The sequence below is a fragment of the Bos javanicus genome, chromosome 5, assembly GCF_032452875.1.
Source record: "Bos javanicus breed banteng chromosome 5, ARS-OSU_banteng_1.0, whole genome shotgun sequence".
NCBI classification, from domain to species: Eukaryota; Metazoa; Chordata; class Mammalia; order Artiodactyla; family Bovidae; genus Bos; species Bos javanicus.
Window position 1 is genome coordinate 91,385,081 of NC_083872.1, and position 438,508 is coordinate 91,823,588.

General features: G+C 39.9%; 1 protein-coding gene, 1 long non-coding RNA gene and 1 other non-coding gene across 3 annotated transcripts; 1 reads left to right on the forward strand and 2 right to left on the reverse strand.

The window, feature by feature from the left end:
- Positions 1-62,245: 62,245 nt before the first annotated feature.
- On the reverse strand, positions 62,246-62,804 carry LOC133248944 (MORF4 family-associated protein 1-like). Its single transcript, XM_061419202.1, is given in 2 exon segments — positions 62,246-62,591; positions 62,594-62,804. Coding segments are annotated over 2 exon segments (408 nt in total). The 5' UTR covers positions 62,709-62,804; the 3' UTR covers positions 62,246-62,298.
- Positions 62,805-113,549: 50,745 nt separating this feature from the next.
- On the forward strand, positions 113,550-389,933 carry LOC133248042 (uncharacterized). The gene is made up of 5 exons (XR_009736602.1): positions 113,550-113,726; positions 128,914-128,975; positions 245,146-245,199; positions 245,705-245,800; positions 389,608-389,933. It is a non-coding gene; the product is annotated as an uncharacterized LOC133248042 (long non-coding RNA).
- Positions 371,173-371,245, reverse strand: TRNAC-ACA (transfer RNA cysteine (anticodon ACA)). The gene has a single exon. It is a non-coding gene; the product is annotated as a tRNA-Cys (tRNA).
- Positions 389,934-438,508: the final 48,575 nt, after the last annotated feature.

Sequence of the window (438,508 nt, forward strand, 5' to 3'; positions counted from 1 at the left end):
GTCTCTCTACCCAGGTCTCAGGGAGAGGGTTTGAACACCAGGTATGCCAGTATCATCAACTTTCTCCCAACTACATGCTTTGTAGAAAAGCAGTGCTTATTAGGGGCAAGACACAGTTTTCAAGAAGATTTATATTATCTAGTTTGTTCTATATACAATGAAGTCTAAAGAGTAAACATCTTAGAAAACATTAAAAAAAAAAAAACCTTCATTAATGGGAGTGCATTTTATTAACCATTTTGAAATGCAGCAAAGAGCATTAGACTCAGAGATCTCAGCCTTATGTCACTTCAGCGCCCATTGTTTTCACTTTCCATCTCTCTGTAAAATGGCGGAATAGTTACCCAGCACGTTTCATTATGTGTGTTGAAACAGATAACAGCTTGAAATAGCTTTAACTGCTCAGATATAAATGTTTTAAAACACAAACATGGCATTTGTCTAGAGTAGGGGGAAAAGGAAGGTCATTTAAATTAGTAGTAATTTGCATGCTCTCTCCATCTCTGGGCAGCTTGCTGTGATTTTTTTTCCTCTAAAGACCATCACTTATTTTCAAAATGACTACTCCAAAATAAAACTAGAACAGCAGCTTTTGTTTTGAAATAGTTGTAGAGGAGAATTCTCCTCCATGAAATTATACTTAATTCAGGGATGGAAATGAATTGCTTTTAAAAACAGAAGAGAGGAAGGAAGGAAAGGAGGGAGGAGAGAAGAAAAGGAAGGAAGAAAGAAAAGAAGGCCGAGGGAAGAAAGAAAGTGAAAAGAACCACACTATTCCTTGACTCTGATTATCTACAAGGTAAAGCCTGTGCTTAGTTGCTCAGTCGTGTCCGACTCTTTGGGACCCAATGGACTGTAAACTGCCAGGCCCTCTGTCCATGGGAATTCTCCAGGCAAGAATACCAGAGTGGCTTGCCATGCTTTCCTCCAGGGGATCTTCCCAACTCAGGGATCGAACCCAGGTCTCCCACATTGCAGGAGGTCTCTTTACTGTCTGAGCCACCAGGGAAGCCCAGGTTAAAGCTTAGAAGCTCAAATTGATTTTCCAAATTTTTTCTTTTTGTTTCTGCTCAATCCCCTCCTTATAGAGAATTTTACTGGATATTTCTTTATTTTTGGACCATAAGAATTTATCATCATGAATAGCTTTATCTTTTCCGGGTCCTTCATACTAAAAAAAATTAATGGTTGCAGTGCTGCAGGAGTAAATACAATCCAGTGCAATGATGAAGCTAATTGAGAAGGGAGAGGTTGGACGAGACTATTTAAGGAGATGGGTTAGAGAAAAGGGCTGAGCAATTCACAGAATGGAGGTTCTCCATCAAGCAATTAGAATGATTCTCAAAATCGTTTCAAGATATTTATGTACCTAAACAGTAGCCTCATGTATTCAGGAAGAACTCATTGAATCAAAATTGCTGTAACTTGAACAGGCCTAATTTTCTTTTATTATATTTTACAGATGAGGAAGTAGAGGCAAAACCAGCTGTATAGTTTGCATAAATGAAAATGTTGGGGTCCTTGTTCAAAAATTATTAGGCAGGTCTTCCTTGGTGGCCCAGTGGTTAAGAATCTGCCTGTCAACGCAGGGACACAAGTTCAATCCTTGGTCTGAGAAGATCCTGCATGCCGTGGGGAGACTAAGCCAGTGTTCCACAACAAGAGAAGCCACCTCAAAGAGAAGCCCAAGCACCACAGCTAGCAAGTCACCCTCGTTTGTTGGAACTAGAGAAAGCCTACATATAGCAATGACGCAGCAGCACCCAAAATAATAAGTAAATAAACTGCTAAGAGTGGGACACAACTGACTGACTGAACTGACTAACTGAAACTGCTAGTTGCTCAGTCTTTGAGATCCCCTGGACTGTATGGAATTCTCCAGGCAAGAATACTGGAATGGGTTGCCAGTCCCTTCTCCAGGGGATCTTCCCAACCCAGGGATCAAATTCGCATCTCTTATGTTTCCTGCATTAGCAGGTGGGTTCTTTACTGCTAGCGCCATCTGGGAAGCCCCCAAAAGAGGTCAGTGCAGTTCAGTTTAGTTGCTCAGTCATGTGCAACTCTCTGCGACGGCATGGACTGCAGCACACCAGGCTTCCCTATCCATCACCAACTCCCAGAACTTACTCAAACTCATGTTCATTGAGTCAGTGATGCCATCCAACCATCTCTTCCTCTATTGTCCCCTTCTCCTCCCACCTTCAATCTTCCCCAGCATCAGGGTCTTTTCCAATGAGTCAGTTCTTCACATCAGGTGGCCAAAGTATTGGAGTTTCAGCTTCAGCATCAGTCCTCCCAATGAATATTCAGGACTGATTTCTTTTAGGATGGACTAGTTGGATCTCCTTGCAGTCCAAGAGACTCTCAAGAGTCTTCTCCAAATACTGCAGTTCAAAAGCATAAATTCTTCGGTGTTCAGCTTTCTTTATAGTCCAACTCTCACATCCATAACATGACTACTGGAAAAACCATAGCCTTGACTAGACAGACCTTTGTTGACAGAGTAATGTCTCTGGTTTTTAATATGCTGTCTAGGTTCGTCACAGCTTTTCTTCCAAGGAGCAAGCGTCTTTTAATTTCATGGCTGCAGTTACCATCTGCAGTGATTTTGGAACCCCCAAAAATAAAGTCAGCCACTGTTTCCACTGTTTCCCCATCTATTTCCCATGAAGTTATGGGACTGGATTCCATGATCTTAGTTTTCTGAATGTTGAATTTTAAGCCAACTTTTTCACTCTCCTCTTTCACTTTCATCAAGAGGCTCTTTAGTTTTTCTTTGCTTTCTGCCATAAGTGTGGTGTTAACTGTATATCTGAGGTTATTGATATTTCCCCTAGCAATCTTGATTCCAGCTTGTGCTTAATCCAGTCCAGCACTTCTCATGATGTACTCTGCGTATAAGTTAAATAAGCAGGGTGACAATAGGCAGCCTTGATGTTCTCCTTTCCCGATTTGGAACCAGTCTGTTGTTCCATGTCCAGCTCTAACTGTTGGTTCTTAACCTACATACAGATTTCTGAGGAGGCAAGTCAGGTGGTCTGGTATTCCCATCTCTTAAAGAGTTTTCCACAGTTTGTTGTGATCCATACAGTCAAAGGCTTTGGCATAGTCAATAAAGCAGAAGTAGATGTTTTTTTTGGAACTCTGTCTCTTTCTTGATGATTAACGGATGTTGACAATTTAATCTCTGATTCCTCTGCCTTTCCTAAATTAAGTTTGAACATCCAGAAGTTCACAGTTCACATACTTTTGAAGCCTGCCTTGGAGAATTTTGAACATTACTTTGCTAGAGTGTGAATGAGTGCAATTGTATGGTAGTTAGGTTAAATTACTTGCCTGATGTGATGAAACTGGTTAGGAGAGCTAACCTCCTAGTTCTGTGTCTGGATTTTCTTTTTTTCTCCACATTCTATTATTTTTCCATATTTACCTGATGTTTCACTTAGAATAGTATATATTCATTCATCTTTAATTTAATAAATAAATTTAATGAATACAGAGTATGTGGCAGCCACTATATTAAGAATCAAATAAATAATTTAAGACAATTCCTTTCCTTAAGTACTATTTAACACTGGGTGCAGAAAAAGGATTTAAGGGGGGGAAATCCATTTCTACAGAGGTTGTGCGGAAGTTGAAACTCTTATATTCTACCACTGAGAGTTTAAGAGTGAAGTGAAAAAAAAAGGTGAAGTGAAAGTATTAGTTGTTAAGTCATGTCTGACTCTTTGTGACCCCGTGAATGTAGCCTGCAAGGCTCCTCTGTGCATGGAATTCTCCAGGCAAGAATACTAGAGTGGGTAGCCATTCCCTTCTCCAGGAGATCTTCCCCACCCAGGGTTCAAATCCAGGTCTCCTGTACTGTAGGCAGATTGTTTACCATCTGTGCCATCAGGGAAGCCCCAGATGAGAGTTAGATAGATATTAGTTTTCTGGAGGGCACCTCGGCCATATTTGACAAATGTCTTAAAATGGGTATACCCTTTGGCCCAGAAATAATACTTTTTGGAATTTATCCTAAGGCAATAATAAAAAACGTGGCAAAGTTATATATACAGAGTTGTTCATCACAATGACTTTTTTTCTCATAAAGGCTCAAGAACTTGGGTTTTTTAGGCACTTTTTTGTGTATCTATGCTGTTAACACATGGCCATTAAAAATGTGGTTTTAGAAGACTATTAACACGGGGAAATATAATTGGCTGCTTATGACTAGAAAAGCAAGGGAGGACATATACCTAAATATTGCAGTGATTAACTTTTAGTTTAGTTTTTTCCTTTAGAAACTCATCATATTTTCTAATAGTTCTTTATGGAGTATATTTTATTTTCATTATAAAATAAATTTCATTTCACCTGTATTTAACTATGAAAATTTACATTTCCTAAAATTCCTAGAGAAGGGTAACAATTCTATATTTTACCATTGGGAAAAATTACTAAAGTTTCATGTAAAAAGCCTCATGATAGACTAAACTCAATGTCCATCATAAACTTGGGTGAATTGAAATATTTCCTTTATGGTTGAAAGAATTATACAGGCCATATAAGCTAACTCTCTGTAGAAATTGACTCTATAATACCCTTGATAAATTTTATCTAAACTTACTGAGTTTAGAGACAGATTCATTTTATTCATAAAAACTGGATTTTTAGATAAATTGTAACAAATAGAAGCTAATTAGAAATCAGAATACCAATATTCTGTAACTACCCTATAGATAATTGTGTTTGGAAAAAGTAAAAGGAAGTGGGTGTATTACTGGATAGATGCTTTTTTAAAAATTCATCCAAATTGAATAACTGACTTTTGGCTACTGTATGCTTAGTGTCACTTTTCACCAGAGATTCTGTTTTTTAATGTCTGAATATGAAAGTTAAAAGCACTTCACCCAGAACACTCTCATAGTGTGATAGACTGATCTACCAGACTCTATCCATAAAAATACCCAGGACAAGGGTTCATTTAAAACCTCACCCAGTGACATTTTATATTTGTAACTTTATAGGAAAAACTGTTTTACAATCATTACATTAATATTTTGTAAAGTGAAAAGCCAACTTTCAAAAATTATTGTGAGCTTATAGAAACCAAAAATGCATACACAATAATAATATTTTAAAAAATTGAGCCCATAGAAACAGAGACTGAAAAGTGGTTGTAAGGGTCTGGGTTAGGGGAGATGAGGGGATAGGAAGAAGTTGGTAAAAGGGCATAAACTTTCAGTTATAACATCAATGAATGAATAAGTTCTGAGGATCAAATATATAGCATAGTAACTATAATTGATAACACTGCACTGTATAATTAAATTTGCTTAGAGTGAAACACAAATGTTTTTACCAAAAAAAAAAAAAAACCATGTGAGGTCATAGATGTGTTCATGAACCTGATGGGACAATGTTCTCATAAGGTGTATTTTGGACCCTCTGAATATCTTACAGTTTTGATGATTTAATTCAATAAAGCTGAAAAAATAGTATTAATAGTCTGGTGCCATTTTATTTATTTTTTAAAACTTATTTATTTTAATTAGAGGCTAATTACTTTACAATACTGTATTGGTTTCGCCATACTGGTGCCATTTTAAAATCCCAATTTTATTAGGAAAAATATATGCAGAGAAAAATGTCTAGTGGATTAAAAGAAAATATTAGTAGTAATTATCTTTGGGGAAAAGCTTATAAGTTCAGAATAACAAAACTCTGAGAGGAAAATTCCTTTAGAACAATACTGAAGGCCACACACCACTGGAAAGAGCTGGGTAAGTTGCAAGAGTGTGCTGACTGAAAAGCCTATTGCATTGGACCTGATCATTCCTTTACTCTAAAATCCCATTTTCTATCTTTTTGGTTTTTGCTTGTAAATATCTAAATATTTTGTACTAGTAGATCGCAACAATTTTTTTTTTTACTTTCAAAAGTTGTCATTCATAATTGTTATACTTTTAGTGTCCACTGACTAGAGGGAAATATGTATATAATTCTTTTATCCCAATTGCCATACCTGTTTTGTGCCCCAGATTTCTAAGGAAAATAGTTTAGGAACTACTATTCTATATCTTGGTATTTGATACATGAAGTTGGTCCAGCACACTCTTCAAAGATAAAGATGATGGTAAAATTACTTTTCCTTAAGAATGATAGTCATGAAAACAATCACAAAAGCCTATGCTCTATAGCTTAGAACATGCTTTCTTATTCCAGAAAATATTTAAAAATTTTTGCTCAGTCCTGGTCTTTTGTGAATTCTTTGAAACCCACAACAATTCTTGTAGCATTTGTTATAATCACTCACTTGACCAGTTTTGTTACAATGCAGTTAGATTGAGTTTATGAGTTAAGAATTATAGCTATGATAGTTTCTCCTCCTCTTAGTTTTTTCTGCATGCTTGGCAAAACACAAATCAAGGTGTTATTTAACACCTAAGATCCCTTTTTAAGTATCACTGCATCCTTCTCTATCCACTTCACAGCTTTCAGAGCTCATGATCCTTTTTCAGTTCAGTTCACTTCAGTCGCTCAGTTGTGTCCAACTCTTTACAACCCCATGAATTGCAGCACACCAGGCCTCCCTGTCCATCACCAACTCCCGGAGTTCACCCAAACTCATGACCATCGAGTCGGTGATGCCATCCAGCCATCTCATCCTCTGTCATCCCCTTCTTCTCCTGCCCCCAATCCCTCCCAGCATCAGAGTCTTTTCCAATGAGTCAACTCTGCATCAGATGGCCAAAGTATTGGAGTTTCAGCTTCAGCATCAGTCTTTCCAATGAACACCCAGGACTGATATCCTTTAGAATGGACCGGTTAGATCTCCTTGCAGTCCAAGGGACAATTCTTTGGTGCTCATCTTTCTTCACAGTCCAACTCCTCACATCCGTACATGACCACTGGAAAAACCATAGCATTGACTACATGGACCTTTGTTGGCAAAGCAATGTCTCTGCTTTTGAATATCCTATCTAGGTTGGTCATAACTTTCCTTCCAAGAGTAAGCGTCTTTTAATTTCATGTCTGCAATCACCATTTGCAGTGATTTTGGAGCCCAAAAAAATAAAGTCTGACACTGTTTCCCCATCTATTTCCCCAAGATCCTTTTTAACCTTAGTGTAGTTTTACCTCCGGAGAAGGCAATGGCACCCCACTCCAGTACTCTTGCCTGGAAAATCCCATGGGCGGAGGAGCCTGGTAGGCTGCAGTCCATGGGATTGCAAAGACTCAGATACAACTGAGCGACTTCCCTTTCACTTTTCACTTTCATGCATTGGAGAAGGAAATGGCAACCCACTCCAGTGTTCTTGCCTGGAGAATCCCAGGGACGGGGAGCCTGGTGGGCTGCTGTCTATGGGGTTGCACAGAGTCGGATACGACTGAAGCGACTCAGTAGCAGCAGCAGCAGCAGTTTTACCTCTAAGCTCTTCCTTGGCCCCCCTTTAATCCAGAGGACTACTGGTGAATTTTGCCAAATCTATCTTGTTAAAAAATGAGAGTGGAGAACATGGGAGAAACAAACTTTACTTTAAAACATGTTGCTTTTTGGTTTTGGGAATTGCAGCTTAGAGAATACCCGTTAAAATTAGTGTTATTTTTTTCACCTTAAAGAACAAATGCAAAGAGAAACTTTTCAGGGATAAATAATGATATCATAAAGTAGGGGGAGATGGTAAGCAGAAAAAGAATTTGTTACATACAAGGAAACCCCCAGGAGACTATCAGCTGGCTTTTCAGCAGAAAGTTTGCAAATCAAAGTGGAATGCTATATTCAAAGTGCTAGAAGAAAAAACACACACAGGTGGAGTCTGAACAACAGGCTTACTGATTCACTGCATTCTCAACTTCCAATGGAACTTTCCATAGAACTAGAACAAATGATTTAAAAATGTGAATAGAGAGACTTCCCTGATGGTCCAGTGGTTGAGAATCCACCTGCCAATGCAAGGGACATGGGTTCAATCCCTGGTCTGGTAGGATCCCATATGCTGTGAGGCAACTAAGCCCATGTGCCACAACTACTGAAGCCCAAGTACCCCAGAGCCTGTGCACCTCAATGAATAGTAGCCCCGACTCACCACAATTAGAGAAAGCCCAAGAACAGCAACAACGTCCCAGCCAAAAAAAAAAAAAAAATTTACATGGAACCACAAAAGACCCCAAACAGCCAAAGCAATCTTGAGAAAGACAAACAAAACAGTGGTTTTGAACTATATTGCAAACCTATAACAATCAGTATGTGCCTGTGTGCTCAGTCATGTCTGACTCTTTTCAACCCCATGGAATGTAGCCCAGCAGGCTCCTCTGTCCATGGAATCTTCCAGGCAAGAAAACTAGAGTGAGTTGCCATTTCCTTCTCCAGGGGATGTTCCTGGCTCAGGGATCAAACTCATCTCTCTGGCATCTCCAGCACTGGTAAGTGGATTCTTTACCACTGAGCCACTGGGGAAGGTATAAAATTATTAATCTGACTCCAGAAGTAAAGGTTCAGTTCATTTCAGTTCAGTCACTCAGTCGTGTCTGACTCTTTGCAACCCCATGAACCACAGCACGCCAGGCCTCCCTGTCCCTCACCAACTCCCGGAGTCCACCCAAACCCACGTCCATTGAGTCGGTGATGCCATCTAACCATCTTATCCTCTGTCATCCCCTTCTCCTCCTGCCCTCAATCTTTCCCAGCATCAGGGTCTTTACAAATGAGTTAGCTCTTTGCATGAGATGGCCAAAGTATTGGAGTTTCAGCTTCAACATCAGTCCTTCCAATGAACACCCAGGACTGATCTTTAGGATGGACTGGTTGGATCTCCTTGCAGTCCAAGGGATTCTCAAGAGTCTTCTCCAACACCACAGTTCAAAAGCATCAATTCTTTGGCACTCAGCTTTCTTTATAGTCCAACTCTCACATCCATACATGACCACTGGAAAAACCATAGCCTCAACTAGATGGACCTTTGTTGGCAAAGTAATGTCTCTGCTTTTGAATATGCTATCTAGGTTGGTCATAACTTTCTTTCCAAAGAGTAAGCGTCTTTTAATTTCATGGCTGCAATCTCCATCTGCAGTGATTTTGGGCCCAGAAAAATAAAGTCATCCACTATTTCCCCATCTATTTGCCATGAAGTGATGGGACCGGATGCCATGATCTTAGTTTTCTGAATGTTGAGCTTTAAGTCAAGTTTTTCACTCTCGTCTTTCACTTTCATCAAGAAGCTCTTTAGTTCTTCACTTTCTGCCATAAGGGTGGTGTCATCTGCATATCTGAGGTTACTGAAGCAAAAACAAACAAATGGTACCACATCAAATTAAAAAGCTTTTGCACAGCAAAGGAAGCCATTAACAAAATGAAAAGGCAACCTACTAAATGAGAGAAAATATTTGAAATAAAATTTCCAATAAGGGGTTAATATCCAAATTACATAAACAGAGCAAGCAACTTAATAGCCAAAAAAAAAAAAAAAAGCAACACTTTTTTCCCACCCACACAGTTTGTGGGATTCTTAGTTCCCTGACCAAGGATTGAATCTAGGCCCATGGCAGTGAGAGGTTGGAGTTCTAATCACTGGACTGCTGGGAAATTCCCCAAACAGGACAGTTAAAACTTGGACAGATAATCTAAAGAGACATTTTTCCAAAGAAAATATGCGTACATGCATGCTAAGTCACTTCAATCGTGTCCAGCTCTTTGCGACCCCATGGACTGTAGCCCGCCAGGCTCCTCTGTCCATGGAATTCTCCAGAAAACTGGAATGGTTAGCCATTCCCTCCTCCAGGGGATCTTCCTGATCCCGGGGTCGAACCTGAGTCTCTTACATCTCCTGTGTTGGCAGGTGGGTTCTTTACCACTGGTGCCACTTGGGAAGCCCAATATAATGTTATATATAATGTTTATATCTCTCTCTCTTTTTTTCTAAAAAACTAATCCAAGGAAAAAATTTTCATGAATAAATAATATTCGTAAAGTGGAGGAAGATGGTAAGCAGAAAAGGGTTGTATAGAGGGATGAAATCTGTCCAAGTCATACCAAGAACTCTAGAAACTTTTATTTCAGATCTCATTATTTTAAAAAATATTTATTTATTTGACTGCTCCAGGTCTTAGTTGCAGCACGTGGGATCTTACATCTTCATTGCAGGATGCAGGCCTTTAGTTGCAGCGTGTGGGATCTAGTTCCCTGACCAAGGATCCTGCCTTGGCCCCCTTCATTGGGAGCTCAGAGTCAGCCACTGATCCATCAGGACCTGAAATCTCATTATTCATGGAAGGATGTGCAGGATTGAGAGGTGTCAGTAAGATTTTTAAGAAACAACAAGCCTATGTAGAAATGTTAACTAATGGAATAAAAACTATAACAGCAATTTTTTGGGAGTAAGAGGATGAAACTTTGAAGATGTAAACATTCAAGGAAATGATTAGTTTTGCCTTATCCTTGGGTAGATAAGAAGCAAGCAATAGTCATCAAAAGGGAAAAGGGAGAACATTTGAACCTCATGGTAGCATGCCAAATTGGGACATAGACACTGAGGATTGGTTTTGCATTGACCCAATGGCTGAAGTTGGGAGAAAGTGGAGTAGGAGGAACAAATGTATTTTTATTCATACTGTCTTTGTTATGGGACTTCCCTGGTAGCTCAGCTGGTAAAGAATCCTCCTGCACTGTGAGAGACCTGGGTTCAATCCCTGAGTTGGGAAAGTCCCCTGGAGAAGGGAACGGCTACCCACTCCAGTATTCTGGCCTGGAGAATTCCATGGACTGTATAAGTCAGTCCAAAGAGTCGAACACGACTAATCGATATTCTCATTGTAATGCTACTTGATTAATCAGTTACCTTCTACCGCATCCCAAGAATGTTCTTTAGCCCTAAATATTGTGAAGCATTGCTTTTTCCTCTAAAATATTATGATTAAAATTCCTGCTAAATTTTATATTCTGATAGTATAAATTCCTGTATCAGATAGCAAAATCTATACTTTATTAACTTAGCAATTAAGAAAAACATTCAGTCACATAAAAAATAAAAATATGAGTTCCTCAAGAAGTTAAAAAAAAACTCTAGTTCCTCAAAAAGAATATTGTATGATCCAGGAATTCCACTTCTATGTATATTAGAAAGAATTGAGACAGGATCTCAAACAGATACTTATACACCAATGTTCTTACCAGCATTATTTACAATAGCCAAAAGGTGGAAGTAATTCAAACATCCATCAGTGGATGAATGGATAAACAAAATGTGGTATATATATACAATGGAATGTATATATATTCAGTCTAAGAAAATAAAAGGAATGAAATTCTGATTCATCTTACTACACAGGTGAACCTTGATAACATAATGCTAAGTAAAATAAGCCAGACAAAAGAACATAAATTTTATGATTCATTTTGAATAAGTTACCTAGAATAGGCAAATTAATAGAGACAAAAAGCATAATAGAGTTTACCAGGGGCTGGAGGAAGAAGAGAATGCAGCTATATAATGGGTATAGAGTTTCTGAGAATAAAGTTCTGGAAATGGATAATGATAAAGGTCGCATAACATAGCAAAGGTACTAATGTCACTGAATTGTAACTTGAAAATGGTTGAAATAGTAAGCTTTATGCTATATATATTTTACCACAATAAAAATACATTAAAAATAAATATTAAAACAGCATTTAACTATCACAGAAACTTTGAGAAATGCCACAGCTTCATACCAGAAATGGCCCTTGTTTTTGAAAATGCATTGTATTTAATCTTTCAAGCATATAATTCAACTTGATTTTATGTGTTTTTCAAACTTTGAGATTATTCATTTCCTCAAATTTCTCAGTCAGAGCCAGATGACTGAACACTCTACAGAGGAAAAATGTTCCATGCTATTAACCAAACAAAGCTAAACAGAGACCTTAATAAGCTAATGTTCATTTCTTAAAATCTCCACGGTCTAGTTTGCTGCCTTTTTCAAATGTAAATGATTATAAACCTTTCAACATGTCCCTGACTCAGGCTTCTTTGGGACACATTTTGGAAGATACTGATAACGTATTACCTACATGGTACAGTTTATGAATTGACCCCCACAATTGATTGATCCATTTACTTCCTTTTCATTCTTTCATAATTTTATTCTGTCATTCTTGGCTCAATTCAACACTTGTTTATTGAATACCAACATTGTGCCAATCAGTCTGCTAAGTGCCACTCAGTGTCCCTGGTCAATATCCTATGTCTAGCTATGAATAATTGGAAATACCTCTGTTTAGCATTTACAATTATCCTTGAGTGTGTCCAGTTAAAGATTTGCCCAGGGACTTCTGGTGGTCCAGTGGTTAGGAATGCACCTGCCAATGCAGGGGAACCTGGGTTTGATTCCTGGGCCAGAAGGATCCCACATGCCACAGACCAACTGAGCCTGCTGTCCAGAACTGCTGAGCCCACATGCTCTAGAGCCTGTGCTCTGCAACAAGAGAAACCACTGCAATGAGAAGCCTGCGCGACACTGGAGAGCAGCCCCCACTTGCCAGGACTAGAGAAAGCCTGCGTGCAGCAATGAAGACCCAGGACAGCCAAAAATACATGCATACATTAATTAATTTAAAAAAAGAATTGCCCAGTTTCATGTGGACCCATCTCACTTTCTTATATGGAAATGACAGAAGAGGAGCTCCGCAATGGAAATTGGCCACAGTTTAGGATGTGAAAGGAGGATCTTCAGCTCCTATCCAAGGATCTTTTCTCCTTTGCCCTCAAACTACAGTGGGTTTGCTTTCTCCTCCAACCCTACAGCTTGACATCATCTGACCATCTCCACTTCTGCATCATTACTTTTCATGTAAGTGGATCTGTGGTTCTCAGGCCAGAAACACAGGATTCAATATCTTTTGGGACTCCTCTCCCTCTGCAATTCTGTTTTTCCAAGGGAAGAATCTCCTTGACTTCCAAGTGCCAGAGGCTTGTTCATTTATTCATCAGAAACATACTGAGTATCTTCTTGCCTGTATTTTGCCAGGCACTATGGCTCCAAAAATGAATAAAATTTGTTTCTTGACTAGAGAAACTGGATTCATACAAATTTAACAAAATGCAATGGACTAAGTACTGTGGTGTTGGAGAAGACTCTTGAGAGTCCCTTGGACTGCAAGGAGATCCAACCAGTCCATTCTGAAGGAGATCAGCCCTGGGATTTCTTTGGAAGGAATGATGCTAAAGCTGAAACTCCAGTACTTTGGCCACCTCATGTGAAGAGTTGACTCATTGGAAAAGACTCTGATGCTGGGAGGGATTGGGGCAGGAGGAGAAGGGGACGACAGAGGATGAGATGGCTGGATGGCATCACTGACTCGATGGACGTGAGTCTGAGTGAACTCCGGGAGTTGGTGATGTACAGGGAGGCCTGGCGTGCTGCGATTCATGGGGTCGCAAAGAGTCGGACACGACTGAGCGACTGAACTGATCTGAACTGAAGTGATATACTATCCTCCTTATAGAAATTCCAAATATCTACTGAATGCTCATTTCCTATGTAACATTGTTTTAAGTGTTTACTGCGTGTTAACCTGCCATATATCCATAACAAACTTATGAGGTTGTTACTTACATTACCCTCATTCTATAGATAAAAGAACAGGATGACAATTATGCAGATAAATCTGATAAATGGCAGATCTGGAATTTGAACACTGCAGTATGACTTCAGAATTGGTACTGTTAGTCACTATTCTATGGTGCTTCTCTAGGTCTCATATAAGGAAGGAGACAAGAAGCTTCTCCTGGGAAAAATCATTATGGAACTACTAATGAGCTGGGTCTTGATGGATGAGTCCCATTTCACTGAGTACCATGTTGAAGTGTATATGTGTGAAGGTGGACAGGAGAGCAGGATTAGAAGAAGGACCACCCCATAGATTGTAGCACTCCAGGCTCCTCTGTCTATGGGATTCTCCAGGCAAGAGTACTGGAGGGGGTTGCCATTTCCTCCTCCAGGGGTCAAACCCAGGGATTGAACCCGAATCTCCTGCACTAACAGGTAGATTCTTTACTGAGTCACCTGAATCCACTTTTCACATTCCCCTCAGAAAGTCATCTCCAGCCCTAACTCAATCCCAGCTCAGGTAGATTGAAACAGAGCACGATGTTTTTCTTGAACATTCAGTATGATCTGCTGCAATACATTAACTAATATCATGTAACATAAACTCCACATTATGTAGAGTTGTCACTCTCAGCAAGTCCAGAAGTGTTCCTGGCTTCCCTCTCTTAAGGTCTTTTTATTTTTAATGCAAATACTCCAAGTGTGAATAACGCTTTTGGCTAATTTACACGAGGTGTTAGGGATTTTTTTTTTTTTTTTTTGATAGCCCTTTTTTTCCTGAGTAGGAACTTAAGGAAGGAGGTTAGAGAATAGGGGAGGGAGGATATACAAAGGAAAAGAGAAAAGGGAAGAGGCAAGAAAAGGGAAGAGGTGGAATAAGCATAATTGAAACTGATAATACCTGATAGCTTTGTCATTTAACCACTTCACAGTTTTTACTTTTCGCACAATGATTTAGAATCGTATCTTAAGGAAGCACATCAAATGATTTTATCGACACTTTTTTTAACCCTTTTTTTAAACTTGAAGTATACTTGCTTTACAATATTGTATGTTACAGGTGTACAATATAGTGGTTTACAATTTTAAAAGTTACATTCCACTTATGGGCATCCTAGGTGGCGCTCTTGGTAAAGAAGCCCCTGCCAATGCAGTGCAGGAGATGTAAAAGATGCAGGTTCGATCCCTGGGTCAGGAAAATTCCCTGCAAGAGGGCATGGAAATCCACGTCAGTATTTTTGCCTAGGAATCCCATGGACAGAGGAGCCTGATGGGCTACAGTCCATAGGGTCACAGAGTCAGATGTGACTGAAGTGACTTAACACACACACACACATGCACTCCATTTATAATTATTGTAGAATATTGAGTGTATTCCTTGTATTGTATAATATATCCTTGTAGCTTATTTTATTTTTCATTTATTTTTTAATTGGAGTATAATCGCTTTGCAATGTTGTGTTAGTTCCACAACACCGTGAATCAGCTATATGTAACAGTATATCCCCTCTCTCTCGAACTCCCTCCCAACCCTTAACCCTAGTTGGGCTTCTAAGGAGCCCAAGAATACCTCTTGTGAATAGATTTCCAAATAGAGAATTTTTTTAAGTATTGACTCAGACCTTTCATGATATATATTACAAAGAAGCAAGATTTCCTACTCTTGATAAATAAGAAACAAGTTTCCCTTTCACATATCTTATGGACCATGTGAATTCTTTAAAGTTTGTGAGAAAATAAAAACTTCCCCTCAAAGTTTGAGAACATTATATTACATGCCTTAGGACATATTTGATATAAGGAACAGATTTCCTCTGAGCTAGCTAAAGAAAAGAAGAATCTTTTATAAAGAGGCAAGGTATCTCAGAGAACTCAAGGGCAAGAAATACAATCAGATCTCCTGAGGGAGTGGAGTTGAGGACTGAAAAGTTGTCAGTGACCAAGGCAACACTTGGTGTGCTTCTTCCTTTCCCTCCTTATTCCCACCCCCACTGCACATTCACTCTAGCCTTTTTTTTTTTTTTTTTAATTCCCTTTATTTATGTATTTAGTCCTTTGGCTGAACTGCTTGGCATGCAGAATCTTAGTTCCCCAACCAGAGATTGAACCTGTGCCCCAGGCAGTGGAAACGCGAAGTCTAAACTTCTGGACCGCCAAGGAAGTCCCTCACCATATTCTTTAACTTTGCTTATTGCTATGTTTTTACTCTCTTTTTACAGAGCAGCATTCTTTACTTTACATGGCATATGTGTTGATTTGCCAGATTTAGCAAATGAAAATACAAGATGCCTGCAGTTTACCTGGCAACCATATCATGCCTAGTCAATCCACTGCCCTCATTTACTGGGTGTCCCTGACCTGTGTGTGTGTGTGTGTGTGTGTGTGTGTGTGTGTTAGTTACTCAGTCATGTCCGACTCTGCAACTCCATGGACTGTAGCCTGTCAGACTCTTCTAACTGTGGGATTCTCCAGGCAAGAATACTAGAGTAGTTTGCCATGCCCTCCTCCAGGGGATCTTCCTAACCCAGGGATTGAACCCAGGTCTCTCACATTGCAGGCAGATTCTTTACCATCTGAGTCACCAGGAAAACCCATACCTGACCCATGCCAGAGATAATTTTCAGGCCTCTGTGTCCGCATGCAAAATTCAGTAGGGAGAATTTAATTAATTCAACTTGGGTCAGTGACCAGTCCTGGTGCTAAGGTAGTCTTAGAGCCCTTCTCTATAGGTGGGAAGCATTGTCAGAAAAGAAGTAAGTGCTGATGAATCAGCCCAAAATGTTACCTGCTAAATATCAATTGAGATTATGAGTAGTTTTGCTGCTCATAGGGAAGTCTCTCTTGCAAACTTCTTGAATTCATAGACTAAGTTCAATTGGTCTTTGTCTTTCCTGGTATCTGGCTTCTGGTACTTCATACATACTGGTAAATTCAGTTAAACAAGAAAAAGTTCACAAATAATTCTATTTCTCTATTATCTTGAATATCCAAAAATGTGGGGAGAGGACTTCCCTAGTGGTTCAGTGGTTAAGACTCCATGCTTCCAATGCAAGGGACATGGGTTTGATCCCTGGTTGGGGGAAGTTCACATGAGCGACCATGCAACCAAAAAATAAAATGTGGAAAGAAAACAAAATAACCATCCAAAAGTGGTGTTCTAAGTTACTACTGTGTTGCTTTTAAGGAATAGTATAATAAGGGATCAAATGGAAAATGATGTGGACCTAATGAAGACAAGAGTCATTGAAAGGCTCAGTGATTTAAAAATAGCTTAAATATTTTCTCTGCAGCAAGTTTTATCATGTAGATATATATATTTTAAGTATACAAATTACCCCAGGAAGGCTAATATATTAACCAATCACTAAGAGGGGGCTTTATTCTTTTGTAATGTTTAGATGAAATGCTTTTCTCCTAATAAACAATTTTTTAAAAACCTGTTGTAATGGACCATTGCTCTTTTATTTTCTCGCTTCTTTTTTTGGTCATTCATAATACTCTTTCCATGATGATTTTTTAATTTAATTTTTAAAAATTTATTTATTTTTGGCTGTGCTGGGTCTTTGTTGCTGCGTGGGCTCTTCTCTAGTTGCAGTGAGCAGAGACTACTCTTTATTGCATTGTGCAGGCTTCTTATTGCAGTGGCTTCTTTTGTTTCTGAGCATGGGCTTGAGGGCACTGAGCTTCAGCAGTTGTGGCACGTGGGCTCGATAGTTGTGGTTCCCGGGCTCTAGAGCACAGGCTCAATAGTTGTGGCCAATGGGCTGAGTTGCTCTGGGGCATGTGGGATCTTCTTGGATCAGGGATTGAACTTGTGTCTCCTGCATTGGTGGGCGGATTCTTTACCACTGAACCCACCAGGGAAGTCCCCCATGATGATTTAATATTATTTTCATGTTACTTCATGCACTGTGGGAGCTAGCGACTTTTAATTTACTACTTATCTCTTTTATTATGCTAAGTAAACATGGGGTAAAATCATCTCTATTATCAACATCTATAACACTGATGGCTAAAAGTCATGGTACTGATCAATCCACTCGGGGTCCTAAGACAGGAGGCAAAATAAGGAGGAGAGGAAATTGAACCTGGATTACATGACCTGGGCGTGAAGAAATGTGGTCTAGGTTTAAAACCTACTGCTCCCTACTATATACCATGATGCCTTAGGTGAATTTCATAACCTCTCTAAGTTTCAGTTTCTTTAGAGCAGGGATAAATATGTCTGTCCTGGCCATCTGCCAGGCTGTTAATCAAATGAGATAATGTATGTGAAGGTATTTGTAAACTATAAAACACTTCACAAACATAAGATTCTTCTTATTTTTGTTATCTGGTAAAAGATGCTTATAAATCACATCCATAGTTGAAGAAAATACCTAAGAAAAATGTCATTGTTCTATTGATGGTTACTATGAGCTAGAGGTATAAGCTATAAAGATAGAATCAAAGAAAAATAATCATCCTAAAATGAATATTACTTTTGTGCCATCTTTAAGAACAAAACTATTCTCAGTATTTATTATTATTTATAATGTATAATTTAAGATGAATGGAAAACACAAGGCTTGGGAGAAATATGAGCCATAGTGTAAAGTAACATGGATAACAAAGCTTTCGTGGTGACCACAATGTGGTTTGCTTTTATATAAAGTATTTTTGCTTATTTTTAAAAATAATTTTATTTGTTTATTGAGGCTACCCTGGGTTTTTGTTGCTTCCATGGGATTTCTCTCATTGCAGTGAGCAAGGGCTACTCTCCAGTTGAGGTGTTTGGGCTTCTCACTGCCAAGACTTCTCTTATTGTGGAGCAGTGGGTCTAGGGCACACAGGCTCAGTAGTTGTGACGAACTTGGCATGTGGGATCTTAGCTCCCAGATCAGGGATCGAACCTTGGTCCTACACATTCCAGGGTGGATTCCTAACCACTGGGCCACAGGGGAAATCTGCCCACGTTGTTAAAAGGTAGAATCTTTGAGGCTCCCCTGTTTGATTCCCATCCCATGCCACCATCTCTCTTGTCCTTATTTGGTTGGAATCCCCAGAGAGAAGGAAGAACCTAGCTGCTAGTAAATCCCCTGCCCCACACAGAAACTTTAACATTGTATCTGTTCTCTTCTTATTCTGTTTTCCTCCATGATCTTAAGCCATGATATAGTAAAATGAGAAATGGCAAAAAGCAGACTTGTGTGAAAGCAAAGGTCTCTGCTGCAGTAAGCTCCTTTTTCCTTGTAATGAATTTGGAACATACTGATCTTGTCTACGGTGATTTTCAGTTCATCATTAGGGCTTCCCAGGCGGCTCAGTGGTCAAGAATCTGCCTGCCAATGCAGGAGTCTCAGGAGATGCGGGTACAATCCCTCAGTCAGGAAGATCCCCTGAAGGAGGAAATGTCAGCCTACTCCTGTATTCTTGCCTGGAAAATCTCATGGACAGAGGAGCCTGGTGGGCTATAGTCCATGGGGTCACAAAGAGCTGGACACAACTGAGCAACTGAGTGCACACTCGCACACACACACACACACACAGGGATGATTTTCAGGCCCTAGCTGGGGGTTCCGTATACATAGGTCCCCTACTCCAGTACTCTTGCCTGGGAAATCCCATGGACGGAGGAGCCTCGTAGGCTGCAGTCCATGGGGTTGCAAAGAGTCGGACACGACTGAGCGACTTCACTTTCACTTTTCGCTTTCATGCATTGGAGAAGGAAATGGCAACCCACTCCAGTGTTCTTGCCTGGAGAATCCCAGGGATGGGGGAGCCTGGTGGGCTGCCATCTCTGGGGTCGCACAGAGTCGGACACGACTGAAGCGACTTACCAGGAGCAGCAGCAGCAGCAGCCAATAAATAACTATCAAAAGGATTGATAATGGTCTGGCGAAATTATTATTGTCTTTTAAAAGATTTATTTATTGATCTGGCCGAGTAGGGTCTTCGTTGCAGCACAGGGAATCTTCATCATGTCATGCAGAATCCTGCGGCTCTTGGACTCTCTAGTTGTGGTGTATGGGCTCGGTAGTTGTGTCGTGTGTGCTCCAGAGGTTTGGACTTCAGTAGCTGCAACACACACACTCTCTATTTGTGGCACACGTGCTCCAGAGCTGGGGCTCAGTAGTTGCTGCGTGTGCACTTGGTTGTTCCAAGGCATATGGAATCTTAGTTCCCTGAGCAAGGACTAAACCCGCAGCTCCTGCATTGCAAGGTGGATTCTTAACCACTGGACCACTAGGGAAGTCCCTTGGCTAAATTATCATATTCTCAAGAAGAAAGATAAATATCTTTTTGTTAATGAATCCATTTAACTATATAAAAACATTGCAAAACATTTGGCCCTGAAATTGTCTATGTATGTAATTCCCCAATATAAAGCAGCTATAGAACAGATTGCTAAATCAAAGTATTAAATACCGTTAAATCAAACCCTTGCAACTTGTTTTTTTGGGAATAAACACATTTGCAAAAATCCATTTTAAATGCTGATAAAACAGTATGCCTACGTTCTTTTGTATTTTTATTATTTCTTATCATTTAAAAATTTAAAGTCAACTTAATTCATGTCTAACCAGACTGAACCGAATTTCAAGTTCACATTGTTAACTTGGAAATGATTAACGTTTACAAAGGAAAAACAAACAGTCTATTTCCAGGCAAATTTTATGTTTACAAGTTGTAGAAAGATTGCTTATGTTAACCAGCGAGATCAGTCTGGAGTGTCAAACTTTTAAAACAGGATGGACTATGACCAATTTGACCTAGAGAGATAGAAAATGAGTTATGAAAACAAAGCAGGCAGGATAGAGTTACCCTGAGGGGCAGTTTTTGATATGGGATTTAAGCGCTGGTTATTATTCTATTTCTTTTGCTAGATTCATAGATCCCGATCATTGTAACATTTCAACTATCGAATGTATCAGGTTGCTCATGTACTTACTACAGAGTCTGTAATTGCTTGTCATATCACGATGTTTTATTTGTTTCGTGCTGCTGTTCCTCATCTCCATCCAGGCTTATCAAATTCTGCCCCTTGTGTACACTGTCAGTTTTCTGTCCTTATGCCCGAAAGAATTATCTCCACTTTGCTGCTTTCCTTTGTGACTTGTCTCTTGCTTAGGTCCCAAATTTCTGCCTAACTGGTTGGAGAAATACTTCTGGGCTTGCCACTGTAATTTGTTTAATCAGGTCCAGGTCATGGGAACAGAGCAATGATTCTGAGAACGGTTTGCCCTCAGCTGAGGTCTGGCCACCCCAGAGAATAGAGTTAACATTATGGGAGCCACAGCATCCTGTCTCAAAGCAGGGGACAGCGAGCCCTGAGAAATCATTCTGGGGGAAAAAAAAATTGGAAATTAACCTGAAAATAGGAGAAACTAGTAAGTAGTCCAGAACAGAATATCTGCCATGCCTGTATGGCAGTTGCAGTGGTCATATACTTGGGCTCAACTGTCTTGTCTTTAGTTAAGTAAAAATTTACCAAAGAGTTTTCAGTTGCAGTCATTAATTCATTGATCAAAGCAGTATTTTTCTAGGAGGGAAATAGATATAACCTTAAAAAAAAATCATACATGATAATAAAGGGGATATTTTGATATTCTCTAAAGATGACTCTGGGTGTTGAATATGGAGGCAAAACTAATGCTATAGCAATAAAATAACTCTATCTTCATGCTTACACACATAAACAATAGACTTGGTAATTGCATAAATGTCTTTTGCCTCCCATACTTCAGCATGCCACTGAGGTTATGTAAAATTATATCTAAGAGCCACTTTTGTCCAATTTGAAGCAGAAGAAAAAATTTCCCATAGAGGGTAATTAAGGTTTTTCTTTTTTGCCCACAAACTTTTTCTTAGAGAATGACTTATTCACCCCAGATGGACTGTGGGGGGACAATGCAAGTTAATTGCTAATACTAGACACTATGGAGTGTGCAAATAAAACCAAGTTGCTGAGGTCTGATTCACTTTTTTATTTTTCACCACACTCTATGGCATGTGGGACCTTATTTCTCCAACCAGGGATTGAACCCACACCTCCTGCATTGTAAGGCCGAGTCTTAACCACTGGATGACCAGGGAAGTCTTGAGATATGATTCTTTGGATATTACCATTTTAAATATGCTTGCTTATATTTAGTTCAAAATACTATGAAGACAAACGTTGTTATATGCATGTGATTCCTAATGACTGATTTGTGATTGCTGCAAGCTCAGCTAAAACATAATATTCGGAAAATCTGGCTTTTATTGGGCAATACAGACAAGGGTTGGGCTGGTGTGGTAAGACATGAAATTCTCATAACATTCTCATGAAAGTTCAGTGGTCAGAGGGGGAAAAAAATAAGTCTTTTGTGTCCTTATCATGTTTGTGCAACATTAAAAAAAATCACTGCTCTAAAAATTGTGCAATAGAAACTAGTCATACTTGGAGCTTTATAAGATTGCAATACACAGGCCACAGATGTCATTTAATTATGTACTGATATACCTGTTTAAACATGTCTTTGCTGTCCCTGGGTATTCAGCAAAAGTTCAGGTACAATTATAATTAAGATTTTAAGCACTTAGTAATGTACATATATAGCATTTGTGTAATTACTGCTTTTTGGTAAAAACTGAACCATAAGTTTTGTTTTAAAGACATGAGTACTAAACATATCATTTCCCAAGGTTATGCTTCCTCAGTGTTAATTTTTAGCTGAAAGAACTTAACTTTGCCAGGAAAAATTAATTTTTTCCTACTAGTACTGAAATTTAAAATATGGCATCAAATTTTTTATGAAAATGTAGGCCTATCAATTTTGTTTAACTTAGTGTTACATATAAACTGTTAGGCAGAATTTTAAATATGACAAACTTGTTGACACAGTATGCAAACCTTTTTGCCTTCATTTGAAGATATTTCAAGAAACACCATATGTATATATCTGATATATATATGTGTGTGTGTGTATATACATATATACATACATATTCATTCAGTTTCCTCTCCTCTTTCAACTCTTATGAAATTAAAATTCCTGATATTGGAGTAGTTAACTCAAAGAAGGTAAATACAAAAATTGAATACTACCCCTGTACTGCAGAAACAACTAGAATTCAAGATAAGGGTAGTAAAACTGCCAGAAGCCTTCTTTCTTTCTAGCTAAACCTGCCACACCCATCACAATAGGACAAAGTTCAGTAGGTGAAGCATAAGCTTCCCTCAAAGCAGTGGCTCACAGATTTTTTTTTTCAAATGACACTTTTGCCAACAAAATGCCACATACTCTGTTCCCTCTTCCTTGTAAAAAGTGCTTTTCTGAAGTTTACTTCTTAAGTGGTTCATAAGTCAGTCCCTTCCTAACTTAATAGCTCCTAAAGCAAACAACACATTTGTGCACTAATACAAATATGAAGGTTCTTAGGAATTATCCAGTAAGTTTCACTGTGATAAGATAGTGCTTAAAAATAAGAAAAGGAGGGGGTATGGTTACAAATATTTAAAGCTCTTCTGCATACAAAAGGAAAAAATCATATAGAAATAACTAGGCTTAAGAAAAAAAATAGTTCATAATACTATTGTGGCAGTAGTCTAGGACCATAGATCTTGATAGTTCTAAGTTGCTGATGGTTGGAAGAGGGAATAAAAAGTTTTAGACCATCAAGCATTCTTACCTGCAGTTCCTTCATAAATGATAAAAAGTAGGTTTGTTTTAGGGTATCATTCTCCTTTGTTTTGGAAGAACTCATACTTCATGAGTTAGATATTTGTAAATTAAGTAAATAATATTTCTTTTAGTTGAGTATTTGTAAATGAAGTACCCACCATTCCCTTTCAGGAAGCCCATTGATAAAGTCCTGCAAAAATAGATCTCTAAGTCTATTGACTTCTTTAGGGAGATATATGCCTCTCACAGAAGAGATTTTTGATTCTATGACCTGACTATTCTTCCTCTGGCTGAGTCTGAGACCGTGTTTAGGGATAAGGTACTAGGGGAAGAAATGAGATCAAAAACAGAATTTTGGCCAGAGGAGATGAAGTTGATTCTGTAAACACACAAGCAGACTGGGTCCCAAAGAGACAATCCCCCAAGAGATTTCCTGTGAAGAGGCATGTTAACAAACTTTAGGCTTTAGGATGAACATCTCACATCAATGTTCAGATTTCTCTTTTCCTTTCTTTTTTGTTTCATTTTCTTTTTGTTACTTTTTTTTCTTTATTATAGTCTCTTAGATCATCTTCAAGCACTAGTGAAATATCCTAAAATGTGTTAATTGTGTTTTTTCTAAATTCAATGTGTATATGTGTCAGGGGGAATCCATTTCTATACTTTGGGAGAAAAGTGTGTCTACTTTGGGGATGTTAAGAAGCCTGGAAAGCTTCAGTCAGGCGTGAACAGTGGAGAAATCTGAAGCAGCAGCCCAGAGGGAGTTGACACAAAACACTCAGGTTGGATTTGTGAAACATATGAGAACTTTCTGTGTGACTTCATAAAGTCTGGGGGAGGGACTGGACTCTCTGCATTCCTTGGAGGGAGGCTCTGATCCTTCTTCTTCAGATACCAAAGAGAAGAGTAACGTTGGAAAGCAAGAGAAGTTGTGTTAAAGAATTCATGCCACAAGAGTATGTCATGAAAACCCAGTCATACCGATACACTAGTATCTGGCAGTAAAGTAGCAAGATCATGCCAGCTGTTGAAGAAAAACTAACCAGTCCATCTAAAAAAGGATTGGAAATTTTTATTTGAGCCAAATTTGACGATTATAACTCAGAGCATCTTAGGAAGCTCTGAGAACTGCTCCATCCATTAGAAATCAAGACACAGTTTATGTAAGTTTTTTTAAACAAAAGACTGTACATTAAATGACATATTATTGACAGTTAACATAATCCAGATATAAGCACCAACATGATGGGTCATGTGACCCTTTACAAGATCCAGAAGGAATGTTATCTTTTAAGGAGTTGTCTTATTGATGCTGGGAAAATGTTGCTGTTTATGGTTAGTAGGTATTCCTGCTGATGAGGGGAGGTCTGGTTAATGCATAAAGTGGATACACAATGCACAGTAGGGGAAGCGAGCAGTCAATGGGCAGAGGAGACATTTTATGTTTCAATTTTTCTTTTCTTGCCATAAATATGAATTTTATTTTATAGAGGCAGTTTCAGAATAACTTGGAAGGTAAAGAGAGGAAGCTTTAAATAGGAAAGTCTTTTACTTCTTTACTAACTATGACACCTCTACTGTTGCCTAAGGACATATAGAAAAAAATACATAGGCATGCAAAGAGAAGAATCTTAAATATGCATTAACAAAAATTATAAAAGGTCTACTGTTCACTCATCATGGTGAGAAATGCAAAAAATGTTTGAAAACACATTCCTGTCTTTGAAAATTTTCCCATTATGATGTCTAATTTGCATACAAATAGAAAGATATATCTGAGAGACCAAAGAAAGCCTGTGCAGAAGCCCTCACCTCTCTTCCCAGACAGGACACGACTCCCTAGACAACAATGTCTGGAAGACATAGGATGTGGTGGCTCCTCTTAGACTATATTTGGGGTGTGGGAACCAAGACAGCCGTGTACTTCTACCAAACAAGTGTCTAGAATCAGTGGGGTGCAACTGGACATCTTGTTTGTCAGATTTCAGCAGAGGGGTGTCTCATTGCTACTCTTCAGAAAGGAGAGGAGTTGAGTAGTGTTATACGAGAGGGCCCATGCAGTCCAGAAGTCCAGAGTAGGAATTCTAGAGCCACCTGAGTTCTAACTTAGACAATCCACTTCTTTTTCTTGAGAAGTCACCTTATTTTCAGCCCACAAGAATCAATTTAGATGAGTCACTAAAGAGGTAATGTTTTAAGACTTGATTTGAGTATTTCCATCCAGGCTTAGATGAGGTCTTACATGATCATTCTGGATGACAATTGATTTCTGCCTACTCTGGATTCCTTTTGGAAGTAAAAGTTTTTCTTGGTTAAGAACAATGGAATTATGTCCAATGGATTCCTTCCCCTACAATCGAGGTTAGGTCTGTTACATTTTGGGAGGCTTCCAGGTGGCTCAGTGGTAAAGAATACGCCTGCAATGCAGGAGACACAGGTCCTTCCCTGAGTTGGGAAGATCCCCTGGAGAAGGAAATGGCAACCCATTCCAGTGTTTTTGCCTGGGAAATCCCATGGACAGAGGAGCCTGATGGGCTACAGTCCATGGGGATGCAAAGAGTCAGACACGACTTGATGACTAAAATGACAACTGTTACATTTTAGATTTAGGGTGCAGATGAGCTTGATGGGTTCTGGGCCATCTCTAGGACAATCGGCAGTGAAAACATTGGTTATGGATTAGTAGTGGCATTAGAAGTGTTTGTGTAGTTATCATAGATTTTCTGCTACAGTCTGCCACCTGGTGACACGGTAGTCTTGTAGAGTAAAGGAAGCAATGATTGAAAACAAAGTCAATAGACAGTTCTTTGATGATAGGTATAATGCATAAACTGTGTTGTCTGGTTAGTTGAGAGGCTCTGTAGAAATATAATGGTGTAATAATACCCCTAACAGCAGTAATCTATAAAACTAAATAAATTCCCTTTTTATTAAAAAACTTACTTTTTAGAACAGACTTTTGGACTCAGTAGGAGAAGGGGAGAGTAGGATGATATGAGAGAATAGCATTGAAACTTACACACTACCATAGGTAAAATAGATAGCCAGCGGGAGTTTGATGGTATGATGCAGGGAACCCAAAGCCGGTACTCTGTGACAACCCGGAGGGGTAAGGTGGGGAGGGAGGTGTGAGAGGGGATCAAGAGGGAGGGGACGTAAGTATGCCTATGGTCGATTCATGTTGAGGTATGGCAAAAACCATCACAATATTGTAAAGTAATTGTCCTCCAATTAAAAGTTAAAAAACCTCCCTTTTTAAAAAAATGATGTTCTGTCAAAAATGGTAGCATTTACGTTGCATTTGATGTCCTCCTTTAAGAAAGAAAAGGTGTTATGATGGTAAAATTGTTTCGTACTACATGTACTTTAACAGTAGTTGGTTTGTTCCGTGTACACTGTACTCCTCTGTGCTGGCATTAAAATATGAGCTAAAGTTCAGGGAAAGAAAGCCAGGAGAACAACACTACAATCAGAAACAAACAGACTACACTGCACAGGAAGAGGGTACTTACAGAAAAAGCACATGTCACAAGATCTCCAATTACCTTTAAAAAAATTATTTATTCATTTATTTTTAAACTTTTTATTTTGTATTGCAGTATAGCCCATTAACAATGCTGTGACAGTTTCCAGTGAAGAGCAAAACTCAGCCATACATATACATGTATCCATCCTCCTCCAAACTCCCCTGCCATCCAGGCTGCCACATAACATTGAGCAGAGTTTCCTATGCTCTACTGTAGGTAGATCCTCCAAGTGCTTTTTTGAAAGTATAGTTCTTATATTGATACAGAGGGTGCAAGACCTACTATGGCTCAACTTTCGATTTTTTTGACTTGACCATGGGGCAACAGTGACAAGCATTTGGTAGAAGCCATACTTTGAATTCAGACCTTTTCTGGGGCTACTGATGATGCAGTATGACATTCTCTCATGACCCTGAGCAGTGGCAGCCACGACAGCTCCCAGTCAGCCAGGCGGTCAGGAGGGTAAGCAACTGATACACTTACAACCATTCTGCATCCAGACTAGCATCATGCTTTTTTCACTTTCAGTACAGTCATCAATAAGTTACATAAGCTATTCAACGTTTTATTATAAACAGGCTTTGTGTTAGATAATGCTGCCCAACTGTAGGCAAATGTATTTTGAGCACATTTAATGTAGACTAGGCTAAGCCACGATGTTTGGTAGATTAGGTGTAATAAATGCATTTGACTTATGATATTTTCCATTTTTAATGGGTTTATAAGAATGTAACCCACTTGTAAGGCTTCCCGAGTGGTGCAGTGGTAAAGAATCCGCCTGCCAAAGCAGGAGACTCAGGAGATGGAGGTTCAGTCCCTGGGTCGGAAAGATCTTCTAGAGAAGGAAATGGTAACTCACTCCAGAATTTTTGCTGGGAAATCTCATGGACAGAGGAGCCTGGAGGGCTACTGTCCATGGAGTTGCAAAGAGTCAAACATGACTGAGCAACTAAGCACAACCCATTTGTACTTAGAATATTTCAGGTTAGAGTTCTAGGTACTGTCCAGCTACTGTATAAATCGTCAACTGCCGTTGTTCAAATTTTCTTGAAGTTAAATCTATCCTTAGTTTTATAGATGGATAATATAAACCAAGGAGTAAGAAAAAAAAGCAAAGAAACACAGCCACATCTGCTAACTCTCGATTTCTGCTGGAGCCAAGAAGATATACTTCCATCATTCTTATCCAAAAAGTTCAAAATATCTGAAATGTTCATTCCAGAATCTTAATTGGGAGAAGCCGCTCAGAAGTTACTTTTAGCATTATGCATTTACCATGGCTAGGGTAAAAAACCTGCTTTTACATTCTGCCTTTTTTTTCTTTCTATTTGAGATCGGCAAGTAAGACATTACAAAATTCAGAAATTTGCAGTTTCATCACCTGGTCTCATTTGAAGGGTCTTTCCTTCTCATACACTATACTGAAACTTCTTAATTTCCATTTTTCCTTTGTGTCCATCAGAATGAAGAAATACATCTGCTGAGAAGTTTCTCCCTCATATATAATTACCATGTCAAGAGTCAGCTTGAGGTCCTGCTGAGACTTAAACCCATGCCCAAGCCACATGAGTTTAAGATCTGACTTTGCACTGTTCCCTTCCGCCACAGCCCCAGTGCTGAATGGACTCTGGAGCAGCAGGTTCCTAAAACTGGCAGCAAATCATTAACTCAGAGTCATCCTAATGCTCAGGACACACAGAGTACTCCTCGGTCTAGTTTAGTCTCAGGCCTGGCTGGGAAATAAAGTAAAGACCCCAAAACTTGTTACACCCCTTAATGTCTCAAAGGCCCGTGCACCTAGGCTCTTTCTCCTTAGTTAGATGTTTTCCTGGACGGCACAAGGAAAGCTGTGTCTATGTAGTAAATTGTAGCAGTCTGTGTCCTGTAGCTGCCCTTATCCTTGCTAAAACCCACCTGCCTGGCACATTGGTTTACAAGACTGACACTCCTGGCTCCCATACACTTTTGTAGGGTTCAGAGGTTCCTGGCTTTTGCTCTGTGGTCCAAGTGTCTAAGTGTTTGCTGGGAGCTGCACTTAAGTAGAGCGTCCTCTGCCCAGCAGCACCCCTCTCCACCCCCCACAAGTAGCCCTTGTCTCTTAGAAACAGCCGTTCATCTCTGGATAAAGCTGCCATAAATTGTAGTCATCATTCTGTATGACCCTAAACTCAAAGCTCACTCTCAGACCCTAGCCGTCTGCCCATCTGTTCAGTCAGCTTGGCTAATAGGTGCCTCCGCAAACCATTCAGGTCAAAATGTTCTGCCCATACACTAAAGTCTAAAGCCCTTTGCCACCTGTTCTGACCCCATCAAAAGGCACTTTTGTGTGTATATATTTTTTTCTATCCCCTCATTCCACTTCCTTTGTTTTATTTCTCAATGTTAATAGCTCATCCAAATTAGGGGTCTTGGTGAAAAGTCACCAAATAGTGCTTTTCTTCCTCATCTGGATTCTGAACAGATTGGAAATATAAACTAAAAGAATAAGACAGATGGAACGTCCAAACAGCACCATTATTACCAATAAAGGTTTTATTCAAGAGCCAAATGGACTTCTTCATACTGAATCCCATGATGAAAGTCTCAGCTAGACCCCTACAAGAAGTGTTTTAATTTGCCACACTTAATGGAGGTGAAAAGAAGGCAGGGGAACCAGCTCTTCTCAGAAATGTCAGCTTAGCTGTGTCATTTTACACTACCTCATAATTCAGAGAAGCCTCAGTTGGTCCAGTAATCTATAATTCATCAGGAATTCAACAGTGCTGCTTGTCTAGAAAAAGAAATAAATCTATGGAACCTGTCTTTTACCTTTCTTGTGAAGATTAGGGTGCAACAACTGCCTTCTATTCATTACAGAAGCTTTGTTTCATTTTTCCAGAAACACTGGTTAGGTCTGTTCTACATCAGCAGCCGATCAGCCTAGCTACTCCTGGTAAACAAGGACTTGTTCTGCTCCGGCTCTGCTTAGACTTCCAGAGGCTGTGGCGCAGCTTTTCAGTCTGGAAGATCTAGTTTTTGTTGTTGCTGTTTTTGTTGTAGTTGTGGTGGTGGTGGCAATGGTGTGTGTGTGTATGTAGGTGGGAGCAGTGAAGAGGGAAATTTATGGGAAATCTTCTTGTTTTAAGAAAAGTAGTGAAAATATGGCATATGGAAATATGCCTTTGGCTAGCAAACGTGAGATAAAATTAAATGCACACTGGCTGAAGGTTTACTGGGCAAACAGAAAGAATAAGAATAATTAGAGGAAAATAATACGCTGAAATGGAAAAATGGATGTAGAAAAACAAATGTACAACACTGAAAATTTGTGATTTGCTAAGAAAATGTGGCCTGATCTTTTCTAAACAAACAGAAAAGAAATTTAGAAAGAGCAGAGATTTAGAAGTATAGCATCACATTTAAGAAAAAAGTCCACAGACAATAGAGCATTAAAAGCAGTTTTCATCTTACATAAATGCTGAATTAGATTATTTTTTTTCACGATGAATGGCCTAAGGGATTTTTTTATACAACCGTGAGGTTTAAAAAGACAGCTTTTATCTTTGACTTGTAAAAAAAATTATGGTAGAGCATTTAAAGCTTGTTATTATTATTTTCATTTTCAAGAATAAAGATTTTTCTATCCAGATGAAAGACTTTATCTTAAGTGAAGTCACAGTCATTTTCTAATAATAGAAAAACATATGGACTAAATGCAACTAATTTATAATATGTTCTTCTAAAAAGTTGTTCTTTACGTTGATTTTAGGATTAAAGTAAGATGATAAAGGAAAGGCAAAAAAGAAAGAAAATTTCCAAGTTTGAAACCCGTTGAAAGTTTTCACTTCCAATGATAACACTTTTATAAAGAACTATATTTAGAAAACTATTGGCAATTTGAACAAATATTTGATATTGTGGTAATTCATTTAGTATGCAGTTTAACATTTTTGACTTTTCTAAAAACATGGTCACTACAAAGTCTGAAGTATCTGTGAGAAATAAATGTTATATGATTGAAATTATAGGTTATCAAAACTAACAATTTTATTCTTCTTCCTTATGATATCTTTTAAAAAACAATAAACACAAAAATTATTGTAACACCTTATTTCTCATTCTATAGGATTGTAATGAAATTAAAAGAGATAATATAGTTTTGACCTGAGTGTTTTTTCAAACTCATGGTGTTTTACTAAAAAAAAAAAAAAATTAGGGTTAAATAAATTAGGGAAACTCTGAATAAAATTAAACAGATTTTAAAATATTGTAGAGATTCTGATATGCTGCTGCTGCTGCTGCTGCTAAGTCGCGTCAGTCATGTCTGACTCTGTGCGACCCCATAGATGGCAGCCCACCAGGCTCTCCTGTCCCTGGGATTCTCCAGGCAAGAACACTGGATAAACATTAAATGAATATCCAAGTGAAAGTGAAAACATTAGGTTTTCAGTCAGGTTCAACTCTGTGTGATCCCATGGACTGTAGCCTGCCAGACTCCGTCATTGGAATTCTCTAGGCAAGGATACTAGAGTGGGTTGCCATTTCCTTCTCCAGGGGATCTTCCCCAACCCAAAAATCGAACCCAGGTCTCCTGCATTGCAGGCAGATTCTTTACCGTCTGAGCCACCAGGGAGTATCCAAGAAGTAAACCTATTTCTCAACAGGTTTTATGTTGATTACAGAATATTTATTCTTAGAATATCTGTCAAATCATGCTTTCAGTATGTAGCTGTTATGTTATTTTTATTTGGATGTCTGTGAACAAGAAGAAAGGGATCCAGGTAACATGCAAGTTAAATAATTAGTGTCAAGGGTGATAGTCCTTGGTGCCACTTACCAATATTTGGTTCTCTTCTCCTTTCTGGCTTCCCTGATAGCTCAGTTGGTTAAGAATCATCCTGCAATGCAGAAGAGCCTGGTTCGATTCCTGGGTCGAGAAGATCCCCTGGAGAAGGGAAAGGCTACCCACTTCAGTATTCTGGCCTGGAGAATTCCATGGGCTGTATAGTCCATGGGGTTGCAAAGAATCGGACGTGACTGAGCGACTTTCACTCACTCATTCACTCCTTCCTGGCTAATCAAATACTGAACCTTCCAGTCAATGAGTTTTGTGGAAGTGATGCAAGTCACTTCTAGTTTGAAGCATTCACATCCCAAAGCAGGCAGCTGTCTTTCTCTCGATCACAGTAACTCTTGGCTATATTCCAGATGGTGCCTACATGTAGACCTGGATCCCAGAATAAGGAAAGCAGAAAGTACGACAGAAGACTGAGAGCAGACGACCTCCCATAACTGACTTTTAATGGACATACAGCAAAAGAAAGAAAATAAATCTTGGGTGTTTTAAGCTGTTGAGATTTGGAGTTGTTAGTTATCATTGTATAACTTAACTGGCAGCTATGCCAAATAAGGAGACCCAGGTTTGATCTCTGGGTTTGAAAGACCCCCTGGAGAAGGGAATGGAAATCCACTCCAGTGTTCTTGCCTGGAGAATCCCTTGGACAGAGAAGCCTGGCAGGCTGTAATCCATGGTGTCACAAAGAGTCGGACACGACTGAGCAATTAGCAACATGTCAAATGATTGAGAGTAAGTTGTATTTTTTTAAAAATTTTATTGGGGTATAGTTGATTTACAATGTTGTGTTAGTTTCAGGTGTACAGCAAAGTGAATCAGTTATACATATACATATATCCACACTTTTTAAAGATTCTTTTCCCATATAGATCATTACAGAGTATCGAGTAGAGTTCCCTTGGCTTCCCAGGTGGCTCAGTGGTAAAGAATCCGCCTGCCAGTGCAGTAGACATGGGTTCAATCCCTGAGTTGGGAAGATCTCTTGGAGAAGAGAATAGCCATCCACTTCAGTATTCTTGCCTGGGAAATCCCATGGACAGAGGAGCCTGGCAGGCTATAGTCCATGGAGTCGCAGAAGAGTCAGACACAACTTAGCATCTAAACAACAATAACCCTGTGATATCCAGTAGGTTCAAATAGATAACTGGTGAGCTGTATTTTTTTAAACTAGGAAATAAAATCTTCACCGTATAGTAGAAAGAAAACTAAGTCAAAGCTTACTTAGTAAGTGGCTAGACAGGCCAGAGCAAACAGGGATCCAGAAAATGGCTAGATACACCAAGTTGGAACAGACAATCGGGGAGGTGCCAGCTACAGAATGAACCACCCAGAAAGTCACGAAACAGTCTTAGTCAGGGAGACTTAAAGCTGCCAAAGAAGCCTAACTTGACCTGGTCTTTGGGGACAGGCCCCGAAGCTGGGATTGGTCATAAAGAACAAAAAGAGAGCCTGTTTACTAGAACAATGCTTAACCATTTATCAAGATGAGTAGATGATTAGCCTACTATTATTAAATATCCTCTGACTAGGAATATCTTTAATTTCAGAGCCTGAGTGGGGCTGAGTTGACAGATGAAAAATAAATGACTTAAAATTAGAAGAAAAGTAGAAAGAGTCAAGTGAATTATTACAAGTGAAAGATTTTGTGAATGGCTCTAGGACATGGAAGAAAAGGATTCTTGAAGCAGATATTAGGAAAGTGACTTTTTATTGATTTTCCACCTAACTCTCTAAGATGGAAAATATTTGGTTTGACGTGGTCATGGTGTTTTCTTAAACTTTAGGGTATCTGGTAGAATATTCTGTTTTGAGGGCCCCTCATGGACTTCTTAGGTGCACTCTTAGTACCGTGTATGAATTTGGGCTGACTAGGTGTATACTTACAGCTCAGACTATAAAGAATCTTCCTACAATGTGGGAGACCTAGGTTCAATCCCTGGGTTGGGAAGATCCCCTAGAGGAGGGCATGGCAACCCACTCCAGTATTCTCGCTGGAGAATTCCATGGACAGAGGAGAGGAGCCTGGCGGGCTACAGCTCATGGGATTGCAAAGAGTTGGACATGACTGAGTGACCAAGCACAGCAGAGGAGTGCCATACCAAGTACTATAAGTGCTTTAAACAGCAGAGATTTATTGTCTTAGTTTTGGAGGGTAGAAATTTGAGATCAAGGTGTTAGCAGGGTTGGTTCCTTCTGAGGTCTGTCAGGAAGTCTGTTCCAAGCCTCTCCCCTACTTCCTGGTGGTTTTCTGGCAATCTTTGATATTCCTTGGCTTGTGGTGGTCGTTTAGTCACTAAGTCATGTCCAACTCTTTGTGACTATGGACTGTAGCCTGCTAGGCTCCTCTGTCCATGCAATTCTCCAGGCAAGAATACTGGAGCGAGTTGCCATTTCCTTCTTCAGACGATCTTCCGGATTCAGAGACTGAACCTGTCTCTTAGGTCTCTTGCATTGGCAGTTGGCTTCTTTATCACTAGAGCCACCTGGGAAGCCCACACTGAGGTATTGCGGGGTGTCAGATGTTACCATGTGAATTGTGGGAAGGACAGAATTCAACTCAACAGCGCATATCAAAGGAGAAGATTGTTTCTCCCATCACACCTACTTGTCCCTGTTTTCTTCTCTTTTGTGTGGCCTTTTACAGAAGTGTTTACATGTCATCCACCACCGCCCCCCGCCCCGCCCCGGCCCCCAGACACTGAGCTTCTTGAGATCAGAGGCTACGACTTCCCTGGTGGCCCAGTGGTTAAGAATCTGCCTGCCAATGTAGGGGACATAGGTTCAATCCCTGGTCTTAGAAGATTCCACATGCTGCTGGGCAACTAAGCCCATGCACTACAATTACTGAGCCTTCACTCTAGAGCCTGTGCTCCACAACGAGAGAAGCCACCATAACAAGAAGCCCGTTCACCATCACTGGAGAGCGGCCACCACTCATTGCAGCTGGAGGAAAGCTTGTGTACTGCAACAAATAAAGTTTTAAAAATACATATGTGTGTGTGTGTGTGTGTGTATTTTATTTTATTTATTTTTTTAAATTTTATTTTATTTTTAAACTTTACAATATTGTATTGGTTTTGCCAAATATCGAAATGAATCCGCCACAGGTATACATATGAGATCAGAGACTACATGATTTTAACATGTTCAGCTTCTGGCACAGAACCTGTCATAAAGCAGAGTAGTCCTATCTCCCTTGAACTAATAATTGCACTAGCCTTCTAATTTTACTCCCTGCTTCCTCCACTTTTGGTTGAGCCATTCTGATTCATCTTGCACAAAGCTGCTCGCTCATTAAAGAATGCCCTTGGACAAGTAGTCTATCTGGCAAACTGCCATTCACCCTGCAAATCTCAGATCAAACACTCTCATCCCCAATACCTCTGTGACATTCCTGGGCAAAGTTAGGTAGTTAATTCCTCTTTACTTCCATAAAACATTGTGCGTCCCTGTGGTGGGTATTTGACACTCAGTAAATGTTTGAATTACTAAGTTTTTTATATTTTACTAAGTATATTTATATTTTATATATTTGAATTAACGAAGTGAATTATTTATAAAGCAAATCCTATAAAGTAATTTCTATTCGAAAAATTTAGGGAATATTTTCCTACTTCTGTTTGTACTCTCACACATGTATCACTAAAACTTATTTTTAAAATTGACATATAATTGATATCACTTTTTTGGTACACTTTATTTTTATTTTTATTAGAGTATAGTTGCTTCACAATGTTGTGTTAGTTTTTGCTGTACAGCAAGGTGAATAAGCTATGTGTATACATATCCCCTCTTTTTTTGTATTTCCTTCCCATTTAGATTACCACAGAGCATTGAGTAGAGTTCCCTGTGCTATACAGTGCGTTCTCTTTCGTTTTCTATTTTATACAGAGGCGTGTATATATGTCAATCCTAATCTCCCAGTTCATCCCACCCTCTTCCCCCCAACCGTGGTATCCATATGTCAGTTCTCTGCATCTGTGTTTCTATTTCTATTTTGCAAATAAGTCCATCTGTATCATTTTTCTAGATTCCACATATAAGCAATATTATACAACATTTGTTTTTCTTTTTCTGACTTACTTTGTATGACAGTCTCCAGGTTCATCCATGTCTCCGCAAATTGCCCAATTTTGTTCTCTTACATCATGTTTAACTCCAAAGAACTACCTATAAATATCATAAAGAATGTAGTTCAAAAACAACACAGTATCAGTATATGATTTACAACTTTTTATCCAAGTTAAAAAAAATCCCATAGGGCTCTCAAATCTTCTTTTGAATAAAGATCCATACATATAAAAGAGCCAAAAGAATGGCATACCATTACTAAGGTAACTACCCAGGAATATCATTCATATCACTTGACAAATCAAAAACTTCATCTGGAAAAGAAAGCCCTGGAATGTATCACTCCTTAGCTATCTGGGCCATGAAGATCACGTGTCAACTGTTTGGGTAGGGCACATGAAATAGATGACAAGCATGTTAACAAAGAGGACTAAGACAGTAAGTGGAGCGATTCAAGCATGTGCTGAAGGCAATTCGAAAAGCTCCATGTATCATCATTAGGGACAAATAGGAAGCTACTGTTGCTCTCAGAGCTAATTTGTATATCTTGGGTTTGCTGCTACTGCTGCTGCTAAGTCGCTTCAGTCGTGTCCGACTCTGTGCGACCTCAGAGACAGCAGCCCACCAGGCTCCCCCGTCCCTGGGATTCTCCAGGCAAGAACACTAGAGTGGGTTGCCATTTCCTTCTCCAATGCGTGAAAGTGAAGTTGCTCATTTGTGTCCTACTCTTATCGACTCCATGGACTGCAGCCCACCAGGCTCCTCCGTCCATGGGATTTTCCAGGCAAGAGTACTGGAGTGGGTTGCCATTGCCTTCTCCATCTTGGGTTTAAATTGTATGAAAAAGTAGATTATCTCACCCATAAGAAAATGCTCACAGCAAAATCCAGGAACTGACAAGCCATCCATCCACCCTCCATCTGCCACCCAGTCTCTTGTCGTCACTTCATATGAATCCTTCTCCAAAATGTCCTCTCCGTTTTCAGTCCCTGTCTTCAATTCTCTTTTGTGTTCCCTCAGTTCACTTCAATCTGGTTTCTACCACTGGGCTTCCCTAGTGGCTAGTAAAGAATTTGCCTACAATGCAAGAGCCACAGGAGGCATGGGTTCGATCCCTGGGTTGGGAAGAGATATTCTTGCCTGGAGAATTCTGTAGACAATTCTGTAGCCTGGTGGGCTACAGTCCACGGGGGTCACACAGAGTCCAGACATGACTGAAGTGACTTCGCATGCACTCAAGGGACTTGAAGCTATTTTTCTTTTTTGAAATGTTGTTTTCTTATTGTTTGACTCTTTAGCTCTTGTATGAATGTCTTTTTTTTTTTTTAATTGTAAAAAACATATAACACGAAAGCTACCCTCTGACACGGTTTCAAGTGTATGATACAGGATTATTAAGTGTATGCCCATTGTTGTACAGCAGATCTCTAGAATTTTTTCTTCTTTAAAAAAGTTTATTAGTACCTAGAATTTTTCATATTTATTAAGGGAGCTCTTTTTTTTTTTTTTTTTTTAATTTTTACTTTGACCATACTGGCTTTTCACTGCGGCTTGCAGGCTTCTCTAGCTGCAGCACACAGGCTCTAGTGTGTGTGGCTTTAGTAGTTGTGGCACTGTGGACCTCTCTAGTCACAATGCCCCCGGCTTAGTTGCCCCAAAGCATGTGGGATCTTGGCTCCTGGCCAAGGATCGAACTTGAGTCCCCTGAATTAGAAGGCAGATTCTCAACTGCTGGACCATCAGGGAAGTCCCTATAGAAATTTTCATCTTGCAGGACTGAAACGATGCACATTGAACAACAATTGCCCATTTCCTCCTCCTCCCAGCTCCTGGCAAACCATTTTACTTTCTGAAGCCACTTTTCTGGGTTGCCAGTGACCTCTTAAGTGCAAAAACCTAGCATGCTTATCTGTCTTTATCTTGCTGGGTTTTCTACCGCATTCCACACTGATGAAAAAGCTTTTCTTCTTGAAATCTTTTGTGTCTCAATTTTCCTTCCATTTCTTTGTGTTTCCTTCCATTTCTTAATCGCTTAGGCATGTCTGACTCTTTGTGACCCTATGGACTGTAGCTCGCCAGGCTCCTCTGTCCATGGAATGTTCCAGGCAAAAATACTGGAGCAGGTTGCCATTTCCTTCTCCAGGAGATCTTCCTGACCCAGGGATCGAACCCAGGTCTCCTGCACCACAGGTTGATTCTTTACCCTCTGAGCCTCCAGGAAAATCCATTTCTTTACCATCCTCTATTTCCATCAGTGACTCTTGTCTTTTCACCCACCCAGTAAATGCTGGTGGCCTCCAAAACCCAGTGGTCTTCTCACTCTCACTCTCCTAGAACTTCCCTAAGTGGTTATATCAGAACTGGTTTCTGCTATTCTATCTGCCCGTGTCTGCTCCAATCCTTGGCAATGTATATTCTAATGGCCATTTTTACCCAAAGATCCCACGGGTAATACATAACTACACTTGTTGAAAACTAAGGTCTGTATTTCCAGCTATTATTTCCTTCAGCTGGTAACACTAAAAATCTTACAGTAACCCACAGCAAAGATGTCGGAGTCATCTAGAACAACTCCTTTTTTCTTTCTCTCTACATCACTCATTCACCAATTCAACCTGTTTTACTTTTCAAACTTTCTTGCCTTTGTCCATCCCTCACTATGTCTGCCATCACTGACTCAGTTCAGGCCTTCATCCTTTCTGATCTGAAATTCTGAAAAGTCTTTTAATCTCTTTCTTTGTTTGTAGTGTTTTTAAAAATTTTTTAAAGATAAGCTTGGAAATTTTTGTTATATTTTCTTAAAATCTTTCTTTTCTTTGGAATTTAATATAGCTTCTACTTCACATTATGTGTCGATTTTAAGGATTTTTTTTTTTTTGATGTGGGCCATTTCTAAAGTTTTTACTAAATTTGTTACACTTCTGCTTCTGTTTTACATTTTGGTTTAGAAGAGAGAACAGCAGACTTGAAATAAGGAGATCTAGGATCTATCCCAGGCTCACCAGTCATTGAGTTAAATTACTTGTTTGTCTCTTTATGTCTTAAACCATAAATTGATCATCACTATAATACAATCCTACCCACTCCAGTGTTGCTTTGAGAGTTACACAAGTGTAAACGTGCAAAGGCTTCCCCGATGGCATTGGTGGCAAAGAATCACCTGCCAAAGCAAGAGACATAAGAGATACAGGTTTGATCCCTGGGTTGGGAAGATCCCCTGCAGTAGGAAATGGCAACTCACTCCCGTACTCCTGCCTGGAGAATTCAATGGACAGAGGAGTCTGGCGGGCTACTGTCCATGAGGCTGCAGAGAGCTGGACACGACTGGACGATTAAGCACACATGTGTGTGTATGCACACACACACACACACACACATGCAAAGTGCTTTGTAAATTGCAATACAAATGTTATTTCTTTAAAATTATGAACTCTTTGATGGTAAGAACTATATCTTATTTATTTCCAAGGTTCAACATCTCATCTCCTCACCACAATAGTGGGCAAGCAACGTGCGTTTATTAATAAAGTAGACAAAACTGTGGAGAAAGCAGAATAAAACCCTGCTTTATGCCCCTAGAAATTATTTGGCTATTCAAATTTTGTCAAATTACTAAAATATCAAGTTTCTGAGTATCAAAACAACTTGTCTGGCTATAGAATCAAACAATAATAAAAAGTAAAAAAAAAAAAAACCCACAAAACTCTGTAACTTGTGTTACACTGAGGTTGGAAGATCCCTCCAGGGGTGATAGGGAGCAGTCCCAACCCAAGAAGGGACTTGCCCAGCCTGAGGTCATCTTTCTCCTCCTGTAAAAATGGAAATGAGAAAACTCAGTGTACAGTTTAAGTAGTAGGATGATATTAAAGGCTTCAAAATAGTGGCTTTTTTTCCCCCTTGAATATAAAATTTAAAATTTTTATTGTAGAAAATAAATATTGGATTATATATAAGAGAAAAAAATTAAATTCATCCAGTATTTGGTTATTTAGAGGTAGGAATTTTTAACATTTTGGTGATTATCTTACAAGGGGACTTTTTTCACTGTAAGAACAAATTTGGCATCATAATACATATATACTATTTTATAACCCTTAGACTCAGTTGATTAAAGGTTCTTCTATAAAATGATGTTTAATGACTCCCAAACAATTCACTAAACCAATAATAATATTAGTTGCTATGATCTACTGAGCACTCACTGTATACTACAGTTAGATATACTTTAAACACTTATTTAATCTTCACAAGAACTCTGCAAGGCTATTTCAACTGAGGAAGCTGAGCCTTAGAAAATTTAAATAACTTTCTCACTGTCACACTGGCAGGATGTGACTTGAACCCAGATTTGTATCATTCCACATACTAAGATCTCAGTCACTGTTGACTACTGGTTCATCTATGGACATAACATCATATATGGACATAACATCATATATATTTATTTGAGCAATTAACCAGTTTTGTATTATTTTGCATTTCCATGTATATTTTAATCAATTTTATATTCTTGGCGTTTAGGTGATTGCTAATTTGATGATATGAAAAAAACTGTGATTAGCATATTTATAGGAAAATTTACAAACATAGGGAGATTATTGCTTTAAGTTAAATTGCTAGAAGTTGCTCAAAGGGACTACGCAATTTTAAAGTGGCTTTGTAATACTTATTGCCAAATTGCCCTCTAGAAATACTGAAGGAATTTATAGTACCTAGTTTCCTGAAATCTTCTCAACACTAGGTATTGTCTTTTCTTCAGATGTTGGCAAAAAATGTTCAAGGAGTGCCCAGGAAATTAAAAATTCTATTGTTTTGAGGGAGTAGATGATTTTCTTTTTGGAAAATTTGTCAGACTAGATTTCTGTCCTATTAAGATGGTATTGTATCTGAGCAATTAAATCAATAAACAATTTGGTGAAGATTGGAGCCTTAAAATAATAATAAACTCCAACAGTTTATGTTAGCTGGAGCTCTTCACCCTGACTTATTTAATTTAAGAACTTAAAGTAAATGGAAGCTAAAAAGAGGATTTATTTTGTCATGGCCTAAGGGGATCATTAAATGCTTCTTCTTTGTGATATATTACATTATACACATCTACACAAACTTGATAGGAAGGATGATTTTTCAATGTCATTTTTAGTTCTTGGAAATATGAATTATGGTGTTTTTGTGTGATCTGAACAAAACTTCTCTTTCCAAACTTCTTTAAATATTTGAGGTCAAAGCACGCGGAAGAACCAATGTTAGATAAAAATCAGAGCTAACGGCCAGTACTGTACTAAGATGGTGGACTGGGAGTCTCTTGACCTGAATTTTTGCCCTACTTTCTTTATCTGTGAGCAAGATTCTTAACTTCTTTGGGCTGTGTTTTACGTGTTATGAAAATACTTTTCAACCAAATCAATGGTTTTCATACTGCTACAGGCATTCTAAGAAATATAACTCAAGTTTCACTTTAAAGTGAAAGTCACTCAGTCGTATCTGACTCTTTGCAACCCATGGACTGTATAGTCCATGGAATTCTCCAGGCCAGAATACTGAAGTGGGTAGCTTTCCCATTCTCCAGGGGATCTTCCCAACCCAGGGATCAAACCCTGGTCTCCTGCATTGCAAGTGGATTCTTTACCAGGTGAGCTATTAGGGAAGCCTTTAAAAGGTAATTTTTGACTATTAAAAAGTCAGTTGGTACAAACTGAAGGTTGCTAAGTCCCTAATTTTAATGTATTTGAGACCACTTACACACTGTTGTGGGCTTCCCTGGTGGCTTAGAGGGTAAAGAGTCTGCCTGCAATACCTGGGTTCTATCCCTGAGTTGGGAAGATCCCCTGGAGAAGGGAATGGCAACCCACTACAGTACTCTTGCCTGGAGAATCCCATGGACAGAGAAGATAATCCATGGGATTGCATAGAGTCAGACATGACTGAGCAGCTAGCACTTTCCCATACTGTTATATCAAACTCTTTTCTGAGGTCAATCCTGGTGTAAGGATCCCTGTGCTTATATTTGACTGCCATGAAAATGTGTCCTTGACCAAGACAGATACAGTTTTTCTAGGAAATTCTGCAAATTTCCTGCAAATTCAGGCCCAGGTGTCCTCAAATACAACTATACATGTGAATACAAAGATGGGTGTCAAAGAAAGGACAACTTAAGGACTTTCATGGCAGTCTGATGGTTAAGACTCTGAACTTCCACTGCAGGGGGCACAGGTTCAATCCCGAGTTGGGGAACTAGGATCCCACGTGCTGCTTAGTGTGTCCAAAAAGAAAGAAAGAAAGGAAGGACAAGTCAGAAACATAAACATCTGCCTGGCCTCCTTCCACTTACCATCTAATCATTATTGGGATAGTCAGGGTGACTGCTTTCTATATCTTTGCTTGAGAATGCAATTGACAGTGTGTTTAAATGCTTACTTTTCATTTTGGGTGCTTGTTACCTGATCTTAGTGCTAACGTTGTTACATGTTTTGAGTGTTCTGTGGATTTGTTTTTGTTTGTTTATTTTAGGTGAGGTGGAATAATTCCCCTGCAACTAGAAACAGATTGACGGTTAAAAGTAGGACATTTGAAAAGCAAATGTGATAAATGATCATATCGACTAGGCTCACATTTTAGGATAGATATGCAGTATTGATTAGGCTAAGAATAAAACGAGTCATACTGTTAAGAACTGAATGCGTCTTACAGTTTTATCGGCCAGACTCACAGCAGTATATAAAATGAAAGTGATATGCAGCGTATTCTCTTCAAAGTCACTGTGATACAAGTTTATATTTATTTGGCCATTCAGGGTCTCAATGAACTATAGCTACAGATTGAAGAATCAGTAAAAAAAAAAAAAAATATGAAAATCTGAAAACACTATTTTTTGTTTGTTTTTACCATTATTTATTACTGAGACTTGCCTCTGGGATAATACGAATGTCCAAAGCTTCAATATGAAGATTTGCAAGATACATAGTGAAGTTTTGCAAGATACTTTTATGTTCTAACAATCAAATTACATCATCATTTTGAAGTGCAATTTTGTGAAGTAAACATGGATTTAAGATCCTTTCAGAGGTGGAATCTATTTTTGACCCTTTGAACCTAAACTTGCCTCTTGACTTGCTTACTATTTTGGCGGTGCTGGGTTTTCATTACAGTGAGTGGGCTTTCTCTAGTTGTGGCCTGTGGGCTCTATTCCCCTGAGGCGTGTGGGATCTTAGTTCCTCTACCGGGGATCGAACCCTTATCCCTGGCATTGGAAGCTGGATTCTTAACAACTGGAGCATCAGGGAAGTCCCTTGACTAGCTAGATGGGTAAACAGTGGAAACAGTGTCAGACTTTATTTTTCTGGGCTCCAAAATCACTGCAGATGGTGATTGCAGCTATGAAATTAAAAGACGCTTACTCCTTGGAAGGAAAGTTATGACCAACCTAGATAGCATATTCAAAAACAGAGACATTACTTTGCCAACAAAGGTCCATCTAGTCAAGGCTATGGTTTTTCCAGTGGTCATGTATGGATGTGAGAGTTGGACTGTGAAGAAAGCTGAGCGCCGAAGAATTGATGCCTTTGAACTGTGGTGTTGGAGAAGACTCTTGAGAGTCCCTTGGACTGCAAGGAGATCCAACCAGTCCATCCTAAAGGAGATCAGCCCTGGGTGTTCTTTGGAAGGAATGATGCTAAAGCTGAAACCCCAGTACATTGGCCACCTAGTGTGATGAGTTGACTCATTGGAAAATACTCTGATGCTGGGAGGGATTGGGGGCAGGAGGAAAAGGGGACGACAGAGGATGAGATGGCTGGATGGCATCACTGACTCGATGGACGTGAGTTTGAGTGAACTCCGGGAGTTGGTGATGGACAGGGAGGCCTGGCGTGCTGCGATTCATGGGGTCGCAAAGAGTCAGACACGACTGAGCGACTGAACTGAACTGAACTGAGGTTATACTGTGCAGAGACTAGAACTCCAAAGCCTTGGAGCACTCGTCTCTCCCTCTTAAAATGCTCTGGTCATCTCGTCAAGAAGTCTAGCGACTGACTGCTGAGAAATCACACAGAAAGAGTGCTCTAGCTAATAGCCAGAACCAAGGCCCAAGACATGAGTGGGACCACCTTGGACACTCTGGCCCTAGGCAAGTCATCTTATCAATACGACCACAGGAGTGAACACAGGCATGACTAGCAGAAAAGCCAATCAGTTAACTTATAGAATTGTGAAAAACAATATTGTTTTTTTAAGACAATGATCTCTGGAGTGGTTTGTTACATAGCAACAAATAACTGATGCAACATAATAACAAATATGGGAGCAGATCTGCAACATTATCTGATAACATATTCCAGAAAGGATTTCAGAATGTACCTACTGAAGGTAAGCTGAGATAATACAAATTCTTTACAGTTCAACTGACAATGCTGCAAATACTGTAAATTTTTCATTTTTGCTTGATTTATCATATGTTCTGGCATGCATATAAGAAGATGATTTAAGGCTGTGTCAAACACATGATTTGTAGGAACCAGAAAGAAATAGTAAGAGTTAAAATCATTTTTCAAATATTGAATATTACTAATGTAGTAATGTTTTCAGTGAGTATGTAAGAGTAGTGTTGGGGAACAAAGCACCAAGGGATTGGTGGCTCAGAGAAAATTTATTGCCAAAATGTACTTAGTCATCATATGTTATTTAAAAGAAACACTAGCTACTAAGAGGATTCTAGCATCTTTGTATGCAGTGTTAGATAGTGCCATGTGCTCTGTTTAGTTGCTCAGTCATGTCCAACTCTTTGCAACCCCATGGACTGTAACCTGCCAGGCTCCTCTGTCCATGGGGATTCTCTAGGCAAGTATGCTGGAATGGGTTGCTATGTCCTCCTCCAGGGAATCTTCCCAATCCACGGATCAAACCCAGGTCTCCCTCATTGCAGGCAGATTATTTACCATCTGAGCCATGAGGGAAGCCCAAGAATACTGGAGTGGGTAGCCTATCCCTTCTCTAGGGGATCTTCCTGACCCAGGAATCGAACCAGGGTCTCCTGCATTGCAGGTGGATTCTTTACCAGCTGATCTACCAGGGAAGTCCTAGATAGTGCCATACTAATATCATCAACTCTTAAATTTTCAACTGCAGGTTTTTCAGGATTATTTGCATCGATATGGGTAGTAAGTTATAGAACGTAAACAAGCTCATGTTTATTTGGCGATTCAAGATCCCCATGAATTGCAGCCACAGATTAAAGTGTCAGTAAAGAAATGAAAAGACTTGATATACAAAATAACACAATCTGATTATTTTACAAATCTCAAGAAATATCTGACAAAATTGTCCTAGTACCTGAAGTTTTAAAAGATACCACTGAACATGTCATAATTTAACAATGTATGTTTAAAAATTATTTTTCCATCAATAACAGTCTGAAGAATCCATTCATTGATTCTCTCAACATTGAACATTTATCAATTAAGAAATGTTTGTAGATATTGTTACTTATTAGGGCTTCCTTGATAGTTCAGTTGGTAAAGAATTTGCCTGCAATGCAGGAGACGTGAGTTCAATCCCTGGGTCAGGAAGATCCCCTGGAGAAGGGAAAGGCTACCCATTCCAGTATTCTGGCCTGGAGAATTCTATGGACTGAATAGTCCAGGGGGTTGCAAACAGTCGGACATGACTGAGCAACTTTCACACACATTATTACTTAATATATATTAAAACTTTGCTCTTAATTTAAATGCCTGGATTGGTGTTTCCTGAATGTGGTAGCTTGTTCCTAAAAGGGCCACCATGCATTCCTTCAGCTTTTTGAATGCATATGCCATTCCTCCATTGAGAGTCTATTCTTCTCTCCCCTTGAACCTGGGCAGGCCTTAGCGACTTGTTTGTTCAATAGAATGTATTGAAAAGGATGCTTTAAATTTCTGAAGTGAGCTCACAAGAAGACTTGCAACTTCTGCCCAAGCCTCTTGGAACTCTCACTCTTGGATCCCTGAGCTACCATGAAAGAAATCTGATGACCTAGCTGGAGTGCCACATGGAGAGGTCCTGAGCTTGCAGGGAGGTGTAAGGGCTCAACTGAGCCCTCCTATCAGCTGTGTCCACCAAAGAAATCAGATGTGTGAGTGAAATAATTTTGATCACTCCAGAAGAGGTCATCTTTCAACTAAGTACCATTGAAGATTGATCTCAGTTGAAACCACATGGAGAAGAAGAACCAACCATCTGAGTTCTGCCTAAATTCTTCAATTGCAATGATTTTCTAAGCCACTGCATTTTAGGATGGTTTATTACATGCAATAGATAATTAGAATATTGAAGAATAATCTGATAACAAGATAAACTATTAGAAAGTTATGACCACTTACACCTATTTATCTTGAGCAACAGAAATGGAGAATGCAAAATATAAAAATAAATTAGAACATCTTGTCTGATTTAAGACCACATGTCTGATTTAAGGGGCTTCCCTGGTAGCTCAGATGGGAAAGAATCTGCCTGCAATGCAGGAGACCTAGGTTTGATTCCTGGGTCAGGTTTGATCCCTGGGTCAGGAAATCCCCTGGAGAAGTGAATGGCTACCCACTCCAGTACTTTTGCCTGAGAAAAATCCCATGGACAAAGGAACCTGCCTGGCTACAGTCCATGGGGGTCGAAAGTCTGATTTAAGACTACAGTTAACACCAGTAACCTTTAGTTTTCAATATCTTGGCATTTGCAAAACTGCTTTGCAATTTTCATTGGTTGTTCTTTTAAATAAAAACTTATTATAAATTTGAGTTAAAAATAAAATTGTGCTAGTATAATACCCCCTTTATCTCTTGGGGGTCTATTAATATTCTTTTTAGAATATTACACCTGGGAAATATTTTCTGAACTGAAAATTGTTTGAAACCACTGGAGAAATGGTATCTCTTTCTAGTTCTCATATTTATAAAATGTGTCACAGTTGGCAATGGTGGATTTGGAGTGGATTTTGATTTGAGTCACAATTTCTCTTGGTCAGGGGTATTGAAAAATTCTTTGGTGCTTGGACAGGATATTTTTCTTTAAAAAAAAAACCAAACACACAGAGTTTCTTGAAAATAGCACCTGCCTTAATAGTGGTGAAATCGCTTCCATTTTATGTGCTTATGTACATGTTATAAATCTCAATGCACAGGTCAAAGTATGGAAGAAATATACCTCTATTTTTCAAATTTAATTTCTCTTTGAACACGCATTCCTCTAGAATGGTAGAAACTTAATGGTGGTTAAAGTGGTCAGTTTCCCTATACTTTTATTTCCCTTTTACTTAGGTTGCATTTAAGACCAGAATAACCTACTTAGGTCTAAGCCCTTAGGGCTAAAGAGGACGTTTGATGACACATGCGTCTCTGAGACACCCCAGTGGCCCAATCCTGTCCTCATATCTCATCATGCGTGCATTCTTCATTTCTGTCTGGAAGAGGCCTTCAGTTCTGGCATTGGTCTCAGCTACATTCCCACCTTTCGAGGGCTTTTGAAAATCATATTACTACTCCAGGTCATGCTGGCATTTGTAAAACTCTGTGGAGGCTGGGAAGACCCTCTCTTGCCAATACTTGGAAGACTAGTCATAAAATAGGGCTCAGGTTTCCTTTCCTCTAAGATTCCAGAAAGTTATCTGGGAGTCCTGCTACGTCACAGCAGTTTGGTTCTAGGACAAGAGTGCTGGGTCCTGATTACCCCCCCTCCCTGTACCAAGCAGACCTATAATAGTCAGGGGCTTGCTGCTACTCTTTATGTTTTCTCCTGAATTGTTCCAATGCTATGAGTCCTTACTAGTCTCCAGAAGCTCCCCAGCTTCCTGGGTTTCTGGTGTCCATAGTGTGCTGATAGTTTTTTCATGACACCCATGTGCCTAAACAAGCAAGCAAACAAAATGTAAACAATGAGCAGCGAGTCTTAACAGTTCCATTCATTAAACTGTTAGGTCCAAACAACTTAATAGCAGTACTTTGTGCACAGATGGCTCAAAAATTTAAATATGCCACTGTGGTCCTATACATTCATGGTAAAAATTATGGCTATTGAAATCCAAGAAGACTCACTCTTTGACTTTATATGTTTTTGTATGCACAGGAGCTCAAAAAAGGACAATTTTATCGACAATAGTGAGCAGTGGGGTTGCGGCAAGGGAACAGGACATACTAGAAAGCAAGTGCTACAAAAACAAATGGGTTCCACAGTGATAAGAGAACAGACTCTGTATGATTTCAGTATCTTTAGACCATGAAATTTTTACACCTGTTTTATGTCCCTGGATACGTTCCTAGTTCCAATGTCTCCTAGTTTACAATCTATGGGAACTTGAATAGAATTTGTATCCTACTGTTACGTGAAAATTCTATAAATCTTAATTATGTTGAACTGATTTACAGTGCTTTCAGGTCCACTGTATCTTTCTACTTCTCCATATATTCATTCTACCAATTTTTGAGTGTTTGATATTGAAGCTTCAACTAAAGATCTTAATTTACTTAAAAATAATTGTAATATATAGTAGATCTATATGTAACCTTGTTCTGTATTTTCCAAGTCTCCTGTACATGTATTATCATACTTAATAATTAAAAAAAAAAAAACCCAAATGGGTTCTCCTACATTGTTGATGGAAATGTAAATTGGTGCTGCCATTATAGAGAACAGTATGGTGATTCCTTAAAAAACTAAAAATAGAGCTACCATATGATCCAGCAACCCCACTCCTGCACATATAATTTGAAAAGACACATGCACCCAATGTCTACAATAGCCAAGACATGGAAGCAACATGGAAGATATCCATCAACAGATGAATGGATAAAGAAGATGTGGTACATACAATGGAATACCACTCAGTTTCTATAAAGATTGAAATCATGCCATTTGGAGAAACATGAATGAATGAATAGATTATCATATAAAGTGAAGTAAGTCAGACAAAGACAAATATAGAGTATCATTTATATGTGGAATAAAAAAAAATGATACAAAGGAACTGACTCACAGAACAGAAATAAACTCATAGACATGGAAAACAAACTTATGGTCACCAAAGGAGATAGAGAAGGGTGGGAGGGAAATAAATTAGGAGTTGGGGATCAACATATACACACAATTATATATTAATATAATATAGGTAAGCAACAAAGACCTACTATATAGCACAGGGAATTATACTCAATATCTTGTAATAACCTATAAGGGAAAAGATAGAAAAGATTCTGAACAAGAATACATATGTATATCTGAATCATATCTGATTCACTTTGCTGTACACTTGAAACTAACACAGCATTGTAAAGTAACTATGCTTCAATTGAAAAACAAATAAACAAACAAATCCCCCAAATGGGTTCAATCAGTAAATTCCAGACTCCATGGACATGAGTTTGAGCAAACTCTGGGAGGAAGTGAAGGACAGAGAACCCTGGCATGCTGCAGTCCATGGGATCACAAAGAGTTGGACACAGCTGAACAACAACGTAAGCAGTATTCTAACAGGAGATTTATAATTGAAAAGGGAAGAAAGAAATGAGAGAAGAATCACTAACCAATTTATTATATGAGTGAAAAGTCAAGGACTGCAGGAAAACCCAAAGAAGCCAAGCATATAGATAACAAAGGATGAGCTCATAGGGAAGTTTGTGGAAAAACTGTTAGCCCTGTGGATTCACAGTCAAGTGTCTGGAGTCGCTGTTGGTAAATTGGGACTCTGGAGGGAAAAAATATGTCCACATGTATTCAGTGATGGTGGTCAGGGAGAACGAGGAGAGTTGAACAAATAAAGAAAAATTTTATTTAAGAAGATCAGGATTGGATAGTTTCCTCAGATATCTGAGCACATAGCCTGCCAAAGAGAAAAGAAGACCACATTGGATTCTGGGGGCTGGAAAGTTTTACAGATGGATAATAAAACTAAATAAGCTCTCTTGAAACGAATTACCTATCTTGCAATAATTTGCACTTTTCTTATTGTCATTAACTGTAGTAAAGTAGTTATTAATGTCCTCACCAAGAATGATTGTTGTGTCAGTTGCTAAGAATGAGAGAAATCAGAAAATAAATGGTGTGAGGCGATTTCAGTTTCCAAGTTTATAAATACAATAGGAACCCTTCAAACGCTCTGGTGGTCACAGCAAAGGCAGTTGGTGACTAAACTGTCATATTTCCAGATAAACCTGGTCTGTGAGTTCTATTTGAAACTGTCACAGTTGTAAAAGCCAATGGGCATAGAAAGAACTTGCCATCCCATCGAACTCAATTCTGAATTTAATTATATGGGGGAGGGGTCTATAGCATAAATACGAATTAAATATTCATCTCTTTAAGTCACTTTACTGGCAATAAAAGGCTGGTAATCTGCTGGTCTAATGAATTGTAGTGATGATTTTTGGGTGGTTGAAAACCAAAGTGCAATTCTTAATGCAGAAAATCCTGATAAATTTGAGCAGGAGAAGATGTGCATTAGTCCATTAATGCTGGGTGACAATCACAAAACTCAGGGGCATAAAACAGCAAGCATTTATTTCTTGTTTATCTGTTTGGTGTCATCTGGAGTTCAGCGGCTCCAAGCTTTAGCTGAGGGTTGGGCTTAGGTCTCTTACATGAGTATTCATTTTAAGACTGGGGTCAAAGGGGTAATGACCATCTAGTGGAAATTTGTCCCACAGCAGTGAGGAGTGCAAGAGGGCAAGTCCAACCGCACAGGCACAAGTCAACCCTTTACGAATCTTATTGACCAAAGCAACTCACATAGTGAAATCCAACATCAATGGGATATAAAAGCATATGCCTCAGATGGAAAGGGGAAGGGTGAATGTTCCCTTAGAATTTATTTTAAGTTGCCTTATGGGCTTCCCTGATGGCTCAGACGGTAAATAATCCATCTACAATGCAGGAGACCTGGGTTTAATCCCTGGGTCAGAAAAATCCCCTGGAGAAGGGAATGGCAACCCACTCCAGTATTCTTGACTGAAGAATCCTATGGACAGAGGAGCCTGGCAGGCTACAGTCCATAGGGTCGCAAAGAGTTGGACACAACAGAGCAACTAACAATGATGCTTAGTTGTTTATTAATAAGATGATTATTCTTATTAATAGGATGCGTTATATATTACTTTCTATTATATCTCAAGTTTTAAATTACTCCAGTTCAGATTCAATTTTTTAAATTTAAAATATTTACATATATACACAGGCTTCCCTGGTGGCTCAAACAGTAAAAAAATCTGCCTGCAATGCAGGCGACCCAAGTTCGATCCCTGGGTCGGGAAGATCCCCTGGACAAGAGAATGGCAACCCACTCCATATATATATGTGTATGTATATTTATGGCTGCACTGGGTCTTCGTTGCTGTGCACAGGCTTTCTGTAGTTGTGGCAAGTGGGGGCTACTCTCTGTTGCGGTCCACTGGCTTCTTATTGCAGTGGTTTCTCTCGTCGTGGAGCACGGCTCCAGGCACTCTGGCTTTAGTAGTTGTGGAGCATGGGCTTAGTTGCTCTGAGACATGGAGGATCTTCCTGGACCTGGGATGGAACCCATATTGCCTTCATTACAAAGTGAATTCCTAATCACTGGACCATCAGGGTAGTCCCCAGATTCAACTTTAAGTGATAGAAACTGCTAGATAACAGTAGATTACAAATTGCTAGATAACAATATAGAATTTTTTTGTACCTGTAAATGAAGTTCATAGGAAAGCAATCCAAAGCGACATGGTATCTTCATAATCTGGAGCCCAGTGCCTTCTCTCTAGATCTATTACTGTTTCTAGGTCACTTCCTGGTCCAAGATGCTAATCAAACTGCTTCAGCCATCAAGTTTACATTCCAGACAGCAAGACAGGAAATGGGATGAAGAAAATCCCATCTCCTGTCTTCCCAGAAGTTGCATACAATTTTTTGGCTCCAATTTATTGGTCAGAAATTATTCACATAATTATACGAGCAAGGGAAGATGAAAATTTATACTTTATTTTTGAAAGTCTGCAGGTGGCCATGTTTCCTGTGAAAAATAATGTTTTATGATGTTAATATACTATTAGGGAAGAACAGCTGTTAGTGTAAACAATTGGGTGAGTTTGCCACAAAATTACAAAGAAACCATTTGTATTCTCACTCAGCACTTCTGAGGCTGTGTTCAGTAGCTCTTCAACTCTTTGTAACCCCATGGACTGCAGCCCGCCAGGCTCCTCTGCCCATTGGCTTCTCCAGGCAAAAATACTGGAGTGGGTTGCAATTTTCTCCTCCGGGTGATCTTCCCAATCCAAGGAGCAAACCCACTTCTCCTATGTCGGCAGGTGGATTCTTTATATATATTCCCCACCACTGAGCCACTGGAGAAGTCCATCACTATTAAGCTTTTACATCAGATATTTAATTTCTTCTTATAAATTCTTACAACAAAAATATGATTGTTAACAGTAAAGACACCATAGATAATATTCCTTAAATTAACTTTCTGAATTATTTTTAGTTATAGCTAGCAAGCTGCTAAGAATAAGGTGGAAGGAAGGAGGTTTCTAACATGCACATTTATTCCCAATGGAGTTTATTCTCAGTGGTATCTCTATGATCTTTCATTCTGAAAATGAATTACAAGGAAAACCATACTTTATCTTTTCCACCATAATATGCTAATTTCAGTACATGAGTTCTTGAGAGATTTTGGAGGAGAAAACATTTCCTGTTATGAATAAATGGCTAAGATTCAGATTATCCCATAGATATTGATGGAACACTGCTTTTTATCATGATCATTAGCCTCTAATCAAGGTCATCCAAGATCTGTTCCCAATATATCTTTCTAGGTTTATCTCACACAACTCTTTTTCATGTATCTTTTAAAAATTTATTAAATGTTGCAACATGTGAAGTATTATATGACTTTCTCAAACAAACTAGATCTGTTGTGCCACCCAAATATATCCTGTATCTTTGTTTCCCTATGTTTGAGCCATCTTAGTAGAGTAACTCCCATCAGAGAACTATGAACTTATTCAATGCTTAAGACTGAATAATGCTTAAGATTATTCCGTGCTTAAGATTCTGCCTTTCAGGTGCAGGGGATTCAAGTTCAGTCCCTGGTCAGGGAACTAAGATCTCACATGCTGTGGGGCAACCAACCCCATGTGCTGCAACTAGAGAAGCTCCCATGCATCACAACTAGAGAAGCCCTCATACCACAATGAAGACCCAGGGTAGCCAAAAAAAAAAACCCAAAAAACTTATTCCTTCATTAAAGACTTAAACTAAAAATTTACTTCCTTACAAAAGCCTCTCTAGAATCCCACAATCAGAAATGACTCCTTTCTATATCCAAATATAACTATTTTTGTGTGCTAAGTCACTTCAGTCGTGTCTGACTCTTTGCAATCCTATGGACTGTAGCCCACCAGGCTTCTCTGTCCATGGGATTCTCCAGGCAAGAATACTGGAGTGAGTTGCCATTTCCTTCTCCAGGGGATCTTCCCAATCCAGGGATCAAACCTGCACCTCTTATGTCTCCTGCATTGGCAGGTGGATTCTTTACCACTAGCGACACCTGGGAAGTCCAAATATAACTATATTATATTCAATATTTCCTATACTATTTTACAATTGATTTTATTGAACATCCACTGTGCAATCTCTGTGCTAGATTTCATTCATACATTAAACAAACAATATTTTCTCATGCACATTCTACAAGCTGTCTCAGGTTTTACTTCTGTTCATCTTGCTTACCTCTACAAGGTAAAAAAAAAAAAAAGGAAAAACTGTCTTATCATCTGTATACCCTCTTGACACGTAGTACTGTGCCTTGTACTATTGGTTACATATTCAGCAAAAATATTTGATGCATGAATATTCTTGGTTTGTTTCATTTACTGCTTTCCCCCAACTCCAGGAGAGGCAATAAAAAGTATGTTACCATTATGTTAACTGCTATAGAAAAATTTGTTTAAAATCAAAGCACACATTTAAAAATATGTATGTGTCAACTGAAAAACAGCATAATCTAAAAGTTGAGATTTATGCTTTATTTGGTGGACTTGCTGAGGACTTAAGTCTGGGAGGAATCCTCTCAGATACCTCTAAGGCACTGCTTTGAAGAGTAAAGGAGGGGTCAGGATATATCAGAGTTTTGCAAAAATAAACCAGGTAGTTGAGCATCAAAAGATTTCTTCTAATTAAAGAAAAAGCAAACATCTCAAATTAATGAACTTAGCATTTTTCTGTATATGGGAAGATGCAAGAGTCCAGGCTCATTGAAATTATTCCTTTGTTTTGCATTAACTATCTAGGGCCAGTATCCCATTTTTATCTATCCTGAATCCCCTCAGGGTGTACATTGTGGTGGGGGACTTGATGGTCACAACATCCTTTGTTTATTGATATGGCAGGTGACATTGCCCATCCACATACATGTATCTTCATTATACAAATGGTGGAGATGGGGAAGAACCTACAAAATGAAAATCCAACCTTTACCTTACTAGAAATACAAAGTGTCCCAGTGTAAGATTACATGAATTTCAGGAGAAGACTACATATCAGGTCCGGTGTCCAGACTTGCAAAAACCGTATAGATCAAAGTAAACTCTGTCTAATCTTTGTCTGCTTTCTGTGATTAAAAGACAGAAAGAACACACCATAAAGAAGTGATCTTCAGGCATTTGGGGGGAATACTTACATCCTGCTACAACTACTGTGTATCATGATGTTTTCTGGCTCAGCAGCATTTTCCTTGTTTTCTCTTTATCCAGTCTTCAGATCTGCCGAATGGATCATAATTAGGAATCCGGTCATTCTTTCCCCAGCTCAGATTCAATTAGCCATATGTTACAGGCAGCAAACACAGAGGCTGTCAGACTTCAGCAATTACCAAGGGGAAAGAAGGTTGCGGGGTCAAAATCGTGGACTTAAAAAAAACTCATAAAGTAGAGGCAAACTCCTAATTATAGAGCATTAATCAGAATTTTTGTCTGATCATTCACCCGTCATCTCCACGGACCAACTCTGGAAATAGCAGCCTCCTATCCATGTGGGACAGAAGAGTGGAGCTCCTAGAGCAAAGGTATCAGAAAAGGAGATGAGTAAATATGCAATTCTGTTTACTTTCTCCATCTCAACAATGAGGAAAAATCGATAGGCTTACAGAATATGGCAATTGTACTTTCTAATGAAGGCTCTTTAGAAGGTAGCATTTGTTTTGTTGTTGTTTGTTTTGTTGTTTTTTTTTTTTAACTTACAAACGCTGATTCCAAACAAGTGGTCTTTTCACTGTGGGACACTTTATGCTTAATTAGGGCTGTGCTGGGTCAGCCCTGCTGTGGGAAAGGCTTAGCGTGGAGGATCACCATTAAATTCATTTTACTCAAAAAAGGTGAAGTTAAATTTAAAAATTTAACACTGAAAGCTGTGTGAGTTCTGAACTTTTCTTCTGTTATATGCTGATTTATTAGAGAAAGGGGGTTGGAAGTCCTAAGGGGTACATAACATTAAAAAAAAATAGTTAAAAGAAAATGAGTATTGAGGCATGGAGTTCTTGAGGAAAAACTTACATAATTAGGAAGGTTTGGTGAAGAAATCCACCACTTTATAAAAACCTATTAATTTTTGGCTAACCCACCGATTCATGCTCTTCTCCAAATAAGGAACAGAGTTACTATACAGCCACACTCCATTAAAAATAAAATTTATTCCACAGCAGGTCTGCCTCCTGGGCTAGCTTCCTCTTAGAAAATGCCTATTATAGATCCCAGTAATTTTCCCATGAGTTCTACGAAGAGTGTTTCTTCATGGTGGGTTTGAGTTTTTACCCACTATAATTTAAATGTCTCAAAGGATGTCACTTCAAGTCATTTCCCTCAGGAAAGTTGCTCCAGCCTGAAAAATATCTTCATTAAGAGATTTCTCTAGCATTTAACCTGGGAATTTTCCATTCTGTTTTATCTGGCATCAGAAATATGTCCTTTTCTCCCCAGCTTGACCACTGAACTTTGTTTGAGGAGCCAGTATGCTGGCATGAGAAGGTTGGTTGCCTTTTCTTCATAAAATAAGTGACTTTGAGCTCAATTTTACTGAGCACATGAAAATCCCCATTTGCTTTCATCCGCTCTATGTATCGGAGAAGGCAATGGCACCCCACTCCAGTACTCTTGCCTGGAAAATCCCATGGATGGAGGAGCCTGGTAGGCTGCAGTCCATGGGGTCGCTAGGAGTCGGACACGACTGAGCGACTTCACTTTCACTTTTCACTTTCATGCATTGGAGAAGGAAATGGCAACCCACTCCAGTGTTCTTGCCTGGAGAATCCCAGGGACGGAGAGCCTGGTGGGCTGCCGTCTATGGGGTCGCACAGAGTCGGACACGACTGAAGCGATTTAGCAGCAGCAGCAGCTCTATGTATGTGTTGGAGATACCAGTTTTGAGAATTTGGTCAAGGAGAAATTGAGCTTCGTTTAGAGGAGGATGAAGGCCAGTGGAGAGAATTTTTAAATGTAAATTTTAATTACGTCATACAAATAGAGCTTTTTTTTTTTTTTTAAGAAAACATTGAGAAGTTAAACTTTAATCTGGCAAAATGGAAACTGAGGAAACCAAAGAAGTTACAAGAACATGTGTGTGAAGCTTCAGAACTGTTTCCTTTTGAGGTAAAAAACAAACAAATGAAAAACTGGGAAAGCATTTTGCTAAGGAGTCAAGGCACAGACTTCTGATCCCTTTATGAACTTCTACCAAAACTCTTTTGCTTTAAATGCTTCTACTTCAATTTTAATAACTTAATTGGAATGACAAAGGAGGAAAGGGTTGTGGAAGCCAATATATTAAAAGATTGTTAAGGAAGGCCTGAGAGCCCTGTGGCTCTCGCTCAGCTCCATGGGGATGTGGATTTTTGTCACTGGAGTCCTTGGGCTTTTCAATGTGTGTGCACGCTGACAGTTCTATGGGAAGCAGAGCACTCCAACAGAGGTCCTGGAGGGCCCATAGATGGAATAGTGCAAGAGAACACACACACAGAAAAGCTACACATAGTCAAAATGGTTGCTTCTGACCACCTCGTAATTCAACTTTTGTAAAAAGAAAACTCTAGGGACTTCCCTGCTGGTCCAGGTGTTAAGAATCCACTTTGCAATGCGGGGGACATGGGTTTAATCCCTGATCGAGGAACTAAGATCCCACATGTAACTGCTGAAGCCCAGGCCACAAGTAGAGAGTCCCTGTACTGCAGTGAAAGATCCTGCATGATGCAGCTAAGACCCAAGATAGCCAAATAATAAATAAAAAGTAATATTTAAAACAAACAAAGAAAACTCCAAAGTCCTTCATTTAAATCAATGTCATGATGGCTTCAGTAAGGATTGTTGTGTTGGGCTGTCATATAGGATTGTTCAAGTTACCATGCAAAGGCCAGGCCTGAATTTAACAGGCCTTTGGTTGTGACTAGCCAGTGTCATTGCACACCACCCACTGGTTCATGTTGAAGCTTTCCTTAAGCTTTTAAATTCTGAAATTAAGAGCTTAAGAAATACAAGAATTTATCGCAGCAATGTTTACAATTGCCAAGACATGGAAGCAACCTATCTTGCTTCTATTGATAGATAAATGGATAAAGAAGATGTAGTATATATATACAATGGAATACCACTCAGCTGGAAAAAGTATGGAGTCACGGCACTTGCAGCAACACAGATGGAACCAGAGATTATCATGCTAAATGAAGAAAGTCAAAGACAAATATCATAACATATTGCTTACATGTGAAATCTAAAAAAAATGATACATATTAACCTGCATTCAAAACAGAAAACAAACTTATGGTTACCAAAAGGGAATGGGGGGAGGGATAAATTGGGAGTTTAGGATTAACATATCAGTTCAGCTCAGTTCAGTTGCTCAGTCGTGTCCGACTCCTTGCACCCCATGAATTGCAGCACGCCAGGCCTCCCTGTCCATCACCAACTCCCGAGAGTTCACCCAAACTCATGTGCATTGAGTCGGTGATGCCATCCAGCCATCTCATCCTCTGTCGTCCCCTTCTCTTCCTGCCCCCAATCCCTCCCAGCATCAGGGTCTTTTCCAATGAGTCAACTCTTCGCATGAGGTGGCCAAAGTATTGGAGTTTCAGCTTTAGCATCAGTCCTTCCAATGAACACCCAGGACTGGTCTCCTTCAGAATGGACTGGTTGGATCTCCTTGCAGTCCAAGGGACTCTCAAGAGTCTTCTCCAGCACCATATTTATAAAACAGAAAATCAATAAAGGCTTACCATATAGCACAGTGAACTATACTTAATATTTTGTAATAATCTATAAGGGAAAAAATGCCAAGAATATATTTATATATATAACTGAGTCACTTTCCTGCACACCTGAAACTAACACAATATTATAAATCAATTAAACTTTGATTTAAAAAATTAAAAACACGTACAAGGCGATCTTGCTATTTGCAACAACATGAATGGAACTTGAAGGCATTATGTTAAGTGAAATACAGCAGATCAGTCAGTCAGTCAGTCAGTTATGTCCAACTCTTTGTGACCACATGGATTGTAGCCCACCAGACTCCTCTGTCCATGGGATTCTCCAGGCAAGAATACTGTAGTGGGTTGCCATTTCCTCCTCTGGGGGATCCTCCCAACCCAGGGATTTAATCCACCTCTCCTGCATTGGCAGGCTGATTCTTTACCACTGTGAAACTCTGAAATGCAGCAGATAGGGAAACACAAATGCTGCATGATATTCATTTATATGTGAGTGAATTTTTTGAGAAAAAGCAAACTGGTAGATACAAAGGAAGATTGGTGGTGCCAGAGGTAGTAGTGGGTGGGTGGGTAGGGGATGGTGAAATTGATAAAGGTGGTCCAAAGGTACAAGCTTCCAGTTTTAAGATAAATAAGTCCCAGGGATGTAATGTAGAGTATGGGATCTTCCCAACCAAGAGATCCAACTCAGGTCTCCTGCACTGAAGGCAGATTCTTTTGGTCTGAGCCACCAGGGAAGCCCAACTATGTGGGATGATGGATGTTAACTAAATCTTGCTTGCAACATATACATGTATCAGATCATTATCAGTACACCTAAAGCTAATACAGTATTGTATATCAGTTACATCTCAGTTAAAAAAAATCCCCATTATCACTAAATTGATTAAATTTCCAAAGACAATTTGAAGAAAAATAAAAGAAATAAAGATATATAAAAGGCATGAAATAAAAATGTGTGCCCTAATGATTTATCACAAAGCAAGTCTTCTTGCAACTACCACTCAGATCAAGAAGTAGAATCTGGCCAGCGCTTCCAAAGCCCCTGTCACATCCCCTTCACCTCCTCCTGGTAATTACGGTAATCATTTCCTACCTGCTTTACAGTTCCAATGTATCCCAAACTCTATAGTCCTGCCTCTTTTGAATCTTGAATTTTATGGTAAATGGAATCCTACAGAATAAATGCTTTCATGACAGACTTTTTTTTCCCAATATATTTGTGAAATTTACCCAGGATCTCATCACAGCTGTAGTTAGCTCATTTTCACTCTTTTACAATCTTCGATTGTATATATCTAAAATTTTCTTATCTATTTTACTCCCTTTTTTCCAGGAAAAGAAAAGATTTATTTGCAGCAAATAAGAACACTGGGTATCTTTCCGAAAATAGTGTCTCCAATTTATCTATTCTACTCATAATGTGTGTTTGGGTATTTCCAATTTGAGATAAGAATAACACCATTAAGAGCGTTCTTCTACCGTCTCTTGGTGCACATGTATACACATTTCTCTTCTCTCTCTTCCTAGGAGTGGAAATGCTGGGTCCTAGGGTGTGCTTGTATTCAACTCTGCTGCTAGTTCCAATCTCTTTTCTAAGGAGGTTGTACTGATACACTTGCCAAGCAGCAGTGAATAAGAGTTCCTGCTGCTCGCTACTTGCCTCAATGACTGGTATTATCAGTCTTTTAAATTTTAGCCATTTTGATGGGTTTTATAGTCAAAGGAGAATTCACTCTCCGCACAACTCTTCTGACCCCAAATGTGTGGGCTTTTCAAACCAAGAAATTCTCTAATCCTCTGTTGGCACCCACTGGATGTTACATGATTTAATTCAATTCTGACCCACTGCCTGGAGTTAGTATAGACCCTACAGCTGAAAGGCTCAGTCCTACAACACTGCCCCCACCTCAGATGCTAACTGCAAGTATTAACAGAAGGTTCCAGGTTACCCACACTTCTGTCTTACTCTATTAAAAACTGGGGGTTCTCTTAATCCCCTTAATATCAGGTTTGAAAATTTGCTATAATGGTTCACAGAACCTAGGCAAACACTTCATTATCACCAGTTTATTTTAAAGAATGTTATTGTTGTTGTTGTTGTTCAGTCACTCAGTCATGTCCAACTTTTTGAGAACCCATGGACTGAAGCACACCAGGCTTCCCTGTCCTTCACTATCTCCTGGAGTTTGCTCAAACTCATGTCCACTGAGTTGGTGATGTTATCCAACCATCTCATCCTCTGCTTCCCCCTTCTTCTCTTGCCCTCAATCTTCCCAGCATCAGGGTCTTTTCCAATGAAAAGAAAGCTATAAGGGTGCATTAAACAGCCAGATGAAGAGGTACATAATGCAAGGTAGGGGAAAGGGGTGTGGACCTTCCATGTATTCTCTGGTTGTGCCAACTTCTCAGCACCTCCTTTTGTTCACTGACCTGCACTCTGCTCTTTAGGGTTTTTATGGAAGTTTACTATCAATACATAGGAATGGTTGACTAAATGACGAGCCACTGGTGATTAATGCAACTCTAGTCTCTCATGCCTTCCTGGATGTTGGTGAAAGTGGGGCTGAAATTTCTAAGTTTCTAATTATGCCTTGATTTTTTGGGGAATTAGCCCTCATCATGAAACTATCCAGGGATCCCGGTTACCAGTCATCTCATTAGCTTGTGATGAAGCACGCCTATCACTCTGGAGATGCCAAGCATCTCAGAAACTCTTATGTCAGGAACCAGGGACTTAGACCAAAGATTATAACAAAAATGCTCCTGTTATTCCTGTCATTCAGGAAATTACAAGGGTTTTAGGAGTTCTGTGTCAGAAACTAAGGGCAGAGGCCAAATATAATATTTCTTGTCACAGTACTGTTATCTCACTAATGTTTGTTCACATTTCCCCTGACTTTACATTAGCGAAAGCGAAGTTGCTCAGTTGTGTCCAACTGTTTGCGACCCCATGGACTGTAGACTACAAGGCTCCTCTGTCCGTGGGACTTTCCAGGCAAGAGTACTGGAGTGGGTTGCCATTTCCTTCTCCAAGGCATCTTCCCAACCGAGGGATCGAAGCCGGGTCTCCTACATTGCAGGCAGATGCTTTACCATCTGAGCTACCAAGGAAGAGTTATTCAACTCATATGCACATATATTCACTGGCTATTGACTATCATATTTTGTGAAGTGGGTATTCAAATCTCTTCCCCATCTTCCTTTTGGTTGCCAGAATTTATTATTATTATGATTTTAAAATTTATTTTATTTTTGATGGTACCATATGGCACTTGGGATCTTAGTTCCCTGACCAGGGATCAAACCTGTGCCCTCTGCATTGGAAGCACAGAGTCTTAACCAAAGGATCACCAGGGAAGTCCCAGATTTTATTATTATTGTTGATTTGCAGAATTGTTTCGCTGATTCAAAATACTTTGCCTCTCACTCTGTGGCTTACTTTGTACTTCCTTACTGGTGTCTTAATGAACTCAAAGTAGCAAAATTTGTCAATCTTTCCTTTATGATGATACTTTTGGTGTCTTGTTTATAAAGTTTTTTCCTACCTTGGATCATAAATATATTCATCTATCTTATCTTCTAAAAGCTTCAGAGTTCTGTATTTCACATTTAAATCTGCAATCCATCTGGAGCTGTTTTTTTCTGAGTGGTATATAATTGAATTCAAGTCCATTTCCCCCTGTTACCATCCCCAGCTACCCCCAGTGGGGATAAGCAATATTTTCAACAACATTGATCGTAAAGTTTCGCTTTCCCTAAGGTTCAGAAGTGTTATCTTAATCATTCAGGAATCTATAAGTGCGCAGTCTTGATTTTATGCCATTATTTTGCCTATCCTTTCATTAATATGCTCGTCTTCATTACAGCCACATGAGGGAAACTATCAGTGTCTTGTAGAGTAGCTTCTCCCACCATGAATTTCTTTAAGGGTGCCCTCACTGTTCTTAGTCCATTGCTTTTCCATTGGTTGCCACTTTGGAATCAAGCTAGTCCACTGAATTTTAATATATTTTCTAGAATCTTCTCTTCGAATTCCATAAAAGCAACAATAAACCAAGTACATACACATAAACATCAACATATACTTAAAACAATCTGGTCACATGGGTGAAAGCTACTGTTGGTCCGTGCCCAACATTTAAAAAACACAACAAAGTAACAAAATAAATCTGACCACTGAAACAGCTATTTAATAAGCCCGATATCCCTTATTAGAGTATTTCTCAAACAAAAGTAATTTTTTAAGAACCAAATGTATTTGACAATCTAAACCTCTAAGGAGGTCACCCACCACTGATCCTAAGGGAGGCTGTTACATGGGGGTGAAAAACATACAAAAACAAAAAGAATAATATTTTCTCTATTATTATAGAGAAAATAATAAGCTGTGTCAGTTTCCTTGAGGTGTTAGCCTAATCTTACCAGTTGACCGGAGTCCATCACCTGTGAACCTATGACCCTCCTTCTGGGCAATTCGCTTTCCTCCCTGCGCCAGACCAGTTTCATTGACAGCTCGGCCTCTTTCTCCATCTCCTTGGCTTTTCCCTTGGCCTTCTCACACAACTCGGATGCTCTGTCGTCAGCCTGCCCACAGGGATGTTGAATGCAATTCAAGGTGCCCTGCTCTGAAGCCTCCACCTGTGTTTTCAGCAGATGGTCCACCTCCCACCACTTGTTCCTGGTCCTCAGGTGAGCACTTTGATGTCCTCCGGCATGCAGTTGATGCCTGGGAGCAGAAATTGCTCGAAATCTATCTCGGGCTCCAGCACACCCACCTCCTCCGGAGCTTCCACTTGGTCCAGGTCCAAGGTCCCCATTTTTCCTGCCACTGCTTCAGATCCACAGCCCCAGGACTGTTACTGCTCAACACTCTCTGCTGCAGTTGAAGTGATCCACACTCCCGGTCAACAGTATTCCTGAATTATCTTTTAAAAATTTCCCTTTACTCCTCCAACTTCCCAGCTGATCTGGAAAGAACTGCCTCGCAGGCAAACAGCGGAGCCCTCAACTTGCTGGTGTTAGTAATTCTTTCACAACACAGCCAGTCCTGTGTATCTTATGTTAAGTTCGATGTTCGGTAATTGGATGTTTTCAATTTTGTTGTATAAATGGTCTAAACTCTTATTTTCTGACTGTTCATTGCTGATATACAGAAATACGTTGGTGTTTAGTTGAAGCCTCTAGAAGATAACAGAGGAGGAGACTTATGACCTGTCATACAGAAAGAAATGCTTCTGTGTATTTTATATAGCAATTTGTTGAACTCTCTTGTTAGTGCCAAATATCTGTAATTCTTATGGAGTTTCTTCTCCCTCCCCCCAGCTTTGCTGCTGCTGCTGCTAAGTCGCTTCAGTCGTGTCCGACTCTGTGCGAGCCCATAGACGGCAGCCCACTAGGCTCCTCTGTCCCTGGGATTCTCCAGGCAAGAACACTGGAGTGGGTTGCCATTTCCTTCTCCAGTGCACGCATGCACGCTAGGTCACATCAGTCATGTCCGACTCTGCGTGACCCTACGGACAGCAGCCCACCAGGCTCCTCTGTCCACAAGATTCTCTAGGCAAGATTACTGGAGTGGGTTGCCGTTTCCTTCTCCCACACCCCAGCTTTACTGAGGTATAATTGACATATAGTGTTGTGTAAATTTAAGGTGTACAATTTGATGATTATATATAGTAAAATGACTAGCACAGTTAGGTTAGGTAACATAACCATTGGGCTTCCCTGGTGGCTCAGTGGTAAAGAATGTGCCTGCCAATGCAGGCAATGTGGGTTCAATCCCTGGGTGGCTAAGATCCTCTGGAGAAGGAAATGGCCACCTCTCTAGTAGTCTTCCTTGGGAAATGCCATGGACAAAGGAGCCTAACTAGCTATAGTTCATGGGGTTGCAAAGAGTTGGACATGACTGAATGACTAACACACTTTCACAATTAATATACAATATTATACTAGTTTCAGATAAAATAGATAACTAATAAGAACCTACTGTATAGCACAGGGAATCAACTTACTGCTCTGCAGGTGTCTCTTTGAGATAGTCATTTAGTTTCCTTCGGATAAACACTCAGAACTGGAATTTGCTAGACGATATGGTAGTTCTATTTGTGTGTGTTTAACCTCCATATTATTTTCCAAAATGGCTGTCCCATTTACATTCCTTTTTTGGAATGTCTGTGAACATATGCACATGTCATCTGTGAATAATGAGAAAGTGTTCTTTTTCATTTCTTCCTTTCCAATTGTCTCTCTCTTTTCTATAATAGCTATGTTCCCTCTTTGCACTGTCTGGGACCTTCAGTTCAGTGTTGAATGGAATGGTGATAGCAGACATGCTTGTCTTGTTCCAGGTCTCAGTAGGAACGCTTTTATCATTTCACAACTAACCTTAATGCTTGCTGCGTATTTCCTGTTGATACTGTTTTTGAAATACAGAAATTCCATTCTCTTTCTCTTTTGCTAAAAATATTATAAACAGTGAATTTTATCACAGTATTTTCTCCATTTATTAAGATAGTCATGCGATTTTTCTCTTCTTCCATTAATGTGATAAATTATGTTGATTGATTTTTGGCTGTTCAATCAATTTTGTATTCCTGGAATGAACCCAAATTTTTATATTTTGCTAAGTTTGATTTGTTAATATTTCACTTGGACTTTTTTCAATCTGTGTTATGAGTGACATTGGCTTGGAATTTTCCTTTCTCATGATGTTTTTGTCATGTTTTGATATCAAGGTTATTAAGCTCCCTTAAAAATGATGGGACGTAGTCCCTGGTTTACTGTCCTCTAGAAAAATCTGTTTAAATGTTTGGTAGAATTCACCAGCAAAGCCATCTGGGCCTGTGGTTATTCTCTGTGGGAAGGAATTAAATTACCAATCCAGTTTCTTCAATAGTTATAAAACAATTTAGGCTTTCTATTCTTGTATTTGTTTTGTAGCTTGTGCTTTTGTCCATGTTATCTGAATTTTTAAGTTTATTGGCATGAAGTTTTTCAGAATATCCTCTTATGATCATTTTAATGTCTGTATGATCTATAGCAGGAGTCAGAAAACCAAAGCTCTCAGGCCAAATCTGACCCATGGCCTGTTTTTGTTTGGCTCAGTGAGCTAAGAATAATTTTTATATTTTTAAAGGATTTTAAAAAGCAAATGAAAACAAAACAACAGCAAACACACACATACAAGAATATGAGACAGAGACCTTAATTCCTGTTCTTATCTTTATATTCTCTTCATTTATTTTTAAAAATTTTATTGAGGTATATTTGATTACACTGTTAATTTCTGCTATACAGCAAAATGATCCAGTTGTACATATATATTATTTTTCATGTTTGTTTCCATTATGGTTTATCACAGGATATTGAATATAGTTCCCTGTACTCTACAATAGGAATTTGTGGTTTATTCATTTAGTATATAATAGTTTGCATCTGCTAATCCCAAACTCCCAATCCTTCCTTCCCCCACCCAACCCCCTTGAGGACCACAAATCTGTTCTCTATGTCTGTGAGACTGTTTCTATTTTGTAGATACGTTCACTTGTGTCATATTTTAGATTCCGTGTGTAAATGATATCGTATGGCATTTGTCTTTCTCTTTCAGACTTACTTTGCTTAGTATGATAATCTCTAGATCCATCCATGTTTCTGGGAATGGCATTATTTAATCCTTTTATATGACTGATTGACATTCCATTGTATATATTTACCAAATTTTCTTTATTCATTCATCTGTCAATGGACACTTAGGTTACTTACATGTCTTGGCTATTATAAATAGTGCTGCTTTGAACATCAGGGTGCATGCATGCTTTCAAATTATAGTTTTGTCTGAATATATGACCAGGAATAGGATTGCTGGATCATATGGCAACTCTATTTTTAGTTTTCTAAGGAACCTCCATACGGCTTTCCACAGTGGCGACACCAGTTTATAGCCCCACCAACCACGTAGGAGGGTTCCCTTTTCTCCACACCCCCTCTAACGTTTCTTATTTATAGACGTTTTAGTGATGGCCATTCTGACTGGTGTGAGGTGGTACCTCACTGTAGTTTTGACGTGCATTTCTTTAATAATTAGTGATAATGAATATCTTTTCATGTGCCTAACAGCCATCTGTATATCTCCTTTGGGTTGTTTTTTATGTTGTTGTTGCTATTGAGTTGTGTGAGCTGTTTGTATATTTTGGCGATTAAGCCCTTATCAGTCACATCGTTTGCAAATATTTTCTCTCAATCTGTAGGTTGTCTTTTCATTTTGTTTATATTTTCCTTTACTGTAACATTATAAGCAAACAAAAGCTTATAAGTTTGATTAGGTCCCATCTGTTTATTTTTTATTTTACTTCTAATGCCTTGGGAAACTGGCCTAAAAAAACATTGGTACGATTTATGTCAGAGAATGTTTTGTCTATGTTCTCTTCTAGGAGTTTTATGGTGTCCTGTCTTATACTTAAGTCTTTAAGCCATATCGAGTTTATTTTTGTGTACTGTGTGAGGGTATGTTCTAACTTCATTGATTTGCATGCAGCTGTCCAGCTTTACTTCATTTTAAATTATTTTACTTAATTTCCTATTCTCAGCTATCTTCTTGAGAGGCTTCTTGAGAGGCTATCCATGTGTATTTGAAAAAGTCAAGTTTGCTATAATGTTATTTGATTCTAATATATCCTTCCTGAATTCCTGTCTTCTTACTCTAGTAAGTTAGTGAGAGTTGCATAAAAAACTCTTTTATTGTGGATTTGAATACTTAACCCTTGTAATTCTGATAAAGTTTTGCTGTACATATTTTGAGATGACATTATTAGAATAATAATAAAATAAATAAGGAATAATGAAGGAATACTATGAACAACTTTATATGTACCTATTTGATAACCTGTTCAGTTCAGTTCAGTTCAGTCGCTCAGTCGTGTCCGACTCTTCACGACCCCATGAATCGCAGCACGCCAGGCCTCCCTGTCCATCAACAACTCCCAGAGTTCACTCAGACTCATGTCCATTGAGTCAGTGATGCCATCCAGCCATCTCATCCTCTGTCGTCCCCTTCTCCTCCTGCCCCCAATCCCTCCCAGCATCAGAGTCTTTTCCAATGAGTCAACTCTTCGCATGAGGTGGCCAAAGTACTGGAGTTTCAGCTTCAGCATCATTCCCTCCAAAGAAATCCCAGGGCTGATCTCCTTCAGAATGGACTGGTTGGATCTCCTTGCAGTCCAAGGGACTCTCAAGAGTTTTCTCCAACACCACAGTTCAAAAGCATCAATTCTTCAGCACTCAGCTTTCTTCACAGTCCAACTCTCACATCCATACATGACCACAGGAAAAACCATAGCCTTGACTAGATGGACCTTTGTTGCCAAAGTAATGTCTCTGCTTTTGAATGTGCTACCTAGGTTGGTCATAACTTTCCTTCCAAGGAGTAAGCGTCTTTTAATTTCATGGCTGCAGTCACCATCTGCAGTGATTTTGGAGCCCCCCAAAATAAAGTCTGACACTGTTTCCACTGTTTCCCCATCTGGTCCCATGAAGTGATGGGACCGGATGCCGTGATCTTCGTTTTCTGAATGTTGAGCTTTAAGCCAACTTTTTCACTCTCCTCTTTCACTTTCATCAAGAGGCTTTTTATTTCCTCTTCACTTCTGCCATAAGGGTGGTATCATCTGCATATCTGAGGTTATTGATATTTCTCCTGGCAATCTTGATTCCAGCTTGTGTTTCTTCCAGCCCAGTGTTTCTCATGATATACTCTGCATAGAAGTTAAATAAGCAGGGTGATAATATACAGCTTTGACGTACTCCTTTTCCTATTTGGAACCAGTCTGTTGTTCCATGTCCAGTTCTAACTGTTGCTTCCTGACCTGTTAAAGCTGGCCAATTCTTTTAAAGATACAATTTGCCAAAACTCACACAAGAAGAAATAGGCCATCTGAATAGGTCTGAATCTGTTAAAGGAATTGAATTAGCTACTTTTTAAACAGTAAGCACCAAATCCAAAGAGGTTCACTGGTGATTTCAACGAAACATCTTAGAAAGAAATTATACCAATTCTCTACAATGTCTTCCAGAAGATATAGACAGAGGAAAAACTTTATAATTCATTTTATGAAGTCAGCATTATCCTAATACCAAAACCAGACAAAGACCTTGCAAGAAAACTATAGACATATCTCCCATGAAAATGATGCAAAAATCATAAACAAAATATTAGCAAATCAAATCCAACAATATATAAAAAGATTTATAAACCACAACCAAGTGAAACTTATCCTAGGTGTGCAAGGCTGGCTCAATATTTTAAAATTAATTAATGTAATTCATCATAATATCAGGTTAAAATAGAAAAACCACATGATCTTATCATAGATGCAGAAAAGCATTTGATAAAATCCAAAACTCGTTTTAATTAGACTCCTTTTTGATAGATGGTAACTTTCCCAACTTGATAAAGGAAAAAAACCCTCAAGCTAACACTATATTTAATAGTGAGAAACTTGAAGCTTTCCCAGTAAAACCAAGTACAAGGGTAGAATGTTCCCTCTTATCCCTCCTTTTCAGTATTATACTGGAAGTTACAGCTCAAGATGGATCACAGACCTAAATGTAAAACACAAAACTATGAAACTAGGAGAAAAACTAGATGACATTGGTATGTGATGATTTTTTAGATACCCAGAGAAATGATCCATTAAAAATATGATTGGTAGGCTAGACTTCATTAAATTTAAAAATACTTTCCTGCAAAAGGCACTGTCAAGAGAATAAGAAGACAAGCTACAGACTGGGAGAAACTACCTGCAAACACATCACATAAAGGACCATTATCCAAAACATACAAAGAGCTTTTAAAAGTCAAAAATAAGAAAACAAACAACCAGATTTCAAAAAGGCCGAAGGCCTGAATAGAGACCTCACCAAAGAAGGTATATGGATGGCAAACAAGCCGAGGACAAGATGCTTAACATCATATGTTATTCGGGAACTGCAAACTAAAACAGTGAGCTACCACCTAGCTATTGGAACAACCAAAACCCAAAGCACTGTCAACACCAACTGCTAACAAATATGTGGAAAGGCAGGAACTCTTGTTCATTGCTGGTGGGAATGTAAAATGGGATAAGCACTTTAAAGCAGTTTCATGTTTGTTTTGTTCTCTTTTATGAAATGAAGCATTTTTATCATGTGATCCACTGATTGCACTCCTTGGTATTACCCAAACGAGTGGGAAAATATGTCCACAAAAAAGCCTACACATGAATGTTTATAAAAGCTTTATTCAAGATTGTCAAAACTTGAAAGCAACCGAGATGTCTTTCAGTAGATGAAAGCATGAAAAAGCTCTGGTATATCCCGACAAGGGAGCATTATGCAGAACTAAAAGGAAAGTAGCTATCAAGCCATGAAAATACACGGAGGAAACTTGAATGTGTATTGCTAAGTGAAAGAAGCCAATCTTAAAGTGTGTGGTGTCCTGGAAAAGGAGAAACTATGGACCTAGTAAAATCAGTGATCAGCAATGAGTGTTTGCCCGGGTTGAGGAAGTGAATAGGCTGATTACAAAGGATATTTAGGGCAGTGAAAATACTCTATATGATACCATAATGAAAGATTGTTGTTGAATCACTAAGTCATGTTGGGCTCTTTGCAACCCCACAGACTGTTGCCGGCCAGGCTCCTCTGTCCATGGGGTTTTTCCAGACAAGAATGCTGGAGTAGGTTGCCATTTCCTTCTCTAGGGGATCTTCCAGACCCAAGGATCGAACCTATGTCTCCTGGATTGGCAGGTGGATTCTTTACCACTGAGCCACCAGGGAAGTCCTTAATGAAAGATACCTGTCATTATACATTTGTCTAAACCCATAGAATGAATACCACAAAGAGTGAACTGTAATGTAAACTATGGACTTTGGGTGCTTATGATGTACCAGTGTAGGTTCATCAGTTGTAACAAATGTACCACTCTGGTGAGGGATGTTGATAACAGGGGAGACTACACATGTGTTGGAGCAGGGCATATATGGGAAATCTCTGTACCATTTCCCCAATTTTGCTGTAAAACTTTAACTGCCCTTAAAGAGCAGTTTAAAAAAAAAAATAAATAAAGAGTAGAATATAGGATGAGGAGAAATTGGGGGAGTGTGATCAAAAAGTGCAAACTTCTAATTAAGAGATTAAATAAGTACTAGAAATGTAATGTTCAACACGATGACTCTGGTTAACACTGTTTTCCTATGATACATAGGAAAGTTGTTAAGAGTGACTGTTAATAGAACTCCCAAGAGTTCTCATCACAAGGTGATTTTTTTTTCTTGTATCTACGTGAGAAGATGGATATTAACTAAATCTATTGTGACAATCCTTTCATAATATATGTAAATCAAGCCATCAGGCTTTAAACATATACAGTGATATATGTCAATTATTTCTCCCCAAAAAGCAAAAAACTAGAAAAAATTGGTGGGAACTTTATTTTGGTTTGCTTTAAGTGTCAGGGGAAGGAGTTTGCATATAAGCCATTCCAATTTTTTTTCCTATTGTGCTTCTCAGCATGTGGGAGCCTTTTTCCCCAGCCAGGAATGGAACTCGAATCCCCTGCATTGAAAGTGTGGAGTCTTAACCACTGGATCACCAGGCAAGTCCTCCATACCAAATTTACGAATGTCATTTTTCTGACCTAAATTCAAGCTGTTCATAATCATAAGCAGTATGAAAGACTATGATTTAAAGCTTTAGACATCTTTTCATAACTTTACCCAGAATAAATGATCGTAATCATTTATTCTTAAACATTCAGTTTTAATAATTATTCTACCATCTCATTTCATTTTTCTCAAGAAACAAGCGAGGTAGATTTTTATAAGCAAAAAGAACAGATGAGTGCTCATTTGTTAGCCCTATGTGAAAATACTCAGGCTGAAAGTGAATGTCACTCAGTCGTTTCTGACTCTGTGACCCCCTGGACTATACTCCAGGCCAGAATATTGGAGTGTGTAGCCTTTCCCTACTCCAGGGGATCTTCCCAACCCAGGGATCAAACCCAGGTCTCCCTCATTGCAGGCAGATTCTTTACCAGCTGAGCCACAAGGGAAGCCCAGGAATACTGGAGTGGGTAGCCTATCCTGTCCCCAGTGGATCTTTCCCACCCAGGAATAGAACTGGGGTCTCCTGCATTGCAGGCAGATTCTTTAACAACTGAGCGATCAGGGAAGCCCACTCATGTTGGGTGTTCCTTTATTTTCATTTGAATGGTGACCTTCAAGATAAAAATAACTGGAGAGACAAAGTGAAAGTCTGGCCTCAGAATTGGCTCAGTGCCAGAGCTCTGTATGTGCCAAGTTATGCCTTGAAAAGTGGCTGCCATGTGATTCTGGCTTGGTGGTTGGAGATGCACCAAGGCTAAGATTCAGGACCCATTCAACCGTGGCAGAGCTGCAGAGGGACTTACTCAACAAACACCAGGTTGAAGCCAGTGAAAGGAGGATGTAATGGGAGGGGCAGCAGGCAAGAGCTCCCAGGGCTTTATAGGGACACTCATCTAATCAACAGAAAGCTGCTCTGAACTTTAGACCAGCCTCGACTCCCACCTTACCTAACAGCCACCAAATCTACAGCAACCATATCTTCGATGACTCGTTGTCTACTAAACTGTTCATTCTGACTTCCCTGAACCCCACCTTCCCATCTTTCCATCTGTTGACACTGAGGGTTCAGAAAAAGACAATTCTCACCTGAGATGGGACTCTGGTACACTTACCTGTCAGGAGAGGTATCTAGTTCATGGCCAGTTCCATGCCTTACTTGACAACATACGGGTGGTGAGACCATAGATAAATTGTTTCATCTGTCTCTGCTCTCTTTCTTGTATCTGTAACCTGACCTCCTCCTTACATGCTTAACTGACACACCTGTGAAGATAAGTGGAGGCTGAATTGTAATGTATTAAACTCCCAGGAGTTCTAGGGATAAGGACCATGTATAAATAAAAACGTATTAGGAATGAAGAATGAAAGTGAAACTTGCTCAGTCGTGTCCAACTTTTTGTGACCACATGGACTATACAGTCCATGGAATTCTTTAGGCCAGAATACTAAAGTGGGTAGCTTTTCCCTTCTCCAGGGGATCTTCCCAACCTAGGGATCGAACCCAGGTCTCCTGCATTGCAGGTGGATTCTTTACCAGCTGAGCCACAAGGGAAGGAAGCCCAAGAATACTGGAGTGGGTAGCCTATTCCATCTCCAATGCATCTTCCTGACCCAGGAATCGAACTGGGGTCTCCTGCATTGCAGGCGGATTCTTTATCAACTGATCTAGCAGGGAAGCCCGCATTATGAATGTCTGCATATTAATCAAGACTTTTATATTTTACCCTCATGGCACACTGGGAAGTCATAACTATTGAATATCAAACAGATCTTTTCATCACCCCCTAGCCCACTAACACTTCTTTTTTTTTTTTTTAATTTATTTGGCTGCACTATGTCTTAGTTGTGGCATGTGGGATCTAGTTCCCCGACCAGGGATTGAACCTGGGTCCCCTCCATGGGGAGCTCAGAGTCTTAGCCACTGGACCACCAGGGAAGTCCCGCACTAACACTTCTAAACCCTCCAAGTTCAGTTCAGTTCATTTGCTCAGTCGTGTTCAACTCTTTGCAACCCCATGAATCACAGCACATCAGGCCTCCCTGTCTATCACCAACCCCCAGAGTTCACCCAAACCCATGCTCATTGAATCAGTGATGCCATCCAACCATCTCATCCTCTGTCATCCCCTTCTCCTCCTGCCTTCAGTCTTTCCCAAAATCAGGGTCTTTTCAAATGAGTCAGCTCTTCCCATCAGGTGGCCAAAGTATTGGAGTTTCAGCTTCAAAATCAATCCTACCAATGAACACCCAGGACTGATCTCCCTTAGGATGGACTGGTTGGATCTCCTTGCAGTCCAAAGGACTCTCAAGAGTCTTTTCCAACACCACAGTTCAAAAGCATCAATTCTTCAGTGCTCAGCTTTCTTTATAGTCCAACTCTCACATCCATACATGACCACTGGAAAAACCATAGTCGACTAGACGGACCTTTGTTGACAAAGTAATGTCTCTGCTTTTTAATATGCTATTTAGGTTGGTCATAACTTTCCTCTCCAAGTTAATCCCTAGAAAATAACCATAAAGAAGATAAAATTTGTCTTTGTACTCCCAGTTCCCCTTTTTCCTCTCATCCACACCATCACTGCAAATGGGTTCAGGGTTTTTGTGGACTTTCCATTAAAATGCATTCAACACAGAGGAGTTCATAAATGTTCATAAATTGAGGTAAGAATGACTGATGAAACTATTATGCTATCTTTTTTAAAGTATTTTAAAAATTTTTAAATAGTACACAATCTTTGTGTGTGTGTGTGTTTAGTCATTTAGTCGTGTGGACTATAGCTCACCAGGCACCTTTGTCCATCAGATTTCTCAGGCAAGAATACTGAGATTGGTTGCCATTTCTTCCTCCATGAGATCTTCCCGACCCAGGGATGGAACTCACGTCTCCTGCATTGCAGGCAGATTCTTTACCACTGAGCCATCAGGGAGCCCACACAATCTTTAGTGAAATAATTTAATCTTAAAAGGGGTTTTCAGATTTTCTTTTGAGTATCAGTGAGGTTTTTTTTTTCACTTCTGGTGGTAGAGTTGAGAAAAGAAGGGAAATAACAAGTTGGAGCTCCTGGAATCTTACTACATACGTCCAGGTATTAAACAATAACTCTAGTATCAAACACTTTATATGTCACCGACTGTGAAGTGAAAGTCGCTCAGTTGTGTCCGACTCTTTGTGACCCATGGACTGTAGCCTCCCAGTCTCCTCTGTCTATGGGATTCTCCGGGCAAGAATACTGGAGTGAGTTGCCATTCCCTTCCCCAGATCACTGACTATACTTATATGCTATCCAATGCAACCCTCACTAAAATAGATCATACAGCATTTGTCTTAAGCAAAACAAAACAAAACAAAACAAAACAGATGAGAGCACTGAAGCTTGAAGAGATTGAATAACTGTCTGAGGTCACACACCCAGAAAAGAGCTGAGCTGAGCTCAAATTTGAACACAAGTGTGTTTGTCTCCAAAGTGCTTTTCTTGCCATGTACAATAATTTAAAAAAATCATAATTTGTAGACCTGCCCCTACAATTGACTTTGGACTTGCCTCCTTTTGTTTCATTCTTGCTAGTCAAGCACACAGGTAATATTTTATTTTATATTGGAGTGTAGCCAATTAACAATGTTCTGATAGTTTCAGGTGGACAGCAAAGGGACTCAGCCATACCTGTGCGTGTATCCATTGTCCCTCAAACTCCCCTCCCATCCAGGCTACCACTTAACAATTGAGCAGCATTCGTTGTGCCATATAGTAGGTCCTTGTTGGTTGTCTATTTTAAATGTAGCATTGTGTGCATATCCATCTCAAACTCCCTATCTTCCCCCAACCCCTGCCGTTATTCCCCCTGCAAGCACACATATTTTGATGCTAATAGAGCTTCAAGTCCCTGGCTCTGTAATTCTAGCCACTGAAATAGACAGGCATATATTCAGCCTGCTATCTGAAGTAATTATGTGATGGTGAAACATCATCAATAGATCTACGGTATCTTCTAAATGCCCTTCAGCATTTCATTAAATTTAACAATTGATGTATTTTCATTAAAAATCAGAAAAAAGAATGCTGTAGTAAAACACATATGGATGACCCAATCCAAAGGCCTTTCCTTTATCAGCAATTTGCTTGACATAAGTATAGCAATTTTCCTGAATCTATTTGTACACTGTAGTACATGTAGTTCTCTCGGTCCTTCTTCAGTCAGTTCTGTTATTTTTTGCAGCTCTTCTTTCTCCTTAACAGAGCTCTTATATAAGTATTCTGTTACATTTTTCTTTTCTATTATCTCTTAAGCATTTGCAATCTTCATGTTGGCTTTTATTTCTTTCCAGTATGAATCTTGATTCAGGCTTGAATTTTCCTCCATTCTTCCCACTTTGCTTTTCTGTATACTTACGCTTGTATCCTGACCAACCCCCTCCACCCCCCAACACACACACACACACCAGCAATCCATTCAGTGCAAGCTCTGTGTTGCCCACACTAGGGTAAATCACTATGTCACAGAATTCACAATTTTTGAGTTTTTTCCAGAAACATTTGAGAAAATTAGAGACAGATTATCAGGGTAAATTCCTAAAAAAATTAGTGATCAATACTGAAGTTTCTCAGTAAAATTATTAACTAGTATTAACCAAGTGGAGCCATTATCACATTTTGTCTGAGGGTGTGCAATCTTTTGTTTTCTTATGTGATCTTTGCTCATCCATAGGTTTCTCTCCACTCATTCACAGTTCTTTGCTCACTGTCATCTCATGACTCAGCTGCCTGTCAACATAAGTATTAATTGGGCCCATTGATGACATATCCTCTTGTCACATCCACTCACTCCATTAACATTACACTGACCATTCAGGCTTTCATCTCGAACTCTCCCTAACCTAGAAAAATTTTACAATGTGTCAGACTTCACAACAAGTCAAGTTAAACCCCCCCCCTTTTTTTAATCTATGAATATCCTTCTCACTAACTCTTTCCTGAACCACAGAAACACTTTCACATCAATAACTGCTCCCCTTTCTCATAAAATTTGGCTTGTATTTCCCCAGAACAGCCTGAAAGTATTTAAATGTGAGGATAGTTTAAAAAGTATGTTTTTAATAAGTCATGTGTTCTGTTTCTCCATGTGGCAAAGAAACACCCTTTTGAATTTTCCTCTCACATGTAGTTTCACTGAAATCAGGAAGAGCTTGTAAATTATATTTTGAAGTTCCCTTTTATTTCTAGGGTAATCTATCAGTTTCTCTAATTATGATCAATAGAAACTGACTGCTGTTAAACTTAAAAGAAAATTTACTTAAGACTATGATGGTGATGGATATGGTGTTTTTGTACACAGGAATAACAGGTAAGGAGGCTGTGAGGATAAGCTTGGAACCAAAGAGAAGCAAAGAGAGCTTTAGAGGACCAGGAAGACCAACCACCACCCCATGGCAAAAGACATCTCCTTAGCTGCCACTGAAATGAAATCATCTCCATAATGTTTTTTTCATTGTTGCATCACACTCTCAAGATTCCCAGTCCCAGGAGAGAAAAACTGGTTGGCTGAGGTTGTCAAATGTCTGACCCTTGGGTTTACCACATAAAGGACCTGGGTCCCTTGGTCTCCAAAGCCATGCAATTACCGTAAAAACATACAATAGGGAAGAGGTAGTTTCTTCAAAGAAAATCAGGGAAAGGTGAATAGACTGCAGCCAATAAAGACCAATATCTGTGAAAAAAAAAACAAACATTTTGGATTGAGCTGCTCATCAGCTATAGGGAAACCGAGTCTAAATACAACTTCATGAAACCATCAAATATTATCAGTTATGTACTTATCTGTTATAGGAAATAGTCCTAGATAATACGTATGTATTTGCCTTCTAAGAACTTAGAATAGTATACACAAACAGGTATTCCCAAATGGGCACAAGAGATGGTCTCTGTTTTTTCATTGTTTTTACCTTATATGTTGTTGTTATTCAGATGCTAAGTTGTGTCCAACTCTTTGCAACCCCATGGGCTTCAGCACACCAGGTTTTCCTGCCTTTCACTGTCTCCCTGAGTTTGCTCAAACTCATGTCCATTGAATTGGTGATGTCATCCAACCATCTCATCCTCTATCTGCCTTCTCCTCTTGCCCTCAACCTTTCCCAGCTTTAGGGTCTTTTCAGTGACTCAGCTCCTTGTGTCAAGTGGCCAAAGTATTGGAGCTTTAGCTTCAGCATCAGTCCTTCCAATGAATGTTCAGTGTTGATTTCCTTTAGGATTGACTGGTTTGATCTCCTTGCTTTCCAAGAGACTCTTAAGAGTCTTCTCCTGCACCACAATTCAAAAGCATCAGTTTTTCAGTGCTGTCTTCTTTATGGTCCAACTCTCACATCTGTACATGACGCTAGAAAAACCATAGCTTTGTCTATATGGACATTATCTGTTGGGCTTCTGTTGGGGTGTTATAGAAAAGAAGGAGAGAAGAGAAAGAATAAATCTGAATCAAGGATAAAGACAAGAGAGCTACATGGGGAATAGATATGAATGGATCAGCATTTTACATACATCATTTGCAGATCTACTTATTTGTGGAAACTTGGAACTGATTCTAAAGATCTTGGGAAACCTCCTTTCCCTTTTTTTATATTCAACTTTCTTCTTCCATTCTAACAGGTAGAGTTTTCTGCACAGTGGATCAAGCATTTTAGCCACATGTATTTACTATCTACTTTTCTCTGTGGCAATTTCTTTCCCGGTTTTATGCATGCTGCTTATGGTATAATAAGTAGTAATAAAGTTTCATTTTTCAGGAGGGAGCATCGATAGTAAAAGAATTGTAAAATCATTCAGCATCCTTCATTCTTCTTATAATTAGTAAGGAATGGGTTGAAGGCAAGATAAAGTCGATATAGTTCTGACTTCCTTTTTGTTTTCCTTTTTTTTTTTTTTTGCAGATGACAAGGCAAATTTGGCTGTTTCTTGTCTAATTTGACAACATGACTATTGTCAGCCAGATGTCTTCATTAAGTCTATTAAGGAAGAGGGACGAGAATCAAAGAGAAAAAGTGTTGAGATTTCTTTCTGATGCTCTGGATAGAGGTCATAGATCTTATAGGATGATCTAAGAGAATAAGAGTGGTTTATAGTATTTTGTGTGAAATGGTCATTTTTTTAGGATTAAGATCACCTGTAGCAAGCATTTGTTGGGTCCCAACACCCCGTTTTATAGTTTTGGGATATTCAGTGTTATGACTCATTTCAGGGAACAATAACAATTGAGACAGACTTTCATTTTTAGGTATTTATGTTATGAAGAGAAGTGTACGGCAACTGCTGCTGCTGCTGCTAAGTCGCTTCAGTTGTGTCCGACTCTGTGCGACCCCATATACAGAAGCCCACCAGGCTCCACCGTCCCTGGGATTCTCCAGGCAAGAACACTGGAGTGGGTTGCCATTTCTTCTCCAATGCATGAAAGTGAAAAGTGAAAGTGAAGTCACTCAGTCGTGTCCGACTCTTCGAGACCCCATGGACTGCAGCCTACCAGGCCCCTCCGTCCATGGGATTTTCCAGGCAAGAGTACTGGAGTGGGGTGCCATTGCAACTAGATGAGGTTAATCCAAAGTGGAGAAGACTGGAAATGAGCTGGATTAACGTCCCCACCTATAGTGAAGCTTACCGGTAGAATAATTTTGAACAATAATGTTAGTTATTTATTTATTGGCTGTGCTGGGTCTTTGTTGCTGTGTGCAGGCTTTTTCTAGTTTCGGTAAGTAGAAAGCTACTCCCTAGTTGTGGTGTGAGGGCTTCTCATTGCCCTAGCTTCTGGGCATGGGAGCTTCAGTAGGTGGCTCCCAGGCTGTAGAGCACAGGCTCAATAGTTGTGGAGCTTGGGTTAAGTTGCTCCTTTGCATGTGGGATCTTCCCAGATCAGGAATTGAACCCATGTCTCCTGCATTTTCAGGCAGATTCTTTACCACTGAGCCACCAGGGAAGCCCCCAGTTGATTCATTTTTGTCAGCAGTATCTATTTAATTTCATTCCTGTATATCTCAAGTTAAGGAAATAACTACCCACATGTGAGTCCTTTTTCTGTTTCATAATCCTCATTTTCCTTCCTTTTCCTCCACTCCCAACTGGAGGATCAAAATAATCTTCCCTTTAGAATTGCTTAGACTTTCTTCTTCTTTGATCCCAAAAACATGTCAAATACCCTTTCTCGGGATTTATCCTTGTTTTTAATTCTTTGACTCTTCAAGTTACCTTATGTTCTTCACATTGGTCATAGAATAATGTTTTTCGTAAGCCGCAAAGAGTCTCAGCCACTCCTGAGGCAGCTTTCTTTCTGTAAGTAACGAGGTTACCTCAGCAGGATGGGGTAAGAAAACGGTGTCACAGCAAGAAGCTTATATTGTGCTAGTTAAGTGTAGGGAGTGACCGGTGGTCTACAATCAGAGCCTGGAGACTAAACAACAGTGGCAGCCATTCTGGACAGATTCCTGCTCTTTTAATTCAGTTATGCATTGTGATAACTACTATGCATCCTTAACAATAAACTGCAGGTGATCAAATTACGCCTTTCAATCATCATGACAATGTAGAGGGGCGTTATAAGAGCAGCAGCTCTCAAATGCTATGTATTTAGTAACCAAAAAACCAGGGTTAAGAAATACTGCTGCCAGGAAAAGTCATTTTTCTTTTGTTTCCTCTTTTTCTCTGTCTTTTAAAATTACTGATTCCTTCCCAAACGACTAGGAAAATGTCAACCATACATTTTAGCACTAGGTCTTATCCTTCCTCCCCTGGTCAGCTAGTACAAACCTTGAGAAACGAAGTAGAGAAAAAAGTCTAACACTCTGGATGTATGATCAGGGAGTATTGTTTACATTTGAAACTAAATGGACTAATGTGATAGCAACGAGGGAAGGAAAGAATGGATGATGACAAGTCACTTAAAAAAAAATAGCCCATAACATATGGAACAAAGTAAGTTTAATGTAAAAGTTCTCACTTCAATTGCTTCTATTAGGTCAGAAACCTTTACCAATTTACAGATGTCAAGAATAAGATTAAAGATAATGTGATTATGATATTTATGCACCCACTCAATAAGAATTTATTGCATGCCCAATTGCCAGGTACTGTTCCAGTTGTTGAAGAATACAGAAGTGAACAAAGTCCATGCTCTCATGGAGCTTATATTCTAGTGGTGGTGAGAAAATAGGGACAACAACTAAGCAAGTAAATATACAACATGGTGGTTGATGAGGAGTCCCACAAAGAAAGGATAGAGGAATGGGGGTAGTAGTGAAGAACTAGCTATTTTATATGAGTTTATCCAGTAGAATCTCCAACTAGAAGATGGCATTTGAACACAGACCTGTAGGAAGTAAGGAAGGCATCACTGTGGATATTTGAACAGAGTTTCCAGGTAACAAGTGCAAAAATCTCTGAAGAAGGAGCATGCTTAATGTATGTGAAGAAAAGCAAGGAAGTAACATGGTTGGAACTGAGAAATAAGGACAGTAGTAGAAGACGAAGTCAGATAGACAGGTGGGAGGGGGTGGGAACCGCAGGTCAGATTATGGAAGTACACCTGTAGGACTCAAAGCTTGGAAAGATGTCTGGCTGCTATGTTGAGAATACATTGTTGGGGTTGGGATCAGGGCAGCCACAGGGAGACCAGTTATGGGGTGTCTTATAGTTTGGGTTGCTATTACAAAGTGCCTTGGATTGGGTGGCTTATAAACAACAGAAAGAGGAAGGTTCTCATCAGGCTCTGACCATGCTGGCGCTGTGACCTCAGATCTCTAGACTTCCAGTCTCATTGTATCCTCAAAGGGTAGAAGGAAGGAGAGAAGGCTCTCTGGGGTCCTTTGTGAATGGGATAAGAGCACTAATCCCATTCACAAGAGTTTCATCCTTTTAACATAATTGCCTTTCAAAGGTCCCATCTTTAAGTACCATCTGGGTACTAACTGGGTGTTAGGATTTCAACACATGGATTTTGGGGGACTCAAATATTGAGTCCAGTGCAGGGGTTATTATAATAATTAAAGCTAGAAATAACATAACTTGGATTAGATTTTGTATCATGGATGTAGTGGGAAGTGGTTGGCTATTACAAATGAAAGTTCTATGAACATTTGCTGCTGCTGCTGCTGCTAAGTCGCTTCAGTCGTGTCCGACTCTGTGCGACCCCAGAGACAGCAGCCCGTGTATGTACAAATCTTTGGATATATGCTTATATTTCTCTGGGTAAATAAATACTTTGGAATGGAATGACTTGGTCACACGATAAGTGTATGTTTAACATTCTGAGAAACTACCAAACTGTCTTCCAAAGTGGTTGGTCCATTTTACGTTCCCTCAGTACTGTTTGAGACCTCCAGGTGCTCCACGGTACTGCTAACACTTTTTGAACTCTTTAATTTAGCCGTTCTAATAGATAGGTAGTGAGAGGTATCTCACAGTGGTTTTCACAGGCATTTCTCTCATAACTAGTAATGTTGAGTGTCTTTTTCATGGTGCTTATTTGCCATCCGTACATCTTCTTTCATGAAGTGTCAGTTCAGACCTTTTGTCAACTTTAAAAAGCTGGATTCTTTGTCGTCTTATTGGCTTTTTAACAATTTATTTCACTTTTTAATTTTGGCCGCGCTGGGTCTTTGTTGTGGTGCTTGGGCTTAGTTGCCCCACAGCATGTGAGATCCTAGTTCCCCAATCAAGGACTAGACTCATGTCCCCTGTATTGGAAGCCAAATTCTTAATCACTGGATCACCAGATAATCCTTGTCATCTCATTGTTGAGTCTCGAGATTTCTTCATATACCCTGGATGCAAGTTGTTTATCAAATATGATTTCCCAGTGGAGAAAATATATACTTAACAATATCTTTTGATGAACTGAAGTTCTTAGTTTTAAAAGAAAAAATTAAAAAGGAAAGGAAAAGAAAGAAATGAGGTCCAGTGTTCAATCCAACATCATACATTGCACTTGTCATATCTCTTCTGTCTCATTTAATCTGGAAAAGGTCGTCAGACTGCTTTTGCTGATCCTATCCTTGAGATAACTGAAGAAAGCAGATAATTGAATATAATACAGTTATTGTCATAGAATGTTTCTCAGTTTGGATTTATCTGATGTTTCCTTGTGGTTAGTTTGAGGTTATACATTTTGGACAGGAGAAACCTGTATGCAGGTCAGGAAGCAACAGTTAGAACTGGACATGGAACAACAGACTGATTCCAAATAGGAAAAGGAGTATGTCAAGGCTGTATATTGTCACCCTGCTTATTTAACTTATATGCAGAGCACATCATGAGAAATGCTGGGCTGGAAGAAGCACAAGCTGGAATCAAGGTTGCCGGGAGAAATATCAGTAACCTCAGATATGCAGATGACACCACCCTTATGGCAGAAAGTGAAGAGGAACTAAAAAGCCTCCTGATGAATGTGAAAGAGAAAAGTGAAAATGTTGGCTTAAAGCTCAACATTCAGAAAACTAAGATCATGGCATCTAGTCCCATCACTTCATGGCAAATAAATGGGGAAACAGTGGAAACAGTGTCAGAGTTTATTTTTGGGGGCTCCAAAATCACTGCAGATGGTGATTGCAGCCATGAAATTAAAAGACGCTTACTCCTTGGAAGGAAGGTTATGACCAACCTAGATAGCATATTGAAAAGCAGAGACATCACTTTGGCAACAAAGGTCCGTCTAGTCAAGGCTATGGTTTTTCCTGTGGTCATGTATGGATGTGAGAGTTGGACTGTGAAGAAAGCTGAGCGCCGAAGAATTGATGCTTTTGAAGTGTGGTGTTGGAGAAGACTCTTGAGAGTCCCTTGGACTGCAAGGAGATCTAACCAGTCCATTCTAAAGGAGATCTGTCTTGGGTGTTTTTTGGAAGGAATGATGCTAAAGCTGAAACTCCAATACTTTGGCCATCTCATGTGAAGAATTGACTCATTGGAAAAGACTCTGATGCTGGGAGGGATTGGGGGCAGGAGGAGAAGGGGACAACAGAGGATGAGATGGCTGGATGGCATCACCGACTTGATGGATGTGAGTCTGAGTGAACTCCGGGAGCTGCTGATGGACAGGGAGGCCTGACGTGCTGCAATTCATGGGGTCGCAAAGAGTCAGACACGACTGTGCGACTGAACTGAACTGAACTGAACTACAAAAGTGACGCTGTATGCTCCTCAGGGCCCTGTATGTGGGTTACATGTTGATTTGTCTTAATACTCGATGTGATGTTAAATTTGATCATTTGGTTTGTTTTCTCTGTTGTAAAGTTGCTACTTTTCTCCTTTTAATTAACAAGTATTTTCTGGGAAGATTATATTTTGTAAGGTACACACGTCTCTCGATTCATCACCAAACTTACACTCAGTAGTTTGATTGATGATTTTTTCCTAATTCAATTGTATTTGTTATAGAAAAGCTTTTTATCTTCCCATTCATTTACTCATATGTTTTCTTTTTTCTTTTGTTTTTGCTTTTTAGATAAATCTTAATATCTTCCACTTAGTCTTTTTCCCTAATTCATTCATATGTCTTCTACATTAGGATAAATTCATGGATTCTTATTTCCTTGAATGGAATTTAATCTGTTAGTGTATATATTTTCCTAAAAATAATAAGATAATTATTTTAATCTGCTAATATAATGATTTTTACATTTGGCCAGGTAAGAACTTTTTCAAGATGATTTCTGTGTTTTATTGCCATCCCTAACATTTTTGAAACCTTTTCTTACTTTTTGGCACAATAAGATGTTCACAGTTCCTCTTATACTTTTTCTGCTCTAGGCTGGAATCAGCCGTTTCTCTAAAGAGACTTGATTCCTTTGGTACAAAATACATTTAGAAGTCAAAATTTAGTCATTAATTGTACTCTCTGCTACTGGGGAGTGATTACTTCAAACACATATGGACATTCATATACACATATCCCTCAGCTATTTCTTGACCTCTTTTCCTCTTTTATGGGCTTTCCTGATGGCTCAGCAGGTAAAGAATCTGCCTGCAATGTGGGAGACGCTGGTTTGATCCCTGGGTTGGGAAGATCCCCTGGAGAAGGGAACGGCTAACCACTCTTAAAACTCATATGTTTAATATTTACTAAAAGTTCTTTCTCTTTAGAATGAAGATATAGTATTAAAATGCTGTTGCTGCTGCTGCTGCTGCTAAGTCGCTTCAGTCGTGTCCGACTCTGTGCGACCCCATAGACGGCAGCCCACCAGGCTCCCCCGTCCCTGGGATTCTCCAGGCAAGAACACTGGAGTGGGTTGCCATTTCCTTCTCCAATGCGTGAAAGTGAAAAATGAAAGCGAAGTCGCTCTGTCGTGTCCGACTCTAGTGACCCCATGGACTGCAGCCTACCAGGCTCCTCCGTCCATGGGATTTTCCAGGCAAGAGTACTGGAGTGGGGTGCCATTGCCTTCTCCTAAATGCTGTGTTCAAATGTTATTTGAACCTGTAACTAATATAAAGGTTCTATGTCAATTAAAATCTCTATTTCAAAAAAGTTATTTGAGGACTTCCCTGGTGGTCCAGTGGTTAAAAATCCACCTGACAATGCAGAGGACAAGGTTGGATCCTTGGTGATCTTTGGTCTGGGAAGATCCCACATGCCCTGGAGCAACAACCCATGTAACAAAACTACCGAGCCTGTGCTCTAGAGCCAGTGCTCTGCAACAAAAAAAGCCATTGCAGTAAATCCAGGTACCACAACTAAAGCGTAGCCCCCCTTGCCTCAAGTAGAGAAAGCCCACACACAGCAATGAAGACCCAATGCAGTGCCCCCACCAAAAATAAATACATAAAAAATTTAAAAGTTACTTAAATAGCTTTTCTTGGTCCACCACCACCCCCAACTCCCCCACCTCAAGTATGGTTATATCATCCTTTTGGAATACAATAATGTTTGTTTGCTTTATTTGTGTTTTCATTTGCTTTGTATTTCCTTTTAAGAATAAAATATATTCATTAATTACTTTATGTGTTAAAACATTAACATGATTCAAAGTCAAGTGATAAAAAATAATATCCTTAGAGAAGTATCACTCCTCCCAACTTTTCTATATTCTATCTCAGAATTATTATTATTTTTAAAATTTGACAGTGCTCTTTAAAACTTTTAGTCACTTACTGTTGTATGTCTGGAAAGGCCCTTCATGATCCAGCTTCTGCCTAATTTTTAGCTTCATCCTGTGATAATCCTTGCTTACTATGTTCCAGGCACAGGAGCTGTCTTTAGTCCTCTGAGTAATGATACTCCTTGGTTTCGTAAGACCCTCTCACACATCATGGCCTCTACCAGCAATATTCTTTTCTGTGTCTTTGCTGTTCAGCTGCTTAGTCCTGTCTGACTTTTTTCAACCCCCTGGACTGTAGCACACACTGTTCTTCACTGTCTTGCAGATTTTGTTCAAACTCATGTCCATTGAGTTGATGATGCCATTCAACCATCTCATCCATTGTCTCCTCCTTCTCCTCCTACACTTTATGTCTCTTAAACTTATTTATTATTCTTTAAACTCCAAGCCTAAGCCGAATGCCACTTCCTCAGGGAAGCCTTCTCCATCCCCTATGCCACCTCCCCACCCTCTCCAAGATGTCAGTCAGATCTTCCTATTATTATATCCTCCTAACATTTCCTTTATGGCACTGATCACTCAGTTCAGTTCAGTTCAGTCAGTCAGTTGTGTTCCTCTTTGCGACCCCATGGACTGCAGCACACCAGGCTTCCCTATCCATCACCAACTCCTGGAGCTTGCTTAAACTCATGTCCATCGAGTCGGTGATGCCATCCAACCATCTCATCCTCTGTCGTCCCCTTCTCCTCCTGCCTTCAATCTTTCCCAGCATTGGGGGCTTTTTCAATGAGTCAGCTCTTTGCAGCAAGTGGCCAAAGTATTGGAGCTTTAGCATCAGTCCTTCCAATGAATATTCAGGACTGATTTCCTTTAGGATTGACTGGTTTGATCTCCTTGAAGTCCAAGGGACTCTCAAGAGTCTTCTCCAGCACCACAGTTCAAAAGCATCAATTCTTCGGTGCTCAGCCTTCTTTATGGTCCAACTCTCACATCCATACATGACTACTGGAAAAACCAAAGCTTTGACTAGACGGACCTTTTGTCAGTAAAATAATGTCTCTGCTTTTTAATATGCTGTCTAAGTTGGTCATAGCTTTTCTTCCAAGGACCAAGTGTCTTTATATTCATGACTGCAGACACCATCTGCAGTGGTTTTGGAGCCCAAGAAAATAAAGTCTCTCACTGTTTCCATTGTTTCCCCATCTATTTGCCATGAAGTGATGAGACCAGATGCCATTATCTTAGTTTTTTGAATGTTGAGTTTTAAGCCAGCTTTTTCACTCTCCTCTGTCACTTTCATCAAGAGGCTCTTTAGTTCCTCTTCGCTTTCTGCCTTAAGTATGGTGTCATCTGCATATCTGAGGTTATTGATATTTCTCCCTACAATCTTGATTCCAGGTTGTACTGATCACTATTTGCTATTAAAATAAATATTTAATTGTTTGCTTATTTGAATCTGTGGCCCACCACCCCCCAAGTGCCAAGGACAGAAATACTTGCTGAATTAACTTAAAAAATGAAGTGTAAGTTAGTATGTAATATCAAAATAAACGCCATCTTATATGTAACTATTTTAGCTGATTCATAGTTATTTTAGTTTTGTTCACAAATTCTTATTTATTTGCCCAACTAAAGTTAATCTAAATTATAAATCTGGCCATGGCTAACTGATAGTGGTTCTTTTGGTAAATACAACCTCATACTTTTAAATAACCAGAGTATAGAAAAGAAAGGATTTTAAGGAAAAGAGAGTAGATAAGTGAAATAGCTGCTGTATTTCTTGTTGCTAAGTGTAGGAAGCAGATGGAGTGAAGTGGGAGATAAAGAAAGTCATTCTTCAACAAACAAAAGACAGCTATTTTGGTATCTGACTGAAAACCCTTTTCATTATTTTTTTTATGTTTTCCAATATGATTGTAAATATGCTTACAGATCTTAATGCAGAGCAAATGCTTTTATTTTCCATGGTCAATAAATATAATTTTATCTGTAACAATTGCAGGCAACTATTATTTTTTAAAACTGTTAACTTTATTTTATATTTTTATTTTTAATAGACTTTATATTTTAGAGCAGTTTTAGGCTTATAGCAAAACTGAGCCGAAGATACACAAATTTTCATGTAATCCCTTCTCCAGACATCCATAGTCTTTCATCTTACCAACAATCTCCAATAGGGTAGATTATTTGTAACAACTTATGAACATACTTCAACATATCCTTATCATTGGAAATCTATTTTTTTATATTAGCATTAATTCTTGATGTTGTATATTCTATGGGTTTGGACAATTTCCTAATGGCATGTATGCATGATTTCGATTTCATATAAAGTAGTTTCATTGCTCTAAAAGTTCTCCTTTCTCTACCTGTTTATCTCTTCTCACCAGTGCCCTCACTGTCTGCATAGTTTTGCCTTTTCCTGACTGTCTTATAGTTGGAATCATACAGTATGTAGCATTTTTTGGTTGACATCTCTCAGTTAGTAACATGTATTTGAGGTTCTTCCATGTCTTTTCATGGACTGATAGCTCTTTTCTTTTAGCATTGAAAAATATTCCCTCTTAGCGTTTCAATTATTCTTCTTTTAAAACTTTATGTTTAGTGGTTGCCCTAGAGTTTGTAATACACATTTACAAGTAATTCAAGACCATTTTCAAATAACCTTAAACAGCCCAATGGGTAGTTCAAGTACCTTATAATAACAAAACATCCCTAGTGATATGAATATGTCCTATAGAACCAGGCGCTGAGGTATGTGAACAGTGAAAGAGAAAAAGGGTATTTAAAAACAGGAAGCTATAAATGCTGGAGAGGGTGTGGAGAAAAGGGAAGCCTCTTACACTGTTGGTGGGAATGCAAACTAGTACAGCCACTATGGAGAACAGTGTGGAGATTCCTTAAAAAAACTGGAAATAGAACTGCCTTATGATCCAGCAATCCCACTGCTGGGCATACACACCGAGGAAACCAGAATTGAAAGAGACATGTGTACCCCAATGTTCATCGCAGCACTGTTTATAACAGCCAGGACATGGAAGCAACCTAGATGTCCATTAGCAGATGAATGGATAAGAAAGCTGTGGTACATATACACAATGAAGTATTACTCAGCCATTAAAAAGAATACATTTGAATCAGTTCTAAAGAGGTGGATGAAACTGGAGCCTATTATACAAAGTGAAGTAAGCCAGAAAGAAAAACACCAATACAGTATACTAACGCATATATATCGAATTTAGAAAGATGGTAATGATAACCCTGTATGTGAGATAGCAAAAGAGACACAGATGTATAGAACAGTCTTTTGGACTCTGTGGGAGAGGGAGAGGGTGGGATGATTTGGGAGAACAGCATTGAAACAAGTATAAAATTATATATGAAACAAATCGCCAGTCCAGGTTTGATACATGATACAGGATGCTTGGGGCTGGTGCACTGGGATGACCCAGAAGGATGGTATGGGGAGGGAGATGGGAGGGGGGTTCAGGATGGGGAACACATGTATACCCGTGGCGGATTCATGTTGATGTATGGCAAAACCAATACAATATTGTAAAGTAATTAACCTCCAATTAAAATAAATAAATTTATATTAAAAACAATTCAAAATGAAAAAAAAATAAAACAATAAAATCAGGAAGCTAGCCTGTAGGAAATTCTTCTAAGCATTAGAAGTGTAGAACTGAAAGAAAAGCATCTCCTTCTCATTATCACCTAATCAAAATGGTTGTTCTCTCCTATCAGTAACACACAATAATGCAGGATGTACAATGATAAATGCACCATATATTTTTTTTTCTTTTTTGGATGAGAATCACAAAAATAAAATTTATCCAATAACTCTTGTGTTTATAGGTCACAAACTTTAGAAGTATTACAAACAGTGAATAAGTCTCTCGACAGGCTGTGCATTTCATTCTGTCAGAGCCTTTCTTGTAGTATCTGACATATTTTGTCCTCGCAAAGTTTAGCAGTTCCTGATGAAATTGTACATGAAGAAATACAGATTGAAAAAATAAGTGCTCCAATGACAAGATATCTGTACATATTCATCAACTTAGTTAATGTATATAGCGTAAGAATAATTTGATTACATATTGATGCAGCTCAATATAATGTAGCAACAATTTAAAACTGTATTTTAATTCCTCTTGTGTTACAGTTAATTTTGTATATACATTTCAGAGTATGAAGCCAAAAAAATAGAACTATGGGGACTTCTCTGGTGGTTCAGTGGCTAAGATGCTGCACTCCCAATGCAGGGGACTTGAGTTCAATCCCTGGCTAGGCAACTGGATCCCACATGCGGCATCTAAGAGTTTAAATGTCACAAGTAAAGAATCTGAAAGCACAGCAAAGGTCAAAGATCCCATGTGACATAAGACCTGGCACAGCCAAATAAATAAATATTAAAAAATAGAAATATGTATCAGAGTCTTATCAGGCAATTAATTAATAAAATAGCTATTTTCTGTATTAGGTTTAATGTATTTGTCTGTTTCATAAGTTGTATTTCATTGTGATTTATTTTTCCTTCCACACATATATTCACATTTGTTCCTAATATTTTATTTGTAGTTTTGCATTCTTTTTCTTAAAAGAGTAACCCCTTAAACTGAAAGGACTTATGCAGGCTTGATCTTCATTTGGTTAAATGAACTAAAGATGTTTGTGTCCTTTGAAAGTGTTTTTTTGTTAATCATGAAGATAATTAAACACATACACATACTGCTCTTCTTCAACTATGTTCTCCAACATTTATGAGATAATTGTTCAGCTTTAGTTTAAGTTATGTTTGGATTATGAATTCACAGAAATTGGGTCCTTAGAGAACTTTTAACCCTTCCTCCTCCAGAGATGGGTCTACTTTTTCTTGGCAAAGACAGGCAGCATCTTACCAGGAAGATGAATCAGTGGTTTGAGCCAGCACAGAATAACAGAGGGAGCTGGGGCTGGATGGAGAACTAATTAAAAAAATAAGTTCACATAGCTAAAATCTTACTATTGGTGCTAAAAATATAGCCAGATGATATCAGATGCCTAGGAATAAGCTACTAAATGCAAAGAAACCAAAAAAGTCACTGAGTTGTAATATGAAAAAAAAAAATTATTATGGAATTGTGGGCTTCCCTCATAGCTCAGTTGGTAAAGAATCTGCTTGCAATGCAGGAGACCTGGTTCGATTCCTGGGTCTGGAAGATCCTCTGGAGAAGGAAATGGCAGCCCACTCCAGTATTCTAGCCTGGAGAATCCCATGGACAGAGGAGCTTGGCAGGCTATAGTCCATGGGGTTGCAAGAGCCAGACATGACTTAGCAACTAAACCACCATCAAGGGATTGCATGAAGTCATGTATGTGAAACTTCAGAAAATTATAAAGCACTATAGAATCTAAAGAATCTTTCATTCAATTAAAAATAAATAAACTGACGAAACGATTTTACTCTTTAATTCTCCCAGCTAAAAAATATGGAAAAATGAAAATGATCAAATTTACATATAAGCTGTTTATTTTATAATTATGTATTATTTAAGATATAAATTATTTATTTATGATTATATATAAATATATATATAATTCCATCTGTATAGTTTTCCTTCAAGTTGAAAGACTTTTTTTTCCATTTGTTATGGTTAGGTTTGTTTGTGCCAACTTTTTTGTTTTGATTTCATTTATCTGAAATGGCTATATTCACCTTTGTTCCTGAAGAATACTTATGCTGGGTGCAGACTTTTGTCTTGGCAGAATTTTTTAAACCTCTTTGATGTTGTCTTTTCACCTCCATAGTTTCTGATAGGAAATTAACAAGATTCAAACTGTGTGCTCCTTTAAATATAGTTGCCATTTTTGTCTATCTGCTCTCAAGCTTTTTTTTTTTTTCTCTTTGGTTTTTAGCCTATTAGGTGCCTTTGCATGTTTCTGCTCATATTTATTCTTCTTGAGATTTATTTGTTGTTGTTCAGTCACTAAGTTGTGTCTGACTCTTTGAGACCCCCGTGCACTGTAACCCGCCAGCCTCCTCTGTCCTCCATTATTTCCTGGAGTTTTCTCAAATTCATGCCTATTGAGTTGGTGATGCTATCTAATCATCTTATCCTCTACTGCCCCCTCCTCCTTTTGCCTTCAGTCTTTCCCAGCATCAGGATTTACTGGATTTCTTTTAAATCTGAAAATTAATTTCATTCATTAAATTGTGAAAGTTTTTCGTTAGTTATAGAAAACTCCAGTTATGAGCTGGAGTTTGAGAAATTTTGAAGCCAGAAGCTAAGCATCAATGTAAGCAAGACAAAACAGACCCCCAAAATATCCCAAAGGAAAAAAAAGGAATGGAAGACAAAAGACTAACTGAATGGAGGGTGTAGTGCAAGCTAGGAAGATCTCTTGGAAGTTATTTGAAAAGAACTGCCTCTCTCCTGACCAATTTTGATATAAGTCAACGCCTCTGCTTGTTTTTTCCAGCCTCAGATTTTGATTGCCCTTGCACTGTGGTCACATATCTAGTGAGCAGAAATGACATTATTCTTCCATATTTCCCACAGAGGCTTTGCCATTGGATCCTTCTGGCTCTTACTCACCTTTCCTTTTGGGCTTGTTTCTGCTTAGATGGAGCTGGAAGCTGAAATTTCTAATTGGCAGCTCAAGTGGCTAAAGCTCTTTAATGTTTCACCATTAGAGAAAAAGTAAACTAATCTACAGATTATAAAATATTTGCTATCAGAGTACATGGAAGGAAGGATAAAGAAAATCCCAAGGACTTTCCTGGTGGTCCAGTGGTTAAGACTTCACCTTCCCATGCAGGGTGTGCGAGTTCCATCGCTGGTCGGGGAACTAAGATCCCACCTGCTACGAGGCCAAAAAACTAAAACGTAAAGCAGTAACAGTACTGTAACTAATTCAATAAAGACTTAAAAAAAAATGGTTCACATTAAAAGGAAAATCTTAAAAAAAAAAAAAAAAAGTAAAAGAGAAAATCCCAAATTTGAGAACAGGTCACAAAGTGTTGCGTTAGATAAATTAGTAGTATGGTTGGGGATTCTGCTGCTAAGTCTCTTCAGTCGTGTCCGACTCTGCACGACCCCAGAGAGGGCAGCCCACCAGGCTCCCCCGTCCCTGGGATTCTCCAGGCAAGAACACTGGAGTGGGTTGCCATTTCCTTCTCCGATGCATGAAAGTGAAAAGTGAAAGTGAAGTCGCTCAGTCGTGTCCAACTCTGTGGCCCCATGGACTGCAGCCTACTAGGCTCCTCTGCCCATGGGGTTTTTCAGGCGAGAGAACTGGAGTGGGGTGCCATTGCCTTCTCCGATGGTTGGGGATTCTACAACCACACAAAAACCTATTAAGTCAAAACATCTGAAGCTTTATCATTCATTCTTATTCATTTCTTTTTGCCATTCCTTCTGTCTTAAAGTACAATAAGATTGGTTATAATTTTTGACAGCAATCTGGTTATCAGAAGAAAATGTAAAAACATGTACATCAAAAAATGGAGAATTCTGAGCTGCATTAAGAAAAAAAGGGTCAAATTTTAGCAAAACATCCTCAAGCCTCTGCACAACAAATTACCTCCTCTGGAGAGCTGTAATAATATGACTCAATCTGCTGAGTGTCACATGATGCTTGTTTTGAAAATACTTCGCATTTCTTAGCTGAAGGGCACGCTCTAACACTTCAGATCACAATACTGTGGACTTACATTTCAGCTACTTTAATTCACATCAATCTCACAATCAGGCAGAAACATTTTTCACCCAGTCTGCATTTGTTCTGGTCACACAGAGAATTCTGTTTTTAGAACAAGGTGTTTAGCATGGAACCACAAGCACAGATGTAGAAAGATGTTATCCTGAAACTTACGGATGTGTTTCCAATATCAGACTTAGGAAATGAGGTATTAGTTAATTTCTATGGATGATTCTGTCTTGCCTGGACTGGAAAAGGAAAAGAGGAAACAAAAGAAAAAGAAATATATCCTTAGCAAGCTCAGGGAAAACTTTCTGCCTCTAAAATTGTTTTCTTTCAAGGGTAGAGAAAGTGTAAGGGTGGAGAATTATTTGTCATATCCTGCTCTGATTATATTTCATGTTTTCGTTTAAATTTTGCTCATGTGCTTCAAGGACTCTTCATGAAGAAGGGGAAAAAAAACACAAACCCTCCCAGAAATGCTTATTAAATCCAACAACACACCTGCTACAGATTAAATGCCAGTCTCTCTTTGACTCTTCACATCTGAACATCCCTCTTCACTGAGGTGTATCATTTTTTACTGCTGGAAATTCTGAGAAACGTGGGAGTTAGACATGCAGGCCAGTTAAAAGGGAATAGACCTGAACAATTAAACATGTTTGAGAAAAAAATCTTCGTCCAAAGCTTATGATATTTAACACTGTAAAACATGTTCCTCATTCTTTTGATAAACATCAGTGCTTCATCCACACTGGAATGTTCTGTAGAACTGTTAAGAAATAATAAATCTTACCTTGCTATCTCAGAAGAATAAGAAATAAGAAAGCTGTCTTCTAAAGAGAAGTTCTTCTAGATAGGTAACCCACCATTGTGTGATATTTATTGCAGTTTATTTTTAATCATTTCACAAGCTTCACTTCAGAGGCACTTTAGGGGAGAGGAGGGGCCAGGTGAGGACCTTGACCTAACACAGAGCTGAAACCAGGGAGGGAATCAACAGCCGAGGTGGAAGCAGCTGGTAGAACAGACTTGTATCTGGAAGATAGTACTTTTCTAAGAGGCCAACCCAATGTGTGATGAAAGACCGCAGAATGTAGGGTCTGGTGAAGCCAGATAGTAGCTCAGGGGTGAAGAATCTGCCTGCCAATGCAGGAGACATAAGAGATGTGGGTTCCATTTCTGGGTCAGGAAGATCTCTTAGAGGAGGAAATGGCAACCCATTCCAGTATTCTTGCCTGGGAAATCCCATGGACAGTGGAGCCTGGTAGGCCACAGTGTAGGATTCTTTTTTCTTGCTAAAGAATCAGACATGACTTAGTGACTGCTCATGAGCATAGTTATCAGATTTTTTTTTTTAATGGACTTTTCAAACATTTTTGTTGAAAAATTGATTGGAATGAGACAGAAGTGGATTTAGGGAGACCATGAAGGTGGCTCTTGTCAGAAACTTCACCAAATTTTTCAGCTTCAGACCCTGATGCCTACAACTTGAGTTCTGGGAATAATTTTAACCAGAGCAGTGTGTACATAGAGCTAGGTTCAGATACACTAGCCACAGAATCTACCTGGCTGCTGAGTGTGATGTCCTGTTCCCAGCATGTCCTGTGCCACGAGGCTGCAGCCTCTGCCACTACAGCTCTATGGGTCTGGGTCATATGCCAGCCACTGTTTCAGGGTTTCCTTCTTCTTTCATTTGGTACGCGTGGCTGAAACCTGTTCCTAAAACCTGCCCATGACCTCTCCCTGGCTTCCCTCTGATCCCTGTGCATGTGTGTTCAGTTGTATCTGACTCTTTGCAATCCCATGGACTGTAGCCCACCAGGGTCCTTTGTCCTCTGTCCATGGGATATCCTGGGGAAGAATTCTGGAGTGCATTTCCATTTCCTTCTCCAGGGGATCTTCCCCACCAAGGGATCGAACCTGCACTCCTGCATCACAGGCGGATTCTTTACCAACGGAGCCACAAAGGAAGCCCACGACACTATGCCAAATACTATAACATAACGATAACAGTAAAATGAACCATATCTATGGCTTACTTTATTTACTACTAAATCCACTTTTTTTCAAATTCATTTTTTTAGGATTGGAAAAATCTTACTTAGAGAAAATGAAAGAGAGAAGAGACAACAAAATACCATAATCAGTCTTCTGGAATTGATAAATCAACTGAACCCTCTGTATTGGTGACTTTTTCCATGTTCGTCCGTAAACCCCTAAATGTACTGTTGTTTTCCAAAGTCACATCAGTCTACAAACTGTAATACGTTCAACGACCTAGACTTTAGTATGTTGCCAGAGGCTCTTGTCTCACTGCCCTGTGTAATACATAGGAGTTGAAGTGAAACCTTGATATTACATCAGTTCACCACAGGAAAGGTAAAGTGTGTACCATTCCTGCCTGCTCGGTCCAAACACTGTCGAGACCTGCTCCATCTGCAATAGGACTTGTGAAAGGCTGTTCATTCAATTTCTAAAATGTCTGTAAAACCCGTTCCCTCTTCCTGCATCTGTTCACACTTCTACTATCACTACAGTGATTTGGACCCTTTGTCGTCCCTTGTACGAGTTATTTTTTAACAGTCTCATGGTTTTTCTGCCTCTTATATCTCCTCTCTCTACTCTTTCCTCCTGGCCTGCAACCAGAATTAGCTGTCTGAAATGTAAATATGCTCATTTAACTTCCCTAATTAAAGATCTTTTATGACATTCATTTGCTTATATGAGCAATTTTATAACCTAAAAATAACAGCAGGGTTCTACTTCCAAATTAGAAATATAAAAGAGATATATTAAAAAGATATCAAATGGGGTGGGGTAGAGTGGAGGGCGGTCAGAGCTTTGATCTGTTGTGCTCCCATTAGGGGACCTTTTTGGGACCCGTGGGCTCATTGGATGACCTGGTTGACTCATGAAGGCCAGTCTCTTCAGAAAAGCATTCATGAGTCTTTATAACCTGAGCAAACTTTACCCTTTATCACCCCTTGCTAGTCCACCCACATACTTTCTAACCCCTGAACTTGTCACTGTTTCCAACACTTTCATTTTTGCCTTGGCATCTTCTATTAGTGTGTTTAGAGAGGCTGCTGGTGATATTTAGGACCCAGCTTGAGTCTCATCACTTCTGAAAGGCTTTTCAGATGCTTACAATCAGAGCCAGGCTCTTTCCACCCCCAACACTGGTTCTGCACTCAACCCCATCACAGCACTTAGCACATTATATGATTTGTTTCCTTATTTGACATTAGAAAATATTTTGTTCATCTTGGTGAAACTAGTGCTTTCCTAACACTGATAGTTAGATGTTTGCTGAATGCAAGATGGTTCTACTTCCCTCTGGAAGTAAAATTCCTGGGGTGGGGGGTGAATTCAGCATAACTTTTTCATCATCACTAGTTTCCTCCCTGCCACAATATATACTGCTGTGGGTGGAATGTTACCCTCTGCCCCCAACCCACCAATTTATATCTTGGAGTCCTAATTCCCAATGTAATGATATTTGGAGGTGGGACTTTTAGGAGGTAATTAGATCATGAGTATTGAACCCCAAAGCTTGGGATTAGTGCCCTTATAAGAAGAGACATGAGAAAGACACTCCCTCTCTGCCATGTGACAATAAAGTGAGAAGGTGGCTGTTGATAAGCCAAAAGCAGGCTCTTGTGAATTGAAAGTGAAAGCTCAGTCATGTCCTACTCTGCGACCCCATGGACTGTAGCCCGCCAGTCTCCTCTGTCTATGGGATCTCCCAGGCAAGAATATTGGAGTGGGTTGCCATTTTCCTCCTCCAGGGGATCTCCCTGACCCAGGGATTGAACCACGTTTATCTCTTGAGCCTCCTGCATTGGCAGGTAGATTCTTTATCACTAGTAAAGAAGCCTAAGGGGGCTCTTGCCAGAAACCAAGGTGTCTGCTGACACCTTGATCTTGGACTTCCCAGCCTTCAGAACCATAAAAAATAAATGTCTGCTGTTTAGACTGTCCAATCCATGGTATTTGTTATAGAAGCGCAAGTTGACTAAGACACGTACCTACATATTTAAGATGCTGACTTTCTCTTTTGCCTGATTTGAATAGACATTTCAACAAGACATGACTATCCCTTTCTTGGGCTTTGTACCAGACTTTGGATTAAAAAGAAGAGTCCAAGAGGATCATGGGATCCCTCCTTAAGAGCTACTAGAGGAGAAAATGCAAGAGAGGTGCCAAGCCTTAAAGTACAAGATCTTTGAGAGAAAAACTGAGAGAGCCCCAGAATTGTTTTTCCTTGTGTTGCATATAGTGAGTATGAATTTCTCAAAATCCAAAATTCAGATGGGCAAGAAAAGAACATTTTTAGATTTTTTTCTTAATTTCAATGCAATATCTATTGAAAGACTCTATTCTTCCTAATGGCAGTAATCATAATTTCAGTCATTTCCTGGCAAATTTAGTCACTTCAAGTTTTAATGCAGGCAATTCCCGGACTGCGTTTGAGTAGCCTTTTGGCTCCAGGAAGGAGGAAGTATCCAGGCCTTGGTAAGTAGTTGTCCTTGCTGTCATTTGCTGAGGTCATTGTGTATGGTTTCCAGAAGTAGTAGTCACTATTCTACAGTAGTTTCTATTGAGATGTTCATGTTCCTTATAATTCCTGGTGCTACCATCCAAGCCTCCAAAGAAAGCTGCAGTGTTTTTTTGTCATGACTACAAATTTCATTCAGGGCTCTTCACTGTCTGTCAACTAACTCTGTAAACCTAAGCCAGTTTGGTCATAACAACTTTAGGTTATTTTAGTAAATAATAGTAACCACCATAAAATTGACTTACCATCCACAAATTATGCCACAAATACAGACTTTATTAAAAAAAACTCACTGGCAAGCAGACTCAAAAACATATATGCAAACTGTTTTGTAAGATCGATAAAGTCCAAGTTTCTCTATTCTTTTGAAGAGCTCTAACTACCTCTTTATAGGAAATGTTTACTTGAAGCAGATGCAAAAATATCCAGAGGCAGAATCTTGTGCTGTTGGAGTCACAGGAGGCTACCAGAAGTCCTCTGACTCAACAACTGGACACAGGTTCATTTGTGGGTCAAGCCTTTGGCATTATCCTTAAGGGTACAGGCTACAGTCAATCCTGGGTGTGCCTGGTAGTTCAGACAGTAAAGCATCCACCTGCAATGCAGGAAACCCAGGTTTGATATTTGGGTTGGGAAGATCCCCTGGAGAAGGGAATGGCAACTCACTCCAGCATTCTTGCCTGGAGAATTCATGGACAGAGGAGCCTGGAGTGCTACAAGCCACTGGGTCACAAAGAGTCAGACACGACTGAGTGACTTGTACTTAATACAGTCAATCCTAAAGGAAATCAACCCTGAATATTTATCGGAAGGACTGATGGTGAAGCTGAAGCTCTAATACTTTGGCCACTTGATGTGAAGAGCTAACTTATTGGAAAAGACCTTGTTGCTCAGAAAGATTGAATGCAAAAGGGGAAGAGGGTGGCAGAGGGTGAGATGGTTAGACAGCATCACCAGTTCAGTAGATATTAATCTGAGCAAACTCTGGGAAATAGCAAAGGACAGGGAAGTCTGGCATATTGCAGGTTATGGGATTGCAAAGAGTCAGACACAACTTAGTGACTGAACAACAACAGGCTACAGGCCTCGGTGGACTTTTGTATTCTGTTCATTGAACAACATATCTCAAATTCCACTCATTTCCACTATGAGATCTTGTTTCTAACATTCATGATGCTAATTAGAAAAGCTAGTATTGATGGATATGTGGATAACAGAAGGCAAATACTCCTATCAGCTGTCTCTGGAGTGTGGGTTCCTGATTTGCATGCCAGCTGGGCCCTCCTGGGAACTCAGTTCCTGATTTGGGTAATAGTTCAGCCTGCTATCACAAAAATGCCACAGGCTTGGTGATTGAAACAATGAATATTTATTTCTATCAGTTTTAGAGGCTGGGAAGTCAAATATCAAGGCATAAGCAGATCCAGTGTCTGGTGAGAACCCTCTTCCTGGCTTGTAGATGGACATCTTATTTCCTCCAATGATGGAGAACAGAGAAAAAGGGAAGCTCTCTTTCACTTTTTATAAGGACGTTAATTCCACCATGGAGGCACAAAGGTCATGATCTAATTATCCTCCAGGTGCCCCACCTTCAAATACCATCAATTAGGTCTTCAACATATGAATTTTTTCTTGTTGTTTAGTTGCTTTCCTGGTGGCTCAGATGGTAAAGCATCTGCCTGCAAAATGGGAGACCCAGATTCAATCCCCGGGTTGGGAAGATCTCCTGGAGAAGGAAATGGCAACCCACTCCAGTATTCCTGCATGAAGAATCCCAGGGACAGAGGAGCCTGGTAGGCTACAGTCCATGGGGTCACAAAGAGTTGGACATGACTGAGCGACTTCACTTCACTTTTTAGTTGCTAAATCATGCCTGATTCTTTTGCAGCGCTATGGACTGTAGCCTGCCAGGCTCCTCTGTCCATGGAATTTCCCAGGCAAGAATACTGGAGTGGGTAGCCATTTCCTTCTCCAGAGGATCTTTCCAAGCAAGGAATTGAACCCTCACATCTTTTGAGTCTTCCACATTGGCAGGTGGATTATTTACCACTGAGCCATCAGGGAAGGCCAATATGAAATTTGGAGGGACACAAACATTCAGTCAGTAACTGGAAACTAAACCTTGAAGATAAGAAGCCAGTGGCTGGCCATCAGAAGTTGACAACAACCAACTGAAGCTGATCCTCTTACATCTACACAAGAAGTTGCCAAAGAACTCAGCGTCAACCATTCTATGGTCGTTTGACATTTGAAGCAAATTGGAAAAGTGAAAAAACTTGGTAAGTGGGTGTCTTGTGAGCTGATTGTAAAAAATCATTATTTTGAAGTGTCATGTTCTCATATTGTACACCACAACAAGGAACCATTTCTCAAGCAGATTGTGATGTGTGATGAAAAGTGGATTTTATATAACAACTGATGATGACCAGCTCAGTAGTTTAGTTACTCAGTCGTGTCCGACTTTTTGTGACCCCATGGACCGTAACCCACCAGGCTCCTCTGTCTACGGTATTCTCTAGGCAAGGATGTGGAGTGGGTTGCCATTTCCTTCTCCAACCAGCTCAGTGGTTGGACCGAAAAGAAGCTCCAAAGCCCTTTTCAAAGCAAAACTTGCCCTGAAAAAAGGTCATGGTCACTGTTCGGTGATCTGCTGTTCATCCGATCCACTACAGCTTTCTGAATCGCGGCAAAACCGTTACACCTGAGAAATATGCTTAGAAAATTGATGAGATGCACTGAAAACTGCAATGCCTGCAGACAGCATTGGTCAACAGAAAGGGCCTAATACTTCTGCATGATGTCTGACCACATGTCACTTCAAAAGTAGGACAAATTGGGCTACGAAGTTTTGCCTCATCTGCCACATTCACCTGACCTCTCGCTGACCGACTACCACTGCTTCAAGCATCTTGACAACTTTTTTGCAGGGAAAATGCTTCCACAATCTGCAGGAGGCAGAAAATGCTTTCCAAGAGATCACTGAACACCGAAGCATGGATTTTTATGGTACAGGAATAAGCAAACTTATTTCTTGTTGGCAAAAATGTGTTGATTGTAATGGTTTCTATTTTGATTAATAAAGATGTGTTTGAGCCTAGTTATAATAATTTAAAATTCATGGTCTGAAACCACAATTATTTTTGTACCAACCTAATATTACTCTGGTTATGCTCACGGATTTTAAATTCGTCCTCTTTGTACTCTTGTTATGCCATTATAACTATCTTTTTGGACAACTATCCTTATGTTAAATTGCCTGAATTTGAGGTGGGAGTAGAGTGGGATGAAGTCAGGATACATGAATCAGTACTTCAAAATACTATCCTACTCTGTAAATGTACTTTTCTCTTTTGAGAGGAAATGCAGAAGTCATTTGCTCATAAACCATCAGCAGGAAATGGATAACCTTTTAGATAAATGTTAACAGTTTTATTTTTTGTGTGACAACAGAGCCCACTGACATGTTGGGTAAGAGAAAATTTAACTGACCTGGTCTAAATTTAGAAAGTGAATCTTGGAGCTTTTCTTTTCTTAAGACAATCCAGTTTATCTTTATTTTAATTAATCATTACATCACAGTAGGTTGCCTTTTGTAATCAACACACGGAAAGGCAGGGATTATAAAGACCCTTGAAACATCTTAAATCCTTAAGTATGGAAACCATGCATAGAGGAAAAATAATTTGAAGAAACTTAATAGCAAGAATCTGTCACACAGTAGGGCCTCATTAAACACTTGTTTTTGAATGAATGAATGAAAGCATGATATCAAAAATTCATGGGGATGTTATTAAAACATAAGCATTGGCATGGCAACCTTATGCATGGTAGAAACTTCTAGATGATTTAGAGAGTTTGTTTCTGCAGACATGATCATAGAAAAAAAACACTGTCAAATTCTTGTGGGACAATTAGGGTGAGGAATCCCCAGTGACTCTCACCTCTGTGCCTTTGAACTTGAAGCTCAGAGTCTCAGAGTCTGAGGTTTTCTGACGGGGACAGGGAAGGATTGTGAGAACAAGGAGGATGCCTCAAGAAGGCGTTTGCTCTTCTTTGAGTGTCAGCAAACAGAGCATGGTAGAAATTACCTGTCAGAAGAAATTTAGAAACAGTCATTAAACTTTGACTGCTACATTGTAGGAAATTTATTTTCTTAACTTGATTTTATTTTTTATCAAACTATGCAGGAGTGATATAAAAGTTTACATAGTTGTATAAGGTGGAGAAGGCAATGGCACCCCACTCCAGTACTCTTGCCTGGAAAATCCCATGGATGGAGCCTGGTAGGCTGCAGTCAATGGGGTTTCGAAGAGTTGGACACGACTGAGTGACTTCACTTTCACTTTTCACTCTCATGCACTGGAGAAGGAAATGGCAACCCACTCCAGCGTTCTTGCCTGGAGAATCCCAGGGATGGGGGAGCCTGGTGGGCTTCCGTCTATGGGGTCGCACAGAGTCGGACATGACTGAAGCGACTTAGCAGCAGCAGCAGCAGTTGTATAAGGTTTATAACAAAACAAGAAGTCTTTTTTCTTTATTTCTACATCCCACTGCTTAAAAAAAATGTTTTTTTGCCCTTGCTGAGCATTATGCAGCATCTTGGTTCCTTGCACTTTTGACCCCTGCATTGGAAGCAAGGAGTTTTAATCACTGAACCACCAGGAAGTCCCCCAAAGTCTCCTCTCCTACTTCTCTTTACTCTTGACCTTTCTGCTAAAGTGGCAACTAATTTTAACTCTTTTAGTTATTATGCTTATACTTCTATCTCCTATTTTTTCAGTTTTAGGCATTAAATATTCCATTTCCTAATATGGAGGATGAGAATTTAGCTTGTGTATCCCTTCCGGGGACTTCCCATTTTGTCTTGGCTGAGACACCTATAATAAGAGACCATTTGACGAGAGAAAAGCAAACAGCAGTTTATTAAGGTGTATACCTCATGTGCAGATGACACCACCCTTATGGCAGAAAGTGAAGAGGAACTAAAAAGCCTCTTGATGAAAGTAAAACAGGAGAGTGAAAAAGTTGGCTTAAAGCTCAACATTCAGAAAACTAAGATCATGGCATCTAGTCCCATCACTTCATGGCAAATAGATGGGGAAACAGTGTCAGACTTTATTTTTGGGCTCCAAAATCACGGCAGATGGTGATTGCAGCCATGAAATTAAAAGATGCTTACTCCTTGGTAGGAAAGTTATGATCAACCTAGATAGCATTTTCAAAAGCAGAGATATTACTTTGGCAACAAAGGTCCGTCTAGTCAAGGCTATGGTTTTTCCAGTGGTCATGTATGGATGTGAGAGTTGGACTGTGAAGAAGGCTGAGCGCTGAAGAATCGATGCTTTTGAACTGTGGTGTTGGAGAAGACTCTTGAGAGTCCCTTGGACTGCAAGGAGATCCAACCTGTCCATCCTAAGGGAGATCAGTCCTGGGTGTTCATTGGAAGGACTGATGCTGAAGCTGAAACTCCAATACTTTGGCCACCTCATGCAAAGAGTTGACTCATTGGAAAAGACTCTGATGCTGGGAGGGATTGGTGTGCAGGAGAAGGGGATGACAGAGGATGAGATGGCTGGATGGCATCACCAACTCGGACATGAGTTTGGGTAAACTCTGGGAGTTGGTGATGGACAGGGAGGCCTGGCGTGCTGCAATTCATGCGGTCGCAAAGAGTCGGACGTGACTGAGCGACTGAACTGAACTGAACTGAACTGATACCTCACGTGATCATGAGAGAGCCCCAGGGAAAAACAGGTAACTTCCCCAGTTGGCATAGAATTCACACTTAAATTGCCTTCCTAATAGGGAAAAGGGCAGGAAGACACACACCAATGACAAATGGGCCCTTAGAAGAATAGGTGGGAGGAATGATAGTTTGTGATGAAGTTTATCTGGGTAAGGTGTCCATTTCTAGTCTCCTCTTCTGTAATAAGAATCAATCTTCCCTACTTAAGAAACTCCTGGGAAGGGGTTTATGACCACTGAGTTCCTTACAGGGCACTGAATCTGTCTTTAGACGGATAACAGGAGCTCAGAGAAGGCCTCTTAATGTACCCAAACCGCATATTTTGGGGTGGCAGGTCCTGAATTTCTGTAGTCATATTTTGGGAGTGGCATAGTCTGCTGCTGGCCGTTTTGCTACTTATACTCCTAATATAATGAATCATAATTTTTGTTAAATCATCATTCAGTGTTTATTCTCACAGGACCATGTGAATATACATCACATAGCCTGATTACATTTTCTTTCTAGTTCAATCCTTTTTTCCCCTGGAATATTTGTCTCAGTGTTGCTTGTTAGGTTTTCTCTGTATCTATGTATTTTTGAAGACTTCCTTCGAAGTGTCTCAATATATTTAAAAACACCAGGGATTTCCTTGGTTTTTATGGTATGTGCAACTTATGTTATAATTAACAGTATCTGAAAGTGAAAAGTGTTCATTGCTCAATTGTGTCTGACTCTCTGCAACCCCATGGACTGTAACCCACTAGGCTCCTCTGTCCATGGGATTCTCCAGGCAAGAATACTGGAGTGGATGCCATTCTCTTCTCCAGGGGATCCAGGGATTGAACCCAGGTCTCCCACATTGCGGGCAGATTGTTTACTGTCTGAGCAACCAGGGAAGCCCAAGAATCCTGAAATGAGTAGCCTATCCCTTCTCCAGGGGATCTTCCTGACCCAGGAATTGAACTGGGGTCTCCTACATTGCAGGCAGATTCTTCACCATCTGAACCATTGGGTCCTGGATTTAGACTTCTTGGGATGAGCTTCTCTGCAGGCTCAGATGTAAAGAATCTGCCTGCATTGTAGGCAGACTGGGGTTCGATCCCTGGAAGATCCCCTGGAGAAGGGAATGGCTACCCCCTCCAATGTTCTTGTCTGGAGAATTCCATGGACAAAGGAGCCTGGTGGGCTACAGTCCATGGGGTCGCAAAGAGTCAGACATGACTGAGCTACTAACACTTTCACACTTTTCATAAGGTTTAAGAGGATGTTGGGATGATATGAACATAAGAAATGGCTAACTTTTAGAACAGTAACAGATGTGTTGTAAATGTTAATTTGTAATAGCTCTCCTGTAGCCTCTGTTCTTCTGCTCTGGAGTACTTGTGTTGTGTGTCTTGGGGCTTATGTTTCCTCTTCCTTGGTTTACTCCTTATTTTGGAAGGAGTACATCCACTGGTAAAGTGCTTCTCAGGCTTTGGCTTGTGCTCAACGTTTGATAGGATACAGGTTGTAAACTCTCCTCTCCCTGGAGTCTTTTCCACCCCTCCACTCCTGTGCCAGGCCCTGAGTTTCTACTTCAGTAGAGTTGGGGTGAAGTCTCAGAACCTGTATTTCTAAACAAATCTCTAAAAGATGCTGATGTTGCTTTGGCAATCATAGCTTTAGAAGCTCCCTGAGAAAGAAATTTTAAGAAGGAAAACTTTTGAGACCTTCCTTTATTCTGTAATCATGCATGGTTGATAATTCGAATGGTTTAGACCTCTAAGGTGCAAATCATTTTCCTCTATAATTTGACTGTTTTGTAACTTCCAGGAATTCTTGAACAGCCAGTATAATTTTCATTCCCTCTAACTTTGTATGTAATCTGCTTTTCTCTCTGGAAGTGAAAGTGTTAGTCACTTAGTCTTGTCGGACTCTTTGTGACCCTATGGACTGTATCCTGCCAGGCTTCTCTGTCCATAAGATTCTCCAGGCAGGAATGCTGAATGGGTTGTCATTCCCTTCTCCAACGGAAGTGTTTAGGGCTTTCTTATTCCTAATATCTTGAAGTTTTCCTATAATATTCCTGGTGTATATATGTATGTTTCGATTGGGCCAGTGCTCAGTGGGGCCCTAGGCTCCTTCCACCTTAAAACTTACCTTCATAAGTTCTGGGAACTTTTCTTGGTGTTTTCTTCTCTTTTTTAAAATTTATTTTTTTTTATTGAAGGATAATTGCTTTACAGAATTTTGTTGTTTTCTGTCAAACCTCAACATGAATCAGCCTTGGTGTTTTCTTTTTGACAATTTCTGCTTATCCATTGCTCTGTTCTCTCATTCTGGAGCTTCTGCCACCTGAAGGTTCAACTTTCTTGCCAGTTTTCTTTTTCTTAACTTCTATATATATATATATATAGAAGTAAATATATATATATATATATATATTTACTTACAGATGGTTTTATTTCCTTTTGACAGCTTCATTTTCCAACACTTTTATTGAAATGTTTATTTCTACTATTTTTTAATTTTAAGAGTGCTTGTTCTCTAAGGATTATTTGTTTTAAAAAAAAGTGTCCTGTTTTTATTTAATGGATGTAATATTTTCTTTTCTCTACCTGGGAACACTGGGGTTTGGTTTAAGACATTTTCTCTTGCTTCTTGTGTTGTAGGTCATCTTTTTTCCTTTTACCTGTTTTGCCTTCTGCTGCTGCTGCTGCTGCTAAGTCGCTTCAGTCGTATCCGACTCTGTGCGACCCTATAGATGGCAGTCCACCAGGCTCCCCCGTCCCTGGGATTCTCCAGGCAAGAACACTGGAGTGGGTTGCCATTTCCTTCTCCAATGCATGAGAGTGAAAAGTGAAAATGAGGTCGCTCAGTTGTGTCCGACTCTTAGAGACCCTATGGACTTCAGCCTACCAGGCTCCTGTGCCCATGGGATTTTCCAGGCAAGAGTACTGGAGTGGGTTGCCATTGCCTTCTCCAGTTTTGCCTTCTACTTTCATATTAAAAGCCTTCTGCATGCTCAGTGATCCTTGGCAGTGCTTTTAGGTTTAACTGTAAGGCAGTAAAAAGCTGATTGAAATTTCTGTGTGTATCTGAGAGGTGTGTCAAATGTCGGCTTCATTGCTGGATAATTAGCATGGAACCTGTGTCTTTCAGTGGGGAATCTCCAGCTATCTGCCCCTGTGGGTCTTCTGGGTTGATCAGAGTTTATCTCTTGCTTGAGGCTTATTGTTTAAGCTGCTGCATGCTGGGAACAAACGGGGAAAAGGCATTGGAGTCTTTACTATTCAGACTGCAGATTTTTCATTTAATCCTGGTTCTCATGATTACACGCATCTTTTGCTGCCAGCTCTGTCTATTGTCCTCAAGTTCATATTCTTTTATATTAAAAAATTATTTATTTTTAATTGATTGATGATTGCTGTACAATATTGGCTTGATTTCTGTCAAACATCAACATGAATTAACTATAGGTGTACATATATCTCCTCCCTCTTGAATCTCGCTCCCACCTCCCGCCCATTCCCACCCCTCTAGGTTATTACAGAGCCCCAGTTTGAGTTTCCTGAGTCATACAGCAAACTCCCATTGGCTATCTATTTACATGTGTTAGTGTATATGCTTCCATGCTGCTGTCTCCATTCATCTCACCCTCTCCCTCTACTCCCCAACCCTTGTCCATAAGTCTGTTCTCTATGTCTGTGTCTCCATTGCTGCTCTGCAAACAGATTGGTCAGTACTATCTTTCTAGATTCCATATATATGTGTTAATATACGATATTAACTTACTTTATTCTGTATAATAGGCTCTAGGTTCATCCACCTCATTTGAACTGACTCAAATGCATTTCTTTTTATGCATTATGGCTGATTAGTATTCCATTGTATATATGTACCACAGCTTCTTTATCCAATCTGTTGATAAGTCCATGTTCCTTTTGCTTCATTTTCTCCAAAGAGAAAACCTCTGATCTGCTGGAGTTGGTGACAGGTAGACACCTAGTTGTAGGGAGTTGATTTAGGTATCTAGGTGATTTTCTCTTTAGATCTTCTGCTCCCCTTGAACACCTCCCATCTCTTTTCAGAAGCATCTTATTTCACCAACTGCTGGGTTTTTCTGGGATTTTGTGGGGGGAATTTAATTTCTTGATTTTTGCTTACCTGTGATATGTCACTCAGCTACTTAATTTTGGTTTTCAAAATTTTGTCACTATTTCTCTCAGTTGCAGTTTCTTTTTTTTTTTTTTTTAAATGGAATACCATGTTTATTTATTTTTATCTTTTATTAAAAAAATTTTTTTTGGCTGCAATGCATGGCATGTAGGATCATAGTTCCCCAACCAAGGATCAACCTTGTGTCCCTAGAGTAGAAGCTCAGAGGCTTAAGCACCAGATCGCCAGGGATGTCTTTGTTATGGTTTCTCATGTATTCTTGTTCTTATGTGTTTATACATTTTGTTTGGGTAAGTTAGGGGCAAAAAAGTGTATTCAAATTACCAGGTTTCTCCAGAAGTTAAGAAAATGCATTTTTCAAAGTACAGTGTGTATCTTCACACATGAAATTTGATTGATGAAATATCTTTTGCAACTGTAATGATTTTTAGAGTAACTGATGATGCAGTTTGTAATAAGAAAAAAATGCAAATTGTAAATACAGGCATCAGGAGGCAGAAGAAACTTGTACTTGCTATAGAAAAAGAAAAGAAACTAAAATAAAAATGTATTCTTGGAGATTACTAGCCATCGAATTTGTTTTGTTTTTCTCTACATCTTTGTTCAAACTAACAATCTTGATGTTATCCTTACAATGTGCTCTTTTACATCTTCATGTTCAATTTTCCCCTAAATTTTATTTTTCTCTGTCCCCATTACTCTGCGCTCAGTCCAGACAGTATACCATCTCTCATGTATACTACATATACATGTAGTATATGTGTACACTCACGTATACTACATATACATGTAGTATATGTGTACATAGCCTCTGTGTACACTAATGGGCTTCCCAGGAGGCAGTAGTGGTAAAGAACACACTTGCCAATGCAGGAGTAATAGGAGACACAGGTTTGATCCTTGGTTGGGAAGAACCCCTGGAGTAGAAAATGGCAACACACTTCAGAATTCTTGCCTGGAAAATTCCATGGACAGAGGAGACTGGTGGTCTATAGTCCATGGGGCTGCAAAGAGTCAGACACAACTGAGTGACTGAATACACATACACAAATAGCCTCTGTGATGGTTAATTTTATGTGTTAACTTGGCTGGGCCACAGGTACCCAAATATTTGGCCACACATTGGTTTGAATGTTTCTGGGAGGGTGCTTTTTTAAAAAAAAAGTTATTTCATTTATTTTAATTGGAGGATAATTACTTTACAGTATTTCAATGGTTTTTGCTATACATTGACATGAATCAGCCACAGGTATACATGTGTTCCCCCAAACCCTGAACCTCCCTCCCACCTCCCTGCCCACCTAAAATTAACATTTAAATGAGCAGATTTTGAGTAAAGCAGATTGCTCTTTATAATTTGGTGGGCCTTGTCCAATCAGTTGAAGGCCTGAAGAGAACAAAGAGACTCACTTCCCCTGAACAAGAGAGAATTCTCAGCACTCTGCCTTTGGACTTCCATTGCAATACTGGATGACTCTTCTGAGTGGTAGAGCACACAGCTTTCAGCTAGAACTGTGGCATCAGCTCTCTCAGGTCTCAGCCTACCAGCCCACCAGCCCAAATGGCAGGTTTTAGATTTGCCATCTTCTATGAGCCAATTCCTTAAAAGAAACCTCTTTCTATATATACATATACACCTCCTTTTGGTTCTGTTTCTTTGAAGAACCCTAAAACAGCTTCCTTACTTTAATTTCACTCTTACTCTGTTTTTTGGCTGCACTTGTGGCATGTGGGATCTTAGTTCCCTGACCAGGGATCATGACCAGGAATCTGGTCATGCACCCCCTGCAGTGGTAGCACAGAATCTTTTATTTTTTTTAATAATTAATTAATTTATTTTAATTGGAGGCTAACTACTTTATAATATTGTGGTGGTTTTTGCCATACATTGACATCAATCAGCCACAGGTGTACATGTTTCCCCCCATCCTGAAGCCCTCTCCAACCTCCCTCCTCACCCCATCCCTCTGGGTTGTCCTAGGGCACCGGCTTTGAGTGCCCTGCTTCATGCATCAAACTAGCACTGGTCATCTATTTTACATATGGTAATATACATGTTTCAATGCTATTCTCTCAAATCAGCCCACCCTAGCCTTCTCCCACAGAGTTCAAAAGGTCTGTTTTTAAACTTCTGGGTAGCATGGAATCTTAACCACTGTACTGCCTGGGAAGTTCTTCAGTCTCACTCCTATCCACTCTTCAAATTACAATATGAAATTGTCTTCTAAAACTGAAATAGGAAAGTTTCACTTACTGGTTGAAATGCTTTTCAGTGTCTTCTGCATAGTTGTTTGAGATTCCAAGCTACCTTTCCACTTTATCCCCAGGCCCCCAATGGTGAAAACTTCCTGAACACACTATCTTCCTGAACACACTGGTCTTTCCTCCTCTGTCCACTCCTTCTTTGGGGACTGTCCTTCTCCTTCTTTTCCATTTGGAAAACTGGTCTTTTAAGTCCCTGCCAATATGTCACTCCTATGAAGTGTTAATAATGCTTTTCCTCTCTTTCCCAACCAAGTGAAGGCTTTCTTCTCCTAGCTTCTCAAAACCTCTCCCATAGTCATATATGGTAGAAACTCAACCCAAATTGATCATACTACATGGAGATTGTTTGGTTTTGTTTCTACTTCTCATCAGACTTCAAGACTCTCTAAAGGGACCTAGTACGTAGGAGATATGTCATTAATATTTAATTACTATATCTGGGGCTGTATTCAAAATTTTTTCATCATTTCTTATTGCAGCTGGAAAAGAACAGGAAAAAAAATGAACCAAACTCACTGCAGTTGAACTTAAATTTTAGTTCTGTATGTCATAGCTGACACAGCAAAGAAGCCTATTTCTATATTCTCTGGTACAATTCTTCCCCCTCCTTGTCTGTGAGATCCTGCCGTCTTGTTTTTTGACTGCTGGTGTAATGTTCTAATTGTTTTTGTGTCTTCATAGTTTCTATTGTATGCATGCTTCAACCTGTTCTGGAGATCGACAGTCTATAAATAATAAATAGCCTAAACCAGCATATTGCTTATTTTCCCAAGAGTCTTTCCTTGTAAATGCACAGTTGCCTTTTCTTTTGTGAAGCTTAATAGATTGTTAAACAAATGAAGGATGAGAAAAACATCTAAAATGAAGGAGATATAAATAAATTACTACCTTCTTGTATTTTTCCTGAATCCTATCTCTTTCCATGACAGAGACAGATACTGAGGCAGATTCTAGAAGTGAGAAGAAGCACTATCAGGCAAGCTCTTTCTTGACATTATCCCTCACTTGGCCCCAGCTTTTCACAGTGAGAACCAAACTGATCTCCAGCTTCTGAACTCTGAGTGAGTTGATGCCTTTTCCACTCCACCATCTCGGGCAATGGGTTTCTCCCTGCTGTTGTGATCATCACTCTGATGAGTGGCAGTGTGGGGTTAGGAACTTCCAGAACTCATCCTCTGGGCCTCTATCAGACTCTGGTTTCCAGTCTCCTTTGAGCTCCCAGGAAATTTACACTTTAGAAAATTCTTCTTACTGACCTCATGAAGTTCTTGTCTCTCTTGACTTCCCTGATATTTGTGCTTCTGTTCTGTCAGTTGATTTTTTTTTTCTTTCAAATTCAAGTTAAAGTTTCAGCCTTTTGTTCAGTTCTTTGGGCAACAGCTGTGCAAACGAGCCCTTTTCTTTGTTGCTAGTGGCTGAGCCTGGAAAAGAGGGAGAGAAGCTGTCAACTACTTTATTAAGGCAGATCCCTGTTTGTTTATTTTAGAAACCACTCTGTCTCTCTTAATGCTTGATTTTTTTCTTTCTTTTAAAGTTCTTCTTGGGTTATTGGATTCAGTGAGCTTTCAAATTCTTCTTTAATCCCACCATCTTTTTTTCTAATCTCTTCGAAAAGTTTGTTATAAGTGATAGGTCACCTGAGAAACCAGGAATGAATATAAACCTATGGCCTGCACCTCTACAGAATAATTCTTTTGTATAAGGATTCTAAGACCCTTTTCTTTGCTAATAGGTATGCAGGATAAAGCTCTTCTCTTAAGAACCCGACTGAAGGGAAGCAATACAAAGCATCTAGAGCAGCAGAACTGCAGCAACAAAAGAGATTTCTTTTTATAGTTTCCAAAAAAATGAAGTAGAAACTTCCAGAAGAATATCAGAGCCTGTTATTTTACATATGCTGTGGTTAGAGTTGAGAGCAGCCAGTTTCTCTCCCTAAAATGGGTTGCTGTTATTTGTTGTTGTTTGGTTGCTTTGCCAGGCTGCTCTGTCCATGGGATTTCCCAGGGAAGAATACTGCAGTAGGTTGCCATTTCCTTCTCCACAGGATTTTCTTGACCCAGAGATCAAGTCCACATCTCTTGCATTGGCAGGTAGATTCTTTATCCCTGAGCCACCAGGGAAGCCCAGTATGGATTGTACAATATCTCTATTCAGGATCACCCTAAGAAACAATGAAAAGTGGCCTTGTGGCCAAGGAAACTTGATATTTACTCTGTTTTTTGATTAATTATTACTCTAAAATAAAACATGCAGTGATGGTTTCCATCTAAGTTTTGTTTTCCTCACCACCCTGCCTTGAACATTTCCCTGTCTGGTGCTGCTGGTATCATTTTATGGGAGGCTTCTCTCAGTATCAGTTTTTCCTGTGAGCTGAAATTTAAGTCTTTATTTACAGAGAAGAAAGCAATCAACTTAATGCAACACCCTGTAAATGGAAATTTTACTGGATGTAAGTGAAGTCGGTAAATAGTTTCATGCCCCTTTTATTGTTAGATACTTAAAAAAATGTTTTGGTTCAGACTTTGGAAATCTTTTCTTTCTTCAACTCAAAGGGAGACTCAATAGGTGGAGAAACAAAAGCCTTGCAGGTGGCTCCGCGAGAGCCAAGCCAAATGGAGATCAACAGGCAGAAATCAGACAAAAGCAGTGGAAATGACAGTGATCTGAGAGCAAGGGGGTGTCCTGGAAGGTCAGGTGAAAGGAGGCAGGTGTTTCCTAGTCAGGTATTTGGTTCCCTTCTATCTTATTCTTCTAAAAAAAAAAAAAAAAGAGGAGAGAGACTGCAACATGTATATGTAAGATGAAAAGTTCATGCATATTACAAAAATTCATTACTTTCCCTCAGAATCAGAACAATGTCACCATGTAGAATAAATTTTTCCTTTCACTCTTGTAAAAGAAAATAATTATTACCATCAAATGCGTATGTACTGCATGCCTGGTGCAATGCTGGGCATAGTGTGTGCATTGTCTGATTTAATCACCATCATTAATATTAGTCCAATTTTCTTTTTATTTTTTCCAATCTAGTACTTTGATTTTTGTGTACTTTGATTTTTGTCCATGCTAAGTTGCGTCCAACTGTTTGCATTCTGTGGACTGTAGCCCACCAGGCTTCTCTATCCATGGGATTCTCCAGGCAAGAATATTGGAGTGGGTTGCCATGCCCTCCTCCAGATACCTCGAATGCAGCTCTGTGTTGCCATTATTACACATGCTTCCTCTTTCCCAGACACTAAAGTCAGGTACATGGTAAATGCCTTGTACACAAAATAAAAAGTTCTGAACTAAAGAGACTTCATCAGTGTTATGGGCTTCCCTGGTGGCTCAGTGGTAAAGAATCTGCCTAACAATGCAAGAGACTCAGGTTCAATCCCTGAGTTGGGAAGATTCCCTGAAGTAGGATATGGCAACCCACTGAAGTATATTTGCCTGAAAAATCCCATGGACAGAGAAGTGTGACAGGCTACAGTTCATGGGATCACAAAAGAGTTGGACAGGACTTAGCAACTCAACAACAACATCAGTGTTATATATAATCTGCAGGCCTGAGAGAATAATTTTCACCAGGTAAAGGAGATAAAGCAACACTGGACTTAACTGAAGATGACCATGTTCCTGCACTTATTTGGAGATGACCCTATTCTTCACAGCAGAGGATCTCATGCCCTGTGTGTACATTGAAAATAGAGTAAAGACACGTTGTGCATCGTGGATCCTGCTTAAACTGCTGGACGTTATTGACCTGATGCATAGGGTACCAAAGCAACGGTCCCAGCAATGGTCCCAACCTTTTTGGCAGCAGGGACGGATCTCCTGGAAGACAATTTTTTCAGGGACCTGAGGTGAAGGAAATGGTTTACAAGATGACTCAAGTGCATTTCATTTATTGTGCACTTTACTTTATTTCTTCTCTAATGCTGCCCCTGATCTGGTAGGAGGTACTGAGATGCAGCTCCGAGAGTGGGGATCCCTGCAGTAGAGAATTCCTAGCATACATTTTACATCAGAGATTCAACTCAAGTGATCATGGATCTTGGCCTTCTGACCATCACCGCATGTTTTAGTGGCATTGAGACCTGTGGCCTGACTTTGATTCAGCAGCAGCGTTCCTTGACAATTGTGTAATAGTCATCCAATTTATCCCACAGGGTTTCATGATCAGGTCTCCGAATGTTAAAGCTTTCAAGAGGTTCATAGAATGCATCATGTGAGCTGGCCACTTCAAATTGTTGACTCTAATCATGTGTCGCAGGCTAAACTAGAGAAATTTTCAAAACTGAACGTTTGGTTAAGGCTCTTCACCCCAAGACTTTCCAACTCACTTCAGCTAGGAGCCTCGCCTTGGTGCTATCAATTCCATCAGGCAAGCTCCAACCTTGGCCTTCCCTGGTGGCTCTAGTTTTAAAGAATCTGCGGACGCTAGAGATGCGGGTTCTCTCCCTGGGTCAGGAAGATCCCCTAGAGGAGGAGATGGCAACCCACTCTAGTATTCTTAGCTGGAGAATCCCATGGGCAGAGGAGACTGACGGGCTACAGTCCTCTGACCACAGAGTCTGCAGGCCAGAGCGCGCACGCACACGCAAGCTCTGCCCCGGCCAGCCCACCTCTGCCAGCCCCGCCCTCTGCAGGCCCCACCCCCAAGCGGCAGTGCTGAGAGACGCCCCTACCGGAAATTATCGTGAGGGCTAGCTGCGGCCTGCTGAGCATCCGGGAAGACAGTGACTCTGAGAGGTAAGAAAACTTGTCCAATGGTTGCAGCTGATTAGAAGTGTTCACATCCCACTGACGTATTTGTAGGGACTCAGTAATTTAAAAATCAATTTTGTATCCACTTTTTTTTGGAGAATCAGTTGTTTAAAAGAGCAGGTATTTTAAACCAAGGAATATATGCAAGCTTTGTTACAGGTCAACCATCCTTTGAATTCAGTAATTGTTCGTTGAGTACTACGTCATGTTCTCTTAGACAACTGCCGGAGAGAATACTGTTTAACAGTAGCCGAACAATTGTACAGTTTTGTCACATAGACTTACAAAATTATTATTTTTTGAACAACACATACAGAGGAACTTCCAACTGTCCTCGACTCAGTTGCATGTCTTATTACATACTGAATCCACAGTATTTAAGAAAGGACCTGGAACATCTGAGAAAAACGTTGGAATATGTCTAACTCAGGTTATGTCATTTCCACAAGATTTCTTCTTGTGGACTTTAGCATTATCCCCTCAAAGTAAGAACATGGGAAATCGGTTTGTTTTAAAAGTAAAAGCATGTATCAGTATAATAATTACCTTGTAGGAACTGCTTTTGTTAATCTTCTTTGTAAAGGATTTTCAAAAGCAGAAGAGTACTTATTTATCAGCAAATTTAGTCTAATGACAGGTACATTTCTGTTTTGCTTTGTAATGATAGGTAAGGTTTTAAGCTTAAACGAAAAAGAAAAAAGTTGCAGTGAATTCTTTAGGGCTTAGTGCTCTTCTTCTCCTTTGTCGGTACTACTATACAAAAAAGATGACCTTTTCTCTTTTCTTGCATCAGCGAGAAACACCAAGGCTTCTGGAAGTGAGATTGTTTTTAATATGTAAAAAATTGTTGAATTACTTCAAAGTTAAAGGCCTGGAGCAGAGAGAAGTTCTTAATTGATAATGTCCCCAGTGGGGAGCTTATGCATTTAAGTAGAACTTTTCAGAAGCCACTAGGGAAGAGGTGATTTGGGAGAGGAAAGAATGCTTTTGAAACTCTGAGTACTTAGGTGAAAAATGATAACATAAATTTGGCTGTATGTCTCATGTCTCTTCTTGGACCTTTTTAAAAAGGGAAAGAATGGACAGTAAAGATTTGGAATAATTTCACAATGTATTAAGGTTGCACACAAAATACAGAGGAGATGCAGGAAATTAAAACCATAAAGGCTCATTTTTCGCTAGGATAGGTAACTTCTCCAAAATGTATTTGAAAATCATTAAGAACTCAACGGAGACAGTGAATTCAATGATCCAGTGAATCAAAGAGCCTGCAGTGATTATTATTAACCAATTCTTTATTTAGATTAAGTTGAACAAACAACCTTCCTAGGCAGTTTTGATGTTGGACTATTCTTTCACTAGAGGAACCTAGACTAATCAATAACTCTTATTTATGTTATTAAGCCTGTTTGAGAAATTTAAATAAGGAAGGAAAGACCTTTGGAATTTGAGGAGCTGGTCCACTAACAGCAGGCATACATGTAATTGTTCAGTTAGCAAGGCATATCACGTGTCTGCTCCCTTTGGGAACAACCTTTAACAGGTACCTTACTATGTCTGACATAGAGTAGTATATGGTTAATTGTGATTAGTTTGTTCTTTTAAACACTCTTGGTCAAACTTCGGTATCTTCCCATGTCTACATTTCCAATAAAGGAGTGTATTACTGACTTAAAGGCCATTTGAATCAAATGGTAGAACATTATGTCATTTTAAGCTGCTTTCAAAAAGCCCCACAATACCACAAAAACTCATATTGACATATATTATTTAGTCCAAAATAAGTGTGTCTTTTGTAATGTTCCATTGCTATGTGAATGGAAGGTTTTTTTGTTCATTTCAGGAACTGAAACAGAATTCTTTTCCTGTATGACATAGAAAAAGAAGAGTAAAATTGAGCATTTGATGCTTCTGGCATTCATAGATTAATGAGAATATGAATACTGGCAAGGGAGCTCTGTGTTTAATATTAACTCTCATATTTGAAGATGATGCTTACAGGGTGCCTGTGATGTCAAAAACACAAAAATTTCTTGTTTGCAGGGATTGTTTTTATTCATGAGAGTACTGGCAAAGTGGCTGTAAGTAGGAGACTTGAAAATAAAACATGGCAAACTAGAAGGAAGCTTATTTCTCTCTTTCTTGATAGTCTAAAAGTAGGTGAGCTGACCAGGGCAAGTCGACAGCTTTGTTCCATAAAACCATGCAGGCACCCAGGTTCCTCCCATCTCAGGTTATACCCTCCCTGAGGGTGACTCGTCACCACCAAATTGCAGCTCCAACCCCTAACAGGCCAAAGAGGAAGTACAGATTCCTCTTAAGATTATGACCGTGCCAAACTTTACCAGAGCCCTGGGATTCTGGAAACCAGTGATGGTTAAATAAATCCCTCCTTCTCTTTCTGTTCTGAGAAACAGCTTACTGCAAAGAACCCCCCTTACCCATGGTTTAGGTAAGGACTCAAGGAGGCCCCTCTTGTTTGTGTATTACAGGACCAGACACTGACTCTCCACATTCCCATTCTTTGCTTCCTAACTGATTCACTGAACTGTTTTGTCTCCAGTGATCACTAGGAACAAAATATTTATTAACCAAGCTTTGGTTAAGATTTTCTCTTTCCCTTGTGCCCCTTGAAATTTGATCTGCCTTCAGTCTGAACTCGGGTACAGTCCCTCCTTAAATGTCTCCCAAAAAACAAGCTGGACTCAGAGTGAAACATTCTTTGATCTACTCTCTGACTTTGCCACCATTCCATCCACTATCCTATGCCTGGTTCTTTTTAGCCTAGATTTCCTCCTCTTGGTGGAAGAAACCTGTTTTGCCTGACACGTGCAGTTCGTGCAGTCAGAATGCTCTCCCTGTTGTAGTAGTTCTCTTTCCTCCCATTGCGGTCATCCCTCCCCAGCACTTTCATAATAATCCTTTTGACTAAAATCCAGATTTGTTTTTAATTTGACAGATGTCAACCGAAAATTCAACCGAAAATTCCATTGTTTGGAAGCTAGCTGTCAAGGAGGCTGGGAAAGTATCTAGCCAAACAGCCAAACCTAGCTAAAACTAGGGGGAGTTTGAGTTTGAGTGTCAGTTGCTCAGTCGTGTCTGACTCTTTGCGACCCCATGGACTGTAGCCCGCCAGGCTTCTCTGTCCATGGGATTGTACTGGCACAAATTCTGGAGTGTGTAGCCATTCCCTTCTCCAGGGGATCTACCCAACCCAGAGATTAAACCTGGGTCTCCTGCATTGCAGGCAGATTCTTTACTGTCTGAGTCAACAAGGAAGTCCCTAAACTATGGGGTTCTGTTGCTAAAAGAAAGAAGTCCCTGAGCTGTGGGGTTCTGTTCCTAAGAGAAAGAAGTGATGGATATTAGAGGACCATTGATGGCATCTGGCACACTCTTCATAAAGCCAGCCACCATGTGTAGTTCTGCAGCCTCTTCTCTTTGTCTGGTCCTTTTGCTCAAAATAGATCACCCAAGGCTTCCCTCGTGGCTCAGTGGTATATAATCTCTTTGACAATGTAGGAGACACGGGTTCAGTCCCTGATCCAGGAAGATCCCACATGTGGCAAAGCAACTAAACTCATGTGCCTGAGCCATAACTATTGAGCCTGTCCTCTACAGCCCAGGAACCACAACTACTGAGCCCATGTGCCCTAGAGCCCGTGCTCCACAAGAGAAGCCGCAGCAGTGAGAAACCCACTACAACTACATCACAACTATGTTGCAGAAACACTGCCACTACGAAGCAGCCCCCCATTCACCGCAAATAGAGAAAAGTCTGAACAGCAATGAAGACCCAGCACAGCCAAAATAAATAAGTAAATAAAAATTAAAAAATATATATATATATCACCCAGAATTTAGAATATTTATATATATATTTAAATCTATATTTTAAAAATATTTAAAAAATAAATATATTTAAATATATTTTAAATTCCAGGGAGTCACCTTGGTCTCCCTGTCAAGGTTTCCCTGAACTACTCTGCCATATTTCTGAAAATGTGTCAGTATGGTTTTCCTTCCATGAAAATGCTTGCTTCTTGTCAAATTCACCTTAGGACTACAGCTTTGAGCTTAGGGCTCAGTGTTTAAAATTTAATCAAAGTCTTACCTGGTGGCTCAGTGATAAAAGAGTCCACCTGCCGGTGTAGGAGACACAGGTTCGATCCCTGATCCAGGAAGATCCCATATGCCATGGAGCAACTGACCTGTGCTCCACCACTGCTGAGCCTGTGCTCTAGAGCCAGGGAGCTGCACTGAAGGTGGTGTGCCCTACAGCTTGCGTTCCACCACAAGAGAAGCCACCAGAATGGGAGCCTGAGCACTGCAATGGAGAGTAGCCCCTACTCGCCGTAAGTAGATAAACGCCTTCACAGCACCGAAGACCCAGCACAGCCAAAAATAAAAAAATAAAATTATTAAGAAAAACTTAAACTTTTTGCAGAAAGAGTTGGGCTTTAACCAGGCCATTGTATACAGCTGTGTAGGTTGAACAACCCTATCAGGCAGCCAGAGGGATAGGTGTAATATCAAATCCTAGCACTGCAGGATTGTTAAGTAAAAGTGTTAGTTCCTGAGTTAAGTTAGTCCCTTAACTCCCTGGGATTTAAAAAATATTTAAATATATTAAAAGAAACATTCTCCAGGCAAGAATACTGGAGTGGGTAGCCATTCTCTTCTCTGGGGGATCTTTCCAACCCAGGGATTCTTTACTATCGGAGCCACCAGGGAAACCCTTATAGGAACGTTAAGCCTGGTGTATAACCTTCTGAAGATTTGATTCCTTATCAAAAATGGGAGACCTGCTTTGTAGCATTACTGCAAGAATTAGAGATAAGATTATAAAGTGTCTAGTTCAGTGCCTGGCCCTTGGCATGTGCTCGATAACTGGTGGATGCCATTTTAATTATTAGATAAAACTTTTTCTCTGGAATTCTGGAATTCTCCCATTCCATCTTCTCTTCAAATGCTTCATCATTCTGTGTTGCTGCCCTTAGTCTGGTTCCACACCCACATCTCATCTTTCCAGACAACACACTGTGCTTTCTTCAGTGTTTTTATTTTCTCTTCTCTGCTATCAAAATTGCCTAATCTGGGTTGAATTACTTTAAGGCTCAGTTTTCTGATTTTAGATATAAAATTTTTTTTAAAAAGATAATTCTGGGACTAAAACAGATAGGATGAATTGTCTCTTTGGTTGTTCCAAACTGCAACCTGCTGAGCTACGGGACAGTGAAATGACCCTGTGATATTTTCTCAAGTATCCTCCTATTAAGGGCTTTCCAGATGGCGCCAATGGTAAAGAATCCACCTACCAATGCAGGAGATGCAAGAGATGCGGGTTTGATCCCTGGGTTGGAAAGATCCCTGTTTGGGAAAGATCCCTGGAGAAGGAAATTGCAACCCACTCTAGTGTTCTTGCCTGGAAAATTCCAAGGACAGAGGAGCCTGGTGGGCTACACTCCATTGTGTGGCAAAAAGTTGGGTGTGACTGAGTACGCACAGAGCACATCCTTCTGTTCACTGTTTTCTGGACATAGTAGGAGGAGTAGAATTGCCTTGCTCCCACTTGTTGAGAAAAATCTCATTCAGTTCAGTTTAGTTCAGTCTCTCAGTCATGTCCGACTCTTTGTGACCGCATGGACTGCAGCACACCAGGCCTCCCTGTCCATGGCCAACTCCCGGAGTTTATTCCAACTCATGTCCATTGTGTCGGTGATACCATCCAACCATCTCATCCTCTGTCGTCCCCTTCTCATCCTGCCTTCAATCTTTCCCAATGTCAGGGTCTTTTCAAATGAGTCAGCTCTTTGCATCAGGTGGCTAAAGTATTGGAGTTTCCAGCTTCAGCATCAGTCCTTCCAATGAATATTCAGGACTGATTTCCTTTAGGATGGACTAGGTGGATCTCCTTGCAGTCCAAGAGACTCAAGAGTCTTCTCCAGCACCACAGTTCAAAAGCATCACCACAGTTAAAAATCCCATTAGGATATTTAAATAGCCAGAACATGTTACATAACTTGTCGGCCTGCATTTTGATGGAATATACATCAAATGGTGATTGAAATTAGTTTCATAATCGAATCCCTGACAGGCAGAAGGATGAAGTCACTCACCTCTTTTATGGCGTCAAGATAGTATTTGTGGGTGAGCGTACACGGGTCTTATTTCAGGTGTATATGGTTTTGAACTCAGATCTGCAAGTCACTTGGGGTGCTTCCTTAGGTGTTCTTTTGATATAAATTATTAAATGCTTTACAGTCCTGGCAGTGGATTGCTTGTTTTGCTAAGAATAACTTTAATCTTTGAGTTCTCACCAAATTCAGGCTTAATTATTCTGCAACCAAATATTCCATACCATCTGTTGGTGTTGTTTACAAGGGAATGAAAGTAGGCATGTATAAATTTGAAGCAAATTAAGTCATGTAGAGAATCCTTAAAGCTTCCAGGTAAAGGAAAAAACAAATTTCGTATAAGGGAGGCTCAGTAATTTTTCTTGCATTAGATGATATGAAAACAAGACTTCACGGATTACTAGCATCTGAGCTTGGTGCTGTAAAGTTTTCATGATGATGAAGCATTTTTACTCTTTCCTAGTTTTACTGCAGGATTTGGGGAGTACTGATGTAAATGGGAAAATGTGTTGAGTAGTCTTTTGACAAGATTGTTAGAGAATAACTGAATAATTATAAGAAAATATTTAATGTGAACATCTAAAATTATTATTCTGCAGCCCCTTCTTTTGGGAGCCTAAAGCCTGGCTGGTGATAGTTATAGGACTAAAACAAGAAGAAATTAAAGTCAGCCACAACACTTCCCTCCTCCACTCAATATCATGGTGAGATTTGATTTTACTGGCACCTTGGCGCCTTAGGCACCTAAGCCTAAGTCACCATGACCTCCTTCCTGGACTATTCCAACAGCTTCCTAACTTGTCCCCATCCACTTCTTTTGCGTTTTTCCAAATGATCACATGATAACCAGAGTAATTTCCTAAAAGCAGAAATCAGATCATGCCACTCTCCTCCTTAAAACTTCTCAGTGGTTGTTCACTTGCCAACTCTTGGCAACCCCATGAACTGTAGCTCGCCAGGCTCCTCTCGCTGTAGGATTTCCCAGGTAAGAATACTGGAGTGGATTGCCATTTTCTTCTCCAGGGCATCTTCCCAACCCAGAGATTGAGCCTGTGTCTCCTGCATTGGCAGGCGGATTTCTTACAGCTTAGCCACCCAGAAAGCCCTGTGGTTCAGTGGTTAAAAATCTGTCTTGCAATGGAGGGATGTTATTTTGATCCCTGGTCAGGGAACTAAGATCCCACATGCCACAGAGCAACTAAGCCTGCTTGCCACAACTACTAGCCCATGGGCAGCAGTTAGAGAGTCCGTGTGCTGTAACAAACGATCCTGAGTGACCCAGTGAAGATCTCACGTGCTACAACTAAGATCCAGTGCAGCTAAATAAATAATAAAAATAAAATTAAACTTTCTGTATTAAGTTAAAAAAAAAAAAACCCTTCTCAATGTTCCCACTGAACTTAGAGTAAAAGCCAAATTTCTTCTCATGTCCTACAAGATTCTGCATTTTCTGGCTTCTGAAAATCTTTCAGTCTGGTCAGCCCTTCTTAATAAACAAGCTTGAGACCCACAGTCTACTTAATAATGCCTTCCCACTCAGCCTCTGTCTTCTGCCTTTTTCCACTCTTCACTGGGTATTTTCCTCATCTTTCAGGTCACAGTTTAATGATAACGTTACCCAGGAAGCCCTTCCCGATTACCCCCTCCTTCTTTCTCTGGTGTCCTCTATTACAGCACCTGTTTTCCTCTCAGGCCTTTGTTGTTTGTATTGAATAATTAGATACTTATTCGTTTATTGTGCTTCTCTCCCACTAAGGTGTAAGCTGCATAGGGTACAAAGACCATGTCTCTTTTATTCACCACTCATTACTCAACCTTTGGAGGATGCCAGGAACATAGTAAGTGCTCAGAAAATAGTTGATGAGTGAATGAAATGAACAGTGATTACAAAAACAAACATCTCTTAGACCCTTTTTTCGTGTTAGATAGCTGTCCTGCCGTGATCCTAACAAGAAACATTTAAGATAGGTACTAACATCTATGGTTTATAGATGAAGAACACAAGGTTTAGAGAGTCTAAATAGCTTGTCCAAAGTTTGACAGCTAATAGATCTTGAAGCTAGGACTCCGACTTAATTCAGACTTAAAGATCATGCTGTTAACCACTGTGCTATATTGATGTCTATCCATTTATCCTGCACATGGTCAGTAAGGATATACAGTGAATAGAACTACTAGGAAGCAAGGAGCAATAGTAGTAGTGGTGCTTCGTTTTGAATTAATAAACGACTGGCATTTGAAGCATATTTATGGGTGAAATTACCAGATGATATTTGTAAGGCAGACTGGAATCCAGTACAATATTGAAGTTTCCTGTCCAGAGGGATTACAGGGCAGAGATAATTGAGAGTGAGCAGTGATTGATGGGAGTTGGCTCTGCCGTGAGGAACGTGATGGGCGAGACTGGGAGAAGCCTCTGGTTGAGCTTGTTCTGCTACTAGAGAGGAGACCATGGAGATGGTAACAAACGACAAGGCTGTGTCTAGGGTGATAGGAGCAGAGCCAAAATCAGGTTTTCGGTCACCTTTTGAGGAAACAAATGGTAATGTTTACTTTATAAATGTTTGTTGCCTCCATGGAGAAAATGCCCCCTTCAAGCCATTTGAAAATGTTCCATAGTTTTGTGTTGTTATGGTGATGTGATAGAGCTGCTGTAGAATGAGATTTGTAAAGGAAAAAAAGAACCTTAAGCCTCAATGCTTACAGCCTGTCTTATCAGTCGACTTTATTTCTCTTTGAAAACATGGAGGGGCTCTTGGGGCATTAGAAAGTGTGCAGCCATCGAGAGATTGTTCCAGCTTTTGGATATCCAGCAGGTTGAGTATTCTAATACACAATTACATTAAAGCACAAAAGTCCCTTCTAGGTTTATCGGTATTAAAGTAGCAACTTTAGAGGTTGTCTTTAAAAAGGAATCATGAACTAATTAAACAGGAGGAAGTTTTATTTGAGCAAAAGGTCAAGATGCTTAAAATTATACTTTCCCATATATCTTGAAAAATCTCAGAAAAAAATTATTATTGTTTTGTCAGTCATTTGGTTATTTGCTTTTAAATTCCAGTTATTACATTTAGGCTGAGAAGTACTTTGTACAAAAGCGCATTTCAATTAAATATTTTAATACCTCCAGTTAGGTGTTTATTTGTAGACAGAAATATGACATTTCAGACACTGATTGGACTGATTAATGGTGCTCATCAGGAAGAACCAAGGGATCATAATTAAACACCAAACCTGCATGGTCTGTTGGTTTTATGTTATATAAATTATGTATGAGTTTGGCATTTATATTTCATGGAAAAATTACAGTGCTGTTTCCTCAATGCATTTTCTACATAAAGAATATTATATGTGTGTGAATGTGAATACGAATTTTCAGAACCTGATGTATTACCTTTTTTTTAATAAGCAAAAATTTCAAACAAAGATTCATGAGTTTCTGCTTGAGGATGCAGGAGGCTCTACTTCTGGTTGTTCTATACTATTGCCTCTTACAAAATAGTCAATTGTTTAAGGTAAAAAGCAATCTAGATACTGCTGCCTTTTAAGTCAGTTGTTCCTAGACTTGTATATTTCACAGACCACAAGAAGATACCCCAAAGTCAGATGAAAGTAGTTTTTGGGGTGCAATAGAGTTGCTCCCTTTTGATTTTTCTGGGTAAAGACATTGAAAATAAAATTGACTATCATCACTATTATTTCACAAAAAACTAATAAGGACACAATTATAAAATTCAAAATCGAATGAATTTATTAAAGTTCTCTACATTGTCCTGTTTTTCTTGCTGCATCTCCAGGCACTAAAATTTATTATTCATGGCATGGCACAAACCTGCGGACCACATTTTGGAAATTATTTGCTTCATATGTCATTAATTTCTATTTCCTAGGTAGTATTTGCACATTGTTGGCAATTGGTAACAGCATGGCTATAGTAATGTATGCCTAGCCTCTCAGGATAGGTGTTCTGTGCTAGCTATTATGAAAAAGGCATATATCTTAATCTCTTATTATATGCCACACCTGCTTGCTGAGTAGACCACAGCAGCCTTCTTTCAGCTCTAAGAATGTACAAGTCTTCTCCTCCTTCAGTCTCATACTGCTTTTCCTCCATCCATAACAATCTGTTGAGCATTCTTCACCTGCCTAATACCTCCTTATTATCTTTTTTGGACTCACTTTAAATGTTTATTAGGGAAACTCTCCCAGACTATGCATTTCAATGAGGTTTCCTTGATAGACCTGCGTATTAAACTTGTGGGCTTCTCTAGTGGCTTAGATGGTAAAGAATCTGCCTGCAATGCAGGAGACCCAGGTTCTCTATCTGGGTGGAGAAGATCCCCTGGAGAAGGGAATGGCAACCGACTCCAGTATTCTTGCCTGGAGAATCCCATGAACAGAGGATCCTGGCTGGTTACAGTCCATGGGATTGCAAAGAGTCAGACACGACTGAGCAACTAACACTTTCACTAAACTTGTGGCTTTCCTCTGATGAATTTAATGCAGTTAATAGACTACAAGATCTCAGAAAGTACAGAGTAGGGATATGCTTATCTTTGTATCCTTGCCACCCATCATATGCTTGTCACATAGTTGGTGCTCCAAAAACAGTTGAATGATTACTAATTATACAAAATGGTAACAACAGTATTACCATTTGTTTGTTGAGTGCAGACTTTGTTTCCAGTACTTTATGTGTAGTAGTTGTCTTCACAATAAACTTGGGAGGTAGTTCTTTCAATGCTTGCTGTGTGAAAGAAGAAACTTAAGTTCACAGATTGGTTTTTTGGTCTATGATTATCTAGTTAGTAAATGACAGAGTCAGAGTTTTAACACAAATGTGGCCTGTTTCAGAGCTTGTGATCTTGGCTCTGTAATGCTTAAGTTTTTTTTTGTTTTTTTTTTTTGTTTTTTTTTTTACTAGAGAACATGGAAATTACTAATACACAAAATAATTTCTTACTTCTAATTTTTCAGCTACCTCCCGTACAAAAGCATTTATTGTTTCAATTATCACTCCAAATCCTTAGTGTCTTAAAACAACAAGAGTCATTTTGTTTGCTTATAACTCTGAAATATGAACAGGACCTGATGGGACAGTTCCTTTCTGTTTCACATGACATCAGTTCTGGCAGCTTAATTATGGCTAAAAGATCCAGTTCCAAGAATCCTCATTCGTATGCTGGCAAATTGATGCTTGCTAGGAACTCACTTGGAGCTATCAGCCAAGGTCTTGATGGCCCTCCACATGGCCTCTCTACAAGGCTAGGTTGGGCTTCTCACCACATGGTCACTGGGTTATGTGAGAGAGTCTCCTGAGGGCAAACACTCCACATGGACAGACTCCATGTGCCAACATCTGTTTTCATCATGCCTATTAGTGTGCATGCGTGCTCAGTCATATCCAACTCTTTGCGACCCCATGGACTGTAGCCTGCAGGCGCCTCTGTCCATGGGATTTCCCAGGCAAGAATACTGGAGTGGGTTGCCATTTTCTGCTCCAGGGGTCTTCCCAAGCCAGGCATCAAACCCGCGCTCTTGCGTCTCCTGCATTGGCAGGCAGATTCTTTAACATTAAGGCACCTGGAAGCCATCTGTTAGTGTACTGTTGGCCAAAGCCAGTCAAATAGTGAATCCCAAAGTCAGGGTTGAAGTGGTCTACGCCAGGTCTACCCAAGGGGGCATGGTTCACTGGAGGCCACCAAAGATATCATCTGCTGACTTGCTGTTCAATGCAGAGTCGTAGGAGTAAGATTCTTGGTTTCATTTGCTTTTAGCCTTTTTTTCCTTAAAACTGTGAAGTGATGGCTGACTCATAGGTACTTATTTTTCTGATCACTACTCTTCTGAGAAAAAGTACAGTCATCTCTGTATTGGTCAGGATAAGCTAGGTTTCTAGCAGGAATAACAGACAACCCCCACATTTAATGAACTCAGTGCAATAAAGCTTCCTTTTTTTTTTTTTTGCCTTTTAAAAAATTTATTTTTTATTGGAGGATAATTGCTTTATGATGTTGTTTACAACAAAGTGAATCAGCCATAAATATACATATGTTGCCTCACTCTTGAACCTCCCTCTCACCCCCCCAACCCCACCCCTAGGTTGTAAAGAGCTTTCTCCCGAGGGCAAAAACTTACTTCTTGTTCTTGCTTCATTCCCAATGCCAGTCAGAAGGGAGGTTCTGCTTGTCACAGTTCTTCAGTGACATTGACTGATGGAGGATTGATCTTGACATGTACCTTGACATGACCTGAGCAGCGGGGAGAGAATGCCCTGAATCACACACTGGCCTTTAAAACTTCACCTGGAAATGGTACACATCACTTTCATTCACATTTTATTGGCCAAACACGGCATATGGCCACACATAACTTCAAAGAGGCTGAAGAAATACAATTCTACGTGGACTCAGAAGGGAAATGGCTGGAAGTATTTGGTGAGCAGCACTCTTATGAGTTGAATTATGTGGCACCCCCAGATTCACGTGTCAAAGTCTTAACTCCTACTATCTCAGAAAATGACCTTATTTGGAAGCAGGGTCATTAACAAGATAATTAGTTTAGATGAGGCCATAGGGTGAACCCCCTCCTCCCACTTGACTGGTTTTCTTATGAAAATGGAGAATGTGGACATAGCCATGCACAGAGGGAGAATACCATATGAAGATAAAGACAGAGATTGGCATGATGCAGCAGAAGCCAAAAGGAACACTGAAGGTTGCTGGTAAACCACTAGAAGCTGAGACAGAGGCATGGAACAGATGGCCGCTTACAGCCTGCAAGGAACCAACCCTGTGGACACTTTGAACTCAAACTGGTAGCCTTCATATCTGTGAGACGAAGCTTCTGTGCTGTTCTAAGCACCACCCCCCTTTTCTGATACTTATGGCCACTTTAGCAAACTAATACAAGCACTAAGGACCACCACCATCTCTAACCCTCTCCTATTTTCCCTTTAAAATACTAACTTTCTCTTCTTAGATTTCCTTTCTGTTCTCCTTCTTCACATATTGTGCACTTGGGTGTTAGTATTAAAGAATAACCCATTTTTCCAATTTAAGACTTTGAAGTTATGTGCAACTCTTTTTGTTGTTGTTGTTTGTTTTTTGTATCTAATTGGAGTCAGTTTCTGATCCACAATACTTCTTGGATGTTCTTATCTTTTAGCCTAAACCTTATTGCCTCTTGCATGTCAAGGTGACAGGTTTCTCCCTCACTTCTTTGTCTCAAGTCATGCACTACTTCTATCCACTTCATGTATAGTTTTCAAAATTGCCTACTTTCAGCACTAAATCTCTGTATGATTTCTCTAGTTGGTGTAATGTGTCCTGTTGTTTCCTAGTTGAGTTTTTACATCTCTGGACTTATTACATCTCACTCTTTCTTCCTCCATAGCTTCTTTCTCAATTTTCATTATGAATAGGTATCGCCTGTCTAACCCAGCAGAATGTACCTGATGGTTACCCATTACTATATTCATCTTGGTAATTTTACCTCAGTGCTTTTGTCTGACATTTTTCTGTATGGAATGTTCCCCCCAATAACTCATGTCTTTCTTTAATGGTTTTCTCAGAAATCACCTCCCCAGGGAAACTTAATGGATAATACCATCGATACTACTCTTAACCTTCTCAGCAGTTATTTAGGGTACATTATTATTATTACTTTGATCTGGGCATTGTGCTAAATGGTCTGTATGAATTATTTAATATAATTTTCTTGCCAGTACAGTAGATAGTATCATTCATATCTTCTAGACAAAGTTTCAATGAGGTTGAAACCCACTGAATCTTTCATAATAGTGAAAATGGTCATGATGAAAAAAAAATTACTTCAGGTCTAATTTATATAAAATAAAATGCACAGATTTTAACAGTACAATTTGATGAGCTTCAACATGTATATGCATATATTCTCTATAATCATCACTCCAGAGAAGATATGAAATATTTTCATACCGCAAGTGCTTTTCTCATGCTGCTTAGCAGCCAGTTCTCCATCTCCAGGTTCAGATCTGATTTCTATCACTATTGGTTAGTTTTGCTTTTTCTGGAACAGCGTGTAAATGGAAGCATACTGTGTATTCACTTTGGTTTTTGGCTTTTTTTGCTCAGCATTATGATGTTAAGATTCATCCATGTTGTATGTGTATTAGTAGTTCTTTTCTTTTAATGCTGAGTAACATTCCATTATGGGCTTCACTGGTGGCTCAGTGATAAAGAATCCACCTGCCAATGCAGGAAGCATGGGTTTGACCCTTGGGTCGGGAAGATACCCTGGAGAAAGAAATGGTAACCCACTCTAGTATTCTTTTCTGGGAAATCCCATGGACAGAGGAGCCTGGTGGGCTATAGTCCATGGACTCGCTACGACTAAACAATAACATTCCATTATACCACATGCCACAATTTCTTTACCCATTCATCAGTTGATAGGCTTTGGTTTCCATTTTTGACTATTTTGAACATAGTTGCTATGAAAATTTTTGTTGAAGGTTTTGTGTTCACATATATTTTTCTTTTGGGGAAATATCTTTGAGTAGAAATGCTGGATCGTATGATCAGTATACATTTAACTTGAGAAACTACCAAAGTCCTTTCAAAGTGGTTATAGCATTTCACATTCCCTCCAGTATCAGAGTTGTAGTTGTTTTACATCCTGGTCAACACTTGGTATTGCCAGTCTTTTAAATGTTCACCTTCATGTAGTGAGTAGGTAGTCATATCTCATTATAGTTTTATTTCTCATTTCTCTGCTGTCTAATGATGTAGGGAATATCTTTATGTGCTTCTTGACCATTTATCTTGTTTTGAGAAATTCCTGTTTAAATATTTGGCCTGTTAAAAACTAAGTTATTTGACTTCAAATAGTTGGGAGAGTTCTTTATATATTGTGGGTACAAGTGCTTTGTAAGACATACCAATTATGAATATTTTCTCCCAGCCTGTGACTTACCTTTTCATTTTCTCAATATTTTTGAAAGAGCAAAAGCTTTAGTTTTGTTCAAGTCTAATTTAATTATTGTCCTCTTATAGGTGGTATTTTCAGTGTCCTGCCTAAGAAAAATTTGCCTTCCCCAGTGTCATGAAGAGGTCTGGTAAGTTGTGTCTTTCAAGAAATTTGTTGATTTCACCTAAGTTTATTGGCATAAGTTTGCTGAAAATACATCCTTAATATTTTTAAGAACTGTGAAAAGCTAAGATTTTACTCTATCTGTAAGTTATTGAGTTGCCAGCTGCAGTTTCATGGATGCTGATAGAAGACACAAGAGTCTTGGGTCAGAGTTGAAGGATAGTTTATTACTCATAGCAATAACAGTAATTAGAGTGTTACTGTTTTTAAAATCAGTTCCCAAAATCTAGTTCCCATAGGGTGGCATAAGGAAGGCCAGATGACACTTGCACATGCAGTGGGTTGTATTATAGGGATTGCACACAAAGTTTCGGAAATCCAAAAACTTTTTCTTGAGTGGTAATCATACCTGCCCTTTGTTATAGAGGGAATCACTCTATCTTCCAAAGCTATAAGCAAGTCCTAACCCTTAAGTTAACCCTTCATTAGAAAGTTCATTAATTAACCTAAAGATGCCAATTTAATATATTTAACAAGTATTCATCTGACTCTTATTATTTGACAGTCATTGATCTTAGCACTTTGGAAACATCAACACATTTAATTCTCTTAATGACCCTACAAGGTAGGCATAATTAGCACTCCTATTTTACAGACAAAGGATAAGAGGTACAGAGAACTTAAATAACTTGCTCAAGGTTATGTGGCTAGTAAGTGGCAGAGCCAGATTTGAAACCAGGCAGTCTGCCTCCAGAGCCTGCATCCTCTAAGATTATACTGTGCTACCTGTTGGAAATAATTTTTTCTTGGTGAAATAAGTGGTATTTTAAGATATCATTTGTTGACCAGAAGTAATATTCAGATACCTCTGTAAATGTTATATAATGATAATATATCATAATATGCATTAATAAGAATTAGGGAGCCCATCAGCCTAAAACTCTTTGAAAAAGGACTCAGTACATTTAGTTCAGCACTCCACCACTTAATGGAAAATTCTGTTGTCTGCTCTAAGTAGAGGATTCGTTGATTCTGTTGCTAAAATATTTTTATGTCTGCCATGCTTGTGAGATACATGTTTGAGTGTCTAAAGGACTTCCCCCAGGCCCTGAGATTGTGTGGCATTTTTAGTGCCTGCCTGCTAATATGTATTGTACGTGTCACAGTATTTGGCCTAGGGTTTGCTTTCTTGGTGGCTCAGACGGTTACGTATCTGCCTGCAATGCAGGAGACCTGGGTTTGATTCCTGAATCAGGAAGATCCCCTGGAGTAGGAAATGGCAACCCAATCCAGTATTCTTGCCTGGACAATCCCATGGACAGAGGACCCTGCTGGGCTATAATCCATGGGTTCACAAAGAGTCAGACACAACTGAGAGACTAACACTTGCTTTCATTATAATATCCTACTTGTTCATAAGACTGTAGGTAGAGTTCTCTATTCGAAAAAGACCTTGACACTGGGAAAGATTGAGGGCAGGGGAAGGGGGTGACAGAGGATGAGATGGTTGGATGGCATCAGTGATTCAATGGACATGAGTTTGGGCAAACTCTGGGAGTTGGTGATGGACAGGGAGGCCTGGCGTGCTGCAGTCCATGGGGTCTCAAAGAGTCGGACATGACTGAGCAACTGAACTGACCTACACTGGAGATAGTGAAGGACAGGGAAGCCTGGCATGCTGTAGCCCATGGGGGCCGTGAAGAGTTGGACATGACTTAGTGACTGAACAGCAATAACAGGATTCTCATCTACTATTAATTTCTAGAGATTGTAGACATCTACCAAGAAGAACCAGATAATTTGGAAAGTCTTTTTGGCTTAGATCTGTTAGCAATGCCAGGTTTGTCTGAGTCCAAAATGTTTTTGTACAGATTATAGCTAGCTTATAACCCTTCATTCTGTACTGCCTTTAGAAAAAGACAACTCATTTATTTTGTTTTTGAAAGGGTAATACAAACACATGGCAAAAAAAGTCAAAGTGTATAAATAACTGAGAGTGAAGTGAAGCTGTCCCCTCGTGGCTATCTTTCATTCCTCTTCTGTAGAGGAGACCACTGTGTGTGTGTATTGTCCAGAAGTATTCTATGTGCATGTTAGAATATATTCTTGATTGCTTATTAATTGTTCTTTATGTGTCATTTCATACCCCCACATATCTTTCGTGTTCATTAATGGAAGACTATTTGTTAAAAAATTTTTTTCCTCACTGCTCAATGTAGTTTCTTAAAAGAAAAAAAAAAACTCTCAATAAATACATATTTTTGTTTTCTATTTGGGTAAAATGAATAATCAAGAGAAAGGAGAGTTGGATTAAGTTAAGGGGTATATTCTGGTGTCCAAATAGCTTGAAAACTTCAGACTCATAAGTGAACTAATACACACACACACACACACACATGCGCCTACTAGAATGGTTAACTTTTTCTTTTGGCCTATCAGTTCAGGTAAAGAAAATCCTCTTTCTGTCTTATATTCCTCATACCCGGGAGGGTCCATGGATGCTGTGGGATACCACTTTCTGTCCTTCTATAAACAAGCACAAAATGGTTAACTTTGAATAAGAAGAATATCAATTTACTCATTATGACTGTAGACCTCATATCCCCAAACTTCAGTGGTTTTGGTTCCAAATGAGGCTGTGTTTGCTTGTGTATTTATTTTGTTAGCCAGTTGACTCCCACCTGTAAAACCTCTGAAACTCCCCAGTCGTTCTCAGATTCCCATGTGTGCCTAGCACCCCTCTGGTGCTCTTCCATCTAACTCTTCGTGTTGAGAGCTGCTGGCTGCAGGCTGCTTTGCAGCAGCCTCTGGGAAGGCTGCTTCTCTACCCACCATACTTTCCCACAGAGCTCCCAAAGCTGCAGCTTCTCTAAACTGCCAAATGCGACTGAATTCCTCTCCAGTTTCAGGGCCACATCAGAGCCATGCTGTGTTATTTACAAGAATGATAAAATGTCCTTTGCTCAGCTCTGCCTGGGACATTGTTAACCTGGCACCAAGCTCATGACATGCCCTCTGCAGACAGCCACTTTAACTTTTCTCTTCAGCCCTGTTCTCTAGGATAGCTCAGACTGAGTCTTGGGGGACAGGCTGTCAAAAGGACTAGATGTTATCCCTTGTCTTTGTTCCTCTCTGGACCCAAGAATCCACATATAAAACCATTCTTCTCTATCCCCATATTCCATCTGGCTCCCACAAATGGAAGCTGAAGCTGGGAGGCGTAGGGATGGGTGTTGCCAACCAGACACATCCGATCTCAGCTATGTTAACATTTATTCTAGTTATTCAGTGGAAATATGGAACATGGTTTACCAAAATGTCTGTTGGCTTCACGTCCTATTTAATGACATTTAGAATTCTCTATTTTGGGGTATCTCTCTAACATCAGTGTTTTTTCTTATTTTTAAGTGAAGGATCTTTGCACACTGGATTGTAAATAATGTGTTTGTGTAGTTCACATTTTAACTGTTGTGCTGAAATCAGTGGAGACATACTCTGAATACTGATTTGATAGAAGTGCTTCACTGATTTTACTAGCACTGGGCCAAATTCATTAACAGCCTGGATTCATTAGGAAGGCACCATTAATTCAAGGAAAATTAAGAAAAAAGGATTACATTCTTCATTATATTTTATAAAGCATTACACATTAATCAGAATTTAGTATGTTTGGTTTTAAGACTACTTCCATTTCATCTATGAATCTTTACAGAGAACACATTTATTAGTTTGCTTACCAAATATTTATTTGTGCTGGTCTCTATGTTGAGTTTTGTTGAGCTATCTGAATTGCAGGATAGGGTTTTAAAAAACTCATTCTTTCATAGGTTTAAGTCTTAACGTCCTCTCCTGGGGGTTCTGGCTTATGATAAACGAGAATAATACGACTTGGTAAAAATGGGGAAAAAGACAGAAATTCTTTAGAATCAGAGCTAGGCAGTGAGATGAAGATGCTTCCTCTGGTTCTTAGAGAGAGGTAGTTCCCCTTTGTTCCTTGTCTCTGCACCTAAGACCAGGCTCAGGGGATGGAGTGAAATTAGAAAAGAGGTGGGTAAGTAATCATGGGAGAAAGAAAGGAGGGGAGAAGGAGGCAAGTAAGAGAGACTTTCTGACATTCTTCTGAGCTGAACTCAGTAGGGACTGGCTCTTACTCCAGGGAAATGCAGATGTCTCATTTCTCCATCTCTATAAGCTGGGTTTATTCCTCCTCTTTCCTTAGTATAGGGCTTCCCCTGTGGCTCAGCTGGTAAAGAATCCGCCTGCAATGTGGGTGACCTGGGTTCGATCCCAGAGTTGGGAAGATCCCCTGGAGAAGGAAAAGGCTACCCACTCCAGTATTCTGGCCTGGAGAATTCCATGGACTGTGTAGTCTGTGGGGTCGCAAAGAGTCGGACGCGACTGCTGAGCTTGCACTGCACTGCACTGTACTTCCTTAGTATGGTTTATCTGGGGGCAATGTGCTGATCAGCTGAGGCAGTGCTAAAGGGATTTTAGGGGTCTTTAGAGCCATCAACATCTCCATCAGAATCCCAAAGCCTGCTAAGCAGCCTTAGCACCTAGTTTGCTAACCAAGCAAATGCCTGTTTCAGCCAAGTCTCCCATGTCCTCCCTGCCTCCACAGCCAGATTTCTAAACTCCTTTATAGGAATTCTGGAGCCTACTGATTCTTGTCCTTCCAACATTTAATGGCACAGCTAAAGGATTCTTTTGTGTGAATAAAGCACAGCCCCTTCCTTTCGAGAACAAACAATTTAGACGAATAAAGTAATGACGTTGTATCAACAGCTGAAGTAAAATCAGAGAATGACCAGCGTTAACTTCTGTTATGTCCTTCCCAGGTGGCACAGTGGTAGAGAGTCTGCCTGCCAGTGCAGGAGACACAAGAGACACGGGTTTGACCCCTGAGTCAGGAAGATCCCTTGGAGAAGGAAATGGCATCCCATTCCAGTATTCTTACCTGGAAAATTCTGTGGACAGAGGAGCCTGGCAGGCAGCAGTCCATGGGGTCGCAGAGAGTTGGACATGACTAAGCACAGTGCATGTGCCTAACTTTTGTTACATGCTAGGAAGGGTGTTGAAAAAAAGGTAGAGGTTTGAAAGATTTGAGCGTGACTGATTTGAAGTATGGATCAAGGGGAAGCAAGGATGAAAGCAACTTTAAAGTTTTGTGTCAGGTTGATCTGAATGTAACTGATGTTGTTCACAGTGAGTTGTCTCAGGGGGGGATAAGAGGATCTCCAGTAGAGAAATGTTGAGTTGAAGGAATGAAGGGATAGATTGGAGGAGATATAGGAGGTCATCTAATGTTTGATTCTGGAGACCAAAAGAGTGTTCTGAACTAGAGGCATGGATTTGGTCACTGAATATGGTGAAACCTGAACTCCAAATAGGATAAAGTGGATGCTGTTCCTGCAGAGAAGGGGCTGACCATTAAAGCTCATGTTTAGTAGCTGTTAGAGGAGGAAGACAGAGAAGGCAGTGGCACCCCACTCCAGTACTCTTGCCTAGAAAATCCCATGGATGGAGGAGCCTGGTAGGCTGCATTCCATGGGGTTGCTAAGAGTCAGACACGACTGAGCGACTTCACTTTCACTTTTCACTTTTGTGCATTGGAGAAGGAAATGGCAACCTACTCCAGTGTTCTTGCATTGAGAATCCCAGGGATGGGGGAGCCTGGTGGGCTGCTGTCTGTGGGGTCGCACAGAGTCGGACTCGACTGAAGTGACTTAGCAGCAGCAGCAGAGGAGGAAGAAAAGACAGAAATGAAACACAAAAGAACAAGTAACATTTTCCCAAATGTAAATGAGAAAAGAGAAAGAAGAGGGGGAAGAATCCATTGTGTGAACAGCTGAGAAATTAAAAGGGATGAGGGTTGAGGAAACTCCAGTAGACTTGATGACAGAGAGGTTATTGGTTTGGAAGAGTCGGTGGGAGAATGGAACCAGACTGGATTGGAATAAGGAATGATGAGTAGAGAGGAAATAGGAGTGAGTACAGATTTCACCACCACCGCCACCTCTGAAGAGTACATGCAGAATATTTTTTAAAAAATGAGGCAGTGGTGTCTTGATTCTGTATGTGCCTTATCTGAATTGCTCTGAGATCTCAAATGTATGTATTATATTTTTAGGGGAAAGCAATCTTATATTATTTTATAACAGGAATAAAAAGGTAGTTTTGATCTCCAGTTCCTTAATCCCAAATCAGCTAACTAAATTATTCATTTTCCAGTATCATATTATAGAGAGTAGGTTTCCAAGGTCTTAGCACTTATTAAGAAATAGATTTTGGTATAAATGAGATTTTTTTTTTTTCCAGCTACCTTAGATTTCTAGAAACAATTAGAAGACTAATGTAAAAGAAACTTAATTAGGAAAAAAGTCCTAAATGTTTAGCTGCTCTTCTGGGTCTTCCAGTTGAATTGCAAATATAACTTGATGAGAAGAATCTAATTTTTCATAATTAGTTATAGGACACTTAACATAGCTTTAGGAAGAATATAAACTAATTTAAAAAGTAAGAAAACCTATCAGCCTCATGTATAGGGAATCTTGATTTTAGTGAACTAGTTTTGGTGTCTTTAAAATCCTCCTTGTGAGTTCTGATACTTCAGTTAGGAACATGTCAAGAGTTGCAGGGACAAGACTCCTTTTTTTTTAGACTGACATCACATGGAGTGAGAACCTAGCTGGAAACAGTCTGAGAATTCTTTAAGAACAAATTTAAAGCAAAAATAGTATCACCCTTGAACTTTGTTTAGCATGAAAGAAAGCTATAGTACTCATCTTAATCTTTTCTTATCTCTAAGGAGTAATTCAGAGTACTAAACAGATATGAAAAGTGTCATTCTCCATGAATTTACAGTCTAAAATCTACAGGATTTTTGAGTATACTGAATTCAGAAACATTTGCATTGCTCTGTCACACATAGATGACAGATACCTTGAAATATCAATCAATCACTTACTTATTTTTACAGGGAGGCAAGGATTGGGTTTCTCCTCCAGTATACTACTCAGGGGCAGGAAATTGTCTGTGAAGTCACCAGGTGCCCTCTTTACTACTGTGTGACCTGGCAAGATTCTTCTTCGACCATGAGTTTCTACCTGTAAAAAAAATGAGAAAGTATGCTGAGAAAGTATGCCTCTCACAGGATTGTTGTGAAGAGTAAATGAGACAACAGATGTGTGAGTCATTACTCAAAGCACACCATTTTGGTGCTTTTCCATGCATTTATTTCCTTTTTAAGTGCATAACTGAAAACGGAAATGCTATATATAACTTCACTTAGATGAAGCTTTAATTAAACAGTGTACTTGTTCATGGATTTCCGTTCCACATGTGCCCCATTGCTACAGAGTCCAAACTTTCTTTTTCACATAAAAAAAGAGACCTCCCAGCTATTAGGTTGAACAATATAAAATTGCTAATATTGAACCCTTTTGACTTACAAAAACCCGACGGCTTCATGTGATTCAATCTAATAATTTTACTCAGCTATAAAGCCCAGCTCAGATCCCAGCATCCAATTTGAGACTGGAGATGGAAATCCTCTGAAACAGCATCTTTTCCTGCCACATTTCCTGTACCATTTATTGGGACACTTCTTGTGTACTATTTTGTATTGTTGGCAATACTTTCATATGAATGAGTCTTGCTTTCACAGCTGTTCTATATATTCCTTGAAGGTGTTCACTGTCTTTTCTCTATTACGGGAAAATTTTTTTATGATGTTAATAATAATGTTTCATAACTATTGACATGACTGCTCTGAGGATAAAAAATTTATCCTGCACTTTCTCCCAACATTTAACCTTTTCCTCAATGTGTCTCACATCCAAGAAGGAAAATTCTTTGGTTTGGAGGTGTCTTCTAGTGATAATGTAGGTAATATAATGATAATGCTGTCCCTGATACACAAAGATAACTGCTGCTGATCAGTTCAGTACGAGTCTTAGACTGTTTTCCCACTAAAGGTCTTGGAGTCCTGTTAATCATTATGGTTTCCCTGTAGGTTCCACTTGGTTGGAGAGCTTGGAGAAGTAAGATGTTAGCTAAGGTGATGAGGAGCCAAGTTAAATTAACTGGTCCACATGGGGACTGATCCCTTGTTCTGGGTGTGAGTTACGTTGTACTTTAATCAACAACCCATTCCAACATTCTTGCCTGGAGAATTCCATGAATAGGGGATCTTGGTGGATTACAGTCTGTTGGGGTCACAAAGAGTCAGACACAGCTGAAGCAACTAACACTTTAATCAATAAAGGTAAGCACCAAATAAAGCTTATTTTAGAAGCAAAAATGATGTATTTTTTGGGGGGGATTCTAATCTTGTATTTCCAGCAAGAAATAGGGAGGGAGAATTACGGTCGTTGTATGTCCTGTAGGACAGGAGCTGGCAGAAAGATTCTCTCATATGTAGAGTTGGGTTTGATAAAAGTGAGGAAGAAGGCTCAAAGCAAGAGCTGAGCTTCAAAGTTAAAGGAAAAGGTCTAAGTGAGTCACCAACATGAGGAGGAGGGCTTAAGCCAGGACATTGTTGAAGTTTGATTGGGTCAGTGAATGACACACCTTTCTACTCTGGGTTTAGTTTTACTAGGAAATATGAACTTGAACAGCGCCTGTGCTCAAGGTCTAAGTAGCTTCCTGCTCTTTCTTCCAATGAATCAGACTGGTTTGGCTTAGGGTGGACAGAGCAGCCAAGCACCAACCTGCCGGGCAACCCCTGCACTTCATGCCACCTGGGAACAGGCTGATTTATATGAGAGAACAAGAAGCACGGAGGAGGGTAGGCCGCCTGCCTTCCTAGAACACTTCCTCTTGCAATCTGAGCCCCTAGTTATGTCGCTTTTCTTCCTATGTGGAGAAGCTAGTGAGAGCTAGAGAGAAGGAAGAAGTTTCTTCTTAAAATTCAGGCAATGTAACAGCTCCCAGTTTCAAGGCTGGCAAAAGTTTTCAACTAGCAGGGAGAAACTGCCTTCCCCTCCTCCTAACCCAGTAAGAATGAACTTGAAGGATTGAGGAGAGAGGTTAAATGTCAAACTGGCAGGCAGTCTGGACAAATGCCAGAGTGAGGGGCTCAGCTGAAGCCAGCACTTATGGGCCTCCTGAGGAATGAATATGGGTAGCTGGCCTCATAATAAGGGTCTGAGACAAAGCAGATGTCAGAAGTGGATTGAATTTTCACTTTGTTGTTTCAGTATCCCCTTATGGTTAATGTCTTTAGTTTTCTGCTTCTGGCTGTGATGAAGTTATTGGTACAAGGATAGCTTCATGCCACACACTGTAATGAAACTGGAGAAGATGTATGTGGCAATGCTTTTTAGGCTTTGGACAGCAGGTTAGTGCAAGACTGTAATCCCTGAAAGAGGGGATACTCACAAGATGAGTCCCATGCTTGACGTGAATGTCAACCTGGGAAACATTTCCCAGTCACAACAGAAGATGCTAAAGAGATAAAGATTAGAGTTCAAGATAGCATAGCAGGTAGAATATTTGGGTACTGGAGAGGAAAATGTGAACCTCAGAAATACGTATGGAAGTTCCCCATACCTCCCTTGCTGAGGACTGGGCTTCATATGTCCCAGGTGAGACTACTCGAGCTTACCAGAGAGCTCAGACTTGCACCCGTAGGGGATGAGAGTGGAACAGAGATGCTGGAGGTTGAAATGTGCTGGGGACATTGGTGTTCTAGCTCAGTTATAGGGAGAAACCTATTAATAGTTAACATCTCATGAATATTTATGATAATAAAATCCAGTTAAGACATCAGAAAGACCACTAAGAACCACATCCTATAGTAAAACCTGGAGGAGAAAAAGTTTGGAAGGTGAATTTTGCCAACTTAGAGAAGCTTGGAAAACACCTTATGCTTTCCACCAATCCTTTCTAATGAAGCATAAACCCAGGAACACCAGCTTTTCATACAAGTTTCAAGATAATCATTAAGTAATTGAGCTGCCTAAGAAAACAAGTCAGCTCTTCAAGGGAAAGATAATAGAATTCAGAGCCTTCATAGTGATTTGTCCACAATATTGAGTGAAGGAAACCCTCTATTATTATAAATTAAAAAAAACACCCAGGAAAATATGGTCCATAACCAGGAAAAAAGTTTAATGAAAGCCAACTCCAAGATAACTCATGTATTGAATTTAATAGACAAAGACTTTGAATTGACTATTATGAATATATTCAAAGAAAGAAGGGGAAATATTACCTTATTAAGGGCAGAGGGAAAATCTTAGGAGAGAATTTTAAACTTTAAAGAAGAACCAAATGGAAATTCTTAAACGGAAAATGAAATGTTCAGTGCAAAATTCATTGGGTGGTTTTAACAGTAGATTGGAGATGGAAGAAAAAAGTTTATAGTCTTCAAAATGAAAATTCACCCAAACCAGCCTTGGTATAAATTTCCTCAGTGATCTCTGCTGAAAGATTTGGAATCATTTTGGAGGTAATTTACTTGTTTTATTTGTTGTACTCAGTCAATTTCTAGGGCCTGTTGATATTGTCTTTAAAATATTTTTCATAATAGGAAATTTTTATTTCTATTTGTACTTCCCTAGTTCCAAGATGTCATTCTCTTGTGCTTAGATTACTGCTATAGCCAACATTCTGGTCTCTAATTCTTTTAGTCCAATTTTAAGTCCATTTAGTCTTACTGCTTTAATTATTTATTCATTGAACAGATATTTATAAATCACCTAATCTGTTTCTGATATGCATGTCTATTCTGTTTTGAAATCTTCAGTAGTTCCGATTTTCCTTCAGTAGGAAGCTAAATTCTTTTGTCTAAATTTCAAGTCCTCTGTATTCACTTCTTCATCCTCCTTTAATTATTCCAGTCATATTTCTGCTTGTCATAAACACTGTAGTAGACTTATGGCCAGCCACTAATGGAATGCCAGCCACTAATGGAGCCACTTAACTATGGGAATCCCCTGCCTTATGAAGCAGAACTACACCCCTGTTGTAGAAACTGAAGATACCAGGTAATCACCTTTCCTGCCTCCCTTGCCGTGTCATCATCTGTCATAGCATGTAATTTAGGTTCTCTCTTTTGGACATACTTCTCCTAGACTCTGAATCATAAGATAGAGATACAGAGCGATATGGCCCTCACAGAATGCGCTGTATATGTGGTGGCAGTGGCAACACCCATCCAGTTTCCAGAGGCATCAGTGATGGTATCTGGGGTCAACAGTGCGTCCTAAGGTGTCTGTGTCCATCAGTGGCTACATTAGAATCTTCTAGGCCGGTCTTGCATTACATTTTTAGTCATTGACTCTGGCTGCTTAACCTCTAAACCTAGTTCTATGTTTCTCCTGTGAGTTTTGTGATCTCTCTGAATCCTTAAATTAGCCAAACTTGTTTTCTCATTGGATGTGGCTAAGAATTTTGACTGAACACATGCACACACATCCTACCCTAGACAGGTTAATCATCTCATCCCAGGAGCATGCAGAACTCATCCTGGTCTGCGTGCTTGGCTGAGGTCATTGTAAACACTTGGAATTCCTCCATTTTCTGTGTCTCTGTTTATTTATTTGCTATTTTATTTATTTTTTAAAAATTTATTTATTTTAATTGGAGGTTAATTACTTTACAATATTGTAGTGGTTTTGCCATACCTTGACATGAATCAGCCATGGGTGTACATGTGTTCCCCATCCTGAACCCCCCTCCTCCCTCCCTCCCCATCCCATCCCTCAGGGTCATCCCAGTGCACCAGCCCTGAGTACCCTGTCTCATGCGTCGAACCTGGACTGGTGATCTGTTTCATAAATACTGCATACCTTCAAGCTTCAGTGCTTCAGAGAGATCTTTTCCCCTGGAACTTCCCTGGTGGCTCAGATGGTAAAGCATCTGCCTACTATGGGGGAGACCCAGGTTCAGTCCCTGGGCTGGGAAGATATCCTGGAGAAGGGAGTGGCAACCCACTCCAGTATTCTTGCCTGGAAAATCCCATGGAAGGAGGAGCCTGGTAGGTTACAGTCCACGGGGCCGCAAAGAGTCGGACACGACTAAGCATCTTCACTTTCTTTCTTTCATTTTCCTAAACCTGAATAATCACTGTCTTCTCTGTCATTCACATCTTAACCATAGGTTACATACAATTTTATGTTCTTCATGAATTTTAAGTATATAATAATTTTCATTGTTTATAAAAGAGACTATAGTACATGCCCTGGATGCTCATATCCCTCATCTTGCTTGGCACTCTGTTCAGAACATTATAGTCATTCACTGTGCCTCAAGAGGAGGATGAATTTTATGAAGGATTTTGCTTTTAGTAGTATTTCGTAAGTACCAATAATATCCAGGATAATGCTAAAACATGACAGCCTTTGTGTAGGAAGACGGCACTGTTGACTGGTTGAAACCATCTGACATGAGTGCATTCAGTTTCTCACATTCCCATCACAATATTTCCCAAAGGCCCTAATCTTTCTTCTTCTTCTTGCCTCAGAGGAAGAAGTGTGACTCTATACCTTGATCCTCTTCCAACTCTTTTGAAATCTTATTCTGTTAATCTTTTCCCCATCCATATTCTTTATTCCTTGGGACTGCTTCCCTGTACTAAAACAATAACAAAAGGTCTCATAATCTAGTTCTCTTTGCTGTTAACCTTTCAAGTTGCTGAATCCTTTCCATCTTTTCATGACCAGATTTACTGACACAATGGTCTTGCTGAATATGTCACTTTTTCCCATCCTATCACTTCTTGGCACCTCACAAGACAGATTTTTTTTCCTCACCACTTTGTGAAACTGGTTTCTTGAGGGTTCCCCCAAATCCTATTCTGTCAGTCACTGAAAACCACAAAAATTAGCTTCTCAACGTGTGTTACACAGACAACCACTGCAATGTTGGGAGTGGCCTGGGGATGCTGCACCAGGACAGCGTCACTCTCAGATCCAGGCTGATGAAGTAGCCCATATCTGGAACATTGCAGGTTGCTTTGGCAAAGGAAAAGAGAATTCCACAGGGTTTTGTACTCGCAAATTACATTTTCTCACCTGGAAATGAGACATGGCACTTTTGATGAAACTCATTGGCCAGAACTAGTCACATGGCCCCAACTAATTAAAGGGATCTGTTGAGGAAGTACCAGCTCTCTGTGTTCAGAAGGAAGAAAAGTGGAAATATGTTCAGTGAACTACCAGGTCTCCTTATTATCAGACAGATTTTTCTCTTCATTCTCCTTTATCTTCTGCAGCATTCGATATTATTGACTTACCCCTTCTTACAACTACAGATCTGCCTCGACTTATGAAGGGATTACCTCCCGATAAGTTCCTTGTAAATTGAAATTATCTTATGTTGAAGATGCTTTTTAATACTCTTAATCTACTGAGCATTATAATGTAGCCAGCCTGCCTGAAATGTGCTCAGCACTTACATTAGCCTACAGTTGGGCAGAATCATCTAACACAAAGTCCATTTGATAATCAAGTGTTGGATATTTCATGTAATTTATTGAATACTGTACTAGAAGTGAAAAGCAGATTGACCAGGTGCAGAAGGGTTATAAGTGCATTGAGTGTTCACCCTTGTAGTCATGTGACTAACTGGGAACTGTGGATTGCTGCCGCTGCCCAACAACAGGAGAGGGTATCACACTGCCTGTCGCTAGCCTGCGTAAAGATCAATATTGAAAATTCAAATACTGTCTTTACTGATACAAACTGCTTCTGCACCATCATAAAGTAGAAAAAAAATCGTAAGTTTGGGAGCATCTTTAAAGCCTATTTATGAATCCGGTTGAGTATTTAGCCAGTACTTCAAACTCACTGTATATAAACACAAATTCATCATCATCATTTACCTTTCTGACTCCTCCTGGCTCATTCCATCCCATTTATTTCTAGTCTTTATTTCTGCTTATGGTACTACCATTACCCCATCACTGGATTTTGAATCCTCATATATTTTTCATTTCCCTTCCTTCAATAATTTCTTCCATCTGATCCACTGCCAAATCCTGGCAATTTCCATTTTCCCAGTATTTTCTGAATCTGTTTCTGTTTGCACTAAGATCTTGGATGTAGCTATTGGGAAAGCCTCATTTTCTCTGCTTTTGTCCCGAGCTCCTGTCTCCATGGTTTGCCACGCCACAATCGGTGTAGTCACTGAACTTTATTCAGGTTATTGCTGTATTAAAAATTTCTACTAATTCTGTTTCCTTTTTTTTTTTTTAGGATTTTTTTTTTTTGATGTGGACCATTTAAAAAATCTTTTTTGTATTTGTTGCATTATTGCTTCTGTTTTATGTTTCAATATTCTGGCCGTAAGGCATGTGGGATCTTAGCTCTCTAACCAGGAATTGAAGCTGCACCTCCTGCATTCGAAGGTGAAGTTTTAACTCTGGGCACCAGGGAAGTTCTTACTAATTCTCTGTTTCTTAAAAGATGAAGTTTATTTATTTAGTATTCAAGGCCTTCTGTTATTTAGTTTTTACCTATTTTCTAGACTTTTCTCTCAGTTTTTCCCATAAGCCCCAGACCAAAATTCCTTTTTTTCATTAAGTCACTTTTGATCACACTAGCTGAATATGAATTCTCTGTCCTTTGTAAGACTATGGAGCTTTTAAAATTTCATGGTTTATCATAAACCCTATTTTAGGGCTTCCCTGGTGGTCCAGATGGTAAAGAATCCACCTGCAATGCAAGAAACTTGGTTTGATTCCTGAGTTGGGAAGATCCCCTGGAGAAGTGAATGGCTACCCACTCTTCTTACAGTCTGCTTGCCTGGAGAATTCCATGGACAGAGGAGCCTGGTGGGCTGCAGTCCATGGGATTGAAGAGAGTCGGACACAACTAAGAAACTTAACACTTTCACTTTCGCTTTTCATTATGCCTATTAATTACTTCTTGCTTGTATTGTAGTTTCTTTTTTATATGTCTCAGCCTTAATATTTGACTTTAATTCTTTGTTGGCCAAGACTGCTCCTGAAGTCGAATGGCAGATTGAAACTGCTCTGCTCACCTTAGTTTTCTTCCGATCTACCACTGACCTGACATGTTACATTGCACGGAGCAGATGTGGGATATTAATTGCTGAGTGAATGACCCCCTAATTTCCCTCCATTCTCTAAACAATGATGGTGACCTTCCTTGAGCTACCCACACTCTTTCTCTAAATATTCTCTTGAGCTCACTGGCATGTTTTTATACATGGCTGACTGGGTGTAGAATTTTAATCTGCATCTGTGGAATGGTGGTTTTGTGTAAGTGAAGTTAATTGACTCATGTGGAGATTGAATCCACAGCCTTGGCCTCATTAGCACCTTGTTCTAATCAGTTGAGCTTTCTGGCCCAGTGCTATAAAATATCCACAAAAGACATAAATATAGGTAAGTTTTAACCGGGCTCCTGCTTTTCCCTGTGTACTGTGGCAGGGGTGAAAATTAGTTGCCTATGAAGCTTAGACAATTGGTTTAAATTGAATCGTGGAATTCAATTTTGAATGAATGAATGAATTTATTGAGTCAGAATAGGCTAATTAAAAGCGATGGAGCAGATTGAGCCTTTGAAATACATAAGAAAGAGACTTTTGTGTGATGTTTTGCACTTTGCGTACTTCAAAAATGCTAGACAACTACTCAGTGGGACTTGAAAATTTTTGAAGAAACTGCCTAAATGCCCCAGAGTGGTCCGGCGCCACAAGAAACTTTATCTAAAGCCCGAACTTGCAAGCTTTTTTGGAGCAAAACTTGAAAGCTGCTGCAGGTTGGTCATGTTGACTTGGGCGGGATTGGGGTGGGGGCGCAGTCTTGAGCCACTGCTGTGAAGAGCGGCTTTGATGAGGGGCTTTGGAACAGTGTTAACATGGCATCGCTTTAAAGTTAACAGGCTCATGCTCTGGGCTAGGAAGGTACCTGATGGGGAGGGAGAGCCATGGCTGACTTGCCTATAATCTATTGCTTTGTCTAGTCATGGCAGACAGTCTAGGGCAGTCAAAGGGCCAGATCATAACTTACCTCCAAAAATCAGAGAATAGAAACTGACATGAGGGACCCGGCACCTGGTCTGAGTTAAATGGATTTTAAAAAAGCCTACTGTTATTTATTTGCCTGCTGTGTATATTTCAAACTATATTTATTTCATTGTCTTGAAAGAGCTCATTAACTTACATCCTAAGTTGAAATTTTAAATATTTATCATGGATACATTAGTTGGTTTTTTTATATGCCACCTCGTTACTGATTTAATATGGAGCTGGGAATACATGTCTAAATTTGATATAGTTGTAATTTTGCTCCAGGATAATAATTGCCAATTTTTACCCCCTCACATACTTGAAATATTGAGAATTGATGTATTTGAAGTAATTGTGTTCTGAATGTGGTGCTCTGAGGGCATCATCACTGTCTCTGAAAGGTGCACTTGTGTATTTGAGGGCCTTCTGAACAGGTCTGAGAAGTTTGTGATATGAAAATGTTCATTAAGCTCAGGCCTTGGGGAAAAAGGTCAGTCTAGGCTTTTGAGAGAAAACATTTGAAAGGGTTGGGGGTTGGGTAATCTCCATGAAATAAAAATAATTGGCAGAAAGTATTCTTGAAAAGAAGTTTTGGTGAATATTTTGAGACACAGCAAGGAAGATGAATGTCTGTCTTTGTTTCCTGTAAGGAAGAGTTTAACTGAGAAGAGTTTGATAACCACACTGCCTCAAATATAATTTCTTTGTTATTAGTTTATTTTTCCTGGTTATAAAAGTAATCAATGTTCATTGTAGAAAAATGAGAAGTTGCTAACCTAATTTCAAACAAAAGGCTGAAATAAGCTTAAGAGGAAAATGAAATCAGATAAAACTTAATAGCTTTTAATACTGTATCCTTTATATTAAGTGCATCAAAAGAGTATTAGAAAGAAAGCTTATGTTGATCAAAATTTGACCACAACAGACCTTCTTTCCTGAAATCTCTACTGGCTGGTATTCTGTTTCTAAATTGGGGATGACAGCCACAGGTAGGTGGGCTTGGGAACTAATTTGTGAACAGCAGCTTTCGGTCTGCATGTGATTCTGACAAGAACCTCTTCTTGCCTCCTTCAATGTTACTGGACTGTTCCTTCTAGGCAGAAACCAGTAGAACTCTGTTTTCACAGCAGAGCTCCCTGTTAAGAGACTGCAGAGTCATCCATTCAGTGGGCACTTCAGTATTCTCTCTCAAAAGGACCAAGCAGTCATTGCATTCACAGCCAGGCCTGTCGCTCTATGGGCACAAAACAGGATGCTTTTCTTCTGAACTGTGCTGTTTGAGTCACCAATTTTATTTTAAAATCTACCCAGTGGACTAGATGCTACAAAGAAGACACAAAGTATTTTCTATCCAAGAAACATATATAAGTACATAGCAACAGATGAACAAAATTTACTTTCATTGAACTATATGTATTTATATATACACACACATACACACACATATATATGTATATATAGTAGTAAGTCTTGTAAAGGACTAGGACTAGGTGGAGGGTTTTATTTTTATTTTATTTTGATTGATTTTTTATTGGAGTATAATTGCTTTCCAATGTTGTATTAGTTTCCACTGTACAATAAAGTGAATCAGCTACATATATACATATATTCCCTCCGTTTTGGATCTCCCTCCCACCTTACCCCCATCTCACCTGTCTAGGTCATCACAGAGCACTGAGCTGAGCACCCTGTGATATCCAGCAGCTTTTCACTGCTGCTGCTGCTGCTGCTAAGTCGCTTCAGTCGTGTCTGACTCTGTTCAACCCCATAGACAGCAGCCCATCAGGCTCCTCTGTCCCTGGGATTCTCCAGGCAAGAATACTGGAGTGGGCTGCCATTTCCTTCTCCAATGCATGAAAGTAAAAAGTGAAAGTGAAGTCGCTCAGTCGTGTCCGACTCTTAGCGACCCCATGGACTGCAGCCTACCAGGCTCCTCCGTCTGTGGATTTTCCAGGCAAGAGGACTGGAGTGGGGCGCCATTGCCTTTTCACTAGCTATCTGATTTACACGTGGTAGTAAATATATGTTAGCACTACTCTTCCAATTCGTCCCACCCTCCCCTTACCTCTCTGCGTTCCATGTCCATTCTTTACATCCGTGTCTCTGTTCCTGCCCTGCAAATAGGTTCTTCAGTACCATTTTTCTAGATGGTGGAGGGTTTTTAAATGCTGTGTATTTAGGACTGGTAGATATTTTGTTGAAGTCTTTCTCTCTGACCCTTAATGTTATTATGAGTTAATTGAAACAAACCATTTTCCGTCTAAAATAGCTTGGAATAAAAGGCTTTGAACAAACAGTTTTCACTGAAAATAGTGAGGTCTTTGCCTTTCCTTTCCTTAGAACTCATTTCTCAATTGCAGTGAAACACTGCAATATACCTGTATTTGCAGTGAGATGTTATAGCTCAGTGTCAGAAGCGTAAGATAAAAAAGAGAATAGCTCTTTGGGTAACGAGTGCAAATGAACGAGTTTATTACCTAATGAATGTTTTTTAAGAGAATGTCAGAAGCGGATTGTTTTTGTGACTAATGGTCATTCATCTTTGAGGTGCTTTCAAGTAGTGAAACTATGACTTCTTTGTTTTGTGATCAAAATAAAACCAAAACTTGCCGGTGCAATAGAGTACGTCATTAGACTTTGCTACTGAGCATTTTCTCTTTTCCTTAAGGTAGCTTTTATATTGAAAGTTTAGAATAAAACAGTCTTGTGATGAAGTAGGAGCGATTAATACGAGGAAAATGTTGGTTCCGGAGTTGTTCTATTAGCAAGACTTTCCCATAGTGAGAAACTCTTAAACTGGAGCCTGGGTCCTGCTGTGGTCTAAATATGATTAAAACTATCCCAGAATACACCTTAAGAGGCTGGGTCAGTTGTGGTTGATGATTTGCCTTTTAAATAAATGTTGACCAAATATTATTTGATCTGAAAACCAAGACTGGTTAGATTCCCATCATATAGCCAGATTGTAATCAATTTCCGGCTCTTGTGTTAAGGAAGAAGCTTTGATATTTTTGTTTACCTATGTAGCTGCTTCCTGTTTACAGAAGTCTATTTTTTTTTAAGCCATAAATTGTATGTGGCTAAAATCTATTTGGGTGAAAAACAACGTGTGTACCTAATGAGTTATCTGTATGGCACAAACAAGATAATTGGTGTCAGATGATTAACCCCCAAATCGATTTTTATAAATGCAGTAACAGAGTAACTTTAGACTGCTGAGCATGAACAGGCACACAAAACAACAAAGATTAAAAACAATTAAGTGCCTATAAAACAGAGAGCAAGCAGGTCCTGAGTGTAATAAGCTGCAGAGCAATGGCTTACGACATAATTATCTGATGGTCATATTTGTCAAGTTTCTAATGAGGATATCTCCCTCTGAAAAGCTTATACAATTTGGCTGAAATGTATAGGAATTTCAGAAAAGGTTCAGTTCAGTTCAGCTCAGTTGCTCAGTCATGTCTGATTCTTTGCGACCCCATGGACTGCAGCATGCCAGGCTTCCCTGTCCATCACCAACTCCCAGAGCTTATTCAAACTCATGTTCATCGTGTCGGTGATGCCATCCAACCACCTCATCCTCTGTTGTCCCCTTCTTATTGCCTTCAATCTTTCCCAGCATCAGGGTCTTTTCCAATGAGTCAGTTCTTTACATCAGGTGGCCAAAGTATTGGAGCTTCAGCTTCAGCATCAGTTCTTCCAATGAATATTCAGGACTGATTTCCTTTAGGTTGGACTGGTTGGATCTCCTTGCATGCCAAGGGACTCTCAAGAGTCTTCTCCAGCACCACAGTTCAAAAGCATCAATTCTTCAGCGTTCAGCTTTCTTTATAGTCCAATTCTCACATCCATACATGACTACTGGAAAAACTATAGCTTTGACTAGACAAACCTTTGTTGGCAAAGTAATGTCTCAGCTTTATAATATGCTGTCTAGGTTGGTCATAGCTTTTCTTCCAAGGAGCAAGCGTCTTTTGATTTCATGGCTGCAGTCACCATCTGCAGTGATTTTGGAGCACCCCAAAATAAAGTTTCTCGCTGTTTCCATTGTTTGCCCATCTATTTGCCATGAAGTGATGGGACCAGATGCCATGATCTATGTTTTCTGAATGTTGAGTTTTAAGCCAACTTTTTCACTCACCTCTTTCACTTTCAACAAGAGGCTCTTTAGTTCTTCACTTTCTGCCTTGAGGGTGGTGTCATCTGCATATCTGAGGTTATTGATATTTCTCCTGGCAGTCTTGATTCCAGCATGTGCTTCATCCAGCCCAGCGTTTCTCATGATGTACTCTGCATATAACTTAAATAAGCCAGGTGACAATATACAGCCTTGACGTACTCCTTTTCCTATTTGGAACCAGTCAGTTGTTCCATGTCCAGTTCTAACTGTTACTTCTTGACCTGTGTATAGATTTCTCAGGAGGCAGGTAAGGTGGTCTGGTATTCCCATCTCCTTAAGAATTTTCCACAGTTTGTTTGATCCACATAGTCGAAGGTTTTGGCGTAGTCAGTAAAGCAGAAAAGTTGATACTATGCAATTAGCTCATTGTCCACCCTGGTGATAAACTCTTCAAAATGGTCCCATGAGGTCTACTCTGCTAGGATGAGGTTTTAAACTATTCTGCACAACCAAAAAGGCTCTGCATGACTTGGCCTCTGCCTTTTGATTCTGGCTTTGTTTTTCCAAGGGGCTTCCCCTAAGCTTGTTTCTTGGTCTAGGTAAGTCCTACATTTTGCTTAAGAATCATTTCAGGAACCTACTTCACTGGGCAACTTCTCTTGTCTTTTTTTGCCAACATGGCACCATTCAGCCATAGTGGTTATTACTGAAATTTCTATATAGTAGGTACATTACATTGGGGTAATAAACTGCTTATTTATTCCTTCCAGAGTGTGCATGTCAGCTAGACAGTTAAAGTTACAACTCTATACTCATAGTTTTCTGGTATTTTATTCTCAGAAGAAAGATATTCGAGAGAGGGTAAGTGGAAGCAACATCTCAGAAGCAGTCTTGTTGGCTGTGGAGCCCAAAGAAGGAGATTTTGGGGGAAGAATAAAGACAAACTAACCTTCACTTTAGAGTTTGTTTTAGAGTGGTATTGTGGACACTTTGTTGATCCAGCTTTTCCCCTTAGTAATATCAACACCATTTAATGAAAACTTGACTAAGTGGTGAAAAACTGCTAGATTATGATGTTTTTCCCCTAGGTACAGAGCATTTAACTTTGTGATCTCATTTTTTCCTTTAATTTCTTTGGAGAATTCATAGATTTCCGTAGATCTTCTTAATGTTAAGTCATTTTTCTAATACCATAGAATTCCTCTTGAGTACAGTTGCTTGCACTGTACCTGCTTGGCCATTACAAACTCATGTAGGAAAAGGCCTCTGGATTACTGCTTGAATATTCAGTTCACGAGATAATTATGTCCATGTCCTTCTCTTCTGCATTTAGCTATTTAGCTGTAGCCTTGGCAGCATCAAAAAATGAAACACTGATTTCGCCCTCCCCCATATTTTGGAAGGAGTTGGAGGTTGAAGGAGGGAGGAAGCAAGTGAAATTTTGGCACAGCTTCAATCAGTGAAGTCTTTCAGGGAGCAAGTCTTTTCCTATACACTTGTAAGGCTTCTCGTATAATGTCCTAGTACTCCCTCTGAGAGGGGAGGAAAGAGATGATTTGAAATTCTATTAAATTCTGCATGGAAGCTAGTGGATGGGGCCAAAAAGAAAAGATGCAGACTTCTTTTCTTTATGGTCTTTAACACTATAAAAAAATGACAACAATATCATATACTGTGTTTACAGGGCTGGTTTTTTACAAAGCACTTTGTCTCACCTTATCTCATCTGACAGGAAAGAGACATCAGGTCTAAAAGTAAATCTCTCAAAATGTTTATTTGTTTTTCATAAGAATTTAAAAACTATTATATAGTTTGCCTCCCTGATGGTTCTGCAGATAAAGAATCTGCCTGCCAGTGCAGGAGATGCAGGAGATGCTGGTTCCTGGGTCAGGAAGATCCCTTGGAAGACGAAACAGCAACCCATTCCAGTATTCTTTCCTGGGAAATCCCATGGACAGAGGAGCCTGGTGGGCTACAGTCGAAAGGGTCACGAAGAATCAGGCATGACTGAGCAACTGAGCATATAGTTTGCGGTTATAAGAAAACATAGGTCACTTGTCCCAAAGTATGCATTCACTGGAAATAAGAAATATCCCCCTGAGAGTTTTTTCCTTTTTTCTTTTTTTCTGTCTTCAAAGAACTTAAAATTCTAACAAATAATGACTTATATTCAAAGACTATTTTAGAAAGAAACTGAAGCAGTTGCTTTGTAGGGAAATTTGTAGGAAAGATCAGCCACATAGAGTTGGATCCCTAGGTCGTAGGATCCCCTGGAGGAGGGCATAGCAACCCACTACAGTATTCTTGCCTGGAGAGTCCCGTGGAGAGAAGAACCTTGTAGGCTGTTTAGTCTGTAGGGTCATAAGCGTTGGACACGACTGAAGCGACTTAGCAAACACACACGCACGTGGTGGGAACTAGACATCTTACTTTACTTCATTTATTCATTAGGTGCATGTGAAGGCGCTAGTGCTTACTAAGGGGTTTCTTTGGAAGGACTGATGCTAAAGCTGAAACTCCAGGACTTTGGCCACTTCATGCGAAGAGTCGACTCATTGGAAAAGACTTGATGCTGGGAGGGATTGGGGGCAAGAGGAGAAGGGGACGACAGAGGATGAGATGGCTGGATGGCATCACTGACTCGATGAATGTGAGTCTGAATGAACTCCGGGAGATGGTGATGGACAGGGAGGCCTGGCGTGCTGTGATTCATGGGGTCGCAAAGAGTGGGACGCGTCTGAGAGACTGAACTGAACTGAACTGAACTGAACTGAAGCTCTGTGTCACTAAGGCTTGATACCCAGTTTTTGCTGTTAGGGATCTTAGAGGCTAACACGGAGAAATCAACAGACATCTGTGATGATGTTATTTTGAAATGTTTCATTACTGTTCTTTGCTGTGCATTATAAGGAGAAATTGTGAAAAACCTTTAAATGGGCAAATATTGTGTGTCTACTTGCTACAAAATGTGCTGTTATCTTCACATGGTCAATTTATTTAGAATTTGACAGTTTGCTCTTTAGAACTTCAGAATTTTCCATCCATCCATCCATTTAATTTGCAAATATTTATTCAGTACCTTCCATGTACTAAATAATGTTCTGGGCCCTGATGATACAAGTAGTGAATAAAATAGAAAAAGCCCTGCTCCAGTGGTGCTCACATTCTGGTGACTAAGTCCTTAAAAAAATGTGCATATGTAAAATATATAAGATATTAGATAGTGATGTATGTAAGGAGAAAAAAACTTACAAGGAATGAGGTTAGGAATCGTGTGTGTGTGTGTGTGCATGAGTGTGTGTGTGTGTAGGTGGAGAGTGGTGGTTGAGATGTTTTGATAATGTGACTAAAAAACCTCACCTAGAAGGTGATCTTGAATTACCTTTAGGTTTTAGAGTCCTTCTGGTCCTCCCTCCTCTATTTGTCACTTCTGCACATGACACATATTCCTTTGGAGATAGTTCTTCTGTGGGTACCCATTTCATCAAATATGGGCTTAGCTCAGAGTTCTGCTGGAAATGACTTTCACATCTTTTAGAAAGATTTTGCTGTTTCACAGTTCTTGTTGCGTGTTGAAATGTTGTTTTGACACCTTGGAAAGGGTACTAGTCATCTCTTAATAAAACTGGATCACTGTAGCTGGACCTCAACCTCAACTTTTTTTTTTCTTGAGCTAAAAAAGCCCTGCCAAACTCAAAGGCTCAGAGCTTTCTAGGGGCAATTTGAATTCAGCTTTGAGGGTAAACTGCTCTTTGGTTTTAAGAAAATATCTTGACTGAGGCTTTGGCACCCCACTCCAGTACTCTTGCCTGGAAAATCCCATGGGCGGAGGAGCCTGGTAGGCTGAAGTCCATGGGGTCGCGAAGAGTCGGACACAACTAAGTGATTTCACTTTCACTTTTCACTTTCATGCATTGGAGAAGGAAATGGCAACCCACTCCAGTGATCTTGCCTGGAGAATCCCAGGAATGGGGGAGCCTGCTGGGCTGACGTCTATGGGGGTCGCACAGAGTCGGACACGACTGAAGTGATTTAGCAGCAGCAAGGCTTTTAGATATGCAAATGAAAGGCTTCTTTCAAGAACCTTTCTTTTTTCTCCCCCCACTCCAGTACTCTTGCCTGGAAAATCCCATGGATGGAGGAGCCTGGTAGGCTGCAGTCCATGAGGTTGCTAAGAGTCGGACATGACTGAGCGACTTCACTTTGACTTCTCACTTTCATGCATTGGAGAAGGAAATGGCAACCCACTCCAGTGTTCTTGCCTGGAGAATCCCAGGGACGGGGAAGCCTGGTGGGCTGCATAGAGTCGGACACGACTGAAGTGACTTAGCAGCAGCAGCAGCAGAGTTGGGGAAGGCCTGAAGGTGGTGCAGTAACTGGAAGCAGGTGTTTCAGAGGGAGATGCTGAGAGTTCTGTGTAGTCATAAAAGTCAAGAGTATCCTTTATGTTTTCTTTGGAGAATTTCCCCCCCCCCCTCTACATATAGACCCTTTAGTCTCTGAAAATTATTTTTTTTTCTTATGGGGACTGAATATATATTATTACTCATGGCTTTGTCTACGCACTTGCTAAAGACTGTGTGCTAAGTTGCTTCACTTGTGTCTGACTCTTTGTAACCCTACGAACTGTAGCCCTCCAGGCCGCTCTGTCTATGGGATTTTCCAGATAAGAATACTGGAGTGCGTTGTTACATCCTCCTCCAGGGGATCTTCCTGAGCCAGAGACTGAACCCAGGTATCTTGCATCTCTTGAGTTGGCAGGCAGGTTCTTTTACCACTAGCGCCACCTGCCAAAGATTAGAGGAAAGATATTATTACAGGAAAAAGGATGCAAATAGACACCACAAACTTGGGGGAGGGGTACCTTAAAAATGAATTGATTGAAGTTGTTGAAGCTTACTATTCTGGATTGTTCCATTGAAGCCCCACAAAGATGTTATCAAAAAATTGAACAGCTTTAGGGCTTCCCTGGTGACTCAGTGGTAAAGAATCCACCTGTCAATGCAGGAGACACGGGTTCCATCCCTGATCTGGGAAGATCCCACCCACATGCCTCGGAGCAACTCAGCCCATGCACCACAACTATTGAGCCTGTGCTCTGGAGCTCGGAAACCGTGACTGCTGACACATGTGCACCCCAGAACCTGTGTTCTGAAACAAGAGAAGCCACGACAATGAAAAGCCTGCACACCACGACTAGAGTAGCCCCCCACCCCCTCGCCGAAGTTAGAGAAAAGCCAGTACAGCAACAAGGGCCCAGCACAGTCAAAACTTAATAACATAAATTTAAAAATACATATTGAACAGCTTTAGACTTTAGAAACCATGCAATTACTGAGTTGTCGTGGATTGTTGTGTTACAACTCTTAGGCCAAGAATAACCCCCGGTGAGTTGAAAATGGTTGTGTGTGTGTGCTGTGTGTGTGCTTGGTTGTATATGACTCTTTGTGGTCCCATGGACTATAGCCCAGCAGGCTCCTCTGCCCCATGGAATTTTCCAGGCAAGAATACTGGAGTGGGGTGCCATTCCCTTCTCCAGGGGATCTTCTTGACCCAGGGATTGAACCTGCGTCTCTTAATGTCTACCTGCTTTAGGCGTAAGTAGGTAGGAGATTCTTTACAACTAGCACCACCTGGGAAGCCCTGGAGATGGTATATCCCTTGTAATTTACTGTGGGAAGAGGCCAATTCTCGGGCAGAGAAATAAAAATTCTTGGAGGTAAATTTTAGATGATTCTTCTCTCTGAGTCAACTAACAGTTTTGCTAGGACTGGGGGTTATCGGCAGAGTTCTTACACCTCCCCCATGGTGGAAGGGGCGAACTGACATCTGTTACCTGGAGAAATAGGAGACTAGGCAAGAGGTTCTGAAAATGAGTTTGTATTTTTCGTTTCAGAAGAAGAGTGGTTACTTCTGGTAGTATTTAAACCACGCTTTGTTTTCTTGGTCCCTTAATTATTCTTTGTCTCCATTAAATATGTTGGGCTGGTTCTGGAGAACTGGGGACTGGACGGACTCTCCTGTGCTTAAGAAGCAGGGACAGCAGTGTCATGGCGGTCAAAATGGGGTCAGTTATGTCCAGCAGAGCAGCCTTGTTAGGAAGGAATTGGCACCTACAGTTGAAACAAATGTGGTGAGGATTTAATTTCTGAACCTGAAACTGGTGGGAGCTTGAGCTATTATTAGTTGACATTGAAAAACATGACCTGCTTTTGGTGTTCTGTGTCTCTGAGGCCTATGACATATTTACCTGTTCAACAAACGTTTATTGAACTCCTGATCTGTGCCAGGTGCTGTTTATGTGCTTGAGATATACCCATGAACAAAGCAGGCACAGTGACTGAGCTCAGGGAGACAGACAGTAAATAAGCAAATTATGTAGTAGAGTTGGAAGGTAATGGATGCTACAAGAAAAAGGTAGAGTAGGTGAGGTAAGGTGGAGGTAAAGGAATTAGGAATGCAGGGGTGAGGAGTTGTTGACTGTTTTATTGTTATTTTATTTATCTTATTTTATTTTTTGGCCAGGCCGTGCAGCTTGTGGGATCTTAGTTCCTTGCCAAGGGATTGAACCCAGGCCCTGGCAGTGAAAGTGTCAGTTTCTAACCAATGATGCATTCATGATAAGTCGCTTTAGTCGTGTCTGACTCTTTGTGATGTTGTGAACTGTACCCCTCTGTCCATGGGATTCTCTAGGCAAGAATACTGGAGTGGGTTGCCATTTCCTTCTTCAGGGGATCTTCCTGACCCAGGGATTGAACCCATGTCTCTTAGTCTCCTGCATTGGCGGGCGAGTTCTTTACCACTAGTGGCACCTGGGAAGTTCTCTAACACTGGACCTCCAGGGAATTCCCTGTTGTATTTTAAGTAGGATACTTTTTGTTGGTTTTTAAAAGGTGTCACCTGAGAAGAAATATGAAGGGGATAATGGAATCAGCCAAGTAATTATCCAGAAGAAGAGTGTTCCATGCAGGGACAGTAGCCAGAGCAAAAGCCCTGAGGTCAGTATGGTAGGCTGAATTATGTAACCACACCCCCCCAATATGTTCATGTCATAATGCCCAGAATCTGTGAATGTTATTTTACATGGCAAAAGGGACTTTGTGGATGTGATGAAATTAAGGATCATAAAATGGGGAACTTATCCAGATTATTAAAATGGACCCAGTATAATCACAATCCTTCTTACAAGAAGCACACTGAGAGGTCTGGGTCAGAGGCAATGTGATGATGGGAATAGAGGTTGGAGTGATGCATCTTAAAGTTGGAGGAAGGGGCCACGAGCTAAGAAGCTCAAGTGGCCACTTAGCAACTGAAAAAGGCAAGAAAATGGGCTTTTCCCTGAAAGCTTCTGGAAGGAACCAGGACTACTGACCACTTGGCTATAGCCCAGTGAAACTGATTGTGAACTTTTGACCTCTAGACTGTCAGAGAATGAATTTGTGTTGTTTTAAGCCATTGTGTTTGTGGTAATTTGTTGTAGTGGCAAAGTGAAAGTGAAAGTGAAGTCGCTCAGTCATGTCTGACTCTTTGTGAGCCCATGGACTGTAGCCCACCAGGCTCCTCCATCCATGGGATTCTCCAGGCAAGAATACTGGAGTGGCTTGCCATTTCCTTCTCCACATATAGTCTGAGTGTGTCAAAGATTGTTCAAGCAACAGATAGGCCAGTATGGAGGGAGAGAGGAAAGGCAAGAGAGATAGCAGTGGTGGGGCTGCTCTCATGAGTTCCATTGAGGTTTTGAGCAGAGGAGTGAAGTGATATGACTTTTACAATAGACTCTGTGTGTCCGTGTGTTTTGGAAGAAGGTTGGGGAGCCTAAGGTAGTAGAAGCTTTCCTCGTGGTACAGTGGTAAAGAATTCACCTGCCAATGCAGGAGATGCAAGAGATGTGGATTTGATTCCTGAGTCAGAAAGATCCCCTGGAGAAGAAAATGGCAACCCACTCCAGTATTGTTGCCTGGAGAATCCCATGAATAGAGGAGCCTGTCAGGCTACAGACCATGGGGTCAAAGAGTTGGACACGACTTAGTGACTGACATGCAAGGTGGTAGGTAGTTCAATAATCAAACATTGAGATGATGCTGGATCAGATCAGGGAGGTAGCAGTGGAAGTGGTGAGATTTGCTTTAAAGATAAATCCTACAATATGTCCTGACAGATTGGATATGGGATATGAGTGAGAGGTGGGCAGGGCAGGTCAGTGATGGCTCCAAGAGATCTGGCCTAAGAAATTGGGATAGAATTACCAGTCAGTATGCAGAGGAAGCTACAGGTAGAATATGGATCTAAAGTTTGAAAGTTTAAGACATCCAAGTGGAAATATTGAGTGGGCACTCAGTTGTACAAGTTTGGAGTTCAGAGGAAGATCTGGGATGGAGTTACAAATTTGGGAGTTGTTGACAATATAAATACTATTTAAGTGATGGGATTAGATCACTGATGGGGTCACTGCAGACAGGGAAGAGAAGTGTTGAGGCCTGAAGAATGCCAATGTTCACAGAAGAAGAGGGACAGGGAAGAAAAAGAAGAGCAGTGGGTGAGATAGGAAAAGAAAACATTTTCTTATCCAAAACACAATAAACTCATATTTATTAGTTTTTTTTTTATGGCTCTGCTGGGTCTTCATTGCTGTCTACTTTCTCGTCTACTTTCTCTAGTTGTGGCAAGTTGGGGGTACTCTCTACTTGTGGTGCATGGACTTCTCATTGTGGTGGCTTCTCTCGTTGTGGTTGGTGCATGCAGGTTAGTAGTTGTGGTGCATGGGCTTATTTGCCCCATGGTTGTGGAATCTTCCTGGACCAGAGATTGAATGCATGTCCCCTGCATTGGCCAGAAGATTCTTAATCACTGAACCACCAGGGAAGTCCACCGTAAAGTCTTGTACTTAAAAGGAAAACACACATCACTCCAGAACCCAAGAAGAGAGGCTACTGTTGGAGATGTTTCTCCATAAGACTTTTGTTTCTACACAGTGTGTCTTTAGTCCAGGCTGTCTTTGTAAAGATATTTGTATAGTGAACAGCTTTGGAAGATAGAGACAGTATCTCCCTCTAGAGCAGAGAACAGTTTTATTTTCTGTCCAGTATAATAAGGACAGGGCTGTGTTCCTTCCCTGTTGTTTGGCCTGAGGCTAAACTACGGTAGAGATAATGAAGATAATGGGTTTCCTTGGGTTTCCTTGGTGGTACAGAAGGTAAAGCGTCTACCTGCAATGCAGGAGACCTGGATTTGATCCCTGGGTAGGGAAGATCCCCTGGAGAAGGAAATGGCAACCCATTCCAGTCCTCTTGCCTGGAAAATTCCATTGACGGAGGAGCCTGGTAGGCTGTACAGTCCATGGGATAGCAAAGAGTTGCACACGACTGAGCAACTTCACTTCCTTCAAAAGGTCTCATGCATGCACTGCGGCACTCAGTGCCCCCGACCCTGCACCAGGCCACTGCCTACCCACGCCTCCACCGGAGACTCCTGGACACTTATGGGCAAGTCTGGGTCAGTCTCTTGTGGGGTCACTGGTCCTTTCTCCTGGGTCCTGGTGTGTACAAGGTTTTGCTTGTGCCCTCCAAGAGTCTGTTTCCCCAGTCCTGTGTAAGTTCTGGTGGCTCTGTGGTGGGGTTAATGGCGCCCTCCTCCAAGAGAGCTTAGGCCATACCCAGGTTTGCTGCACCCAGAACCCCTGAGGCAGGCCACTCCTGACCTGCACCTTCACAGGAGACACTCAAACACAGTTCTGACTCAGTCTCTGTGAGTCTCTGTGTCCTGTTGTGCACAAGGCTTTGTTTGTGCCCTGCAAGAGTCTGTTTCCCCACACTCATGGTCATGGTGGATACTTCTGACAAAACGTGGACCACTGGAGAAGGGAATGGCAAACCACTTCAGTATTCTTGCCTTGAGAACCCCATAAACAGTATGAAAAGGCAAAAAGATAGGACACTGAAGGATGAACTCCCCAGGTCTGTAGGTGCCCAATATGCTACTGGAGAACAGTGGAGAAATAACTCCAGAAAGAATGAAGAGATGGAGCCAAAGCAAAAACAACACCCAGTTATGGATGTGACTGGTGATGAAAGTAAAGTCTGATGCTGTAAAGAGCAATATTGCATAGGAACCTGGAATGTTAGGTCCATGAATCAAGGCAAATTAGAAGTGATCAAACAAAAGATGGCAAGAGTGAACATTTTAGGAATCAGCGAACTAAGATGGACTGGAATGGGTGTATGTAACTCAGATGACCATTATATCTACTACTGTGGGCAAGAATCCCTTAGAAGAAATGGAGTAGCCCTCATGGTCAACAAAAGAGTTCAAAATGCGGTTCTTGGGTGCAATCTCAAAAACAACAAAATGATCTCTGTTCGTTTCCAAGGCAAACCATTCAATATCACAGTAATCCAAGTCTATGCCCCAACCATTAATGCTGAAAAAGCTGAAGTTGAGTGGTTCTATGAAGACCTACAAGACCTTCTAGAACTAACACCCAAAAAAGATGTCTTTTTCATTATAGGGGACTGGAATGCAAAAGTAGGAAGTCAGGAGATACCTGGAGTAACAGGCAAATTTGGCCTTGGAGTACAGAATGAAGTAGAGCAGAGGCTAACAGAGTTTGGCCAAGAGAATGCACTGCTCATAGCAAACACCCTCTTCTAACAACACAAGAGAAGTCTCCACACATGGACATTACCAGATGATCAATACTGAAATTGGATTGATTATATTCTTTGCAGCCAAACATCAAGAAGCTGTATACAGTCAACAAAAATAAGACCAGGAACTGACTGTGGCTCAGATTATGAACTCCTTATTGCTAAATTCAGACTGAAATTGGAGAAAGTAGGGAAAACCACTAGACCATTCAGGTATGACTTAAGTCCCTTATGATTATACAGTGGAAGTGACAAATAGATTCAAGGGATTAGAACTGATAGAGTGCCTGAAGAACTATGGATGGAGGTTCGTGATATTGTACACAAAGCAGTGATCAAGACCATCCCTAAGAAAAAGAAATTGAAAAAGGCAAAATGGTTGTCTGAGGAGGCCTTACAAATAGATGAGAAAAGAAGAGAAGCTAAAGGCAAAGGAGAAAAGGAAAGATATACCCATTTGAATGCAGAGTTCCAAAGAATAGCAAGGGGAGATAAGAAAGCCTTCCTCAGCGATCAGTGCAAGAAATAGAGGAAAACAATAGAATGGGAAAAACTAGAGATCTCTTCAAGAAAATGAGAGATACCAAGGGAACATTTCATGCAAAGATGGACACATTAAGGGACAGAAGCAGAATGGACTTAACAGAAGCAGAAGATATTAAGAAGAGGTGGCAAGAATACACAGAAGAACTATACAAAAAAGATGTTTATGATCCAGATAATCATGATGGTGTGATCACTCACCTAGAGCCAGACATCCTGGAATGTGAAATCAAGTGGCCCTTAGGAAGTATCACTATGAACAAAGCTAGTGGAGGTGATGGAATTCCAGTTGAGCTATTTCAATTTTGAAAAGATGATGCTATGAAAGTGCTGGACTCAATATGTCAGCAAATTTGGAAAACTCAGCAGTGGCCACAGGACTGGAAAAGATCAGTTTTCATTCCAATCCCAAAGAAAGACAATGCCAAAGAATGCTCAAACTACTGCACAATTGCACTCATCTCACACGCTAGTCAAGTAATGGTCAAAATTCTCCAAGCCAGGCTTTAGCAATACATGAACTGTAAGCTTCCAGATGTTCAAGCTGGTTTTAGAAAAGGCAGAGGAACCAGAGATCAAATTGCCAACATCCATTGGGTCATTGAAAAAGCAAGAGAGTTCCAGAAAAACATCTGCTTTATTGACTATGCCAAAGCCTTTGACTGTGTGAATCACAACAAACTGTGGAAAATTCTGAAAGAGATGGGAATACCAGACCACCTGACCTGCCTCCTGAGAAATCTGTATGCAGGTCAAGAAGCAATTGTTAGAACTGGACATGGAACAACAGACTGGTTCTAAATCGGGAAGGAGTATGTCAGGTTGTATATTGTCACCTTGCTAATTTAACTTATATGCAGAGTATGTCATGCGAAATGCTGGCTGGAAGAAGCACAAGCTGGAATCAAAATTGCCGGGAGAAATATCAGTAACCTCAGATATGCAGATGACACCACACTTATGGCAGAAAGTGAGGAAGAACTAAAGAGCCTCTTGATGAAAGTGAAAGAGTAGAGTGAAAAAGTTGGCTTAAAACTCAATATTCGAAATGTTAAGATCATGATATCTGGTCCCGTTACTTCATGGCAGATAGATGGGGAAACAATGGAAACAGTGTCAGACTTTATTTTTCTGGACTCCAAAATCACTGCAGATAGTGACTGCAGCCATTAAATTAAAAGACACTTGCTCCTTGAAAGAAAAGTTATGACCAACGTAAACAGCATATTAAAAAGCAGAGGCTTTACTTTACCAACAAAGGTCCATCGAGTGAAAGCTGTGGTTTTTCCAGTAGTTATGTATGGATGTGAGAGTTGGACTGTAAAGAAAGCTGAGTGCCAAAGAATTGATGCTTTTGAACTGTGGTGTTGGAGAAGACTCTTGAGAGTCCCTTGGACTGCAAGGAGATACCTCCAGTGCATTGTAAAGGAAATCAGTCCTGAATATTCATTGGAAGGATTGATGCTGAAGCTGAAGCTCCAATACTTTGGCCACCTGATGTGAAGTACTGACTCATTGGAAAAGTCCCTGATGCTGGGAAAGATTGAAAGCAGGAGGAGAAGTGGCAACAGAGGGTGAAAATGGTTGTATGGCATCACCGACTTGATGGACATGAGTTTCAGTATGCTCCGGAAGTTGGTGAAGGACAGGGAAGCCTGGTGTTCTGCAGTCTATTGGGTCACAAAGAGTCAGACGTGACTGAGTGACTGAACTGAACTGTAACATGAACAGTGTCTAAGTTCCAGAGCTAAGTTCAGTTTGCTAACTCTCCTTATAAAAGATTGGGGGTTCCTAGGCTTAACTTTGCTCAGTAATGGCACAGACTCATCTTGGCTCCTCTGCCCAGCCCTTGAGGTAGTTGGGATGGAAGGAACTTGCACAGATAAGAAGCTCATGCTTCCTGCTGTGCTGTGACTAACAGATTCTTTGTCCCTGGCCCAGAAATCTCTGCTCTTCTGCCAGCATGAAACTGTAGCAGTTGCAACTAGGCTGAAACCTCAGGCCCTCCACAGTTTGTGACAGTCACAGTTCTTCCATTATCTGGATGTCTTGATAGTTATCCTGTTGCACATGAAGATAACAAATAATAAAAAAATCTTTGTATATTAACAGTTTTCAAGGATAACCATTCTAAAATTGGTCACATCCTTTCCCACTTTCTAGGAGGAAGGTTCTGAAATCATCTTTGCCTTTTGGGGGCTTGGTGTGTGGTTTGGCCCTGAAGGCCTACTGAGTTATGTAGGGCTGTCTGTGTCTACACCTGTGATTCTCAAACTGCCCTTTAGGAAAGAATCACCCTGTATGCTTGTGAACATTAGACTTTCCCACACCCCAAGGACAGGGCTCAGTACCTTACGAGTTTAACAAATCCCCAGATGATTTTGATGTGCATGCTTCACACTTTAAGAAACTCGTGAAATGACTCTGGATTAGCCAGGGTTTGACCTCTTAGGACAGCATTTATAGTTGTGTATCTTTTCCCCTTACTGTCATTGCAAATTATTGTTGTTGACAATGTGACTGCCTCTAGCAGCTTTTCACTCCTGCTTCATATCTTCTTTGCCCCAAGGAATGTGTTAACCAAATTTGTTAGCATTGTGTCTAAATGAATTAAAGCAAGCTTTAAGTGAAGGGCAGAGTCATTCTTCTGGTGCAACTTGTGTGGTCTTTGTTGCAGAGCTTTTGTAATGTTTAGAGTTTTCTTTTTTTAAATTTTATATTTTTGATGATCAGAACTGTGTTTTACAGCAGCGTTCCCCAATCTTTTCGGCACCAGAAACTGGTTTCATGGAAACCAGTTTTTCCATGGACCTGGACAGGGGATGGTTTTGGGATGATTCAAGTGCATTACATTTATTCTGCTCTTTATTTATAATCTAATGCAGCCACTGATCTGACAGGAGGTGCCCATCCCTGGCCTGGAGGTTGGGAACCCCTGTTTGAGAGAGTCAGTGTTGCCATGTATATACTCTCTGGATAATTTAATTTACTGATTCCAGTCTTTCCTCCCAAAGAATTTGAAGTGGCTTTTGCAGTGTTAATAAAAAAATAATTAAATAGAAATTCAGAACTATGGAAAAATGGAGAATTCAAAATGATGCCCTATGGGAGTGTGGGATAGAGCACAGTGCTCTATCTTAAATGGATAACCAGCAAGGACCTACTGTATAACAGAGGGAACTTTGCTCAATGTTATGTGGCAGCCTGGATGAGAGGAGAGTTTGAGGAGAATGGATAATGCATATGTATGGCTGTGTCCCTTCTCTGTTCACCTGAGACTATCACAGCATTGTGAATCGACTAGACCCCAATACAAAATAAAAAGCTTAAGAAAACCCCAAACAACAGAAAAACCGAAATGATGCCCTATGGATTAACTTATTGCCATATTGAAGTTCAAACTTACTTGTGGGATTCCTGGCAGTCAGTGTGAAAGGAGAAATAAAAGAAACTACCTATTTCTTCTTATTTAAAAGGATGAAGCCCAGGTCCTAGAAAAGATAAAGTTTTTCTGGCAACTTTTTCTGGAATAAATTTTGTCCAGGGGCTTTTCTTTATAGAAGACATTGTGATGGGTTCTATAACCTACACAATTATTATTTTTTTTTAAACAGCAGATGCAAAGACAGATTTCTTTTGAATGTTTCTTATAACAACATTTCATAGATGCTTAAGGCAGCATTAAAGCATATCTCAGTCAAAGCAGTGCTGGGAGGTGCTGAATTGCTGTGGCCCAAATATATATCTTTTTCGTAATGTAATAACATAAGGTATAACTAAGTTTAATTTTTCAGGAAAAAATGTTTGCAGAGAAAATGTGCACATTCATCTTCTGGAATGAATGGCTGATGTGATCTCTCTCAATGAGATCAGGGTTAAATTATCCCTGATCTATAACTGCCCTGACCCACCCATTCAGTTTATAGATCCCATATTTTGTTGCCTTTCTTACCTAAAGCTCTGTAAAGACTGTATATGGATCCTGGCTGGTTGTTGCTTTTGATTTCTAGATTATTGTTCTGCTCACCACATGGATTAAATAGCCACCTACTTTTATCTCACACCTTTAAAACTTTCAGGTGCTCTTGCACTATGATCATTTGTGTTTGTGCTGTACGCTTTGAACACGTCATTCATCACAGAGTTCTCTGGGGCACTGCATAAAAAGTACCACCTTGACTCTAAGACATTATGTTACCCAACTGTGACTAAAAAAGATGTTTAGATACTAGCTGTCAGCATGGTTGGAAACTCCCACCTAAAGATGGAAATTGTTGCAACAGCAAAACATTCAACATACCTCTGAACAGTGGCTGTCAATATTAGTCAGAATGATTTGAGAAGGGGAAGGACAAGTGAACAGAAATTTGCAGTAAGTGAGACAAAAAGGTAGGCATTTGTCTTTGTAAGTATCCTGTTTAAGTTGGAAATAGATAACTTGTTGCATGGACTTTTATGACATGTCACAGCAAGATCAAATTTCTGCTGTGGGTAGAGCTCAGTGCTTCTGTACATAGTAAACACTTTTGCTTTTGTTGTTCAATGCAGTATTCTTTGTACTTTCCTATGATTCTCTCAATTCGCACCAGTCAACGTCCTTAGGATGTGGTGGTGGTGGTTTATTTGCTAAGTTGTGTCCGAATCTTGTGACTCCACGAACTATAGCTCACCAGGGTCCTCTGTCCATAGGATTTTCCAGGCAAGGATACGAGTGGGAAACCATTTCCTTCTCCAGGGGATCTTCACCACCTAGGGATCGAACTCGGGTCTCCTGCACTGCAGGCAGATTCTTGACTGAGCTACCAGAGAAGCCTTCTTAGGATATGGGGGATTTTTTTCCCAGCTAGAATAATATTTGTGTTTTTAATTGGAGGACTGGCATAAAATATCTAGCATTTATGCTCGAGCAAGGTTTTGATGTCATCTTGAGATGCTCTGTGTCATTCTCCAGCAAGAAGCATAGCAACGAAGATAATTATATAAACATTCCATGTGAAAATATTCTATCTAAATCCGTGTAATTATATAATAACATAATATAGTAAGCTATATATTCAGATCACCTTGCAGGGAGAATTGCAAAGCTCTCATACAGATGTGCTCTGGGATATATAGGAGTCTGCAGGCAAGGAGGGACTTTAAAATGGGAAGCAAAGTGGAAAACAATTTATGTTTCCAGGTTTCACAGTTGGTGCCTCAAATCTTAAAATGTTATAGCAATAAAAAAATTATTTTCTACATCTCAAGAAAATTTTATCTGCTCTCCTTTAATGATAATGTGAATCAAATGGTTCGACATTCTGGTCATAAATTCTTACCCTCTGAGTGAGCAGGTTAGATATTTTTCAGAATGCTTGATGGGGCGTTGAAGAACCTTTCAGAGTTGTCATGGTGAGCAAATGGGGAGTCTACAGTGGTGGTGAGCTTGGATTCCAGTAGTTTAATGCATCTACTCTCCCTCCCGCCTGAGGTCTCCCTGCTACTTCTTGCAAGCCAGGGCATTTGGGAAAGAGTCCAAGCAGGCCAGAGAAAACAGAAGGATGTGTGTGTTAGTCGCTCAGTTGTATCTGACTCTTTGCCACTCGATGGGCTGTAGCCTGCCATGCTCCTCTGTCCATGGAATTCTCTAGGCAAGAATACTAGAGCGGGTTGCCATTACCTTCTTCAGGGGATCTTCCTGACCCAGGGATCGAACCTGAGTCTCCCTTATTGCAGGCAGATTCTTTACCATCTGAGCCACCCGGGAAGCCCACAGAAGGCAGTGAACATGTGCTGGCTAAGTTGCTCAGTCCTGTCCAACTGTTTGCAACCCTATGGACTATAGCCCGCCAGGCTCCCCTGTCCATAGAATTCTTCAGGCAAGAATACTGGAGTGGGTTGCCATGGCCTCCTCCAGGGAATCTTCCTGACCCAGTCATCAAACCCCAAGTCTCTTATGTCTCCTGCATCGGCAGGTGAGTTCTTTACCACTGGTGCCACCTGGGAAGCCCCAGAGAAGGCAGAGAATCAAAGTAATTAGTAAGATAAGCAAAATGGCTTTTAGGTGACTATGACTGAGTGATAAAAAGCAATATGTAAAAAGCCATCTGTTTTTCTCTCTCTAGTTTTGGGAATTTGTTGATACTGTCACTAGTTTGTGATTTATGGACTAAGAAAAGAAGGAAATTGGTAGGGGGGGTGGGGCGGGGAAAGCCCGTATTATTTAAACAGGAGGTTAAATTAAGAAGAGTAATGACTCAGTTTGATTTTCCTTCCTTTGACAGCTTGGTGTTAACTTTCTTTTTCCCTGTTGGTTTTGTATGAAAGTAAATAGGGTTCTTTAAAGCCAAATTGTATTTTAAAATAAGTAAAACTACTACTTATGAAGCATTACCGTATCTTTTTTTTTTTTCAAGACTAAGACCTCTTTTTTAAAAAAAAATCTTTATTGAATTTGTTACAACATTGCCTGTGTTTTATTTTTTGGCTTTGGTCACAGGCATGTGGGATCTTAGCTTCCAGACCAGGTGTCGAACCTGCACCCCCTGCACTGGAAGGCGAAGTCCCAGCCACTGAACCACTAAGGAAGCCCCTACTCTATTTTTTAATGGGAGCAATGTCACAAATTGTCTTGAAATTCCACTTGAGCGATTTTTTCTGTGTAACCTGGATATGTTTTTCATCATTCATAAAAAGTAAAAATATTTTAAAAATATCATATGAAAGTAAAGTACTAAACAAAAGCATTCATTCTGCTCTGTATTCCATTATCAATCATTGTAGGGTGGGCATTATACTCTATGTCCTGTTACAGCTTTACAGGTTAACAAAATTGAGGGTAAGTGGGTTTAAGGAATTCACTCAAGGTTATGTGGATATTAAATGTATTGTGGGGATTATACCCATTTGTCTAAACGTGAATTTAAACCCAGGTTTATGTAATTCCAAGGCTGGCATTCTTTCCGTGAACTTCCTAAATAATAAGCTCACACAGCTTTAGCTTGATTGATTATATTGGTATCAGCTAAGCTGAATGACTTTTGCTACAGAGCACTTATAAAAAGAAAAGTAATCCTAGAGACTTGCTTCATCAGAGGTGTTCAGAAGAAAGCAGGTTTACTCCAGGGAAAAGTTCAAAGGGTTCAAAAGTTCAAAGACCCATAGCTCGGAGGCTATCCTTCAAAAGGAAGGATTTACTTCGAGGACAAATGTTGCTGTAGGGCAATGTGGTCTAAATTTCCCTTATTAGAAGGCTCACTTGTGATGCTTGTTAAAAAGCAGACTGTTAGCCCTCCCCTTTAGAGACTCTGATTCAGGAGGGTTTATGTGCTGGAACCCAGCAATCTGTATTTTAACAAGGACCCCTCCTCCCAAGAGTTTATGATCAGGGAAGTTTAGAAAACATTGCTTAAAAACGATGGGTCAGTATTCTGAACTCCCAGAATCTAACAGAGACATGTATTTTAAATAGATGTTAGAAAAAGTATTACAAAAAAATCAAGGAGATTTTGTCTAAAGATAGCTGTAAATAGACTGTGTGAAAAAAATAAATCAGAGTAAATGAAGTTCAAATAAAATACAGTAAGGTCCCCTACATACCAACCTTCAAGTTTTGAACTTTGCAAGACGCACAGTGTGTTCACACGTCCAGTTGTGTAAGTTAGTTCCCGAGGCTGGCGTACGCGGTCACGTGCGTGCCTCCTCTGCAGGTGGTTGCGCAGCTTGCCCTCCACCTCCTGCTGCTCATGGCCCTTTAGCTTTACCACCTCCACCCCCTCTCCCTCCTCCAGTCTTAATTCTTGCCTGTTTACTCAGTGGCAGCCCCTGTATGCCGGCTGTTGTACTGTATTACTGTACTGTACCTAAAGGTACTGCACTGTAAGATTTTGGTGCTGGAGAAGACTTTTGAGAATCCCTTGGACTGAAAGATCAAACCAGTCAATCTTAAAGGAAATCAACTCTGAATACGTATTGGAAGGTGATGCTAAAGCTGAAGCTCTAATAGTTTGGGCACCTGATGCAATCCGCCAACTCATTGGAAAAGATCCTGGTGCTGGGAAGGATTGAAGGCAGAAGGAGAAGGGTGACAGAGGACGAGATAGTTGGATGGCATCACTGACTCAATGGACGTGAACTTGGGCAAACTCCGGAAGATGGGGAAGGACAGGGAAGCCTGGCATGCTGCAGTCTGCAGGGTTGCAAAGAGTCAGACATGATTTGGCAATTGAACAACAGCACTGTAAGATTTAAAATGTTTTCTGTATTTTTTTTAACGTATTATTTGTGTGGAAGGGTTTATAAGCCTATTACAGTACAGTACTACATAACCAACTGTGTTAGGTGGGTAGGTGGGTCATAGGCTAACTTTGTTGGACTTACCAACAAATTGGACCTTTGACTGTGCTTTTGGAACAGAACTTGTTCGTAAGTAGGGGACTTACTGTAAAGGATAGTACACATACTATTTAGAACTTGTTCAGGTACATGTGACCAGCTTATAGTAGTTTAAGCAAAATAGTTTGGGCCTGGGATCTACTGGTTTACAAATAGTGGAAAGATCCAAGGGTTTAAATAATGAGTGGGTTCTGCTTCCCTGATGCTGCTTCATTCTCAGGGAAGGCTGTGACTGGCCATGTGAGTCGCGTGCCTGCCCCTGTGGTGATGGTTTATGGCCAGTGATTGACAGTCACATGTACCTCCTGAAGAGGAGAGGCAGGGTTCTCCACAGAAAAGCATGGTGGTGTAAGAGAAGGGCACAGGGGGAGAGATCTAGGGTTGGGGAGAAAGTGATGTAGGTCAGTCACCATTGTACCGTCACACACTGTCGTTATTAATTCCCCATTATTTTGTGCCATATTTAAGTATTCCCTTAAATCATATAAGCTGCTTAAAGTATTACAAATAAAATTGAGTATTGTAATTAAAAATGTATACACAATCCTGGGGGTGAAGGTGGCATTTTCCTGAAAATTTCCTATAAACCAGCACCTTGAAATCAAAGCTCTAATTGATCATGCTGCTTATTTTTCACTGCAATTGAACAGAAAAAGGACATGGCTTCCAGGGCAACTAACAGACCTCTTTTTTTTTAAAATGTGAAGTATAGTTGACTAATAATATATTAGTTTCAGATGTACAATATAGTGATTCAATATTTTATAGATTGTGCACCATACAAAGTTATAATATTATTGACTACATTCCCCGTTGTACAGTTGCTGCTGCTGCTGCTAAGTCGCTTCAGTCGTGTCCGACCCTGTGCGACCCCATAGACGGCAGCCCACCAGGCTCCCCCCGTCCCTGGGATTCTCCAGGCAAAAACACTGGAGTGGGTTGCCATTTCCTTCTCCAGTGCGTGAAAGTGAAAAGTGAAAGTGAAGTCGCTCAGTTGTGTCTGACTCTTGGTGACCCTGTGGACCGCAGCCTACCAGGCTCCTCTGTCCATGGGATTTTCCAGGCAAGAGTACTGGAGTGGGGTGCCATTGCTATATTCCCTGTTGTACAGTACATCCCTGTAAATTCTTTATTTTATATCTGGTAGTCTAATGTGCCTTTTTAGGGCTTGCTCCACTCCCAAATAATGAGTACATCATTTTTTCATTTACTTTTATATCTAGTATTTTCTTAAAGTACCTATTTGAACTCATAAATTTTCTTTGGAAATTGATTTTTTTTTTCCAAAATTAAACGCATCAATTTTGCTAGAGTTTTCCAGAAATATTTCCAGTAAAAATTCTGAGACTTTGTTGACTATGCGTTAACCTTACGAAAAAAGGCTTTGTCCTCAGTAGTTGGAAAGATAGAGCGATAAGATAATATTTGAGTACCTTTTACTGAAAAGTTGTGAAGCTTTTGAAATATTTTTAGCAGACTAAAAATATTGGTTATATTAGCAACTTTTTAAAGCAGGATGTCCTTTGAGACCAAAAACAAAGTGACAATGAAAGAGAAGCTCTTTGTTCATTGAACAAATCTTAAATACAAAAGCTTACTGTGTCACGTCACAGTAAATAGTTTAGGAGTTTTGGTGTGTGTTATTTGTTATCCGGATAAGTGTTTCTAGGATATCAGTTCTCTTAAGTCTCTCAGAAATCTGTTGCATAACAGCTTTTGCTCAATAAAAATTGGAGATTTGGGGCTTCCCTGATACTTTCCCTCAGTGGCAAAGTATCTGCCTGCCAGTGTGGGAGATGTGGATTTGATCTTTGGTCCAGGAGGATCCCACGTGCCTTGGGGCAACTAAGCCCGTGTGCCACAACTATTGAGCCTGTGCTCTGGAGCCCACATGTCCTAGAGGCTATGCTCCGTAACAAGAGAAGCCGCCGCAGTGAGAAACCCATGCACTGCAACTGGAGAGTAGCCCCCACTCACCCCAGCTAGAGAAAAGCCGGCACAGCAGTGAAGACTCAGTACAGCCAAAAATAATAATAAAAAAAAAAATTGAAGAGTCATGGTTGTCACCACACCAGAAACACAGGGAGGCAGAGCCTGTCCTTACTACCTGCTTGGTTCCCTTTTGGGACTCCTTGCTTTCCTTCTGGTCCTTCTCCCTCTGGTCAAGTTTCTGTACAGCCCATTCCTGAGTGCTGACTCTCTGGGGCTCCAAAGGGTCTCATTACTGCCTCCCTGCCTAGCTCTCCTCTCTCACAGTGTGCCATCTTTCCAGAATTACCCCTTGTACCACCAGTTATGATAAGTATTAGTTGGTTTTAAGATGATGTTATGGTTGTTGGTATTTAGTCGTGTCTGACTCTTTTATGACCCCATGGACTGTAGCCCGCCAGACTCCTCTGCCCATGGGATTTCCTGGGCAAGAATACTGGAGTGGGCTGCCATTTCCTCCTCCAGGGGATCTTCCTGACGCAGGGATTGAGCCTGTGTCTTTTGCATTGTCAGGCAGATTCTTTACTGCTGAGCCACTAGGGAAGCCCAGTATTATGGTTCTTAGGAACACAGTAATACTTGAATCCTGCCAGTCTCTCAGGTACCCGCTTTCTCCAAGTTCCCGAGAGGGATGCAGGCATCTCAAAGTGAATGAAGAAAATGCTTTTTCCCTGTATTGGGAGAGAAAACCTTGAATCTTCCTGCTATATCCTCAAAGGCCCATCTAACACACTCACTTCTATGAGAGGATTAAGCCAGAGAGACAGAGCGCCTCCTAGGAGACTCTGGCCCTGCTGCCTTAGCAAATCCTTCAATATGTCTTTAAGATCTGTCTTCCTTCCTGTTTTAGAGATGGTTTTGAACAGTGAGCTTTTCCTAATGTTGAGTTGGTTTATTTTTTTCCCTTGGTTCTTGTCTCATCATAACAAATATTTGGGATGATGGTCTAATTACAACTCAAGCAGGTAGGATTTCTCAGCTCCTGTCTTGTCGTAGCAAGGATACAAAACTGGTTACAGCTCCGTTACAGCTCAAGCAGACAGATCTTTTATTAAACAGACAGCAGTTAGTACACTCCTAACACAAGGGAGTGAGCCAACCCTGAAGGAGTGGCAATGATCTCTCTTGGCTTCCCTTTTTATATTCCACCTCCCCCTCTTGGTTCTGCCCTGTGCAAAATAGGGCTTGTACCCACCACCAATCAGGAAAGGGAGTATATGCTCAAGTCTGATTGATAGTTGCAAGTTATATAACAATAGGCTCTCTTGTGCATCTCTTTCCCATAATTCAGTCTGGTATGTATGTATGGATAGAAAATTTATGAACCCTAATGAATTCCTGAGAGTCCCTTGGCTAGCAAGGAGATCAAACCAGTCAATCCTAAAGGAAAGCAACCCAGAATATTCATTGGAAGGACTGATGCTGAAGATCCAATACTTTGGCCACCTGATGTGAACAGCCAACTCATTGGAAAAAGACCCTGATGCTTGGAAGGATTGAAGGCAGAAGGAGAAGAGGGAGACAGAGGATGAGATGGTTGGAGGGCATCACTGAGTCAATGGACATGATGAACTTGGGGCAAACTCCATTAGATGGTGAGGGACAGGGAAGCCTGGCATGCTGCAGCCCTTGGGGTCACAAAGAGTTGGACACTATGTGGACATTGAACAACAGCAACAACAGTGGGCTCCCGGCTGTCTAAGTTTACTTGAGGACACAGCTGAGCATCAAGGGCACGTGTGCTGGAGTTGGAGAAGCCCCTGTGGTTAGTTTGTATCCACTGTGTACCTAGGGCACATATGTAAAAGTTGAAAAGGTCTCTGTTTTTTTTAGAGACTTTAATAAGTCTCTAAATAAGTTAACTTAAATAAGTTAGCATATCTGTGAGCTCTGCTGGGTGATTTGGGAAGGGGTTTAGAGATCAGCTTGCATCTTTTTCGGCTATATCACCCCTCCTTGCTCATGGCTAACTTCCTGCTTAACACCATGAATTGTTGTATACCAAATCCCATAGACAGAGGAGCCTGGTGGGCTGCAGTCCATGGAGTCGCTGAGTTGGATACGACTGAGCGACTTCTCTTTCACTTTTCACTTTCATGCATTGGAGAAGGAAATGGCAACCCACTCCAGTGTTCTCGCCTTGAGAATCCCAGGGACGGGGGAGCCTGTTGGGCTGCCGTCTATGGGGTTGCACAGAGTCGGACACGACTAAAGCGACTTAGCAGCAGCAGCAGCAGCTTTTCCCTTGCGCTCTGCACAAAGTGGTATTAGTGGATTAGACCTTACTTCTGAAATGCTGGCTGTCGGTATTTATGTGACCTTCTTATCTAAGGCCCTAGGGTGACTGCAGAGAGAATGAAGCTGAAAGGTAGGCAACTCATTCCCCTTCTGCTGCTTGCTGCCCCTCGACTTTAGGCAATTCACTCGACTTCTCTGAACCTCAGTTGCCTGATCTATGATCTAAGATAATGACTGCCTTTGATATTTTCCTGAAGGCAAGATAAGCTCTTAACATATCTGCCACCTCCCAATTCCTAAACCTCTTATTTAGGCTTTGGAGGAGCCCCAAAGTGTGAGGATTTTCTTTTTTTTCATATTCATTTATTTACTTAAAAGGGAATGAAAATGAAGGTGGGAAGCCTCAGCTGCTTCTATGATGTCAGAATAGGTCATCCAAATGGCTTGCTTGCATCCAAGTCTCCAGGCCTCCTGGGAGAACAGATGCAGAGAGCTGGGGGGCCTGGGCCTGGTCTTGGGAATCGCAGGGTGGAGATGTTCTAGGAGAAGGGACTTCTCGTAGCCCCAGCATCTGGCAGTGCCTCCAGTGGTGGCGTGCTGCAAGAAGGAGCCAGGTGCTCGGTGGCAGCCTCCAGTTCATGATTGGCAAGAGTAGAGTTTCTGAGAACCATGAAGCGTTTCTCAGGAGATGAAAGGTAAACACATGAACGGCAGTAGAATCAATTCCTTCCCGATAGAAAAGCTTACCTGACATAAAATTCTAAAATATGTAAACCCGTTTCTGAATACCTTTCTGATAACCTTGGGGGCTTGTTGGGAGCATGGAGAGTTGAAAACCCTAGCTCATAATAATCATCTAATATTTGGAGAAAAGGAGTTTGCAGAAGAAAAAGTATGATCTAAAAATGAACTCTGGGTTTTTGTGTTTTTTTTTTTTTTTTGGCTGTGCCACTTGGCATGGGGGATCTTAGTTCCTCAACCAGGAATTGAACCCACACCCCCTGCAGTAGAAGCACAGAGTCTTAACCACTGGACCACCAGGGAAGCCCTGAGAATGAACTCTTACTGAGAGTCTCATTAGTTTCTTGGTTTTCTTTTTATATCTATTTTTATGATGATAATTTATATCCTTTTCCTCTTAAGCCTCCCTCTCCCCCTCTCATTCTATCATTCGTCACAGAGAGCCAGGCTGGGCTCCCTCTGTTATACAGCAGGTTTCTACTAATTATCTGTTTTATACATGGTAGTGTATATTTGTCCTACCCTCTCCTTCTCCTGCTGTGTTCACAAGAGCAGGGGGCAGCCCTGTCTTTACAGATGGACTGGACTTGTGTTCCATGGGCCTCTCCATCTGTGCACACGCATGGGCTCAGGCTGGTGGTCATGTCTGTGGTTCTCTGACTCTTTCCTTCACCTGGCCACAGCCAGTTCTCTGATGCTCCTCAACTTTTTGTCCACTTATATCTAGCCATATCTGGTGTGTATCTCTTGTGCTTAGGAGCAATTCTGTTGGCTAAAGATGCTGCTAAGTCTGCCATGTTCTTCTTTCTCCCTTTGGTCCTTTTGCTCTTTGTGACCACTCGGGGGTGGTCACTGCTGCCTGCTGCTGTGGCTAGGATCAGTGGGGGTGCTCCAGGCGTAGTTAGTGAGGAGCATTAGGACCACCTCTGAAGTCTCCAAGCAGCAAGGTGAGAAGTAGGGGGGAGACTTCTTTCACCTCCCTGAGTCACATTGTTACGCAGTGTTACGTGTTACTTGGATAGAAATGCAGCGTCACCTCTACTGGGTGATTTGTAGAATCCCTCATTCAGCCTGAGGCCTGTAGTCAGTCTCTGTAAAATGGTTCAGCATGCGTCTCTGGGCCCAGGCCTGGGAATCCCACAGGTGACAGATGCTTTCTCCCTTCCTCCTTCCCCTTTCCCCATCTTCTTCTCCCTCCCAGCATGTGTCTTTCCCCCTCATGTAAATCAATTCTTGCAAATAGATCCTTGCTGACCACTTGCCTTTTTGTTTCATGTTTACATCTTGACCAGTAAAATTTTAGCATTTGGGATCCTTACTATACTAACAATGTGTGTCATTGGTATATTCATTCAAGTATGCTGTCTCTATATAGAATTCCAGATAAAATACAGGATGTCCAGTTAAATTAAAATGAAAAATGAATAAAATTTAAAGTGTAGGAGTCAGTGGTTAAGACTTTGCCATTTCCAGTGCAGGGCATGTAGGTTTGATCCCTGGTCAGGGAGGTAAGATCCCACATGTGTTGCTGCCAAAAAACCCAAAACGTATAACAGAAGCAGTGTTGTAACAAATTCAATGAAGACTTTAAAAATAGCCTACGTTAAAAAAAAAAAAAAAAAACCTTGAAAAAATTTAAACTGTAAGTATGTTCCCTGATGTCGCATGGGACATTCGTATACCTTATACTACAAAAAGCATTTGTTGTTCATTTGAAATTCAGACTGAACTAGGTGTTCTGTATTTTTATTTGCTAAATCTGGCAACTCTAGTCTGTTACTTTATTTTTGTGATTATAAAATATTTAAAAAGCTTTTTATGATCATTCTAGATGTTAGTCCAGTTTTTTCCTTTGTAAGGTTTTCTTCAGCCAAAATCTCTCTACAGAAGTCTTTGAGAAACCCAAGCTCAAAAGTTGGAAGGTTGACTCTCATAATCAATTTCTTCCCCAAAGCTGAGAACCCAGCATTGGAAAGCAGAGGTGAAGGAGACAGTAGGCTAGGGCTGGGAGACCTGACTTCAGCAGAAGGAGGGTGGTCTGGGGAGTTTGGAGATCTTGAACATTTTCAATAGAGCTTTGGGAACAGAGATCCCTGGGATATTGCTCATGACCTTGGTTATTGCTCAAAACACGTGTGACATGTTTAAGGAAGATTTACCCAAAGTTAGCACAAACAAAACAGGAAATGTATGAGAGGAGCATCCAAGCGGTTCTGATGTTAACAGTCATGTGTCCTGAGTTCTCATATTCCATGTTTAAAAATACCAAGCTAAGACTCTGTGGATTTATATAAAATGACAGAAAATACTTTTCCCGTAGAGAGAGATGAAAATAGAAATAGTGCCTTGAAAACTTTAGCCTTAGAAATAGAATCTCTATCGATCTGAATTGCTAATGCAAAAATATTGTGTTTTTATTTTTAAATCTATATGCCTCTGCCTTAAATTTTTCATAAATATTGTAGCAGAATATTAGCTTTCATTATTTATGAATCTGTTGAACTTTGCAAGGATTTGCTGACAGTTAAAAGATTACGGTTTTAAGGATAGTTCATTTTACATCATAAATAACCTAAAAGGTCATTCAGTATTTTACAGTAACATCCAAAGAGCAGATATTGAGAGTATTAGAAGTAGAAGCATTGACAATTACTGTTACAGAGATCCATTGATTAAAAGAACTTGGAAATAAAAAAAATAGAAGTTCAGTGAGGGTTAATATATGTACTTGCAAAGTGATTGTTTTTATGTTTTTTCTGAAAGTCCTGTTATTTTATTAGTATTTTCCTATATTTGAGCTTGTTGTTTTCTGGTTTGTGGGCATTAATTATGGTATAGGCTAGTCTGTGGGGTCGCACAGAGTACGACACTATGGAAGCGACTTAGCAGCAGCAGGCTGCTCTAACGAATGGACACAGAATGAATGTGGCTTAAGCAAAATAGAAGTTTCTCTTTCTCTCTCACAGACGTAGACACTGCAGACACACATAGACAGTCACACGTACTGACATGCGTTTGCTCGCCGTGCGTGCTGTCGCTTCAGGTGTGTCCGACTTTGTGCGACCGTATGGACTGTAGCCCAGCGGGCTCCTCTGGCCATGGGATTCTCCAGGCAAGAATACTGGAGTGGGTTGCCAGGCCCTCCTCCAGGGGATCTTCCCAACCCAGGGATCGAACCCATGGCTTCTCCTGTGTCTTCTGCATCACAGGCAATTCTTCACTGAAGAGCCGCCCAGGAACACAGGCCTAAATGTTCTGGGACCAGCAAGCACCCTTCCTTTTCTCAACCCATAGCCTCCCTATTTGGGTCCAAATTGGCTCTCTCAATAATGGAAGGGTGCAAAGGAACCAGGGGATTTATGTTCAAATGTGTTCAGACCAAGACTCAGAAGTGACACAAATTATTTTTGCTGACATTCCACTGAACAAAAGAAGTAGCCACATGAAACAATGGGAAGTATCTGGGGCCCTCTCAGAGTGCTATTTGCTGATTTATTTCACTAACAGCTGTTGACAAAATAAGTAGTGAAATTTTTGTTAAGCAGAAACTCTGTTTTAAATATGTCTTTTAGTTTCTAATGCAATAATCTTAGTTAACTTCAATTTAAGATAATAAATTAATTCTTATTATATAACTTTATAATAGTATCTGTTCATCATGATATTTTGTGATAATTAATAACTCCATGTAGGATGTGATTGTGTGTGTGTGTGTGTTAGTCACTCAGTCGTGTCCGACACTGTTTTGTTCTATTTTCTTCCTCATGTCTATGTATATTTTTTAGAAACTAATAATCCTTTTAAAAGTTAATACTGTGTGGGTAGTGAGATATAGAACATTCAAAATGTAATTATATTTCCAAACTTGAAATGGAGTCAAACCTCTTTAATAAAAAATTTGTTGCTTATACTTCTATTTTTAATTCTCTAAGACTACTGTTGTTGTTGTTAGTCACTCAGTTGGGTCTCAACTCTTTGTGAACCCATGGACTGTAGCCCTCCAGGTGCCTCTGTCCACGGAACTCTCCAGGCAAGAATACTGGAGTGGGTTGCCATGCCCTCCTTCAGGGGATCTTCCTGATCCAGGATCAAACCCACATCTCCTGCATAGCAGGCAGATTCTTTACTGTCTGAGCCACGAGGGAAGCCTAGGATGTGCTTAATAAAATATAATTGTTACTCTAAATGAAAAATAAGCTAATATCTAGATTTAATCCTAGATGGGGGTTTTACATGCTTATGTTTCTGTTGGATTTACAATTCAGTGTAGGATTTTCTATTTTCAGAAGTCTAGTATACTGAAACTGGTTTTCAAACATTATGCCAACTGAAGCATTTGTTTTGACTTTCTACTCCAAAAACACTTTCGGAGACTTAATGGAAACAACTTCTCTAATGGAACACTGTTTCCTTCTGTGCTGCTTAATTGTATAATTTAGTTTAAATTATAGATGTTCTGTTACTTGGTGACACGTAAGTTGTGCTGCTGAGAGTGGTGATGATATGAAGGGCTCTCAATGCTTTTGGAAGCTTGGTGACAAGGTACCACTCAGGCCAGTGCGTAGGACCTGCCACCCCATTGGTTAGAGCCCAAGAGATTTGGAGAATTATGAAAAAGGACCTAAACTGTACTGTTTCCCTAGCCTCTTGAAAAATAAAACTCTCCTGAGGGCACTTATTCAATATTTAACTTTCCAGGTCCCTCACCTGGAGATTCTGATTCAGTGGTTCAAGGTGGGGCTTGGGTGTGTGTGTGTCTGTCAACCGCTTCTTATCATCTACTGTGCTGAAGGGCAAGGCAGCATCTTCCTTCAGGGGGTCCTGTGCTCCAAGTGCTAGGTGGGTGGCTGCCAATCACCACCCAGTAGCTTCTTAGGCTCTTTCTCTGCCGTGGAAAAGCTGAGATGACTGTGGCCACTGTCCACTGTCGGCACCTTGAGGTGCACACCTTTGTTATTTGACAGGGAGTAGAAAGATAGCATAAAATATTATCTCTCTGGTCCCAGACTCATTATCTGATGGCAACTACTTTTGTTACCGACCAGGATTCCCCACATCAATAGAAATTGACTTGAGACCAGACAAGAAATTCAGGCAAAGGCTTTATTGGGGCCCCTGCTGCAGTATGGGGGAGTGAAAACAAGCAACAGGTTCCCTTCCTCACTTGCTTCCTGAGGTCGGGCAAGCTTGGTCCTTACATGGGGTGAGGGTTGGGCTGGAGGGGTGGCTTAGATGTTTTGCTCACCCTTTAGGTGGTGGTGTGTACAAGGGGGCATGTACAGTACCCGGCTTTTGTTCTAGGCTCTTCAGATGTGGCAGTTGGGTTTTTGGTCTCTTTGTATCTTTTATCCAGAATTTGCCCCTAGTGCAAATGCATGCGGTTATTTTTAGTCCCACTGTTGCTCAAGGACAGGTGTGTCCAGGTGCAGGCATTGTAGCACTGCAGCAAGGGGCCCGGGGGCCCAGACTGTCTCACTTTCTACAGAGAGGAAATCTTTTTATGACTATGGACACTGCCCCAGGTGTCCATCCTCACGCCCCAGTTCCGAAGCTGAGTTGACAGTGTATGTGCTTAGTTACTCAGTCGTGTCCAACTCTGCGACCCCATGGAGTATAACCTATAGACTCCTCTGTCCATGGAGATTCTCCAGGCAAGAATACTGGAGTGGGTTGTCATGCTCTCTTCCAGGGGATCTTCCTGACTCAGGGATCGAACCCGTGTCTCCTGCGTCTCTCGCAGTTTCGGCAGATTCTTTACCCAATGAGCCACTGGGGAATCTCACACTACCTCAGAATTGTGGATTCCTCAGTCTACCAACAATGGCTGTTTTACTTTTTACAATCCTTTCATCTCTAGATTCTTGGTCCCAGAACATTTTCCTCTTCTTTCTTTTTCACTTGTGGGAGCAGGAAAAGTAATGGCCTATGTACTGAAGCCCTCTAACCTTTCTCTGGCTTCGACTAGTTCAGGTTATGGCCAGAGTCCACAATAGGATAAAAATAGCCAGGGCTTACGCTTAGCAGACATGTGGAGACTTTCTTTATCAAACATCTGAACTGAAAACCTCTTCTTCTTCTTCTAAGACTCTGTATCCTTGGTCCTCCAAATGGGGCACTATTTAGAATCTGATTCTAAGCAGGGGTTTTTACACAAGTGTTCTTTGCTCTCCAAGATCCAGTGCATCTGTGCTCCACAGAGTGGGGTGACCATTGACTTTGAGTTAATTCTAAGTGGAAGTGTGCCGCTGTACCATAAATAAAGAGCCTTGAGTCAATAGCGAGATTTTTTTTTTTTTTAAAGCAGCATCCTTTAGTGCAGTATGCAGTTGCTTTGAATAGTTAGTAGGCAAGAACTTTCTTTTCTGATGCAGGATGACAAGTGGCTCTAAAAACACACCTCTATTTCTTAGAGTGTCTCCTTGAGGGAAACCACATTGGGGCAGTTTCTGTTCCGTGTGGGGTTAGTACCGTTTTGATGAGACGGCTCACTAAATTTTAGAAGGCACAGAAAGAATCATTTTGAAACCCTCTTACGGTCCTGAGCAGGCACTCATATATAGTAAAATAGGGGGCAGGAGGAGAAGGGGACGATGGAGGATGAGATGGCTGGATGGCATCACTGACTCAATGCACATGGGTTTGGGTGAACTCTGGGAGCTGGGGATGGACAGGGAGGCCTGGCGTGCTGCGATTCATGGGGTTGCAAAGAGTCGGACATGACTGAGCGACTGAACTGAACTGAACTGAGGGATGCAGCAAGTATGTTACATAATGAACAACCATAAGACCCACCTTCTGGAACACTGAAAATTATCATCATTTGTGGTGATGCGGATGGTGTCTTTCTTTCTGGAGAAATAGTGGCCATTCAGTAAGCATGGAGCGGCAGTCTTTCTTCTTTTATTTTTCTTCTCCTCTTTGCCATTCTTCAAATGCGACTGTTTTCTCATTTTTATTGTAACAAAGAGAAAGTGTTAGCAGAGAGGAGTCTGGAGGCCCCCTCCTCCCGTGGGCCTTGATTCTTTGTAAGGACACCAAGAAGAATCTAAGGTCTTACCCACGGTGAGAAAGTTTATTGATGATAAGGAAAGAAAGAATACAGAGAACACTTCAAAAGAGAGGTGGGTCACACCAAGGGAGGCAATGGCCCGGGAGGGCTGGAGTGCAGAGTTTTTAAGGCAAGGTCATAAGCTAGGAGGTCATTGATTGATAGTCTTGATTGACAGCTGCAGGTTATATAACAAGATGTTCTGCTGTGCATGTCCTTCTCATAATTCAGTCTGTTATAATCAGATGTATGTATGGTCTTCCCAGGCTTCCCTGGTGGCTCAGATGGTAAAGAATCCACCTGCAGTGCAGGAGACCTGGGTTTGATTCCTGGGTTGAAGACTCAAAGAATCTTCGAATTGTGGTGCTAGAGAAGACTCCTCCTGAAAGTCCCCTGGGTAGCAAGGAGATCAAACCAGTCAATCTTAAGGGAAATCAACCCTGAATACGCATTGGAAGGATGAATGCTAAAGCTGAAGCTCCAATATTTTTGGTCATCTAATTTGAACAACGACTCACTGGAAAAGTCCGTGATACTGGGAAAGATTGCAGACAGAAGGAGGAGAGGGCATCTCAGGATGAGATGGCTGGATGGCATCACTGATGCAGTGGACATGAACTGGGGCAAACTTTGGGGGATGGTGAAGGATAGGGAGGCCTGGCATGCTGCAGTCCATAGGATCGCAAAGAGTCAGACAAGACTGGGCTACTGAACAACAACAGCAACAACAAAAACATGGGCTTCCCAGGTGGCGCTGGTGATAAAGAATGGCCTGCCAGTGCCAATCAGAAGGCCAGTGCAGGAGGTGCCAAAGACGCAGGTTTGATCCCTGGGTGGGGAAGAGACCCTGGAAGAGGGCATGGCAGCCCACTCCAGTATTCTTGCTTGGAGAATCCCATGGACAGAGGAGCCTGGTGGGCTATAGTCCATAGGGTTGCAAAGAGTCAGACATGACTGAGTGACTAAGCACACACATTGAGTCTGATGACCACCAAAGGTTACTTTAGTACATGTAGTGTGAGATCTGTGCATGTGCCAGAGTAGGGAAAGTCCCACCAGTCAGCCGGTGGGGGATTTTTCTTACTGCCTGACTATTTTGGAGTACTGATAAGGGCATATTTGGGGCAGGGCTGGTAAATTGCTTGGTGGGATTAGGTGGCCATTGGATGGTTAGCTTTAAAGAAGGGGCCACCTCTTTAAAGTTAGCCACCTCTCAGCTAACTTCCTGCCTAACAAAAGAAATAATAGAATCTAGGCTTTCATGGGCTTGAAAGAATATTAATGATTGTTTAGTTGTCCGACCATCTCTTTAATGCTGGGGAAGCTCTTGCATCTCACCAAACTTCCCTGCTCATATTTATCTTACTCCAAGGAACTAGAAGCAGCTTCCCATTCTTGAGACGAATCATTCTTCTTGTGAATGACTCAGACTGTTGATAGCTTTTCTCTCAACTGAGCTGAAAACTGTTTCTAAGTTCTACCTATTCTTTCTCTTTCCCACATGGCCACTCTTCACATGTTTGCTGCCACCATTGATAACTTCACACGAATCTTTTAATAATAACAATAATAACAACTGCCAGTTAGGGCCTTCCCTGGAGGCTCAGTGGTAAAGAATCTTCCTGCCAATGCAGGAGACGTGGGTTCGATCTCTGGGTCAGGAAGATCCCCCAGGAAATGGCAGTCCACTCAAGAATTTGTGTCTGGGAAATCCCATGGACAGAGGAACCTGGTGGGCTACAGTCCATGGTGTCGCAAAAGTGTCGGACATAACTTAGCAACTAAACAACAACAACGAGACTTTGTGGTTAGCACTTTATAGGCATCATCTTGCTTAATTATCACAATAAACCTGCGTGTCAGGTGCTGGTGTGATCTTCATGTCATAGATAAAACCCTGAGGCTTAAAGTGTTTAAGTGATTAGCCTAAAGTCACAGAGTTAAGAAGCCACAGAACTGAGAATTGAACATGGCTATATTGGGGTTTGAATTTGGGTCAGCTTTACAGTGAATTTCCCATTGTTTGTTTAAGAAGCTCAAGTTGCTCTTGAGCTGGTGGCTACAATTGACCTAACAATGTACTTGCTAGTCTGTACTTTGCAGTATCCAGCTTAGATTTAGAAAAAATGTCAATTTTTGGTTTTCTGTCTCCAGTCTTACAGCCTTTCCTCCTCCTTCCTGGATTCTTCAGGATCACTGGATGTGCTTTGAACTGCTTCTAATAGGAATGAACTGTGTCTACAGAGCATGCCTGCCTGTTAAGTTGCTTCAGTTGTGTCTGACTCTGTGCGACCCTATGGACCGTAGCCCGCCAGGTTCCTCTGTCCATGGGTTCTCCGGGCAGGAATACTGGAGTGGTTTGCTGTGCCCTCCTCCAGGGAATCTTTCCAACCTAGAGATCGAACCTGCATCTCCTTACATTGGCAGGCAGGTTCTTTACCACTAGTTCCGCCTGGGAAGCCCTGTCTACAGAACAGGACAGGTAGGTTCCCACTGTGCCGGGCTGCTGGGCCGTGTTCATGGGTGGCGCATGTCTGCTGCTCTACCTGCTCCTCCTTTCACTAGGTGCAGAACCGGTATGTCACCCAGCAGGGCAAGGGAGAGTGGTTGGAAAGCTGAGAAAAGGAATACATTTCTGTCTTGTTTTGTCCTCTCATTTGAATACATTCCCTGTGGCTTATAAACAGAATAAGACTTATGAGATACTCAGTTTTCTGAGCAATTTTTGATATTTATAAAGCCATTGTTTGAGTATTTTACATCTCTGGGTTGACTTAATCTAGACAGTTCACCCCAGCCTTTTATCAGAGACAGCATAGAACCCCACCTGACTACTGATACATGAAGAGATTTCCCACAAACATGGGAAGCGTAAGTGACCCTAGAGGTAGGAAAGGGGCTTCCCTGGTGGCTCAGTCGTAAAGAATCCGCCTGCCAATGCAGGAGACAAGGGTTCAGTCCCTGGGTTGGGAAGTTCTCCTGAAGGAGGGGATGGCAACCCACTTCAGTATTCTTGCCTGGAGAATCCCAGGGACCGAGGAGTCTGGTGGGCTGGGTCTGTAGAGCCTCAGTCAGACATGACTGTGCACTAGAGGAAGGAAAAGAGGAAACACATTTGGCCATGAGAGTAAAAACGCCAAGCGCATAGGTACACAATATCCGTAATTCCTCTTTCATATGATTTCTTGGAAGTAATATCTTTGAGTGATCTTAAGAGTAATTAATATTCCTGTGCTTCTTACCCACTCAGATCTGCTGCTGGTATGGCTCCTGCATACTCTGGTTCATGTCCTCTATGCTTTAATGTGCTGTGTCACGTGTTTCCTTATTTTCTGCATTGGCTGCTCTCAGTAATGTCGGATGCAGAAGTCCTGGCTGCCCGCCACGTTGGACGACGAGGTGCACTGGCCATCGCTACCAGTGCCTGACGTCCAGAGAGCTAATACTGCTCTGGGCTCCCAGGGCGGCTCTGCCACCCCCAGGCCGGCCAAATGTTTGAGTCCTATCGTAAAACGGCGTAGACGCAAGTTTGGAAAATGCCCTTCCCCACTGCAGAGCATTATTTTTTTTTGTAAGTGCTAGTGAGATTTAGCCAGTTCTTGTTACCACAGTGGAGAACAGTCATTGGTAACATGTTGATTTTGATCCCCTGCTGCTGCTGCTGCTGCTGCTAAGTCGCTTCAGTCGTGTCCGACTCTTAGCAACCCCATGGACTGCAGCCTACCAGGCTCCTCCGTCCGTGGGATTTTCCAGGCAAGAGTACTGGAGTGGGATGCCACTGCCTTCTCCGTTGATCCTCTAGTTACTGCCATTTTATCATTTATCTACTTACTATTTTATCATGTTCACCAACGAGTTAGCATGGTCAGGAGGGGAAATCAGAAGTCCAGTTAATTTTAGCAAATTTTGTGGAATGTTCGGTGAAGTTCTGAAAAGGTAGTGCTAGCTACAAAGAGATTTGAGGATTATTCATGGGCTTTGCTTATCTGTGCCCTTCTGGTCATGCACCACTGCAGATAATTGGAAAAGTGCCGTGTGTGCGTTACCATGTCAGGACACTGCTCGATGACACAGTGTGAAATGGCAGATTTGGGTGATGACAATAGCTTGGTCTAAAGCAGTATGATAAAATCAGCGAAAAACACATTTAGAAACAGACAAAGTTACTGAACAAAACAGAATGCAAAATTAGTTTGAAACTGTAACAGAAGAAAATCCACGTGTTTAATATTCAGTGTATGGACCCATAAAAAGTCAATTAAAGGTTTAAAATTTCAGTGCCAATCCATATGTTACCGCATGTTTCCTTAAGCCCTGGTGCAGAAATGAATGTTTCCAAGAATAATCCTTTCCTCATGAGGTCCCTTAGGCCTGCCCTGCTCACGAGTTGGAGTCTGTTGGTCTAGTGAGAAGAACTGTTTGAAAAATTATAATAGTCCTTCAGATCTGAGAAATGCAACAGGAAAATGTATTGTAGCCAGCACTGTTGATATAATTTTCAGCTTTAAACAATTACGGATTTTCTTTTTACCATCCTTTGTTTGTAGCCTCCTGAGATCGTAACCTGTAGTTTTATTCATTAGTTTTTCACCCCTCTCAAAGGGGAAAAAAAAGAAGTTAACTGCCAGGGAACTGATATGATAAAGATGGCAGGGAGGTAAGAGAGTTCTGAATTCAGAAAGTCTCTACAGGAAGCAGTACTTCATTAAGAAGGTGCACACAAAATTATTTCAACTCTAATTTCAGATTCTGTCTAAAAAAATAAAGGAATTTGATTTTATTATTGCTTCCCTTCCCTTGGGGCTAGAGGTCTGATGACTTTAACACAGTGAAATCCATGTGATGAAAGTGGAGCTCAAAGGCTGTATACTCTCCCTGCCCCGCCACCCCTGCCACAGGGATGTGCCCAGGTAGGCAGGAACTGTCCCAAGAGCTGACACCCTTGAAAACTCACTTCTGCTGTCCCATTTTGTGCCTCTCCTGGCTGTGTGCCAGGACAGAAGAGCAAGCAGGAGTGACTGTGCTATTACTTGATTCCTCAAAAATTCAAACGTGATTTCCAAGACACACAGGCCCCTATCTTGACCCTGGTCCTTTGCCTTCTCAGCATGATAGAGGAGAAAGAAGAGAGGCAGCAATGCCACTTGAAGTCATCCCATGACACTGGAATGTGGACAGGACGGAGAGAGGCTTCCGAGCATCAGTGACGGAGTCATCTCTTAGGAGATCTGCAGTCATTATTTTAAAGAGGAGAGACGGGTGATAGGACTTAGAGGGAGACCTGCGTGGGAGGCTGAGGGATGGAGGAAGCCAGGTGAGGTCAGCTCGAAGGATTATAGAATGATGGGGCTGGAAAGACAGGGGGGAAACATCTTTATGATCTGTTTTTGGCAGAAGGAAGAACTGGGATGCATAGAGGCTGTGACTTTTCCAAGGTTTCAAAAAAGTAAGATTGACTTTTTTATGGGTAGGTCTTGATGTTATGATAACAGGTTCCAGCACTTCTGTTTGTAGTCTGTGTTGCAGACAGGTGTGAGTGCTGACAGGTGAGGAGGGGAGCAGGCGTGTTGAGGGTCTTCATAAAAGACTCCATTCTTTCATTGTGTCTCCGGTCAGGGCACTGAACTGAGGCTAGATCTTATCCAGATAATAAGCTCTCTTCTATTTTGAGCTTTAGTTTCAGAACGGAGTAACAGGAAGCTATTTGAGCTTCAGTTTCAGTTTGCATGCGTGCTACTGTAGATGCAAGTGACACGCATACCATGGAGAGCAGAGACCGCCACCTCCCATACAGTAAGAAAACCCTCCTTCCCCAGGCAGGACTGAGAGTGGGGTGGTACTAAAGGTGTTAAGGATCCATCTTTTCAAAATGCCAGTTTTCTCTTGGTCCCGTGATTCTTCGTATAATTGGAAGAGTTCCTGGAGCAAACCAAAGCCGTGGTGGTAACTCAGTCATCCCTGAATTGGATTAGTCAGACCATTACTGATGTCTGTCATGCTGAGATTACAAACCTCCAGGGCATGGGCTAGGTCTTCTCTCCTGTTTTATATTATTTCAAACTCAATATTGGCTCTTGAGAAACACTGATTGGTGATTTAGTATATGATTTAATATACAATATGATTTAATCTAGTATATGATTTAGTGTTTCACCTCAACCACTGTATATAAAAAATGAAAAATTTAAAAAGAATTCTAGTTAACTCTATAAGTGAATGTCAAATTGAAACAGAAAACTAAAACCTCCTGTGAACTTCCCATTTTAAATAAGTGTGACATTCCAGTAGGCTACTGCTTAGCTCAGTATAAAATGTGACAGTAGCTTCTAGAATTGGACCAACACCTATCATTTGACACCTGTGTCCAATTAGTTTTCAACACCTGTGGCTTCCTACATAGTATTGCTGGCATCTACTTCTTATCTGTATGGGGTGATAAATGTTCACTAAATTTCTTGTTATCATTCCATGATATATGGAAGTTAAGCCATTATGCTGTTCACCGTAAACCTATACAGAGCTGTATGTCAATTATATTTCAATAAAACTGCAAGGAAAAAAATAACCAGTCATAATTACCTAGTTCTAGATTCTAGTATCTGGCAGTTGCAGACCTTTATAACATCATTTAAAATTATACAATAATTTAAAAGTTTTAATATTATATTGATTATGCTTAATAGAACTGACAACTGTCTTTATCATTCATCCACTTTTTTTTTTTTTTAAGTTGCTGCATGCAAACTCTTAGTTGTGGCATGTGGGATCTAGTTCCCTGACCAGGGATGAAACCTGGCCTTCCTCTGCATTGAGAGTGTAGACTGTTAGCCATGGGACCATCAGGGAAGTCCTGAACATAACACTTTTAATTATACGAGGCAGTCTTATCCTTCATGCTTGCTTTTCAGGTTGTATTGGAAGCTCTGAAGTTTCTTGCGACTTTAGGGAGATCCACTGGGCTCCAAAGCAACCAGATAGGAATGCTTGTGCATCACCATCCTTTGATCCTCACATTTCATTGTCTCCTTGTTCTTAGTCCTCCATAAAGACAATTAACCACCCCTCCCCTACTCTCCTTAGTACTTCCTCTTTCTTTGGCTTGACCCCATTTCTTCCTGTGTCCAACTGGAGCCGTTCATTAACTCTTTTGTAAATGCTTCATTAACGACCGTGATTAATCACAGCAGTTTCCCTCTATGATGCTAAACTTCCTCTGTCCTTGGTCAGTGTGTGTGTCTTGACCCAGTTCTTGATGAGCTTGGAACTCTATTCATCTTTGAAGGTCTTGAGTAGTTAATTCCAGTGTGTGCCCCTGGTTTGGGCAAAGTCAGAGCTGTCACAGTGTATATTTGTACAGGGCTGCAACCAGCATCTGGTGGATAGTAAGTGCCATGTAGGTCTTAAATGCATAAATAAGTAAATTGTGCCCGATATGGACTTGGTTTCCCAGCCCAGACGTTGGTTTGCTTCCATTCCATTTTGCCCTCATTAAGTCCCTTGTTGGGAGCTGTAGTCAGCGATGTGCTGAAGCGGGCTTGCACTGGGTTACCAGTAACTTGTTAAATTTTCAATTTTGTGAACTGGTGGTTAAACAAGGCCATAATTAAAAATTAACTTAAAATTAAATAATTTATTTTTAAAACAGAGGTAATACTCAAGACCCATCCCTTCCTAGTGATATTTCTGCAATTTAATATCATCTATATGTTGAGACTGGGTTTTCCTGGTGACTCAGTCAGTAAAGAATCCAGCTGCCAATGCAGGAGACCTGGATTTGATCCCTGGGTCAGGAAGATCCCCTGGAGGAGGGCACAGCAACCCACTCCAGTATTCTTGCCTGGAAAATCCCATGGACAGAGGAGCCTGGTGGGCTACAGTCTGTGGGGTTACAAGAGTGGGGCATGACTTACTGACTAAACCACCACCACTGCTGCCATGTGTTGAGGTTATTTATGTCTGTCGTGTCTACCATAGGTAGCTCCCAGCCACTCGACAGCACATAGCCATGGTTGGTGTTCTTCAGTGGCTGCTCTTCATCAATGGATAGAAGGGCACCTCTTATACTCTTTCATACATCACTCTATACCAGCAATTGGCTTCCAGCCAATTCCAGTGAAATCTTTTTTTCTCAAAGGAAATATTTAATGTGATATCCATTCAAGCAAGTATGTAAACATAAATGTGTCATTTAATAATGAATTTGCAGGAAATATCCATGAAACCACTACCCAGGTCAAGAAATGGGATACTATCAGCACCTTAGAAACCTCTAGATGTCTCTCCACAGATCAAGGACACCTCTCACCTGACTTAATAATTGTTACTCACCTTTCTATAGAGTTTCACCATTTAATTCCACATCACTGTTTGTGTCTGACTTAGAATTTTATATCACCGAAATCATGCAGGATTTATCAGTTCAGTTCAGTCACTCACTCGTGTCCAGCTCTTTGCAATTCCATGAACCACAGCACGCCAGGCCTCTCTGTCCATCACCAACTGCCAAAGTCTACCCAAACTCATGTCCATTGTCAGTGATGGCATCCAGCCATCTCATCCTCTATCGTCCCCTTCTCCTCCTGCCCTCAATCTTCCCCAGCATCAGGGTCTTTTCAAATGAGTCAGCTCTTTGCATCAGGTGGCCAAAGTATTGGAGTTTCAGCTTCAACATCAGTCCTTTCAATGAACACCCAGGACTGTTCTCCTTTAGGATGGACCAGTTGGATTTCCTTGCAGTCCAAGGGACTTTCAAGAGTCTAGAATGGCACTGAAATACGTATAATATCATATATGAAACGAGTCGCCAGTCCAGGTTCAATGCACAATACTGGATGCTTGGAGCTGGTGCACTGGGACGACCCAAAGGGATGGTATGGGGAGGGAGGAGGGAGGAGGGTTCAGGATGGGGAACACATGTATACCTGTGGCGGATTCATTTCGATATTTGGCAAAACCAATACAATATTGTAAAGTTAAAAAAAAAAAAAAAAGAGTCTTCTCCAACACCACAGTTTAAAAGCATCCATTCTTTGGCACTCAGCTTTCTTTATAGTCCAACTCTCACATCCATACACGACCACTGGAAAAACCATAGCCTTGACTATGGACCTTTGTGGACAAAGTAATGTCTCTGCTTTTTAATATGCTGTCTAGGTTGGTCATAACTTTCCTTCCAAGGAGTAAGTGTCTTTTAATTTCATGGCTTCAGTCACCATCTGCAGTGATTTTGGAGACCCCCAAAATAAAATCTGACACTGTTTCTCCATCTATTTGCCATGAAGTGATGGGACCGGATGCCATGATCTTAGTTTTCTGAATGTTGAGCTTTAAGCCAACTCTTTCACTCTCTTTCACTTTAATCAAGAGGTTCTTTAGTTCTTCTTCACTTTCTTCCATAAGGGTGGTATCATCTGCATATCTGAGGTTATTGATATTTCTCCTGGCAATCTTGATTCTAGCTTGTGCTTCCTCCAGACCAGCATTTCTCATGATGTACTCTGCATATAAGTTAAATAAGCAGGGTGCCAATATACAGCCTTGACGTACTCCTTTTCCTATTTGGAACCCGTCAGTTGTTCCATGTCCAGTTCTAATTGTTGCTTCCTGACCTGCATACAGATTTGTCAGGAGGCAGATCAGGTGGTCTGGTGTTCCCATCTCTTTCACAGTTTTCCACAGTTTATTGTGATCTACACAGTCAAAGGCCAGATGTATGTGTTTGGCTTTTTCTTTTCAATATTACTGTTATGTGCTTCAGACATGCTGTCATTTTTGTTCAAAAAGTTTTAATGCTTATACCTCTGTGACAAGCGGGCATTTAGTCCATTTTAATGGACTTATCCCACTAAATAAATAGATGGGGAAACAGTGAAAACAGTGACAGACTATTTTTTTGGGCTCCAAAGTCACTGCAGATGGTGACTGCAGCCATGAAATTAAAAGACACTTGCTCCTTGGAAGAAAAGTTATGACCAACCTAGACAGCATATTAAAAAGCAGAGATTACTTTGCCAACAAAGGCCCATCTAGTCAAAACTATGGCTTTTCTAGTAGTCATGTATGGATGTGAGAATTAGATTATAAAGAAAGCTGAGTGCCAAAAAAATGATGCTTTTAAACTGTGCTGTTGGAGAAGACTCTTGAGAGTCCCTTTGACTGCATAGAGATCCAAATAGTCCATCCTAAAGGAAATCAGTCCTCAATATTCATTGGAAAGACTGATGTTGAAGCTAAAACTCCAATACTTTGGCTACCTGAAGCAAAGAACTGACTCATTTGAAAAGACCCTGGTGCTGGGAAAGATTGAAGGTGGGAGGAGAAGGGGACAACAGAGGATGAGATGGTTGGATGGCATCACTGACTCAATGGACATGAGCTTGAGTAAACTCTGGAGTTGGTGATGGACAGGGAGGCATGGTGTGCTGCAGTACATGGGGTCGCAAAGAGTCATACACAATTGTGCAACTGAACTGAACTGATCACCCTAAATGAAGGTGAAATTTAACTGAGGTGCTGAAAAGGGGCGCCTTTATGCATTCCAAGTGTTTCCAAGCTTCCCCTGGGCTCCTTCCATTTAGGCCAGGCCATTGGAACCAAAGCACCTAGCCATGTTGTGCAAAATGGCCTCATTACCTACATTTTTCTCTCTCCTCCTCTCCCTGTGCTCTCAGAACCAAAGTCCTATAGAGGTGTAGACCCCATGGCAATCATCTAAGGGTAACACCTGGCTGGTGACAGTTGGTCATAACCTTGAGGGCCCAGGTGGGCACTTGTCATTTAACTAAAGGATGCCAGTGTTGCTACCAAGGAAGCCTCCTTTCCACCCCATTTTGGGGGTGTGGGTCAGGCCTGCACCGGTCGGAGCAAGTCAGAACCATAGTGAGTGGTGGCAGGTCAGCATGCTGGTCATTGCCAAAGTGCCTTCCTTGTGGTGCCAAACTTAAACTCCTTGGGGCTGGGGAGAGGGCATGGTACAACAAAAGTTAGGCTTCTGCAGTCCTTGGAAAGAATCTGTGTGCAGAAAGTGGAAATGTGGGGTGCCAATGTGCACAGGCACTCAGTAATCAAAAAGAAATTCTCTTTTAGGATTAGAATAGAGTTCTGGAGTCCCTCTGGAGTTCCAGAAATAACTCTTTTGCTTCTGAATTGAGACATGTTATGAAATTCCTGGGGCAGGCTCAGGAATGCTGACATAGTATGTAACCCTCAAAGGAGTTGTGGCAGTGGTCTTTACAAGTGATTAAGGAGGTAACTCAGTCTTTTAATCACTACAACCTTATTGGAGTGCAGTGGTCATACCAGCCCTGGGTATATGTATGGTAGGGGAGAGAGTCTGTTCTCCAAGGACCATTAATTCTTCCTGCTGGCTTTCAAAAAAATACATCTCTCCAGTTATGAAGCCAAAAATTCAAAACAAAACAAATTCACTTGACTATGACAGTCTCTAGCTACCATTTTTTTTGTTTTTTCTTTTTTTAAAAAAAATTTTAATTAATTTATTATACTTTACAATATTGTATTGGTTTTGCCATACATTGACTTGTATCTGCCATGAGTGTACATGTGTTCCCCATCCTGAACCCCCCTCCCACCTCCCTCCCCATCCCATCCCTCTGGGTCATCCCAGTGCACCAGCCCCGAATATCCTGTATCATTTTTTTTTTTTCCAACCAAGATTCACAGCATAAGTCTCCAGTGAAGGATGTGTACAACAGCCTTAGCTTTCTTACCACTCTTCTTCAGTTCAGTTCAGTTCAGTCGCTCAGTCGTGTCCAACTCTTTGCGACCCCATGAATTGCAGCATGCCAGGCCTCCCTGTCCATCACCAACTCCTGGAGTTCACTCAAACTCACATCCATCGAGTTGGTGATGCCATCCAGCCATCTCATCCTCTGTTGTCCCCTTCTCCTGCCCCCAATCCCTCCCAGCATCAGAGTCTTTTCCAATGAGTCAACTCTTTGCATGAGGTGGCCAAAGTACTGGAGTTTCAGCTTTAGCATCATTCCTTCCAAAGAACACCCAAGATTGATCTCCTTTAGAATGGACTGGTTGGATCTCCTTGCAGTCCAAGGGTCTCTCAAGAGTCTTCTCCAACACCACAGTTCAAAAGCATCAATTCTTCAGCGCTCAGCTTTCTCCGCAGTCCAACTCTCACATCCATACATGACCACTGGAAAAACCATAGCCTTGACTAGACGGACCTTTGTTGGCAAAGTAATGTCTGCTTTTGAATATGCTATCTAGGTTGGTCATAACTTGCCTTCAAAGGAGTAAGCGTCTAAATTTCATGGCTGCAGTCACCATCTGCAGTGATTTTGGAGCTCAAACAAATAAAGTCTCTCACCATTTCCACTGTTTCCCCATCTATTTCCCATGAAGTGATGGGACCAGATGCCATGATCTTCGTTTTCTGAATATTGAGCTTTAAGCCAACTTTTTCACTCTCCTCTTTAACTTTCAAGAGGCCTTTTAGTTCCTCTTCACTTTCTGCCATAAGGGTGGTGTCATCTGCATATCTGAGATTATTGATATTTCTCCTGGAAATCTTGATTCCAGCTTGTACTTCTTCCAGCCCAGCATTTCTTATGATGTACTCTGCATATAAGTTAAATAAGCAGGGTGCCAGTATACAGCCTTGACGTACTCCTTTTCCTATTTGGAACCAGTCAGTTGTTCCATGTCCAGTTCTAATTGTTGCTTCCTGACCTGCATATAGGCTTCTCAAGAGGCCAGTCAGGTGGTCTGGTATTCCCATCTCTTTCAGAATTTTCCACAGTTTATTGTGATCCACACAGTCAGTAAAGCGTCTGTCTACAGTGCGGGAGACCTGGGTTTGATCCCTGGGTTGGGAAGATCCCCTGGAGAAGGAAATGGCAATCCACTCCAGTACTATTGCCTGGAAAATCCCATGGACAGAGGAACCTGGTAGGCTACAGTTCATGGGGTCGCAAAGAGTTGGACATGACTAAGAAACTTCACTTTCACTTTACACAGTCAAAGGCTTTGGCATAGTCAATAAAACAGAAATAGATGTTTTTCTGGAACTCTCTTGCTTTTTCCATGATCCAGCAGATGTTGTCAACTTAATCTCTGCTTCCTCTGCCTTTTCTAAAACCAGCTTGAACATCAGGAAGTTCAGGGTTCACGTACTGCTAAAGCCTGGCTTGGAGAATTTGGGGCATTACTTGACTAGCGTGTGAGATGAGAGCAATTGTCCGGTAGTTTGAGCATTCTTTGGCATTTCCTTTCTTTGGGATTGGAATGAAAACTGACCTTTTCCAGTCCTGTGGCCCCTGCTGAGTTTTCCAATTTGCTGGCATATTGAGTGCAGCACTTTGACAGCATCATCTTTCAGGATTTGAAATAGCTTAACTGGAATTCCATCACCTCCACTAGCTTTGTTCATAGTGATACTTTCTAAGGCCCACTTAACTTCACATTCCAGGATGTCTGGCTCTAGGTGAGTGATCACACCATCGTGATTATCTTGGTCGTGAAGATCTTTTTTATACAGTTCTTTTTGCCACCTCTTCTTAATATCTTCTGCTTCTGTTAGGTCCATACCATTTTTGTCCTTTATCGAGCCCATCTTTGTATGAAATGGTATCTCTAATTTTCCCTAATTTCCCCTGGCATCTCTAATTTTCTTGAAGAGATATCTAGTCTTTCCCATTCTGTTGTTTTCCTCTATATCTTTGCATTGGTCACTGAGGAAGGCTTTCTTATCTCTTCTTGCTATTCTTTGGAACTCTGCATTCAGATGTTTTTATCTTTCCTTTTCTCCTTTGCTTTTCTCTTCTCTTCTTTTCACAGCTATTTGTAAGGCCTCCCCAGACAGCCATTTTGCTTTTTTGCATTTCTTTTCCATGGAGATGGTCTTGATCCCTGTCTCCTGTACAATATCACGAACCTCCATTCATAGTTCATCAGGTACTCTATCTATCAGTTCTAGTCCCTTAAATCTATTTCTCACTTCTACTGTATTATCATGAATGTTTTGATTTAGGTCATACCTGAATGGTCTAGTGTTTTTCCCTACTTTCTTCAATTTAAGTCTGAATTTGGCAATAAGGAGTTCATGATCTGAGCCACAGTCAGCTCCCGGTCTTGTTTTTGCTGACTGTATAGAGCTTCTCCATCTTTGGCTGCAAAGAATATAATCAATCTGATTTTGGTGTTGACCATCTGGTGGTGTCCATGTGTAGAGTCTTCTCTTGTGTTGTTGGAAGAGGGTGTTTGCTGTGACCAGTGCGTTCTCTTGGCAAAACTCTATTAGCCTTTGCCCTGCTTCATTCTGTATTCCAAGGCCAAATTTGCCTGTAACTCCAGGTGTTTTTTGACGTCCTACTTGTGCATTCCAGTCCCCTATAATGAAAAGGACATCTTTTTCTGGGTGTTAGTTCTAATTGTAGGTCTTCATAAAACCATTCAACTTCAGCTTCTTCAGCATTACTGGTTGCGGCATAGACTTGGATTACTGTGATATTGAATGGTTTGCCTCAGAAACGAACAGAGATCATTCTGTCGTTTTTGAGGTCACATCCAAGTACTGCATTTTGGACTCTTTTGTTTGCCACGAAGGCTACTCCATTTCTTCTAAGGGATTCCTGCCTGCAGTAGTAGATATAATGGTCATCTGAGTTAAATTCACCCATTCCAGTCCATTTCAGTTCACTGATTCCTAGAATGTCAATGTTCAGTCTTAACATGTCCTGTTTGACCACTTCCAATTTGCCTTGATTCATGGACCTAACATTCCAGGTTCCTATGCAATATTGCTCTTTACAGCATCAGACCTTGTTTCTGTCACCAGTCACATCCACAACTGGATGTTGTTTTTGCTTTGGCTCCATCCCTTCATTCCTTCTGGAGTTATTTCTCCACTGATCTCTAGTAGCATATTGGGCACCTACCGACCTGGGGAGTTCCTCTTTCAGTATCCTGTCATTTTGCCTTTTCATACTGTTCATGGGGTTCTCAAGGCAAGAATACTGAAGTGGTTTGCCATTCCCTTCTCCAGTGGACCACATTCTGTCAGACCTCTCCTCCATGACCCTCCCGTTTTGGGTTGCCCCACAGGGGATGGCTTAGTTTCATTGAGTTAGATGAGGCTGTGGTCCATGTGATTAGATTAACTAGTTTCTGTGATTATGGTTTCAGCCCTCCCTTCAGAGGGCGCAGGATGGCCAAGAGGAGCCATTCCACATTCAAGGTCAGGAGGGGCGGTGGTGAGGAGATACCCCTTGTCCAAGGTAAGGAGCAGCGGCTGCGCTTTGCTGGAGCAGCCATGAAGAAATACCCCACGTCCAAGGTAAGAGAGACCAATCTTCTTAGTCCCCTTTAATCTGATTACTTTCCCAGAGACAATAAGACTCTGAAACTAAGAATAGGCTACCTTAGGGAAGGAACTGTTAAAGAAGGGAGTTTTTGGTATATAAAAATATGGTTCTTGATTAGCAACAATTTAAGACAAATGAAGAATCTACCCATGAGCTCCAACAAATATCTAATGAAAGTTCCTAAAATAGAAAATTGAGGGAAAAAAGAAAGAAATACAAAATAAATATTTCTCAGGATAAATGAAATATATGAGTGATCAAATTGAAAGGCCTATGAAATGCCATACTGAAGAATACTTTTTAACATCTTATGTGAAGTATATCCCTGATAAATTTCAGAAGACTAAATTTATTCAGATGAATAAAATGAAGACTGAAAATTGTTCAGAGGAAAAGCTACTTACCTACAAAGGAAAGGGAATTACATTGGCCTCAGACTTTTTATCAATAGCACTAGATGCAGGAAGATAACAAGTCAATACTTTAAGTCTGAAGGGAGAGATTTTTTTCTAGAATTCTCAGTTCAGTTCAGTCGCTCAGTCGTGTCCAATTCTTTGCAACCGCATGAACCGCAGCACGCCAGGCCTCCCTGTCCATCACCAATGCCCGGAGTTTACCCAAACTCATGTCCATTGAGTCAGTGATGCCATCCAACGATCTCATTCTCTGTCATCCCCTTCTCCTCCCACCCTCAATCTTTCCCAGCATCAGGGTCTTTTCCAATGAGTCAGCTCTTTGCATCAGGTGGCCAAAGTATTGGAGTTTCAGCTTCAACATCAGTCCTTCCAATGAACACCCAGGACTGATCTCCTTTAGGATGGACTGGTTGGATTTCCTTGCAGTCAAAGGGATTCTCAAGAGGCTCCTCCAACACCACAGTTTAAAAGCATCAATTCTTTGGCACTCAGATGTCTTTATAGTCCAACTCTCATATCCATACATAACTACTGGAAAAACCATAGCCTTGAATAGACGGACTGCCGGGAGCCAGCATGAGGGACTCCGCCCATGGCAAAGGTCATGAGGAAGGAGGCTCGGCATACTCAAAGGCGGGATGGAGTCTCAGGAGTCCCCCTGGAAATTCTCGAGCATCTGCCCCCAAAACCAGAGTCTGCCTACTTTACTGTTTTGTGCTCTCACCTACACCTCTGACTTTATGGGGGGCTGTCTCCCACCACCTCTCTCTGAAAAAGAGTTAACTTACAGCTTCAGTTAATAATAATCCCTGGGCGTGACAAGAGTGTTTCCACCTACAAACTCCTCTGAAGGTTCTCTAGCCTGCCTGACAGGTTTGTCCAGCCACATGTGATTGTTCACAGCCTCCCAACTGTGAGAGGCACGAGATGCTTTAAACCTTCTAAAAACAGATTCTTTTGAGAAGTTAGGAAATTATTAATGTAGTATAGTGGGCTGATTAGAAATTGTATTGGTGAAGGGTTTTTCATTTGTTAAGTCAATGTTTGCTGCTACATCTCCATATCCCTTGCCCCTTGTACACATTAATGAATATATAGAAGAAATAAGTATTAACGTTTAATATTAATCACATTAGACCTTAGGCTAAGCAAATTCTTTCCTTAATTAAAACCCACTGCACCCTCACCCTTTAGGAATGTAACTTTATCTAGTACCTTCAGAAGGTGGCATCTGTTTTAAGAATAATCACCCCTGGAGAAATAAGTGTTCTGGTTGACTGACCACTGTCACAAGGAGAGGGTCATAAATTGTTAGCAGGCCCCCTGGCCAGAAGATGATGTAACACCCCTAAGACCTTTGTATACATTTGTATGAAGCACCTGATTTTGATAAAAGTCAGGACTGCTGACCCCGCATGACTTTTGTATTACATCTATGTGTATAAAAGCGGACCCTGGAAAATAAAGAAGGGGATCAGTTCCTAGAAAGACTGGTCTCCCCATGTCGTTCTTTTTCTCACCTTCTGGCTGAATTCCCATCTGGAGCATGGAGGCTCGTCAAGCCTACTAATTATGCCTGGGCTTCTAAGATCTGACAAGGGAGGCCTTAGTGTCTCCTCTCCTTTGGGAGAACGGAAGGACGCCTTTGGCCTATGTAGGTGATGCAAATTTCTTGTCTTGAAATTTTATTGGCTTTCCACATAAACCAAGTTATTCAGCCTCTTTTCTCCACTGAATTTTCCTACTGAGCTATCCCCATTTAACCACTCTTTATATCTTTAATTAATGCTTAATTGATCTATTGTTTCCTGATCGCCGAAGCCGTCTCCCCTTCGAATTCCCTGGATTCACCGGGGCTGGACCCCGGCAACGGACCTTTGTTGACAAAGTAATGTCTCTGCTTTTTAATATGCTATCTCTATCAGAGAAATGCAAATCAAAACCACTATGAGGTACAATTTCATGCCAGTCAGAATGGCTGCGATCCAAAGGTCTACAAGCAATAAATGCTGGAGAGGGTGTGGGGAAAAGGGAACCCTCTTACACTGTTGGTGGGAATGCAAACTAGTACAGCCACTATGGAGAACAGTGTAGAGATTCCTTAAAAAACTGGAAATAGAACTGCCTTATGATCCAGCAATCCCACTGCTGGGCATACACACTGAGGAAACCAGAATTGAAAGAGACACCTGTACCCCAATGTTCATCGCAGCACTGTTTATAATAGCCAGGACATGGAAGCAACCTAGATGCCCATCAGCAGACGAATGGATAAGAAAGCAGTGGTACATATACACAATGGAGTATTACTCAGCCATTAAAAAGAATACATTTGAATCCGTTCTAATGAGGTGGATGAAACTGGAGCCTATTATACAGAGTGAAGTAAGCCAGAAAGAAAAACACCAATACAGTATACTAATGCATATATATATGGAATTTAGAAAGATGCTAACAATAACCCTGTATACGAGACAGCAAAAGAGACACAGATGTATAGAACAGTCTTTTGGACTCTGTGGGAGAGGAAGAGGGTGGGATGATTTGGGAGAATGGCATTGAAACATGTATAATATCATATATGAAATGAGTCGCCAGTCCAGGTTCGATGCAAGATACAGGATGCTTGGGGCTGGTGCAATGGGACAACCCAGAGGGATGGTACGGAGAGAGAGGAGGGAGGAGGGTTCAGGATGGGGAACACGTGTATACCTGTGGCGGATTCATGTTGATATTTGGCAAAACCAATACAATATTGTAAAGTTAGAAAAAAATAGATTGGTCATAACTTTCCTTCCAACGAGTAAGCACCTTTTAATTTCATGGCTGCAATCACCATCTGCAGTGATTTTGGAGCCCCCCAAAATAAAGTCAGCCACTGTTTCCCATCTATTTGCCATGAAGTGATGGGACTGGATGCCATGGTCTTAGTCTTCTGAATGTTGACCTGACCAAAAAGAGACCTCCAGAAATTCTAGCAAGAAGTCCAGAAATTTTGTTTCTCATTCATTTTTTCTGAAGAGCATATTTGAAGATATGTGAAGAGAAGTAAAAATGAATCCAAAAGAAAAGAGGATACAGAACCCAAGAAACAGTAAAACTAACCAAGTAGTATGATAAAATCCTTGGGTGATCCAAATTGTAAGATTAAGTCCAAGGTATGCAGAAAGAATGTCTTCAAGAAGAAAGCAAATTTTATTACAAAATTTTTTTAAATCAAGAAATTATATCATTTTGTTGATAAGATATTGATTTGTTTTACCAACCACAAGAAGGAAAGACAGGACAATTAGGAACTCTGGGCAAAGGAAGATTTTTTTTTTTTAAATCATAATCTAAATGTTGAGCAAACTAAAATGTGTCATAGCTTTGAGTAATTGATAAATTGTAAAAAAGAAAATTGTTACTTTATTTGACCCTAAGTGTTTGGGATATTTTCCTTCCACACAGGCTTAGCTGAGATTTGGGGTTTGTTGAGAAATTTAAATGTGATAACATTGGAATGTAACCATCATACAGTAATATACCCACTATACCACATCTATTGTATAGTAATTTCACAAATATTACTTCCTTCATTATTCTTACCCCAACTCCTAGTACTTCTACCTGTGTGTGCTCAGTTGCTCACTTGTGTCTGACTCTTTGTGGCCCCATGGACTGTAGCCCACCAGGCTCCTCTGCCCATGGAATTTTCCAGGCAAGAATACTGGAGTGGGATATCATTTCCTACTCCAGGGGATCTTCCTGACCCAGCGACTGAACTCTTGTCTCTTGCATCTCTTGTATTGGCAGGTGGATTCTTTATTACTCTCATACAACACTTCCCAGTTGTATAGATGAAATTTCAATCATTTAAAAAAATTGTTAAATTTCCCTTTGGGAAGAAATGAAAGCAGCTTGACCAAATATGTAATGAAATGATTGCATTGGGTTGACTACAAGGTTCTAAAGCAGAAATAATATTTAGAGAGATGATTATTATCTTTTTTATGTGGATTGTTAATGCTCTGAATACCTTAAAGGAATAATGTAGTAACTGAAAAGACAATATTAGAACACAAGTACCTGTTCTCTCTAAAGGAAAAGCAGTATATCATGACAGACCAAAGTGATACATTTCTGATCACTTTACTCTTTTTCTTTCTTTATAGCAAAGCATATATTCCCACTGCTCTATTGCTGTAGACCTTTCAAGGAGATTGGTGTGTTTCAATAGGTTTCCTGTCCTTCCTTCAAAAGAAACAGAGTGTATGAAAAATCCTAGGCAGATCATTAAAATTGTAATAATACCCCAGTGTGGAAGATGAAAGGGAAGAACTCTCCCTCATGCTGGATTTATTTTTAGTACTCAGTGGTGTGTTTTTTGTATGGTCCTTGGATCAGGTCATCCAGAAGGAAAGGATCATATTAACATTGGTGTTTGCAGTGAGATGGAATATTATTTAGTAGAACTGCAGCCTTTGAAACCTAGATGAAAATGAATGGAGATGATGCTGCATCCAGTCCCATTTATTGAAATTGGTTATTCTGGCCAGTGACATGCCTGACAATTCAATGTAAATTCATCTCTCTCTCTCTCTTTGACAATTTATTACCCAATTTCAGAAAGCAATCTATTGCCTGATAAATGCCAGACCACATTCAAAGTATCAGTCACGTTCGCCCGAGAGTCTTAGAGTCATAATGTATTTGCTTCCACATCAATAGAACCCTAATCACTCCTCAAAATTTTCTGAAAATGCATAGTCAATAGGGTTGGATATCCTATCTGCTGAGAAGAGTTGGCTCAGTTATTAATGGCTACTTGAGTTCAAGTGAATCCTGTAGCAACTGCCTTTCCTCTTTGTTTTTGCCTGACTTTTCTAGCTCTGCCCTTGCAGAAGGGCCTCAGTAGAGTGAGATCCGAGGAATACGAATCTGCCTGCAATGCAGAAGACCCGGGTTCGACCTCTGGGTTGGCAAGATTCCACCGGAGGAGGAAATGGCTACCCACTCCAGTATTTTTTCCCTGAGAATCTCATGGACAAAGGAGTCTGGTGGGCTACAGTCCATGGGGTCGCAAAGAGTTGGACAAGACTGAGTGACTAACACTTTCACTTTCATAGGTGGCCAAAGAAAGGCAGGCTAATTTTATTATATGGGGAGTTTTGGAAAAGGTTGATGAAGAGGAGGTTTTAGAAATGATCTGAAAACTAGAAATTTACTTTTGATTTGTCTACCATTATCATTGCAGGATTAGTTTTGAATGTTCACTCAAGAACAGTATTTTTCACAATGACACATTTTAAAAATCACATTACTCAAAAATGTTAATAGACAATGTTCTTTTTGCTAACTTTGTGATTCTGGCAAGATACTTTACTCACTCGGTTTTGTTGTTTAGTTGCTAAGTTGTGTCGGACTCTTTTGCAACCCCCATGGATTGTAGCCTGCCAGGGTCTTCTGTCCATGGGATTTCACAGGCAAGAATACTGAAGTGAGTTTCCATTTCCTACTCCAGGGGATCTTCCCAACACAGGGATAGAACCTGGTTCTCCTGTAATGGCAGATGAATTCTTTACCACTCCTCACTTATAAATATAGCAAAAAGAGCACATACTTCATAGGATGGTGGGGAAGATGAACTGGGTTATAAAACATGCTTCTGGTGCTACTTGTGCATATTAAATATAATTACATGATTTAAATATTTACAGGGTTAGAGTAACAAAATATGACCTTTAAAATAAACAAACACGTGCTGAATTTTTCTGCTGTTAGATTTTAATTTACGGATTTGTTAAATGCTCCCAACTTTCAGGTCTATGTAATTTAAAATTTTAGTAGGATACAGGGTTTCACCAGATTTTTTTCTAGGTGTAAAAAAGTGCTAATTATGCTTCAATTTCATTTACTTTCCTTTTTCTTTCCTATAACCATAATAACCAATCTGCTCTCTTCTTCCTTTATTGATGGGGATTGCCTGTAGATTTTGACTGAGAACCTGAAATCAGTCACAAATTTATACAACTAAGTTCTGCCCTCAGGAATGCAAATTTTACTTAATCTAAAAATACTAGAATTCTATTAGAACAGCAGAAACTAAACATTATAAAGCAGCTATACTCCAATTAAAAAAATAGAATTAGATAATTTTTATATTCAACCTTGTGAATCATAGAAAATGATATCTGAAAAAATGTAAAATGTTTCTCAGCTGAAGTATTGCATTTTAAAGCTTTAAAGTATGTGACTGTGTATCAATATTAACACATTTTTTCAGACTTTTTTATTTTTAGAGCCCATTTCACTAGGTTGTTTTCTAGATCAGTCACAGTTTTTATTTTTTGTTTTTTTTCATTTTCTAGTCTCTTTTTCTGTAATTTTAATTAGAATAATGTTACTCATTATTTGGTTTTCCATATGTCTAATATCTGCATTTTTTGAATCCTTCTGTCTTCTCTGCTTCATTCTGGGTAATTTCTTTGTGTGTATGTGTGCATGTGTCTGTGTATGTATTAGTCATTAATTCTCTCTTCAGCTGTGTTTTATTTTTAGTTTAACCCGTTGATTGAGATTTTTTATTTCAACAGTGTATGTTTCTGTACATTTTAATGCAAATCTATCTGGTCAGGGAACTAGATCCTTTTTCTACATCTAGAGCAACTAGATCCTTGTTGTTCAGATCCAGGGTTGTTCTTAATAATCTCATTTTGGTAGTCGATCTCTGATTTTATCCTCTATTTCATTAATCATTTTGTATGTCATTCTTCTGTATTCTGTAGCAACAGCCCCTGGACCTGTTGTTTACCCTTTCTCTGAATGGTGGCTTTCTTTCAAGTATGTTTCACATCAAATATTATGAGTTTGTTGCTTAATCCTTTATGCCTTAATTGAAAATTTGAGAAATTGCTTTGTAGCGAATTATTTTTTTTCCTGCTATTTTTGTTCAGTTTCTCAGTCATGTCTGACTCTTTGAGACCCCAAGGACTACAGCATGCCAGGCTACTCTGTCCTTCACCATCTCCTGAAGTTTGCTCAAATTCTCACATCCATTGAGTCGGTGGTGCCATTCAACAATCTCATCCTTTGCCGCCCCCTTCTCCTCCTGCCTTCAGTCTTTCCCAGCATCAGGATCTTTTCCAATAAGTTGGCTCTTCGCATCAGGTGGACAAAGTATTGGGGCTTCAGCTTCAGCATCAGTCCTTCCAATGAATATTCAGGGTTGATTTCCTTTAGGATGGACTAGTTTGATTATACTGTCCAAGGGACTCTCAAGAGTCTTCTCCAGCACCACAGATTGGAAGCTTCAGTTCTGAAACTACCTAAGCTCTGCATGTGAGATCCAGGTCCTTGTTCTGAGACTCATCCTGGCCCAAGGCTGGCTTGAGGCTGAATTTCCTGACAGTAGCTACTACAGTAGCTGCCGTCTGGGAACTCTGCTCCTCCTGGATGTCTACTACCAGTCTGGCCCCAGTGATGTCTTAAGAAAAAGAGTATGTCTTTAGGAAGGACTTCTCTGGTGGCTCAGTGGTAAAGAACCTGCCTGCCAGTGGAGGAGATTCAGGTTTGATCCCTGAATCTGGAAGATCCCTTGGAGAAGGAAATGGTAACCCACTTCAGTATTCTTGCTTGGGAAATCCCATGGATAGAGAAGCCTGGCAGGCTACAGTCCATGGGGTTGAAAAGAGTTGGATACAACTTAGCAACTAAACCACCATCACCATGTCTTTGGAAAGTGTTCCTGTTCTTTGAGGTCAGCAATAATTTTCATATATTTACGTTGTTTACAAACTTCAGTTGTTCAGTAGAGGGATATTTCCTTGAATCTTCTAGTCAGGCGTATTTTTGGAAATAGAAATCTATTGTATGTCATATATACACACACCTCACAAGCAACCTGAGCATGTTTTGCCTTATCATTCCTATTTACAGGTGTTTGAATGAGTATATGTTAAATAGATGACATCTCTGTCTATCATCTCTCTCACTGTTTTATTAAGCTTTTAAAAATCTTTTATTTGAATTTATTTATATATTTGACTGCATGTGGTCTTAGTTGCAGCATGTGGAATCTTTTCTTTTTAATTGCTTGTGACATGAGGGATCTAGTTCCCTGACCAGTTATCCAACCTGAGCCCCCTGCACTGGGAGCAGAGTCTTAGCCACTGAACCACCAGGGAAGTCCCTAACCTTTTCAGTAATATTATCTGTTAAATTTGAAATAGTCAGGTTTTAAAAGTAAATATTCAATGTTTGTTTTTATTATTTTGTTTTATAACTTATTTATATTCTTTGGTATATAACAGATATTTCATTTATCTAAAAAAATTGGGTATATAGAATTGAAAGTAGATGTAGAAAGAATTATCAGTCACCTCACAGAAAATTTTGACATGCTCAGCCTGATCACAACTATTTTATGGTCGTTTGGGTGAGCACATAAAATGACAGCAAGGCGGAAGAGAACATTTGGAAATAGGATGATAAGATTATTTGATAAAACTAAGAATTACACAAAGGCTTGGGTTACATCTATAAAAAGAAGCAAAAAAAAAAAAAGAAAACCAGGTATGTTTCCAAGGTTTTGAGCCACCCAACAAGTTCAAGAATACAGATTAGCTTTGAGGCCAACTTGAGTCAATGGGCAGTGTCTTCAGAGATGGTCCAGGGCTCACTTGACTGAATAAATACACAATAGACTTCTTTCCGGGAATCAAGCCAGCTCACATCAAATGGCAGACTGCAAACTTCAGTAAAACTACTAAAGTATTTTGTATTTGAATATTTACAGTATCATCAGTTCTTATAAAAGAATCATCTCCATAAGGCTTTAAAATAAAATTTTTCTTTCTACCGAAATTGGCGTTCCTATTTTACTCCACAGTTACTGTGCTTTGCTTCAGGGTGGCATAAGCTCATACTCGGAGAAACCTGACTTTTATTTTTCATTATGTAAAAATCCCAATGAAATAATGCATTTGTATGAAAAGAGAAGGCTCATGATCTAGGAGTCTCTCTTTCACCAAAAACAAATTCTCAAACTATATTGAGGTCTTAGTTCATGGGAAGGATTATGGCACAGTTTGCCAGAAGTAGCCTTCCAAAGTGCTGATGATCATTCTGCAACTGGTTTTTAAATTTTAATGGAACTGATTTTTATTTGACAATAACAGTTATGTATAACAACCCTGTTACAAGGTACTAAGGAATCCCAAGGCAAATAAGACCCAGGTTGCCTTTGGTTTGTTTCAGTTCAGTTCAGTTGCTCAGTCATGTCCCATTCTTTGGGACCCCATGAATCGCAGCACGCCAGGCCTCCCTGTCCATCACCAACTCCTGGAGTTCACTCAAACTCATGTCCATCAAATCAGTGATGCCATCCAGCCATCTCATCCTCTGTCGTCCCCTTCTCCTGTCCCCAATCCCTCCCAGCATCAGTCTTTTCCAATGAGTCAACACTTCGCATGAGGTAGCCAAAGTATTGAAATTTCAGCTTCAGCATCAGTGCTTCCAGTGAACACCCAGGACTGATCTTCAGGATGGGCTGGTTGGATCTTGCAATCCAAGGGACTCTCAAGAGTCTTCTCCAGCACCACAGTTCAAAAGCATCAATTCATGTTGATGTATGGCAAAACCAATACAATATTGTAAAGTAATTAACCTCCAATTAAAATAAATAAATTTATATTAAAATAGCATCAACTCTTTGGCACTCAGCTTTCTTCACAGTCCAACTCTCACATCCATACATGACCACTGGAAAAATCATAGCCTTGACTAGACGGACCTTTGTTGGCAAAGTAATGTCTCTGCTTTTGAATATGCTATCTAGGTTGGTCATAACTTTCCTTCCAAGGAGTAAGCGTCTTTTAATGTCATGGCTGCAGTCACCATCTGCAGTGATTTTGGAGCCCCAAAAAGTAAAGTCTGACACTGTTTCCCCATCTATTTGCCATGAAGTGATGGGACCAGATGCCATGATCTTCGTTTTCTGAATGTTGAGCTTTAAGCCAAAATTTTCACTCTCCACTTTCACTTTCATCAAGAGGCTTTTTAGTTTCTCTTTACTTTCTTCCATAAGGGTGGTGTCATCTGCATATCTGAGGTTATTGATATTTCTCCTGGCAATCTTGATTCCAGCTTGTGCTTCTTCCAGCCCAGCATTTCTCATGATGTACTCTGCATATAAGTTAAATAAGCAGGGTGACAATATATAGCCTTGACATACTCCTTTTCCTATTTGGAACCAGTCTGTTGTTCCATGTCCAGTTCTAACTGTTGCTTCCTGACCTGCATACAGGTTTCTCAAGAGGCAGGTCAGGTAGTCTGATATTCCCATTGCTTTCAGAACATTCCACAGTTTATTGTGATCCACACAGTCAAAGGCTTTGGCATAGTCAATAGAGCAGAAATAGACATTTTTCTGGAACTCTCTTGCCTTTTCCATGATCCAGTGGATGTTGGCAGTTCGATCTCTGGTTCCTCTGCCTTTTCTAAAACCAGCTTGAACATCTGGAATTTAATTGTTCGCGTGTTGCTGAAGCCTGAATTTTGAGTATTACTTTACTAGCATGTGAGATGAGTGCAATTGTGCGGTAGTTTGAGCATTCTTTGGCATTGCCTTTCTTTGGGATTGGAATGAAAACTGACCTTTTCCAGTGCTGTGGCCACTGCTGAGTTTTCCAAATTTGCTGGAAAATTGCAAAGAAACATGTAAGCTGCAAATTTTATGACACATTAGTGGCAAAGATGGTGATTTGTGATTTGCATTTGTGAATTTGAGATGGTATGACCCAGTTAATAAACATGTGTGTAGTATTATAAAGCCTTATTTTAATAAAGTTTGAAAGAATTTTTAAAAATGTGAACTGAGTGATTATTTTTGGGTGGTGGAATTATCATGCATGAATTTTACTTTCTTTTGTCTCTTTAAAACATATTTTCTGTAATGAACATAAATTACCTGTTAATAATCATTGAAGTGGATTATTATTATTAGCCGACTCATTGGAAAAGACCCTGATGCTGGGAAAGATTGAGGGCAAGAGGAAAAGGGGGCGACAGAGGATGAGATGGTTGAATGGCATCACCGACTCAATGGACAAAAGTTTGAGCAAACTCTGGTAGATACTGAAGGATAGGGAAGCCTGATGTGCTTCAGTTCATGGGGTCACAAAGAGTTGGACAGGACTTAGCGACTGAACAACAACACCACCAACACCAACAAAGTATTCCACAAGCAGTGACAATGGCCTTTTTAGGTAGGGTTATCTATAATCTTTAAATTGTGGCCGTAAAACAGATCACATGCTTCTTGCTGTGGATACAAAGCTAGGTTCTACCTTCATGGGGGTCTAAGAGTCCAGTGGACAAGGCAGTTAAATGGACAGCTCCAAATGTGGGAAGTACTGGACTGTAATAGGAAAGGTACAGATTTTATGGAGTTAATGACAATGATAACAGCTATATGCCAAGTATTTAAAGATGTAACCTAATAAGTAACTCTATTAAGAGTGTCTAATTATCACTCCTTTCCCAGGTTTCACTTATGCAGGAACCAAAGCTTATGGAGGTTGAAGTAAGTCGCTCAGCATTACATAGTTTATGTGCCAAAGTGTCATGCGGGTGCAGCCTCTTTTCAGATGGTTTGGCCACAGGGCAGTGTGTGTCTGTTTGTGTGCGTGTATCTATATCCCTCTTTCTATATAGTAATAATATGGCAGGCTCTTAACTGTGCTGCTCATTGTACTTTTCTTTCAAAAGTACTATGGGAATAAAAAATTTCAAAATTAAAAGGAAGATCACACAACTGAAAAGAGCTAGGAATCAAATACAACCCAAACTCATATCCTTAAGCACTCAGCTACCGCCATCTTGTTGTATGTAATCTCTCCATTCTCGGGCTTATGTGTCATTTTGTATGAGGAATTGGGAATGACGTGATAATATGTAAACTGACTGAAAAGTCTTGATTCTCTTAGAGTCTCAATTGAGTATTTTTAAAGATTATATTCAATCTGGACGTTGGAAGAGCTGATTTGTAAACCTGTTTTGTACATGCTTTCCAATATGTGCTCAGTTTGACTGATTTGTAATTCAGTGAGTATTTGTTAATCACCTAGTATATACTCAGCCCTGTGGTAGAGGTAGCTGATACGGAAAAGCTCAAGAGTTCCAATTATCTATCTTTTAAAGAGTTTAGAGTCTGTTTAGGGCTTCCCAGGTGGTAGTAGTGGTAAAGAACCCATCCACCAGTGCAGGAGATGCAAGAGACATGTGCTCAATCCCTGGGTTAGGAAGATCTCCTGAAGGAGGGCATGGCAATCCAGTCCAGTATTCTTGCCTGGAGAATCCCATGGCAGAGGAGCCCATGAGCAGAGGTGGGCTATGGTCCATAGAGTCATACAGAATTTTGGACACAACTGAAGTGGCTTTGCATGAACACATGCAGAGTTTGGTTAAGTAGGTATGATAATACATGACAAACAGTAGTGACTGACACCAACACAAATATATGAGCAGGATTTCGATGCAGTGCTCTGTGCTCTGAAAAGTAAAAGGACAAAAATCAGTGTGATCTGGGATCATTCAGTTCAGTTCAGTTGCTCAGTCGTGTCCGACTCTTTGCAACCCCATGAATCGCAGCACACTAGGCCTCCCTGTCCATCAACAACTCCCAGAGTTCACTCACACTCACGTCCATCAAGCCATCCAGCCATCTCATCCTCTGTCGTCCCCTCTTCCTCTCGCCCCCAATCCCTCTCAGCATCAGAGTCTTTTCCAATGAGTCAACTCTTCGCCTGAGGTGGCCAAAGTACTGGAGTTTCAGCTTTAGCATCATTCCTTCCAAAGAACATCCAGGACTGATCTCCTTTAGAATGGACTGGTTGGATCTCCTTGCAGTCCAAGGGACTCTCAAGAGTCTTCTCCAACATCACAGTTCAAAAGCATCAATTCTTTGGCGCTCAGCTTTCTTCACAGTCCAACTCTCACATCCATACATGACCACTGGAAAAACCATAGCCCTGGCTAGACGGGCCTTTGTTGGCAAAGTAATGTCTCTGCTTTTGAATATGCTATCTAGGTTGGTCATAACTTTCCTTCCAAGGAGTAAGTGTCTTTTAATTTCATGGCTGCAATCACCATCTGCAGTGATTTTGGAGCCCCCAAAAATAAAGTCTGACACTATTTCCCCACCTATTTCCCATGAAGTGATGGGATCAGATACCATGATCTTAGTTTTCTGAATGTTGAGCTTTAAGCCAAAATTTTCACTCTTTTTCACCTTCATCAAGAGGCTCTTCAGTTCTTCGCTTTCTGCCATAAGGGTGGTATCATCTGTATATCTGAGGTTATTGATATTTCTCCTGGCAATCTTGATTCCAGCTTGTGCTTCATCCAGCCCAGCGTTTCTCATGATGTACTCTGCATATAAATTAAGTAAGCAGGGTGGCCATATACAGCCTTGACGTACTCCTTTTCCTATTTGAAACCAGTCTGTTGTTCCATGTCCAGTTCTAACTGTTGCTTCCTGACCTGCATACAGATTTCTCAAGAGGCAGGTCAGGTGGTCTGGTATTCCCATCGCTTTCAGAATTTTCCACATTTTGTTGTGATCCACGCAGTCAAAGGCTTTGGCATAGTCAGTAAAGCAGAAATAGATGTTTTTCTGGAACTCTCTTGCTTTTTCGATGATTAGGAAATGCTTAATGAAGAAGACAATCTCACAATCTCTTTGAAAGATGGCTAGTATTAGAAGGTTTGGAAAAGAACATTCCAGATGGAAATAATACAAGTATTGTACACAGGTATTTTGTGTTGATGGAGCAATGATGCTGAGTGATAGAAAGGATTAATTAGTACAGAGCGGGTATGTAATGGGGAAGTTGGATTGGAAGATACGCTTTCTAAGGTGAGTAGTTTATTCTTGTTATCACCAGAAAAAATAAACTCTTGACTAAGGTTGTATTTATCAGAGGTGCTCCTGATGAAGCTTAATTTTTGAAAGTCTTTATGCTCTGCTTCTTTTGTTGTTGAGGCCTCTGTCAGAACAGCTTTCTTTGAACTGGGTTTTCTGTGTCACCATCACAGGTTCCAGTAAGACATACTATATACACATCAGTCTTAGAAAATGCTGTATGTATATTTTTAAACTTTTTTTTGTACTGTATTCACTGCAGGCAAGTTGTCAAATATCTTGTCTGCCACATCCCTCAGCGACCCTGATTTTGGGGAAAAAGGAACTTTTCTGCAATGTTCTTGATTCCAAGAGGAGGAAGCTGCAAACTATGTATGTCTTTGCCTCTCATTCGCTCCTCCTTTGGGGAGGTGTGAACTAATGGGCGATTTTGGAAGAACTGGGTAAGGGTAGCTCATCCCTTCTCTCTGTTCTTCTTTTTTGGGAGTGAGTCTGTACACAGAGTGTGCCCTCGACTGCCCTCTGCTCTTCTGAAAGCTGCATGGTAAAGTGGGGGGAGGGGGCCCTGCCTCCACTGGGCCATGGGCAGGGACTGGCAGAGGGAGTTGACCTGATCCTGGCTTCAGTGTGTAAGTCCATTCGCCTGCAGATGTAAGCTGTATTCTCAAATTGCAACTTTATCAGTGATAATCTTGTTATTTCACTGGTGTATTCCCTTCTTCTAATTTCTCAGTTAAAAGAAAACCTGGGTAAGAGAGAGGGTTTCTATTTGTCAGGCTTTTTCCACACCCCAATATCTTACGAATCGAGAACAATGAATGGATAATATTTCTTCATCAAATTGTTGAAAACTAGCTTTTTACTAACTTAGAACTCTTGTAAATGCCTTTATAATCTACATATCTATGCTTCATTGCCCTCTGATATTTTATTTGTATTCTAATTTATTTCTATATTTCTGGTTTTTAAAATTTATGATGAATAATTTTATGTGCTTTCTATATGCCACTTCAAATATTTTTGTGGAATTAGGCCAAGTTTAAATCATATAATACTTCTGTGATATATTGACAGACTTGAAAGATGGCTAACTGTAGAAAATTAAGGAGAGAAATTAATTAGAAGTGTGTCAAAGTCTCATCTAAATGACTGTAAGAAGGTGGCATCACTGTGAGACGTCAGTATCTTCAATCTCACAGGTCGAAGGTGATGGTTTTCAGGTGAACAAGGGACATCTGAGTGAAATAACAAGAAGATGGGGCATTAGAGAGGAGCTCAGGTAAATGAAAGAATGAGAATAAATTGATAAAAGAGTGTGAATGGAGGTGGGGAGAGAGAAAATAACGATATGCTTTGGAGGAATGTCCATAGTTGATGTAAATAAAGAGGAAGCATGACTAGAGAAAAGTGAGGAGGAATCAGAGAAAGTTACATTTCTGAAACCTTGGCAATGATCAGTTCAGTTCAGTTGCTCAGTCGTGTCCGACTCTTTGAGACCCCATGAATTGCAGCACACCAGGCCTCCCTGTCCATCACCAACACCCGGAGTTCACTCAGACTCACGTCCATTGAGTCAGTGATGCCATCCAGCCATCTCATCCTCTGTCGTCCCCTTTTCCTCCTGCCCCCAATCCCTTCCAGCATCAGAGTTTTTTCCAATGAGTCAACTCTTCGCATCAGGTGGCCAAAGTACTGGAGTTTCAGCTTCAGCATCATTCCCTCCAAAGAAATCCCAGGGCTGATCTCCAGAATAGACTGCTTGGATCTCCTTGCAGTCCAAGGGACTCTCAAGAGTCTTCAACACCACAGTTCAAATGCATCAATTCTTCGGCGCTCAGCCTTCTTCACAGTCCAACTCTCACATCCATAAATGACCACTGGAGAAACCATAGCCTTGACTAGACGGAACTTTGTTGGCAAAGTAATGTCTCTGCTTTTGAATAAGCTGTCTAGGTTGGTCATAATTTTCCTTCCAAGGAGTAAGTGTCTTTTAATTTCATGGCTGCAATCACCATCTGTAGTGATTTTGGAGCCCCCCAAAATAAAGTCTGACACTGTTTCCAATGTTTCCCCGTCTATTTCCCATGAAGTGATGGGACTGGATGCCATGATCTTCGTTTTCTGAATGTTGAGCTTTAAGCCAACTTTTTCACTCTCCACTTTCACTTTCATCAAGAGGCTGTTTAGTTCCTCTTCACTTTCTGCCATAAGGGTGGTGTCATCTGCATATCTGAGCTTATTGATATTTCTCCCGGCAATCTTGATTCCAGCTTGTTTCTTCCAGTCTAGCATTTCTCATGATGTACTCTGAATATAAGTTAAACAAACAGGGTGACAATATACAGCCTTGACGTACTCCTTTTCCTATTTGGAACCAGTTTGTTGTTCCATGTCCAGTTCTAACTGTTGCTTCCTGACCTGCATACAGGTTTCTCAAGAGGCAGATCAGATGGTCTGGCATTCCCATCTCTTTCAAAATTTCCCACAGTTTATTGTGATCCACACAGTCAAAGGCTTTGGCATAGTCAACAAAGCAGAAATAGATGTTTTTCTGGAACTCTTTTGCTTTTTCCATGATCCAGCGGATGTTAGCAATTTGATCTCTGATTCCTCTGCCTTTCTAAAACCAGCTTGAACATCAGGAAGTTCAGGGTTCACGTATTGCTGAAGCCTGGCTTGGAGAATTTTGAGCATTACTTTACTAGCATGTGAGATGAGTGCAATTGTGTGGTAGTTTGAGCATTCTTTGGCAGTGCCTTTCTTTGGGATTGGAATGAAAACTGACCTTTTCCAGTCCTGTGGCCACTGCTGAGTTTTCCAAATTTGCTGGCATGTTGAGTGCAGCACTTTCAGGATTTGAAATAGCTCAACTGGAATTCCATCACCTCCACTAGCTTTGTTCATCGTGATGCTTTCTAAGGCCCACTTGACTTCACATTCCAGGATGTCTGGCTCTAGGTCCGTGATCACACCATCGTGATTATCTGGGTCCTGAAGATCTTTTTTGGACAGTTCTTCTGTGTATTCTTGCCACCTCTTCTTAATATCTTCTGCTTCTGTTAGGTCCATACCATTTCTGTCCTTTATCGAGCCCATCTTTGCATGAAATGTTCCCTTGGTATCTCTAATTTTCTTGAAGAGATCTCTAGTCTTTCACATTCTGTTGTTTTCCTTTATTTCTCTGCATTGATCGCTAAGGAAGGCTTTCTTATCTATTCTTGCTATTGTTTGGAACTCTGCATTCAGATGCTTATATTTTTCCTTTTCTCCTTTGCTTTTCTCTTCTCTTCTTTTCACATTTATTTGTAAGGCCTCCCCAGACAGCCATTTTGCTTTTCTGCATTTCTTTTCCATGGGGATGGTCTTGATCCCTGTCTCCTGTACAATGTCACAAACCTCATTCCATAGCTCATCAGGCACTATATCTATCAGATCTAGGCCCTTGAATCTATTTCTCACTTCCACTGTATAATCATAAGGGATTTGATTTAGGTCATACCTGTATGGTCTAGTGATTTTCCCGACTTTCTTCAATTTAAGTGTGAATTTGGTAGTAAAGAGTTCATGATCTGAGCCTCAGTCATCTCCTGGTCTTGTTTTTATTGACTTTATAGAGCTTCTCCATCTTTGGCTGCAAAGAACATAAGCAATCTGATTTCAGTGTTGACCATCTGGTGATGTCCATGTGTAGAGTCTTCTCTTGTGTTGTTGGAAGAGGGTGTTTGCTATGACCAGTGCATTTTCTTGGCAAAACTCTATTAGTCTTTGCCCTGCTTCATTTTGTATTCCAAGGCCAAATTTGCCTGTTACTCCAGGTGTTTCTTGACTTCCTACTTTTGCATTCCAGTCCTCTATAATGAAAAGGACATCTTTTTTGGGTATTAGTTCTAAAAGGTCTTGTAGGTCTTCATAGAACCGTTCAACTCCAGTTTCTTCAGCATTACTGATTGGGGCATAGACTTGGATTACTGTGATATTGAATGGTTTGCTTTGGAAACGAACAGAGATCATTCTGTCATTTTTGAGATCACATCCAAGTACTGCATTTTGGACTCTTTTGTTGACCATGATGGCCACTCCATTTCTTCTGAGGGATTCCTCCCCATAGTACTAGACATAATGGTCATCTGAGTTAAATTCACCCATTCCAGTCCATTTGAGTTTGCTGATTCCCTAGAATGTCGACATTCACTCTTGCCATCTCTTGTTTGACCACTTCCAATTTCCCTTGATTCATGGACCTGACATTCCAGGTTCCTATGCAATATTGCTCTTTACAGCATTGGACCTTGCTTCTTTCACCAGTCATATCCACAGCTGGTTATTCTTTTTGCTTTGGCTCCATCCCTTCATTCTTTCTGGAGTTATTTCTCCACTGATCTCCAGTAGCATATTGGGTACCTACTGACCTGGGGAGTTCTTTTTTCAGTATCCTATCATTTTGCCTTTTCATAGGTAATGTCAACTGCAAAGGGAAGTTTTAGGAGAATGATGCTTGTAAGCCCATTGCTAGGCAACAATCTCTTTGAGGGTTTTATCTTTCATTAGTTTGTTTACCCCACTCCAGCAATGTTTATGTAGTGCCCAGCATAATGCTATATCATTTATGCTTGGACTGGATAAGAACTAACCACAGGATTCGATGAATGAATCCAGCTAGCTGCTGTGTTCTGTGGGGTTCAGTTCAGTTCATTTCAGTCGCTCAGTCATGTCCGACTCTTTGCAACCCCATGAATCGCAGCACGCCAGGCCTCCCTGTCTATCACCAACTCCTGGAGTTCACTGAGACTCACATCCATCGAGTTGGTGATGCCATCCAGCCATCTCAACCTCTGTTGTCCCCTTCTCCTCCCGCCCCCAATCCCTCCCAGCATCAGAATCTTTTCCAGTGAGTCAACTCTTAGCATGAGGTGGCCAAAGTACTGGAGTTTCAGTTCTGTGGGGTGGTTCTTCCTATATGACACTTCTCTTACACTGGATGAATGGCTGTGTGTGAATACAGTACGTGGGTACATACCACTGGAGTGTATGTATATAGCCAAGGAAGGAAGTATATAGCTAAGTGGACCCCTCTCCTGGATGATTAAATAAGAAGCACCTCATTCTGTGGTATCTCATCCACACTAGGAACCCTGCCCTTTCCAGGCATATTGTGCAATTTGTTTAGAGAGTGTTTATTTGATTTTAGTCTACAGCAAAATATTTATGCCACCAGTAACTTTGCACTTGTGGAAGTGGTGGTGGGTGGTGGAGGATGGGCTGCTGGTATAGCTGTTCTACACACTGTACTTTGATCACCTGACTTCTGCCCTCTTCCCACTCTAATTCAAGCTTGGGGCTTCTCTGGAGCTGATCTGCAAAGAATATCTTCTCCATGTTTTTTTTTTAAATTTTATTATTGGAGTATAATTGCTTTACAATGTTGTTGGATTCTGCTGTACAACAAAGTGAATCAGCCGTATGTATACATATCCTCTATTCTTTTCATTTTGTTTTGTTTCCTCTGTATATTCTGGACCATAGTCTGTCCCCCACAGCTCCTTCTTTCCATCTACATAATTCCACCTGCTTTCTGTTTTTCAGAAATCATTTAAATCCATTAATGTCACTCTTCCTTTTAGAGCTGCTATGAATTTGTTCTCTTTTTGGCATAAATTGTCATTTCAATTAGATCTTTGCAGGAAGGGCTGGTAAATATATCATGTGTTCACTCTGCCATCTTTTTTTTTTTTTTTTTAAGTTTTACCAACTATATTTTCTTTTCATTTTTTTAGCATCATTTTTTAAATTTAATTTAATTTTTTAACTTTACAATATTGTATTAGTTTTGCCAAATATCAAAATGAATCCGCCACAGGTATACATGTGTTCCCCATCCTGAACCCTCCTCCCTCCTCCCTCCCCATACCATCCCTCTGGGTCATCCCAGTGCATCAGCTCCAAGCATCCAGTATCATGCATCAAACCTGGACTGGCAACTCGTTTCATACATGATATTATACATGTTTCAATGCCATTCTCCCATATCTTCCCACCCTCTCCCTCTCCAACAGAGTCCATAAGACTGTTCTATACATCAGTGTCTCTTTTGCTGTCTCGTACACAGGGTTATTGTTAGCATCTTTCTAAATTCCATATATATGCGTTAGTATACTGTATTGGTGTTTTTCTTTCTGGCTTACTTCACTCTGTACAATAGGCTCCAGTTTCATCCACCTCATTAGAACTGATTCAAATGTGTTCTTTTTAATGGCTGAGTAATACTCCATTGTGTATATGTACCACAGCTTTCTTATCCATTCATCTGCTGATGGACATCTAGGTTGCTTCCATGTCCTGGCTATTATAAACAGTGCTGTGATGAACATTGGGGTACACGTGTCTCTTTCAATTCTGGTTTTCTCAGAGTGTATGCCCAGCAGTGGGATTGCTGGGTCATAAGGCAGTTCTATTTCCAGTTTTTTAAGGAATCTCTACACTGTTCTCCATAGTGGCTGTACTAGTTTGCATTCCCACCAACAGTGTAAGAGGGTTCCCTTTTCTCCACACCCTCTCCAGCATTTATTATTTGTAGACTTTTGGATCGCAGCCATTCTGACTGGTGTGAAATGGTACCTCATAGTGGTTTTGATTTGCATTTCTCTGATAATGAGTGATGTTGAGCATCTTTTCATGTGTTTGTTAGCCATCTGTATGTCTTCTTTGGAGAAATGTCTATTTAGTTCTTTGGCCCATTTTTTGATTGGGTCATTTATTTTTCTGGAGTTGAGCTGTAGGAGTTGCTTGTATATTTTTGAGATTAGTTGTTTGTCAGTTGCTTCATTTGCTGTTATTTTCTCCCATTTTTAAGGCTGCCTTTTCACCTTGCTAATAGTTTCCTTTGATGTGCAGAAGCTTTTAAGTTTAATTAGATCCCATTTGTTTATTTTTGCTTTTATTTCCAATATTCTGGGAGGTGGGTCATAGAGGATTCTGCTGTGATGTATGTTGGAGAGTGTTTTGCCTATGTTCTCCTCTAGGAGTTTTATAGTTTCTGGTCTTACATTGAGATCTTTAATCCATTTTGAGTTTACTTTTGTGTATGGTGTTAGAAAGTGTTCTAGTTTCATTCTTTTACAAGTGGTTGACCAGATTTCCCAGCACCACTTGTTAAAGAGATTGTCTTTAATCTATTGTATATTCTTGCCTCCTTTGTCAAAGATAAGGTGTCCATAGGTGCATGGATTTATCTCTGGGCTTTCTATTTTGTTCCATTGATCTATATTTCTGTCTTTGTGCCAGTACCATACTGTCTTGATGACTGTGGCTTTGTAGTACAGCCTGAAGTCAGGTAGGTTGATTCCTCCAGTTCCATTCTTCTTTCTCAAGATAGCTTTGGCTATTCGAGGTTTTTTGTATTTCCATACAAATTGTGAAATTATTTGTTCTAGCTCTGTGAAGAATACCGTTGGTAGCTTGATAGGGATTGCATTGAATCTATAAATTGCTTTGGGTAGTATACTCATTTTCACTATATTGATTCTTCCAATCCATGAACATGGTATATTTCTCCATCTGTTAGTGTCCTCTTTGATTTCTTTCCAGTGTTTTATAGTTTTCTATATATAGGTCTTTAGTTTCTTTAGGTAGATATATTCCTAAGTATTTTATTCTTTCCGTTGCAATGGTGAATGGAATTGTTTCCTTAATTTCTCTTTCTGTTTTCTCATTATTAGTGTATAGGAATGCAAGGGATTTCTGTGTGTTGATTTTATATCCTGCAACTTTACTATAATCATTGATTAGTTCTAGTAATTTTCTGGTGGAGTCTTTAGGGTTTTCTATGTAGAGGATCATGTCATCTGCAAATAGTGAGAGTTTTACTTCTTCTTTTCCAATTTGGATTCCTTTTATTTCTTTTTCTGCTCTGATTGCTGTGGCCAAAACTTCCAAAACTATATTGAATAGTGATGGTGAAAGTGGGCACCCTTTTCTTGTTCCTGACTTTAGAGGAAATGCTTTCAATTTTTCACCATTGAGGATAATGTTTGCTGTGGGTTTGTCATATATAGCTTTTATTATGTTGAGGTATGTTCCTTCTATTCTTGCTTTCTGGAGAGTTTTTATCATAAATGGATGTTGAATTTTGTCAAAGGCTTTCTCTGCATCTATTGAGATAATCATATGGTTTTTATTTTTCAATTTGTTAATGTGGTGTATTACATTGATTGATTTGCAGATATTGAAGAATCCTTGCATCCCTGGGATAAAGCCCACTTGGTCATGGTGTATGATCTTAATGTGTTGTTGGATTCTGATTGCTAGAATTTTGTTTAGGATTTTTGCATCTATGTTCATCAGTGATATTGGCCTGTAGTTTTCTTTTTTTGTGGGATCTTTGTCAGGTTTTGGTATTAGGGTGATGGTGGCCTCATAGAATGAGTTTGGAAATTTACCTTCCTCTGCAATTTTCTGAAAGAGTTTGAGCAGGATAGGTGTTAGTTCTTCTCTAAATTTTTGGTAGAATTCAGCTGTGAAGCCGTCTGGACCTGGGCTTTTGTTTGCTGGAAGATTTTTGATTACAGTTTCAATTTCCGTGCTTGTGATGGGTCTGTTAAGGTTTTCTATTTCTTCCTGGTTGAGTTTTGGAAAGTTGTACTTTTTTAAGAATTTGTCCATTTCTTCCACATTGTCCATTTTATTGGCGTATAATTATTGATAGTAGTCTCTTATGATCCTTTGTATTCTGTGTTGTCTTTTATGATCTCTCCATTTTTCGTTTCTAATTTTATTGATTTGATTTTTCTCCCTTTGTTTCTTGATGAGTCTGGCTAATGGTTTGTCAATTTTATTTATCCTTTCAAAGAACCAGCTTTTGGCTTTGTTGATTTTTGCTATGGTCTCTTTTGTTTCTTTTGCATTTATTTCTGCCCTAATTTTTAAGATTTCTTTCCTTCTACTAACCCTGGGGTTCTCCATTTCTTCCTTTTCTAGTTGCTTTAGGTGTAGGGTTAGGTTATTTATTTGACTTTTTTCTTGTTTCTTTAGGAATGCCTGTATTGCTATGAACTTTCCCCTTAGGACTGCTTTTAAAGTGTCCCACAGGTTTTGAGTTGTTGTGTTTTCATTTTCATTAGTTTCTATGCAAATTTTGATTTCTTTTTTGATTTCTTCTGTGATTTGTTGGTTATTCAGCAGGGTGTTGTTCAGCCTCCATATGTTGGAATTTTTAATAGTTTTTCTCCTGTAATTGAGATCTAATCTTACTGCATTGTGGTCAGAAAAGATGCTTGGAATGATTTCTATTTTTTTGAATTTACCAAGGCTAGATTTATGGCCCAGGATGTGATCTATCCTGGAGAAGGTTCCATGTGCACTTGCGAAAAAGGTGTAATTCATTGTTTTGGGGTGAAATGTCCTATAGATATCAATTAGGTCTAACTGGTCTATTGTATCGTTTAACGTTTGTGTTTCCTTGTTAGTTTTCTGTTTAGTTGATCTATCCATAGGTGTGAGTGGGGTATTAAAGTCTCCCACTATTATTGTGTTATTGTTAATTTCTCCTTTCATACTTGTTAGCATTTGTCTTACATATTGCGGCGCTCCCGTGTTGGGTGCATATATATTTATAATTGTTATATCTTCTTCTTGGATTGATCCTTTGATCATTAGGTAGTGACCACCTTTGTCTCTTTTCACAGCCTTTGTTTTAAAGTCTATTTTATCTGATATAAGTATTGCTACTCCTGCTTTCTTTTGGTCCCTATTTGCATGGAAAATCTTTTTCCAGCCCTTCACTTTCAGTCTGTATGTGTCCCCTGTTTTGAGGTGGGTCTCTTGTAGACAGCATATGTAGGGGTCTTGTTTTTGTATCCATTCAGCCAATCTTTGTCTTTTGGTTGGGGCATTCAACCCATTTACATTTAAGGTAATTACTGATAAGTATGATCCCGTTGCCATTTACTTTATTGTTTTGGGTTTGAGTTTATACACTGTTTTTGTGTTTCCTGTCTAGAGAATATCCTTTAGTATTTGTTGGAGAGCTGGTTTGGTGGTGTTGAATTCTCTCAACTTTTGCTTGTCTGAGAAGCTTTTGATTTCTCCTTCATATTTGAATGAGATCCTTGCTGGGTACAATAATCTGGGCTGTAGGTTATTTTCTTTCATCACTTTAAGTATGTCTTGCCATTCCCTCCTGGCTTGAAGAGTTTCTATTGAAAGATCAGCTGTTATCCTAATGGGAATTCCCTTGTGTGTTATTTGTTATTTTTCCCTTGCTGCTTTTAATATTTGTTCTTTGTGTTTGATCTTTGTTAATTTGATTAATATGTGTCTTGGGGTGTTTCGCCTTGGGTTTATCCTGTTTGGGACTCTCTGGGTTTCTTGGACTTCGGTGATTATTTCCTTCCCCATTTTAGGGAAGTTTTCAACTATTATCTCCTCAAGTATTTTCTCATGGTCTTTCTTTTTGTCTTCTTCTTCTGGGACCCCTATGATTCGAATTTTGTAGCGTTTAATATTGTCCTGGAAGTCTCTGAGATTGTCCTCATTTCTTCTAATTCGTTTTTCTTTTATCCTCTCTGATTCATTTATTTCTACCATTCTATCTTCTAATTCATTAATCCTATCTTCTGCCTCTGTTATTCTACTATTTGTTGCCTCCAGAGTGTTTTTAATTTCATTTATTGCATTATTCATTTTATATTGACTCTTTTATTTCTTCTAGGTCCTTGTTAAACCTTTCTTGCATCTTCTCGATCTTAGTCTCCAAGCTATTTATCTGTGATTCCATTTTGATTTCAAGATTTTGGATCAATTTCACTATCATTATTCAGAATTCTTTATCAGGTAGATTCCCTATCTCTTCCTCTTTAGTTTGGTTTGGTGGGCATTTATCCTGTTCCTTTATCTGCTGGGTATTCCTCTGTCTCTTCATCTTATTTAAATTGCTGAGTTTGGGGTGTCCTTTCTGTATTCTGGCAGTTTGTGGAGTTCTCTTTATTGTGGTGTTTCCTCGCTCTGTGTGGGTTTGTACAGGTGGCTTGTCAAGGTTTCTTGGTTAGGGACGCTTGTGTCGGTGTTCTGGTGAGTGGAGCTGTATTTCTTCTCTCTGGAGTGCAATGAAATGTCCAGTAATGAGTTATGGGATGTCTATGGTTTTGGGGTGACTTTGGGCTGCCTGTATCTTGGAGCTCAGGGCTGTGTTCCTTTGTTGCTGGAGAATTTGCTTGGTATGTCTAGCCCTGAAACTTGTTTTGCCCAGAGAGGTTTACAGCATTATATGGAGAAGAGAAGAGTGAGGAGGGAGTTAGAGGTGACCCGAATGAGATGAGGTGGAGTCAATAGAGGATAGACTGGGCTATTCAGTAATCTCTGCCTTATGTGCACTCCACAACTGGACCGCTCAGAGTTGTTGACAGAGTTATACAGAGAAGAGAAGAAGAAAGAAGGTGGCATAGGTGGCCAGGAGGATAAAAGGGGGGAATGAAAAGGAGGGAGACAGATCCAGCCAGTAATCAGTTCCCTAAGTGTTCTCCACCGTCTGGAACACACAGAAATTCACAGAGTTGGGTAGAGTAGAGAGGGCTTAGGGAGGAGACACAGGCGACCTAGTGGAGAAAAAGGAGAGTCCAAAGGGAGAGAGAGCAGTTAAGCCAGTAATCTCGCTCCCTAGTGAAAAATGGGTACTGAAGATTGGGTTCTTAAAGGTACAAAATTGGTAACAAATACATAAAAGCAAAAATTAAAAATCTAGAGTAGAGTTTGGAATTTCAAGAATATGATGTTAAAGAAAAGAAGAAGGAAAAGAAAGAGAGAAAAAAACGAACAAACAAAAACAAACAAGGTCGCAAAAATTATAAAGAAAATATAGGTACAAAATTGATAACTAATACCAAAAAGCAAAAGTTAAAAATCTAGAGTAGAGTTTGGAATTTCAAAAATACAGTGTTAAAAAAAGAAGAAGAAAAAGAAAGAGAAAAAAAAAAAAACCAAACAAACAAGAACAAACAAGGTCGCATAAATTATAAAAAAAAAAAATACAGGTACAAAATTGATAACAAATACCAAAAATCATAAATTAAAAATCTAGAATAGAGTTTGGAATTTCAGATATACAATGTTATTTAAAAGAAGAAGAGAAAGAAACAGAGAAAAAGAAAAAATAAAAAAGGGTCACAGAAATTATATAAAAACAAAAACAAAAAAAAACTATAGGTACAAAATTGATAACAAATACTAAAAAGCTAAAATTAAAAATCTAGAGTAGAGTTTGGAATTTCAAAAATACAATGTTAAAGAAAAGAAGGAAAAAGAAAAAAGGTCAAAAAATTATTAAAAAAATATATATGAAGTTTGCTTTAAAAAATAGGGTCTTCTTCTTTTTTTTTTTTTTTTTGCAAAGTAATCGGTTATAAAAGTGGAAATTAAAGGAATAATAGAGGACTTAATTTTTTTTTTTTTTTTGTTTTTTATAGGCTCACTTGTTCAGTCACACTGAGGGGAGGTAGGGAGGGATGCTGCAAACAAATAACACTGGCGTGTGCTCGCAGTGCCTCAGTCACACTGGGTCTGCCCCCAGTTCACGGCGCGTGTAGCCTCTCTGCCCATGCTGCTCAGGCTCTAGATTGCTCTGCCACGAACCATCCGCGGCCCGCCCTGGGCTGCCTGTACTTCCCAGGTCCAAGCCGCTCAGGTTCAGGCACTCGGGTAGTCCTCAGAGACGCAGACTCTCAGTTGGGCCTGCGTTTTGTGCCCTTCCCAGATCCGAGCAGCTCAGGTGATGAGGTGTTTTGCGCGCGGGATTGCTGCGACTTATCGCCTCCCCGCTGCTCGGTTATCTAGTTGTGTACCAGCACACCTTCTCAGGCAGATGTTGACCGTCCAGACCCCCAAGAAGTTTTAGTTAGCAAAGAAGCCTGCTTACAGTTTTATAGATAATGTCTCTCTGGGGCTGCGATTGTCCCCTTCCGGCTCTGGCTGCCTATCACTGGAGGGGGATGGTCTGCCGCCGGCTATCTCTGTTCAGTCCTTTATTCCGTGCGTGGGCCTGGTGGTGTCATAGGTTAGGGCTGGCTTTTCGCGTGGTAGATATCCCACAGTCTGGTTTGCTAGCCCAAATTATTTCGTTCAGATAGTGCTCGGGGATATTCAGGCCAGATCCTTGCGATGCAGCCCGCGGCGCACCTCCCTGCCCAGCCCCCCGCTTGCTAATGGCGTATGCAGGTGTCTGCGCTGCTTCTCCGCTGGGGGAGTTACCGTAGGGCTCGCAATGTGCGGGTTTTAATTATTTATTTTTCCTCCCTGTTATGTTGCCCTCTGTGCTTCCAAGGCTCGGCGCAGATTCGGCAGTGAGAAGGTTTCCTGGTGTTTGGAAACTTCTCTCTTTTTAAGACTCCCTTCCCGGGACGGAACTCCGTCCCTCCCTCTTTTGTCCCTTTTTTTTGTCTTTTATATTTTTCCCTACCTCCTTTCGAAGACTTGGGTTGCTTTTCTGGGTGCCTGATGTCCTCTGCTGGCTTTCAGAAGTTGTTTTGTGGAATTTACTCAGCGTTTAAATGTTCTTTTGATGAATTTGTGGGGGAGAAAGTGTTCTCCCTGTCCTACTCCTCCGCCATCTTAGCTCCTCCCCTTGCTGCTTTTAATATTTGTTCTTTGTGTTTGATCTTTGTTAATTTGATTAATATATGTCTTGGGGTGTTTCTCCTTGGGTTTATCCTGTTTGGGACTCTCTGGGTTTCTTGGACTTGGGTGATTATTTCCTTCCCCAGTTTAGGGAAGTTTTCAACTATTATCTCCTCAAGTATTTTCTCATGGTCTTTCTTTTTGTCTTCTTCCTCTGGGACCCCTATGATTTGAATGTTGTAGCGTTTAATATTGTCCTGGAGGTCTCTGAGATTGTCCTCATTTCTTTTAATTCGTTTTTCTTTTATCCTCTCTGATTCATTTATTTCTACCATTCTATCTTCTAATTCACTAATCCTATCTTCTGCCTCTATTATTCTACTATTTGTTGCCTCCAGAGTGTTTTTAATTTCATTTATTGCATTATTCATTATATATTGACTCTTTTTTATTTCTTCTAGGTCCTTGTTAAACCTTTCTTGCATCTTCTCAATCCTTGTCTCCAAGCTATTTATCTGTGATTCCATTTTGATTTCAAGATTTTGGATCAACTTCACTATCATTATTCAGAATTCTTTATCAGGTAGATTCCCTATCTCTTCCTCTTTTGTTTGGTTTGGTGGGCATTTATCCTGTTCCTTTATCTGCTGGGTATTCCTCTGTCTCTTCATCTTGTTTAAATTGCTGAGTTTGGGGTGTCCTTTCTGTATTCTGGCAGTTTGTGGAGTTCTCTTTATTGTGGTGTTTCCTCGCTCTGTGTGGGTTTGTACAGGTGGCTTGTCAAGGTTTCTTGGTTAGGGACGCTTGTGTCGGTGTTCTGGTGAGTGGAGCTGTATTTCTTCTCTCTGGAGTGCAATGAAGTGTCCAGTAATGAGTTATGAGATGTCTGTGGTTTTGGGGTGACTTTGGGCAGCCTGTATCTTGGAGCTCAGGGCTGTGTTCCTTTGTTGCTGGAGAATTTGCTTGGTATATCTTGCCCTGAAACTTGTTGACCCTTGTGTGGTGCTTGGTTTCAGTGTAGGTATGGAGGCATTTGATGAGTTCCTGTCAATTAATGATCCCTGGAGTCAGAAGTTCCCTGGAGTCAGGGTTTGGATTTAAGCTTCCTGCTTCCAGTTATTGGTCTTATTTTTACAGTAGTTTCAAAACTTCTCCTTCTATACAGCACCATTGATAGAACATCTATGTTAAAGATGAAAAGTTTCTCTACCATGAGGGTCACCCAGAGAGGTTCACAGCGTTACATGGAGAAGAGAAGAGGGAGGAGGGAGTTAGAGGTGACCCAAATGAGATGAGGTGGAATCAATAGAGGAGACAGTGGGCTAACCAGTAATCACTTCCTTATGTGCACTCCACAACTGGACTGCTCAGAGATGTTCACGGAGTTATACAGAGAAGAGAAGAAGGAGGAACAGAGGTGGCCAGGAGGATAAAAGAGGGGAATGAAAAGGAGGGAGACAGATCCAGCCAGTAATCAGTTCCCTAAGTGTTCTCCACCGTCTGGAACACACAGAAATTCACAGAGTTGGGTAGAGTAGAGAGGGATTAGGGAGGAGACACAGGCGACCTGGTGGAGAAAAAGGAGAGTCCAAAGGGAGAGAGAGCAGTCAAGCCAGTAATCTCGCTCCCTAGTGAAAAATGGGTACTGAAGATTGGGTTCTTAAAGGTACAAAATTGGTAACAAATACATAAAAGCAAAAATTTAAAATCTAGAGTAGAGTTTGGAATTTCAAAAATACGATGTTAAAGAAAAGAAGATGGAAAAGAAAGAGAGAAAAAATGAACAAAAACAAACAAGGTCGCAAAAATTATAAAGAAAATATAGGTACAAAATTGATAACTAATACCAAAAAGCAAAAGTTAAAAATCTAGAGTAGAGTTTGGAATTTACTGGGACGGCCCAGAGGGATGGTATGGGGAGGGAGGAGGGAGGAGGGTTCGGGATGGGGAACACATGTATACCTGTGGCGGATTCATTTTGATATTTGGCAAAACTAATACAATTATGTAAAGTTTAAAAATAAAATAAAATTGTAAGAATAAAAAAAAAAAAAAAAAGAAAAAACTGTAAAAAAATACAATGTTAAAAAAAAGAAGAAGAAAAAGAAAGAGAGTGAAAACAAAAACAAAAACAAAAACAAACAAGGTCATGAAAATTATAAAGAAAATACAGGTACAAAATTGATATCAAATACCAAAAAGCATAAATTAAAAATCTAGAGTAGAGTTTGAAATTTCAGATATACAATGTTGTATAAAAGAAGAAGAGAAAGAAACAGAGGAAAAAAAAGTCACAGAAGTTATAAAAAAAACTATAGGTACAAAATTGATAACAAATACCAAAAAGCTAAAATTAAAAATCTAGAGTAGAGTTTGGAATTTCAAAAATACAATGTTAAAGAAAAGAAGGAAAAAAAAAGTCAAAAAATTATAAAAAATATATATATGAAGTTTGCTGTAAAAAAAAAAAAAGGTCTTTTTTTTTTTTTTGCAAACTAATAGGTTATAAAAGTGAAAATTAAAGGAATAATAGAGGACAAATTTTTTTTTAAAAATTGAAAGAAAGAAAGAATGATCATAAAAATAGTAAAAATATATCTAGGACTTTCTCTGGTTTTGTTGTGAGTATTGTGGGTTCAGTTCATTTTTGGCTAGTTCCTTGGTCCGACTTATATTTCTAAAAATCTATAGGCCCCTTCCTATGTAGTCGGTAGTAACCACAGGGTTTTAATCTATTGCCTGTAGCTTCCAAAGCGGTTCCCTCTGTTATAGCCCCTTCTGTTTGCTGGTCTCTTCAGTGTCTGGTTTCCGCCCTGACACAAAGAGGACGGTGGAGGACACTTTTTTTTTTTTTTTTTTAGGCTCACTTGTTCAGTCGTGCTGTGGGGAGGGAGGGAGGGATGCTGCAAACAAATAACACTGGCGTGTGCTCGCAGTGCCTCAGCCACACTGGGCCTGCCTCCGCTCACGGCGTGTGTAGCCTCCCTGCTAACACTGCTCAGGCTCTAGGTTGCTCCGCTGGGAACCATCCGTGGCCGGCCCTGGGCTGCCTGCACCTCCCAGGTCCAAGCCACTCAGGTTCAGGCACTCAGGTAGTCCTCAGAGGCTCAGACTTGGTTGGGCCTGCGTTTTGTGCCCTTCCCAGGTCCTAGCAGCTCAGGTGATGAGGTGTTTGGTGAGCGCAATTGCTGCGATGTATCGCCTCCCCGCCGCTTGGTTATCTAGGTGTACAACTGGTGCACCTTCTCAGGCAGATGTTGACCATCCAGACCCCCAAGAAGTTTTAGTTAGCAAAGAAGCCTGCTTAAAGTTTTTTAGATAATGTCTCTCTGGGGCTGTGATTGTCCCCTTCCGGTTCTGGCTACCTGTCACCAGAGGGGGAAGGTCTGCAGCCGGCTATCTCTGTTCAGTCCTTTGTACCATGCGTGGGCCTGGCGGTGTCTTAGGTTAGGGCTGGCTTTTCACGTGGTAGATATCCCACAGTCTGGTTTGCTAGCCCAAATTATTTCGCTCAGATAGCGCTCAGGGTACTCAGGCCAGGTCCTTACTCTAAGCGATGCAGCCTGCGCTGCACCTCCCTGCCCAGCCCCCGCTTGCTAATGGTGTGTGCAGGCATCTGTGCTGCTTCTCCGCTGGGGGAGTTACCGTAGGGCTCGAAATCTGCAGGTTTTAATTGTTTATTTATTTTTCCTCCCTGTTATGTTGCCCTCTGTGCTTCCAAAGCACAGCACAGATTCAGCAGTGAGAAAGTTTCCTGGTGTTTGGAAACTTCTCTCTTTTTAAGACTCCCTTCCCAGGACAGAACTCCATCCCTCCCTCTTTTGTCTCTTTTTTTGTCTTTTATATTTTTTCCTACCTCCTTTCGAAGACTTGGGTTGCTTTTCTGGGTGCCTGATGTCCTCTGCCGGCATTCAGAAGTTGTTTTGTGGAATTTACTCGGTGTTTAAATGTTCTTTTGATGAATTTGTTGGGGGAGAAAGTGTTCTCCCTGTCCTACTCCTCCGCCATCTTGGCTGCTCCCCACCCCCCACTCTGCCATCTTGATCTGGCAGTCAGTTATCAAATTAAAAATATATTGCCAAGACTCTCACTTTTTAAAAATTATTTTCCTTATGGACATTTGAAAGATCTTTATTTCTCAACTTTTACTTATGATAATGAATTAATTGTGATGATAAAAACATATTTTTTTTCTTTAAAAATCATTACTAAGGTCCAAACAGACCTTACAATCAGCGAACATAAACTGTGACATCAGACTGAATTGATGCAATTTCAGGCAAGAACAAGAAGTTTGATATTTCTGTTTTCTAACATAGCTATTGTGATGGAAAATAAATTATTAATATCAAGAGCTGATTCAGATGTTCCAAACATTTATCAAAAAATAGTAACATGTTAAGCCCTTTGTTAGACCCTGGGTGTATTGGTGAATAAAATAGACATCTGCCCCAAGGCATTTGTGGACTAGTGATATAGGAAGACATTAAATACACACAAGTAGAAAAAAAATTGTGGAAAGTCTTTTAAAGGATAAATGTAGGTTACTGTGAGGAAGCATGTTGCTGCTAAGTCACTTCAGTTGTATCCGACTCTGTGTGACCCCATAGACGGCAGCCCACCAGGCTCCCCCATCCCTGGGATTTTCCAGGCAAGAACACTAGAGTGGATCGCCATTTCCTTCTCCAGTGCGTGAAAGTGGAAATTGAAAGTGAAGTTGCTCAGTTGTGTCCGACTTTTAGCGACCCCATGGACTGCAGCCCACCAGGCTCCTCCGTCCATGGGAGTTTCCAGGCAAGAGTACTGGAGTGGGGTGCCATTGCCTTCTCCGAGGAAGCATGTTAGGAGGAACCTAACTTAGTTTGGAGGCTCAGGAAAAATCCTCTTTGAAAAGTGGCGTTTAAGGAGAAGCCTAAGACTAGCATTTAAGCAGAATAGCATGGGGAATACTGAAGGTGATGGGACAGCAGATCAGATCCCCAGTGGGCTGGGAATGGGCAAAATGGGGAAGAGAGGCCCAAGACAAGGCTGGAGACAAGGGGAGAGACCCAATCAAAATCCTGCAAAGTCTTGGATTATTTTCTAAAATCTGTCAAAGGATTCTACCCTTGGGATTGGCTTGTTCTGGTCTGTACTTTTAAAGGTTTATTCTCTTTTAGCTTTGTGAAGAGCAGTTTGGTAAGATGGTACTGTCGTTATAGTACAGATGAGAGATGATGGTGGCATGGCTAAAAAATGGCCAGGGACATTGAAAGAGGTAGCAAATTGGAGACACACACATACACAAATACACACGTGTTGAATTCATAGAACATAGTGATGGTTGTGGTAATTTTAGGAATGAAAGTTGAATTACTTCTAGGTTTCTGATTTTGGCAATTGGTGAGGTTGAAGTTTACTGTGATGATGGGTATAGAATAAAGATGAAATTGGGGGACAAAAATGAATTTAGTTTTTGATTTTTCCTTGGAAGGGAGACAGATCTAAGTAGAAATGCTAAGAAGGCAGTTGGGTGTGTAAATCTGATCTCAGAAAAGAGATCTTGGCTGGAGATATAAATTTGGGAATTATCATCATATCTATAATTATTTAATGCTGCAGGAGTGGAAGATATCACAGAGAAAATTACAATGAGAAACCACATGACTAAACCCCAAGGAGCCTCAACATTCAGAGGTTGGATAGAGAGAAGAAGCTGCTCTGAGAATTTGAAAAGAGCCAGAGAGGTTGAAGAAAAACTAAATGAGTTGATGTCAAAGTTTCCAAGAGAATAGAGTATTTTAAGAAGGAATAAATACATGATAAACCCTTTAAAATATTGCTAAAAGACCTTCTGTGTTCAAGGATCCATATTGTCTTTCTCCTATAAAAATTTAAGTCTGAGATGAAACCAAATTCTTTTTCTTTTTAAACTTAAATTTGTTTATTTATTTAACCAGAGGATAATAGCTTTACAATATTGTGCTGGTTTCTCCCAAATAGCAACATGAATCCATGTTCTAAAGTTAGGGAGAGATTCTGGGAGTGGAGCTGGGCAGGTGGTCTTGATGGTGTGTGTCAGTGGTTAATGAGAGACAAAGCAAAGAGATGTGTGTCAGGGATTTAGCTTATCTTGTGTCTTCCTTTCCTCCACCTGGCTTGCAACCTCAAACATCTTTGCATCGCAATCTCAACAACTAGTATCTAACATAAAAACTGTTGTGAAGACAATACTATTGGAGAATTTCTCAAAGAGAGAAATTTCTGCTCCTATTACTGTCTAACATGGTGCTCTGCACCAAGTGGAGAACAACTAAAGTAGTTAATACAGGTGGTTTGGGGGAAAAGAATGCTCATTTTTAACTCAAGTTTTCTGAAAGATTGCACTGTGTGAATCAGGTAAGTCTTTGACCGTGTTCATCTGAACACTGGCCTTCCTTGGTGGCTCAGACAGTAAAGGATCCACCTGCAACGAAAGAGACCTGGGTTCGATCACTGAGTCGGGAAGATCCCCTCTTGCCTGGAGAATACCATGGACAGAGAAGCCTGGTGGGCTGTAGTCCATGGAATCGCAAAGTGTCAGACAGGACTGAGCGATGAACACTTTCACTTTCTTTTCACTTTCATCTGAACATTAGTTGAAAGTTGAATATCAGCTTCTGTTGAGTCCTGCTTCCCCTGGCTAGCTTACCATACTTTATGCAGATAAGATTATAAAGTATTGTCATGGTTTTTTTGCATGTAGTTTTCCAAATCAGAATAATGGACCAAATATTACCTTTCTGAGTGTTTTGTAGTTATGCAAATATAAGAGAAAATACTAGGTGAAATTATATGAAATTGCATATGATGAAAAAATGGCCAAATATGGGCAGTTTCTTGTAGTTCAACTTAATACTTGACATGTGTCTAGCAGTTTATTCCAGAAATGACTCTTTGTTTTTGTTGTTCAAATAGTTTCTCTTAGTTATGGTGAGCTATGGTAAATTAATTTGTACTAAACTTAATTCTATTTTGTAGCAGTGGACATAATATTTTGAATTTTTATCTCTTTACATACTTTCTTTCTTAAGTGGTTTCAGGCAGCGCTAAGGAAGGAACTTCATCCAGACTATAGTGAAAAGTTTTCAGGTTTACTTGTTCTTTCCTAGTCCTTTCCTTATGTCTGTGATGTAAATGGATGAGATTTCACAGAAGCTCGTCCTGTGCCTCAGAGCTGTATTCTAGAATGTTCTTGAGGAGTGAAGGCAATGGCTCAGAAAGATTCCTTTGGCTGTGTTGAAGGATAGTAGCTATTTTATTATTCTTCTCCAACAAGATGATCTTTAGTTATGTTATGAGAAATTACATAAGAGAGCAAATTTCCAGTGCCTAATCTTGTTCTACAATAGGTGTTTCATTTTTGACCAGAATCAGCTCTCATACGATTGAATTTATCTTTAAGTTTTTAATTTTTCAGTTTTTAAATCTTTTATTGAAGTATAGTTGATTTACAATATTGTGTTAATTTCTGCTGCACAGCAGACCAAGTCATTTATACATATATATATGTGCTAAGTCACTTCAGTCATGTCCAACTCTTTGCAATGCTATGGACTGTAGAACGTCAGACTCTTCTGTCCATGGGATTTCCCAGGCAAGAATACTGGAGTGGGTTACCATGCCCTCCTCCAAGGGATTTTCCCAATCCAGGGATTGAACCTGTGTCTCTTAGGTCTCCTGCATTGGCAGGCAGGTTCTTTACTGCTAGCACCACCTGGGAAGCCCTATACATGCATATATAAATATATATATTCTTTTTGTATTGTTTTCCATTATGGTTTATTATAGGATATTGAATATAGTTCCCTGTGCTCTTCAGAAGGACCTTGTTGTCTATTCATTCATTCTGAGTGTAACAGTTTGCATCTGCTAACCCCAAATTCCCAATCTGTCCCTCCCTACTCCCCCAGCAACCACAAGTCTATGTTCTATCTCTGTGAGTCTGCTTTTGTTTCTTATGCTTTGTAGATTGGTTTGTCTTTGTCATGTATTACAGTCCACCTATAAATTTAACTGAAGCTGGAATTGTTTTTTGGCTGCCAGATTAGTAATTTTAAAAATTGTGAGTAGATTTAGTACTTGGTAAGTTTACATATTGATTTTATATATGCATGTATACACATAAAAAAGGAATGTCAAGTTTTGTTATAGTTGTAATAGGTAAGTAGTGTTCTAATTCAGAGTTTGAGTTATATTTACTTGTGTGAACATGTTTTAAATTTGAATAACTGTCATTGGGAAATACATTGAAATTGAAGTTAGCAAGGACTTGTTAGTTCCTTGCTTCTAATATAGACAGATCATTTGAAAAAGCAGAGTCCACAACCTGTGGACTCTAAAATGAAACACACAGTTGCATTTTTTTTATGATTTGTACATGTAGTATCTTTTAGAAGATTAGGAAAACAGAGAGATTTACTACTAAGAAATAAAACCTATTAATGTGTGGTGTGTTTTGTTTACACACATGTAGCAGAATGTGCAGAGAAGGCAATGGCACCCCACTCCAGTACTCTTGCCTGGAAACTCCCATGGACGGAGGAGCCTGGTGGGCTGTAGTCCATGGGGTCGCTAAAAGTCGGACACAACTGAGCAACTTCACTTTCACTTTTCACTTTCACGCACTGGAGAAGGAAATGGCGACCCACTCTAGTGTTCTTGCCTGGAAAATCCCAGGGATGGGGGAGCCTGGTGGGCTGCCATCTGTGGGGTAGCACAGAGTCAGACACGACTGAAGCGACTTAGCAGCAGCAGCAGCAGAATGTGACCACTTAGACTCTCCTGATGTATTCTTCTATATTGCAAATGAAAAATAGCATACAAATACTTCTTGTCTTTTGGAAGGAGTTAAAGATAAAACTTTCTCTATACTTAAGATAAGGAAAGCTACTATTAAGTATTGTTAAATAATTTTTCAGTGTCCTATCTTTTTGCCTTTTCATACTGTTCATGGGGTTCTCAAGGCAAGAATACTGAAATGGTTTGCCATTCTCTTCTCCAGTGAACCACATTTTGTCATTCTCCACTTCAGTATTCTCGCCTTGAGAACCCCGTGAACAGTGTGAAAAAGCAAAAAGATAGGACACTGAAAGATGAACTCCCCAGGTTGGTAGGTGCCCAATATGCTACAGGAGATTAGTGTAGAAATAACTCCAGAAAGAATGAAGAGACGGAGCCAAAGCAAAAACAACACCCAGTTGTGGAAGTGACTTGTGATAGAAGCAAGGTCCAATGCTGTAAAGATCAATATTGCATAGGAACCTGGAATGTTAGGTCCATGAATGAAGGGAAATTGGAAGTAGTCAAACAGGAAATGGCAAGAGTGAACGTCGACATTTTAGGAATCAGCAAACTAAAGTGGACTGGAATGGGTGAATTTAACTCAGATGACCATTATATCTAGTACTATGGGCAAGAATCCCTTAGAAGAAATGGAGTAGCCATCATAGTCAACAAAAGAGTCTGAAATGCAGTACTTGGATGCAATCTCAAAAATGACAGAATGATCTCTGTTAGTTTCCAAGGCAAACCATTCAATATCATGATAATCCAAGACTATGCCCCGACCAGTAATGCTGAAGAAGCTGAAATTGAATGGTTCTATGATGACCTACAAGACCTTTTAGAACCAACACCCAGAAAAGATGTCCTTTGCATTATAGGGGACTGGAATGCAAAAGTAGGAAGTCAAGAAACACCTGGAGTAACAGGCAAATTTGGCCTTGGAATACGGAATGAAGCAGGGCAAAAGCTAACAGAGTTTTGCCAAGAGAACGCACTGGTCATAGCAAACACCCTCTTCCAACAACACAAGAGAAGACTCTACACAAGGACATCACCAGATGGCCAACACTGAAATCAGATTGATTATATTCTTTGCAGCCAAATATGGAGAAGCTCTATACAGTCAGCAAAAACAAGACCTGGAGCTGACTGTGGCTCAGATCATGAACTCCTTATTGCCAAATTCAGACTTAAATTGAAGAAAGGGGGAATCACTAGAGCATTCAGGTATGACCTAAGTCAAATCCCTTACAATTATATAGTGGAAGTGAGAAGTAGATTTAAGGGACTAGATGTGATAGATAGAGTGCCTGATGAGCTATGAATGGAGGTTCGTGATATTGTACAGGAGACAGGGATCAGGGCCATCTTCAAGAAAAAGAAATGCGAAAAAGCAAAATGGCTGTCTGAGGAGGCCTTACAAATAGCTGTGAAAAGAAGAGAAGCCAAAAGCAAAGGAGAAAATGAAAGATATAAGCATCTGAATGCAGAGTTCCAAAGAATAGCAAGGAGAGGTAAGAAAGCTTTCCTCAGTGATCAGTGCAAAGAAATAGAGGAAAACAACAGAATGGGGAAGACTAGAGATCTCTTCAAGAAAATTAGAGATACCAAGGGAACATTTCATGCAAATACGGCCTCAATAAAGGACAGAAATGGTATGGACTTAACAGAAGCAGAAGATATTAAGAAGACATGGCAAGAATACACAAAATAACTATACAAAAAAGATCTTCACGACTCAGATAATCATGATGGTATGATCACTCACCTAGAGCCAGACATCCTGGAATGTGAAGTCAAGTGGGCCTTAGGAAGCATCACTATGAACAAAGCTAGCGGAGGTGATGGAATTCCAGTTGAGCTATTTCAAATCCTAAAAGATGATGCTGTGATAATGCTGCACTCAATATGTCAGCAGATTTGGAAAACTCAGCAGTGGCCACAGGACTGGAAAAGGTCAGTTTTCATTCCAATCCCAAAGAAAGGCAAGGCCAAATAATTCTCAAAGTACCACACAATTGCACTCATCACACACGCTAGTCAAGTAATGGTCAAAATTCTCCAAACCAGGCTTCAGCAATACATGAACTGTGAACTTCTATATGTTCAAGCTGGTTTTAGAAAAGGCAGAGGAACCAGAGATCAAATTGCCAATATCTGCTGGATCATCAAAAAAGCAAGAGAGTTCCAGAAAAACACCTATTTCTGCTTTATTGACTATTCCAAAGCCTCTGACCATGTGGATCACAATAAACTGTGGAAAAGCCTGAAAGAGATGGGAATACCAGACTACCTGACCTGCCTCTTGAGAAATCTGTATGCAGGTCAGGAAGCAACAGTTAGAAATGGACATGGAACAACAGACTGGTTCAAAATAGGAAAAGGAGTATGTCAAGGCTGTATATTGTCACCCTGTTTATTTAACTTATATGCAGAGTACATCATGAGATACTCTGGGCTGGATGAAGCACAAATTGGAATCAAGTTTGCCAGGAGAAATATCAACAACCTCAGATATGCAGATGACACCATCCTTATGGCAGAAAGTGAAGAAGAACTAAAGAGCCTCTTGATGAAGGTGAAAATGGAGAGTGAAAAAGTTGGCTTAATGCTCAGCATTCAGAAAACTAAGATAATGGCATCTGGTCCCATCACTTCATGGGAAATAGATGGGGAAACAGTGGAAACAGTGGCTGATTTTATTTTTTTGGGCTCCCAAATCACTGCAGATGGTGACTGCAGCCATGAAATTAAATGACGCTTACTCCTTGGAAGGAAAGTTTTGACCAACTTAGATAGCATATTAAAAAGCAGAGACATTACTTTGCCAACAAAGGTCCGTCTAGTCAAGGCTACAGTTTTTCCAACAGTCATGTATGGATATGAGAGTGTGACTATAAAGAAAGCTGAGTGCCAAAGAATTGATGCTTTTGAACTGTGGTGTTGTAGAAGGCTCTTGAGAGTCCCTTGGACTGCAAGGAGATCCATCCAGTCCATCCTAAAGGAAATCCGTCCTGAGTGTTCATTGGAAGGACTGATGTTGAAGCTGAAACTCCAATACTTGGCCACCTGATGCGAAGAGCTGACTCATTTGAAAAGACCCTGATGTTGGGAAAGATTGAAGGCGAGTGGAGAAGGGGATGACAGGTGATGAGATAGTGCATGGCATCACTGTCTCAGTGGACATGAGTTTGAGTAAACTCCAGGAGTTTGTGCTGGACAGGGAGGCCTGGCATGCTGCAGTCCTTGGGGTCACAAAGAGTTGGACACGACTGAGTGACTGAACTGAACTGAAATAGCTTTTAATTGTTTAAGTTTGTTCAATTTTTTAATAGTTAAAAGTATGAGTTGAAGGCTTAATGGGGCTTCTGAGTCTGTTATAAAAGAGAAGAGGAGTGTAAGTTTTGAGGATGGATGAAGTGTTGTTCAGGGAAGCCTGAAGAAGGAGATGGGCGATAGGAACATGTGGTATTGAATGGCAGTGGAGACATGAGGAGTAATAGAGTGGTACCTGTTAAGGTGGGAAATTTTGTCCCAGGATTGAGAGGCCCTGATTTCTGGGAAGTCTCAGGTGAGTGAATCTGATATAAGAGGTGCTGTAGTTTATTGAACCTTCCAGGACGTACATTGGACCCAAGTCCCTGCCCACTGATAACAGCCTCCAGTGACATCTTGTAGTGTCCCACTGCCCATGGCAGGGACTATTACTCTTTTAGTCTTTCCAGCAGGACCAGAGAAGTATTTGTATTATGTTTGTAGCTAGTATTATCACTCATTGACTGCCCAGCAGAAGTCATCCTGTCCATGACGGAAGACTTTGCTTGGTCCCTGTTTGAGTATCCCATGTGGACCTGCCTCCAACATAGACTTGGGGAGTCTTTCTTAGTTTGGCTTCTTCTAGAAGTAAATCCTGAGATGAAGACTGGACTGCAAGTAATTTATATGAGGATGATTCCAGGAAACCCTGGTAACAGGGTGGGAAGGTAAAGGGCTTCCCTGATAGCTCAGCGGTACAGAATCTGCCTACCAATGCAGGAAACATGGGTTCAATTCCTGGGCCGGGAAGATCCCCCAGAGAAGGAAATGGAAACCCACTCCAATATTCTTGCATGGGAAATCCTGGTGGGCTACAGTCCATGGAATCGCAAAGTGTCAAACACAACTGGGCAACTGAGCACACATGCACGACAGCCAATTAAGAGATTGTAGTCAAGCAAGTTACCTGTAGATAACTGGAACTCACTGAGGAACTCCGGGAAACTGCAGAACGTGTGCTTGAATTATCCTCCCTTCACATGAAAGGAACTATTGCATTTATACCCCAGTTCCCTCCAGTCACTGGTTGAATGCTGCTCCTGGTGTGTGTTAATTCTCTGACACTTCAGCCTGCCCTGTGTGTGGACAGCAAGGCTTTGACCACCAGACAGAGTCATTGCACAATTGGAAGTCAGCTTTATGCCCTACAGTGGTGCAGTGTGAGGGTGAATGATGGTACACAGATAATCTCTGCTAGTGTCTGCCCCTTGCACTGCTCAGATACCCTCCTACTCCAGGATGAATTCATTTTGTTCTGTCACTTATTCTTCATGATGGTGGCTAGTTACAAATTCTTAAGAGTTTTCTTTTTCAACAGGTGCCCTCTAAATCCCTTGAGTCCCAAACATACTTAACCTCTTTGTCCATTTTGTAGAAGAAGTTCTAGTTCCTCATGAGAGCTGGTCACTCTTGCTTACTTTGTCTGCTGATCTGTTGTTGTTCAGTCACTTAGTTGTGTCTGACTCTTTGCAACCCCATAGACTGCAGCATGCCAGACTTCCCTGTCCTTCATTATCTCCCAGAGTTTCCTCTAACTCATGTCCATTGAGTCGATGATGCCATCCAACCACTTCATCCTCTGTCATCCCCTTCTCCTCCTGCCCTCAATCTTTCCCAGCATCAGGGTCTTTTCTAATGAGTCGGCTCTTCACATCAGATGGCTAGGATGGTTAGGATGAACGATGAAAATGACTGTGAGGCAGTCATAGCTTTAGGCTTAATGAACCCTTTTCCTTTACTGTATTTCCACTCACCCGGGAACCAGGATCTTCAGTCCAGTTGACCTTAAAGTTGGAGGAGGGGCAAACTCCTTGAATAATTTACTGGGACTGGTGGTGAGAAGGGCCACCCTTACTTTCACTCCTTGGTACCCATTTCAATCCTAGTTATTGACACAGAGCAGCAGATGATGGCCATTGGTTCAAAATATGTACTGTATCCTAACCTCATGGGGTATCATCCCATAGCTGGAACTTCAGCTGTGCCTTTAAGATGCTGTTCAAACATCCTAAAAGGCCAGTAGCTTTTGGCATGAAAGTGTATGGTGGGAACGAATGTAAGCTGCTGTCTAATCCAAGCAAATGCAAACCATTTAAGATCATCTTTCCTGGAAGGAATTGAAGAGAACTCTTTCAAACCTGTAGCTTCATTCCAGAGTCTGTGCTAATTTCTTCTAGTAAAGATACTACTTCTGGCACTGCTGTAGTGACTAAGATTGCCATTTAATTCAGTTTGTATATATGCTCAGTTGTGCCCAACTCTGCAACCCCATGAACTGTAGCTCACCAAGCTCTTCTGTCCCTGGGATTCTTCAGATAAGAATACTTGAGTTGGTAACCATTCCCTTCTCCAGGGGCTCTTCCCTACCCAAGGACTGAACCTGAGTCCCTTGCATTGCAGGCATATTCTTTACCATTTTAGCCACCAAGGAAGGGCAGAAGATGTTCACTATTGGTCATTTCCAGCCCGTCCCAGGTGCAGGCACAGCAGATTCTGAATGCCAGAGAAAACCCTAAGGCAGTTGGAAACCAAGCAGGTCTTACTCTGTCTCGTAAGACCTGAGAAAAAGTGCTGGGGTGCTGACAGTGTCTACTTTGGGACCCAGAGACTCAGCACAGAACCCTAGACACTTTGTGGGCTTGTGGGTCACATACATATTTTGAGGTGTCTGAACTCAACAAGCTTGAGATCCGCAAATTGGGGCATGGCTAGATGCTGTCATATACATATACATGCTACATGTCCAATTTTATACCTTTTTATCACTTAACCTTGTATAATGAGTATAGTTCGGCTTCCCAGGTGGCATTAGTTTTAAAGAACCCACCTGCCAATGCAGGAGACAGAAGAGATGTCAGTTCGATCCCTGGGTCCTCCCTTAGAGGAGGGCATGGCAACCGACACCAATATTCTTGCCTGGAGAACCCATTGGCAGCAGAGCCTGGTGAGCTACAGGCTACTCCATGGGGTCGCAAAGAGTCGGACACAACTCAGGTGACTTAGTGCACGTGCGCGTGTGTGTGCACACACACACACACACAATAAGTATGCTCATATTACCTGAAACGTTACTAAAAAACCACTTTTAGGTGCCATCAGGAGGAGTTTTGTCTTCACATGAGAAGGCAAGTTATACTCCTTTACTGACAATTCTTCGAATTTAAAAAGCATGACAGAATGTCGACAGACATATATTTATGGCTATAGACAGGTGAGTTTTGAATCTGTGAGCTTAAAGTATGTCCCATATTTAAAAAACGCAGCATGCACACCAAAGTCCAGATGTAGTTTGAATTGTACTTCATCATGGGGAGGGTTCCGTTCCCTCTCTTCCCGGGCTCCCTGCCTGCTCTCTCATGGCTGCAGAAGCGCCATCTGTGTGAGAGCTCCTGAGAGACAAATTGCTTCCTATCCTGGGCCTCCATCGCTTGCCTGGAGTAGTGCTTAAGAAATAATTGCTTCAGGGATCTCAGCTTCTGGCAGCTTCTCGAGGAGTCACAGGACTTGTGACTGAGGCCCCCAAAGATTGATTTGAAACATAGGAAGCAAAGATGTGATGTCTAGGGTAGAAGGCATTTTGTGATGCCCATTCCAAAGTACCGAGTTATATATGAATACTCCTCAGGTGTTGGAAGAGGAAATGGCAACCCACTCCACTTTTCTTACCTGGAGAATCCCATGGACAGAGGAGCCTGGCAGGCTATAATCCAAAGGGTTGCAAAGAGTCAGACATGACTGAGTGACTAACAACACACACACACACACTCCTCAGGTGTACAAGGCTAGGAGGTGCTAGTTTCCCGTAAGTGGAGCTGAGATGGGGTAGGGTGGCCAGATAGCTATGAGCAAGGGGAGGGAGGGCTGTAGGGAAAACAGTACATACCAGATGTGACAGGGAAGACCTTTAGAAACTTAATTCCCCTAAAGAGTAGGCCAAGGAAGAGGGCATTCCATAATGCCCTCTTGAGGCAACATTGAGTTTATATAAGTTACCCGAGGGGATGAGCTGGATTCAGAGGAGCTGAAAAGCAGAAATGCCTCTTACATAGGCTGGGTGTCTCTTCCCTCTCCCTAGTTCTCATATGACATTTCAAGCAGGTTTCATAGTTTTAAAACTACTTTGAGATGAATCAGTGATCCCCTTGTTTTAGTGTTAAAAGCCCAGATCAGTCTAATAATCAGATAATTCCTGTCTAGTCCACTGTTGTATGAAAAGAAAAAATAAGTCCAATGTAGTTCAAATTCACTTACTCAGCTCCAGCCTGCTTCAGGCTTTTCAGCCCACCGTGGGAGAGTGGCTGTAATCATCTTCAGGCTCTTGATGTATTTCTTTCTCCCTGGAAAGTAACTGCTCGACCCCTTCCACAGCCGGCCCAGCCAGAGAGTAGATAGGGAGCAAAGGGGGCGTTTTATGTGGAAACACAAACAGTTCTTCTTCAGAAAAACCTAACCCTCTGCTACATCAGTAGCAGAACAGTTCACTCCTGATACATCCCCCTTTCTTCAAGCCGCCATCTTTAGTTTTGCCCAGTGTGAATGAATGTTTATTTTTCGAAGTTGAAGGAACACGTGTCAGGCTTTTCCAGTGTCCTGTGATGTTCCTCTCTTTGGCTTGAGGCAATGGGGACTTGGGCTTCCCTGGTGGTTCAGTGGTAAAAACAAGTCACCTGTAGTGCACGAGACATGAGTTCGATTCCTAGGTTGGGAAGGTTCCCTGGAGAAGGGAATGACTACTCACTACAGTATTCTTTACTGGGAAATCCTATGGACAGAGGAGCCTGGCAGGCTACAGTCCATGGAATCACAAAGAGTCAGATACAACTTAACAACTGAAAAACAGCAACAAAATAGGGGCTCCTCCTCCTCCTCATTCCCAGGGTAGAAAGAGGAGAGGGGCCATGGTAACCCAACGAGTCTCTCTAAAAGAAGCATTTTCTTTAGTGTCCTCACTCTTTAAACCCTCAAGGTATGAGGTAGGCTAAGGTTGACAGAACTGGTTTTCTACTTTCCCAGCATGCCCCACGCTTATTGGTGCTCTGGAATCTCACTTAAGGGTTGGGGCAGTGCTTGCCACTTGTATTATCCTTGGTCTTTGGAAACTCCACTGAAACAGTTGTTTAGTCACTCAGTTGTGTCCAGCTCTTGTGACCCCATAGACAGTAGCCCACAGTCTCCCCTGTCTATGGGATTTCCCAGGCAAGAATACTGGAGTGGGTAGCCATTTCCTTCTCCAGGGGATCTTCCTGACCCACAGATGAAACCCAAGTCTCTTGCATTGGGAGACGGATTCTTTACTGCTGAGCCACCAGGGAAGCTAGCTGAAACTGAGATATGTATAATTTTACCACCTGTCTCCTGTTCTTTGGTGTCAGATGTGCATAGGTTTGAATGGGGGCTCTCCTACTTGTAACTGAGCGACCTTGGGCAAGTCACTTAATTTCTTTCAGCTTCAGTTCTTCCGTAAAAAGGGGAAGATAATATTTCTCAGCAATAGGTTTGTGATGAGGAATGTACTGTTATGAACTGAGGATGTGGGGCTCCTCAGATGATGAATGTAATGATGGCATTGGCTGGGTTTCCTTAGGTTCTTGACTCTCTTCCCATGACCATCTACTAAAAAGACAGCTGCAGCCAATGATGAGATATCCTGCCTGTGATAATTCCCCCAGCCCTCTACTCTTAGAGTGGCGGAAATGCCTGGGCAGTGGCAGGGTGGCACTCCAGTAGAGTCTTGGAAAGAGATGAAAAGAAGTAAGAGATGGTCACAGTCCATTATTTTGCTCTCATTATTCCTATCATGTACCCATGGGCAGTGTTGGAGGAGTCCCCTCCCTGGACATTCATTCTCTCACCAGCCTCCTTTACCAATCAGGAAGGGGATTTGTGGAAACCCTGGCTGGTGGCAGGATGCCAGGCAGTCTCTGCTTGCTGGAAAATTTGATGTGGCAGCTGTAGCTTATTGTCCTTGCAAATGCCAGAGAAAAGAGCGTTGTAAATAAGTGCGAGGAGCTGATAGCAAAAATTTGAGCCTGCACTGCAGTGCTTCGAACACCATTACAGGGCACTGATTTAGTGCCGGCTCACAGAAGGGCAGGCTACCTTGAGTACTGAATTAGCATGTCCCCAGGGTGTTCTTTGGCATTCTACCCAGGCTGCTAACCAAGTCCTCCACGCTTCATTTATGGAATCTGACACTATCACAGACTCCAGCAGTATAGCTGCAGGCTCTAGTAAACTCCTAAATTAAAAGTCAGCCTAGTCAAGGATATTTTGATGTCCAGGGCTTTGTGTACAGCTCCTGTGAGGATTAGTGCCCAAGTAACTTCTGACTTATTGAAATAAATGCAGACCCTCCTATCCCAGCTTTACATTTTTGCACAGGAGTTTTTTAGGGCTGAGATGAGATTTTTCATGTAGGTCAGTCACTTTAAGAATTCTTCATTTGGGGACAGGAGGCATATTACATATGTAAGGCACTATTCTGCAGAAAGGATAAAAATACTATTCCTGAAAATAAACTCTTTCTTTAGTTTTTGGGTTTTATAGTCCACATTCTAATGAATTCCACCTAACGTAGAGCCATTGAGGAAAAAGGAGAGGGAAAAACCTGTTAATGAAACAGTCTTGAAAAGCATGGAGGTTGCCAGAGAGAAGCTCTCTCAACTTCTTAATTCATGGATCTAGATGGTTTATGGGCTTCTCAGGTGGCACTAGTGGTAAAGAACCCGCCTGCCAATGTGGGAAACATAAGAGATGCCAGTTTGATCCCTGGGTCTGGAAGATCCTTTGAAGCAGGGCATGGCAACCCATTTCAGTATTCTTGCCTGGAGAATCCCACGGACAGAGGAGTCTGTCGGGCTACAGTCCATAGGATCGCAAAGATTCAAACACAACTGAAGTGACTTAGCACACACAGGGGGTTCATAGATCAGGTGGTTCATCAGAAGCCACCAAACACTTAACTTCAGTACAACATAAATGTCACAGACTGATCCTGTGCCAGCTTGTTGGCAAGATAGAAAAAAAATACTGTATCTTTCAGAGCAATGCAGCCAACTAAAGTTTTTATTGCTTCCTTTTTTCACCCTCGTCCATGACACACAATTTAGAGTAGAGTATTGTCTCGGTTACTCAGTGGTGATGTGTAATCAATGCACTCAGTGGTCACACAGGCATGTGTGAGAGAACTGCATTTAGAGGCTTTGATCTTGCACAGTCTGGTCAGCTAGCAATTTACAGATACGGTAAAAAGAAAAAGAGAAGCAAAAATGAAAATAGAAGCAGACCTTCTGAAGCTTTTATTGTTTGTTAATACTTTTTGGGTGCCAGAACTTTCACTTATACTGTGTTGGAAGTGGGAGATTTGGGTTTGATCCCTGGATCAGGAAGATCCCCTGGAGGAGGAAGTGGCAACCCACTCCAGTATTCTTGCCTGGAAAATTCCATGGACAAAGGAACTTGGTGGGCTACAGTCCATGGGGTCACAGAGAATCGAACATGACTGAGTCACTGAACACTCTGAGCTTGTTTCTCTCTCGGGGCTTCTACATGTTGCATTTAGAGAAGTTAAATGGCTTAGAAAATAGGACTCCGTAGAAATTCTGTTGTATAAATTTTGATCTGTAGGGGCAATAAGAGACTTCTTTTTGATCTTCTCCCCTACTGCAAATGATGACAAATGATTCCAAAAATTCCATTGACCAGAGAGTTCATTTGATTTTTTATAAGATGGCACTAATATAAGATGGCACTAATAGCATCTAGTTGTCTTTCAACTTCATTTGAAATAATTTTGTTAGATTGTATTTTGACAGCTGTGCTATCAGCATGCATTAAAAAAAAAAAAAAAAACTTACCAAAATGGGTGAATTTTTGTATAGGTATTGAAGGTGAAATTGAAGGTGAAAAAAAAGCAGCACTTTTGGCATATTATGCTTTATTATTAAAAGAAAAGTAAAATTGCAGCTGAAATGCAAATAAAGATTTGTGCAGTGTACGGAGAAGGTGCTGTGACTGATCAAATGCATCAAAAGTGGCTTGTGAAGTTTTTAGCTGGAGATTTCTCGCTGGATGATGCTCCATGGTTGGTAGACCAGTTGAAGATGATTGCACTTGAATTGAGACATTAATTGAGAACCATCAGTGTTTATAGCACATGAGAGATAGCTGACCTACTCAAAATATCCAAATCAAGTGTTGAAAATCATTTGTACCACCTCAGTTATGTTCATTGCTTTGATGTCTGGGTTCCACATAAATTGAACCAAAAAAATCTTCTTGACCATATTTCTTCCTGCGATTCTTTACTTAAATGTAACAAAATGTTCTCTTTTTAAAACATTGTGACAGGCTATGAAAAGTGGATACTCTACAATCAAGTGAGGCTATGAAAAGTGGATACTGTGCAATCATGTGGAACAGAAGAGATCATAGGGCAGGTGAAATGAACCACTACCAACCACACCAAAGACCGGTCTTCATCCAAAGAAGGTGATGTTGTGTATATGGTGGGATTGGGAGGCCTCTTTTATGAGCTCCTTCCAGAAAACTGAACAGTTAATTCCAACAAGTACTGCCCCCAGTTTGACCAACTGAAAGCAGCACTTGATGAAAAGCATCCAGAATTAGTCAATAGAAAACACATAATTTTCCATCAGGATAACATCTTTCTTTGATGACCAGGCAAAAACTGTTACTGCTTGGTTGGGAAGTTCTGATTCATCTGTTGCATTCACCAGACATTGCAACTTTAGATTTCCATTTACAAAATTCTCTCAATGGAAAAAAAATTTCAATTCCCTGGAAGACTGTAAAAGACACATGGAACAGTTCTTTGCTCAAAATGATAAGTTTTGGGATGGTGGAATTACGAAGTTGCCTGAAAAATGGCAAAAGGTAGTGAAACAAAGGGGTGAATATGTTACTTAATAAAATTCTTAGTGAAAATGAAAAATGTGTCTTTTATATTTATTTAAAAGCCGAAGGAACAAAGCAAGCATTTTTATGAAAAATGAGCATACTGCTAATTAAAACACTCAGAAAAAGGTTTGATATTGAACTGAAAATTTTAGAACTGGAAGGTATCTTAGAGAACATCTATGTAAAACTTTTTCTCCTTATCTTTGTCCCCATTCTGTCAGGAGGAAAACTAAAACCCTAAGAGATGTGGTTGCTGTCCCAGTTCACAGCACAAGGTAAGAGACCATTGTCTGAGGCTTGTGGCTTTCTGAGTCATTATATCTAATGGGAGGATTTTAGGACTGTGGTTAGAGAAACCAGTGTGGAAATATTTGGGAGGGGGGCAAGGTGGACAGAAGACTATTTCTAAAGTTCTTATGGCAAAACCAATACAATATTGTAAAGTAAAAAATAATAATAATAATAAAAAAAAAATAAAGTTCTTATGCAACACCAAATAGAATTGTCAAGAAAATTCTCTGGAAGAAGAGCAGTGATGGGGGTGGAGAAAGACAGGGAAGAATTAACCCTGCCAAGATGTTAAAATATGTTATAAAGCTTTATTAATTAAAATATTAGTTGCTCATTTGTGTCCGACTCTTTGCAACCCTATGGACTGTAGCCTGCCAGGCTTCTCTGTTCCTGGAATTCTGCAGGCAGGAATACTGGAGTAGATTGCCATGCTTTCCTCCAGAAGATCTTTCTAATGCAGGGATTGAACCCAGGTCTTCCACATTGCAGGTGGATTCTTTGCCGTCTGAGCCACCAGGGAAGCCCAATTAAAAGATGTGGTACTGGTTCACAGACATATAAACCAATGGAACACACCAAATCCAGGTATATATAGAAATTCAGTATATGACAAAGGCATCTCTGGTAAGTAGGGAAAAAGTAGCATAATTTAATATATGATCTTGTGACAGCTTGTCAGTCATCTGAAAAATAATAGTTAAATATAAAAAAAAAGAAACCTTAAACATTCTATAGAAAAAAAAATAGTGAATGCTTTTAGAACCTTGGTATGAAGAGGCCTTTTTGAGTATAACACAAAATATGGAGGACATGAAAAGACTGGTAAATCAAAATACGTAAAAATAAATTCTTTATGGTGAGACCATCAAGAAGGCCAAAAAAAAAAAAATTGTTAAAATATTAGCATTCCTATATTATATATAGAGTAACCTCCTTAATATCTAAGAACTCTTCAATGATACAAAAAGACCAACTTGATCGAAAACTAGTCCAAAGATATACACAGAGCTTATACAGCAAAAGAAATAAAAAGAACCCAAAGATATAGCTCTTGTCTTTGCTACCCTTTGTTATACATTCTCTCCATTGATTATTAAGTTAATACTAAGAAAATATTCTATGTCACTCTGATTAAGAAATACAAATACATATCTGCTGAAGCATACTTTTGTAATTTATTGAATTGGCACAAATGCCAAAGATCAATGACACACTTGTATAGCTGAGGCTATGGAAGAACAAACATTTCCTAAAGAAATACTTTCTTCACCTATAGTGGGACATTTAGGATAATTTAGGAAAGTTTCTCAAAATTGAAAATGCACAAACTCTCTGATATTTTAAGTAATTCCCCTTGTATGTTGTTCTACTCTTGCTCAAAGTATGCAATGATTATACAGACATAAGTTATTATATACAGTTCTTTCTATCTATCTATTTATATTTTTAAATGTTTTAAAAGATATTCCCTTGTGAATAATAGCAAACATGTTGAAATAAGCTGAATGTTCACCAGTAGGTGACTGGTTAAAGAAATCATGGTATGGACATGCAATAGAATATAATACAGCTATGAAAAAAGTATAAAGACGTTCTTTGCATACTAAAATGGAAAAAGCTTTCAGAAATATTAAGAAAAAGAGACAGAGTACAGGACATTGTAAAGAGTAGGCTACCTTTTCTTCTTCTTCTTCTTTTTTTTTTTTTTTTGGCAAATTGGTGGGGATTGGAGGAGATATATATCTGTATTTCTTTGCTTATATATAAAAATATAGAATTATTCACAAAGAAAAATCATAGTGGTTACATGTGACAGATGGTAGGTTCAGACCTTGGAAGATGGGAAAGGGAGTTGGTATAAATCTTATCACTGTGTACTTTTATATAAATAAAAGGAACAGGGGAATGTATTACCTTCTCAGTTAAGTAAATGTCAAAAAGAGAGAAAATATTAGAAGACAAAAATACCGCTGACCCTCTGTAGCAGTCAGAGTTCCAGCAGAGAAATAGAACTATAGAATATTTATAAAAGATTTTATTGTAAGAAATTGGCTTATGTGACTGAGAGCTGGTTAGGCAACTTCAAAATCCATACATCAGGCTGTCAGGAAGGACCAGCTAGAAACTCTCTGGTAGGATCTGCTGCTGGGGAAGTTCTGCTTCCTCAGGGAAACTGCAGTTCTCCTCTCAAACCTTTCAACTGATTGGATCAGGTCAACCCAGATTATGGAGGATAATCTTAAAATCTTTTGATGGAAGATGTTAACCTCATATCTACAGAATACCTTTACAGCGATACCTGGATTAGTGTTTGAATAACTGGAGACTAGATTCCAGGCAAGTTGACACAGTAAAACTGACTGTTACACTCTCCCTTTTAAATCCAGTTTGGATTTAGAGAATTGCAAGGTTTGAACCTGTGTATTGAACAAGACAGAAAATCAGATTGCTTTTCCTGAATTTTCTGGGATAATCCTGGGGTCAGATTGATTAAATCTAAGATGCTGTTGATTATAAAGCATACTGTTACTTTTTGTACCACAAACCAAGAAAAAAAGTGCTATCAGTTAAACCCACATGTTTCTGATTACAAGACACATTCTTATCCTTATTTCAGTGATGTTAGAATAATAAAACTATGTGTCTAATAGCATTGATAAAAATATTCTGTGTTCTTTTTTTAAAATCTGTATTTTTTTAAACTTTAAACTTTTTATTTTGTATTGGGGTATAGCTGATTAACCACGTTGTGGTAGTTTATTCTGCACTCTTGTTTGACTGTGGACTGCTTGGCCAATGTGTCTGACCAGTATGTTTCCATTTTGATTCAGAAAATCTAATATATTATCTGTAACTCATGTTTTTGAATTGTCTGCCCTGCTTTCTGGCTCAAGAATGGAAAATGAGCTCTGTCTAGAGTCTATAGATGTGTCTCCAAAGGTGGAACAGTGTTGGGAAGATTTTTAGATGGAGTGTGGAGGATGGGAGAGAGTCCTTTGCAGGTTCTTTCCTGCCCTCTTTTCTGCAACCCCATCCTAAGCGGGGAGGAGGACCACAGCAGTTTGGGGCACTGTTCGCCACATGCTGAGACTAGTTTTAGCTAATCACTGGTGTTTGGCTTGTCCCACTTTCTTTTCTTCCTCTCTGATAGCCAAAGAGTTCAGAGAGAGGCCAGCCTGAGGTATCTCACATTTGCTGCTGCTGCGTTTAGTTGCTAAGTCATGTCCAACTCTTTGCCGCCTCATAGATTGAAGACTGCCACTGAACTGTTCATGGGATTTCCCAGTCAAGAATACTGGAGTGGGTTGCCATTTCCTCCTCCAGGGAATCTTCCCAACCCAGGGACTGAACTCACATCTTCTACATTGCAGGCGGATTCTTTACCACTGAGCCACCAGGAAAGCCCAAATAGTAAAACATTGCTCTATATCATCATATAGATATCTGTTGTTATTCAGTTGCTCAGTCCTGTCCAACTCTTTGTGACCCCATGAACTGCAGCATCCCAGGCTTCCCTGTCCTTCACTACTTCCAAGTGTTTGCTCGGAATCATGTCCATTGAGTCAGAGGTGCCACCCAACCATCTCATCCTCTGTAACCCCCTTTTCTTCTTGCCTTCAGTCTTTCCCAGCATCAAGGTCTTTCCCAGTGAGTTGGCTTTTCGCATCAGGTGGCCGAAATATTGGAGCTTCAACTTCAGCATGAGTGCTTCCAATGAATATTCAGCATTGATTTCCTTTAGGATTGACTGGTTTGATCTCCTTGCTGTCCACAGGACTCTCAAGAGCCTTTCCCAGCACCACAGTTCAAAGGCATCAATTCTTTGGTGCTCAGCCTTCTTTATGGTCCAGCCCTCAAATTCGTACATGATTAGTGGAAAAACCATAGCTTTGATTAGATGGACCTTTGTTGGCAAAGTGATGTCTCTGCTTTTTAATACACTGTCTAGGTTTGTCATAGCTTTTTTTCTTTTTTTCAAAGGAGCAAGTGTCTTTTAATTTCGTGGCTGCAGTCACCATCTGCAGTGATTTTGGAGCCCAAGAAAATAAAATCTGTTACTGTTTCCACTTTTTCCTCATCTGTTTTCTGTGAAGTGCTAAGATTGGATGCCATGATCCTAGTGTTATGGATGCTGAGTTTTAAGCTAGCTTTTTCACTCTCTTCTTTTGTCCTAATCAAGAGGTTCTTTAGTTCTTCTTCACTTTCTGCCATTAGAGTGGTATCATCTGCATATTATTGCTATTTCTCCTGGCAATCTAGATTCCAGGTTGTGAGTCTTCCAGTCCAGCACTTCACATGATGTACTCTGCATGTAAGTTAAATAAGCAGGGTGACAATATACAGTCTTGATGTACTCCTTTCCCAATTTGGAACCAGTCTGTTGTTCCATGTCCAGTTCTAATTCTTGCTTGGCCTACATACAGGTTTCTGAGGAGAAAGGTAAGGTGGTCTAGTATTCCTGTCTCTAAGAATTTCCCACAGTTTGTTGTGATCCACATAGTCAAAGACTTTAACATAGTCAATTAAGCAGGGTAGATTTTTTTTAAAACTCCCTTGCTTTTTCTATGGATCCAGTGAATGTTGGCAATTTGATATCTGGTTCTTCTGCCTTTTCTAAATCCAGGTTGTACATCTGCAATTTCTCAGTTCATGTACAGTTGAAGCTAGCTTGAAGGATTTTGAGTATTACCTTGCTTGCTTGTGAAATGAGTGCAATTATATGGTAGTTTGAACATTCTTTGGCATTGCCTTTCATTGGGATTGAAATGAAAACTTATCTTTTCCAGTCCTGTGGCCACAACTGTGTTTTCCAAATTTGTTGCATATTGAGTGCAGCACTTTTACAGCATCATCTTTTAGGATTTGAAATAGCTCAGCTGAAATTCCTTTATCTCCACTCCGTTTGTTTGTAGTTAAACTTCCTAAGGCTCATTTGACTTCACACTCCAGATGTCTGCCTCTGGGTGAGTGATCACTCCTTTGTGGTTATCCAGGTCATTAAGACCTTTTTAATATAATTCTTCTGTGTATTCTTGCCACTTCTTAGTCTCTTCTGCTTCTGTTAGGTCTTTGGCTTTTCTGTTCTTTATTGTGCCCATATTTGCATGAATGTTCCCCTGATATCTCTAGTTTTCTTGAAGAGATCTCTAGTCTTTCCCATTCTACTGTTTTCCTCTATTTCTTTGCATTGTTCATTTAAGAAGGCTTCTTATCTCTCCTTGATATTCTCTAGAACTCTGCATTCAATTGGGTATATCTTTCCCTTCTCCTTTACCTTTCACTTCTCTTCTTTTCTTACTTATTTGTAGAAAAGGCAGAGGAACCAGAGATCAAATTGCCAACATCCACTGGATCATGGAAAAAGCAAAAGAGTTCCAGAAAAATATCTATTTCTGCTTTATTGACTATGCCAAAGCCTTTGACTGTGTGGATCAGAATAAACTGTGGAAAATTCTGAAAGAGATGAGAATACCAGACCATCTGACCTGCCTCCTGAGAGATCTGTATACAGGTCAGGAAGCAACAGTTAGAACTGGACATGGAACAACAGACTGGTTTCAAATAGGGAAAGGAGTTTGTCAAGGCTGTATGTTGTCACCCTGCTTATTTAACTTATATGCAGAGTACATCATGAGAAATGCTGGGCTGGAAGAAGCACAAGCTGGAATCAAAATTTCCAGAAGAAATATCAATAACCTCAGATATGCAGATGACACCGCCCTTATGGCAGAAAGTGAAGTGGAACTAAAAAGCCTCTTGATGAAAGTGACAGAGGAGAGTGAAAAAGTTGGCTTAAAGCTCAACATTCAGAAAACTAAGATCATGGCATCTGGTCCTGTCACTTCATGGGAAATAGATGGGGAAACAGTGGAAACAGTGTCAGACTTTATTTTGGGGGCTCTAAAATCACTGCAGATGGTGATTGTAGCCATGAAATTAAAAGACGCTTAATCCTTGAAAGTTATGACCAACCTAGATAATATATTGAAAAGCAGAGATATTACTTTGACAACAAAGGTCTATCTAGTCAAGGCTTTGGTTTTTCCAGTGGTCATGTATGGATGTGAGAGTTGGACTGTGAAGAAAGCTGAGCGCTGAAGAATTGATGCTTTTGAACTGTGGTGTTGGAGAAGACTCTTGAGAGTCCCTTGGACTGCAAGGAGATCCAACCAGTCCATCCTAAAGGAGATCAGTCCTGGGTGTTCATTGGAAGGACTGATGCTGAAGCTGAAACTCCAATACTTTGGCCACCTCAAGTGAAGAGTTGACTCATTGGAAAAGATCCTGATGCTGGGACGGATTGGGGGCGGGAGGAGAAAGGGACGACAGAGGATGAGGTGGCTGGATGGCATCACTGACTCGATGGACATGTGTTTGAGTGAACTCCAGGAGTTGGTGATGGACAGGGAGACCTGGCGTGCTGTGATTCATGGGGTCGCAGAGTTGGACACGACTGAGCAGCTGAACTGAAGGTCTGCTCAGACAACCACTTTGCCTCTTGCATTTGTTTTTCTTGGGAATGCTTTTGGTCACTGCTTCCAGTACAGTGTTATGAACTTCTGTTCATAGTTCTTCAAGCACTCTGTCTACCAGACCTAGTCCCTTGAATTGATTTGTCACCTGTACTATATAATCATAAGGGATACAATTTAGGTCATACCTGAATGGCCTAGTGGTTTTCCCTACTTTCTTCATTTTAAGCCTGAATTTTGAAACAAAGAGCTCATGATCTGAGCCATAGTCAACTCCAGGTCTTGTTTTTGCTGACTGTATAGAGCTTCTCCATCTTTGGCTGCAAAGAATATTATCAATCTGATTTTGGTATTGAATATCTGGTAATGTCCATGTGTTATATAGACATATATATTTATATCTCTTGTATGATATAAATATAGGAATGTGAAAATTTCACTTAATGGTTATGGAGTACACTAGCTCCTACTTGGGGCTGGGCAGAGGAGCCTGGAGGACTATAGTCTATGGGATCACAAAAGTGTTAGTCTCAACTTAGCGACCAAACAGTAACAACAGCAACAACAATAGCAAACTCGTACTTAGTTTAACTTTAGAACAGAAGAGTGGCAAAGCCCCTGTGCAATCCAATTTAGAGTTATAGAAAAAATAAGCTGGGTGCCATGATTCTAGCCAGAGGGGAGAAATGACATTAGAAAGCCAGCTGAGTGCTCATAATCAGTTACGGTGACCTACAAGCCCAAAAGAGTGGATGGCTGGACCTTCTATTTGTCAGGGCCAAATTTATCACTTATGAATTGGAGCTACTACATGTTGCAGATGTTTGAATATTATCTCATCGAGGATAGCATACTGTTCGTAGAAAACCAGTTCTGATTGCTAACTTCAAAAGGGCCAAAAAGATTGCTAACTTTAAAAGGCATATCAGAATCATGCCTAGTTCAGCTTTACTCACCAACCTTCCTGCACCCCATTTTACTCAGTTTTATGGAGTCCACAAAGGCATCTTGTTTTTAACACAATGGACTCAACAAAGTAAGCCAGATACTGACTACTTTTAATGCTCAATTAATAAGAATACAGAGCTCAAAAAAGATCACCTTGCTTTTATTCAAACTGATAGTAAAAATATAAAGAAAAGATAAAAACACAAAAACAGCTGAGTCACTTATAGACCCTTATTTCTGAAGAGCTCAGTAACAATTTAGGATGGACTTATGCTGTTTAAAAAGGTGGCATCATAAGCTGTCTGTGTTTTGAAATTTGCTTCTTTTCTTTGTTGGTTTTCTTCTTCCGAAAAACAAACTGACAATGATTTGAATGCTGAATTTCTTCCCTAATTTAACAACCACTGGAGGTATTATTGTAGATACAGTGTCAAGAAAACAAAATCCTGTTAAGAAGCAAGAATAAGTACCCCTCAAACAATGAGTGCTTGTGAGAACCACTGTTAATATCTATTGTGTTGAAAATCTACTTAAAATGTACAGGTGTGTATAATAGCATCATAGGAGCCTGAGGAGCTCTTTTGTGTTTAGCACATAAGTCTTCTGAATACATCAGGAACAGTATTGTGCCTCAGAAGTATATTTTATATTAAAGGTATTTGAAGACAAAAAAGAAAAAAGAAAAAAAAAAAAAACAGCAAAGGGCCAAGTCTCTCCCATGCAAAAGAGGAAAAAGTCATAAGAGGGGAGAACTCAGAAGCTGATGATGACCTTTGGCACTTATTTTTATTGTTTTTGACAATAGCCTCCCATTGTACCTCTGATTCTACTGTGAAATCTAATTTTTACCCATTCCTTTGAAAATATGGTTCTGAAATGTGTTCAACATAAGAAATAAAATTTTGAGTAGTCTCGTTAAGTGAATCTGTTGCCTGAAAAGGCAGAATGCGTATTCAATGAAAACACTTATTGAGCATCTTCTATGTATAAGATCCTGACTCTGGGATGTGGAAGATGCAAAGATGAATATGACACAGTTGCTGCCTTTGTGAAGCTTACAGAAGATGAAGGAGAGAAAACTGTAAAAATAATTATGTGTTGTGCTGAAAATAAATTGTACAAATAAATGCAATGGGTATAGTACTTTCTTACAAATTCAGCCTCTGTTTAGACTTGAAAGCTAGTTGCAAATGTTATCTCCTCACCTTCCCTTCTTATACTGTGAATGCAATGTTCTTCATTTTGTTGTTATTTAGCCGCTAGGTTGTGTCCAATTCTTTGCGACCTCAGGACTGTAGCCCTGGCTGCTTTGTCCATAGGATTTTTCCAGGCAAGATTACTGGAGTGGGTAGCCATTTCCTCCTCCAGGGGATTTTCCCAACCCAGGGATTGAATCCATTCTCCTGCATTGGCAGGTGGATTCTTTATCACTGAGCCACCAGGGAAGTCCCATTCTTTGTTTTGGAGTCCTCCATTTGCAGAGTCTGAATTCTAAGTAACACTTGCATGTTTCCCCCAGTTTCCAGCAGTGCTTTGAAAATGAATGCATGAACTTCTAACTAAATGACTGTGTAAGAAAGGATCTTTTTCTTTTCTTTTCTTACAGGCTAGCAGAGCTGTCTTCTTTTCTATGAAGAATTGATGCCAATACATGGCATGAGTTGCAATTTGACTATTTTCTGCACTTGTAGAGGCCACATTAGGCCACATTCTAGGCATCCTTTAAAAATGGCTTCCCAGGTGGCACTAGTGATAAAGAAACTGCCTGCCAGTACAGGAGATGTAAGAGATGAGGGTTCAATCCCTGGGTCGGGAACATCCCCTGGAGGAGGGCACAGCTACCCACTCAAGTATTCTTGCCTGGAGAATCCCATGGACAGAGGAGACTGGTGGGCCACAGACCATTGGGTCACAAAGAGTCATACACGACTAAAGCAACTTATCACACATGCATCCTTTGAAAAAATAAAAATCCTGAAAAAGAGATGGGTAAATGATTTCTCAAAATTGCTAGTTTTCTTTTATTGGTTAATGGAATCAGACCTAAGATGGCTGTGTTGATCTGAAAACCGGACGAATGCTGCTACACTGAGAACAGGAGGGTGCAGGATGGGGGAGGGAGGAGGGTAAGGATGAGGGAGAGGAAGGAGGACAGGACTGGGGAGGGAGGAGGGCCAGAAGGCATGGGGGAGCACGAGGGTTCACTCACCTGCGGGTTGCATCATGGCATCGTGGGGAGAGTACAGATTCTGGATCCAGCACACCGAACTTGAAGCTTGAGTATTCGTTGTGCCTCCTTGAACACTTAGATCCTTTAAGTCTCAGTTCCTTAGTATGTAAAATCGGTATAATACCTCATAGTTGTCTAGAGTGTTGAGACAGCAAGTGATTTAGCATTGGTTACTCGTTTATTTCATGGTGTCTAGTGCATACTGAGTACTCAGTAAATGTTTGTGTCTCTCCCAGGGCAGAGGGAAAGTACTGGAAAGAAAAAGGATGAAGGAAATGCTAGAGAACAAAGGGAAGAAAGGATTGGAAGATGAAGTTCTTAAAGTGACTGGAGGTGGCATTAATTTTGAGTATCAAGTAACTATAGAAACCTGGGACTGTGTAGGAAAATACTTATCCTTTTTCCAGGCTCACAGGTAGATGGGTTGAAAGACCACTGGATTTGAATTTAGGAGCCTTGAGTTTTATGATCGACTCCTTCACTAAGTAGCATGGCCATGGTCAAATCCCTGAACCCCACTGAGTTTCTGATCCACTGTTTATTAAGTGAAGAGTTCATTTAGATGAACTCTTCTGGTCCTATAATTCTTGATGAAATATTTAAGATGAAAATAACTGAAAATCTACCTATGTACTTCATCTCAATCTAAGTCATGACCTTGTAAAAGTCAGGAATGAGTTTAAGTAGTTTTATTTATAAAGAAACTGTTTGCAACAGTGTAGTGCTCATACTGGGACTTCCCTGCTGGCTCAGGGGTAAAGAATCCACTTGCTAATGCAAGAGACTGGGTTGGGAAGATCCCCTGGAGAAGGAAATGGCAATCCACTCCCATATTCTTGCCTGGGAAATCCCATGGACAGAGGAACCTGGCAGGCTTCAGTCCAAAGGGTCAGACAGGACTGAGCACAAAAGCCCTGAAATGTTGGTAATATCAAAGAGCTCTGAAACATATACTCATTAGTTTGATCCAAGAACCAACGATACATAAAATCTATCTAGATGTTATATAAAGGATACAGATTCTACCTGTGTTCCACTCAAATTGTCTTAAAAACTAAAAAGGGCAGATATTTTGCCACTGGCAAAGTAAGTTTTTTTCTGATGCTCTGTATCTTCAGGGCATTTTTGGTTACTTTCAGAGAAAATAAATAATTGCCAGTAATTGAGGGCTGTCTATGCGCCGGATGTTGTAAGTATACTTCACACATGAAGTGATATAAAAATTATGCCAGTTTCTTCTAGATTCTAAGAGGGGTCTGGAAAAAGACTTTTTGGGCAGATTCTTCTTACTAAGTGAAACATTGGAAATATAAGACCTGTTTGCTGTCTCTGGCTATGGGAGGGAAGATAAAAGAAAAATTTACCGAGGGATCCCAGTGGACTTTCTTGGAAGAAGTGGTATGAGAACTCTTCTTTCAGAGATTTGAAATTTAGGAACTGGGTCTTCAAACTTTGCTATCAAGAAGACTCTATAGGGACTTCCCTGGTGGTACAGTGGGTGTGAGTCTGCCTGCCAATAAAGGAGGGACAGGTTCAATCCTTGGTCCAGGAAGATTCCACATGCTGTGGGGCAGCTGACCCTGGGCACCACAACTACCGAAGCCCATGCTCTAGAGCCCGTGCTCTGTGACAAGAGAAGTCACTGCAATGAGAAGCCTGTGCACCTCAATGAAGAGTAGCCCCCGATCACTGAAACTAGAGAAGGCCTGTGTGCAGCCACAGAGACAGTGCAACTAAAAATAAGCAATTACACAAATTATTTTTAAAAAATGAGAATCTTGTAGTGGATTGAATAGTGTCCCCCCAAATTCATGTCCACTGGAACCCAAGAATGTGATCTTTGAAAGAGAGTCTTTGCAGGTATCTGGATGCTTGAGGTATTAACTCTGAATGAAAAGAGACTTGGCTGTGTGTTTATCCTGAGTTGGTGAAGCTGACTATGCTGTTTATACCTTTATAACTTCTGGGGTAGGTAAGATGTATTTATCATGTTTAGATTATTTTGGTGACTTGGAGAGATAAGGTAACTGGTTTACTGTCACAGAGTCTAGTTGTGAATTCAGATCTGAATTCAGGGCTTGAGATTTTAGTTACTGTATGTTCCCTCCCCTGAAACCCACTGGGAAGCTACTGGTTCTCATTGTCTCATATAGAAATATATCTAGCCAACCAATGCTGGAATTGGGTGGGAGGGAGTGGTCTACACCTTGAGCTTGAAGCAGGGTCCCGAATGTGGGCCTGAGTATGGTAGGAGCCAAGAGGGGTTAAAGGGAACTGGAAAGCAGACTTGGGCTGGGCAGAATGGACTACTGCCTCAGAGATGGTGACACCATGAGGTCGGATTTCCTGGGTAAATCCAGATGTAGCAGCCAGCTACAAGCATGGCTCCAACAGGACTGGGTTGTCATAGAAACAGAGAAAGATCCAAAGGCCAGAACCTGGAATCCAGCTAGGTCAGAGTGAGATGGTAACTGAAGCCACAGCTGGAGCAGAAAGGGAGCAGACACACAGGCCGGGGCCCACAGATGTCCTCCATGTACCTGCCTGCTGCTCTGATGTCTCTGGTCCCTGCTTACTGTCCTGGAGAGTCCTCTGGCCCTGAGGTGCCTTAAAGGCATGCTCATACTTCTGGTAGTTCAGTAAAGAATCTGGCTTCAATGCAGGAGACCCAGGTTCAATCCCTGTGTTGGGAGGATCCCCTGGAGAAGGCAGTGGCAACCCACTCCAGTACTGCCTGGAGAATTCCATGGACAGAGGAGCCTGATGGGCTACAGTCCATGGGGTCACAAAGAGTCAGACATGGCTGAGTGACTAACACATAATGTTTCTGACAAGCAAAAAACCCTCTGTCACCTCTCTGTAACTGGTTTACTGGTTCTTGCTCAGGCATATTCAGCAACAAGCTTCTGAGTGAATGATTCTATCTTTAAACATTTTGTGGTACAGTTTTGTTATGTGGCACTGATATCTGCTCCCGAATCAATAAAGAGTATTTTCTTTTTTTCTCCTGGGGGCCAGCTCTTAAACTGTTAGTCACAGAGACTGGCTGGAGGAATCTTCAAATTCTCAAGGCTTAAGCAGCAGAAATTTGGATTCACTAAGTCAGAGGCAGGGCCAGAGAGAGTCTGTGTTTTTGAAAAACTCCCAAGATGTCTGCCTTGTGAAACTAGAGTTGGAAACCACTCATATAGTTTCCCTCATTAAAATCCAACCAAGTAGTAAACATTGTGAAAAGGAAGCAGTCTAACACTTGTAGAGAGCTAACCAGTTGGGCAGGGAGGGGCAATTTAGGAGTAGGAGAGAGGAGGTACAAACAATTGGGTGTAAAATATAGGCTCAGGATGTACTGTGCAACACTGGTAATATAGCCAATATTTTGTAATAACTGTAAATGGAAAGTAACCTCTAAAAATTATATAAAAATTAACAAAAATCTTGTTAATTCTACCTGCCGAATATTTCTACAAACAGCTGGCAAGGCTTGCCCTCCTTACTGCACGTGCCATCTTAGTGCCAGTTCTCTTCACTGCTTACCTCTGTTATTACACAGACTTCTCACTGGTCTTCCCATCTCCAGCTTTTCATCCTAACTTTAATCCATCCTTCTCACAGTTGCCAAAGTGATCTCTTAAAACTGCACATATGAGCATGGCACTTCCAATCCTGTGCTCACTGACCATAGCAATGATAAGGGAAATAAGGGAAATAAAATGAGGTGGATAAGGGAAATAAAATGAGGTGGATGAACCTAGAACCTATTATACAGAGTAAAGTGAGTCAGAAAGAGAAAGACAAATATTGCATTCTAATGCATATATATAGAATCTAGAAAAATGGTACTGAAGAACTTATATACAGGGCAGCAGTGGAGAAACAGACATAGAGAATAGACTTATGGACATGGGGGAGGGGGGAGGAGAAGGTGAGATGTATGGGAAGAGTATCATGGAAACTTACATTACCATATGTAAAATAGATAGCCAATGGGAATTTGCTGTATGGCTAAGAAACTCAAACTGGGGTTCTGTATCAACCTAGAGGGGTGGGATGGGGAGGGAGATGGGAGGGAGGTTCAAAAGGGAGGGGATATATGTAGACCTATGGCTGATGCATGTTGAGGTTTGACAGAAAACAATAAAATTCTGTAACGTAATTTCCTTCAATAAAAAAATAAAAAGAAAAAAAAGTAAAATAAATAGACCATCAATGACTTATTAGGCCTCTGTCTATCTCCGTTCACCTCTGGTGCCCTGGTTATGCCGCATCACTTAAGATTCTCTGATGCTTCCTCCTTTGTCAGGATCATACCTTTGCATTCTTGCTTCAGCCAAGAATGTCCCTTTCCTTGCCTAATTAACTTCCTATTTGTCCTTTTACACTCAGCTTTGGCATGGCCTTCATAAATAGGTTAATCCTGCACTACATGATTTGTTGTGAGAGATTTTGACTCGGCTATTTTGGTAAATTTTACCCTGAGGACATTTTGATTCCAGGAACATTTTTATACACCATCATTTACTTGAGTTCACTTTGATGGAGCCTAAAAAAGTGAACCACTAAATTCTTGACTTCAAAAAGTCCTGAGGAAAAACAGTTATTCTTACCCTATTACTGACCTTTACAGCATTGCTGACCCTCCACTCGGGGGGTAGGGAGAGTGAGGGGATTTGATTTAGGGATGGTGTGAAGATAAGAGTGAGGACTGGAGTGGAGTCTGAGATGGGGGAAAGGTCCATGATGAAGGGAGGATTGGGGTCAGAGGCCCCTGCTAAAAGAGACACAGATGTATAGAACAGTCTTTTGGACTCTGTGGGAGAGGGAGAGGGTGGGATGATTTGGGAGAATGGCATTGAAACATGTATAATATCATATAAGAAATGAATCATCAGTCCAGGTTCGATGCAAGATACAGGAAGCTTGGGGCTGGTGCACTGGGATGACCCAGAGGGATGGTACGGGGAGGGAGGTGGGAGTGGGGTTCAGGATGGGGAACACGTGTACACCCGAGGCGGATGCATATTGATGTATGGCAAAACCAATACAATATTGTAAAGTAATTAGCCTCCAATTAAATAAATTTAAATTTAAAAAAAAGAATAAAAAAGAGGCGCCTGCTAATGTGGGAGTATCACTTTTGTTACAGCTTCTGTTTAGATACTTACAAAATAGAAAGAAAAGATATTTTGACATGTTTCTTACAAATTAGCTATGTGTTACGAGTTGAACTCTGTCGCCATCCCCCCAAAAGGTATGGAAGTCCCAGCCCCCAGTACCTGTGAGTGTCACCATATTTGGAAATAGAGTCTTTGCAGATGAGCAAGTCAAGATGGGGCTTCCCTGGTGCTTCAGAAGGTAGAGAATCTGCCTGCAATTCAGGAGACATGGGTTCGATCCCTGGGTTGAGAAGATCCCCTGGAGAAGGGAATGGCTACTCACTTCAGTATTCATGCCTGTACAATCCCATGGACAGAGGAGCCTGGCAGGCTACAGTCCACGGGATTGCAAAGAGTCAGACATGACTGAGCAACTAACACACATACACACAAGTCAAGATGAGGTCATTAGGGTGAGCCCAAATCCAAAATGACTGTGTCCTTATGAAAAAGGGGAATTTGGCTAAGGAGACACACATAAAGGAGAAACTACGTGTAGAGACACCGGGAGAACACCATGTGAAGATGAAAACAGAGATCAGGGTGATATATTTACAAGCCAAGCAAAACAGAATTGCCGGCAAATCACCAGCAGATAAGATTCATGGAACAGATTGTCCCTCTCAGCCTTCAGAGAGAACCAACGCTATGGACACATTGATCTTGGACATCTAGCTTCCAGAGCTGTGAGACAAAAAAATTCCTGTTGTTTTCACTGCCCAGTTTGTGGTCCTTCATTAAAACAGCCCCAGGAAACTTAATATAGCATGAAGAACAACTGTATCGAGAAGACCTGGTCAAAATGTCCTGTTTCAGGGTGAATTGTCTGTCCTTTGAACTCTCAGAGGATCATTACTTTATATGTTAATGGACTGAAAATTGTCTATTTTGGGCACCAGACTGTTAGCTCTCTAAGGTCAAAAGCTTGCTTTTATTCTGTTTTTAGTACCTGACGTATTGAGCCTAGATAATTTAAGAATAAGCAGACCATATGGGCTGAGGATCCTGGGATGTTGAGATGAAATGGTTGCTTTGGTTCTCAGAGTGTTAGGGCTAGGATAGAACTCTGACTTGGTCTCTAGACCGTGTACTTTCCATTATACCATGAAGAGTGCTAGCCAATTTACCTCTAGTGTTTTCCTCTTCAGACTGAATTTCCTCTGTTTCTCTAGCTTTGCCTTATGAAGGTCTTTAAAGCCTTTATTGTACTGGTTACTGTATTCCAGATAGACTTTAAAAGAAATAATTTTAGACATAAAAGACACAGGTTCAATCCCTGGGTTGGGAAGATTCCCTGGAGAAGGATGTGGCAACCCACTCCAGTATTCTTGTCTGGAAAATCCCATGGCCAGAGAGGAACCCGGTGGGTTAGCAGTCCATAGGGTTGCACAGAATTGGACCCAACTGAAGTGACTTAGCACTCACGCATTTATTATTTTTGGCGCTGCTGGGTCTTCATTGCTGTGTGGGCTTTTCTTGAGTTGTGGTGACAGGGCTACTCTCTAGTTATGGTGTGCAGGCTTCTTGCTGAGGTGGCTTCCCTTATTGCAGAGCACAGAGCACTGGCTCAGGAGTTACGGTGCTCTGGCTTAGTTGCTCCATAACATTCAGACCAGGGATCAAACCTGTGTCCCCACACTGGCAGGCAGATTCTTTACCACTGAGCCACAAGGGGAGCCCTGGATAGACTTGATTTTAAATAGTGGCATGTAAACGGAACACAATCTTCCATTACCATTACCTCCTTTGATACAGACTCTGGGCTGGTCCTCATTTACTTGTCTGTTTGCACATTCTGGCTTATTATGGGCTACAACCTACCTTCTGTGCAGTGCTTTTTCACACAGAAGGTTTATCTATGCCTTCTTCATTCTCTTTTCAACTTCTGCAAGTTTTGAAATCAAATATACAACTTTATAGTTCACTCTGTTAAAGTTTGCTGTTTTTTCCTAGTGTTCTGATTTGTTAACATAATTTTATGCATAAAATTATGTATCACAGTATAGTATCTTAATTATATTAGCTCTCTCATTCAGTTTGGGCCGTCTGAAAATACAGTAGGGATCTTATTTATTAATATGTTTTCAGATCACTGTTAAACATGTTGGATGGTTGGATGTTTACCCAGTACAGAATAGCTGGTTAATCATCAACTCTCAGCTTTTTTTTTTTCTGTGTAGTCTGGGCTCAAATCAGCACATAACTGTAAAGCAGAGCAAAGCCTTTTTGATATGATGTGAAGCAGGCAACTCAGAGAAGGCGATGGCACCCCACTCCAGTACTCTTGCCTGGAGAATCCCACGGACGGAGGAACCTGGTGGGCTGCAGTTCATGGGGTCGCAAAGAGTCGGACATGACTGAGCGACTTCCTTTTCACTTTTCACTTTCATGCATTGGAGAAGGAAATGGCAACCCACTCCGGTGTTCTTGCCTGGAGAATCCCAGGAACGGGGAAGCCTGGTGGGCTGCCATCTATGGGGTCGCACAGAGCCGGACACGACTGAAGTGACTTAGCAAGGCAGGGAACTACATGCGCACACTTGAGTAATGTATAGTGAGATTTTGTGACCTACAGATTTTTTTCTAAGCTGGGATTGTCTGGTTCCAGCAGTCTGGCGAGAGGTCCCTCCATACCCAGCTGTGCCAGTACAACCTAGCAGAAAGACGGCTCTCCATTCTCAACTTTTCCAGTTGTAGAAAATTTTGCCTGAACTTCCCATTTACTTTCTTACCTTCAGTCAAAACTCCTGTTGATGGGATCTTAAGTAGTAAATTGGTCAACTTTTTCCAAACTCTGTTACCAACTCAGGTGCCAACTAATTGATAGGGTGTTTAGTTAACTTGGGATGTAACATAATCTAATGAAGAGTGGGAATTACAGAATTTATTTCGGGTCCAATTTCAGTTCTGCTAGTGAACTATGTGGCCCTAGCTAAGTTATATAGCCTCTCAGTGCTTCTGTGTTCCCATCTGTGACAAGAGGCTATGAATATCTGTTAGTGTTAATGAGTTTTAAATTGAATTAGGTGGGGTGGGTAAGTGCTTATTGCAGGGGTTGGCACACAGGAGACATTTAATCATCATTATCAACATCATTATTATTTAAGCATAAAGCACTTACATCTTTTAAAAACACTAAGACTGAGGGAACTATACATCAAATACTTAAATTTTCCTTTACCATTACTAACATAAGAGCTTAATGCCCCTGTTAATCTTTGCATAAACATGAGCTTATTGAAACTATTTCACACATTTAAGGAATGCCTTCAAATAAGTGGAATGGTTCACCTAATTACTGAAATCCTTTCATTTTGAGCAGAACTGATTCACTCTTCTAGTATGCCTTGGAGATCTGTGAAATACAAAAAAAAAAAAAAAAAGATGTGGGGTGGCCAATCTCAAAGCAGCCCAAACCTTCTAAGACACAAACTCAAAAAAGCTGTCTAGAGTCCTCAAAAGAATGAAGACTGGCTCTGATGAGATCCATCATGCACTATTAACTAAATTGGAATGTTTCTTTAACATCTGTACTTTGGACCAGCGCACTTAATAAGGACAGTAAGAAAATTGTTCTTCCATGGAACTGACTTTTATAGTCCAGTTTTTTATTGTCTTAACCTGCCTACTTGGTTTTTCTTTTTTCAGAAAAATGTGGGTTTTCTAGTCAGATTAAGAAATAGCAGTATAGGTTAGTAAACTCATATTTGCCCTACGTTATGAAGATCACTGTAATAATGGCTGAGGTTGGCAGTCAAAATTCAGTTCGACTGAGTGAGCATTTATCGTATGCCTTTTTATATGCAGATGCCACATTAGAGCCTTCTGGGAGTGCAAGGTTGACCAAGAGTTGGTTTCTGTCCTCAAAGCAATTACGAATGAAGAGGGACAATTCCAGGAGAAATTGCATGAGCAAAAGCATAAGGGAGGCAATGAGGATTTGCAAGATGTTCAGAGAATAGAACTGGAGGAAATGATTTGTTTTGGGAAGAATGAAGTTGCAGAAGGAAGGCCAGGGACCTGACTAAGGGCTTTGCTATAATTATTTTGCATGCTATTTTCTATTTGATAATTGATCTGATACACCAAGTGTCAGTTTTCATTGACTAAAACACTGAAATAGTGGTGCTCAAATGAGATGAAGTTAGTGTTAAATAGCTTTTGGTATGTGTGTCTGTTAGTTATCTCAGTATTAAATTTACTTGTCTGACATATCATTATTTATTAATTAGTGATGAAAGCATTCTAAAACTTCTAATGAAAAGCTTCACAGATTGACAATTCAAAACTCAGGCCTCTCTGTCTTTAAATTTAAACTGCTTTTCCCCCTTGTAACATTTGTTTCACATCTGTAAATCTTTAACCAACTCAAAGTAGATGGGTTACGTCATTGTATTTCCATTGCATAGGATTTGAAAGAAATGATTTTGACCACAGACAGTTTGTAAGGATAACATGGAGCTCTGATTTTTAGGAATAATATTTAGCCTTTGATAGTTACTAAGAGGGCTTCCCTGGTGGCTCAGTTGTAAAGAAACTGCCTGCCAATGCAGGAGACATGGGTTTGGTCCCTGATGGGGAAGATCCCCTGGAGAAGGAAATGGCAACCCACTCCAGTATTCTTGCCTGGGAAGTCCCATGGACAGAGGAGCCTGGCGAGATACAGTCCATGGGGTCGCAAAAGAGTTGGACACAACTCAGTGACTAAATAGCAACAACAACAAATTACTAAGAATTTCTGAGATGACCAGTCCATAGGCAAAATAAAATCTTTATTAAAAAGATAACATAAATGTTAAACTCCTAGAGAAAATGTGGTAAGTCACATACTGATTCCAGGGCATCCTTTATTATTCAACTGTTTGCTTTCCTATCTTCATTCTCTTTGAGATGGTGATCCCTGTTTTCTGGGCTCTCTAGCGATTTGGATAGAACTCCTGGCAGCTTTGGGGGTAGGTAGCCCTCAGGCTTTAGGTATTTTTTTTAAGACACTTATCCTAAGAACTAACATCATAATATCTATAAGTCCCTGTCCACCATTAACAAAAAAAAAAGAAATCTCAAGTTGGCAAAACTATATGGAGAGAAGTAGAAAGAGCTCTTATTTGCTAATGGTTTCATAAGCCTGGTACAAGTCATAATCTTTTAGAGGGCAGATTTTCAACTATCTGCTCTACTGTATAAGAACACACACATTTTTCCCCCTTTTCTAAAAATATTTTTTATTTATTTTTGGCTGTGCTGTGTCTTCCTTGCAGCATGTGGGCTTTCTCTAGTTGCAGCGAGCAGGGGCTTCTCCCCGTGCGTGGGTTTCTCATTGAGGTGGCTTCTCTCCTTGTGTATCACAGGCTCTGGGCGCTTAGGCTTCAGTAGTTGCAGCACTCGGGCTCAGTAGTTGTGGCTCATGGGCTTAGTTGCCCCTTGGCATGTGGAATCTCCCTGGTCTAGGGATCAAGCCCATATCCCCTGCATTGGCAGGTAGATTCTTATCCACTGTATCACCAGTAATATTCTTTTTTACCCTTAAGTCAACTCAGATCTGCCTTTGAGCTCCCATCATGTTGGGACTGGTGGCACATTTGATCTTTAGTGTTGTCTGCCCTCTACTCCACCAGATTGTACACAACTCCGGGGCATTTATGGCTTCACCAGAATGTCAGGGAGGCTCCTCCAGTCTCACTGATAACCCCTCTGATGCCTGTTGTCCATGATCCTTCCAAGATGAACAACTGTGCTACTTTTGTTTCAAACTTGGAGATGTGAAAATCATTACTTTTGACTTAGGGCTCTGTCCTTGACGACTGCATAGCAGTGGCCTGAGTTTAGCTGTCTTCTCCAGTCACTGCTGTAGAGCTGGGTTATCCCTTATCCTCTTAAGACCCTGGTGTGATATCTTCAATGCAGTCACTCCTCTGCTGTCTGCACAACAAAACACTTGAATTGAGAAATCTAAAGTAGGTGTCCCCAGTCCTTGGGCCATGGACTGGTATTGATCCATGACTGGTTAGGAACTGGGCCATATAGCAGGAAGTGAGCAGTGGGCGAACGAGTGAAGTTGCATCTGTATTTACAACTGTTCCCCATCACTTGCATTTCCCCCATCCATGGAAAAATTGTCTTCCACGAAACTCGTCCCTGGTGCCCAAAAGGTTAAGGCCTGATGATCTAAAGGATCTGGCTACCTGCTTGGTAACCTGGAAAGAAAATGGAAGGGAGGGTGTGATATGATTAAATATAGGTAAAATATCTTGCCTCATTGTCATTGAAGGAAGTAGGATTCTTAGTGAGACCCACTTTCTCTTCTAAATTTTTTCTTTACTAGGTTGCCTTACCTTCAGTATTTTTATAGATCCTCAGTGTTTTCTATATCTTAAAGCTACTTCAGATCTCTACTAAAAAACATTTGCCATTTCTTCCCCTAAATGCCTTCTTTTTGAATAATGATAATCACTAATTGCACTATATTAGTTTAACTCTTCTGTTATGTGTATGCAGTGTATTTCTAGAGAGGACACAATTTTACAGTAGTTGGTCATAAACATATGTTTTCCAGAGGAGGCGAATGAGGGTGAGCAACCATTTACTTCTTTCCTTTTCCTGTTGACTTGCCACTTCTTAGTTAAACTTATTGGGGTTTTGCAAATTCTCTCTCCCTGTTCTCTTCTGTTCTACACAACTCCCAGTTCTGCTGGTGCACAGAAAAACCAAGGTCATGATCACTTTTGTTTTGGACTGGAATGTCTGCTATCAATTCTTATGGTTGCTTGGTAGTCATTAGAGTTGTTTCATCTCAATACTGGCAGGTGGTAGGATTACACTATCTTGATTTTGTAGTTAGGCATGGCCATGACTTGTTTTGACTAATGAAATGTGAACTACAGTGATGTGTGTCCCTTCCAGGGGTAACTTTACCAGCTGGTGCATGATAATTTTTGTGGCCCACATCATTCTGTGGATCATCAAGGAAACCTGTATCAAGATGGACCTCCTTTTCATCTCATCCTTGAGTGATTAGAATGAGCAGAATTCCAATGTCAATTCACACTGGGCACGAAAGAAGGAGTGAGAAACAGATTTGTGCTGTGGTTAGTCACTGTGATTTTAGTGTATTAGTTGCTCAGTCATGTCTGACTCTTTGGACTGACCCTATGGACAGTAGCCCACCAGGCTCCTTTGTCCATGGGATTCTCCAGGCAAGAATACTGGGGTGGGTAGCCATTCCCTTCTCCAGGGGATCTTCCCCACCCACGAATTGAACCCACATCTCTTGTATCTCCTGCTCTGGCAGGCAGTTTCTTTAACATCTGAATCAGTAGACACTGAGATTTTGTGGTTGATTTTTACTGAAGCATAACCTGGCTCATACTTACTGACACAATCTTCTTTAACAGTGGATTATCTGTCCTAGATTGTTTAGAGTAGAACATTTAGAGAGATAAAATAAATACCTTGTCTTACTAATATCCACCCACTCTTCAGTTTGAAAGAAAACAAAAGAAAAACTTACAGTGTCTTTGCCCCTTTCCTTGGGTCTTTCAAAGATCCCCTTTCCCTCTGAATGAGTGTGGACGGGATGAAAAAAGATTGAGTGGGGTGGACAGTCCCTTTGTGCCACAATGGGTCTGGGTGCCCCTAGTCTCTGTTTTCCCTAAAGCTTCATATTTCTGAAATGATCAGTAGACTTTAAACACATGTACTTTATTTCTCTCTTTTGATAAGTCTTTTGATGGTTCCAAGATTTCAATCTCAGGAATGCCAGTGATCTGAGATCAAAACCAAGAGCATTTCGAATGTGGGTGCTCTATCTGTGTTAAACAGAAACTTTGGGTATAGAATGGCACACACCGCATTCTCCTCATTCAGTCTTCGGTTCAGTCAGTTCAGTCGCTCAGTCGAGTCCGACTCTTTGTAACTTCATGGACTGCAGCATGCCAGGCCTCCCGGTCCATCACCAACTCCCGGAGCTTACTCAAACTCATGTCCATTGAGTCAGTGATGCCATCCAACCGTCTCATCCTCTGTCGTCCCCTTCTCTTCCTACCTTCAATCTTTCCCAGCATCAAGGTCTTTTCAAATGAGTCAGTTCTTCATATCAGGTGGCCAAACTATTGGAGTTTCAGCTTCAATATAGTCCTTCCAATGAATATTCAAGACTGATTTCCTTTAGGATGGACTGGTTGGATCTCCTTGCTGTCCAAGGGACTCTCAAGAGTCTTCTCCAACACCACAGTTCAAAAGCATCGATTCTTCGGCACCCAACTTTCTTTATCGTCCAACTCTCACATCCATACATGACTACTGGAAAAACCATAGCTTTGACTAAATGGACCTTTGTTGGCAAAGTAATGTCTCTGCTTTTTAATAAGCTGTCTAGGTTGGTCATAACTTTCCTTCCAAGGAGCAAGCATCTTTTAATTTCATGGCTGCAATCACCATCTGCAGTGATTTTAGAGCCCCCAAAAATAAAGTCTGACACTATTTCCACTGTTTCCCTATGTGTCTGCCTTGAAGTGATGGGACCAGATGCCATGATCTTAGTTTTCTGAATGTTGAGTTTTAAGCCAACTTTTTCACTCTCCTCTTTCACTTTCATCAAGAGGCTCTTGAGTTCTTCTTCACTTTCTGCCATAAGGGTGGTGTCATCTGCATATCTGAGGTTATTGATATTTCTCCCAGCAATCTTGATTCCAGCTTGTACTTCATCCAGTCCAGCATTTCTCATGATGTACTCTGCATATAAGTTAAATAAGCAGAGTGACAATATACAGCCAATATACGTTCAATCTTACAAACTTATTAATGGCCTAATATGTACTAGTGTCATGTATGGATGTGAGAGTTGGACGGTAAAGAAAGCTGAGCTGCGAAGAATTGATGCTTTTGAACTGTGGTGTTGGAGAAGCCTCTCAAGAGTCCCCTGGACAGCAAGGAGATCCAACCAGTCCATCCTAAAGGAAATCAGTCCTGAATATTCATTGGAAGGACTGATGTTGAAGGTGAAACTCCAATACTTGGGCCATGTGATATGAAGAATTGACTCATTTGAAAAGACCCTGATGCTGGGAAACATTGAAGGCAGGAGGAGAAGGGGACGACAGAGGATGAGATGGTTGGATGGCATCACTGACTCAATGGACATGAGTTTGAGTAAGCTCCGAGAGTTGGTGATGGACAGGGAGGCCTGGCGTGCTGCAGTCCATGAGGTTACAAAGAGTCAGACATGACTGAGCAACTGAACTGAACTGAACTGATGTACTCGTGCCATTGCTAATCGTAATCTGTGATAAGTGCTCTGAATAAAAATTACACAGGAATATAGAGGCACGTACTGGGGAGAACTGATCTGTTTGAGGGCATCAGAATGTGTCTTGAGGAAGCAACATTGGCGTTGAGAGCTGAAAGATGAGTTGCATTTGGCCAGGAAAATGATGGGAAGGAGTTGGGATCCAAGGCTTTCTGCTGAGTAAGTAGCGCTATCCTTGTGGAGCTCTGAGGCTGGAGCATGCATGCTTGCTAGCTCAGTCCTGTCTGACTGTGACGCCATGGACTGTAGCCTGCCAGGCTCCTTTGTCCGTGGGATTCTCCAGGCAAGAATATTGGAGTGGGTTTCCATACCCTCCTCCAGGGGATCTTCCCGACCCAGGGATCAAACCTGAGTCTCTTATGTCTCCTGCATTGGCAGGAAGGTTCTTTACCACTAGTGCCACCTGAGAAGTCCATTGACAACATGAGATTTGGGCTTATGACTGGATTTAAGTTTGTTCATTTAGTTATTTATCCATTCAGCTTTACCATGGGAATTACATAGCAAAGTGTTGAATCAGCTGTGTGTGTGTGTGTGTGTGTGTGTGAAAGTAGCTCAGTTGTGTCCAACCCTTTACGACTCCATGGACCGTGGCCTGCCAGCCTCTTCTGTCCATGGGATTCTCCAGGCAAGAATACTGGAGTGGGTAGCCTTTCCCTTCTCCAGGAGATCTTCCCAACCCAGGAATCGAACTCAGGCCTCCCACACTGCAGGCAGATTCTTTACCGTCTGAGCCACCCAGGAAGCCCTATAACTGCTGAGTCAGCTGGGGTTATCTTTATAGAAGCCAGAGAAAGGGCAGGGAAATTGTTTCCAACATGCTTAGTTGTCTGTGGCTTGCTTTGATGTGGCAGCTAAAATGTTGGTCCTGGGATAGGTTTTATATTGTAGGCTAAGACATATAATAGTAAACCTCGTCTTTTTAATATATTCCCCAGGGACAGGCTGTAATCCTAAAATATTGATCCACTAACCAGATTAATCAGGGACTTTACATAGTTGCAAGCAAAAAATAAGTTCAGATGTGGATCGGTAGTACAGTTTCCAGAAGAAGGCCATAAGTTTATTTTTTCCAGTTTTATTGAGCTGTATTTGACACATAATATGATCTAACTTCTAAGGTGTATAATATAAGAATTTGATACCTGTATATATTGTGAAAGGGTCACCACAATAACTTTTATCACCTCATATAGTTAACATATCGCCACATATAGTTAGAATTTTTATTTTTGCTTATGATAAGAACTTTAAAGATCTAGTCTTTTAGCAACTTTCAAATATACAATACCATATTGATGACTGAATCAGGCCACTACTTCACATTAAACTGTATTGCCCAGGATGCATACAAGCTCTCCTTGACGTTTTGGTAGCAGCTGAATCTTAGTTTGAAATAGTCTGAACTTAACCTCTGAGCTTTTATGGTAGGAAGCAATTCAGCATTGGCAGGAAGCTGAATTGAATGCCCTATAGATCATTTCCGCATATGAGTTTCCGTTGTTCCAAACAAATCCATATTCATTCCAATGATTTCCCCTTCATTCATTGCAAATTCCTGAGCAGAAAAGATTAGATTCAAGTTTCCTCTCATAAATTACACAGTTTTAACTCAGTAAATTTGCATAAGCCTTGAATACCAAAGTTCCTACTACTGGTTGAAAAAGACATAGCATTTATGTATCGCATTATCTATTCATAGATTTTCAAATTATGAATTATCTGACTTTTGTAGAATATAACTATGAGGAAGGTCAGCTTCAATTCCCACAACAGAGATAGAGTCAGAAGGGCTATTCTACTTAATGAGCCTGAGACCCATGAATTAGAGCCCAAGGAAGAACAAGGAGAGTCGAGGAACATAACAGTATCCCAGTGGAGCCAAATTTAAAACAAAATAATCCTTTGGAGGAGTGTCTGGACATGAAGCCTTGTGTTAAGCACAGGATCCAAGCCATCCACTCATATTCACTTCATACCAAACCTGATACTTGATATCCTGAATTGATGATAAATTCCTCTAAGGGACTCTGGGGAGCCTTGCCTGAAGATGGGCCAGACCCAGGGCATTTGGTTGTGTGTGCCTGGCAGAGTGCTGACAGGTTTATAGTTCCTGTCCTCTTATCTTCACCGTACTGTGCTTTACTCTTGTTGCTTCTGCCCATCACGTGTTCTCATTCCTCTCTTCCTTGTGCCTTTCATTTCCCCCATCAATTGATGGCTTTCTTGTCTTTATTCAGTCAACTTCTGTCTTCTGAAATAATGTCTCTCATCTTCTAATCAGACCGTATCAGTCCTTCTTAGACCTTCCTGAATTCTCTCTCCTTCAAAAAACCTTTTATGACTGTCATTCAGCCTGCCCCTGCTTTCCCCTTTCTCTGAATATCTATTGTTCTTACAATCAAAGCACAAAATTTCCTGCCTAACTGTTCTGAATTTTTTTAAATGAGGTATGTTGTATCTCTTAAATGAGCTATAAGCTTTCTTAAGACAGAGTCCTTGTCCTAGACATTTTTCTCTTGTTGAGCAGGCTTCAGATGGGCATGAAACGGGTACTAAAAACCTATAGACTAGCTGTATTGTTTTCCCTTTTCTTCTTGTCAGGATTGTGTTGTATGATTTGAGGTTTTTAGTTCAGCTGCTTTTGGGAAAGTTTTACTGTTATAGCATGGGTCTTGACAGATGCATTAATATAAAACACTGTGCAAATGAATTTTAGTAATAATGACAAGTGAATTCTGAGTTTTCTCTGTCACCAGTTTCCTGAGTATTCATTGCACTTATATTAAATCACACCATTTTCTAAAATAGTAACTAATAATTATATATATTTCAGGGTACAGGTGATTTTCATGTCTATTTTAACAGTGCAGCTTAGGGTCACTTATGTAATCTATTCCAAGTGGAGGAATATCTTAGATTTACAAAAAAATTATCTTTAATAAAAAGAAGTTAAAGAAGATAAATCCTTAATTCTGTAACATATTTAGATTTTAATGTATATCCACAGTGATTACTAAATTAGTAATTTCTATTAATCTGTTTCAATTTACTTTTATCCTTTCCAACTTATATTGGTAATTTCTATGAATTATTGATTTGCTAGGCAAAATATTGCTCTGTTGACCATTGAGAGGAAAATTATATTTCTCTAAAATTCCTGATGAAATGAATTTAAGGATATGAAAAATGTGAAATTAATTTGGTCCTTTAAATAGGAAGACAGATGTTTGGTTACTTGGAATGCTCTAAAACTTATTTTCAAAGTAATGTGTGATCATGTAGAAAATTTAAAAATATCCCCCCAAAATTATCAATTAGCCTGATCTCTGAGATAATGATTATTAACATTTTAGTGTCCCTAGTTTTTTTAAACCAGCATTTTACCATAAAGTAAAGTTGATATTTTTGTCCTTAGTATACATGGAAATAAAGATAAACGCAAATATTTATAAAATTTTTTACGCTTGTGAAAATATGAGCATATTTTATTAGCTTTTTAAGTTTATGCTCTGATGAGTTATAATACAAAGCTTAGCTTCTTGGTTGCAGAGTTTTAACTTTTACTATTATGTCTAGATGGAAAGTTGCTGATTCTGACCTTGAGGGCGATTAATTTTTAAAAAATATCTTGAAGCCTTCTGGGTAAATTGGATAGAACATATGCTGCAGTTAGAATTAGAGACACAGTGAATTTTCTCCTTCAAATTTTCAGTGAATTTTAAGTGTTTGAAAAACATGTCAGATTGACAGATTATGTTAACTCAAAGATATCATAAACACTGATAAGTACAGAGAAAACCTCTCTGCTTTGAACACACCCAAAAATCACAGCAAGAACTTTTATAAGGCACAAGACACATATGGGAAAAGTGTATGAGGAAAAGATATTCACAAACAACAAAGAATTAAGTATAAAAATTATGGTATAGCAGACTATCGGTAATTCTTGCTTTTATTCTTGGAATGATCATGTGTACGGTTTTGAGGAATGCTTATTTCTAGAAATCCATGCATATGTTGGAGGTGGTTTAGAAATAAATATTCACATCACCAGGAAAATTAGATGTCAGGATCAAACTACAAATTCATTTAGATTGATGTGTACATGTCTACAGCATTTTGCCATGTAAGGGAACTGCATGAGTAAAGGTGACTCAAAATCCAGCCATAGACTTTCTTGGTGGCACAGTGGTTAACAATCCTCCTGCCAGTGCAGGGAACATGGGTTCGATCCTAGGTCTGGGAAGATCCCATGTGCAGCGAAGCAACTAACCCTGTGCACTAGTGCCTGTGTGCTGCAACAAGAGAAGCCACCACAATGAGAAGCCCATACATTGCAACTAGAGAGCAGCTGCCATTTGCTGCAACTAGAGAAAGCCCACACGTAGCAACAAAGACCCAGTGCTACCAGAAATAATTAATGAATTAAAAATATTAAAAAAAAAAAAACAAAAAAATTCAAATCATGTTGCTATTATAAAGTGAGTCTCCAGAATCATCTTTGTAGAATACCTCCTTCAACTATGTGCGACTAATATCTTATAATAAGACATTTTGCAGAAGTACATTTCTAAGGTTTTATTGTTTCCTTGATTATAGTTCTCTGTGGTAGACCCAGTTGATAGATGCATGTTGGTTCCAGAACTATGGGGAGAAATTTACCCTCTCACTCACCCCATATTTCTGAAACAATTTATTCAACAAGTATGACTGAATGAATGGATTAACAAGGAAAGTAAACCCTTTAGATTATGGCAAAATCATGCATGTGAAGAGGAAAGCTGTGTACAACCAGAAATGAAGCTTTGGTTGCAAAAGATATGGATCTCCTCAAGAATTGTCCAAAAGTTATTCTTGAGAAAATTTCAAAGACACCTGGGCAGATTAGTCAGAAACACAATACAGAGAGCAGTTGTGTAGAGGGAAATGAGTGGGATAATTTGATAAGCTTTAATTATATCCCAGCACAGAGAAAAAGGTCTTTCACAACACAGATTACAAGAAGAGCAGAGGCGGAGTGTAGAGTCTCATTTTTGCAACCCTGATGCAATTCACCCTTCATTTAGATCAAAATTTGCTTGGCCTCTACATAAAACCCAGCTGTGTCTCCACCCACTGGGGGAAGAGGGGAGTCAAGACAATTATGTTGCTAATCTCTCTAAAATGGACAAAATTGCAGAAATAGTTTTCTCATTTCCCCCTGAATTATCCAGATAGGGGGTCCAGCATGATTAAGTTTCTGAGGGCATCTCTCTCTCCTCTTCATGTTTGCCTCTGTATATGCAGGCTCTTTCCCCCATCTCTGCAGCTGACATTTGCCAACTGCTAAATCCTTTGAATTCTGTACCTTCACAGTTTGGCCATGAGGTCATTATATACATGAAGATCTGAGAAGTTCCATAGCTCAAACACATGCACACATACACACTCATGAAATGGAGATCTAGTCCCACCATAATTCTATTTTGATATACTCCCATGTTGTAAAGGTGCCAGATGAAGAGCATAAGCTTATATAAAATAGCCCAAGGTTTAGCAGAAACTTAATGTAATCTTGTTTTTCTAAGTATATTCTCTGCTCTTTGACAGGAAGGACCATGTTGTATATTTCTCGTTGTAACCTCCACTAACACTTAACACATGTCTAGGCACATAGCTGTATTTTAATAAAGTATTTTTGAAATTGAAATCTCAGTTTGAGTGCATGCTGAGTCACTTCATTTGTGTCTGACTCTTTGTGATCCTATGGACTATAGCCCACCAGGCTTCTCTGTTCATGGAATTCTCCAGGCAGAAAGCTGAAGTGGGTTGCCATGCTCTCTTCCAGGGGATCTTCCCGACCCAAGGATCAAACCCAGGTCTCCTATGTTGTAGGCAGATTCTTTACCCACTGAGACACCTGGGAAGGCCCAAATCCCAGTTTAGTGCTTATTATTGTGGTGTAAGTCTTTAAGCAGAGTCTTTAACATGTTTTAAGCTCAGGTAGGGATGATTGTATGCTGTCTTAGTCCATTTCAGCTGCTATAATCAAATCTCAGGGCTCCCTGGTGGCTCAAGAAATCTGCCTGCCATTTCAGGAGACGTGGGTTTGATCCCTGGGCTGGGAAGATCCTCTGAAGAAGGAAACGGCAACCCACTCCAGTATTCTTAACCCGGAGAACCCCATAAACAGAGGAGCCTGGTGTGCCACAGTCCATGGAGTAGCAAAGAGTCAGATACAACTCAGTGGCTGAACAACCAACACCACCACCAAATATCACAGCCTGGGTGGCTTATGAACAGCAGAAATCTATTTCTCATAGTTCTGGAGGCTGAAAGTCCAAGGTCAGGGTGTCAGCATGGTAGGTTCTGGTGAGAATCTTCTTCCTGGTTGCAGACTGCCTACTTCTCAGTGTTCTCACATGGTGGAAGGAGCAAGGAAGTTCTCAGGAGTCTCTCTTATAAGGGCACTAATCCCTTTACAAGGGCTGCACCCTCATGACCTCGGTACTGCCCAAAGGCCCTACCTCCTAATGTCATCATTTTAGGGATTAGGCTTTTGACATGTGAATTTTGGGGGAGTGCCCAAACATTGAGTCTGTAGCACGTGGTTTTTAGAGAACTACTTAGCCTAGCTTAATCTCTTCATGTTGTGGGGAGGGCAGCAGAAGAGATTGGATGGTTGTAATAATGTAGTGAGTTTTACTCTTCCGTGAATATTCCTTTAACTTTTATTTTGAGAAGTAACTGAATAAGATGTGAGAGGAGGACATAGAAAGAGAACCAGTTGTGGCAGTTCTCAGCTTTTCTAAAATAATCCCCAGAAAATCAGTTGTGGCTTGAAACTCACATTCCCCTCTTAGCAAAAGAAAAAAAAAAAAAAAACCCAAACCTAAAAAACCCTGAGGTCAATCATACGTAGTCTCTTGGAAGGAAGGCAGGGTTAGCAGACTGTACGATGTCTAACTTCCTCTAACTTCCCACCTTCTGAGTTTATTCTTTCTGTCTATAACCATTTGGCTCTGAGAAGAGTCAAGATAAAAACAAATATCCTCAATTCATTCCTGTCCAGTGACATGTAGTGACTTCATAAGTTGGTACTGTGTACAGTTGCCTGGCCTGGGAACCGGCTTAGGGCAGAATTTGTGATGTGAAAAGTTTGGATCAAGAGTTTGGCTTCAGGACATGGCTGAGCCACACACTACAGTGTAATTGAAATATCCTGGAATCCATCTCAGTCCCTTCTAACCTTTGCAGATGACTTTTTGAACACATCCAATTCAGAGATGAAAAAATCGAAACTGCTTGGATTGTAATTATTTTCTTCTTTCTTTCTGAGTTATGCCTGAGAAAAGACAGACTTATAAAGAGTTTGTATTCTAGACACTTTCCACAATGAACGTGGCTGAAGAAGCTGTGTCCTAGGACTTCTGGAGGTTAACTTCTCAGCAACAGGTAATCAGAAACTACCTGCCAAAAAGCCACAAAGTTGCACTCCCTGATGGCTCAGATAGTAAAGAATCCGCCTGCAATGCAGGAGGCCTGGGTTTGATCCTGAGTTGGGAATATCCCCTGAAGAAGGGAGTGGCTACCCACTCTAGTATTCTTGCCTGGAGAATTCCATGGACAGAGGAGCCTGGTGGGCTACAGTCCATGGAGTGGCAAAGTTGGACATGACTGAGCTACTAACACTTTCTCTTTTCTTTCTTCTTTATAAAATTTTACCTTGTTAATCCTTAATCATAATTCTGCTATTAAAATGTATTGGTCTGAATCTACATTAGCTTCTCCTGGGACTTAGAAGCAATTACATTTAAAAATGGAATTGCGGTCCACACATAAACAGGAATGATCTTTAAAGCAAATTAAACAAAGGCTCTAATTACAAATCCATTTAATTTACAGACAGAATTAACCTTTGGTTCACTGGTGTAAACTAATATTCAGAGAAACAATAATACACAATTTGATAACACGAACAAAGTGTTTTTCATAAGCTGCAGGGCTGATATTTGATCATAGTTTTCTGTATCATTTCACCTTTTGAATTTTAAAAGGGTTGAGGAGAAATTAGTCTGAGGAGAGAAGAGAATGAGTTCTAAGTTAGTTTCTGGTTACTCTTCCTTTTTTATTATATTTGGAGATTATTTATATATAAAAGACCTCTTTATGATAAAGCATGTTTATAATGGGCCACCAGTCCTGACTTGTAACATTCATCCTGTCTGGCTAAACTATGCAGCTGTTCACATAAAATAGGTTCTGTGGCCAAAGATTTTAAGAGTGTATCAATTAGAATGTTGCTGGGAAAACAGAGTGACCAAAAATGGTGTTATGGCCTAATTGTGTTCCCCCCAAATTCATATGTTGAAGCTTGAACCCCCAGTACCTCAGAATGTGACTGTATTTAGAGATGGGATTTTAAACAGCTTGTTATTCAGTCAGTAAGTCATGTCCAACTCTTTTTGATCCCATGGACTACAGCATGCCAGGCTTCCCTGTCCTTTACTATCTCCCAGAGTTTGCTCAAACTCATGTCCATTGAGTGAGTAATGCTATTTAACCATCTCATCCTCTGCTGCCCCTGTTTTGTTGGCCCTCAACTTTTCCCAGCTTCAGGGTCTTTTCCAATGAGTCAGCTCTGCATCAGGTGACCAAAGTGTTGGAATTCCAACTTCAGCATTAGTCCTTGATTTCCTTTAGGTTTAACTGGTTTGATCTCCTTGCTGTCACAGGGACTTTTAAGAATCTTCTCCAGCACCACAGTTTGAAAACATAAATTCTTTGGCACTCAGCCTTCCTTATGGTCCAACTCTCACATCTGAAGGTGTTATGGTGGGTTATGAATCCCATTGGATGAATCCAATATGGCTGGTGTTCTTAAAAAAAGAGAAAATTTGGACATACAGGGGAGACCCCAGAGACATGCATGCACAGAGAGGCAGCAAGAGGGTGGCCGTTTACAGGCTAAGGAGAGAAGGCTCAGAAGAAACGTGTCCTGCTGGCATCTTTTTATTTTTTGACTGCGCTGGGACTTTGCTGCTGTGCACGGGCTTTCTCTAGTTGTGGCAAGTGGGTGCTACCCTGTAGCTGCGGTGCAGGGGCTTCTCATTGTGGTGGCTTCTCTTGTTGCAGAGCACAGGCTCTAGAGTGTGGGCTAAGTAGTTGTGGGGCACAGGCTTAGTTGCTCCACTGTGTGTGGGATCTTCCAGGACCAGTGGTTGAGCCTGTGTGCCCTGCATTGGCAGATGGATTCTTAACCACTGAACCACCAGGGAAATCCTACTACGAACATCTTGATCTTGGATTTCCAGCCTCCGAAACTGGGAGAAAATAATTCTATTTAAGCCATCTCATCTGTGATATTTTGTTAAGGCAGCCCTAGCAAATTAGTTAAAGTATTAAGGAAATAAAATTTTGCTGTATAAGTTGGAGCTTACACAAATGTGAGTCAAGGAGAAGCGTGAAGACCTGAAGAGAATCAAAGGATCAGGAAGTCACTAATCACAATAGCGAAGAACGTGGGTTCTCAGAGTGCTGTCTGGTGACATACTGGCATTCCCAAGACTTCTCAGGGGTCCCAAAGACACCTTTCAAGAAGTGTGTGCATGCGTGCTCAGTCGCTTCAGTCGTGTCTGACTCTTTCTGACCCTATGGACTGTAGCCCACCAGGCTTCTCTCTCCATGGGATTCTCTAGGCCAGAATGCTGGAGTGGGTTGCCATGCCCTTCTCTAGGGGATCTTCTTGACCCAGGAATTGAATCTGCATCTGTCTCCTGTGTTGGCAGGTGAATTCCTTACCACTAGTACCACCTGGGAAGGCTCAGGAAGTCTACAAGATCAAAATATGTTAATAACGCTGCTGAGATATATTTTCCTTTTTCTCTTTCAAGTCTCTCTTGAGGGTATGGCGGGGAATTTGAGAGGTTACATGACTTGAGATTGTATTGACATGGAGTGTGTGTGTGTGTGTGTGTGTGTGTGTGTTGTGTTGTGTTTTATTAATAAAAATGCCTCTTATTTTTTAATATTTATAGATAAATGATCCATGTATAGTAAAACTCCTTGGGGGTCTGCATTTGTTTTTAAGAGTATAAAAGAACAAAGTTCTGAGACCAGTTTGGAGCCTCAGACATGGAGCTTTGGTGAAAATGTGCAAGTTGGAGTTTGTAGGAGAGTCCCAAAAGCTGTGTGTCACATTGTGCTTAGTCACTCAGTCGTGTCTGACTCTTTGCGACCCCATAGACTGTAGCCCGCCAGGTTCCTTTGTTCATGGGGATTCTCCAGGCAAGAATACTAGAGTGGGTTGCCATGCCCTCCTCCAGGGGAACTTCCCAACCCAGGGATCGAACTCTGGTCTCCCACACTGGAGGCAGATTCTTTACGGTCTGAGCCACCTCAGGTTGCTGGAATGGAATTGCATTACCGGAAGGGGTGTTCATAGAGAAGGGTGTGGAAGCTGCTGTCTCGCTGGGAACTACAGTCAAGCACTTGGTGATCGGCTTGGGACCCCCATCAGTGGGCAGGTCAGGAGTCAGGAAGACCAGAGAAATCTGGACCTCTCTGTACGTCTCCTTGTCTGTCTGTCACTGTGTCTCACTGCCATTGCTTGTTGAAAGTAATGGCCCCTGTTTCACTTCTGACTACTGAACTTCTTACAAATTTCCCCCTGGTCAACTCTAATCCAGACCGTACTTAGTTTCAAGGCATAGACAAGAGATGAATAAACTAATAGACAAAACATAGTTTAGTACAGTCTTTGCCAACAAAGGTCCATGTAGTCAAAGCTATGGTTTTTCCATTAGTCATGTACGGATGTGAGAGTTCGACCATAAAGAAGTCTGAGTGCTGAAGAATTGATGTTTTTGAACTGTGGTGTTGGAGAAGACTCTTGAGAGTTCCTTGGACTGCCAAGAGATCAAACCAGTCAATCCTAAAGAAAATCAACCCTGAATATTCATTGGAAGGACTGATGCTGAAGCTGAAACTCAAATACTTTGGTGACCTGATGCAAAGAGCTGACTCATTAGAAAAGACCCTGGTGCTGGAAAAGATTTAAGGCAGAAGGAGAAGGGGATGACAGAGGACGAGATGGTTGGATGGCATCACTGACTCAATGGACATGAGTTTGAGCAAGTTCCAGGAGATGTGAAGGACAATGAAGACTGACATGCTACAGTCCATGGGGTTGCAAAGAGTTGAACATGACTGAGCAACTGAATAAGAGCAAATTCCTTTTTCAATGTAGCATTCTGCATACATATTTAACTTCAAATAAAATAAAGCAAGAGAGTTCCAGAAAAACATCTACTTCTGCGTTATTGACTATGCCAAAGCCTTTGACTGTGTGGATCAGAATAAACTGTGGAAAATTCTGAAAGAGATGGGAATACCAGACCACCTGACCTGCCTCTTGAGAAACCTATATGCAGGTCAGGAAGCAACAGTTAGAACTGGACATGGAACAACAGACTGGTTCCAAATAGGAAAAGGAGTATGTCAAGGCTGTATATTGTCACCCTACTTATTTAACTTATATGAAGAGTACATCATGAGAAACGCTGGGCTGGAAGAAGCACAAGCTGGAATCAAGATTTCCGGGAGAAATATCAATAACCTCAGATATGCAGATGACACCACCCTTATGGCAGAAAGTGAAGAGGAACTAAAAAGCCACTTGATGAAAGTGAAAGTGGAGAATGAAGAAGTTGGCTTAAAGCTCAGCATTCAGAAAATGAAGATCATGGCATCTGATCCCATCACTTCATGGGAAATAGATGGGGAGACAGTGTCAGACTTTTTTTTTTTTTGAGCTCCAAAATCACTGCAGATGGTGACTGCAGCCATGAAATTAAAAGATACTTACTCCTTGGAAGGAAAGTTATGACCAACCTAAATACCATATTGAAAAGCAGACATTACTTTGCCAACAAAGTTCCGTCTAGTCAAGGCTATGGTTTTTCCAGGGGTCATGTATAGTTGTGAGAGTTGGACTGTGAAGAAAGCTGAGCGCTGAAAAATTGATGCATTTAAACTGTGGTGTTGGAGAAGACTCTTGAGAGTCCCTTGGACTGCAAGGAGATCCAACCTGTCCATTCTAAAGGAGATCAGCCCTGGGTGTTCTTTGGAAGGAATGATGCTAAAGCTGAAACTCCAATACTTTGGCCACCTCATGCGAGGAATTGACTCATTGGAAAAGACTGATGCTGGGAGGGATTGAGGGAAGGAGGTAAAGGGGACGACAGAGGATGAGATGGCTGGATGGCATCACAGAATCGATGGACGTGAGTTTGAGTGAACTCTGGGAGTTGGTGATGGACAGGGAGGCCTGGTGTGCTGCGATTCATGGGGTCGCAAAGAGTCGGACATGACTGAGTGACTGAACTGAACTGAAAATAATTTTATTTTGTAAGCATAGAAGAATCATGCTTCTGTAATATGTGATCTATCATATATTTCATATCAAAGGATATGAAACTATCCCTTGTACAAACAGAAACATGCTAATCCTGCCCTCAAAAGTGAAAAGTCTCATATACCATTTTATCCACCTTTTGGGAATGTTAATTCCTCTTCTAGCTACGTCGTACTTCCCATTTGAGAGACTGTCGTTAAATCCTGATTCTCTTTGAATTAGCTAGTACGTTAATGAGGGAGGAAAGTCTTGGTTCATATTTACTTGAATATATTCATATGAACTTAAGGAAAAAATATTTACAACCATTGCTAGTTTCTGCCACTAGTAACATGGTGAAGCTGGTCTTTACCTAAAAAAAAAAAAAAATACTTGTTTATTTATTGGGCTGCATTGAGTTTTAGTTGTGCCATATGGGATCTTTTCTTGCAGAACACTAACTCTTTAGTTTTGGCATGTGGGAATAGTTGCTCGAAAGTATGTGGGATCCTAGCTCCCTAACCAGGTATCCAACCAGCAGTCCCGGCATTGCAAGGTAGATTCTTAAGCACTGTTCCAACAGGGAAGTCCTGAAGCTGATATTTAAAAGTTCCCTCTTCTGCTCCTCATTTCATATTCTCTTTACCTTAGAAAGAACCTGAGCTGCTCATGGTTCTCTATGATCCAATGCATTAATCCCTAACAGTCTCTGATGTCAACAGTCTTGCTTATATTGGGTTGTTGTGGACCTGGAACTTTTACCACAGCATGTGTGATGCTAAATGGCACGACAGAGAATTTTCCAGGTCCCAAACATACTCCTCCTAGTCTACATAGTAGTAGGAGAAATCCAGTTCCTCCTTAATAGTCAGAATCAACCACCCCAACCAGTGTGGTAAACATCCTTCTTTGCCTTTTGTTTCAGTGGAATAAAGAGCCTATGGTATCCAGGCAGTTGTCACAACTTCCTATTCAGGGGAGCTATGGCTGTGTCCCCTGATGGAAGCAGTCCTTCTTTGGGAACTAAGACTTCTAAATCGGCATAGCCCAATGTTGTAGTTCAGTTCAGTCCCTCAGTCGTGTCTGACTCTTTGCGACCCCATAGACTGCAGGATGCCAGGCCTCCCTGTCCATCACCAATTCCCGGAGTTTACCCAAACTCATGTCCATTGAGTCGGTGATGCCATACAACTATCTCATCCTCTGTCGTCCCCTTCTCTTCCTGCTTTCAATCTTTCCCAGCATCAGGGTTTTTTCAAATGAGTCAGTTCTTCACATCAGGTGGCTAAAGTATTGGAGTTTTGGCTTCAACAACAGTCCTTCCAAAGAACACCCAGGACTGATCTCCTTTAGGATGGACTGGTTGGATCTCCTTGCAGTCCAAGGAACTTTCACGAGTCTTCTCCAACAACACAATTCAAAAGCATCAATTCTTTGGCACTCAGCTTTCTTTCTAGTCCAACTCCCACATCTGCACATGACTACTGGAAACCATAGCCTTGACTTGATGGACCTTTGTTGGCAAACTAATTTTTCTGCTTTTTAATATGCTGTCTATGTTGGTCATAACTTTTCTTCCAAGGAGTAAGCATCTTTTAGTTTCATGGCTGCAGTCACCATCTGCAGTGATTTTAGAGCCCCCCACCCCAATAAAGTCTGCCACTGTTTCCACTGTTTCCCATCTGTTTGCCTTGAAGTGATGGGACCAGATGCCATGATCTTAGTTTTCTGAATGTTGAGTTTTAAGACAACTTTTTCACTCTCCTCTTTCAGTTTCATCAAGAGGCTCTTTAGTTCTTCTTCACTTTCTGCCATAAGGGTGGTGTTATCTGCGTATCTGAGGTTATTGATATTTCTACCGGCAATCTTGATTCCAGCTTGTGCTTCATCCAGCTCAGCATTTCTCATGATGTACTCTTCATATAATTTAAATAAGCAGGGTGACAATATACAGCCTTGACGTATTCCTTTCCTTATTTGGAACCAGTCTATTGTTCCATGTCCACTTCTAACTGTTGCTTTCTGACCTGCATACAGATTTCTCAAGAGGCAGGTCAGGTGGTCTGGTATCCCCATCTCTTTCAGAATTTTCCAGCGTATTCTGATCCACACAGTCAAAGGCTTTGGCATAGTCAATAAAGCAGAAGTAGATGTTTTTCTGGAACTCTCTTGATTTTCCCATGATCCAGCAGATATTGGCAATTTGATCTCTGGTTCCTCTGCCTTTTCTAAAACCAGCTTGAACATCTGGAAGTTCACAGTTCACGTATTATTGAAGCCTGTCTTGGAGGATATTAAGCATTATTTTAGTAGCGTGTGAGATGAGTGCAATTGTGTGGTAGTTTGAGCATTCCTTGGCAGTGCCTGTCTTAGGGATGAAATGACCTTTGAATGAAAGCTGACCTTTTCCAGTGCTGTGCCCACTGCTGAGTTTTTAAAATTTTCTGGCATATTGAGTGCAGCTCTTTTATAGCATCATCTTTCAGGATTTGAAATAACTCCACTGGAATTCCATCACCTCCACTAGCTCTGTTTTTAGTGATGCTTCCTAAGGCCCACTTGACTTCACATTCCAGGATGTCTGGCTTTAGGTGAGTAATCACACCATCATGATTATCTGGGTCATGAAGATCTTTTTTTGTAGAGTTCTTCTGTGTATTCTTGCCACGTCCTCTTAATATCTTCTGCTTCTGTTTGGGCCATACCATTTCTGTCCTTTATTGAGCCCATCTTTGCATGAAATGTTCCCTTGGTATCTCTCATTTTCTTGAAGAGATCTCTAGTCTTCCTTATTCTATTGTTTTCCTCTATTTCTTTGCATTGATCACAGAGTAAGGCTTTCTTACGTCTCCTTGCTATTCTTTGGAACTCTGCATTCAAATATATATGGATATATCTTTCCTTTTCTCCTTTGTTTTTCACTTCTATTCTTTTCACAGCTATTTGGAGGGCCTCCCCAGACAACCATTTTTCTTTTTTGCATTTCTTTTGCTTGGGGATGGTCTTAATCCCTGTCTCCTGTACAGTGTCACCTCTGTCCATAATTCATCAGGCACTCTATCAGATCTAGTTCCTTAAATCTATTTCTCACTTCCACTGTATAATGTAAGGGATTTGATTTAGGTCATACCTGAATGGTCTAGTGTTCTTCCATACTTTCTTCAATTTAAGTCTGAATTTGGCAATAAGGAGTTCATGATCTGAGCCACAGTCAGTTCCAGGTCTTGTTTTTTTCTGACTGTATAGAAACTTCTCCATCTTTGGCCTCAAAGAATATAATCAATCTGATTTCAGCATTGACCATCTGGTGATGTCCATATGAAGAGTCTTCTCTTGTGTTGTTGGAAGAGGGTATTTGCTATAACCAGTATGTTCTCTTGGCAAAACTCAATTAGCCTTTGCCCTGCTTCATTTTGTACTCCAAGGTCAAATTTTCCTTTTACTCCAGGTGTTTCTTGACGTCCTACTTTTGCATTCCAGTCCCCTATAATGAAAAGGACATCTTTTTTGGGTGTTAGTTCTAGAAGGTCTAGTAGGTCTTCATAGAACCATTCAACTTCAGCTTCTTCAGCATTAGTGGTGGGGGGCATAGACTTGGATTACTGTGACATTGAATGATTTGCCATGGAAACAGAGATCATTCCATCGTTTTTGAGATTGCATCCAAGTACTGCATTTAGGACTCTTTTGTTGACTATGATGGCTACTCCACTTCTTCTAAGGGGTTCTTGCCCACAGTAGTAGATATAATGGTCATCTGAGTTAAATTCACCCATTCCAGTCCACTTTAGTTTGCTGATTCCTAAAATTTCGACGTTCACTCTTGCCATCTTCTGTTTGACCACTTCCAATTTACCTTGATTATTGGACCTAACATTCCAGGTTCCTATGCAATATTGATCTTTACAACAGTGGACATTGCTTCCATCACCAGTCATATCCACAACCGGATGTTGTTTTTGATTTGGCTCTGTTTCTTCATTCTTTGTGGAGTTATTTCTACACTGATCTCCATGTGACATGAGAAAGTAAAATTTTTGCTAATAGATGATTAAGTTGTGAGGAATTGCTCACATCTATATTTCTTGATTCCCAGGCCATGAATCCTGGCTATGGTAGAAAGAGTATTGTATTTTGTTTGCTGAATCAGGGCATATATTGACTACTAAAAGCAATATCCGAGCTCTAAAAGCTGGCATGATTACTCAGTCTTCAGGCCACTCCTCTATTCTATCAAGCCAACCTCTTCAGAGTGATGTAGAACATGATGAAAGCAGGGAATCCTTTAATTAAGAGCATAATGCCACATTTCATTCACTGGACAGTGAGCCCTTTCTTTGTTCAGAAGTAATTCGGGTTGGAATACTGTGAGGGTGAATAAAGGATCTATAATAACCTGGAAACTAGTTTTGTCAGAAGTATGTAAGGCAAGGCAGATCCAGATGAAGAAATGAAACAGATTGATGTCTCTTCTGTGATGGATCTCATTCAGTTAAGCAGTGTACCTTCATTTCTTCTTAGTTGCCACACTGGGAGCTCAGTGTTGGTTCCTGCTGATGACCAGTCATGGTTGCAGGTTGACCTTTCTGAGCAAAAGCCTGTGTTGCTGAACTCTTATATATATCTCCGTTCCTGTTGCTCTTGTCATTCTGTGCAGGACCCCATATGGCAATGACAGAAGTGACTGGAGAATAAGTGACTGACCTTCCCAAGTGGGTTGTGTTTTCTCTTTGATTCATAAGAGCCTTCTCTCCTCAAATTACAGTGAACATTTACATGAGGCACAGATATTCCCACATGATTTGCCAATTCTGAGACGTCTGTCCAGATAACTCTTCCCCTGACCTTGTTGTCATCAGTGTTACAGTTGTGCTCTTTCCAAGTTTCCAATCACCTAGAGAAATGGTTAGCCACCACTCGTGAATAAGTGTAGATCTGTACCTCTGGAAATCATTCCCTGCAGTCAAAATGAATGTATCCAGTTCTCTGCCAAAAGATGTGCCTGCTGGGATGGTTTCCTTTTACTACTGTCCATCCCTGAATGGACTACAGTGCTCCAACCAGCCACTTATAGGTTGTATCAATATTTATACAAAACCATCTGCAGAACAGGCTCACATTTTTCATTTATCAGTTAAATGGCCCTTATTTTCACAAACTTGGTGGTTTAGAAAATACTAATTCATTATTGGTGGCTCACATAAATTGCTAGTTCATGTTCAAGCATTCAGTTTGTATTAGGTCCTATGAGCAAGCTAGGGAGGATAGTTAAATGGAGAATAGTTGTATGTAGAAGTTGAAGTAAAGATTCATGGCTTCAAAATACCAAAGGCCTATATTGTGATTCACCTTTGATGACCACAGGCTTCCTACTACATCTCTTTAAGCATCACTGGATCTACTGGGTCATATAGACCAAACAGTAGGGTAGCTTGCATGATAAGCTGCATCTGGCGCAGGGCCTTCTCTTCCTGTGACTCTCACTCAAAACAGATAATTTTATAGATTACTTGGCAGATGGGTCAGAGCAGCCTGTGCAAGTGATGTGTATATTATTGTATCAGTCTTGTAACAGCTGGTACAAGGTCAGCAGCACATCCATCTTAGGGGGGCTATCTCAACGTGCCCTAGCCTTTGAACCCTTGGAAATAATAGCAAGAATTCAGGTCTGTGTTTATTTGCTCCAGTTAGAAACAAAAAAACAAAAAAACATCTGGACCAGCAGTTGCAATTGAAGCTGAAACCTGAATTATTGTTATTCCTTAAGAGCTATTTATTTTCTCACAGTCCAGAGAGGTGGATTAAATGGGGATTTGGTAGGAATTGGGCTTCCCTGGTGGCTCAGATATTAAAGAATCTACCTGTGATGCAGGAGACCTGGGTTTGATCCAAGGATTGGGAAGATCCCCTGCAGAAGGCAATGGCTACCCACTCCAGTATTCTCACGGGGAGAATTTCATGGACAGAGGAGCTAGGCAGACTACAGTCCATGGAGTTACAGAGAGTTGGACTTGACTGAGCAACTAATACTTTCACTTTGCTTTTTCACTTGGTAGGAATAATCATAATTCATCCTTCAAGTCCTTGATGATAGCACTAATTTTTGCAGTCCTTACAGAAATTTACTTTACTCTTTTTATAGGTAAAAGTTATAGAAGATTAAAAAAAAAATCCACGTGTGCTTAATTGCTCAGTCATGTCCAACTCTTTGTGACTCACGGAGTGTAGCCCACCAGCCTCCTCTGTCTATGGGATTTCCTGGGCAAGAAAACTAGAGTGGGTTGCCATGTCCTCCTCCATGGGATCTTCCTGACCCAGGGATCAAATGCATCTCTTGTGTTTCCTGCATTGCAGACAGATTCTTTATCCACTGAGCCACTGGGGCATCGCTTTTTAAAAAATAATTTTGTTTATTTATTTTTTATTGTTCGTGGGCTTTCATTGCTGTTCAGCCTTTCTCTAGTTGTGGTGAGGGGGCTATTCTTTGCTGTGGTGTGCATGCTTCTCATTGTGGTGGCTTCTGTTGTTGTGGAGCATGGGCTTTAGGGCACTCAGGCTTCAGTAGTTGTTCCCATGCTCTGGAGGACAGGCTTAATAGTTGTGACACATGGGCATAGTTGCTGTGAGGCATGTGGGAGTCTTCCCAGATCAGGGATAGAATCCGTGTCTCCTGCATTGGCAGGCGGATTCTTATCCACTGAGCCATTATGGAAAACACGGTATAGAAATTTTCGCTTGCTCTATCCCTTAATATTCCTTAGGGGATCAGTTTGGTATTAGTCTCTTAGGCATACCATAACCTAACACCACAGACTAGGTGACTTAAACAGTAGGAATTTATTTTCTCAAAGTTCTGGAGGCTGGATGTCCAATATCAAAGTGTTGGCTTTAGTTGGTTTCTCCTGAGGGCTCTCTCCTCTTGACCTGAAGATGACCCCTTTCTTGCTGTGTCCTCACATGGCCTTTCTGTGTGCACATCATCTCTGCTGTCTCTCTTCATGTCCTAATCCCCTCTTCTTATAAAGATATCTATTAGTCAGATTGGAGGAGGGCTCTCTATAATGGCTTCATTTTAATCTAGTCACCTCTTTAGAAGCCTGTCTCCAAATACAGTCACATTTTGAGGTGCAGGGGCTTAGGGCTTCAATCTAGGAATTTTGGGGAGACACAGTTCAGTTCATAAGACTTATTCTGTTAATTACCTTCCGTGGTTGGGGAAGTAGCCATGGAAAATCATTGAGATTCTTTTGAGAGAAATCCAAGCCAAAATTCCCACCTGATTTTCTAATTCTGTGTTCTGACTAGTAGACCATGTTTGAGTTTGATTCCCTAGGAATTCATGTTGGATGTGAGCTACTGAACAGAAATCTCTGAAAAATGTGGGTAATTACTTTACCCAGTGCACAATACTCCGGAAAATGGTTAATTGCATAAATGGCTGTTGGTCACGTTGTTGTTGTTTTAGTCTCTAAGGTGTGTCTGACTCTTTGTGACCCCATGGAATGTAACCTGCAAGGCTCCTCTGTTCATGGGATTTCTCAGGCAAGAATACTGGAGGCAGCTTACATTTCCTTCTCCATGGAATCTTTCCAATCCAGGGATCGAACCCATGTCTCTTATATGTCTCTGGCAGTGGCAGGCAAATTCTTTACTACTGAGCCACTAGGGAAACCTGTTGGTGTCTTTAATAAAGTGTGAAAGGAAGATTTATAGTACACATTTTAAAAGGGTAGCAAGGATCTTCTTAATGGGGACCTGGCCTTTTCTTTATCAGTGGACTCTGGGTCTGGGAATACTCTAAAGTCTGGAAATCAGTTGAGGACACACAACTCTATGGAAGTTATTGAAATCACACTTTTGCTCATCAGAACAAGACAAATCAAATTAAACTTTTGTCATCTTCCCATTGGAGAAGGCAATGGCACCCCACTCCAGTACTCTTGCCTGGAAAATCCCATGGACGGAGGAGCCTCGTAGGCTGCAGTCCATGGGTCGCTAGGAGTCGGATACGACTGAGCAACTTCACTTTCACTTTTCACTTCCATGCATTGGAGAAGGAAATGGCAACCCACTCCAGTGTTCTTACCTGGAGAATCCCAGGGATGGGGGAGCCTGGTGGGCTGCCCTCTGTGGGGTCGCACAGAGTCGGACATGACTGAAGCGACTTAGCAGCAGCAGCATCTTCCCATTGGTTCCAGTCCTAGTGACAGCATGATCCGTTAGTCAACATGAAAGAACTGGGGGTGGGGGTACTTTCTGATGGCTTAGCTTTGCTGCCATTACAGTAAAATTCATTTCCATACATATTTTTATTCTCCAGGTTTCCATCACTGTAAACTGGGAAAACCTGATATTTTGTCATGTGTGGGACCTCTTATTGGGCCATGCTTTGTCGTCAGTCCCATAGGTCCTACTAGGATCTGAGGCTAGTTATAAGTGTAGAAGCAATGAGAGGTCGTGGAGATGAGTCTTGAAAGAGGATCGTCATTCCCCTGCAAGGTCACTTACATCAGCAAAGATCACTGCAGTATCTTCAGATAAGGGAAAGCTGCTCTCTTTGCTCTCTTTGGAGAGGAGATGAAGAACTATTTCTGTTAGAATTCAGGTGTCCAAGGCCCACAGTTCCTTTCTATCTGCCCAAGTTTTCAGGACCCCATTATTTTCCTAGTCAATATCTTTAACATAAGAGATCTCTTAAAGTTATGAATTTAACTTGCATTGTAATTCAGTCACCTACAGATTCAGATTTGTGGTTTTATTTTCAGAAATAAAAACGCTGCATGAAGAGGAGAAGAGGATTTCCTGCAGAAACATTATAAATGTTTTTTGCCTTCTTACCTGAGTCAAGATGAGAGAATTTTAAACTCAGAGATGATTATTTTCTTTTTCTGAGCTCCACTGGTAGACAAAGAACTCCATAGTCTTTATTCTCTTTCTTTCCATGATGATGTTTGATGGATGGCAACAATTTGGTCACCAAAGCCTTGACTTTGATAGGCATGCCATTGTGGGTGACTTCAAGTGATAATTTAAGTGACTTTTGCCACTGGATATTATGGAGTACTATTGTCTTGTTTACTAACAGCAACAGGGTCACTCATACATTTCTTTATATCTAATTAAAACAGAGGGGGAAAAATGTCAGATTAGTACAATATCAGTTGTATGTGGAATCTAGAAAAATGGTACAGATGAACTTATTTGCAAAGCAAAAATACAATCACAGATGTAGAGAATGAACTTATGGTTGCCCAGAGAGGAAGGTGGGATAGGATGAATTGAGAGATTGGCATTGATATATATACACTATTATGTATAAAATAGATAACTCATGATAATAGACTGTATGGCACAGGGAGCTCTGCTTCATGCTCTGTGGTGACCTAAATAGAAAGGAAATCCAAAGAAGAGGGAATACATTTATATGTGTAACCGATTCAGTTTGCTGCCCAGCAGAAACTAACACACCACTGTAAAGCAACCATAATCCAATAAATAGCTAATTTAAAAAAAGTCAGAGTCCCCTCCCTATGATCTTGTTCTTCTGAAACCACATTCAGTACTAAACTGGAACCAGCAGTAGTCACTCAGTAAACCAGCCACTAAAATACCATGGGATTTACCATAGAAATTAGTGCTTACATACTTGCAGGAGGAACCAGAAAAGTGATGATCTGGATGAGTGGAACCAGAATCAGAAAAAGCGACTAACAAAAGCCAGAAGTTTTAGTGTTAATGTTTGGGTCAAAACTCATGGGAAAAATCCCCCAAGCAGAAAATCCCCCCAAATGTCTGTTTAAAGCAGCATTGCAAAGATAAATTACACTGAAGGGGACTGTGAAGGGGGAGCTGGTGGAGAGGTTTCTAGAAGCTGCCTCTGTGGGAAATGCAGTCTAGGATTTGGTGGTGGGCTTGGGTTACTCTTGACTGACATAGTCAGAAGCTGGGAAAAGAGCTTAAAGCTGGAGCCCTTCAGGCACTTTTACCACCTCTGTCACTGTGGCTGGCTGGCTTTAACCCTGGAATTTATGGGAAGGATATCCTGGGAGATGTCATTCCCAGCCTCAGGGGAAGTGATAACACCACATCAACAAAACACAAGCCAGCATATAGGCAGACAGTGGAATGTGGGTACTCTGTGTCGTCCTTTCATAAATTAACAAGCAATTTAATATGATAGACACAGTGTAATATTTGTTTTGTTCCCATTCATCAGGGTTGTCAAGAAGGGCGATACTAATTGCCATTTGGACTCCTTTTACAGGATCCTGGAGAAGGCAATGGCACCCCACTCCAGTACTTTTGCCTAGAAAATCCCATGGATGGAGGAGCCTGGTAGGCTGCAGTCCATGGGGTTGTGAAGAGTCAGACACGACTGAGCAACTTCACTTTCACTTTTCACTTTCATGCATTGGAGAAGGAAATGGCAACCCACTCCAGTGTTCTTGCCTGGAGAATCCCAGGGACGGGGGAGCCTGGTGGGCTGCTGTCTATGGGGTCAAACAGAGTCGGACACGACTGAAGCGACTTAGCAGCAGCAGCAGAGATTTTACTCAGTTCTAAAATACTTTACCCTGTTCTCAAAAAAGAGATACCCGCTGTGGTCAGTCATGTGGCTGCTATCAGGGCAGGGTATAGGTTTTTCAGAGACAGGCACCTCTCAGTGTGAAGTTTTACCATGGGGACATTCATCTTCCTGGGGGCCATATTTAGGAACCTTACACTTTTTTGATGAAAGTGAAAGAGGAGAGTGAAAAAGCTGGCTTAAAGCTCAACATTCAGAAAACTAAGATCATGGCATCGGTCCCAATACTTCATGGGAAATAGATGGGGAAACAGTGGAAACAGTGGCTGACTTTATTTTTTTGGACTCCAAAATCACTGCAGATGGTGACTGTAGCCATGAAATTAAAAGACGCTTACTCCCTAGAAGGAAAGTTATGACCAACCTAGACAGCATATTAAAAAGCAGAGACATTACTTTGTCAACAAAGTTTCGTCTAGTCAAGGCTATGGTTTTTCCAGTAGTCATGTATGGATGTGAGAATTGGACTATAAAGAAAGCTGGGCGCTGAAGAATTGATGCTTTTGAACTGTGTTGTTGGAGAAGACTCGTGAGAGTCCCTTGGACTGCAAGGAGATCCAACCAGTCCATCCTAAAGGAGATCAGTCTTGCGTGTTCATAGGAAGGACTGATGCTGAAGCTGAAACTCCAATACTTTGGCCACATCATGCAAAGAGTTGACTCATTGGAAAAGACCCTGATTCGGGAAGGGATTGGGGGCAGGAGGAGAAGGGAATGACAGAGGATGAGATGGCTGGATGGCATCACCGACTCAATGGACATGAGTTTGGGTAAACTCTGAGAGTTGGTGATGGACAGGGAGGCCTGGCGTACTGCAGTTCATGGGGTCTCAAAGAGTCGGACACGACTGAGCAATTGAACTGAACTGAACACTTTTTCCCTATGTGAGTAACTGTATGGGACCATACTAAGGAGGAGTTCTGTGCTCTCTGTTACAGGGAGTCTATACTTCTCTTCCCCAAACTTGTTTATGTCAAGAAGCTTCCTTCTTTAACCATAGAACTCTATAGCATCCAAGATGTCTCCTCTTCAGAGAAATTCAGCCTCATTCTTCGCGAGACTTGAGTTTCCAAAACCAAAGAATATATATAACTGTTTATAGTCATCCCCTCCTTCTGTTAGCAACTCTCCTGATTCCCCCAAATTGGAAGGTTATCTTTCTCATGTTATTTTTTTTAAAATAAAACATAAGTGAATTTCCTAATCACTCTTCTTTTTACTAAATAGTAATAAATATCTTAACTGTTGACTAAAGCGAAAAGGTTATTGTTTCAGCTAGATTTCTTAGAGTTTCTGTATTTGTTTTTTTGCATACTAACCTCAGAAAAATTTGACGGACTTTGATAAAGTTTGGAATACTTTTAAAGGTTATAGGAAAAGCATTTAAGTTTGATGGGGCTTCCCTGATGGCTCAGTGATAAAGAATCTACCTGCTAATGCAGGAGACATGAGTTCAATTCCTGTGTCAGGAAGATCCCCTGGAGAAGGAGATGGCAACTGACCAGTATTCTCACTTGGGAAATCCCATGAACAGGGAAGCCTCATGGGCTACAACCCATGGGCTGTAGCCCATCAGGTCACAAAAGAACTGGACATGACTTAGCGACTAAACAATAAGCAACAAGCAGTGGTTTCATCTTTGAGGATGAATTTTCAAACTAGCCTATATTTTGTAATGTGAAATGGATTTCAAAGATACTTGATATGTAGGCAGATATTATGATATTAAGTGATTGCGTTGTGAAGACTTGTAGTTTGTGATTTGAAATCATACAGACTCTCTCTCTCTTTTTTTTTAAGCTGTGATGAACTCGTCTTTTTTTAAAAAGTATTTATTTAATTTTGGCTGTGCTGGTTCTTCCTTGCTGCGTGTGGGCTTTTCTCTAGTTGCAGCAGGCAGGGCTTGCTTCACTGTGGTGAGTGGGCTTCTCATTGCAGTGGCTTCTCTTACTTCTGAGCGTGGGCTCTAGGGTGTGCAAACTTCAGTAGTCCTGGTGCAGGGGTTTAGCTGCTCTGTTTATGTGAGATCTTCTTGGACCAGGGATCAAATCCACATCCTCTGCATTGGCAGGCAGATTCTTAACTCCTGGACAACCAGGGAAATCCAGACTCTTAGGAGATACTATGTATGTAATCGTGTGGGGTATGTGTGTGTGTGTGTGTGTGTGTGTGTGTGTATGTGTGTGTGTGTATTTACCTTTGTGTTTACTCATATCAGTATAAGGGAAATTACCTGTCATGCAACAGCACTAAATCCACTCCTTACAGTCTGGTTCAGCACAGAGCAATCTTGTATTTTGTCAGTATTACCACAAAAGACTCTCCAGATTTGATGTCACCATTGGGGAGTTTTGTATCCTCAGGCTCTGAACAAAGTGATAAATAAAAGAAGAAAATGACAGATGGAGGACACAGTATTATCTTCAATATTGACAGTGGCTTAGAGGCTGTGGCTCCAGTTCTGATTAGCAAAGTGACCTTACTAGTTCTGAACCCCAGAATTAGACAGGCTGATGCCAACAGACTCGTGCAGTGTTGGATCAAGCCAGACACATTGCCTCCACCCCCAACATAGGGTAGAGACTCTAGACTGTCTCAGGACAAGCTGCCTCCTAAAAAGGAAGAAAGAGAGAGCTGGGCTTAGTATACCCAGATTATTACTCCCAAATTCACCAAGAAGTTGAAGCTTTCCAGCTCCCTTAAGGTGGAGTGATTATGAGTGAAGCTAGCAGGAACACTGAGTTGTCCTCTTAGCAAAGAAATTTAAAGACCAGGGAATAAATTTTATCTCCTAATACTGTCAGATTGAGAGGACTATAAAGATAGTGAGAGACTTAATTCTTAGGTAGGTTGATAAGGGGTCTGGAGCCCTCAAAGAGGAGGGGTTCCAGGGACCTCGAGGAGAAGAAAGGAACAGACATTTTTTCTACATTGCTTTGTCTTAGTCATGTAAGACATTTTTCTTAAACTCTGAGTTGTTAGGGCAACAGTCTTTAAGACTAACTTTCTTTAAGCCCAGAGCTAGTGATTACACAACAAAACAACTCATCTTGCTCAAGGGTATGTTTGTCCTTAAGCTCTGTAAAATTAGAGATACCAAGGGAATATTTCATGCAAAGATGGGCTCAATAAAGGACAGAAATGGTATGGACCAAACAGAAGCAGAAGATATTAAGAAGACATGGCAAGAATACACAGAAGAACTCTACAAAAAAGAGTTGTATCTTCATGACCCAGATAATCACAATGGGATGATCACTCACCTAGAGCCATACATCCTGGAATGTGAAGTCAAGTGGGAAACATCACTATGAACAAGGCTAGTGGAGGTGATGGAATTCCAGTTGAGCTATTTCAAATCCTGAAAGATGATGCTGTGAAAGTGCTGCACTCAATATGCCAGCAAATTTGGAAAACTCAGCAGTGGTCACAGGACTGGAAAAGGTCAGTTTTCATTCTAATCCCTAAGAAAGGCACTGCCTAGGAATGCTCAAACTACCACACAGTTGCACTCATCTCACACGCTACTAAAATAATGCTTAAAATCCTCCAAGCCAGGCTTCAATAATATGCAAACCGTGAAGTTCCAGATGTTCAAGCTGGTTTTAGAAAAGGCAGAGGAACCAGAGATCAAATTGCTAACATCCCCTGGATCATCAAAAAAGCAAGAGAGTTCCAGAAAAAACATCTACTTCTGCTTTATTGACTATGCCAAAGCCTTTGACTGTGTGGGTCACAATAAACTGGAAAATTCTGAAAGAGATGGGAATACCAGACCACCTGACCTGCCTCTTGAGAAATCTGCATGCAGGTCAGGAAGCAACAGTTAGAACTGGACATGGAACAACAGACTGGTTCCAAATAGGGAAAGGAGTATGTCAAGACTGTATATTGTCACCCTGCTTATTTAACTTATATGCAGAGTACATCATGAGAAATGCTGAGCTAGATGAAGCATAAGCTGGATTCAAGATTGCTGAGAGAAGTATCAATAACCTCCGATATGCAGATGACACCACCCTGATGGCAGAAAGTGAAGAAGAACTAAAGAGAAGACCTCCATATTGTTGGTAACTGAGTGAAAAGGTATGTAAGGCCTTGGTAAGACTAGTGAGTGGGGCACTCTCCGTCCCCCTTCTGTCATCTATGTCAGAAGCTTTCTCTCTCCTTTTTAACTGTAATAAAACTTTTGCCATACAGAAGCTCTGAGTGATCAAGCTGGGTCCCCGATCCTGAAGCTAAATCTTCTTCAGAAATCACGAATCGCACATCATTCACTGTGAGCTCTCAGTAGCTGGTTGTTGTTCAGTTGCTAGGTCTTGTCCTACTCTTTGCAACCCCATGGACTGCAGCACGCCAGGCTTCCCTGTCCATCACTATCTCCCAGAGTTTGCTCAAACTCATGTCCATTGGGTCGATGATGCCATCCAACCATCTCATTCTCGGTCACCCCCTTCTCCTGCCCTCAGTCTTTTCCAGCATCAGGATCTTTTCCAATGAGTTGGCTCTTTGCATCAGGTGGCCTAAGTTTTGGAGCTTCAGCTTCAATATCAGTCCTTCCAATGAATATTCAGTGTTGATTTCCTTTAGGATTGACTGATTTGATCTCCTTGTTCTCCAAATATATCTTTGTTGTTGTTCAGTTGCTCAATTGTGTCCGACACTTTGCGACTCCATGGCCTGCGACATGCCAGGCTTCCCTGTCCTTCACTATCTCCCAGAGTTTTCTCAAACTCATGTCCATTGAGTCAGTGATGCCATCCAACCATCTCATCCTGGTCCAAAGGTAACCATGACTTATCAGATTGCTTCAGTCTATTCTTTTGTCTGACTCCTTTAGTCCCTGAGACTCTATTGGCTGCTAACCTGTTGTAAAAATTCAGTGGGGGTTGGGTGTAGTAGGCATGTGTGTGTTGGAAAAGGTGTCTGAATCTAAACTATCCCCTCATCTACTTTGTGTTAGAAACTACTGACTTAGATTGCAAATATGCCAATTTATATTCCCCTATGGCTTCCATGAATCTTCAATTTCTGTTGCTCATCTGATTCTGACTCAGCACTTCATGGACCCTGCAGGTTTGCATATGTTCTACTTTTCTGGTCCTGAAGTTTCACCCTGGCCTCAAGCACACTGCTGTCCCTATGACAACCAAGCCTGAGGAGGATGGAAATGAGGCATGGACATGCTATGGGAAACAGTCACTGCCTTCACGGCCGGCACTGATTGGAAACAGAACAGTTGGTGGCTATAACGCTCCAACTTCAGGTCAGCAGCTTGAAGCCCTGAGCTGCCACCAAACCAAGGGATTTATCTGGATGGGGTTGGAGGAAACCAAAGAGGAAAAAATGAGATATCACAGGGCATATGAGAAGGATATCTGTTTAGTGAATGTTTGAATATGTAGCAAAGAATGTCTTGTTCTGGGCTCATGAGCTGGCTGATGCATTGGGAAAAGAATCGAATTTGATGCCTTTTATGACTTAGACTCTCTAGTTTGGTCCTGTCACTCTCCTCCTTTTGCCTTTTCTTTTTAAACTAAGCTGTAGTCCATGTTGATGTTATGTTCTGACCAAAAACCATTTGAGTTTGTTGCCCCAGGTCTACTGTGAACTTGAGATTTTTTAAATAATCCAAACTCTTGATCCTCCATCTGTAGCCATCTTTGGCTTCCTTGGGGAAAAATCTTTAATTTCTCATTGCTTAGTTCCTCTTTCAGAGAAGGCAGTGACACCCGACTCCAGTACTCTTGCCTGGAAAATCCCATGGACAGAGGAGCCTGGTGGGCTGCAGTCCATGGGGTCGCTAAGAGTCGGACACGACTGAGTGACTTCACTTTCACTTTTCACTTTCATGCATTGGAGAAGGAAATGGAAACCCACTCCAGTGTTCTTGCCTGGAGAATCCCAGGGACGGGGGAGCCTGGTGGGCTGCTGTCTATGGGGTCGCACAGAGTCGGACACGACTGAAGCGACTTAGAGGCAGCAGCAACAGTTCCTCTTCAAACCTCAGTATGATCCTAAAATGCCTTGGCAGTGAGGAGTCAATCAGTTACCAATTAGGATGACACTGCAGTTTTTATTTTATTTTTAAAGTCTCCTTTCTTTATTTCTTTGAAAAATATTTGTTTCTTTTTGGCTGTATCAGGGCTTAGTTGTGGTGTGTAGGCTCTGTAGTTGTGGTGCACGGACTTTGTTGCCTGTAGCATGTGGGATCTTAGTTCTTGGACCAGGGATCAAACCTGTGTTGCCTGCATTGGAAGGCAGATTCTTAACCAGTGGACCACCAGGGAAGTCCCTGAAATCATGGTTTTTTAAATTCATAGGTCATAGTATGCTTTCATGTTATGGGCTGAACTGTGTGTGTTCCCCACACCACCCCCTGCCCCTCTGCCCAAGTCCCCATCCCCTTGATCTGTCTGCTAAAGTCCTGCTGCTGCTACTGCTGCTAAGTCGCTTCAGTCGTGTCCGACTCTGTGCGACCCCATAGATGGCAGCCCACCAGGCTCCCCCGTCCCTGGGATTCTCCAGGCAAGAACACTGGAGTGGGTTGCTATTTCCTTCTCCAATGCATGAAAGTGAAAAGTGAAAGTGAAGTCGCTCAGTCATGTCCGACTCTTCACGACCCCATGGACTGCAGCCCACCAGGCTCCTCTGTCCATGGGATTCTCCAGAGTACTGGAGTGGGGTGCCTTTGAATGTGAGTATATTTGGAGACTTTAAACAGGTACTAAGTTAAAATGTGGCTGTTAGACTGGGCCCTAATCCAATCTTATGGGTGTCCTTGTAAGAAGAGGAAATTTGGACATGTGAAGGGTGTGTGTGTGGGGGTGTTCCCAGGTGGCTCAGTGGTAAGAATCCACCTACCAATGCAGGAGACACAGGTTTGATTCCTAGGTTGAAAAGATCCCCTGGAGAGAGAAATGGCAACCCACTCCAGTATTCTTGCCTGGAAAATCCCATGAACAGAGGAGCCTAGTGGGCTATACAGTTTATGGGGTTGCAAAGAGTTGTACATGGTAAGAAGGCCACCATCTGCAAGCCAAGGGGAGAGGCCTCAGAAGAAACCAACAGGGCTGGCACTTTGACCTTGAACTTTTAGCACCAAGAATGTGAAAAAATAATTTTCTGTTGTTTAAACCACCCAGTTTGTGATATTTTGTTATAGCAGTCCTGGCAAACTAATACAAACCATTTTATGTAGGAACCTGCCATTCTGCATGTATCCTAGTGGAAGGAGAAGAGGAAGATTCTAGTTTTTTTTTTTTTTTTTTGCTTTTATCCCCCAAAAGCCTTATGTAACAGTGTCTCCATTTGTGCCAAACATCCTGTCTTCTTTTTTTAGCACATGTTGCTAAGCAGAATGTATTCCAAGTCCCACTCTCCAGAGCCTCTTTTTTTTTTTTTTGTTTTTGTTTTAAAAAGACTATTTATTATGATATATAACTGTGAGTTAAAGACAATCTAGTACATTCGTTGGTCTGCTTGCCACTCAAACCAAATGGCCCAGATACAGTGCAAGCCTGAGGGACCCCAAAGATAATCTAGGTAAAAAGTAATCTAGGTCATCCTGCCTCATGATTTTATTTCCTTTTTTACCTATAGGTTCCTCTGCCCATATTGTATCCAAAATGAAGTAGAGGGATAAATATAGTCACATGGAATCTGTGGAAGCTAAGCATGTACAGGGGGATGCAGGGGAAAGCTGAGCAAACAGATAATAACTTTGATCGACTTGATCTGGGCACCTTGGGTAAAACACTCCTGTGTGCTGTTTACAGCATCTGGTAGACTTTTAGTCAAAAATAATGTAATTCTTGATTTCGAAAAGAAAACTGCATCTCCTATTTCAACATAGCATTTGGTTCCTTCATCTTCAGACATTACTGTCATTAAGATTATTAATTTATTCCCTTAGCAAACACTTTGAAAGCCTTATGTGATTCTTGACATTGAAGATTAGAAAAGTGTATGGGACCTATGACCTGACCTCAAGAAATTACAGTCTGGACAGAGGAGACAAACATATAAACAGATAACTGCAGTGATGTGTGTGAGGTCACTTCAGCATACACAGATGATTCTGCATTGCTGCTGCTAAGTCACTTCAGTCGTGTCCGACTCTGTGCGACCCCATAGACGGCAGCCCACCAGGCTCCCCCGTCCCTGGGATTCTCCCGGCAAGAACACTGGAGTGGGTTTCCATTTCCTTCTCCAATGCATGAAAGTGAAAAGTGGAAGTGAAGTCGCTCAGTCATGTCCGACTCTTAGCGACCCCATGGACTGCAGCCTACCAGGCTCCTCCATCCATGGGATTTTCAAGGCAAGAGTACTGGAGTGGGGTGCCATTGCCTTCTCCGGATTCTGCGTTAGCAGCTGCCAAAAAAAACCCGAAGGCATTCTTTATAGAGAATATTGTTGATATCCTCAATATAAAGATCACTCTAGATGAAGGAAATCATCTCTGAATATTCATTGGAAGGACTGATGCTGAAGCTGAAGCTCCATTACTTTGGCCACCTTATCCAAAGAGCCAGCTCATTGGCAAAGACCCTGATGCCGGGGAAGATTGAAGGCAGGAGGAGAATGGAGTGACAGAGGGCGAGATGGTTGGATGGCACCACTGACTCAATGGACATGAGTTTGAGCAAGCTTCAGGAGATGGTGAAGGACAGGAAAGCCTGGAGGGCTATAGTCCATGGAGTTGCAAAGAGTCGGACATGACTGAGTGACTGAACAACAGCTAGATGAAGATCTAAGAAGACCTTCCTCTGAGGAACCATGATGAATTCCACTCCCTCTTTCACTTTGATGGAAAGGAAATCCAGAACAAAATTTCTGATGCAATTTTAGTAAATTTATATTGTGGATTGGTAGCTGAGAAACCTCCTCCCCCTTTCATCATCCTCCAAACACACACATACAGGCACTAAGAAGAAAGAACTTGGACTAGGCTTTCCTCATTGTCAGAACTGTGTGAGAGGACGAGATGTGTGGGGTAGGATGGGAGAAGTTAAGTGAGGACCCCTGGGTGGAGGAGAGGTTGATGGGAGGTAGAGTTAAGGAGTTGGGACCTTGGAAAATCTGGTTTCTCATGTAGGATGAGAGAACTGGAAGGTTGGGCCAAGGGCTTAATTTCTGACTCAAGGGCTTGTCCCTTGCCTCTCACCCAGATACAGTCTCTAAAGCTTTGGGGTGGGGGGTACTTCCTTGATGGCTCAGCAGCAAAAGAATCTACCTGTAATGCAAGAGACACAAGAGACACGGGCTTGATCCCTGGGTTGGGAAGATCCCTTGGAGGAGGAAATGACAACCCATTCCAGTATTCTTCCCTGAAAAAATCTCATGGACAGGGTCACAAAGAGCCAGGCACTACTGAGTGCCCAAACAGACAGAAAGAGATTTGTGACCTTTGCAGGGGCCCCTTCCATAAAGAGCTGTTTACATTGGTGGGGCTAGAGTATTTCCTTTGGGAGAGACAAGGCCTGTGGCTTTCATTCTGGTGGAGAAGGGATATCCTCCCAGTTCAGTGATGAGTGGCAGCTTCCTCTTGGAGATTCCCAGGCTGAGAGGAGCATCTACCCAGAGTCCATGCACAGTTGAGGAAATGAGGTCTGTCCACCCATAAAAGTAGTTCTCAGCAAACTGTGGGATAGGAAAACCAAAGGTGCTTCTTTCCTGGGCCAGGACCTTAGGGCTTGACTGGAAACAGAAATCTTCCTGTCATGTGTCTTCCAAATCCACCTCTCAGGTACCAATTTCATATTTTTGCCCATTTTACATTGAATATTTACACTGCCTATTTTTTTTTAGAGCAGTGCAAGTATTCAATTTTTACTTACTGTTTCTGTTAATAAGCTCATTTTGAAATTCTGAAAAAAAAATTATCTTTGTTCCAAGTAACTAGTACTTGTGAAACCGTGGATTCTATGTGCTGTCTTTTAAAAATTATTGTTTTATTATTTACTATTATTATATTGCTACTATTAATATCTTACTATTAATATAATACTTAATATTATTATGCACAGGGTTTTCTCTAGCTGCAGCGAGCCAGGGCTGCTCTTGCTTGCGGTGTGCAGGCTTCTCATTGCAGTGGCTTCTCTTGTTGGTGGTGCATGGGCTTCAGTAGTTACAGCTCCCAGGCTCCAGAGCACAGGCTGTAGTTGTGGTGCACAAGCCCAGTTGCCCCAGGGCACGTGGGATCCTCCTGGACCAGGGATTGAACCCACATCCTCAGCATTGACAGGCAGACTCCTGTCCGCTGCACCACTAGGGAAGTCGTGCTGTATTTTTAAAAATGTACATAAAATACAAGTAAAATTTCAAAAAAAGTGAATTTACATATCACTTAAAATCTCATGTACCAGTTTGAGTAACACTATCATAATGTACGTATTTAAAATTTTTTGGTTATAAATTTAAGAAATGTATTTTCCTAAGTTACCTTAGTTCCTGTGTGGTGGATGCTGATGAGAGTGCATGTAGGAAGGAAATACGGGTACCAGTGTGATGCTGTCAGGATGGAATTGGGCGTCATGGGGTAAGTCTCTTTGGCTTCCCACCAATGGAAGCCCTTTCTGGAGTTGGAGGTCCAGTCTCATTTAATGATGACTCTTGTGCTCCCGATTCTCATGGCTACCTGCCCCCCACCCCGAGTTATTTGGGGGGTTCTGCCACAGTGGAACTTGTACAAGGAGCTCATCCTTGATTTTTTTGACTCTTAAGTGAAAACCCACAAATGTGTCACGTTATCTGGAAGAACATACAGGTTGGCATTTCTAGGTACCAGGCCTGCCAGATTGCCAGGTTTACATTTTCTGTATTTTTATGAAATTTTGGCCTACTTTTGACTATATTATTTCAGGCCTGCCTAACAGAACTCATGCATAAATAGACAGGCTTGTTTTTGCCCAAATCACTATGGTGATTGCAAAACCTTTTCTCAGCTTTGGCTGGAGACTCGAGGTAAGAAGGAGAGGTTTGGAGTCTGCCTGAGTCAATCCCTGCACTTCTTTCCATCCCTTAGGCCCCCTCTGGCAGGACCCTCACCTTTGGTTTCTTTACCTGTGCCAGCCAACTTGCTTACAAAGAGACAGAGCGGTTTCTAGGAGTGAAGTCTTTTTCAAAAAGCTTTCAGGAGCAAAAATAGCCCATTTCTTTTCTGTGAGGACCCAGATTAATCGCTGATCTCTCTCTCTGTCTTTTTTTTTTTTTTCCATTTGCAAAGTTCAATTGCACCTTTCCTCACAAATGTGGTCTGAACGTGCACAGCTTGGGGTGGCCTAGAATTGTCACACATGGAAAATAAACTGGAAAGGAAGTTGGCTTAAGAAATTGAGAAGAAGCAACGGGCAGTTCATTTTAGGACCATAATTGGCCAACGTTCCCTCCCAATGTGTGGTGGCGAGTTTTACTGTTGTACAGCAAAGCCCACGGATACATTTCCCAGGCGATTTCTTAGAGATATTCCATGACTGCCTTGCCAGCTAAATACGATGCACATTGAGAGCTGGCTGTTTAAGAAAGCCCAAGATTTTGTACAGTAAGATTAAGAACCGTAACATCTTCTGTGAGCCAAACAATGGGAGGTTTTCCTTTTAGAGGAAGCACATTTTAATGGCAGAAGAGGAAGAATAACCCTGAATGTTTATTTTTTCAACAGTCAACCTGAACAGATTCAATTCAGCTAAAAAGCATTTGCCTTCCATTTGCACTAAGTCTTTTCTGTTCTCCACTGTGAATTGGCCATACCCCACTGCATCATTTTCTTAAACCGACTTCATCGGCTGATGCTCTGGGATATTACATGCTTTCAGAGAAGCAGAGAGATGGAGCTTTTAATTCTGTATACAGCAGAGGCCTAACTCAGGAGGGGATGATGGTCTCCCTTCACACCTTGACCTGCTGATCGCAGTTGAAGTTGGCATCCTCTGTAGTCCGGGGTTGGAATTTTAGCCTCCATCTTGGAGTGCCTCTGCAGCAGCCTAGTGCTTGTTCTGTGGGTTCTGAATCATTGAGTCATGTATCACAGTCCCTAGAACAATCTGAAACAGTGAGCAGTATCATTCTTGTTTTTTTTTTTTTTTTTTCAGATTATGGTTAGCATTTTTAGCAATAAAGCATTTGTTAAAAATTCATTCTATTTATTTATTTACTCTCTTTGGGTGCGCTGGGTCTTTGTTGCTGTGTGCGGGCTTTCTCCAGTTGTGACGAGTGAGTGAGTGAAGTTGCTGAGTCGTGTCTGACTCTTTGCGACCCCATGGGCTGTAGCCTGCCAGGCTCCTCTGTCCATGGGATTTTCCAGGCAAGAATACTGGAGTTGTTTGCCATTTCCTTCTCTAGGGGGTCTTCCTAAGCCAGAGAACAAACCCGGGTCTCCTGCACTGCAGGCAGACTCTTTACCGTCTGAGCAACCAGGGAAACCTGGTGACAAGCAGGTGACAAGCTGTGGTGCTTCTCATTGCGGTAGCCTCTCTTGCTGTGGAGCGTAGGCTCTGGGGGGCGCAACTTCAGTGGTTGCAGCACATGGGCTCAGTTGCTCTATGGCATGTGGAAGCTTCTCAGACCAGGGATGGAACCCGTATCCCCTGCACTGGCAGGTGGATTCTTAACCACTGCACCACCAGTGAAGTCCTCATCCTTGTTTCTTTTTTAACAAGGAAAGCAAAGTGTAGATAGGTTAAGCAACTTGCTCAAAGTATCACAGCTTGGAAATACCTGGCTCTGAAACCTGTTTTCCTTGCACACTGTTGCAAGCATTGATGGAAGTAGATGGTAATTTCAAACATGATGTTCAAAGTACCCCTGGCCCCCAGATGTCTCTTCCTGTGCAAACTGACCAGAAACTCTCCTTTAATCAAAAGGAAGGCTTTGCCCCCCAAAAAATACATTCATAGATACAGAGAACAAATGAGTGGTTGCCAGAATGGAGGGGTGTGGGGGCCAACTAGGTGAAAGGATTAAGAAGTACAAATCCAGTTATGAAATAAGTCACCAGGATGTAATATATAGAATAAAGAATATGTAATACAGCATACAATAATATTATAATAACTTTTTGTATGGGGACAGGTGGTTACTAGACTTACCATGATGATCCTTTCATAACGTATGCAGATGTCAAATTGTTGTGTAGTACAATTGCGATGAACATAGTATTGTATACAACTATATTTCAGTAAAAAAATAAAAGAAATTGTGGGAAGGGGAGAGGTACATTGAAACTCTCTGTGCTGTCTGCTCATTTTTTTGTATAAATCTAAAACTGTTTCAAAAGATAAAGTATTTTTCATTGAAATATAGTTGACTGACAATGTGGTGTTAGTTTCAGGTGTACAGTAAAGTGATTCGGTTATACACACACACACACACACACGCACATTGTGTGTTAGTCACTTAGTCATGTCCACCTGTTTGCGACCACATGGTCTGTAGCCCACCAGCTTCCTCTGTCCATGGGACTATCCAGAGAAGAATACTGGAGTGAGTTGGGTTGCCATTCCCTTCTCTAGGGTATCTTCCCAACCCAGGGATCAAACCTGCATCTCCTGCATTGCAGGCAGATTACTTACCATCTAAGCCACTAGGGAAGCCTATATATATATATATATATATATATATTCTTTTTCAGATTCTTTTCCTTTATAGGTTATTACAAAATATTGAATATAGTTCCCTGTGCTGTACAGTAGGTCCTTGCTGGTTATCTATTTTATATAAAGTAGTGAATATATGTTAATCCTAAACTCCTAATATATACCTCCTTCCTTTCCCCTTTGGTAACCATAAATTTGTTTTCTATGTCTGTGAGTCTATTTCTGTTTTGTAGGTAAGTCTATTTGTCCCTTTTTTTCCCTTAGATTTCATGTATAAGTGATATCATATGATGTTTGTCTTTCTCTGTCTGACATACTTCACTTAGTATGATCATCTCTAGGTGCCATCCATGTGGCTGCAATGACATTACTTCATTCTTTCTTAGGACTGAGTAATAGTGCTTTGAATATATATTTATAAAACACATCTGTTAATGGGCATTTAGATTGCTTCCATAGTTTGGCTATTGTAAACAGTATTGCAGAGAGCACTGGGGTGCATGTATCTTTTCAAATTATAGTTTTTTCAGGATGTATGTGCAGGAGTGGGATTGCAGGATCATATGGTAATTCAAATTAAAGTCTACATTTTTTTTTAAGTCTTCATCTTTCTTTATTGATTATGCCAAAACCTTTGACTGTGTGGGTCACAATAAACTGTGGAAAATTCTGAAAGAGATGGGAATACCAGACCACCTGACTTGCCTCCTGACAAATCTGTATGCAGGTCAGGAAGCAACAGTTAGAACTGGACGTGGAACAACAGACTGGTTCCAAATTGGGAAAGGAGTACGTCAAGGCTATATATTGTCACCTTGCTTATTTAACTTAAATGCAGAGTGTATCATGAGAAATGCTGGACTGGATGAAGCACAAGCTGGAATCAAGATTGCTGGGAGAAGTATCAATAACCTCAGATATGCAGATGACACCACCCTTATGGCAGAAAGTGAAGAAGAACTAAAGAGCCTCTTGATGAAAGTGAAAGAGGAGAGTGAAAAAGTTGGCTTAAAACTCAACATTCAGAAAACTAAGATCATGACATCTGGTCCTATCACTTCATGGGAAATAGATGGGGAAACAGTGGAACAGTGTCAGACTTTATTTTGGGAGGCTCCAAAATCATTGCAGATGGTGACTGCAGCCATGAAATTAAAAGACGCTTACTCCTTGGAAGAAAAAAGTTATAACCAACCTAGACAGCTTTTTAAAAAGCAGAGACATTACTTTGCCAACAAAGGTCTGTCTGGTCAAGGCTATGGTTTTTCCAGTAGTCATGTATGGATGTGAGAGTTGGACTATAGAGAAAGCTGAGCACCAAAGAATTGATGATTTTGAACTGTGTTGTTGGAGAAGACTCGTGAGAGTCCCTTGGACTGCAAGGAGATCCAACCAGTCCATGCTAAAGGAAATCAGTCCTGAATATTCATTGGAAGGACTGATGTTGAAGCTGGAACTCCAATACTTGATGCGAAGAGCTGACTCATTTGAAAAGACCCTGATGCTGGGAAAAATTGAAGGCAGGAGGAGAAGGGGATGACAGAGGATGAGATGGTTGGATGGCATCACCGACTCAATGGACATGAGTTTGAGTAAACTCTGGGAGTTGGTGATAAACAGGGCGACCTGGAATTCTGTAATCCATGGGGTTGCAAAGGGTTGGACACGACTGAGCAACTGAACTGACCTAAACTGAGCTGAAGGCTGTCGAAAACTCTTGTTTATGCCCAATGTTTGTGGTTAGATTTATGATGGTTCTCAAGCTTGTTCTGGATACAGACATCAAAACGTCATGGTGCTTTTCTTGTGTAATACAATGAAATATGGTTATGTTAGTTTTCCAACTCTGAAATAATTGGTTTTTGAGAAATGAGGGAAATAGAAATCAAGTATTAATTACCAGCATGCGAGGGAAGGAACAGTTCAGAAAACAGGGATGAAAATGTGACTTATCTGAATTTATTTTATGATTTGGTCTTTGAAAAAAAATATATATTTACTATTCTTAAGAAGTTGTTTTAGTCTATACTTTAAAAAAATGGTTGAAAAGTGAAAGTCACTCAGTTACATCCAACTCTCTGCGACCCCATAGACTATACAGTCCGTGGAAATCTCCAGGCCAGAATACTGGATTGGGTAGCCTTTCCCTTCTCCAGGGGATCTTTCCCACCCAGGAATCAAACCGGGGTCTCCTGCAATACAGGTGGATTCTTTACGAACTGAGCTATTATTATATATTAATTTAATTAATAAAATATAAGCCTAAAAGCTTATAAGCTTTCACTAAAAAATATTCTTGATTTATAGGCAGCTCTAAGTATGTTTCCGCTATCCTCTTGAGATGCACCTCAGTGTAACTGTCTTTGTACATTAAAACCCAGCAAGATTAAAGGTTTAATAATGAAGTCCAGATACTCATTTTTGCCAAGTTTTCAAGTCAAACTGTCTTTGTCCCTTATGGTTTTTAAAAACAGCTTTGTTTAGATATAATTCCTGCAGCATACTTTCTACCCACTTAAAGGGTACAATAGAATGATTTTTAATATATTCACAGGACTGTGCAATCATGACTACACAAATCTGTATTAACTGTGTATAACACTTCTAGGATCATTTTTCTTGTTCACAAAATACATAACTCGAAAGTTCCTTTGGTGAAAGTCTGTTGGTGGTAAGCTCCCTCAGTTTTTGTTCCTTTGAAAATATCTTCATTTCACCCCCATTTTGAAGTGATAATTTTACTAGATTTACTATTCTGGATTGACAGTTATATTCTGTCTGGCTCTGAAGTTAGTAATGCTCAGTCTTTGGCTTCCACTGCTGCCAATGAGGGGTGGGTTATGGGTATAATTATCATTCCTGGTAAATGGCCTGTCTTTTGGTTTATGTGCAAACTTCCTGTTCATATGTGTGTGTGTGTGTGTGTGTGTATACACTTTATCAATTCTGAAAATTTTTACACTGATTGTATCTTCAAACCTAGCCCTTCTGTGTTTTTTTTCCATTTTGTTTTAAAAAATCATTCAGAAGCATTGTTTAATCATGTTCTTATCAAAACAAAACTTGCAGAAAAGTTCACAAATCAGACATCTTGGCAAATTATCACTTGGTTATCCACTTTATTCATTTATTTATTTAAAATTTATTTTTAATTGGAGGATAATTGCTTTATAATATTGTGTTAGTTTCTGCCATACATTACATGAATCAGCCATAGGTATACATATGTCCTTTCCCTCTTGAACCTCCTTCTCACCTCCCACCCCATCCCATGCCTCTAGATTGTCATAGAGTACCAGTTTTGAGCCCCCTGCATCATGCAGCAGTCTCACTGGCTGGCTGTTTTATGTGTGATGTTATGTTTCCATGCTATTCTCAGTCCGTCCCTCCCTCTCCTTCCCTTCCTGTGTCCACAAGTCTGTTCTCTGTGTCTGTGTCTTCATTCCTGCCCTGCAAATAGGTTCATCAGTCCCTTTTACCTTTTAAAATGTTCCCTTCTTCTGGGGCTCAATTGGATGCATGATAGAATCTCTCATTTCTCTGTTCTTTCATACCGTTCTCGTTTTCTTTCTGTGCAGTACTCTAGGTAATGTTTTCATATCTCTTTTCCAGTTTACCAACTTGCTTTGTTCTAATGCCTCACCCATTCACTGAGACTCCATCTTTACCCTATTTGTGTTTTATTTCTAAATGTTGATTCTGCCTTAATTCCTCATGGAGTTTTCTGATCATATTTTCAAAGATTGAAAATACATTTTCAATCATATTTTGGCCCAAATACTTTAAAAGATTGTAACGTTTTATACATGTTTGTTAATGCTGTTGTTGTTTTTCAGTCATCGAGTCTAGTCTGACTCTTTGTGATCCCATGGACTGCAGCACCCCAGGCTTCCCTATCCGTCACCGTCTTCTGGAGCTTGCTCAAACTCATGTCCATTGAGTCTGTGATGCCATCCAGCCATCTCATCCTTTGTTGCTTCCTTCTCCTACTGCCCTCAATCTTCCCAGCATCAGGGCCTTTTCCAATGAGTCAGCTCTTCTCATCTGGTGGCCAAAGTATTGTTTATGCTTTGTATCTAATAATTATAAAAGCCAAGTCTTTGATGTCCTAAAACTGTTGTTTGTCTTTTCTGCTCATACTCACAGTGGGTTGCATGGCCTCTATTTTGGCCGTCTCTGTTTCTGAGGTCTCATTATTTTGAACTTAAATTAGATCCTAAATCAGGGATATATTTCTGAATTTTTTAAAATTTATGTGTCTTATAGCCTGTATTCCTTGACAGGAATATTAGCTCCCCAAGACCAGGAACCCTATCTTATTCACACTGTATTTTCAGTATCTTGAACAAGACCTGATACATAGAAATTACTCCATCTTTGTGTATTTTCTCATCTTGTCTCTGCCCCTACCCAACATACATACACATGCTCATACTTTGTCATGAGCTACCATTGATTCTGCTTCCCCGGTGACTCAGTGATAAAGAATCCGCATGCCAATGCAGGAGATGCACGTTTGATCCCTGGGTTGGGAAGATCCCCTGGAGAAGGAAATGGCAACCTACTCCAGTATTCATTGTTCATGCCTAGGAAATCCCATGGACAGAGAGGCCTGGCAGGCTCCACTCCATGGGGTAGCAAAAGAGTTGGACACAACTTAGTGACTAAACAACAACAGCAACCATTGATTGTAATTCAACAATGCTGCTTCAAATTCAGTTGTTTGGTCATATACATATCGTGCCCTCAGCTTCTAAGATGGGAAAAAATGTGCCAAGTATATTCAGGTCGTATTTCCTTATATTTTTCCAATTTATGCCTCTAAGATGTGTGCTTTTAAACACACGTTATCATTGATTTTGGATCAATAAGTGCTTGAAATTACAAGCTAAAAATGTTTTCCCTCATGGCTGAAAGGGCAAATATAGTTGAGAATTCCTTACTTAATCCTGAAAATAATTTCATGTGTTTTCTGGAGAGACTTTTCTAAGTCACAGTAAGTTGTTAAGATTCTCAGCGTAAATGAGGTAAGGAACACACATTGCATTATTAAGCTTGGAATGATGTAAAATGTAAAGATTGACTCCTACAGTCTTGAAAAAATGTTTGTGATTAAGTGGACTGCTTCAGGAGCACAGAGAAAATATGGCCAAATCAATAATGCATTTATAAAATTGATATTTACCCCGGAATTTTTGTATTTAATCTCTAAAACAAGTGATTTGAGACAGCCTTATCAGGCTCACGCTTAACTTGGAATTGAAAATTATAAACTATTTCTCATTCTGAAGTCTGAACTTTGTATGCTACATCTTCTTTAGGCATTTATAAATGCCTATGCAGAGTAGTAAGTTCAGTTCAGTTACTCAGTTGTGTCCAACTCTTTGCGACCCCATGGATTACAGCATGGGAGGCTTCCCTGTCCATCACCAACTCTGGGAGCTTGCTCAAATTTATGTCCATTGAGTTGGTGATGCCATCCAACCATCTCATCCTCTGTTGTCCCCTTCTCCTCCTGTCTTATCTTTCCCAGCATTAGGGTCTTTTCTAATGAGTCAATTATTTGCATCAGGTCGCCAAAGTATTGGAGCTTCAGCTTCAGCATCAGTCCTTCCAATGAATATTCAGGACTGATCACCTTTAGGATGGACTGGTTTGATCTCCTTGCAGTCCAAGGGACTCTCAGTCTTCTCCAACACAGTCAAAAGCAGTAATTCTTTGGCGCTCGGCTTTCCTTATGGTCCAACTCTCATATCCATACATGACTACTGGAAAAACCATAGCTTTGACTAGACGGGCCTTTGTCAGCAAAGTAATAAGTTGAGTCTCAGAAATTAAGCACTTTTCTCGATTTAATTGCTTGCATACATAGGGCACTTGACAATAACCTCCACGCTATAAAGTAGGGACTAACATTCATTAAGGTCATAAAAGATAACGATAATAAGAACCCTGGAATGAATCCCTTAAGAAAAATCGTTAGGCCACTAGGGAAGTGGATTTAAGGAAATGATTTTAAGAACTAAGTGCTATGTATGTTATTAATGAATTGTATGGTAGTGGTGGCAGTTTAGTCTCTGAATCGTATCCAGCTCTTGTGACTCCATGGACTGTAGCTCACCAGGTTCCTCTGCCCATGGGATTTCCCAGGCAAGAATACTGGAGTGGGTTGCCATTTGCTCCTGCAGGTGATCTTCCTGAGCCAGGGGTCGAACCTGTGTCTCCTGCATTGGTAGGTGAATTCTTTACCACTGAGCCACCAGGGAAGCCCAATGAATTGCATGTTTACCTTCAAAGTATCACTCATGAACTTGTAACCTGTTATCAGAAGCAGTGTTTACTTGGAACATAAATAGCTTTATAAAACATTTTGAAGACCCTGTGAAGATCACAAATGACTTAAGTGTTTCTACCTTTTTCTTCCCTGAAAAATGTAAGGCCATTGGAAATTCTACTTCTTCACTAACAACTGTGTGTTCTCTGCATTTCATTCAGTGAGAATGATTTTATGGAACCGCTTTTAAAATAAGAATTTTCAAGCCTTTGGAGAACTTCCAGATCCTTTGGGTACTTAACAGGAAAGGAGTCAGTGACTGAATTATCTGTGTCAGTGCTTCAGTGCTCTTTCATCCTCATTTTGGAGTCTCAGCTTCTAACACCCTTTCTGTTGTTTCTTCTCTTGTGCTTTATTCTTCCTGACACCTAGAATATACAGGTGATGAGGATAGATCGAAAGTTTCTTCAACTCACGCCAGGTGAACAGTGTTTGAAGTAGTCTGCAAGAGGACATTATGCATTTCTGAAAATATCAAGACTCTTGGGAGAAGTTTCAGCCTTGGAATAGTAGAGTAGGGAATCATATTATGTTTGGTTTCATGAGTTATGACATGCTTAAGATACTAGTAAAAATTCAGGAAATGCTTATTGAATGAAAGACTTATTTTTTAACATTTATTTATTTTTAATTGGAGGATGATTGCTTTATAATATTGTGTTTGTTTCTGCCTTATATCAACATGAATCAGCCTGAAAAACATATTGAATGAAGTTATTACATGTGGAAAACAGGATGAGGATGTAACTGGCTACCTTGATGCCAGGTATAAAGTAAAGCAAGTGTTTTTTTGCTGTTAAAGTACCTGAATTGTCTTCCAGAATTTTATTCAGAGATTAAATCTTTAAACCAGGAGTTGTAAATGAATGAAAAAAATTTCGCAAACTGAAACAAGGAGCCAGTGTAGGTTGGCTTAAAAAATAAATATACACCGAGTGAGTATCAAGTTTATAGCTCCACAAATGACTAATGAAATCACTGCCACAATAACACAGAACTGAGCCTGGAGAATATCCAGGTAGACTTGATTACATTACATTTCCTTTATATAATTCTCCAAACCCAGCTTGGCTTCCTTTCTATTCAGATATTTCCCTCTGGATGGGATTCTGGTTGTGCTTTTTTTTGACTTGTCCTCACATTTACCTGTTAGAGTCCCTCCAAGGACCAAGGTCTCTTTCTTCAACACTTTCAGGCAAATGAACCTTTTTCAAGATATTAGGCTGCTGATAAAGTCTCCTCTACCCCTCTTTCTTTGGTGTTCAATGTACTGAGGTTTTTCACTCTCTCCCTCTAAGTTATTTCCCTTCCTTCTAAGGCACATAGAAATATGATACAGGCCTATTACCTTCCAGCCAAATGTACTGGAAGAAATTGTTCAAAGCAAAATGTGCATGAAAGGAGGGATCATTATGAGTACTGACATCTAACTCCCATGCTTGGTGAACAAAGAAATGGAATTCATAAGCAAAAAAAAAAAATTTTTTTTTTGATGTGGCACTTCAGTGGCAGCTTCATTGGTAATTATGGGACATTAAAGGGTTCAATAATTATCACCATTATTAATAATAATGCCACCTGAACAACCAGTCACTCTAACCCAGTCATCTGGAAAAATCATGGCAGCCTCTTATCTAATTATCACTTTGCGCTTTTATCCACAATACACATTAATCTGAATTTATCGACTTTTTGGTTTTAGGGCATGCAAGATGGCAACTGCAGCATCACAAATTTTGTAGAAGATTAAAACTGCTAAACCTTTTTTTCAATACCTAAAATTATTTTGTAACTAATGTTATATCTCCGTCATTAGCGAAACATTGCTCAGAATTTGGGATGATAAAATAGTAATGATAACAACAACAACAATAATAGCAGCTCCTGTTTGATGAGTGCTTCATGTGTGTCAAGCACAAGGTTAAATGATTTACATGCATTGTCTCATTTGCTTTTCTACTTACAAGCCCTCAAAGTAGGTATTATCTCCATTTTACAAGTGAAAATTGAAGCTTAGTGAGTTTAACTTGCCCAAGGCCACTTAGCAAATACGTAGGAGAACAGAAACCTCAGTCTGGATCTAATGGCACAGTCTAGTCTTTTGACCACATTGCTGTTCTGTGTGTGTGTGTGTGTGTGTGTGTGTGCATGCGCACGTGTGCATGTGTGCACACATGTAGGTATTGTCCATATACCCAGCTCAACTGATCATGATAATAACAATAAACATTTGTTATCATTGGAACACTTGCCATTCCTGCTGCTGCTGCTAAGTCGCTTCAGTCGAGTCTGACTCTATGCGACCCCATAGACGGCAGCCCATCAGGCTCTGCCGTCCCTGGGATTCTCCAGGCAAGAATACTGGAGTGGGTTGCCATTTCCTCCTCCAATTCATGAACGTGAACAGGTTTAATTCTAAATGACACAGCTTTGGTTACTGAGTAATTTCTTATGGGCACCATGTCTCTGCCTTGGAAGATGTCATCAACCACTTGATGATGCCAACTGGGATAACCAGTTATCACTAATTAGGACCTTTCCTCAGGCATCTCTCTTTGAGAATTTTAGAGATACAGACATATAAGTCAGCAATTATGTTATGGAGGTATGAAGAAACTTAAATCTTCCATCTGTATATTTATGATTTGTCATTTTCCATATGCAGATGTTTCAGTTTCTAAGAACTATTGTTTTCTTTCACTGATGAAAGATCTGATGTACAGGCAGTTTAAGCAAGTTACCCTAAAGTGTAAAGATTATAACTGGCAGAGCTGGGGTTGTAATCAGACCATTATACCACAGAACACATGACCTATTACAGGGGAAGCAGTGGTGAGAAGAACTCTCTAATCCTTTGGAATGTAGAAGAGAAAGATATGAATAGCAGTTCTATGCTTTAGTCAATGAATACCAATGAATTAATTTTCCAAATCAGAGTTTCATTGTGCAATTGAAACTTCCAGTAGATTGTGGGGAAACTTCATTTCTTGTGATAATTTGCTTATTGGTAAAGTCTTGGGGCTTCCCAGGTGGCTCAGTGGGTAAAGAATCTGCTTGCAGTGCTGGAGACACAGGTTTGATCCCTGGGTTGGGAAGATCCCCCAGGGAACAGCAACCCATTCTATTATTCTTGCCTGGAGAATCCCATGGACAGAGGAGTCTGGCAAGCTATAGTCCATAGGGTCAAAAAGAGTCAGACATGACTGAAATGACTTCACATACATGAAGAGTCTTGAACTACTAAAGGTGAGGCTGACAGCCATGCCTGCTGAATTCCTACCCTTAAGCTTAACATGGCTTGAAATATTACACCTGGATAATTCATGTCAAAACAAGTACTTTCAAGCCAGAATTCCCCAGATATTTAGCTTAGAGTAGTGGCCAGTAAATATTTACTTTGTGCTGCTATTTTTCCAAATCTGTTCTTCATTTATGGGAGTATAGATGGTTTGCATAACCCTGATAAAACAAAGCTTGTATGTCTTCAAATGATATCTTTCAATCAGATACTCTCGTGAGGTGTCTTAGTGTGTTTGGGCTGCTGTAAAAAAGTACCATAGACAAGGTGCTAATAAATAAGGGAAATTTATTTCTTATGGGTTTGGAGGCTGAGAAGTCCAAGATCAAGGTGTTGACAGATCTGGTGTCTGATGAGAGCCTGCTTCCGGGTTCCTGTGTCCTTACTTGGCAGAAGAGGTGAAGGAATTTCTGGACTTTCTTTACCAGGGCACTAACTCCATCATAAAGGCTCCATCCTCATGACCTCGTGACCTCCCAAAGGCCTTGCTTCCAAATACCATTGCATTTGAATTTTTTTTCAATATATGAATTTTGAGGGGACACAAACATTCAGTTTACAATGTGAGGTCAAATTATAAATAAGGCAGTGAAGATGAAAAACAAACAAACACCTTGCTAATAGTTTCCTTTGATGTGCAGAAGCTTTTAAGGTTAATTAGGTCCCATTTGTTTATTTTTGCTTTTATTTCCAATATTCTGGGAGGTGGGTCATAGAGGATCCTGCTGTGATGTATGTCGGAGAGTGTTTTGCCTATGTTCTCCTCTAGGAGTTTTATAGTTTCTGGTCTTACGTTTAGATCTTTAATCCATTTTGAGTTTATTTTTGTGTATGGTGTTAGAAAGTGGTCCAGTTTCATTCTTTTACAAGTGGTTGACCAGATTTCCCAGCACCACTTGTTAAAGAGATTGTCTTTAATCCATTGTATATTCTTGCCTCCTTTGTCGAAGATAAGGTGTCCATATGTGCGTGGATTTATCTCTGGGCTTTCTATTTTGTTCCATTGATCAATATTTCTGTCTTTGTGCCAGTACCATACTGTCTTGATAACTGTGGCTTTGTAGTAGAGCCTGAAGTCAGGTAAGTTGATTCCTCCAGTTCCATTCTTCTTTCTCAAGATCGCTTTGGCTATTCGAGGTTTTTTGTATTTCCATACAAATTGTGAGATTATTTGTTCTAGCTCTGTGAAGAATACTGTTGGTAGCTTGATAGGGATTGCGTTGAATCTATAAATTGCTTTGGGTAGTATACTCATTTTCACTATATTGATTCTTCCAATCCATGAACATGGTATATTTCTCCATCTATTAGTGTCCTCTTTGATTTCTTTCACCAGTGTTTTATAGTTTTCTATATATAGGTCTTTAGTTTCTTTAGGTAGATATATTCCTAAGTATTTTATTCTTTCCGTTGCAATGGTGAATGGAATTGTTTCCTTAATTTCTCTTTCTGTTTTCTCATTATTAGTGTATAGGAATGCAAGGGATTTCTGTGTGTTGATTTTATATCCTGCAACTTTACTGTAGTCATTGATTATTTCTAGTAATTTTCTGGTGGACTCTTTAGGGTTTTCTATGTAGAGGATCATGTCATCTGCAAATAGTGAGAGTTTTACTTCTTCTTTTCCAATTTGGATTCCTTTTATTTCTTTTTCTGCTCTGATTGCTGTGGCCAAAACTTCCAAAACTATGTTGAATAGTAATGGTGAAAGTGGGCACCCTTGTCTTGTTCCTGACTTTAGAGGAAATGCTTTCAATTTTTCACCATTGAGGATAATGTTTGCAGTGGGTTTGTCATATATAGATTTTATTATGTTGAGGTATGTTCCTTCTATTCCTGCTTTCTGGAGAGTTTTTATCATAAATGGATGTTGAATTTTGTCAAAGGCTTTCTCTGCATCTATTGAGATAATCATATGGTTTTTATTTTTCAATTTGTTAATGTAAAGAAAAGGGAACCCTCTTACACTGTTGGTGGGAATGCAAACTAGTACAGCCACTATGGAGAACAGTGTGGAGATTCCTTAAAAAACTGGAAATAGAACTGCCTTATGATCCAGCAACCCCACTGCTGGGCATACACACTGAGGAAACCAGAAGGGAAAGAGACACGTGTACCCCAATGTTCATCGCAGCACTGTTTATAATAGCCAAGACGTGGAAGCAACCTAGATGTCCATCAGCAGATGAATGGATAAGAAAGCTGTGGTACATATACACAATGGAGTATTACTCAGCCATTAAAAAGAATACATTTGAATCAGTTCTAATGAGGTGGATGAAACTGGAGCCTATTATACAGAGTGAAGTAAGCCAGAAGGAAAAACATAAATACAGTATACTAACGCATATATATGGAATTTAGAAAGATGGTAACAATAACCCGGTGTACGAGACAGCAAAAGAGACACTGATGTATAGAACAGTCTTATGGACTCTGTGGGAGAGGGAGAGGGTGGGAAGATGTGGGAGAATGGCAATGAAACATGTAAAGAATCATGTAGGAAACGAGTTGCCAGTCCAGGTTCAATGTATGATGCTGGATGCTTGGGGCTGGTGCACTGGGACGGCCCAGAGGGATGGTATGGGGAGGGAGGAGGGAGGAGGGTTCGGGATGGGGAACACATGTATACCTGTGGCGGATTCATTTTGATATTTGGCAAAACTAATACAATTATGTAAATTTTAAAAATAAAATAAAATTGGAAGAAAAAAAAAAAAAAAAAAAAAACAAACAAACAAACAAACAAACAAACAAAAAAAAACAAAAAAACAAAAACCAAGAGCTAAAATCCAGAATAGCGATCAAGACATATTAGTTTTGATAATTGGGTAAAGACAGAGTTTATTACTTTATTTATTTCTAAACTCAAATTATCCCACAAAGGATTTGAAGTGGCTTATACAAAATGCATAAACAAGTATGTTAAAAACAACAAGAATTTTTAAATAAAAATATCAAGTAAATATACATTAGAAGATCAAGGCAAAATTATAGGCAGGATTAAGAGTTTGAGATAATGATGCATCTGAGTCAGTTTTTAAATTGCTATATATGAAAAGGTAAGAATTTATACTCCTGAATTAACTATATTGGGTGTCTCTACCAGCTAATTTGTCTGGGTAGATGCAGGCTTCATTGGGCATTCCAGTATAATTTTTAGTACATGTGTGTGTTACAACATTGCTCTGAAAAGCACAAGCCTACTCATTCACAGAGCAAAAGCTGGACAGACATAAAATCAAGAGATGATGTCACAATCTTAGTTAAAACACCCATTCAGCCTCATTTATTTATTTATTTTTTTTACTTTTGTAGACTGGGAATTTTCCATTGGAAACTACATTGTGATTGGGAGTGCAGTAACAACTCGGACTTAATTAGCTGCTGTGCATTTGCCTGCTTTAGACATTGTCAGAAGGATTGGCAATGGAATGAGGCAAGTGGGTGCTTACTGGGAACCACCCACACTCCCCTACCTACCTCACTATGGCCATCAGTTCCGCCACCAGGCTGGCAGGACTTGAGGAGCCACCAGTGATCACTAATGGAAAGTACTTTGTGTTCCTGCAGTACAGTCAGCAGACAACTGTTTATTACTGTTGTTGTTATCTTTATCATTATCATTATTTTTGAATGGAGTCAGGAAGGAGGAGGAGATGAGGAGGAGAATGGGGATAGGATGACGATGGTAGATGTCACACAGGAGAACAAAGAGGAGGAAAATAACAGCTTGAGGGAGGAAGCACTGATCAAAGGAGAATAGAAAGGGACAGAGAAAAACCAAGAATGAGATTGAAACTGATGGGAAAGAGATTTGAGGGGGAGAACCAGAGACAGAATCAGTTTGACATCTCTATTTGTCCCGGTATGATCCTGCTAATTCCTGTGGATGCCAGCTTGTTCATTTCTGGGATAATGGAGGAGGATAAGCAATGAGACCTCAGAGGTCACTGCCTCGGTCACTCTTCGGTAACTCCAGTCTCTAGGAACCTGTAGGCAGCTGTGACCGCTGTGGGAACAAAGTACGGGGGAGGAGGAAAAGTCTCAGTTTATTGGTGACTCATTCTGGCACTGACTTGGCCTTCTGAAAGTAATTTAACTCCACTGGGCTGAACCTCGTCATAATTAATAACAGGATACCTGTTTATAGAGTAGGTCCAGTATTATCAACAAAGTGCTGCCTCAGGCAGAGGCTGGCAAGAAGAAACAATGGCAGCAGAAAAAGAAAAGGGAAAAAGAGAAGGGAGAGAGGACAGCAGTAGCTTCCAAAATTCTTTGGGTTGTAGAGGCCTTGCAGAGGGGGAATTTGTGGGTTCATATGTACAGTGCAATTGAGATTTCATGGAATTAATACTTCACTGCCTATTAGGTACCAGACAGAGTGGTGAATGCTTTTTCTATGTAACTTGTGTAATCTCTTCAACAGTCCTGGGCAGTAGCTGTTATTATACTTCTTCAACTGAGGCTAGGAAAATAGCTTGCTTGATATAACAGGTTTGAACTCAGGTCTACAGGGCTTGATCAATGCTTTGAACTTTAAAATAATTGTACAATCTAGACTATACTTAAAGAGACATAGTGCATATTATATATATATATAAAAGCAAGCAAATTTTCTGACAGAGTCATTGCCTCTTTTTTCTAGTGTCTAAATTTGTCTTAAAATCCCAATGTGTCAATCTGTCCTTCAGCCTTAGAAAATACTCAAGGATTCTGGGGTGGGAAGAAAATGGAAGGAAATGAACTTTGAAGTTAGACATCTGGCCTTGGATTTTATTCTCACGGTTGGGTGTCCTTGTGTATGTGTAGGTGTGTACTTAGTTGTATCCGACTCTGTGGCCCCATGCACTGTAGCCCACCGGGCCCCTCTGTCCATGGAAATTTCCAGGCAAGAATACTGGAGTGGGTTGCCATTTCCTTCTCCAGGGGATTTTCCTAACCCAGGGATCAAACTTGTGTCTCTTGCATTGGCAGGTAGATTCTTAACCACTGCGCCACTTGGGAAGCCCTAGGTGATCTTTGGAATCTGTAAAACAGGATTACTATTAGGTTGTTTTTTTCTAAGGATGAATGAGTTATGGGGACATACCTAGCATGGTGCTTTTCACTTATGGGGCACTAAATTATTGGTTTTCTTTCTTGAAATTTTAGATAGGATTCATTTGTTCCATAATTTCCCAAACTATGCTTTGCAGAATGTTAAGAGTTGTGAGAGATGTTACTAATATTCATCATGAAAACATTTTTAATGGTTTGCTATGTTGGCATTAAGTAAATTATTGTTTTTCCTTTATTCTTACCACCCCTCGCCCCAAATAGTCTACCACAGAGGGCTTATTGTATTAAGAAACTAAATGTAAAAACTAAAAAATAAAACCATTTAAAAAAACATATAAAAATATTTATATGATCTTTTGACAGTGAGGATTTCTTTAAAAAGACAAAACCTCAAAATGTGGAGGAAAGAATTTTGACTATATTAAACTTCTGTATGACAAAAGACACTATTAAAATATATACCAGCCATAGACTATAAGAAGATATTCAAATGTATTTTACCCACAAAGGATTAGTATCTGAACACATAAGCATTCTTATGTATTAGTAAGAAAAAGGCAGACAGTGTGGTAGAAAAATAAGCAAAGGGTGTAAATTGACAGTTCACAAAAGGATTTGTTACATGGCCAAGAACATAAAAAGAGAGTAACTTCACTAATAATTGAGCAAGTGCCAACTAATATAAAAATACTTTACACTGATGAAATTCACAAAAATTGAAAAGGTTGGCAGTACATGCCTTTTTATTGTTAGTTATTAATATTGTTTCTACTATATTTCTGCATTTTACTAGCAGTATAGTAACATACCTCGACAGCATAGTAACATACCTCGACACACAAACACATACAAATGAGATAGACTGCATAAGGATTGGGAAAGAAGACACAAAACTGTTATTATTTATGAAGAGTGTAATCTACCAAGAAAATCTAACAGAAACTCCAGACGAACTATTAAAACCAACAAGGTAGTTTAGCAAGTTGATAACGTTTAAGATGAAGTTTTTATTTTTAATTCAATATTGGGGACTTCCCTGGCAGTCCACTGGTTATGACTCCAATGCAGTGGGTATGGGTTTGATCTCTGATTGGGGAACTAAAATCCCATGTGCCCAGTGGCTTGGCCAAAAAAAAAGTTCAGTTTGTATAAACTGTACAGTAGTAACTACAAGAGCCTTTAATACTGTTCAGTAAATAATTTTGGTTCTGTCTTAGTACATGGCAGGGTTTTACTTTTTTATCCCTTTAAAGTTAGCTTTGATCAGATGACTGTCTGTGACCAATGAAATGTAATCAGAAGTGATACGTGTCACTTCCAGGTGAAAGCATTGGGAACTAGTATTGATACATGACTGGAAACACTTTTTCATTGTTTCTTAGAACATGGCAATCTGCTGGGTGATAGCTGTTTTGTCAGTTGGGCCCTGGGGTGAGAAAAATAGAGCAGTGGCCCACCTAATACAAGAAATACAAGACAAATAAGAAATAAATACATACAAATAAGAAATAAACACAAGACAAACAAGAAATAAACTTTGTTGTTTTCAGTCCCTGAGATTTTAGAGTTAAAACTTCTCTGAGTCCATAAAAATGAAATCTGTGAGGGCTGACACAGGAATAGATAAGCCAATGGAATAGAAAAGGAAATTTAGAGACAAATCTATTTATTTGAGGAATGTGGTAATAAAATTTGGCAGAAACAAGAAGGATTATTAAATAAATGATATTATGACAAAAATTGATATAGAAAAAGTTTATATCTCTTCATATATACAAAGTGAATTCCAGATGAACTAAAAGCCTAAATTTAAAAAGTAAAATAATAAAATACAGAGAAGAAACATGGGAAAATAGTATTTTAGTTATATCAGGTCTAGATTTTTTACATGTGATGTAGAAGCACAGACTAATAAGGAAAATATTAATAAATCCAACTACACAATCACTTCTGTAATATACCATGGACAACGTGAAAAAATAAGATAGAAACTGCCAGAAATTTGTAATGTATACAACCATTAAAGTATTAGTATCCAGAATATGTAAAGAGCTTCTGCAAATTAATGATAGAAAACCAGCCCAATAGAAAGATAGTCAAAGGCCATGATGGGCAATTCACAGAAGAAAGTGAATGCAAATGAAAATTTGAAAAGATTTCAACATTGTCAGTATTCAATTAAAAGTCATGACATGCTATATCAAACTTATATAATGAATACAATGTAATAATTCTGGTGACACCTGCTGGAGAGATTATGTATTAACAATGGTGTTATAAATGTGAAAAGAGATTGGGACAGCAGAGGATGAGATATTTGGATAGCATCACCAACTCAAAGGACATGGATTTGAGCAAACTCCGAGAGATAGCAAAGGACAGAGGAGCCTGGCATGCTACAGTCCATGGGGTTCCAGAGAGTAAAACACAACTCAGCAACGGAACAACAAATAAATATGAGGGTACTTGTGTGCTGTGATCCAGCAATTATACATTTAGGGAGAAATTCATGTATATAAGCAGACACATTATATAATTATTTTTCAACACTGTGTTATAGAGCCATACCAATAAACAAATTTGAACTGCAGGTGCCAGCATAGATCAATGTCAGAAATATAATTTTTAGGGATTTCCTTGATAGTCCATTGGCTGAGACTCCTCACTCCCAGTGCAGGGGGCCTGGGTTCCATCCCTGGTCAGGGAACTAGATCCCACAAGGAGCAACTAAAAAAAAAGATCCAATGTGCCACCGCTAAGACCTGGCATACTCCAATAAATAAATAGATATTAAAAAAAGAAATGTACTTTTAAAAAAGAAATATATTTTTTAGAGGGAAACGATTAAAAGGGTATGTTTAGTATGTATGTAAAGTTTTAAAGTACACTAATATTAGTACATTTTCTTTATGGAGGTAAATGTCTCAAAACTTGTATGGAAAACATACACAACAATTTCAGCAAAGTGATTGTTTGAGAGGAAGAAGAGAGGAAAACAAGGGAGGTAGGTCTTTAATTTTAGCTGCAACATTTTATTTTTTCAAAAGGAAAAAATGAAACATATAATGGGAAACATTAACATCTGTTCATATTCAGTTCAGTTCAGTTCAGTCACTCAGTCGTGTCTGACTCTTTGCGACCCCATGAATCGCGGCATGCCAGGCCTCCCTGTCCATCACCAACTCCCGGAGTTCACTCAAACTCATGTCCATTGAGTCAGTGATGCCATACAGCCATCTCATCCTCTGTCGTGCCCTTCTCCTCCTGCCCCCAATCCCTCCCAGCATCAGAGTCTTTTCCAGTGAGTCAGCTCTTCGCATGAGGTGGCCAAAGTACTGGAGTTTCAGCTTTAGCATCAGTCCTTCCAATGAACACCCAGGACTGATCTTTAGGATGGACTGGTTGGACCTCCTTGCAGTCCAAGGGACTCTCAAGAGTCTTCTCCAACACCACAGTTCAAAAGCATCAATTCTTCGACACTCAGCTTTCTTCACAGTCCAACTCTCACATTATACATGACCCCTGGAAAACCATAGCCTTGACTAGCCAGACCTTTGTTGGCAAAGTAATATCTCTGATTTTGAATATGCTATCTAGGTTGGTCATAACTTTCCTTCCAAGGAGTAAGCGTCTCTTCATTTCACGGCTGCAATCACCATCTGCAGTGATTTTGGAGCCCCCCAAAATAAAGTCTGACACTGTCTCCCCATCTATTTCCCATGAAGTGATGGGACCAGATGCCATGATCTTCGTTTTCTGAATGTTGAGCTTTAAGCCGACTTTTCGCTCTCCTCTTTGACTTTCATCAAGAGACTCTTTAGTTCCTCTTCACTTTCTGCCATAAGGGTGGTGTCATCTGCATATCTGAGGTTATTGATATTTCTCCCGGCAATCTTGATTCCAGCTTGTGCTTCTTCCAGCACAGCATTTCTCATGATGTACTCTGTATAGAAGTTAAATAAGCAGGGTGACAATATACAGCCTTGACGTACTCCTTTTCCTATTTGGAACCAGTCTGTTGTTCTATGTCCAGTTCTAACTGTTGCTTCCTGACCTGCATATAGGTTTCTCAAGAGGCAGGTCAGTGGTCTGGTATTCCCATCTCTTTCAGAATTTTCCACAGTTTATTGCAATCCACACAGTCAAAGGCTTTGGCATAGTCAATATTAGAGGTATGTTAATAGGTCACTGTTATCGTATTTCTACACTTTTCATGTCTGCAGTATTTCGTGACTAAAATTTAAACTTGAAATATCCTTGGATGGTATATTTGTATTGTAAAACAATTGTTCTTAAATCTTACAGCTATGCAAAGGAGGAGGAAATGGCAACCCAATCCAGTATTTTTCCCTAGAGAATCCCATGGACAGAGAAGCCTGGTGGGCTATAGTCCATGGGGTCGCAAAAAGTTGGACACAATTGAGTGACTAATACTTTATAGTTGGTCCTTTGTTTATCATAAATAAGACAGTTTTTCCTCAGGTGTGTGTTTTTTTAATCCATGTTTTAAAACAGGTGGCTTAATTATTTCTGGGATCTTTAGCAATAATTATACATATTCTTAAACCCCACCCCCTGAGTTTATATGTCAAAGCCTGTTATCCCCATGTAATGGTCAGTTGGAGATTGGGCCTTTGAGAGAGTATTCAATTTAGATGAGGTTTTAAAGGTGAGAACCTTGTGATGGGTTAGTGTCCTTATAAGAAGAGAAAGAGATACAAGAGTTCTCTTTGTCATACAGGGGCACAATAACATGGCCATCTGCAAGCCAGGAAGAGAACCTGACCATTCTATCACTCTGATCTCAGCCTTTTAGCCTCCAGAAATATAAGATACAAATTTCTGTTGCTTACATAAAAAAAAAAAAAACTTGTAAGGTCTACAAGCTTAATTTGAAGATGTTGACTTGATCGTCACACGTTCCTCAGGAAGTAGATGCCTTCTTTTTATTTTAAAGATTTTCTTTTGATGTGGACCATTTTCAAAGTCTGTATTGAATTTGTTACAATATTGCTTCTGCTTTACATTTTGGTTTTTTGGCCTGGAGGCATGTGGGATCTTAGCTCCCTGACCAGGGATCAAACTCGCAGCCTCTGTATTGGAAGGTGAAGTGTTGGAAGGTTAACCATTGGACCGCCGGGGAAGTCCCCACCAGAATCTTACACGAAGGTCATGGGACTGGGACAGATTGCCTCCAGTCTTCTATTGAAAAGCAGCAAGGCTGTTCCTTGTACTTGGGATTTCACCCCTTAAAACAAATCATTCTTTTCTGCCTTCAACTGTCATCATTTTTTGTTTTCCTTCCATGCACAATGGGGTCCATACTGGGCAAAGGTGACCTAGAAATACAACTCTATGGCCATGGTCTCAGTGATCTCCTTTTTATTAAATATTTTAATTTGCCTTCAATGTATGGGACTGTTAATGATTTTAAGTTCTAGCATGAAAAGGCAGACTAGAAACATTTCAAAGGAAATTTTTGGGGCAAGCATTATAAATTCTGAGGGAATAAGATATCCTTAAGGTAATAGGTATCTACAGGAAGAAGTAAGAGAGGTAAGAGCGAAATGAACCAGGGAGAGGAGGAGAGCAAGATGATGGAAGGAGAGAAAAGGGAGAAGAGGAACAGGATCTATGATGATAAAGTGCTGCTGACAACGGCCTCACGGGCTCCTCAGTGGCCCTCAGGCTCCTTCGCATCTGCTGTCATCCATCCTTTCTGGTCATGCAGGGTTTTCCAGGTGGGAACCTGACATTTAGGAACGAGGCTTGCAACCCAATCTGCTGCGGTCCATGCACTGACTTGCGTGTAATGCTGGCAATTGGCATTGTTGAAAGTGGGAGCAGACAAGATTTAAAGGGTGAGGAAAGGAGAAAAACTTGGACACACGGGAGCTTCAAGAGAAGAATCAATGAAGCGTGTGACATGTAGGTCTTCTCTTTGCCAGGCAGAGTTTCATTAAGTGGCCAGTGTCTACCCCTTCCAGCTCACAAACAGAAAGATGGCAATGACAGCTCAGTTGTCACTAATAGATCAGGCAACTCTTTCTTGACACTATTCCTCCAATTAAAGAGAGTATCAAATCCGACATTGGAAGGAATATAATTAACATGTAAGATCAGCAAACTTTCTATGTAAATTGCACTTAAAAATATCAGAAGTGAAGACATTTTAGCTAGGTTCTAAGCTGAAATTTGTATAGCAAAAGGCAGAAACAAGCTTAGTGGGGGTATTTTTCATAAACTTGTGTGTATGGATGAAATTTTAAATATAGATAGATTTTGAAATACTGCACTGTTGAGAAATGCAGATTCTAAGAAAAGTAAGGAGAAATAAAATAAATATGAATGAAAGAATCTCTGTGGTATTGTTTACCAAAACACCTATCTTGCTATATGAGAGAGATAAATTTAATAATTGAACTTTTTTTTTAATTTGTTAAAATTTATGTATTAAACTCATCTATTGAGGGTCTGTTCTGTGCTCGGCATTGTTTTAGGTGTTTGGGATGTATAAGTAAATCAAAGGCACAAAATCCCTGCTCATGTATGTCCTACATTCTACTAAATGTAATAAATAAGCAAATTATATAATACATTAGAAAGCAGTAAGTAATATAAAAATCAACCTATAGGAGGCCAGGGAGCATGTGTGTTTGGGAGAAGGTCTGTGCAGTACAGTTTTATACTGGGTTAGGCCTCATGAGGAGCTGATACTTGAGCAAAGACATGTAAGGAGGGGGAAAGGCTGTTTGACGCAGAGATAACAGCTAGTACAAAGCCCTCAGGTTGGAGTATGCCTGGTGTGTTCAAAGACCAGCATGGAGGCCAGTGATGACTGGTACAGAATGAGCAAGATGGCAGGTAGAGGGTGATATCATCAAGGTAACAGGGGCTAGAGCACAGGGAACCTAGAGGCTGTGCATGCTATGTTGCTTCAGTCGTGTCTGACTCTAACCCTGTGGTCTGTAGCCCCTAAGGCTCCTCTGTCCATGGGATTCTCCAGGCAAGAATACTGGAGTGGGTTGCAATGCCCTTCTCCAGTGGATCTTCCCAACCCAGGGACTGAACCCGAGGAGTCTCCTACGTCTCCCGCATTAGCAGGTAGGTTCTTTACCAGTAGCGCCACCCAGGAAGCCCCACCTAGAGGTTATTGTAAGGCTTTTGTCTTCAGGGGGCCTTTGAGATATTTTGAGCAGAGTGACATGATCAAACTTTGATTTTAGAAGGATCACTGTTGAGAATAGACTGTGGAATGGTGAGTATGAAAGTGCATAGATTGATAAGCATTCCAACACAGTAATCCAGGTTGAAAATGATGGTTGGAGCAGGGACAGCAGTGGATCTTGGAGCCAACACGTTTACCTGATAGAATGGATAGAAAGAATGTGGAGTGAAAGAGAAAGACAGAAATCCAGAATGACTCGAGGTTTTTGACAAAAGCACCTGCCAGGGTGGGATTACAGTCAGATGAGTTAGGAATCTGCAGGTTTAGAGTGAAAGATTAGGAGTTTGATTTTAGACTTGTTTAAATTTGAGATAGCTATTAAATATATGGGACTTCCATGGTGGCTCAGGGGTAAAGAAGCTGCCTACCAATGCAGGGGACACAAGTTTGATCCCTGGGTGGGGAAGATCCCCTGGAGGAGGAAATGGTGACCCACTCCAGTATTCTCGTTTGGGAAATCCCATGAATGGAGAAGCCTGGCAGGCTACAGTCCATGGGGTCACAAAAGAATCAGACATGACCGAGCAACTAAATAGTAACAACATTAGATATACAAATAGAGGTTGTATCAGTTCAGTTCAGTGGCTCAGTCATATCTTACTTTGCAACCCCGTGGACTGCAGCACGCCAGGCCTCCCTGTCCATCACCAACTCCTGGAATCCACTCAAACTCATGTCCATCGAGTCGGTGATGCCATCCAACCATCTCATCCCCTGTCATCCCGTTCTCCTCCTGCCTTCAATCTTTCCCAGCATCAGGGTCTTTTCAAATGAGTCAGCTCTTCCCATCAGGTGGCCAAAGTACTGAAGTTTCAGCTTCAACATCAGTTTTTCCAATGAACATTCAGGACTGATTTCCTTTAGGATGGACTGGTTGGATTTGCTTGCTGTCCAAGGGACTCTCAAGAGTCTTCTCCAACACCACAGTTCAAAAGCATTAACTCTTCAGTGCTCAGCTTTCTTTATTATCCAACTCTCACGTCATACATGACTACTGGAAAACATAGCCTTGACTAGATGGACCTTTGTTGGCAATGTGCTCTCTAGGTTGGTCATAACTTTTCTTCCAACCAGTAAGCGTCTTTTAATTTCATGGCTGCAGTCACCATCTGCAATTACTTTGGAGCCCCCCAAAATAAAGTCTGACACTGTTTCCCCATCTATTTGCCATGAAGTGATGGAACTGGATGCCATAATCTTAGTTTTCTGAGTGTTGAACTTTAAGCCAACTTTTTCACTCTCCTCTTTCACTTTCATTAAGAGGCTCCTTAGTTCTTCTTCACTTTCTGCCATACGGGTGGTGTCATCTGCATATCTGAGGTTATTGGTATTTCTCCCGGCAATCTTGATTCCAGCTTGTGCTTCCTCCAGCCCAGCATTTCTCATGATGTATTCTGCATATAAGTTAAATAAGCAGGGTGACGATATACAGCCTTAATGTACTCCTTTCCCAATTTGGAACCAGTCTGTTGTTCCATGTCCAGTTCTAACTGTTGCTTCCTGACCTGCATACAGATTTCTCAAGAGGTGGGTCAAATGGTCTGGTATTCCCATCTCTTTCAGAATTTTCTACAGCTTATTGTGATCCACACAGTCAAAGGCTTTGGCATAGTCAATAAAGCAGAAGTAGATGTTTTTCTGGAACTCTCTTGCTTTTTTGATGATCCAGCAGATGTTGGGCCGCAATCTAATAACATGGACCACAGTCTTGTCTAACTCAATGAAACTATGAGCCATGCCGTGTCGGGCCACCCAAGATGGATGAGTCATGGTGGAAAGTTCTGACAAAATGTGGTCCACTGGATAAGCGGATGGCAAACCACTTCAGTATTCCTGCCTTGAGAACCCCATGAACAGTATGAAAAGGCAAAAAGAGGTTGTATGGTTAGAACCTGAATAGAAGAAGCTGGATTTCAGAAGACAAGTCTGGGTTGGAGACACAAAAATCATCCCACGACCCAAAGTGGTAGGATAAGATAAGATTTCCTGGAAAATAAATGTGGATGGATAAAGGAAAGAAGCCCAAGGACTAAGCCCCAGGGTTCTCCAGTATTAAAAGGTGGAGAGAAGAGGAGAAACTTGCAGTAGAGACTGAGGAGGAAACCTTGGTAAATTGGAGGAAGATCAAGGAAATATAGTATTGGCAAAAGACATGGGAAGAAAGTGTATTGAAGAGGAACGGGGGATCAGGTATGTTAAGTGCTGATGGAGTTTAGCAATGGGGAGGTCATTGGTGAGATCACTGGTGACACTGTGGAGTCATGAGAGCAAAAGGCTTGTGGGAGCAGATTGTTAACAGCTCTTATATTTTGCAAACCATTTTTCAAAGCTGTATTAAAAAATTATAAGCTTGTCATTTAAAGTCATTAGACTTTAAAACATGAACTTTTCATTCATTTGTCCAAATCATGCCCTTTTTTCCCTCTTACCACTTTGTTTTATTTTGTTTGTGATGCAACCAGGAATACACAATACCCAGACCATGTCAGAATGATATTGTTTGTGATTGTACTGCATTGTTGAGTTATTTTCTTATTTGCATGTTTCTTCACAGCAATAACTATGGTAATCTGGGGACAATGTGTAATACTCAAAATTTTCCAACATAGAATAATACATTAATTGAAAAATCATTGCTTTAACTACACCAAGCACCTTGGCTGGAAGCTTACTCCCAATATGAGAACATACGTTGAAATATTTCATCCCAAGATATCGGTTTACTGTGATGAAGCAGTATCTATCTGTAACTTTATTTACTAGGCAAAAGTTCATTGACAGTGATCAGTTATTCACCCCTCTGTAAATCTACATCTTTGTAGTGCCCTTCCACCATGGTTGGAGGGATATGTCCCACTCTTTGGCAATGGGTTCAGCCACGTGGCTTGCTTTGGTCAATGGATGTTCACAGATAATAGCATAAGAAGAGGCTTGAAGTAGGCTTGTGTGTTGGGATTTGCTCTTCTTGGCCTCTGCCATCACCACGGGAGCTTCCTCAAGTTGTCCTGCTGGGGCATGTTGAACCACACCCCACCCCAGGAGTCATCACTGTCTGGGTGAGCCAACTACCAGGTGACTCCCAGACATGCCAGTGAGAAAAACTCACAAAAGCCACTGAAATCTTGTGGCAATAAACTGATGCTCTACCCTTTTCTACCCTTTTCTCAGTATACTCATGTCACTGAAAGTGGCTAATTGACTTAGAGGCAATGCAGCTTAGAAAATTTTATATTTTTCTATATTGATACATTTCCAACTTAAGACCACTTACTTGTCTGTGAGCCTAGAGTTAAAACCCTGCTCGCATTCCAAGCAGGTGACTTTTACTTTTCTGAAAAAATTAAATTAATTTGCATGAGCTCTTTTAATTTCTTCCCTGACAATGCCTTAATTTGCCTTTCGACTACTTTTTTTTCTTTTTTTGGCCTTCTGTCAAGTTTGACAGAAGAAATACATCCTTTTCATGGCTAACCCTACCAAGTTATTCTCTTGATCCATCCCTTTACCCTCTCCCCGACTTTGCTCCATCAAGTATTCTTTTTACTTTCTTTTTTTTGGCAGGGGTTGATTTTTTATGTTTATTTTTTGATATATTTTAAATTAATTTTTATTGAAATATAGTTGCTTTACAATGTTTTGTTAGTTTCTGTTGTATAGCAAAGTGAATCAGCTGTATGTTTACATATAGTCCCTTTTTATACACTATTGATACTATGTATAAAATAGATACATTTTATACATAGGTTTTCATTAGTTTTAATGAAAACCTACTATATAGCCCTGAGAACTCTATTCAATGCTCTCTGGAGACCTAAACGGGAGGGAAGTCCAAGTATTATTTTTATTTTCTGTCCTCATTCTATTTTGCTCCATTTGCTCCTTCCCTTCAGCATATAGATTAACTTTTATTTCTTCTAAGAACAGAACCTCATGTTTTTCCAAGTTATCCATGCCCTGAAGTTACCATTAGAACTCTCTGCATAATTTTACTTTTATCATGTCTACTTTCTCAGTTCTTACTTATTTTTTCACTTGGAGCTATGTAAATCCTGCCAACTGAAATTGCACTCTTAAAGACCACCATTGATCCTCTCCAGCCTTGTAATAGGTATCCCCTTAAGAGCATATAATGCTATCGACCACTTTACTTCTTTTATGAAACTCTCTGTTATAGATTCTTGGGATACAGCACTCAGCCATTTCTTTCCCCACCTTCTTTCTGGTTTTCTTTTCCTTTTCTAATTGCTTACATTTAAATACTCCCTAAAGCTCACCTTTTAGCTTTTCTCTTCTCTTCTCCTTCCCCGTCTTTCCTCTTGAGCAATCTCACAGGCTCCCATGGTTTCAACTACAATCTCTATGCCTAGGACTTGTAAAACTACCTTGTCTGATTCTAGATGTGTTCAGTAAGTCCCCTATAAATGAACGAGTTCTGTTCCAAGAGCATTTCCCTAGCCCAGTTTGTTTGTCAGTCCAACAAAGTTAGCCTAGCTACCCAACTAACACAACTGGCTATGTAGTACTATACTATGATAGGTTTATAATAGTTTTCATGCAAATAATGCATAAAAAACCAAACACACACAAAAAAACATTTTTAATCGTACAGTACGGTACCAGAGTTCCAAAGAATAGCAAGAAGAGATAAGAAAGCCTTCTTCAGAGGTCAATGCAAAGAAATAGAGGAAAATGACAGAATGGGTAAGACTAGAGATCTTTTCAAGAAAATCAGAGATACCAAAGGAACATTTCATGCAAAGATGGGCTCAATAAAGGACAGAAATGGTATGGACCTAACAGAAGCAGAAGATATTAAGAAGAGATGGCAAGAATACACAGAAGAACTGTACAAAAAAGATCTTCAGGACCCAGATAATCACGATGATGTGATCACTGACCTAGAGCCAGACATCCTGGAATGTGAAGTCAAGTGGGCCTTAGAAAGCATCACTACGAAAAAAGCTAGTGGTGGTGATAGAATTCCAGTTGAACTATGAATTCCAGTTGAACTATTCCAAATCTTGAAAGGTGATGCTGTGAAAGTGCTGCACTCAATATGCCAGCAAATTTGGAAAACTCAGCAGTTGCCACAGGACTGGAAAAGGTCAGTTTTCATTCCAATCCCAAAGAAAGGCAATGCCAAAGAATGCTCGAACTACCACACAACTGCACTCACCTCACATGCTAGTAAAGTAATGCTCAAAATTCTCCAAGCCAGGCTTCAGCAATATGTGAACGGTGAACTTCGTGATGTTCAAGCTGGTTTTAGAAAAGGCAGAGGAACCAGAGATCAAATTGCCAGCATCCGCTGGATCATGGAAAAAGCAAGAGAGTTCCAGAAAAACATTTATTTCTGCTTTATTGACTATGCCAAAGCCTTTGACTGTGTGGATCACAATAAACTGTGGAAAATTCTGAAAGAGATGGGAATACCAGACCACCTGATCTGCCTCTTGAGAAACCTGTATGCAGGTCAGGAAGCAACAGTTAGAACTGGACATGGAACAACAGACTGGTTCCAAATAGGAAAAGGAGTACGTCAAGGCTGCATATTGTCACCCTGTTTATTTAACTTATATGCAGAGTACATCATGAGAAATGCTGGACTGGAAGAAACACAAGCTGGAATCAAGATTGCTGGGAGAAATATCAATAACCTCAGATATGCAGATGACACCACCCTTATGGCAGAAAGTGAAGAGGAACTAAAAAGCCTCTTGATGAAAGTGAAAGTGGAGAGTGAAAAAGTTGGCTTAAAGCTCAACATTCAGAAAACTAAGATCATGGCATCCGGTCCCATCACTTCATGGGAAATAGATGGGGAAATGGTGGAAACAGTGTCAGACTTGCTTTTTGGGGGGCTCCAAAATCACTGCAGATGGTGACTGCAGCCATGAAATTAAAAGACTCTTACTCCTTGGAAGGAAAGTTATGACCAACCTAGATAGCATATTCAAAAGCAGAGACAGTACTTTGCCAACAAAGGTTCGTCTAGTCAAGGCTATGGTTTTTCCTGTGGTCATGTATGGATGTGAGAGTTGAACTGTGAAGAAGGCTGAGCGCCGAAGAATTGATGCTTTTGAAGTGTGGTGTTGGAGAAGACTCTTGAGAGTCCCTTGGACTGCAAGGAGATCCAACCAGTCCATTCTGAAGGAGATCAGCCCTGGGATTTCTTTGGAAGGAATGATGCTGAAGCTGAAACTCCAGTACTTTGGCCACCTTATGCGAAGAGTTGAATCATTGGAAAAGACTCTGATGCTGGGAGGGATTGGGGGCAAGAGGAGAAGGGGACGACAGAGGATGAGATGGCTGGATGGCATCACTGACTCAATGGACGTGAGTCTCAGTGAACTCCGGGAGATGGTGGTGGACAGGGAGGCTTGGCGTGCTGCGATTCATGGGGTCACAAAGAGTTGGACACGACTGAGCGACTGATCTGATCTGATCTGATCTGACAGTACCTTAAAAATTGAAGTAGTACAGTACAACAGCTGACATACAGGGACTGGCATCAGGTGAACAGGCAAGAACAGTTACTGACTGGAGGAGGGAGAGGAGGAGGAAGATGGTAGAGCTGAAGGATCGATAGCAATAGGAGAGAGAGGGCAAGCTGTAATGTCACTCACCTGATGCTGATGGAATGCATGTGTGCATCTTTGAAAATTAGCAACTTGAAGGTTTGTATGTAGGGGATTTAACTGTATATCCAGTTGCTCACAGGATAACTCTGGTATTTCAAACTCACATGTTGATAATCAAATAAGTTATTTTCTCTATTTTCATGGGTTTGTGCTACAGTATTACAAACAGCATCATTATTCTCTTAAAATGGTAACTTCAGATGCATCTTTAATTCTTCCATTTAGTTTATATTCAACCTCTAATCTTTCGATGGATACTGTGTGTGTTAGTTGCTCAGTCGTGTCCGACTCTTTTCAACCCGTCAGGCTCCTCTGTCCATGGGATTCTTCAGGCAAGAATACTGGAGTGGGTTGCCATTTCCTTCTCCAGGGGATCTCCCCAACCCAGGGATCGATTCAGCATCTCTCTTCTTTTTCTGACCTCCCACCCATTATCTCGTTTTAACTCTTACTGCTTTTCAACTGCATTAGTGCAGTAATTCTTTAGTCTTTTCCTCAACTAATCTGCCGCCTTTAAATTCTAGAATAGTGTTTCTTTTTTTTTAAATTTAATTTTATTTTTAAACTTTACAATATTATATTGGTTTTGCCAAATATTGAAATGAATTCACCACAGGTATACATGTGTTCCCCATCCTGAACCCTCCTCCTTCCTCCTCATCTACTTCAAAACCTCTATTGTTTCCTCATCACTTACATGCTAGTGTTTGCACACTGCTGCTGCTGCTGCTAAGTCACTTCAGTCGTGTCCGACTCTGTGTGACCCCATAGACGGCAGCCCAGCAGGCTCCACTGTCCCTGGGATTCTCCAGGCAAGAACACTGGAGTGGGTTGTCATTTCCTTCTCCAATGATGAAAGTGAAAAGTGAAAGTGAAGTCGCTGAGTCTTGTCTGACTCTTAGTGACCCCATGGACTGTGGCCCACCAGGCTCCTCCGTCCATGGGATTCTCCAGGCAAGAGTGCTGGAGTGGGGTGCCATTGCCTTCTCCAGTTTACACACTAGGGTTTCTCAAAACATCCTAATACAGATATAGAACAGATTACGCTGAAATAATTGTGGAAATGCAGATTTTGGGGCACATCCTCAAGCGCCCTAAATCAGACTTTCTGGGCATGGGGACCTGGAGTGGGCAACAGCCTGCTCTTTGAATGACTGAATATACTAAAGTTTGCAATTCTCTAGCTTAAATTTGCCTGCATGTTAAATTTGATATATGGATTAGTTCCTCAAATCAAGCTTGATTTGTAATTCCACATGGATTTCTTGTTATTCAGATCTACTTGGATTTTTCATATTACTTTGAAAAATAATAAAATTGTTCTTACTTTATATGTCAAATTTCTATTTATGTTTTTATATCTAAGATGATTATATTCAAGGATAAGCACTTTCTGTTATGATTTTACAGAAGATTGTCCTTATTTTTTTTGCATCTGAGGGAGCAAAATGTGCTCCAATGACTGGGACAAGCTGTGTCTTTCCATCCTTTTTGAAGGGATGCTGCTGTTCTTTCAGGCTCTCGGTCATTTCTTTTTCGCTCCCTCTTCAGTCTTCCAGGGAAAAAGAAGGACAGTAGCTATCTTAGACTAATAGCTGGTGGGCTGGCCTGAGTGAATGTCAACATAGTCCAAAATGTTCTTTAAGAGTAGGTGGAAAGGGATGAGATTCACATAAAGCGGTGAAATAAGAGGGCCTGAACCATCTTTCAGTTCCAGGTAGTAAAAATTCTTGATAAAACTTGACAAAAAACTGTCTTAAGTACATAACTGAGTTCACAACACAGAGAGAACTTTACAAGTGATAGATATAAAGCTGAAAATGAAAAGGAGGAAAGCACCACGACTGCTGAAAAGTAGTCCAGTGGGGCAAGGACATTACTTACATTTGAATCTGTGCGAGTCTTTGCTTACAGGTTCATTAAAGAAAGTGCCCCCTTCAGCATTTGATGACACAAAAGGAGACGATTTCCAAGTTATCTGATAGTTAACCACAAAGCTTTACTTTACTTACCAGAGAGTGTGACTTTTATGTGACAAAACCCACCATGAATGAAGCAAAAATATATACCACAAGCAAGTAAAAAATAATTACAATGCGTGTAAAGAACAAAGGGTTAGTGTCTAGAATATACAAAGATCTCAAACAAATCATCATAATAATAATCAACCTAACAGGACAATGTGCAAGTTATATGGACAGGCAATTCATAGAGGAGAAAAGTACTAATAAAAAAAAACTAAATATGCCAACCTGCGTCTCCTGTGTTTCCTACATTTCAGGTGGATTCTTTACCCACTGAGCCACCGGGGAAGCCCTACGCTCCATTTCACTAGTAATCTAAGACATTCAGACTGAATAAGACTCAGATACCACTTCACATCCATCTGCTTGACAAATGTTTGTAAGACTAATGTTAGTATGTATTTGTGAGAGTGTACACAACCAGTCCATTCTAAAGGAGATCAGTCCTGGGTGTTCTTTGGAAGGAATGATGCTAAAGCTGAAACTCCAGTACTTTGGCGACCTCACGTGAAGAGTTGACTCACTGGAAAAGACTCTGATACTGGGAGGGATTGGGGGCAGGAGGAGAAGGGGACAACAGAGGATGAGATGGCCAGATGGCATCACCGACTCAATGGACATGAGTTTGAGTGAACTCCGGGAGATGGTGATGGACAGGGAGGCCTGGCATGCTGCAATTCATGGGGTCAGAAACAGTCGGACACGATTGAGCAACTGAACTGAACCCAGAAATAAATTGCTGTGCGAGAGTAAAATTTGTTCAGGTTCTTTGGAAAGCAGTTTCCAACACGTGATAAAGTTTAAGATGCTTATGCCTTGTGATGTAGCATTTCACTTGTGACTGTTTTAGAAAAACTCTTATGTAAATTTACAAAGAGTTAATTCAGGAGTATTCACTACAAGGTTCAGGATGGGGAACACATGTATACCTGTGGCTGATTCATTTTGATATATGGCAAAACCAATATACTATTGTAAAGTTAAAAAATAAAATTAAAAAAAAGAATATTCACTACAGAGAAATAATAGTGAAACATTAAAAACAAACTAAATTTTCCTTATTAGTAGAAGGGAGAAATAAACTAGTATTAATTTATTCAATGTAATACTATATAGCCATTGAAAAGGAGTTAACTATATATATATATATACACACACACACACATACATATATATACATATATATATATATACACACACATATATATATGTATATACACACACACACACACACACACCCCTGTAAGAATAAACCTTAAAACATAATGTTAAAGATATGGTATATTTATGTAAAATTTTAAGTATACACAGTTTATTATCTACTTATCTACCTACCTATTTACCTGTCTATCTCCTCTGCCTAATTACCTTTTTACATTGCATTTGAACTGGAATCTGTTAGAAGCACCTGTCTTACAAAAAATTAAAATGTTTTTTCTGTCATCAGGTAAATCTAAACCCACGGTGTCTGAATCTTCCTGAGGAGCAAGAGAAACTGCTCTTATATATATGGTACTGGTTTAATAAATACAAAATATGTGAGGACATTTATGGCTTAGATGGCCAAATTTTAATTCTTATTACAAATATATTGTTTGGTTGAACAGTTTCCTAAAACAAAATTTGGAGTTTTCATATGCCTTCACAGTCTTTGAATTTTGTAGTTAAATGTTGGCTAATGTAGGGATCTACTTTCTCCTCCCTGAACACTGAAGAAAGTCATTTACTTTAATGAAAATAATAAGCAAAATTTGCACAGGTTTAGATTTAAGTAATACTATTATCTCACTTAGCCAGTGTCATAGCAATTTCTTCATTTGCTTCCAGGGGTTGTTGGAATATTAATATTTTCTAATCATGTCCTTCTTTTCCTGAAGCAGGTAATGACCAGTACAATGGTTTGACTTTGCAAAGTACCTCTTTCAACAATGTTTATTCAATCCAAGTTTTCTCTCAAATACCACTGTGATATAGATTTTTCTCTTAATTTTACCCAATGCTGAGTTAACATTTTTAGATTTACTACTAGTCTTCCCACCATTGTTGTTCAGTTGCTCAGTCATGTCTGACTCTTTGCGACCCATGGACTGCATGGGTCAGGGAGTCCGTGGGTCAGGGAAGGACAGGGAAGCCTGTCCTTCACCATTCCACCATAGTACAAGAAAGACAGGTGTGAGATTGAGACACCCTGACCTCAGCAGAGCGATGATCCTGGGGGAGTAGAGTTAAGAGAAAATGTTTGGGGGTGCCTTTTGCTCATATGTACCAATTTATCTCTTTAAAAAAGATCAGTCATCAGAAGCAATTATAGCAAAATATTAACATCTGCTTAATCTCTGTAGAGGCTACACATGTATTGAATTATTTTCTGTTTGAAAAGTTTTATAATTAGACATTCAAAAGGGAGGGAGTGGAGGAGGAGAAATTGCACTTAGATAGGATAATCCTGGAATGTTCTGTCTACCTCAAATTAAGCACATATTAAATCCAAGATCTCTAGGTGATTAAAAAAATTTTTTTTTTTAGTTTTTAATAGATAAACTGATGGAACTTTGTACCCTCTTTAAGCTTGCTTGTCAGTGGGTAGGCTGTATGCTTATTGCCTTAGGACCATGCTCCTGCATTTTGCCAGCACCAGGATCCATACACCTATAGCTCCCAATCTTATTCTTGGCCAAGCCCTTGCTTCAGTTCCTGCATGGGTCCAGGCCCACAGTCAGCTTTACACCCACTTGCTCATGACCCCAGATTGCTTGGCATTAACATTGTCTCCAACTTTTAGGGTTTCTGGGCTGGATCAGTCTCCTTAGTTATTAGCTTTATGTTACCTGGGTTGATGTCAGCTAGTTCTCAGCATGGGTCTTATATACACAGTCTTAGAAAGTTTGGTCAACACTTATCCAGAGTTTTTGTGAGCAGTTCCACTCACAACCTTTTCTGCAGCTTCTGTCTCAAATTTGCTTAATCCTTACAAGCAGCTCTTTGGTGAGCACTGGAGATTAGTGAGCACAGTTTTAGGAAGACTGGGAATGAAAACAAAGACTTCAAAATTATCAATATATAGCCAATGGAAAATGTAATGGGAATGAATGAAGTTATCCCAGAAGAGAGCCTAGAAATGCAAAAGGAGAAAACAAAGGCTGAACTCTGGAATAACTCAAAATGTATGGCCCCAGGCAGTGGGAAAGGATTCAGTGAAGAAAACAAACCAAGTCAAATGAGAAGAAAGAACCTGGAGGGACTGCTACCTTGGAAGCCAAGAAATAAAAAGTTCTAAGAAAGACAGAGTGGTAAAAATGGTCATTGTTTTAAGATAGTAAATTCGAATAATGGCATTGGAGCTGAAAATTAAGATGTTATTGGATATTTCAGCAAGAGAAGAACAGATAGGACAATAGAAGCCAGATTGACATGAATCAAGTATGAAGTGAGGAAGTGGAAGTGAGAATAGATCATCAGTTTAGTTCAGTTCAGTCGCTCAGTCGTGTCTGACTCTTTGCGACCCCATGAATTGCAGCACGCCAGTCCATCACCAACTCCTGGAGTTCACTCAGTCTCATGTCCATCAAGTCAGTGATGCTATCCAGCCATCTCATCCTCTGTTGTCCCCTTCTCCTCCTGCCCCCAATCCCTCCCAGCATCAGAGTCTTTTCCAATGAGTCAGCTCTTTGCATGAGGTGGCCAAAGTACTGGAGTTTCAGCTTTAGCATCAACTGATGCTCTAATATGCATTGAAATCATTTGGATGGCGTGCTGAAGCTGTTAAAAAAATGGAGATGTCAGGCTCTCACTCTCAGAAGTTTAATTTAGTCTTAGCAAGGGCTAGAAATTTGCCATTTAAAAAACTTCCCAGTTTTAATAAAGACTGGACTATAGTTTTAGAAACTGGCAATGAAACAGAAGGATTATATGGGGAAGAATGCTAGAGGGTGACGAATACCTTATAATTTTAAACTTGTTTCCCCCACCCCAAAAACTTTCCTCCAGGGCAATTATGTGTTGTCCAGCCAAGATAAAGAACATCCAGCTTAACAGTTATGCTTTTCATGGTAAATTATTTAATTGATTTTGGTTTGAATCAATTTGGGCACCATGACCTAATATATCCTAGGGCCTGATGGCCCTTGGATAAACTGAATGTTGGGTTTTTAAGCCTTCAAAAAACATTTATTGTTTGACTTTTAGCTCTGCAGTCCCTAGAAGTCGAGTACTTGAGGATTAAAAAAAATTCTGAATTCTTTCCCGACCATCATTTTTTCAGCCTCCATTCTTGTTTGCCAAGAACAAAGATTACTAGTGATAACCTTCCAGGCAATCTTTGCAAGAAAAGCCTTTTACTGTTTTCAATCTTTCCAAAAAACCTTTTATTATTTTCAGAGTTCTTGAGAGCTTGCTCTTTTCAAACCCTTGCCATCTGAATTCTACCCTTCCTACTCTGCTTAAATTTTACCATTTAAGGTTACTCAGTGATGTCAAAATCCACATTAAATTTTTTTTGTTTTTAGTTTTTGACTATTTTAAAGCATTAGAGATTGTTAATGTCATGTTTCTAAAATTAACCTATTCTTTGGATGTTTCTTATTCTCCATATTGTAGCCTAATTGTGGATGGCCACAAAATATCTGATTTCCAACTTTTATGTAGTAGTCTCATCTATTCCTAAAAATACAGATGTAAATTGTGTGCCATTTATTTAAAGAATTCTAATTTTCAGCCCTGCCTTTCTTTTTTAGTTACTATCTTTCTCACTGCTTTTCAGGCTTTTTAACTTGATTGGCCTGAGCACTGTCATGTGTCTTAAATGTAGTGGTCAATGCTGAAATAAACATTCATATCCTTTTAATTCTTTTCCAGATACTTTGCTGTCAGTGCAACTGATTTCTATATGTTCATTTTGTGTCTTGCAACTTTACTAAATTTGTTTTAATTCTGACATTTTTTTTGGTGGAGTTATTAGGATTTTTTTATATGTAAGATCACATCATCTGCAAACAGAGACAATTTTACTTCTTCACTTCCAAGTTGAATGCATTTTTCTTGCCTAATTTCTCTGACTAGGGCTACTATGTTGAATATGAGTCGTGAGAGTGGGCACCTTGTCTTGTCCCTGATCTTAGAGGAAAAGCTTTCTGTCTTTCATCGCTGAGTGTGATGTTAACTGTAGGCTTGTCATGTGTGCTCAGTCATGTCCGACTCTTTGCGTCCCCATGGACTGTAGCCCACCGGGCTCCTCTGTCCATGGTATTTCCCAGGCAAGAATACTGGAGTGGGTTGCTATTTTCTTCTCCAGGGGATCTTCCTGTCCCAGGGATTGAACCCTTGTCTCCTGCATTGGCAGATGATGCTTTACCACTGCACCATTTGGGAAGCCCAGGCTTGTCATATATGACCTTTATTATGTTGAAGTACCTTCTTTTTATATCTACTTTGTGGAGAGTTTTTATCAGGAAAGAATGTTAAACTTTGTCAAATGCTTTTTCTGCATATATTGAGGTTAGGGTTAGGGTCATGGTGTATGACTTAACGTGTTGCTGAATTTTGTTTGCTATACTTTGTTGAGAGATTTTGTATCTATTCTCATCAAGTATGTTGGCCTTTAATTTTCTTTTATCGTAGTGCCTTTATCTGGCTTTGTTATCAGGGTAATGCTGGCCTTAAATGAAGTTACTGCTCTTTAGTTTTTTGATGGAGTTTGAGAAGGATTGGTATAAGTTCTTCTTTACTTGTTTGGTAAAATTTACCAGTGAAACAATCCAGTTCTGGGCTTTTCTTTGTTAGGAGGTTTTCGGTTACTGATTTGATTTCCTTACTTGTTATTGGTTTGTTCAGATTTTCTGTTTCTTCATAATTCAGTTTAAGTAAATTGCATGTTTCTAGGAGTTCATCCATTTCTTATAGGTTGTCCAATTTGTTGGAGTAACAACTATTTTTAGTAGTCTTTTATGATCTTTTGTATTTCTGTGGTATCTTTTGTAATGTGTCTTTCATTACTGATTTTATTTCAGTCTTGTCTCTTTTCTTAGTCTAGCTAAAGTTTTGTCTATCTTTTTAAAAAATGAGCTCTGAATTTTGTTGATCATGTCTATTTTTTCTGGTCTTTATTTCATTAATTTTGTTCTCATCTTTCTTATCTCCTTCCTTCTGATAACCTCAGACTCAGTGTATTTTTCTTATTCTAGTTCCTGAAAAAGAAATAAGGAAAATAATCTAATTTACAATATCATTAAAAATGATACAATATTTGGAAATAAATGTAATCAAGGAGGTGAAAGGTTTATACACTAAAAGTGATAATATTTTGATGAAAGAAATTGAAGAAGACACAAATAAGTGGAAAGATATTCCATGTTCATGAATCAGAAGAACTGATATTGCTAGAATGCTCATACTATCCAAAGCCATCTGTAGATTCAATGCAGTCTTCATTGAATTCCAATGACAGTTTTCATAAAAACAAACAAACAAACAAAAAAACAGAGACCCTGAATAGCCAAGGCAATTTTGACAAAGCTGGAGGCATCACACTTCTTGATTTCAAACTATATTACAAAGCTATGGTAATCAAAATATTATGGTACTTTCATGAATACTCAGTGGGAATAAAGGATAGACTCTTCAGTAAATGGTGTTGGCAAAACTGGATGATCATATATAAAAGAATGAAAGTGAAAATAATTTATTACATCATTCACAGAAATTAGCTCAAATGAATTGAAAACTAAAATGTAAGACCCGAGAAGTGGGAATTATAACTAGTGTATCCACTATGGAAACTAGTATGGAAGTTTCTTAAAAAATTAAAAATAGAACTACCATGTGCTGTTCTTAGTCGCTCAGTCATGTCCAACTCTTTGCAACCCCATGGACTGCAGCCCACCAGTCTCCTATGTCCATGGATTCTCTAGGGAAGAATACTAGAGTGGGTTGCCATGCCCTCCTCCAGGGGATTTTCCCAACCCAGGGATCAAACCAGGGTCTCCTGCATTGCAGGCCCATTCTTTACCAGCTGAGCTACCAGGGAAGCCTGAAGAACTACCATGTGATCTAGCAGTTCCACTCCTGCATATTTATTCAAAGTAAACAAAATCCTTATCCCAAAGAGACATCTGCACTCTCATATTCATTGCAGTATTATTTATAATAATAAGGCATGAGGACAATCTTAAGTTCATTCACTGTTGGATGAATGGATAAAGAAAGTGTGTAAGTATATACAATGGAATATTATTTAGCCACAAAAAGAAGGAAATTCTATTTGTGACAACATGGGTGGACCTTGAAGATATAGAAATTTACTGTAAAGTCTCACTTATATGTGGAATCTAAATAATAATAATACTCTCACAGATACAGAGAGTAGAATGGTGGTTACCAGAGGCTGAGGGTGTGCGAGAAATGAGATACTTGTCAAAGAGAATAAACTTTCAGGTATAAGTTGAATAAATTTTGGGAATCTAATGAACAGCACTATAGCTATAGTCAGTAATACCATATTATATATTTGAAAGTTGCTTAGAGAGTATATCTTTTTTTTTTTTTTTGAGAGTATATCTTAAATGTTTTCACAATAAAAGCAAAATGGTAATTATATGAGATAATGAAAATGTTCACTAACCCTATGTGACATTTATTTTATAATATATACATATTCAGATCTTCACCCTGCACTTTTAACTTTATGTCAATTACATCTTATTAATTCTGAAGAAAAAAATCCAACTCCCAAACCACTTCCTTTTCTTGGATTCTTTATTTATTTATTTATTTTTAGTGATTCCACCATACTTTCAGAAGAAAGCTACTCCTTTGATTTTATATGCAGTTAGTTGCTGACATCTATCATTTATTCCTTTTTGATGTATTTAGAATCAGTTTCAATGTCTAGTCACACTACCATCAGATTTAATTTGGATATTTTTTATAGGTTTCAGTTCAATTCAGTTCAGTTGCTCAGTCGTGTCTGACTCTTTGCAATCTCATGAACTGCAGCATGCCAGTCTTCCCTGTCCATATAGGTTTATCTGGGTATAATTACATATTATAAAATTCACTCTTTTTGAGTGTATATTTTAATAAATTTTGGCAAATGTATATAGTTGTGTAATCACTGCTACAATCAAGACATAGAACATTTGCATCATCCAAAAATGTGGCAATCACCATGGACAGTCAGTTCCTTTGCCACACCCCTGATCTCTAGCCCTTGGCAACTGCTGATCTGTTTTTCTGTCCTTCTGATTTTGCCTTTTTTATAAAGTCACATGAATTAGTTCATTCAGTATGTAAAATTTTTAATGAGGTTAATTGCACTTAGAATGCTTTTGGGATTAATTCATGTTGCATGTATTATTGTAATTCTTTCCTTTTTTATTTCTGAATAATATTCCACATATGGTTGCCCTGAAATTTGTTTATTGACTAGTTGATGGATACTTGGACATTTCAGTTTTTTGGCTATAATGAAAACACCTGTTGCAAATATTTGCATGCAAATCTTTGGATATAGGTGGTCATTGTAATGACACGTTAGTCATTTCCAGCATATAGTTTCTTAAGTTCATGATGCATGCATGCATGTGTGTGTGCTAAGTTGCTTCAGTCACGTCCAACTCTTTGTGACCATTTGGACTCAATTCAGTTCAGTTGCTCAGTCGTGTCTGACTCTTTGCGACCCCATGGACTACAGCATGCCAGGACCCCCAGTCTATCACCAACTCCCAGAGTCTACTCAAACTCATGAACATTGAGTCAGTGATGCCATCCAACCATCTCATCCTCTGTCGTGCCCTTCTCCTCCTGCCTTCAGTCTTTCCCAGCATCAGGGTCTTTTCCAATGAGTTAGTTCTTTGCATCAAGTGGCCAAAGTATTGGAGTTTGAGCTTCAGCATCAGTCCTTCCAATGAATATTCAGGACTGATTTCCTTTAGGCTAGACTGGTTGGATCTCCTTGCAGTCCAAGGGACTCTCAAGAGTCTTCTCCAATGCCACAGTTCAAAAGCATCAATTCTTCAGCTTTCACTTTCATCAATTCTTTATAGTTCAACTTTCACATCCATACATGACTACTGGAAAAACCATAGCTTTGACTAGACCAACCTTTGTTGGCTAAGTAATGTCTCTGCTTTTTAATAATGCTGTTTAGGTTGGTCATAACTTTTCTTTCAAGGAGCAAGTGTGTTTTAATTTCACAGCTGCATCACCATCTACAGTGATTTTTGAGCTTCCAAAAATAAAGTCAGCCCCTGTTTCCACTGTGTCCCCATCTATTTTCCATGAAGTGACGGGACTGGATGCCGTGATCTTAATTTTCCAAATGTTGAACTTTAAGCCAACTTTTTCACTTTCCTCTTTCATTTTCATCAACAGGCTCTTTAGTTCTTCTTTGCTTTCTGCCAAAAGGGTGGTGTCATCTGGATATCTGAGGTTATTGATATTTCTCTTGGCAATCTTGATTCTAGCTTGTGCTTCCTCCAGCCTAATGTATACTGGGCTGTACTCATGATGTACTCTGCCTATAAGTTAAATAAACAGGGTGACAATATACAGCCTTGATGTAGTCATTTTCCTATTTGGAACCAGTCTGTTGTTCCATGTCCAGTGCTAACTGTTTCCTCCTGACCTGCATACAGATTTCTCAAGAGGCAGGTCAAATGGTCTGGTATTCCCATCTCTTGAGGAATTTTCCACAGTTTGTTGTGATCCACACAGTCAAAGGCTTTGGCATAGTCAATAAAGCAGAAATAGATGTTTTTCTGGAACTCTCTTGCTTTTTCGATGACCCAGCAGAAGTTGGCAATTTGATCTCTGGTTCCTCTGCCTTTTCTAAATCCAGCTTGAACATCTGGAAGTTCACAGTTCATGTATTGTTGAAGCCTGGCTTGGAGAATTTTGAGGATTACTTTGCTAGTGTGTGAGATGAGTGCAATTGTGCCATAATTTGAGCATTCTTTGGCATTGCCTTTCTTTGGGATTGGAATGAAAACTGACCTTTTCCAGTCCTGTGGCCACTGCTGAGTTTTCCAAATTTGTTGGCATATTGAGTGCAGCACTTTCACAGCATCATCTTTTAGGATTTGAAATAGCTCAACTGGAATCCCATCACCTCCACTAGCTTTGTTCATAGTGATGCTTCCTAAGGCCCACTTGACTTCACATTCCAGGATGTCTGGCTCTAGGTGAATGATCTCACCATTGTGATTATATGGGACATGATGACCTTTTTTGTATAGTTCTGCTGTATATTCTTGCCACCTCTTAATATCTTCTGCTTCTGTTAGGTCCATACCATTTCTGTCCTTTATTGAGCCTATCTTTGCATGAAATGTTCCCTTGGTATCTCTAACTTTCTTGAAGAGATCTCCAGTCTTTCCCATTCTATTGTTTTCCTTTATTTCTTTGTATTGATTGCTAAGGAAGGCTTTCTTATCTCTCCTTGCTCTTATTTGGAATTCTGCATTCAAATGGGTATATCTTTCCTTTTCTCCTTTGCCTTTCATTTCTCTTCTTTTCACAGCTATTGGTAAGGCCTCCTCAGATAGCCATTTTGCCTTTTTGAATTTCTTTTTCTTGGGGGTGGTCTTGATCTCTGCCTCCTGTACATTGTCATGAACCTCCATCCATAGTTCTTCAGGCACTCTATCGGATCTAATACCTTGAATCTATTTCTCATTTCCACTGTATAATCATAAGGGATTTGATTTAGGTCATACCTGAGTGGTCTAGTGGTTTTCCCTACTTTCTTCAATTTAAGTCTGAATTTGGCAATAAGGAGTTCATGATCTGAGCCACAGTCAGCTCCCGGTCTTGTTTTTGCTGACTGTATAGAGCTTCTCCATCTTTGGCTGCAAAGAATATAATCAATCTGATTTTGGTATTGACCATCTGGTGATGTCCATGTGTAGAGTCTTCTCTTGTGTTGTTGGAAGAGGTTGTTTGCTATGACCAGTGTGTTCTCTTGGCAAAAGTTTATTAGCCTTTGCCCTGCTTCATTCTGTACTCCAAGGCCAAATTTGTCTGTTACTCCAGGTATGTCTTGACTTCCTACTTATGCATTCCAGTCCCCTATAATGAAAAGGACATCTTTTTTGGGTGTTAGTTCTAGAAGGTCTTGTAGGTCTTAATAAAACCAGTCAACTTTAACTTCTTCAGCATGACTTGTTGGGGCATAGACTTGGATTACTGTGATATTGAATGATTTGCCTTGGAAACGAACAGAGATCATTCTGTTGTTTTTGAGACTGCATCCAAGTACCGCATTTCAGACTCTTTTGTTTACTATGGACTATAGGTTACCAACAGAAAAAGAGTAATAGCTATGACAATGCTTTGCACTTACACCAAAACTTTTAGTGGTTTTCCATTCCATTAGATTAGACAAAACTTATTCATTAGATAACATTATTAGATAAACATCAAACCACCTGTTTTTGCATTAAAGACTTCCATAGCCGATCTCAATCCACGTTTTCAGGTATATTACTGACTTTATGCTCATTTGTGCTTCTGGATTATTTATCATTCCCAGAATGAGCTATAATTTAATACTTTCTCGGCTTCCACCATTAATTTAAGTAGAATTTAGCTAAGTAAACATTCATTGATTACTTACTATGTATAAGTTGGAATGTTTTGTAGATACTAGTTTTCCTTGCAGATCATGTCTTATTGGTTCTTAAGTTCTGAGAGCAAATGGTGAGAATTCAGCTATTGAAAGATGCTGGCTCCGTATTAAATGTTTATTTGTGTATTTAAAGAAAAGCTTTTTATTTTGTATTGGGGTATAGCATATTAACAATATTGTGATAGTTTCAGGTGAACGGCAAAGGGATTCAGCCACACATATACATGTATCCATTCTTTACACAACTCCCCTCCCATCCAGACTGCCACATTACGTTTAGCAGAGTTTCATATGTTTTACAGTAGGACTTGTTGGTTATGAGACTCGAGGTTGGAATGTAGAGGATTAGCATATGTGGATTTGGTCAGTAATTCCTGTCTCCAAGATGGCAACAAAAAGCCTACATGTGATATGGATGAGTTCAAAGTCGTATGTTACATGACTTCAGTCATATTTTATACAGTCATATGTTATATAGTAGGACTTGTTGGTTATCCAGTTAAAATATAGCAGTGTGTACATGTCCATCCTAAACTCCCTAACTATCCCTTTCCCCATCCTTCCCCCCTTGGTGCTGGCAACCGTAAGTTTGTTCTCTAAGTCTGTGAGTCTCTTTCTGTTTTGTAAGTAAGTTCATTTTTATCATTTCTTTTTAGATTCCACATAAAAGGAATGTCATATGATATTTCTCCTTCTCTGTCTAACTTCACTCAGTTTGACAATCTCTAGGTCCATCTAGTTGAGTACTTTTGAGTTCAGATAGTGGCAGGAGAATCTCTAGCCCATAACAAGTCTCTTGTATACAGTGGATGTTTAGTAACTGCTTGTTGAATTAAATATTATTTATGTCAGTGGTATGAGCTTTGAAGTAGATTTCATGTGAGTAGGGTGAGTTTATTTTTAGACACACTGAGATAGAGGCATCATGAAAACGTGGGATAGTAACTAAAGAGAGATCTCATTTAAAGACATCGCTTGAAGCAGCAGTTACAAAGATGTGGTAGTTGATGCCAAGGGAGAAAGGTCCCTGAGGGAAAAAGTAAAGGAAGAGGAAAGACAGAGCTGAGAAAGCTTTAGGGAATGCAGGCACTTCATGCCTGTTTGCTGGAGTGGGGCTGAGATAATTAAAGAATGAGTGAAACAGAAGCAGTGGAGTAGACAAGCATATGCAGGAAATGGGCAAGGTGGTGAAGGGAGGGCCTGGTGAAAGGCCTGAACATTTATGGAATGACTATTATATGTCCGATAAGGATTAATTGGCAATTTACATAACTTGCCTCATTTAACCATAATAATATTTCTCATGAAATAGTACTATTCTCCTTTTATAGGTGAGCAAGATTACACCCAGACAATTTAGTAGGTTTTCTCATGCTGATATGGCTGGGAAATGCTATAGCTAGGTTAAATATTAAGCACAGTGAGGGCATGGTGTTTCATGTCTGTCTTTATCATTGATCCCCCAGAACCTAGTTTAGTCCCTGGCACAGACTGTGCATTCTGTAAACACTTATTGATTGCATTAAATCAAATTTAGGTTCATTTGACTTCAAGGCCCATGGTCTTTGCACAGTACCTTGTTGAATGATCACAGAAACCAAGGAAGGTGAAAGTTTGAATATAAAAGCAAACATTAAATCATGTAGAAATGTTGAGTCATCACAAGGACTTAGAAAAGTGCATTGAATTTTTCAGCATGGAAAATCATCATTGGCAGCTTTTAAAAGAGCATTATTCTATAGGGGAGACCTAGAAACCAGAAGATAATAGGCTGGAAAATGCCTTGCCCCAGTGAACAGTGGGATTTCACACTGATCCTTACAAAAAGCAGCAGCACGTCAGTGCTCTTAAGATAACTGCAGCTTACCAGCCTAATTCTATCTCCTCATCTTGGTGGTAGTTAGATTCCAGGCAACTGTGCTCCTCCCAGCTTCAGGGCTCACATGCTGAGTTTCAGGAGCAGACTCACTGATGCTCCCTCATGAGGCCTGAGAGCTTCCCCACCCCCATGGAAGCTGTGACTCCAAGCACAGTCTTGGAAACACTCAGAAAGTCCATCTCCTATCTCCATTTTTCATTTTTAAAAATACTTTTGATGTGGTGGAGGGATTCAGGCATTTTTTCTAATGAACTATTATAAATTTATTTTTAAATTAATTAATTTACTTTTAAAACGTTTTATTTTCTATTGGAGTGTAGCCGATTAACTGTGCTGTGATAGTTTCAGGTGGACAGCCGGTGACTCAGCCCTGCATATGCATGTATCCATTCTCCCCCAGACTCCCCTTCCATTCAGGCTGCTACATCACACCGAGCAGAGTTTCCTGTGCTGTATAGTAGGGACCTTGTTGATTATCCATTTTAAATAAATCAGTGTATACATAACGATCTCCAGTGAACTATTTTTAAAATTCTCTAAGTGGTCTGGGCTTCCCCGGTGGCTCTGTGGTAAAGAATTCAGCTGCCACTGTAGGACATCAATCCCTGGGTCAGGAAGATCCCTTGGAGGAAGAAATGGCAACCTACTGCAGTATTCTTGCCTGAGAAGTCCCATGGACAGGGGAGCCTGGCATACTACCGTCTATGGGGTTGCAAAAGAGTTGGACACAGTTTAACAACTAAACAACAATAACAACAAATAAATGGTCTAGCACCTCCTTTGGAATGTCACATCTATTGTGTTGGTGTCTCCATTGAAATTTACAATTTAACATCCTGTTATATCAGCAAATATTTGCAATACAGTGTAATGTGTATTATATAAGAGGTGTGAAAAGGCATGGGGCAAAGGAAAGAGTGATCAAATCTCCCCTGGCGTGGGGATATGATCAGGCAGGACTTCACAGGAAATGTGGCGTTTGACTTGGGTTTTGAAGGATGGCAGCATGTGGGTGGCATAGGGCTTTGACAATGAATGGCAAATAGTGTTCTTCTTGTATCTTTCCCTCACTGGCCTCTTTCCAAACTATTTTGGTTCAGGTGATAAACTACATGTGCATAGCATTGCATTTTTTGAAATAATTTTGTCCTTTTTTTCCCCTTTAAGTTTATATAAGAAACGGTTCTGCTGCTGCTGGCATGCTCACATGCAATAGATGGAAAATAAAAAGGAAAATGACTTAAAACACAGAGGAAGCAAAATTAGATTTTAAAAAAAGGCTGGAGAAGCCAGAGAAGAAGCTTTTTATGAGCCAGTTATGGGAAGGGTAACTATTAAAGAGATGGGGTGACTATCTAGAATGTCATTTTGCCTACTGAATTGCTTTATATAGGCAAGTTGAATCATAGACATAATTTAATGTGTTGAAATAAATTCTCACAGATTGAACCAAATAGATAGCATTAATATTAATGTGGTAGTAGAATAGTATTTTAAGTCAAATTTCAGACCATGCAGATAGAAGGGAAGACATCCCTGGTGACTCAGTGGTAAAGAATCTACCTGCAATGCAGGAGACTGTCTGCAATGCCAGAGATGCAGGTTCGATCCCTGGACCAGGAAGATCCCCTGGAGAAGGAAATGGCAAGCCACTCCAGTATTCTTGCCTGGGAAATCTTATGGACAAAGGAGCCTGGTGGGCTGCAGTCCACGGGGTCGCAAGAGTCAGACACGACTTAGTGACTGAACCACCAGATAGAAGAAAAAGAGTATTGAGGATACTTGTGATTCAGTGATCAGAAAGTTCTTTCTGAGGTGATTGAGGGTGGGGAGAGAATCAGGGTCATGAAGTGTAGACCTGCATGCAAAGTCCAGTTGTGCTAATTTCTGTGTCTTGACTTCAGGAAAACTTCTCCTTTGAAACTTCAGTTTTCTCATGTCTAAAATGCAAATGATGACATCTTTGATGTTAATTATGTGAATTACATGAGTGCAGGTACCTGCAGTACCTTACATAGTGTCTGGACCGAAGTAGTTGTTCCATTACTATTGGTTAATTTCTCCCTTCTCTTGTTTTCTTTTCCATCCTTCCCCTGTTTATCTCCTCCTGTTTTCCTTTCCTCTTCTCTTACTATTATAAAATGAGAATGAGAAGTTATGGTATATTTATGGAAAGTCTCAGTAATCATTAAAGAGTCAAGAATTGAGAGTTAAAACATATAAAAGAATGATGACATGGTAGATGTCATGTTGAAGATTATCACTCTCATCTTACACATAAGGGAACTAAGCTTTGGAGAGATTAAGTAATTTGCCAAGCTTAGCCCACAATACAAGTGAGATCTGGGACTTTATCCTTCCATCTTCTTGACTCTAAAGAGCAAGTCTGTAATCACGGTTCACACTATTGATTGATGGTAAGCTTGCCATGAGCTTGACTAAATTCCTCAGTTCTCATTTCACCTGCTGCCTTAAGCCACAACTCCCCCAGCCTGTGCTTAAATAGCAAGGCTCTTTTCTTTTCTTTTTCTTGTTGTTGTTGTATTGACCTTACATTTATCCTTATTAAATTCCATCTTGTCAGGTTTGGCCCATCTCTCTAGCCTGTCAAGATCTCTTTGGCTCACAGTACTGGCATACTGTCATCCAACCTATTCCTATCCTTCCAAGTTTTGTATCCTCTGCAAATATAATACACATATATTTTCTGTCTTCATTCAAGTCATTGATAAAATCATTGAACAAGACAGGGCTGAAGGTAGAGGCCACAGACTGTGACATCATTTCATTAATCAGTATCCTCAAGAAATGACTTTCAATTCAAGTCCGTCCAGTTGTATTAGCTTTCAATCACATTGTCTCTTTCACAAGGGTATTAAAAAAAGCTTTCTCAAGCCTTTTGGCCTTGATAACCTAGATACATGATGTCTTCTGAATTTTCCTGATGTATAAGTGAAATAACCCTGTCAAAAGGGGAACTCTTCAGTTTTCAACATAGTGTGCATTACATATTGTTTGCTAAAATATCTCCTTTCAAAAGAAGATCAAATTCTATTTAATATTTTTTTTTTACAGCTATCTAGTTAAAATAGAACTTAAATCTGCAGCTCCTGATTGTAACCGTCTTTGTACAAAGGTTCTCACTTATGCCTTTTCTAAATACCATAGGCTCATAGATTATTCTCTTCAGCATGAAGTTAAATATAAATATATATCAGATCAGATCAGATCAGTAGCTCAGTTGTGTCTGACTCTTTGCGACCCCATGAATCGCAGCACGCCAGGCCTCCCTATCCATCAGCAACTCCCGGAGTTCACTGAGATTCACGTCCATCGAGTCAGTGATGCCATCCAGCCATCTCATCCTCTGTTGTCCCCTTATCCTCCTGCCCCCAATCCCTCCCAGCATCAGAGTCTTTTCCAATGAGTCAACTCTTCGCATTAATTTTTATAATTCACACATTCTCAATAGGGTGTGCTTAAAGCTTCTTATTTTCCCTAGATAAAGAATTTGAAGGTCATTCCCAGGAAGCTGACAAAAGTCACAGAATTCTATGTTAAAAGTAACTGACACAAAGAATGGTGCAAGGCAAAATCAAAAATATTTAAAATCTAAAGTCTATGTGATTGTATCTTCATTATAACAGGAATATTAAGAAGCGATGCTGTGATGATAGAGTAGGAGACTGTCCCACAAAGATCAATGTCCCCCTACAAAGATCAATCATTAGACAGTGATCTGCCAATAAAAACAGCTCTGGGTGATTGCAGGAGTTCACTTTAAAAACCTCAGGGGCACAGTAGAACAAAACCCTTGGGAATAAGAACAAACAAAGGGAAGGAAGAGTAGCTTCAGTTTTGCCTTGCACCATCCCATTCCCCAGAGGCCAGTGCTCTGTGCAAAGAGGGAACTTCCAGCTAGAGAGAGTTTCCCTGGCCAGGAAAGAGAGTAGGGTGAGCCACTGGCGTCCCCAGCCTTTCAGGGACCACATGAAAGACCTGCTTCAGTTGCATCTCAGCAGAGACCAGCAGAGCTGAGACGTAGTGACAACTAGGAGCAAGGAAGAAAGGCTGTCAGCCATGCAGCAGGAGTTCCTGGGGTTCCCAGTGACCTTCTCTGCAGAGGGAACCCCAGCAGCTTTAGCCACTAAAGAAACCAGCAACCAGCACAGCCACTGCAGACCCTTTGCAGATTTTATTGGGCTTTGTCCCACAGGTTTTGTGTGTGTGTGTGTGTGTGTTCACAGGTGTTAGCATAAGGTGTCAGCCTAGACCCCTGCAACTGACCGCCACCCCCACCACGAGCTATAACTGACATATAACATTGTGCCATTTTAACGTCTAAAATGTGATGATTTGATAAACATATATATATTGCAGAACAATTACCACAATTATGTTAGTTAACACTTCAGCTCAAATGATTGCCATTTTTTTGGTTGTTGTCATGGCGAGAACATTTAAGGTGTATTCTCTTAGCAACTTTTTTTTAAAGTTTTTTTTTTTTTAATGTGGACCATTTTTTAAGAAGTCTTAATTGAATTTATTACAGTATTGCTTCTGTTTTAAGTTTTGGTTTTTTGGATGTAAGGCATCTGGAATCTTAGCTCCCTGAATAGGGATTGATCTTGCACTCCCCTGCATTGGAAGGCAGTCTTTTTTTTTGTTTTTGACTCCTACAATCTTTATTATTATTAATATTTTTAGCTCTTAATTTTTAAATAGTAGATTGAAAGGAAGTTCAAAGATAGTACAGAGAGGTCCTGAGCACCCTTCTAGGACATTAGTGGATTCTTATAACCATCACTGCAGTCAAGACTCATAACTATTCCAGCACAGCCAGAAGCCCCTCCCCTCCATGTACCCCTTTATAGTCACACCCACTCCTCCCTGTCTCAACATTCTTTTTTTTTTTTTTTTAATTTTATTTGGAGGCTAATTACTTTACAATATTATAGTGGTTTTTGCCATACATTGACATGAATCAGCCATGGGTGTACCTGTATTCCCCATCCTGAAACCTCCTCCCACCTCCCTCCCCATCCAGGGAAGTCCCTCTTAGCAACATTTAAATGTACAATGCAGTATTGTTAACTGTAGTTGCCATAGTGCACATTAGATCCCCAGACGTTATCCTAGAGATGGAAGGTTGTATCATTTGACCTGTATCTCAACATTTCCCCAGCCTCTGTCTCGCCCCTGGTAATCACTACTTTCTGTTTCTGTAAATTCAGATTTTCTGGATTCCACAAATAAGTGAGATTATACGATCTTTGCCTTTCTTTGCTGGTTTATTTCACATGCCATAATGCCCTCAAGGTCCATCATGTTGTCGCAAATAGCAGGACTTCTTCCTTTTTTTATGGGTGAATACTGCTTTTAGAGTAATGGGGGCTTCCCTTGTGGCTCAGGTGGTAGAGCATCTGCCTGCAATATGGGAGATCCAGGTTCGATTCCTGTTTTGGGAAGATCCCTTGGAAAAGGAAAGGGAAGTCCATTCCAGTATTCTTGCCTAGAGAATTACATGGACAGAGGAGCCTGGCGGGCTGCAGTCCATGGGGTCACAAAGAGTCAGACACGACTGAGTGACAACACTTTCAATGCTTAGAGGGATACCACCAAATTCAAGTTGTTTTAAGAGGCAAAGGAGATGAAAGAGATGCTTCTGCTGGTTAATCCAGAAAGATAGGCATGGCTTTTAAAAGAATTCTTTTAAAAGAATTTTTATGTGCAATACCTTGCTTGACTTTATCTGTTTCATAAGATATTTTTTATAGCATTTTAAAGCAATATTATTACCCAGGAAGATATGGAATAAGCACTTATAAAATTCTGAAATTTGCAGTAACCTATTGGGACTTCCCGGTGACTTAATGGTGAAGTATCTGCCTGCCAGTGCCGGAGATGTGGGCTCGATCCCTGGGTCAGGAAGATCACTTGGAGAAGGAAATGGCAGTCCAGTATTCTTGCCTGGGAAATCTTACTGACAGAAGAGGCTGGTGGACTACAATCTATGGGGCCATAAAAAATCATGGACCTGATTTAGCGACTCAAAAACAACAATGTATACATGCACATATGTGTATATGTATCCATCACATTCATTTTATTCATTTATCCCTCAATGGACATTTAGATTGTTTCCATGACTTGGCTGTTACAAATAATACTGCTATGAATATGGGGTTCAGATATCTGGCCAACCTTTACTTTTGTGTGTGTGTGTGTGTGTGTGTTTATTTTATTTATTTATTTTTAAATTTTATTTTATTTAACTTTACAATATTGTATTGGTTTTTCCATGTATCAAAATGAATCTGCCACAGGTATACATGTGTTCCCCATCCTGAACCCTAAGGAGTAATGCATGAGGAATCTCTGGCTTATTACATCAGGTAGAATCCTATGAATCTGCCATTTTTAAAGTCAAATAGTTGAATATTGGCAATCTCATATAGTTTGCACTAATAATTATTTGAAATTTGACAGAGAAAATTTACTGAAGCAATTTCTTTGCAACTGGTTAATAGCAGGAAGCAACTAGTTTGTGGACGGGTTTCTGAGGTAACAGGACCGTTACCATCTTGCAGCTTATTCCTCTAATTGACACTGAACAAATCTCCCATATTATGAAGAGGAATGAATGCTCACATGATACCAGAGAAGGAAATACACAGCATTTGAATGCCAAAATAGAATCTTTATAGTGATGAAACAAACAATAAATGAGGTGCTCGCCAAAGTGAATAATCACTGTTGAAAAAAAAGTGAAGACACAGCAGTGTTTCGCTTTCGAAGACAATGAACAGATGGCCTGTTCTCATAATTAGAATGATGCTGGATCACTTATTTGAGTTAGTGACTGTGATTCATTGGTCTTACATCACATGTTGGGAAACAAGATTGGTTATAGGAATGTTTGGATGGCTTTCCTTGTCAGCTTCTTTTGACTACACTTAAAATATTTAAAAACTTGACATAAAACAAGTGAGATGGAAATATTGGATGAATTATGTTGCATTCATTTATAGAACCTGATATTGATCCCAACCATGATTTTGTAGGCAACATAGAGTGAGACAGGCCACATGGTTGTAAACCTTAGTATAAATTTATATTATAAAAAGTTGGTGCCTTTTCCAAAGTAGCACTTTGTCCTTGAAATATCTTTTTGGATTTTCTTTTTCTTTTTTTCTTAACCTATTAAGTGGACCCTTTCTTTAAGTTACATGCATCCTGAAATCTCATCTCTTTCTGCTTGGATCATAATGCTTTACTCCATCTTTCTTCGGTTCTGAAATTCACTGGACATATGCCTTGCTTTTCATGTGTGTCTTACTTAGAACTTTTTATTCTGTTGCTATTCATGGGCCTTTGTCACTTTATCATCCCAACTCTATATGCATAACTATAGCAGCGTACATAAACCAAATGAAATATGGTGTGTGAATCACTTTTTGAATTGTGAAATAACATGTAAATGATTATTGTTAGCCTATGTCTATTGAATTATAAAATCCCACAGGGTGGTTGGTGGTAAGCTGTGTTTATGCAATTCTTTGTTTTATCACTATACAAGGCCAATGATGGTGTTGACATGTGTTAGGATGTATTGATGGTGTTTTGAAAGGAGGAAGAATCAGAACCAGCAAAGCTTTTATGTGTTCTGGGTTCAGTCTCAGCTCAAAAGACAAAAAGTATCAGTTATTGTACAGTTCTAAAAATTGTTCAGTATCATTGTGTTAAGAGCTTTGTGTTCTTTGTCAGGGATCTCCCAGTGCTTAGTGCAATAGAAGTTAATGACTTTGTTAATGAGTGAATGAAATGTAACTTTAGTAGATGAAGGTTATTTTTGAGCATTATCTATTTGTTACTTACTAATAGCTTTTTTCCCTTTCTTTTCTTCCCTGCCCTCCTTCCAAATACATATCTTGTCTATTTAGAGTTTTAGTAGCTATTTAGAACCTTAATTTTTAGTACATTTTATCTTCTGACTTGATTTACTTGAGTTAGTGGTCAATTAACATAGACATATGAAAAGGTAACCATTTACTAATTGAAGAAACATAATGAGTTAACTTACCCCAAATTATAATTAACATCTGTGGCACTGTAAACCTCTCTTCTCTCTCTCTCTCTCTCTCTATACATATATATATATATATATATATATATATATATATACGCACACAATGTGTGTGTGCATGTGCATACACACACACACACACACACACACTTATGTACATGGTGAAGGAAATGGCAACCCACTCCAGTATTCTTGCCTGGGAAATCCCATGGACAGAAGAGCCTGATGGGCTGCAGTCCATGGGTTGCAAAGAGTCAGACACACCTTAGTGACTAAAGTATCATATATAAGAATGCCAGAAAATTTTGTTTCTTTATAGTGTTCAGGTTTTACTCATTATTACCTACTGAACCAAACTTTTTCTACATTTGCACTTCTCCAGTATTTAGCCTTTAAAGGAAGACTGTGTTGATGTAGTTTTCAAGAATTTAGCTGTGAATATTTGAGAAGATAGATTATATATGTAGGTGGCCTTCAGTTATAATATTATACATATTTAAGGTAGTAACTAATAATAATAGAACCAAAATGGTTTTTTAGCTGTCATACCACTGTAAAATGAGAGGCAGTAATTTCTAAAGCAGTTTGAGATGGCTCAGATTGGTAATTTTTCACAATGGTGCTATCATTTGTATTCTAGGAAGAAATTTAATTTATTTTTTTTTTTCTTTTTTTTTTTTTTTATTGTTCCAATTTTATTTTATTTTTAAACTTTACATAATTGTATTAGTTTTGCCAAATATCAAAATGAATCCGCCACAGGTATACATGTGTTCCCCATCCCGAACCCTCCTCCCTCCTCCCTCCCCATACCATCCCTCTGGGCCGTCCCAGTGCACCAGCCCCAAGCATCCAGCATCATGCATCGAACCTTAATTTATTTTTATACTAAACTGTAACAGTCACTTTCCCCTACATTTTATTTTAAAATGCTTTTCTACTATAAATTCTCACAAATTATAGAAATAAAATGCAAACTGAAGTATAATCACACATCAAACTAAAATAGTGTAACATGTTTTATTTATAACTAGGTACTAAGTATAATGCAGAGAATAAAAATAAAAGTAAAACTCATGTGCACCAAGCTCTGTAGCTAATGTGTGCAAAAGCCCTGTGTCTGTGTCCTGGGACATGAAAGAGACTTTGAATTTAACTACAATAGACTTAGAGCTTAATTCTTCCTTTCTTCTGCCAAAGACAATTTAGAGATCAAAGAATGTAATGACAAAACAAATGATTTCTCTTGTATCCAGTCCTGAAAACATTTGACCCTGGCCAGAAATAGGATCATATTTGCTTTAGCCTTAGGAATAAGACCAATTTATCTACAATTTTGCAACTCTAGTCCCTGTTATTAGGAAACTTATGTAGGACATTTGCACATTCTCTTCTGTCTTTCCTTCTTTTTGTACTTGGGTAACTGCTAGTCATCCTTCTCATTTCAATACAAGAATGAGTTTTTTGGGAAAGCTGTTTCTGAGTATGTCACATTTCCTTATTATAAGCTCTTACATTACCATATCCTCATCTTACAGCAGTTATCATAAGTTGATAACTTCTATAATTTCTTTGTGGTTATTTGATTGTCTTTCCTGCCCCCATTCCAACTGTAATCTTTGAGATTAAGGAGTGCTTTTGTTTTTGCTGATGATTTTTTTTTTCTGTCCCTGAGTATAGAGGCCAATTCACTTTGGGGCATTAAATATATAGCAGTTGAATGAATGAATGAGTATGATAAATTGTACTCAATAAGCTTATAGGAGATAACATAAAAGAAGAAGAGAAAAAAAGTGAAATAATGTTCACTTAATAGTAGGGAATGATGGTATGAGTGGTAAAATATTATCCTCAAGTTGAGGGTTAGTGCAAATCTCTATGTCCGAATGCAGTTCACTATATTGCTTAATTTGAATTAACCTGAATGATAACTGTAACGAGTATAACCACATTCTAGCCAAGGTTTTTTTTTGTTTGTTTGTTTTTAAATAGCCTTTGCAGGCCTAATTACAGCATAACATTCTTTGTCATGGTTTTATGGAACCCAATTAAAGAAAGCTATTGGAATGACAATCATTACTAAGTTTTGTCTACTCTTAATTTCTTTAATCTGTTGTTTCTTAGCCAAAGGAACATACAGGACATGAAGAAAAGAAGCTAGTTATTATACACTTCCACTTTACATTCTTAGATAACTTAGGAAGCAATGGTCTATCATTCTAATGACTTACCCAAAGAATTACTTACTTTATTTTAAAAAAATTTGTTTATTTATTTGGCTAAATCATGTCCTAGTTGCAGCACATGGAATTTTCTTTGTGGCATGCAGAATCTTCCATGCTGGTGCAAGGGTTTCTGTTGTTGTGGCTCGAGTGTTTAGCTGCCCCACAGCCTGTGGGATCTTAGTTCCCTGACCAGGGATCGAACCTGTGTCCCCTATATTGAGGTGATTCTTAACCTCTGGGCCATGAGGTAACTCCCCAAAGAATTCTTTGAAATAATCCAGCTAATATGGCAAGAGACTAGAAATTAGAAAGTTCGAATTTGATATCTTAATTCTACTGAGTATGAACGGTCTTTTTTGGCTGTTTTATTAGAAGTCTTTGAAATGGTCAGGCTTGGCATAAGGCTGATCCCTGTATCAAGCAAGACCTGTTCCTGATTCACCCTTGCTGCTTACTTTCATGTATGTTTTGTGTACAGGTGATTCCAATCCTATTTCCCTCCCTGGAAGTTATTAGGAAAAACATTTGTATTGATAAATGCCAACAGTAATTCTTATGTAAAAATCTATGCTATGAAACACAAAAGTAGCCCCAAACAAATTCTGTTGGTGGTTTGTGCTGTTTGTTTTACTGCCTCCTGTGTTTCCATCTTTAAACACTTTTTTTTTTTTTTCTTTCTTCATGAAGCAGGCTCAGAAACCAGCTCCCTGGTGTTTTTACAACTATGGATAATGCAGACAGAATATCTCTCTCTAGAGAACCATCAAAATCTACTAAGGTGCTGTTGACAGTCTCCTTTATCTCCTGCAACATAATAAGCTTTGTCCTTAAAAAAGGTTCTGCTTAGACCTAGTTAGCTCTGTTGTCTAGGTTACTAATGAGGCCAGGATCAAGGAACAGAACCTTAGCAAAGTTAATCAGGTTTGTATCATTCTGTAGTCATCCACTGTTCCTAAACCTTATACAGTAGTTTTATAAATTTGTGTTGTCATTCACAACAGGAACCTGGCAAGAGAGGAAATGGATCAGGAATAATTTACCATTCAATGGAGTAGCCATGATGGTCAACAAAAGAGTCCGAAATGCAGTACTTGGATGCAATCTCAAATATGACAGAATGATCTCTGTTCGTTTCCAAGGCAAACCATTCAATATCACAGTAATCCAAGTCTATGCCCCAACCAGTAACACTGAAGAAGCTGGAGTTGAACGGTTCTATGAAGACCTACAAGACCTTTTAGAACTAACACCCCAAAAAGATGTCCTTTTCATTATAGGGGACTGGAATGCAAAAGTAGGAAGTCAAGAAACACCTGGAGTTGCCAGTCCAGCTTCGATGCACGATACTGGATGCTTGGGGCTAGTGCACTGGGACAACCCAGAGGGATGGTATGGGGAGGGAGGAGGGAGGAGGGTTCAGGATGGGGAACACATGTATACCTGTGGTGGATTCATTTTGATGTTTGGCAAAACTAATACAATTATGTAAAGTTTAAAAATAAAATAAAATTAAAAAAAAAAAAGAAAGAAACACCTGGAGTAACAGGCAAATTTGGCCTTGGAATACGGAATGAAGCAGGGCAAAGGCTAATAGAGCTTTGCCAAGAAAATGCACTGGTCATAACAAGCACCCTCTTCCAACAACACAAGAGAAGACTCTATACATGGACATCACCAGACAGTCAACACCGAAATCAGATTGATTATATTCTTTGCAGTCAAAGATGGAGAAGCTCTATACAGTCAACAAAAACAAGACCAAGAGCTGACTGTGGCTCAGATCATGAACTCCTTATTGCCAAATTCAGACTTAAATTGAAGAAAGTAGGGAAAACCACTAGACCATTCAAGTATGACCTAAATCAAATCCCTTATGATTATACAGTGGAAGTGAGAAATAGATTTAAGGGCCTAGATCTGATACATAGAGTGCCTGATGAACTATGGAATGAGGTTCATGACATCGTACAGGAGACAGGGAACAAGACCATCCCATGGAAAAGAAATGCAAAAAAGCAAAATGGCTGTCTGGGGAGGCCTTACAAATAGCTGTGAAAAGAAGAGAAGTGAAAAGCAAAGGAGACAAGGAAAGATATAAACATCTGAATGCAGAGTTCCAAAGAATAGCAAGAAGAGATAAGAAAACCTTCCTCAGCGATCAATGCAAAGAAATAGAGGAAAACAACAGAATGGGAAAGACTAGAGATCTCTTCAAGAAAATCAGAGATACCAAAGGAACATTTCATGCAAAGATGGGCTCGATAAAGGACAGAAATGGTATGGACCTAACAGGAGCAGAAGATATTAAGAAGACGTGGCAAGAATACACCTGTACAAAAAAGATCTTCACAACCAAGATAATCACGATGGTGTGATCACTCACCTAGAGCCAGACATCCTGGCTGAATGTGAAGTCAAGTGGGCCTTAGAAAGCATCAGTACAAACAAAGCTAGTGGAGGTAATGGAATTCCAGTTGAGCTATTTCAAATCCTGAAAGATGATGCTGTGAAAATGCTGCACTCAATATGCCAGCAAATTTGGAAAACTCAGCAGTGGCCACAGGACTGGAAAAGTTCAGTTTTCATTCCAATCCCAAAGAAAGGCAATGCCAAAGAATGCTCAAACTACTGCACAATTGCACTAATCTCACACGCTAGTAAAGTAATGCTCAAAGTTCTCCAAGCCAGGCTTCAGCAATATATGAACCGTGAACTTCCTGATGTTCAAGCTGGTTTTAGAAAAGGCAGAGGAACCAGAGATCAAATTGCCAACATCTTCTGGATCATGGAAAAAGCAAGAGAGTTCCAGAAAAACGTTTATTTCTGCTTTATTGACTATGCCAAAGCCTTTGACTGTGTGGATCACAACAAACTGTGGAAAATTCTGAAAGAGATGGGAATACCAGACCACCTGATCTGCCTCTTGAGAAATTTGTATGCAGGTCAGGAAGCAACAGTTAGAACTGGACATGGAACAACAGACTGGTTCCAAATAGGAAAAGGAGTACATCAAGGCTGTGTATTTTCACCCTGCTTATTTAACTTCTATGCAGAGTACATCATGAGAAATGCTGGACTGGATGAAGCACAAGCTGGAATCAAGATTGCCTGGAGAAATACCAGTAACCTCAGATATGCAGATGACACCACCCTTATGGCAGAAAGTGAAGAGGAACTCAAAAGCGTCTTGATGAAAGTGAAAGTGGAGAGTGAAAAAGTTGGCTTAAAGCTCACCATTCAGAAAACGAACATCATGGCATCCGGTCCCATCACTTCATGGGAAATAGATGGGGAAACAATGGAAACAGTGTCAGACTTTATTTTTTGGGCTCCAAAATCACTGCAGATGGTGACTGCAGCCATGAAATTAAAAGACGCTTACTCCTTGGAAGGAAGGTTATGACCAACCTAGACAGCATATTCAAAAGCAGAGATGTTACTTTGTCAACAAATGTTCATCTAGTCAAGGCTATGGTTTTTCCTGTGGTCATGTATGGATGTGAGAGTTGGACTGTGAAGAAGGCTTAGCACCGAAGAATTGATGCTTTTGAACTGTGGTGTTGGAGAAGACTCTTGAGAGTCCCTTGGACTGCAAGGAGATCCAACCAGTCCATTCTGAAGGAGATCAGCCCTGGGATTTCTTTGGAAGGAATGATGCTGAAGCTGAAACTCCAGTACTTTGGCCACCTGATGCGAAGCGTTGACTCATTGGAAAAGACTCTGATGCTGGGAGGGATTGGGGGCAGGAGGAGAAGGGGACGACAGAAGAGGAGATGGCTGGATGGCATCACTGACTCGATGGATGTGAGTCTTGGTGAACTCTGGGAGTTGGTGATGGACAGGGAGGCCTGGTGTGCTGTGATTCATGGGGTCGCAAAGAGTCGGACACGACTGAGCGACTGACCTGAACTGAACTGAGCTGGTAAATAAACAGCCAAAAAAAAAAAAAAAAAACCCAGAAAACCAACAAACAGAAGTTAATTAATAATGATTTTATATATGGAGTTCAACATATTATTACTATGGTAAATTATTTTTCCAAAAACTTGTGAGTTTTCTCATGGATCATTTGTTTATTGACTTCTCCCACTCTCTGATTCTCTTTTACACACAGATGCTCAAACTTTACTCTGGAATGATTGCCACATTAATAAATGTAGAAGAGTGCTCCACAGAAAATAGGCTGTTTGTGTTTCTTCAAGTTTTGAGTGCCAGAAATAACCAAAAGAAATTTGCTTGTTTTTGAACTTGCATTGTCTTTGACTTTAAAAGCAAATAGTTTCTGGTCTTACATTGAAGCCTTTAATCCATTTTGAGTATATCTGTGTGTATGGTGTTAGGAGGTATTCTAATTTCATTCTTTTACATGTAGCTGTCCAGTTTTCCTAGCACCATTTATTGAAGAGGCTGTCTTTGCCCCATTTTATATTCTTGCCTCCTTTGTCAAAAATAAGGTACCCATAGGTGCATGGGTTTGTTTCTGGGCTTTCTATCTTGTTCCATTTGTCTATATTTCTGTTTTTGTGCCAGTACCATACTGTCTTGATGACTGTAGCTTTGTAGTATAATCTGAAGTCAGGAAGGTTGATATCTCCAGCTCCATTCTTCTTTCTCAAGACTGCTTTGGCTATTCTGGCTCTTTTGTGTTCCATATGAACTGTGAAATTTTTGTTCTAAGTTCTGTGAAAAATGCCATTGGTAATTTGATCAGGATTGCATTGAATCTGTAGACTGTGTTGGTAGTATAGTCATTTTCATAATACTGATTCTTCCTACCCTGGAACATGGAATATTTCTCCATTTGTTTATGTTGTCTTTGATTTTTTCGTCAGTGTCTTGTAATTTTCTGTGTACAGTTCTTTTGTCTCCTTAGGTAAGTTTATTCCTAGATATTTAATTCTTTTTGTTGCAATGGTGAATGGGATTGATTCCTTAATTGCTCTTTCTGATTTTTCATTGTTAGTATATAGAAATTCAAGTGATTTCTGTGTGTTGATTTTGTATCCTGCAACTTTGCTAAATTCACTGATTAGCTCTAATAATTTTTTGTTACTATCTTTAGGGTTTTCTATGTACAGTATCACGTCATCTGCAAACAGTGAGAGATTTACTTCTTCTTTTCCAATATGGATTCCTTTTATTTCTTTTTCTCCTCTGATTGCTGAGCTAGGACTTCCAGAACTATGTTGAATAATAGCGGTGAAAGTGGACACCCTTGTCTTGTTCCTGATCTTAGGGGGAAAAATGGTACTGAAGAATTTATTTACAGGGCAACAGTGGAGAAACAGACATAGAGAATAGACTTATGGACATGGGGAGAGGGGAGGAGAGGGTGAGATGTGTGAAAAGAGTAACATGGAAACTTACATTACTATAGGTAAAATAGATAGCCAATGGGAATTTGCTGTATGAGTCAGGAAACTCAAACAGGAGCTCTGTATGAACCTATAGGGGTGAGATGGGGAGGGAGATAGGAGGGAGGTTCCAAAAGGGAGGGGATAAATGTATACATATGGCTGATTCATGTCGAGTTTTGACAGAAAATAGCAAAATTCTGTAAAGCAATTATCCTTCAATAAAAAATAAATAAATTAAAAAAAAAAACAGGTAGTACCTGTGTCTCTTTCAATTCTTGTTTCCTCAGTGTATATGCCCAGCAGTGGGATTGCTGGGTCATAAGGCAGTTCTATTTCCAGTTTTTTAAGGAATCTCCACACTGTTCTCCATAGTGGCTGTACTAGTTTGCATTCCCACCAACAGTGTAAGAGGGTTCCCTTTTCTCCACACCCTCTCCAGCACTGTTTATAATAGCCTGGACATGGAAGCAACCTAGATGTTCATCAGCAGATGAATGGATAAGAAAACTGTGGTACATATACACAATGGAGTATTACTCAGCCATTAAAAAGAATACATTTAGAACTGATTCATTCTAATGAGGTGGATGAAACTGGAGCCTATTATACAGAGTGAAGTAAGCCAGAAAGAAAAACACCAATACAGTATACTAATGCATATATATGGAATTTAGAAAGATGGTAATGATAACTCTGTATGCAAGACAGCAAAAGAGATACTGATGTATAGAACAGTCTTTTGGACTCTGTGGGAGAGGGAGAGGGTGGGATGATTTGGGAGAATGGCATTGAAACATGTATAATATCATTTATGAAATGAGTCACCAGTCCAGGTTCGGTGCACGATACTAGATGCTTGGGGCTGGTGCACTGGGATGACCCAGAGGGATGGTAGGGGGAGGGAGGAGGGAGGAGGGTTCAGGATGGGGAACACGTGTATACCTGTGGTGGATTCATGTTGATATATGGCAAAACCAATACAATATTGTAAAGTTAAAAAATAAAATTAAAAAAAATAAATTAAAAAAAGCAGATAGTAATTCTGTTATTGAATTGCAACAGAATACATGGTTCCAGATATTTTATTAATTGTGGGTAGACACATAAACATTTTTCTTTGACTTTTGACTTGTCCTCTGAGCACTTGTGCTTTATTGTCAACTACCTTCTGGCTATTTCCAACTAGAGGTCCTCATCATCAGTGAGAAGAGTGTTTGAGAAAGATGATGGGCACAGGATCACAATGTATAAAAATCCTATCTGGTCGCTGCAGTATCTTGTAAAGTCAGGATGTCTTTTACTTTTAAAACAGTGGAATTGGCCAAATCCCTTCATCCTGGCCCAAGGTGTGCATTGGTAGGTAGCCAAAAGTCATGTCCCAGATTGTATAGAAATATGGAGCTAAGTGAGTATCATAGAAACTATTCTGAAACCAGTGAAACTTAAAGACTTCATCAGCAGAAATTATAAAGTTGGTCCATATGGGTAAAACTCTCTAACCTAGGACACATGTGACTGTCTATGAAAATCATCATAAATAATGCAATGAGATAAAGTCAGCATACTAAACAAATGTGAATATTTATACATGAGGGGAATAAGACCTATCTAAGAAAAGCTCTGAAAGAAGTATATCTAAAATGTTCAGTTATCTTTTGAGAAATAAGGTAATTGACAAAATAATACTGCATTGAATAACAACAGGAAGATTGAAAATAACTCTCCAAACATTATAGAAATAGAAAATGAAGTTATTGAAATAAAATATTTATAGATGAATTAACAGTAGACTCAACAAGATTAAAGAGAGAATTATTTAATTGAACAACAGCTCTGAGGAAATCATCCAGAATATAGTATAGTGAGATAAAAATAGGAAATATTTTAGAGAAGTTTAAAGATGTGAAAGATAGATCTAAAAGCTCCAACATGTGTTTGATGGGGAGGGAGGTGGGAGGAGGATTCAGGACGGGGAACACATGTACACCCATGGCTGATTCATGTCAATGTATTTTTTAAATATAATTTTTTAAAAAAGAAAAAATATGCAATGCATAAGAGAAAATGAAGAAGTGAATTAAAAGACACAATAGCCAAAAATTCTTAAAATTGAAGAAAGATTTGAGCAGTCAGATAGTAAAAGCACACAGAGTTGTGAGAAAGATAAAATAAATTCATAGTTAGTTTATTCTTTCATTCATTTAGCAGAAAAAAAATTTTTTTTGGATACCTGTTATGTACCAGATACTGTTTGCAGCCCAGCGAATTGATCACGGCAGGCATACTTTGTGCCCTCATGGAGCTGACATTGTAGCGTGTGGCACTTATATGCAAATTGCAAGTGAAGAAGAGAGGAGGTATCCAGCATAACTGGGGAACAGCAAGGGTCCATTGTGGCTAGAATGGAGAAATAACCTGAAGTCAGGGATTGATAAATAAAACTATGCTAATATTAAGTTCACTTCCTCAGAAGATGTCATTTGGTGAATGAAAAGGCAAGGTGCAGGGTGGAGAATATATTTGTAATATGTTTTTCCAGTGAAAAGACTGTTGTCCTATATGTGTGTGTGTGTGTGTGTGTGTGTGTGTGTGTGTGTAAGCTGGAGAAGGAAATGGCAATCTACTTCAGTATTTTTTGCCTGGGAAATCCCATGGGCGAAGAGCCTGGTGGGTTTGCAAAGAGTCTGACATGACGAGCGACCAAACAACAATATATATATAAGCACAGTAGTAAGGGAAAGGCAGAAAACAATTGAAAAGGACAAAAATATTTGAAGCAGCTTTCAGAAAGTAAACATTCAAAAGGCCTGTGAGCATATGAAAAGATGCTCAACTCTATTAATCATTAGGGATTATATTAATCCTTAATTGCATCTGCAATTAGAAACCACATTATGGTGCCATAGTACATCTAGAAGATGGCAAAAAAAAAAAAAAAAAAAAAAAGAAATAATACCATTTAGTGGTGAGGATATGGAGCAACAAAATTCTCATACATTGCTGGTGGGAATGTACATTGGTAAAAAACCACTTTGCAAAGCTGGGAGTACCTAATAAAGTTGTAATCATATTCCATGGCCCTGTAAGTATAGCTATATAATCAGCTGAAGTCCTTTTTGGCTGCTCTAACACAATATTACAGACTAGGTAGTTTGCAAAACAGAGAAATTTGTTTCTTATAGTTCTGGGCATTGAAAGTATGAGATAAGGGTGATAGCATGCCAGCATGAGGGCCCTTTTTGGGTCTCAGACTTGTCATTGGATCCCCACGTGGTGAAAGGGGTAAGGCTGGGGTCTTTTATAAAAGCACTAATCCCACTCATGAGAGTTTCACTTTCATGACATAGGCACCACACAAAGGCCCATCTTCTAATATTATCACACTGAGGATTTCAGCATACAAACTGGGGGTAGGGGCACAAAAGTTCAGGCCAGAGTAAATGTATAAATTTGATTACCATGTTATATGTATAGGAATGTTCATGGTATCATTATTTGTAGCAGCCAAAATCAAAAACTAACCAAGATGTGGTAGAATTGATAGAAATGTATGCTTTGTTTATACAGTGGAATACTATACAGCAGTGGAAATGACTGAACTACTGCTACATGAAATAACACATGTGTATCTCACAACCATAATATTAAGCACGCTAAGCCAGATACAAAAGGGTACAATAGACACTACATAGAATATGTTCCTAACCATGTGTAGTTCAGCAAAATATTTCTGTTGTTTAGATCACTCTGTTAAGATCCGTGAAAACTGAAGTATAATACAAGTTCTGGATCTCCTCTATTTATAACCCAATAAGAAAGGGAAAGCTTTTTGTTTTCCATGCTTAGTCTGCTCTAGAGAATTCTCACTTAGCCAAAATAATTTTGAAATTTTAGTTTCTATCAGTACCAAAGCTTGCTTTTTAATCAATTCTTAAATTTTTCTTGGTTTTACTGGTCATCTTCAGAACTTTCAGGGGAAGTCATGATGCTTAATGTATAAATGTGATGGGCTTATTTTGAGAGGAGAGGTTTGTTTCTTTTAGACAGTAGAGATGCTTTAAACTGAAGGGAAGCTAGTTTTCTTTCCATTTCCTTTCCTATATGAGGTGTATGCTTCCCTGGTGGCTCAGCTGGTAAAGAATCTGTCTGCAATGTGGGAGACCTGGGTTCTATCCCTGAGTTGGGAAGATCCTCTGGAGATGGGAATAGCTACCCACTCCAGTATTCTGGCCTGGAGAATTCCATGGACTACTCCATGGGGTTACGAAGAGTTGGACAAAAGAGTAGTTTTCTTTCTATTTCCTTTCCTATGGTATATAAGTCAGAGTAGCTTGTTGGCAAAACATGCTGTTCAGTGTGGAGGTAGGGGATGGAGAGTGAGATTTTCAATTTGGTTATGAAAACACTCCCTTTTGAACAAGTTAGGATGTCTTCCTTTAGAAGGGGAGGTAAAAACATTTTTAATGAGCTGGCAAATTACTTCATACAGAACTGAAAACCAAGAAAATCCTTAGGCCAGTCCCCAAATACTCATGGTGGAGCAGTTATGGAGATTCTAAGGAGATTTGATGGTACTAATTATTTTTTAAATCATCAGAGACTTGGGGACTCTTTTGATTGGAGGGGTACTTCTTATCTTAATTTTAAAGTGTAATAATTTTATTTTGTAAAAAAATTTAATACCAACCCCCATAAATATAGTCGTGTACTTAAAAGTGCTATAAAAACCAACTGAATGATAATAGTATTTATTCCTTTTTTTTAAAAAACTGTTTCCCCACATATTTCTGCTTATTTATGGGAAAGGTCAGGTAGGAGTGAGATTGAAGGGGAGTATGTGTTTAACCTTGTTTGGTGTCTTGTTTTATTCTTTGCTTTTCTACAAGCTGTGATCTGCAAGCTGGAGTTTTTAGCCTCTATAAAAGAAGTGGTAGGCTTGGTAGTAATACAACTGGAATATGAAATGAATTAGTGTATTGGAAGCCACCTTAATTTGGTTTATGGTAACAGGGCATGCACTGGCAAGATAGTTGGTTTTATTTTCAAGCCTTTAATGAGGGAACTTACAAGAGGAGCAAAGAGACATTGCTTTTCCCTAAGTCTTATAATTTTTGGTCTGTGTCTTCATGACAATCAATGTTGAATTATTTCAGCTTATCTGAGTATAGTGCTTATCAGTTCCAGATCATTAATTCAGTTCCCATATGGGCCAGTTTGGCTTTGTTCAGTTCCTTGGCCACACGTTAGCTCTGAACTGTCATCTCTTAAGTGCGTTCTATTGATCACTGAAGACAGAACCAGAGATTATGAATGAATAAGCTCAAATCCATCACCATTGCCAGAAAGGAACTCAAACCACAGGCTCACCATGGCAAATTAGTGTCATCTTCTGTATAAAAAAGGAAATAATGACTTTTGTTGATATTTAAGGTCTACACACCATCCGACCCCATGGGCTGTAGCCTATCAGGCTCCTCTGTACATGGGATTTTTCCAGACAAGAGTACTGGAGTGGGTTGCCATTTCTTTCTCCAGGGATCTTCCCTGCCCAGGGATCGAACCTGGGTCTCCCACATTGTAGGCAGATGCTTTTACCATCTGAGCCACCAGGGAAGCCTATCCTGAAATTAAGCTCACAGCAACTCATTGAGGTAGACTTTTATCTCACTTACAGGAAAATCAGACTCAATGAGGTTAAATATGGCCAAAGGGGAAGATGGTATGCTTTGAATTCAAATAAAGTTGAGTTTGGGCTTTCCAGGTGGCTCAGTGGTTAATAATCTGCTTGCAATGCAGGAGATGTGGCAGGAGTCATGGCTTTGATCCCTGGGTCAGGAAGATACTCTGGAGGAGCAAACGGCAACACACTCTACTATTCTTGTCTGGGAAATCCCATGGATAGAAGTGCCTGGTGGGCTACAGTCCATGGAGTCACAAAGAGTCAGACACAACTTAGTGACTGAGCATGCAAAATTGAGTTTGAAATCTAGCTTTGATAACATATAAAATGTGAAGTAGGAAAGCTTATCTATTTTCTTACTAAGATAGGATTAAAAACATGTGCCTTGCATTATCAAGGTTAAAAGAAAATGATGCATATAAATCACTTACTACTAAGCCTGTATGTGTTATTTTTATGAAGGGATCTGCCGGGGATCACACAATTCATGGCAGAACTAGGGCTTGCTTGCACATGGATCCTCTGACTCTAAGTTGAGTGCCCTCCCTTCTGTATGACAGCTGAGATTAGGTGAAATGAAGGGTAGAGGTGGGAAGTCACCATCACTTTCCTCTATATCAGTTCAGTCTCTCAGTCATGTCTGACTCCTTGTGATCCCAAGAACTGCAGCACGCCAGGCCTCCCTGTCCGTCACCATCTCCTGGAGTCCACCCAAACCCATGTCCGTCGAGTCGGTGATGCCATACAACCATCTCATCCTCTCTCGTCCCCTTCTCCTCCTACCCTCAATCTTTCCCAGCATCAGGGTCTTTTCAAATGAGTCAGCTCTTTGCATGAGGTGGCCAAAGTATTGCAGTTTCAGCTTCAACACCAGTTTTTCCAATGAACACCCAGGACTGATCTCCTTTAGAATGGACTGGTTGGATCTCCTTGCAGTCCAAGGGACTCTCAAGAGTCTTCTCCAACACCACAGTTCTACAGCATCAATTCTTCAGCGCTCAGCTTTCTTTATAGTCCAACTCTAACATCCATACATGACCACTGGAAAAACCATAGCCTTGACTAGACTGACCTTTGTTGGCAAAGTAATGTCTCTGCTTTTGAATATGCTGTCTAGGTTGGTCATAACTTTCCTTCCAAGGAGTAAGTGTCTTTTAATTTCATGACTGCAATCACCATCTGCAGTAATTTTGGAGCCCAGAAAAATAAAGTCAGCCATTGTTTCCATTGTTTCCCCATCTATTTGCCATGAAGTGGCAATATATGAACCTCTTTATAGCAGTTCCCAAACCTGCCTGTGCATTTAAAAGAGGCAATTGAGGAGTATGATTAAGTGCTTGGATTTCCACATCATCCTAGACCCATGACTGTCCAGCTACAGACTGTGTTTCCCAATCAAATGACTAAGTTCTCACTGAGCGGTTGAGAGACTTAGTGTTATGGGCAACTTCTACCCTGCTGCTGATAAAGAAATCATTTGGCTTGAATATCGACTGTTTACCTTCCCAAAGCTGAAAAGTAAATATGACAGTGACCTCACTTTGACCCAAGAGTCAAGGCAAGACTTCCGCCATTAAGTTTGCAAAAAGTGTCTTGTTTAATAGTTAATATTTTATAACTGTAAATGGAATGTATCCTTTAAAAATTGTGAATCACTGTGTTGTACAACTGGAACTTACATAATATTGTACATCAAATCTGCTTTGATTAAAAAAAAAATCACTTCTTGTTTGTAAGCTGGTGATGTGGATGAGCAAGAAGGAAGAAAACTGGGATCTTTAGTGATTAGATGGAGCCCAGCTACTCTGCCTATCTGGGTTACTCATTGTCAGGACTGTTAAGAAAGAAATACATGTCTATCTTAAATTATGTTGCTGTATTTTGGGGTGGGAGATGCTCTTTGCTTCAGAAGTTTAGTCTTTAAGCTACTTAGGAGGCTTTGAAAATGTAAACAGTCAAACTCTATGAGACTTTAAAATCACAATCTTTGTGAGTGAACTGTACTGTTTACATTAGTAAACTGTACTGATAGCTAGACTTGAGAACCACTGTTCTGTGTAACAAAAGACCCTTTCTCTGAAAGTCTTTACTTTTTGTAAAACAAGAAAGATTAGGAGGAGAGGGAGGGAAAACTAGGGAGATGGATAAAGCACATGAACAGAGACAAGCTAAGACAAAACTGGAGTTTCCTAATGTTGATCGTGGTTTTCATACTTTTGGATCCAATCGCTTTTCAAGGCTGATTTAGCATTCCTGCTCTTGGTATGGTTGTGTGTGTGTGTGTTCATTTGCTCAGTTGTGTCTGACTCCTTATGGCCCCATGGACTGTAGCCCACCAGGCTCCTCTGTCCATGAGATTTTCCAGGGAAGAATACTGGAGTGGGTTGACACCTCCTCCTCCAGGTGATCTTCCTGACCCAGGGATCGAACCTGCATCTCTTGCATCTTGTGCATTGGGCAGGTGGATTCTTTACCACTAGTGCCATCTGGTGGAGAGGGCAATGGCACCCCACCCCAGTATTCTTCCCTGGAGAATACTCCCATGGGGTCGCTGCGAGACGGACACGACTGAGCGACTTCACTTCCACTTTTCACTTTCATGCATTGGAGAAGGAAATGGCGACCCACTCCAGTGTTCTTGCCTGGAGAATCCCAGGGATGGGTGAGCCTGGTGGGCTGCCATCTATGGGGTCGCACAGAGTCAGACACGACTGAAGTGGCTTAGCAGCAGCAGCAGTGCCATCTGGGAAGCCCCCTTGAGAGAAGTGCATATCCCTAAATCTGTGAAAAGAGAAAATATTTATTATTTAGAGTTTTCCCTGCCTTCCAAGAAAGTGGGTACTTCACTGCATTGGTGAAATACAACAGGCTGGGGAGTTAGAGACCTCGGTTGTTCTGCATAAGTAAAGGGCCTTAAGTTTCAGTCCTAGACCTGTGTTGGAAATGCTAGGACAGCAGAACTTGTAGTTCAGAAGAGAGAGATTGCTGCACTGGGAGAGAACATTTGGGGAGACGATGGAAGTTTGACCATGCAGTATGGGGTAGAAGCCCTCTTTTCCATCTCCCCACAGAACTTTCAACGACACATCATTTGTGTGTGTAGCTAGTATGTTGATGAGCTGGATATATATATATTTAAAATAATTTATTTCTGATTTTTTTTTTTTTGACTGCACTATGTCTTCACTGCTGTGTGCGAGCTTTCTCTACTAGTAGCAAGTGGGAACTACTTTCTAATTATGGTGTATGGGTTTCTCATTGCAGTGGCTTCTCTTGTTGAAGAGCATGGGGTCTGGGCATACGGGCTTCAGTAGTTATATTGTGTGGCCTCAGTTGTGGCTCACGGTCCTAAGAGCACAGGCTATGTAGTTGTGGTACATGGAATTCATTGTCCTGCAGCATGTGGGATCTTCCTGGACCAGGGATTGAGCCCGTGTCCCCTGCACTGACCAGTAGATTCTTAACCACAGTGCCACTGGGGAAGTCTGAGCTGGATATATCTTGACGTCCAGGGTTTTTCCAAGTACTAAATTCAGCTTCCAGGTTGATATGAAGTGACATGAGCATTCTTCCTATGGGATCTAACCAGTATCACTTAAAATAGTTGGCTTTTGTAATTAGCACCCAAAAACAAACAAACAAACAAAAACCCCACCAGTTAGGACTATATGTTCTGTGTAGACGACTTCCCTGGTGGCTCACACGGTAAAGCGTCTGCCTACAGTGCAGGAGACCCGGGTTCAATCCCTGGCTTAGGAAGATCTCCTGGAGAAGGAAATGGCAACCCACTCCAGTATTCTTGCCTGGAAAATCCCATGGATAGAGGAGCCTGGTGGACTACAGTCCATGGGGTCTCAAAGAGTCAGACACGACTGAGCAACTTCACTTCATTTCACTTCAGAGGGCTGCCCAGGTGGTGCCAGTGGTAAAAGAATCTGCTGGCCACTGTAGCTGATGCCAGAGACACGGGTTTGATCCCTGAGACAGAAGGGAGTGGGAAACGGCAGCCCACTCCAGTGTTCTTGCCTGGAGACTCCCATGGACTGGAGAGCCTGGCGGGCTACACTCCTTAGGGTTGCAAAGGGTCAGATATGAGGGCGCACATGTACTGCACTGCAACATTCGGTATAGATACAAACTTAGCCCTTCTGTGTAATCCTCATGCTAACTTCTGTATACCTATGCAATTTTTGACACCTTGTGCTTTTCAATAATGGCCCTTGAATGTTTATTCCCTCTACACCTGATACTTATATGTGAGATATCAAATTGAGTTTGGGAAGAGGAAAATGATGCCTGCACTGTCAGTAGTCATCTTTATCTTCCTGTTTTAGACTGCTGCTCATATGATGAACAGCCTCATTCCACTCCGCAACAGCTGCATTTTATTGATGTGGCTTGTTATGTTTGTAAAGAGTCCATAGGTTACAAGTCGGCTCAAGTGCAAAGTGTTCTGATTAATGATCATCTTCAAAATGACAAGTGATAAAGCACTTGAGGATTCTAGGAGTGAAGAGACAACCTTGCAGCATTATTGGAGGCTCCTGAATTTCTGGTGACTGTAAAAATATCTCTTTTGAGATGGGCTAACACACACATCCTCTAATAAATTAAAATTTTGGGTGCACACCCCTTTTTGTTGCCAAGTACTACTACACTTTAGTCAGATAAAAGGCAGAGTGTGTGCCTGGTATTTGATCACTTTTGAAGACGTATAGTATAACACGGGCTTCTCAGGTTGTACAGTGATAAAGAATCTACCTGCCAATGTAGGAGATGCTGGAGATTTGGGTTTCTTCCCTGGGTGGAGAAGATTCCCCTGGAGAAGGAAATGGCAACCCACTCCAGTATTTTTGCCTGGAAAAACCCATGGACAGAGGAACCTGGTGGGCTACAGTCCATGGGGTTGCAAAAAGTCAGACATGACTGGGCACAACAATAGCAACAACAAAAGTGTAACACACTACTGTTTTTATCCTTTGCATTTAGATTATAAACTAATAAAATTGAGGATTTCCTTTTATAATCAAAAGACAGGATGTTCAGAATTTCAGGACTGTCCCAGAAATACCATTAGAGAGACCGTGCTGGGAGGCTTGATTTATTTGTGATCTGTTTCACTGTTGTTCCTTTGTTTGGCTTTGTTTTTGTAACTTTTCAGAATAAGAGAGTGATTGCATCTACTGCTGTAGCATTTTCTCAGAACACCCATATGGGGCATATTTTAGATGAAACAGAGTCTCTGGTTGGCAGTAGCTCCCTTTCATTTCACTCTATTATTAAGAGTCATTTCTCAAACCGTTTTTAAAATTTACATCTGGAATAGAAAAATAGAGGACTCTAAAGATGTCTTTGAAAATTAATTCTGTAGTAAGTCTTCTCACCGTCTAGGGAATTGAAACTTAGCTGCAGATTTTCTTTAAGTGGGCTTTCTGGATGCAGAGCAGGATTCAGTTAGTGGATAAGAGGAAGGGTGTATTGAAAACAAGGGAATGTTAGTAATGGCAATCAGCACATATTAAATAGTGCATTTTTTTTTTTTTTTGAAAATGAGCACTGAATCAGAAGTCATAATTACTCAGTCACCTGCTGGGTTCATTTGCCCTTCAGAAATGAGGACATCTCAAAGTGTAGAGCATTTTAATAGAATAGCCAGACAAGCTTGTTATATAGAATTTTATTTGACAGGCTGGAACTTGTTTCCAATATTCTTTTTTCCGAATTACATGAAAAACTGTATTCCACGGTGCATTGTGAAAGGATAAATGGTAGACGACATCAAAATAAAGCAAAGTGATCTTTTTTTCTCCATTTTTTTTTACCGATAGTATCTTCCTGTGGCTGTGACTACCAGATCCCATGATAAGGCAATTAAATAGTTCATGTAACAGACTTAAATTGAAGAAAGTGGGGGAAAACTACTAGACCATTCAGGTATGACCTAAATCAAATCTCTTATGACTATACAATGGAAGTGAGAAATAGATTGAAGGGACTAGATCTGATAGGCAGAGTGCCTGGTGAACTATAGACAGAGGTTTGTGACATTGTACAGGAGACAGGGAGCAAGACCATCCCCAAGAAAAAGAAATGCAAAAAAGCAAAATGGCTGCCTGAGGATGCCTTACAAATAGCTGTGAAAAGAAGAGAAGTGAAAAGCAAAGGAGAATAGGAAATATATACCCATTTGAATGCAGAGTTCCAAAGAAAAGCAAGGAGAGATATGAAAGCCTTCCTCAGCAATCAGTGCAAAGAAATAGAGGAAAACAATACAATGGGAAAGACCAGAGATCTCTTCAAGAACATTAGAGATACCAAGGGAACATTTCATGCAAAGATGGGCTCAATAAAGGACAGAAATGGTATGGACCTAACAGAAGCAGAAGATATTAAGAAGACATGGCAAGAATACACAGAAGAACTGTACAAAAAAAAATCTTCATGACTCAGATAATCATGAAGGTGTGATCACTCACACTCATCTAGAGCCAGACATCCTGGAATGTGAAGTCAAGTGGGCCTTAGGAAGCATCACTATGAACAAAGCTAGTGGAGGTGATGGAATTCAGTTGAGCTATTTCAAATCCTAAAAGATGATGCTATGAAAGTGCTGCACTCAGTATGCCAGCAAATTTGGAAAACTCAGCAGTGGCCACAGGACTGGAAAGGTCAGTTTTCATTCCAATCCCAAAGAAAGACAATGCCAAAGAATGCTCAAATTACTGCACAAATTGCACTCATCTCACATGCTAGTCAAGTAATCCTCAAAATTTTCCAAGCCAGGCTTCAGCAATACATGAACCGTGAACTTCCAGATGTTCAAGCTGGTTTTAAAAAAGGCAGAGGAACCAGAGATCAAATCGCCAACATCTGCTGGATCATGGAAAAAGCAAGAGAGTTCCAGAAAAATATCTATTTCTGCTTTATTGACTATGCCAAAGCCTTTGACTGTGTGGATCACAATAAACTGTGAAAAATTCTGAAAGAGATGGGGATAACAGACCACCTGACCTGCCTCTTGAGAAATCTGTATGCAAGTCAGGAAGCAACAGTTAGAACTGGACATGGAACAACAGACTGGTTCCAAATAGGAAACGGAGTATGTCAAGGCTGTATATTGTCACCCTGCTTATTTAACTTATATGCAGAGTACATCATGAGAAATGCTGGGCTGGAGGAAGCACAAACTGGAGTCAAGATTGCTGGGAGAAATATCAATAACCTCAGATATGCAGATGATACCACCCTTCTGGCAGAAAGTGAAGAAGAACCAAAGAGCCTCTTGATGAAAGTGAAAGAGGAGAGTGAAAAAGTTGGCTTAAAGCTTAACATTCAGAAAGCGAAGATCATGGCATCCAGTCCCATCACTTCATGGAAAATAGATGGGGAAACAGTGGCTGACTTCATTTTGGGGGGCTCCAAAATCACTGCAGATGGTGATTGCAGCCATGAAATCAAAAGACGCTTGCTCCTTGGAAGGAAAGTTGTGACCAACCTAGACAGCATATTCAAAAGCAGAGACTATGCTAAGCAAAGCTATGTTTTTTCCAGTAGTCATGTATGGATGTGAGAGTTGGACTATAAAGAAAGCTGAGTGCCAAAGAATTGATGCTTTTGAACTGTGGTGTTGGAGAAGACTCTTGAGAGTCCCTGGGACTGCAAGGATATCCAACCTGTCCATCCTAAAGGAGATTAGTCCTGGGTGTTCATTGGAGGGACTGATGTTGAAGCTGAAACTCCAATACTTTGGCCACCTGATGCAGAGACCTGACTCATTTGAAAAGACCCTGATGCTGGGAAAGATTGAGGGCAGGAGGAGAAGGGGATGACAGAGGATGAGATGGTTGGATGGCATCACCAACTCAATAGACATGGGTTTGGGTGGAATCTGGGAGTTGGTGATGGACAGGGAAGCCTGGTTTGCTGCAGTTCATGGGGTCTCAAAGAGCCAGACATGACTGAGCGACTGAACTGAAGTGAACTGAATAGTCTTACTCCAATGATGGCCTGGGGCAGTAAAATAATGCAAATAGATGTACCATTTGAGCATGTAGTTCCATAAAATAAACTTGATGGAGGCGTTACAGTGAAAATAGTAAGGCACTGCAACCAATTTTTTTTTCCTTTGTAAAGTCTTTGTAAAGACTTTCATACAAATTGACTTTCCAATCTTGTCTTCTACCAGCATTAATGTGGTTATTATTCATTTTTATCTTTGTTGAAGATTTTGGACACATTTGCTATTTCTGATAAGATAGAGGGTTCATGATCCTGCTGACTTTAAGTCCATGTTCATGAATATATAAAACTGACACTTCATACATACACAGTTTGACCTACAGTTCACAAAAGCAAAGCAGACTGAATTGGATGGGAAATGATAAGGACTGCTGTTTCATAATATATTCTTTGTCAAGTTGGCCACAGCATGTATCATGATGATATCCAAATAGTCCATTTTATGGGACCCTGGGTCCTCCAAACATTATCCTTGTTTCTCTAGCTGTGCATTCTCAACAGTATTTCCTCCATCCCTTTCATGAGTCTCATACATCAGATCTTACACTTCCATAATTCTTACTGTATCACTTTGTTAATTGTAGAAAATTTTGAAAAGGTGAAAATAAGAATCCCCTGACTCTGTGTCCAGACATAACTAATATTAACATCTCAGTTTCTTTTCTTTTTTTCTACCCTCCACTCCTTTTCCTATGTTTTCCCCTGCTTCCTACTTTCCCTGTAAGATTAAATCAAATTATAAAGAGGACAGTCTTCCTCATAATGCTTTAAGGCAGAAGCCCCTAACCTTTTTATTACCAAGGGCCAGTTTCATGGAAGACAGTTTTTCCCTGCTCAGGTGGGGGACGGTTTCAAGATGATTTGAGCACATTGCACTTACTGTGCACTTTATTTCTATTATTATTACCACATCAGCTCCCCCTCAGATCTTCAGACATTAGCTCCTGGATGTTGGGGGCCCCTGCTTTAGAGAATTCATCATTTGGAAGTGGAATCTCTACCAGGCTATTTTGGTCCATTAGTTCCTCAGGTAGGTAGTGGATGTACACATACAAAAATATTTCCCCATGTTTAGGATCCTGCTTATGAGCCCTCTCACACAGAGAGAGCCTTTTCATAGGGTCTTATCTGTAACATGTAACATCAGCACTAGAGGCTGTTTTGAGGTGGCTGCAGTTATGAGAGAGTATCTTACCTGGCTTAAGCGAAGGCTCAGCGTATGGAGAGGAGAGTGGCAGTGTTTATTTTTTCATTTCCAGCCTAGTTAAGAGCCACACAAGGGGTATGAGCTAATTATGAATAATGTAGTAATAAAATGCCAGGTTCTTAAGTCAGGCAGGCTTGTCCATGATGACCTTAGGGAAATCTTTCCTATTATCCAAGCTTCTATGTCCTCATCTAAACAGTATAGACAATAATAGGGTGTAGCCTATAGGGTTCTTGTGAGCACCCCCCTCTTTCTCATCTGCTCCCTTGTTATAATGTGTGTGTGTGTTCAGTTGTCTGACTTTTTGTGACCCCATGGACTGTAGCCTACCAGGCTTCTCTGTCCATGGGATTTCTCAGGCAGCAGTACTGGAGTAGGTTGCCATTTCCTCTTCCAGGGATCTTCCCGACCCAAGGATCGAGCCCACATCTCTTGTGTCTCCTGCCTTGGCAGGCAGATTCTTTACCACTGCACCACCTGGCAGTCCTCAGTAATTACAGGCCCCAATATTCACATCCTTGTGCATTCTCTGCCTGCCCTGATCCTGGACTTGATCCTGTGATTTTTCTTTAACTATGAAACTTGCTTGGTTAATGGGACATTAGCAATCATGACACAAAGCACTGTCCAGTGGGGCTTGGTTTCTTCTGCAAACCAATCACTATGAAGAATCCCAAGTTACCCTATTGATGACATAGGGTACAATCAACAGCCAACACCAACTGTCAGATATATGTGTAAAGACATCTTAGATGATCTAGTCTCAGCTAAATTGTTAATTAAGTCCAGGAAAGATCTGCAGAAGAATCACACCAAATGGTAAATTAAGTGGTGATTGTTTTATGTTACTGAGTTTTGAGGTCGTTTTTAATGGAGTGATAGACAGCCAACATAACACCCGTTGTGTACGACTGTGTATTTTCTTTTACTAAAAGGCAGAGTTCATTTTACCATCTCTTGATTCTGAGTTTGGTCATAGGACTTGCTTTGGGCAATGGGATACTAAGCAGAAATGATGCAGGTAGAAGCTTGTAAAAAGCACTTTTCTTTTTCTGTTTTCTTGCTTGCTTCTCTGCCCTTGCCTTGAGAAAGCCTGGCTTGGTAGAGAAGAGACTCAGTTCAGAATTGCTCAGTTTTAACTGATGCTGTTTAAGATCAGTGACTGAGTGGCAACTGTCAGATGTGTGAGTGAGCGCAGCTAAGGCCAGAATTGCTAAGCCCACATTGCCAGCCTTCATTGATGACTCACAGGCTTGTGACCAAAGGAATGCCTATTGTTTTAAGCTGCTAGTCTTAGGGTAATTTGTTGTGCAGCGTTATTGTGAATAGATAACTAATGCATCCCCCTTGCCTAAATGTTGTGCATTCACAGCAGCTGCTAAAACATTGTCTCATCTATCCAGATCTTTCCATGTGATTCTCTCAGTGCCCTAATTTTCTCAGTGTGTATTCCATCCTCTTTCCTCAAGCCCATCTTGTTGACTCAGGTCTGGACTCTATTTTTTGGTCTTGTTCCCAAAAGACATCTAGTATCACCTCAGATCTGATGAGCCTCATAACTCTGAGAATATAATGCAGCCTCTACTTTTATGGTAAAACTCAGGATTTTTGAATAATTGATAGATCAAAATCACATTCGTTGAGACTGACCCAATCAATTCTGATGCTCAAGGCTTAGCTTTACTTTTTCTGGATAGCTGGTGCGCTGCAGCTGTCCCTGTAATAGAAACCACAAAAATGGAACATTTCTCCCCATTTTGATGTTTGGTTATGAATTCCACATGCAAATCCTCACTACTTTTCAATCTGCTATAGAAGCTTTCCGGGCAGAGAAACAATCTACCAAGGACATGGAAAACCCAGTGCTTGGGACTCCTGGAATAAACTCAGGTACGGAGTCCTGTGCACACTCAGGCTCCCCAGGTGGTGTGGTGGTGAAGAATCCACCTGCCAGTGCAGGAGATGCAGGTTTGATTCCTGGGTCAAGAAGATCCGCTGGAGAAGGAAATGGAAACCCACTCTACTCTTCTTGCCTGGGAAATCGCATGGACAGAGGAGCCTGGTGGGCTACAGTCCATGGGGTTGCAAAAGGGACACGACCAAGCACACCTGCACTCACGTACACTCTCACTTAATCCTTTAGCCATATCTGTCCCAGAGCACTTTCAGTGCTGTGTGCTAATCATGACTCAGAGGACTACTGTTGAGATGGTGCTGTCTGAAAATTTCTGTACTCATGGTATTGGTGTTGCCTGTATTGGTACAGAGACCCCTTAGACCAATTAGAAGACCCACAGTTCAGTTCAGTCGCTCAGTCGTGTCCGACTCTTTGCGACCCCATGAATTGCAGCACACCAGGCCTCCCTGTCCATCATCAACTCCCGGAGTTCACTCAGACTCACGTCCATTGAGTCGGTGATGCCATCCAGCCATCTCATCCTCTGTCGTCCCCTTTTCTTCCTGCCCCCAGTCCCTCCCAGCATCAGAGTCTTTTCCAATGAGTCAACTCTTCACATGAGGTGGTCAAAGTTTTGGAGTTTCAGCTTCAGCATCAGTCCTTCCATTGAACACCCAGGGCTGATCTCCTTCAGAATGGACTGGTTGGATCTCCTTGCAGTCCAAGGGACTCTCAAGAGTCTTCTCCAACACCACAGTTCAAAAGCTTCACAGTCCAACTCTCACATCCATACATGACCACTGGAAAAATCATAGCCTTGACTGGGCGGACCTTTGTTGGCAAAGTAATATCTAAGTTTTTCAATATGCTATCTAGGTTGGTCATAACTTTCCGTCCAAGGAGTAACCACAGCTGCCTCCAAAGTCTCCAGGTGATCTAGTTATTAAAAAAGACACACAAATTTTAACTATTCCAAGCATGGCTGATCACTCTCTTCTAAAAATTAATTCTTATTTCTAAAATATAATGGATATGCATTGAAATGAGGTTTAACACTAATATCCAGTGTGTAATTTTGTCAATAAACTTTCTCATTTTAGTAAATTCATACAATGCTATTTGATTCTGGTTTCCACTCAGAACATTCATTCTTGAACCACATTTTCAACTTAAACTGTTGTTTTAATCTCAGCAAGATTTTTTCAATGCACGCTCTGGTTTACCACTGTTATTCCAAGAATCACAATGACTCAGGTCTGCTTGAGTGTGAGACTTTTCATATACTTTTTCAGCAGACTATTAGGCATACTGAAAATGAGCTCAGAAAAGTAAGATTTTGAAGTGACTTCAGCAACCTAGGGAACTTTCCTTAGTCTCAATTTCTTCATCTCTGAAATGGGATTAGCAGTACATTAGGAATACTATTATAATAGTAATGTACAATCATGTTGTTATGAGAATTAAATCCGATCATCTCTGTAAAGCACTTTAGCATCATGACTAGCATGTGATACCTCTATACATGGTCATTGTAGTTATTAAAAGGAGCTGTGAAAACGTGTCTATTGTTTTAGCCATAGTTCATAGTTTAGGAGATGATGAACATGACCAAAAGCTGTATTTAACCCAAATGACATGACAGATTCTCACTTAATTCATTTCTTGAATAGGTTTTTATTGTTCACATACCATGTACTGGAATCAGTACATGAATCCTGCCCTCATCAGGCACATATTTAAGGGGATAGATAGGTACTAAACACATAGTGTTGTTATCTATTCGCTAAGTCATGTCCAGCTCTTACCAGGCTCCTCTGTCCATGGAATTTTCCAAGCAAGAATGCTGGAGTGGGTTGCCATTTCCATCTGCAAGGGATCCTCCCCACCGAGAGACTGAACCTACATCTTTAATTCTTTAAGATACAAGCAACATGGTATTAAAATAGGCATGATTATTATTTACTTTACAAATAAATACTTTATTACAATTCTCTTAACAAAATATAAGATTGGTTCCATCATAAACAGTATGGAAAGGACTATAAGGTTAGAGTGTAGGACACTGATACTGCAGTGTCCTACAGACATTTTAAAGAATCTTGTTCTGATTCTTGCTAATGAAGTATACTTTATGGATGGTGTTTAATGACCCAGAAATAGCAGGATTAAAAATATATATATATTATACATATATATATATGTATAATACATATATATATATATAATATATATATATTTATCTATATATTGGGCTTCCCTGTGGCTCAGCTGGTAAAGAATCTACCTGCAATGCGGGAGACCTGGGTTTGATCCCTGGGTTGGGAAGATCCTCTGGAGAAGGGAAAGGCTCCCCACTCAAGTATTCTGGCCTGGAGAAGTCCACGGACTGTATAGTTCATGGGGTCGCAAAGAGTCGGACATGACTGAGTGACTGTCACTTTCGCTTTTCAGTGTGCTTTTCATTATTTAAGGTGAGCTGAACTGTGATCTGTTAGAAAAGGATATTTTGTTTTGCCTAAATGGTGGGGTTTGTACTAAGTGCAATGTAACTGTCATTTTCTACAGATTACCGCATATTGTTCTAACTTCTTTGTCTCTTATGACTGACCTTAATTTGGCATTGACTGCTTAAGCCACTTGCCTTACAAGAAGTCTGTGTGTGTATGTATGTGTTGGTGTGTGTGTGTGTGTTAGTTGCTCAGTTCTGTCTGACTCTTTGCCACCCCATTGACTGTAACCTGCCTAGCTCCTCTGCCCATTGAATTCTCCTGGCGAGAATACTGGAGTAGGTTGCCATTCCCTTCTCCAGGGGATCTTCCCAAGCCAGGGATTGAGCCTGAGTCTCTGCATTATGGGCAATTTCTTTATCCTCTGAGCCACCAGAGTCTGAGGAATTAGTAAATAAACACCTAAATGGACTAAGGGGGTAGCTTTTTTTAAGGAAGTCCTTTTGAAATTCAAATAATCACCCCCTAATGTGTAAGGGTTTTTCACTGGGAAGCTTGCTCTTGTGCTAGCTGTACTCTGCTGCATGTGGTAAGAAAATTTCTTCAAAAGATAATGTGAATACATGTTTTAAAGTATACTGCATGGTTTGAAGAAAATAGTATGTAGAGGGAAAAATAATAAAATCTGAAGAAGTGAACCCAGGGACTTTAATAATGCTGAAGGATTTTTAATGAGATGTCAATTTATAGCATGTCAGTTTAACAAGAGGGAGAACAAGTCTTTGGGGGAAAAGAAAAAAATCAAATTGACTTAAACAAGAAGAAAGAGCACGAGGTTCCCCAACAGGGTGAGTTGAATATTTTTTAAAAATCAAGTAAAAGCAAGAAGGTAGGATTTCCTAAGGTATTCTTGAGTCTCTTTTCTTAATAACTTTGCCTCTCCTCTCCCAAGGGGGCTGCACCTTATACACTCATATTAAATGTCAAGTGTTACAACAAACGGTGATGCTCTTTCATTACTCTCGTCACCGATTTCTGCTGAGCATATAGAAGGCTTCTCTGATTAGAAATCATTGACAGAGAAGCTCAACGGGGTTTCTTTTGAACAGAGTAGTTGAAGTAGTTGAAGACTTGTATGCATCACATTATAACTCCTAATAGTTGCCAAGCAGAAAAAATATCCTCTTCTGTAACTTAAAAATATATTTGGTCATGTATTCAAATATAACATATATTCAGATTCTGAGTGATCAGACTAAAATCTCTTTCTATTAATATTGCATTTAATATTTAAACCCATTGGAACTTGAGTAGAATTTGTATCCTATTGTTGTATGAAAATTGTGTAAATCTTAATTATGTTGACTTGGTTCATAGTGCTTTTCAGGCCTACTATATTCTACTTTTCTGTATGTTCATTCTATTAATTTTTGAGAGTTTGATGTTGAAACTCTAACTAAAGATCTCAATTGATCTACTTAAAAAATAATTGTAATATATAATGGAACTATATGTAACTTTGTTCTGTATTTTCCAAGTCTCCTGTAAATGTGTTATCATATTTACATAATTAAAAAAATGTTAAAAGTATTAACTCATATGCTTACAGGATCAAATGTCCTTTCTGGTTATCTTTGGAGGTGCCATTTCTTTCATGTCACTTTAGAAGAATCACAGCATCATAATATCTCACAACTGGAAGGGCATCCAACTCTGTTTTGCTTTGCCCAAGTTAGTGGCAGAGCTCCTGTTAGAACTAAGTCTACCACATCCATCTCCCATGATCTTTCTGCAGTAATGCTACTCCATGTCCAAGGATACTTAATTTTAAAACAAATATCCTCCAATGGAGATATAGACTATCATTTATTTTATTATTTTCTTAATGGATGCAAGGATTGAAGTTTTTTTGGCTCTGCCTTTTACCAGCTGTGAAACTTAATCAAGTTTTTAAGCTTCAGTTGGCCTTAGTTTTTCTCACCAAAATGATCAAGAAATTAGATTAATTTTTAAGGTCTCTTCAAATATCCAGCTTATGATTTTTTAAAAGTTGAGGATAATTGCTTTACAATGTCGTGTTGGTTTCTGCCATACAACAATGTGAATCTTCCGTAATTATATATCTTTCTTGAGTCTCCACCCCACTCCTTTCCCACCCCTCTAGATTGTCACAGAGTGCCAGGCTGGGCTCTTTGTGTTATATAGCAGCTTCCTACTGGCTACCTATTTTACACATGATAATGTATATATATCAGTGCTACTTTCTCAATTTGTCCCATCCTCTCCTTCCTCCTCTATGTCCATAAGTCTGTTCTCTATGTCTGTATTTCCATTCCTTTCCTGAAGATAGGTTCATCAGTATTATTCTTCTAGATTCCATATATATATATATATATATATATATATATATATGTATATGTAAGTAAGTAAAAGCCGCTCAGTTGTGTCCAACTCTTTGCGAACCCATGGACTATACAGTCCATGGCATTCTCTAGGCCGGAATTCTCTAGGCCAGAATTCTGGAGTGGGTTGCCATTCCCTTATCCAGGGGGATCTTCCCAGCCCAGGGATTGAACCCAGGTCTCCTGCATTGCAGGCATATTCTTTACCAGCTAAGCCACAAGGGAAACTGCAATAACATTCAGACCAGATGCTGATTTTATGCTATGCTTTCCACTACCAAACATTTCACAACAAATATGCTGCAGTCCATGGGGTCGTGAAGAGGTGACTGAACAACATGGATTTATCAGATTTATCAGACATTAGTGTGTGATGAAGAAGTCAGTCTTCATAACTCACAGAGTGGGTCAAATCTCTAAAGCCAAAACGATCCATAGTGATTCCTTTGGGCAAAAACCCTGGACGTTTATAGATGTTCAGTGTCTTTGGGGACAGTTAGGATAGCCTGTTCTACCTATTTGCCAACATGTGACCAGTCTTTTCTCTCCTGTTCAGTAGCATTAGGATTTCTCCTGCTACCTGAGTGTCACTAACACCCTATTGCCCAGTTGACATCACGGCAGTGGGAGGGGGAAAGTTTGTAATTCAACTGCATTAAGGAACTGGATTGAGTTGGTCCCCAGGCTCTAGTGTGTGCATACTTCGCTTCTTATTCTCTGACATTTATTTTTAATATGTGAATCTTGACTGTAATTCTGAGTCTGTGGTCTTCTTCCCCGCCCCCAGCCAACATGTGTAAGTGCTATCAGAAAAGGAGAGGCATGATTTTTGTCTTTGAGAACCCCAAGCCTAAATTATTACAGTTTGTAGAGAAGTACGATGTTGTGGTTTAACTCTTTTCATCAAAAGAAGGACATTGACAACATTCAATCCCATAAAGGAGGGAAAGCCATCAAGTTCTGATATTTGGTGAGGACAGGGAGCAGACAAAGGGGAGTGAAATTTTAGGGAAAAATAATATGTTTTTTTTTTTAACATTTAAAAAGATTTATTTTATTAAAGTACAGTTGATTTAGGGGAAAATAATGTTGAAAAAGTGATTGCCTAAGTAGGCAAGTACTATCCAAACATTTGTAGTGCTAGTTGATTTCTCCATTCTTATAAATGAAGAACCAGGTTCAAGGAAGTTAAGTAATTTATCCCAAGTCACATAATTAGTGATTAGCAGCAGATCCAGGTTTTAAATTCATGTCCACGTAATTTCACAAGATGTTATTTTCTGATTCTTTATCCACATCCCTTGATGCCAGATTTATTTTGAATATAAGAATTTAGAAGGCAATACAGTGCAAATATCATGTGTTATATAAACAGTCCCAGCAAGGTCTAAGGCTCCCTGTAATCAAAACAGATTCATATGCTGGCAGAAAAGCATGAATATTCACCTACGGTGGGATAAGTGAAGTCTATAAATAGCCTCATACGAGTTCAGGTCAGATTTTGCAGCCAAATAATTCAGGTCAGTTCAGTTTTATGGCCAAAAAAACTGGGCTTTAGAACTTTCTGAATATCACAGCTGGGGACTTAAGGATTGTGGACTTGATTACCAGCCTGCCTGAGTCTATTGAGGGAGTTCTGAGTGGGCCCTGGGTTTTCTGATTGAGGAAATAGTCTCTATGTCAGGCTTCTGAGCAGTCCCGTCAGAACTGGTGGTCAGCGATCAGAGTCAGGGGCTGTGACTGTCTCTGTAGGGGGTGCCAGACCCAGGCAGCCAAATCCAAGGGCCAGACAGTGTGCAATACCAGGGGGAACCTCTGTTGGCCATGTTTTTGCTGCCCCTTGAGCCTTTTTCCAGGTGGCTCAGTGGTACAGAATTTGCCTCCCAACCCAGGAGACTTTGGTTTGACCCTAAGTTTGATCCCTTTGGGGATCCCTGGAAGATCCCCTGGAGAAAGAAATGGCAACTCCTTCCAGTATTCTTGCCTGGGGAACCCCGTGGACAGAGGAGCCTAGTGGGCTATAGCCATGGGGTCTCAAAGAGTCAGACATGACTGAGCACGCATGCATGAAACTTTTTCATGTCAGAAGTTTCTAGAGTGAACTTTTTCAGTGATATCACATATTCTATATTTGGGAAGTCATTGAAAAATAGAGGACTTGTTCTGTATAGATTCATATTGCAGTCAAATTCAATGAAGCATAGATTATTTGAAAAGTGATGGATATCCATCATTAATGAGCTAAAGCTGTGTTATGGTAAGGTTATTTGAAAATAAAGGCAGATGAGAACTGGAACTGACAGCGTTTTTTTTTTCTCCACAGGTCAGGCTACTGAGACAGGGAAAAGCTAACATGTACCTGAAATCTTTCAAAAACTCGTATATAATCATTTTTTCCACATAGTATTTAAAATAGAACTGGCTTTGTTGTTGTTATGTAGCCCTTCTTGGTTCCACATCTTAACATGAGATAATCATTAATAATTTCAAAATTGTGATTGAATATGAAGTTACTGTTATGAGAACATTAAGAATTCATGCCATGCCAGTAGTCAACATTGCGGATGTACATTGTGTTGTATCCAAAATAAATTTGACCTTGGTACTCCACATGCATTAATCACTTTCTTCTGGGCACAATAGCGGAACACTAACTGGATATGAATAATGGATACCAAAATTTGAGATTAATTTTTAGCATACTAGTCTTTGTATGAACACAAAATGAGGTTAAATTAGGATTCTGGTTGTCTCTCAACTGTTCAAATTGCCAGATATTTTAAATTTATTAGGCTTGGAGATTTTCCCCCTGCCATTAACTGAGTAACTGCTACAATAAAGACAGACAGTGTCCTGTAGATGTAATGTCCTTCCCTAATCTCTATAATCAAATTCATATTGACCAGGTGAGATGATAAAAACTGCACTGGATTCCAACAAAGCACCAAGGATAAAACAGTACATCCATAGAATGATAGGTGAGAGTAAATTTCTATAGATAAGAACCATCAAAGACGTATCTAACCTGATTATAAAGTTTTAAAATCAAATTAAGCTTTTCCCATAAATTGACTAAGAAGTATTAATGTATGTACTGGAAGTATTAATGTATATACTGTTAGTACTATCTTCTGGCTGAAAAAAGGTCTCTAACTTAAAAACTAGAAACCAAGACACTGGTCTTTACCTATTATGTTCTAAGACTTAGAACATACTTTGATTTAATTTAATCTTAGATGTACTCAAGATTAGTAAATTAATTTTGTTTAATAAACCTGAATAGTCCCAAATATAGAATCTAAACTACCTCAAAGTGAAAGTCGCTCAGTCATGTCGGACTCTTTGCAACCCTGTGGACTATACAGTCCATGGAATTCTCTAGGCCAGAATACTGGAGTGAATAGCCTTTCCCTTCTCCAGGGGATCTTCCCAACCCAGGGATCAAACCCAGGTCTCTCAAATTGCAGGTGGATTCTTTACCAGCTGAGCCACCAAGGAAGTCCAAGAATACCAACTGAGCTATGAGAGAAGCCCAAATGTTCTATAAATTATATCCAGCAGTTTTTTCATCTGCCTGAAAATTGTAGAATGAGGTAGTGTTCTTTACTCAGTCGTGTCCGACTCTTTGCCACTTCCTGGACTGTAGCATGTCCGACTCTGCCACTTCCTGGACTGTAGCCTGCCAGGCTCTTCTGTCCACAGAATTCTCCAGGCAAGAATACTGGAGTGGGTAGCCATTCCCTTCTCCAGGGGATCTTCCCAACCTAGGGGTTGAACCTGGGTCTCCTTCCTTGAAGGCATATTCTTTACTGTCTTTACTAACCCTAACTCTAACCCTAACCCTAACCAGGGAAGTCGTGGCAAAGAGAGATGAGTATAAATAAATGAATAAAAACCAAAGAGCTAAGTCTGTTTCTGTGGCTGAGAACTAATGCATCCATATTTCTTTTGCATTTGGAATAATATTCAGCAGTTCAGTTATTATTGGGGCACAACTTTTACTACTGAGGAGAAGTTTGATTATGCAGACACATTCAAAGGATGTTTACACATAAATAGATTTTGTTCCTTTAGTATCTTTTAGTATCTATTTTTAAAATCTTAAAGTTCTTTTTGGCTGCATCTTCATTCTTTATGGGGGTTATTTCTGCTAAAATAAAATCATCTTGAGATAAATCTTCAATAATAAATAAATAAGCAACTAAATATTGTATTTTGCTTTTAAATTAGAGCCTAGAGATAGCTAAGAATTATTTTTTAATTAGGGGATGTTTCAGTTTTCTCAAATACATTTAATCCTGGAGGAAGAGTATTCTCTGAGGATGGCTTCAGTATGGTGCTGTAAGCTAGTGTTTATGCAAGTCGAAATAGAAATTGTTTTTTCTTAATCATTGTGGAAAGAGAGTAGTATGTGTTCCAGTGTTGCTTTTAAATTTGGGACTACACATCATGATTTTTATGACACGCGTTAAATTCCATGTAGTAAGTTGAATATTGATATTTCCTAATTTGATTATTCAAAAATAAGAAAGAATGTAGTACCTGAAAACATTTCTGGTGAACACATTGTTCTTTCCTGGAAGGGAATAGTTGTGGTAAGGGTATTTTATTGGTATCATTAGCAGATGAAACACAATTATAATCCTTTCTTTGAGATGATACGCTATACAGAATGGGAAATTAATGTAGCAGCAGAGGCTGAGCTATCAAGAATAACTGATATATGGCTGTTTTATTTACTTTTATTAAAATGTAGTTGATATACCATCTTATGCTAGTTTCAGGTGTACTACAGAGTGATTTGTTATTTGCATACATTATGAAAGGAACACCATGATAAGGATAGTACTCATCTGTCCCTGGACAAAATTATTACAGTATTATTGCCCATATTCCTTATGCTGGATATTACATCTCCACGGCTTAATCTTCTTCACCTACTTCACATACCCCTTCCCAAATCCCCCTACCTGTGGTAGCTTCCTGTTTATTCTCTGAGCCTATGTCTGTTTTCATTTTGTTTTGTTCGTTAGAGTCCATGTTTAAGTAAAATCATATGGTATTTGTCTTTTTCTGTCTGACTTATTTATCATAATACCCTCTAGTACTAATGCGTTCTAACTACCTTGCATTTTTACTCCTCCCTCCAATATTTTTTGACGTCATCTTTTTGTTTTGCGTGAATATAGATGATTTTACTACATTTGCTTTTTAACTTTCTAGTTTTCAAAGTGGTTGATTACTACAGTTATTATATATTTGCCTTACATGTGACATTTTTCCTCTTACAATTTTCATATTTCTAGTTGTGGCTTTTTGTTTTCCACTTCAAGGAGTCCCTTTAACATTTCTTTGTAAAGCTGGTTTAGTGGTGTTGAGAGTATTTTTTAGCTTTTGTTCCTCTGTAAAACTCATGATCTCTCCTTCAAATCTGAATGATAAGCTTTCTGGGTAGAGTGTTTTTGCTTCTACATTTTTTCCTTCCATCAACTTGCATATACTGTGCCACTCTCTTCTGACCTGCAAAGTTTCAGCTGAAAAGTCATCTGATAGTCCTGTGGGAGTTCCCTGTATGTAACTGGTTGCTTATCTCTTGCTGCTTTTGAGATCCTATCTTTATATTTAATGTTTGCTATTTTAATTTTAATGTGTCTTGGTGTGGACCTCTTTGGATTCACCTTGTTAAGGACTCTCTGTGCTTCTTGGACTTGGATGTCTGTTTCCTTCCCCAGGTTAGGGAAATTTGCAGCTATTTATTTCTTCAAACAAGTTCTTTGACACTTTTCTCTCTCTTCTTCTTCTGACATCCATATAATGCAAATGTTATTATGCTTGATATTGCCCCAGAAGTCTCATAAACTATCCTCATTTTAAAAATTATTTTTTCTTTTTTCTGTTCAGCTCTGTTCAGACAGAGATTTCCATTTACTCTGTCTTCCAGACCACTGATAATTTCCTCTGTATCATTAGTAATCTACTGTTGATCCCTTCTAGTGTATCATTTATTTCAGTTATTTTATTATTCAGCTCAGTTTAGTTCTTCTTTATATTTTCTATCTCTGTTGCAATTCTCACTGTGTATATCCATTCTTCTCCTAAGTTCCCTAATCATCTTTAGGATGGTTGCCTTGAAACCTTTATTAGGTAGGTTGCATATCTTTACTTCATTTAACTTTTCTTCTCAAGTTTTGTTTTGTTCCACCATTTACAACATATTCTTCTCTCTCCAAATTTTGTCTAATTCTCTGTGATTATGTGTCTGTATTAGGTAGATTGGTTACATGTCCTGAGTTTGTTGTCTCCTTTTATAGACGGTAGCCTATGGGGCTCAACAGTATGCTCCCCTCTGGTCACCAGAGCCCATATATGGGCTGTATGCACCCCTCTCTTATGGTGGAACTGACTATTGTGGACATGCTAATAGGTGGGGCTGGCCCCTGGCCAGGTTGGCTATGATGCTGTGCCTCATGTGGTGAGTGCAGGCCTACTGGAAGGCAGGGTAGGTTCCCACATGGTTGGCTGTATGTCCTGGGCTGGTGCTGGCTCACTGGAAGGTGGGAGATCACCTGCTAAAAAATAGGATAAAGTACTCTCTAGATCCATCCAGATGAAGCCAAATTACTACAGTCCATGAGGGTAAGCAAACTGGTGTTTGCCAGAGTGGACCATCCACAGTTCTGTCAGGGGAACCAAAGAATCAAAAAAATCTTTATTCAATGTAAGCTTCTCTGTTACCTGAGCTTAAATAAAAGAATTGTCTGTGTTCAAGTAGAAAGAGATCTGAGGTTGGTAAGATTCAGGGAAGTATTCCTTGGGTCATTAAATTGAAAAAATAAATGGGCTCAGTTGTGACAATCATGCCATGGGTAAATACATTCCAGGATCTAGTCTCATTCCCAGTTATAACTGTCAAACCCAGATCCTTATAATTGAATGCTAAGAAGGTTGTAGCATGATTTAAATTACATAGAATTTAAGGTACTTTCTGAGTTTTTTTCTTTTGACTGCCCCACATGGCTTGCAGGATCTCAGTTTCCTGCCCAGGGATCAAACCTGTGCCCTCTGCAGTGGAAGTGTGCAGTCTTAACCACTGGACAGTTTGCTTTCCAATGTTCCTATTCAACTAACAGGGTGAGCCTCATATATACTCAAACACATTTATTTTTTCAACCAATACATACTTTTTAAACACAAACTGTGTGTTAAGTTCTATTCTAATAACAGTTCCAACCCTCATGGATCTTACATGAGCCATGGGGGAAAGGTCAGATAAATAAAAAAAGAAGTACATATATAGTATATCAAATTCTATGAAGGAAATTCATAAGGAATATAAAGCAATTCTATGAAGGAATATAAAGTAAGTTCTGTGAAGGGATATAAAGCAGTATGGAGGACAGGCAATATACATAGGCATGGTGGGGGTAGAATTTTATATGAAGTGGCCAAGAAGGATCTCTTTCATGGAGTAACCCCTGTGGCTATCTGGGGGAAGGGCAGTCAGTTAGCAGGGACAAGTGTAAGAGTCCCAGGATAGGGGCATATTTTTAATGTCTGAAAGCAAAGACCAGTGTGGCATATTGAAAACTGGGGAAGAATAGAGAGTATGAGTTCAGAGAGATAATAGAAAGCCAGATTATGTGGATCATTGTAAGGATTTAGGAAGATGTTTTGAATGATTTGGGAAACCACTGGAGGACTTTGGGAAAATGAGTGACCTCATCTAATTTGTGTTTCAGAATGATCAATTGTATATGCATGAAAAGCCTACCACTAATATCATATTTAATTATGAAGACTAAATGCTGTGCACCTAAGCTCAAGAACAAGGCAAAGATGTCTGCTGTAGTTATTTCTATTTAACATTAAACTGGAAGGCCACACTAAGACAGTAAGTCAAGAAAAAGAAATAGAAGGCTCAAGACTGGAAAAAAAAGACCAAATTATTTATTTTCTGATGACTTTTTTTTAAATGGAGAAAATCCTAAGGAATCTAACAACTAGTTTACTAGGTCAATATATATAAATATATTATGTTTTTATATACTGGCAACAGAGAATTGGAAAGTGAAATAAAATATAATTTTTTTTTATTTGCTATTATTTTCTCCCATTCTGAAGGCTGTCTTTTCACCTTGCTAATAGTTTCCTTTGATGTGCAGAAGCTTTTAAGTTTAATTAGGTCCCATTTGTTTATTTTTGCTTTTATTTCCAATATTCTGGGAGGTGGGTCATAGAGGATCCTGCTGTGATGTATGTCAGAGAGTGTTTTGCCTATGTTCTCCTCTAGGAGTTTTATAGTTTCTGGTCTTACGTTGAGATCTTTAATCCATTTTGAGTTTATTTTTGTATATGGTGTTAGAAAGTGTTCTAGTTTCATTCTTTTACAAGTGGTTGACCAGATTTCCCAGCACCACTTGTTAAAGAGATTGTCTTTAATCCATTGTATATTCTTGCCTCCTTTGTCAAAGATAAGGTGTCCATATGTGCGTGGATTTATCTCTGGGCTTTCTATTTTGTTCCATTGATCTATATTTCTGTCTTTGTGCCAGTACCATACTGTCTTGATAACTGTGGCTTTGTAGTAGAGCCTGAAGTCAGGTAGGTTGATTCCTCCAGTTCCATTTTTCTTTCTCAGGATCGCTTTGGCTATTCGAGGTTTTTTGTATTTCCATACATATTGTGAAATTATTTGTTCTAGCTCTGTGAAGAATACTGTTGGTAGCTTGATAGGGATTGCATTGAATCTATAAATTGCTTTGGGTAGTATACTCATTTTCACTATATTGATTCTTCCAATCCATGAACATGGTATATTTCTCCATCTATTAGTGTCCTCTTTGATTTCTTTCACCAGTGTTTTATAGTTTTCTATATATAGGTCTTTAGTTTCTTTAGGTAGATATATTCCTAAGTATTTTATTCTTTCCGTTGCAATGGTGAATGGAATTGTTTCCTTAATTTCTCTTTCTGTTTTCTCATTATTAGTGTATAGGAATGCAAGGGATTTCTGTGTGTTGATTTTATATCCTGCAACTTTACTATAATCATTGATTAGTTCTAGTAATTTTCTGGTGGAGTCTTTAGGGTTTTCTATGTAGAGGATCATGTCATCTGCAAATAGAGTTTTACTTCTTCTTTTCCAGTTTGGATTCCTTTTATTTCTTTTTCTGCTCTGATTGCTGTGGCCAAAACTTCCAAAACTATGTTGAATAGTAATGGTGAAAGTGGGCACCCTTGTCTTGTTCCTGACTTTAGAGGAAATGCTTTCAATTTTTCACCATTGAGGATAATGTTTGCTGTGGGTTTGTCATATATAGCTTTTATTATGTTGAGGTATGTTCCTTCTATTCCTGCTTTCTGGAGAGTTTTTATCATAAATGGGTGTTGAATTTTGTCAAAGGCTTTCTCTGCATCTACTGAGATAATCATATGGTTTTTGTTTTTCAATTTGTTAATGTGGTGTATTACATTGATTGATTTGCGGATATTGAAGAATCCTTGCATCCCTGGGATAAAGCCCACTTGGTCATGGTGTATGATCTTTTTAATGTGTTGTTGGATTCTGATTGCTAGAATTTTGTTTAGGATTTTTGCATCTATGTTCATCAGTGATATTGGCCTGTAGTTTTCTTTTTTTGTGGGATCTTTGTCAGGTTTTGGTATTAGGGTGATGTTGGCCTCATAGAATGAGTTTGGAAGTTTACCTTCCTCTGCAATTTTCTGGAAGAGTTTGAGCAGGATAGGTGTTAGCTCTTCTCTAAATTTTTGGTAGAATTCAGCTGTGAAGCTGTCTGGACCTGGGCTTTTGTTTGCTGGAAGATTTTTGATTACAGTTTCAATTTCCGTGCTTGTGATGGGTCTGTTAAGGTTTTCTATTTCTTCCTGGTCGAGTTTTGGAAAGTTGTACTTTTCTAAGAATTTGTCCATTTCTTCCTCGTTGTCCATTTTATTGGCATATAATTGTTGATAATAGTCTCTTATGATCCTTTGTATTTCTGTGTTGTCTGTTGTGATCTCTCCATTTTCGTTTCTAATTTTATTGATTTGATTTTTCTCCCTTTGTTTCTTGATGAGTCTGGCTAATGGTTTATCAATTTTATTTATCCTTTCAAAGAACCAGCTTTTGGCTTTGTTGATTTTTGCTATGGTCTCTTTTGTTTCTTTTGCATTTATTTCTGCTCTAATTTTTAAGATTTCTTTCCTTCTACTAACCCTGGGGTTCTTCATTTCTTCCTTTTCTAGTTGCTTTATGTGTAGAGTTAGGTTATTTATTTGACTTTTTTCTTGTTTCTTGAGGTGCGCCTGTATTGCTATGAACTTTCCCCTTAGGACTGCTTTTACTGTGTCCCACAGGTTTTGGGTTGTTGTGTTTTCATTTTCATTCGTTTCTATGAAGACCCACCTCAAAACAGGGGACACATACAGACTGAAAGTGAAGGGCTGGAAAAAGATTTTCCATGCAAATAGGGACCAAAAGAAAGCAGGAGTAGCAATACTCATATCAGATAAAATAGACTTTAAAACAAAGGCTGTGAAAAGAGACAAAGAAGGTCACTACATAATGATCAAAGGATCAATCCAAGAAGAAGATATAACAATTATAAATATATATGCACCCAACATGGGAGCACCGCAGTATGTAAGACAAATGCTAACAAGTATGAAAGGAGAAATTAACAATAACACAATAATAGTGGGAGACTTTAATACCCCACTCACACCTATGGATAGATCAACTAAACAGAAAATTAACAAGGAAACACAAACTTTAAATGATACAATAGACCAGTTAGACCTAATTGATATCTATAGGACATTTCATCCCAAAACAATGAACTTCACCTTTTTCTCAAGCGCACATGGAACCTTCTCCAGGATAGATCACATCCTGGGCCATAAAGCTAGCCTTGGTAAATTCAAAAAAATAGAAATCATTCCAAGCATCTTTTCTGACCACAATGCAGTAAGATTAGATCTCAATTACAGGAGAAAATATAATTTATAATAATGTATTCAAATATAAAATACTTAGTGATAAATTTAATAAAAATAAAACCTCTGTGCAGAAAACTACAAAATGATTGAGTGACATTAAGGAAGACAAATAAATTGGAGAGATATATCACATTCAAGGATTATAAGACAATATTAACAAGGGAGGTCTCCATGAAGCAACAGCCAATTTGGTGAAATTAGAACTTAAACTCAGAAAAAACAAATCCCCATTTAGTAAGCCATGGCACTTGGGAAATTTCCCTGGGATTTACAGATCCCTGGGTGATAGTCCTTAGTTAGAATTTTTCTTTCTAGAAAGAAAAACAAAAGGTTTACAATTGTTTATAGGAAGTGATAAGTTTTTACAAAACTCTGGTCTTTAGCCAACCTACAATATTAAACTCCATTACAAAGACCAGTACCTAGGAAGGTTTTCCTTTTGAAACTCAATCAATATGTTTGAAGTAAAACCAAAAATAATTTTTTTTCTTTTATTGAAGCTGAACTTTAGAGTACCCCATGTTAAAAAGGCAATTTGCTAGCTTCTTCAAATTATAGTTCTGTTAATTTGTGGCATATCCCTTCTTAGTCTGCTGCTTGCTTAAAAGTCTGGGATTCTTAGGTTAATACTTAATGTAGCAGTCAGATTTTATGTGTGGCTACTGCACACCTAGTAAATCAGGGATGATAATAGACAATTTGTGGCTTTTATTGGTTCTCGTTTAGAATCATTATACATCTGTGGGATTTAGACGGATCAGTGACCACTCCCAGATAGAGAAGCTAGAAACTGCTAACATGTGGTACCTTTAACCTGCTTCTCATTATTTCTCTGCATTCTCCCTGTTTCAATTTATAGTTTCATCTTCTAGTTCCACTTTTGGATGAGCCTGATGCCTATGCTTGCTAGGGGAGACAAAAAGATAATCTTTTGAAAATAATTATTTATTTATATTTGGCTATACTGGGTCTTTGCAGCAGCACATGGGGCTCTTCATTGCTGCGTGAGGGCTTTCTCTAGTTGCAGAGAGCAAGGGCTACTCTCTTGTTTTGGTGGCAGGCTTCTCATTATGGTGGCTTGTCTTGTGACGAAGCACCAGCTCTAGAGTGCACAGGCTCAGTAGTTGTGGGGCACGGGCTTAGTTACCCTGCGGCATGTGGGATCTTAGTTCCTGGACTGGGAATTGAATCTATGTCCCCTGCATTGGCAGGTGGATTTGTAACCACTGGGCCACCAGGGAAATTCCCCCAAAAGATAATTTTTGTTTAATGTGTGGACCACATGAGTTTGCTAGTTAATTATTGCCAAAATAAAATTTATTTTCTTTTCTAAAACTAAGATTACTTATTTGCTTGTTTGGTATCTATTGCCTAACTTGTAACTGAGCAACAAATAGCAGTCCCATGGCTCAGGCAGTAAAGAATCAGCCTGCAATGTGGGAGACCTGGGTTCAATCCCTGGGTTGGGCAGATCTCCTAGAGGAGGGCATGGCAACCCACTCCAGTATTCTTGCCTGGAGAATTCCCAAGGACAGAAGAGTTTGGTGGGCTGCAGATATGATTGTAAAGAGTCAGACATGACTGAGCGATTAAGCACACACAGCATAAAACTGACTGCTTACTCTGTTATATTTTGGCTAGTAGTTTATCCTGGAAGGAATCCGAGGAAATAGTGTCATTCAAACCTAAGCATTCTGAGATTTCATGGTTGTGAGTTTGTTTTGTCAAGGCAGGATTCTGGTTTGAACCGCCTTTATGATTTTTCTGGCTGAAAGTATCTTGATCATACTCTTTAGAAGAGAACTTTAAAACTTCTTCATTTATTTTTGTCCTGGAGGACATTCAGAGTAATTTTCTGAGAAGAATTCTGGCTCTGCCCAAGGGTGTTCCCTCTGCTCAGAGCAAAGGTAATATAAGTCAGGCTTTTGATTCATATCTTTTTTTTTTTTTTTCTTTGCAAGGTACAGAAACTCACTCAAATTAGCTAATGGCAAAGGGGTTTATTGTAAAGTTCAGTTCAGTTCAGTATAGTCGCTCAGTCATGTCCGACTCTTTGCAACCCCATGAATCACAGCATGCCAGGCCTCCCTGTCCATCACCAACTCCTGGAGTTCACTCAAACTTACGTCCATTGAGTCAGTGATGCCATCCAGCCATCTCATCCTCTGTCGTCCCCTTCTCCTCCTGCCCTGAATCCCTCCCAGCATCAGAGTCTTTTCCAATGAGTCAACTCTTCGCATGAAGTGGCCAAAGTACTGGAGTTTCAGCTTTAGCATTGGTCCTTCCAATGAACACACAGGACTGATCTCCTTTAGAATGGACTGGTTGGATCTCCTTGTGGGCCAAGGGACTCTCAAGAGTCTTCTCCAACACCACAGTTCAAAACCAGCAATTCTTTTTTTTTTTTTAATTTAATTTTATTTTTTAACTTTACATAATTGTATTAGTTTTGCCAAATATCAAAATGAATCCGTCACAGGTATACATGTGTTCCCCTTCTTCAGTGCTCAGCTTTCTTCACAGTCCAACTCTCACATCCACACACGACCACTGGAAAAACCATAGCATTGACTAGACGGACCTTTGTTGGCAAAGTAATGTCTCTGCTTTTGAATATGCTATCTAGGTTGGTCATAACTTTCCTTCCAAGGAGTAAGTGTCTTTTAATTTCATGGCTGCAATCACCATCTGCAGTGATTTTGGAGCCCCCAAAAATCAAGTCTGACACTGTTTCCACTGTTTCCCCATCTATTTCCCATGAAGTGATGGGACCGGATACCATGATCTTTGTTTTCTGAATGTTGAGCTTTAAGCCAACTTTTTCACTCTCCACTTTCACTTTCATCAAGAGGCTTTTTAGTTCCTCTTCACTTTCTGCTGTAAGGGTGGTGTCATCTGCATATCTGAGGTTATTGATATTTCTCCCAGCAGTCTTGATTCCAGCTTGTGCTTCATCCAGTCCAGCATTTCTCATGATGTACTCTGCATATAAGTTAAATTAGGGTCGTTATATTAGTTTGCCAGGGATACCATAATAAAGTACCACAAACTGGGAGCTTTCCTGGTGATCCAATGCTTCCATTGCAGGGGACACAGGTTTGATCCCTGAATTGGGAACTAAGATCCCACATGCCATATAGCATGATCAAAAATTAAACTAATTAAAATAACTTTTAAAAAGGTACCACAAGCTGAGGGCTTCCCTAGTAGCTCAGTGGTAAAGAATCCACTTGCAGTGCAGGAGCTGTAGGTGACATAGGTTTGATCCCTGGGTTGGGAAGATCCCCTGGAGGTGAGCATGGGAACCCACTCCAGTATTCTTGCCTGGAGAATCCCATAGACATAGGAGCCTGGTGGGCTATAATCCATGGAGTCTCAAAGAGTCAGACATGACTAAAGCGACTTAGCACCTAACATAAGTTGAATGGCTGAAATAGTAAGAATTTGTGGCCGCATGGTTCTGGAAGCTAGAAATCTGAAGACAGGTTCTCTTCATGGTTTGCTCATTCTGAAGCCTGTGAGGAAGAATCTGTTCCCCGTCTCTTCCCTAACTTCTGGTGGTTTGCTGGAAAGCTTTGGTATTCTTGGTCTGTGGTAGCATCACTCACTCCTTTTATCTTCACATGATATTCTCCCTGTGTGTGTATGTGTGTGTGTCCAGATTCTCTCATTTTATAATGACATGATCACATTGAAATAGGGGCCCACTCTACCTCAATGTGGGCTTCCCTGGTGGCTCAGAGGGTAAAGAATCTGCCTTCAATGCAGGAGACACAGGAGATGGGGTTTTGATCCCTGAGTTGGGAAGTTCCCCTGGAGGAGGAAATGGCCACCCACTCCAGTATTCTTGCCTAGAGAATCCCATGGGCAGAGAAGCCTGGAGGGCTACAGTCCATTGGGTCGCAAAGACTTGGATGTGACTGAGCGACTAAGAACACACACACACGTGTTGCAAAGAGGTGGACACGACTGAGTGACTGAGCGCACACACACACATGTTGACTACAGACAAGTACTTCTTTTATCCTTGATTTCCTTGTCTGTAAAGAGATTAGAATAAAATTTATCTCACAGGATTAGCAATTAGGCAGAAACATGAAACAAAAGCCCTTTCCATAATAACCACCATATAGTAAGCAATGCTGCTGCTGCTGCTAAGTCGCTTCAGTTGTGTCTGACACTGCGCGACCCCATAGATGGCAGCCCACCAGGCTCCACCATCCCTGGGATTCTCCAGGCAAGAACACTGGAGTGGGTTGCCATTTCCTTCTCCAATGCATGAAAGTGAAATGTGAAAGTTAAGTTGCTCAGTTGTGTCCGACTCTTAGCGACCCCATGGACTGCAGCCTTCCAGGCTCCTCCATCCATGGGATGTGCCAGGCAAGAGTACTGGAGTGGGATGCCATTGCCTTCTCCGATAGTAAGCAATAAATGCTATTTATTACTGTTATTAATTTATTAAATATAATAGCTATGGAGTATTGACATCTCTTCTGTATTAACACTCCCAACGAGAATCCTAATATATTGCTACAACTCTTTTTGTCTGTTTCTGTTATGCTATTAAAAAAAAAAAAAAACCCTTATGACAAATTAAATGAATTGTCTAGTCTTTAAATATGCTGACCTCTATTATCAGTGAAACTGATTCTGTTTCTGAATTATTCTAATCACGTATCATTTTTACAAAGAGATGCAATTAAGTTTAGTGGATTTATCACATAGTCTGGAGCCTTGCTGGGTTATTGTCTCTGATAATAGTTTCATTCTTTCCTTTTGGCTTTCTGGATATGTATTCATACCATCTGCAAATGTGGTTCATTTATATCATCATTTTAATGATGATTTCTTTTCCTGCTTGGATAGTAATTGCCAATATTATTAATACATAAATTGTGAGTCTTATTAATATACTCAGTAGAAGTGCTAAAAGAAAGACATTCATTGTCTTTTTTTATTTAAAGAAATAACTCCGATGAATTTGTATTAAATATATAAACACATTACTTGAAACGGACGTACTCTTTGGTGGTTAAGAAATTCCCAATGACTTTAGCTTTAGACTTAAAATTTAGAACAAATATTGGATTTTGTCAAATGTATTCTTGGCATTTACTGAGAAGCTTAGAAGATTTTAGTTTTTTCCTGCCTTGTTAATGTGAAGAGCCATGTTGATTATTTTATTTGTGGTCCGTCAGTTTAAAATCCCAGGATAGATCACTGAGAGTTTTTATAATACTTGAATATTTGTGTATCATTTAAGAGTTAAAACCGGCTTAATAAACCTTTCTTTGGTATTTCCTTTTTAGATTTTGGAATCCAACAGTTTTTGCCTGATAGAATTATTTGACCTAGTTTTAATTTTGAATATTTGAATAACTGGACAGTTATTGTTTTTGCCTGATAGAATTATTTGACCTAGTTTTAATTTTGAATATTTGAATAACTGGACAGTTATTGTTATTTATATTTATAGTTTTGAAAATTTTACATGTTTTATTAATACAGTGAATCTGTCACTATGGGATACTCTTATATTTTTGTCTCATTGATTATATAAATGTGGGTCTTTATTATGTTTCTCTGAATATGTTCTATTTTTGTAAATAGTTATCAGTGCTGTTCAGTTGAGAATATTTGTCACAGGTTAAATAACCTTTTAATATAGAATTTATTAAAATTTTAAAAACAAAGCCCATTTAAAAATGAAGTGGTTGATCAATGTTAGGTTTTATTCTGTTGCTTAATGAACTACCAACAAACAGGGTAGAATTGAAAAGCCAGCCCCACGTTGATCAGAAATCTTACCTAGTATCAAGCTTCACAAATTAGATCAAGGCCACAGGCAGTTAAAAGACTCAGATGTGACAGAGAGAGATCCTTCCTGTGTCCAGTGTGCCCCTCTGACCAGGAGCAGATGGGTCTCTTGTGATGTTGACAGGAGCACAGCACATGGTGGAAGCATTCGGTTATGAAACGTCTCTATTTTTATACCCTGGGTGAATAGCCTGCACTGACATCCTCTAAGGAGCCATGCCCCCGTCATCTTTGATTCTGTTTACTCTAGGTAATCTTTAGCCAGAGATTTCCCCTTCAAGTCATTTCAGAAATAAGTTGTCTCCTTTCTAGCAAATATCTCAAGTCTATTTACTGGGAGATCCAGGTTGACAAGGGGGTCACCTGCTTTTTCCCCTGGGGATCTCTTCACCCCATGAAAGAAAGCCAGTTGCCTTATCTACTTCTTCCCAGTTAATTACTGTTTCCAATGATCAATTTTTACTGATTTTTGTCTTCCTTTTCCCAAGCACATTTGTTTCTGCTATTAGTTGCATCATTTCTCTTTCCCACCTTTATTTGGCTTGATAATCTGTTTCTTTCCCAAGTCTTAGGTGGCTGGTGTCCAGTAACATTTATATTCAGAAAAGTGTATTTTCTTTAAAGTATGGTAATGTCTTATGAATTTGGATGTTTTTAACTGTTTTTATCATCCAAGTCTTTTGATATCTTGTCTTTCCCTTAAATAAGATTTTGAAATATAGGGTTGACCAGAAAGTTCATTTGGGTTTTTCCTAAAAATACCCAGTAGTATTTTTAATTTCTTTATTATTGGGTAACTTATTTGTCTAATTTTGCTATGAATATTACAAATGTAACACAAGTTTCTGCCTTTTGGTATCTTTCGTGTAAATACTTGAGCTTCAGAATAGCATGTATTTAGAGTGCCTGCAAACATTTACAAGCTCTTCAAATGTGCCAAGTACTGCTAAAATGGGAGCAGTATCCTTGAGTGCTATTTTCTTTTATTTCTTAAGGATTTTGCTATCGTATCATTTCTCTGGCATCATCATCTTTCCTTTCTACTACATTTCCTTTCTACTAGATTTACAGTATCTCTCATCTTAAAATGGGACAGAGGGAATTTGAGGGACTTGGTGTTTGTGTCTTAACCCCTAAAACCTGTGTATCTGTTACCTTACTTGACCAAAGGGACTCTGCAGATATTCATGCGTGCTCAGTCACTCCAGTTGTATCTTTGTGATCCCATGGACTGTAACCCATGAAGTTCCTTTGTTCATGAGATTCTCCAGGCAAGAATACTGGAGTGGGTTGCCTGGCCCTCCTCCAGGAAATCTTCCCTACCCAAGGGTCGAACTCAGGTCTCCTGCATCACAGGCAGATTCTTTACCACTGAGCCCCTGGGGAAGCCCCTTGCAGATGTGATTAAGTATCTAAAAGTGGAGAGATTATCCTGGGTTATCTGGTGGGCTCAGTGTAATCACAAGGGTCCTTATAAGAGGGAATTAGGAGGGATCAAAGCCAGAGGAGATATGATGATGGAGCAATGATGTGGATTCATGAGCCAAGGAAAGCAGGTGGCCTCTGGAAAAGGCTAGGAAATAGGTTCTTTCATAGAGCTTTTAGAAGAAACCTTGTGAGCCTATTTTAGACATCTGACCTCCAGAAGTGTAAGATAATAAGTATATGTTGTTTTATGGAAACAAGGTTGTGGTAATTCATTACAGCAGCAATAGGAAACTAATACACTTGGAATATTTTACTCCCAATTAGAGAGTGCTGTTTTATGTCCCATCCTGGTAGCCATCTCTGAGCAATCAAGTTCCAATATCTTTGCCCTTGTAGCCACCTGATATAAGGTTAACTGTCTTCTGATATCTTTTATCAATTACCATTCTGTTGTCATGCGTATGTAGATGAAATGGTAGGAAATTGCTCTGTAGTTACAAAGAAGTGATTCAGAGACTATAATCAAACTTCCAGGTTGCTAATATTTTTGAATCTAGATGTAACTTAGATAGGCAATGGCTTGTTGTCATTTTTAAACTTAATTAAGGTCAATTTTGCTTTACAGAAAAACAGCTTCCGTACTTATAATTTTTTGCTTCATTCAATTGTTATTCATCATCAGTTCATAAATATTTAATACGCCATATTTTGACTTCCTCTTTTTATTACATGATACCTCAGTGCACATTAAACTTCTCAAACACTGCATTTTGTTTTACACCATTTTTGGGAGATTTCAGGGTAAAACATTGGTATTAGAATATACATCCTAATCTCCAAAATTCCCACTGCAATGATCATTTTAAAAAATTTCAGATTTCATGTAAGGAGATAAAAATCAAATTTTCCTCAGAATTTTTTTCCTATGGACTATTAGGAAGTTTTTTCCTATGACTATTATAAGATAATTGAGGAAACTTACAAACTTCTGGATGAAAACTGTTTGAAATAAATAGTATTATGACCTGGCAAATTTTTATTCATGGTGAAGACACAAAATCCTTCCTGCTAATGCAAGGGAAAATGAAAAAAAAGTCAAAGACAAGACCTTTGCTATGATGAAATAGCAATTGAAAAGAACTAGTGACCACTGAACCCAAACTATTTCTTCATCTACTCTTTCACTTGACAGATATTTACTGAATGATGATTATGTCTTGATTACTGTTCTAGATGCTAGAGAGACAATTGTCAGCCAAACATGCCCTGGAGGTAGGACAGGAGTGAGGGGAGTATTATCATTCTAAATATGATAGTTAGGGCTGAGAAGATGATATTTGAATAAAAGCATGAAGAAGGTGTAGACCAAGATAAGTTTTAATAATTATTTAAATACAATAAAAATCGGGAAATTCCCTGGCAGTCCAGTGGTTAGGACTTCACCTGCCATTTCAGGGTGTGTGGGTTCAGTCCTTGATTGGGGAATTAAGATCCCACATGCCTTAAGGCCAAAAACCAGAACATAAACAACAGAACCAATACTGTAACAAATTCAATAAAGACTTTAAAAATGGTCCACATCAAAAAAATAATCTTTAAAAAAATCAAATCCACTGTTTCTCTTTTCAGGTTATAATTTATACAGTTAGACGAAATATTAAATGTAAGAGAAATTTAGTGTAGTAGCTAGATGGTTAGGCTTTAACTCCAGTTTTCTGAGTTCAAAGTCCAGATTCACCACACACAAATTCTGTGACCTGTGACCTTCTCAGCCACACAGTTTTCCTACCCGTAATTGTGGACAAGAGCAATATTCATAGGGTTGGGGTAAGGATGAAATGAATTAATATAAAAAGTGCTTAAAACAGTGACTGACACATGGTAAGTACTCAGTAAGCATTAGCTATTATTATTGTGATCATTATTAGTATCACATCAAAACTACATGGGTTGGAAAGAAATGCAGATCAAGATTAGGAACTCTTGTTATAATAGCTATAAATGGATTATAACCTTTAAAAATTGAGAGTCAATATGTTGTACCTCTGAAATTTATGTAATAATGTATATCAACTATACCCCAAGTTAAAAAAGAGCAGGAATCCTTACTGTCCATAAAAGGAAGTAAAATAATATTACTCTATTATTGAATTTGGTAGTTTATTTAATATGAAAGTAAAAGTGTTAGTCGCTTAGTTTTGTCCAACTCTGCAATCCCATGGACTGTAGCCTCAGACTCCTCTGTCCATGGATTTCTCCAGGCAAGAATACTGGAATGGATAGCCTTTCCCTTCTCCAGGAGATCTTCCCAACCCAGGGATCAAATCTGGGTCTCCCACATTATGAGCAGATTCTTTACCATCTAAGCTACCAGGGAAGCTCTAATTTAATATAGACCATTGCAAAACTTCCTGAGATTCACAAGTAGAACAAATGATTCTTTCTCTTTAGAATTTTTTGAGAGAATAATAACAAATATTAACAGGATAATGAAGAAAATTATGAATAGAATGGATGGAATAAGTGTACTAAAACCAAAGCAAAGTTAACAATTATGACATTTAATGTAAATAGGTGAGATATTATACTGATCAATCAGATCAGATCAGATCAGTCGCTCAGTCGTGTCCGACTCTTTGTGACCCCATGAAACGCAGCACGCCAGGCCTCCCTGTCCCTCACTATCTTCCAGAGTTCACTCAAACTCATGTCCATCGAGTCGGTGATGCCATCCAGCCATCTCATCCTCTGTTGTCCCCTTTTCCTCCTGCCCCCAATCCCTCCCAGCACCAGAGTCTTTTCCAATGAGTCAACTCTTCTCATGAGGTGGCCAAAGTACTGGAGTTTCAGCTTTAGCATCAATCCTTCCAAAGAACACTCAGGGCTGGTCAATCTCCTTTAGAATGGACTGGTTGGGTATCCTTGTGGTCCAAGGGACTCTCAAGAGTCTTCTCCAACACCACAGTTCAAAAGCATAAAGTCTTCGGTGCTCAGCTTTCTTCACAGTCCAACTCTCACATGCAAACATGGCCACTGGAAAAACCATAGCCTTGACTTTGTTGGCAAAGTAATGTCTCTGCTTTTCTTTTATTTATTTATTTATTATTTCAATATGCTATCTAGGTTGGTCATAACTTTTCTTCCAAGGAGTAAGCGTCTTTTAATTTCATGGCTGCAATCACCATCTGCAGTGATTTTGGAGCCCCCCAAAATAAAGTCTGATATTGTTTCCACTGTTTCTCCATTTCCCATGAAGTGATGGGACCAGATGCCATGATCTTCGTTTTCTGAATGTTGAACTTTAAGCCAACCTTTTCACTCTCCTCTTTCACTCTCATCAAGAGGCTTTTTATTAATAAATTCCATTAAATTCTATCTGATGGCTTTTTTATTTTTTTGCAAAGGGGAGGCTTTACATTAGAGCATACCATTATAAAATGAAACAGGATCAAAGAGATCTTTATTAGGCAAAAATATTTAAAATTTTTAAAAAAGAAGGTGGCATTATTCATATCAAACAGAAATAAACAAAAACCAGTTTAAACAAGACAATCATTTTTTAAAAAGGCAGCTACTTAATAATGTTCAAAGTTACAATACCAAATTTGGGTAAAAAATCTTGAAATAATACAATTTTGCAATTTATAGACCAAGATCTATTAGAAGTATAAAATGAAATCTACAAAAATACAGTGGAAATTTTTAATATTTCTTAATATATTTATACTAGAGCAAGAAGACAGAAAACACATTATAATACTTGAATAATATGGTTACTAATTTGGAAGAAAAGTTATGATCAACCTAGATAGCATATTCAAAAGCAGAGACGTTATTTTGCCAACAAAGGTCCGTCTAGTCAAGGCTATAGTTTTTCCAGTGGTCATGGATGCATGTGAGAGTTGGACTGTGAAGAAAGCTGAACGTCGAAGAATTGATGCTTTTGAACTGTGGTGTTGGAGAAGACTCTTGAGAGTCCCTTGGACTGCAAGGAGATCCAACCAGTCCATTCTGAAGGAGATCAGCCCTGGGATTTCTTTGGGAGGAAAGATGCTAAAGCTGAAACTCCAGTACTTTGGCCACCTCATGCGAAGAGTTGACTCACTGGAAAAGACTCTGATGCTGGGAGGGATTGGGGGCAGGAGGAAAAGGGGACAACAGAGGATGAGATGGCTGGATGGCATCACTGACTTGATGGACGTGAGTCTGAGTGAAGTCTGGGAGTTGGTGATGGACAGGGAGGCCTGGCGTGCTACAATTCATGGGGTCGCAAAGAATCGGACATGACTGAGCAACTGAACTGAACTGAACTGATCCAATTTTATAAGTGACAAACAGAAAATATTTTAAAATTTTCAAATGTCAAGGGAGCATTTATTAACATTAAATCTTAACTAGCTCTATTCCCCGCCCACCCCTGGAAAAAAAACTCAGTAAATTTTAAAAGTAGAAAGTATACAGAGATTGTTGCAATCAATTTGGAACATAATTTGGGATCTCTTTCCAGGTTGAAGGTGTGCATAACCTGTCATTAGACAGTTACAGTCCTAAGTACCCTACAAAATTTTTTCCTCATGTGCTCAAAAAGATCCATACAAAAATGTTTCTGATACCAATTTTCATCCTCCAAAAAAACTGGAGTGAATTTAACTGTCCATCTATAGAAGGAAAGATGCATGTACTGTTCAACTGAGCACTCATGCAAAGAACAAATGGAAATTCAGCAGTTTAGCAAAGAAAAAATAAAGTCATAAAAACTTACATGATTTGGCTAAAAATATATTCAGAACTAAACACTTTGACATGGTTTTAAAATTTAAAAAGGAAAGAAATGAATCATTCAACTCAAGAAGAGGGAAATAAAAAATTAATTTAAGAAATCCAAATGGAAAGAGATTTATATATTTGTTGTTCAGTTGTTCAGTCATGTCAGACTCTACAACCCCATGGACTGCAGCACACCAGGCTTCTCTGTCCTTCACTCTCTCCCAGAGTTTGCCCAAACTCATGTCCATTGATTTGGTGATGCCATCCAACCATCTCACCTTCTATTGTCCCGTTCTTCTCCTGCCTTAAATTTTTCCCAGCATCAGGGTCTTTTCCAGTGAGTTGGGTCTTCTCATTAGGTGACGAAAGTATTGGAGCTTCAGCTTCAGCATCAGTCCTTCCAATGAATATTTAGGGTTGATTTCCTTTAGGACTGACTGGTTTGATCTCCTTGCTGTCCAAGGGATGCTCAAGAGTCTTCTTGAGAACCACAGTTTGAAAGCATCAATTCTTCCACTCTCAGCCTTCTTTTTGGTCCCAACTCTTACATCCATACATGACTAATGGAAAAACGGCAGCTTTGACAATATGAACCTTTGTCGGCAAGGAGATGTCTTTGCTTTTTAATATGCTGTCTAGGTTTTTTCTATAAAATAGATAATTAAAAATGGGACAGAAATTAAAAAGAAATGAGAACAACTAGTATTTTCAAATAAGTCAAGTTGGCGGAAAACCTAAAAAAAAAAAAATACAAATTCAGTTTGAAATGAGAGGATTTTAATAAATGAAGAGTAGATAAAACCATAGGAGAATTTTATGCTTATTAGAGCTTTTAAAAAAACTATTAACTTTAAATTAACTCAAGATGTAGAAAACTTTTCTAACATAATCATTAAAAAAATGTAGTAGCACTCCAATTATCTAAAATTATATACTCCAGAGTCACAGAGTCTTTATAAACCATCTATTTAAAATTTCAAGGAAGAGTTCCTTTCAGAAGTCTATTTTTCACTCCAGAGCATTGAAAACCTGTGCTTCATATGCCTCTCTGGGTTAACTCCTCGTCTCTACCCTACCCTCTGTAACAGACTGCTTCATCAAAAAACTTCGTGTCCTCTGCTTTTACACTGGGCTTAGCCAAATGGGAAACCCAGCAGGAGACAGGAAGGAGGGAGGAAAGGGAGGGTGTAGTATTTATTCCCTTGGCTCCCTTCTCAAGTAGTTACCTGTTTGAGAACCCAATTGAAGATCACAAATTTTCTCCAGGTGACCATTTTCAAGTTATTCTCTCATTTCAGGTCTGGTATCTACTCCTACCTGTAAACTAGGCGTGTTAGATCTTTTCCATCAGATCTAAGTGTTAGCAGCCCTAATGTACTGCAGTGTAGTGTGTGGTTTCTCTACTCCCTGTTCACCTCTTTGTACATTGTTACTTTATTAATCTTTGGAATTATCTTAATTTTGCCATATGGTATTTGTTTCTTCCTGGTACTCTGATTGAAACAATAAGTAAATAATATAATAAAGTATCACACATTTTATTAAAAGCTGAAAAAGATACTGTACAACAGAATTACAAACTTTCACCCTTCATTAAGAAGGAAATTCTAATGAGATATTAATAAATTTAAATACTCTATCATGGTATAAAACACTTCACCATGAGTAAGTAGTTTGTATTTTAAAAATACAAGGATGATTTGATATTAATCCATTTATTTCATATCAATGGATTAAATAAGGAAAAATAATATTAAAAATATTCAAAAGATATTTAATAAAATCTAATGTATTCACAATAAAAGTAATAAATACTTTAAAATTAATTAATAGAAAATTATCTCAAACTAAGAGTTATGTATAAAAAAAGACCTTTCTTATCGTTAAATTATTTTTTGCACTATATTATTTGACAGTATTAGAGGTCAGTGTAGTTTTATAAGAAACAGTAAAAACCAGAATAGTTTGAAAGACTGAGACCAATTATCATTGTTTGCTGATGACATAATTTTTCAGAAGTTACCATTCCAGAATTAAGAAATCTCACTGAAGTGACTGAATGCACAAAACAATAATTATTAATGATATAATGACTATTTAAATGAAACAGCAAGGAATTTCATTCACAATTGCAGTAAAACAAATTATACTAGTAGGAATTAACTTAAGAAATGTAAAGAAATATAAAGAAAACCATAATATTTTACTGCTGTATATGTAAGAATTCTTGAATGGATGTAGAGACATATAACACTCAATGAGAAGAGTATCATTTCAGTTCAGTCACTGTCATGTCCAACTCTTTGCGGCCCCATGGACTGCAGCATGGCAGGTGTCCCTGTCCATCACCAACTCCCTGAGCTTGTTCAAACTCATGTCCACCAAGTTGGTGATGCCATCCAACCATCTCATCCTCTGTTGTTCCCTTCTCCTCTTGCCTTAATCTTTCCCAGCATCAGGGTCTTTTCTAATGAGTCAGTTCTTTGTATCAGGTCGCCAAGGTATTGGAGCTTCAGCTTCAGCATTAATCCTTCTGCTGAACATTCAGGACTGATTTCCTTTAGGATGGACTGGTTGGATCTCCTTGCAGTCCGAGGGACTCTCAAGAGTCTTCTCCAACACCACATTCAAAAGCATCAATTCTTTGGTGCTCAGCTTTCTTTATGGTCCAACTCGCACATGCGTACATGACTACTGGAAAAACCATAGCTTTGTCTAGATGGACCTTTGCTGACCAAGTACTGTCTCTGCTTTTTAATATGTTGTCTATGTTGGTCATAACCTTCCTTCCAAGGAGCAGCAGTCTTTTAATTTCATGGCTGCAGTCCCCATCTCCAAGAAAATAAAGTTTTTCACTGTTTCCATTGTTTCCCCATCATGAAGTGATGGGACCAGATGCCATGATCTGAGTCTTTTGAATGTTGAGTTTGAAGCCAACTTTTTCACTCTCCTCTTTCATTTTCATCAAGAGGCTCTTCAGTTCCTCTTCACTTTCTGCCATAAGGGTGGTGTCACCTGCATATCAGAGGTTATTGATATCTCTCCTGGCAATCTTGATTCCAGCTTGTGCTTCATACAGCCTGGCATTTTGCATGGGGTACTCTGCATATATTGTGATACAATTATTGAGAATACTGTATCTTGATATAATTAACATTGTGGGTTTGGATTCAAACTGGCCCAGGCTTGGATTCTGGTTCCTCCACTTGGTAGCAGCCTAGAATTACTCTCTGTAATTTAGGAATAGCGATGATACTTCCTAGGGTTCTTATCAGTATGTGCATTCATGCTCAGTCACCTCAATGGTGTCTGACTCTTTGCGACCCTATGGACTGTAGCCCCCAGGCTGCTCTGTCCATGAGATTCTCCAGGCAAGAATCATGGAGTGGGTTGCCATGCCCTCCTCCAAGGGATCTTCCCTACCCAAGGATTGAACCTGCATCTCCTGTGGTTCTTACATTGCAGGTAGTTTCTTTACTGCTGAGCCACTGGGGAAGCCCAGGTTTAACAGACTTACAGTTAAATTAGAGAGTAATTTTTGGAGCAACTTGACAAAAATTCTTATGTTAATGTAGAGGAAAAAATAATGAGGTAAGAATGGTCAAAACCCTTTTTGACAAAGAAGAGCTATGTCCTAAAGTGACATGTTTAAAAATATGGAATAAGGACTTACTGGAAGAAAAACAGAAAAATGGAAACATGCACAAATACAAGTGAGCATTTACGATCTCATAAAGGGTGTCCACCACGTAATGGACTAGCCAGGAATATTCAACCAAGTGGCATCAGCTCTTGGCAGAGAAAAAAAATCAGTTTAGTAACGATTTCACATAAACTGGCAAAATAAAATCCAGATAGTTTTAAAAGTTTAAAGATGTATTGTCACACTATCGAATCATAGGGGAAAACATGTGTAACTTGAATTTAAATTCCTATTGAAGTGTGCGCTGCTGCATGTTGAATAATAGGTGTACTTTAACTTTATTGATGGATGATTTAGGTTCTCCAGGTCTTAAGAAAAAACCCTTCTTTATCTTTAGAAAGCAAATTTGTTTACTTGGGCACTTCCTATGATTCCTCATTCCATTTTTAAAGTTTAATTTTAAATTTGGATACATTCCACTCCAGATTTTCTACAATAACTGCATGTTCACATGTAAAGTCACATTAGTATTTTGTGTTTTAGACCAATTACCCCCATTTTTCCAGGCGGATAATAAGATCTGGCTATGATTCACATATAAAATCTTTTCATTAGGACTTAAACAGTATGTACTCATGTAAAACACAAGTTTGGTTAATTAGAGGACTTTTTCCCATCTCTTTATCTCACAGACTTTAAAATTGGACTTTATAACTATTTTTCTCCCATTCTTAGGCAATAGGACCCCACTCCAGTACTCTTTCCTGGAAAACCCATGGTCGGAGGAGCCTGGTAGGCTGCAGTCCATGAGGTCGCTAAGAGTCGGACACGACTGAGTGACTTCACTTTCATTTTTCAGTTTCATACATTGGAGAAGGAAATTGCAACCCACTCCAGTGTTCTTGCCTGAAGAATCCTAGGGACGGGGAGCCTGGTGGGCTGCCATCTATGGGGTCGCACAGAGTTGGACACGACTGAAGCGACTTAGCAGCAGCAGTAGCAGCAGCTTCTCCCATTCTTAGTCTGCTTAGTTAGCGATGGCCCTTTTTCTTCCCCATAAAGAGACTCTCTCATAAGCATTAAACAAGGGGGTTTTTCCTCCCTTAAGGAAATGGCCTGCTGTTTCTTTTACACTTTGTAGATTGGGTGCGTTTTCTACAGAACAACTAGGTGTTCCTACAAAGCTTTACTAGGATGCACCAGTTCATTTCTCTATCCAGAATGCTCCATTTCCCTCTCACAATGGCTTTCATTTTCCTGGTTCTGAGGTGAAATTTCATAGCCTTTGCCCTTTTAATTCTTAAAGTGGCATAAGCTTGGGGACAAGCCAAAGAGTAGCATCTGACACTTTCATTTCCACCATAAAGTGATTAATGAACTGCTCAACCAAAATTATAACTATAATGCATGGGGCACTATATGGGGCATGGTCTTATTGAACTTGGTACTGGTCAAAATACATCAATTGTGTTAATGTGATATTTGACTTTGGTTACCTTTGGTTTGTAGGAAAGTTGAAAAGTTGCAATGTCAGTGGAAGAAATGAAGATAATGAAGTGTTTAAAGAGCATAGAACCCTAAGTAAAAAGGATAAAAACAGAGCTTCTGGGGTTTAATCAGCAACAAAGTCCTCAGGCCCTATCCACAAGGTCTCCTTCCTCTCCACATGGCAAAGTTTCCTCTTGAGTAGCAGTGTAGACACTTCCATAGACCTCCTTTATGGAGAACACAGAGTAAATCCATAGGAAAATTGGATTAAAGACGAACATCAACTTTATAGGCTGAATTACTCAAAATTGCCAATTTTGCACCTCCATAACGGTCAAATATCAACAACTTCATGTTGTTCCTCCTGACAGAGAGACTGTGTGAGGTTAGAAGTGTCCTTTTTCTGATCTTTGTGTCTGTCCCTTAAACGCTGAGGCCTGCCTAGTTGCTTGTTGTAAGAAAAGGAGAATTGCAAAAACCTCGTATCCTTCTTTGAAAAAATCTTATTCTCACTTAAGGTGGGAAAAATTCACCTTGTGATAGCAGTGGGGAAAATGTATATTTATAGTAGTGAGTCTGCTGTAATGTCCATGAGTATAATAAACTTGCTTTAATTGGCTTGTAATAAATTGAGAACTTTTCACAGTAGGAAATATTTTAAACCCTTAAGGAATGTTTTCCATGAGTTTCTGAATACAGAAACAGGTCTTAGTAATATCCAATACTAACAAAAATATCTGTATATATGCATTTTACTTTGTATATCATTTAATTAATTTCATAGCAGGACATTTGCAATTAAGAAATATCCAAAACATCTTCAAAAATACTGATGTTTGTATTAATATCAATGGTTGGGTTCTTTCAAATCTGTCTCTTTAAGAAGATTTTTGTTTTTTCTATTTTACTTTTTTTTAATTTAAGTATAATTGACTTACAATATTATGTTAGTTTCAAGTATACAACATAGTGATTCAATATTTTTATACATTTGAATTGAAATCTGTTTTAAAGAGATTAAGGAATGCAAACTAAATTCCAGAGGATAAAGTAGCATCTTGTTTCATGAAAAGTCTACAGGTTAGAACAGTTAATGTTGTTGATATGACTTCAAACCAGCCTTTTGATAAAGAGAAAAATGTTGACAGAAATTGTAATATGCTTAAATGAAAATGAACTTCAAATAGAATCCCGATTATTAAAATAACTGGACTGAAAAAGACTATTAGCTGAAACAGTAGTTAATTTTTCAGAAAGTACCATGGAATAAATTTACATTCACAAGTTAGGCAGACAAAATAATAGCACCAAATATATGAAGCCCTCTTGGTTTTAATGTATTACTTTCCGAACATGTAGATAGATGAGCAGGAAGGTAACTTTAATATAGATGCACTTGAGGCTTTAATTCATTAGTAATCCAAGAAGGAATAATAAATACTTCAAATAAGCTGCACTTTTCATATCTGCTCTCTAATGAAATTTTAATTAACTATAGAACCAATTATAAGATTTTGTATAAAATGTTGCAAGATTAATTTTTAAAATGGAAATTGAAGCACTCAAGCAGTTTTCCTACTAGGCCTCCTTTAGAAAGATGTTCCTTCCGTTTTATCATAATAAAGATGAATATGTAAGTATTTAGGTTTGAAAAACAAGCCTCTTTTTTATTTGTATGATATATAAATATATAGGCTTGATATATATATATAATAATTTGGGGGGACTTCCTTGTTAATTCAGTGGTTGAGACTTCGATGGGCCTAGAGATTATCATAGTGAGCGAAATATGTCAGACAAATGTCTTGTGATATCTCTTATATGTGAAATCTGAAAAAATGGTACAAATGAACCTTTTACAAAACAGAGACAGAGTCACAGATGTAGAAAACAAACATGATTACCAAGGAAGAAAGGGGAGAGGGATAACTTGGGAAATTGGGATTGACATTTGCACACTACTACATATGAAATAAATAACTTATAAGAACCTACTGTATAGCACAGGGAACTCTACTCAGTACTCCGTAATGACCTATATGGGAATAGAATCTAAAAAAGAATGGATGCATGCATATGTATAACTGGTTGACTTTGCTGTACAGCAGAAAATAACACATTGTAAATCAAGTGTACTCCAGTAAAAATTAATTGAAAAAAGAGAGAGTGAGAGAGAGCATGGCCCCTTTATGAGCAGATGTCTTGAACTGACAAATCTTTAAAATCCTCCAGATAGTTTTGGGAAACTGTGTATACAATTGTACATTTACAAGTTACCCTTAAGATTTTTCATAAAAAGTTTAAATTGTTCCATGTAATTTCATTCATAAATATTTACATCTTGAAATAAAATATTACACATCAACAAAATCTGAAAAAAATTTAAAATGTATAAAATTATGTATCACATAATTTAGATAATTTAGATAAATTTTTAGCCAAAGAGGGACTTTCTTCTGCTTTGTAGGCCCTAACTGAATTAAGGGCTTTGTTTATATGACAGTCAGTGAAATACTCAGAAGTTTAGGAAAATGGTTGTTGTTCAGTCCTGTCATGTCTGACTCTTTGCGACCCCTTGAACTGCAGCATGCCAGGCTTTCTTGGCCTTCACTATCTCCCAGAATTTGCTCAGACTCATGTCCATTGAATCAGTGGTGCCATCCAACCATCTCATCCCGTCATCCCCTTCTTCTCTTGCCTTCAGTCCTTCCCAGCATCAGGGTCATCTCCATTGAGTCGGCTCTTCGGATCAGGTGGTCAAAGTATTGGAGCTTCAGCTTCAGCATCAGTCCTTCCAATGAATATTCAAGGTTGATTTCCTTTAGGATTGACTGGTTTGATCTCCTTGAAGCAGACAGCAACCTAAAAATTTTTTCAATAAAGTGCCTTTTACTCTCCTATCATAAATATTAAGTTGTAAACAGATACTGATTGTACTGGTTTTTCAGTTCTACAGTGGGACGGTTTACTTTCCTGGAGTTCTCCCAAATGACTGAACAGTGAAGATACTCCCTCTGCTCTGCTCCAGTGGCCTCACCTTTACCCCATCCCCCAATACATCACATCCCTATCTTATGAAGCAACCTCTGTGAAATGGATTGGTCATTTCTTACCTGGAAGTGAGGGGACCCTTTTTATTTACATCTGAGATGATTGACAATAATGATGGCCCTCTATTATAACTTTTTCTTTTTTGTTTAAGGGATTTGATTTATGTCACACCTCAATGGTCTAGTGGTTTTCCCTACTTTCTTCAATTTAAGTCTGAATTTGGCAATAAGGAGTTCATGATCTGAGCCACAGTCAGCTCCCGGTCTTGTTTTTGCTGACTGTATAGAGCTTCTCCATCTTTGACTGCAAAGAATATAATCAATCTGATTTTGGTGTTGACCATCTGGTGATGTCCATGTATAGAGTCTTCTCTTGTGTTGTTGGAAGAGGGTGTTTGTTATGACCAGCACATTTTCTTGGCAAAACTATTAGTCTTTGCCTTGCTTCATTCCGTATTCCAAGGCCAAATTTGCCTGTTATTCCAGGTGTTTCTTGACTTCCTACTTTTGCATTCCAGTCCCCTATAGTGAAAAGGACATCTTTTTTTGGGTGTTAGTTCTAAAAGGTCTTATAGGTCTTCATAGAACCATTCAACTTCAGCTTCCTCAGCATTACTGTTTGGGGCATAGACTTGGATTACTGTGATATTGAATGGTTTGCCTTGGAAACGAACAGAGATCATTCTGTCATTTTTGAGATTGCATCCAAGTACTGCATTTCAAACTTTTTTGTTGACCACGATGGCTACTCCATTTCTTCTGAGGGATTCCTGCCCGCAGTAGTAGATATAATGGTCATCTGAGTTAAATTCACCCATTCCAGTCCATTTTAGTTCGCTGATTCCTAGAATGTCGACATTCACTCTTGCCATCTCTTGTTTGACCACTTCCAATTTGTCTTGATTCATGGACCTGACATTCCAGGTTCCTATGCATTAGACCTTGCTTCTATCACCAGTTACATCCACAGCTGGGTATTGTTTTTGCTTTGGCTCCATCCCTTCATTCTTTCTGGAGTTATTTTTCCACTGATCTCCAGTAGCATATTGGGGACCTACTGACCTGGGGAGTTCCTCTTTCAATATCCTATCATTTTGCCTTTTCATACTGTTCATGGGGTTCTCAAGGCAAGAATACTGAAGTGGTTTGCCATTCCCTTCTCCAGTGGACCACATTCTGTCAGATCTCTCCACCATGACCCGCCTATCTTGGGTTGCCCCACGGGCATGGCTTAGTTTTATTGAGTTAGACAAAGCTGTGGTCCTAGTGTGATTAGATTGACCAGTTTTATGTGAGTATGGTTTCAGTGTGTCTGTGGAAGTGAGAAATAGATTTAAGGGCCTAGATCTGATAGATAGAGTGCCTGAAGAACTATGGAATGAGGTTCGTGACAGTGTACAGGAGACAGGGATCAAGACCATCGCCATGGAAAAGAAATGCAAAAAAGCAAAATGGCTGTCTGGGGAGGCCTTAACAAATAGCTGTGAAAAGAAGAGAAGCGAAAAGCAAAGGAGAAAAGGAAAGATATAAGCATCTGAATGCACAGTTCCAAAGAATAGCAAGAAGAGATAAGAAAGCCTTCTTCAGTGATCAATGCAAAGAAATAGAGGAAACAACAGAATGGGAAAGACTAGAGATCTCTTCAAGAAAATTAGAGATACCAAGGGAATATTTCATGCAAAGATGGCTCGATAAAGGACATAAATGGTATGGACCTAACAGAAGCAGAAGATATTAAGAAGAGATGGCAAGAATATACAGAAGAACTGTACAAAAAAGATCTTCACAACCCAGATAATCACGATGGTGTGATCACTGACCTAGAGCTAGACATCCTGGAATGTGAAGTCAAGTGGGCCTTAGAAAGCATCACTACGAACAAAGCTAGCAGAGGTGATGGAATTCCAGTTGAGCTATTTCAAATCCTGAAAGATGATGCTGTGAAAGTGCTGCACTCAATATGCCAGCAAATTTGGAAAACTCAGCAGTGGCCACAGGACTGGAAAAGGTCAGTTTTCATTCCAATCCCAAAGAAAGGCAATACCAAAGAATGCTCAAACTACTGCACAATTGCACTCATCTTACATGCTAGTAAAGTAATGCTCAAAATTCTCCAAGCCAGGCTTCAGCAGTATGTGGACAGTGAACTTCCTGATGTTCAAGCTGGTTTTAGAAAAGGCAGAGGAATCAGAGATCAAATTGCCAACATCTGCTGGATCATGGAAAAAGCAAGAGAGTTCCAGAAAAACATCTATTTCTGCTTTGTTGACTATGCCAAAGCCTTTGACTGTGTGGATCACAATAAACTGTGGAAAATTCTGAAAGAGATGGGAATACCAACCACCTAATCTGCCTCTTGAGAAATTTGTATGCAGGTCTGGAAGCAACAGTAATAACTGGACATGGAACAACAGACTGGTTCCAAATAGGAAAAGGAGTACATCAAGGCTGTATATTGTCACCCTGTTTATTTAACATATGCAGAGTACATCATGAGAAATGCTGGACTGGATGAAGCACAAGCTGGAATCAAGATTGCCAGGAGAAATATCAATAACCTCATATGTGCAGATGACACCACTCTTATGGCAGAAAGTGAAGAGGAACTAAAAAGCCTCTTGATGAAAGTGAAAGTGGAGAGTGAAAAAGTTGGCTTAAAGCTCAACATTCAGAAAACGAAGATCATGGCATCCGGTCCCATCACTTCATGGGAAATAGATGGGGAAACAGTGGAAACAGTGTCAGACTTGCTTTTTGTGGGCTCCAAAATCACTGCAGATGGTGACTGCAGCCATGAAATTAAAAGACGCTTACTCCTTGAAAGGAAAGTTATGACCAACCTAGATAGCATATTCAAAAGCAGAGACATTACTTTGCCAACAAAGGTTCATCTAATCAAGGCTATGGTTTTTCCTGTGGTCATGTATGGATGTGAGAGTTGGACTGTGAAGAAGGCTGAGTGCCGAAGAATTGATGCTTTTGAACTGTGGTGTTGGAGAAGACTCTTGAGAGTCCAAGGGACTTCAAGGAGATCCAACCAGTCCATTCTGAAGGAGATCAGCCCTGGAATTTCTTTGGAAGGAATGATGCTGAAGCTGAAACTCCAGTACTTTGGCCACCTCATGCAAAGAGTTGACTCATTGGAAAAGCCTCTGATGCTGGGAGGGATTGGGGTCAGGAGGAGAAGGGGACGACAGAGGATGAGATGGCTGGATGGCATCACTGACTCTATGGACGTGAGTCTGGGTGAACCCCGGGAGTTGGTGATGGACAGGGAGGCCTGGCGTGCTGTGATTCATGGGGTCGCAGAATCGGACATGACTGAGCGACTGAACTGAACTTTTTCGTTTGTGACATAAAGAAGTGAACTCTTTCTCTTCTTTCATAGAAATATTATGAAGAAGCAAATGTGCAGAATCACTTGTGACATAGAGTAGGGCATGAACCCTTTGCAAGTTATCTCATGCTTTTTGTTCATTTCCTTATTATTAGTTTTCTATTTCTAGTAGTCTGAAACTAGATTGCACAAGCCTCAGGATGACAGTCTTCCAAGTGGACTGTTCATACCTTTGGGAGTTTGCAAAGAAAGTTAAGGGAATTATTTTCTGGAGTCTCAATTTCCATATATGCTTTTCCTAAAATGTATCTACTGAAAACTCTCCTGCATGATCAAGCAGATTCTCTGTTGCCACCTGTCTTTTCTTAATAGTTTTATCTCCACTCTGTAAAACAAAGGCACATTCTGGCTCAAATCTTGCTATGGGACATTTTCCCTGGGTATGAAAGTTTCTAGGCTAATGGTTTGTCAATTTTATTTATCCTTTCAAAGAACCAGCTTTTGGCTTTGTTGATTTTTGCTATGGCCTCTTTTGTTGCTTTTGCATTTATTTCTGCCCTAATTTTTAAGACTTCTTTCCTTCTACTAACCCTGGGGTTCTTCATTTCTTCCTTTTCTAGTTGCTTTAGATGTAGAGTTAGGTTATTTATTTGACTTGTTTCTTGATATGCCTGTATTGCTGTGAACCTTCCCCTTAGCACTGCTTTTACAGTGTTCCACAGGTTTTGGGTTGTTGTGTTTTCATTTTCATTCGTTTCTATGCATATTTTGATTTCTTTTTTTATTTCTTCTGTGATTTGTTGGTTATTCAGCAGCCTGTTGTTCAGCCTCCATATGTTGGAATTTTTAATAGTTTTTCTCTTGTAATTGAGATCTAATCTTACTGCATTGTGGTCAGAAAAGATGCTTGGAATGATTTCAATTTTTTTGAATTTACCAAGGCTTGATTTATGGCCCAGGATGTGATCTATCCTGGAGAAGGTTCTGTGTGCGCTTGAGAAAAAGATGAAATTTGTTGTTTTGTGGTGAAATGTCCTATAGATATCAATTAGGTCTAACTGGTCTGTTGTATCATTTAAAGTTTGTGTTTCCTTGTTAATTTTCTGTTTAGTTGATCTATCCATAGGTGTGAGTAGGGTATTAAAGTCTCCCACTATTATTGTGTTATTGTTAATTTCCCCTTTCATACTTGTTAGCATTTGTCTACATATTGCAGTGCTCCTATGTTGGGTGCATATATATTTATAATTGTTGTAGCTTCTTCTTGGATTGATCCTTTGATCATTATGTAGTGTCCTTCTTTGTCTCTTTTCACAGCCTTTGTTTTAAGGTCTATTTCATCTGATATGAGTATTGCTACTCCTGCTTTCTTTTGGTCTCTGTTTGCATGGAATATCTTTTTCCAGCCCTTCACTTTCAGTCTGTATGTGTTCCTTATTTCAGGGTGGGTCCCTTGTAGACAACATATATAGGGATCTTGTTTTTGTATGCATTCAGCCAGTCTTTGTCTTTTGGTTGAGGCATTCAGCCCATTTACATTTAAGGTAATTATTGATAAGTATGATCCCATTGCCACTTACTTTATTGTTTTGGGTTTGAGTTTATACACCCTTTCTGTGTTTCCTGTCTAAAGAAGATCCTTTAGTATTTGTTGGAGAGCTGGTTTGGTGGTGTTGAATTCTCTCAGCTTTTGCTTGTAGGTAAAGCTTTTGATTTCTCCTTCATATTTGAATGAGATCCTTGCTGGGTACAGTAATCTGGGCTGAGGTTATTTTCTTTCATCACTTTAAGTATGTCCTGACATTCCCTCCTGGCCTGAAGAGTTTCTATTGAAAGATAAGCTGTTATCCTTATGGGAATCCCCTTGTGTGTTACTTGTTGTTTTTCCCTTGCTGCTTTTAATATTTGTTCTTTGTGTTTGATTTTTGGTAATTGGATTAATATGTGTCTTGGGGTGTTTTGCCTTGGGTTTATCCTGTTTGGGACCATTAGCCAGACTCATCAAGAAACAAAGGGAGAAAAATAAAATCAATAAAGTTAGAAATGAAAATGGGGAGATCACAACAGATAACACAGAAATACAAAGGATCATAAGAGACTACTATCAGCAACTATATGCCAATAAAATGGACAACTTGGAAGAAATGGACAAATTCTTAGAAAAGTATGACTTTCCAAAACTGAACCAGGAAGAATTAGAGAATCTTAACAGACCCATCAGAGAAGGCAATGGCACCCCACTCCAGTACTTTTGCCTAGAAAATCCCATGGACGGAGGAGCCTGGTAGGCTGCAGTCCATGGGGTCACTAGGAGTCGGACACGACTGAGTGACTTCCCTTTCACTTTTCACTTTCATGCATTGGAGAAGGAAATGACAACCCACTCCAGTGTTCTTGCCTGGAGAATCCCAGGGACGGCAGAGCCTGGTGGGCTGGTGTCTATGGGGTCACACAGAGTCGGACATGACTGAAGTGACTTAGCAGCAGCAGCAACAGACCCATCACAAGCACGGAAATTGAAACTGTAATCAGAAATCTTCCAGCAAACAAAAGCCCAGGACCAGACGGCTTCACAGCTGAATTCTACCAAAAATTTAGAGAAGAGCTAACACCTACCCTACTCTTCCAGAAAATTGCAGAGGAAGGTAAACTTCCAAACTCATTCTATGAGGTCACCATCACCCTAATAACAAAACCTGACAAAGATGCCACAAAAAAGGAAAACTACAGGACAATATCACTGATGAACATAGATGCAAAAATCCTTAACAAAATTCTAGCAAACAGAATCCAACAACACATTAAAAGGATCATACATCATGACCAAGTGGGCTTTATCCCAGGGATGCAAGGATTCTTCAATATCTTCAAATCAATGTAATACACCACATTAACAAGTTGAAAAATGAAAGTCATATGATTGTCTCAACAGATGCAGAGAAAGCCTTTGACAAAATTCAACATTCATTTATGATAAAAACCCTCCAGAAAGCAGGAATAGAAGGAACATACCTCAACATAATAAAAGCTATATATGACAAACCCTCAGAAAACATTATCCTCAATGGGGAAAAATTGAAAGCATTTCCCCTAAAGTCAGGAACAAGACAAGGGGTGCCCACTCTCACCACTATTATTCAACATAGTTTTGGAAGTTTTGGCCACAGCAACCAAGCAGAAAAAGAAATAAAAGGAATCCAAATTGGAAAAGAAGAAGTAAAACTCTCACTATTTGCAGATGACATGATCCTCTACATAGAAAACCTTAAAGACTCCACCAGAAAATTATTAGAGCTAATCAATGAATTTAATAAAGTTGCAGGATATAAAATCAACACACAGAAATTCCTTGCATTCCTATACACTAATAATGAGAAAATAGAAAGAGAAATTAAGGAAACAATTCCATTCACCATTGCAACGGAAAGAATAAAATACTTAGGAATATATCTACCTAAAGAAACAAAAGACCTATATATAGAAAACTATAAAACACTGGTGAAAGAAATCAAAGAGAACACTAATAGATGGAGAAATATATTGTGTTCATGGATCAGAAGAATCAATATAGTGAAAATGAGTATACTATGCAAAGTAATATATAGATTCAGTGCAATTCCTATCAAGCTACCAATGGTGTTTTTCACAGAGCTAGAACAATAATTTCACAATTTGTACGGAAATACAAAAAAACCTCGAATAGCCAAAGCCATCTTGAGAAAGAGGAATGGAACTGAAGGAATCAACCTGCCTGACTTCAGGCTCTACTACAAAGCCACAGTCATCAAGAGAGTATGGTACTGGCTCAAAGACAGAAATATAGATCAGTGGAACAAAATAGAAAGTCCAGAGATAAATCCACTCACCTATGGACACCTTATTTTTGACAAAGGAGGCAAGAATATACAATGGAGAAAAGACAATCTCTTTAACAAGTGGTGCTGGGAAAACTGGTCAACCACTTGTAAAAGAATGAAACTAGAACACTTTCTAACACCATACACAAAAGTAAACTCAAAATGGATTAAAGATCTAAATGTAAGACCAGAAACTGTAAAACTCCTAGAGGAGAACATAGGTAAAACACTCTCCAACATAAATCACAGCAGGATCCTCTATGACCCACCTCCCAGAATATTGGAAATAAAAGCAAAAATAAATAAATGGGGCCTAATTAAAATTAGAAGCTTCTGCACAACAAAGGAAACTATAAGCAAGGTGAAAAGACAGCCTTTAGAATGGGAAACAATAATAGCAAATGAAGGAACTGACAAACAACTAATCTCAAAAATATACAAGCAACTCCTACAGCTCAATTCCAGAAAAATAAAAGACCCAGTCAAAAAATGGGCCAAAGAACTAAACAGATATTTCTCCAAAGAAGACATACAGATGGCTAACAAACACATGAAAAGATGCTCAACATCACTCATTATCAGAGAAATGAAAATCAAAACCACAATTAGGTACCATTTCATGCCAGTCAGAATGGCTGCTATCCAAAAGTCTACAAGCAATAAATGCTGGAGAGGGTGTGGAGAAAAGGGAACCCGCTTACACTGTTGCTGGGAATGCAAACTAGTACAGCCACTATGGAGAACAGTGTGGAGATTCCTTAAAAAACTGGAAATAGAACTGCCATACAACCCAGCAATCCTACTGCTGGGCATACACACCGAGGAAACCAGAATTGAAAGAGACACGTGTACCCCAATCTTCATCACAGTACTGTTTATAACAGCCAGGACATGGAAGCAACCTAGATGTCCATCAGCAGATGAATGGATAAGAAAGCTATGGTACATATACACAATGGAGTATTACTCAGCCATTAAAAAGAATTCATTTGAATCAGTACTTTGGCCACCTATGCGATGAGTTGACTCTTTGGAAAAGACTCTGATGCTGGGAGGGATTGGGGGCAGGAGGAGAAGGGGACGACAGAGGATGAGATGGCTGGATGGCTTCACTGACTGGATGGATGTGAATCTGAGTGAACTCTGGGAGTTGGTGATGGACAGGGAGGCCTGGCATGCTGCGATTCATGGGGTCACAAAGAGTCGGACACGACTGAGCAACTGATCTGATCTGACTGAGGTGGATGAAATTGGAGCCTATTATACAGAGTGAAATAAGCCAGAAAGAAAAACACCAATATAGTATAATAACACATATATATGGAATTCAGAAAGATGGTAACGATAACCATGTATGTAAGACAGCAAAAGAGACACAGATATATAGAACAGTCTTTTGGACTCTGTGGGAGAGGGTGAGGGTGGGATGATTTGGGAGAATGGCATTTAAGCATGTATAGTATCATATGTGAAATGAATCGCCAGTCCAGGTTTGATGCATGATACAGGATGCTTGGGACTGGTGCGCTGGGATGACCCAGAGGAATGGTATGGGGAGGGAGGTGGGAGGGGGGTTCAGAATGGGTAACTCATGTACACCCATGGTGGATTCATGTCAATGTATGGCAAAACCAATACAATATTGCAAAGTAATTAGCCTCCAATTAAAATAAATAAATTTATATTTAAAAGAAGTTCTTTTTTTTAATTAATTTTATTTTATTTTTAAACTTTATTTTTTTTTTTAGTTTTTTTTTTTTTTTTTAATTTTTTATTCCTTTATTTCTCATGTGTTCCCCATCCTGAACCCTCCTCCCTCCTCCCTCCCCATACCATCCCTCTGGGTCATCCCAGTGCACCAGCCCCAAGCATCCAGCATCGTGCATTGAACCTGGACTGGCATCTCGTTTCATACATGACATTTCACATGTTTCAATGCCATTCTCCCAAATCTTCCCACGCTCTCCCTCTCCCACAGAGTCCATAAGCCTGTTCTATACATCAGTGTCTCTTTACATAATTGTATTAGTTTTGCCAAATATCAAAATGAATCCACCACAGGTATACATGTGTTCCCCATCCTGAATCCTCCTCCCTCCTCCCTCCCCATACCATCCCTCTGGGCCGTCCCAGTGCACCAGCCCCAAGCATCCAGTATCGTGCATTGAACCTGGACTGGCATCTCATTAAAAAAAAAAGAAGAAGTTCTAGGGCAATAAGCAGAAAAACATTTGAATGTTGGTTGAGGGTTGTTATATTCTGAATTCAGGTACGTTGTGGAGCTGAATGATGGGAGTGACTTTGCCTCTTCTGTTGCCTCCAGTGTTGTAGGCACATGCATTGATCAGGAGAGAATGTCCTGAGAACAGGTTTTCCACTTAAAGGTAACTGATTCTTTTCAGCCATTTCTGATAGACATCCTCAAGTCGTGCCATTAGCTCAAAATGAAGAACCAAAGGATTAAAATACTTTCACCTCTAACTGGAAATAATTTTAACATTATAAAATTTCTTAAGACATAGGATGATAACTGTAAATGGACATTTAATGTGATTTCTTTCAGATTGGAGTTCATTATTTGCTAATGTAGTTAAACTTACTTTCTCAAGTCATTTCATAAAATATTTATTCTGATTTCAGTCAGCCTAATCTTTCTCATCTATAAAATATTTAATATTTTCTGCTTTCTATTAGCAAGAAATACAACTGTGTGCTTTGGACTAAGTAATTTTTAGCATTACATATCATTTCTTTCATAAAATATATAGGGCATTTTAATTCTGGATTTATTATCATTTAAACACAGGTCTTATTTAATTATATACTAAAGCTGAACATCAGTGTTTAAAACATACAAGTTACATATTTGCCAAAGGAGTACTGTGCTGATGCACTCCACACTTCATAAATAACTTGTAATTTTACATACAACAGTCTTGCAAATGAAGAAATAAAGATGGCATTTTATTATGCTTTTGACTTTATTAGAATATGTATAAATTAAATTAGATATGAAAAATTTTAATCTTAATGACTGCTTTTAGTAATTTGTACTACAAGGCCTGATTTCTAATTTGTTTCACAGTGATTTTTATATTTCTGAAACTCTGTATTAACACTTTTATTGAAAGTGAAAACTTGAAGTTCAGTGTTTTTCTGATGTGGGTTAGTTTTGCTTATTAGGTTGTATGGTGTAGGTTTTCCTACATAATTATAATTACAGGAGTTAACTCTGAATCTCCTAGACCTTCATAAGATAAAAACTGACAGTTAAAAGGATTTTTACCTTATCAAAGGTGTACTGAATTTAATACTTTGTTTTCCTCCTCTCTAAGAATATTGGATAAATAAAATGCCTCTAAGTGACAGAGTTGCAGGCACGAGGCAAGTCATTGGCTGAGCCTTGGTAAAGCCTTTGTGCTCTTCCAAGAAACTGAGAATGTCAGGGTCTAGTATAGTAAAGTGAAAGTGTTAGTCACTCAGTTGTGTCAGACTTTTTGTGACCCCATGGATTGTAGCCCACAAGGCTCCTCTGCCCATGGGATTTCTAGGCGAGAATACTGGAGTGGGTTGCCATGCCCTCCTCCAGGGGATCTTCCCAACGCAGGGATAGAACTCGGATCTCCCTCATTGCAAGCCGACTCTACCATCTGCACTACCAGGGAAGTCCATTATAATAAAGCCCTTTGCAAATAAGTTGGTTTCTAATTTTTTGCTTTCAATACAATAAAAGGGCTACCTAACAAGTTTGTTAATTGATACATCATTGCAATAATTTTTGATAATAGATTATGGTGTGACTTTTAGTATATAATTCAGAAGAATTTAAAGAACAGAGTGACATTACTATCAGAAAACTTTTTATTCCTGTTCACTTATTTATCTTATAGTTTGCTCATTTCTTGTATCTATGAAATAAGAAGAAAAATATATTTGATGCTGAATCCTTTCTCTCTTCAGCAATTAATAATATTTATTCAAAGATATATAAATTCAATGAAAATCAGTTAGTTTAAGCCATACATTATAAGGTATATCTTCAGTAAGTTTTATTTTATATTTAATAACCAATCACCAAATTTTTAATATATTTATGTTGTTCTGAATAAATGTTTATAGGAGAAAAAACTATTTTTAAACTAAGCCTCTATAGATAATGGAGAAAATTACATACCGATTTTTGAGCAAAGATGTATTATATTTTCTAGCATAAAAGACTTTTACTTTCAGTAAAAACCTTTCCAGCATAAAGATATATGATATTAGCATAAAATGTGTTGGTGAAATGAAATAGAAAAATTCAAAGAGATAAAGGAACTATATAAAATAAAGTGTTCACTTATTTTTTAGATAGATAAATCTAGGATATTTAGATTCTGTTGACTGCTTTTTAAAACCTGATATAAAAAGAAAAAAAACTTGATATGTGTATTTTATTTCAAGATGTAAATATTTACAATATGCCTGAATTACCTGGAATAATTTAAGCTTTTTATGAAAAATCTTAAGGGTAACTTATAAATACACAAGTAGATATACAGTTCCCAAAATTATTTTGAGGACTTTAAGGATGTGTCAGTTGAAGATCTCTTCTCATCAAGGGACCAGTCTCTGTCTCTCTTTCTCTTTTCTTTAAATTACTTTTTATTGGTGTACAATTGATTTACAGTGTTGTGTGATTTTCTGCTATATGGCAAAATGAATCAGTTATGCATATACATATATCCATTCTTTTTTAGATTCTATTCTCATATAGATCTTTGCAGAGTATTGAGTAGTATTGAGTTCCTGTGCTACACAGTAGGTTCTTATAAGTGATCTATTTAATACATAATAGTGTGTATATGGCAATCTCAATCTCTCCATTTATCCTTCTCCTTTTTCCCCCTTCACAATTCTAAGTTTGTTTTCTACATCTGTGACTATTTCTGTTTTGTAAATAGGTTTGCTTGTACCTTTTTTTTTTTACATTTCACATATAAACAGTATCATATGAAATTTGTCTGACTTAGTATGACAATCTCTAGGTCCATCCAGGTCACTACAAATGGCATTATTTCATTCTTTTTTATGGCTGAGCAATATTCCATTGTATATATGTGCCACATCTTTATCCATTCCTCTGTAGGTGGACTTTTAGGATGCTTCTTTTTGTCCATTGCAGGACTTAATCTCCCTTGGCTAGTCACCAAGCCTCTTTACCTCCATGAGGGGACTGTACAAAGGCCTCAGGAATTTTCCTGCAACAAGGATCCAGTGCTTGGTTTAACGTATGAGGTGATTCAGTCTACCCTCACTGGCATTCACTCAGACTCCAACCACAACTCTCGATTCCTGCCACATCAGACTTCCTCTTGTCTCTTTGACAATACCAGGTCCTTTCATGCCTTAGTGCCTGTGTTTATTGTTTCTTTTGCCTGTGGTTATCTCAGTTTCAAAAGCAAAACACCCAGAACAGGTAATTAAATTGAATTTATTCAGAATATTGCAACAGGGGGATCCGAGGATAGGAATGTCTCAGCAGGGTGGTTTTGTGTCTGGGGAGGCCTTATAAATAGCTGTGAAAAGAAGAGAAGTGAAAAGCAAAGGAGAAAAGGAAAGATATAAACATCTGAATGCAGAGTTCCAAAGAATAGCAAGAAGAGATAAGAAAGCCTTCTTCAGCGATCAATGCAAAGAAATAGAGGAAAACAACAGAATGGGCAAGACTAGAGATCTCTTCAAGAAAATCAGAGATACCGAAGGAACATTTCATGCAAAGATGGGCTCGATAAAGGACAGAAATGGTATGGACCTAACAGAAGCAGAAGATATTAAGAAGGGATGGCAAGAATACACAGAAGAACTGTACAAAAAAGATCTTCATGACCCAGATAATCACGATGGTGTGATCACTGACCTAGAGCCAGACATCCTGGAATGTGAAGTCAAGTGGGCCTTAGAAAGCATCACTACGAACAAAGCTAGTGGAGGTGATGGAATTCCAGTTGAGCTATTCCAAATCCTGAAAGATGATGCTGTGAAAGTGCTGCACTCAATATGCCAGCAAATTTGGAAAACTCAGCAGTGGCCACAGGACTGGAAAAGGTCAGTTTTCATTCCAATCCCAAAGAAAGGCAATGCCAAAGAATGCTCAAACTACTGCACACTTGCACTCATCTCACACACTATTAAAGTAATGCTCAAAGTTCTCCAAGCCAGGCTTTAGCAATATATGAACCATGAACTTCTTGATGTTCAAGCTGGTTTTAGAAAAGGCAGAGGAACCAGAGATCAAATTGCCAACATCCAATGGATCATGGAAAAAGCAAGAGAGTTCCAGAAAAGCATCTATTTCTGCTTTATTGACTATGCCAAAGCCTTTGACTGTGTGGATCACAATAAACTGTGGAAAATTCTGAAAGACATGGGAATACCAGACCACCTGATCTGCCTCTTGAGAAATTTGTAAACAGGTCAGGAAGCAACAGTTAGAACAGTACATGGAACCACAGACTGGCTCCAAATACGAAAAAGAGTACGTCGAGGCTGTATATTGTCACCCTGCTTATTTAACTTACATGCAGAGTACATCATGAGAAACGCTGGACTGAAAGAAACAGAAGCTGGAATCAAGATTGCTGGGAGGAATATCAGTAACCTCAGATATGCAGATGACACCGCCCTTATGGCAGAAAGTGAAGAGGAACTAAAAAGCCTCTTGATGAAAGTGAAAGTGGAGAGTGAAAAAGTTGGCTTAAAGCTCAACATTCAGAAAACTAAGATCATGGCATCCGGTCCCATCACTTTATGGCAAATAGATGGGGAAACAGTGGAAACAGTGTCAGACTTGATTTTTCTGGGCTCCAAAATCACTACAGATGGTGACTGCAGCCATGAAATTAAAAGATGCTTACTCCTTGGAAGGAAAGTTATGACCAACCTAGATAGCATATTGAAAAGCAGAGACATTAGTTTGCCCACAAAGGTCCATCTAGTCAAGGCTATGGTTTTTCCTGTGGTCATGTATGGATGTGAGAGTTGGACTGTGAAGAAGGCTGAGCACCAAAGAATTGATGCTTTTGAACTGTGGTGTTGGAGAAGACTCTTGAGAGTCCCTTGGACTGCAAGGAGATCCAACCAGTCCATTCTGAAGGAGATCAGCCCTGGAATTTCTTTGGAAGGAATGATGCTAAAGCTGAAACTCCAGTACTTTGGCCCCCTCATGCGAAGAGTTGACTCATTGGAAAAGACTGATGCTGGGAGGGATTGGGGGCAGAGGAGAAGGGGACGACAGAGGATGAGATGGCTGGATGGCATCACTGACTCGATGGACGTGAGTCTGGGTGAACTACGGGAGTTGGTGCTGGACAGGGAGGCCTGGCGTGCTGCGATTCATGGGGTAGCAAAGAGTCAGACATGACTGAGCGACTGATCTGATCTGATCTGATATGATAGGGAAGAATCTTGAAGCTGCAGGTGAAGCGATTTTACACTTGGGATTGGTTTTGTCATCAGAGGAAGCCTCAGTCTGTTAGAAGAACAGGGACAGTTTATTTCCTTGTCTAGCTAGTTTTGGGGGGACAGATGGTTCAGCCAATCACTTATGAGACAAAGAATGGGAATTTTGAGGGGTGGTGTCTGGCCTTATATGCAAACAAGGGAGTCATCTAGGAGTCTCATGGGACTTAGGAGAAAGTAGAGGGTGATCTGAGTTGTATGGTGGGGTGGTTCTTCACAGGAAGCCCTTTCCTGGAACACAATAGGGTGGGAGTTTTTGTAAAACTGATTCGGAACAGCAGTCCCCAACCTTTTTTGGCACTAGCCATGGGTTTAATGGAAAACAATTTTTCCACAGACCAGGGCAGGGGATGTTTTCAGGATGATTCAATTGCATTTATTGTGCACTTTATTTCTATTATTATCACATCAAGTCCACCTTAGATCATCAGGCACTGTATTTCAGAGGTTGTGGACCCCTGGTTTGGAGGATTAATTGTTTCTATTTTCTAGGACATAGAGCTTGGGTAAAATCAACGTTGTCACCACTTTCCCTAACAAATTCTTGTTAAACCTCTCAGTCTCAGTCCTCCCTTTGTTAAGCTGTCATAACTAGGTTCCCAGGAAACCAGCTCTGAGACAAGGATTTGCTTGCAGTATTTTTACTGGGGTGTCCTCTTGAAATTAACAGGAGCAGGCGAGGAAACAGTTATGGTTGGAGCAGGCTCTGCAAACCAAATTGGGCCCACAGCCTGTATGGCCCCAAGTTAAGTAAGAATTATTCTTACATTTTTAAAGGGTTAAAAAAATATAGATAGATAGATAGAGGTTGACCTTTTGTTACCTGCAAAGCCTAAAAAATATGTGATCCAACGTTTTCAGAAAAAAGTTTGCCTACTCCTGGATTAGGAAGGGAAGTGAACTGCTGATGCTGTCACAACAAAGGCCCTACCTGACCCATCTTACTCAGAAGCTGGAAGAGTGTGCACTTCTTCAGTTGCTAAGTCATCTCCTATTCTTTGCGACCCCACGGACTGCAGCATGCCAGACTTCCCTGTCCTTCACTATCTCCCAGAGTTTGCTCAAACTCATGTCCATTGAACTGATGATTCCATTCAACCATCTCATCCTCTGTGGCCCCTTTCTCCTCCTGCCTTCAATCTTTCCTAACATCAGGGTCTTTTCCAGTGAATCAGCTTTTCGTATCAGGTGGCCAAAGTATTGGAGCTTCAGCTTGAGCATCAGTCCTTCCAATGAATATTCAGGGTTGATTTCCTTTAGGATTGACTAGTTTGATTTCCTTGCTGTCCAAGGGACTCTCAAGAGTCTTCTCCAGTCTTCTCCACAATTTGAAAGCATCAGTTCTTTGGCGCTCAGCCTTCTTTATCGTCCTGCTCTCACATCCATACGTGACTACTGGAAAAACCATAGATTTGACTATACAGCCTTTTGTTCTGTAGACCTCATGTTCTGTAGACCTTTGGAAAGAGTTTACTGTGGCATCATTAAAAGCTTCTCCATGATCACTTTCCCAGGAGAAAGCTAATAGGGTGGGAATGCAGACACAGGGGCATAGTTTTATTAGATGGATAGAATACACAGATTTCTAACTCTGGACTTCAGTGGTTGGAGATGAGAGGGTTGCCTGAGCATCTCTTGCTGATTCCATAAGGTATTGTCTCACTATAGCCATTCCAAACACCTTTTGGCCTCTGTGCATAAGAACCATATTTTAATAATGTAATTAAAAAGTTATTGTATATATTTTGAGTTGGGTTATAGGATGCCCAAAATATTTTCCATAGCTACAGTGTTCACTGTAAAAATGCACTGTATTCCTCTGAATCTCGTTTCTTGGGGTGGATATAAATTGACGTTCTAGTGTCAAGTCTTGTGCTCTCTGTTCTTTGTGCCATAAACTCCAGGGCATCTTGAGAATACATGTGATTGTATGGTGAGGGCATCAAAGCCCCTCCAGTACTTATTTGAAAAGTGTCAATTAATTTTTCCCAGAAAAATATCACGGATAATTTTACAGCTAAATTCCTTCAAATGCAGTACTCTGCTTAAAGATAAATGGATTTTATCTTTGTGGTTTTGCTTTTTCTGACACACGCACTGAATTCTAATAAGTAAAATTTTTATTTATTTTTCTTTTTTTAATTTAATTTAACTTTATTTTTTAACTTTACAATATTGTATTGGTTCAGCCATATATCAGAAACCTCTATCTGCTAATTTTCTTCACCATCAGGAAGCTAGGTGAGGCAACAAGATAGAGGAGAACGAAATTGAGGATCAGAAGAAGGGAAACTGGAGAAGCAGGTAATTTATGTCCTCGACACAGCACTTTTATTACACAGAAAATTGTTACAATTTTGTGCCAGTTACAGTAAAGCTACACTCTATCTTTATGATCAGACTTTTATAATTTTTTGACCTGGCAAGAAATATGCTGCCTTTCCAATTTTCCACAAGTCCGGGTCTTTTTTGGTCTCTCCTAGACAGTGGTACCCGTGACAGTCTGTGGAGCCAAACTCACCCTTTCCAGTCACCCCCTTGAGAAAAACAGGGATGGACTTTCTTTTCCAGCCCCAGTTCATGCTTATCTTGAGGAAGGCAACCTCAGACCTGTGAGTGACATTCCCGACTTCATTCAGGGCACAGCCTTCTCTTGTCCTTGGCCTCAGTCTCACTCCTGCAGACTTTTCACAGCTACATGAGCTGGAGATGAAGTGTGGTGCCTTCTAAACCACGCAAAGTGAGGGATGATGAGGGAAATGTGGGCGGGGGGCGGTATTTCTGCTCGTCTTTGGGGACTTTAAGTTCACACTGCTTCTAACCAAGTAAAGCTCTTTTTACTTCTGTTTCTCTTTCCTTTTTTCCTCTGTCTGCAATTGTTTCTTTATTGTTTAAAATTTCTTTTTTGGGGGGGGTAATTTTATTTATGTATTTATCTCTTTCTGACTGTGATGGGTCTTTGCTGCTGTGTGGGCTTTCCTCTAGTTGTGGGGAGTGGGGGCTACTCTCTAGCTGCAGTGCTCAGGCTCCTCGCTGCAGTGGCTTCTCTTGTTGAGGAGCACAGGTTCTAGGGTCTGTATGCTTCAGTAGTTATGACACTTGTGCTCTAGAGCTCGTTATTTGTGGCACACGAGCTCAGTTGCTCCTCAGCATGTGGGATCTTCCCGGATCAGGGTTCGAATCCATATCTTCTAAATTGGAAGGCGAATTCTTTACTACTGAGTCGCCAGGGAAGCCTAAAATTTAATTTTAATTGGACGATAATTGCTTTTACAATGTCGTGTCGCTTTCTGCCATACAACAGCACAAATCAGCCATAAGTATATTGTATCCCCTCCCTCTTGAACCTCCCTCCCACCCTCACCCACCATCTCACTCCTCTAGGTTGTTACAGAGCAGTGGGTTGAGCTCCCTGTGTTATAGCAACTTCCCACTAGCTATTTTACAGGTGTGTTTATTATTAGTACTTTTCAATTTGTTTCCTATATCAGAAACTATTCTAATGCATTTAATGTATGTTTTAAAAAATACGTTCTTTTGCTGTCTCGTATACAGGGTTATTGATAGAACAGTCTTTTGGACTCTGTGGGAGAGGGAGAGGGTGGGATGATTTGTGAAAATGGCATTGAAACGTGTATAATATCATATATGAAACGAGTTGCCAGTCCAGGTTCGATGCACGATACTGGATGCTTGGGGCTGGTGCACTGGAACGACCCAGAGGGATGGTATGGGGAGGGAGGAGGGAGGAGGGTTCAGGATGGGGAACACGTGTATACCTGTGGTGGATTCATTTTGATATATGGCAAAACCAATACAATATTGTAAAATTAAAAAATAAAATTAAATTAAATTTAAAAAATACGTTCTTAAAAAGTGTGCATTATTTGGCATATCTGTGTTTAATCTCTGCATTTGTTTTCGTGATACAAATCATATTGTATCTTACTTGCTTTTATCCAGCAGTGTGCTCATACCATCCACCAAGAAGGATGTGGCAACCCATGCCAGTATTCTTGCCTGGAAAATCCTGTGAACAGAGGAGCCTGGTGGGCTACAGTCCATGGGGTCACAAAGAGTCAAGACATGACTGAAGTGATTTAGCTTACATATACTGTTCTGTGTACATTTGCTCTATTCTTCCAGCCATTCATGATATTTACCATGTTTAACTTTTCAAAAATTTATTCATTTCTTTACTTTTTGGCTGCACCATGCAGCATGTGGGATCTTAGTTCCCCAACCAGGAATCAAACCCGCGTGCCCCTGCAGTGGAAGCGTGGAGTCCCAGCTGATAGACCGCCAGGAAAGTCCCACCACATTTGACCTTTAATCCATCATTGGTGAACTTCTAAACCGAGATTAGCTTCCTGCTGCAACAAACAACACGGCAGTGGACATCCTTGTACATGTTTCCTTCCGGAGACGTGTGAGAAATTTGGAAGGAAATATACCCAGGAATGAAATTGCTAGGACATAGGATCTGCATACAATTAATTTGACTAAATAGTGCCAGATTGCTCCTGAGAACAGGACCTTTTGTTTAATTTCCCACTAGCAATAATATATGAGAGTTCCTACACACACACACACACATACACACACATACACAGGCACATACACGCACGTGCATGTATATGGAAACATGTACGGGGACTTGTACATATACACAACTACACATTGTTACCATAATTTACTTAAATCAGCTTCTAATATTTTGCCTTTTTAAATTAAAACCACTAATGGTGGTTTTAATTTGCATTTCTTTGATTATTGCACATGTTTTTCTTATTTGTTTTGGATTATCTTGGCTCAGTCAGGAAAGAATCTACTTTACTGTAGGAAGGCAGGAGATGCAGGTTCGATTCTTAGGTGGGGAAGATTCCCCTGGAGGAGGAGATGGTGATCCAGTCCAGTATCCTTACCTGGGAAATCCCATGGACAGACGAGCCTGGCAGGCTACAGTCCATGGAGTCGCAAGAATCAGACACAACTTGGCATCTAAACCACCACTAGACTGCCTGTTTCTATACTTCGCCCATTTTAAAATTAGGATTGCTGTCTTCTTCTGTCTAATTTAAGCAGCTTCTTGTGTCAAATTGAGTATATTAACAGAAGAACAATAAGATTTACTTCCCTTCTTTATAGCTTCTCACTCAAGACCTGTGTAATTTCACCATTCATCAACCACATGAACAGAATTTTAAAAAAATCTGTTAAAATTATGAGCATTAGTGTTACCTCAATTTACTAAGAAATTGTAGAGTCTGGTTTTTTGTTTTTTTTTTTTTTCTTTTTTTTGAGGGAAGGAGGATAGTATTCACTTGTAGGCAAGTTGG